Below are 508,295 nucleotides of genomic sequence, written 5' to 3' on the forward strand. Positions count from 1 at the left end.
GGATGTTCAACCATATCAGATGGCTCCAGGCAATGGCAGAGATCATAACCAATGAAACTGCAAAAGCCCTAATATACCAGCTAAGCAAGGCACCAAACTGTGCGATGCAATTTATCGAAACCACTGGGTTCTACACTATCTCTTAGCCTCAGAAGGAGGGGTTTGTGGTAAATTCAATTTGAGCGACTGTTGTCTCCAGATTGATGACATGGGAAAGGTACTAGAAGAGATCACAGATAGAATGAGAAAGATTGCTCATGTTCCAGTTCAGACTTGGAAAGGGTGGAATCCTGACGACTGCGTGGGGGATGCTTCTCTACAATAGGAGGATTTAGAACAATGTTTGGGGCTGTATTAATTATGGTGCTGGGGTGTCTTATATGCCCACGCCTGCTGCCACTGGTCATGCGGTCTGTATCGACCCTAATAGAGGCCATAGTGGAAGAAAAGATGGCCACACAATTATATCTATTACAAGGTTACCAAAGAGTAAATCCCATCCCTGAGGAAGAAAGAGATGATTGCATTTTGATGTCAAAGCATCAAAGGGGAAATGTTGGCCATTTTTCTGGGATTTACTGTGTGTCTGGAATTTACCTTGGTTTCTTCACTGAGTCTGCAAGCAGCTTTCTGCTAGCTCTTCCTGCTTTCTGCAAAATGGCCTCGGTGACTTTGTTTCCCTCGCCATTTCCCGCAACAGTTTGAACTCTGGTCCTTGTGCTTGCTAGGCAGGAGCTTGACCACTTGAGCCACTCCTTCAACCCTCTGCGATGTTTTTTATTGTTGTTGTTCATGTATCCTGCTATGGTTTGAATATAGCTTGTCCCTCTATAACTCATGTTGGAATTTAATACCTCTATGAAATGTTAAGAGAGTAAAAACTTTTTTATTTGCAATACTGGGATTTGACTCAGAGCCTCTGCCTTTTTAGGCAGAAGCTGTGCCATTCGGCCCAAGAGAGTAGAAACACAGCCCAAGACACTTAGAGGTGGAGCTTTTGGGAGGTGATTAGGATTGGATAAAGTCAACAGGATGGAGCCACTATGACTGAACACTGGTGGCTTTAGAAGAAGAGAGAGGTGCTGGGGATATAACTCAGTGGTAGAGTGCTTACCTAGCATGTGGAAGACCCTGGATCCAATCCCCAGGACTGAACGTACCCTTTGCTGTGTCCAGACTCTGTCAACAAGAAGATGGTCACCAGATGTAACCCCTCAACCTTGGACCTCCAGAACTCTGAGCCAAAATAAATTTCTTTAAAATTTTTAAAGCCTGAGCCAGTTGTGCCTGTAATCCCAACATTTGGGAGGCTGAGGGAGGAGGATTGAGAGTTCAAGGCCAGCCTGGCCTATTTATCAAGACCTTGACCCAAACAAAACAAGACAAAGTAGAAAACTTTTATGGTGTATGGTATCGGGCTATTAGCAACAAAAAATAAGTCAAGACATCCCCTAAAGACTTTTGCATGAACATTTATAACAAGTACAATGCTTAATAGCCCCCAAATTGAATACAACCCAAACGTCCAGCAGCAGAAAGATGGATAAACAAACTTAAATTGTGGTATAGCCACACAATATAGTATTACTCAGCAATCAAGAGGAGTAATCTATGGATATACACAACAACAAGGGGGAATAATGAATATAATGTGCTAAGGGAAACTGACCCAATGAGACGTATTATATGGCAACATTTATGGGAAACTCTAGAAAAGACAAATCTAATCTCTAGTGACATAGAGCAGACCAGTGGTTGCCTAGGACTGGCTGAGGGAAAAATGGACCAGGAAGGCTCACAAAGGAATTTTTTGGGGTGATGGGGCTGTTTTATACAGACATTGTGGTTGTGGTCACATGGTCAAATAAATGTGTCAAAAGTCATTGAAAGAATGTGCACTTAATAGGTACATTTTATTCTATAAAAATTATGCCTGAATAAAGTCTATGCGAAAGTAATTGGACTTAGGTGGTTAATAAAATAAAATAAAAATATGGTAGTTGATTTTGCAGTCCTTTTCATTGGCTCTATTTAATTATGAATTTATGTCTTAACATAGTCCAAATAGATACAGACAGAATCATATTTTGAAAGTAACCTCACTTTTTCAATCAGTCAAGGGGAGAGACCAGGGCCAATACAATACAGACCCCCAGTTCTATATGATAGCAAAATGCAACTCAACTAGATACATGACACTAAGAAATCCACTGGAATTGGAAAGGATTTGTTTTATAGTTTTATGCCAATTTTCATCCATTTGAAAAATTTTTAGAAATACTTTCAATTCACCTCTGCTCTATCTATATATTTAAGCTTAATAAAATGATAGAGCTATCTTTAGTGCTGCTGGTTTAATTTTTTCTTAATTCTTGGGCATTGTGATTCTTATTTTTGCATATTTTACTACATTTGGTGGGGGAAGATATGGTGATAAGGTGGGAAAAAAGAATGACATGGCCCCGAAGTGTAATTCCTACGCTATTGTGTAAACTATTATTTCCCATCTTACTCCTTAAATGAGTGATCCACTGGGAAGCAGCAGAACTTGGTAAGGAAGACAGAATTGAGAACTGATTGATTTCCATCTTTAGGGAACTGTCCCTAAGCCTTTAAAGTGCCTCTCTTCCCTTCCTCCATGGGGGTGGTTCTAAGGCTCTCCAGCTGGGAACCTGACCCAAGCTGGATGAATTGAAGTACTGGCCCCTGGGCCAGCACTGGGATCAGGCATGGACACACACTCAGCCAATCAGCTTTTCTTAGGTTCCTCCCACCTACAGTTTACTGGGGAGGAGCACGCCCTTCGCTGGTGGCCAGGGAAGAGGTGAGCCAGGAGCTGCTGGCAGCTGCGGTCATAGCTTTGTGATGAAGTCAATCAGACGGAGAGAAGCTAATGCCCAGCGAGAGGTAAGAAGGGAAAGGCAAAGGCCGGGTTTGAGATGCCAGCCACCCTGGCTTTCCTGCTCGGTCTCATGGGGTCACATCACATGAAAGAGAATCAATCCCCTTAGTTCAAGTTGGCTTTCTAGCCCTTGAAACATTTTTTTAAAAAGAGTGATTCATATAGATGTCTTATCCTCTGGCATAGATCACAATATAATTAAGATTTTCAGAGCAGCAGAGAGGGGCTTGGAACCTTCCCGGTGGAAAAGCCCCTTCTGAAGGACTGAGGGGTCCTTCAGGGGTCCTTCAGAAGGCCAGATTTATATGGACATGGAGTATAGTGTGTTCCCAAGACTTCTGCAGACCACTGTACTCAGGTATTTCCAGAGAGTTCCCTGCCCTTTCTCAGCCTCATTCTTCCTTCTTCTTGACCCAGATGTCTGCTTCATTGAGATCTGCTGCCTGAGCTCAGTCCCCTTATTCCCTTCTTGGATCTCATGTAATCCAACTTCATGGCAGTGAATCCGCTGGACTGCTGCCCAGTGCGCATGGAGCCAAGATCTGAAATATCGCTCTCAGATCTGCCTCCTTTCCTCTTCCCTCATCAGAGAAGAGAACTGGCCTTCTTGAACTCTTTTGAGGGATGACCTCAGTGTTGTTTCACATGGAAAGAAGCACAGATCCGCCCCTACTCATGCCTGCTTCTTAGCCATGATGTGTGAACAATGGTCTCTCACAGAAGACCTTGCCAAGGGTTGCTGAGTAGGAGCTGGTTCCTAAGTGCTTACTCCTAAGGAACTCATTAGATGGGTAGGAAAAATCTCTTCCTGATGTCCACCTCTGCCACCCTGAGAGGGGTGATGTCCCCCCACAGACTTGAACTTCAGTACCCTGTGGACCAGCTGAGAGTAGTTCAGAACAGTCAAACTTTACTAAGTATTTCTGGATAACAAAAAGGAAAATAAGCAGAGAAAGAAACCAGAATGTAGGCCACCCAGTATAGTTTACAGCTCTGGCTCATAGCCTCCACAAGTATGGTCTTATGTGCACACAATTTGGTGCCCTTGGAGTTCTTTCCATCTCATCACCCTGACCATCCCTCCCTGTCTTGGATTTCCTGTCTTCTTCTGGAGGAAGAGCTCCAACCCAGCAGTTGTGAGATGGGGTGGGTCACAGCAAAAGTGAACATCTTACAACTGGAGCAAGAGCTTCAACCACAAGGCTGGAGGAATGGCTCAAGTGAGAGAGCACCTGCCTAGCAAGCATGAGGCCCTGAGTTCAAACCCCAGTATCACCAAAGGAAAAAAAAAAAGAAAAAAAAGAAGTTCCAATCACAAATTTCCCCCAGTGTGCAAGAGCCATTGTTCTTCTGAAACATTTATGGGAAGTTCTTGACTTGTACTGGAGTATCAGTTTTGTGGCATTAACAAACTTCCCAATAACTCTGGTGGCCTTAAAACAATAACTATGGGGCTGAGTTTGTAGCTCAGTGGTAGAATGCGTGCTTAATATGATTGAGGCCCTGGGTTTGATCCCTGGGAGCAGCTATATCCAAAACCAAACCAAAACAAAACCCCCAAAACAATAACTTTTTCTCAAGATTGTATGGGCTGACTAGGCAGTCACTTTGGTCTAGGTCACTTCTACCGGGGTTGGAGGATCTAGCATGGCTTCATTCACAACCTATGGATTGACAAGCTCTTGGTCCAGGACCCCAGCTGGAATTACTCCATTCTACTCTATGTGGTCTAAAACTTTCTAGTAAAGCAGACCAGGCTTCTTCACATGGCCATCTCAGGTTTCCAAAGAGCATCCAGAAGCCCTCTACAAGTCTCTGCTTCTGTCACATTTGCTATTGTGCCACTGGCCAAAGCAAGTCACATAGCCAACTTCAGAGTCAGTGTGGGAGAGGTTAGACAAAGGCACAGATATCGACAGGGTCATCATTGTGGCAATTTTCTGTATAAAACCTGCCACAGCTGGGCAGGAGGGAGGGGTAAGGAGAACCGAGAAAAGGGAGGGCGATTATGGGCTTCATAGGGAGCTGCAGTCTCTATTGTCACCCTGGCATCTGTCCTGTTGAGGAGAGCGGGCTGTTGGCACAAGCCCAGCTTGGAACAGCCCAGCATTGGTGGAGTTGCCCATGGCTATATTTGGACTTGTAGAAACATTACTCTCAGAGGGTTCTGCTTTTTGTAAACTGACTCCTATCACTGAAGAAAAATCCCTTACTCCTCCCACCTCACTGAAGAATTCTGTCCTTGTTTAGTTAGACCTGGTCTCCCTCATTAGGGCTCTGAATACTTCTGAATTTGGTTGCCAGCATGGTACGTTCTTTCCTGTCACCCCCTCTGATGATAGAGCTGTCCTCCTGACCATCCACAGCTGGGTCCTGCCTGACCAATTAGAGAACTTATTCACTCTGGCTGTGGTGATTGGTTCGGGATGGCCCTGTGACTCACTCTGAGCCAATCAGAGTCCCTGGAAGTTGGACAACCTGTCCAGCTTTGAGATCACAGTGATGGTGGTAGAGTGTGAAGTTGGGACTATATACAGTGGGAGAAAATTGGTCAAAACACAAAAAAAGGCAAGGATAAGCTGAGCTAAGAGATGGAGATGATGACATTGTTTGAGCCCCTGGATCTAGCTTGCCTGAAGGGCATACTTCAAAGAGATTCTAACACTAGGCTACTTTGAATTGTGTTCTCATTGTAGCCAGAATCCTAACAAAAAGTCTCACCTTGCCCCTAGTCAACTACTCCTTTTTTTTTTTTTTTTGGCAGTAGTGGAGTTTCTCAGGGCCTTCCGATTGCTAAGCAGGTGCTCTCAACTTAAGCCATGCCCCCAGCTCTTTTTGCTTTAGTTATTTTTAGGATAGGGCCTCATAGTTTTCCTGGGGTTAGCCTGGACTTTGCTCTCCTGAGTGGATCACCACCTGAGTAGCTGGGATGGTTGAGATGGGGTCTCACTAACTTTTTGCCCAAGCTGGCCTTGAACTTTGATCCTCCCCATCCCCACCTCCTGAGTAGCTAGGATTAGGGGTGTGAGCCATGACACCTGGCTTGCCAATGATTTTATGCATTTAGATCACCACCCAGATTGCTTCTACTCTTCCTTCCTATGTCTGTCTCCCTACGTGGTCTTAGAACAGTTACTAAGCACTATTGAGTCACACCTGACATAAACTATGAACTTAACTAGTTACATCAGCGTTCAAAATTAAACATACTGTCCAGTGCTTGGGATACCAGGATGGCATGAGGAATCACAGGCCAGCATCCTGGGAATTGCTTCTTAACTTAATTTGGGCCTCATGCAGTAGGCAAAGGATGCCGAGCCAGACGTGGTATTAAACAGGCCTAAAGATATATATAACTCAAATAGAGCAAATCAAGGATCACCCTCTCATTAGTAGTAGGAGAGAAAACAAAGTGGAAAGTAAGAAGGAAAAGCCCAGACTGTGAACTCCTGAAGGAAAATATCATTTGCAAGTGAGAGACGTGGAATAAAACGGAGAATAATGAGATGCTCTGTGAAGTCAGTTTATAAAGGACCCAGAGCAAGAACTGTGCAGAGGAGAGGGACTACCGGCTGCTGGGCAGATGTAAAATGGCACCTGAGGTAGATGAGGAAACCTGAATGGAAGCTTGGATGGTAGAGTTCTTTTCGGGGCCTTTTCCTGAAGTATTGTGACCACAAGCATTGATGACAAAAATGAGGATTTAAATCCTAAAAAAGTCTTTTATAAGACATTAAGTGAAAGCTGGGTGCTAGTGGCTCACGCCTATAATCTAGCTATTCAGGAGGCAGAGATCAGGAGGGTCGAGGTTGGAAGCCAGCCTGAGCAAATAGTTTGTAAGACCCTATCTCAAAAAAATCCAATGCAAAACAGAGCTGGTAGAGTGGTACAAGTGGTACAGTGTCTGGCTAGCAAGTACAAGGTCCTGAGTTCAAACCTCAGCATCACCAAGAAAAAGGCTGTAAGTGAAGAAATTGATGAATTCTCTTCAAAGCATTTGGCATATCTCATCTGATGCTAAGTCTTTTATGTTTGCTTTGCAAACCACCAAAGTTAAAGGCAGTCAGGGCTGCCTCCCTCCCTTATCTATCTGACACCAATTGCAATATTAATAAAGAGAATGTAGACACTTCTAAAATAGCTTTAAAAATCCACATGGGCTCATCCATGTGTGCATATATTCAAGCTCATCAAATTATGTACATTACACTTAGGCAGTAATTTTAAAACAAAAAAACAATGAAACCACTCAGACATGGTAGCACAACCTTGTAACCCCAGCACACTAGGGGAGCTGAGGCAAGGAGGATTACGAGTTCAAGACCAGCCTAGGCTACATAGCACAGCCTTGTTTCAAAAAAACAAACAAAAGCAACAGCAACAAAATCCAACTCCCCAAATAAAGCAAAAAGATCACACACATACACACACACACCACACACAACTTAGCTTCCTTTTATCCCCTCGTATGCAACAAAAAAAAAAGTAGCATTTTCATTGAGCTGGTTTAAGAAACTCTATCCCAACAAGCTCTATGAACTCCTGCTTGTTTCGTGGCTAGAGTGTCCAAGTAGAAGGAGTGAAGAATGAGCGAATGACCACTGGCTACCTGCCAGTTATTCTGGAAATAAAAGTCCAAGCGTTAATTTGGAGATTATTCATTGAACCCCGCATCGTGGAAGGCACAAACCCAGGTCCTGGAGGCCCCACGTCTGCCGAAGGGAAGGGTCTATTCACAGCTTGGTGCAGACAAATGTCTCGATTTACCAGCCATGTCAAGCCTCCATTTTCCTGTGGCGGAATGAGGCATTGTTTTGTTTTTCAATGAGCTAGTTCCATTTTCTATGTGGACCTTGAGGGTTTTTTTTTTTTTTTTTTTTTTTAGTGCTGGGGATGGAACTCAGGCCTTGGCATGCCACACGTCCAGCCTCTCTTCTCTTTTCTAGTCAGAGGAAGTAAAATGAAACAGGTCTTCTGGTGTGGGATTTGGGGCTGGCCCTTCTCGCTTTCTCATTTACTAGCTGTGTGCTTTGGGCAGTCTCTTAGTCTTTCTGTGCCTCAGCTTCTCGAGCAAGATGACTATACTGGTCCCTGCTTTGTGGGAGTGTTGAGGATTATCTGAGTTTCTGAGGGCTTAGCAGGTGAGGCGTCATTCGTGGCCAGCACATCACTTAGCTGTGCTACATTCATTCCTTATGGTTCAGAGACTCAAAGAACATTGCTTTTCTTAAATGTAAAAATGTAAAGCTTGTCTAAGTCAGGTTTCATTTAAAGCAGGAATCCATACAGAAAGGCAGAAAGGGGATAGAAATGAAACTAAATTCTTCCTGTAGCCCCCCCTTTATTATTATTATTATTATTTTTGGCAGTGCTAGAGAATCAGAATTCCTCCAGAATGCTAGGCAAGTGTTGAACCAGCAATGGCTTTATTTTCGATTTGTAGCTCAATTCATTTATTAGTAAATGTGGCAGCAAAGGACTCTGCTTCTTCAAATATAAAATGAGTATAGCACCACCATTTTACATCCTAAAGATAAGTGAGCTAAAGGTAATGGGATTTTTGGAGGCCAAATGAACATAGTATGACTAATAACACAATATGAAATTGTTTTTCTGGTTATTTTAATCGTTTCTTCTGACTAGAGGAAGACCCAACTAGACTTTGACTTTTGAGAGTAAACCCAAGAAAATGAAGATTTGAAGATCATTTTCAAATTAGAATTTGGCCAGGTTATCATGCTTAGCAACAGTTTCAAAGCACGAGATATTTGGGATTTTTAATGAGCTTTTGAAATTTACTTGAAAGGTGGGATAAAAGCTACAAAAGAGGTGGTGTTAGGCAGTGTAAATTAATTTTAGGCAAGCTTGTTCAGGATATATCCTATTGGCAATAGCTTTCTTTTCTGTGGTCGCGAGCCAAAAAATAAGCTGCACTAACTCCTGTTCTGATCTTGTGAGGCAATACCCCAAAGCCAGCTGCCATCTTATCTCAACGTCAGAGAGAACCGCCTGGTCTTCTCAAGCGTGATTACAGTAATGGGATGTGTCAGTATGAAGCAAGAAAGAGGGCAACCACTGTCTATGCCACCTGCCAGATTTTATAAACTGAGTTCAGAATTAGATTATGATGATACTTCCTTTCAATCATTTGCTAAAGCACCATGGTCTAGAATTGGAGCCGTCCTGCCATATTCTTTAATGGCAGCCATGGCTGAGTTGTGTGGAAATGACACATTGCATTTTATAGCATATGATCTCCACTGATTAATGCAACTCCAATACCTCTCCGGCTATGGGGATCTTCTGCCAAGTCTAAACACTGTTGAGCTAAGAAAAGACTCTGGGGAAGAAGAAACGAAATTAACTGAATAAAATCCTAATTTGGAAAGGAGGTAAATGACAAACTGAAGAAAAATGCAAATGGCAGGGAGGCCAAAAGTTTCCTCTAATGTCTCCTGATAATGTTTTAGAGCTGAGATTGCATGTGGGCAGATCAGAGTGAAAGATGAGTAATAAAAATATCCTCAGTCCTATGGAATGTCATGTTATACATTATATTTTCCCCAATCTTGGGGAGACAAAATTACACTGTGTACTAATCAGCACAAAAAAACACAACACTGTTAAACACAAGCAGAAAGTTCACTCCAAATTGCCTTTCCTTCTTCATCCATCCCAAGTAAGTCCAGGGAGAGTCATTTGATTGGGTGGTAGGGGACCGTGCTCCATCCATAGCTCTGCTTTCCTGACTGCTGACAGCATTAGTCATGTACCCTCCTCATGCCCATAAATGGAGGACAAGCCTACCCTGCTGCCCTCAGACCAGTCTGACTTCCACGAGGTCTGTTCCAAGGAACCCTCAGGGCTACACAGACAGGGCTCCTGCATGTTTTCTTCCACTCTCTGAGTGCATTTTGCTAACAGACTATATAGGCCAACTCCTCACGCTGGCTGTGAATGCGGAGGACTTGGAGTGGGTCTCCTACTAAGACAGTGTGTTAGGGTAAGAAATTTTTGTGAAGGAAAGTTGAGGTCCATATACTCGGTGTGAGGAAGAAAGTTGGGGCTGGGTATGTAGCTCAATGGTAGAGCATAGATTTAGCAAGACCCTGGTTTAGATTCCCAACACACACACACACACACACACACACACACACACACACACACAGTGTATTTCTTTTGGTGAATAGTTTCCTCTTTATCTTAAATTAGAGCAATCATTCATTCACTCACTCACTCCTTCATTTATTCAGTTATTCACTTTTGAAATATCTACTTCCCTATGGGTCAGGCATTGGGCTTCCAGCTGGATGACCCTTGTAAGAAAAGAGTTCAATTTTTTTTTTTGAGGCAGAGTATTGCTATATAGCCTACATTGGCCTCAAACTTGCTGTGTAACCCAGGCTGGGCTTGAACTCACAATCCTCCTACCCTAAGTGAGGGTATCACAGGCATGAACCATTTGCTGGCTTTCAAATGATTTTCAACATTCAGCCACGGTTGAATGTTGCAAGGTTCACGAGAGGAGAATCAGCTTTAATTTTTCTGTTGTGATGGACTCTTACTTATGCCATAGGAAATCAGTAGGAGATGGTAGAAGGAGACATGAACCAAATTTGGCAATCCTGGGTTTAAGTTCACTTCTACCACAAAGTCACTGCACAATCATCTTGGCCAAGTTCCTTCATTAACCTCTCTGAGCCTCACATCCTTCTTTCTAAAAATGAATGTCAGACTTACAATTCCTTCCATCTCCAAGGTTCTTTTATTTTAATAGCAACACATTCCACAATGTTTCCTGTTACCAGAACTGGTCTGTGATTTCCTAGTTCAAGTTTCCTTTTTGTCTTCTTTGTTAAACCAAATATGAACAAGAAGCAGTAACATGTTGTCATAAACAACAAATTGCCCTTCCAGAGAATGACCTTTGGGGGTGAGGCCACCCATTGAAATATCTAAATTCAAAGGCACTGGTATGACCAACTTGTGAACTGGCGGGCTGCCATTCAAAAGGATGGAAACGGTTGTAGGTAGCCAAAATTCTTGGCTGGTACATTTTTAATAAACACAGAAAACAAGAATAGCATTTTCCTCCCAGATTGCTTAACTTGGTGCCTGGACCAGTGGAACATTTGCTGTTAGGATAAAGGTGATGGCTATACATGACTAATTTAGCTCAGGACGGATTAACTTCCACAAATGAGAAGTGGGTTATGGAGTCATCTGTAAGGAATTTTTATCCTTGTTTCTTGTCTCTGGCAGGAGATAGCTTAAGTCCGTACAGCAATATCTCCACCCCTTTTGGCCCTTTGTAAGATTTTTCCCTGAAACACAAGTGGATTTACTGTGTCGGTATGGACTAAGGCAAATTGCTGTGACTGCTTTGTGACTGAATATGTCTTACTAATACTGTCTCAAGATGGTTCAATGTGTCTTTATACTTTTTTCAAGAAAGAAGTTCCTCAATTTGACATGCAAACTTTTTAAACTACATTTATTTGAAGACAATGCCCCTTTTAGTAACTGTTTTTTTAGTCATATCTATTACACTAGTGCATCCAGCTGCTTGAGCCCTCTATTTCCCTGCCTCTCCTTGTAATATGGCAACAAGGACACTTGACTGGCAAGGCTGTTTTCTCTCCAGTCCTTGGAGATCCTTGAATAAAATGCTCTCTGTGATGGCAAGCTGTAATTAGATATGTGGGTGGAAATTAGCGTTCTTCAAGTACACCATGTTTAAGGCAGAGGCACCGTGCTCTCTACTACCTGAGGCCACCCTGGTCCTGTGCCATCGCTCCAGGTCACTGGTTCTGCAGGGCTGTTGGTCCGGGACTGCAGCTTTCAAAAACAAAATAACTCTGTGTTGAGCTCTTGCAACAGGAAGCTTTTCATAGCTAAAACTGGGTTATACCATTCTTTTGCAGACAGGACAGGCATTGACCAAGGATAACTAGAATGTGTTTGCTTTTCCTTGGGAAGTGCACATTTTTCCAGCCTTCACAACCAGCATTTGAATCGTACCCCATCTTAAAACAGAACCCCGAAACTTTTGAATGGATTCTGCAGTCATGGCAGGCCCTCCATTTTGGATTAGAGCCTCGGTTAACACAAACCCTGCAGCAGCAAGCAACCTTTTCCATCTCAGTCTTCTCCCCCCTTGGGATGCAGAGGGCTTTAATTTGGTTCAAAATTTCATTAATTACTGGATTTGCTTGGATCCTGGAGCCCCCACAACTATTCATTCTGGCTTTAGACGCCCCCCACCCCCCGCCCCATTTGACTTCGATGCTCGCCTCGCCAGCATTTCCCCTCCAGGTTTTGGAGGAGGCGATGTGCAGACGAGGTGAATGACAGGCAGCATCTGAGCTCCCCCAGCTCGCATCCCTCCCCGCCCCCGGCCGGGATTCCCTTTCTGCCGGTGACGACAGAGGGTTCCAGCGGCCGTCTCCCCTCGGCTCCCGCTGCCCGCGGTCCTGGGGCGGCTGCGCTGGCTCGCTCGCTCCAGGCCGAGCGCTTCCCACCGTCGGCGCTGCGCGGGCCCCCCCGGAGCGCTGGAGCGGGGCGCGGGTCCACCACCTTGACGCGCTCTGGACGCCCCCTGCCCCCCGGTGCGGTCGCGGGGGCCCCCGCCTCCCTCTCCTCGCGCCGCCGCGGGGCTCCGAGGTCCGCGGCCTAGGGGAAGCCGGACCCCGCCGACTGCGGGCGGGGCGGCCCGAGCCGCAGGGGGCGAGGAGGGGGCGGGGCGCCAGGCAACAAAGGGCCGCTGGAGCCACCGCCCCGCCCCCAGCCCCTCCCCCACAGCCCCGGCCCTCCCTCCCCCCGCAGCCCCCTCGCCCCTAGAGGGAGGAGGGCGGAGGGCGGAGGGAAGGGGAGGGGGAGGAGGGAGGGAAGGGGAGGGGGAGGAGGGAGGGGCGAGGAGGGAAGGGGAGGAGGGAGGGGCGAGGAGGGAAGGGGAGGGGAGGAGGGAGGATGAGAACGGGAGGGGCGGGGCGGAGGGGGGCGGGGGAGGAGGAAGGAGGGAGGGGCGAGGAGGGAAGGGGAGGGGAGGAGGGAGGATGAGAACGGGAGGGGCGGGGCGGAGGGGGGCGGGGGAGGAGGGAGGAGGGAGGGGCGAGGAGGGAAGGGGAGGGGAGGAGGGAGGATGAGAACGGGAGGGGCGGGGCGGAGGGGGGCGGGGGAGGAGGGAGGAGGGAGGGGCGAGGAGGGAAGGGGAGGGGAGGAGGGAGGATGAGAACGGGAGGGGCGGGGCGGAGGAGGGCGGGGGAGGAGGGAGGCGCCTGCGCGCTCCCCGCGCCCCGCCCCCGGCGCCCCGCGGCGCTCCCGAGTCTCCTCCCGCGGCTGCAGCAGCTGCGGGTCCCTCTCGGCCTCGGCGGCGCGGCGGGCGGGCGGGCGGACGCGGGCCTGGGGAGCGGGCGGGCGGGCGGCACCTGGAGGGCGGCCGAAGAGGACGAGGACACCCGCGCTGCGGCCCCGCGCCCTCCGCAGTCCCCGTGTCGCCGCGGCCGGCGCGTCGGTCCGCGCGGCGATGGTGTAGCTGCGGCCACCGGAGTGGAGCCCGACCTTCGCCTCGCCGCGCTGCGCCCCTGAGGAGACTCGCTCGGCTCGGCGTCCCGCGCCGGTCACCGCGGCGCCGCCGGCACCATGAGGTGAGGGGCGCGCGGGCGCCGGCCATTGTGCCGCGGAGCCCGACCCGCCGCGGGGCCACGCCAGCCAGCCGGCGCCCGGCCTGCCTTTGTCCCTGCGGTGTCCCCTCCCGACCTGCGGTCCCCGCCGTCTCGTGCGTCCTGCCTGCCACCCCCCACCCCGGGCTCCCCGGGCTCGAACCCGCGCGGGCGCCGTCCGCGGGCTCGTGGAGCGGGCGATGGGGAGGGCCGCGGGCGAGGAGGAGCGCGGGCTGCAGACCGGCAGGTATTTCCCGCGTCGCCGGGGTCCGCGCCGGGCCTCGAGCCCGGGTCCCGGGGAGGAAAAGTTTGGTGGGAGGCCCGGGGCCCGGGGCCCGGCCAGGTGCGCTCTGGGGGGCGGGGGGCGCGCGCGGCGGGGCGGGCGGGCGGGGGTCCCCGGTCCGGGCGCGCGGTGGCGGGAGCGCGGCGTGCGCATTGCCGCAGCCGCCCTGTCCTCGGGTCGATACGACGGAGGCAAAGGGGGTTCAGCTCCCCGGAAAGCGGGGAGTGGACACGAAGAAGCATATGGGGTGATGCGTGTCGTCTCCGCTGCTCCAATTGTGTAGGAGAGCCAACCACGATGCGGCGTGTCATTCCTCGGAGTCCCCCCAGCCTTCCCTAAGCCCGGTCTGTGTCCATAACCCTCTCTGTTCGGATTGGTGCAAGACTTGGTGAGAAATGGGACCTGGTAGACCGAAGCCGGTCCGTTCTGCCTTATCATCCCCGAAGGCCTTGCCTTTAGGTTAAACAATCGTGGATAAAGTCAGTTGCTGGCTTTCCCTCTCCGGGAAGAGATAGTCTTACAGTTCGTTTGGATTTGAGTCTCCTTTGTGTTAAAGATTAATGGCTAACCGTTGCCAAGACCTTTATAACGTAATAATACAACGAGATTTGAATGGTATAATCCACGGATTCCTCCCCTTTGGCAAGAAAATGTCATGTCATCTGAATTCTTCCTCAATTTAAGGAATTCCCATTCTAAACTTGTTTCATGTTTTTTCCTTATCAGAGTTAAAAGCAATCCCATTTTGCTTTTTAATGTATTTTTTGCTATACGGAAGCTTACTGTGCATTTGAATTATTTCTAATTTGATTCCCGGTTACAGACCTGTATTTATGATGGCCTTAAAATTTTGTTTAATGCAGTCCAAGTGTGACTCCTTTTCCTTGGTGATTTCACACGTTATTTTCAAATGTAACGGATCAGTTTAAGAGAAATAATTATGCATACAAGCCAGACACCATAATTAATCCTTGTAAAATACAGCTTCAGAAACTTCAGTTGTATGTTTGTACTTTTTTTTTTTAAATCAATCTACCGATGTCTTTGAAAATTCAAAAGCTAATGAAATATACATAATGTTTTGTCTTATAATGCTATACATTGTTGATTTCTGCTTTAGAGATTTAATGCTGTAGTGGTCTTGCAGATCAGAAGTTAACGGTTTTTCTTAAACTTGGCTAGATTTATCTTAACATTGAAAATGTTAAACAATGGAAATGCAGTATTTAAAAATACAGTCATTAAAGTCTAGTTCAGAGATTGGGAAGGGGGAAAATTAAAGTTTGGGGTCTCAGAAAAGTTTAATCACTGTCACGTACGATGTCAGTCTGTCTCAGATAAATTATGTCTTCAGTTTAAAAGTTCCTTTTCTAGTAAAATGTAACTTCTATTTTCTCTCTCTGTTCCTTAAGTGTGGAGGGGGCGAATCACACTGCTGTTTTTCTAGTAGTATAAATGCAAAACACAATACCTGTGTCTAAAAAGTTTGCTTAAGCAGTCCCTGGTAATTCTTTGTAGGCTACTTTTGAATAATTTAAGAGCAGAAAAAGGATCAGTTTTTCACTTTGAAAGGCACTGGATGACTTGGCAGGTGGTTTGTGCAACTTGGGTCTGCCTAGATTCTGTAAAAGTGGGATGGTGTGGTGTGAGGTAAAAGATTCTCCTGCTGATAGCAGTCTTTGGGATATTTTGGTGCTTAAGCAAGGGCTTTTCATTACTATTGACTAGTTCCACGGTGCTTTCAAGTACTGTAGGACATAAATGTTAGCCTTTAAATACAGTCATTTTTAGTTATGTGAAGGATAGTCCTCGTGTTCCTAAGGCCGTCCACAAGTTGGTCAGAACTCTGACAAAAGGAAGTGATGAATTGTTACAGCATAAGTATTTGTGGTAACATCTCTCAGAAGACTAATTTCAGGACCAGCGTGCTTGCTGAGATATGATGCAGTCTTACTCAAAGGGAACTGAATAACACTTAACATTCCTGAAGCAGTTATAAGGCACTCTGCATACGTAAAATGTGGCTCACGCCTACAATCCTAGCTACTTGGGAGGCTGACATCAGGAGGATTGAGGTTTAAGGCCAGCCTGGGAGTATAGGTCAAGAGACCCCATCTCCAAAACTAACCGGGAGCAAAATGGACTGAAGGTGTGGCTCAAGCAGTAGAGCGTCTGCTTTGCAAGAGCAAAGTCTTTGAGTTCAAACTCCAGTCCTACCCTGGGGGGGGGGGGAAGGCTATATGTAGTTTTGCTTGATAATATTTTTCTTAAAGATGAACATTAAAAAATGAAAAAGTCTGTTACTTACATAGGATAGTGAGAGAGTTGAGACAAAAAAAACTGGTACTTTTAGTATTCCATTGAAGTTTTTGGTCTTATCCCATTTTTCATTTATGTAATGTTTCAAGAGTATAAGATGCTTTTTGACTGAAAGGTGTATGTGTGGTGTGTACACAAGACAGTGTGTATGCCTTTTAAATGATTTCATCTTTTAACATTAGTTGGTGAATTACTCGAAATTTTTAATTTTTTACAGAAAGAAGACCTTGTCTTAGTCTAATGGTTAGAAATAGCTCAGACAATTTTGGATTGGCATTCTTGCATCTATGTTAAATAGTCTAAGGTTGCTCTGACTTTCTCTTGTGAAGAGGCATAGTGGGGTTGTGAGGGCTTGTCCAAGCCACTTACTAAGCACATAGTTTCACTGATACATTTTTGAAAAGTAAAGATAGAGCCAGTTCTTTACTAGGTGGTGAGGATCAAATGATAATAGAAGCTGCTTTGTGTGCTTGTGAGCATTATATAGTTACATCACTGCTCTCTTTTTGAGGCCTCCTATTTTAGGCTGGTTGGGTAAAGTTTTGGGCAGTTTGCTTGTCCTCTGGACCTTATTTAATCAAGGAGGTCAAAAAGGTTACGCTTCGCTTACCTTTTCCACTTGGTGGTGGTTACCTTGTTGATGGCATTTGTGGGCTTGATGGGAAGGAATAACACAATTTATTAATGATAATTTGGGAAGGAATAACATAATTTATTAATGATAATTTGGCACATGGGCCCAGAGACTGGCACTGGAGGTTAGTTCCTGTGGTGCCATCTGTGACCTACTCCAACCTTATTTTATATGTGAGGACTTCCTGTGTGTATATTTAGAGTCTTTGAAGTGCTTCTTATGATTTCACTTATGGTAGTGATAAATTTAATATACATTTTAGAGTGATACAATCAAGAATCAGAAGATCTGGGTTATTATATATACTGACTTGTTAATTGAGCAAATTGGTGAAAATGGAGGTAATCCTGTTATTTCACAGGATTGTAGTATCAAGTGAGCTACCCTTGAAAGGATGCTCTCTGTTCCCATTGACTTTCATTTATACTTGTAGTTTGCTGGATTTATGACTCTCCCACAAAGATTTGTATTATCAGCAGGATCCACATCTTCAGTTTTCTAAATGTCAGTATTGGTATTTATTGAGTAAATCTGTGAAAATTTGCTGAACTTTATATTGCATTCAAGGTTTTGAATACCTTGTTTGCCCAGTTGGAATAAGCAGAATAACTAGGCAGACAACATTTGACTGGTGGAGAAGAAATTGCATGCTGGATTGATGGTTTTGATAATTAGTTGTGTAACTTGTAAAACACAGTCTTTATCAGAGTGTTAGAAAGATTTGGAAAAAGGTGATGTCAATTTTTATACATTTGTTGGGGAGTGAAAGAATACTTAAAACGTTTCTGTGCCAGCTTGAAGTTACTGATCCCTGTTCTGTTTTCTTTTTCCCCCTTTGAAATTTCTGAATGGAAATGAGTGGATGCTGCCCCAAATAAGGGAGGCTTCCCTCCACCTTCTGAGAATTAGCTCCTGACTTTTTCCCTACTTTCCACCCCAGCCATTCCTGTGTGTCTTTGCACACTCTGTATATGTTTTTGCTGTTGCTTTTTTTTGACAGTACTTGGGTTTGAACTCAGGACTTCACACTTGCAAGGCAGGTGCTCTGTCACTTAAGCCACTCCACCAGCTCTGTTTTGTGATGGCTTTTATCAAGATAGGGTCTCTAGAACCATTTGCCCGGGCTAGCTTAGAACTGGGATCCTCCTTATCTCTGCTTCCTCAATAGGTAGGATTATAAGCCTGAGCCACTTGCACCAGGGCTGTTGCATTTTTATACTGTTTTATAATTACCTAATTCTGATTGACCTACTGTTGTAAGTTCCTTGAGAACAGGGCCTGTTTCTTCTCTCTTTCTCTCTCTCTCTCTGGTGGTGCTGGGATTTGAACCCAAGGCCTGTGGCATGCTAGGTGCTGCTCTACCATTGAGCCACATTGCCATCCTAAGGACCTACATTTTTATATTTGTGGTATCAGCAGAATGTTGGCAAATTGGCAAATACTGGTATCCATATAAAAGTTTGACTAGACTGTGGAGTTCTTTTATAGAATCTAATTTACTAACACTAACAATAACATTTTTGGAGTTCCCCTAATGTGCTAGAAGCTGAACTAGGTGCTATATGATGTTCAGTATTTGATAGATAAGTGCTAGTGAAATTATTGAATGAAACAAAGAACAGTATCATAACTACAGGAATGGGTGTTTTGTATTTTTCTCCTTGACAAAGCCCAGAAGTGGCCAGAGAGTCTCTCAGGTCTAACTCCAAAGCTTCTTTTGTAGGATACCTGACTTTATCATTATATCCTGGTTAATAAAAGACCATTATTCTGTTTTTTAGTCTCTTTGGTTAAAGAACTCAAATCTTTTTGAACTTTTGTCTCTCTCTTGGTTTAACTTATTTCTACTCTGTTCAATGCCTGTTTTGTTCTTTCTCTTCTTTCCCTTCTTTCCTTCCTTTTCTTGTGGTCTTTGTACTGGGGTTTGAGCTCAGGGCCTTTGCACTTGCTAGGCAGATGCTCCACCACCTTAACCATGCCCTCAACCCTTTTTTGCTTTAGTTATTTTTTAGATAGAGTCTGGCACTTTTTGTCCTGGGGGCTGGCTTCAGACATAGATCTTCCTTCCTGTGCCTTCAAGCTGAGATCACAAGAGCGCACACCATGTCCAATTTGTTGAGAGGGGATCTTGCTGACTTTTCGCCTAAGCTGGCCTCAAACCTCCTTCCTCCTTGTTTGAGCCTCCCAAGTAGCTGAGATTATAAATGTGCACCACGGCGCCCCCATCTTTTGTCAATGGTTGAAATTTCAGTAATTTGATAGTTGGTGATAGTAATGGAGGGGAAGATTTTAGTTTGCTTAGGCTACTGCCTGACAAAATACTGTAGACTGGGTGTCTTAAACCACAGGGATTTATTCTCTCACAGCTGGAGAGTGGAAGTCTTCTGTCACATTGCCCACATGTTGAGGTCTGGGTGTGTCCTCCTTGCAGAAGGCTACCTTCTCTTTGTCTTCACTTGGTAGAGTGGGAGTGGGAGGGCAGACTGGAGGACTCCTCTTCCTTTCTCTCCGCTTCCTGTGTGGCAGTAATGGGCCTCCAGCATGCTAGGCAGTCTTTCCATTACCTGAACCATACCCCCAGCCCTCTCCTTCTGGTAAAGCCACTATACTGTTGGACTAGGGCCCTGCCTGTATAACTTCACTTAACCACAATTACCTGCCAAAAGCAGTTTTTTCAACTACACTGACCTTATGGGGTAGAACATCAGCATATAAATTGGGAGGACACAGTTCTTCAGTCTATAGCAGAAGCTATCTGTGGTTTTGTTAGCGCATAAACTTTGATGGAAGAAGAGTCACAGGTAGGCTCTATTTATGTAACTGTGGACATCACTGACTAAAGATAAATTGGTTTCTTATATTTTTAGAAATTTCTTTTCATTTTTTACTAGTTTCTGTTTTATAGTGATTTAATAAATTTAGCCTTCATCTTTCTCAGAGTCCTTTTGGTGTGAAGCGGTGTTTGTGTACGTAAGTGGAGAGAAAATTGCATGGTGTAGGGTAAGAGCATAGGCTTCGAAGTTAACTCTAGTTCAAGTTCTAGTTTTGACATTTACTTACTGATTTTTAGTAGGTTGTGAGCATTTTTTCATATCTGAATTTCTTCTGTAGAATGAAGACAATTTCTGCCTTACAGAGTTGTTGGGGAAATTAAATAAAACCCTGGCATAACCCTTGACATGCAAAATGGGCTTGATAAGAATAAATCCCTTACTTCTATGAAGGTTTTAATGTCTCTTAAGTTTATGTTAAGAATGTGAAACACTATGTAAAACGGTGTGGTTGCTTTAGGAAATAATTTGGCAGTTCCTTAGAAATTTAAATACAGATTATGTGATTTAGCAATTTCACTTAGAGACACAAGAGAAATAAAAACATATGTCCCCCTAAACTCTTGTATGCAAATGTTCATTGCATCATAATTCATAATAGCCCCAAAGTGGAAGCAACGCAGATGCCCCTCAGGTGATGAATGGATAATCAATGCGTGGTGCGTCCATACAGTGGAATAATAGTTGGCCCTCAGAAAGAAAGTACTGATACCTGCCAGAGCACGAGTGAAAGTGTTGTTCTAAGAGAAGGTAGCTGACCCTAAAGGCTACATATGTGAGGTTCCATTTGTAAGATATCTGGAACAGACCGTGCTGTACAGATAGGATAGAGTTGCTAGAAGGGAGGGAGGAATGGGAAGTGACTTCTGTTATGTGGGTATGGGCTTTCTTTCTGGATCTAGACAGTGGGGATGGTTGAACAACCTCAAGTATGTATTAAAACCCACTACATTTCACTTAGAAACAGTGAATCTGTGGTATGTGAATTGTATATCAACCCCTCCTACCACCAGTCCTTGAATTACTGTTTGTTTAGCTTGTCACTAGAATAGATAATACCAGGAGAGAATCTAATTTGCTTTTTAGAGTTGTTATTGCTGACATTTTTATTATTTTGGATTAATATTGACATCTTCCAATTCTAAAGAATAGAGATTGAAGATACAACCACTGGGCCTTCCTCAGTAGCGAAACTGGAAGGTGGGAGTGCTGATAAGGAAACCTAGGCAAATTTTGGAGCCCTAGCTTCATGCTAAGTTAGCCATCTCTCTGGTAGCCTTGTAAATGATGACAAAAGCCACCAGTAAAATGTGGTGAAGGCCATCTCTCTGGTAGCCTTGTAAATGATGACAAAAGCCACCAGTAAAATGTGGTGAAGTAAACCTGTCAGAATCTTCAAGAAACTGGAGTCTGTTTAAGATAACTGAGTTTTGTGCTTTGGGAATGAGGTAGCCTTGGTGACATTTTTAAGTGAACTGAGTGCCTTTCCAGTGGTAAAAGCCCTACTGTAGGACATCTGGTCTTGGTTGTCTTGGTCATGTCTGGTGGTGGTGGTATGAATTCAAAACGATTATTTCACTGGGCTTGGGAAGTCCTCTGTACTTTTGTTATCTGTGTTATATTTGATGTTTGGTAGGGGAGAAACTTAATAAGGAACTCTGGAACATAAGTAAAAGAAAAAGAATGGCTCTTTAGGTCAAATCTCAAGGGAGGCCAGGTTGCTTGTTTTTCAGGCCAGTAAAGGGATCTTTCCGTACAGGATTTATGATTATTAAATGTGGTTATTTGAGTGTCCTCTTTGTTCTGCAGTACCGAGACATTCCTTTTCTTTTATTTATTTATAGTCTCCTTAAACTGTATTTGTTGTAGTTTTGAAACTGAACCGATTATTTTCCCCATTATAAAATAGTACAAATTTTAGGAAGTATGGAAAGTATGAAGATACTAAAAACTCAGAGCCAAGCTATGTAGAACTTGAGCACTTTGAAGTATAGCTTTCTAGACCTCCTGTAGTGTATGCAGTCATGAATATGCCTGTGTTACAAGTACAGTGAGACTGCACTATTTGAAAATGGAAATGTACTGTGTGTGTTACAGCTGGCACTTTTTGCAAATAATTCTTGTCACTCAATACAGAGCTATATGATTTTTAATGACGTAGTATTTCATCTCTTTGGGCGGATAGATTTTATTAATCACTTGGGGATGTACTTTTATATTTGTTTCACTACTTTTGTTATAAAAACTCTTATGTGAACATCTTTGTTTATATGTCTTGTGTTCATATATTTAGGGTAAAGTTGCAGAAATAAAATGAAGATAATCTTTCTACCCCTCCTCTCCTTTCCCCTCCCCTCCCCAGCTAACATTTTGCCTTGGCTGGCCTCAAACTGCCGTCCTCCTGATCTTTGCCTCCCAATGTCCACCTCCCAAGAACCTGGGATTATAGGGATGAGCTACTGTGCCCAGTCTCTTCCCTTGAACTTTCTTTTCTGTATTTGATTGGTTCCTCCTAGATTGAACTCCACTTACTTCTGTCCATCTCACTGGCACCATTCAGGTCCAGCATACTGTTAAAACTCACCTGAACCAGTGCCTCCTTGTGCATCCTTGACCCCTGTTCCACTGCAGTCAGTGGAAACCAGATACCGTCCCATCCCCCTGCCCCACCCAGTAGCCTTCTGTAGTATTTTATTCTTGGAATGAAACCTGAATTAGTGAAGGTCCTGTTTGATCTGACTCTGTTGCTAGTTCCCAGCACAGGCCTGTGAGTGTGCAGGAAGCATTGAGGGAATAATAAACGAAAAGAAGTTACCACGCTAAAGGGAATCATAGTTTTTATACGCGTTACCAAGTTAGCACAGTTCCACTTTTCCGGCCAGCTCAGGGCATTATCAACCTTCCTCATCTGTGCCAATCTGATAGAAAAAGGTGCTACCTCATTATTTTAGTGTGTGGCTCTTTGGTGACTAGTAGAGCTGGGCATCTCTTCGTGTGCTTACTGGACACTTCTTTTTTGAATGGGCAGGTGTGCTGCTTGAGACACTCCCCCAGAGGGCCTACACTTTTTTCCCACGAGCTTCCTACCTCCATCTACTGGGTAGTTGGGATTGTAGGTCTGTATCACCACACTGGCTCCAGGATGTTTAGTTTTTCTTACAGTGATTTGTAATACCTTGGTTATATACTTTTTTAGTGAGTGTATTTTGTATCGGTCATCTACGCTGTTTAGAAAGGCACCTATAAAGCCACTATCATGTGTAGGTCACCACACATACTCCTGGTCTTACCTGTTTCATTCACTTGTCTGGATTCATTGGAGTTGTCTGTCTGTCTCTTTCTGCCCCCACCCCCACCCCCAATCGCTCATGTAGCAGTAACAGCCTTTACCTCAGAAAGGCAAGCTCTTAGCAAATGTCTGCTTGTATCCCATTTTCTTATGTCTCCTTGGGCAAAGGCAGTCACATGGTCAGTGGAAGGAGACTACACAAAGATCCCAAGAGGTGTTATTCATTGGGGGCCTTCATGTACCCTTTACTGCTGTATCTTCTAAATCTGTCACTTGTCTGTTAATTTTGTTTGGGTACAGAAGTGTTAGGGTTTCATGTCAAATACATCAGTGCACGTTTATGTTTTCTGCTTTTCTCTAACCTACCATTATGTACATATCTTTCTACATTTTCCTCTATTACTTTTATGGTTTCTTACTTTCATAGTTTCATTTAGGTCTGAATTTAAGTCACCTGAAATTTATTTTGATGTAAAATAAAAGGTAGTATCTAGCTAAATATCAAGCATGTAGTCATTTGTAGCATTATTTGTTGAATAACTGATTTGAAATACTATATTCAATATATACTGATTTCCCACAAGTTCTTAGTTCTGTTTTTATACTCATTTTTTTATCTAATCCTGTGCTAACATTTCACCATTTTTGTCTTTTGGTGGATACGGAACCCAGGCTCTTGGGGATGTGAGGTAAGTGTTCTGCTGAGTTGTATCTCCAACCCTTTCAAGCGTAATTACTTTAACTTTATAGTGCATTTTAAACAATAGCAAGGGAAGTTGCTCTTTATTTTCTTATTTTTTAAAAATTTGATTTGTTCGTATGTTCTCCCTCATATGTGGACATTAGATCAAGGGCAAACACAACAAGGGGATTGGACTTTAGCACATGATAAAAGCGAGAGCACACAAGGGAGGGGTGAGGATAGGTAAGACACCTAAAAAACTAGCTAGTATTTGTTGCCCTTAATGCAGAGAAACTAAAGCAGATACCTTAAAGCAACTGAGGCCAATAGGAAAAGGGGAACAGGTACTAGAGAAAAGGTTAGATCAAAAAGAATTAACCTAGAAGGTAACACCCACGCACAGGAAATCAATGTGAGTCAATGCCCTGTATAGCTATCCTTATCTCAACCAGCAAAACCCCTTGTTCCTTCCTATTATTGCTTATACTCTCTCTTCAACAAAATTAGAGATAAGGGCAAAATAGTTTCTGCTGGGTATTGAGAGGGGGAGCGGGAGGGGGTGGAGTGGGTGGTAAGGGAGGGGGTGGGGGCAGGGGGGAGAAATAAACCAAGCCTTGTATGCACATATGAATAATAAAAGAAAAATGAAAAAAAAAATTTGATTTGTTGACAAAAACAGTGAAAATGAAAAAAAAATTAAAAACTGCATTCCTCCTACCCCAGTCTGTTGGGATTTTAGTTAAATTATGTAAATTAATGGATTAATAGGTGTAAGGGAGAGAGTCGACTTTTATAATACTGAGTTTCTATGCTTTTTTTCTGGTGATACTGGAGTTTGAACTCAGCCTCATGCTTTCCAGGCAAGTGCTCTACCACTTGAGCCACTCTTTTAGCCTCTTCCATTCTTTTGCTCATATGATCAGATATTTTAAATTTCATCTTTAGTAAAGTGTAGCAAAGCATTAGTTTCTAATTTATGTTAGACATGGTACCTTTAAAAACTTACATTTTTAGAAATCAAATTAGTCATTTTTTTTTTTTTTCCTGAGACAGGGTCTTAGACTAGGCTGGCTTCTAACTCTAGATTTCCTGAGGCTGGTACGTCTGGTTCTCTGCCTTAATTTTATATAAGATGTGTGTCCTTGTGTTTGAACCATAAAGCTTGTGTTTAAAATTTTTTCCCTTGCTAATTAGGTTAATTCCAGCGTTGGTATTTATATTCCTGTTTTCTTAGAGTTTAAGAAAATATAATAGCTAATCATTACTGAAAACTTTACACATACAACTCATTTAATACTCCTCCAACCTTGTATAGAGTAGGGTCGTGGTAATTCCACTTCTGGATGAGAAAGTGGAGGCACAGTGAGCCAGGGATTTGCTCAGGGCCTCTAGAGTCTTGCAGTGGAGCTGGGGCCCCATCTCAGGCAGTCGGTCCTGCAGTGCTCAGCTTCGTAGTAAGCTCTGGATCTCGTACTGAGCTACGTGTGTATGTTTGAGTGACTAATTTGTTTTCCCTTGTGATTTCATATGTAAGGGGTGTTTGTTTCCTGAAAATAGTTATGTATATAAGAACAAGGCTGTGTAAAATGAATTAACCTAGAACATTTCAGAGATAATAGTGCATAACAGGGATGGGGAGAAAAGGCTTTATTTGGGTTTAATCTTGAAAAAATGAAACAAAATTATGAAAACATTCATGTATTAGTTGCAACTATGTTAAATTCTTAGAATGGGAGAAGAATGAATCAAGTGTTGACTGCTTAAAAATTTTTTTGCATAATTTTTCTGACAAAATTGTAAGGTAGCATAGAACTATATTTTTTATGTTATGGTGAACTTTTCAAGTATGCTAAAGAAAATCATTTTTGCCAAAACATACAAGTCTTTGTTAGTTTTCCTAGGTGTCTTACTTTGATTTTTTTCAGCTTATTTTCTAGTAATCGCAATCTTTGTCAGTTATCTCCAGTTATTCACTGATTATATCGGTAAAAATGCTTTCAGCTGCAAGCAGTAGCCTGGGCACGCTTACTAAACATTAAAGTTTGTCTGATGTTATTGAAAGTCCAGAGGAAGTAGGTGGCTGCACTGTCAGCAGCCTGCTGCTGTCTCTGAAGACCTGGGTCCATTCCTATCTTTGGTGTGTGCTACACCTTGGTAGCAGCTGGCCATGGGATTTCCAGGCTTTGAGTTCAGAGCCAGTGATTCTTGCATGAAGTTAGACTGTCCTTCCTTACGTTCCTCTTTAACCCCTTAAGGTATAGTTTGCATGAAGCTAAGTGCATAGGCAGTAAGTCATCATGCTGCGAGTACATAGCTGTGTAGCTGCTGGCCAGTTGGGATGCAGAACATGCTTGTCACCCACGCCTGAGTTCCCTCATGCCCTGTTCCATCCCTGTTCTTATCAGTGTTTCATTTTTGTCATGAGAAATGAAACAGTTTTCATCATTTTCAGTGAGTTCATAAAGGACTTTGTCTTTGGACAGTTTGCACTTTTACTCTGTAAGTGATTTGCGTTGTGTGGTTTGCACTTGAGAGTTCAAGGATCATTTAAAAGGGCTCATTTTATAATGTTGGTTCTTTTGTGGATATTTTTGTTTAGGATTACTTTTACTTCTCTGGCAACTTCTGAAGTCTGACTGTCATGTGTCTATTTTATCCTCTGTTATGCTTCTACATATGTATTGTTCTGGATTCTGTGATTTATTGTTTTGGTCTGTTACCCCATCCAGTCTGCTGTCTGTGCAGTAGTCAGAGATCTCTGTGAAGTTGGGCTTTCATAGCTCAGCCTCACGGATGAACACTCCTGGTCTTCTGTGCTGCTCTTTTGTTAACACCAAGCTCCTCTTTATCATGGCCTAAGTCCTGTTTGAACTTCTTTGCCTGTGATTGCAGTAGTAAGGTGGCTCAAGAAGAGAAGTCCTTCACAATCACTACTAAGTAAGTGAAGATGTACTTTGACCTACATTCCCTTATTCTTAGCTTAGTGGGGAGGAGGCATGATCAGTTCTCAGGAGCTCTGAAGAGCAGTAATCGGTCCATGATGATAGGGACGCTTGCATATATTTTTGGTTGATTCCTTTCTATGTAATGTCATTCTCACATAATACTTAAGATTTCTTGTGGTGTTTATGCCTCTTATGTAGATTTCCAATGTTATTTTTCCCATTAAAAATATTATTTTTTTTGCAGTATTGAGGATTAAGGGCCTTGTACATGCTAAGCATGCCCTCTACCACTGAGCTACACTCCCAGACCCTAATACATTTTTTTTATGGCAGTATGGGATTTGAACTCAGGGCCTTGAGCTTGCTAGGCAGACACTCTGCCACTTGAGCCATGCCACTAGTCCCTTTTTGCTTTAGTTAATTTTTCAGATAGGGTTTCCCATTTTTCGGGTCAGCCTAAACTGCAGTCCTATCTACAGCCTCCTATGTACCTGCGACCACAGGTGTGCACCATTGCGCTTGGCTTTTTGTTGAGATGGAATCTTTTGAACTTTTTGTCCTGGCTGGCCTTGAACCGAAATTCTCCGATTTCTGCCTCCCAAGTAGATGAGATTACAGGCATGAGTCAGTATGCCTGGCCCAGCCCCTGCTATCTAATCGGCAAATCATAGAGGTATAGTAAAGAGTGTGCAATGATTAAATAAAGCCACCTAACATACTCATCCATTTGCTCAACATGTTTGTGGTGATACATTTGAGATTGAGCTTTATTTGAAGTGTGCAGTACATTGTCATTGCCTGTGTTCCTCTGCCGTGCAGTAGATCTCATGCTGGTGTTATTTTGGGTTGCTCTAGTATTACTAGTGTTTTGTTTTACTTTAAGACAATTCCTTCTGAGTGTCATCTTTTTACTTTATATTTATACCCTTCTGGATATGGAACTTTTTAAAGGTGTTTCATTTTTGGGAGTAGAGTCAAATTTAATAGAATCATTGCTGGCAGTACAGTTCAAGTGTAGAATACCTGCCTAGCAAGCGTGAGACCCTGAGTTCAAACCCCAATACTGCCCTCCCCCCAAAAAAATCCTTAATAGAATCAGCATTGACATCAAAGCCGTTCTGCTGTTTATTGGGTGAGACCTTGGCTGTCCTAAATCTTGATTTTGTTCTCTGAAAAATGGGATTATTTTGAGATTTACCATAATAAGTTTAGAGGATTTGTGGGTTTAGAATTGGTGCACATAATTGTGGGGATGGTGAGGATGCGATTTGTAAGGAAGATCAGTAGGATGGAAACTCAGATGAGAGTTGATACCGAATCTTGAGACTGAAAGTGTAGGGCAAGCCAGTAGGGTGGAAATTCAGATAGGCTTCCTGCGTTGCAATCTTGATTGAGAATTCCTCCCTCACGTTTTCTAGCTTCTGGTGCTTTCTGGCAATCCCTGGCATTCTTTGACTTGTGGATACGTCACTTCAACCTTCTGCCTCTGTGGTCACATCACTATCTTTTCCATGTACCTCTATATTGACATGACATTTCTCTTTTTTTGATTCAAGGTCTCACTAAAAGCCCAGCTGGCCTAGAACCCATGTTCCTCTTGCCGCAGTCCCTCAAGTGTTGGGATTTACATGTGTGTGCAACTGAGTCTGGTGACATGCTTTCTTTTAAAAGGATATCAGCCATACTGGATTAAAGGCCCAGAACCCTCCTATTCCTTCTGCAACGATTCTCAATTCTTAATAAGGTCACATTCTGAGGTAATGAGGGTTAGGACTTGAACATCAAGTCTTTGCCTGAGCTTCCCTTTGGGGTATGTGTCACAACTTTGATCTCATTCATCTCTCACTTGAGTCAGATGAGCTAACTATGTTAAATGACAGATACAGAAGGAAAGTTGCTGATGAACGTCAAAAATAAATACATGCGGTGAATCCACGGTGGGTCTGCCAGATCTATCAAGTGACTTTAGCAGAGTTGCAGGGCATGAGCTCACACAGAAGTCAGTTTTGTTACTGTACACCAGCAGTGGACCTTCCAAAAGAGATTAAGAAAAGCATTTCTGTTTGTAATAGCATCCAGGACTTAGTTGAACAAAGAAGGTGGAAGACTTGTACACTAAAAACAGAAAATCTTCTGGAAAAAAATAAAAGAAGTAAGTGAGAAGATGCCCTGATAGTGTAGGCCCTATCAAAATCCCAATGATATGTTGGTTTTTTTTTTGTTTTGTTTGCAAAATTAGAAAAAACTTGTCCTAAAATTGATACAGAATTTCAAGAGACTCTAAATTAGCCCAAAAAAAAGTTAAACAAAATTGGAGGACTCATAGTCCCAATTTCAAAACTTACTACGAAGCTACAGTAACCAAAATGGTATTACTGACATAAGGCTAGACCTACAAACCATTGAATAGAGTACAGTCCAGAAGTAAGCTTTCACATGAATAGGTAAGTTGATTTTCACAAGAGTGACAAGACCATCCATCCAGTGGGGAATGATGCTAGAGAAAATATTCCTGGTCAGGTTCTCATTGTTGGCACTGTGGACCTCTGGGGGGAAATCCATAATTTCACGTGTCAGGCATCCTGTAAACTCTGATGTTTAGTAGTGTCCCTGGACTCTGTCTACTAGATACCAGTTGCTGGCCCTCCAACCTTTTCTTTAACAGTGACAAAATGTCCCAGATGTTGCCAAATGTTTACAGGTACAAAGGCATCCAAGTTGAGGACTGGGATTCTGTAATATCAGGAGCTACTGGATGATTTACTAATTTTACAAGATATTTTACATATACATATGTATATATATATTAATATTACTGGAGTTTTGAAATCAGAGCTTGGAGTTTGCACTCTGCCACTTGCCCTTTTTGCTTTCTTTACATGGGATCTGGAGCTTTTCCTGGGCTGCCTCGAACCTCCATCTTCCTACTTCTGCCTACTTAGTAGCTGGGATTATAGGCATGTGCCATGGTGTCCAGTCCATATTTAAATGCTTTATGTTTAAATGAAAAGAGGTGCTAGGTAGGGTGGTGCATGTCTGTAATCCCACTACTCAGGAGGCTGAGGCAGTAGGATGGAGAGTTCCAGGTCAGCCTGTGCTATATAGTGAGACCCTGTCTCAAAAACAAAAAGAAACAAAAATTCTATCCTAAAAACCAATTAATACAAGCCTATTTATTTATAAGTTAGCAGTTACCAGAAGAAAAAAATCATGTTTTAAATTTTAATATAAGTGAAATGGAAAAAAATAAGGCACTTTCAAAGAAATCATGTATTCCATTGTTAGTTAAACTCACTGTTTTAAAAGAGTAATGTTTTGATCCCAAAAAACTTCCCTAAGTTTTTCTCATGGATCCGTAGACCCTGTAGCTAGAAATCACACCATGTGCCTGGCACAGGAAAGTTCTTGGCCATTGGTGGAGCATCTCTGCAGCTCACTTCAGCTAGAGTTTTCCCACACTGGGTTAACAGAGTACATATTTTAACTGTTAATGGGTAAAATACTGTGTGATGAGCATTTGGAGACAATGAGGCAGCTTCACGCGGATCATTTCATTTAATGGCTCAGAGATTGTTGCACAGTGAGGACACAGAGGCTGTTCTGCTTCAGCGCTTGGCTGAAGCCCTGCTGTTGTTCACGGCAGCTGAAGTTCACACCAAAGTCCTGCTAACTCCAAAGGCCTTGCTTTCAGTGCTTTATGTGGCCCCTTTCTTCTTTACCCGTCAGTGTGTCTAGTTCTCACATTCACCTTCCATCCTTAGGATCATACCCTGTGCTGTCTGAACTGCTGGGGTTTGTGTGGGAAGTAGGGTGGAGTGTGGCAGATTGGGCTGGATTGTATAAGGCTTTGAGTGACAGGTGATAAAGGAACAAAACTAATGTGTCATGTACTTCCTGAAAATTCTCTCTTCTAATTCCTTAAGCCACCAGCAGGGTAGCAATTCATAATTTTTTTTTTTTTTTTTTTTTTGTGATAGTGGGGTATGAACTCAGGGCCTTCGCTTCTAGACAGGTGCTTTACCACTTGAGCAACTCCATTAGCCCTTTCTGTGAATATCCTTGCCTAGGAGTATGTGGCCAGTAAGTGGTCGAACCTGGGTCCAAATCATCCCTGTTTTGTTGCTTTTCCAAACTTACACACAGTTGATCTTAAGTCTTTTCTTTAAAGTGATTGGAACTTTTCTGGTAAATGAGTGACTTCTAACTTGGAAGTCCTGGGGACATCTGTAGAATTATCTTAATACTAGAACCCTGTATGTGTACTAAGCTTTGTCATCCAGAGATGCCAGCCTTCATGTGTATTATATTTCAACTGTATGTAGGTGCTCTTTTATAACACAGATTAATTTGAAAACACTGAGATTAAATAATTCTCAGCATGTTATCACAAGGAGAACAACAGTTCATGAATTCCGGGGACTTCTCGTCTTTGAAAATTTGATTTTCTCTGTATTGAATCTATTTTTCCCCACACTTGCTAAGCAGGCGCTCTGTCATTTGAGCCCCACCCCCATCCCTGTATTGAATCTGTTTTTTATTTAATCTATTTCTTAGGTAGGGGTTGGCAGCCATTTAGCATTCTCAAAATAAAGAGGGGACACCAAAACAAGGAAAGTACTTAAAGCTGTGGCAGTAGCAACTGAAATTTTAATTTCTTGTTCTTAGGAAGTAAATTTTATTTAAAAAAAAGTTTTGTGACATGTTAGCAGTTTACTTACATAGTATATACAATCTGTAAAAATAGTTCAAACAAATGGTATGAGAAAAATTTTAACTTTTAGGAAATTGTAGTTCTTTCTTGTAAATTAGGATTTTTTTTAGGAAATAAGCTGAAAGGATCAACTTCTTTTAAATTCTGAAACAAAAGGTGTGGGTATGCTGTTACCTAGAATCTCATAAAACCCACTATCTTACAGATGATGCTTTCAAATGAAGTGTGGTTCAAAACAGCTTTTGCAGTTCTTTGCTTAGATGCAGAAACACTGAGAACATAAAGAAGCATTAGAAGTGAAGGCATAGCAATACTTACTTCATAGTTGAAAGTAGGTTGGAATCTGGACTTGTGATTTTACAGTTTTAAAACTATAAAATCGTTTATACCACTAGACTTTTGATCTATGCAAATTTGTTTTTGCATACTTCCTCAACCTTGATAGGGTTAATTGTGGCTTGGCAAATCAAGAAAAGGAGTTCTGTGCTGTTTTCAGACTGCAGAATCTTGTTGCTATGCAACAAACATTCTCAGTCCACATAGGGTGTAGTAAATTGGTATTCTCTGTCCCTTTTCACCACATGCTCATTTTGTAATCTGAGAGAAGTGGTTTGAGGCTATTTTGCAAGGTTTTATTTTGAAACAGGCATTTAAAGATTTTTGTTGCTATTTGTAATTGGTTATATTTTTCTGTACTTATGTGGAAGATAAACTAAAATGTGGTGTTCAAAGAGAATTTGTAGATCTTTTTCCAGGTTGTTTTAGGTTAGAACATTATTATTATTTTTTTTATAAGAAATGTAATATTGCCAACTTCCAAAGAGTAGATTTTTGCTTGAGAATTCAAGTTAAATAATCTGAACATCATAACTTCACCAGTACATCATGTTATTTTGAAATTTAAAAAGTATGAACCCAGAAGTTGATCAGTACCCTAAAACCCCTTTAATTTATAAAGAGTTTTTTAAAAACAGGAATCCTAAACTTATATGGAGTCCCCTGTAGAATGTAGTCATTTATTTTCTACCAGGAGAAATTGAAATATTTTAATAGCAAGTGATGATGGATAATAGCTTTTTCATGGTAAAATATACACAGTATAAAATTTATCATTTTAACGATTTTTTTTGTGTTAGCTACTGGCATTAAGTAGGTGCCATCACCACTGTCCATTCCAGAACTCTAAAGTGGCCCAGTTGTCCTGTAGTCCTTTCTGAGTTAGCTCAGTCTCCTTAGCAGCCCTGGTGGTAGCAAGTGAGAGGAGTGCAGAACCAGGCTTTAGTGGACACCAGCAACCAGGCTCTTGTGCTCTCAACTACTGTGCTGTGTTGCCCTATGATTTTCAATAGCATTAATTTTTTAAAATTACTTTCCATAGCTTTTCTGAGTACAGTTAATATATTTTTACAGTGTTTTAGACAGTTTATGAATTTAGTTTGGCTGTAAATCACTGTGATCGTTTAGATACTGTCTTTTCTAGATATTTTAGAAGTATGCAGTTTGTATTCTATGTTGCAGTTAATTATATAAAACAAATTTAACTTGTCCACTTTGTTTTTGGACCATTTTCTATGCTGTTCCTTCCAGTGGAGTGCAGTGTTTTTTCTGGTAGCTTAATATAAATACAAATATAAATAGGAAGGGGCATTCTTAGAGAACATTAATGTGTTGTTGTCTAAATTCTACAGCCACTTGTCATTGGATCATTAGATTTTACTAATTTCATGCTCTTGGTCATGGATGATCTGGAGTGAATTGTAGTATTGGTGATCTGGAATAAAGACCAGTAGCAGGAATGAAAGAGAGAAAAGCATTACAAGGAGTCTTTGGGTCTTTTTTTTTTTTTTTTTTTTGGTACTGGGATTTGAACTCAAGGCCTGGTACTTGCTAGGCAGGCACTCTGTCACTTGAGCACATGAGCCATACCCCGAGCCCTGCAAGGACTCATTTGAATTCAAAGTTAATGAGAAGGATGGGCGCTTGTAGACTCTTTACCTTCTGCTGAGCACTGTATCTCTGTTCCCTTTCGGTTTTGAGTTTATGAAAGTGAGTCTCTGTGTAGTCCCGCTGGCCTTAAACTGGTGATCCTCAGGTTCCATGTGCTGGGATTACAGATGTGCACCAGCAGGCCTGGCCACCATTTCTGTTCCTTAAGGAACTCACTTTCACTCTTTGATTCCCTCCTGCCTGGCCCCCCCCCCCCCCCCCCCCCCCCCAGTGTTCTAGTAGATCTTCTGTCTTGAGACCCAACACCTTAATCTTCTCTGGATTTACGTATATTCCCATCTTGTTCAACCAGTTTACGCCATAAACCTGCAGTTAGTTGCGTTTCATCTCTTCACGGGCGGAACATCTTTAAATAAAAACTTCCTCCTTTTATTTTTGTGTATTGATTTTTAGATTGATATTTTTGTGTTTATACTGGATGCATTTTGTTTATTTAGTGTGTATTGCTATGCCTTTGAGTTTTTCAGAATTTTATTTTTTGTACATTTCACTGTAATTTGCCTATATCCTTTTAAATGGCTATTTACATGGTTTAGACTGATTGGTCTAATGAGTAATACTTTCCTGAGCCCAAAGGTTTTTCCTCCCAATTGCAGACTAATCTCTTATGATAGATTCCAAAAATAGCATTAGAGCTCTGAAAAAGTAGTTTTAAAAGTTCTTAAATCATATTGCAAAAAATGCTTTCTACAGTTCTTTTACCAGTTTGCATGCCAGCTTGCAAATACACGGATGTCCACTGCTCCCCAGCTGGCAATAGGCTATGATTTTGTTTTGTTTTGCAGTACTGGAGTTTGAACTCAGGGCCTCAAAACTTGCTAAGCAAGTACCCCACTTGAGTCACACCCTCAGCCCTTGTTGCTTTAGTTATTTTTCAGATAGGGTCTATGAATTTTTTGGTTGGGGCCAGCCTTGAACTATTATCCTGTGATCTGTGCCTCCCAAGTGGCTGGGAGTATAAGCATGACCACCATGCGCATCCCAGGAATGTTTTGATGTTGATCTTCAAATTTAAGAATTAATTTATGGCTCTGCTGTTTTTATCCTAAATTTTATTCTTAATTGCACAGTTATCATTGTGGTTGTGATCAGATTTGAAAGAAGGAAAGCCTGACTTAGCAATTTCTGTTCCTTAAACTGTTTGAAGTTCGTTTTGCGGCAGTTACTGCTCAGTTAAGGCTCATCTTCAGAGCTTGTTTAGAGGTTCTAGCAGGAGAGCTCAGCCTCTTGTATATCCTAGACCAAAGAATGGTCCTCCTCCGTTGGGGATGGTCGTCCTCTTCGACTGAGTGCACAGCTTTGGGAGGAATGCATGTGGAATGGTGAGGGAGGAAGGGGACACCCACCTAGCCAGATCAACCGAATCAACCCTGGTGATCAGTGGGGTGACAGGTGTTGCAGCAAGATCATCCTCACAACCAAGGCTCATCTTTAGAATGCGTGAAGTGACTGACTTTTTTCTGCTTTTCAGCCTCCTTAACTATTTTGATATGTTGGATAGTCAGGGACAAAGCAGTGTGGTTTTCATATGACATTTCTCCTGAAAGTGAGGGTAGCTCTGACTCTCCTCCAGATGTCTGTGAGGCATCTGAAATCAGGTCCAGCAGCCCCCTTGACCAGAGGTGTTGCTCCACTGAAACCCAGGTCACCAATACATCTTTGTCTAAAAACCCTTGACTCTGGAGGCAAAGTGGCCTTTACCAAAAACTTGTTAAAGAGTAGAAAAAAACTTGTTAAAGATAGAAAACTGCTGCCTTGGAGAGAAGGAAGATCAGGAAAAGCCTTCCTCCTGAAGGTTGATAAAATGGAGATCTTACCTGGTTCCCACTGGCTGCTGAACAGCCATATCCTGGCCTGAGTGAGTCACTCTGACCTGTGACTTTAAGCAGTCTTGGTTCATATTACTTACTCAGTCCCTGGGTGCATAACCTCTGGGCTGCTGATTCCCAGATTTTTCTGGCCAGCCTTTTCTCCTTAATTCTCTTTGTATAGCTTGTAGTCACCTTAAATGGTATGTGTCTATATCAGAGTTTGTGCTTTTTTCATACAAACTTATCCTTACTGGCAAATAGGTATTTCAATAAGAATTTCTCAAGTTTCAAATACAAAAATAAATTTAAAATGGTATCCATTTAAGATTTGTACTATCTAAACTAACATCTTTCTCATTTTGTTAAGTTTAGATCCAGTTTTGTTTTGTTTGAGGTAGAGTCTCATCATATAGCCTGGGCTGGCCTGGAAGTCACTCTGGAGCCCAGGCTAGCCTCAAACTCACCATCATCCTACTTCCAAAGTACTGGGGTTATAGGCATGCACAACTATGCTTGACTTAGATCCTATAATTTTTCTTTTGACAGACCAGAAGAAAGTTTCCCTATTTTCTTCCCAATGTCTGAGTGCAAAAATTCTCATTAAAGGATTTTGCTTGCATGAGTTTTCATATACGATATACTTATGCCATTAAATGCCATTCCTTTTCCTCATTTTAGTATTTTGTGTCAGCCAATAAGAAAAAATTTAAACTCTCCATGGTGGTACAGCTTGACTGCTTGTAGTTTATTTGACAGTTACATATTTGCTCTTGTAAAAATGAGAGGAAAGGGGAAGAAATGAAGTAAAGTTGAGATAAAGATGGAAGTAGCTAGGTATTCCAAAAGTGGTAAGTCTTCAGTGTCTTAGTTCTTGCTGCTGTAACAAAATGCTGTAGACTAGGTGATTAACAGCAGAAATTTTATTTCTCACCATGCTAGAGGTGGGGAAGTCCAAGCTCAGAGAAGCAGCAGATTCAGGGTGTGGTGAGGGCTGCTCCCTATTCACGTGGTGGAAGCCTTAGTGTAGCAGGTTCCTCCAGCCCTGTAGAAGAGCATCTGCTCCTTTCCTGGGTGAGGGAGAGGTAGGGAGGTGATGTCTCACCATCCAGTCTCTTCAGAAAGGCCTAGCCTTCTAATACTATCACCTTGGTGATTAGGTTTCAACACAGGAGTTTTGAAGGACACATTCAGACCACAGCATTCAGCCTCATTGAGACTAAACCCTGTCTGGAAAGCTGGTAGTCTATGAGACAGGATTCTTCTGTTGACCCTAATAGATGCTTAGTTAACTTAGGAAGGAGCTTAGTGTAGCTCACAGTCATGGTGCTGGGCCAACCCTGGGATGTCATGGATGAGAACAGAGCTGACAGTTTAGTTGAGTAGGTTTGTCCTGTTTTCTTGTTTTTTCCTGGTGTTAATCGTTCTCTCTAGTCTTTCTTCACCTGGGTTCTCCATATTTCCGTTCTAGCTTTCGTGAAGTGACAGTGAAAGAATGTTTCCTGTAATCTTCAGGGAGAAGAGTCCTGAAAAAGCCGGCTTGGATCATTGTACCTTGGGGGGTGGGGGCTGGGGTACTGTGATGAGCACCAGTGAGGAGTGGAGAAGGAACAGCTTTTTCAAAGTGGGAGCTGGCAACTGAGGCCAATAGGAAAAGGGGACCAGGAACTAGAGAAAAGGTGAGATCAAAAAGAATTAACCTAGAAGGTGACACCCACACACAGAAATCAATGTGAGTCAATGCCCTGTATAGCTATCCTTATCTCAACCAGCAAAACCCCTTGTTCCTTCCTATTATTGCTTATATTCTCTCTACAACAAAATTAGAGATAAGGGCAAAATAGTTTCTGCTGGGTATTGAGGGGGGGAGCGGGAGGGGGCGGAGTGGGTGGTAAGGGAGGGGGTGGGGGCAGGGGGGAGAAATGAACCAAGCCTTGTATGCACATATGAATAATAAAAGAAAAAATAAATAAATAAAAAATAAAATCAAAGTGGGAGCTGGCATTGTGGCAACGTTGATACTCACTATGACATTCAAGTAAGGAAGACAATAGCAAAATTAAGATACACAAAGATATACAGGAAGTGTGTCTAACAGATGAAATTCAAAGTTACTACTGTAGTGACTTGTTAGATTGACGGGACCATAGTGGTTGTTAAGAAATGGTACCTGTAACACTGCTTTCCTTTGAAAGAAGGAAGACTGGAGTTCAGCTTTATCCTATGAAAAAATGTAAAAGAATATTTGAAAGAGAACATTACATTTCTTGCAGTCTCTGTTTAAGTTGTCACTTCTGTGTACCAAATATTGTTTTAGGTGTGCCAAGAAAATTATAATTTGAGGTAAGAATTAAGAAAATGAATTTTGTTTTATCTACACTTTAGTTTTTTTGTGTATTAAATGATTGTTCTTACCTTGGGTGGGACTGGGGTTTGAGCTTAGGGCTTAGCTCTTGTAAAGCAGATACTCTCCACTTCAGTCACACCTCCAGTTCACTATGCTCTGGTTATTTTGGAGATAGGTTCTCTCAAACTATTTGCCCTGACTGGCCTTGAATCACAGTCTTCCTGATTTCAGCCTCCCATGTAGCTAGGCCTTCAGAGGCATGGGCCATTAGAGCCTGGCTTCTACCATAGTTTTAAAAACCAACATTTATCCCCAACTAAGACAACTAAAGATACCTTTTGGCTCTTGGAATGAAGACTCATTTTTTAAATTGACCTGTTGCTCAGCTCTTACACACTTGTGCTTTCACATGCTTTTCAGAGGTGGGCTGTGTCTAGAAGTGGGAATATGGGAATTCCCAGCATTTCATACAACATGGCTGAGCACAGCACTTCACAGTCACCTGTCAGACTGGGGAGCCCAGGCGAGGGGGAGCCCATGTAAGATTGGGGCCCGGGAAGAATAACCCTGTAACATTATCTAAAATCGGGTATTTCTTGGGGGACCTTAATCTTGGTATCTTCATCCCCTGTGGTGTCCATATGTGGAAGATATAAGACCTCCTTTCATAGTCCAAGACAGGTCATCCACCTTCCATGAATTGGGAACCTTCTTAACATTTAAAGTTTGTATTTTCCAAGCGATTTTGTAGTGGAAGGTGTCATTGTATTTTGAATTTACCAGTGAAATTGTGGGTCTTTGATGGCTGATTAAAATAAGAAAGACTTGTAAGTTCCTTTCCTCAGTTCCCAGTCCTTGGGGTCAACACAGTTGAGCCAGGCTAAGTGAATAGGGTAGCCTGCAATCTGAATGTCCTTGGGGAAGTGTCTTTCACCAGTGTTAAAGCAAAGTTAGGAAAGTAGTTCAGAAAAGCAAACCAAAAGGACTAACTTACTTTGCTAGTTACAGACAAACTGCAAAAGAATATGACAACAGAAGGTAAAAGCTAAGCACAAGAAACACATAAACTTAAAAAAAAAACGAATATTTTTTCTAAGCTTGTTTTTTTCAGAGATCTTGTAAGTCCTTGGTAAGTGTCTTGAAAGTTTCTGGCTGCCTTTCCTTTGCAGTTTTAGCACAATCCAGAGTCTTTTCTGTAATAAAAATGTTTTTCTACTTCTAAAGCCTTAAACCTTAGCTTTTTCCCACTTCATGTAGAGCAGCTTCTGTAAGCTGGTATGTGGGGGAGGATTTCTCTTTAGCAGCACATCTTTTTTACCCTTCCTCTCGATCTCTAGTTTTTTCCTTTTGAAATTCATCCTTTGAGTTATTTTCTAGAGCAAATAACTTTCTGTGCTTCCCCCAGTCTGTATAAGGTCTCCTTGCATGCTTAAAGCTTGTGGTTAATTTCAATCTGCTACAGTGCTATGGTCTGAACATAAACAGACTTTCTATTGAAATCTAAGGTGATGGTATAGATACGGAACCTTTGGGAGGCATTAGGGCAGGAGGGCAGAATGGACTTAAAAAATAGGCCTGAGGAGCTTCTCAGCCCCCATTGCCTTTCTACCATATGAAGATGCATAGAAGGTGTCGTCTATGAAGAATGGGCCCTCACCGGACACCACATCTGCTGGCACCTTGGACTTCCGCAGCTTCCTGAACTGTGAGCAGCACATTAATGTTGTTTATAAATAACCCGGTATAAGATGTTTTGTTTTAACAGCAGTAATGGACTAAGGCACATAGTTTATCAAATATTTAATATAATTTCTACATTTTATCAGTTTTATTGAAGTATAATGACACAATAAATGTCACATGTTTTTAGGAAGTACAGTTTGATAAGTTAAACCTTTACCCATTTATCATGGTAGGACACAGATTGTTTTATGTTGGAGGTAGAAACAGATTTTCTCTGAATGAGAGGACAGGAGAAGGGAGGCAGGAGAGAGAATAAAGTGCAGTAGTGCTTTCACAGACAGTGCTCCAGTCTCTAAGGGCTGTGAGAAGGAGGACAGAGAGCATGTGCGTCTTAGTGAAGTGAGCCTGATGCTGTGGGCTGAGGTAGAAGGTAAAGGAGAGGGCCTAGTTAGGCCCTTCCTCTGTGTTCATGAAGCAAGTGGGAAGTTTGACTTTGGCATGTATAATTCAGGAAAAGCCAGTAGAGAGTTTGGGAACTAACACAGGACCCTCATGGTCTACGTGTAAAATAATCGTACTGGTTTTTTAAGAGGTGAGTTTAGAGAGGAAGTTCTCGTGGAGCTCCTGAATCAGGAGGGTGATGAGCATAATGGAATGGTAGAGGGTTACCAGGGTTCTAGAATTGGTAATAAGCTGATAACATTGTTCATCCTATGAAGAATATTTTAGGCCAGTTGAAATGGGGTAAGGATTTTCTTTCCAGAGATTGTTTTTGCTCGGGACACATTTTGTATTTTTGTCGTTTATTTACTTATGATACTGGGGTTTGAACTCAAGACTTTGCACTTTGCTAGGCAGGTTCTTTACCACTTGAGCCATTCCTGCAGTCCTTTTGCTTATTCCCTTTGGTGTGACTGGAGTTCGAACTCAGGGTTTATGCTTGCAGAGCAGGCACTCTACTGCTTTGGCCACACCTTTAGGCCGTTTGGATTTGGTCTGTTTTGGTATGGACTGACTACATCAGGATTGAATGTGAGCGACGTCCTTTAAAACTTTGTGCCACCGTGGCCAGGATGGCAGGCTTCTGTCTCTTCATTGGTGCCACATGCTCTTCAAGCTGACTGTTCCTCCTCCTTTGCTTGCTGGATAGTGAAATGCAGTCCAGCATAAGAACAGGATCCTTTGGAGATTTTTTTTAAGGCACAAAGGTAGTAAAAAACCTGAAGCCCAGGCTCCTTTTTCATTTTAGTGTTGTAAGTGGAACATAAGAACTTACACATTCATTTTTCAGAGAGATCACCCAAGGGCTCATCTGTATTTTAGAAGAAAACGAGAACAGTGGCTGACATTAGTAGATAATAAACACTTGTGCAGTGACTTCTCAGCAGGTGGTGAAGCAGGGTGATGGTAGGAGCAGGGGTGATCATCCTCCCCCTTTCTGTACTTTCTATACTCTTGGGAGGATACATGAGAAAGGAATCTCAGACCGGCACTCGATGATTGAAAGAAATTCCTGTGGCCAGGTTTGCACCTGGATCTGGATGGTCATTCTTTTGTTTGAGAGAGATGAGTGAGCCATTCATATACATAGCTTCTGGTGGAACATTATTTGTTTTTAGAGACACTGGCTCACTGGCTCACTTTTTCTTTTTTCCTGGTTATTGAAAAGTTGATTGTTTTTAGGGAGTTGTGTTTTCCTCCAAGGGGATGTTTGGATGAGAATAGAGATGCTTAGCAGGGCAGCAGCTGCTGCACAGTCTGTTTGGGAATTAGGTGCAAGTCGGTCTGTGGTTGAAGTGCACTCCAGTTACATTGACTTGATTTTGCCTTCTGATGTTTCTAACTGATATCACCTTTTTCTTTAAGGGAGTTTTCTTAAAAGAATATTTGGTAGCTACTATGAGCAAATTAGAATTGTTACTCTTGCTTTTTCTGAGTTTTTGCTCAGAATTTAATTAAGCTAATGGAAGAGCATTTGAATTAAAAATTAATTATATGTGGCTGGTGGAGTGGCTCAAGTGGTTGAGCACCTACCTAGCAAGCATGAGGCCCTGAGTTCAAACCCCAGTGCAATAAATAAATAAATAACATAGCATAACATAACATAACAAAAAAAACTTTAGGAAGCTCATTTAAAAAATCTAATTGTATGTCATCTAACTATTTTGGTAATGGTACAGACTGTTAATGCCTTGTCATTGTCTAGGTAGAGCATCACACAGGACTTGTCCATAAATGGGTATTGGAATGCAAGTTCTAATAATCCTGAAGAGCGTGAACTGTGGAATTTATATAGATGGCTGATTCCTATGCTTACAGTGAGTTGGGATTGCATGTGTACAGTTTAGGGAAGACACTAACTTAATTACCAAGCTATGACCATCGCCCTCTTGGCACTGTGGCTAAGATCTTGGTTATCTAAGTGAGTACCTATTTTAATGCTCAGGTATAAAAGTCAGCAGTGCGTGCGTTTATGTATCAGATAATGTGTCTGCAACATGATTCAGTGTCACAGTAACCTCAGTTTGTATTTAGGCTTGACCTATGAGCTGTTGGTACGAGGAGGCCTCTTGTGTGGTACCTGTAACGTACTCCTGGAGTCGGGAAGGGTGATGTAAAGGGCTTGGACTCCCATTTCTTTATTTGCTTGGCTGTTGTCTGTGGGTGAGTGGGCGTCTGAGGTGGAGGGACATCTTGGGATCTGCCTCTAGGTAGACAGTGTCAGGATTGAGTCAAGCTGAATTATAGGACAACCCGTGGTGTCTGCTGGAGAATCTGGTGTCATAGTGCTGTCTGTGAGAGCAGGAGACCTTGTTTTCTCCTGTCTCTAATAAGATATACTGAAGGGGACACTATGGCATTATCCTTTATTAGGAAGGATTTATTTGTTTATGAAAATAGTGTCCATAGGTTTTTCTGTTAATGACTAAAACCCAGACACTTGCTTTGTTCTTAGGTGATATCTAGCAATTGGCTTAGTAAATATTTGCCTGTTGACCTAGTTATGTATTTAAAAATAGGATTAAAAATGTATAAATGATGAGCTTATTGTAGACTATGGAAAAATAGAAGAAATCAAGGATTTTTTGCTTACCTCCCAAATACTCCTTATTCTGACAGGATCTATTTTATGGTGTGGCGATCTGTAGGCAAATGTGGTAAGGGTCCACTTGCCCAGGGGACCTTACTTCAAGAAGGGGAATAGGGAGAAAGATGTGCCAACAGGCAGTTATTCCCAGTGAGTACAAAGAAGATAAAAGAGTGGTGGGTCAGTGCTGGGCAGTGGGCAGGGCCTCACTTGGTTGGGGTGGTTAGGGAAGGCTTTTCTGAGGGAGCAGTGTTCCAGGTGACCTGAAAGATGAGGAGGCAGTCTTGTGAGCAGGAGAAAGCACTGAGGTGAAAATGAGCTTGCTTTGTTCAAAGGAAAGAAAATAGTGTCCATAGGATATCAATTATTTAGTATTTATAGCCCTCATATTTGGCAAAATGGATTATTTTTGGTTTGTGTTCTACCTACCAATATATGGAGAGTGTTTACTGTATCCTGGCCATTACACATTTTTTTTGAAAAAATGAAACGTATATGTATAAATAACATAAATTTGCCATGGCTTTCCTTTAACAAGCATTCAGTTGAGTGCATCCAGTACATCTGCATGTTGTACACCATTGCTGCTGTCTCATTCCATAGCTTTCTGTTGCTGAGAGTGGAAGTCACTGCCCATGAATGGTCACTTCCCAGCCCTCTTCCCCTCTGGCCTCAGCAGCCACTAATGTGCTTCCTGTCACTGTGGATTTGCCTGTTCTGGTATTTTATAAGTGGAATCATACGATATGTGTCCTATTGTGTCTGGCTCCTTTCACTTTGGAATCAGGTTTTCAAGGTTCATCCATGCCACAGCAAGTCTCTGTACTTCATTCCTTTTTATGGCCGATTCAAATTCCATTGTTGGGGCATTACATTTTGCCCTAACAATGTCTTGGTGGACATTTTGGTTGTGTCCACTATTTGATTATTACTATAATAGAGCTGCGTTCCACATTCATTGACTAGTCTTTGAGTACCCATTAAGGAGTGGGATTGCTGGACCACACAGAGGTTCTTCAACTATCTGAGAGTGACCGCTCCCTGTGCCTTTGACTGCACTGTTTTACATCTCCACCAAGTGCATGAGGGCTCCAGCTAGCCACATCCTCACCGGTGCTCCTTCTCTGTGTGTGTCTGGTTTTTTTGTTTATTTGTTTTAATGCCATCCTACTGAATATGAAGTAGGTTGTCCCTCTCTTTCTCTTTCCCTCTGTCCCTGGATTGGACCCAGGGTCTCCTACATGCTGAGCGAGAGCTCTGAGCCCGTCAAGTGGTTTTGATTTGTTCTTCCGTAGAGAAAGACCAAAGATGTTGAGTGACTTTCTCTGTGCTCAAGTGGCCATTTGAGATCTCAGTACACGCAAGACGAAGAAGGCAGTGGCAGTTCCCCTCCGACCTGTGACAGTGCAGCTTCATTTCACTCATGTTTAGATGGACACAAGTAAGGTAACTTTCACTGAATTTTTGTACTCACATGAATAGAATCACACAGTACATGTTCCCTATCAGACAGTAGGTTCGTGCCCTTCATCCATCTGGTTGTGTATTATTTCACTGTGTGAATTACCCATTCTAAGGTTGATGGACATTTGGATTGGTTGCAGTTTTTGAGGATTACAAAGTCATGAACATTCTAGTATTTGTTTTTTCTTGAGCATTTGTGTGTGGGCCACATACAGCTTTTGTAGTGGCTGTGTGTTAGCTACAAGTGGTTTTGCAGTAGGTTGTTTTAGGGTTATTTTTACAGTGTAACCATTGCTATAAATATTTCCTCTACTTGGTGCTTTTTTTCTTTTCATTTTATTTCTTTTTTTTTTGGACATAGAGAAGTTTCAAGTGGTTTCTTTTTCCTATTACTTTGGTTACTTTTATATTTTGAAAGTGGCTCCTGTGTGCAGAGTTCTGAAACTGGAATCAGTGTCTGAGCCAGGAGTGTTGGTACAGGTTGAGGATCCCTTATCTGACTTGCTTGGGACCTAGGAGTGTTTCAGGGTTTGGAACATTTGCATAGACTTTACTGGTTGAGCATCCCTAATCAGAATGAATCTTTTGTTTTGTTTTGAGACAGGGTCTCACCGTGTTGTCCAGGGCTGGTCTTGAACTTCTGGGTTTAAGCAGTCCTCCTGCTTTAGCCTCCTGAGTAGCTGGGTCTTCCGGTGCCTAATCCGAATATTTCTATTTCCTTTTTCTTTGATAATACTGGGCTTGAACTTGAGACTTTGTGCTTGCTAAGCAGGTTCTCCACCACTTCTGCCATAGTTCCAGCACAATGTGAATCTTAAAAGTTCTAAAATTTGAACCTTTTTGAAAAGTTTTGGAATTTGGAGTATTTCAGAATTTGGATTTTCCGATTAGGAATGCTCATCCTGGGTGAAGTTTAAAACTAATAAAATGTGAACATACTTGAAAAATAATATTTTCTGACTTGGGGTCCTGTCATTTCTTTAGCAGATTTTAATAGTGTGCTCATTGTTTTTATAGTAATTGCAAAAATCACAAGTTAAGTATAATTTCGCAGTTGGTCATAAATGACATACTGGGACGAGAATCAGTATTGTTCTAAGTCTTTTTTGTCTTTGAACTACAAAATAATGCATACATATTACAGAAAGTTTGAAAATTACATGAGAAGCAAACATACTGCCATTATTCCAGAGCAAACCACTTTTAGTGTACGTTCTTTCTTTATTGAATATAACGTTGTATACTATGTTGTTTTTCTTCTTAATGGTCCTGTGAATACTTTTCTGTCTGACTAAATATTATTCTAAAGCATGGCTTTTAAATATTAGAGCATAAATTTTGAATTTAATTTTTGTTAAAGTAGTACACATGTACAAATTTTATAAAGTAGGATAGTCGTACAAAGTTTACAATTAAGAAAAAAAAAAGTGAGTCTTAGCGGGATTCCTTTCTCTTCTAGAATCCTGCACTCTAGAGAAATCACTGTCAACTTCCACTTGTTTCTTCTGTGGGTTTTTTGGTAGTCCCAGATAATATACTTAAACTAGTATTTCTTAACTCATTCCACTTTTAGATTTCTCTTAACTTCCATGATAGAAGATAAGATTTAGCTTTTTAACGTTTCTCCTCCCTACACATGTGTACTTTCCTTTTCATCTGCTAGATATGGTTATATGATAAATTTTATTTTTTTCAAGGTCAACATATTCACATGTTGTATGCTACAATTACATTTTTGAGACAACTTTTGCATTCTACAATTAATGAATCTTCATTTGATTTTCATATACTAATCACTATTCAACTCTAGAGTGTGCTGTACTGAAGTTTAATTCCTCTTTCAGTGCAGACAAACACATAAACACATTAGGTAATCTTTCAGTTTTTTTTTTTTTTGTTTTTTCTTCAATACCTTCAATATTCTGCTCTAGTTGGATTGATTGCTTTGTTGACCACCTTCTTGTAGTGGAATTTAAACCGTCATTCTGGGAATTCTTTTTGTCTTCTTTCTGTGCTGCTTACACTTATAGCTCCCTAAGAAAATGAAGCATGTGAAGCAAATCCTGTAAATGTAGAACATTTAAAAGTATCTATTAGAGCCTCCTCTGGATAAGTAAGTTGGCTTGTGTCTAGAATGAGTCAAGGCTAAAGATTTTTTTCCCCCCAAGAGTTGTGACAACATTGCTCTAATGTCTTCTTGTTTCCAGAGTTATGAAAAATTAGATGTCATTCTGATTATTATTTTATTAATTTTTTTTGTGGTACTGGGAATTGAACCCATGCAGGTACTCCTGCATGCTAGGAAAATACTGAACCACTGAGCTACATCCCCAGCTCATTCTGGTTTTCAGCCCATTGTGAGAAACCTGTTCTTTTCTTTTTGTAATCCTTTAGGGTTTTCTCTTTATTCCTGGTGCTCTGAAACTTAATAGTGACATGTCTTTGTTTAAAAAAAAACCCATCATTGTATTAGGTGCTTGACTGACCCTGCTTAGAAATTTACCATTTCTTTGGTCTGGACTCTCTGGGAAGAACTATTGTTCCCGGGTTTTGGGGCTTCTAAGCCAGTTCTTTTATCATCTTTTCCATTTTGTCTTTTTTTTTTGTTCTTTACACTCTAATTCCTTTACAGGATTTAAGATCTTTTTCCTGTCTTATGCAAGGTAGAGAAGCTGGGTTGGGTGCAGAAAGCGTAGTAGTCAGGCAGGACGCTCCTGGGTCCCCAGTGCAGCCCCAGTGAGCCTGCAGTATTTTCCTTTTATGATCAGGACTGCAGGTGGCCAGGGGATCTGGGGTGGGGGAGACAGGGAACTGTAAGGAGGGTCGGGATGCCCTTGCCCCTTAACTGAGCCCTGCTCATGATGGTGTGACAAGTGTGCGATCTGAGTTACGGGAACCAGGCAATGGAGTGCTGATGACTGAGGCCGAGCAAAAACAAATAAATAAATAAAATAATAATAAAATGAAATAAAGTTTTTTACCTGTCTTTTTAAATTTCAAAATCTTTATTGCTAGGTGCAGTGATTCATGCCTGTAATCCCAGTTGCTTGGTAGTCCATACCATAAGTTTGTGAGATCCCAAAAAGCTGGTGTGGGCAGGGCATACCAGTCATCCCAGCTATGTGGGAGGTATAAATAGGAGGCTGGCCTGGACAAAAACTGGATATCCTGCCTGAAAAATGACCAGGGCAAAAATGGCTGGAGGCGTGACTCAAGTGGTAGAGCACAAGTACAGGGCCCTGTGTTCAAGCCCTATGGTGCAGCTGAAAATAAAAATAGAAACAAAACACAGTAATTCTGTTGGGTTAAATTTAGGTTTTTTAATTGGTCTAGTACCACATTTTGAGCATTTGTAAAAAAATCATCTTTTGGTACTTTAATGGATAATCTATCCAAAAGGAGTTTGTTTGTTTGCTCTAGTAAAGGGAGGGTGTGAAATTTAGTTTTCTGTTTTATTTTATGTTTTTGCAATACTGTGGCTTGAACTCAGGGCCTCACTTGGGCAAGTGCTCTGTGACTTGAGCTGTGCCCCCAGCCCTTTTGTTACTGCCTTTACTTTAGTATCTGGGATTACAGCTATGCACCACCATGCCTGCCAAATTTGCAAGTTTGCATTTTTCACTGTTCAATATTTTAAGGGAAGAGTGTTGTATTAATTTTGCTAGGACTGTGGTAACAAAATAACAGACTGGGTGTCTTAAGCAGTTTTTCCTCTCTCCCCTGCCCCCCACAATTGTGGAGGCTGTACATTGAAGATCGAAGTGTTGGCAGACCTTGTGAAGTCTCTGCCCTGTAAATGACAGCCTTCTTCTGTGTCTACAATCTAGCCTTCCCTCTTTGTATTATATCCTTATTTATCCTCCATAAGGATATCATCAATACTGAATTAAGGTCCACCTGTATGTCCTCATTTTATCAGTTAACTCTTTAATGGTCCTCATTACAGTCACATTCTGAGTTACTGGGGGTTGGGACTTCAGCATGTGAATTTGGGAGAGGGAGTAGGACACAATTTGGCCCAAATGGCATTTTTATTTGTTATCTCCTTCCTCAGGTGCCCCAGTGCTGGAATCACAAGCATGTGCCACGCACCAGGCTTTACACTGCTTTTTGATCTGTCTTGTTTGGAAGTTTGAAAGTTCAGTTGTTGTTTTCCCATTTATTAATTACATAGTATGGCACCTTTCATGGATATTGACGTTGAAACCAAAAAGACCAAAATAAATTCACACTCGGCTCCAATTGCTCAAACGTGAATCCTACTTTTTTGACTCAGTACTCTTCAACATCTAAGCCTCCATTTCTTCATCTGCAAAATAAGAGTAAGATTGGACTTACTCATGTGATTATGGCTGGAATTAAATGAGACAGCAGTGGTAAAGCTGCTGGCTAAGTCTGTTGAAGGTTGGTTGCTGACAGTGATGAGAATGGTTAATGCTGGGGAGTGAAGTCTCAATTCAGTGCCCTTTGTGTCCCTAACCTCACTGGAAGCTTCCTTAGCTTCTAATAGGAGGAATTTATTTTAAATAGTACTTATCATTTTTATTTCAAGACAAAGTATGTGCTCCCAGCTCTTTGTAATTACTTAAAAGGATTTCTTGAGTACATCTGTTTAGTTGCTTTTGATTTTCTAATTATGTGATAATAGTTTAAAAGTAGCTGAGGATATGATACACCACACTTAGGGACTCATTGTAATCAGCATTGGCTTTCAGCAGTGCCTGAGTTTTGCTTTGTGCTTGGTTTTATTAGTCCGTCTCCTTTACCTTCCCTCCCACTGTACCTTGATTTGGGGGAGAATTAAAGCCTTGATGTGACAAATACTATTGGATCAAAGACTAATGTTAACTCTTAGTGCTGCATAGTTCAGTATTAAAAGAATCAGTTACCATTTTTTTTGGCAGTTGAATTTCAAAGCTAGATTTTTGTATTCAGTATTTTGTATTTTAAATCAGATTATAAGCGTCTTCTAGTTGGTTAGCCATCATAGGTGGTAGGTTCTCTAATCTAGTACGTCAGCGTCTTCAAGGCCAACACAATACTTCTGTTTTACATCTGTTTTAAATTTTATTTTATAATATGCTTACTGTCTTTTTAAGTAGTAGGTTATACTATTTAAGCTGTTCTTTTCTTTCTTTTTTTTAACATAAGTGCAATATTTCCTATTTGTGTTTCAGAGATTAATGTGTAAACTGTTTAACCCTTATACACAGTCCAAACTTTAATGTCTAGTTAATGTTGACCACAGTATGCCTGCAGCCTTGTAATCTTTTCTCTTGGGGCTTACTGAAACAATCTGACTTCTGCTTATTTTCAATTCCTGGTTTTTACCTATTTAAAAATATGTGTTGCTTTTTTGTCGATATTTAACTGAATAAAAGATTTCTGTTATTGGGGCTTTTACATATTGTTTTACATATTGCTACTAATATATTGCACTGTTTTAGGTTCGCTTTTATACAGTTTTAAAGCATGACTTATTTCTAGTCAGTTGATATGTAGCTTACCTTTACGTGATAGTGTCTAGCATGTGTTTTCCCAATACTTACTTACCCCTTTTATGTGACATTCTCATTTTTTTCTTCCTCTAGTTCTGTTCATTCGCCCCCAACAAGTCATTGATATTTTCCAAAGTTACAAAAAAGAGCAATAACTTCACTGGCCAAAAATGACGAGAGTGTGGATTTTATGCCTACATTTCCCTCAAAGAGTATTTGATTTTTCTTTTTAAAGTGCCACGGAATTCTAGTTTTTATTATGCCTTTCTCTAAAAACACCTTTAAGTATCTGAGTTTATTTAATGGAATGACAGTGATTGTTATTTTATTTATATATGCAAATTTTTGCTTATTAGACATTTCCAGCAGACTAAAGTAACTCAGGAAAAGTTTTACATCATAAAGTCGAATGGGTAAGATGGAGCCCTGGAAACCTGCTATGCCAAAGGCTGTTGGTAATATTAGTATTTATTTTATTTTATTCTCTCCCTCTCTCTCTTTTTTTTTTTTTGTTTTTTTTTTTTGATGCTGGGGAATTGAAGCTAGGGCTTTGCACCTGCCAGGCAAGTGCTATACCACTGAACTATACTTCCAGCCTGATTTTATTCTTACTTTTATTTTATTTTTCTGAGAAAGGGTCTTCCTGTGTAACTCAGGATGGCCTAGAACTCATGGTCCTCCTGCCTCAGCCTCCTGAGTGCTGAGATTAAAGGCCAGGCCCCTACCCTTCTTTGCTTTAGTTATTTTTCAGGTTGGGTCTTGTGTTTTTGCTCTGACTAGCTTGGACCTCAGTCCTATATTTATACCTCCTGCATAGTTGGGATGGCAGGTACTTGCCACCACACCTGGCTTAGTTATTGAGATAAGGTCTCACTGACTTTTGCCCAGGCTGACCTCAAACCACAACTCCCAGTCTCCTGAGTTCTGGGATATAGTCATGTCCTCCCATGCTGGGCCTCAGTTTTAAAATTTTGTGTAATGATTGATACGCTGATCTTTAAAACTGTAAGTTTGGTAAATGCTGATGTTTTTCTTAATGTACTTTTTCACGGTCCTTCTGATTGCTAATCCCTAAGTGTTATCTTTGAAAATAAACATGACTCATAGCCTGCAGGTAGCCAGAGGTGCCTGTAATGAAGGCCTCTCTGTACACTTTGAGGCCAAGATTGAATAAACATAGTAGTCCCTTTCCTTTTTGAAACTGAGCTTCATACTTGTGTTGATGGAACAGAAGTGGTAGAAAGAGAAAAGCAAGATTACATTTACAGGTATATTTTTTTCCAACTTGGACTATTTTGAGTATTGTATAATTAAAATTTTTATAGGAACTGCAGATTATCATATCTCAACTTATTTCAGGGGATATTCTTTTTAATAGTTCATAAAACTTTAAATATGTATCTCAAACTATAATAAAGAGCTATATATGTAGTTTAAAAAAAACCTTAGATGTTTTAAGAAGTTCCATATCTAACTCTTAAGTATTTACTTCTGCTTAGGGAAGATGACTATTTAAAAGTGGACTCCTTGGAAAAGCAGTTGTCACTATTAATGCATAACATGCTACTATTATTGGTCTTGTATAAATACATGAATATTTTTGAGAACTTTAACTGCTGTCAACTTTGGGGGAAAAAGTATCCCAGTTTACTATGTTGAGTTGGCATTGTTCAAATTGAATTAACAATACTAGCCTAGAAACATTAAACTTAATTTTCTCCCATTTGTACAGGGTATTTTAAAAGGTGCAATCCTTGTATTTTGGATGGCCGAGAACCATTTTTAAACAAAGCAATTTTTTCCATCACTGATTTCACTCAGTTCTCATTTAGTTCAGTTTGACTGGTTGTTCCTATGGTCAAGACCTCACCAGTGGTACTATACTTCAGAGTAGTAATATTTCATTGTGGAAGTTGATTGTTTTTAAGGTTGATGTAGTTCTTGTTCATCCTTTATTGTCACATAAACATTTAGGCTAAGTTCATTGGATTCCTTAAAGAATCCAGCTGGCAATTTGAGATGGCATTAATGTATAGGTTAGTTTGTGTAGAGAAGAAGTGCTGCTCTATGTCAGTGGGTTGTAGATGCCTCTAATTAGATGGTGATGTCAGGGGCAACAGGGGCAGTTTTGTCTCTTTTCATTAGTTTCTCACAGTATTGGCCAGGGGTTCACACTGTGCTAGACAGTGTAACAAGATCCTTCTGTAACTTAAGAGGAAATATCCAATGTTTTCTACTATTTTATATTGTTACAGGTTTTTGGTGTGAACTTTCACTAAATTTAGTAAACTCCCTTCTATTCTGAGTGTGCTTAGATTAAAATCTTTTAATAGGTGCTGGTCTTGTCCATTTCTTTTTGCTTCGTTGATAATTATATGAGCCTTTTCTTCAAGTCAACTCTGTTCCTGTTCTCTGATTTTGTAAAAAAGAAAAAGAAAAAAAAAAGTGACACTTTTGTTTAAGATAGCTACCCAGAGAGTTTCCTTGTGAAATTTCCACTCTATTTTTCTCCTTTCTACCTTAGTCCCCTTCTTATGATTTTTAACAGGCTTAAAAATTCTGTGTTCTTATATAGAAAGTACATAAGCCATACTTACTTCCTTAACTTCCTTTTCCCTCCGTCTCTTGTATGTGACCTTCCCTTATTAGCATGATCTGTTTTTCACAATAGTGCTGTATTTGTATTAGGTCTGTATTCCACATATGAGAGAAACATACAGCTTTTGGCCTTCTGAGCCTGGCTAACCTTGACAGTTTTTGACAGTTTTAAGTAAAGACTGCTTGTTTTAACACCCTCCAATTCAGATTATATTTTGTTTTATTATTAACCTGGTTTCAAGGCTCTGTTATTACAAAACTCATACTCTCCATAGGTAATGATATAGCGTGGTGCAAATGTTTTAATTCTTGTACTTCATCACTGGCAAAACAGATAATTGTTCATTTACAGTTTATATTCCCACATATTGGAATGAGGTCTAGTGCTTGAGTATGTAGTCCGTGGTCTGGAACTCTGTGTAGCTCAGGCTGGCCTTGAATTCAAGGTTCCTCCTGCCTTACTCTCCCAGTTCTGGGATTATAAGCGTGTGTCACTATGCTTGGCTGTTAGTCTTTAAAGAGTATGGGTGAAAGAAGAGGAAGGGATTTAGAAGTCTGTTTGTCCTAGATCTCATCAGAATGATCTAACAGCCATTGCTACTTGTCTAACTTATTTACCATTTTTATCTCACTGGTCAGATGTTTTGTTTTAATTTTCATTTGAGTATCTGTGGAAAGGTTGAAGTTTTAGGAAGGTAGTGTGTGTGTAATAGTCTAACTGCAAGATATGGATTATGATGTTTTTATTGTGTAGTTTTTGAAATGAGTGCTGTCTATAAGATACTCAAATTATTCCTAGAACAAATAAGTAAAAATTCCTAGAAATTGTTAAAGTGAATTTAAAGCAGTGTGTATATTTGGGAAAGAATATTCATAATCTTTTTTGATTGTTGCATAATTTGAATGTTATTTGATGAGTATAAATAGTTAAAACTTTTTTGAAGAAAAATATGTTTTGACGCTTTCCTCTATCATAGGACACCCCCCACCATTTAATTTGAAGTTTACAATCTTTTATAGCTGTATGTGGTCCTAATTTCATAATAAAGATTAGAGAATTTCAGGGACCCTTTCATTTCAGATATCAAGGAAATAAAAGACCAGAGAGGGCTGAACACAACTCTTTGCTGATCTATGCTAGATATGACTGGCCTGGCTGGCAGCCTTGTCTCTAAGAGGAGAAAGATCTCTCTGCTTTTTGTTTTTTTTGGGGCGGGGGTTTGAACCAGGGCCTCACTTGCTGGGCAGGAGCTGTAGCACTTGAGCCACTCCTCCAGCCCAGGAGAAAGGTATCTGTGTGAGATATCCATGAACTTTTGTAGCCAAGTCGCCTATCAGGTCAGCCAAGGAGAAACAGAATAAACCAGCTTCAGGGGAGTATTTTCCAGCCACCAATATCATGGAAGGGTATGGAATTCTGTCAAGGTGTTGAGAAAAATTTATGTTCAAAATTTTTAGCCAAAACTCTTTAGCAGTAAAATGCAAAGAAGAATGCATAAGGCTGGGGCTGTAGCTCAGTGGTAGAGCACGCATAAGCCCTTGGTTTCATTGTGAGTAAGGGTATGGGGATGAGGCTTACAATTACAGGCACTGTATATCTTGAGGAAAAAAGGGAACTTCTAAAATTAAAATACAGCACATAAACACTTATTTTTCATGAATTAGACTACTTACCATTTTGAATGTCGCCTTCTGCTAACTGTTGTCTTTCTTTAACATGAATTGAATTGACTGTATTTTGCTCAGTCATAGTCCTAAATGTTAGATGAAATTCACTTAATGTTTTGAACTTGGTATTTTTAGAAATACTATAAAGATTACACAGCTGTTGCTTAGAGATGCATGTAAATTACTTTGAGCAGTTGGAGCATGATTTGGATCCTCTGCCAGCTGATAGCTGCTATAAATGAAAAGAAGCTAACAGTGAGAATAAAAATTCTTAAAGGGATGGAATTATACTTCAGAATGTTCTGGGTAGTGCCTGCCTTGTTTTAGGCGCCAGACTGTCAGGACAAAGCACATTTCACGATTAGGAGACCTGCTTTGAGTTGTCTGTGGGAAATTTGGGAGTATATTCCCCTCATTTTGTTAGAATGTAACCAGCTACTCACGTCAAGATGTAGTTCATTAAATCAATCTTAAATTCCATACTTCATTTGATCAAAATTTACGGTTAGTCAAAATACTTACTTTGAGTCTTTGTGCCATGGCCAATTTGGTGTAAAGTACGTTGCTCTCAAGCTTCAAATAAATATCTCTGATGTTATATGTTGAGTTTTCTGTACATCTGTCAATTCTATTTGGTAGATATGTAGTTTCTAAATTCCATTGATTGTGCTTTTAGTCAATTTGTAAAGTTCCTTGCCTATATCAAAAGTTGTCTATAAAGTAAGGGAAGTTTTCCTGTTGACTACAAATATAAAATTGCTTATTCTTGTCCTGGTTCAGTTTGGTTTGCTTTAACAGAACACCTGAAATTGTATATTTTGTAAAGAGCAGAGATTTATTTCTTCATGTTGTGGAGGCTGAGAAGTCCACAGTCCAGTGTCCCCTGTCTGTCTGGCAAGGGCCTTTTTGCTGTGTGATCCCTTGACAGAAGGGCCAGAGAGTAGGGGTCCAGGTGAGGGCTCAGTCTTTTATCAGGAGCCTACTCCTGTCATAATGGCATCAGGGAGAGCCTTTACGACTCAGTGTCCTCTCAAAGGTTCTTCCTCTTGCACAGTTCCATTTGGGTTAAGTGGACTTAGGGAAGCACATTAAAACTAGGAGTTCCCACGGAAGGTGATGAATAAAGTTTTAAAAGATCAAAATAGGGTTTGTCTATGGTATATACTGAGCCTTGTGATCCTTATTTGCTTATTTGACTTTCAGATAACACCTGAATATGCCATAAGTATTAACACTAGGAATTGTGCTGTGTAAGAAGTGGTTATAGTGAGAATCACACTATAATGGGAGTTTGCTTTCAGTTTGGTGGTACTGGAAGACCTTCCTTATCTCATGGTGGGGAGAAGACTACTTGGCTGGGAACTGGGTGATAGGATGGAATAGTAACAGCCAATTAGGAATAGCATAATAAAAGGGATGGAGAAGGGAGAGCAGCAAACAACAGGATTCAGTAGGGTTTTTTTTTTTTTTTTTAAACCTTTTTTTAAATTGTAGCCCAGGCTGGCCTTGAACTCATGATCCTTCTGCCTTGTTGATTACCTAGTAGGTTGTTTTAATGATGTGATTTCATTGAAATCCCAGAAACTGAGACCTTCTGCTCTGCTTGAAGGTGTTCCTACTGACATTAGAAATAAAAAATACTGCATAGGCTTGTTGCTTCACAACCATTTAATAATAGTTTGCACTTGAACTGTGAACCTAGAAGTATTCCAAAGAAGCAATGTAATTAGAAATTAATAGCCTTACCTCATCCTTCATTGCACGTACCCTCATTTCAGCTTTTTCCTAAAGTAGACTGAAAAGAGAATGTTTATAGTTGATAGCATGCAGGAAGAAAAGGTATGTTCTTGACACATATCAATTTGCTTTCTTCTTCAGCAGGTTCTAGCAAACTGTCTTCTCTGTAGGCAGCTGCTGATAAGTCCACTTTGTAGATGTTTCTAGAAAAGCCCCACATTAAGGCCTTCTTTAAAAAAAAAAAAGTACTAATGACTATTGTACCTTGTTTGAGTGGCAAGAAATTCCAAAATCTCTGGAATGTCATGCAGTTTGTATTTGACTGAAGATGATTGATAAAAGTGGGCCACTGTCTTTTCGATGAGTGCTAGTAATTGTCTTTTATTATACTGTGCTGTCACTATTTGAACACACTGCCCAAGTGTATGAATGAAATATTCTATGCCAGCGATTCCTAAGTCACTCTTAGCTGTCATCATGCTTCCTGTCAGTGAGAGCTGCACAACGTGGACTTTGCATCCTGTATCATACTCTTCCACCTTCTAGTACCTGCCTAAAGTTTCGCTATTCCCCTTAAAACTCAGGCTTCCTCTAGTCACACTTATAAATGCTTTTAGTGTTCTCCTACTGCAATGCTTATCCCCTTCAGTGGTGGACCATAAGACAAATGTGGCACATCTACATAGAATGTCAATTTTACTGAAAGATTTTTGGGGAGAGTATTGTGTTAAAACAAGTTGTGTAATGGAGCAAAGTGCAGAATACTTATTAGATTTAATATGAAATGAGAAGCTACCAAGAAATGTGTCTGCCATCAGCTCTTCCTTAGTTGTGTGGCAGAGTCTACTGTGGGACACCTCATATATGCAATCTTCAAGTCGTCTTTTCTGGAATATCTGTTGTGTGGTGGTTGTCATAGCTAGTCTAGTTCCCAGAACTAAAGTATGTTGAACCTCATTTGGTCTAGTGAATTTCTGCCAAGGGTGATCTTGTGTGTCATGTTTAAGGACCCAATTCCTGGTCTTACTGGAAGAACTGTACGTGGAAAAAGAAGTGAGAAGTATGTTTTCCCAGCTGTCATGGACAGACTGCTTTTCAGGGCAGAATTTCACAATTTATAAAGTAGTTTTGAGCAGGAGCTGGCAGCTGGTAAATGTAAAATGTGTTTGCCAAACTCTGTAAATGTCTGGCCTGGAACTGTGAGTGTCCAAGAAATACTCTTGGAAAATTAAGGGTTTCCTTGGGATAATGGGAAAACCAGGCTTCCCTGTAGTGCTTATGTTTAAGTATGGGAAGCATCAGTTTGTAATTAATTTTGTTTGAGTATCCAGTGTTCCTGAATATTATATACTCTTGTACCTTATTCATGTTAAGAAGAAAAACAACAAAAGGCAGTATTTTAGGATTTGAAAAGTCCATAATCCTTATACTATAATCGCATATAGTAGCAATTAAATAGAGGCAGAAAATTAGAATTGTATTCCAGTAGTATAGAGATAGGCTAACATTAACCATTTGTAGTTTACTTGTAACTTTTTAAGCCATTACAAACAACCTCTGTAGCTTGTAATAGCCACTACATAAAACGGGTACCCCAGGATGAGTAGAATTGAAGAAAGTCCCACTGGGATGCAGTTGGTAGGAAGAAGAGCATGGTTAACTGGACAAGGAGTTGGTTAGGTTCACGTCCTACATTCCAGACTGGCAGGGCAGGAAGTTCAAAAGTCAAAGGAGGCATGGCATGGACCTCGGGGTTTATTTGTGCTGTAGTTGATAGTGTGCTCACTGTGGTTCTAGAATGCCTTTATTTGCTATCTCTACTTAAAACAACACTGTTACTGCTAATAGTAATAATGCCTAACATTTCTGAGTGCCAAGCATGTGCCAAGTACTTGAAGTGCTTTATGTACATGGTTTTTATTCTCAGGTCAGTTCCATGAGGCATTACCATTGTGCTTCAGAAATCAGGAAACTGAACCTTACAGAGGCTAAATAAATCTCACACAACTAGGAAATGATAGAGCTGGAATTGAAGTTCACTTAGGTTTAACTCCAGATTCTCTTCCCCCGCCCCCACATTTAATATTTTTTAATGTTTTGGGTTGACAAACTGACAAACTGCTATGATCAATACTGTGCTGAATATTTTTACTATGGGCAGTCTATATAAAACCTATCAAAAACATTAATTAAAACCTTTGAAATTTAAAGCCAGGTGTCATGACTCACTTCTGTCACTCTAGCACTTGGGGAGATTGAAGCAGGAAAATCATGAGTTCAAGGCCAACCTGGGCTACATAGTGAAGCCTTATGCTAAAAACAAAGCAGAAAACTTTTAATGAGATGAAACAAATAGTAGTTTACTTTTTAAATAATTTTCCTTTTTTTAAACAAAATTAATATATTAATTGTAAAAAGAATTTGAAATATAGATCACATTCTCCTTCCCCCACAGAAAACTAGTTAGTCACTATTCCAACTTACACAGATTATCACTAAAAACAATTTGGTGTTTCTATTATTTTTACGTATTTATGTGTCGTGTGTGTACATGTTAGCATGTAACACACTTACGTAAGTAGGGTCATAATGTATGTACATTGTTTTGTAGCCTGATTTTTTTTTTTTTTTGCCCAGTGATCAGTGTTACTTTATTGTTATAAATTATTTATTGTACAATTTGTTACCTCAGTGTTTCTGTATTTTACATTTAATACGTTTTTTAATCCTTCACCGCTTTAAAGAGTGCTTATAACATTGTATATTAAGGTTATAGCTAAATATGTTTGTATTAATAATTGTTTCTTTTAGATAAATTCTAAAATAAGTAATTCCTGAGTCAGAAGACAGGCAAAATTGCAAACCTCTTTAAAACAGAACAAAACTACCACTCATTGAATGCTTACTAAGAGCCAAAGACTTCTTGTTTAATTGCCACAGCCACTTTGTCATTTCTGTTTTACCAGTATGGAAAGAAACCCTGGGAGGCAAATGATTTGCACAGACATATGACAGGCTCTGTCTGAGCCCTTGTCATAACTTTTTTAGCCCAAGGCTACTTATGCCAGCTCCTGGGGTTTTCTGGCTGATTAGTAGGGCTCATGGTAAACTGGGATTCCAGAGAATTAGTGTCCCTGGGAGTGTTTCTCAGTCAACAGTGATGGATAAGTGCACCAGTTTCCTTACCTTTCCACTGGACACCTGCTTGTTTCTGTATGGTTTTTGAATGCGTTCCAACATGACCACCCGTACTCCATTGCCTGGAGTGGCAGTTGGCTTGGAAGCACTTTTTGTTGGCATCCTTCTTTTGCTTGATTCTCCTGCTGCTAAAATCCGTCCCAGATAAGCCACTTGCACGCACATCCACAATTCAGCATTTGGCTTGTAGGGAAACCCAAACCAAGACATTAAGATTGTTATATTAACAGTGCAAAAGCTCCCCTGTCACAGCCCACAGTTCCACAGAAGCTCTGAAAATGCATATTTGAGCAAGAGCCCTGAAATACATTTAGGCTGCAGTCTGACTTATTTTCTGATTATTTGTTTATTTTGAAACTGTAGCACATAGATTCCAGTTAGCCACATGCTTTAGACTGAGACACACTTTTTTTTTCTTTTTTCATTTTTGAGGATTTTCTTTCTTTTACTATTGTTGTGCTGGGGGGGGTACCTGTGACATTTACAGAAGTTCTTGGAATATATCGTAGTTGAATTCACCCCCTCAGTACTTGCTTTCAGGATTGGTCTGTGAGTGCCCCTCAGTTGTATACAGTTTTTTCTCTGGTCATCCTTCCTCTCCAGTGTTGCCCCTTCCCCTTCCCTGGGACCTCTCTAACATGTCCCTGAAGAGTGTCTCTGGGCAGAAGTGGCCCATGTACCACAGCTCATTCACATGGAATGTCTACAGTCTACGCTCTTCACTGTAGTTCCGTCCCCTCCCATCCTCTCCAAACTTTAGTACTCTGTGACTTACTAATGTTTTGCCTGTCTTTTGTTTTTAAAAGCTTTTATGTCTTTTATAATTAAACTTAGTTTTAATTTTAGATCTAAATAATCGCTCAGTTTTCTGGTCCTAGTGTTCAGATTCTGTACTCTTCTCTGAGTTTATAACGATATCTGCTCTCTCTGCAGAATTGAGTATGTTGTCAAAATCTCACAAGGAAATTGAAGCCTTGGTGAAAGAACAAAACCACTGTATAGTCCATATGTCAGTGATTTAGGTACTGGTTTTGTATGTCTAGCAACAGTTACACGATCAGATCTGACCATCATTGTTACCTGGTCTCAACAACAAAAGTGATGTAAACTCTCTTTAACAGTTAGCCTGAAAAGGAAAGCAGTGAAACTACAGAATTTCACTAAAGGTTTTAACTAAAATATTCTTAGCTAGATTATCCTATGCAGAAATAGTAAGACATTGTATTTTCTAGGTACTATTAAGGTGCTCATCCTTATCTAAGAAGTGCCAGCCATGGGGCTTCTACAAGGAGAAGCTGAAGGTCATAAGACTATTTTGAGGCCTCTGTAGTAATCCCGGGAAGAAATGGTGCATTGATGCAGCAGAAGAGCTTTTAGAAGAGATGTAGGTAGTGGAGTTGGCTAGGATGCAGGGATGGCTGCACAGGCGCCGTCTAGGGGCACTCAGCTTTCTAGCTGGCCAAACGGTATGGTCTTTGGTATGTTTGGATCAAATATACCAAAGGAAAAATATGGAGAGTGGAGCAGAGAGGGCAGGAGAGGAAAATAGGTAGCAGTTGGTCTGTGTATGATGTCTGGGTGTAAGTGCACAGAAGGCTTTGGAGCTCAGGAGAGAGGGGTAGACTATTTGGCACTTTGTGACAGGTGTTGAAACCCTGCTCGTGGACTCTGTCTGAGCCTTGGTACTATGTGTTTGAGGTGTGAGGGGAGAGGATTAGTCACCCTACCAGCCACCTACCATTCAATTTAAAATTCTCATTTGAGTGAATATGAGAAGTAAAACATGCCAGTCATTTGTCTTTCCATTTTATCAGTGAAGATATAAAATTCTGTTATGAGGTCTGTGCGTAACTAGTTCCTTTACACAGAAAGCTGCACAGGAGCGACACATGGCTAGGTTACTTTTCTCCCAGCATTTTCTTATGAGAAATTTCAAACACACAGAACAGCTAAATGAGTTGTTCAGTGAACATTGATATACCCTTAATCTGCAGTGCCATAAGTGGCTCATTGTGCTTGCTTCATCACATACCTCTCCTCTCTCCCCATCTTTCTTTCTGTTTTATTTATTTATGTGCATTTCCAAAAGTAAGTTATAGTCATCAACACACAGTTTCCTAAGTATGTTGGTATGTATATCATGAAATAGGTCTCAGTAATGCTTACATTTATTTTTCCTCCTAGGACAAATATACACACTCTGCAGTGCACAGACCATTAGGTGATTGTTGGGAGATGCTCACGTGTAACTCAATCTCTCAGACTCATTTTGAGATAATGGAACATTCTGGGATGGTAGCAGAAGCCCTCTCCTTTGCCATTCTTTGGTTTAATTCCCTCCATAGTCTCTACTGTAGATTCCTTTTTCCTGTTCCAGAACTTAATAGGAATCATTGAAATCTGTCCTCTTGTACAAGACTTCCTTAACTGCATGTCTTTACTGTGTGGGTGCAATCCTCAGTTGTTTGCTTTTCTTGCTTAGTGATATGTCGTTATATAAATGCCATGATACCATTCTCCTCAGGTTGGGTATCTGGGCTGTTTCCGGTTTGGGGCAGTATTTAGTGCTGAAATTGACGGGTCATAGGGTGGGTATATGTTTAGTTATGTAAAAAACTGCCAACTGGTCTTCAAAGTTATTGAAGTGTTTTACACTCCCACCACCGGTGTAGGTGTATGGGAGTTACCATGTTTTAGCCATTCTGGTGGATGTGTGTTGGCATGTCATTTGGACTTTGAATTTGCATTTCCTTAATGATTAATGATGATCTTTAGCACTTTTTCATGAATTTCCTAAACATTTATATATGTTTTTAAACATCTGTTCAAATATTTGCCTGATGTTTTATTAGTTTATCTATATTTTAATTATTTACTTGTAGGAGTTTTAAAAAAACATCCTGAACAAATGTCACATTTTTATTTTGCAGATGCTTTTTCCTGATTGTGCCTTGCCCATGCATGCTCCCTTCCTTCTGTTGTCCTCGCATCCTCTTTCTCCCCCTTTTCCCGCCTTTCTTTGCTTCTGTAAGTATTTTAAGTCGGTCAGAGGTGGTTAGGATGGGTGTCCTTGCCTTGTACCTGACCTTCACCACAGAGTGTGATGTTGTAGATTCTTTTGTAGATGCTCTTTGCTCATTAAGAATATCCCTTCTGTTTCTTGTTTACTGAGCGTTTCCTCATGAAAGTCTTACATTTTATCCAGTACTTTTCTCCAGTCTTTGCATTGTGTAGTTTCTCTCCTTTCCTTAGTTAATATGGTGATTTTCAAGTGTTAAATCAACCTGTATTTCTGAGATAGACCCTACTTGGTCATGCTCTATTACTGTTGAAAAATATTGCAAACTTTGACATGTTTTGTGAAGAGTTTTTGTCTCTTTCATTGAAATTTTCTTTGTGATGTCTGGGTCACATTTTGAAATTTAGATCATGCTGACCTCATAAATTAAGCTAGAAATATTTCCTCTACTGTTTCCTGAGAATTTGTGTAACATTGGTGCTGTTTTTTCCTTACATGCTTGATGCAAACTTGTGCCTGGAATTTTCTTTAGCAGATAACAATAATTCAGCTTTTGTTTAACCTTGTGTCAGCTTATTCTTCATGGACTTTTTAAATTTCATCTAATTTGTCAGAAACACCTATCTTGTCAGAAAGGTGTTCATCACACTCCCTTAGTATTCTTGTGATGTTTGTAGGACTTGCAAGAGGACACTGTTACTTGGCAGTTTGTATCCTTGCCTTTTCTTGATTAGTTTAGCTAGGACTTTTAATTTTTCTGCTTTCCATTTCGTTGATTTCTGTTTGTTTTTACTTAATTCTATATCTTTTTCTTTGCTCCTTTCTAGCTTCTTAGAGGGAAGCGTGGGTAATTTATTTATGCCTTTCTTTTCTAAACAAGCATTCGCAACTATAAACTTCCCACTAAGCGCTGCTCTAGGAGTATACCATCAGTTTTATTGCCCATGTTTCCATAATTGTTTACTATGCTCTATTTCATCACTGCCTCAGTGTTTTCTTCTTTTAACCTCTGTTCTGTTTAGAAGTTCAGCTTTTAAAATTTTCCAAATATGCATGTATTATCGTCTTTTCATATTGAATTCCATTGTGGCCTAGAACATACACTGTATAGTTTTGTTTACTTAAAATGTATTGAGAATTCCTTTGCAGCCTAGCATGGCATCTGTCTTACTGATAATATTGTGGGTACATAAAATGGAGATTTGTTCTAGAGTTGTTGGCTATAGTGTTTCAAAAATACCAATTAAGTCAAAGTGGTATATTTTAACCCTAGTCTTCATTCTGTTAATTACTGTCTAATTTTGTCAGCTACTGATTGGGAGTGTTGAAATTTGAAACTCATAATGTGGAGCTATCTTTCACACGTAATCTAATTTAATTCTGTCAAATTTTGCTTCATGTATTTTTGTTGTGGGAAACAGCAAGGGAAACAAAGTCATCAAGACCACTTTGCAGGAAGCGGGGATTTTATTATGCTAGCAGACTCAGGGGAGGTAAGTTCTCAAAGCCCTGAGCCCCACTAAGCGTCAGAAGATGGGTTTTATACTCTCCCAGAGGGTTTTTGCAGTATATGGGTCAGTTGTAGGAAAACAAGTTAGTTACAGAGTTTATCCTCCCCTGCCCTTTAGAATGTGGGCACAGTTACAGGAAACCTTGCAGGGCTAGCTGGGGGCTGCAGTATTTCAGAGCTAGCAGAAGGCTGCTTGCAGACTCAGCGTGGGGAAACCAAGGTAAATTCCAGACACATAGTAAATCCCAGAAAAGTGGCCAAGATGGCTCCAACAGTTTTGAGATAGTAATTAAGTACATGAACTCTTCTGATTGTTGTGTTCTTCTGATGAATTGGCCCTTTTATACTTTTGAAAACTCTCTTGTAAAATCTACTTTATCTAAGATTAATATCAATTCCAATTTTGTTTACTTTGCACGTTATGTAACTTTCTATCATTTACTTTCAACCTATCCTGTATTCTTATATATTTAAAGTGTATCTCTTTATAGACAGACTGTAGTTAGGTGTTACAAAAAAATCTTTGCAATCTCTAATTTTTAATTAGAATGTTCATTGCTTGTTTGTTTTTGGTTTTGGAGACAGGGTCTGACTATGTAACCCAGATTGGCCTGGAATTTAATCCTCCTGCCTCCACTGCCCTCCTGAATGCTGATATTACAGTTGTACACTACCACATCCTGATTAATCCCAGTGTTTAGTCATTAACATTTAAGTAATGTTGATGTGGCTGGACTTCTGTTTACCATGTTAATATATGTTTTTAGATCATCCCCTCTATTTTTCCTATTCTGTTATTCCTTATCTTTTTGAGGGAATAAATTGGGGACCTTTAGAATTCTGTTTTGATTTTTTTTATTTATATGGAACACTTCACGAATTTGTGTGTCATCCTTGTGCAGGGGCCAAGCTAATTTTCTCTATATGGTTCCAATTTTAGTATTTGTGCTGCTGAAGCAAGCGTTTTCACTGGCTTTTAGTTGTATCTCTTTGCATTTCCCCGTTGTAGCAGTTGTTGTAGGACATTCATTTCCTTCAACATTTTACCATTTACCCAGAGTTAATGCTGCAAACACTTGGCATAAAACAGCAAACTTGCAGCTCTCAAGGTTTGCTCCTGTGATTCTGTTTTGCTGTAGTTGTCTTAAGTATTCTGTCTGCATACTTTAAACCCTGTACAATTTTTGCTTTAAATTCTCAGGATGTAATTACATTTACCTTATATTTACCACTTTTAGTGCTTGTCTTTTCTTAAGGAGCACTTGGGTGTCCTTTCAACTCAAACTGCTCCTTATCTGTCTTTTATCAGTCTTTACTATGTGACATCACTTTTTTTTTTTCAGTACCAAGGGTTGAATTCATGGCTGCACACTTTGCAGGCAGGTGCTAGTGCCACACTTCTAGCCCTTTTTTATCTAGTTATTTTGGAGATAGGGTATCACTTTTTACCCAGTCTGGTCTGTACTGCAGTCCTCCCATTTTAAGCTTTCCACTGTTGCAGGGATGAAAGGCATATACCACCATACCCAGCTTTTTTCCATTGAGATGGGTCTTGCATACTTTTTGGCCAGGACTGACCTGGAACTGCAGTCCTCCTGATCTCAGCTTCCTGTGTAGCTTGGCACACAGGTGTGTGCCACCACACCAAGCTATTGGTCGATATGGGTTCTTCAAGCTCCCTGCCCATGCTGTCCTCAGATGGTGATCCTCCTGATCTCAACCTCCTAAGTAGCTAGGATTACATGTGTGTGCTACCAGTGCCTGACTTGCCTTCAGTTTTATAGACTGTTTCCCTGAATGTAGAATTCTGGGTTTAGCATTTGTGTTTGAACACTCTAAAGACACCATTTTAGTGTCTTCTGATCTTCCTGCCCCTGAAGGGAAGTGCGTGGTCACTGTAACTGTGGCTCTCATCTATGCATGATGCTTCCTTTCCTCTCGCTGCTTCTAGTGTTCCTCCAACCTTATCTTTGGCTATGCTGCATGCCACTGGTTATTTCCAGATTTAGTATGCTTTGCTTTTTGGGGTGGGGGTGGGAGTGTCCCAGACTCTTGCATGTTTTTAGACTTGTTGATCTTGTCCCTTTGGTCCCTAACTTTCTGTTCACCCCCCCCCCCCCCCGACACACACACATCCTTTTCTCTCTCTGATCTTTTTGGTTTGGGGTAGAATGGGTTTGAACTCAGGGCTTCATGCTTGCAAAGCGGCATTCTAGTACTTGATCCACACCTCCAGTCTCTCTTGTCTTAAGTGGGACCATTTTTATTGATACACAGTTGACTAATTCTTCTGCTGTATTCATTCTGCTAAATCCAGGTGGAAATTTCTATTGTTAATAACAAAGAAAAGTATATATTTTCAGTAGCAGAAGTTTCGTCTCATATTTAGAAAAAACTCTGCAAATACTCTGGCCGTTTTGCAAACACAAGCTTTGTAAGTTGGACATCCAGCCCAGATTTCATGGTCTTCACCTCTTCTATTACTGGACTCCACGGACTGTCTTTTCTCTTGACTATCACATAATCTTCAGTTGTGTTCTGGGCCCTTAAAATGAGGTAGTGGAGTCTCTAAATTTCTGTATGGCTCTCTGAAGAGTGTTTATATTTTTTGTGGCTATAGCAGGCAAATAACTTTGTTGGACATAAACAACAAATTTACTCTCTTGGGCAGCAGATCAGATTTTAGTTCAGTGCTTTTAGTTGCTTGTTCACTATGCTGTATATGCGAATGCTAGGTCAGGGGCATGCAGAGGTTCAGGCAGAGTTCCTGTATAAAATTCTGCCCTGGTTCTTGCCCCATGCCAAGATAATCCTGGAACTATCAACTTGGGGCTGCAGCTAGAGGCAGTGGGATTTTCTGTGTTAGTATTCTGGAGAGCACAGACCAGAGCCAGTGGTCAGGCTAGTGGTCTTGCAAGAGTCAGGTTCCTCTGGTCGCTCTCCAGTCTCTTCACATAGCTCTGTACATTTCCCCAAGGTTTACAGTTTTATCTATGGGTAGTCATCGGGAAAGGGGCACATTGTGCTGTTATAGGGAGCAGCATCCTCCTTGCTTAGATCTGGGGACAAACAGAAGGCTGAGATACTGCAGTAACCCTGATGCAGGTTTTTTTTCTGGATCTCATATGCCACTGTGTTGCCTGTTGCTCATGCTGCTTATCGAATCACCTCCTGAGGCACTCATAACCTCACAAACTGAGGAAAAAGGTCACTCCCTCCACCCTGATTTTACTTCAAGTCTGTGCTAATATGGCCTCGCCTGGCATCTTGTAGCTGAAGTTAGCTACAAGCAGTGTTTTTAACTCAGCAGTGCTTGGGAGTACTTTGGGCTGCTTTGCCATGGAGCATGATGAAAATAACATGAGGCATAAACCTGCAAGACACAGAGTCTATTCTGTTGCTCCAAGAAAAATATCTTGCTTGTGGAGGACTGACTAGGACAGGAAGTGTGTGTGGCCAAGTGAGTGTTTGCCCACTTCTCCCTTCTGCGGTCAGTTCTAGATGTATATGCTTGTGGTGAGCTGGCACGCTGCTAATGAGGGCATGGGTGCACTGGGAATTGATCTTTGAAATTGCAGGCCAATTAAAAAAGAGAGAGATGGATGGCTAGGTAAAGAATACTAGCCCTACATGCCTATACGTATGCTAGTCCCACAAGGCATAATTCAGCCTGGGCTTCAGGAAAAAATTAGTAAGTAAAATGCAAGGAAGATTAGTGAACTTTTATTCTCTGGATAAAATATTTCATTACCTTTTCTCCATATTTAAAGCTATTATACATTTTATTGTGGTAAATTATTCACTACACAATGTTTGCCATGCCACACATCATGCCCCAAGTCCATTCCAGTGGCTGTGCAGCCATCACAAGCATCATCTCCAGACCAGAGACTATCCATTCAGTAATCCCCTCTTCCTTCCTCTCTCAGCCCCCATTTTATTATTTGCCTCTGTGAGGAACCTCATATAAGTGGAATAGTACCGTGTTTGTTTCTGACTTACTGCACGCAGCATAGCGTCCTCAAGTTCGTCCATGTTGTGACTCAGGTCAGCGTCTGTGGTTTGTAAACGCCTGTCTGTGCACTAGCATTATCCAGCCGCCAGTGGATGCTTGAGTCATTACACTTTTGGACTGCTGTGAACTCAAAAGTACAAATGTCTATTTGAGTCCTTGTGTCGGGAACCAGCTTAGCTGGCACCCACAGGTGGGCATGGGAAGGAATCAGCTTGTAGCTTCATTTTGATGAGAAAAAGAGCTGTGGTAGACAGGAGAGAGTTTTACTAATTCGAAAAGTGCAAATGAGAGGTACCTAAGTAGTTAATTGTCTTAAACTTTACAAAGTCATAAATTTTTGTGAAAGACTGAACTTTTCATGAAGAATCTTGTCTCCATGACTACTTTAAAGAGTCACTAACTCTGATACTGTTACTTAAGATACTGGGGCATTTATGATGTCTCTAAAAGACAGGTGTGCTGGAATTTGTGCTCCTGCACCCCAGGCTGAGCCCCTCCTGGAAGTGCCCAGCTGGAGGGGTATTGCAGGCAGGCTTCTGTCCCACATGGGCTTAGTCTTACTGGTTTGTTAGGTTTCTTTTTACCTTCGCTAGGATTTCCATTCTTTCCTCTCCACAGCCTCCTACAGACTTCATCCCAGTTTCTCCCTTTTTTTTTGGTTCTAAGAGTAGGAACTTTGTGCATTTTCATTTTGTTACTTTCCTGTCTGTCTTCAGATACATTGTTGACAGTGGTGAGTTCTCTTTTATTGGCTGAGTCACATTGAATTTTGTAGACTATACTTACTCAAGTAAGGGGTTGAAGATGAAATAGTAATGTTACAATTATTTAAAAGATAACCCCACTCTTCCTAAATGTGCACCATGCATGTGGGAAGTTCCTCCTTTAAGGTCATAGTGACAGTCTCTTCATAGTTTGAGAATTTTTCATCCTAAAGGATGGTCCGATATTTGCTTAAATGTTTTTTAAAGCATGGTGATTTGCTTCGGATATAATGAGGTTTTTTAGTGATTCTGAATCCATTGTACTAGATTCTTTTGTATTTTGCATATTATATATATATATATATATATATATATATACACACACATACATATTGTGGAATAGAGTTTCTAGTGAGAACAGCATTTCATCTTTGAAAAGTGGTTGATATTACTCAGAATGACTAGTGATGCACAGCTCTGTATTTTCTGGGGGAAGTTCTGCCCTTCCACACACTGGAATGGCTGCATCCCAGATGGTTTCCTTGCCTTGCACAAAATAAGTTTGTTCCTTGCCTTTACTTGTATCTGCTGTGTCTCAGTGACTTTCACAGTGTTTTTACATTTTCCTAAGTCAGTGAACTATGACAGCAGAACGTAATTGTTATTTGCAACCAGAAAGTTTTCCTCTGGGTTTTTTTTGTTTTGTTTTGTTTTAAAAAAATAGGATATCAAAGAAGAAAAGTTGTTTAATATTTCATAAAATAGTCTAGTATATGTCTTCATTTTATAATCTACCAGTGATAGTAGTTGGCTAATTGAAATACAAGTTTCAAGTTTATTTTATTATTGTTACTGACACAAAGAGAAGTTTAGTTTCTTACAGTTCTGGAGTTAGAAGTTCCTGATCAAAGTGATAAGTTTGGGTCCTCTGAGGCCTCCCTCCTGGCCTTGCAGGTGGCCATCCTCTTGATGCCTCTTCACACTGCTGATTCTCTGTGCTCTGTACCTGTGGTGTCTCTCATTCTTCAGACACGTTAGTTTTCTTTAATGTAAAAGGCTGGTGTGTATTGGTAAGCAGAAGGTGGAGTAAGTTTCTTTAGAAGGTAAGGATCCCATTTTTATGTTGCATCTTGAGTCTCTCAGAGTTCAGATAAAATCCTTATATGGAGTCTTTCTAGTTGTGAGCAGTCCCATAGCTCGTTTGAATAGGACCTCTGCCCACCAGTCAAGTTCTGGCTTTGGCCCAGAGTCCCCAGTGCTTTCCTCCTGTTTCAGAGAGCCAAGAACCCCAATTTCCAAAAGCCAGGTTCATGCTCTGCAGGAATAATTGCAGCTCTTGGCGGTCACTTCTCAGTCACCGCAAAGCCCAGAAGGCCACATGGTGGCAGCACATGCTAGCCGTGGTTTGAAAGCCAAAAAAATTGAAGGGCGAGGGGCCCTCAGTAAAGAGGAGCCTATTCTCTTTCTGCAGGGGTCTTGGGATAGTCAGTGTCCTCAAGGTCCCTTGTTTGCCCCAGAACTTAACTTTATTGCAATGTCAGTGAATAGTTTATACATGATTAGCCAAGCAGTCCTTAGTTTAATTACAAGGAATGAAACATTTCATTCCTTGGTATCTGTGAGGACAGAATTTGGCAAGATTTCTCTACTGTTGTATGTACCTGGTCAGGAAACTTGACTATATTCAGAGGTGAACTATCTGACAAAGCCACAAGATTGTAATGCAGTGCCATTTTTAAGACTTTGTTTTTGTAAACTAGCTGTCTCTAGCTTTGCGTTGGATCATAAAAATGCAGTTTTTGTTTGTAACTAATTTAGTGCCTGGTCGTCACAAAACTACAATTTAGTAATTTACTAGTTTAATCTTTTCATAGTTGCTTCACTGACTCAGCATCTCGAAGAGTGGCGGGTTTTCATTTTGAGGCTTGTCTTGATGCAGATAGGATGGTCCTGTAAAGATGCATTGCTCCATTGTTTGTATATCCACCAGTGATACTTTCTTTCTATTGTGGCTGCCAGAATGGGCAGGGCAGAGCTCAGGCTGGCTAAAACTCATGATTTTCCTGCCTCAGCCTCCTGAGGGCTGGGACTACAGGTGTGCTCCACCACCACGCCTGGCAGTTTTACATTACTAGACCAGAGAAAAATGGGGGAAGAAAAAAATAAACTTGAATAATGTAGAGAATTGTTTAGAAAGTGAAAGTTATTACATTTAATGATTTTTAAGATTTTTTTATTCCTATTTTTAGGTACATTTAATAATTTTAAGATTTTTTTTAATTCCTATTTTTAGGTTCCAAAAATATCCTCGTTTTATTAAGTCACAGTGGTCTTCCCCACCCTCCAGTTGCTCATCTGGCAAATAAAGCCAAAATATTGACAAGCAGTTCTGTACTAATTGACTCAATCTGTCTTTGACTCTTGTAGGTCGGTAAGATGCAAAACCTAGGTTTCATAGGTGTATTCTGTATATCACACCTGTAGCTAGTTAGCATATGAATGAACTTTTTTTGTCACATGGCCTATCTATTCTCCATCACCCACTGGATGTTCAACAATTCAATTCTGACAGTAACTTTCTGGAGCAAACACAGACACCATAGTTTAGGACCCAGCCCCACCCAGTGGCCCTCACACCAGACACCAGCTGCAAATGAGGTGCCAGATTACCCAAGTGTCTGTACACAGTCACCCCTCCATCCATGCCCACCCACATTTCCCATCCACATTTGATAATGTGCTGGAATGATCTCAGAACTCAGAGCTCTGCTGTGACGGGCTCATTGTAAAGGACGCAGGTCAGGAACAGCTAAGTATAAGTGCTGTGTAGATCATGGCCTGGGTTGTGGGACTTGGAGCTTTCTGCATACCACTTCCAGCACCATCAGGGTTTTGATGGGGGCGTTACCACAGATGGACTGAAAAAAGCACTGGCCAGGCTCCAGCTCTCCTCCGCTCCTCTCCTCCTCTAGTCCTGCCTTGGTACTTCTAGCCATCCATCCTGAGCTATCCAGGAACCCCAGCCAAGAGTCATTTCATTAGCATAGCAGAGACACACTCAGGAGAGTGCAAATGTTTTAAGAGCTTTGTGCCTGGAACCTGGGACTAAAACCAAGTGTTTTTTTATTGTATCACAGCGGGTCTGTCTCTGGTGAGGAGAGGTTCTCAAGTGCTGGGCAAGGAATGGTAATAGCACGTTTGTTAGTAAACCTGGGCAGTGCCATCCCTTCCTGCTGGCCTTCATGTGGCTCCTCTGTATGTCTTGTGTCTTTGTAGTATTAAAATTATTTGAGCTTAACCTGTCCCTTCACCTGGCTACATACTCACATGGCTGTTATCACGTCTCTAGTAATATACCCAAGCTCTTACCAATATCTAATTTTTTCTTTCTTTCTTTTGGCTTTTCCTAGTACTTCTGGGCTTTGTTTAAAGTTGAATTTGTAATTTTAACATCTCATTTTGAAGATTTCTTCATCAGAAAACTAATCAACTTTTTTTTTTTAATTTTTGATCTTTCTTGGCTTCCTGGATATCTTCCTTTGGGAGCGTCCTTGTTGCTGTAGTCCTAGCTTTCCCAGAGACCTGAAGTGACTGTACCTTTGGTTGTTGACTAAGAGGTTTGTATATACAGTGGTCCCTCAGTATGCATGGGTTGTGCGTATACTTTACGTCATCTCTAGATTACTTAGAGTCCTAATACAGTGTAAGTGCTGAGTAGTTATATACTGTACTGTTCAGGTGATAATGACAGCTCAGATCTGTACATGTTCAGCCATGCTCAGAAAGGATGCGGTTTCTTTTTCTGACTTTTTTTTTTTAGTGGAGTGCAGTATTACGGGTTGAACTCAGAGCCTTGCACTTGCCAGGCAGGTGCTCTACCACTAGTGAAAGCTATTAAATTAAGCATGTGTTTAATATTTGGGGTGTCTCCAGTAACCCACTGCACAACAGTAGAGAGGCTGGTGTAGTGGAGGACTTTAGAACAAATACCTAATTCTCTTGGCTTTAGATTTCCAAGGTTTTTAAAGACTTTTTTTTTTTTAAGGTATAGCATGATATAATTTACAAAATGGAGGATTGCTTTAGCTTGTATGATCTCATTGGGACTTTTTTTTTTTTGCTGGTACCAGCATTTGAACTCAGGGCCTACACCTGAGCCATTCCATCAGCCCTTTTTTGTGAAGGGTTTTTTCGAGATAGGGTCTTGTGAACTGTTTGCCTGGGCTGGCTTCGAACCATGATCCTCCTGATCTCTGCCTCCTGAGTAGCTAGGATTACAGGTGTGAGCCACTGGCGCTGGCTCATTGGGATTTCTTCAAAAGACAGTATTTCTTGGATTTTGGGAAAGAGAATATAAGCCCAAAAATACTTTTTAAAACTGGAAAACATTGTTCTGTATTGATTCACAGATCATTATTATTTTTACTTTTTAGTCTGTAGTATTAGGAATTGAACCCAGAGACTTGGACATGCTAGGCAAGTGCCTGCCACTTGAGCCCCACCTCCAGCCCTACAGATCTGCTTGGATTTTTCAGTTAGTAGTAAAGCTGTAAGAAGCACTTTGCTTTCACTTACTCCACAGAATCTTGGTATAGAGTTGTAGAAAAGCTGTCACTTAGCAAATATTTTTGTTGTGAGTGGACTGCTATATTGACAAGTGCCCTTTAATTGATCCTTTAAAAATCATTCAAGCTTTAGTCATTGACTTGTTTGTAATGCTAGAAGGATTTTACCAAAAAAAATTCAGGGGAGCATGAAAAAATTTAGCACCATTGGGATAGCTGTAGCAATACTGTTACAAGACAGTGTTTGTAAAATTGCCCTAATGGGAAATTATAAACAGTTACAGCCTCATGGTTATGAAATGGATTTAACTATTCAGGGTAGTACAGTAACTGCTTTAGGTCTTCATCTTGTCATTGAGTCTGGACAAGACTGACCACAACCCCCTTCTCCAGAGCTGTGTTCATTCAAAGGAAGAATGAGTGAGGGAGAGGGTAAGGATGACCTTGTGTGTCTGAGGCTGTTTGGGAGGAACCCAAACAGAAGCCTTTTAATTCACAGAAGCTGGTGGATTGAACAGTGCTTCCTCATGCATGGGATTGCAGGATTATCCAGGTTTGTCTGTGCAAGTTGAGTTATATTAATTGGTTAATGGCCAATCTATTTCTGACATTCAATTTTGGTATTTGATTTTCGTAAAAAATAAAACCTGGCATGGAGTAAGGAAAAATCGAATCCAGGAGTCTTCTAGAATATTTAAAAGATGAACCTATTGCTTAATATGAAATTGACCTCTGTATTTTTTGTCTTTATCTCTGTATCACTTGGTAACAAATCATTGAGGTCAATGAAGCTCTGACTTAAACAGTTCTGTCACAGAATTTGCCTTTTCCACTTGAATCTGTGGAGGTTAGAATGTAAACTCTAGTAGAGTCCTTAGAAATCATTTCCTTTTACTTTCACACTTTGAGATGAAAGACTGTGGAAGCAGAGGGTATTACCTTGACCAGAGGGAGCCAAGGCTGTAGTCACCTTGCCTCACTGGTTGTCAGTGGCAACTCCCATGTCTCAAGGGGAAAGATTGCTCCTATCTGGATTTGCTACAGACCTTGAAGTAAGCCTGGTGATAAAAATAATTTTGTCATTGGCTGCCGTTTGCTCACACCTGTAATCCTAGCTACTCAGGAGACACAGATCAGGAGGATTGCGGTTTGAAGCCAGTCTGGGCAAATAGTTCAGAAGACCGTATCTTGAAAAACAAAAAATACAGCTGGTTGAGTGGCTCAAGGTGAAGGCCCTGAGGTCAAGCCCCCCCCCTCCAAAAAAAAAAAGGTCACCAATATAGTAAGCACATATACAGTAAACAAATGGTGATTAATTTATACTTATCATTGTATCACTTTAATGAATGAATCAGATACATTTAGAAGGAAACATTTCTGTGCAGCTTGTCTATATGCTGTCTGTGGGTCCTGGCCTTCTCTTGTGGACTTTTATTACCTTTGTGTTTTTGCCTTCTGTTCAGACTCCACTTACAAGGGCAGGGAGTCTCTTATTCACTGTGGTTTCCAGCACTCAGTAAGAATACTGATTGTTGATCGACTGCCAGGCTGGCTTACCTTGGCTTATATGGCTACGTGGGATATCTGGCATATTTTAAATATCTCAAGTTTGAACTTTTTTTTTTTTTTTTTTTTACAGCGAACAGAGTATCTGTCAGGCAAGAGCTGCTGTGATGGTTTATGATGATGCCAATAAGAAGTGGGTGCCAGCTGGTGGCTCAACTGGGTTTAGCAGAGTTCATATATATCACCATACAGGCAACAACACATTCAGAGTGGTGGGCAGGAAGATTCAGGACCACCAGGTAAGGGACTGCTCAAGTTCTTATTTAAAGACTATCTGGTGTTACAGATGGACTTGGTATATTGAGTAAAATCAAATAGTGCTTCAAAAAGTCTGATCAAAGTAACCTACCTGAGAAAGTTAAATACAGACTTGCTTCCTCGCCCATTCATTCTGCCTCTTAGAAGCCTGAGTTTAGAGGAGACTTAGAACTAATTATAAAAGTGAAAGTATGTGTTTCTCTTCATGAGTCTTCATTAGTTTATCTGGCCTTCCAGATTTTTTAGATTGCCAGTTTAGATTTTTTTAGATTGCCAGTTTTTGCAATCTAAAATAAATTTAGGAAAAACAAAGATAAAATGCTACTTTAGGAGCAGATGTTTATGGGATTTATTTCCTGCCAGAGGTGTGGGTTGGTGGGACTAGAGAAAGGAGTTGAAAGTTATAAGTAGTCTTAGAAAATATTGTTAAGTTCATAGATGATAGAAAGTGGTAGGTCTTAAGGTTGCTGGGATAGTTAGAGTTTTGCAGTTCTTATTTAGGATGGCAGCTAAGCGTTTACCAATTCTCTGCACTGCATGTCCAAGAAAGTAACTTGATTTCTTGGTACCTGACAGATCAGAAGCAGCAGACAGAAAAAAGAGTAGATAGGGTCTTACTAGCATTAACCAGCAGCAAGAACTTTCATCGGTTGTAGGTTTACAAAATACTTTAGGAAAAGATGTTGGAAAGACCAATGTTGAAATCATCCTGCTACAAAATGCAGGGAAAATACAATTACTTTTTTTTTTTTTTTTTTTTTTTCAGTGCACATTTGAGTCCTTGCTAGAGGAAGGTGGGTCCCTGGGTTTTCACTAGGACGTGTAGGGCTGTGTGTGAATAGATGTTGCAGCAGCCAGGATAGAGATTATGAACTAGAGTAGCCAGGAACTTGGACATAGGCCAGTGAGGGTAGGGCTTTGAAAGTTATGTCTTTGCAAAAAACTCAGAATTGTAGCGGACTGCATCCCATAAAAAGAGGATTAAGAAATTTTCCTATCAGGACAGTGAGGCAAAGGAATTTGTTTCTGCCTGAGCTGGTTTAGGTGCTTCCTTGAAAAATGGAAACTCCAGCTTCACTCAGGTGACTCCAGCCAAGAAATTATTAACAAACACTGGTTGCAGGCCAGTGAAACTCAGGGGATACTAGATAAAAACAAAGACAGTGCTCCTCCGGAGAGAGTCAGTACAGAAAGCAATTCCTGGATATACCAAATCAACTGATTAGTACAGACTGTTTCAACATGGCTCTCTTTCTACCACTGCCTTTTCTCTGTCTCCCTCTCACTCTGTCCTTTCTTTTCCTTAGCCTCTCTCCTTTTCTTACTGTGTGGTGAGGCCTGTCTGTGGTCTCTCCAGTCCCCTGTTGGCTTCTCTATTCATCCTCTAGCAGGTGTACCAGTGGTGAGTTAGGCCAAAGACAAATCAAATATTCTCCATGATGCTTTACAGAGATCAAAATGAAAACTGGGTAATTAAAACTTCATGGAAATTGTTGAACATTCTTAATAAAGTATTCTAAGCTAATAGATGTAAAATAAAAATAAATACATTTTTTTGGTGAATTGGTCATTTGTTCATACTGATAATCCTAAATGTCAACAGAAAAGAAAATGAGTATTTAAAAATAATTGGACATTTATTTAACCTAGGGAATTTCCTCACATTTTTATTCTTTAGAGATTTGGGCTATCTTATGACTGAACCATACTTGTAAATATTTTTGTGATTGCAAGATCAAATTATTTTGATAATTAGAAAATATTTAGAAAATAAGAAAAAATACTTGCATCCGAGTAATAAGATACTATGTATAGAAGCCTGTGGGATGTATAAGCTGTCTTTAGTTGGGCAAGCACTAACTGCATACACTGGGGGTGGGAGGGACGCAGGGGAAGTAATGAGGTTATGCCAATGAGCAAAGAAGAAAATACCAAAAAAGGAAATTGATTAATAAAAACAAATCCAACAAATTAACATAAGCTGCATCATAGAGAAGACAAACTGGCAGCGTCAAACAGAAAAGGTGAAAATGAACAATACTAGAAATGAAAGTGGATATTATCATTGTAGAAAGGAGGTAAAAATTATAATGAATACTATAAAAAAACTTTGTGTCAATAAATCGGCCATTTTGTAGAAAAAGATAATTTTCTAAAACTGACAGAAAAGTATAAAAACACAGAAGACCTTCAATCATAAAATAAAAAAGATAGTTACTTATCCCCAAATTTAAAAAAGATTCAGGAGAGTCCACAAAGCATTTACAGATGAAATTTTAAAACCTCAAGAGATTATCTCGTTCATGAAAATAATTATAGAGGGCGGTACTTTATAAGGCTAGTATAATTTTGATATGTAAAATAGAGAAGAGCAGTTTAAAAGAGGAAAATGATAAACTGGTCTCAATTACGAATATACATACAGATATAGACATCATCATTGAGATACTCAGAGACCAAAGTCAGCAATGTGTATGAATAAAGAAAAGACCAGCTCCTGACCAGAGGGGACTTATCTTTCTCCCCCTCAATAATGTTTAACATTAGATAACGTGGTAATGTGATTTACCAGGAGAATGCCTACAAGAAATGAGATTCAGGAAGAGCACCTTATAAAATACAGTCACTACATAGCAGTTCCCAGCACGTTAAACATAAAATGGATTTTCTTAGTTGGTAAAGGTAGATAATACAAGCTGACAGAAAAGACCTTGCTGAATGTCAGTGTCCAGTGGTTTCATTGAACTTGTGAGTGACAAGGATTCAATGTGAATCACTCTCATTTACAGAGGATATTCTAGCTGACATGGTACAGAAATAAAGAAGTAGAAGCTTTAAGGTTTGAAAAGGAAGAAACAGCTGGACTTATTTACCACATTTAAAAAATCCCAAGAGTATCTTCAGATAAAACTAACAAGATTGTTCAGCAAGATGGCTAGATACAAGATCAGCACTTTAAAATATGGACATTTACATATAACTAGCAGTAAGCAATTAGAAAGTGTAACTTTGTAAAGGAACTTCTTAAATAATTGTTAATGTCTAGGAGTAAATCTAGTAAATAATCAGTCTCTTCTTCTAACATCATTGCTTCTCCTAGTGATCATTAGTCTATTCTGAGTAAAAACGTGTTGTAACTTAATAAGCATCTGAAATCTTTGTAATAATCACTGTTTTAAAAAGGAATCACCCAGCATTTGTGAATTGGCAGTGCTGGGGTTTGAGCTTGCTAGGCAAGTGCTCTACAAGTTGAGTCACACCTCAGTGCCCACTTCATGTTTATTGAGTGCTCATTATGTCTGGGTGCTGTGTTCAGGTGTTACGTAGCTCATAAAGTCTCTGGCTTGAAGGGAAGATGCAGTGAAGAGTGGATGTAAGCAAAGAAGTACTACTAAATATTTTAGTTCAGACAAATCTAAATCATAGCACAGAATGGGCAAAAAGGAATCATCCATTTGTTGAGAAAGGGTCATGGGTGATTTTGTGGACAAGATTGAGATTGAGACTGGGCACAGGTGGCTCATGCCTATAATCCTAGCTACTCAGGAGGCAGAGATCCAGGAGGATCATGGTTCCAAACCAGCAAATAGTTTGTGAGACTCTTATCTTGAAAAAAACCCATCACGAAAAAAAGGGCTAGTGGAATGACTCAAACAGTATGAACACTTGCCTAGCAAATGAGGTCCCAAGTTCAAACCCCAGTGCCACCAAAAATAAATAAATAAATAAAGATAGAGACTGAGGCAATCACAAAGGTGCAGGTGTTCACTGCATTGTTTACCCTGATGCGGTCTGGCTAAAGTGGATAAAGCTGTAGGCCGGAAGGCAGTACCACCCATGTAGGTTCAGGCTCCTTGTGTCTGGAGCCACAGTGCTTGGGCCTACAGCACATACTGCAGTGGATGTCCAGTAAGTGGTCATCATTAAATGAAAACATACCTTTTCCTTATTTTTAAAGACAACTGCAGCGTTTTAGTCTGAAAGGTTAGAGGAGTGAAAGAACTGAGTCAAATTTAAAATTATTTATGTTGGAAAAAGTGAGTCAAATCATTTATGTAATATAATTTTGATTCTAGTAGAACCAAATTGTACTAGAATACAATTTAGATTCTGTTTCTCTCAAACTTTTCTAATATTCTGTGACAGAAAATTAAAAACTTATGGATGACACCTATCTTGTTTCCCATTTTTAAGCTATTTACCAAATAGAGATATAAATTTGCCTCAAAATTGGATTTGTAATTTTCTATTAATGTTAAATTTTAGTAGCCTTGGATTTCTAGTAGCTAAGAATTTGTGGCCTCTCTGCAATATTTATAAGCCAAATGATAAGAGGTCGTCACATATTTATTATAAAATATATAACACGAAATCTTAGCCATTTTTTAATGTACAGTCTAGTGACATTAAGTACATTCACATTGTTATGTCACCATCACTACCACCACCTCCAAAATGTGCATGTGTTTAATCTCTTCAAACGGAAGCAGTAACTTCCTATTACCCCTTCCTCCCAGCCCCTGGGGAGTCCTGTTCTACTGTTTGTCTCTATGAACTAGACTTTTCTAGGTAGTTAATAGAAGTGGAATCATAAAATACTTGTCTGTTGTGTCTGGCTTACTTTACTTAATGTAATAGTTTTCAAAATGTTATCATACTTTTTTGGATATTGATGGTTGAGGCAATTTAGGTAGACTCTCCTTGGGAACTGAAACAATTGGAATATAAAAAAGTAAAGAGTATTTGGAGCACTTACGTGATAGTGAAGAATTACTGGTCCATGATCTGAGAGAAAAGAGCCAGAGAGGCTAAGCTGGTGTTGAGTTTCTGTTTACCAGGAGGCATACAGGTTTTAAAAGGGGGATTGAGGATCTGAGCAGAGCTTTGGGGAGAGTCACACGTGGGACACATGAGCATAACTTCACATATTTCACAATTGAACCTATGCTTGGTCATGAAGCAAGTACTAACACATTTCAAAAGATTGGAATTACACAGTTTTCTGCCCACTGCAGAATTAATCTGGAAATAAGATGTGTAGGGAATCCTAAAGGTTTAGAGGTTAAATACTTCTTTAAATAACCCATGGGTCAAAGAAGAAGTCACTATGAAATTAGAAAAATTTGTTGAGCTGAAGGTGCTGTGTATCAGTACCAATAGAATGCAGCTAAAACTGCAGGAAGATTCAGAGGCTAAATGTTTACATTAGAAAAGCAGTAGTATTGACTGTTAGCCAGCCAAAGCGTTCATCCCAAGAAATTAAGGACTAGTCAACTAAAGTTAAGTGAAACAAAGTGAGGACAGTAATAAAGGAAAGAGCAAACTGCAATGCAATGGAAGCAATTGTGCCAAGGAGAAGTTGGTTCTGTGAGAGAGAAAAAAGGGAGTATCAGGAAGGGCTACCTCTGTAGAGCTTCCAGACGAAAAGGAGCACAGGGATACATAGAACTCAGCTGTGTGTCAGATAAAATGTATAAACTCCTAGGAAAACATAACTGACCAAAAACTGCTAAGAAGAAACAGCAAACCTGAGTCTTACTACTTTTAAAGAAATTAAGAATATAATTAAAGGAATTTAAAAGGAAGAAAACTTTGATTTCAGTGGTTCTAGTGCTGCGTATGTACCAGACCTTTAATGAAATAACCCCAGTATTATATAATTTTTTCCCCAGAGAATACAAAAAGAGGTCAGTTCCCAGTTCATAACTCTGATATCAAAACTGATATGATCAGGCATGATGGAACATACCTATAATCCCAGCACCTGAGGCTGAGATGGGAGGATCACGAATTCAAGTCCAGCTGGGCTACATAGTGAGACTGGGTATCAAAAACAAAGACCTGGCATGAATATAATAGAAAGGAAGTTACAGATTAATTTAACTTATGAATGTAGTTGTAAAATCCTAAACATAGTAGTAGCAACAAAAACCCAGGGATGTATAAAAATTGGTAATGCATGAAGACCAAGGTGGTTTATGCTAGGAATGTATGGTTGGTTTAATATCAGAAAATCCATCATAGAAATTCACCACATAAAAAGGAAAAAAACAGATAATCATGAAACCTTATCTATCAGAGAAACAGAAAGCACCTTGCTAGTCTGGTAGAAAGAAGGAAAAAACACAAAAGATCCTATTTTAAGGTGAAATTAAGAAAGCTTTCTTTCTAGGCCCTGTATTATGACATCAGTTGTTCTCATATAGGTCAGTGCAGTCTTAATCAGAACCCCAACAATTATTTGGTGAAAATTGACCCTCAGAATATAAAATGGTAGTTTCACACAAGGGACCAAAAATGGACAAAGCGACCTTGAGGAACAGAGTAGGAGGGCAGACTAGAGGCTGCTGAGACATGGAGTGAAGCTGCAATAATAAGGCATCGTAGTGTCAGCAGACATTGGGCACATTGACCACCAGGACACATCAGAGCCAGGTGGACACTTGATCTGTAGCACGATGAATACATACATAGAGGTGGGCCTGTTAGATGGCTGTCCTCAGTCAAACACATAGGAAGCCTGAGTAGGCACGGGTCAATTTCAGGTGGATTAGAGGTGCAAATGTGAAAGTGGAGTAACAGAGCTTCTATAAGATACAATGAGGCAATGTTCTCATGACTTTGGAATTGAGAAACATTTTAAGCAGGACAAAAAGTTCCATTTTGGACCAGGAACTAGAGAAAAGGTTAGAGCAAAAAGAATTAACATAGAAGGTAACACACATGCACAGGAAATTAATGTGAGTCAACTCCCTGTATAGCTATCCTTATCTCAGCCAGCAAAAACCCTTGTTCCTTCCTATTATTGCTTATACTCTCTCTTCAACAAAATTAGAGATAAGGGCAAAATAGTTTCTGCCGGGTATCGAGGGGGTGGGAGGGAGAGGGAGGGGGCGGAGTGAGTGGTAAGGGAGGGGGTGGGGGCAGGGGGGAGAAATAACCCAAGCATTGTATGCACATATGAATAAAGTTCCCTTTTAACTGTAAAAAGGAAAAAGATGTTTTGTTTTGTTTTGTTCTGGTGCAGTACTGGGGGTTTGAACTCAGGGCCTGCACCTTGAGCCACTCCACAAATCCTTTTTCATGAAGGGTTTTTTTGAGGTAGGGTCTTAAGAACTATTTGCCCAGGCTACTTGCCCGGGCTGGCTGTGAACCTCAATCCGCCTGAGCAGCTAGGGTTAACTGGCACCTGGAAAAATGGGTAATTTGAACTAAATAAAAGTGAAGAGCTTCTGTTTGTCAAGACACCACTGAGTAAAAAGGCACATCATGGAATATATTTGCCACACAGATAACTACAGTGGGATCCTACCCAGAATATGTAAAAAACTCTTACAAATCAGTGAAGAAAAAGATGGACAGCTCAGGAGAAAAATGGGCCAGAGATGTATTTTTATAACCAGGCATTCACAAAAGAAGGTATCTTGGTAGCCAATAAAACATGAAAAAGTAACAAACTTCATTAACAGTCAGGGTGATTACTACCTGAAGACCCCCATTGCCAGCTGTGTGCTCCTTGGTGTGCATAATTGTGCAAGCTTTTGTGTGCTGCTGGGGAGTGTAAATGGAGAGAACCAGTTCAGAAAGCTCTGCTCATGGCCTGTGCTGAATCCACTTCTGGGGATATGCCCATCAAAAATGTGTGCTTATATGTACCAAATGACATTGAGATTACTTGTAGTAACCCCAAACTGCAAACAATCTGAATGCACATTAATGGGAGAATGGGTAAATAAACAGTTAATGCAAAGTAATACCATATAGAGACTGAAAAGAAGAAACCACATCTGTGTGCAGCAAGTGGATGACTCTCATAAACTAGTGCTGAGGGAAAGAGGGCAGCTACGTTACAATACAGAATGAGTGACTCTACTTAACGTGAAATTCACAGTCCTGTAAGGCTCGCTGATGGTGTGGAGGTATGTTTAGTCCCTTTTGAGGGGTGGGAGGAGTTAAAGAGGGGCCTTTTGGAATTAATGTTGTATTTTTGCACTTGTCACTCTTTAGCAAACAAGTTGAAATACATTTAGCGAGGGGTGTAAGGTTTATTTTGTGATTCACTGTTTTAAGGCATATCTTTGTAAACATCAGACATGTCACTTCACATGTTTTTTATAGGTTGCTTTTAACTTAGCCATCTGATCTAACCAATTTTGACAGTGTCCATTAGGAACAGGTGTGAGTGAAACTATGCAGTTAGAATTTATCAGCTTGCTTTGTTTGCCAGTTAATTAGCTGGATTTTATAAAGCATTGCTGTCTTTTAGGTGGTGATAAACTGTGCCATTCCTAAAGGGTTGAAGTACAATCAAGCTACACAGACCTTCCACCAATGGCGAGATGCTAGGCAGGTGTACGGTCTCAACTTCGGCAGCAAAGAGGATGCCAACGTCTTCGCAAGTGCCATGATGCATGCCTTAGAAGTGTTAAATTCACAGGAGGCAGGTACGCCGTCTGTGCTTTACTTGTATTCTTGAACTGAACTGCTGTGTATATGTTAAAACAGATCTTTTCTCCCAACTTTTAAATCACATACTTATTTGAAGTAATTGGTGAATTTTGTTGTCTAAGGCCAAAATGTGAACTTTTGATTGTTGATGGCAAACTTGGAATCTAGGTTAGTCTTACAAAGCTGAGTCTGTTTCTTTACCCTTTCACTTGAAATTATTTGGTTTGGTTCATCCTGCTCTAAAAACTCAGCTGTTCTTTCTGGGATGTGAGACACAGTGGATAGGAACCATGCCCATTTATCATTATCATCTCTGTTTCCCAGGCTGGCCTTGAACTCCTGGGCTCAAGTGATTGTCCTGCCTCATCTTCCCATGTAGGTGGAATACAAGCCCATACCAACGTATGTTGCTGTTTTTTTACTTTTTATGAGGCAACACATGTTTTCTGAACTACATTTTTAAAGCCACTACTGAGCCCAGAAACTTCCAAGTAGAACAGGCTTCCTTCTTAGTAAATAAAAACTGTAAAAGTTGTTTGAAGATTGGACTGGTGCCCTCAGGTGGTGCAAGCCATAAATTGCATCTCTTTTGACACTCCATGCTGCTTGGAAAGATGGGTGGAAATCATTCACTTAAAAAAATCTCAGGATTTAAAACTGTATGTATGTGTGCCAGGGATGAGCTCAGTTTTCTCTTGGTTAAAGAGGAGAAAAGGAAATACACCAATGTGTGGTTATTTCTTTGAAAAGAGATTTTATAATCAGAAAATGTTACATATAATAACAATAAAAATATGATTACTTGCCTGTGTTTCATATTTTGCATTGATTTTAATGACGTATGTTATGAACAAAGTTATCTATGTACTTTAATGGGATTATAATTAGATGAAAGTTTGATATTTTGTTGAAGGTCTAGTATTCAAAACCTTTTATAAATGTTAAATAATACTTGTATCTTGTCTTATTCTGAAAAGGATTAAAAGATCTCACCTTGTGTGTCTATTTTAATATGCAGTTTAGAGCAAGAAGACATTGGGGTCTTGCTTCTGTAAGCTCATGTTACTGCACCCGTCCATGTCTTATATTAGATCTTTTGAGGAAAGAGACCATGGAGCTTAGCTGACTTGCCTCTAAGACACTGTTCTTTTCTTGGCCTTCTGTTATAGGTTTAGAATTATTTCCACTTACTGTAGTTTTACAGAGGGAAGGATCTACACTCATGGTTCTTAACATTTTATTAAATAGGTCATTTGCACAGTTTGGGAGAGTATGTGTGTATCACATTTGTCTTCCGTGTTTGGAACAGACACCATTGTTTTTATTTCTGAGTCTTAAATATCCAGTGATACTAGGAGCCACATGTCATTTAACACAGTTCAAATTATTCTTCATTCTGGTACTTTTTTTAGCCAACTAGGAAAGACTGTTTTATCAGTGAATAGTCTCATAGTTTGCTTTCCAAACATAAAAGCTAGTAATGTTTTCTTTTTTTGATCCTGATGCTTGAAACAGTCTTAATGTGGAGAGGCTCAATTCTATTGTCTTGTTGATAAGCATTAAGTACAAATGTTCCACATTATACAAAGTTTTGCAAGTAGAAAATTCGCCCATCCTTTCACTTGCTGTAGAAGCATTTTGGTATGTGGGGGGCAAGGAGAACAGGATTCTTCTTAGGTGACTTTGATACTTTCTTTTCTTCTCTGTCACAATCTCAATAATGTGGGAGAAAGCTGGTCCATGTTAGCTGCCTCTGCATCATGGATCAAGTCACTGGCAAAGAAACTTCCAATTCCATAGTTTTTTCATCAAAGAAGACAATTAAAAGGGTTAATTTTGTATAGTCTTTTAAAAATATTTTTAAATCGTGCTTGGTGGGGGTACATTGTGCCATTTACAGAAGTTCTTGCAATATATTATACTTGAATTCACACCTCCATCATTCTCTTCTCCCCCTCACCCCATTCCTGGAATAGCTAACAGGTCTCATTTTTCCATTTACTTGTTTGTATACACAGTATTTGCCCCATATTCACCCTCCTACACCCTTTCCCCACCTCCTGCCATAGTCTTGATTTATTTAGTTGATGACTGTTTACAATTTCTGATTTTTGACCATGTTAATTGGCTGGAAATAGAAGTTTTGGAGGTGTTAAGAGTCAGGAGTTTCCTTGGAAGGGGTGTAATCTCTTGTGCAGTCTGACAGCAGGAAGGTGTGTCTCCTTCCCAGTGTTTTGTAGGCTCCTTCCCCTCCACCTAAGCAGAAATCCAGAACGTCACTTCTCAATAGGATCATATCTTCTCTAGCCAAAGCCATCTACCGTCTTTGTGACAAAACCAAGCCGAGAAAGCTTAACCTGCATCTCTTCCGTGAACAACATAGTCTAATGCGATGGACCAGAAGCAAAAGAACAAACTTTATCATAAAGGAAAAGCAACTGTAGACATCACTCTTACCTGTTTCTTACTGAGTTAACCCTTTAAAATTTTTTATTTGTGTATATTGTACAAAATAGTGGGTTCCACTGTGACATTTTCACACATGCATTTAAAGAACTTTAGTCATGTCCACATCTGTTACACTCTTGTCTCCCCTTTGCCTTACCACTTTTTAAAACCATTTCTGCATTCAGTGTTTCTATTTATTGGACATTGACGTATTACCATTATTGATAAATTTGTAAACTTCTTAAAGTTCCAGGCACATTTGCTCAGTGTATAAGTAGGCAACAAAAAAATATAGGGTCAGAGGCCACAGCCACCAAGTCACCTGCATGGCTCTCCAGAGCAGGGTCTGAATATCACTAACCTTCTTTGTTGCCTAAACCAATATTCAACACAATTGAAGTCCTATTGTCCTCCCCAAACCCTCTAAATGTTCAAATTTGGGCAGGGACAGGTGGTTTGAGGTAGTGTCTCACTATGTAGCCCAGAACAGTCTTAAACTTACAGTCCTTCTACCTCAGCCTCACAAGCTCACAAATGCTGAGGTTCCAAGTATGGACACTATACATGGATTCAAAGTTTTTTAATTAAAAAAAACAAAAGCAAAAAAACAGGTTTCTTTGGGGCTAGTCATTCTGACCTTTACACGATGCTCTGTGTGTGTGTGTGTGTGTGTGTGTGTGTGTGTGTGTGTATGTATCTAAAATGTTTTGTTTTTATGAAAAAGGTGGGTGGCAGGAATGTTTTCCTTTATTTTGTTTTTAACATGGTGTGCAATTATCTAATATACTGGAAAGTACAGGAGGTGCTAAATACAGTGAGTTATATTTGGAGTATTAAAAAAATGAGAACTCACATGTTCTAACATTTTTTTAAAGAGTTGCATTAGTACTCTTCCTTTTATACCAAATGCTAGTGTAGCTTTTCCCTTCTCCAGTACAAAATGACTCGGTTTTAAGCAAGTATATTATTCAGACTGGTACTATCAAGTACATGGTTCTAGGTTTCTGTAGGTAATAGGGATGGATTATAAAACTATAATGTCAGTCCTTGTGATGATTGGTGGTGATTGGTGGTTAGAAGTTTAAATCATTGAAGACAAAAAATAACTCTTTAAATCTATTTTTACAAGGAAAATGATGTGCATGACCACTTACATCATTCCACTGCTTTTGTCCTACCCTACTGGGATCAAGCGGACCTTTCCAAAAAGAAACCTCAGAATACATCACCGTTAACCAAAACGTGGCTTTTGCTAGATCTTACTTTTTTCTGTTGGGAATGAGAACATAGTGAGATGTTATCCTTATGGTTGAAATTTTAACCAGATTTTAAAAATACTGAGATTCCAATTGTTTTTTCTGTGTGTGGTGAGGGAGTGCTGAGCTTTGAACTCAGGACTATGATGGCTAGGTAAGCACTTTGCACATGAGCCATGCCTCCAGCCCTTCATTTTTCTCCTTAGTATTAATTTGGCCTGACATACTTTCCACTGTGAGCGTTTGCATGGGTTATTTTTTCAGTGTTATTTAATCTCTTTATGATATGTTCAGAGTTAAATGGATCTTTTAAACCTAAGTTTCTAGAAGTACTTTGTTTATAGCAGCAGTTTTTTTTTTTCCAGTCTTCTAGATTGCTGATATTAATGGGAACAATATTAAGCTTCTATCTCAGGGTTTCATAGCTGGACTGGAGCTAGCTAGAAACAAGACCAGCAAACTTAGAATGCCATTTGTGAATTAATTATGAAGAAAGATGTTTGGGATATAAAAGAAAATTCTTGGGTTGGGAGAACTTTGAAGATGAGAATGTTTGAGCTATGTTTGAAGAAGGATTAGGTGAGCTGGGAAGGATGGTAGCGTGGAACAATTGGGAAACAGACAGTATTGTGGTTGAACATGAACTTACATGGGGACTGGAGAGGTTGGGTGGGCTGGCATGGTGGCTGAGGATGAAGTTGTCAAAGGTCCTCCAATGTTTGATAAGGTCAGGTTTGTGCCCTAGGACTCTTGTGATGGATTGGTGAACATGCAGTTACGAGCCCGAAAGCCAGTTGTGAGGAAGATAAGCCTGTGCTGTCACAATGGGAGAAGAGAAGAGCAGAGTGAAGAGAAGTGGCCAGACTTCACTTAGCGCCTCCCACCCCACCAAGGCGCTGCTCTGGCATGAGGCTTACGACCTCACTTGATCACCAAAGCAGTGCTGGGGCGGGAGTGATGGTCTGCTTACTGCTCACTGCTGTGTGTCTGCTCTTAACCTGGGATATACTTGACTAGTAATCTCTATGACAACCCTGCGAAGGGTTACTGTTTTTAGAGGTGAATTGGGCTGACAGGTCACAATTACCCAGAGGCCCACAGCTAGACAGTACCAGTGGCATTTGTAGCTCAGCCTCTTCCCTGTGTCCACAGGGGTATAGATCAGGAAGGCTTTTTAGAAAATGCCATTTTGCAAGATGGCCAGGTGTGGCAAGCTGGGCCTCTGTTGAAGACAGTATGCACCAGAGACAGAAAGAGGGTGGGAGGTGACTGGAGAGGAAGTGGTGTGTAGTACATAACATGTTGGGTTGTGGATACCTGTATTGGGGTACCATGTTAATATAGCCTTCATAAAGCCATATCATAAAGCGTGGACCTAGATTCCTTGGGAATCCTGCATGATGTTTTTGTTTTCATTGTTAGCTTTCTTGAACCAATTAATTTTATTGGCGAAGCAACATTTTTGAAACAGATGAGTCCTTCCTGCTAATCAGGGTTGCAGGAATGACAGGTCTGGATTTGATGGGTAAGACACTGGATTCTTCCACAGTCCTCAAGTTTGCACGTCTCAGTGTTCACAATAATCCATTTCCAGGTTGGGAAGTGGACAAGGGGAAGTATGGCTTTCCAAGGCTGGACATGCCTAGAAGGGGATTGGTTCTTAACAACATTTTTCTGCCTTACAATTCAAGATCTTTAATGCATTTTTGAAAAGGTACTTGAAGGAAGTCAGTTTAGGGCAAGAAAGAAAAGAGAAAAAACTACTTTTTGTGTTTCCAGTAAAATTTTAAGATCTTCATCATGACTTAGTGAAAATAACTTGAATTTGGAGTCAAAAGTTTCCAGTTCTGGGCTGTCAGAGTGCCTCAAGTGTTAGAGTGCCTGTATAGCAAGTTCAAACACCAGTGCCACCAAAAAAGAAAAGTTTCCAGCTCTTTCTTCCCTCTGGTGGTGAGTTAACTTGTAGATCTGCTTCCTTATTTACAAAATCTAGATCATAAGAGTGGCTGTGTCAGGATATCAGTAGGGGAATTAGGTGAGGCAAGGGCATTAGTATTCTTCAACTATAAAATGTTGGTTTTTGATTGTTGACATTTAAAAAGTAGAAAATTCTACTGAATGTAGTAACTTCTTTAGAGAAATAAAACGTAAACACAGACCTTCAAATTTTCTCCGACCTCTTTTTCTTTACTTCCTGGTCATGACATATGTTTTGGATTTTTTTCATAGAAAATTCACTCATTTATCATCTTTGGGCATCTATTTGTAACGGGAAATTAGACCCAAGACTTGGCCTCGGGGGTCTTGTACTCTTAAAGGGAGATAAGACACAGCTGTGACGTGAGAGGTCATATCCAGGAGATACAAGCTTGTGTGTTTAAGAAGTGAACTTCTCGCCTGAGCAATCTCAGATGATGAGAAAAGCTTTGTGAGCTAGATCTTGAAAGGCAGATGTGGACATGGGGACGAGGAGGAAGGCATATAAGTACTAGGGAGTCACATAGCTGCAAAAGTAGGAGGAGTGAGGTGTGTTTATAGATAAGACAGTTTAGCATGATGGAAATAAACTCAGAAAGGAAGGTCTGATCAAGAAGGACATTTGAGTGCTGTGGGTGATGGAGACTTTGTGTGAGCTTTTGAACAAGAGGGGTATATTAGCAAAACTGTACATCGGAGTGCTGGTTTAAAAAGGCAGCTTCTGGGGGCTGAGACAAGCGTTCAGCTCCTGAGTGGAGGCAGAAGAGAACTGAAGCAGTGATGGGAGCTGGTGAGTTCAGACAGGAAGCCAGTGCTGTCCTGTTGTGCTTCACTCCATAGGTGACCTTTTTCATCAGAAAAGAATTTGAATATCTATTCTCACATGTTAATAATAGAGATCTCTGGGACAGCATCATATTTGCTTGGATTGTGATATCATTCCTGAAATTATTTCGACTATATGAAGAAAATCAGCAGTTTTGGAGAAATAGGGGGAAAATGAAAATGTAAGCCTGAATCCAGGCTTTATAAAGAAAGGTACATGGCTTTAAATAGCTCGTAGCATGGCAAATAAATTCCATTAGCTGCTTAAGTAGATATGGGCCGGTATGTTAACCCACAGTTTAGTAGCTCATTAGTAGAGTTAGCGTGCATAATACAAAGGAGTGCTGTAATTGTGCTCAGAGAGAGCAGTGATCAGTGTGGTACCCACAAAACTACTGAAGTAGGTCTGAAAGTGTCTTAATAAACAGTGCTCATCATGTACCTGCTGACCCCCAAACTAAGCTTCTTTATTTGGGGCTGACAGTTAGTTACCAGTTCTTTGTAGAGTCACTTACCTAAAACCACCCAGAAGTTCTAATTAACTGTTGTTGACATTTTAGGAATTTTTAGAACTTGTGATTGTAGCACATACTGATAAGGATAATTTAAATAGTCATCACAGAACCTGAATTAAACATGACTGATTATATCTCCTTGATTACTTGTGACAGAACAAAGTAGTGGTAAATAGTTTCTTTGGACAAGTCTCTATAAAAGTCAAGTTCAAGGGGCTAGTTAAAAGAATAAAAGGATTTTTAACTTTTGAGAAGGTTGGGAGCTACTGAATCAGGCTTTCAGTTAATATTCCTTACCTGTTAAACCCCAAAGCCTCAGTTTCCAGCTTATTGTGGTTTAGCTTTTCTCAGCCAGGATTCCTGGGAGAGTTGAGCTCTAAGGAAAGTGATGATGAATGAGTGCTTCGTTCTCCCAAGAACACCCAGGTGTTCATTTTGCTTGCCTTCCCTTTTTGCTTCTATTTTCTGTTCCTCCCATTCACCCACAAGAACTACCTTGAAGTTTGGGACCAGAAAATGATTCTAGGTTAATGTGAGTCTTATCTTCTGATATTTGCATCTTCTAACTTGAAATCATTCCATGTCTAATTCGTAGTCACTGGAAGGAAAATGGAGTGAATGTTTATCAGTAGCCACCTGCCATCTGCAGGCCTTGGCATTAGAGAGAGGTATTCGTGCCTAGGTTATTCTGTTCTTGGTTATTCTCTCATTCTGATTTTCTTTGAGGTAAGGCAGATGGAGAATCAGGATCCTATCTTGAATTTAAAACCCTCACTTAGGAATTCAGTTAAGTGTATCCTGAGGATTCTTGAGGAAGGTACCTCTCTAAGCTCTTTCAAGATCAGATCGACACACACACACACAGGTTCACACAGGCTTGTTTTGGAAATAGGTTTTTTCCATAATATGCTATTTATTTTAGATACAACAGCTTTTAAATTATTTTTAAGCATACTATAAATTAAAACTGAAATTTAGTTATTTAATACAGCAAATCATGATATTTATAAACCACATAAACCAAAGTTTTTCAAAATCTTTGGTGATTTTTAAGACTGTAAGTGGGTCCCAAGACTGAGCCCTTTGAAAACCAGTGCTAACCTTTTGATGGAGATAGAACTTCTGTAGTCCTGCCTTTTCTAGTCAGCCTAGCAAAGAAGCCTTGAAGGTTGTGTATTAGATAAGAATGGGCCATTTCTTATATTCTTCCCTTTTCTGTAGATGGACATGCCTAGCTTTGCTGGCAACAGAGAAACCTTTGTTCCTGACTTTTTTCAGTTCTTCTATTTCATCTTCTTTCCTCTCTGCAAAGAGAGAGCTGGGGTTTAAAAGTGGGACTTTGCAAGTCACAGAAGTAGGCAGAGATTATTTCTAATTCCTTTCATCATCTGTCGTTTAAAGGGAAAATGTAGGTCTGATGGCCTTTTCATGCCTAATATATAAAATTACCCCACTGTGAGGTTTGTGTCTGCCATCTATCCAGCTCAGTAACCAGTTGTCAACTTTTTCTAGCCCAGCTCTTAAAAATTAAGGCTGTGTGCTTTCCAATTACTCAATCCATTTGTGACTTTTTGTGATTTTCCACAGTTACGTTACTTATAGTATATAAATTATATATTCATGTGAATCATATTTACAATTCACCATACCATTGTAAGGGTCCCCAGCAGTTTGAGAAAGCTGCTTTAGCTTTATCATAACTCAGGTCTGCTCTCCAGTGAGCACAGCTTTAGGCTTAGGTTGTGGGTCTTAAAAGATCTTGTCCTGTTTCACAGTGGAATGGTTAAAAGAGGCAGATACTATTTTTGCAATAAGTCTTGAAAAAGTTATTTCAGCCTAATGCTTGTTGTGTGCAGACACTATTCTGCATGCCTCACATACCTGTTTCTCTGCTTGTCTCGAGTGGGCATCTCACCATGTATGCAGGTCTGGTTGATTATTGCAGACTTACTTTACAATAAATTTTAAATTTAGTGATAGTGCAGTGGCCTGCAGATGCACGCATGATTGTTTGGTTGCTTTCCTGCGTGAGCATAAGAATTTACATACAGTTGCTTTACTTGTATTTGTGAATATGTATCTGTTCCCAGAAACTAGAGAAGCATTTTGTGGGTGTTAAACAGTAAAATCTGGTATCTCTCTGGGATGTTTTGTCTTTATAAGAGGATTAAGAGAGGTTTTAATTGAATAGCATCTGCCATGTACATTGGTAAGAATGGATTGCTGGAACCACTTGTTTTCTGGTGGATATAGTTGCAACACACACAGAAGAACCCGCACCTTTGCAGGATTTTGACAGCTTGATTTGGACATGCTTTCATGGTCTGTGAGGTCCCCCAGCTGTCCTCAGCCCATATGAAGAACTTGTCTCTAACAGTGGGCATTCCTGTTTTTAAAGTCTAGGCAAGGTAGAAACAATCCAACCAGTCTTTTTTCTTTTTATTATTCATTTGTTCATATGTGCATACATTGTTTGGGCCATTTCTCCCCACTGCTCTCCACCCCCTTCCTCTCCCCCACCACCACCCTCACTTCCAGGCAGAACCTGTTCTGCCCTCTCCTCCAATTTTGTTGAAGAGTAGACATAAGCAATAATAAGAACGACTTAGCGTTTTTTCTTTTTGAGGTAAGGATACCTATACAGAGAGATTCCTACCATTGCTTCCATGCACAAGTATATTACAACCCAAATTGATTCATCTCTACCTGGCCTCTTCACTACTTCCTGGTCACCTTCCCATATTGACCTCTGCCATTTTAAGGTTACTGTATTAGCTCCTCTGCAGTGGGGACATCAAACACTTTCATGTTTTGGGTTTCCTACCTATCCCCGTACCTCCCATATGTGCTCTCCCCTTAGTGTGTGACCCAAGTACAACAACATTGCTGCATTTGCCCTAGATCTAAAGTCCACATATGAGGGAGAACATACGATTTTTGGTCTTCTGAGCCTGGCTAACCTCGCTCAGGATGTTCTCCAGTTCCATCCATTTATTCGCGAAGGATAAGATTTCATTCTTCTTCATGGCTGAGTAAAACTCCATTGTGTATAAATACCATATTTTCTTAATCCATTCATCAGTAGTGGGGCATCTTGGCTGTTTCCATAATTTGGCTGTTGTGAATAGCGCTGCAATAAACATGGTGTGCAGGTGCCTCTGGAGTAACTTGAGTCGCATTCCTTTGGGTATGTCCCCAGGAGTGGGATTGCTGGATCATATGGCAGATCTATATTTAGATTTTTAAGAAGCCTCCTTATTGTTTTCCAGAGTGGTTTCACTAGCTTGCATTCCCACCAGCAGTGTATGAGGGTTCCTTTTTCCCCACGTCCTCACCAACACCTGTTGTTGGTGGTGTTTTTGATGCTAGCTATTCTAACGGGGATGAGGTGGAATCTTAGTGTAGTTTTGATTTCCATTTCCTTTATGGCCAGAGATGGTGAGCATTTTTTCATGTTTTTTGGCCATTCGAATTTCTTCTTTTGAAAAAGTTCTGTTTAGTTCAGCTGCCCATTTCTTTATTGGTTCATTGATTTTGGGGGAGTTTAGTTTTTTGAGTTCCCTGTGTAGTCATGGTTATCAGTCCTTTGTCTGATGTATAGCTGGCACCCATTCTTTGGGTGGTTGCTTCAGTTTAGAGACCATTTCTTTTATTGTGCAGAAGCTTTTTAATTTTATGTAGTCCCATTTGTCCATCCTTTCTCTTAGTTGCTGAGCTGCTGGGGTTCTATTGAGGAAGTCCTTACCTATACCTGTTGCTTCCAGAGTATTCCCTACTCTTTCCTATACTAACTTCAGAATTTCAGGTCTAATATTAATTAAGGTCCTTGATCCATTTTGAATTGATACTAGTACAGGGTGATAAACATAGATCTAGTTTCAGTTTTTTGCAGGTGGATAACCACTTTTCCCGGCAACATTTGTTGAAGAGGCTAACTTTTCTCCATCCTATGTTTTTGGTGCCTTTATCAAAAATAAAGTGGGCATAGCTGTGTGGATTCATATCCGGGTCCTCTATTCTGTTCCTCTGGTCTTCATGTCTGTTTTTGTGCCAGTATCGTGCTGTTTTTATTGCTGTTGCTTTGTAATAAAGTTTGAAGTTGGGTATTGTGATACCTCCAGCATTGATCTTTTTGCTGAGTATTGGCTTGGCTATTTTCAGTCTTTTGTGCTTCCAAATGAACTTTAGTGTAGATTTTTCAATCTCTTTGATGAATGTCATTGGGATTTTGATGGGAATTGCATTAAACATGTAGATTGCTTTTGATAGTGTAGCCATTTTTACTATGTTGATTCTACCAATCCATGAGTACAGGAGACCTTTCCAACTTTTGTAGTCTTCCTTGATCTCTTTTTTCAGGAGTTTGTAGTTCTCCTTGTAACGGTCATTCACATCCTTTGTTAAGTTTATTCCTAGGTATTTGATTTTTTTTGAGGCTATTGTAAATGGAATTGTTTCCATATATTCTTTCACAATTTGTTGTTGGTGTGTAGAAAAACTAATGATTTTTTTAAGTTGATTTTGTATCCTGCTACCTTGCTGTAGCTGTTTATGGTGTCTAGGAGTTCTTGGGTAGAGTTTTTTGGGTCTTTAAGATATAGGATCATGTCTTCTGCAAATAGGGATATTTTGACAGTTTCTTTACCTATTTGTATTCCTTTTATTTCTTCTTCTTGCCTAATTGCTCTGGCTAGGAATTCCAGGACCATGTTGAATAGGAGTGGAGATAGTGGGCACCCTTGTCTCGTTCCTGATTTTAGGGGAAAAGGTTTCAGTTTTTCTCCATTAAGTATAATGTTGGCTATAGGTTTGTCATATATAGCCTTTACAATGCTGAGGTACGTTCCTTCTATTCCTAGTTTTTTAAAGCTTTTATCATGAAGTGATGTTGGATCTTGTTGAAGGCTTTTTCTGCATCTGTTGAGATGATCAAGTGGTTTCTGTCTTTGCTTCTATTAATGTGTGGTATTACATTTATAGATTTGCATATGTTGAACCACCCCTGCATCCCTGGGATGAAGCCGACTTGGTCGTGGTGAATGATCTTTCTGACATGTTGTTGGATTCGGTTTGCCATTATTTTATTGAGGATTTTTTGCATCGATGTTTCATTAAGGAGATTGGCCTGTAGTTCTCCTTTTTGGAGGTGTCTTTATCTGGTTTTGGGATGAGTGTAATACTGGCTTCATAAAATGAATTAGACAGTGTTCTTTCCCTTTCTGTTTCATGGAAAAGTTTAAGAAGAGTTGGTATTAGTTCCTCTTTAAACGTCTGATAGAATTCAGCAGAGAATCCATCAGGTCCTGGACTTTTCTTTTTTTGGGAGATTCTTTACTGCTGCTTCAATTTCATTTTGTGTTATAGATCTATTCAGGTGACTAATATCCTCTTCGTTCAATTTTGGATGGTCATAAGTATCTAGAAATTTGTCCATTTCTTCAAAATTTTTAGATTTATTAGAATATAGATTCTCTGATGATTTCGTTGATTTCTGTGGTGTTTGTTGTTATCTCCACTTTTGCATTTCTGGTGTTACTGATTTGGGTTTTTTCTCTCCTCATTTTAGTCAGGTTTGCCAGGGGTCTGTCGATCTTGTTTATTTTTTCAAAGAACCAGCTTTTTATTTTGTTGATTCTTTGTATGGTTTTTTTGTTTCTATTTCATTAATTTTGGCCCTTATTTTTATTATCTCTCTCCTTCTGCTTGTTTTGGGGTTTGCTTGTTCTTGTTTTTCTAGGAGTTTGAGATGTAACATTAGGTCATTGATTTGAGATCTTTCTGTTCTTTTAATATATGCACTCATGGCTATAAACTTCCTCTTAGGACTGCCTTTGCTATGACCCATAGGTTCTGGTAGGTCATGTTTTCATTTCATTAACTTCCAGGAACCTTTTAATTTCTTCTTTTATTTCATTATTGACCCATTGATCATTAAGCAATATGTTGCTCAGCTTCCAATTCCAACCAGTCTTTTAAAGATGGTATTAAACAGTGATATCTTTGAAATCAGTATATTCAGAGAATATGGTGACATTATTTTATTAAATCCATAAAATACTCATAATCTAAAAGAGGAAAGGCCACAGTGAACTGAATTGTTTGTGTTCCTACTATGGTACTATGTTACTTGACATGAGAGGAACAGAAATGTTAACTTCATGGGGAAGAATCCAAGACCTGGTCAGAGCAGTAATTGCCAAGTGGAATAAGCACATGTGCCTGCTAACTGTGCCGAGGGGCCAGAAGCAACCTTTAATGAGGTAGACCTCCTATTTTCATGTGTGTGTAGTTCCTAAGGTGGATGACTCACATGAGAAAAGTTCATGGTCCTTTGCTACGACAATGCCATTCACTCATATAGAAAGAAACAAATTTTTACCAAGTCATTTTATACTGTCCTGACCATTTCTATGGTAATATTACAGTAAACGCTGAATTATTTTTTCCTATTCAAAATTAGAGTCTTCATGGATTTAAATTTTTCCTCGTACTTAAGATTCATATCCCCCATCTTGAAAAGACTGATGAGTGATGTGAGTGCCTAGGGTGGGTCTCCCAGTCTCTTTTGCAGATCGTACTGAAACTAGCTGTGTATTGCCAGGAAGAAGACGGGGCTCAGTGCGCCCACCAGGCTTCCTCATGCCCCTCTCGGCCCTTCGTGCCCTGGCCCTTCCTGACCCACATTTCATGAACACATTCTCCTGCACCCACCTTTGCACCTCCTCTTCCCTTTTTCAGTACTGTGGGGCTTGTGAGATGCATCTTCCATCCCCATACTTTTTTCAAAACACTTTAAACTATTAATTTCTGTCACTAACTTTTGGCAGAGCTGAAGTTAGCGACAGTACTAATAATGGTGGCATTTATTTGCACATAAAAAATCAAATTTCTTGAAAAGTCTCTTGCATCAAGCTGTAGGACACAGATTTTTTTTCCAAGTGTGGCCTGTAGACTAAGATGTAATAATGTATAATATTATATAAACAGCTTTCAAAGTATATTTAGTGAAGCAATACGGCATTATTTACATAAATAAGATTGAGTGTCTATAATTTTGTTGCAGGAAGCTAGGATTATGTCACTGCTCTAAAGGGATATTTTTGTTTTGGGAAATCTGCTTGAATTGTATCTCTTCCCTCTTAAGTAGGTACTTTGGCCTCAGTTGAATGATACAGTTTTATTTTCAAGTTTCATATCCCTGGCAAGAAAAAGGTTTTGGGGACTCTGCTGTTTCCACATTGTCAATAGCCCAGCAGTGATCTTGAGTTGGTGTCATTGAGAACATTCCAGCAGCATTTCCTGCACGCCTGTCTTCTTGTGAGTGGCCATTGGTTGCGTGGTTCCCATAGCCACTTCGCTGAGTGTTGGCTTGCTTGAAGCAAGTTCATGTTAAGTGGTTGCAGGAGGTGGGCAGATGGTCCCCCCTTTGACCTCACTCTACCTGGTTTCCTTCATTCTGGAAGCAGCTGTGAAACAGGCTTCTTCTTTCTTTTAACCATATTGTTTTCCTGGCAGCTCATAGGATCTCAACTTTGTAGTCCATTAAAAACTTCAAATTTAGATTTTCTGGGTTAGTTCTCCTGACATTATTACTCAGGCTTTATAGGAACCCTTTCTTTTTTATCTTCATACATACAGATTATTTTTAAAAGATTTTATTTCCCAGAATCTTTTAAGTTTTTAAATGATGGACATTTTATTTATTTTATTTGTTCATTGAGTTACTGGAATTTGAATTCAGGACCTCATGCTTGCTTAGATAGGCTGTCTACCACTTGAGCCATGCCCCCAGCCCTATTTTTCAGATTTTTGTTTTAACATTTTTGTTCTTGTACATTTCTCCTGCTCCTTACTATCAAGTTGTGTACAGATTAATTCATTCTTATGTTTATTCTCTTTCTCTCCATCAACCCACCTGAACATTGAGAATACAACCAGCACATAGTGAACCTTCAGAAAGTTCTTACTTAAAAGTTGAATCAGTTCCATAAAAAAAGACAGTTTAAACAAGTTTGTCCATCACCTTCTATGTTCCAAACTATGGTAGTTGCTAGTAATGGAAACTGGCACAGATCAGACCTTTGACTAGTGAGGCAGGCAGCTGGCTCTAAATAGATGGTTAGTTTTTTTTATACCACATAAATCTTTTGCCTTTTGCTAAATAGGCAGTGTAAAGTAATAATTCTGCAATTACATGAGAAATGGGAAAGACCTTTGGCTCTACAGTTGGTGTGGGCTTTATATTGTGTTTCCTTCTAGGCTCTTGCTGATATTGAAGGTGCCCCTCTCATATTTTATTTTGCTTTTAAACTCAGAAAAAGGCACTAATGCTGCTGTTTTCATTTTTAAAGGGTAGGTAATTAAAGGCTAACATTTAATGTAGAGAAATCTTAAAGTAAAACAATGTAAGGCTCAGATTGAAATAAAGTACTAAAAATATTTAAAATATTGTATAAGAGGCCATGGAACACTACACTCCATGCAGTGCCAGTGGAGGCAGGAGAGGAAAAGGGGAGACTGCGTTGACAGGACTTGGAAATTGGTTAGGTGGTGGAGGGGGAGAAAGAGGTGCAGGGGGTCCTGTATTCCTAGTTTGTGTAACTGAATAGGCACTGCAGGTAGAGTTAACAAGCTAAGTAGCATTCTACTGAATGTGGTGTTTTCTGAGTTATACTTGATAATGCCTTCAGTGACAAAGGGCAGGCAGACACGGAAAGTGATTTGAGAGCAGGCCCTGATCTGTGCTCAGGAAGAGAAGCCAGAGAAGTGAATGTGCGAGTACAGTTAACACCTGCCTTTAGGACTGATCAGATACGACAGGGCTGATGTAAACGATAGCCCCTCAACTGCTTGCTGCCTCCTGACGTTTCTTTAGCTAGAAGCAGCATCATTCATTCCGCAGGTGAAAACGAATGGCTTCGGAACAGTGGGCCGAGATGCGAACACTATTGCCCATGCAGCCTAACAACCATCTGCAGTTTTTCTATCCTCAGCCATCCTTTCATGTTTACTTAAAAGGGGACAAAATTCGCTGAGGCCACAAGTTGGACGAGGATTAGCAGAAACAAAGGAGGGGAAAAGCCCAATACAGGGGCAGTTTCGTCTAAGATGGAGTAAAAAAAATTATAAGTTCTAGCCGGGTCCTGGTGGCTCACGCCTATAATCCTAGCTACTCAGGAGGCAGTGATCAGACGATCGCAGTTCAAACCAACCCGGGCAAATAATTTATGAGACCTTATCCTGAAAAAACCATTACAAAAAAGGGGCTGGTGGAGTGTCTCAAGGTGAAGGCCCTGAGTTCAAGCCCCAGTACCGAAAAAACAAAAAAAGTGTGTGACTGTTACTACGTGATGCTTCTTTTCCTGACATAGAAGAAAATTCTCTTTTATTAAAAATCATACACGTTTCAAAACACAATTTGAAAATCGTGGTCTGAGTAAAACTTACTGTTTGTAATTCTCATGTCTCCAAGCATAGTGCACTGCAATCTGATACTTGTTTTTTGGGGGGAGTACTGGGTGAACTTCCATGTCTCAGCTCTTGTTACTTGTTCTGTTAAGTGCAGCTGACCCTACTTCTGCAGTGCTTTCTATTCCAGAAACCTTAGAGCAAACACAGTCACCTTTGCACTTGCTCCCTCTCTGTGCCCTGTACAAGTGTGAACTGCTACTTCGAATGAGTCACCCCACAGACCAGCTTTCCAAAGAGTGCACCCCAAATCCAACCCAGCATTTAAGCAAACATCTCACTTAATCCTCAGATGGCAGTGTCCCCATTACAATTGCCTTGGGACTCACTGCTGATAGAACAGACCCTGAGATGCAAAGGTCTCCTATAGTAACTAAATATAGTGACCTAGACATGAAATCCACTACAAATACTTCGTCCAAGGCTTCTGCTTTTCACTGCTCAAAATAAACACCTCATGTAAAGGATGTTAAAGACAAGGCAAAACCTGAAAGGTGACTGTTTCACAAACTGCATTAGAGATAAATGAACATCCATGACGAAACTTTTAAGGTCATCATAGTTGATGGAGACAGTCATTGTTCTTCTCTAAAAGTACAATATCAGATGTTAAGTTTTATATTAATATGTGACTCACTCTTATTTCTGTCAGCCTCTCCAGTATGGCTAACTTAAAAAAGAAATATCCTTTCATATGTAAGTACTAGTCTTAAAACTATGCTGAAACTGTTTTACTGAATCCACCCACCCTGGCAGTGGATCTGCTGCATATTCTGCCTTCACCATGACTGGAGAAGGAATTAGGGTTTCAGAGCTGAGCAGAAAGCGCTGCTGGTGGCATGCCTGTGCTAGAAATGCAAGTTGCAGCCTGTGAGAAAGTACATCAGCATTTTACTTGATAATCTGAAGTAACAGTCAGTGGGAAGAAGACGCTTAAGATACCAAGTGCACGAATGTTGCTCAACAGTTTGAATTGTGAGGAAGATTGGTGTTCTTGGTTGGAAAGTCTTATCTGACACAGTGATCGTGTGATGTCTGTGGTCATTCTGGCAGTTGTCAGCTGACTTCTGCTGAAATGATTGGGAATGGGGTGTGGCTCTTTCTTCTGTCAGAAACTAGGCACCTTGTCAGGGTTTCCTTGTAAGTTTTTTTTTTTTTTTTTTTAATTGTCGTTACGTGGTTTTCCCTTAAATATGGATGTAAAGACTTAAGGGTGAAATCTGAAAATTAGACATGTTGATCAATGAAGGTTTTGTAGAAATAGCCATTTATAAACATTGGTAAGAGATTTTTTTTAAAGCAGTTCTAACTTAAAATGTAATTCTTGAAAATTTTCTAAATTGTTTATCTCCTTTGAAATGATCTCATTAGCTTGGTACACATTACATTTGTATATGCCCATGGTCTTACTCCAACTTTGTTATGATTGTGAATGTTGTGCATGCAATTTTAATATAGCAGTGAGGGTGGTTGGAAGTACTTAGCAGAGGTGACATTTATCACTCTTACTTACCTTGCTTGTTTGCAAATGTCTGCTGTATTGTTAAGACCTAAACTTCACTGGATTATGTTATTCTAAAAGTGATGAAAAATTCTCTTTATAGTTGTGACTTAATACTATGTTAAGATATGCATTCTTTAACTATAAGTTGGTTTCTTTCTGACTCTACTGAAACTTTTTTTTTATTTACCAGGACTTGTATTATTTAAAGAATATAGTTTTAGGGAAATCTAAAATACTGTCGTTGTCTTTGTGTGATCTTCTGTAAGTTGGTATGTTTTTAACCCACTATTTCTTGGTTTCGTACTGATGGAAAAAGAACTTTTTTCCCATGCTGGAAAGAATTTCTTTAGAATTTGATAGAAAATTATGATGTAAAGTTTTGGGGGTTAGCAATGTAATACTAAAATATATTTTACTTTTGATTTTCCATCCCAATTTTGAGTAACACCTTGATGTTGAATAATGCGTTTCCCTTTTCATAAATTTTCATCTTTATGAATTTTTCCTCCTAAAAAGAATTTACTTCATGGACACTTAAGCTAAATTTTGATGTAAAGAGCGTAAATTAAATGCTGTTTGATGTGATATTTTTTCAAGTATATATGCATATTGAGAAAAAAGCAGTAAAATGTGCTTGATTTTCAAAGTACAAAGCAAGCAAAGGTATTTTATTTATAACTATATACCGCAACTCTTTAATTGCAGTGGGCTGTCTATAATGACCTTGGTTTTTTTCAAGTGGTAGAAATGAGTTAATCTAATGTGGATTTATTCTTAAGTATTTCCCCTAAGTTTTTTTCAGATGCAGTTTTCCTAAATGGGAGGCTAGACCTCATGAAGTTAATTCTAATGACCACAGATCTTAACTCCATGTACCTTATCTTCCTTAACGTTTTAAACACAGCCTAAATACAGACTGCACTCTGATTGTATGACCCAGGAAAATAAGGGAGTTATAAATGCATCATTTAATCTGTGGCTTATTCCAGGGGTTTCCACAAATAAGATAACATACAAATTATTTTTAAGAGTTTATGTTAAAGAGGATACGTTTTTATTAAGTTACAGAACTTCCAAAGTGAGAATGTAGATAGGACGCATGTGTAAACACATTCTGATCATGTCAAAGCACCTTTTAGTTAATGTGAAGTTCTTCAGTGGCCCCGAGTCCTTTGAAGCTTCTAACACCAAGGTGTCTGTTGCAGCCCAGAGCAAGGTTACTGCTACCCAGGACAGCACTAATTTGCGATGTATTTTCTGTGGTAAGCAACATTGTTTACATTTCTTTTTCAAGCTGTGGTGCATAACAACTTGCGCATTTCCATGACTTTTGTTTCCTTAGGCCATAGTCTGGTTTGTGGCATTTGGGATGTGTAGCAAGCGCCTGTTTTTTTATGTTGTGATACTTGTAGTTCATGTAGGTGATTTGGGTCAGCTTTTGAGTTGCTTTGTTAGTGAGAAATTCATTAGAATTAGGGTCTTAAAACTTTTTGCTTATCTTTTCCAACACAAATGAGAGCGATCTTTGTTCCTTTTTAAAACTATTTTATTTGGGAGCAGGCTTTAACTTAGAATTTAAAAGAAAATTTATATGCATTTTAATGTAAGTTTGCCTTATGCAAAAGGAGTTTTTGCTTAACTTGAATTAAATTTAGGTGTGCATGTTGTAAGAGGCAGCTGTAAACTTACTGCTTGCGTTGATTTCTGACCCAGTCTCCTTCTTTTGGTATGTTATATATCTGTAGCTTAGGAGCGGATTTAGGCTTATAGAATATGTTCTTTTTTTTTTTTTGTCATGCTCACTCATATACATACACATATTATTTACATGAACAAAGTAGGTGTGTCACTTAGCCATACCAGGTTAGAGCTAATCAGATATATTCCTATCCATGCACAAGGAGATTATCCATTTGACTAGATAGGTATATAGACTTCATATTTTGAAAAACCAACTTCCAAAAAGTGGCTTAATTATTTGAGCTCTTTTTTTAATTCATGTACCCTTTTGACTTATGTATACCTTGACTAGCTAATTTATGAGAAAGCTGTGAAGTGATAACTGTAAAAATTTTGTGTTAACTATATCTATGTATATGCATCATATGACTCAAGAATTTTTAATGTGTTTCCTCAGTGTTATTGGTACTGTTTCTTTAAAGAGAATCATTTTTAAGTTCATGTACTTACTGGTTGAGTTTAAAAAGATAAAATTCTGGTGTATTTCTTAATCACCTAAAGTTATAGTTTAGATTTGCTCCAGTTACAGCAGTGGGCCTGTTGTGTGGACTTTTGATAACTCTCCTCTCCCTCCCAGATTCCATAGTTAAATATCACAGGTTAAGCATTTAATCAGTAGCTGTATTTCTGAGCTTCCTGCCTCCTCCTGGAGGTTCTTCTAGACATCTTTGAGGTGGCCGTGACAGAGCATCCATATTTGTGTTGTCAGGGCTTTTTTGAACACCTGCTCATGTTGTCATTTTCTGCTGAAAAATTTGATGTCCACATACAGCATAATTACCCAGTTGCAGAGAATAAGATTGGCCTCATTAATACAGGTGAATTTTTTAAGTTTATAAAATAATGGGTTAAAAAAGCAGATTTCCCCATTACTACCTTTTCTTTGTGTACAAACAATGTAATTACCACTTTGCTAAGCTTCAATTTGATGATGTTTTGTGTAGTAACACCTACTTGTCTCTTGGTCCTCTGTTTTTAAATAGTCTGTGGCTAAGTGTGAAACTAGACTTGTGAAAATTAAAATGGGACAGTAGGTGCTTTAACCAAAACTAAATATTGAAGGCAAGACTAAAGTGCCATTCCTTTTAGAGGGAGGTTCTAATCACATTTCCATCATTTACAGAATGCTGTGTTAGTAACACTGCCACACTTTCCTTCTTAGAAACAGTAGTTCACACACTTCGCTGTACATCTTCTAGCCAGGACAAATTAGGCTCACCATTGTCTTTGGCTCTGGGGCCCTAGTGGAGAGAGTGAGCCCTCAGACAGCTGCTGTTCTTTCCAATACATGGTAGAACAAACCAGCACCACTCATTTCTTTACCTTCAAAGAGAGCTGGTAACCACCACATTTTGCTCTTAAAATACTGTCATTTGCCCACGCGGTGGTTATGAAAGTACTTACTTTGTATTTTAGAATACAGGCACCCAATTAAGAATATGACCTGTGTGAAGAAGTACATTCCAGAAAATATGGTTGCAGCTGACAGCCACGCCCCATCTCAGCTGCTGCTTCCTATGGTCATGTGCAGTGCCTTCGCTGGCACTTACCAGTTTTATAGCCCGGGAGAATGCTTGCCCCAGAAAAGTGTTATTGTGCACCTGTAGTCCATCATTGAACTTGGGCTTTTATTTAATACTTACAGTATGTTTATTATCATTTTTAAGCTTTTTCTCCCTTTTTTTGGTGAGACTGGGGTTTAAACTCAGAGCTGCATACTTGGAAAGCAGGTGCTCTGCCACTTGAGCTGTATCTCCATAATTTTTTTTTTTTTTTTTTTTTTGGTACTGGGGTTTGAACTCAGGGCCTTCACCTTGAGTCACTCCACCAGTCCTATTTTTGTGAAGGGTTTTTTCGAGATAGAGTCTCGAACTATTTTGCCAGGGCTGGCTTTGAATTGTGATCCTCCTGATCTCTGCCTCCTGAGTAGCTGGGATTACAGGTATGAGCCACCAGCACTGGCTCATAATCATTTTTAAATGCACGTGAATCTCCATGTGCTGGTTTTCTCAATTTGACAATACTGATGAAGAAGGAACAACCAATCAGATTAAACACAAATGTGGAAAATGCTGAAGGGAGGGATTCCTTCCCTCCTCCCCATTTAAAGAATGTCTGGAAAGACAGTTGGTCCATTATCACAAAGACCATGTAGCAAACACTTTTAAGAGTTGTTCTTGGATCAAAATTCTCTGTTTCAAAAAAAATCTTCCTTGAAGTTTTTCTTTCCTTCTCATGGACCAAGAATAAACTGTAGAAAATTATTTTTAAAATTAAGATATGAACCACAAAATATTACCCAGTTTTTTAAAAACTCTTTAAATAGGTTTAGAGTAAGCTTCTAAAAAGGTTTAAAAGAGTTCAGTACAGGTTCAGTAAATTGCTGTTTCCTTAATTTAGTTTATTAAGTAACATCAGACTTGTCAGTTTTTTTTAAAAACGTATTTAGTAAAGTAAGTGTGATTGGGTTGAAATTTTGACACCTTTTTCTTGAATTTGTATATTTGAGTTAAAACAAATTTCAACTGAATTTATCCACTAAAACTGTTGTTGAGATCGAATGCCTACTCTAGACATGAGCAAGACAATTGTATTTGTCAGATAAGTAATCTACTGACTTTCAGCTGTCCTAGAATTTGTACAATCTGAAGTGTTCACTTAATTATACAAACGTTTTTAAAGTAGTTAAACCATAATGAGTCTGTAAGTTGGCAGCACCAAATACCTGCATTTACTAGTTTAATAAAGTACATGCCCCCCCCAAAATACATTTTTTGTTCTTTCTCAAACTCATCCTTCCCCCTCATATGGCCACATCCTTCTGCCAGAAGAGATATCTTTTCCTGTAAAATATTAAACATTAGTATATGGCCTATTATAGCAGTCTTTTTTACATCATTATGTTAATTTGCTAAGGATAGCATTCTAGTGTATTTATTAGACAATAGTTATATGTCCATTTATGCAAATATTTGTGTATACTTAATTTTGATTTTAAAAGTTTTTGGCTTTTTGTTTGTTACTGATTACATGGGGTTAATACATCTTTATATTTCATTTATTTGGTTATCAAAATAGATCTTTTAGAAACTAATGAAATATATCACTGTGATTGTCTTCTAATTTGACATTAGAGGACGAATTAAATGATTAGTCTAAAAATACTTGTAAAGAGGTGAGGAAAAAGTGAGTAGTAGATAAGTTCAGATAAAATTAGTTCTGATTCTCCATACCTAGGACGTATCAGTGGTGTATTACATTCTGATGAAGCTTTTTCTGGTTTGAGATTTACTCCACTCACATAAAATACTCCTGTGCTCTTAGCTCATAGATCACAGTAATTTCCTTTATATGAAGAAGCATTTACTGACTTTTTTATACTAGTGGTCTGTAGTAATCTTTCAGACTTTTAGCTAGGGGCATTATTGGCACACTAGAACTCAGGAAAACATATATATTCCTCATATAGTCCTCTCCAAGAGTGGAAGATAGTTATTTGTTTACTCTCATTTACTGAATTAGATTTTAAGATTGTTCTAGTTTAACCTTCGGAATCATATATTATATTAGGGCCAGCATTTCTATCATTTAATCGCTATACCCTATGACATTAAGATTTCCCTTAATCTAGTGCATTGTGTCTGAGATGCTAACAGTGGTCTGCACTGCACATATTATGTGTGAATGGATGGTCATTAGTTTCTCAGGACAGCACCAAGTTGGTGTGAATGCACGTTTTCTTTCCTGCTTATCCCAAATGAAAAGTTGTTAAGATTACTGCTGTTACATGTAATGAATTTGATAAAAATTCAGATAAGTAGGTTAATTTATTAAATGGGAATTTAGAAATGCTTATTTCACCAGTGTTGGAAATGCCAGGCCATTAAACAAAATGGCAGCTTAATTTGGGCAAATTTGATAAATGCTTTAGCTTACTTCAGTCTAGTAATGAGGTTCTCATGCTCTCTCTCCTATTTTTCATTTCCAGTGTTCTATTTAGGTGAGTTTTTGAATTCTGGTTTTTCATTTAAGTTCCCCTCTCCACCTCATGAATAATTACCCCAAAGAGAATGTCTCATTGTCTTAGAAAATGCCAAGCTCAGGTGCCTGTTCAGATGCTCATTGAACACTTGTTCTACTCAAGCTCTTCATATGCAAATGTTTGTTTTTCCTTTATTGTTGATGTTTCCATTGTTTGAAGTAAGCCTTTTGGAGATGATGACAGATTATGTTGCAGTCTTTCATTTGCTGTGTGTTACGTAAAGCTTATATTTTATTTTGCTAGACAAAAGAAGATGCATTTGTAAATATGTGATGGTTTTCTGTTATTCTCATGATTTTATTTCCTCTATCCAGCTAGATAGAAAGATAATGTTCACCTTTAATGTTTCCCTCCCTTGTAGGGCCAACATTGCCTAGACAGAATTCACAACTACCTGCTCAAGTTCAGAATGGCCCATCCCAAGAAGAGCTGGAAATGCAGAGAAGGTAAATTCGCAAGCTGTGTGCACCTTTTCTTTCTGTCACAGAGGACCAAGCTATGAATGTCCTAATGTTGAAAATAGAGTTTATCTTTTCAGCTCTTTGAAAGTCACAACTTTTACTCTTACATTAGAAAATTTTGAAATCATCATTAATAAGGGGTTTGTGATGCTTGACACAAGTTGTTATAAAATTTCATGCCTGCTTTTTTGTAAAAATCATACTCATGGTACATCTGAAACAGATCAGATACACTAAACAGCTCAGGAGGTATCTTTGTCCTTCAGTAAGTCTAACTGTGGTAATAGTTGCAGAGCAGCCTGTGACTAGTATGGTTTTCACATGAGCACTTTAATTATAAAATCAAAACAATCCTGACTGAGTCTCTAAAACATTGATCTTGAGGTGGTATGATAGGTTTGAATCAGGGACAATTACCTTATTTATGACTAAAGACTGGTTGAACAAAGTCAGAAACCTTATCTTCATTGTTTCAATGCAGTCTAGAAACACTTGAAATTTTTCTTAATTACAAAGGTGCTTTGTAACAATTATTTTATAAAATTCAGGTACATTTGGTAACTAAAATGGAGCTACTCAAACCAGGTGTCCCATTTTTAAACAAAATGTAAACTTTTTAGAGATGCTGATACTGCTTTTTTTTTCTTTTTACTAGTAGGGTCACCCTGTTTGTTCTGGGGGGCTGGTAACCAGATGGACTGTTGTATAGATGGAGTTTTCAACAAGAAGCGTTTGCTTCACAGCAAGCCCCCATTTGTTATTGTGACCTTAGATTTATATTTTACTTTGAAGACATTTTTCATACTCTATGTCATGTTGGCTGCTTTGGAGTAGAACCACTTAGCTTTTGAGGAAATTCTCTGGATCTCCCAAAATGAATTCATTTTTGTACAAAGCATGTGTGTATGTGTATATATATTCATATTATACAGCCATATCACTCCAGAAATGGCCTCCATCCAACTCTTTTTTCTGTAACCAATATAAATAAAACTGTTTCTATAGGAATAAATTTAAAGGATATAATAATTGCATTTCCATTTAGGGAGCTTTTAAAATACCAGAATAATTCTAAGAGTGAAAAAATTATGGTATTACTGCATGTACACACATACACTAAAGTAGAAAAGTAACTAATAGAAATGACCATGCTATTATTGAGAGTAATACATTTGTAAATAACTAGGAAGAAGTAGGAGAGACCCTAAAACCTCTGGTTATACAAAGAGGGCCGGCAGGCAGCTCCTGAGAGTTGCCAGAGATGAGGGCAGTGCAAAATAGAAGCAATCTAAGGTTACTGCTGCCCTTTTAGTCACGCAGGTGTCTACCACACAGAGGGTGGGAACCTCAGTTAAAAATGAGTATGCAGTAAGTTTCTAGTAATTGTGAAAACCCCGAGCCTCATGTAGATTAATTCTCTATCAAGTGCTCACCTGGATTTGCCTTTTCCAAGTAGATACTCGTAAAGAGTTTGAAAATAGTTTAAATTGGGGATGTTGTTTATACTGCTCATTTGTTTAGTTGAAGACTTTATGAAACTTAGTCATTTTGAAGACTAAAATTCAAATATCTGAAAAAATTGGTGTGATTTTTGAAAATTATTTTCTGTCCAGTCATGCATACACTCTTGTTTTTTCAGATAAAGCCTCCACAAGACATCTCTCTCTGTCTTTCATCCCCATTCCTTCTCTTTACTCCATCCATTTCCTACTACTGTTTTACCATTGTTGTTGCTGGCCTTGAACTCAAGATCCTCCTGTCCGAACCTGCTAAATGCTGGAATTGCAGATGTGTGGCACCACATCCCATTTCCTTTCTAGTCAAATCTGCTCTTTGTCTCTACAAATCGGCCAGTCATGCTGCTTGCCTTGATGACTGACTTCTGGTTGACTTTCCCCATGGTTCACATTGGCCTCTTGGGTCTTCCTTTTGGTGTTCTAGAGTGTCTTATTGTTGACTGTGCTTATGTTCTCTCTTTTTCTGTGCTACTCTTTTTCCTTGCATGAATCTTCACATATGTAAAGCTATAGGACTTTTTATTCTCTATACGGTATGCCCTTGGCAGAACTGATGAATTAGTTGGTGTTTTCGTCCACCTTTTATTCCTATTAACAAAGTACCTGAAGCAAGCTAACTTAATGAAGAAAACACATTTATGTAGCTCAGCATTTTGGAGTTCCAGGGCATGACAATGATGTTGGGCTTCAGCATTGGTGAAACCCTCTTGGCTGTTATACCATGGTGGGAACACATATGTGAGGACTAGATCATATGACCAGACCAGGAAGCCAAAGAAAGACTGGAGGCCCACGGTCCCTTCTGGTGGGCACACCTCCAGTTGACCTTGAACCTCCCCCTAGGCCTTACCTCTTAAAGGTCCATCCAGTTTCCTGACACACTAGCTTGAAGACCGTGCCTCCAACACATGAACCTTTATTGGGAACACAATTAAACCATATCCAAACCATAACAGTTGGTGAATGTGGTCTTCTTTACCACTTAAGAATCCACAGCTCCAGCTGTGGTCATCTCTTGAGATCCAGATTTATATTTCTATATAGAGTAGTCACTGACCTGTTTAAGCCTTTGGTGAAAGCCATGGACTACCACCTTCTCATCCAGCCCCTAGTCCTTGTGGTAATGGATATTAGTGTGCAAACATTTCTGTGCTGTTTCAATGTCATATGTTCCCTGAATCCTAACAGTGGATCCTCAGTGAGAATTCCTACTGTGGAGTACATCTATTTGCATACACTACAGACACTTCAGTTTTAAGCTCTTAAAATTTCATCTGTAATGCACACTCCTTCTTCTCTGTAACATTTCTTTGAAAATTTCATCGTGGAGCCACTGAACCCATCACTCACTGTATTTGTTCAAGTACACTTTGCTCCTTTCTCTCAAAGTCCTGTGAGCTCGCTCTTCTGGTGCTCTTATGACTGCAGAAGCCAGCCGCATGTGCTGCTATAATCATCTACGTGGTTTTTTGTCTTTAACCTCAGTCTCTTTCAGTTTTTCCACATCTTAATTAGTCAAGGTATAGGTAGTAGCTGTGGACTCTCCACTGTGAAAATCGAATTCTCGCTGCTTTCCTTGCCAATTGTCAGCAGTTATCTTCAGTTTTCTAGGCAAGCCACCTTCAGTGGTCTGCCTGTGTCCTCTATGAGAGGAGCACCATTGTTCTGCATGTGTCCCTGCTTCGCCATCTGACTTGTGTGGCCGTACCATTACTTTTCCTATTTCAGGATTTGTGTACTTGTTGTCTTAGTGTAACTGTCAGTAAACTTTACCTCTCTGTGTGTATTTATCTTTTTCCTCTTCCTAGAATCCCTTAAGTGTTTATATGAATCATGGTACTCTTTTTCTTCACATAAGTGTGGCCTGACATGTTTATGCTTATCCCAGCTCAGTGTTTGGTAGATTCATCTATAACTCTTAAAATTTTAAAAAATTTGTTGCTTTGACAACAAATTTTGTCCTTTCTCTGCTCTTTCCTGGTCTTTTCCTTCTGGTTACTTGTTGACCTTCTGGGTTATTTCCTCTTGACACTGATCTTTTCTCATTGTCTATGTCTTTTTCTCTTACATTCTTGGCAGTTTTCTTAACCTTAAATTTTAGACTAGCAGTATTCAGTAGAGCTATTTATGTAATTAATTTTTTTCTAGCACCATACTAATAAAAGTAAAAAAGATACAGGTGAAATCCACTGTGTAAAAAATATTACCATTTCAACATGAGTAGTATAAAATCACTCAGACATTTTATGTTCTGTTTTTCATAGGAAGTCATCAAAATTCAGTGTACATTTTGTATTTATAGTCCATTTCTTCTCAGACCACAGTTCACGTGCTCAGAACCAACAGTGGCTCATGGTACCTTCTGTTGACAATTTAGCCTTGATTTCCAAGGTCTTGGTTTTGTACTTGTTCCCCATCATAATGCCTGTACTAAACTTACAGCTGTGTCTTCAGTATCTCTTGTTTCTCTTCCTTTGCTCAAATTATATCTCCCTCAAGCACCATATTGTGTCTTACTGCTTTTACTCGTGTATCTGGCACCATCTGTTTCTGTAAGCATTTCAGCTGAATGATTGCACAACTTGGCTGGGTTCCTGTCCAGTTGTGGAGGTTGGGTCTCTGATGGGCAGCAGTCTTCCATTACTAGTAGGGCAGTGAAAGTGGGCAGACCCACAGGCTATCCTTGGGGTGTCAGTCAGGAGCAGGAGAGGGCCTAGCTGCCACTTGTTCCACCAGAGGCCCTAGCTCATTGAGACAGCTGTTGCATTTCTTCAGAGGGTCTCCTGTCACTGTGCCATTCTACCCACTGGGGGGACGAACTGTGCTGCTGCTCATCACGCAGTGAATGCATTTATTACTTAGCTTGATTACTGTTGCACTGCCTCCTCCCTCTCTCTCTGACCTCACAATACTCTTCCCCAAGTTCCTCTGTCCATGTCTGCACCAGTCATTTTGACTGTGTGTTCTGGACTACAAATGGCTCTGCTGCTCAGTCCGGGATGGTCCAGGCATAGTTTGTTCTAAGTACTTAGGCTATATTGGGGTGGGGCGGTAGGAGCAGAAAGCCTTAATCCAAACAGCTCAGAGACATGACATAGTATAGTACAATGATGTGCATTACGGAAATTCAGGGTGAAGAACTGGATGTAATTTTGGAAAGGTTGGTCAGGGTAGACCTTGCTGAGATGAAAGGAAGGAAAGAATTAGCCAAGCAGAGGTCTGTGTAAGCATGTACCAGGTGGTGGGAGGGGCAGTCAGTGCAGCACAGCGTTGTGCCCTGTACACAAAGGAAAGAAGGCTATAGAGGCTGCAGTGGAGAACAAGAAGGAGTGGCAGGCGAGGAGGCTGCAGGCCTGGGGCTCAGATCCTGCAATACCATGAAAGCTATAAAGAGCTTAGCTCTCCTTCTGAGAGATACAGAGTGATTGGACAGTTTTGAGCACAGGAACGATCTGACTTGACATTTCAACAGAGTCAGGTGACAGATGAAGGCAGGTGAAGAGTTGTAGCTGCTGCTCAAGAGGAAAGCCAGTTACGAAGCTGCTTCTGTGAACTAGGCTGGAAATAATGGTAGTGTGAGAAGTGGGACTTTCAGGTCCTGGGGGTTGTATGAAGGAGTAAGAGAAAGAAAGTGGTTAGGTCTTTAGGCTAAGCTAGTGGGAAAGGTGGAGTTGCCTTTAGCTGAGGTGGGTTTTGTTGGATGATGTCAGAGGTGAATGTTGAGGATGCTAAACTGTTCACTGGTTATCCAGATAGAGATGTTGTGTTGGAGTACTAGTCTACAGGAGACTAGAAGAGAAGTCTAGACGTAGACTCCTTCCTACTGCTAGTAACACCTGTAGTTTTCTACTTTGGGTATATTTTATACACATTTGTAGGATTCTTCAATTTCAGAATTTTGGAGTGGAGATACAGACTACAGACTACCAATGATGAATAAGAATCTAGACACTCCTGTCTAGTCCTCCCTGCTCAGCGTTCCTCACGGCCCCTTTCCTCACAGCCAGGGCAGTTTGCTTGGAAGAAGCTGCCCTGTCTTCTTTATCTCTTTTGACGGTCTCTGTGTATACCATACTCATTTCCCTGTGGACCGTTCTCCACCCACACTCATATCTTCCTTTCTGAATTCCTTGAATTGAACTTAATCACATGATGTTTATATTTTTTGCTTAAGAAAATAAACAAAAAACAAGAGGTAACTAACTTAGTAGACCAGAAAAAGTTTAAAACCAAGCCATGCCAGGTAAGAGAAGGAGGGAGCTGCTGTGGTGCCTATAGATAGCAAGCCATTTGGTAGTGCTAAATGCAGGAGGGTCTGTGAGAGGTGCTGGGGTACCAGCTTCTCCCTGTCTTTCCCCTCCAGCACCATCCCATGATGGTGACACTCATCTCACAGAGATCAAAACAAAGGTGTTCTCGCCCAGCGCTGCTCAGGCCACCTGTGCTTCAGAGAATTTCCAGTGTGGGGCCTGATGCCACATATGCTTGCAGTCCCAAAACTCAGGAGGCTGAAGCAAAAGGATCTGAATTCAGGGTCGGTCTGGGTGGCATAGCAAGACACTGTCGCAATAAAACCGAAAAAAAAAACACATATATGTAGAGATTTTCTAGGACCACATTTTAAAGAATGTAATAGAGAGAAGTAAAATTAATTCTGATATATATTTAACCATATGTCAGATATTGTTATTATAATAGCTTATTGATACAATAATTTCAGAGACATTTTGTGTTCTCTTTTTGTACTAGGTGTGGATTTTTGTATTTTGAGCAGATCTCAGTTCAAATTGGTTGTGTCGGGAGTACGTGGTCAGGACATGTGGTAGCAGCCATGCATTGGAAAGCAAGGCCAGGGGTGATAGGCGAGTGCTCACAGGCACATTGACAGAGTTAAGAATGTCTTCTACATTTCTGCAGTGTTTTAAAAAAGAGGCATGTAGGAGTGCCTGCCTAGCAAGCTTGAGGCCCTAAGTTCAAACCCCAGTCCCACAGAAAAAATAAAATAAAAAAAAAAGAAGAGGCTATGGATGTGGCTTGGTGGTAGCATGCTCGACTAGCATGAATAAGGCCTTGGGGTTCGATCCCTGCCACAACAATAAAAGTTAAAGAGGAAAAACAGAAAGGGCGTGTCCACAGGTATGGATCCAGCCCTTCACAGGGAAAGTGTGCCAATCCCTGGCCCAGGCTGAGGTAGATCAGGCATGATAGTGGGGGTGTGGACAGGAGCCCAGCCAAAAAGAGGGTTAGTCTCTCTCCCTCACTCAGCTCCTCCATGCTGGCAGCCAGGCCTGTAGAGTTCAGATTCCTCTTCAGGAAGTTGCCGTGGCCAGAAGAAAAGATGGAGATGTTGACATTCAAGGTTAGGCTTCAGAGGAGCCATTACTGCTATTCTGAGTGTGAATGTACAGCCAAGGACCCCCAAACCCAGAGGACAGCTTCCATATAAAGATAGGCCAAACAAACAGAATTGACACTGGATGAAGTACACAATTCAGGGAACAGAGCAAAGCGTAGAAATGTACTGTGAAAACTTCAGAGATCTAAGAGGGTATATTTTACTTTGCAACAAAAATTGATAGTTATTTTTAAAGAACATTTAGAGAAGAAACCGGACATAGTGGCACACTCCTGTAATTCCAGCTAGTTGAATAGCAAAACCCTGTCTCAAAGAAAGGACAAAGTTGGGGGCATGCCTCAAGTGGTAGAGTACTTGCCTAGCATGCAGAAGGCCCTGGGCTTAGTCCCTGGTACTGCTCCCAATCCCCCCAAAAAGAATTATTTAGAGAATAAGAAAGTATACTTAGAAGGTATTAATTTATAGGAAAAAAAAGGTTTGAGAAATGAGGTTACAGAAATTGCTCTGATAATAGTCCTAAAATACAGAGGCATTGAGAAAGAAAAGAAAGTGAGAGAGTCAGTTTAGGAGGGCCAACATCCAGAGAATGAGCTCTAGGGGAGGACGTGAAGAAGTTGGATCTGCAAATAGATAACTTAAAAATTTGCTAGAATACAATGATTTGATGACTTAGATCAGAAATCTGTAGACCTTTTCTGTGAAGACCCAGATAGTAAATATTTTAGGCTTTGTGGGCTGTCAGGTGTCCAGGACATTTTTTTTTTCATATGTCCTTACTTTATTTATTTTTTTTTCCTTTTTCTTTTATTATTCATGTGTGCATACAAGGCTTGGTTCATTTTTCCCCCTGCCCCCACCCCCTCCCTTACCACCCACTCCGCCCCCTCCCTCTCCCCCCCACCTCAATACCCAGCAGAAACTATTTTGCCCTTATTTCTAATTTTGTTGTAGAGAGAGTATAAGCAATAATAGGAAGGAACAAGGGGTTTTGCTGGTTGAGATAAGGATAGCTATACAGGGCATTGACTCACATTGATTTCCTGTGCATGGGTGTTACCTTCTAGGTTAATTCTTTTTGATCTAACCTTTTCTCTAGTACCTGTTCCCCTTTTCCTATTGGCCTCAGTTGCTTTTAAGGTATCTGCTTTAGTTTCTCTGCATTAAGGGCAACAAATGCTATCTAGTTTTTTAGGTGTCTTACCTGTCCTCACCCCTCCCTTGTGTGCTCTCGCTTTTATCATGTGCTCAAAGTCCAATCCCCTTGTTGTGTTTGCCCTCAATCTAATGTCCACATATGAGGGAGAACATACGATTTTTGGTCTTTTGGGCCAGGCTAACCTCACTCAGAATGATGTTCTCCAATTCCATCCATTTACCAGCGAACGATAACATTTCGTTCTTCTTCATGGCTGCATAAAATTCCATTGTGTATAGATACCACATTTTCTTGTCCATGACATTTGATCAGCTCTTTCTTGGTAGCTTGCCATAGACCATGTGTAAATGAGTGGTGTGGCCAGGTTAGGCATGTGGGCTGGAGTGAAAAGGCTTGCCACCCAGCATGGTAATTCAGGCCTGTAATCCCAGCACAAGGAGTAAGGAGTGGGGGGGATTGGGCAGAAGATTGGGAGCTTGAGTCCACCCTCGGCTACAGAATAAGACCATATCACAGAAACAAACAAAACCCACAAGTGCCCAGCCCAGTAAGTGGAAAGAACAAGGATGGACCCACCCCCAAGGCAAACCACTGTGGACTTGGGGAGGAAAGAAAAATCCTGAGAAAAACTCTTTCCATTTTAAACCTTCTCTGCCGAACTTCCTAGAAAGTTATTTATTGAAGGGTGCGTTCTGTTAAAAGGAGAGTAAACCAAGAGTGGTGAAACTTTGTTGGGATCCTAGAAACAAGGGGTCCAATTTAGGAAAGAGAGAAGGCAGTTGTCAGGATGGCCAAAGCAGGGCAAGCAACAGGGTCATGAAGTCAAGATTGGCATCCCTTCACATTTATCTAACACCAGTCATTCCAGAGAAGGCTGGATTAAATGTCTGAGATTTTGTAATTTATATTTATGTGCTAAATGATGTGTAACCTCACTGTGGGCCAGTGCTTTGCACATCTGCTTACATTTGGGGTTATCTGTTTGGAAGAGGAATATTTCAGTGGTGGAAAGCATCGCCCCCCACTAGAGCCCGGAGGTCCAAGGGTCCTAACAGGTGTATCTTAGGGAACGGAAAACAAAACGGGCCAACAGAAATCCTGACTACTCCATGGCATATTTGACAATGTTGAGAGGGTTTACAGTTTGGATGGAGAGTTGGCGGTACAATAGAAACAGATATGTAGGGGAAAAAAATCAAATAAAACACTAATTTTTAGAGTAAGAAAGTTAAGTTTTCATGAGATGAGCAATGAATGATACAATACATGAGTATTGCTGTAATCAAGGTGGTGTTAGGATTTTATTAGAAGAATGGAGAAGAAACGTGGAGTCAGAATTGTAGGAAGTCAGATAACATAAATCTGGAAAATCAGGAAGTAATAGTTCTAAAAAAATTGGTGTATTCAGAAACATGAGATAATTATCACAGTACTGAAAGTAAGTGCTTTTGGGGAGAGAAATCAGAAGTGATGAGGATTGGTAAGATGACCATTTCATTAAATGCTTTGCTATTGAATTTTTTTACTGTAGGTAATTTTTATTTTTCATCAGTGTGAAGTTAAGTGGATAAAACAAATGTTTACTTAAGATGTTAAGCTTTTGTTCTAATCCTTTAACTGTAAAAACATGATAATACAGTTCTCTATTCATATGTGTATCACTTGTTAAATTTGGTTCTGACTCATTAATATCTGGCTTCCTTGGCTGTGATGGAAAAATATATTCTAAGAAACATGAGTCAGTCCTGTGCTAGTCTCCGTGTAGAACGTAATTCAGTTAGGATCCATAAATAGTTTGTTCATCACTGCTCAAGAGGGATAATAACCTCGCCCAGACCAAGGAGTCGGAGCCATGAAGGTGTACCGGCCTCCTGTAGTCCTTCAGAGGCAGGATGGACCGAGAGTGGATCGGCTGCTGCTGTGAGTGTTGGCTCTTCGCTAGGAGCTTTGTAACATTGAAACGCAACTGTCATAAGTTCCATCCATTTTTGTTTGTTACTAATAGAGAAGTGGAATGTGCACATTGTGCAATGAGAACATACCTATGTAACTTACATGCTGAAAAATGCCAGTAATGTGTGTTACTAAATGTTTCCAGCTCAGAACATTTTTCTTAGTCGACTACCCTATATCACTGTGTTGAAACTGAAACCTAACACCATTCATTCTAGATAAAGCTGGATTGAATATGTTTTGAGATTTTGTTATTTATAGTTGACATGCTTCAAAAAGTAAGTCTTTGGCAATAGCTGCTTGAGAGAGAAATATTTTAGTGATGGAAGGGCACTGTGGCTGATAATATTTTTAAATACTTCAATGGCTGAAATGTTGGCCATTTGCACTGCAAAAGATTTATATTCAAATTGTTATACAATTCATATCCTAATTTAAAAAAAATCAGGATTTTTTTCCGTAGCTCAGAATTTGGGCATTTGCATTATAATGCTCCTACAATAGTTTTGTTAATGACTGACAAGAACTAGCTGTGTGGACACCTGGAGCAGCTACATGCATCTCCACCGTGCAAATTGGCAGGAGCCGTTCTCTGAAGAGCAAAGTCTGTAAAGAGTCACATATGTCTCACTTTCTAGGTTATAATAGAAAGTGCCAGCAAAGATTTGTAAGTCAGTTGTTGGAATTGTGTGTAGATGGAAGTGTTTTCAGTAACTAGGAAGTCAGGAGACCTGTGGTGGTGCTTCTTAGGAATGCTTAAGATACTGGCTATAATAATAATCAGGTTTTAAGATCCAGTATGACTTCATTGTGCTATTTGGTAAATCTCCAGCTGCCAGAAGTTTTGAGGGATAACAGTGTCACAGTGGGGATGATTAACAAACTCTAACGGGATTTTGTGTTTTTCGGATTTTTTACACTTCTTGTTTCCATATTAGAAAGCTCTTTCTTTTGTATCAAAGTAATACAAGAAGTACATGGTTTCAAAAGCTTATAACAAAAACTAGTGTTTGCTAATCTTGTAGCTGTTTCTTGTCTTTTAAGTTTAGATATCTTACTTCCTAATGGCAAGATGCCTTCCAGACTCCTTCACTACACACATGCTTTTCCCAGTGTAGTTGTGGGAGAATGGTTGGCTAAATCAGTGTCCAAGATCACATCCTTTAACGTCACCTAAGAGCCCTGGTGTTCTCATTGCTTCTCACTTCTTATTCTCATTCTTAGGGTTTTTTTCTTCCCTCCTTCCTTCCTCCCTCTCTCTCTCTCTCTCTCTCTCTCTCTTTCTTAACTGAGTTAATGGCTGTTTCTCTAACCAACATGATGTTTTTAACATACAAAATAAGAAAGCTATAGTCACAGGTAGAAAGCCTAGTGTGGGTGTGGAAAAATTACTAAGTAATGGCGTTTAGACTTAAGACTTACATGTCGTGATATTTTATAGGGCTTTTAGTCTATGAAAGCATGTCTACTGATACAAGAAAAAAAGTGCAATGTTTCCAAATGCAGGGATAGATGACAGTAGTAGGCACTTCCTGTTCCTTCAAGATTGTTGTTTTGAAGAAAGAAAACTGTCCAACATCTTTACCTAATTTTTAGCCTGCTCACTGAAAAGAAGCCCATCTAAACATAATCCCAAAAAAGTCAAGCAGAAAAGAGGTACCATCCACATGAGCTTTAGTAATTATTACTTGAAAATTATTACTTGAAAAATTACTCTCTCTGGGCTAATTAACTGGTTGCATTGTGATAAAGAGGCAAAGGTAACTAAAAGAACAAGTACCCTATTCCTCCCAGCAGTATCAAAAAACCAGTAAGATCTTTCCAAAATCCTCACCCTTTCTTGATTCCTAAATTGGCTATAAAACAGAAGAAAAGGCTACTTGACAAGTGAGTTAATCCTATTTCTTTCACCAAAACACATAGCCTTTCTCTGGACATACAACCGTGCTTCACAAGGACAGCAAGAAACCAGGTTCCTTTTCAAGAGCTTCTGGAGTATTGTCTCACTTAATCTTCCTTATAGTGCTACAAAATACATGGGTGAGATGAGAATAACTTTGGCTTTTTAAAGAGAGGGCTAATTGGTACAACTTTTCCTAAAGGCAGTTGGAGCCATGTATTAAAAATCTTAGGAAATGCATGTAAGTGTGGATTTTTAGAAGCAGTTGGAAAAAGGCTCAAGGGTGCAGATAGTGAAGGTGAGAGTTCATTGCAGTATTGGTGATTGCACGAGGACAGCTTAGTTCATGTGTACCTTCCTACAGGAGGAAAGGCCTAGAAGGACATATGTGCCAAAATGTTAGAGTTGTCTCTAGCTAAGAGATTTCAGTGGTTTAAAGTTGATTTTCTTTCCTTCCTACTTAACTGTTTGTTTTGATTTGTTTTTGTCGTTTTGCAGTGCTGGGGTTTGAAGGCAGGCCAGGCCCTTGCACTTGAAGCAAGCACCCTACCACTTGAGCCACATCCCCAGCTCTTTTGTGTTTTGTTTTGTTTTTGAAACAGCATCTTGCAGCCACCTTTCCCTCAGTTTGAGCTGCCTCAAACTCATGATCTTCCTGCCACTGCTTCCTGACTAGCTGGTGTTGACTGGGATTATAGGCATGCACCACCATGCCTGGCTTTGTTTGTGTTTGTTTTTAATTCAGCAAATGGTTATTTAGCTGTTGCTGTGACCAACCATTGTATTTTCTGAAATGATCATTTATTTCTTGTACAGTTCAAATTGAAAAAAAAAAAAATTGGTGGTACTGATGTTTGAACTCAGTGCTGGATAGGCACTCTGTTACTTGAGCCACACTCCCAGACCAGCCTGGACCATGTTCATCCTGTCTGTTCCTCCCTAGAAGCTGGGATAACAGGCCCAGTTGGTGGTTGAGGTGGGGTCTCACTAACTTATTGCCTGGGCTGGCCTTGCACTGTAATCTTTCTGATATCCACCAAAGAAAGACTGGAGCGTGTTGTGCTGAGGTATTCAGCTGGGATGGTGCTGATGAGAGGTCAGCCCCTGTGTATGAAGCAGGAGTCTTCCGAGGCGGTTCCCTGGTGTCAGATGCCAGTCACCGCTGCACCCTGACTTCTTTTACTCCAAGTAGGAGTGAAGTGAGCATTGGTTCATCTCCAGTGAGGGGAGCCACAGACATGTGTCTTTAATTTCAGGCAATTGCAGGAACAGCAGCGACAGAAGGAGCTGGAGAGAGAGCGACTAGAAAGAGAGAGGCTGGAGAGAGACAGGATGGAGAGAGACAGGATGGAGAGAGAGCGCCTGGAGCAAGAGCAACTGGAGCGGGAGCGGCAGGAGCGGGAGCGCTTGGAGCGGCAGGAGCGGGAGCGCCTGGAGCAGCTGGAGCGGGAGCAGGTGGAGTGGGAGAGAGAGCGCAGAGCGTGCAGCTCCGGTAAGAGTTTGCAGCTTTGCATCCTGTGCGAGCTGGGAGGAGGCTCTGTGGTCAGGTGTTAGGATGTCTTTCACATGTGAGATGCTTGGGGTGAAGCTGTGTACAGTTGGAGGCTATGGAAAATACATAGCAGTGATCTCTGTATCACCTTCTTTTTATTTCTTTATTGCTTTTACTGCTTAGAAACTAAAAGAAAGCTCCAGGGAATTTTTATTCTGGTGTTCTGATTCTGCTAACCTCCTCACAAATTGGCTATAAAATGGAGTGTTTTTGTGGAGACTCTAGTTGGATGAACTTGGGAGAAATGTCCCTCATGAAATTGCCTGAATCATCTCACATGCAGTCTTTAGTACTGTGTAGTAAGAAATTAGCTTGATTATAGTCTGCGGTTTCTGAAGAAGAAATTAAAATAGTAGGTGAAAATACACTCTAAAACTGAGTGTATATTTAACCATTTAAATATATTTTCTAGTATTGTGAAAAGTTAGTGAAAATTACTAAGCCTGCTGGAATTTGTTAAAAGACAATAAAGGTTTAAGATTAGGCTAAAAGGTTGAGGTTAATGTTCATCAAGGAATTCTTTATGCCTTATGCCCTAGGTCAAAAGCCTCAGTGTGGGATTGATTAAATTTTTATTAGTTGGTTAATTGATTGGCTTATTGAGTTAATTCATTTGTTTTTAACTACCTAATTATCTTCTGGAGTTATAGCTAAGAAGACAGACTTTTCCACAAATGAGCATTGAATTCGGAGGTTCCTTGCCCTTTGTAGTAAACGTGTTGCCAGTTTTGCTATTTATTATTTTTTAAAAACAACTAAATTCATTCTTCTATTTATGGCCCTTTTCATGTAATTTTAATGTGCCTTTAAGTGGACTAAGTAATTAAAAAATTAAGGCTACTGCTATCTTTTTCTTACAAAGAATAGATTAATCAATTTATTAATTTACTTATTAGATTAAAACTTATTTCATCCTCTCTGGATCTCAAAATGTAATTACAAGTTAGAGTTTGCTCGAGTGACAGTTACTTGCACATGTGCCTGGTTCTCTGGTACTAACTGTAGTCTGCGTTTGTACATTTTGTCTGATTGCTGGTTTTGTGGCTTCACTAGCTCCCTTTTTCTCTCTCCTTTTTATCCTGTCTTGCTGCTGCTCCCACCTCTGTCCAGCTCCATCTTCAGACAGCTCCCTGTATAGCGCTCCACTTGCTGAGTACTCCAGTTGCCAGCCTCCTTCAGCACCTCCTCCATCATACGCTCCCGTGTCAGAGGCCACTCCTGATTACGCTGTGGCACCTGCTTTGCCACCTCCTTCCACACCCCCTACACCACCCCTACGACACTCGGCGACACGTTTCGCAACGTCTCTAGGCTCAGCCTTCCACCCTGTTCTTCCCCATTATGCTACAGCTCCTCGACCTCTAAGCAAAAGCTCTCGACCTTCTTCTCCTGTGAACACACCCTCTTCTCAGCCTCCATCTCCTCCAATAATGATTAGCAGCCCCCCCAGCAAAGCTATGGGCCCGAGGCCTGTCCTCCCCATCTGTGTCTCTTCTCCTGTGCCCCAAATGCCTCTGTCACCGACAGCACCCAATGGGCTGCTGGACTCTGTAACATGCCCAGTGTCTCCACCGCCTACCTCAGGGCCCACAGCGCCGCCGCCTTCCCTCGCATCACTCTCACACTGTGGACCGCAAGCTTCTCCTCCTCCAGGCACCCCTCTTGCCTCAACCCCCTCCTCCAAGCCCAGTGTTCTCCCTTCTCCCTCTGCAGCTGCCCCTGCCTCTGTGGAGACTCCTCTAAACTCTGAGCTGGGAGACTCCTCTGCTTCCGAGCCAGGCTTGCAGGCAGCCTCTCAGCCGGCCGAGACTCCAGCCCCACAGGGTAAGGCTTTGTTATGGCTGCTGACTGCAGTCACAGCTCACTGCCTAGGAGAATGGGAGGATGGCTGCAGTGGTTGAGCATCTGTGTGCCATGTGGGGTTTTTTCCTTAAAAAAAAAAGCAAAAAGAAGTTAATTTTTTATCCTGTTGCCTCACTTGCACTTGGAAGAGTAATTCTGGGAATTTTCATATGGAACTTTAGGTTTTAGATTCTACTATTTAAGGGTTTCCATACTAAATTTCACTAGTAACACTTTACTCAAGCTCATGTGATCTACCATGAAATAAATATGTGATCTGAGTTGTTTCACCTTCTGGGAGACTTGAGGATCTACCAGGTGTACAGCTGTCATCATTAGAGTTTCCCTGGAGCATGTCTGTCCTTGGGCCCTTTCCACATTGGCCTCTCCTGTGTTGGGCTTTCAGAATGGGTACCAGCTTATACCTGAGGAGTGTCTTGACTTTGCAGGAGGGGTAGAGGGTAGCAGGCTTGGGGCATGGCCCAAATTACAAGTTATGGCAGAAGGGAAACGACTGAGAGTACCAATCTCCAGTTACTCTCCAGCCCTCAACACACACCTTGGGCAACAGAGAAGGGCGGCTGTGGTCACTACATAGGGCTATTTGTGAGTAGAGAAGAACCTGGTTCTGGGGGTGAGGAAGAAGATGTGTAGGAACCTGTTCTTAATGCGGAATACAGGGAAGATTAGAGGATGCTGAAAGTAAATGTGTGTTCTAGCAGTTACATCCTGGCTTTAGACACTCCTTTAGAAGCCTTAGTTCCTAGATGAAGTAATAAGGCTTGTTATCCCTATGAATATTGTTGTTGGCTTACCAAATTTGTTCAAAAGTGGGGTGACAAGCGGGCGCCAGTGGCTCACTCCTGTAATCCCAGCTGCTCAGGAGGCAGAGATCAGGAGGATCGAGGTTTGAGGCCAACCTGGGCAAATAGTTCACAAGACCCTATCTCGCAAAACCCTTCACAAAAATAGGGCTGGTGGAGTGGCTCAAGGTGAAGGCCCTGAGTTCAAGCCCCAGCACCACAAAAAAAGAAAAAAAGTGGGGGTACATTCTGATATGTTTAATTTAGTCTGACAGGGACGGTAGGCAAGAGGCACAGTCAGCCTGCTGAGTCTGACTACCTGCCTAGTCCACCAGAGGCACAACTCTGTGCTCTTCCTTGGGCCATTTATGTGTCCTGTTGTATAGCTACCTGAACTGATGCTGAAAAGTCAGCCACGAGTGCCTGGTCTGCAGGCAGCACTCACTGTGTCCCAAAGCCGCTTCACGAAGTGAGGCATTGGGGTACTAAGCAAATCCGTGTTTACACCCTCTGTGCTTGTACTTCTCCTATATCCCATCTCGAAGGCCAACGCAACTCTGTACTTCAGATTTCATGGTACTTGATCGATTATTTTCTGAGACTTACTTTGAGGTTTTACTTTGTTAGTAAATTCCCTCACTTCAGTGATTCTTAACCCTGCTAACCTTGAATTTAAATGTAAAATATTTTTAAGATACTGAAGTCTGGGACCCACATTCTTAATTCAGGTACTTTGACTGTCTTAGAACAATAAATATCTGTCTTTATTGCAGTAGAATATACCGTCTTAGCACCTAAGGTTTACTTAGATTATTTGGGGTCTTTTATTTCAAATAGAACTGCCATCATACATTGGAGGGGTGTCTGTGTGTTTTAAAGGATGCTTACCTCTCTCCCAAATTTTACAAGTATTTGTTTTTACTCTTAAATCGTCATGGGAAAAAAAAATCTAATAGATATCTGTTGTATGTCTCTTACTGAACATTCAAATAGTCATCGATACACTTTGGATTTCTAATTTAGTGTCTTAAAAACCTAATCTAGATTTTAGACATTATGATAAACCACTCCAGTGCAGTGTTTGTGGACATAATTTTAGCATGGCATTGTGTGCCTGCCCTCGTAAACTTACAGCATTTAGCTCTTTTGTTGATGGCTGTGTAACATTTCTTTCTCTCAGGCCTTGTCTTGGGACCACCTGCACCTCCACCCCCTCCGCCACTCCCACCAAGCCCCGCCCAGACTGCAGCACTCCCTCCTCCCCCAGGACCCCCTCCTCCACCTCCACTGCCATCTTCTGGGCCTCCCCCACCACCTCCCCCACCCCCTCTTCCTAACCAAGTGCCCCCTCCTCCTCCACCGCCTCCCGCCCCTCCCCTCCCCACATCTGGATTTTTCTCCGGATCCATGTCAGAAGACAATCGCCCTTTAACTGGACTTGCAGCTGCAATTGCTGGAGCAAAGCTTAGGAAAGTGTTACGGGTAAATACATATCCAATTATGTGTGTCTCACTCTTTCAGAGTATCTAAACATTGAATTCATTACAATTTTGTGAACCCTATGTTACTCACCTTATTGATTAAAAATATCAAAATAATTTAAATTTACAGAAAAGTTACAAGACTAGTGTAAAGAATTTCTGTGAATCCTTGAGCTGAAGGAATAGCTCAAGTGGTGAGTGCCTGCCTAACAAGCTTCATGCCCTGAGTTCAAACCCCAGTGTTGCCAAAAAGAAAAAAGGATTTCTATGAACCCATCTATCTAGATTCATGAGTTAAAATTTTACCAATATTTGCCTTTATTTTCATTGTGTATGTTTCCTTCTATACACAGTGTTTGAGAGTAAGGTAGAAACATGCTCTTATTTTCCTAAATATCTCAGTGTCTATTCTGTAAGAGCAAGGGCATTCACCCATATGGCCACAGTATAATTACCGAAATCAGGAAATTTAAGATTAGTGGAGTATGATAATCTGCAAGTGTATTCAAGTTTATTTTGAAATGTCTGATATGCAATCAATGTTTTGCTGGCAATTTTTTCCTAGTTCAAGGTCACCTGATAACTTTTAGTTTTAATGGCTCTTAATTTACTCTAATATGTGACTTCTTTAATCTGTCATGATTTTGATTTTGACATGGGAGTTGCACAGTGTTGTTCTGTCCCATTACTGGGACTTTGACAAAACTCCCACTGATAGATAAAGCCAATGTTATTCTCTGTTGGCTCTTAGGTTAAAAAAATAACATTTGAATATTTCTTTGAAATTAATTCTAGCATGTCCTGTGTGGGGATTGTTTTGTTTGGGGATTTTTGGTGATACTGGGGTTTGAACTCAGGTCCTCATGCTTGGTAGGCAGATGCTAAACCACTTGAGCCATGCCCTAGAACCGTGTCCTTCTGTTTTGAATGTAATATATCAATAAGCATAGTTTTCTGACACGTGGAGTTATTACGTGTGTGTTCTCATTAAGGTGGAGGACGTCTCTTTCCCAAGCGGAGGGAGCACCGTCAGTGTGAACTCAGCCTCATCCAAAACAGATATAGTTCGTGGAAATGGACCCCTTCCTCTAGGGGGTAGTGGTTTAATGGAAGAAATGAGTGCCCTGCTGGCCAGGAGGTGAGAAGTTTCCTTGTAGTGGACACATCCAGAATTAAGAGAAACTTGTTGACTTTATTCTGAATATATAACTGAACTGGGTGCAATTCTTTCCTCTTAGAGGAGGTTTTATGCTAAGAGTTAGATGACCTTTTTTACCCAATTTGCTTCCTTTCTAGGAGAAGAATTGCTGAAAAGGGATCAACAGTAGAAGCAGAACAGAAAGAAGACAAAAGTGTGAGTGAATAAAGAGAAAAGAGCCTCCTGCACTGTAAAATGGGAAAGTCAGGCACAGCTTACTCAAAAAACCGTGTGCCATATGGGCTGGTGGAGCAGCTCAAGTGGTAGAGCACCTGCGTAGCAAGCAGGAGGTCCTGAGTTTGGCCCCAGTACCAAAAAAGAAAGAAAGAAAATTAAAAGAGAATCATGTCAAAAATTGTTTAATTTAAACTTACATTTATTTACTTTTTATACTAATATTTTTTAATGGCTTATTTTATTTAAGGGTTACTCATGAGATTTTAGGAGCATTCTTAACAAAACAGGCTGAATGTGTGGAGTTAGTTCTGTTCTTGCACCTACCTTTAAATGAGTGTGTGACTTCTTACTAGTTTTTTCATCTCTGAGGAGTTGGCATTAATGTAAGATGAAGGATTTATATGAAGTCCACAGGGTTCATGCTTCACCTGTGGGAGCCCTGTGGATATGGTTGTGCCCTGTGGCAGTCTGACCTTCCTCCTTGGTGGCCTGGCAGAGCCCTCTGCTCGCTCTTGTGGTGTTCAACATATAGTGAAACCATCCTCCCTGCTCCACTTGGCCACCTTTCCTGCCATTCCTCACATCTGCCTCCTGTCTGGCTTCTGAGCACTGTCTAGTGCGGCTCACGTCAGAGAAGGAGCTATGGGGAAATGTGAGAAGGAAGGAGTCTGAGCTGTAATGGAAGGGAGAAAATGCAGGTGAAGAAAAAAGTGAGGAATGGCAGCAAGACAGTGAGGGGCATGGAGAGCAGTGACTGCCTGTGGCAGCGGGTATCCAGCGGGTGCATTTTTACACCTGTGTTTCTGTACATTAGGAAGAATCGGAGCCTGTAACTTCTAAGGCCTCTTCAACAAGTACACCTGGTAAGTCCAAGAGAAATATTTTAACATTTACAAACTTTGTGTAAATGTTAAAACTCCCCAGTTAAAAATTCCTCCTTTTGCATGTTTGGACCAAGTGATAGCTTGGTCACTAAAATGCCAGAGTTCTTTGTTCACATTGAGTGTCTTGTGGTCACAGAGGCCTCTGTTGCTTTCTTCCTGATAACATGAGGTCTGTTAAAATTCAGCAATTTTGCTCATGGCTGTCTTGGGAAAAAATTATTTTTACACATGCGTATTGCCAATGATTTGAGGTTATTTCACTGAAACAAGGAAAGTACAGTGTTGGACAAAGGGACATACTTTTAATCTTAACAGTAAAAATTAAATGAGCATATTAGCACTGCAGTGTGTTTCAGAACATAGGCAAACTGAGAAGGTTGTCATTTTAATTGCTCATTTAGGCGATGCTGATAATTAAGGAACTGAAAGCTTCTAATTTATAAACTGGAATAATCTCTTAAAAACTTTTGAGAGCCTGGGTGCCAGTGGCTCATGTCTGTCATCCTGCCTACTTAGGAGGCAGAGATCAGGAGAATCACAGTTCAAAGCCAGCCTGGGCAAATAGTTCACAAGACCCTATCTAGGAAAATTCCATCACGAAATAGGGCTGGAGGAGTGGCTTAAGCAGTAGAGCACCTGCCTTGCTAGCATGAGGCCCTGAGTTCAAACCGAAGTACTAAACAAAAAAAAAAAAAAGCTTTTGGGAAACATTGCTTAAAATGCTAAAATTTCTGACATTGAGAACTCTTGGATATAGAATATTAGCAAGGTACATTTTCCTGGAGGTATTAAGTATTACATTCAAGAAGGGTTTTTGAGGTCATTAATGTCTACATGTCTGTCATCATGTTTGCTCAGAGACTGAAGTTAGACTTCTCTTTTCTTTTGTATTTGGGGGAGGTGAAATGACATGATAAATGTGATAACATGTTTGTAACCTACATAAGTTTTATCTTTATGAGTCAAAACATTTTTTTTTATTTTTGGTGGCACTGGGGTTTGAACTAAGGGTCTCATGATTGCCAGACAAGCACTCTACCACTTGAGCCACACCTCCAGCTAAAAATTTATTAAATATACTGTTACTGGTATCATAGATGCTTTAGAATCAAATCCTATTTTAGGCCACAGTCTTTAGAAGAATCATAAATTCTCTCCCAGAGAGCAGTATCATGTTCATGCGGATTGACTGTGATTTCAAAGTGTTTTTTAATTCCCTGGCATCATCTATGCGCCCTGTGTTGAGAATTCCTTGTCTGATATATCTCTGCTGATTTCACATATGAAAAACTGAAGCATGAGTTTGGCGTGTGTTCTTGTGTATCCCACATGTAAAGTAGACAATTCATTCAGAATGGCTTTAGGCTTCTTTTCAGTTGTTCCATTCAGTTTTTAAAATTGACATTGTGTGTCATACACTTGACAAGCCAAAAAGATGTGAAAGATAAAGGCCCTGAGCCCAGGACTTCATAGTCCACTACCAAGATGAGGCACACACAGGGGAAAGTTAATCTTTTCCAGCCACATGCTGAGTGCTAGTGTCAGAGAGGGAAGAGGTCACGTGGAATCACCTGGGCCATCTTTGTGAAGAAGAAGAACACATATGGGGAATAGAGTATGTAGTTTTGCAAATGTGTGGAGTTGAAGTTGAATAGGAAGAGACCAGGAAATAGTAAAAAACTATTTTTTGAGGAGTATTGGAAAAATGGGTTGTCAAGTAAGAAGCAAACTTTGAAAGCCTTTATAAAAGTTCAGGAGCTTAGTCTTTACCCTGCAGGTATTGAATTGACATACTGTAGTCAGCTGAAACTGTTGTAGGCACATTGAAATGGTACTTATGGTCATTGTGATGTAGAACTTGGGGGACTGTGTTCAGAGACCTAATTGGGAAGGTCTGCTAGAGCCAGTGGAGACCCCCTGAAGACAGTTCTCAGCCTCTGCCCTTTCTCCTGATGTACACTGGCACCCGTCATTCCCTCTGTTCATTCTCACAGAGTTGGGGGATAGGAGAGGTCTTCCTCAGAAACAGAGGAGCCCTTTTAAGATGAAAAGAGGGTTCTGGGTTGGCTAATTGAGATAGGACCTCAGCCACCTGTTAAACAGATGGTAGCATTCACTGCATCTTACCTGCTTTGGAATTAGTTCCTCATCCCTCCACCTGTCTCTTTTGGTGGCAGTGCCTGATGACTTCTTCCTGTCTAGTACTCTCATCAGGTCTTCCCTCTTTTAACCTGCTTGGGGTGGTGTATTGGATGTGTTTATGATTCTGCCCATCCTGGATGCCTTCTGATTACTTGCATTCTGGATCTTGCCACTATTGTGGGGGTCATTGAGAATGTGTTAGCTGTTAGTATACAAAAGAGGGAATGAGAAAGAGTAATAAAAAAGGAAGGAATTAAGTGATGAGGAGTAAAGCAAGATGACTGTAAGGCTCCTCCCCTAGTTGCTGCATGCAGCAGAAATTAGAACCAGAAGCAGGGATTCCAGGGTGATTTTAGTTTTGAATGTGTGGGTCTTGAAGTGGGCTATAAAGCTTCATACCTGAGAATGTGCAGAAGCCAACTGGGGGCCGCATGCAAACCCAGAGCAAAGTTTCTTAGTTGAAATCATACAGTGAGGTCACAACTCATATATAGACTTGACTTTCATGTGGCTCAAATGTTTTTCCTCCACAACAAGATTCTGTTCATGATTGCATCCCGTCTTGGAATGAAGCAGTCAGATTAGAAAAAGAGCTCAAGAGACTGGAGCCAGCCAGCAAGCCACTACAGAATCTTGTAAAAAGAGTATAGGGTGAGCCAGGCCCCATGGCTCACACCTTTGTTATCCTGGCTACTCAGGAGGTGGAGATCAGGAATATCCTGGTTGGGGGTCAGCCTGGGCAAAATGTTAATGAGACCCTCATCTCAACCAATAAGAAGCTGGTACATGCCTGTCATCCCAGCTACTTGAGAATTATGAAAATAGGAGGATTGATGTTCAGCCACCATGAACATAAACTCAAGATGCTATTCTGGGGGGAAAAAAACTGAAGCAAAAAGGTCTGGGGGTGCTTCCAAATGGTAGAGCACCTGCCTAACAAGCAAAAGACCTTGAGTTCAAACCCTACTACTGCCAAAAAGAAAGAAAAACAGCTTAGGGTGAACTTACATTTCACTGGAGTTGGCTGCTAAATCCCAAGAACTTATTGTTTAAGAATCAAGGACACACAATGAAATTGCAGATTCTGAAATTCATTGTGAGGTGTTTGAATTCAGATGCTGTGTGGAAGCACACAAACACATTCGAGATTACATGGCAGTGGTAAACACTGGCACTGAAAGTAGTTCAGGATAGTAATGCTAGCCTGTTCTAATTCAACCTTTCTAATTCAGATTATCTTCCCTTTATTCTTCTCAGGATTATTAGAGAAACTTCTTACATTTGCTTTATAGAACTATAATATTTAGAGTTGCAGTGTAAGGTGTTTTTTTAAGAAAAGTTGCTGTTTTCCTATTTTAAGGTCTAAAATTGTGTGAATTAGAATCCTTATTCAAATTAATGGTTAAGATTTAAATTTCTTATTTATCTGTTGTACTTCTGCATAGATAGGTGTGATGGTATTTTAATATGTTGTTTTACATGATTCTGGAAATATACAGGGTACTTAATAATACTTGTTCCTATTTTTGAAGAACCAACCAGAAAACCCTGGGACAGAACAAATACAGTGAATGGTAGCAAGTCACCTGTCATCTCCAGGTACGAGTCTCTCTAAGCTTTATATTACATGTGCATCTATCTAAAAAGAAATCAACACATTTTATCCTAGGAAAATTGTAGTCATGAGTTACAACTTACACAGAAGTACGTACAGCACCCCGTAACCTATCACTAGACAACCCCCAAGCCCATTACACTTGTACTAGTGATTGTCCAATAAGTTCTACCCTACATTTATTAGTTAGGTTGTCTGAAATTTTAAGGTAGCTGTACTTATTTTGAAAAGTTCAAATTAAAAGAAAGACTGGCACGACATTACCAGTTGCGTTAGCATTTTACAATCCCATGTTACTTCGTAGTTTGAAAGCAGTCTGTGAGTGCTGCACCATTCTGAATACTTGAGCACATTCCAGAGTCCCCAGGACATCTCCTTACTAACCAAAACACCTTATGCTTCTCACAAAGTGTAACATTGAACGTCCTTCATAGGTTTGTTTATTTGTTCTTTTAACCACAACTTTCGGAAGGAAAATTTTAAACTGAAATTCAACTGGAGATTAAAGACAATAAGAGGAGCAAAATAAAACTTAAAACTTTGAATTTGTACTGTAGAAATGTGCTGTATCTCCGTTGAAACTCCTAATATAATCAGGTTAGAAAGATGGTGCCCAGAAACAAGAACAGTGAGTGAACATTTGTGCAAGTTGCGTGTGAACGCTGTTAAGCAAACTCAAGTGTTCAGAAGTAAGTCAGGCATATTTTATTATCATGACTGAATTTATACCACAGGTCTTGAACATACATGAAACTTTTTCTTGACTTATGAAACAATTTTTAAAAAGGCTCTTTTTCACAGGAAAAAAAAATTTAAGGTATGTACTTACAGACTAAAAAGACTTTTTTACCTTTTTTTCTGAGCCTGTTGGTCTTATTTTTGCCTCATGAAAAGCAAGCTTGATTCTAATTATAGAAATTTAATTTTAAAAATAGCACAAGGGTAGACATCATATTATCAAGGCCTGTTCTGTGCTAGACCACTAAATTTGGATTGGTTTTTGTGTGGTTCTTTGTGCTGGCAGGAAAGATTTGACAATGACACAGTTGTTCTAAGTTCCACAGAGACAGAGACAGGGGCCTCTTGAACGTCCAGGAGCTTTTTGTTTCTCCGTGAATGAGTGAGTGACATACACGAGCTGGGAGAGGAACGCAGCTGGTTTCAGGAGAGCACGTCTGTATTCCTCACATGGAGTGACTGTGCGACTCGGCTCTTCCTTTAGTGGCACATTCTTACTCTGCATCAAGTGCATAGCAGAGAGCAGAACTGTGATGTTCCCTGTGTCCTTTGGAGATGTTAGTTGTGACAGGAAGAATTCTTTCTCCATTCTGCCACCTCCCTACATTCCTACTTCATTGGTAGGAACTCCATAGTGAGCTTGCTGACACTAAGTCTGACTCGATGGCAGAAGTCATATCTGGAAAGGGACTTTGGAGAGGTTCTCCAAATGGAGTATGCTCCTTGACTTGTTCCTTCTCATTTAAGTGAAGGAAAGATATTCTTTGAAAGATTTTTTTTTCAGACTGCTAAGGTAGAAGTTTAATAGTAAGTGCTTAAAAGGTCACCATTTTGAAAAAACTTTTATAGTGAAGAGGTGAATCTTGACAGTTGTGCCAGTTCTGACATCCGAGCATTTCCTGACCACGCATATACCTTTTGATTTGATCCAACTACCGATACATACGTTGTAAAGTTTCACTCAGAGCAATTGTAAACCGTAAAATATGCTTACAAGACTAAGGACTGTGTTGCTGTGCTTCGAAACTGTCTACTCTGTTCCTTCCTAAAGCAAGTATGTTGACCATTTCTTACTTAAGTATGCTGTAGCCTTGCACTCTAGTGAAACTACCCATTTCTCTTTGGGCTATCCATATCAAAATAAATTAGTGGTCAGATTAGTTGACACCCTGAAATATATGTGAAATGCCACACTAAGTTGTGTTTATTAAGTGAAGATGTTAGAGAGGAGAGTAGAGCAAGAATGGGAGGATAAGAACACTTTGAGGCCTGGCTGGAATGTGACACTGGAAAGTTGGTGAATTCTTTCTGTGAGTTTATTAAGAGTTTGCTGATCTTACTCACCAGTGGAGTGAACTCCTTCTGTGCTGGAGTAGCGTGAATCTTGTATACTTGAATGCAGTGATTTCTGTGTCTGCTTTCTGTTACTATTCACTGTAATAGAAGTGTGTTTGGCTATGTTTTGATACTTGATGAGCAGCAGGTAGGTTTACTGTGCCTGCAATAAGGAGCCCACTGTGTAAGGACTTCTTAAAGATTTTCTGTAACTATCAAATACCAAGTATCCTCACACAACTCCAGGTAGTCTCAAATCTCTTCTTTTTTGTTGGGTAAGATAAGTATTTTAAGGGTCGTTCTTGTTTTGTTCACAATATCTAAAAAGCCTATGAATAGTAACATTACGAGAATTGTCTCTGAAGTTGTTTATACACCTTTAAATGGTTTCTCCCTTCATAGACGGGATTCTCCAAGGAAAAATCAGATTGTTTTTGACAACAGGTCCTGTGATTCATTGCACAGGTATCCTCCTGCTGTGGCTTTGTAATTTGAGACTTTTACATACTTGTCCAGGACAGGGCTGAGCTTTTTCTACCTGGATTGGTAATCACCACAAGGAGACACATTTAGGATCAAGGCTTTCAATTTTAGCTTTATTTTTGAACACAAATAAAAACAAAACCCTGCCATCACTTGGTAGTGGGATTAGGATAAATGTAAATGGTAAACATCAGAAAGACTAGAATGGAAACTCATATATTGCCTAGGTTGTTTATAGCTTTAGCATTTTCTTTTAAAAGCTGTTCTCTTCATGATGATGAGACCGAGCTTTTGGGAAAGTGCTAGCTGTTGCTGGAGCACAGGACACATTATAGCCATGGTTGTGGATGTGCCCTGGGGACAGTCATTGTTCCCCAGATGTTTTGTCCTAGATTGCACATCTTTAACCTCCTGAGCAGATGTGTTTCTGCAATGAGCCCTGTTCCACCATGTCTTGAAGTAAGAAACCTCAAGATACGAATCACCGCTGGTGGAATGGCTGAAGCAGTGGAGCGCATGCCTAGCAAGCGTGAGGCTTTGAGTTCAAACCCCAGTACCACCAAAAACAAACAAATAAATAAAAAGATACGAATCACCAAGGGCTAGAGTGGGACTCGGTGGTAAAGCTTGTGCTGAATGAAGGCTCTGGGCTTATCTCTACCAAAAAAGTGTTGTGGGTATGTTTCTTTTAATTAAAAAATTGACGGGACTGGCGGCATGGCCCAAGCAGTAGACTGCCTGCCTCACAATTGCGAAGCCCTGAGTTCAAACCCCAGTACCACCAAAATAATTTTTTGACAATTAAAAAAATCCTCAAATACTTCTCAACTATTCGTAGAATTAATTTGGCAGAAGAACTTAAATATTGTAGTATAGTTATTCTAGAGGCAGCACTCCCTTTATAAAGTAACAAAAACCACTGATAAACCCTCATTTTGTTTTCAATTATGTTGAAAACCCATAGGTTTTTAAATAACTGAAATAAAACTGGGCATGGTGGTTTACCATGGGCTACGTGGGCGACCTGGCAATACCCTATCAGACAGACAGACAGACTGATAGATAGCAAATATATTAATTATTCATGATACTTGATATGTCCATGTTATTCTGAACATCTGTGTTGTAAAATGTATGTTAAGCATTTTGGCCATAAGTAGGCGTTCTGTAGTCAGACTCTGGTCACATTCTTACTTGCTCTAGTGTTTTCATCCATTCATGACCAGAACAGCTGACAAGTTTGTCAGCCAGATAAATCTCCATAAAATGTTTATATTGCAGCAGTGAAATAGGTTTTTTTTCTGCTTTTTTGAGGTAGATTAGCTGTTCTGAACAAAAGATTAAGAAAATTCAAGAACATAGAAAAATAGTATCAAACAATGAGTCTTCTCAGTTTTCTTACCACTTTCACAGTGTCTCTAGAATAACGTTAAAACTTTTTTTTTTTGGTAAAGAAAAGTGGTGATTGCTTCTTTCCTTCAGTATGAAAAGTTCCCCCCTCGAGTTAATTCTTATGATGGTGGTGGTGGTGGTGGTGGTGGTGGTGGTGGTGGTGGTGGTGGAGGATTGCATGCTAGCATGTATTAAATTTTTTAAGAATTGCATGTTTCCACAATTATTTACTATATGACACGATATCTTAATTGTTAAATAAGAATGGGTCTATTAACAATTCAGAAGCAGAATATAACTGTTTGTATGAATTTCAGATGTATTTTATAGGAGAATATACCTAGCTAGTTGTACCAATGAAAGTGAACAATAAAAGAAAAGCAGAGTAAAGACTAATTTAATTCTGGTGAGCAGGAACAGATAGTGTGAGTACATGAAGTTCAGTGTGCCAGCTGTCAAGAATGTTTACTAGACCTGACTGTACCAGGACTTTTGCATCCTGAGGGTCTTGGTGAATCCTGACTGACTACAGAATTAAGTGGCCTCCCCAGCAAAGGCAGTGTGTCCCACAGAGGACAGGAAGTATTCACATGTGCTCTCCTCTCCAGTGCCTAGCTCAGTTCTGACTACTAAGGTTTCCCCAAAGTTCCTATTTTCCTTTGTTCATAAAAGCAGATACCTAGTAAAGGAAAACTGACTTGGTTCATGATGACTTTGTAAGCAGTAATATGTTTCAGTACTAAAGCAAATTAACTCAGTATTTTATCTTCATGAACAACACATATGGGTTTCAATTATTGTATCTTTTATGAATAATTAAATTAGAACTTTAAAAAAGCTACATTATTGACTCTTGGTTTAGATTTCTAATATTGGTACTCTGCAAAATTGAAAATGAGTGATTTGACTCTTGTTTTCAAACTATATTGACTTATAGCCCATAAAAAGTGGTCACCTCCTATACTAAACCAGAAAATAAAGGTTATTCCAGTCAAAACTTCAGGATTGGGGGCTGGAGACATGGCTGAGGAGATAGAGCACCTGCCTACCAAGTGGGAGACTGACTACAGTACCACCAAAAAAAAAAAGAAAGAAAACTCCAGGATTCCACTGAAGATTTTCTCTTATTACCAGAACTGGCATGGAGCCATGGCTGGAACCTTTGTTTTAAAATATGGCTAACCTAACTCTAAGACTTACTTCTCCTGTAAAATGTTTAATAGAAACTAAACTGTTGAACGTGCAATAATCATTGGCAGCTGCTGGCTTTTGACAGTCTGGCATTTACTTTTTTAAAGAAAATAGTTTAGAGAAGACCTGAAACATACCAGTGTTCTTGTTATTTTAATGCTTGAGGTGAAATAAAGTATATACAAAGAAATCATGTTTACTAAAAGGCTTTCTCCTGTAAACCAACGCATAGAATTTGTAAACTGATTTGTGTTACAGTAAGATGTTCAAGCTTTTGTTTTTCCTTCCATTGGCTGCCGGATACTTAGGAGAAAGTGAGATTGTTGTTGGGTCCCGTTTGGCATGCCCATCATCTCGTCCCAGAGAGTGCGGTCTTCTGCTCTACAAGAAGTCTCACCATCTTACCATCTTTTTCTAGTTTATTTATAAGTAACTGAAAATAATGAGTAGAGTGAAAAACAGTTTCTCTTCTAATACTACAATTTCAAGTTAACTTTTTAAAAAATGTATAGAAATCTGGTGTTGGGTCGATTAATTTATAATTACTTATGAAATTTAATTTGTACAGACCCAAATCCACACCCTCATCTCAACCCAGTACCAACGGAGTCCAGACAGAAGGCCTTGACTACGACAGACTGAAACAGGTGGGCGCTCCGTGCAGCACCTAAACCCCTCTCATTTCCTGGGTTTTTTTTTTTCTTTTCCCTTTGGTACTGGGGCTTAAACTCAGGGCCTACATCTTGCCACTCTGCCAGCACGTTTTTGTGAATGGTTTTTTCTAGATAGGATCTCTTGAACAATTTGCCTGGGCTGGCTTCAGACCTTGATCCTCCTGATCTCTGCCTCCCAAGTCACCATCATTGCAGATGTGAGCCACCGGTGCCCAGCTTTGTTTCTCTTTTTTAAAATGCCTCGCACACACATCTGGCATGCTTCCTGGAGCTGTGTGTTAAGATGTTTTATATAGACTAAATAGTAGCATTTGTGCCATGTTACTCTTTTCATATCATCATTTCTGGTTCAGAAAGCTCACAGAAGGTCCAGCATGGTACAGGATAAGTTTAAATGTGAGCAGCTGTGAGAAGGAAACAATGGCAAAAACAGACCTAGAGCCCTACTCTCAGGAAATTCTAAAGGGATGTAGACTCTCAGATGCTCTGCTTTCTCAGAAATGGCAAAAGCTTTGGCCTCCAGCACAGTTGCGCTTCAAGGAATTCATACGAGACAACTAGTGCAAACCACCATAGAAGCATGCCAGCATGTGGTGGGCTTAGAGGCTCTGCAGCCATCAGGGAACACTTCTGTGTTAGGGAGACAGGTAGCAAAGCAGGTTGTGCAGTTGTCTTAATTTTGTAAGAGAAAAGATACTGTTCATATTTTGGATACATATGTATTGTATTTAATACATACATTCTCAAGAAAAAGTAATGGGCAATAAAATGTCTTACTTCTTCTGGGCCCCATAGCTCCTATAACACCAGCTACTCAGGAGGTAGAGATCAGGAGAATCACAGCTGAGGCCAGCCCAGACTAAAAGTTATTGGGACCCCATTTCAATCAACAAGCCCAGTGTAGTGGCATGTTTCTGTGATCCCTCTACACAGGAGGCATGAGTAGGAGGGCTGCAATTCAAGGCTGGCTCTGGACAAAAATAAATAACTAAAGCAAAGAGAAAATGATGGGAGTGTGGCTCAAGTGGTAGAGCACTTGCCTTGCAAGCATGAGGCCTTGAGTTCAAATCCCAGTACTGCCAGAAAACCCAAAAACTTAGAAAAGGTGAAATAATTTTTACTATAAGGCTAATATTTATACAGCAAAGCTATACGAAAAGTTACTGGGTTTTGTAATTTAAAAAGGAAGCGTGTATGGTCACAGATAACCAAGTTTTGAGCCTCAATTCCCTCAGCAGTAAGACAAAGGAATTAAACAGACTGACAGTCTTCACCTCTTTGTAGTCATGAAAAGATTTTTCTTTAATGAACCTTAAAAGAGCCATTCGATTTTTCCTGAGATGAACATTTGAAAGTCACATAATTTAAGACATCCTTCCAAAGCTAGCTGTTCTTTTCACTCATTAGCATGTGTCACTGTCACAGCCCTTTGAGCTTGGAATGCATAACTCACGAAGGAGATCCAGTGTGTCACTGTCAAATGGAAGCAGAATGTGAGCTACGTAGATTTTTACTGTTTTTCTAGTGGCCGCATTGAACAAATAAACAGGTGACATTAATATTTTATTTAACCTAATGTATTAAAAATAAAATGATTTTGATACACAGTCTACAATTCTAAAGAATTACTTCACATTATTTTTTTCTGCCTGACAGCACGCTCGCCTCATTTCAAGAGCTCAGCAGCCATGAGCGGTGCTGCTCACTGTATTAGTGTGGATCCAATAGGGCCATCTCCTTGTCCCCTCCCAGAGGAATGGTGGATGTCTTCAATTACAGTTTAAGTGAGAGGACTGGGGAGAGTCCTAAGAAATCCCCCACTTCAAACCAGGTGACACATTTGCTGACAGCTGGCTGTCTAGTGACATCTCCCTCCTTGAAACTCCTCTGCGTTCTCGAACAGCTGCCAGAGGACTGAGCTACAAAAGTGGAGCCATATCTTTCTAGAAACTGTCCAAATCCCATCTCTCACAGGAGATACTTGGTTTTAGACAGCATTCTATTTCACATCTTGCTGGCTAGAATTAGACAAAAATTTAGACGAAATTTACCCAAGCCAGTCTTGTAAGAAATAGAATTGAAGCTGGGTGTGGTGGATCACCTCTGTAATCCTAGCTACTCAGGAGGCAGAGGTCAGGAGGATTGCGTTTTGAAGCCAGCCTAGGCAAGTTATTTTCGAGGCCCTATCAAAGAAGAAGAAAAAAAACCTTCACGAAAAAGGGCTGTGGAGTGCCTCAAGTTGTAGGCCCTGAGTTCAAACCTCAGCACGCAAAAGAGAGAGAGAGAGAAATAGAATTTGACTCTGGGAACAAAACTGAGCATCGTATTTCATAATGTCTGAAGATTTTGTTTTCTGATGCTTTTCTCTGTTATTTTAGGACATCTTAGATGAGATGAGGAAAGAGTTAACGAAGCTAAAAGAAGAACTCATTGATGGTAAGTATGGGCACAGTGCTGCCCTCAAGCCGCACCAAGCAACCACTCCCCTTCAAGCCTTCTCCTGGGGTCCTGCCCTCGCTTTGCTGAGGACTAAAGGAGGAGCTTTCCCCTCAGAATGAAAACTAGTTGTAAAAATAGGAATACACAGTCCCCAAGTACTGAGTGTTGTCTGTTAGTCCATGGAAAACCAGACAGGCAGATTTTTCTCTAAGATCCTGTACTCAGTCACCCCACTGGGCCCTCCCTTATTTTTGAACTCACAGAATCAGCATTCTTATTTTATATGCAGAGGGAGAAAATAAATAAATACGTACATGTTTAAGAATTACCATCTTTGTTACATTAAAACAAAGATCTGTACAATGAGAGATTTATAACTGACTTTGAAAGCAACTTTTGTTTCTTAAGAACTCGTCACTCCTATATCACTTTATAACTTTGGATACTTTTTCTTCCCTATCATAGCAATCAGGCAGGAACTGAGCAAGTCAAATACTGCATAGAGAAGCAAACTAAAGAGAGATAGGACTTTAATCTGGAGAAAAACAAAAATTCCTACAAACAACTGTCAGCAACAACCCCCTACAATTTTGTGAGCTGTAAGAAGAAAATGGAGACAGACAGGAGGGAAAACAGACGTCCTCTGAAAGCCTGCAGACATTATGACTGGCAATCAGCTGCTTCCCTCAGTTTGCTGATTTTTTCTGACCTTTACCACAGGATGGAAGAGAAGTTGTGTATAAGTCTCCTGTAACATTTATGCAGAAAATACCAAACCCATCAGGCAAGATCACCGTGCATTGAGATATTTTCGTGTTAAAATAAAACCACACATTTTCCCACAACCCATTACTAAAATAAAGAGGAGAAAGGCTGTGCAGTTTTTCTTTCAGAAGGTGCTGTGGAAGAACTTAGCAGTTCTGCTATTGTATTGTAAATGCTTCTCTCAGGTTTGTCTTCCTATCGTATTTGATATTCCATGAATAACGGAGATAAGACCATAAGATACGGAACAGGTGGAGTTAGTTGTGTGTGCTCTCAAAGGGTAATGTTCGTAGAGTGTCCAAAAATGACTGGTCTGCTTGAGGAATTTTAGAATGATAGGAAGTATCTCGAGTTAGCCTTCATGCAGTTTTGTAGTTTAAACTTAAATTCATCCAGAATTTAAAGATTTAGATGCCTTCCTAAATTATACAATGCTTTACCAAATCTATGACTCCTCTGTAACAAACCAGTGGTCAAAAGAAAAAAAGCGTGTTGTAGATTTACTGTAGGTTTTCAGTCTTTTTAGATTTATGCATGTGGGTGTTTTTATAATGTAATTACAGTCACCACACAGCTAGCTTTTTAATTGCCGACAGTGATGCATGTCATACTAACATGTCGTGCCTTTCAAGGCCTAGTCCCAGGGAAAACGTTTTTTAGAGAATTGGGCAGTGGGAGGAAGGGAAGGAATAACTTTTTTATTTAAAGTTAGCTTCTGCACTATCTTTTTTTTCTCAATTATCTGCATGAATAATAAGAAACATTTTGTGAGTTTAATTGGTAAATATGTTAACACGACCAAGTACTTAATGTTTTACGCCATGTCTTCAGCTGTTTATATTTAACCAGTAATTTCCATGGTCTGAAGCATGACTCTCAGCTTCACATGAATCACATCTTACTGTGGAACTCAAAAGTTAGGCCACTGAACTTGGCAGTTGTTATTACCTGGGTCCCTACAGGTGCTCAGGTGTGTGTCCCTGAGTGCGGAGCTGCCTTGAACTTAGGGTGAGAACAATGGTGGCAGCAGTCAGTCACAGACATCACCAGACAGGGAAGCCCGGGGGGAGCTCTGCAGTCCTTTATAAACAAGTGAACCTAGGTGGTGGGAAGGAGTGGCAAGGCTGCCACCCTGGGGCTGTATGCACGTGCTGTGTTGTGTGTGATCCCCTCCCTTTGCTTTGTAACTGGTGAGATTAAAGGGGGAGAAATCCTGTGTGTTGTAATGGTAACTTTTGGGAAATAGGAAATGAGAAATTCTCAAGCTGTCCATCTTGATTTATGCTTGGGTTGTTATGTGCCATAATTGCTTTGAGATCTTTGGTTATTAGAACTTCTAGAATTTTGAAGAGAGAATCCACTCCATCTGCTTTGTTGATTTCTCACATCTCAGTCCTAAGATACAGCTTGTTGGCAGTAGTTTCCTAAATACTGCAGGTGCCGCCATCACCACTATGGAGAAGTTGAGCGAAGGAATCTCTCTTCCTTTGTAAAATAGTTTCTGTTTCTGTAGAAACTTCATCTTCAGATTAAACTGTGATGGATGAGCTATCATAATTCAAGTATGCAGTTCTTTTTTCTATCAGTAGTCCTTGTCATACAGTAGTAGTAAAGACATTGAAAAGATGCAGCAAGCCTATGCGTCCCTTTCCTCCCCATGGACGGAGGCGTTTCCATCCTGACCGTACTTTCGGTTATGCAGATACGTGGGTAATGTAAATGTTGATGCTCCCTGTGAATCTGGCAGAAACCACTTTTGATTTTACTGGGTAAGTTAAATGTAGTCTATAGTAGCTACAGTACTGGGTACAAATGGTTCAAAGTAAGATAAAAGTGGGGCTGCAGGGGTGGCTCAACTGGTAAAGTGCCTGCCTAGCAAGTGCGAGGCCCTGAGTTCAAACCCAAGTACTGCCCCCACCAAGAAAAGAAAGGTCAAAGTAAGACAAAAAACTAAAAAAAAACAAAAAAAACCTAAATCTTAAAAAACTGGTTTATGCACTAAACATTTTGTGCCTTGGTCTAACATTAACATGATGTCTGTAAAAATGACAAAAAAAGAATCAGTGTTGAGTCATGCTATAGTTTCCATCATTTTGCATTATCCAGACTGCAACATGTGTTCCTTCCAGGAAGCCTGATGGAATTACCCTGCACATTTTCTGTCATGCGTGACAGTCATTGTTAGAGATTTCAGTAATTAAAACCAGAAACAAACTTAACATTACTTTCTTTTATCAAGACCATGTCCCTTGGAATCCCATGATTACATTGGCTTTTGTGCTCTTGTGTGTTGATGTCTTCAGCTGAGTACAGTTTAGTTATCCTTTTAACTGCAGGAAGGCACTGCTCTCCTCAACACTGTGATCTGACCTGTGACAACTCTGTATCATACACTCTGTAAATGGCTAGCAAGTCAATTGCAAACAAACTGAATGTACAAATCTTAGCGCTGGTGCTGAAATCTCTTCAGAATGGTCATCATGGCCTAAATGTTTGTTTAAAAATTTGCAAGCCTCAAGTGTCAATCAAAACTGAAGGTGAAACGCTGATGAATGTGGAACTCTTCCTGCTTCCGGTGTGCTGCCTTCTGGGTTTTTCAGTTCTTTGCTGTTTTTATCATTAACTGTTTCATTTAAATTTCTTACGCGCTAACTTCATTTGTGCGATTGAAATAAAATTGCAATATATACATGTTGCTGGTTTGTGACACTAGATGATCTTCTGAAATAACTTAGTACTTCTAAAATAAGTAACACTGGGTGTAAACAAAGCACCTGTGACACCCCCAGGCTCCACTGCTCACAGGTTACACATGACGCCACTGTACTTTAAAGATTCTGTAAAGCCACACGTGCTAAACGCTGCATCCAAAGGGAATGTGTGGTAACAGATCCACTCTCTATTTTGAAATACCTGTTGGGCTTTCCGTGTGTGTTGTACTTTTTCTCAGCACAGCTTGACACTGTGTCCCTGCTTTTATGGTAAAGATTATTGATCTTACTCCATTTTTGTTCTACAACGTGGTCATGTATACTTCAGATCATTTACTCTGTTGCATTTTTTTCTTTATATAGTTTGCAAAGTAAAGGACACTGTGTGATAATTTATTTTAAACATAGTAAAACCCTGTGTCAGTCATGTTTATATGTGGATGGCTGATTTCTTAGAAATGGCTCCTGTATGTAAGCGCGCAGTACTTTTATGTATTACAAAGTATCAATTTTGAGTTCCATTTAAAAGTTTCTAATTTCTAATCAGTCATTAGAAATACAACAATCTTGTATGTTTTTCTTTTAGCAGACCCCAACTTCCCCTTTCCCCCTCCATTGTCTTCCTCACCTCTATGAGCCGTATGTTCCTGTCACGCATCTGTAGTCTTTTAACACCAGCCAACTTTTCTCTCTGCCCTGACTTAGGTTTGCTCATGAATTAGAATGTTTGCAGACAGAAGTCACTTCTTATTCAAAATTCATTAAGCTGCAGGTGCCAACCTTTAAAACTGTGTCTCCAAGTCTTATTCCCCTGGAGAATTGGCCTTCCTAGAGCACAGCTTACAAGGACAGCTGCAGAGCTCTGGAGTTCCTTCCTGTGGCCATTTAACTCCATTAGCCTGTCACTCCTGAAGTTCTGCGGTTGTAAGCATAAAAAGGATGTAGTACAAAGCTCCTAATTCCCTCACCCGGCCATAAAACCCACCCACTCCCAAGCTCCAGACCTGCTCCACACAGCACCATTTTTAGTGGATGAACTAATGTATCTGCCCAAAGCTCCAAATAAGAAAAGGCCCTAGGAGTATACAAGTTACTGTTCAATACAGCCTCTCGCTGAAAGCCATTTGAGGTTTATAAGTTACTTTTTGAAAAGGATATGTTTGCAAGGAATCTGAGTGAACAGAGTTGTAGGCACCTTTGACCATGTGAAAACATGGGGAATATTCACTTGAACATGAATGTATTTCACTGACAAGCTAAGCCTCACCCTCAGGGAACGCTGGGTGAGGCAGGCTTCCCAACATCCAAATTGACTGTGGTTTGTTCCCTTTTATGTTAACTCTAAATTTTAAAAAAATAAAAGAAAAAAGCTTTAGATATCAACAGATATCTACAAGATGTCTGGGTTTTTTTTTTTTTTTTCAGTGCTGGGGTTTGAACTCAGGGCCTACACCTTGAGCCACTCCAGCCCTTTTTTTGTGATGGTTTTTTTCAGGATAGGGTCTCATGAATTATTTTTCCAGGCTGGCTTCAGACCATGATCCTCCTGATCTCTGCCTCCTGAATAGCTAGAATTACAGGTGTGAGCCACTGACATCTGTTAGATAAAACAGGTTAGATAAAAGAGGGGTTTTTTTTGTTTTGCTTTGTTTTTAACCTCATAATATTGGGAAACTGAAATGTTCACAAATGTATGAATTTGAAAGCTGATTAGAAAAGTAAAGTTAGAGTAAATTTAGGATGGTTAAAGATAATCACCATCAGTAGAGTAGTAGTGGTCAGGTCACACAGGAAAATTGAGCCTTTTGGTAAGGAATCTATTTGAAAGCTCTTTAAGGATGAACTGTGTACATTATCCTTCTAAACAGCATTTCTTTATGAAGTAGGAGCCATTGTGGAAGGGGAAATGACTTGGTCCTGATGAGTTGGGACACTAAGAACTTGCCACATTTATTGACGCTTTCTTTTGAAGTTGGAAGGGACTGATGTGAAGATCAAGGAGGAAAAATTACTTGCTTTGAGTATTACAGATGTTTACTGCTGCACATGGGACCGCAGTGAGGACCACGAAAGGCATGTGCACCGAAGTAAAAACAGACACCTCAGCTAAGTGTTGGTGGCAGGCCTCCATTGTCCTGTGGAGCACATCTGAGTGCTCAGATTAACCCTGCAGAGCCTCTGGGGACTTAGGTGTAGGACCCCAGGAGCTCTGTGTGGACCAAGCAGATCTGGGGCCAGAGAAGGTGGCTGAAAGAATACACATAACTCCTGGTACTTAGAAACTCAAATACACCAGCGAGCTTGTCACTAAATTCAGCCTTTTCTCAACCAAAATTAAGTTCTGAGGGAAGACATCTTTCCATTTTAATGAAAACCATTAGAAAAGCTTCTATTGCTCATTAGAGAGCTGTTTGACTGCATTTACTCCATAACAAAACATTTGTATACAACTGAGAGTCTCATAATTTACGATGTTGCAAATCTGATATTACTGTTTTCCCTTGGTTCCCAGAAAGATTTCTTAGCTGTAGATGGCAGAATTCAAAAAATACATCTTAAAGACATCTCTAGACCAGCAGTGAATGGTGTTGTGTGCCTATTGGTGTGGCAGGTGGTGTTGTCAGTGGTGGTTCAGAAAGGTCATGCAATTGGTACTTACAGGAAATAGTACTCAGAAGAAAAGACATTTATATTGACACTGTATTGAGGGATCTTTAATTCCCCATAAGGCCCCAAAGTTTCCATTCCAGGAGATAAAGAACAGGTTCTTGGCTTACATTTAAAATATACTCTAGAGGTAGTGCTGCAGCTCAGTGATGGAGTGCTTACCTAGGATGTGCAAGGTCCTGGGTTTGATCCCAACGCCAATTGAGAAAAACTTGCAACCATGAAATAAATGTGCCTCAGAATCCTTTTTAAAATGTCCCTAAAAGCAACTATTGCTCAATGTTCTTCAGTTGCACCCGGGGAAGCTTGGGTCTCCCCATCCCCGTTTTTAACTTTCAAGGCATTTCTTTAAGTTTTCAACTTATTTTAGGTGAGAAATAGCAACTTAAGATTTTAATTGCCACTGCCTTCTGGGCCTGGGTGCAGACTTGGTTTGTTCTGCAGAGCATGGTGTTGGTATTCTGACGTATGGGTTTCCCCAGACCCTTTCACCCTCAAGCCTGAGGTATGTCTTTCCTGAGTGGTGGGCTAATAGCGTAATCTCCAGGGCCAGTGCCTAGACAGCAAGAGAAGTCAGGAGTGGATTTGTGCAGAGTGAGCTTGCCCTCCGAGGGCCAAGGCCAGGCCCCAAGTGTACCAGTTATATTTCCGGGGAGAACAACAGTTAACCTCAGAATGGTAATTGGGAAATCTCAAGTTCTCAGAGAAAGCCCTAGTACAGTCCAGCTGTCACTTCTCACTAAGGCTTCCTTCTGTACCATAGATGCCCAGTGCACCACCAAGGTTAGCTTCTCTTGCCAATGTTGAATTTGGGGGGTATTTGGTCTTGTATCTGAAAGCAAATATGGCTGAAAGACTGACTCCACTCTTGTTTGGTGGCACTGGGACTTGGACTCAGGGCCTCACAGTTGGTAGGCAGGGGCTGTACCACTTGAGCCCCACCCTTAGCCCTTTCTTCCTCAGTAATTTTTCAGTTACGCCCTGTGTTTATGCCTGGCTGGCCAGCCTCAAACCTCAATCCTCCTACCTATGTCTCTCACATAGCTGGAATGACAGGAACACACCTGGCCCTGGGTGCACTTCTTAGCTGCTTTCTTAGACTTCACTGAGCTTTTCTCTGTGTTCCTTCTGCATCGCTGCTCAGTCTTTCTATGTAGAACCCCAGGTAGGGCATTGGACTGGGACCCCATGGGCTTCACCAGTTGTCAGACTCTTTCTCTGTAAGGCCCTTCCACCTCTCAAATTTACTTGAGTTTCTTTCTTCCTTCAATGTATCCTCTGCAGCTATGGGTGGTTTAATCTTTTTTGGGCCAAGAGGAGAGGCCAAAGGACCTGAGTTTTGCTGTCAGGTCTGCTGCCTTTAATTGTTTAAAAATATTAGAACCTATTCAGTGGAAAACATCCATCCTAGGTACATAAGGAGTCATCGGAGGTGGCCGTCTTGAGGTCAGAAGTGTCACATAGACCCACAATGGAGTGTGTTCCTCTTTGCATCACTCATGCACTGTCACAGGGTGAATGGGGTGACAGTGTGGAGAAGAGTGCTGCCATTCAGAAAGACCAGTCTCAGTTATGTGACAGGTCCAGTGAGACCCATGCTCCACTGGGGTGTCAGTAGCTGAAAGTTTTTTGGACTCTTCCTGTGGCCCTAGCCAGCTGCTGTGCTGCTGTTGATGGTGTCACCGTCACCCTTGAAAGGGGAAAAGGTGACACTGCTTCCCTCACGATCCCTCGTAACCATCTGAATTGCTTCCCTTCCTATTTCCTTGTCTTTAACCAAAGAGAATTTGTTACCGTGATTTCTTTTTTCTTTTTAGGGTGGTACTGGGGTTTGAACTCAGAGCCTTGGTCTGCCACTTGAGCCATGCCCCAGCTCTTTTTGCTTTAGTTATTTTTCAGATAGGGTCTCACGTTTATGGCTGAGCTGGCCTGGACTGCGATCCTCCTTTAAACACTTCCTATGTAACTGGAATCACAGGAAGGTACCACCATGCCCAGCTTTACTAGTTGAGATGGGGTCTCGCTAACTTCTTGCCTAGCCTGACCTCACACTGTAATCCTCCAGATCTCTTGCCTCCCAAGTAGCTGTGATTACAGGCATGAAATATCACAGCCTGCCTGTTACGGCAATTTCTTTACAGACCAGGCAACCTTTGCCACCATATAGGCGTTCTGAGTCCTTGCTTGTTCTTAAGATTATTGGGGCACAGTCACTGGAAACCGAGGTTCACGTCCACAATTACAAAAGATGAGCTTTGCTTTGCCACCCTTCTTCACTCTGAAGTTCTTGTGTGTGTATTATTGGGATTCATTTCTTGTTAGCAATAAGAGATGCTTCTCATGCTGTGTGTTTTCTTTTGGGAGTGGAGAATTGTGTTTCTTGAGCTAGGAGGAAAATTCTATCGTGAAACATCTGTACTTGATGTAAAATACTTCTGTAGTAATACAGTACTTAGTGTCCTTAGATCTTTTCTCTTGAGGAAGCCTCTTTGAAGTCTATAGGAACTCACTGAAAGTCTCTAATCTGTCCTGGTGGGAGGTGATGGGGAGAAGGTCAGCCACATCTGTGCTGTGCACAGGGCAGAATATGGAAGCCAACAGGGTGCATTTGAGCTGGAAGCCAACCATGCCTGGCCCCTGGCAGAGGCTTTGCCAGGCCCAAACAGCAGCCAGTTCCCGTTGCTTCCTGCTGTGAGGGAGTGAAAGCTTTGCTCCTGTCATCTTTTGAGGGTGAGGGACCCTTTGTGGGTAAGAGGGTTACATGCATGTTTCTATGAAGAGATTTGGAACGGTAAATACATTTTTCTTTTCAGATCTACCAAGTTGATAGACCGAAAACATGCACTAGAATCACAAGACAGATAACGGGGAGTTTCCTGTGGTCCAGGTGGATAGTCAGAGCCCATGGCTTGGAATCTCGTGTCATCTTGCTTTGCCACATATGTTAGAACTAGAAATGTGCACGTGTGGCCTAAAAAGGTCAGCAGAGCTGTTCTCTCTGCTAAAAACAGTAAACATTTGGAGCCATGAACTGGGCTCGTGATCAGGGTGGGAGTGGGTCTCTGCAGGCGGCAGGCCCCCAAATCACCTTTTCAAAGATAAGGTAGACTCGGGGGTACCGAGAGCCGTGTTCTGATGACCAGTCACTGAAATGTGAGTTCAGCACCTCGCGTATTCTTACGTTGAACTGTAAACTAAAGCCTGCGCTGCACTCAGGAGAAAGGAGACTGGTTGCAACTTGTTTTAAGCTAATGTGTCAGAAATTCTGCTTGATGGACTGAGCATTTGCAAGTGCAGTTATCATTAGGGACATGTCCTAGCTTGGCACCTGCTTTCAAGAAGGGGTTGTGGAAGAGGGTGAGCCATGAAGCCACACTACTTGGCAGAGTAGGGTCAGAGGGCACCTGGCTGGGGTTTGCACCAGAGCTTCGAATATGAAGGAGTAAGAAGGAATTACTGTGAGCCACTGAAGGAGGATGTGCCAGAAAGTCGCAGCTCCTGCTACACAAAACAGCGCCTTCCAGTGATGCCATGTGAGCTGCACGTGACTTCGTGTGACCCTAAAGTGTGATGTGCACATGCATGTCCTGTCTGGAACGTGTTGGGATGCAGCAGAAAGGCGCCGAGCCCTGTCGCTTTACATCAGCAAGCCTGGCATTGAATCCCATCTGTCTCGCCTTTTCAACTTCAGTCCTACTTGGTAGCTTTGCTGGTTTTAACTGCTTCATTATCCTGCTTGGTATCCTTTCTTCTTCTGAAATAAAAGGACAAGACAATTCAGAGGCCATTTCTGTTTATTTTACCGATGTCCCATGTCCTGGGCTGTTTTCTGACTTCACAGTGCCGGGCTTTCAGAGCTGGAGGCGCCTGCCCACCACCAAGGAAGGCAAAGCAGCTGCTTCCCTGTGCTGGGGTCCCGCCTTCCCTCCAAGCCTCCACTGATGGATAGCGCTGCTCCTGTGTGCTCCAGTATCAAGGGTTCTCAGACTAGCGCAGGACTGAGGCATCAGGAAGGTGCTTGTAAGATCCTGCTCCTCACAGGGTCCTTCGGGGCCAGCTGCCTGTCTGCTAAGGGACACGGTGAGTCTGGGTTGGAAGGAGCTTGCTGGCTGGTGGGAAGGATGTGACCGTGTTAAAGGCCATGCTTCGGTGTCTGTGTCATGTCTGTTTTCATTCGTTGAAGTCAGGGAGGCAGGAGGAAGGCTCAGGCCCCTTTCTAAGATGGAGGTAGGGTAGCTTGGGTCATTTCCTTTTTATTTCTATAAAAAGCCTCATTTCTAAATGGGACAGATGTGCTAGTCACCTGCCCTTCACTATGACAAAATACCTGAGGTGGTCACCTGTCCCTGTTGCTTTGGGCCTGTGGAGGACAGAGGAGACCTGTTTGCCCCATGGCGGCTGGGAAGCAAAGAGGGCATAAGGTGGGGCTGAGGTCCTCCCATCCCCTTTGAGGACATGTACTCGGTGACCTCACTTCAGGAGGCCCCACCACCTCCCATAGTAGACACGGTAGCCTGAATGATTGCTTCGGCCCCTTCTCTTCTCAAGTGAGACGCCCCTGAGGATCACAGCGAAGGGACTTGGAGAACCTGCGTGGCCACTGCAGGCTGGAGCTGGCCCAGAGCCTCCTGTAGTCGACTGCTTTTCATTGCAGGCTGAATCCCATTATGTGTGGCAGAGGATATACTCTTACAGACTGTGATTGAAGATGTGTCTGGTGAACATGTGGATGCCTTTCTTCTGGGCGTGTAACCAGGAGCAGACTTAGACCTCTAAGATGCCCGGGTTCAGTTTCCCTGCTCCTAGACACTACAGTGATGAGGAGCCACTTAGCCGCGGGTCAGCAGGGTGGTCTGCAGGTCCCCCTTCCATGCCTTTCCATCCCAGCTCCCGTGAATGGCTGGCCGTCAATACATCATCGTCAAACAAAGGAACCAAGCCCTGCTCACACCACTAACCAGTGTCAACCTGCTTTCCTGAAATGTGGACATGAGAATTTCCTTTCCTTCTTACCATACAACTCATGTCTACATTTATTGTAAGGAATTTCCTTAGAATGTAAGATTTTTTTTCCTCCACTAAGATAAATTTGTACTCAATGAGGATTTTTTAATTGATTGCATTTTAAATTGCCACTTTGAAGCATGCGGGAATATGGAGCAGTTCTCTCTTCCTGGCTGGTAGATTCTAGAGAGTCCCACTCTTGGGGCGAGGGAGGTGAGGCACGTCTCAGTGGCCATGGATGTAGCCGCCTTTTACATTTTTTCCTGAAAGATACTCTGCTCTAGAATTTCTTGATTTGACGAGGTGATTCTGCCCTCTAGTAACCCAAGAATTTAGAGTGCAAAGCAGAAGGTAAGATGGATCTGTGATTGTGAGAAGTAATTTTTGGCAGTGTGGGGAATTTTTTAGCTGGGAGCTGGTCTGAGTCCCAAAATTCCTTTGCTCCCTCCACTTTCAGGAGGAGGAGACTCTTCCCGTCCAGATCACCCCAGCCTTGCTCCTCAGTGCCCCACATGCTGACCAGCAAGAGCCCAGGGGTTGGGGTTTGGGCAGCAATGACTCATGTCTCCCATACTTGCAAACTGGTGACCTGAACAAAGGATAAAAATAGCTACTCAAAGTGCTTCCAAGGTAGCAAAGGAGCAGGTGTCCAAAGGCCCAAGGATCCCCATGATTTCACCGGTAAACATGGTGACCAGCTCTAGCCCTGCTGATGGGGCACACAGACGCAGCCCTGCACCCCACCCAGCCCTAGCTCACTGCCCCCACCGAGGAAGGCTGGGGGAGGACCCTGTGCCCCTAGACTGCAGCCATGAGTGAGGCCCAGCTAATCAGGAAATGATGAGAGAGCTTGCAAAGACCATTTTACCCAAGCTGAGAGCTCAGTCTAAAGCCCTCTTCCCGCAAGTGTGGCACAAATGCACAAGGGCCTGGGCTCCTGGAGACCGGGAGGATGGCAGTCAAGGGCTATTTTCAGAAGGGCAGGCTCCTGGTCCTTGCTACCCTTCCTTGCCTAGGATTGTAAGCGGGGGGACAGGGTGAAGCATTCATTACTTGCTTGCTTTTAACACACAGCCTCTGCCCCTAGGTCCAGGGCTGGGGGTAGGGAGAGAAGGGAAGTGAGGGACTATTTTGGGTCTGATCGGTGTTTCACAAAACATAAATTACCATGCAAGGTGAAACAGGACACAGCAAGGTACAGACACAGAAGAGAAATGTGTGATGCCCAGCAGAATGGGGAGGTCAAGTCATCTGGAACCCAGCTGGGCTGGTGTCCCGGACATCAAAGGCTGGGAGGTAACAGCCCTGTAAACTGGCAGGCAGGAGCTGGGAGCTCCCAGGACAGGTGGGTCCAAGAGGTAAGAAAAAAATTGGGGCCATTTTGGTCTTTCCTCTGAAATCCCAGCACAGGCATCAGACTCTGGGGCTTCTAGAGGCTTCAGGGGTCCTAGTGAGAAAGGCTGATTCTGGGTTACAAAGAAAAAGATTTTAAGGTTCCAGTAGAGATGCTATAAAAACAAACAACACCGCCCTGGTCTGCTGGGAAGGGCAGCGGCATGGGTCCCACAATTCAGATACTAAGTAGGGAAGAGACCCCGGCCATTAAAAATCTACCTGAAGCCGGGCACCGATGGCTCTCACCTGTAATCCTAGCTACTCAGGAGACAGAGATCAGGAGGATCATGGTTTGAGGCCAGGCCGGGCAAATAGTTCTCGAGCCCCTAACTGGAAAAAACCCATCACAAAAAAGGGCTGGTGGAGTTGAGGCAAGTTAATGTCAGGGAAAGTTTGGGACTACTCCCCCTCCTGGCTCAAGGAGCTCCTCTATCATCGTTCATGTGCGGGTCACCCCTTCTAAACCAGGCCTGAGGCAACAGGGCTATCATCGTTACAGACAGATGAGATCTCCAGGAGGAGCCCTGACTGTGCTGGACAATAATTCGGACACCTTGTGTCCAAATGAGCCCCAAGGGAAAGAAACAAGAGAGATTTCCCCTTGTAGGTCGGGTCTGCCATCCTTTGTCTGCTCAAAGCAGACACTGAAGATGGACCGCTCCCTTCAGCAACCCCAAAAAAGAATTTTTTGGAGTATTGTCTCTCAGGGAGAACTTGAAGCAGGCTAGAAGTAGAAAAGGTTTGGGACTCATGTAGGTTGTCCAGGGATGGCCCAGACCACCCCCCACCTCTCCACTCATTGCTTATTGGATGGGACTCTCCTAGGTCTGCCCTGCCCATGGGTTAGTGTAAGTTTTAAAAACACCCAAGAAAGAAAAGCACGCTCTCTGCCAGCAGACCCCCACCATGCTCCCTTTGTATTTCCCTTCCCCTAACTTAACAAACCTGTTTACATCCACGCTTTCTGCTTGGATTCTTCCATGCTCAAACCCAAGAATCAAGGTCTTCTGGAAACTGTTTGCCATGAACAGAGTGGCTCAAGGTGTAAACCCTGGGTTCAAACCCCAGTACCACAAAAAATAGAAAAAGAAAGAAAAGGAGGAGGAAGGGAGGAAGGGAGGGAAGGAAGGAAGGAAGGAAGGAAGGAAGGGAGGGAGGGAGGGAGGGAGGGAGGGAGGGAGGGAGGGAGGGAGGAGGGAAGGGAGGAAGGAAGGGAGGAAGGAAATTCTACCTGAATTGTTTTAAAGTAGAACAAGCCCACTTCACTTCCTGGGCAGTGAGGAACCCGGTGCGTTGGTGCCGCCTGGATCCCCATGTGATGGAGACCATCAGGCTAGATCACTTGTCACACTTGTTTAAGGGACAATTGGCCCACTGGCTTGGTGCTGGTAGCGGGTGTCCTGAGTCCCCGGGCTGTGTGGCAGTGACAGAGCCCGGGCTTTAAAGCCAAGGTCGGATGGATGGCGATCGTGGGTCTCCCAGCCACGGTGACCCCGCGCTGGGCAGGTGGCACACCCCCCCCACCCCCCCATTGCACCCAGGAGCAGAAGGCACGGGCGGTGCGGGATCCCCGGTCCCGGAGCTGTGGGTGGCTTGAGTGACCCGGGGACAGGCCGGGGACAGGGCAGAGCAGGGCCTCCATCCCAGCCAGCCCGGGCCCGGCGGCCACGTGAGCGAGCGGCAGCGCGGCGTTGCTTAGCGACGTTGCTTAGCGACGCAGCTCCGGACGCCCCTGGAGGCTGTCACGCTGGCTCTGGAGCCCACTGTCCTGTTCCTCAGCCCCCAGGGTGCCCCGGGGTCCTCCGGGCCCAGGCCGCGCTGGCCTCGTCATGACAACGACAGCTCCCGACTGGCTGGGACCCCACGCACCGCCTGCTCCCCTCGCCGTCCAGCGGGGCCCTGCTCTGGGGCGCTGGCATGAGGACAGTCCTGCTGTCTGGCTGGTTGTCCCTGGCTCAAGGCATCCGGCGCCCCGGTGAGGGCCTGGTAGCTGTCACTTAGGGAGTTTAGTTTCCCCAGACCCCGACATCTCAGCACAGTTACAGGGAAAACAAACTTTGAAAAGGGTGCTTACAACCAAGGATTATCGGCAACAGTGTTTCACTGTGGCAACAGCGCCTAACTCTCCGGTCCCAGGGGCAGCGGGCCCCTTCCACCTGCTTCGCAGAGACGGTCGGCCATGTCCATCCGCCTGTTCAGGCCTTCAACTGATAGGACGAGGCCCATTCTAGGGAGGCCATCTGCCTTCGTCTACCCTTCAATGTCAGTGTCACTCAGAATGACCCTCCTGACACCAGGGCGCCACTTACACAAACGTCTGCACACACCCTGTGGCCAGACACCGTGACACAAGTCACCGTCACAGGCTGTAATGGTCTCCCCGGCTGCCAAATACCCAGGGGACACGTTTTGTACTAAGGCCAGGTCAAAATGTGACCTTCAGCTTCCTGACTTGGGAGGGAGTCCGGAGACCATTTTGTCCCTTCTGCCCTCTGAGCAGGAAGAGGTTTTGTCTCCACTTCCTGCTTAGGGAAAAAGTAGGGTTGGTTTATCTGCACCGGCTGCTCCTGGCCCAGCCGAGCTTGGATACCGTCCCCTCCGCGGACACTGTCCCTGCAGAGGACACTAGTCCTGAAGCGCGGGCATCCAGGGCGGGGCCGGCCGGGGAAGAGGACTCAGCCTCTGCACTGCCCTGTCCCCCGCTGCGCCCGCGTCCCCGCGCGGTGGCTCCGGTCCCTCCCGTCCCCGCGCCGTGGCTCCCGCGCCGCCCCGCGATCTCCCGGCCGCGGGGCTCGGGCGACCCCTAGCGGTAGTTGTTGGCAGCGCGTCCCCGGGGGGGTGCGCAGCGCCCCCTGCCGGCGACTGCCGCTCTTTCTCGGGGCTGGCTGGGACTGGCAGGTGCTGCAATGACCGGTGGTCCAGGTGAGACCTATGGCACGGTCTGAGATCCTGAGAAGGGCGACGAATCCCGGCGCTGCGGAGTCTGCGTTAGGTCCACGAAACTGGCCGGGGCTGCGGGAATCTATGACTCTCGGGCACCCCCCTTTTGGAAGAGCTCCCCCAAACTGCTCTATGCTCAGATGCGGGCTCCTAATGCAGTGCGGAGGGCGGCTGTGGGAAGGGGTCAAGGGCTCAAGCGCCCATTAGGGCGGCCGGCCCTGCAGGGTGGCAGCAGGGGCTCAGAGGTCAGAGGCCAGGGAGGGGACGCTGCACAGGGCAGGCTCGGATGCCCCTGGCAGGTGAAAACTGAGGCACAAGAGGTAGAAGGGTACCCCAGCTGGGTTCTCCAAAGGGTCGACACTGAGTCAGTTGGGGGGGCCTCAGGAGTGGGGAGAAGGCATCAAGGAACTGTGATGCGGCTCTGACACCATCACTGGCAGCCCAGTTGGCTTCCTGAATCATGCTGTGGTCTGTGGTCAGAGGAGCCCATAGGGTGGGGATGGCCAGGTACCCTCACCTCCCTCCACTCCTACTGGAGAGGTGAGGAGGCGATGACTTGGAAGGCGGATCCAAAGCCCAGCCTGACTCTGGGAGCCTCCAGCCAGAGGCTCCCTTGCTAACTGCCCTCCTTGCAGGTCTGCAGGTAGCTTCCTGCTGAGAGACCCCTCTCCACCTGCCCCTCATCTGCCCCTTACCACCTGGTGTGACTCAAGCCAGAGGTGGAGCCATGCCTAAAGCCATATCTCATGCCCCACAGCCCAGGGTGTCCCCTCTAGGTCACACCTCTGCGTGGGTCTGACCCCGGGGACAGGAGTGCTCAGCATGGCCCACTAGAATGGTCTTCCTGTCACCCAATGAGGACCAAAGGGCTCTGGACCCCAAAAAAGATTGGGGTTGCTTTCTTAGGGGAGACTCAGGGCCAGAGGTGTCTTGATTAGGGATGTCTGTCTGGTGGTAAAAGCACAGTTCTCAGGCAGCCCTGTACAAACCAGTGCGACCACTAGGCACTGCTAGTGAAAGTGGCCAGACAGGAAGGCCGCCTGCCTCTCTCAGGGCATCTTGAGCTTCCTGCTCACTTCTGCCCTGTTCTTGCCCAGAGGCCAGGCACAGTGGGCTGGTACACCTCCCCAAACCAGGAAGGATTCTGCCCTGCTGGAGATGAGGGCTCTCCCATTTCACAGACAAAATGAGAACCAGAGCACAAGAGTGATGGTTGTCCAAAGTCACCCAGCAGTGACTATCTGCTCCAATACCCACCATCCCTGACACCAGTCTGGGTATTGAAAGATCAAATTGCCTGGCAAGTGAACTGCTTGAGCTGGGCTCTGGTTCTCATTTTGTCTGTGAAATGGGAGAGCCCTCATCTCCAGCGGGTTTGGTTTTAGGAAGTCTGTATCACTTACTCTGCGCCTACTGTGTGCTGGGCCCGGACACATGGAGAGAAGAGAGACAATGTTTGTGGGTGTTGCATGTCTTGCTTCACTAAGGTTTGTCCTGAGAGCAGACAGACTGGCAGCCAGACAGTCCCTCCAGTTCACATGGCTTTATTTACGTGCCTCCCCGGGTGGTCTGCATTTCTTGCCTTCAGTCACAGGACCTGGCAACCTTTTTTTTTTAATTGTTTTATTATTCATATGTGCATACAAGGCTTGGGTCATTTCTCCCCCCTGCCCCCACCCCCTCCCTTACCACCCACTCCCCCCCTCCCTCTCCCCCCCACCCCCTCAATACCCAGCAGAAACCATTTTGCCCTTATCTCTAATTTTGTTGAAGAGAGTATAAGCAATAATAGGAAGGAACAAGGGTTTTTGCTGGTTGAGATAAGGATAGCTATACAGGGCATTGACTCACATTGATTTCCTGTGCGTGTGTGTTACCTTCTAGGTTAATTCTTTCTGATCTCACCTTTTCTCTAGTTCCTGGTCCCCTCTTCCTATTGGCCTCAGTTGCTTTGAGGTATCTGCTTTAGTTTCTCTGCATTAAGGGCAACAAATGCTAGCTAGTTTTTTAAAGATGTCTTACCTATCCTCACCCCTCCCTTGTGTGCTCTCGCTTTTCTCATGTGCTCAAAGTCCAATCCCCTTGTTGTGTTTGCCCTTGATCTAATAGGACCTGGCAACCTTATTCTCAACTCCCAGTGAGCACTTTACAGCCAGGGCCCAAGTTTCTGTTAGGAGAGCGAGATTATCCCTTGGGCACTGTAGCCCTCGGGGCTGGAATCCCAACCTGGTTGGCACTAAGTGGCCCTCCTGAACCAAGTCTGCTACCCAGATGAGAGTTAAGGGACCCAGGAAGGGCAGGGTGGCCTGAGGCTTTATCACAAACTTTTCCTTACCCAGGAATGGGCACCTGGCCTTGCCTAGATAAAGAGGGGAAGGGAGATGCCAGGAGAGAGGGCAGAGGCAGCCCTGGGCACCAAGACCAGTACCTCATATTTGACTCCTAGGACTGCTATGACAAAGTTCCTCTGACCGGGGCTTTACACAGCAAAAATTTAGCATCTCACAGTTCTGGAGACTGGAGTCCAAAGTCAAGGTGTCAGCAGGCTGGTTCCTTCCAAGGTCCCCCTTGGATTGTGGCTGGCACCTTCTGCCTGTGTCTCCATGTGGTCATCCCTCTGTAAGTTTGTGTGTGAATGGGTTAGGGTCCACACTAGTGAGCTAATTTCCTTCCTTACCTCTGTAAAGCCCCTATCTCCTAATGAAGCCGCATTCTTGGTCCCACTGCATAAGAGCTGGGGGGTGGGGGCGTAGGGACTCAGACGCCGCACTCAAATATTTGGAGAAGGAAGCGAGGCCAGGGGGAAGAGCTCTGCAGGGATGCAGACTGCACAGAAGACAATCTGGGACGCCTGGGTGTCTTTGCGTCCCTCTGGGAGCACAGCAGAGGTAAGGGTGCACAGGCAGCTGTGCAGTCTGGTCAGCCCATCGACTGTCAGGGCTGGGGTGCAGAAAGTCCAACTGGTTTAGGATCACGAGCTACAGCAAGTCAAATTTCGGGAAGCAGCTGGGAAGGTGGCCTGCACCCACAGTTCCAGCTGTTGGGGAGCTGATGGTCATCACTTGAGCTCAGCCTGTGCAGCATAGCAAGATCCCGTCTCTTCAAATAAATTAGTCAAAATATAAAATTCGCTGGGTGCCGGTGGTTCACACTGTAACCCTAGCTTCTCAGGAGGCAGAGATCAGGAGGATTGTGGTTCGAAGCCAGCCCAGGCAAATAGTTTTTGAGACCCTATCTCAAAAAAATCTATCACCCAAAAAAGGGCTGGTGGAGGGGGCTCAAGGTGTAGGGCCTGAGTTCAAACCCCAGGACCGCAAAATAATAAATAAATTTTTAAAATTCCATCTGTGCTGGGAGCATAGGTCAGTGGGAGAAAAGGCGTGTAGCGTGTGTGAGGTCCTGGATTCAGCACCAAACAAACAAAAAACCAGGACGTCTTATTATGTTTAAATTTCTAATCAACAGTAAGTTTTTAGTATAAATATTCCCCAATTGTACGGGACTCCAGGAAATCCCTTGTCCATCTGCTGGAGAAGGTGGTCAGGAGGGATCTCTGTGAAGGGGACAGAGGCCTGAGGGAGCCAGGAGGAGGCAGGGCAGGTGTGGGAAAGGTGCCCACAGAGCAAACAGCAGGAGCTCCAGGCATGGTCGAGGGGCCACAGAAGGCTGATGTGGCTGGGTCTCAGAGCTTCATGTGAGCTTGTTAAAACGGGCCCTCCTCTTGGTTAGTGGATGGGGGCAGGCACAGACTCAGGGTCCTAAGCAGCTGTCCTCAGGTTTTCTGCACACAGTCCAGGAGTTACATTCACCATCCCAAGCTTAGACCACCTGGTGCAATTCTTTCTGCTACTGATGGGGACCTGAGTTCCAGGGGTCTCCAGGGACTTGAGCCAAAGGCTTTGGTCAGACTCCATAGTCAGGGCTTGTCTTCAGTTCTAGGGTTTTCTGGAGGAGTCTGGGAGCAGATGCCAGTTATTTTGCAGTTAGGGACTTCCTGCTTGGCTCCTTTCAGGCCCTACACACCCTACAAATCTTGAACTCTGGCTCGAGGTCTCCACCTTTTGGCTCCCTGCCCCCTTAACTATGGGAGTTAACTCTGGCAGGTCCAACTCAGGTTTGTTTCTTCTAATCTGAAAGAATATGCGTGTGAGAAACAGCAGGCAGAGCTGCCTTTGTCACAGAGCTGCCCTTCCCTTCTCCAGGTGGGACAATAAATCATAGGTCTCTGACTCCTCCCAGAGAGCCTGGCTCTTCAGGCCCCATATTCTCTGGCCCCGCAGGCCTCTTGCTGTAGCTCCTACACCCCCTGAACCTCCTCCCAGACAGGAGCAGTGATGGGGCATCACAGGCCTGGGGTGGGCCAAGCTGGTTCAGGCTGGAGCACATGACCCAGTTTTGACTCTTGGGGCAGAAGAGGGCAGCTGCTCCATATCCTGGCATCCTCTATCTTCTGAAGGACACCTACTGGTCAGGTGCACCTCAACCTCACCAGAGAGGAGCAGGACAGGAAGTTATGTCACTTGCTTAAGCCAGAGAGGGGACAGATGCCACCAGTCTGCATGGGATCTGTCCCTGGGCAGCAATCCTTCTTCTTGGACCTGTCTGCTTCTGGTGTCTCCATAGTGTCAGAACCTGGGAAACTTGAGCACAGGATGGAACCAGAAAGGCCCTGTACACCAGGGTAAGTGCTTATGTGGAGTCTGTGGAACCTTGGGGCAATGGCCAATCTGTCTTGGCTACACACATGGGCCAGCCCTGCAATGTGAGCCAGTGAGAGGAACTCCCGCTGTGCAGCTGCAGGCTCCCAGCTGTCTGCTTCCTCCGCGTGTGGTGAAGGGGAAATGAGGAAACAAACAAGGTAGGAACCAACACACCCAGGGGACATGGCAGACGTAGATCCTGCCTGCCTGTTCCCTGGTCAAGGTCAGAAGAGTGCTACAGCTCCCTACAGGCACTGTCTGCTTCCTCATCCTGGCTTTCTGTAAGAAATAGCGGAGAGAAGTTCAGCTCCTAGGAAACAGGCACACTCACAAATGGGCACCACTTCCCTAAGTAATGGTAACCCTGACTCCGACCTGCACCTCTCTGAGCAGAACCATCCACTCTTCTTTTCTGGGGATTTGGCCTCACCTGTGGGCTCATGTAGGTGTTAGGGTGAACAAAAGGGAAGCCATGTTGGGATCAGACCTCCACCCTTGCAGGCAGCTTACTGAAAACACCCCACCATTTACTGAAAGCACCATACCTAGCCTCAAGGGAGTGACAAACTCTCACCTTGGGGAGGGGGGCGGTTCAGAGCTGGCTGAGCATCCATCTTCTCTAGCTTCCCCCAGCAATTGTTAGCCCCTGAAATTTTTCCTGCCCAGTTAAACTCCCCTCCACATCTCTCCCCTGTATCTGCTTCAAGTCTGTAAGTGGTAGTGGAGTTCTGGCGTTGGCTAGAAACTCCCCTAGCAGGGCTTCTTCTCAAATAAACCTTGTGCTGGCGTTTGAGCTGTCTTCCTGCCTATCTGTTCTCACCTCTTTCAGTCTAACAGTGGGAATCTGAGGCTTCTGGGGGGACAGAAGCACAGGAAGGGGGCCTGTACTTGCCCCTGGCTGGTGACTACACCTACTGTGCTCTCTAAGCAGTACCCTGACCACCGTGGGCTCCAAGGTGTCCCTTCCAGGGTCTTCCTGGGTAGTCCCAGGTTGCTCCTGACATCATGGAGCTCTTTGGGACTGCCCAGGGTCTGTGCCACATCCCTGTGAGCAGGTGGTCACCCCAGCAGGAAGCAGGCTTTCCCACTGAGGACCCCAACCCTCACCCCTCCCTTGTGGGCACAGGGCAACCTTCGTGGTCACTCTGCAGGCTCCCTGGGAGGTCATTCTTTGTGTCCTAGAAGCCTGTCACACACAAAGAATCCAGTCACATTCCTGTTCCCATCCTTCCTTCTTGCTCTGAGAGCCTGGTCAAGTTGCACAAAGCTCTGTCTGTCCTTCCAGGGTCGGGGAAGGGAACATTCTCTCATCTCCTGTGTCCAGACAGTTAAGGTCACAGCCATCTGGTCTACTTGCAATCAAAGCTGTCTCAAAGGATGCACCATGGTTTGGAAAATGATAGTCTACACTAAGTCTTGGGGATCCATAGCCCCTGACCACAGCCCACTGTGGCCCCGGAAGGACCTGCAGGCTCCCCAGGCTTCCCTGCCTCTTTGCTCACCCAGAAAGAGATGAGGCTTTGTACTTTGTACTTCCTTCCCCGTGCCTGGGATAACCTGGCCTTGCCACTTCTTTTTCTTCTAGATCTCATGTCCTGTCCCACACAGGCTCCATGCCCGTACCCACAGGACACTCAGTTTGCTCTCGGGAGTGTCACCCATCATGCCCGGGACACACTCCTGCTCCGTGAGGTCTTACAGAAGCAGCACAGCTGGCTTGCACAGGGCTTGGGTTTATGTTCGACTGGTGCTCACATCCTAGGCCGTGCAGGCTGTGGTCCAGGCCTCCTCCGTAGGACTCTGCTAGTCAGGCCCAGCACTGGGTTCTTAGAGTCTGCAGCATAAGTAGCCTTGAGGCTCCACTGTCCTCCTGTCTGGCCTCCTCCCCTGGCTAGACCCCATAGACATCCTTCAGTATGCACAGTGCATACAGCAGCAGCCTTGGGGTGACAGACAGGCCTCCCAGGTCCTGCCATGAAGAGCGAGAGAATGGGAATTCCTCTGTGTTCAGGTGTGAGAAATAATGACTTCATTATTTCTGAGCATCTTTCAGCAGGGAAGAAATCCCAGCAGCAGAGTTTTAGTATTTATTTTCAATGAATTGGAAGTGGATATTTTAATGGGTGGTGGCATGTGAGATCCCTGTGTCTCCCCTCCTCCCAGCCCTTCCCTCCACCTGACCTTAAGGAGGCAGTGAGTTCTTGGTGGGCCCGAGCTTCCTTCTGGGCAACTTCCCAACTTCCCCGACTCAGCGCTCAGTGAAGGAAAAGCCCTCGGGACTCACCACCTTAGTTCAGGTTGGTATCAGTTCTCACCTGGCTCTGAAAATATGCCCCACGGTCTAACGTTTGTCCAGCCCACAGCACCCCACCACACACAGCCGGAGTCAGTGACTGAATTTACCAACAGTTTGCTACGGTTTGGATCTGGAGTGTCCCCAAAGGTCTATTAAAGGCTTGGTCCCCAGTATGGTGCTGTTGGAGGTGGTGGGGCCTTTAAGAGGAGAGGCCTATTGGGAGGTCCTCAGGTCACTGGGCGGGGGGATGTCCTGGGAGGGGAATCATGGGACCCTGGCCCCTCTATGAGTTCCTTAGCTTCCCAGCCACGAAGCCTGGTTTTGCTCCAACATGTGCTTCCACCATGATGTCCTGCCACAGGCCCAAAGCAACAGGACCAACTGAACACAGACTGAAACCTCTAAATCTGAGCCACAGTTGGTTGTCTTGGGTGTTTGTTATAGTGACCAGAAGTGACTGACACACACACAGTTGATGGAGCACCATTAGTCAATTCGATACTTAGTTACTGTTCTAGGCTCTGAGAACACAGAGGAAGAAAGACCCAGCTGTCCGCAGGTCGACCAGTGAACCCCTCCACTCCTGAGTAGTCAGAGAGTAACAACAAAACAAGCTTGCCCTGCAGGAACAGCTGTAAGCAAGAGAAAACATGGCAGGAGAGAACTGGAAAATGACAGTTAGCGAGTGAGAGCCAGGGACAGGAGAGGGAGAGAAAGCATTGTGTTTTTGAGACAGGATCTCTCTAGGTAGCCCAACGTAGCCTTGAATTTGCAATCCTCCTGCCTCAGCTTGTCCAGAGCTGGGATTACAGGCATGAACATTACATGCCTGGCTTGCGAGAAAATTTTAATGTAAACATTTTAAAAAATAGAAGTGGTTGTTCTTGGAAGGGGACATGGCTCAGGTCAGCTTTGGACACCCTTGACTGCAGACTGTCCCAAAACCAGCTGGGAGGGACTTCTGTGATTACAAAGTCCTGCTCAGTGGATGCCCTCTGTGGTCATTCAAGTGTCAGCTGAAATACCATCTCCTAGAAGACTGCCCCTCCATAGTGACCCACAGTAGCCCTCGAAGTACACTGCAGGACATGGCCGGTGCTTGGTGCCACGCCCCTTGATGGTCTCTGATAGTGTCCATTTGTTACTGGCCTTCATGAGTGGAAACCACAGAGCAAGGACAGAGCAGTGTTCCAGCTGCTGTTTGCTGATGAATCTGCATTGCAGCGAGTCCCACTGTGTCTCAGAAGCACCAGGGTTGAGAGCCTATTGCCTACAAAGCCCAACCTGTGAAGCACCTGACATTTCCTGGATAGTGACCTGCCAGCCAGTGGGCCAGAGTGGAGGGGGCTGGGCCTAGAGGGACAAGCAGGAGAGCTTCAGGTGGAGAGAGGAAGCCGGGCATCCTGAATGAGGAAATGTAGCCAGAGACTCAGAGGGCGCGGAACGCCTTTGGACACTGCAAATGTGTGGAACTGGCACAGGGTGAGGGCTGGGGAGTGGTAGGAGGTTTAGGAGCAGAGAAGACTGGGAGGAGGCTGAGCAGGGAGAAGGGAACCGTACCTGAATGCTCTCCTAGGCCCTGCTGATCCGCCTGCCTGTGCCTTATTCTGCAGACCCGGGGCTGGCTCAGATCCAACCTGACACCTGGTTTTGAATAAATTTTTATTGGAACACAGCCCTGCCTAGGCACGTGCATGTAGTCTATGGCTGTTTTCATGGTACAGTGGCCTGAAAGCATTTACAGCTGGCCCTTCAGAGAAAGTTTGCTGTCCCAGGTGGAGAAGGTGTTCACCATTGAGCCTGCCAAGAGGTGAGCCAGAGGGTCAGTCCTGGCTGGCTGAGGGGGCAGTGTGGAGGTGTGGAGGCTGTGTATGTGTGTGCCTTTTGTTTTGTTTGTGGTACTGGGGCTTGAACTCAGGACCTACACCTTGAGCCACTCCACCAGCCCTTTATTTTTTTGTGATGGGCTTTTTTGAGATGGGGTCTTGTGAACTATTTGCCCAGGCTGGCTTCAAACCATGATCCTCCTGACCTCTGCCTCCTGAGTAGCTAGGATTATAGGTGTGAGCCACTGGTGCCTGGCTTCTGTGTTCTTTTCTGCAGCATTAATGTTTGCTTTGAGGATTTGCTGCACATCAGAAGTTGTGCTAAGGGCTGGAAGTGTGACTCAAGTAGTAAACCCCCTGCCTTGCAAGTGTGAAGCCTTGAGTTCAAACCCCAGTACCACAAAAAAAACAAAAAAAGGAAGTTGTGCTAAGTCTGTGCTGTGCCCTGTCTGTGCCTGCAGCAGGCTGTGCTGATGTAGGTGTGGGATGACCCCAGTAGAAGAGGGAGAAGCTGTGGTACCGGAGATCTTGACTGCCCAGGACATGTGGCTGGCTGCCTTCTGAAGAGCTGGGGTGCTCAGCCTAGGAAGTGATGCTCTGACCACTGTGAGGGTCATCATTGGAACATAGCCCCTGAAGTAAATGTCTAGCAATGTCCCACCCATGGTCTGAGAATGAGATGCTCCAAACAGGTTCTCTAAGTAACAGAAGTTGTGAGGGTTAGTTGTTTTTTGAGGGGAACTGGAGGTAGAAAACAGGGCTGCCTGTTTGTACCACTGAGAGACACCTCCAGCCCTTCCATTTCTTACTAAACAGAAACAAAACAGCATTATACGGCTTTCAGTGCACACTTCAGCGTACTGGGCAATTCATGTTGCTGTGCTGCTGTCCCACCGCCCACTCCAGACCATTGTCCTCTTCCCAGATGGAAACTCCATGTCCATTAAAAGCACGTCTGCCTCTCCTGGTCCCCCCAGCCTCTGGAAACCACAATTCTACTTTCTGTCTCTGAATTTGACTCCTTTAGGTACTTTATGTAAGTACAGTCATGTGGATTTTTTTTTTTGGGGTGGGACTGGGGTTTGAACTCAGGACTTCACAACTGCAAAGCAGGGGCTCTACCTCTTGAGCCCCACCTCCAGTCCATTTTGTTCTGGTTATTTTGGAAATGGGGTTTCATGAGCTACTTGTCCAGGCTGGCCTTGAATGGCGATCCTCCCAAGTCGCTAGGATTACAGGCGTGAGCCACCGTCACCTGGCTCAGAATTTGTTTTTGTGTGTCCGGTTTACTTCACCTAACATAACGTCCTCATGGTTCATCCATGTTGCAGCAGGTGTCAGAATTTCCTTCCTTTGAAAAGACTGATTAATATTTCATATATAAAACGCAGTGTTTGTCCATGCATGTACCAGTGGACACTTGAGTGTCTTCCACCTTTTCACTTTTGTGAACACTGTGTCAAAAGCCTAGCTCTAAGTACTGACTAAGAAAATCGGGGCCTGGTGGTCCTTGGGATTTGGCCAAGCTCCCCGCAGCCATGGAGGTTGAACCAGGCCAGTTAGGGTTCAAAGGGCGTGACCTGCCACTGTGGCCCTGGATCTGGGTGCCCCTTCAGCATCCTAAACCATCTCTTCACGAGTCTGCCTCCCCCACCGGTCCATGAGGTCCTGAGGACAAAGGCTGGCTTGTGCCTCTCACTCCACAGTTGTCCTATCCCTCTTCTGGCCCCTAAAAGCTCTGGGTCTTCTGTGGCAGAGTCCCCCCCAAGGAGAGGACACTGGTCAGGGGCCGCAGCTGCTCTTGGACACGAAGGTGACCGAACGGAGCATCCCTAATCCCAGTGGGCGTCACTGCAGGAGGTGATCTCAGGATGTAGGAGGCCAGTTTGGCCCACGTCCTCTGGCACTTTTTTCTCCCTTCTCTTCTCTCAGATCATCTCCAGCAGGTAGAGACAAGGCAGCTCTGGAGATTTCTGGCAGGCACAGTTCCTAGGAACTTGAATTTTTTTTTTTTTTGGGTACTGGAGTTTGAACTCAGGGCCTACACCTCCAGCCATTCCACCAGCCCTTTTTTGTGATGGGTTTTTCGAGATAGGGTCTCACGAACTATTTTCCTGGCTTTAAACCACAATCCTCCTGATCTATGCCTCTTGAGTAGCTAGGATTACAGGCATGAGCCACCAGCACCCAGCATAAACATTAAAAATTTTTAAATAAAGGTTCCAGGAGATACTGACCTGTCCTAAGGAAGGCTAAATCACCAGGCCCTCCCAGCAGGGGAAGGAATGGGAACTGAAGCTCATGGGTCCTTTGCCACAGGGACATCTTTCTTCTGCATGCTTGCTGTGCAAAGGGTGCTTGCTACATCACAGCCAAATCCTTGTGAGGAGAGGACGGCCAGTCACCCAGGCTGTGATGTAATTTGCAGAGGGGTCAGAACTCTAATTCATCCTGTGTGGGGAGGCAACAGGGTATCAAATAAGCTGGGGGTTTGAGTTTGGTGCAGCCCCAAACCGCAGAAGGGAGCAAGCATAGTTATGCCCAGGGAGTTGCACGCTTGGATTGGCACAGCCTCAGCTGCAGAAGTGGGCAAGATGCAGTACAGCTGTTCTTCCTAAGATGTTTACATTCAGAGAGAAGCTGTCACAGGTTCCTCCTGTTCTCGAGGATTTTACATTGTCACGCCCCCTCCCCGAGAATGGCCTCGTGTTGCTACTGTATATAATAAACGCACTGGAGGTGGAGGGGCTGCTGTGTCTCCCTCAGAGCATGCAGCCTACCTGGCCCCAGCTTTATGCATGTTTTGTCCTCTGTTGTCTTTTCTGCACCTCCCGTCACCCTCAGTTAGGTTTCTAGGACAAGCTCGTGCCACACGCGAGAATCCTGCTATGCCCCACATCTGGGCTGGGATGAATCAGGGAACAAGAGAGAAAAACCCCAGCCTGCTATTCTTCCAGCCCTAAGAGGAAGGTTGACAAGAATCGAAGGACCGATACGTGTGCATGTGTGTATGCGTGCATGTGCGTGTACACGCAGGTGTGTATGACATGTGCTCCCACACATGTATGTGTGAATGCGGGCATTTGTGTTCGGTGGAAAGGAAGTGGGGCTGTGGTGTGGTGTAGTTTTCAATAGAAAGGACTCACCAAGAAGGTGAAGAGGGGCAGGACCTGAGGAGTGTCTCTAAAGTCTTTCAATAGAGAAGGCAGAACATGCAAAGGCCCTGAGGTAGCAGCCAACTGCAAGCATGCAATCGTGGCTGGAGGTGAGAGAGAGGGGGCAGGGAGTGGGCGTCAGGCCAGTTTAGGGCTGGAGGGATATGCAGACTCTGCGGGGCCTGTGCAGCACTGTGAAAGACAGGAAGCCGCCAGGAGGCTCCAAGCATACAAACAAGACCTCTCTTAGAATTTAAGAAGAGAAAATCACTTGCTGGCTGTGTGGGCTGTGTGGAGAGGACCCTGCAGGGCACAGGCAGAAGCAGGGGACCAGTGAGGAGGCCATGATGATAATTCGGACTAGGGATTGAAATGAGCAGCTGAGTGTGCCTGTTGGAACTGGCACGGCATCAGGGAAGCACGTTTTAGGCTGGCATCTTACCCTGAGTTCCCAAGAGGAGGTCAGGACGTAGAGACCTGCTCTCCCTTCTCCTGACCTCTTGCTTCCTCCCTCAGGCACAACTGGCCCTTTGACCGCACGGGTTTGAGGTGGTACCTTAGTTTGACTGTCCCCTGACTCACCTTGGTGTGGTTCCTCTGGCTCGATGGGTGTCCGGTTGCTCTAGCAGGCAGGCCTGGTGAGTAGGGTCTGGCAGGAGGTCACCCCACCAACTTCGAAATTGTCATCTCACCCCACACTTCCCGAGTTGGGGACAGCCAGCTTTGCTCTGGTAGCTTCTGCCCTGGATGATGTGGCTGAACCTCTGGTTTTTCCCATCCCACTGGAAGCCACACATCACTGCCCCTGGGGAGGATCCCAACCCACTCCCAGATCACCACCCCAGGGACAGTTGAGTGCTGGGCTTGGCGAGGGGAGCAGATGTCCCGGTTACAACAGTAATGAAAATGACACTTGACAAAGGGGGCACCTTCTGCTCTGGGCAGATTGCAGCATCCAAGAAAGACGTGGTGGAGCTGCAGATGGAATTTGCTCCTTGTGCCAGATCCAGCCCTGTACCCCAGGACATTTCTGTTAGGCACTGGCACAGCAGCTTCCTTTTTCTGCATAAGATGCTTTGGCTTGGGTTTTCGATACCTTGCAATGTATAGGAAAATTGTTATCACACGAGTAAGGAAAGCCACTTGACTTCCCATCACTGTAGCCAAGGCCTGGGGCGGGAAGTGGGCTGGGGAAACTGGAGTCCCAGCGCTGGCAGAGAGCCCCTCTGCAATTCTGCAGAATCCCGAGAGAGTGTCACAAGCTTGTCCTGACTGGCAGGGGTCTGGGGGTGGCACAGAGCGGCCTCTGTGGAGGGCCTATAGCTCTCTTGGGTCTCCCACTGCCCAGCATAGCCTGCCCTGTGCTGCTGCCCTCTGGGCTCTCTGTGCCCTCAGCCTGGGACAATCTCCCTATCCTTTCTACTGTGTCCCGAGATCCTGCCTAGAGTCTCCAAGTCCCATCTTGAAGGCCACTTCCCCAGCCACCTGGCTTGCTTGTCCCTGGCTGGGTGTGCTCTTCAATGCCCAGAACTTGTCAACGCTGGGGCCTTGGGGAGAGGACAAGCTGTGTAAGCTTGAGCCTTCCTTGATTCTCCACGTGTCATTGTCCTCATCTGCAGAATGGAGGGACGCACAGGATCTCCAGAGCACAGACACCGGGATTGAAGCAGAGCTGCCCTGATGCTCACAGACCCGGTGCTGGGGCTGAGGATAGGATGGAGGAGGCAGGCAGGGCTGGAAGAGTGCACTTGGGCACCTCTGCCTCCCCAACCCCTGCGCCGGAGCTCAGCCTTCGGGGCATGCGTTCTGATCAACCCTTGAGTTCGGCAGTGAACGCCCAGCCGGGGGAAGGGGAGCAGGCAGCCTGCAGCTGAATTGAGCCAGTGGAGGGTCCTTCTTCCTGGAAAACAAACCATGTTGGATATAGCTGAGACTGGGACAGAGGGATGAGCTGAAAGGACAAGGCAGGCACAGGCCCTCCCTCAGCCTCCCACAGGGGCAGTCCCCTTGCTTACTCATCCAGCTTTGAGGCGGCCTTTGTAGAATTCCCTCCCTGAGGAGGTCCATGCAGGTAGGCTGGACTCAGAATTGGCTCCCAGGGTGCAGAGAAGGTGCATTCTCATGGCAGACAGGCTTAGGCCCCACAAGGGACATCCTGATGGAGGGACCTGCCAGCCAGGAACTCCACTGAAGGAAGGAGCTGCCACCAGAGGCCCAAAGGCCAGGCCCTGTGAGGGCTGCCCCCTCCCTTCAGTCCAGCCATTCCTTTTCTCTCTGAGTGGACTCACAGGCTGAGACCCCTTGGACTGAGTGAGGGCAGCGGATGGGAAAGGAGGACAGGTGCAAGACTCTGAGACACAAAAGCTTCAGGTCCAGCTGCAAACATCTGAGTGTCGTGTATGAAAATGAAAAAATGAGACCTGCTCAAACTACTCCAGGAATGGGGGGGTGTAAAGAAGACTGATGGAGGGGTACATTCAACTATGATGTATAAGAGCTTTGATAAATATCATAGTGTACCCCTAGTACAACAGCAATAATAAAACAAAAATCATCTGAGTGTGACCAGCTGAGAGGGCCACTGGCTCCATATGGTGTCAAGTAACAGCAGTCTAGTGTCCTGCCCAAGCCAGAGACCCCAGAGCCACAAAAAATCTCCAGGTTGGATTTACATTGGGGTGACAAACTCCTGAGAGGCTCACAGGACGCTGTGCCAGCACCACCTCACGCAGGGCCAGTGGAGCCCCCTCTGCCCTGTACTCAGCTCAAGACACAAGCAGTCATTGTATGTCAGCTGTAGAGCAAATGCTGTTCTGGGTAAAGTTGTGGAAAGTCCAGAGGCAAATGACACAGAAGCATCGGAGAAGCCAAGTGCCTCCATCCAATAGCGAGCTTCTGAAGACCTCTTTGTGTCTGAGCAAGAAGACACTGAATGAAATCCACCATGTCCCCAGAGCCAACTCTAATTCTGCTGGCGACTGGGGCAGACAATCTGATGACAGAGTGGTGAATGAAGCTAGTTGTTACAGACAGTCCTCAGATGGGAAGGAACAGAGGAACAGGCTGACTGGTTCAAACTGCTCCTCTTCCCTGTGTTGTGCTTAATCCTGGACCAGCCCATAATTTGGGAAAGGAGATGGTTCAAGGCTCCAGGATGACAGTGAGTGCTGGGGGACTGGGGCAGCAGTGGGGAGGAGTGGAAAGAGTGTCAGGCTGAGTAGCACAGGAGAGGAAGAGGAAAGGGGCTTCTCATACACCAAAACACCAAGTTCCCCAGTTCCATAATGGGCCTTTCCTTCAGGGACTTCTCACAGGAGGGTGGGCTCCCTGACCTGCCAGGTCTGATGAGGCTCCTCTGTGGGCCTCTGGTCTGTTAGAGCTGTGTCACACTGAGCCCCACCTCAGTCCATCTGACTGTCCTACTGGACACTGTTAGGGCGAACAAAAAGAAGCCAGCAAGGTTTCTTTAAGCACACCCTTGCAGACAGCTTACTGATACCTCACCTGGAAATGACAAGCCTCAAGGAAATGACAAGCCACCACCTCACCAGGGGGTCTGCAGCTGAGCAACTGATCTACCTAATTACTACTTATCTCCTCTAGCTTCCCCAAGTGATGGTTGACTCCACTCCAGAATTTACCCACCTAGTGGGGTTTCCTCCAGACTGCTCCCCTACATCTACTCCAAGTCTGTAAGCAGCTGTGGGCTCCAGCTCTCTTGCTGGGGTCCCCCTCTGCAGGGCTTCTTCCTGAACAACAAACCCTGTGCTGGCATTTGAGCCCGGTCTCCCTCTCTCTCTCTCTCTCTCTTTCTCTGCCATGCCTCTTTCATTCCTAACAGACATGATGGGCCCTGGTGAGATGCCCAGCATGACACACACTTTTGAGTGAGCTTCGGTGGATGCTGGGCCCTTGAGGCAGCATCGTGAAGGGGTCTGCTGGGTGCTCTGTGTCCACCCTGTCCACTGACATCCATGTTCTTTACAGGTATCTTTGAAAAGCAGCTTTTTTTCTTTTTTTTCTTCAGCACCAGGGCTTGAGCTCAGGGCCTACACTTTGAGACACTCCACCAGCCCTTTTTTGTGAAGAGGTTTTTTGAGATAGCATCTTGTGAATTACTTGCCCGGGTTGGCTTTGAACTGCGGTCCTCCTGATCTCTGCCTCCTGAGTAGCTAGGATTACAGGCGTGAGCCACAGGCGCCCAGCTGAAAAGCAGCCTTTTAATTACAGGAGAAGCCCTGCCCCTGGGAAGAGCCTTCCCAAACACTCTGGGAGACTTGACAGAAACGTAGCCTGAAAGGTGTGTGGCTGCGAGCAGATCAGAGCAGGTGTCCTATCAAAGCAGGAGCTCGGGGAAGTGTTGTTGGCAAGTGCAGTCCCTGATCAGAAGATTTCCAAATTCTTTGTGTCCTTCGTGGAAGGTAGGACACGTGGATATAGTGAGAGAGGTAATGGCACTTATTAAAGATTAAGAAGAGGCCATGGTGGGGCAGGTGGAAGCAGAGAGAGCGTCTTTCTCTTTTCCAGGTGCTTTTTAAAACTCACACCAACCCATGGGAAGGGAAGAACCTAGTGGTTCCCAATCACCAATAATGGATGAGGGGGGAGGGGCACAGGTGGTCTCTGGGCCAGGTTGGGGTGGTTTGAGCTGTCCTTGCCAGGTTGTGAATGACCTACACGAATTTACAATTGAAAAGCAAGCTGAGAGAAAGAGAGAGAGAGAGAGAGATGTTTAACTGAAACACAGTATTAAGGCATATAGGTTTTAAGAGTTGAGCTTTCCGTAAGTCTAGCTTGTATCTGAATGCAGCATTCAGGGCAGGAAGGGGCTGTGTGGGGAAGAGCAAGGGCCTCAGGCAGAAACCCATCTACTAGGACTTGCTCGCCAGCTCTTGCACCCAGTTTCCCTAGGGAGTCCCATTGGCCACAGCCCAAAGTTTAGGAATAAGGGTCTCTATGGACATATTTGCCGCCCCCAGATCAAACCACTCCCGCCACTGCATGCAGAACAGCACTGTCTCCAGGGTTGTTGGTGTGTGTGTGTGTTGTACACACAGGTGTGTGTGGACTGTTGTCAGCAATGACTTCCCCGTGTGTCTCAGGCCAACCACATTGAGTAAGTCTCTTTGTTCTCAGGAGCTAAGCAGAGCCAGGCAGGTCAAAGCCAGGAGGGGGTGGGAGGGTTTGCAGGAAACACCTGGCACTACTGGCAGACATGAGATGTGACCCTGGCTAACCCAATAGCTCTAGCCTTTGATGGTCAGCCTGTCCCAACACCCTGGGAATGCCCCCTCCAAGGACCCTACTAGGGTGCCCAGTTATCTTCCCCGTCCCAGGGGAGTAGGAATCTTTCTTTTAATATCCAGGAATGCTATTTAAAATCTAAATGTCTCTGAAGCTCCCTGGAGCTGCAGTCTGAAAAGGTGTTTTAGGATGCAACCTGTGCCAGCCCTTGGCCCTGCTGGCATGGGGTCTTTGATCCACACCAGAGGAACCTTGGGGAGGTGCCCTGCCACCAGGGAATTAAGTTAGTGGTGACTAATCCTTCAGGTCCGTGAGATTTACCACTCCTCCACTTGCTTCCAGTCTTCTTTACCTGCCCAGCAGGCCATACATGTGACAGGTGTGCTGTAGGCAGGGGCTTTTGGCTGCAGTTTTCTGTCCTCTCGATGGTCCCTATGTGACATTCTCCCTGTGTGGGACCTCTGGAGCATCATAGGGATGAGTTTTCTCCTGGCTCCATTGGGTTGCCCCATTGCATTAGCTTTAAGTATCTCTAACTTCAATCAGCAAAGTTCTGCTGAAAACCTGTAGCCCTCTCAAGCAGGTTTTCAGGTAAAAACATTTCTCTGGCTAGCCTGTAAGCACTACCGTCTAGCTTTGTGGTTCAGATGGCAGCTCCACTTCCAGGAGACCACTGGATGGATTTCCAAGACCCAGCAGGTTCACAGACTTAGACAAGCAAGAGTGAAATGTCCTGACATCCAGAGATGGGACAGAGCAGCATGGGTACCTCTCCCGTGTGTCGCCTCCTCATCCACCCACCCGGGTTGCTTCTCACTCAAGTTAAACCACAGGGAGGCGCTGTTCATTTTTAAAACAACCTAGTTTTTGCTCACCTTGCATTTTTGCAAACAGTCTTCTGACAGTCCCATTTTGATGACACAGTTACATTTTGGGAATGTGAGAAATACAATCACCTGTCCACACTCAAAGAATGGACTCACAGACATGTGAAGTACAGTGAAAAGTGCAACTTTTACAACAACCTTGCAAGGTCGGGTGCCTGATGAACAGAGACAAAGGAAGCTGTTACAATAAGCATTATATTGTCTTGTGCACTAGTCCATCCCCCAGTACCTCATTGACTGAGTACTATGGGGTTTACATTCTTTTTTCCCGGAGGTAGCCTAATTCCTATTAGGAATATTCCTAATAAAATATGCCTCTTGGGATTGATCAAATCACATGGAAGGTTTCCTTGTGATTACCAATGTGATTTACCCCTCCCAGTTTAAGGTCCCTTATCAGTTGCCCCTCCCCCAACATCCGCAAGCTGATACCAAACAAGCAGCTAGGGTCAAACGCTTTGCCTTGAAAATGGACCAGAACCACTGACTTTATTTTGAATGGAATATTGCCAAAGTTTTATGAGTTTACCAGCTGCCAGAATCTAGGTCCTTCCCAGAGAGGACAACGGTGGCCCCTCCACTCCATCCTCTACTGTTACACATCAGCCTCTGTAAGATCAGCTTCCTGATGTCAGTATTGCAACATAAACCAAACCGCAGGGGTTATGACTTCTCGGTTTCTTCTTTTGTCAACCACCAGGCTGTGTAGCAAGCCCTGCCCACTTCCTGCTCACGTGCAGGGCTGGGCCGGCCATTTACCTCAGGATGTGAAGTCAAAGGCAAAGCCCAAACAATAGCGAGAATCCCACCCAAACTCCTAGTCCTGCTAACCTATTCAGAATTGCCATCTCCAGAAGAGCACTGTTCCTTACATAACAAAACCCAGTCAATTTCACAAGCGTCAGGTCTTTGAAATTAAATATGGATCCATTTGTGGATGTAGCTCAGTGCCTACATGCACAAGGCCCTGGGTTTAATGCACAGTATTGAAAAAGAAAAAAAAATACAAAAAAAGGATGCAATCTACATATATGCATGGGAGCTGCTTTCTTGTCATTAGGAAGAATGCAGAAAGTGTCCTACAGGACAGATGGGCCAAAGGGCATTCTGAACACAGCCTGTGACTGGCACCAAAGGGGACATGAAGGTCACAAGTGGCAAGCCTACGGTTATGCACTGACACCCATATGAAGCCACCACCACCTGAGGCGAGGGGCACACTTCCACCACAGAGAGGTGCCTTGGGACCAGGAGGTGCTCCAGCTGTTCTCGCTGGCCTCTCTTAGTCCCCCAACATTGTGCACCAGGGGCCTTTGCACACCCTTGGTCTCTCCTCCCAGTTCGGCCACACTCCCTGGGTCAATAAGGACAAGTCGTCCAATCATTCTTTCAGTGTCCCCATTGCAAGATGGGGACAAACGACCCCACTTCAACAATTGCATGTAAAATGCTGTACCTAATGAAGTTTAGTAAGTGTTAGATGAGTGTAACCCAAGGAAACCCTTTTAGTTAATTTTGAAAACCACTAGGTTTTTTTTTTTTTTGGTTTTTTTTTTTGGTGGCACTGGGGTTTTAACTCAGGGTGTCACACGTGCTAGGCAGGTGTTCTTACTGCTTGAACCACTCCACTAGCCCTTTTTTGTGATGGTTCCCCTTCCCCCTCCAAAGGGTATCTGGAGAACTGTTTGCCTAGGGATGACTTCAAACCGTGATCTGCCAGATCTCTGCCTCCTGAGTAGCTAGGATTTGTAAGTGTGAGCCACCAGCCTGAAAACCACTAGTTTTTAAAGCTGGGGAGTACACTGTCAGTTCCTCACCAGATTTGCTGTAGATGATACCTCTGATAGGGGTCATGATGATAAGGGTTGCCTAGGTTATGCTTTAGGAAGCCCCTTTTGCTGAACTCTTAAGACACTTGGGTCTGCTGATGTCCCATGGAGGACAAAACAGGGTGGAAAGACTTAGCATCTCCACCTTCATATTGCACCTCTCTCTTTTGTTACCTTAACTTTTGGGTCAGGTGGTGCATCACCTGCCTAGAAAGCACAAGGCCTTGAGTTCAAATCCCAATACTGGCAAAAAAAAAAAAAAAGGTATAGCTAAGATAGTCTGATCCAGGCCACCAGGCCACTGGTTCTATCTAGAAGTCTCCAGTCATGGACTCTTCCCTCCCATGGTTCCTGCTTCTCTGCCTCCCTATAAAGTGCTTTTGTACACCTTAGTCCTCTAAGATGGTCCTTGTTGGCAGTGGGCTGCCATCTTCTCTGGTTTGCTGGTTTTCCAAAGAAATCTATTTCCTTGCTCCAATACTTGTCCTGGAGTCATTGGCCTTTTTAAGACAAAGAACTGGGTTTGGTGACAATAGCTCCTGTTTGTTTGACAACACAGCCTACAGTGGCCAGTGTCAAGAATAGGCCTAACTTCCTGTGCTCTCATTTTTCTCTCCCCTCCACTGTGTCCTTTTGAACAGTCATGCCAAGACAGACACTCACCTCACTCCTCAGCACTTCTGCAGGGCAGGCCAAAATGCCTTCTGTGCTCCCTGGCTCTGTCACCTGCCAATGGGGGCCCAGTGCACCTAATGTGCAATGCCACCCAGTAGTGATTGGGCAGACCCTGGTCATGACAGTCTTGTGACTCTGAGGAGCAAGTCTTTCACCACAGCAGTCACACCAGGTGACCTCCCTCCGTTCTTCACCTTTTTCCCCCCTCTTTTGTTCTGTCATGTGCTCACTTTGTTTGATTCATTCAGCAAATCTTTATTGACCTAGCTGGTGACAAGGATGCAGAGACCACAAGCGCGAGGATCTGCATTTGGTTTGGAGTGGGAGGCCAGTGCTGACACCTTGCGGCTTTGTCCCTCTGTGGGCCTCACTTGCCAGTACCCCTGCACTGAGACTGGATCTGTCCTTGCCTCTACCTTGGAGCCTCAGGATCAAGGTAGGGCCTCTTGGACCTGCCCTGCAGGGATAGTTCCTGTACTAGTCAAACTTTTTTTTCTTCTTCCTGTTTAGAAACTTGAAACAGGAAAAAAAAAAAAAAGTCAAACACTGCTCTTTATTCTCTCTGAGCTCCTGTAGGTGCACAAGAAGCGGAGAGGCCCTGGCTCATATGCCTTCAGTTTCATGTGTTTGCTGTGCCAGCTCTGGAGGGCCAGACCTCTGCGATCACAGTTGTGCTGGAAACAGACAGTTGTGCTGGGTATTCAGACCTCCACTTGGCAGTATAAATCCTATCTGGGAGTGTCCACCGACTTCCAGCTGTGTTTAAAAATCCTCTGCTCGTGGTTGCTTTGCTTCATCGTCTCTGTTTCTGAATTGTAAACTGCTCTTCCCTGAAAGAAATAGAAGCAGAAATACCCCTGCTGCAGCTGGCTGAGGCCTGCCTCAGAGCCAGCGACGGGAACCGGGAATTTGGCATTTTTAATGCTTGGCACATGGGCAATGGAGCAAATGGTGAATGACTCAAGTCTTAGTGACAGAGAATGAAAGTTGCCATGAGACACTCCTGAGCCCAAGGCCAGGTAAGCAAGTTCATTTCAACATGAGCATGGGTGGCAATGTCACCCTCCAGAGCCATAAGTCCAATGGCTGCACCTGCCATGTGCCCATCTTCTGTCCCTCTAGATCTGAGGCATCAGAAAAATGATTTCCTAGCTGGGCATGGTGGTGTACCTCAGGAATCCTAGCAGTTTGGAGGCCGAGGCAGGAGGACCATGAGTTCCAGGCCTGCCTCAGCTACATAGGAAGACCATCTGAAAACAAAAACAACAATAAGAAAAGAAAGAAAAAGAGAGAAAGAAAGATGTTTTCTTGCTTTGCAGAAGACAACCCACGGAAGAGAAAACATTTTGGAGCTCAGTTTTCCTCCACCTTGAGCTATGGAGAGATGAAAGTAACTTTTGGCAACAGTTTGCATGCACAATAATTTACTGTTGCTATTTTATGTTTACTGTAGTTTCAAGCCATAATATCCTTAGGAAATTGGAAGAGTTCCTCACTTGCTTTCTGGTATTTTTCTTGGCCTTATCCCCAACCTAAGGGGAGCTATATTGTATATAAATGCATTTTCTGTTGTAGTGAAAAAAATGCATGACACAAATACCATTTGCTTTATAGCATTTTTTTTCAGTGCTGTGAGAATAGAATCCTGAACTTGTGTATGCTGTACTACATTCCCAGCCTGTTTCTTTGATTTTCCTTCCTTCCTTCTTTCCTTCCTTCCTTCCTCCCCTTTCCTTCCTTTCTCTCTTTCTTTTTAAAGACAGGGTCTTGCTATTTAGTTGAACTCCTGGTCCTCATGCTTCAGACTCCAGAATGCTGGGATTGTAGATTGCACCATTATACTTTACAGCAATAGAGCTTAATCTAATGAGCGAGTCCTAAATCAGTTTTCCGGGAGGTTCTGTGTTGTTGTGAGGCAGGAGAGAGAGGGACAATGGGACATGGGAACGAAGAGCCAGGGGCTAGGATTAATGAATGTATTAGCGACTCACTTGATTAGGAGCATGCATGCTTTCTCTGTGACCTCACACTCCCTCACACAGCTCTAACACATAGTGGAAAAACACCTTTTGATGATTACTTCGTGAAGTAAGCAAGCACATCTTGAGCAAAAGCGTTTATCTCGAGAGAGACATTTGGTAAAATGACTCCTTTGATCACAGAAATGCTTGCAAAAAAACCCCATCAGACATCATTGCCACAACAACCCAGACCAAAAAGAAAAAAGAAAAAAAGAAAACTGACCTAGATTTAATGTCTCCAGACCAAACGTCAAAACACTGTAACAAGGCAAATGATTGAAATGTACCAGGTGCTCTCAACACAGGGAAGCATTAATCCTAAGGAGTGTTCTGCAGACCCCTCCGCCCTGCTTTTTCAACATAAATATCTCTGATGTTATAAGGCTGGGCATTCTTCCTAACGCCCACACTCTGCCTTTCAGAGTGTGTTTTCTTTCTCTTTCATTTTGCTAAATGCATCTCTGTAAGTCTCTCCTCTTACCTCACATCCTGCAGTAAATGTTAGTGAGCAGTGTATTAAAGTAACTGATAGGAGTTTATGTTGCCCTTTTGAATGTAATAAAGAAGAACTGTTATTGATAGGAATCCCTAATTTGACTTCATGGATTGAAAGTATGAGAAAGGAGCTACATCCTATTAAATTCATGATCAGTGCTGTAGGATTTTCTCACAAACTCACGAATTGCTCAGGAAGCATGTGTACAGGAGAAGTGGGTTTCAGGACAGGCTATTCCTCTTTTAAAATGAACGCCAGAGGGATCCAAGTAGCCTGCCTGGGCCAGTGGCAGGAGCCCCTTCCGGACATACTCAGCAACAATGTGGGAATCACACGTCTCTTCTGGTTAGGATGGGCAACCCAGCTTTGGTTTATGGAGCAAGCGACCCAGCCTTGGGTTCTCTCTAGAGCCAGGAAAATGAACACAGAGAACATCAGAGAACATAAAAAAGAAAAAAAAAAGTAAACATTTTTAGAAAGGAGAGGCGTTCTATGCTTGTAGAACGACATTTTTGACCTGTGTTGCCATAAGGCTACTTTGTAGGGTCATACTGGGGAAAGGCTTATAACTTTGTACTCTTGGTACTTTGCAAATGGGATCTTTTTTTGGATGGTCCAAGAAAAATCTCCCCTTATTATAGTACATAGGAAAATATTGTTTCACTCAGATTTTAGAGACTAAGCATGTGAAAGCATACCCATATAGTCAAATAGGCTTTAAGAAGATGTGAAGACAGCCGGGCGAGTTATAATGCAGGAAGGTGGTGCAAATTCTCAGTTCAGATAGTAAGACTTGCTTGGCTACAGGGTGGGGTTGGGGGGAAGGAAGAAATGACAACATCCCAGCCTCCTGTATTGAAAGCAAACAAGCTTTAAATGGTGCCGGTGGCTCCCAGCTACTCAGGAGGCAGAGATTGGGAGATCAGTTTGAAGCCAGCCCGGGAAACAGTTTGCAAAACCCTATCTTGAAAAACCCATCACAAAAAAGGACTGGTGGAGTAGTTCAAGGTGTAGGCCCTGAATTCAAACCCCAGCAATGCAAAAAAAAAAAAAAAAAAAAAAAGCAAGTTAAGACTGTCTTGGAAAATGTGCATTTTTCCTGCTGAAATACTCACACCAATTCATATTCAGAGTTGTTGAAGAGCTGTCAAGACAACTCTGTATAACTTAATAAATTTATGTTGCAAATGAATCTCATCTGTGTAAAAAATAGTGTTTGTATATATTTCTAGATATTTATGTAAGTGTGTTGTGTTAGAGCTGCATCACTTCCACATATACCTGAGCTAAGTCAACTCATAAACAGGAATGATCTATTTTGGTTCACAGTTTTGGAGGCTTCCGTCCATGGCCAGTTGGCACTGTGCCCGTTGGGCCTGTGAGGAGGCAGCACATCATGGAAGGAGGCAAAGCTGCTCACCCCATGGCTCATGGTAGGGAGTAAAAAAACCGGAGAGGACTACACAGTCCCCTTCAAGGTCATGTCCCCATTAACCTAAGACCTCCCACAAGGCTCCACCTCTTCAAGGTTCCCCACCATCAACAGCACCACATGCTGGGGACCCACCTTCTGGTGGACCTTTGTGGGTACATCCAAATCATAGCGTGTGCTATGAATAAAATAATTAAATAGGTTTTACATTGTAACATTGATTAGGATGGTCTTGTTCAAGTACAATAAAGAAATATAAAGGACAGTGAGGCAAATCTGCTTTTAAATATTCATCTCAAATATTTTATCATTGTGCTTCAAACAGATTTAATTGCATTGTGTACCATACCAAGAATGGCACAAAGATTACAGTGATCCTCCCCTTGTTTCTTAAAAGTAGACATTCTAAGACAGTTCTTGGAAAGACAGACATACAGGCTACATGCAGGATCTCCTAACGGGTATCAGAATTAAAAGAGACCCACCCATGATCAGAATCCTGGACGAAAGAATCAAAGGTGAGAGACTGGGTAGGCTCACACATGGTGTGCTCTGGGAGAGCAGGGATGAGTGAGCTTTGCCCACAAAGTGTACATAAAATGTCCAGAGCTAAGCTGTCTGCAGCTGACATGATAGTGGGTCCTGTAACTGGCATTATCTGTGGTGGTAAGAAGTCAACAACGAGGGGCTTTCAGAGCCAGGGCCTTGGCACCCTGAGATTCCTCAAATCCTGGGTTGGAGTTTTTGCCTCAGAAACTCATACCAGAGGTGAGGATGGCACTATTCACTGAGTGGCAGTAACAATGCAAGTTCACACACAGCAGGGCCTCAGCAGAAGGTAGTCCCTGGCCTCTCCTCTTCTCCACCACCTTGATGCCAGCTGTAGCCCCTCCTCACTTATCCTAAAGGGTAGGGTACAGTTTTAATGACAGGGTTGGAGAGCTGGAAGGAGGGACATCTAAGGGCTCAATACCTACACTTACGGGCTGAGCCTTGTCTTCATCTCAGAACTGAAGAAGTAACAAGATAATTGTCATTTACTTTGTGTGCTGGGGATGGAACCCGGGTGCAGGCAAGCTAGACAGGTGCTCTACCACTGAGCTGCACCCTAACCTTGCAACATGGCAATGCTGTGTTACATGGACTGTGGCCTACTTCCTGCACAGACTTGGGGTGAAAGGCCGGGTGGAAGACTGTGCTCAGGGATCCACAGTTTAGGAGGCTGTCAGAACAAACCATGCACCTGTGCTCAGGTCTAACTCCACACAATACACATAGAAGCTTTGACAGGAAACATTTAACTTCACGTTCTGGATTAAGAGAGACATGGTGTACAGCAGAGAGCAGAGTCCTTACCTCTGCTCCATTGGCAGGGTCAAGAGCGACTTCTGAGGTGGACAGTTCTCATCTGCTTCTGCTTCAGGCAACCACTGATGTCAGGGAAGCTCTCCTGCTTGCCTGGGTCCAGCCTGTGGAGCCTCAGCAACTAGACACAGAACAATTTCAGAATTACAGAAGGTCAAATGCACAAGCACAAACAGGCTTGATTTCCGTTCCTTCCTGCCAGACTGGAAAGAGGAGCAGAATTCAGTACCAGAATTACTGGGTTGTAATGTGGTGAAGGCAGGAAGACGTCTCTTTTGATCATAGTTCTTGGCACATAATAGATGACTCCTTGAATTAATCAAATTGTCAATCAGTGGAGAGCAAAGAGGCAATTCTAAGGTTGTTCAGACTCAGTTCAAAGGAAACTGGAGAGGCCAGGCTGGCTGGAGAGGAGTAAGGAGAAAAAACTGTTAGGATGTATGTTAATAGCATTCAATTCTATCAGGTGAGTGCTCTTAAACAGCTCGGCTGTTGAATGACATCAATTGACCAAAGAAGTGGCATTGAGCCAGGAATGCAGTATTCCAAACTCTGGTTCTGACACTCTCAGCCCTCCTGTAGCAAGCTCTGGAAGTCCTGATTTCCTCACCTGAAAACTGGAAGTAAGAAATTCAGCAACACCTTGAGAGGGTTAAATACCCTCACAGCAAGAGCCGGGTGCTGGTGGCTGTAATCCTAACTACCCTCTTCTGAGGCAGAGATCAGTAGGATCATGGTTTGAAGCCAGCCCAGACAAATAGTTCCATGAAACCCTACCTAAAAAACCCTTCACAAAAATAAGGCTGGTGGAGTGGCTCAAGGTGAAGGCCCTGAGTTCAAGCCCCAGTACCACAAAAAAAAAAGAGAGAGAGAAGACATAGCAAGAGAGCTAGGCAGTGTCTCAGTATTACAGTGCTACTGCATATGGTGCTTGCCTGGCCTGGGCACGGCCCTGAATTTGATCCCCAACACTGCAAGAAAAAAGAAAGAAAAGAAACTTAAAAGAAAGAAGGTACAGCAGGCAATAGCTCGGTATAACTCTGTTTGATTTCAAGGTCATTAAGTCACCATTTGTAGTCAATTGTAAAAAGATGGAAGGGTATTTTCAGTTGCATGTGTATCAATAAATTCTTAATGCATTTTGTTGCTCTTTATCAAAGCATCCAAGTCCTTTGGCTCTCCTATGAGCGGACATTGAAAATAAGCCTGTATCTTTGGTATCTTCATTTTTTTCTAACTCTGCTATCCAAGCCACACAAGTTAACTTCTTTTTTTCTCAGTCCTGGGGTTTGAACTCAGGGCCTCATACTGGCTAGGCAGGTGCTCCATCACTGAACCACATACCCAGACCCTGCTGAATTAATTGTAAACCTTAAAAGTCCTTTATTATTATGATTATTATTCAAATTCATGATTTTTAACATTCACTGATTTTTAACATTCACTGAGAGTCCTGAAATATTTCTCTTCAGGAAAATGGTCAAAGTGTAGCACACACAGGAGAGACATTCCAAACCTTGCTCTCCTGGATCTTTGATATGTTTAGCTCTCTGTGGTCCTTTCTATGCCTCTTACCTTTCCCATCCCTCCACCTGCCAACTCTGCAGTTTCTGAACCTCTGCAGACAATTCTTTCCTTTCACATAACTTGGAAGGCCTCCCCTTCTTCCCAGAGTGCTACCTCCCAGTGAAAGTCCACAGGGCACTTTCCACATACACGTGTCACTCCATCCCCTTGTTTCTTGTTAAATACAAGAATGGATTAGCTAGTTCTGAAATTCAGAGTTCATGGTAGGAAAGTGCTCTTTGGAGTCTAGAAGTCCTTGCTCTGAAGCCCGGCTTTGTCACATATTCCTTGGAGGACCACTCTGATTCTCAACATGGCTTAACCCTCTTTAACCTTTATTTTTAATTCTTTATTATTATTTTATTATCTATTTATTTTTGGTGGGACTGGGGTTTGAACTTTGCACTTGCAAAGCAGGCTCTCTACTGCTTGAGCCACACCTCTAGTCCATTTTTGCTCTGTTTATTTTGGAGGTGGGGAGTGGGAGGTCTCATGAACTATTTGCCTTGGCTGGCCTTGATCCTCCATCCTGCCGATCTCAGTCTCCCAAGTACCTAGGATTACAGGCGGGAGCCACAGGCAGCGCTTGGCTTTTTTTTTTTTAAATAGAAAGTAAATGAATGTCCTTTGAAGTTTTAAGAATTCATTCATTTTATAGCCAGTAAAGAGTTTTCCAAAAGTGAAGAAAGTGTACTTTGTCAGAGCACATAGGGATGAGGCCAGGTGCAGGCAGATGCCCTGCAGGCCCAAGTGTCAGCACCCATTTCCACCCTGAGGGCTCCACTTCCATGCCTGTGTCTTCAGCTTGGGCTGAGGCTCAGTGCTGCCAGCCCTTTGGGAAGATGCTCTAGCACTTCACAAACCTGCAGGAGTAGCTTTCTAATACTTCTATAAGTTAGTCACACAGTTTAAATCCTCCAACAGGAAACTATGAAGGAAAAGAGATATTAACAGTACCACTAAGCACAGCACAGGTAGCTCACGCCTGTAATTCTAGCTACTCAGGAGGCAGAGATCAGGAGGATCCCGGTTCGAAACCAGCCTGGATAAATAGTTCTTGAGACCCTATCTGGAAAAAACCCATCACAAAATAGGGTTGGTGGAGTGGCTCAAGGTGTAGGGCCTGAGTTCAAACATCAGCACCACAAAAAACCAAAAACTAAAAAACAAAACCAAAAACAAACAAAAAGATCCAGTACCATCACCTCGCTCTTTGCTAGGGATTCTCAAACCTGAGCCTGCTTGTATCAAAATCCCTTGGAAGGTTTGGTAAGAAGACTTAGGTGGCTGCAACCCAGGGCTGCAGCTTGTCTGGGAAAGGAGAATCTGCATTTCAAATGGGCTCTGGTGATGCTGACCTGCTGAGCCCGGACCACAGGGCTCTGGTGATGCTGACCTGCTGAGCCCGGACCACACTGGGAGGAGCATTGTGTCTTGCAAATCAGGTGAGGCAGTGTGGCAGAACCAGGCTGCCCTAGGGTAAGTCTGGGGAAATATTTAACCTCTCTGTAGGTCTTTGGTTTCCTCCACTGTGAAATGCACCCATCTCAGCCAGCTGCCAAGAGCTGAAATAAGCTACAACACAGGAAGCACGTTAAGCGGCAGCTGGCAGAGGTAGGAAGTGCTTAAAACAAGGGTTAGTTATTATTATCAGTACTACACCAGGTTCTGCTTCGTTTCTCCACCACCAAGACATTAAGGTGCACAACCCCTTCCAAGCTCCTCCACTGAAGCCCAGGCAGCGGCTTCTACTCATGGCCTCCCCCTCTAATTTATTAACAAATAAAACTTCAATATTTAAAAGTCAAATATTAAATGGGGGATAAGTAGGCTACAATATATGTTTCAGATGAAGAGTTAAACATGGCTGTTGAGTAGGGCTCGTATCTCACTTGAAGAGTTGAGTTTAGGGTTTGCCAAAAATCACAAAGGTTTTTCGGTTTTTTTTTTTTTTTGGCAGGACTGGGGTTTGAACTCAGGGCTTAACACTTGCAAAGCAGAGGTTTTTCGGTTTTTGGGGCGCGATGTGCCAAGGGCAAACTCGATGACAATGATGACAAGTGACGTCAGAACCTACTCTGAGGACGTGACCTAAGAAGTCACTCAGAGGAGGCTCGCTTTCTCTTTTCCGCAGTCTGAACCTGGTGTTTTGTAGACACAGCTGAGAAAACCGGGCTGTAAACGAAAAGGCCTGGTCAGCACTGTTTTAACGCACAGTGCTTCCATATAGAGATGCACTTCAACGTATTTAGGGAGAAATAAATACTTTGATTCAAACCACGCTGCAAAACAGGGAACCTCAAAGGACCATTTTGAGCTCTCGACCTCAAAGAGGGAAATCGACCAACCAACACTGACAGCTTGCAGGGGAAAGGGTGCGATCCACAGCAGATTCGGGGACAACGGGGCACCGAGCCGGCGAGCCGGGCTCTGCGCGGCCGGCACGACAGAGCGGGCCCCGCCCGGGCGTGAGCGCGGCTCTAGTGGTCGCCGTGCGGGATCGCTGTTTTCTTCGCAGCTTTTCTCTCGGTCTCGGTTCCGGGCCGGGCCACCCCGCCCCAAGGCCTCATCGGCGCCTCGCCGGGATGGCGAGGGCGGGAGCGCGCGGGCCGGCGGCTGCGCGGGCGCCTGGGCGGCGGAGATAAGGCGGAGAGCACAGCCAGCCTCGGCGCGGCAGGGCGCGGCGGGGGGGGGCGGGGCCGACGCGCCTCGGCCTGGACCAATCGCCAGCGCCGGTGACGATTCAAAGGCCTGCGGACCAATGGGAGCCCAGGGCGGTCTCGCCGGGGGCGGGACTGCAGGGCTCCAGATCGCGGCCCTCAGCGTCGCGCGGGGAACGGCGGCGGCTGCTGCTCGGCTGCTCTCCCGGAGCCGCTCGTGTTCCCGCCGGACCCGGCAGGTGAGGCCCCCCCCGTCCCGCCCCGCGCCTCCCGCCGCGCTCCCCGCTCCTCGCCGGCCACCGCGTGGCGGCCGAGACCCTGGGCGGGGACTCCGGGCCTGCGCGGCGGCCTGGCCTCGCGTTCCGCTGGTCGGTGGGGCGGCAGAAGCTCGGGCCCCGCCGTGCGGGGGCGGAGTGTGGTTCCGGGCCTTTGTCCCGCCCGCTGCGCGGCCCGGCGCTGACAGGGGGCGGGGGCGGGGGCGGGGGCGGGGGCGGTGACAGCGGCCTCGAGGGCCCCTGGCGAGCGTGGCGGGTGCCGGGGTCCCGCCGCCCGGGCGGGGGACAGGACAGTGGGGTCAGCCGGGCCGGGCGCGGCGCGGGGGCGCGTGGGGCTCCGCGGGCCCCGTCGGGGCGGCGTTTCCGTCGCGTTCGTCCCGGCGAGCCTGACGCCTTCGGGAAGCTGCCGGGCCCCGTGAGCCCCGCTAGTTCGGAAAGGTGAAGGGCGGACGCCGGCGCGCATGGTGACACCGTGGGGCCGGGGTGGCCGGGGCCCCGTGCTTCTGCCGTTCGGGGGGACTGAGCACCGTGGCAGGGGCTGTCCGCACTCACCGAGGGCATCGCTTCGTGGCGGGCCCAGCTCTGGTGGCCGTCCTGGCCGGTTGGCCCCGCAGGACGGATCGCGCCGTGGCCGATCGCGCACCCCTCGCGTGCGCACAGCATCAGTTGCTGCCTTCATCTTTCGGGACCTGTGTGTAGAAGATTGCGGCCTCCTTAGGACAGGAACTGTCACCCCCAAGTCTCAGTTCTTTAACTCTCTCCTCCTCCTCCTCCTCTTCAGTCCTGGGGATCAAACCCAGAGCCCAGCACTGGCCAGGCACTACTGCTGACTCCACCCTCCGCCAGCCCTTAAGAAAAGTAAAAGAGAAGAAAAATCTTAGAAACTCAACAGATTTCTACAAGATATTTTAATTTTTTTAAACTCAGTATTTTAATCGGTGATAGGAAAACCTTTTGGCATTGCCCTGTGTTCAGTACCGCACATCCGTGTTTATGCAGTGTCTAATAGGTGCAGTGGAAAAATGCCAATGAATGGATTTTTCAGAAGGTACAGAAAGAATCTGTTCAAGAACCTTTTAAAGAGACAGTGGCCCCAGAGGCGTGGAGCACTCATTTTTTCAAAAGTCTGTGAAATGTTTTTTGAAACATGAATGGCATGCTCAATGCAGAAAGACATAGTTGTCGTCTTCACACCCTGGCTGACCAGCGTAGGAGAACCTGGTACTGACAGGTGGTTGATTTGGGCACTCTGGCAGGAGGGGCGCATTTCCTTCCTCTTTCTCTGCTCTGAGCTGGATGTTGAAATTGGCAAGCTTGCTGTTGTCACCTTCCTTTTTTGTACCCCTCCTTGTGCAGAGGTGTTCACTGCCGGCCACCCCCTCCTCCTTTCCCAAGTGCCCCTCAGGTGACTACTTATCCAGGCCCAACTACATTTCTGAAGCTTCTGGGCTCTTCCCCTCTCCCACCCCAAACCTGTTCATTACCCTAGTGATGCTATCTCAAGAGCTAGGAAGATGCAGTCTCTTTAATGTGCCTCTAATCACCAGATAAGTATTTGTATTTTCTTTCATCTACCAACTCAGGGCCCATATCTAAAGAAGTGAAGCTTGTTAAGTGTTTTTCTCAGATGATTAACAGTAAAGAAATGTACCTAGGACTTTTTCTCAGGAGGAGGAGGCAAGGCAACTTTTTCCTTAAATCCACAGTCTTCAAAAGTTCTTAAATGTTACTGTTAGTGTTGTTTATTCAGCTCTTGACAGGAACCTGTGAGAAATGTGTATTTATATGCTTGGGTGATATGTAGAGACTTGCTTAGTTGATGTTCTCTCCCTAAGGTGAACATCTTGCTGTCTGCTTCTTGCTATTTTGCTTGGCATTAGGGACACTGGTTTTATCTTGTGGAAATGTGTATCTGTTAGTCAGTGAAGGGAGAAACCTTACAGCTTAGCTGCTGGAAGCACATAGCAATCCCTTCATATTTCAAAAAGGGTAGCAAACCTGTCTCCTGTGAACCTCATGTAAGTCACAGTTCTTTGTGGTACTGGATATCCATCCCAGGGTCTTGAGCATGCTAGGCAAGTACCTTACCACATGAGCTAAGCCCCTAGCCCTTTTGCTTATATTTTGTTTTTGAGAGCTGGGCTCGAACTTATCTTCTACCTCCCCTTCCCAGATAGCTGGGTTTATAAAGTAAGTGGCACCACACCCTGTCCTGACAGTTCTTGAACATTGTGGCTCCTTGAAGTGTACACGGAGTTTCCTGGATATTATAATTGGGGTGAGTGTTTGCTGTAGGCTTGAGAGAGGAGAACTTGTGCGTGCTGATCCAGGTATGTGGTGGTAGAAGTTAGTTGGTATTCTTTTGGGCTTTTGTTCTAAGAATTGAAACTTTATGAAATAAGCTGCAAATTTGCTATTCATTATAGATTTGAAATTCTTCTTCCTGTTGGTGAGTTACAGTGCACATCCGTGACCTTTTCCAGTCTGTTTTATACTTTGTTGTCTCCAGTAAGGTAGTTTGTTAAAAATATAATGAAATGCATTTTTAAAGCCTTTGAAAGTCAATATGCAAATTTACAAATATAAAAAAGTCTTTTGTGAGATTGTGTCCTGGTTTTTGATCACTCTAGGTGGATAGCATTTTGCATAGTATAAGCTGTTTGCTGCCTAGTATGTGTTGTCATACTTAATCTTTTGGGTCACTTTCTGTAGCACAGTGGCTGGCATCCTCTATAAAATGATGCAGTTGAGATACAGTGAAGCTGAGAGAACAACTTCTGTGTTGTCTGTCTGCCATTTCATGTATCTGTTTTTTTGCCCTTGGTCAAAACCATTAGCTTTAAGCTTCAGTTTTGCCACCTGTAAAATAAGGAGTTTTATGTCCCTCTGGAGGTCTTTCCAGGCCCTAAAATCTGGGAAGTTGTATTTTAGTGACTAACCTATGGGAAGAGACAAAATATAAGTGTAAATATTGACTCAATGTTTTTGTTTAAAATTTAGACTAATTTTAGAAAATGCCAAGTAGGAAATTTGCCGATGGTGAAGTGGTAAGAGGTCGATGGCCTGGCAGCTCACTTTATTATGAAGTAGAAATTCTGAGCTATGACAGCAGATCCCAGCTTTACACTGTAAAATACAAAGATGGAACTGAACTCGAATTGAAGGAGAATGATATCAAGGTAAGAGCATCTTTACCTAAGCGCAGTTACAGTAAGAGGGAGTGACTACAGGTGTGGTTTCTAAGCTCAGCTCTCGGTGTTGGGAAGCACATGCTGGTTTTGGCTCGGGAAATGTGTGAATGAGGAGGCACTAGAAGGACATCGGGTCCTGGGGAAGATAGGTCTTCATATTGGAACCCTGGGGTGAGGGGTCTGCTGTGGGACTTCCCAGCAGGCTAGTGAAGGGACTCCGGGTTTCAGGGGTGACACCTGAGGTGAGTGCTGAGGACAAATGAGAAAACTCAGGTGATGGAGGAGTGGCTTCTCAGGGCAGCATGCCAAAGGCTTGGGAGTGATGGGGAAAAGTGCCAGAAGGGTGGGGTACCTGGAGGCCATACTGGAGGAGTGTTTAATACTCCATGTCCAGGAGTTTGGCCTTCATCGCCAACATTGGTTTAATTAGAGAGTAACTTAATTAGATCTGAATCTAGCCCATGGCTTCTCAACCTATCTGGGTTGTAAGATACCTGATTCATGGTTCACAACTACTTATAAAAATTTCTGTATAGCTATTCTCATTTGCTACCTGTTGCACATTAGTTTGGACCCCTGGGCTGTGGGTCACATTTGCAAACTCTAGTAAATATTTTAGGTTTTATAGGCCATACCGATTCTGCAGCATGGGAGCACCTCCAGGCAATATGGAAATAGACATGCTGTGTTCTAATGCAACTTTATTTATGCATACTGAGATTTGAATTTCAGTGAACTTTCATGCCAGGAAATGTTGTTAGTTTTGGTTTTGTGTGCAGTCATTTAAGGTGTAAAAACAATTCTTAGCTCCAGGGCTACCCACAAAAGAAGTGAATGAGTTGTATTTGGCCAGAGGGCGTGCTTTGCCTTCCCTGGTTCTAGATCCCCACAAACTGGAAGGAGTGACTTGGAGGGTCAGGATGGGATAAAACAGTGCCAAGTAACTAAACATAGACCTTTCAAGACCTGTTTGTGTGTTTTCAGAGGGAAACTGGGGGGGTTACTTTTTTTATTGGTTATATGCTAGTTTCTGGACTATATATAATACTGTTTTATAGCATCATTATGCTTGATCACATTCACTATTCAAGGATGACAGTTTCAGAGGGATGACTTTCAAAGCGTGTGGTTGAAATATCAGGGTGTGTAGAGCCTGTAGACACCACACACAATTGTCACCTCAGTTTAATCAGTCAGTTGTAACCCTTGTATATGCTGTTGGAAGTGTGTAGCAACTGGGTAGAAACATTCATTCCATGGAGACACCTTCAAAGAACAGTTAGGGATGCGAAGGCTGCATTTGTCTCAGAAGAGCTGGAATCACTTATTGAGCATTTTTCATGGGCCTCACGTGATAATTCTCAGATCTTATGATTTCCATGGCAGATTTAGAGCTAAAGGTAGCAGAGTATGGTCTTTGTTGTCTTCTCCTAGCTTGAGCCTGTCTCTGGGTATTATGATTTGTGGTCAGCTCTTTGCCACCTTCTCCTTTTGCAGCCTTTAACATCCTTTAAGCAAAGGAAGAGTGGTTCAACTTCCAGCTCTCCCTCCCGAAGACGAGGGAGCCGGGGCAGCAGAGGCAGCAGGTCAAGGTCACGCTCCCGATCCCCTGGCAGGCCACTTAAAAGTTCCAGAAGATCTGCCTCTGCCTCCCACCAGGCTGACATTAAGGAAACAAGAAGAGAAATTCTGGAAGTGAAATTGACTCCACTTGTATTGGTATTGACTTTATACTTATACAGTATTTTGTCTGTCTAAAGCACTATCTTCCCCTTATGTAAATGTTTATTCAAATTATTTGCAGTCAATATTAAAATGTCATTGAGACATCAGATGTAAGGTGATAGCTTTGAAAGACTGCATAAAAATCAAATGTTTGGATAGAAAGTATAGTTTTTGGAAACATTCTTGTTCTCTCAGAATCATTAAATCAAAAATGATCTCTTAAATGGAAAGGTTTTCAAAGTGCGTGGTTGGAAAACAGTGGAGCCTGCAGATGCCACACAGTGTACAATAGAATGAGTATTTTAGATGGTAGACCAAACAGAAAACATTTTAAGCAAAAAGAAGTAGAATTATCTTGTATTCCATTCACTTAATATTGTCTCTTTTCTGGATAAAATATACACAGGCTTTTAATAACCTTAAATAAATTGGACTACATACATGCTATTTTGTAGCTAGACTTTTTAAATTTTCAAATATTAGGAATAATTTTTCATGGCATATTTTCCTGCACTTTTTGTTGTATCATATAGTATATATCAAATTATATAGATACAGTTGTTAAATGCAACTCCTTTGTTGATACATATCTAGTGTTTTTCCTTCTACATATTCAGTATTATAAGGAAGTATTTTTTAACAACATGTGATTATCTCCTTAGGATAAGTTCTCATATGTGGAATTGCTAGGTCTGATGTATGGCACAAACTAGAGACTTTTTACACATTGCCAGGTTGCTTCAAGAAAGTTTATTATGTCAGTTACCACTTGTGGATGAATGCCCATTTTTCATAATTGTTTTAATGCGATTGTCAGATTTTCAGCTCACTGTTCCGATGACTCGAGTAAGTGAGTTTGACTGCCGCTCTGAGTGGCTGTCTTTACCAGCCCGGTGACTCAGGGTAAGGGTACATGCTGCATGCTGCTTTCTGGTGTACATTCATGACTTCCATTTTCAGTACTCAGGGGCTTGCATGTTTTCACTGTGATCTCCTAGTCCTAGTGACACAAAGCACAGCCTGGCTTTGCCCTTACCAGTAGAGTCTGGCCTACTGTGTTACATGTGCAAGGTCACATTTATGCTGTGTGCAGCTTTGAGCATCATGTCATGATTGCTTCTTTTGACTCCTGATTGTGACCTTTTGTAGTAATTTGCCTCATGGTGTTGAGTACCCTGTCACCATAAGTCAGTCAGTTAAGTGGACTGGTTTATAGTCAGCATGGTTTGAGTTGGCTTAGTAGCAGTATTACTGGATTCCATTTGTGGCTACTGTAGAGTGTATGTTGGATATTTGAGAAACTGAGCAGTTAAGTGTAGCTTCTAGGTGTGTCCGTTTGCTGCTAGGTGGCTTACTGGCACTTTAATAAACTCAAGTATATGTTGAATATTGTTACTGCTTAGTAAGACCTTGAGCTGAACCAGAACGTGATGTTGTATTAATGCCGTCCTTTGCCAGTGGCCTCCCAAATAATGCACTTGAACTTTTGTTTTTTTCCTATTGGTTTATTAGCATTTTGTTAATGATTTATAACGAAGCACAGTGATAGATTTCAGCTCTGCATTGCCTGAAAAATCTTTTGCATGTTAAATTCCTTTCCCTCTTCTGTCTGATGAGAAATTGTAAGAGGCTGAGTTGAGAAACAGCACATGTAGGCAGCATGAAATTCAGAAGATTGGCAGTTTGTAGGTTCCTAGTAATACTGTTTAAATTTCCATTGCTGGATGTTTTGGAGGGAGTGAATGTCTTTTCCTCATTTTTTTGAACTTTTTTACCAATTTTTACTTTTATCTGCCTCAGCAAATACTGTATCTGACAGTGAACTTATTCTAACATTAAATATAATTACATTTGAAAAATGACAGATTTTATGTAGAAATCTATATACCAAAAGAGCCAAGACTGGGAAATACTAGTCAATTTTAACCCTTTTCATTTTTAACAAAAGGAGTCTTGAATTCTTTAGAATTGAGGCCGTGAAAGTCTTTGGCTTGTGTTATTGCTTCATTTTCCAGTAGTAATTTTTTTTATCATTGCGTTCCTTTTTAATAAATTGCATTTCTTTTGATTAAAATATTTTATATCCAATTTAGAAGCCATATGGAAATAGCGTCAACATATATAATGGTGAACCTGAACACATCGAGAGGAACGACTTACCTCGTAAAAACATACAGGTACAAAAGTGTTCTCTTTCCTGTTGAAAGAATGGCATTTTTATTAAGTGACTTTTCCTCCAGAAGCACATTGGAAATCGTAATATTTTATAATCTGTTCTACTTCTGTTCTTAAGAACTATGTGTAATTTAACAAACTTATTCTTGTTAGAATACAGTTGTATGGAGATGCTGAATTAGTTATGTAGTAGCATTTGTGGTAATTGTTGACTATAGATGTTTAATTCTTTTTATTTTTTAATTAGGAGAAATTCATTCTGTCACAAGAAGGTAGTTACCTATCCACACAATACAGCCTTCGTCCAAGAAGACAGGAGGTCAAAGTAAAAGAAGTAGATTCAAGGGAAGAGAAACTTGTTCCAAAAGGACCTGCATCATTGAGAACCTTCAAAGTGTCCCCCCCGCAGAAGAAGGAATTGGAGTTTGGAGGAGTCCCTGGTAGGTGTGGAACCTGGTTTGAAGGGCAGGCAGGTAGGCATAGTTGCTCCAAGGTGTCCTGAAGAGGCCTATCTGAAGAAGTCTGTAGCATGTGAGGGAATGAGTAGGTGGGAGGCTGAGGGAAGACCTGTCCAGAGAAGGAAGAGCAGTGCAGAGGCCTGAGCTGGGAGCCTTGTGGGGCAGGCATGGAGTAGGAAGGATGCCAGCGTTGCTATATTTAAAACTTTCAGAGGTTTGTTAGGTTTTGAGCAGAGAAATACAAAGAAGTGATAAAGGAAGTTTGACCTGAGAGTTGTATACATGAAGGGGTGGGTGATCAATTAGGGACAGGGAGATCTGATAATTAGATGGAGATGGCAGGACCTGATTTGGGCCGTAGTAGTAGGAACAAGCTGTATGCATAAAACAGGGTCATGGTGTCTGCTGTACCTGTTGCTAGACTGGTTAATTGTGAGGGTCAAAGATCTGCAGTGTGTACAGCCTTCAGGTTATTAAGTCGATGGAACTGATGAAAGTTTATTAGCAAGTAAGAAAATTCTTCTTGACCAAATGGTTCATAATCCTATATGGTTTACTTTGTGTGTTGTGAGCTATGAATAACCCTTGGTTAGTTGGTCTTTTACAGATGGTGTACAGCATCACTAAAAGTCTGTACATGTTACATGAATGTAATAGTATTTTAATTTTTAGAAACTTAACCATTGTAAAGTTTTTTGTTAAGATCAGATCAGTCTTAGATGTTCTGATCTTCAGTTTGCTGGCATTTGAACACTTTGTCTTCTAGTGGTTTCTCAGGTGGGATTTAGGTGTTGGGGGCTAGGTTTGTGTTTTTTTATCCTGCTCATGGGTGGCTGCCCTGGGAGGTTTTGATGGTACATTACAAATTGTTTTCAGCTAGCAGAGACCTGAGTTTTGACCTTAGTCGGGGGGGAAAAAGCCGAATCATTTTTAAACTAAACAAACTGAATTGAGATTTGAGCCTTGAATGTTTACTAATTGTTTGCAGGTGTGTTCCTCATTGTGCTGGGCCTGCCTGTTTTCCTCTTCTTGTTGCTGTTGATGTGTAAACAGAAGGATCCCAGTCTGCTGAATTTCCCTCCTCACTTGCCAGCTTTGAACGACCTGTGGGAAACCAGAGTATGTGGAGTCTACCTCCTCTGGTTTTTTGTTCAAGCACTGTTCTCCCTGCTGCCGATTGGGAAGGTGAGCTTTTGCTGTTGGGCCCTGTTATGACGCTTCCTGGCCCCTTAAGTGAACGATTTTAATGGCTTTTCGGTCACAGGGTGGTGTTGCTTATAACTAACGGGAACTTAGTTGCTCCTGTCCTATAACACTTGCTTATTAAGTGGGGCTTCAAAACTTTGATTTAGATTTCTTGTGTAATTTTCTAACCCAAATAGAAAAGAATAAGTTAGTTTGCAAAATAGCCTAACTTTTGGTGTAGCGTTTTAAATTAATTGATAGACTCCTGAGCTCAGTGGATTCAGCCTGGGTCTTTTCCCTGTTTTTTTATTTATTTTTAATATGATGACTTTTTCATTTTTATCCCTCTCAGAATTTTTTTTGTCAAGAACATTCTGTGTACTTTTCAACTCATGTAATGTTTTTAAAATTGTTCCCATTGCTAAGGTAGTTTTCTTTCGGTAGAGCATTTTTCTTAGATATGTTTAAAGAAACATGAGACACCCTAAGCCATAAATAATTTACTTAGGGATCTTATTCTCAGGGCTTTGCAAGTTTACCAGCTGTAAACCAAAGGATCAGCTCTGTTGGGAGTGATTAGTGCAGTGGGAGGAGGGTGGAGCTGCAGACCTAATGTGTTCTGTCAAGCATTTCTGTGATAATGGATCTTGAGTCATTCTTACGGTAAGGTTCTGTTGTCAAATTCAGATTAATTGAGCCTAAACTAGATAATTATTTGGAAAAATAGTTTTGGTGGTTGAAATACAAACTAACTAAAAAAATGTAAATATGTATGTTACACTGTATCTGTATATTCACAGACGAAAGCATGTGACCAAACAGTATTTATTAGCCATCTCTAATAGATAAGGATTATCTGAAATTGACAAAAGGCTTCTGCTAATCCTGTGTAATCAGGTTTTTTGTTTCTATTCTTTGTCATAGCTAATGAAAGAATGAAAAGGTACTGACAGATGGTACCATCTTGTATTGGGCACTTGAAATGAGTTGCTATGTTTCTGAATAGTTACTTGCAAGCAGACTTTTTGCTCACCCAGTTCACATTGTTACCTGAGTGCCTCTCGTGGGAGCCACCATGTGGCATGCTGTGGTGATGCAAGGAGAGGAACTGATGGTTCCTGTCCATGAGGCCTACCCAGGGCCTCTTACCAGAGATGTGACGATCACATGAAGTGCTTAAGTAACTGGATGAGCATTTATGTGTAAATAGTGGGGCAAATAAGTATGTGAGTACATGACATCAAATGGCACACGGACCATTGTAGATTGGATAAGTAGGGTAGAGCCTGTGTTCAAAAACACCTCACAGATGGGAGCCCGTGGGGCTGAACTGTTTTGCAAGCAGCGGGACCTACCAGATATTAAGGGATTTTAGGGACATTCAGTCATATGGTACATGGGATGGTAGAGAGGGTGGTAATTGCAGTAGTCTCCATAAGTTACTAATGAAATTTATAATTAAGATAAATTCCTGAAGGTGGAATTGCTTCATCAAAGGACATACCATTAACATTTTTGTAACATTACTATATTTTCCTACTACAAGATATCCTTTTTCTTGGGTATGATGAAATTTAAGAGATACTGGAAGATATATATTGATACGTATGTATATATAATATATAGGAATGATAGTAATGTGCCTTAAGAAATCTTAAATAATGGCCTTATTAAGATACAGTTAACATACTTTGCAGTTCACCCATTTAAAGTGTACAATCCAATGGGTTGTTTTTTAATTTTTAAATTTTTTTCTTTTAAGGTTGTAGAAGGAACACCTCTTGTTGATGGAAGAAGACTCAAGTATAGATTAAATGGTGATTCTTTTTAAAGACTCAAATTAATGACTTGATAACTTTCACACTCCTTATACTGTCAAAGCTGATTACACTAGAGTTAGTAAATTATCTCAGTAGTTTGAAGACATGTACATAAACCACTTATAAAAAGTGCCATTCAAAGTATCATAGCCCCTCAGTCACTCCTACTATCTCGTTTTCTTTTCTTTTTCTATTTTTTTGAGGCAGGGTCTCCCTCTGTAGCCCAGGTTGGCCTGAAATTTAGCATCCTCCTGCCTTAGCCTCCTGAGTGTTGGGATTAGGGGTGTATCTACCACGCCCAGCTAGTTCTGTTTTTTAAATAGGATATGTCACTATTAGAAATATTGTACCTGTCTAGGATTTCACTGTCTGAGGCATTTTCATGGTCTGCCAGGGAGCCAATCCAATCCAATCCCATCCTTGCTTGCTTGGCTCCAGCTGACTGGCCTCTGGTCTGTCTCTTGAATTTGCATCATACTCTCTTCTCAGCCCTTTTCCTGCAGTGCTTTTCCCCAAAATGTCTGTCAGCTGCTTCTTCAGCTTTGTCATGTCTGTGCTTGGAGAAGGCCTCGGGTTCTTTCCTCTCCCCTGCCCTGTTTTATTCTCTTGACAGTTGTGCCTTTCTGTTTACTCATTCAAGTCATATCCACGCTAGCATGAAATTTCCTGGGCTGGGACATGACTGTGCTCACTGGTGACCTTGGGGCTAGGAAGATGGCAGGGGCAGGAGGGGGTGCTCTGGTGCATTAGTGCTGAGTGGGGAAGGAGTGTCTCACTCACAGTTCAAGAAATGGCATCCATTTTCCCTCTTGATCTGGGTGCCTCTCATGGTGTGTGCGTGCTTAGGGCATCACTCCAACTTTCCTATTTGAAGACTTTGATAAAGGACCATTAACTTGATTTTAAGAAATCTATCAAGTGATTTTCCATTTTACTTGATTGAATGGAGCCTTTTCATTGTCTTGAGAATTACATTACAGATGCCCCTCAACTTGTGATGTGGTCATATCCTCATGAACCCATTTCAGGTTGAAGATGCACCTGACCTCTGCACGTCCTGGCTTAGCAGCACCATGCACTGTAGAGTGTTGATGGGACCCTGTGATCATGTGGCTGGCCGAGGGCTGTGGCTTGCTGCACTGTCCAGCAACATTGCTGACCTGGGAGAGATTTAAATCTATAAGTATGGCTTCTTCTGGAGGTGTACTGCTTTTATACCATGGTAGAGTGGAGAGCTCCTCACTTGAGCCATCTGTGTATATTTTAATGCTTGGCCTTTTTATCCTTACTTTTCTGACTTTGGATCCTTTTTGTTCACTGCCTTCTCCAGCATCTCTTCTATCTGAAATCATTCTACTGGGTTCTAAAAGAAGTGAAGATATTTCAGGGGCCACCTGCCTTTTAGTGCCAAGCATGAGGACTGTCCCACCTAGCTCAGTGCCAGACTCCTGGTGGGTGCTCGGTCCTTGTTTGCTTTGCTAACCTTGCGGATGGAACACACTTCAGAATCTTTGCCCCTCTAGTTGTGCGCCATGGCAGTTAGGGGCTCTGGGCAGAGGTGGGTTGTGTACTCTTTGCCCTGTCGGGTTACTTGATAGCGGTGTGTTGGGAGTTTCTCTGTCGGGCACCAGTTAACTTCTAAGTGATGTTTTTTTGCCTCCCGCTGAGGGGTGTGGTATGTTGAGAGACTGAGCAGAGCCCTTGGATGTGAACCTGTTGGAGCCAGTGGAGCAAAAGCTGGTCTAGTTGCTTAATTCTTTACAAAATTTCCTCATCTAGTTATTCTGGTTCTAGTATTACGAGATTTCTTTTCATGAGATTTTACCACTAAGGAGATTCCTAAGAAACTTTGAATGACTATTTTTAGTCTACATAGGTTAGAGAACAAAAAACTGCTTTATCTCTACCTTTTTAAAAATATTTATACATTTTATGATAATTAAATGAATTTTTAAAAGCTAAAAGTTATTCTTTGAAATAAACTTGAAATTGTCGAACATGGATTTAGATAGTAAATAAATTTGCATTGGCGCTTTTACTTTACAAAAGCTTGATTTTAGAATTCCTTTATAAATAGTGGCTACCATTTTCCTGTGTTTGATTGTATCCAAATATAATTTGATTTGGAACACAGCTCTTTCCAGGCATCTGGCTCCCGAAAGCGAAATGATTTCTCTAGCCAGAAGATGAAACTGTTGGTTCTAGAGTCTTTCTCTTGGCCAGTGCAGCAAGCATGGCTTGTGGATCTCCATGGGGAGCTTTGTAATCTGGCTGTGCCCGAATGTGCCTTCTTCTTCATGGTGGCGGCCCAGCCTTGGGCATTCCTGTTGTCCTCTCTCCTCTGAGGGTGGGGTCTTGGGATCTATATTGTAGATTCTTGTGAAGCCATTATATCGACAAGCTAATTCAAGTACAGATATTTATAATGTTACACCTTTTAAGGTTACCATTAGTTAGTGGCATTAGGCTTTAAAATGTGCACTTGGCCTAGCTTTATTAATAATTGGCAGAGTCAGTGCTGAGAGGAAAGGGGGAAGGACCAGACTGTCTAAAAGGGCAGCTGTGGCGCCCTCTGGAGGTCCATGTGGCAGATTCCAATTCTAAGGAGATTGAAGGTTTAATAAATTATAAAATAAGTAATAAAATACTTGACAGTGTATTAGAATCCCAAACAGTTTGGACTAAGTGCATTTTGGGGTACTTTTTGGCTTTTTAACAGTGAATTTCTCTATGCCTTGCCTTTTAGCTTTCCCTTAGTTAATAGCAGACAATAAGCCAGGCATTGGTGGCTTATGCTTATAATCCCAGCTATTTGGAAGGTGAAGATAAGAGGATCTCATTTGAGTCAGCCAGGATAAAAGAAAGTTAGTGTGACCCTGTCTCAAAGAACAAGCCAGGTGTAGGGACCCACATCTGTAATTCCAGCACTTGGGAGGCCCACGAAGAGGAGGATCGAGAGTGTGAGGCCAGCCTGAGCTACATAGTGAGACCTTGTCTCAAAAAATCAAAACCAGAATACACTGCATTGTTTTATAGTGGCATAAACCTCGTGAGCCCTTGGTTAATGCTAATTATTTGCTCTTTCTTAAAGGATTCTACGCGTTTATCCTGACATCTGTCATCATTGCAGCAGCTGTCTTCTGGGGTGCAGAACTTTCTTGGGTATACAACCATTTCCTGCAGTTTGCAGTCTCAGCCACAGTTTTTTCAGTGGTCTTGAGTATTTATCTCTACGCTCGCTCGATGAAGGCACCTGGAGATGAGCTGTCACCTGCCAGCTGTGGTGAGCAGTGCTGTCAAGGGTCATTTGAGTGTGTCCTCAAGCCTTTGCAGCTACTCCTAGACAAGTAGATTGCTTTTTTCCCTAGCTTCATTTTATGGGAAATGAAGAGAAGAAAAACCAAAACAGATAAAGAAATATTTAAAGAAACATTTTTACGTTTCTCTCATACTATCCTCGTTGTTTCTGTCCCTTTTATAGTCACTTGATGGCAGCAGGTATTTTCATACCTGCCTTTAAACTTTTAGTCGTCACAGTTGATGACAAAAATTTTGTTAAAACATGAACACTTAAAAAAGGGTTAAAAATTGATTGATTCCAACATAAAGTATTTAAGCTTTTTTTTTTTTAATGTTGCTATTTAAAAAAAATTGTGAGTTCCCATTTTAAAAACCTCCAATTTTCTTAGGATTGGAATCTGCCATATGGACCTCTAGAGGGTGCCACAGCTGCCCTTTTAGACAGTCCTGGTCCTTGCCCCTCTCCTCTCAGCACTGACCCTGCTCAGGCTCCCAGGCATGGACTGGTTTCCTGATGACAGGCATCGTTGTGGGTTTAAGGCCTCATGACTGGGTGTGGAACATCGTTTGGGTAAAAACTTTTCCCTTCTCAGGAAATGCTGTCTATGATTTCTTCATTGGCCGTGAATTAAATCCTCGAATTGGTACTTTTGATCTCAAATACTTTTGTGAATTGCGCCCCGGATTGATTGGATGGGTATGTCTTTTTTTTTTTTTTTTTTTTTAATTTCAGTAGTAAAAATTTACCTTATAAAAATTTAGAACGAGAAATAGGCAGTTTTAAAGTAAGAAGTGGGTAGTATATTTGTATAATTAGCTTTCCATAATTCTGTCTTGTTAAAATATTTTCTTACTACAAATATTTTTTAGAGGTTTAAGATTCCTTGTTATAGGTTATTAAACATTGCAGAGTTTTTATTTTTATGATACCAGTTTATATTTAGGTAGAAAAGTGGTAGTGCAGATGACTTACTATAAGAAAAGTGGGTTTTCTTCCCCTCTTCAATAAAACCTTTTTGACCTAGTTCTGAGTTTCAAGAGTTCCCTTGTATCCTTTGCCCCTCTTCTGTAGCCATTGTGTGCTGGTTGGGCAGCCAGCGGCATTGCTGCAGCATTACTGAGTAGACCCTTTGAATTTCGTTAATGTTTCCCCGAGTTGTCCCGCTTCTGTTGCACAGTGGGCTCTGCTGTTCTTCCTAGACTCTAGTCTCTAGCAGTTTCCTAGTCTTTCCTTGTCTCTCATGGTCTTGACACTGTTTTGAAAATACTTATGAGTTATTTTCCAGAAAGTCCCTCAGTTTGGGTTAGTCCAGCATTTTCTCATGGTTGGAGTGTGATCACGCACATGACAGGAGCAGCACGGAAGTGACATTGTGTGCTCAGTGCCTCGTAGCCGGGTTCATGGGGTTGAGGTGTTGTGTTCCCAGTGCTGGGGATGGGTTGATGAGGCATCTATGGGACTCCTCCCTGGGAAGCTCACTGTCCTTTCTCCTTTACTTCAGGTGGTTATTAACGTAGTGATGCTTTTGGCTGAAATGAGAGTACAGAATCGTGCTGCTCCATCCTTGGCCATGATTTTGGTTAACAGTTTCCAGCTCCTATATGTGGTGGATGCTCTCTGGAATGAGGTAATTAATTTTGAATTTTTTTTTTTTTTTGAGATAGGGTCTTGTTTTGCAACCTGGGCTGGCCTTGGGACTTGTGATCTTCCTGCCTCAGCTTGTTGGTATTACACGTGTGCACCTTTACATTCACCATGAGTGAGGGATTTTGAGAGCTGAGGCCTTGGAATCAGATGGCTCTGAGAGCAGATGAGTGACCTGGCTTCTGAGAGCTGCTGGTGTTTGCATGTGGGGAGGACAGCCTGCCTCTGGGTTGTCGAGAGATGATAATGGGGCTAGGACCAGCACACAGGAGGCCAGCGGCTAGCCATGGAGCACCAGCAGATGTGAGGTGTCTTAAGCATTCGGTAATGTGCCCATGCATATCAGTAACTCTGCTCAAAAATAATATTCTAAGTGTCTTGAGTTTGGTGAACCTGGGCTTTTGTTTTTATGAGTAATGACCAGTTCATATAAGTAAAATATTTCTTTTATTATGTTGTATGACGATGAATTAATTGTCATCAGATTCAGATGTGTTTTGAATTGCAGAGAGCAGCTTTATCTTAAGTAATGGGGGAGGGGTTTTATTGCTGATGTTAAGAATACAGAGTAGCTCTCATGTAGACAATTCAGAATCAAGACAGACTGAGGAAACCAGCTTGAATAAAGAAAGGTTTCCAGATTATGGCTGTTCTCATAGTTGGTGAGTCACTAATGTTTCTTGCTACTTGAACACTGCAAATGCTCTTCTGTGTCTCACAAAACATTCCTTCCTCAGGCCTATGTTATAGCTACTTTATCATATTTATTGTCTTTATAATCATCTCTAAGTTCTAAGTCCAGTTTTCTTTCAATTTTTTGTTTGTTTGTTTGTTACTGTTTGTAGACAGGGTCCTGCTATGTAGCCCAAGCTGGGTTCAAACTTGTGATCTTCCTGCCTCTACCTCCCGAGTGCTGGGATCACAGGGTTGCAACACCACACCTATTGCTTCTTTCAGTTTTAAAAACAATTGGTTGGTAGCCCTACATCCTAATTTCCAGAACACCTTTTAATGACAATCTTTAATTTTGGACTTCCATACAAGACCCTAAAGAATGCCCAACCAGCACAGCCGAGAACATCTTGTGTTGACTTTGGGAGGGTTAGGACTTCAAGTAGCTGATTAATGCTGCCCAGATTATGGGTTCTTGTTACTCTTCCCTGCTTGGCGCAGGCCAGCTTAGAGCCTTGGCTACTCTGAACTTGTTAATAGCCTCTGATAGTGAAGCCCTTTAGAATTAATTACAAGTCCTTGTAATTAATGCTTTTGAAATTAAAAAATGACTTCTTTAGTAACTACGCTTGGCGTTGCCAGTATGGGGGTGTCTGCTGTTGTAGGAAGTTGGCCACTTTACTGTTTTTCCTCCTTGCCAGGCACTGTGTCAGATGCTGGGTGGTGAAGGGGAGAGCACATGGTCCCCATCTCCTGGAGACTTAAGAGTGCAACAGGGACAAGCACAGTGAACAGCATCTGGGGTTGAGGATAGATGGAGTGAGGCCAAGGGGGCCCCTCAAAGGCAGGGGGCTGGGAGGCGCTTAGGGGTCTGTAGTTGCAGGACTACAGAGAGAGAGAGGGCAAGCCAGGAAATAGGGAACTCTGGAGCTCCCTGCCTTTGGCAACATTTTGGCTGGCCTGCTACCTGGTAACTGGTACACATTTGACTGTAAATAATACCTTATTTGAACACTTTAAGCAAAGGTGCTTTTTATTTCCTTCCCTATCTGTATCCATACAGGAAGCATTGCTGACCACCATGGATATCATCCATGATGGATTTGGGTTCATGCTGGCTTTTGGAGATTTAGTGTGGGTTCCATTCATCTACAGCTTACAGGCCTTTTATCTGGTCACTCATCCCCATGAACTGTCTTGGCCAGTGGCTTCTCTGACCGTTGCTCTGAAACGTAAGTGTTGATCTCCACCTGGGTGTTGAACGCTGTGTACCCTGTACGCTGTGTATGGATGCCTGCGATTGCAACAGGCTGTTTTCATTGGTTGAAATTAGCTTAGGGTTGAAGTAACCTGTGACAAATGAGTAATAAGATTCTGCGTCTTGCACAGGGAATAGACGCTCCATGTACTGGCCCTTTACTAGCCCTCTTGACAGTGTCTCGTTTTCAGGTTTAACCCACTTAACTTAAATAAGTAAAGTTGAATTATTTTAGGAACAATTTATCCTTTCTAATGAGTGTCTGCTTTTTTTCCAGTAGTTACCTTAAAAATAGGAAGGTTGGACTTGCTTTCATAGAGAAATAAGATAGGGTATTGTGGCTAGAGTGTGCTCATGCCATGGTGAGGAGCCAGTGTGGTAGAAGTGAAGGTAGAGACGTGGGGGAGTACGTGCTGGGGAATGTTGGTGCATGCTTTTTCAGAGTATGGTGTTTGGTCTGATGGTCACTGGGTGCGCACGGGACTGGGAGACATGAGTCAGGTAGAGGGAACAGGTCAGGACGGGAGGAGAGGTGCTGGGTCTACCAGGCCCACTTGGGGATTTCAGTTCAAGATGGTTTTTCTTTATTATTTTGTCACTAAACTGATGAGTAAACACCTCCACCAGAGGTAGGGAGGACAATTAGTGTGGAACTTCAAATATAGCTGATTTTAGGACACTGATTAGTGTCCATGGTGGTAGAGTTCCAAGCCATTGGTTGAAATTAACATTGAGCTTCGCCCTTGACTTGAATATCCTTGTCAGCCATGCCCACTGTGTGTTATCAAAATATTTTACAGTTAAGCTGAAAGTTAGCTGTGGGGCTTGGGGGGTGTGTGTGAAGTGTGCTGGTATCTCACTCATGCTCACGCTGTGCCAGGAGGCTCCTAACGCAGAGTGCAGTGGGCTCAGAGCAGGTTCTCTTGTGAGGGCTATCTGGGGCTGTCTAGACTGTATTCTGCTCCTGGCTGCGTCTCTGTTTGCTAGTTTTGACATTCTGGGATTGAGGGTTTTTGAATTGTTTTGGGGCATTTCTTCAGAGCCAACAAATAATTTCTAAGAGAAATAATTAGGTTATATCTAAATTATTAACAGAAAAATATTTTACAATTAACAGTTTGTGGATATGTAATCTTCCGATGTTCAAATTCTCAGAAAAATGCATTCCGGAAAAATCCTGCTGATCCGAAGCTTGCACGTAAGTACGGGTTTCTATCTGCATATCACTTGGGGATTTTATGGGTTTTTTTAGAGGTCATTAAAGGGTATGCTTGTTTTCCTGTAGATTTAAAAACCATCCACACTTCCACGGGAAAGAATCTGCTGGTTTCTGGATGGTGGGGGTTTGTTCGCCACCCTAACTACCTGGGTGATCTCGTCATGGCCCTGGCCTGGTCCCTCCCATGTGGTAAGGTTTCTGAGCTGGGCTGGGCAGTGCGGGCAGAGCAGGGCAAGTAAGCACCTCTGCCCGCCTGTGGCAGGCTGGCCGCAGGGTTGTGCCGGATCTCGGCTCCTGTCTTGTGCAGTTTTCTTTATCCAGATTCTGAGAGGAATTGGGAATTGAGAGCCTGAAGTTTTACTTTGAACTTTTGAAAGTAAAGTTTTGAGTTGTAAACGGTACCCAGTGACCTTTTTCTAAGTAGACTGTGGGGCTTTTTATTTGTGACTCAGTGAAGATGGATACTGAAAATGCTGGCTCTTAGAGAATTTGAGAGAAAGCAGGAAAAGCACAGTTTAGTGAAAATGAAGGCATCTGGTGGTATTTGCTGTTGTTGCCATAGGTTTCAGTCACATCCTGCCGTACTTCTATGTGATCTACTTCACCGTGTTGCTTGTACACCGGGAAGCCCGTGATGAACAGCACTGCAGGAGGAAGTACGGCCTGGCCTGGGAGACGTACTGCCAGCGCGTGCCCTACCGGATCTTCCCCTACCTGTACTGATGCCCTGCCACATGCTCCAGAACAGGAAGACCCAAGTGAACCTCCTTTTGTTGCACTGACAGGACCTGTAAGCTTGCGTTTTCTTTGTTAGACCACACATCCAGGTAGTAGGTCTTTTAATATAGCCATGTGTGTTTTTATTAAATTATAACACCTAACGAAAGGAAAAATACAAATAAAGATGCTAGAATTTGCATTTTAATACAAAATTTTCAATCCCTAAAAAATCTGAAAACAAAGGAGGCTTTTGATAAATGCACTGGAAAGAATGCTGTTGGCCGAGGCGCGGCTCAGTGGGTGGGCACGTCCGGCAGGCGTGAGGCCCTGGGTTCCATCTCCAGCAGCCGCTGCCTCCTAAAAAAAGAATGCTTTTGATGTACAGCTTTTTATTTCAAGTTTTTTTTTTTTTTTTTCCCCTCTTTTTTCAGTTGATTTTTCTTAAGTGAAAACACACTTAGATTTGTTTCATTGCATTGACAGAATGGAGTTTTAGGCTGGAGGTGTGGCTCAAGTGGTAGAGGGCTAAAGCCCTGAGTTCAAACCCCAGTATCACCAAAAAGAAAACAGAAGAGACAATAGAGTTTTCAGGGTGTGGTGACGGGCACCGTGGTCCAACACTCTGGAGACTGAGGCTGGAGGACTGAGAGTTTGAGGCCAACCTGGGTTACAAAGTGAGAGGCTGTCTCACAAAAACAAACAAAAAAGTGAGAAAAAGTAGAATTTTTGTTCATTTCTCTTTAAGTCATTAGTAGTTATGTGATTTGGAAGCAAAGCCCGGTCCTACATTAAATGTCTCCGTGAGGAGTGATGGCAGATGCCCAGCACGCCCCATGGAGGAGCCCCTGGTGGCATTCGCTTTACCCCAGCTTCTGACGCTGCCTTCGAGGTGTAAATACATAGCGTACTTCTATGTAATATACATGGTTTTAGATTGTTCTGTACAGTATTTTGAATGTGAGGTAATTGTCAGGACTAAGTAGCTTTTTAACAAAAACATTTTCAGTGTTTTAAATTAAGTTTTGTAAAGTAATACATGTGAATTAAAAATTTTGAAGCAATTAGAATTCATTACTATTGTATAGCAATGCTGTTAAAACATAGGAAAGGTATTTTTCTTTATCCAAAGTTTGTGAATTTGGCTTTGCTACCTCAATTTGCCTTTATAAACTGTTGCAAGTGGAAAAAATAGAATATATATTTTTGGAGTAACATCACTATTTAAACATTTTCACACAGTGTTTGAAAACTTGCCATTTCAGGCTACTATTTTTATACATATTTTTTGCCTTTTTCAACTCAACAGTGTTTTTGCTACTGCGCAGTTTATACTGTGTTTTGTATATTCGTATGTCTACAAAACTTAACTCCCTGTAAAGGAGCTGTATCCACAAACAACATCAGGGTGGTTTACAATTGTTTCTTTCTCTTGGTTTCATAGATGTGCATAAGGCAGCTTTAGTGGTTGAATTCTAGAGAAGTTGATGTAGTCCTGTAACAGAACAGTGGTCAGTTCACTGGACTTTTGTACTCAAAGCTAAATTGTTCTCGGTGTCTTAAACACGGGGGACATGACTCATGCCGTGTGTGTGTTTGGGTTTTAATTATACATGTTACATATGAGCCATTCAGACAGGCAGTGTTCATTCTGGCCTGTAGTCTGAAGTATGAGCATAGTTTGTATTAACGTGAGCAGCGCTCTTTGCACCTCCTCTTGCTGAAGCTGTTTCATTAGCACGCTTGTCTGTGAGCAGGCTTTCTTCTTGTGCGTTTCCTGTGGCATTGGAAAGTGGTTCACCACGCGTTGTGTGTCTCGGGGAGGACCACACACTGGGAGTGGAAAAGGCTCATTACCAGTTTCTGCTGTTGACTAGTTTGTTTTTAATTTCATTTTTGACAGGTTTATTTGACAAGCTTTGTAATGAACTTTTAAGTTGGAAATAAATATGTTGCTTTGATCTGTTTGGAGCTTCATTTCTTTGCCTGAAATGATTGGCACCAAGCCAAGAGCCCTTAGCTTACCACTCTTAGCCCTGTGTTTTCTGGGTTTTCCGGAATCACAGGAATCTAGAAGGCAAACTGGGACCCTGGCCAGCTGCTGTAGGAGCTTGATGGGGACAAGGTGGGGTGGCTGGGGTGGGAGTGTCAGCCGTCAGAAACTGGTCCTATATTTAGTATTTGCTGTTTGAGGGAATTGAGAAATACAGAAATCTCTCGTAGGTTCAGAACTTACTTTTTTGGTGGAACTGGGTTTGAACTCAGGGCTTAGCACCTGGAAAACAGGAGCTCTGCTGCTTGAGCCACACCTCCATAGTCCATGTTTTGCTCTAGTTCTTTTGGAGATGGGGGGGTCTCATGAACTATTTGCCCAGGCTGGCCTCGAACTGAGATCCTCTCAATCTCAGCCTCCCAAGTAGCTAGGATTATAGGCATGAACCACTAGCGCCCAGCAGTACTTTGAACTAATGTGTATCTGTCACATGTGTGAGAGGCATTTATGTGTACAGACAGAGCCTGGTGGTCCCTGGCTCCCCAGGCGATGGTGGCACTATGAGCATTCCCACCCTGGGCTCAGGTACATGGTGGAAGGGTGGGTATGTCATGGTGTGCACTGATCCCCAGCATGGGGTTCATCTCGGGTCTTTAATTTTGTGCAGAGAAGACCTTTTGTGTTGGTGGTTGCCACAATGTATGGACTGTTTTAGCAAATCATGGATATGTTCTAAAGCTATTTTAGCACGTGAATTGCCCCTGTCTTTTATCTTTTGGTAAAATCTTGCACTCCTCTGTCATCTTCTTCTGTTTTCCATGACATTGTTATTTTGTTCATCAAGAGTCTAATTGTGGTACATATCCCCTCTTTCCACCCGCTTACCATGGAGAGTGCACTGTGATCTTCACTTGTGTACAGTGGGATTTGTTTTCTGCCTGTGCACCATTGCCAGGGTCAAGTCCCAGCAGTGTTCCCTCAGCACTGAGCCTGGCAAGTCACTTCATCCTGGAGCACTTGTTTCCTCCAGCATGAATCTGCCTGATGTGCCCACGTGGCACAGGGGGTAAGGGAATCAGGAATGATAGCTATTGTTAGAGAGTACACTTAGTAAGTTGGATATTAACCCAATTTATGGAATTTTCAGGATTTGGGTTTTCAGTGGGTAGAGCCAGCTGGGATGGTCAGAGCAAACCTGCATCTCTAGGGGAAGAAGACCCTGCGAGTTGTCTCAGAAGGCTGTGGCCAGTCTAGCAGCGCTGTTCTGTGTCTACTCACTCAGCAGCCAGAGGAGGCCTTCCAGAGAATGACCTGCACGTCTTGTATGTAATGGCACACGTGCTGTGCGAGGGAGCCAGGCAGAGGCTGAGAGTTGGGCCTCCCTCGCTTAGGCAGATGAAAGGCAGAGGCCACACCTGTCCAGTCTGCCTGGACACACACACAGTGTTATGAAGGAGTTGCCTGCATGTGATTGTCGACACGTGACGCTGCTAACAGTCGAAACTTTAAATGGTTTGTATGAAATTTATTTTTCATTCTTTCTTCTCACACAGCAGTGCGACCTGCATGGTGATCCAGTGAGTGGGAGGCTTCTTTGTTGGTAAATACACTGATGTTAAAAAGTTTGTTGACAAACCAGTAGTTGTCACAATTCTTGACCTCTTAGGTGTTTGGTAAACTGGACATTCAAAAGTGTAGAGTTCTAAATCTGTCTTGGTAGAAGCATTGGATGTTTCAGTAGAAATCTTTTAAGAAAAGAAAGAATCCAGTAGTCAACTTGCATAGCTCAAGTGAACCAGAAGCTTATATTTCCCATAAGCTAACTTGGGGGTTTGTTATGAATTAAATGAATTAAACACATTTAAGGTTAGATAGGTAATGTAACTATAACTACACATGGAAATTATGCCTGGAGGATTTTAGAGTAATTATCATGGTGGCTTTCCAGTTCACAGTCCTGACAAATAATACAGGATTAGGTAGCATGGGATCTGTTTTAGGTGTTAGCAGTGGTGTGCCTTACTGAAGGGAGCTCAAGTTTAGGACTTGGTGACACAGCTGGGAAGTTACCTGTGTAGGCAGAAAGTATATGTCAGGAAAGTCACAGCACATCTCAAGAGGCAGTGAGTCTTCCAGTAGTTTTTGTTCATGATTCCACTGTGCCCCCTCGATGAATAAACCAAACGTGTGTACTCCTTTGTGAGTGTTGGCCAAGCCCTGAGAAGGGAGGGAGGGGGTCTGTGGGTCCCCAGCCATGGTGTGCCCTTCAGTAGAAGCCATGACCCTCTCTAGAGCTCCCTGCCTGGATGCTGTGTTCCTGGTGTGGCACCCCAAGTTCCAAGGTGAATGCTTAATTCTTTGCCCACTCTGATCTACCTGTATAATGATGACCTTAGTGGACAAGTATTTTTAAACAGTAAAACCCAGATTTCCACAATCATCACCCTGTAATGGGCTTTTTAGGAGACAGCAGGGACAGTTATAAAGGAGTTAGTGCCCTGCTCAGTCACTCACTGATCTCCACATGGGAGATGTTAATTCAGACTCTGGAAAATTAATAACCTGGGTGGGTGGCGGGGAGGATTCTACCTCTGTCTTTTTTTTTTTTTTTTTTTCCCCAGTACTGGGCTTGAACTCGGGGCCTACACCTCGAGCCACTCCACCAGCTCTTTTTGGTGAAGGGTTCTTTTCAAGGTAGGGTCTCATGAACTATTTGCCTGGGCTGGCTTCGAACCACAATCCTCCTGATCTCTGGCTCCTGAGTAGCTAGGATTATAGGTGTGAGCCACTGGTGCCTGGCTCTACCTCTATATTTGAATGATACAAATTAAATAAGCTGTTAGCTCTGAATTGCAGGGTTAAGTGGGTTCTTGATGAGGTGTGGTGTTGTGGTGTGGCACCAGCACAGTATCTTCAGTGAGATCATGCTGTCCATACCAGGCAGGTTCTAATCTGGAGGGCAGATCAGGTCTTGTTCCCAACAGCCAGCACAGTTTTGCACTTATTTTCAAGTGAAGGCTTTAAACCTCTTCCATTTCAGTATTCTTACCACATGGCCACTTAGTTTTTCCAAAATTTCCTGTGTACAAAAGGACCCTCCATGTTGTGGGCAGTGTGGACCAACTGGGTGCTGCTGCTGCTGCTCCTCCTCTGCTCTTCTTCTGGTATGGAGTCTGGTTCTTTGTGTTTCCCTCTAGACATTTCTCTTTTGAGCCTTTTTTTGTTGAGAAGGCTCCAGCCTGCTGCTGTTACAGATGTTTCCAGACCTACTGAGTTAGTCTGATGAAGGCTGAGAGGCGCAAGACTAGAGTCCAAGCAGCTGGAGTGCCAGCCTCCTCTCTATCCTCATCCCCAAGCACATCATAAACACAGTGGAAAGGTGCCTGCCTAGCAAGTGTGAGGCTCTGAGTTCAAGCCCCAGTGCCACCAAAAAATGAAAGAGGAGTCAATAATAAACACAGTGGAAAACGAAGTGTCCTCAGTGGGCCAGGGATGATGACATCCCCCAAGACAGACGGCAAAGTTAGAGGAAACCACAATCTGTAACATGCACAGCAAAAACTATCACCACCTTCCATCCCTCCACACCACACTCCTAATCCTAGAGGCTAATCTCAAAGTACTGATGCAAAAAATCTTGAATAAAGCATTACAATTAAGATGATTCAGCCACAGGAACTCTTTCTTTGAATATAACTGATCATATTGAAAAGGTGAAAAGGTGTGTGATTATTTCCACAGATACTAAAAAGATCTCTCATCACATTGGTCGTCACAAAAAATGTTGGTTCAGGAACGACACCTTAACAAAATAAACTCCAGATGGAGTTGTGTATGCCATCCCACTATGATAATAGGGTAAAGGACAAAAACTACCTGATTTTTTTCAGTAGATGCAGGAGAAGTATTTAATAACTCCAGTACCCATTCATGATTAAAAAAAGAAAAAAGGAAGCCTAGGGCTAGGTGGTAACTTTCTTAACCCACAGAAAACCAGAAATTTGTAATACTTAATAATAGAACACTGGATGCTGTTACCTGAATTTTAGGAAAAAGACAAAGATGTCCATTATCTCTCTTATTGAACACTGTACTGGAAAGAAATCAGAGAACTAGTAAATGTTTAAGTTAAATTTAAGTTAGAGAAATATCTAATTGATGATATGTGTATTTTTGATTAAAACTCTTGATGCTGTTATGATGTCCACTCTTCACAAAGTGAGTCATCCTTGAAGAGCAGAGCTGGAGGACTGTGCCACTAGGCTCACCATAAACCTGCAGTCATTAAGAAAGAGTAGTGCTGTGATGATGGACTGCTCAGTCAGGGAAGAAGAAAAGACTCCAGAAGCAGGTCCAGCATCAATGTTGATGATCGATGTTGATGGGGGTAAGGATGGTCATTTCAGTAAAGAAATGTGCCAAGTCCATCACCATCCCTGTGGGACAGAAAGAACTACCACACACACGCCAGCTCACTCGATGTGGACCACTAACCTGAAGGTGAGAAGGAAAGCAACGTAACGTCAGGTGACACAGGAGAGTGTCTTCAGGACCTTCAGTCGGCAAAGATTTAAGCGGTGCCTAAAAAGGCACTAACACTAAAGGAAAAGGTATGCTGGACTTACTACAACAAGAAGACACCGTTAAGAAAGATAAAAGGAGCCACACTCCGGGAGAAGGTAGCTTCAATGTATTCACCCGCAAAGGATGTGTGTCCAGTATCCATAAAGAACATAATGCGTCAACCAGGATAAAGACAGCCCAGATAAAAAGGCAAAGGTCTCAAACGGGAGCTTCACAGGATCCTTACCAAAGTTCCGAGTCTTTCTTTTTAGTAAATTACCAGTGCTGAGGTTGGGGAACCCCCAAGCTGCAGACTTAGAGTCTTGGGCAGACTTAGTCATCATCTTCTTAGCCTTAAATTCAAGTTAGCTAACACCAGGTTGGGGGCTAACTGCAGGGGCAAGTTGTCCAACATTAAAAAGCATATTCACAATAGCAATAACTGTAAGAAAGAAAATAAAATAGTAGCAGTTTTCAATGTGAAAAAACGATGTAAATGACCCAAATAAATGGGAACACCACATTTCTAGATGGAAACACCCAATAGTAAAAAAATAAAATAGGGGGCACAGATCCAGACCTGTTCCACCCCATCTCCCTGCTTGAGTTTTGTTTTTTTTTCCTGTCCAAGCCTGAGTTGCTTCCCACTCACAAAGAACCACCTTGCACGAAAAACTTTGACAGGGAGTAAGGAGCCTTGCCAACCTCCATTCCTTCTGATACCAGAGGGGCAAGCATGCAAGCCACTCAGGTGAGCTAGTTGCTAGCCACTTTCAGCCCAGCCCAGCTCGTGGGAAATAATCCACCCGATCTCTGAAAAATCTTGTGACTGAATCTGACTCAACCATTCCCAGCTCTCCAGAAAACCTTTGGCTAAGTGGATGGATTGAAGGCTCCCAGACTGACCCTAAAGCCATTCAGCCCAGTGTCTCTGTCCAAAGAAGTGGGGAGACAGCAGACTAGCCATCTGGTACTCAGTAGCTGGGTCTGTGCTGAAACGAGGCAGCCTAGGTGAGCTGGCCAGCTAGCTAGAGCCCTTAACCTGCTGCCCAACTCGGCACTGTATGCACATAAACAAGTGACGGGAGCGATTTGCTCTTCACTCCTTGATTGAAACTTAAACTGGAGGTGCCTATGTGGATAAGGGGAAAAAGGAAAAATGTTTGTTGTGAACCAGCAAAAGCAAGCCATTGAATTCCCTGAACAGGGAAAAGAGCAACTCTGAAAGCAGCAGAGCGCCTTCTGATCTAGCTGTGCTTGGAGAACCCACCAGCAACTCAATGGCTACCTCAGACACTTGGAGTGCCCCACCTCACGCCACAGCTGTCCTAATCCAGAGCACCCCCACCCCAGGTCAGTATAACCTGGACCCTGAGTGGACATGTAAATACAACAGCTGAATGACAGACAAAAACCTGAGGACCAGAGATTGGAGGGGAGCATCCAAAGATGACATCCACTATTCTCAGCAAGGAAGAAAAACTTAATTTTTTGTTAATTTGTCTATTCCTCTTATATTGCCAATTTTTCTGCTTTTTTCATTTCTTTCCTACCTCTTCCTTAAAAGTTTTCTTGTGTTGGCAGATTGGCTCAAGTGGTAAGAGCACCTGCCTAACAAGCATGAGATCCCGAGTTCAAACCCCAGTACCACAAAAAACTAATCATTATCTAAAAGTTTTGTTCTTTTTTCTCCCACTCAACTAGTGATTTATTTTACCTCCTTTCTATCCTCCTGCAGTTCCTGACAATAGCACCATTCTCTACAACACCTGAACCACATTTCTGCTACTTTTTCTAAGGCTTTGTTTACCTGCAGCCCTCACACTTCACACCCCTCCCCATTTTTCTTCTCTCCTATCCCCATTCATGCTACCTAAGTATTAATTTCTATGCAAGCAAGTTTATTTTTCCAACCCCCCGTCTGTTTGTGATAATACTGCCAAAGGGTTTTATACTTCATGTAAAAATCTGGTCTGATATTGAATTGGTGAATTTATTACTAAGTTATACCCTTAGGCCAGTGATCAGAAACAACACAACCACCTAGCTAATTTCAGGGCTTGAAGACAAAGTAGATATAATAGACAAAACATGAATACATAAAAAAATGAGTAAGAATGGAATAATCAAGAACTCTGCAGCTCCACAGAAGATTCTATTTGTTTGGCGATAGGTGCTACTAGGAGAGGGAGCGTGAACAGGGAGGCCAAAGAAAGGTGAATATGGTTGATAATACTTTAAATATTTTTATGAAGAAAGAACAATGAGACCTGTCAAAATCATTTTAAATAAAGTGGAGCACCGGTGATAAGGGAGAATGGTGGTGGGGATGAATCTAACCAAGGTACATCATAAGCCTATCTGGAAATATAATCCCCTCCCTGTACAACCAATATATGCTAATAAAATGTTTTTAAAAAACAACAAACGACATGATGCTTCATGCCTGTCATCCCAGTTACTTGGGAGGTGTAAATAGGATTGTGGTCCAAGGCGAGCTCAGGCCAGTGTGAGACCCTATCTTAAAAATACACTAAAGCAAAAAGGGTTGGGGACATGGTTTAAGTGACACGTCCAAGTGAGTTCAGATTCCAGTACCTCCAAAAAAAATCGAATTTACTGTAATATGCTCAAAGTCCTAAGTGGTTTAAAAAACGAAATGTAAGCATGGTAATAAGCATTGGTCCTGGAGCAGAAAAATAGATCGCTGGGACACAGGGCAGGTCGGCCCTGGGTGCCTGGCTGCACTCTGGGAAGAGCTGCATGGTGTTCGGACAGGTGGAAGTGCTGGACAGAGGTCCGTAGAAGGAATGACAGACTGCCCTTCTGGTACCTGGAAGGCCCTCCTGACTATGTTGAGCTTCTTGTGGATGACTACAGAGAACTCCTCGTCTCCCTCCTCGCTGTGGTCAGAGATCACGTGATGGGTGAAAGTCAGCATGTCTGTGGAGATCCCCTGGGCCCTCCCGTAGTCTTGAAGCACAGCAATAAGAAAGCCTTTGGGGAAACATGGCAGCAGGTTCCTTGTGGGTCTGGGGGTTCTTGCGGTGGGGTTCACACTGCTGCCTCATTGGAGACAGAAAAGAGGGAAGTGTGGGAAGGGCACCAGGAAGGTGATGGGGAGCAGCCACTGGGCCTTGGTGCTGTTGGTTGGGCCTCTGTAGGTCCAGCCCTGACCTCCATATTCATTTTGGGGTGAGGGGCTACAAATTCTGGGACCCTAACTGCTTCTGAGCCCCTTCTTGGCTGATCATTGTACACCTCACCCTCTTGGGACCAAAGATGGGTCCCAGTGAGTACAGATCCAGTGTGCTAAGCCTTTCTCAGGTGATGGTGTGGACCTGAGGGGCAGGGAAGCCCTTCTTTGGGGTTGCTAAGCTGCCTGCAGCCCTCTGGCTCCTGTCACTCCATTGCAGCGGTCCCCTTGCCACAGGAGGATGGCAGCTCCCTACTGCATCTTACCCAGCCCATGTTTTTCCAGCTTCACCCTACACCATTTTCCCTCCTGGGTCTTTTGCTGAAGCCATAATGCACACTTGGTTTCACTAATGTGCGTTGTGTTCTCACCTCAGGGCCCTTGGTTCCTAAGGTCAACAATGAAGATGCCATTCCCAGTTTAGGGCAATGACATTGTAAGCCAGGTGAAGTCCAAATCTTAGCTTAGTTACTATTTATTTACTTACCCAAAGATGTATAAAGGTGTATACTACTTATTAATTATATAACTTTGGGAAAACTTCTTATCTTGTCTGTGCCAACGTTTTCCTATCTAAAAAACAGGGTTGATTTAGTAATAAACTCCAAAGATTACCATGAGAATTGAGTGGCTTACTGAATTCAAGGCCTCAGGACAGGACCATGCTATGCAAGTGCTGTTCTTTCCCTCTGTCCTCCACTGCATAATACTTGACTGCTAACCAGCTTCAAGGCTCAGAACCATTTCCCCAGTGGCCTTCCCTGACCCTTAGTTAAGGTCCCTCTCTCATGCTCCCAAAGTATTGATCTCTTTCTGTATTCTTTGGGAAGGTCATTCATTCATTCCTTAAATATGTACAAAGAGCTTTGTTGGTGCTGGGGGCCGTATTAGGTGCTAGGGGCATGACAGAGATGAAAACATGCACCAGTCGCTGCCTCTGGAGCTTAGAGTCCACTGAGTTCCGTCCACCCCTCCACATGCCCTGCACATCCCTGACAAACGGTCTGGGGACTGGCAAATACTAAGTCACCAGGTCTTGTTTGCAGGACTCAGTGAATGAGTGTCAGGACAGTCATCTCTTGGTTAGCTGCCCACCTCCACCCCACACAGGGGTCTTTGGCATCATAGAACCTGTGGCCTAGAGACAAGAAAGTGGCCTGCCAAGGTGCACGAGGTCTGACAATGGTGAGTCCATTTCAGGTTGGGAGGGCTGGAGCAAGGGAGGGAAGTGAACGAACGGTGGGAAGGCAGAAGAGGCCCTGGTCCCTCAGGGGCACAGGCTCTGTGGCTTGGGCCTCTGACTTGAAAGCTGAGGCAGCCGGCAGGGGCAAACTTACAGGCTGGGTGTGGGCGAACCTGTTAGGAGCACTCACCTTGTGGGAAGAAGAAGGCTGGGAGCCAGTATCTTGCAGGAAATCCTTCAAAGAGACCCTCACTCTGCTCAGTGGGCCATTTGGACTTTCGGCTCGCAGTCTGCTTCCAGTGCGCGACTAATCTTATGTACCTAGAGGGGTACACAGGTTGGGTGGGTAAGGCCAGGTAACTGCATGCCTTCAGGTGATGGGCTGCTTCCTCCGCCCTCCAGGCCCTCCTCTCACCCCTGAGCACCAGCTACAGGAGGAAGCTGGTGGGGAAAGAGGAGACCAGGGATTTCACTGGGAGGCCATGATTCAGGTAACACGGCATGTTGTCACACTGGGAAGCCTGGCTGGGCCTTGTGGAATTTGTCACTTGTGTTTTGAGTTAGACTTCTCCAAAAGCCCCCAGCCATTTAGAGTTAAGTGGTACAAAGCTGGGTGCAGACCGGAACCGGGTTTTCTGAGCTTGAATCTCAGTACCTTTCTGTCTTCTGAAGCAGAATGGTGACCATGACTCTGTGTGTGCTTCACACCCAGGACTGTGTGAGAACCAAGTGAGTAGGTGAGCTGTGGCTCGGGAAGATTCCTGACCCTGGGGGCACCTGTTCATTGGTAGAGCTTTCAGGTCTTTCCCACTGCTTTCCCTGTGACCAAAACACATCTTAAGATGGCACATAACCAGTTCTTCCCCATGCAATTTCACATTTCAGCCTGCTAGTTTCCAGGGCCCAATGTTGACTATCGGAAAGTGAGATGTACTGGGTTCTAGGCCTTGTCTCTGGCTTTTAGGGTGGAGTAAGCATAGACGGGACTGGCTTCCCACGTCTCTCTTCTCTCATTGGAAATGGAAGATAAGCATCCCCTATAGAGACCAGGCATAGGAAATCAGTTCAGAAACTGTTAAGCTCTGAGCAGAAAACAGGACGGAAGGATGGGCTGCGTCTTCATACCGATGGTGGATTGCGGTGTAAGCCACTTTAGCCCAGGTGTTGAAGAAACTCAGTCGCTGGGTGAGGTCCGTCACCCAGGAGCTCAGGGGCCGGCACGACCTGTAAGCGTGTTTCTGTGGGAAGGTAGACTGTCAGTTTTGGAAGGTTTGTCTGTGAGTCTATTAGCACATTTCTGCAAACTTTGGTGATTGACTCAATGTCCAGGGAGAAAGGAGATGGCAGATGTTATTTTCCCATTGAAAGTGCACAGTGAGAAGTCTAAGCCACCGCCAAGGAAAACAGCATTATCTTAACCCAGCGAGGGCAGCCCTGGGAGTTCATCCCCGCCTTCTCTCTCCTCCACTCCTCTCTGGGGACAGTGTCCTCATGTACCCTTGGGTCCTGGCCTCCCTGTGCAAAGCTCAAATCCCACCCACCAGCCAGCCCTTCACTCTGCTGGGGGTTCCCCTGGCTAGGAGCCCCAGGCCCCGTCCTCCATCCCTTAGTCTGTCAGTCAACACGCTTTCTGTCTGAAATACAGCAACGTGGGGTGGGAGGAGGTCCCTGTGCTTCCCTGGTAAGGGCATGGATGCTGGGCCTCTTCCCAATTCATGCTCATCACAGGTCACCATGGCTATATTGCAACCTGCCTGCCCACTGTCCTTGCTTCCTCCAGGCTGAGGGTATCAAATCCTGCGGCACATTGAACTCTTCCCTGCCCTCTGCCCTCCACCTGGAGGTCCCTGCAGTTCCTCATGCTCCCCCCATCCAGGCTTGTGCTGTTGACCCTCACACTGGACGCATGGCTTCCTGCCTGTGGACCCTGCTGGATACTTTCACCTGGTTACCTCAGGTCTGAACCGCCCCACTTGCAGCTACTTGCCGTGTGTCCTCCCCATCTCCGCCCAGCTGCCGAACCCCTGCCCTCACCCTGGCTGCCTCCATTTCCACATCTGCTCAGCAGGGGCTGCAGGGCAGGAGTCTTTCCCGAGGTTCCTCCCCACACCGCCCCTGTGAAGCCCATAGACTGTGCACTTCCATTTCTGTCTTGGTTTGTACTCAGTGTTAAATAATTGTAATTGTTGATTCCTCTGACCTGTCTCCATGTTTTCTACATAGGTTATTTTTTAAAAAGTAGCTTTAATGAGATGTAATTCATAAACCATAAAATTAGTCATTAATAAATATAAATTCAATTTTTTTATGATTGCACTGGGGTTTGAACTTAGGATCTTGTGTTTGCTAGACAGGCCCGCTACTACTTGAGCCACACTGCCAGTGTATATAAAAATATGAATATGATAAAAAGTCAGTTTGCACAAGAAGCTGCAAAATATAAAATGTAAAATTAAAGCCTTCTCCACGCAGGCCCTCTGTCTCCTCACACGAGGCAGCAGCCACTGCTGCTGGGGCTTTTGCTTCCTGAATTGAAATCTCGTGCTTTTATGAGGAAACACCTACAGAGACACACGTGCTTTTGTGACCCTCAAGGTGTTCTTCTAAAACTTTGAAACAACTCAGCAAGACCTCTCAGTCCATCCATGGCAACACAGTGTGGACGGACTCCTATCTGCCATCACATTCCCGTTGTGGTGTCCAAATAGTTCAGACTTGTGCTGTTATCAACAGTTCTGTGATAGATATCACTAGGGTAAATTTAAGTGGAATTACCAGATTGCTCTCTAAGATGTCATATTAATATATACTTGTACCAAAAGTATGTCAGCATTTTTGATGGTTACATAATATTCCACCAAGTACTGTACTGTTAACTTGACCAGCCTGGAACCTGGATGTTTCTTTCAAGCAACCAATTAATGGGAAGTACTAACTGCTCACCTGCCACAATGTGGGCACTTTCATCCTGAGAAAACAGTCATAGATCTCCTCCAGCTCCTGAGTGAGAATGTTCTCCCCTTTTATAGCCAGTTGAAGGTCTTTTAACGACTTGTGTATGACAGATAATAACTTATCAAACCGTTCTATCTCTTGGTTCAAAAGGGTTATCAAGACACACTGGATAAGGGGATCTTGGTCTGGATAAAGAAAGAGACAAAGCTTTGACATCACCTAGAATGAAAAGAGGCTTTGTACAGTGGCACAGGCTTTGAAAGCTCGAGGAATGTAACATCTCCACCAGACGCTTTCTGCACGCTTTGGGGTGCCTCATGGAGCCAACACCGTCACCCACACAAGCTGAGATGCCTCTGAGGTCACAAGGTGATGTCTCCTGCTCCATCAGTGACTTAAAGGTCATCACCTGGTGCACGACTGTATTTTGACGGAGTACCGCTTAACATTTGGTTCCAGCATGAATTTTTAAAAGGGTTAGAACATGGATGTTAAAATTTGACTTGGAAAATTCCTCTACTTCAGGAATGTAGCCCCTCAGATCTGGGTTGGAGCCCCCTCTGGGTGGCCCTAGGCTGGCATGGCCCCTCAGTCTAGAGGCCATCTGTGACCATGTGCACTGCGGGGTGGGGACAGCACCACCCTGTACTCTCCAGATGAGTGGCTGCTGTCTCATCCTTGATGCTCTTGTTTCTTCACGTTTGGGCCAGTGCCTGCCCACCTGGAGGCTGCTCCTCCTCAGCCAGCCTGCATCTCCCCCCTGGGAGGGCGTGCTCACCTTCTTTGTTTTGGAGGAGCACCTGCCAGATGGAGCTTGACACGAGTCCTTTCAGCGTGCTTGGGTGCCCAGACCCAGAAGACTCCTCCTTCTCCACTGTCAGTGGCAGCCGACTCAGTATGTCAGACACCATCTCCAGCACCAGTTCATCATTACTGTGCTCGGGACTGTGGAGGACAGGAGAACATGGGGTGCAAGCTGCCCTGTCTACAGCACCTTCTGTTTAGGCTTCCCAGACACCCCACCCTGCAGAAGACTGCATGTGCACCGTGTGGTCAATCACTTTACAGATGAGAGAACTGCCCCATGACTAGACATTCACAAGGAAATGTGGATTTTTAATGCTTTCTTGTAAAATATTCATTATCTGAACGTGTCTGCACAGAGATATGCCAAGACTGAGTGAAAGGAGTTGCTGGTTGGCTTGCTTCTATGTCATTTGGACAATTTAGCTTCTCTATCATTTAGACTGATTTTTTGTAACAATTTCCAACTCTTACCTGATCATGAGGGTGACAGGGGCCTCTCGTGGCTGCAGGGCAATGAGAGTGTCAATGAACTTCTGGGCCTGGGTCTCCCTGCAGCTCCTCGTGGCCTCAGGGTGGATTCCTAAGACCTCTGCAGAGTCGTCATCAGGCAGGGACTGGATGATGTGTATGTAGTCATTGAACCTTGCGGAGCTGGGCACTGTCTGGCATATTTGAAATTTAACCACTGTCTTAGCTTTTTTTTTTTTGGTGGGACTGGGGTTTGAACTCAGGGCTTCGAATTAGCAAGGCAGGTGCTCTACCACTTGAGCCATACCTCCAGTACATTTTGCTCTGATTATTTTGGAGATGGGGGTCTTGTGAACTATTTGCCAGGGGTGGCTTCAAACCTTAATCCTCACAAGTAGCTAGGATTACAAGTGTGGCCGCTGGTGCTTGGCTACACTCTCTTAGTTTTTGCCTGAGTGAAATACCTACTTTCAGTAATGCAGGAAGACAATATTTTCCATGACCTTCTACACAAAGACACTTCTTAAAGCAAAAGCAACATCTGGGGGGGCTGTCATGTGCTCAGGTGGGGGAATCCATGCCAAGCAAGCTTTGTCATTGAATGCCTGAATTCAAACCAGTACCACCAAAAACCAAAAAACAAAACAACAAAAACCCCAAAACCCCACATCTGGCCATGGTATTGTAGAATGCGTATGACACACATGTATCACTTTCTGACCACCCACTGCCTCGATGTCCTATACCCATAGATTAAAGGATGCAATAAAACTGAACAAATTGTCTCATTTAGTGAAACCTACAGGAGGGGTGTAAAAACACTGTTGTGTACCAGCCAGGGGTTCTACTGGGAGGGATGGAGCCTTTATGAGGCAAGGCCTAGCAGGAGGAAGTTGGGTCACTGCGTGGTGGCCTTGAAGGGGGATCGGGATGCTGGTCTCCTCTCTCTCTGCTTCCCGGCTGCCATGAGGTGAGCGCCTCCTCCACGGTGCCTCCCGTCACGATGTACTGTGCTGCCCTGGCCACAAACCCACGGGCTGAAACCTCTGAAACTGGAGCCAAAACCTTGCCTCCTTATGCACTCTTTACCTCAGGCTTTTGCCATGCTGACGGAAAGCTGCCTAATCCAAATGCTAAGCATAAATGACCACTGATAATAATCAGGAAAGAGTGGTGGCAGCTTTTCTGACATCCTCAAGGAAAACACTGAAGGATTAATGAGGGCCACAAGGAAACCTCAGCTAACAGAGTCACTGATAAAAGCTATTCTCTCTGCAGAAGGAGCTAAGACTGTGGCAGGGTGAGGCACAATGTGACAATGTTGGGATTCTCACAACATTTCCAGCATTTTAAAACAGCTAGACAAGTGAATGCTTGATTTCAGCCTAGTCAAGTAATCGAGTAATTTAAGAAGATAAATTTTTCTCTTACCTCTTCACCAGAGAAACTGAAGTCGCCCTTCAGCACCTTGGGGCTACAAAACTTGTAGAGAAGAGTCTTCAAGCATCGACTGTCCCAGATGTCTGTCAGCCGCCCCCCGTAGATCACGTCCCCGATCAGGTATTGCAGCGCCGGCCAGGGGATGTCCGGCTGTTTGCTCAAGGCGTTTCCCAGCACCTTTATGGACACCTAGAAAGATTCATTACTTCCTGACACTTCAACAACTCTCACGCAGCTACTTACATCCCTTTAAACACACACAGGATTACGTGTTTCCCCACTGGTTAGCTTTGTGTGTCCAACACTGAAACAATTTCTTCTTTTGCAGACAAAATGAGCATGTGGTGCCGAATTCAAAGGCACAAAAGGGTGAAGCAGGAGGTCAGTCTCCTTGGACCTGCTGTAGGTGTGTCCCCGGCCCCAGGGACACCAGCGTCTTGGGTGCCCTACGAGGCCACGCAAACCACATGCCTTCCCCGACCTGCACGCCCTCTCTTTTCTACCCTCCTCTGTCCCTTAGAGCTCTTCTTTTTTAAAAAAATGAGAAATCACTGCAAAATTGCTAATATCTTTCCTATCTGGAGAAGATCACAGTTAGGAGGATGAGCCATTCATGCAGTCCTAGAATAAACCCAACTTGGTCATAATGTACTATTATTTTGCTTCATTGCTGGAATCTAGTATTTGTATAGAACATCCATATCACAATCCCTATGAAATGAGCGGGCGGCTCTTACTTGTTAACTTTGTCAAGAATTTGTATCAAAGTCGCGCTGGTTTCATAAAATGAACTTGGGAGACTGTAATCTTTTTTGAAGGTCTGGAACACTTTACACGGTGTCCATTGCAGCTCAGAGTGAACTAGGCATGAAACCATCACACACGCATGCCATTTGAATGCCTTTCATGGCAACTGGCTTACCCAAAATTTCCATTTATTTTTAAATCAGTTTTGATAATTCTTATTTTCTAGAAAATCACTGACTTCATTTAGATTTAAAATTTTTAATCTATCTTATCAAAACTCAATTTTGGATTTCCTTTTTCTTCTATTGTTTTCTCATATTTTATTAATAGTGGCTTTTGTGATTATTCTTTTTTTTTTTTTTTTTTGGTAGTGCTGGGGATGGAGCCCAGGGCTTTGTGCATGCTAGGCAAGTGCCCTGCCACTGAGCTTCCAGTCCCTATAAGTATTCTTAGAAACCTTTTTTTTTTTTGCCAGCTGTGGGGTTTGAACTCAGGGCCTCACGCTTGCAAGGCAGCCTATAATTATTCTTTTTGTTTTTGTGTTTTTCTAATTTCTTAAGGTAAATATTCACTTCCTACGTTCCTTCTTTAGTAATGAGCACAGATTTTGTACTGTCATGTCACTTTTTCAATGAAGTAGACTCATTTTCATTGTTTTAAAATACTTTATGATTTCCCTTTTACTATCTTCTTTAATAAAAAGTTATTTAGCGTCATGTTTCTTAACTTCCAAGTTGTTGAAATTTTGGGGGTCAAATTTTTACTATTTATTAGACTGTGATCAGAGAATGTAGCCCATGAAATCATTAAAGATTTTTCCCTTATGGCCAGGCTCTGATTTCTTGGATATCTGAAAAATATACAGTCTCCATTGGAGGGATGTTAGGCTCTGCATACATGAGTTGATCAAGTCTGTTGATGATATTCTTTGTCTTACATGTCCTTCCTAGAACTGTCTGATCTGATGTTTTAAAAATCTCCCACAATAATTATATACGCATACATATATATATATATGTGTGTGTGTGTGTGTCTGTATATATGCACACATACTACAATATCCTCTTGTCTAGTGAACATAGAGGCCATTAATTAGTGTGGTGTAATTGCTCCCTAAGGTATTAAAAATTATGCCTGACAGTAAGCACTCTATGAAATTTTTGGCAGTTCTGGGGAATGGAGCCTGCAGACTGCTCACGGCAGGCAGGTGCTCTGCCCTGAGCTACCTCCCAGCACCTTCCAGCACCCCTGCCCAGTGTCTACAGTCCGGTTCCATTTTGACTGATACTTTCCATATTGATTCCTGCTTTTTTGTTTGTTTTTGTTTCCTTGGAAGTGGCAAGGTTTGCTCATTAAGGGTTTCTCTTATAAACTGCATACACTGGACCTTGTCTTTTCCTTTAATGGGGGAATGTAGGCCATTTGCACTTAATACAATGACTGATAACATTCCTTTCATATTATTTCATGTTACTATTTATTTTACTCTATTGTTGCTCTCCCTCCCTCTTATTTTTGAGTTGGTTGATCAAGTTTTGTTTCTTATTTTCTTTTCTTTGTTAACTTAAGACAACTTGGGCTGAGGGTGTGGCTTTATGGGCATGGACTTAGCAGTGCAAAACCCTGGGTTCAATCCCCAACACTGGGGGGAATAAGAAGAAAATACATACTGCTTCTATTAAAGATTACTTTACTCTCTTGACGTCATTTCTTTGTTCAATTGAAAAGAAGATATCAATTATTTCCTGGCCAAAGTGTCTTAACAAATGATGTGAGAACAACCCCAGTATATTGCTTGCCTTTGGCCTGGACAGCAAAGCCCTTGAGCTCAGAGTTCTTGACGAGTCTCCAAAGTGCAGCTAGCTTGCTTTCTTTCTTCCTTTTCTTCTTTCATTTTTTTGGTGGGACTGGGGTTTGAACTCAGGGCTTCACACTTGCAAAGCAGGCTCTGTACTGCTTCAGCCAAATCTTTAGTACATTTTGCTCTGGCTAATTTGGAGACGGGGTCTCTGGAACTATTTGTCTAGGCTGGCCTCAAACTGTAATCCTCCCTACCTCAGCCTTCCAAGTAGCTAGGATTACAGGCATGAGCCATCAGTGTCTGACAGCAGCTCTCTCTCTCTCTTTTTAAATGATACCCTTGGTTAGTCACAGAAGCACCCTCCACTTTGGACAGCTGAGCTGGCAGTAAGTGTGCAGTCTCGTGAAAATGGAAATGCCTGGTGATCACACAGAGAAGACAATCACCCAGTGTGGTCTGAGAGTCAGAATCGAGATGTTTCTAGGGAAGTTTAGAATGGCTGCTCTGATGGGTAAACATATGGACTGGAAGCACAATTCCAGAAAATTAATTTAGAAACATGTCAGCACGTGTTACCACCTGTCTACTTTAACAATAAAGAAAGCATCCTGCATGAACGGAAGGGCCTACATAGAGAATAATAGTAATAAAAAGCCTATTAAGCTACCCCCCCAACACACAGTGGGTCAACATATCTCTGTTGCTTTGAATGAGTAAGAAATTCAAGCTAGATAAGGTAGTTCACGCCTGTATTCCCAGCACTCAGGAGGCTGAGGCAGGAGGACTCCAGTTTGAGGACAGCCTGGGCTACATAGTGAGATTCTGTCTGAAAAAAACAGTACCTCCCCAAAAAATCAATCAAAAGAAAAGGGAAATTTGAAAACACTTTCGTAGTGGTTCATTTGTGTCGTGCACTGTTTTAAAGCACTTCACTTGTAGCAACAGTTGGCATCTTAGCAGGTCTCGTGGACCTGATGCTGATCTTCCTGCATTATTTCACCAAGGAAGAGAAGACCCAGGGCCTAATCAGCTGTCCCGAGAGACCAGACGCTGGGCGTGGGGCTGCCAGCCCAGAAACACTGGCTTCAGAGCCTGCGTTTCAAACGTCAGTCCTCACTGCCTGAGTCCAGTGTGTTTTCTTCCCACCTCGCAGAGACACACGTGACTCATGTGGCGTGTTCTCAGGAGCCCCCACTCACCTCCAAGTCTGAAGAGATGAAGTTGTAAGGGATATTCCAGCCTAGCGTTCCATAGTTGTTTCTTTCATTGATCACAGCATTGAAAAAAGAAAGGCTAAATAGAAGTTTTTTCCACCATGGTCCACAGTCAGACCTTTCAAATATCTCTTCTGTCACCAATCCACTCCCACCATATCCAAACGTCTGAAGTAAATTGCTCTTCAGTCCTTGGGGAGATTCCATGGCAATCTTTAAAGCAGACGTGAGGAACGGGCAAGTGAGTACAGATGGAACCTGACTAAAACACACCCCACCCCCAAGATTCGCTGGCAAATCAATCATCTTGTGTTATTCGATTGCCATCTGAAAACTTGTGTAAGAGGATTGTCCTAGAATTTCTACATTGTTCTAATTCCTGTTTTAAAGAGAGAAGTGCAGCTTTGTGACTGAACGTGCTCCTGTGTGTCTGAGCTTGTCACCCACCCCTGCACTTCTAGCAGGAGGTGCTTCTCCCCTCCCTTTCAATTTCTCCTTACTTTATCCTGTTAAACTTAAATAAACCCTAAAACCTCAAAAGAAAACATTCCTGTCTGCATTAGCACGGGGTTTGGAGTCCTGCATTTTGGGCAGTCGCTGAGTTTCCAGGTTCGGGAGTCTGTGCACCGACTGTCATTGCTCACGTTAATGAGAGTGATTGAGGTGCTGGGATTTAGGTTGTTTTGATCACATTGAGCATTCATTTGATTGACTTCTTCACTAGGAAAACTGAAATAAAGAGAGGCTGGGGGTGAGGCCAGGAGGGAACCAGGTGCTTGTGACGCTGTGTGTGCTGGTCTGAAATGTTCTCTTACCTGCTCAGTTTACATACACACACACACTTGCATGCACTCTACGAATGGAGCTGCTTTCAATATTCACTGGCAAATCAAACATGGTATTCTTGCTACACGTGTGGCTCTTAGCATGGTGCACACTCCAGTTTGCAGATGTGTGTGTGGCTCACCTGCTTCCATGCTGCCATGAGCAGTAGGAGCCAGGTGCATAGCACAGGAGAGCAACTCGAGGTCCTAACTAGGAGCTGACACAGTATGGCTGGCGCAGCAGCCCACACCCCTCCAGAGATGGAGAAAGGTCTCTCGTTTTTTTTGTTTTTTTTTTCTTTTCATTTCTTTTTAATTTCAATTTCTTTATTTTTGAGACAAGGCTCTCACCATGCAGCCTCGGCTGGCCCTGAACTCTGCTCTTCCGCCTCAGGCTGTACCACCAGCCCAGCATCAATTCTAGGTTTTTACAACCCCTGGAGTGAGGCGAATGCTTTAATTTTATTACAAAACCCTTTAAGTGGCTCCAGGAGATGGAGGACAAACTTTCTGCGGGTATTGCCCTGGAATGAGCGCGAACGGCCCCAGAACAGCCACAGCTGAGTCATTCTCTGTCTTCCAAGGCCCATGTGCCTTTCAAACATCCTTTAAAGCAGGCTGCCAGCAATTCTCATTCAGAAAGTTCTGACCACAGAAGTGAGAAAATATTCACAGAGCACTGTTTTGCACCCTGTATGACTGAATATTCTTTAAAGAAACTCCTCATTTCTCTAAAAGTAGACATCTGTCTACCCCCTAAGAAATATATCTGAAGGGGAAAGTGTGAGAGAAGAAAGGGAGAGACAGAGGAGGGAGGCTAACACTACATAAATGCAGCATGCTTTATTTGGCATTTCCTAGAAGCCGATCATTTGACCAATTCTCTCTCTCTAATGCTCATATCTGTACATAACACAGAACCTTCATTCCTGGCTTAATCTCCCTGATAGCACCTTGTCAGCACTGTGTGAGCAGTCATTTCATCCCCTCAGCAGCACTAACTACATCACAACTCTTTAATCATTGTCAGCTGGATGGTCTATCAAAGACTCCCACAGTTTCAGCTGGTGTTTCTTACATAGCTACAGGCTAAACTACTTTCTTTCATGTTTTTAACTGCTTGTGTCTTTTGCTCATTTTCATGGGATGTTAGTGTTCCTCATTATTTGCAGGTGCTCTCATTTACATGTTAGGAAAGTTGCATATGACACAGTTCCAGGAAGTTTCATACATGTACGAATTATAATCAATCACATTAAAAGTGACTGTGCTGATGGAGTAGACCTAATTAAAATAAAATAAAGACGTCTTGAAAGTCTCTGCGCCCTCTGCCTATACTCCTCAACCTCTGCTCTTGGTCCAAAGAAAAAGGCTGCTTTTGCCATTAAGCTGCAGGCCGGGGGAGAAGAGGGACCTCTTAGACTGAGCCCTGGATCTCTGCAGTTGGTTCTGCCTGTGCAGGGTGCAAATCAACACAGGAGCAAGGCAGCACTGGGGAGCGCTGTGGCAGGGGAGGGCTCTAGCTTCAGGCATGAATCTGATGGCTGGACTGGGCCTCACACACCTGATCTCTTCGTCCTGCCCAACTGAAGAGCTCATGTGTCTGGGCATCAGCTCCTCTGCTGTTGGGGCTCCATGTCTAGGGCAACTAGACTCTTGTTAACAGCCTCAATGAAATGTCAGAGATAATCCTTAATTAGGATTTTTCAGTAAATAGTTTTATTCTGCTGTCTGGCAAATTTTACAGAGAATTGATGAACTGTAAAACGGTTAAAGGAACCAGAAATAAGAAAATGTTATATTTAGCTGGGTGTGGTGGCCCCAGTGTTTGGGAGGCTGAGGTGGGGGGATCACCTGAGCCCAGGAGTTTGACAACAACCGTGCAGCATAGTGAGATCCTGTCAAAACAAACAAACAAACAAACAACACAAAGGAAAATATAAGCAAGTGTCTATTTTGTTCACAACAACTTGAAGCCTAGCATTCCTATTTGAGAGTTGGTTGAAAAGTACAGGGCTGGACACAGAGCAGTGAGTTCACTCTACAGAATCTGCACTCTTCTGACCCGAATAACAACTGCAGCCGACCTATATGCAGCCCGCCCCTCTGTTGGTCCTCACCTTTATACCCGTCTGAAGAATCGAAATTGGGAAAGAACTGTCTGATTTCGAGCTTAGCCACAGCCTAAACTCAGGGTGTAATGTCACATCTGGACTACTGAGTCTGCAAAATAAAAATTTGTAAATAGTTTGGTGTGAAAAGTTTAAACCACCTGTTCTTAGAGTCACAGCATTTCAATGTTTTAAGTGACCTTGGGAATAATTTTAACGCCAGTTTCTGTGACAGTGTCATCTTGGCAAGAATCTCCACAAGATTCATCAATTTCCATTTTCCCTCCCACAAGTTTACAGCAGTAGATAGTCACTACAAAAAACTGGGAAGCAATTATAAATTAAGAACAAAACGAAGGGCTGGTAAAGCACCTGCTTTACAAAAAAAAAAAAAAAAAAAAAAAAACCCAAACACCAAAAAGCAAACAAAAAAATGAGAGTTCTATTGGTCAAATGGTCAAATCCAGGGCAATTAAATATCAGAATAAAAGATGACAGTAAAAGGCTGAATCTACTGAATAAAACGGGAATTGATGAGTCCACGTGAGTATAAACAGATAAACGAATAAATAAAAAGAAGAGAAAAAAACACTTTTCATTCTAGTAGAACATCTTAAGTAAAATTTGATGTGTGTGTGGTGCTGGGGTTTGAATCCAGGATCTCTTCTTTGGGGGGCTGTATTGGGATTTGAACTCAGAGCCTCAGCACTTGCTAGGTATTCTATCACATGTCTCCTGCCCCAGAACCCAGGGTCTCACACATGCTAAGTGTGCACTCCACCCCCATTAAATAAATCTAGGAGGAACTGTAGAGTAAGAAAGGCATCATTTACAAATAATATTCAGCAAAATTATCCAGGAACGTTGAAACCACAGACGACACAGCAATGTATGTGCAAAGTCTGAAAGTTCACAAATTGCAGATATCCCTTGAATCACATGAGCAAACTAAGATGACGAGGAGTGAGGCCGATTGGCACTGTGTGTTCTACAAAGGACACACCTGCACTTCTGCCTACTTCTGCAGTGCTGTTCCCGATCTAACATGAGGAACCGGCAGAAAAGCTCAAATCAAGGGACTCTTTGCAACATAACTGGTTTGTGCTTTCCATCAATTTATGAAAGACAAAGACTGAATGATCCAGATTAACGGAGGTGTGAGAGGCATGTGCTCAACGCAGTGCTGAGCTGGAAAGGTGTTATGGAGACAACAGGCTAAATACGCCTAGAAAATCAGCACAACGCAGAAAATCAGCACAGTGAGTGTTGGGGACAGGTGGCATTGCATCAAGTGATTTGGAAGGAGTCAGACACACCTGCAGTAAGTGAGTGATGGGCAGAAGTGTGAGCACCTGGGGAATGCACAGGAAGGGCGGTGTTTGCACTCTTGTCAGAACTTTGTGTGAAATTACTTTTTACTTTATTTTTGAATTATCACACATCAAGAATGTGAGGATTTCATTTTGAAAATTCCATATATGCATAAGGTGAACTTTGAAAAAATTCACCTGCTCCATTATGTCTGAAAGATTTAAAAAAAATCTACAAAAGTGAAAGAAAAAACTCCCCACTGAACACAAAATGAAACTGAAAAATGGAAGTCACATAATCTCCCTATAAGTAGGCTTTCGCTTTTTTCTTCTAATTCTCCTCATTTTACAAATTAAAATACTATACTGTACATATGGTTCCTAGCTCGATGCTTTTTCCTTCTGGCAATATACCATGAACACATTTCTTCAGCTTCTAAACTGAGGAAATTGTTCTCTCTCTCACTGTAGGTTCCTGAGTGTAGCCTTAAATATCTAAAGGCTTGGCTTAACAAGAAATGAATTTCTTTTAGTCACACTCTGATTATACTTTTTCCACGTATCATGGATTGAACTATTGAGACTTTGAAGTTCTGTTTATTTATTTGTGTAGTATGTCTCCTTCTCCCTTTCTTTCTTTTTAACATGTTGCTCTCTGCTTTTGCACTGCCTCCCTATCCTGAAGTTCTGTGATACTGCTGCGGTTTTTCCTGAACCATGGTCTGTCCCCAGTGCCTGGAACAACAGGTTTTAAGCTGCTAGAAGAGGAACAGGTGCTGATGCGGGATGCAGGTGTGGGATGGAGGTGCTGGATGGATGTCTGCTGTTTGGAATCATTAGGAACCATGGTACACATCGTTACATCAGTATCTGGCATGGATAAGAATGCATGTACACCTGTCTACTCGGAGTTTGAGGAGAGAGAGTAAATGATATGACAGAGAACAGGAATTAAAGAGGCCTTAACCCCCCCCCCAAAAAACCGTGGGTTCTCCATGTAGTTTTCAAGTTTTGGGGGAAGAGAGCCACGCATGTCACATAGCTTAGTTTCCTCGGAGTGGCCCAACATGTTATTTTGTTTTTGTGCACAATATACATTGCTATTTCCTGTATTGCTTCATAGTTTTGATAATTAATCTGATTCTTACAAATAAACATAAAAGTCTTACGATTCCACTACAGCACAAAGCCGCGGCATGAAGGATGCAGCCAGGTGGCAGTTCTGCAGGAAGACCCACTGCTGCCCTTTGGCCAGCGCTGTGGCCATGAGCTCTTCAGCTTTGGCCGCCTGGCCTCGGCCCAAGGAAATCATGGTCACGTGCTTTGTCGTTCCTTTTAACTCTTGTGCAAATCTCAGGAGAATGCTGGTGAGGTCCACCCCTGTTTGGTAGTGTGGAGAGGTACGTAAAACTGTGAGCTCATTTAATTCCCGCTTTAAAAACACCACTCAGTGTAACCAGGACTACAAAAGGAGAAACCTTTTGGTGTAGCTGCTTGCATGCTGGCCAGTTCGCTCCGCTTGTTGATCATACTGACTGCTTTTCCGATCTTTGTCTACATGCTGGAGAGCCCAAGGTTAATTCCCTTTACTCTGCAACTAAACCAGGCCTTCTTCTACTCTTACCTCTCTCTAATCACTAGAGCAGTAAACCGTCAGCCAAGACACAAAGCTTCAGAGAAGTGGCACTGGACATTTGGAGAACTAAGGCCAGTGGCAAAGGTGAACATGTATCTGCTCACCCAGTCAAGCTGAGTGCCTGAACTTCCCTTTAAGAAAGCAGACATTTTCTCTCAGAAGTGGGATGGCAGTGCTTTAAGAGGTTGACTCTCCCTGTCCTCCTTTTCATCTGATGAATAATAAACCTTATTGCCCTTTCCTCAAAACCCTGCTCTCGTTATTTATAAATTGTCAGTTGGCATTGAGGTCAAGGGACCAGTTTTCCAGGGACAAAACTGGCAACTCAGATGGGACCCACAGGGGCTCCCCACTCTTTTGAGTGTTGAGGCCCCCTGGGGTGAACTGTGGCTGGATCTCAGCAGAGGTGCTGGTGAGTGAGGCTGGGGGAAGACCAGGGGACAATTCCCAGCAGCTTCTGGGGTAAGATTAACTCCAGGGAACTCCCACTGTGTTCTCCAAGAACCAGAACAGGACCTCTGGGTGTCTGATTGGCATCTGGGGAAGAGGAAAGAGGATGTATAGGAAGTCACAAGGGTTTGGTCAATACTTGGCTGGAGGACTGACTTTCCAGTAACATCAGAACTTTCTGAGCAGTGGTGGGGAAGGTGTAGCCATAGTGGGAAGACCACATAGAGCCTAGCCTTCAAATTTTGTCTCTGTTACTTCCTCACTGTGTGGCCTAGTTTCTAACACATGGGGACTGTGGCAGTATCAGCCAGCTGTCTGCTCTGCGTTTGTCTGTCCTGTCTTCCTCTGTAGCTGTACCCCAACTGGCTTAAGACTACCCTTTCATTCAATTCTGCAGCTAGGTGTAGGCATCTAAGCCTGGTGGACAGTTTGTGGCAGTAGAAATCTGTTAGAAAAGCTCTGTGTAAAATCTTGACTAGCTTCTTAAAGGGAAGAGGCGTAGCCTGCTTTCTTTAAAAAATTTTCATTAGCATAAATTGTACAAAAGGTTTCACCGTGATGGTTTACTTGCAGATGATGTACTTTGATCAAATTCACTCTGACCCTGCTTTCTTTCTTCTGTTCTATTGTTCAGGACATGAGGTGGTGGCAAGAGGCCCAGCCACCATCGTAGGCTGAGCCTCCAAGCAGTGACCAGCACTTGCTCTGTCTGTGCGTCAGGCACAGAGCCGGTCTTTACCTGGAAACACTCCAGGTGAGCAAGCCTCCAAGAGAGGAACTCTGGACAGGCATTCACCTGATGGAATCAAAGTTCCAAAATGATGAATTCTAGATGCATTTGATATGGAGACTATGAAGAGCAGAAGATAAAGAAAGAAAATGTTTTGTTTAGGAGGAAATATTTTCCTTAAGAGCTAAGAGCAATGACAAGAAAAAGAAGAAAAAAGCATTTGGAGTTTCAAGGAATACATGCTCAGTTTCTGACAGTTTATTTTGTAACATATATTTTTACAAATCATTATGAACTAAACCAGCTAATAGCTGATAGTTGGCAACCCCAACTATCAGAAGAATTCCATGGGAAGATATATTCTTACACTGATAGGTTCTTCCATATTTGTGAAAGTTTTATTTTTCTTTGTTCTTTCACGTTTTTAGGTTCATTAGTTAAATAGTTTAATGTTTTAATCTGTTTTCCAAAATGTTTAAACAGGATTAGGGAGGTATTCTGAACACAGCACAGCCTGACACAGAGCTCCCCCCACAACCTTGCTTACCATCGGAGTGGATCAGGATTAGCGGAGTCTCTGCTGTGGATTCTCTGTACGACTCTTTCAGATTAACTGCGGTTTGGTGGATATATTCCTTTCCCATTTTTTCAGTTACAAAATTTCCCACCGAACTCTTTAAACGTTCTGGTCTAAGAATTTTTATCTGAAAAAGAAAATATAGAAGATAGGGCAAATTTAAAAATTGACCAGGAGAAATTCCCCATGATGAAATGAAAATAGAAAGCAGTCTGAGGCCAGCCCTAGTCAAAAATGTGAGACCCTATTCGAAAAATAACTGAAAAAAAAAAAAAAAAAAAGGGCTGGGGCATGGCTCAAGTGGTAGAGTAAATCACAAGGCCCTGAGTTCAAACCCCAATATTGCCAAAAAAAAAAGCCAGTCCCAGGTACTTTGTTACTTTGTTACAGCAGCCCACTGTGACTAAGAGGGACCTCTTCTAAGGAAGGTCTTCACAGGTTCAGATCCATTGTTTTATGATAAACTGCACTTGAAAACAAAAATTGCAGGACAAAAGTCTAAAGCCAGATGTGCTTTTGCTACCTCTAAGTGAATTTTCAATTGTTGCAAATATAAAATTTGGGAAGGTGACGTGGTTTCCCAGAATGGCATGATGTGAGGTCAGGTCAAGGGAGGGAGGGACGAGGGTTTTTTCCTGCTCACCTGGAGGGTAAGTGCGAAAATAAAAAGACTTTTTAAGGTGATAGAAATGATTCTGGGATGGTTTATCTGTGAAGAGCACAGATGTTAGGGGCAAACTGAGAGTTGATCCTGCTTGGTTTCCTACTCTGTAAAACAGGAGACTGCTCCAGGATTAAGTGAAATTAAGGTACGTAAAGCACTTCACGCATACCCAAACTTTGACATCGTCAGCCTCATAAATGATACCTTGGTACAGCATGTTTCTGAGATGTCCCCAAAAGCCTAGGTGTTGAAGGCATGGTCCTCAGGGTGGTGCCATTGGGAAGTGATGGATCCTTTAGGAGGTCGTGGATCCCAGTGTGAGGAAGTGAGGTCATTGGGGGTGTGCCTTTGGGAGATATTGGGGCCCCAGCCCCTTTCTGTCTCTCTTCCTGGCCACCATGAGGGCAGCAGCTTCCTCTGCCATGGGCTCCCACCATGATGTGCTGCCTCATGTCATGATATGCTGGCCCAAAGGAATGGGGCCACCTGACCACGGACCGAAACGTTTGAACCTGTGACCCAAAATGAACCTTTTGCTCTTTTAAGATGATTACCTCAGGTGTTTAGTTACAGTAACAGAAAGCTGATTAATACACACAGATTTGCCTCCTTAATCTACCCCACAGCAATTATGATATAAAAGAGCCAGGAAAATGTCACCTTACAATAATGAGTGCCCTGGTGCTGAATGTGGTTAAGTGTGAAATGCCTAGTGTGTAAATCCTGGAATTGGATACACTTACCTGTCTTGAGCAGGCTGGGCAGGACTAGGGTCTGGTCCTGTGTAACTTACAGCACGGGGGCACAGGGGGCACAGAGAACGTGGGGAGCATGGGGGAGCATGGGGGCACAGGGGAGCACAGAGGAGTATATTTTGTTTACAAAAGGTTTAATTCTGAAGGGTTGAAATCACTAATTGAGTCTTTATATTTTCTCACAGCACATCTTACCAAAATGAGTCTTTGAAATGGAGTGAGGTTCTCCCAGGGAAAATTTATAGGATTATGCATTTCTTCACCTTCATCCCAAGGTTCTGCTAGATACCATTTAGAGAAAGAATCAAGTTAATGACCACCTGCTTCGTATCACTGAACCATGCCTCAAACAAATCTGTTATGCAATTGTGCAGACTGACTAAGGCAGTTTATTCCCACAGGATCTGGGTCATGACTGAGTCCTGAGAGGCGGGCATTAAGGTAGGTGAAGCTCCCAGTTGGTACGGCAGATGTGCGTGGACAGTCAGAGCCGGCGGTGGGCAGCTGCAGGGAAACACAGATGCAGGCGGAGCTGGCTGTGACCTGCTCCTGCCAACAAGGCCCTCAGTGAGTCAGTGAGTACAAGATAATATCTAAGGGTAGGGATTTCCATTCACAATGCCCACAACACGCAGGAAACGAGAAACCACTGAAAGTCAAACAGGATCATCAACGTACTTTTTCACACCGGCCCCTCCTGTGCCAGGACAGTCCTGCGGGATCACAGCCTCCTGAGAGGCGCTCAGCTCCTGCCTCCTCTCCAGCCATATCTGACCGCTGTCACTCCACCGGCCATGCTCTTCTATGGCACTGTCCCAGTGTCCAGCTTTATGTACAACTTGGCTTATTAACAAAGCATTTTTGGAGCCAGGCATGGTGGTTCACACCTATAATCCCAGCTACTTGGGAGGCAGATAGGAGGACTGCAGTTTGAGGCCTATCAGGGCAAAGTTAGGGAGACCCTGTCTCAAAAGCAAACTAAAGGCAAAAGGGCTGCGGGCATGGCTCAACTGGTGGGGCGCTCGCTTAGCAAGTCAAGGCTTGAGTTCAATCCCCAGTACAGAAACACACAAACAGACAAACAAATGTCTTTTCCTTCAAAGAAACAGAAGTACATACTCAACCCAGGTAAAATCCACTTCGAAGCAGCAGCTCGTTATTAACTCATGGCTTTCTGGAATGTTAAATGTTAACCTTGCCCTTTCCCTCATCTATAGTCAATCGAGATTGGGCTGTCCACCTGGTATGCTTGCTCACCAGACCTCTGTTGGTTGCACACCTTCTGCAGAAGTAAAACCATTTGGCTTGCTGACTGACTCCTGAGTCTTATTCATTAATCCAGAGACTTTTTCCAACACAAACAAAACACTATTTTTTTAAATGCATCTGATATTGGTGTGTTGATTTAAAACAAAAATAGTCCGTGGTACGTAAAACTCCAGTTACTAATGGATAAACTTGAGGTTATTAGCAAAATAGTCTTTTAAATAAAAATGGTTGACTCTTATTTTATATTAAAATGCATTATAGATCACACATTAATAACAAACACAACAAAATAAAGTAATGATGGCCCAGAGAGAACACTGTAGGTGAGAAGCTGTGAGGACACAGTGACTGTTACAGGAACACCCAAACATTTGCTCTGTACAGACACTACAAACAAACCCAACACACAGCGACATAAACCGTCATCTACAGCATTAGTAGGACCCTTACAGGGGGTCGAAGGATAAACAATGCAGTGGGAACGTGGTAGATCCATGTGATGGACACATATCTGAACGGACACCTCAAGTGCTACGGGTATTCTACATCTCTGATGGCATGGAGGGCACGGGAGCACAGGGGGACTTGGGGAGCACGGGAGAGCACGGTGGGCGAGAACACCAGTCATCAGACTTTAAAGGAGACCACCTGGCAGCAGGTATTAACATGAAAAGGAGTCCCTGTGTGAATTTCCCTTGTGGAATTCTACTTCCTATGGAAAGAAAAGCACAGGATTATCGTGAGGATTATATTGATAGGTGTGTGCTTAGAACACAGCCATGCTCTTCCTTCAGTTGTTACACGCACGCAAATGCCCAAGCTGGACAGAGCCGGCTTCCTTACTTTCCTCTGGCCGGGTCACACTCTCCTCCGGGGAAGCATTTTCTGCAGAGAAAGGCATGCTGACCAGGGAGTACACACTCATGCTGTCCCTGAAGGCATCCCACTGCCGGGCATTGGACAGCAGGGACTTGCAGAGGAGGGAGAAGGGCTCCAGGTGTGTGGCGACATATTGGCACTGCTTCCACTTCTGGGCTGACAGCCACTGCAGGTGTTCTTTCCTACGTGCTTCAAACACAGCTAAGGAGAGGAAAGATTCGTTACGAAGGGGGTGAGCAACACATACTTCTAGTTGTGGAAAGGAACAGTTTTTATAAAAATTAAGGAGGTCAGTTATTTTCACTGTATCACAGTAGCCATTCGAAGTAGACACCCGCCCCTGTTGTGAGCACAGCTCCCTCCCTCCCTCCCCATGCCCTAGTCCTGGTGACCCCACCCTGCTTCCCGGCTCCTCAGATGCCCATATGAGCACCTTTGTCCTTCTGACAGACTTACCTCATCCATGCCATAGCATGTGACAGAAGTTCCTGCTTTTTGAAGACAGTACATCTATGAACATTCTGTTTGTCTTTCCGTCCCTTGTGGATGGGTGGAGGAGAGGGGCAGCTTCCATCATCTCTCCCAGTCTCCCAATTTCAAGTTTTTGGATGCATTGCCAGGGTGGGATTGCTGGGCCACAGGGCAGTGCTACTGGAATTTTCTGAGCAAATTCCATTCTGTATTCTATCGCACCATCTTTCACCCCACTGGGCGCGTACAAGAGTCACGGTTTCTCCACTTCTCTGTCAGCACTTGTTACCTTCTTTGTTTTTTCATAGTAGCCACCATAATGGACCCAAGGAATACCACTATGGTTTTGGTTTGCATTTCTCTGATGACTGGTGAGGTTGTGCAGTTCCTGCACTTGTTAGTCATATGCATATCATCTTTGGAGGTGATACTCGTCTTTGGAGAAATGTCTACTCAAGTCCTTTGGCCATTTTTAAGTTGTGTTTTGTTGTTGAGCTGGAGGAGCTCTTTATTCTTTATACCAACTCCTTATCAGATGGGAGATTTGCAAATGTTCTCTAATTTTGCAGGTTGTCTTTCACTTTTCATAAAAGTGTTCAAGTTTGATATAGTCCATTAGTCTATTTTTGTTTTTGTGTCATAGCCAAGGAACAATTGGCGAGTCCAAAGTCACAAACCTTTTCCTTAATTTCTGCTACGACTTTTCACAGTTTTAGGTCTTTAATCCATTTAGGGTTAACTTTTGTATTTGGTATAAATAATGGTCTGACTGCATTCTTCTACAGTTTTCTCAAACATTCTTTGAGAAGACTGTCCTCTCCCCAGTCAGCGGAGCTGGAGCCATTTGGACATAAATGCGAGGGTGAATTTCTGGACTCTATTCTATGCCATTGATCTATTTGTCTATGTTAACACCACACCATTTTGATTAGTGTAGCTTTATCATGTTTTTAAGTCAGGAAGTATGAGATATCCACTTTGATCTTCTTTTTCAAGAGTGTTTTGGCTATTCAGGGTTTCCTGTAATTAAATACCAATTTTAGGAAAACATTTTCTACTTCTGCCAAAAAAACCCTGCAATGACAATGAGTCATCGCTTTGAGTAGTGTGAATACCCTAGTAAAACCACATCTTCCAGTCCAGGAATATACAATGTCATTCCATGTATTTGTGTCTTCTTTAATTTCATTCAGAAATGCTTTGCAGCTTTTTTTTTTTTTTCCAGTACTGGGGTTTGAACTTAGCATTTGCTAAGCAGGTGCCTACCACCTGAGGTTACTCCCCCAGTCCTTTTTTTCTTTTAATTACTTTTTGGATATGGTCTCCACTTTTTGCCTGGGTTGGGATTAGAGATGTGTACCACAATGCCTGGCTTGTTAGTTGGGATGGGGGTCCCACTAACTCCTTCTCTGGGCTGGACTTGAACCACCATCCTCCTGATCTCAGCTTTCCACATAGCTGGGATTACAGATACGCACCACCACACCTGGCCTATTTTGTAGTTTTTATTGTGCTAGTATTTTTCACCTCCTTGGATAGGTTTATTCCTAAGTATTTTCTTCTTTTTTTGATGGTATTGTAAATGGAATTGTCTTCTTAATTTCCTTTTTCAAATTGTTTATTGTTATTGTACAGAAACAGAATTGATTTTTGTGTGTGTTTTTTTGTATCTTTCAGCTTTGCTGTATGCATGTTTGAGCTCTGTTGCAGCCGGCTGAGCGTTTTCATCATGAAAAGGTGTGGAGTTCTGCGTCAGTTGAGATGGTCATGTGGCTTTTGTCATTCATCGTGTGATCGGTACATCACATCTACTGATTTAGTGTTAAACTACCCTTACTTTCCATGAGTTAAATCCCACGTGGTTAGAGTGTACTAATGTGCTCTCGATTTGCTTTGCTAGTAATTGTTTTTGCATCAAATTCATCAAGAATTTTGGTCTGGTTTTCCTCCCTTCCTTCCTTTCTCTCCTTCTTAGGTTTTGCTGTGTTGCCCAGGCTGGTCTTGAACTCCTGGACTTCTCTTCTCAAGGGATTCTCCACCCAGCTCTCAGGTGCTGGGACTATATGCAGGCACCAGTACACCCACCCTTGCACTTTTCGTTTGCTGTAGTGCATTGCCTGGTTTTGGTATCAGATTAATACTGGTACCAAACTCATAGAGTGAGTTAGGGATTATTTTTTTCTCTTCAGTTTTGTTGGGAAAAGTTTTCAGGGGAATTTACATTAATTATTTAAAAATGTTTGGTAGAATTCTCCAGTGAAGCTATCTGGTCTTAGAGTTTTTTTTTTTTTTTTTCTTAAAAAAATAAGAGTTTTGTTTACTGACTCAATCTCTTGTTATTGATCTGTCCGGATGTCCTGTTTCTTCATGATGCAGTTTTGCAGATGATGTGTTTTTAGGTTATCCGATTTGCTACCACAAAGCCATGTCATGCCTGCCTTTATTTCTGTGGCACGTATTTTAACGTCCCCTCTCTCATTCCTGACTGCAGCCATTTGAATATCATCTCTTTTTTTTTATTTAACTGAGCTACTGGTTTGCAAATTTTGTTGGTCTTTTCAAAATATCAACTCTTAGTTGTATTGATTTCTTTCTGAAATTTATCTGTCTATTTTAAAATTGCTTTAATTTTTATTAGTTCTCCTCCTACTAACTTTTTATGTAGCTTGTTCATTTTAGTTTCTTGATATTATATTGCTGACTTGAGATCTTTCTTCTTTTTGAAGATTTCCCTCTGAGCACCGCATCCCATAAATTTTGACATGCTGTATGGTTGTTGTCATTTGTCTCTAAGTATTCACAAATTTCCTTTGTGATGTCTTCTTGGCCCCACTGGCTATTTATGAGTGCTGTGGTTTAATTTCTACATTTGTGTGCTTTTCAGTTTTCCTTCTGCTATTGATCACTACTTCATTCCACTGTGTTTGGAAAAGACACTTGGTATGATTTCTTAAGACTTGTTTTGTGGCCACACACAGTCTATTGTGGAAAACGTCAAGTATCCTGAGAGGCACATTTCCTGCTGTTATTGGGGTACTGTCCCGAGTCATCTGTTTGGCCCCATTGTCTCCGATGTTGTGCACGTCCTCTACTTTCTTATTAATCTGTGCATGCTTGAAAGCAGGGCATTAACGTCCACCACCACTATCTGTCACCATTTGCTCTGTATATCTGGGAGCTCAGAGTTTGGTGCATAAATGTTATTACAGTTAGATCTTTTTGGCAAACCCTTTATCATATAATGTTTATCTCTTGTTAGAGGTTTTTTATTTCGAGTCAGCCACACCTGCTCTCCTCAGTTATCTCTCACGTGGAATTTCTTTTTTCCATCCCTTCACTCTGTCAGCTTACGTGTTTCCTTAGTTCTGAAAGTGAGTTTCTTATGTGGTTGGAGCCTGTGTTTTCCCATTCAGCTAATCTGTTTCATTTTTTAAAATTGGAGATTTAAACCCATTTACATTTAAAGTGATTACTCACAGGGAAGGACTCAATATTGTCATTTTGCTACTTGTTTCTGTATCTTTGTAATTTTCACCCCTCCCTTCATCATTTATTGCCTTTTAAAATCTTTTATTGATGTTGTTGAAGTGATGCTATTTTGATTCCCTTTGTATATATGCTATAGACATTTTATTCGCAGTTGACTTTGCATAAAACATCTTAATTTTACAGCATTCTCTTTTAAACTGGTAATAATTTAACTTTTGTCATATATAAGAACTCTCCTCCCACAGGGCTTAACTCCGAATCATTTGTGGAGGTCACAAATTACATCTTTATATATTGTGTACCCCTGAGCATAATTATACAATTAAAAAAACTGCTTTTGCTATTTAAATTACATGCACAAAGTTACAATAGTACACACTACTGCATTTTTGTTCACTTTATGCTGTGGCCTACTGTTCTTTTATTTCAGCTTGAAGGTTTCCTTTAGCACTTTTTGTAGGGCAAGTCTAGTTATAGTAGACTCTCTCAACTATTATTTATTATCTCAACTTCTCCTTCGTTTTTGAAAGGGTTTTGTCACATACAGCATTCTTGGTTGGCAGTTCTTTCTTCCTTTCAGCACTTTGCAATTCTGTCCTGTTCCCTGTGGCCTAAGCCACACAGGCACTCCTTGTAGTCACAAATCAATTCTCCCGTGCTGCTTTCATGGTTTTTCTGCTTAAAGCTGAAGTTAATAGTAGTCATTGGGTCTCATATTGGTGTTTGAATTTTTCCTTAGGTTTTAATTAAATACTGGAATCCTTTCTAAAATTGTTTATTTTTAAGTTATTGCTATAGCTTTCTTTCTTTTATACACAAAAGAATAAATAATAAGAATCAGTAAGATAATTTTTTGATCAAACATTCGTGCTTTGACATGAGGAAAAACAGGTGAAAACCTGAACAGAAGAGAGCTATCTACAACGCTTGTGTGTGCCACAGGAATACTTTTCATGTCTGCATTCTGGCTTCTTATTTGGCCAGCAGTCCCTAAACACTTGACAAAGTCTAATCCAGTGTCAATGTCACATTGCCTTTAATTTCTTATTTAATAACATAAAATGTATAGCATAGCACAGCACAGCCGTGTGAACATATTTCATACCACTTTAACGTATACTTAAAATGATTAAGATGGTAGAGTCTATGCATATTTGCCCACATGTAATACTTATCAAAGTGTACAACCCAGAAGAGGCTGAAAAGATTCCATAGCTGGGGGTTTTGCCTAAGCTTTTTGTATAGTTGTGCTTGTGTGGCTTGAGTTCTCACGAGAAGGTGAATGCAACTGCATTTAGCAGGGGAATGTCTCACTCCTGAAGGCCACCATTAGATATTCTGCCCCAGGTTAGATCACCATAACCACACTAAGTGCTACTGACTGACTGATTCACTGAAAAATTAGTGAGCTATGTGTGGTGCACAGGCCTGCAGTCTCAGCACTCAGGAGCCTGGGCCACTCACTGCCCGTCTGTGGCCCTGTGTCGACAATGCAGGGAAAGTGAAGAACGACGCGTGTGCGTTCACTTCAGTTGCAGGAGCGGTGGCTTGGAGTGTCTTAGAGGCCTTTTCACAGTTCACAGACAAACATTCTGAGTTTAGTAACCTTAGCAATTACTTTTACTTACCATCGAGCCCAGGCCTGGGTAGTACAGTTTTAATGTTTATCAATATTCCAGAGTACAGGAAGATGTTCCACTCTTTGTCTGGTAGGAACCCGATGTTGTCTGTGCTCACATTGCTGTCCGCATTGTGTTGCATGATTGTGGTGCAAAGCAAAAAGGAGAAACAAAGTTTATGCTGATTAAATAAAGCTGCAGCGACGACCTGCAAGGAGCACATAACTGTCACTGAACAGCTAGCGCGGGTAAGTATACAGAGTTCTCATCGAGGACTCAAAAACACTTACCTTAAAAACATTTCTGGTCAGCACCTCTATGGAGTTTTTAACATGATTGTCTACTAGATTCTCTCCACTTTCCAAGTTAGACTGACTTGAGACATTTGGAATCTCATCCACTTTTTCCAGAGGCATTGTGTCACTTTCCAAACCGCCCTCTTGTTCTTTTCTTTTGGAAAAAACTGATGAAACGAACACCTTACGAAACCAGTCCAGGGAGAACTGGTACATGTAGTTGACTTGTGTGAGACTGGCCACGAGGAAGTAGAGCAGGGTGCCCCGCGTAGCGATGGGGAGGTAGCTTTTACGCGTTGCCTGGAGTTCACTTTCTGCCTTTACTGTTGCTTTGATGCGTTTTGAGATCTCATTTGAAGTGATTTTAGATTTGCTTAAGGTATCAACAATTTCCTCATCATCTAATATGTATCCTAAAGACAAACAGAAAGTGAGCTGAAATAAAAACTGAGCAGCATTAAGTAGCAGTTTCCCCATTCTTTATGTATTTTCTACGTACGGCTTTTACTTTTCGTGGTTCACAGCATGGAGCTCCATGTCCGAGTCCCTCGTCTCTTCTTAATATGAACCCACAGAGTCTGTTGGTTCTATTTTTATTACAGACACACAGTAAGTCTGTAATAAACAGACTTCAGGAGTCTGAAGCATCTTAAGGAGTGCATTTACATCATGACCCATTATGTACCTAACATTAAAATGGAATTTCTAGAAAACAGCAAGCACTCCACTATTTCATGTGATATACTCTGATACTTTGTTTTTTTATTCCACTTTATTAAGCAAATAAAGATGATCACGACTGATGAGGGTGATTACTCAGATGTTGATAGGCTGCAATTCATCTTTTGTAAAGCTCTGCTTGGGACACACAGGTAACGATTCTACTCCCTCAGGTGTTTCAAGGCAGCTCTGGATTTCCATCATATGCTCTTCTATTTTATGGACTCAGCTTTCTCATTTTCTTCAGCTCCTTTGTTTTTAATGACACGGTTTTTGGAACTCTCACACCATCCTTGATGGTGGCCTTCAGAGCGATGTATGGGATCGTCATATAACACAATCTGGATTCTAGGTGAAGCTTTTGAAGGAGTGTCTGGACCTCGGCTGTGGGCCACCCCTCACACTCTGTTCTTTTTTTTTTTTTTTTTTTCATTTTTCTTTTATTATTCATATGTGCATACAAGGCTTGGTTCATTTCTCCCCCCTGCCCCCACCCCCTCCCTTACCACCCACTCCGCCCCCTCCCTCTCCCCCCCCCAATACCCAGCAGAAACTATTTTGCCCTTATCTCTAATTTTGTTGTAGAGAGAGTATAAGCACTAATAGGAAGGAACAAGGGGTTTTGCTGGTTGAGATAAGGATAGCTATACAGGGCATTGACTCACATTGATTTCCTGTGCGTGGGTCACACCCTGTTCTTACCACACCATTCCTCAGAGTCATATCAAAGAAAATATTTACATAGAGGTGATAAGGATTGCCAGTTTACTAAAACTAAGAATTAAGGAGTCTTTTCTTTTGTGGTGCTGGGGCTCTTGCATATGCTGAGCACACATGTGTACTACCAAGAGCTGTAACAGTAAAAAGGAGTGTTTAGATTTTTTTTAAGAAAAAACTTTTTAATTAAAAGCACTATTAGTAAAAGGTTGCAATCTTTTATAAAAGTAGCTCAGATTCTAATACAAGAAACAAAACAAGTGGTAGGGACTTCTTACTTGGCAAGATATCATCACTAAATAGCTTTTAAAATTAATTATGAATTAACTTATTAACTATTGTTTTGATTGTTGATAGTGTGACATTTATACATCACAGCAGGGCAGTTAGCATTTCTGTCTCTTTACACATTTATTTACTTATTTTTGTACCTTGTTTTATCACCAGCACTTATAAAACTGGACCTAGGCCTGGTGACACAGGCACGGTCTTAATATAGTGAGCGTTTGGCCTACCTTGATTATCGTAAAACCAGAACAGTGAGAATATTCACAGTTTTTTTTGAGTTTTTCTAGGCACAGGTAACTGTGTGTATTTATGGGGGAGTTTGATGCTCACCACACGTACATGAACCGTGACTCCACCGCCTGGTCAGCACTTTGCCGGGGCCTCACCTCGGCTCCTGCAGGTATCCGTGGCGTGACTTGGTGGACAACACTCTGACTTCAGAGCTGCCAAGCACCAGACTTTAGTCAGAGCCCCCGACTTTAATCCCCTGGGCTCATTCACACTGGAAACAGCCAGCATTGCCCCTGGGAACGGCACTCAAGCCCTATCAAACTGTTCTCTTCTTTTCAATAATTCAAGTCTCACTTACTACTATTGATACATTTTTACCTTTTTAAATAACCTGGTTTTTGGTTTGTTTTGCTAAAGTATTTGGTAAGGCTGTGGGCCTTTAGGTTAGACAAATGGTGCTTCTTCAGCAGTGCATATTAGAACTCTGAGGACAGCTTTAGAAGTAAATACAACTGGGTGTGGTGGTGCACGCCTATAATCCCAGCACTCAGGAGGCTAAGGCAGGAAGATGGAGAGTTCAAGGCCAGCCTAGTGGCTCACAGAGAAACCTTGTCTCAAAACAAAAGAAGAAGAAAGAAGTCTACATAAACCAAAGCCCCACCTGTGGAAGCTCAGATTCCCTGAGGCCGTGGTGGCGTGATATCATGGGAATTTGGATTAAAATAAAAGGGAAAAGAGCAATAAAATGTATGGATGACTCCCATATGTGACCTCCATCAAGAACTGAAGTGGCCCAGACAGACAGCCACTGCTGACAGACTCTTTTTCAAACTAAGGTATGTCCTTGTGACTTGCCCCTTTATTGCCACAAGGCGATGGCTTCTTAGATATCCTAATAGTCAGAGTGTAGATATCCTTCTGTGCACATTTTAATGGGATACAGGAGGCCCTGGAGCCTTTCCCTCAAAAGGTACTTTAGTCTGAATGCTTGGGTCAACCTCATCTTTTGGCTTCTGGCTGAGGCATGGAGCTTGCCAGCCTCCCTGAAGACGGATCCCAGGTCTATGACTTAATGAGCTAAAGCAAAGGGAGGTTGAGGAGTATCGGTTCACAATGGCTAGGTGGGTTTAGACATGGGTGGGTCACTTGTCACCTGCACGAGTCAGTCATGTGGAGGAAGTGGCACTCTGGCATTTGGACACCAGATTTGGAACACTTCTGGCAACCTTCCTTCCAACTGACCTTGCGCCCATCTGCATGGTCCCGGCAGCACTGAATAGCTTGACTCACCTTGTGCTTTCTGCAGTAGGGTCAGCGTCTTCTCCTCCAGCTCTTCAAGAGTTACAGCATCACGAGAAATGCTCTCCAGTAGCTGGCAGCGCTCATCTTCCAAATGAGGAACTTCGTGAGTCACTACTGTCGACAAGAGTTGATCTTGCAAACCGTGGAATGTAATGGTGAAATTGATCATAGTAACAAAGTTACAAACTGATGGAAGAAAATGGGGATTGTCTCTTTCTGTAGACAAGTATAACCTAAGCAAGGGAACGGAACCAGTTATTTAAAGAACAGAGGGAAAAAATGAAACAAGTTTTAAATAATGCAAAATGTATTTTCCCTAGAAGTAAACAAGATTTTTAGTGTTACTCAGCCTTGGACACAAAGTAGGTTCTCAATTAATAGTATGTGAATCATTTGTAATTTCAGACTTTAAAACTATAGCTGGTGCCAGTGGCTCACCCCTGTAATCCTAGCTACTTGGGAGGCTGAGATCAGGAGGATCGTGGTTCGAGGTCAGCTCAGGCAAATAGTACTCGAGAGCCCATTTCCAAAATAACCACAGCAAAAATGGACTGGAGGTGTGGCTCAAGTGCTAGAGCACATTCTTTGCAAGCATGAAGCCCTGAGTTCAAATCCTAGATCCACAAGAAGACTTTAAAACTACAGCCATAAATTACATCCATACTACATGTGGTTTAAGAACAAGGACAGAGGAAAAATGCTCAATAGTAGGAGTTTTGAGGCCCCTAGGTTGTCATAGGGACTGTGGTTTTCCCCCTGCATGGTGGTGATGTGGGGATGTGGGTGGGAGGGGAAGGCCTGACAGATGCTGTGGTACTGCTGAGGGCATCTTGTTTCCTTTTTACAGTAGCTAGAGGCAGGGCAGAAGTGAAGCTCTGACACGGCCAGAAAGGGATGGAGTCGGGCTCTGTCTGTCCTTTGAAACAGAGCCCTGCCCTACTCAGGCACACACATTTCCAATATGGGGGAAGGAGGAATGCAATTCAAAAACGTAGGTTCACCCTCCTGTACTCAGTCCTAGTGCAGCCAGGCGGGGAATGAGTGGGGTAGCCTGGGCTTTTCCAAGTGTTTTCTGCACAGCCCGGCTTTCTGGAGGGTGTCCCCAGGACAGGATTCGTCAGACCTTGTGAATGCCCTCCTGTTCTGAGTGACACCATCAAGTCGAGGATGCTGTGGTGAGGAGCACTGTTGGGAAAATGTTTTAGCAGAGGGGGAAGGAGACTGTAAAGAGTAGGAATGTGGTGTGCAAGGGCACCCTGCCTGCAGGTCTGTGTGGGTGGCTCGGAGGAAGGGAGCAGCGCTGCCATCTCAGTCTCCCAAGTCCCTTGCTGACCTACTGCCCCCGTCCTCCTGGCTTTGCCTACAGGGAGAGTGCATGTGTACAACAGCCCAGGTGGCTCATTTCCTTGGAGTCATATCTTTGTGGCAATCGAATGTGACTGCAACATCGGGTTTTGTGTCCGGGGCCAGCTCCTGCTGGGGACCCCAACATGGTGTCTATTTCCCTAGGCAAAGTCTTCTCTGCTTTGGATATTAAACACAGATTCTGTGTTTTGGAGCAGCAGAAGCCTGCCCTACCCAAATCCCAAGTCACACCAGTGGTCAAATCAGCCCCTCTGGACATGTAGCCAGGTTTCCTTCCTGTGCCCTGATGGGTTCTGGGCCTTTAAAAATACGGGACAGACAAAATCCGCTCCCTTTGTGCACGCTGATGAGGGCTGCTGCCCACACAGCAACAAAACAATCTTCCTTAGGGAGAGGCTCCAAAATACAAGGCCTTTGGAGATGATTTGTCTTAGAAAATATAGACATTTGACTCAATTTTAACTGCGAGAGACATTACCTGAATTTGACATTGTATTCAATCTCAGAATCATCAACTCTAATAAAGTATTGCCCTCTTCTCTGATAAATGTCCTTCTTCAAGATTGCTTTCAAGCCTGGAGAGAGGGTTTCAGGAAGATTCTGAAAAAAAAAAAGGACATAAATGAGAAGCATCACCTTAAGTAAATCAATTTCCACATCAAAAGCTCATTACATGCCTGGACCCCAGTGGAAGACAGTGCTCTTAGTGAAGTGAAAGCTCCTGGCACACGTGTGTGCGTGTATGGCTGTGTGTGCATTAACATAAATAAACAAGTTATTATACATGTGTGTAACTTTTTGTCTGTAAAGCTATCTGTCACCTGCAGTGGTTGTACTTTACCCTCAGTGCACAGGAGGTATCAGCACATGGGGACAGGGAGTTAGGCCTGTACCTGCAGGAGGATACTCATGCCTGTTTTCACAGCACTCTCGATCTTTTTGGGGTAGTTGCTGTCCTCGATGGACAGCTCATGCAGCCTGGGGCCTTCCATCTGGCGGATCCACTTGTAGGCCTGTTTGTGCGGGTCGATCAGCAGGGGCCACTGCTGGCCGTGCTTCATCAGGATGGCATTCTCTGTTGAGTGCTGGCCAAGCGGCAGCCCCTGGCTGTGCCACTGGCGAATCTGGAAAGAAACGTAAGTATTCTTACTGTTTCATGAACTTCCGCCATTTAGTATCCTACAGGTGATCTGACATGATTGTTGCCTTTAGAAAATCATCTTTTTTAAAAAATGTTTTTACCAGGAGGGGTTTGTTGTGACATTTCCATATACGTGTACAATATACTGTGGTTTGGTTCATCCCCTCCATTGTTCTCCTTTTCCCCCCCTCCACCATCTTAAAATTACATTGATGATTTCAGTGTTCCATATTCGTACATGTGTAGAAAATACATGGACCATGTTCTCCCTCCTTTACCCTCTCCTTCCCACTGGTGCCCTCCTCTTTGCATGACCTGTTTTACATTCCTGTCCTTCATTGCATTTCTGTTCATTGTTCAATGGGGTTTTACCCTGTGTTTTATCTGTAAATGTATTGTACTTTAATCAGTTTACCCCCTTTATTACTTTTCCCTACCCTTCCCCCACCCTGTAATGTTCAATAGTCTCAGTGCATTTCGTTGTGTCTTGTTCCTACCCAGATGCAGCGTGTCTCTATCACTCTTTTCTTTCCTTCCTCCCCAGTCTCCGCTAATAGTCTTGCTTAAAAAAAAATCTTTAAGAGGACTAAGGAACAATTTCAAAGCAACTTGGATTATACCCTATTGGCCAGGTGCGGTTGCTCAGGCCTGTTGTAATCTCAATTACTTTAGGAATGCCGAGATCAGGAGGATCAAGGTTCAAGGTTTGAGGCCAACCCAGGCAAAAAGTTAGTGAAACCTCATCTCATCCAAAAAACTGGGCATGGTGGTTCACGCCTGTCACCTAGCTACAAAGGAGGCACTGATAGGAGGATTGTAGATTGAGGCTGGCCCTAGCTGTCAGCATGCATTCCTATTTGAAAAATAAAGCAAAAGAGGACTCGGGGGTATGGCTGAAGTGGCAAAGCGACTTCCTGGTAAGTGCAAAGCCCTGAGTTTGAGTCTCAGTACGACAAAAAATCCAAACTTGGATATGAAACTTTTGTTATGGTAAGTAATTATTCATAGTTATACTTTTCTGTTCAGCAGCAGGACAGTGCAGTGCCCATCACAGCAAAGATGGTGGACAAAAAAGAAAGAAGAGAGGACCTGTTTTCAGGGCTCTTAGCACTGCTGCAGACAAGGAAACACGTACCACACAGAATCACACAGTTATGGTCAGAGCTGTGCTGTCTCACACTAGCACCTGCTCAGCACATGTGTGTGTCAGCTGGTTAAATGCCTATACACCCTGGGTCCTCAGCTGGGAAATGAGGCTGAGAGGCAGGCTCTGGCTGTGGCTGCATTGTCAACTGAGGAGGCGAGGGAGACTCCAGCTCTGGGAAGCTTTCTCCCCAGGTGGCCCCCTTTCCCTGTTACTCCTATTGGTGAAGGTGTCAGTGTGGTGGGAGAAAAAAGCCAAAGAAGCACGGGAGTGTGGTGGTGTGAGTGAGAGAAGGAGCAGGGTACCAGGGAGCTTCCGGTGGCAGGAGCAGGGACCCAAGGGAGAAGCCAGAACACTTTTCAGCTCTGGAATGGAGAGGAAAAGGCTTTTGTTTATGCTATGAAGAATTGCATGCTGTTGAGTTCTACCAAAAAGGAAACAGGGGCAATGTTGAGGAACCCTAAAAGGTGCAGGCATCCCTGTTGGTAGGCAGGCACTCTACCACTCGAGGCGCACCCCCAGCCACATTTAACTGGAATAATCTATTTACAGCTAATGTAATTAGTTTGGGTTTAAATTAGTTATTAGAATTACACAAAAAAATAGAAGCCAAAAAGAAAGAAAAAAAGAAAGAAAAGAAAAAGAAGAGGGCTGGTGCAGTGGCTCAAATGGTAAGAGTGCCTACCTAGCAAACATGAGGCCCTGAGTTCAAGCCCCAGTCCTGCCTCCCCCCCCAAAAAAAATATGAAGCCAATATATGCTTCTGAGATTTCAGAGGTTGGATGGTCCACTGAAGTAAAGTTATCAGTGAGAAAACAAATGTAAAATTACTAAGGGTTTTTAAAAAGTTGGCTTACTTCTTTTTTCTCTTCTGAACATCAGCACAGGATTTACATAAATAGATGAGAGATTATCTCTGATAGGCTCATACATGTAGGTCTGTATTTTTGACTATGGTTGCAAATGCCCCCTCAGTTCAGTTAGTGCCTCTGTACTAATGTTACTCAGGCAAGGAGTTTGGGGAGAGAAGTTGACTGTATTCACAAGTAGGGTTACAAAGGGAAAAATAATACTGTGTGAAGTTTTCTCAGAGGATGAGACAACTAATTGAGGCATTAGAGGTATAAGTCAAAAAAGAACGAATTAAAGCCCAAAGCAAACTTCAATATTTTCATTTATCAAAATAATTTAGAGAGGCCAGGTGCCTGTGGTTTACAACTGTAACCCTAGCTTCTTGAGGGGTGGAGATTGGGAAGGTTGTGGTTTGAGACCAGCCTGAACAAGTAGTTTGGGAGACCCCATCTCAACCACAGCTAGGCACAGTGATGCATGTCACCCCAAGCTATGCTGAGATCGTGAGGATCATGGTTCCAGGCCAGTGAGACCCCAACTCAATGCTGAAGAGCTGGGTTGGTGGCCTGCGCCTGTCATCCCAGGACGGTGGGAAGCTTAAAATAGAGAATCACTATCCAGGCTGGCGTGGGTAAAAAGCATGACCTTACCTCCAGACAAACCAGAGCAAAAGGGTTGGATGAATGGCTCAAGCGGTGGCCTGCCTGCCTAACCCTGAGTTCAAACCCCCGTCCCACCAAAAGAAAAAAATCCAAGACAAATACCATCTTACCAACCCAATCGACAGTAACTGTCACTTTACTGGGCATCAGGAATATGTAACTACCTCATTTTTCTCTGCCATCACTTCTATCAAGGAAAATCTGGAAGATAAGGAGATTTTGTTTTCCATGCACAGACTCTCCCACTTGGTCACCATCAGCTGGCGGAATTCTGGCGTCAGCACCCCACTGTAGACGATGCAGGCCGCTGAGAGAAGGATATCCCCCAAGACCCCTTCCAGCTTGCTGTCGATTTGGTTGATTGTTTCTTGCCATCTTGTCTAAATGGCAAAATAAAGATGAGTTATTTGATCTTATGAGACATTTGTAAAACTAGTGGCCTCCAAGTTGGATCTATTGTTGCTGTCACTATCAGTGTCCTGAGCTGTGGTTGGTGTACAGTTAATAATGGAACTTTAGGAACAAAATGCTTCCTCACAGGATTACTTAGGATCACCAATTCAAATCGTTTGTGTAATGAAGCAAGGTAGTTTAAAAACATCCATTCAAGCCAGGTGGAATCACAAGCCTGTGATTCTAGCACTCAGGAGGCTGGGGCATGAGGACTGAGAGTTTGTGGCCAGCCTGGGAGACCCTGTCTCCAAAAACAAAGACAAAACCTACCCCCCTCCCCGACCCCATTCATTATATTATTAATTAATGGTGTCACCACTACTTGCTGAATCTTTACTCATCTGTCTGGCACTTTACTTTGAAAATCTTCCTCGACATGTTCACTCTCCTATTAGCAGACACCCTGACTTCATGCTGAAGTGTGGGGAAGATGGGCACAGCTGGGGTCTGGACTCCTGTCCTTTGGCTGCTCAGCTCCTCTTCAATCCCACATGTGCTTGCTTGGTCACTGAGAGAGCATGGCAGGCAAGAACCCTCTCTCTTTCTCTCTAATTCTCTCTCTCTCTCTCTCTAATACTCTCTCTCTCCCTGTGTGTTGCGCTGATGCCCCACTGCCTTTCTGTACCCGTGTGCCTTCAGGGACAAAAGTCCACTGTTGAAGTTGGTATGATTCATATAATACAGCTTCTCCCTGACCTGGAAGAATCTTCCATGATATGTACTTATTTAGATAATTAAATAATCTTGAGAATGTTGTGACATGCTTTGAGATGGATGATGGATAATTAAACCAAGATTTCTATCCAGTTTACTTGGAGTCAGATATAGAGAAAGCACAGGAATTAGAGGAGGAATTAAAAACAAAACTTTCATTTTCCATCTGGATGGCGGCTCCTCTCTTTTGGCCTCACCCATGCTTCATGCATTCAGCCTGACTTGTTCCAGGGCTGGGGAAGGAAAACTCACGATGTGTTCATCAAAGTTTCCTTTGAGCCTCATCAGACAAAAATGTGCTGATGTCTTAGGGGCAAGGGAAAAGAGCCTCAGCTCTTCTGTGTTAAGGCAGTCAGGGTTCCTTGATTTCATCTGAGTAAGGCTCTCTCTAGATACCAGGGAGAAATTGGATAGTGACATAGTTTTAGGAAGCATTTGAGATAACATCTTGGGGTGAAGTTAACACAGGAGGTGTCAAAGAGCACATGCCTTCTCTGTTCCCAGGACACTCAGCAGGACGGACGCGCACTGCAGGCGCCTGGTAGCCACTTTTCTCCGGTTTGCTAACTGTTGCTTCTCAGCTATGGTATCTTTGTAGGCGGTCTGCAAAAACAGCAGATGCTCTTCAACCTGAAAGACAATGACAAGAGAATCTTACTCTCGTTGTGCTTCAAGGGTTTATCTGTCACGTCTTAGGAAAGTGTGCAAGTAATTTGCTGTCACATCCTGGAGAACCTTCCTGCATCCAGGAAGGAAGGTTCCTCACCATATGAAGTACTGAAGTGTGTGATTTATCCCAAATACCATCTTCCTTCCTCAAAAGCCATCCTGACATTTCAAGACTCCCCATTATCTGATTTTTTTTCCACAAAGAAGTTTTTTTTTTTTTTTTTGTGGTACTGGGGTTTGAACTCAGGGCCTTGTGCTTGCTAAGAAGGCACTCTGCTACTTGAGCCACGCACCCAGACCCACAAAGACAATTTTATGTCACATCTAGGTTCTTCTCTAAGAACATGGATGAATTTTTTTCACACCAAATGCACTGAGCACTCAGGCCAGAGAAATGAGCTTTTGAAGTTAGGATGAGAGGTGGAGCAGCTGCTCAAATACTGCACGGTGTTTGTAGAAAACACGCCTTCATGAAGAGCTAATGAAGTAATTTTCTTAACTTACTATTCGTCTCAATAGCACCCTTGCTCAAAGGAATTCGGCAAATTCTTATGACTAAGGATGAAGCCTGAAGTTCTGGCCCTTTCACATACAACGTTCCATCCCAATTTCACCTCCTTTGTTATTCCTTCTCAATTATATAACAAGCTCCACATCTTTCAGGCATTCCTGGAGTCTCCTTGTCACTGGGGTTGGGCAAACGCTAGGCATTGCTCAAACCCTGCTCAGTGCCCAGCCTTGTCAAATCTACAGTCATGTACTGCTTATAACAGTTGTAGTGGCAATTACCAATTGTCTGATACTATCTCGGAGTGGTGGTCTTAGAGTCTTACTAACCCTTACACTGCTATTTATATTTTTGAAAGATCTTATGTCTTCTCAAAATCTTTGAAAACAGGTCCAGTTTGGATCTGAAATGCCCCCCAAAGACCCATGTATTGAAGGCTTGCTCCCTAGTCTGTGACACTGTTGGGAGGTGGTAGAACCTTTAGGAGATGGGGTCTCGTGGAAGGAAGTAAGATCATTGGGTGCCCTTGGAACCCTGACCCCTTTCTTGCTCTCTCTTTGCTTTCTGGCCACCATGAGTTGAACAAGCTTCCTCTGCTATGTGCTCCCTCCGTGATGCACTGTACTCACCAAAGCAACAAGGCCAAGTGACCATAGACTGAAACCATGGAGACCCTGAGCCAAAATTAACTTTTTTGCTTATTAATTTGATTATATCAGGTATGTTGTTACAGTAACAGCTGACGAACACACTGGGGTTAGCATGGAGACTTATACATACCCCCCCCCAACTTTGGCATGCCTTCTGCAATGATTCAGACTCACTCTGACTTGCTCATGCTCATGAGCCAGTTGTCTGTGCATTCAGATAGTGTGTGTGTGCGTGCACGTGTGTGCGTGCATATGTACGTGTGTATGTGTGCGCACGCGTGTGCATGTGTGCGTACGCGTGTGCATGTGTGCGTGTTAGTGTGCGTGTGTACGTGTGTGTGTGCATGTGTGTGCGTATACGTGTTGCTCAGCCCCTTGTTTGGAGTGCAGAGGAAACTCCTCCCATGGTACAACTTCATACGGCATTAAAGCTAGCACCTATCCGGCACAGACACCTGAGCTGTCTATATTTGCTAGGCTCTGTGACTTGTGCCATGACTCCAGCCCCTTTTGCTTTTAGTTAGGGCTTCATGCTTTTTTGCCCAGGCCAGCATTGGACCAGGATCTTCCTACCTACACTTCCCAAGAGGCTGGGATTACAGATGTGCACCAATAAATCTGATCTGTTCTTTAAGATCTTGCTAACGTTTTTTGTCTGTGCTGGCCTTGATCCATGATCCTCCAATCTTCACCTCCCAAGCTGGGATTACAGATGTGAGCCACTGCACCCAGCTCCAGGAACTATTTCTTTTTCCCAAGTTCCCTAAATTTTTCAGAAATATATTTTACATTGGGGCCAAGATGGACAAAATGCCTGTTTTTAAAATGGAAGAAAATACACAGAAGAGTGAGGAGAGTATTCCCACAAATGTCACATACCAATGGAGTGCCTGCTGCTCAGATGGCAGGAGTGACCTTTGCACTTGGGGAATGAGTGGGCTCTTTGCTCAGGGCTTGGCCCACTATGCAACTGGCAGAATCAGGTGCCTGCTGCATTTCGGTGGGGTCAGACTGTCCGGGCACTGACATTTGCTACCACTGACAAGTCCACACCTCATTCGTTAAGTGGGGGGTCACCATAACACTCATCTCAGAGTTGGTGTTAGGACTGAATTGACTAATAATAGGTAAAAATGCATGGCATAGTGCATGGCCATGCCAGGTGTTCATGAAGTCTGCAGTCACTGTGGTAGCTGTTGCTCTTCTGTTGTAAAAGACAGTGGCGGGGCTTTGTCTGCACCAGACGCTGCACACGTGGCCACATCTGTGAGCAGTTCTCCTTTCTGAGCCTGAGATGCCTGTTTCTATTTGGTGATAACTTTTTCTGTCAAGCCATTCATTTTCTGTTTGAACATATTATAAATTATGAGACTATATCTGATATATACATACTTGTAAATATTTTCCCCACCTTGATCTTTGTCTTTATTTTGTGCTTGGAGGTTTTTGTTAAATTTATTTATTACATTCATAGCATTATTTTGAAAATTTCCAAAAAGAATCTGCTGGCATTTTAATTGTAATTACACCAAGTTCATGAACTAATTTAGGGAAACTGACAACTTTAGAATATTGTTTTGACAACTTTAGAATATTTATTGTATTGAAGAACATCTTTTATTAAGTACAACTTTATAGTTTGTTTTGCACTAATACTGTATATTTAAAAAAATTTATTCCTAGATAGTTTATATTCTTGGTTTCTATAATAAATGAAATATTTTCTTCCAGTATGTTTCTTAATTGGTGTCTGTTTGTGAATAGGAAAACTACTGGGTATTGAATATTAATTTTTTTTTTTTTTTTGCAGTACTGGGCTTGAACTCAGGGTCTTCATCTTGAGCCACTCCACCAGCTCTATTTTTGTGAAGGGTTTTTCCGAGATAGGGTCTTGTAGAACTATTTGCTTGTGCTGGCTTCAAACCGTGATCCTTGTGATATCTGCCTCCTGAGAAGCTAGGATTATAGGTGTGAGCCAATGGTGCCCAGCTTGAATATTAATTTTGAAAGTGTACATTTTAGCAAAATCTTACTGCTTACAAAAATGCTTAAAATCTCTTGAGTTTTCCAGGTATGTAACAATTGCAATAGCCTGAATGTTTGTGCTTTCCCCAAATCCCTATGTTGAAATTGTAACCCCGAATGCAATGATAGCATTAGGAGGTCAGGAGGGCAGAGCTTCTTGATTGGCATTGGTGCCCTCGGACCAGAGGTGCAAGACAGCCTCTCATCCTTTCTGCCACATGAAAACCTGTGAGCAGGAAGCAGGCCCTCATCAGATATGGAATCTCCTGCACTTCGACCTTGGCCTTCCTAGTCTCCAGAAGGATGAGAAATAAATACCTGCTACTAATAGGCCACCTGCTTTATGGTGTTTTTATTACAGTGGCCCAAACAGACAAGATCAAAGTATTTCCTCTTCAAATTTTTGTAAGAGTTTGAGAGAGCCTGGTGTTAGTCCTTTAAATGTTTAGTAAAAGTGTTTGGTAAAGCCATCTGACCCATGATGTCTTTGCTGGGGAGCTTCTGATTACTGATCCAATCTCTTGTTTATGACTGTCAAGATTTTCTTCTGGATTCACTTTAGATAATGTGGGTGTTTCAAGGAATCTGTCCATTTTTCCTGGTTTATCTGATTTTTTTGATGTATAATTGTTCACAGTACTCTTTCAATAATACTCTCTTACAAGGTTAGTGATATCCCCACTCTCACTTCTGGTTTTAGTTATTTGTATCCTTCTTCTCCCTCTCTCTCCTTTCCTCTCCCTCTCTGTCTCTCTTTGTCTAAAATAGAGGTTTGTTATTTTTGATATTGAGAAAAACTCAACTTTTGGTTTCACTGATTTTCTTTATTGTTTTTCTGTTCTACTTTATCTCTGTTCTAGTCTTTATTTCTTTTCTTATAGTTGCTTTTTTTCCAGTTCCTTAAGGTTTCAGGTTATTGACTTGAGCTCTTTCCTTTTTTAATATAGGTATCTGCCACTGTAAGTTTCTCTGTGACCACTTCCTTTGCTGTGTCCTGTAAGTTTTAGTGCGTTATGTTTCCATTTTCATTCGTTTCTATGTATTTTCTAATTTCTCTTCTGATTTTTAACACGACATACTGATTAAGATGCATTATTTAACTTCTATATACTTGTGAGTTTTCCATTTTCCTCTGTTGCTGATTTCAGTCTCCAGCCTACGTGGTCAGGCAGATACTGTATGCGATAGCCACCTTTTAAAGACTACTGAGACTCATTTTGTAGCCTCACATGTGGTCTGTTCTGGAGACTTCTTAGGAGCACCTAGAAGAGAAAGTGCTCTGCTGCTATGGGTGGAGCATTCTGCGTATGTCTCTTACACCTACTGATTCCTTGTGTTAAGTAAGAATGCTAGTTACTGCTGCAGGCCGGGGACATCTCCACCCCGCACAGCTACCTAGGCCCCAAGCCTTAAGTGGCTCACAGCTAGTGTCCATTCTGACATGTTTATAAATCTCCCACAGCGTCCTGGATACAAGAATTTTAAGTGCCATAGTTAAACACAGGGCTCCGAGCCGGAGAGACCTGCATTACAGTGTGGACGCCATCACTTTAGTGGCTTGAGATCATGAACAGATTTGCTAAATCTTTCAAGTTCACTTTTCTCATTTGTAAAAATCTACTTGTAAGTATTGTTTTGAGGATTAAATGAGAAAAATGCACATAAAGCACTAGCACAGTGCTTGGCATAGGAACACGGTAAACATTCAATGTTACCAGCATCTTTCAGGATAAAACTACATAGGTCATAAGCTATGATAAAATGTCATCATAAAGATTCAGCCCAGTATGTTTATGCCAGTGTGGTTTCTGTGTCTGAGTTCGAGAAACGCCGTGGGCCAGCAGGCAACACGTGCTTGAGGCGGGTGGGGGGTGACTGTAGCCAAGTAGGAACCGTTTGGGCCCGGTTGCCAGACTTTCTGACTTGTCAAGAGAAGATGGAGATTTGGATTTCAAAACAAAACACAAGAGTTTGAAATGCTGGTAATTACATCAAAACGTGTGTGTGTGTGTGTGTGTGTGTGTGTGTGTGTGTGTGCATGCGTGCAGGGGACTGTCCAGGTCACAAGATGTCAGTGGGCCTGGTTTGCCTGCCTTGTATCATTTATACACTCTCAGAATCATGTGAGACAAGTAGACAGCACTGACTGTCTTGGTTCTAGTTCTAGTGCTCATAATGGAAACTAACACTTAAGAAACTGCCATACTTTTACAAAGTGACAAAGTGATTGATATAAACAGGTAAAAGGCAGAATTTTAAGAATATAGGTTGATTTGGTTAAGTCTTTCATACATTGAAGTTATAAAGATTTCTTGGGAGAAATTTGATGAAATGGAAAATTAAAATATTGAGACAATAATTAACATTATTTTATTATGTAGCAAATACTAAGAACTTTGTACATGATACCGATACTATTTATCTCTTCATTTTAACTTTGACTAGTAAACTCTACTTAGATGGCTTTTGGGGGGCAGTGCTGGGATGGAACCCAGGACCTCTGTGTATTTTAGGTAAGTGATCCACAGCTCAGCGACGCCCTTACCCCTGAGGCAATGACTCTTTCTTGATATTTTTGTATAGTACATAAAAGTATTGAGAATTTAACAAGTTAAAAAAAATTCTTACCATCTGTACGCCTCTTTGTTTTTCAGCCAATCTTTGCTTTGCAATTTTAAGGACATTTTGAGCTTCGGCTACTTGGACTTGTTTAGGGCCCACCAACTTAAAGAGAAAGACAGGGCATTCAAGTGTTAAAAAGTCAGATTTCTGTTAGAATGTCTCTTATGTTTGAGAGTCATTTATGAGGGTCAAGCATTAAAGTAAACTCTCCTGGTATTTTGTATGTGTACAGGAATATAAGGTAGCTTATTATGGTTAAAATATTAGAAGAAATGAAAAAACATAGCATAGTTGTCACAGAAGGTTGTAATAGGAAGAGCTGACATCTGTGTGAGCTAGCACAATTATTTGATTCAAGTGTCTTTCACTATGTCTTTCCACAGAAGCTCCCTTCAACATTATCAAATAAAAATTTCTTCTAGGACTTTGATGTATCCCTTCCAACTCATAGAGATTTAGGGGGGCCTACCTTCTGCACATCGTGATAGTTGTTCAAAGCTATAACCCACTGGCACATTGAGCAACAAGCAACAGAGACCAGAGCAACTTTGTTTGGGTTGAAATCAGGCAAGTTTAAAATTCTTTTCAGCTTCAGAAAAACCTAGAGAGAATTAGTGTTCTATGAGAAAAATATTGATCTGAAGTTTTCTTTAACACACATTAGAATGAAGTTTTATTTCAAGACTCAATTACTTTTTTTTGGTGGTACTAGGGTTTTAACTCAGGGCCTCATGCTTGCTAGACAGGCACTCCACCAGCCCTTCAATTAATTTTTAATAGCCAAATTAAAGATACTTGCATCTGGGGTGCAAGATGACCCCAGACCAGGATGCGGAAAAGCCTCTGCTACTATGATCATTGAGGCAGCTTTGCTATAGTGTCCACAGAGGAACTCTAGCTTGGGAAAGCCTGGCTGTAGCTTAAGGCGGTCCCAAGCGCCGTGGAGCATCTCATGGCCCCCAGCACCCCGAGTGGCATATTAGCAGGCACAGTCCATATTCAGTCATCTGCCTACTTAGCATGGTGGTGTGGCCTGGAACACACGGGGGTTCCCTGAGGACAATCACATGTCCAGAGATCTACCTCAGCTGAATGTACTACCGAATTTGAGTTAGATATACAGAATTTCCCATCTATTTTTGGGAGCCACAATTAGATTGAAGTCTTTCTCAGACAGAGACTCCATTTCCCCTTTCCATCCAGGCCTCTCCTCTCTTGCCTGAAAGAACAGAACCAATTAAGAATAACTTAGATGGTCTACTCTCACCTTACTGGTGTGCTCTTACTATCATTTAAAATACTGCTTTTAATTGACTCTTTAGTTTAGTTATTAGTTACTTTTAGCTTGAAAGATCTGTTCAAACAAAACAGGGAATAATATTTGCTAAGTGTTCTTCAGAGACAGTCATTGTTGCATTAATTCATGAATAATATGGATATCAACTCCAGCATTCTGCTACAGAGTTGGCCTTGTTCATATACAACCCTGGCTTTGCACAGATCATCATGGTCTAATGAGTTGTTCAATGTCTTCCCTGTTATAAGGCATGTGTTGGCCTTATAAACCACTCTCACAAGGACGCATTGTAATCACATACTTATTAAGTGAGTTAATGAGTACTCACCCCTTCATTCTAGGACAGTGCCATTCATATGTCTACAAACCCACGACCCTGCCTCTGAGCTCAGTTCTCAACTCAGCTCCTATATAATATCCCAGTTTGGATATTCTCCTAGCCCTGCTCATCCAATTCCATATTTTTAGGTGTTTGTCACAGCAGTAACCACTTCCTAGTACCAAAGTGTGTACAGTGTCCTGTGAGTGGCTGTAACAAATTACTACAAACTGGGAGACGTCAAACAACAGCAGTTTATTCTCTCAGAATTTGGGAAACAGAATCCTAAAATGGAGGTGTAGCTAGGGCTGTGTTCCCCCTTTCCTTGTGGGGGCTCTAGTGGCTCCAGGCATCACTTGACTGTGTCTAGATCTGAGGCATTTGGCCTTTTTTTAGTGGGCTGGTTCAGGCCTTTGTAACAGGACTCACCTGTGTGTCCTGCTTCACTTGACTGAGGTCTGAAAATTGGCAATTTGTCCAGAATTTTAGACTTGTTCCTTATTCCTTGAGGCTCTATAGCAAATCTATATTCTTCTGAATTAAGTCTGCTCCAGCAGAGCCCTGCATTACTTTCCAGGGTACTTTATCTTCTTTAATGTTTTTTCTGTGCCTTGATCTTTCCCCCATCTGCTCCCACATGAGTCAATATTTATAAAGAACTCAGAACAATGTCTGACCCATGCTGTTACATGTACATTTATTACACAAATAAAAGTAAATTTCAGACATCTTTATGCATTCATCGTGTGTTCACAGTGTGCTGCAAGTCACCCAAGAGTTTCTCAACTGCTGTCCTCTCACTGTGTTAGTCCCCATAATTTTAAAAGACTCAGACATGCTGCTTTTTCTGGACACATACCTCCAAGAAACCTGCTAAGTTTGAATATGCAGCTTGCTCTCTGATCTTTTAGCTATTCCCATTATCTTCCCCTTCGAATCTATTTCTTCCTGTTATTTTTAATTCCAATTCTAGTGTGGTGTTTGACTCCATGGATCATAATATGTACGTATCTCTGCACACCAACTGGGGATCAATGCTCACCTTATCGGGGATGCTGTCCTTGTCAAGGTTGATCAACTTCTTTAGGAAACCAGTCTCTGAAAGCAGCAGCTTTGCAGTGGCCCAGTTAGGCTTCTTTTGCAGCAGGATACACACTGCATTCATGACGGTCAGTATGAGGAAGGGTGGCCGTGTGTACACTCTGGGACAGACATGAAAATCTAGTCAGTGTCATGGTGGAAGGTACCTGCATTGTGAACCACTCTAGAACACAACACACACAGACAACACTTTCATGAGGAGATCTATTTGTCAAACATGGACAGCTTTTTAAAATTTGTGTCTTTAACATGTGGTCATGGCTGCTTTAGGAAACAAAATGCACAAAATCTAAATATGTAGAATATCTGAGTGGCAGGCTAACTCATTATTTTAGAGTAGGAGCCCTACTTCATTCTAGCTGACTCACTGTCGACTACCTGCGTGTGTGTGTGTGCGCGTGTGTGCGCGTGTGTGCGTGTCCAATCTTCAGATGGTTCCTCCTCAGATAATCTTTCCTGAGAAGGTCCAGTCCTCAGAGTATTTCCTCCTCAGGTGACCCCTCCTCAGATGGTCCCTTCACAGAAAAACCCTCCTCACATGGTCCTCTCCCAGATGTCTTCAGTGGTCAGATGGCCCCTCCTCATATGGTTCCTCCCTAGAAGGCTACCTCCTCACACTATCCCTCCTTAGAGGGTCCCTTCCTCAGACAGTCCCTCACCAGAAGCCCCTCCTTCACGTGGTCCCTCCCAGAAGTTCATCTCCTAACAAGGTCCTTCCTCATCAGACAGCCCATCATGAGATAGTCCCTCCTCACGCAGTCCTGCCCCAGAAGGCCACCTCCTCATGCTGTCCCCCTCAGATGGTCCCTGTGGAGAGGCCCTGCTGAGGTGAGCAGGGTGTGACCTCTGACCTCTGACCCCGGAGGAGGCTGGGGTCAAGGGTGCTCCACTGACTCGTGTGAGGGAGGCAGGGGGACACAGCCCCAAGGTCCTCCTTGCCTTTCAACTTTGGGTGGACTAATGTCCACTCATTATTGTTAACACATCCATATAAGAAATACATAAAACATGAATGCATTGATGAGCAACCCTGCTGCTCTCTGTCCTTATTCTAGGTATTAGTGATGTGTCATGAATATGACAGTAGGTTTGCTCCCGTCTCCACTTGTACAGAAATAGCTCTTTCTAAGAACAATGAAAGACAGCACACTCCAAGGTACAATCTGGTTCTCAGTTGAGCCAGAGCTACAAGGTCAGTGTGTACACAGTCCTCAGAGGACCGGCAAGCCTCAGCGCTGCCCTGTGTGGTACTCCAGCTGTTGGTCTGGTGTTGGTGGAGGGCAGCTCAGGCCCACTGTGCTCCATCAGGTATAAGGCAAGTTTTACGTGTAGGTTCCAGAGGCCTGGTCAGTTCATGACAAGTGGCACATCATAGTTTATCAACCGTATCTGAAGAAAAGTTCAACTGACAACATCACAAAACGTAAACCACACGTAATGAAACATGCAGAGTAACCAAGTGGGTAAAATGGGGTACAGAGGTGGTGACTCTCCGCGTGCATTGTGGGAGCATTACTTACCTTAATTCGGACACATCGGCCTTATCCAGGGCGTTTAGAGCTACGATGGCCTTTTCTAGAGCTGGCAGCACATTTCTCAGCTCACTGGCAGCTTTCTGTAACAGAAGCATAAGCCCGCCCCGCCCACACAGGGATCAGCTCAGCTGCCCATTTAAGACCTTTATATGTTGGTGTTTTCACCATGCACGCACACCCGTGCGACTGTGTGTGTGCACACGTGATACCTGCCCCTGCCGCAAAGCGAGCTCGCCGGTAGCTTCTGCTTCTCTTTCAGGCTAGTGTAGAACTTGTGCCCTTGAGGAGGGGCCCAGTTACAGGGGCTTACCATGACCCCATGAAGCTCATGTACCCACAATGTTTGCGGGGTTACATGTTTTCATAAAACTTGTAAAAGTATGCTTTTTTTAGCACAGTCAGTCAGCACCAATCTCTCTCTACATGCAATCTCTCTTTTGTCAGGTTTCCTACCAGGGCAGGAGGTGCTGGAGTGTCTGTGGAGCTGAGGTAGGATTTACAGTCCTACTGTCCACCTCACTTCACCGCATAACGAAGCAGTTCTGGTTGCTCTGGTCCACAGTTCCGACTCTGCTGGCCATGTGCTGGGAAGGCAGAGTCACATCACCTGGCTGTGTGCACTTGTACCCAGTGCCACTGGGGGCCCATGGCAGTGAGGGAAGCAAGTTTGCAAGTGTGTGATCCAGAAGGCGGCCTGCGGAACCTCTCCGTACAACTGTACACAGAGAATTGATTTTCATCTAAATCTACCACACATGGGGGTCGTGTAAAGTAGAATTCGTAAGAAAGTCTAGGTTTTTAAGTAACAATTACTGCATTTGGAAAAATGTCTTGGAATGTTTCAATGAAGTGAAAAATTACAAGTTCCTTATATAGAACTGCAAAAAGCATCTTTTACTGCAAAATTTCAAATTTTATTTACAGATACATGATTAAGACAAAAATCTGTGGAGAATGAAGTAAAAGTGATTGGCTGATAAATCACTAGTGATTATCCTGATATTGAGAAACAAATCATGAGAATTTCGTATCATACCAAAGTCTATAATTTATTAAGAGGAAAAGGTAAATATGGAATAGAAGTAATGAAGAGTCTCTGGTTTGTTTAATGATCCAATCAACGAAGAATAAATCACACGATCAATACCAGTAAATCATGTGGGTGTAATGCACACCTGTAATCCCAGCACATGGGAGGCTGAGACAGGAGGACCATAAGTTTGAGGCCAGCTTGAGCTACATAGGGAGTTTCAGGTCAGCCTAAGCTATATAGACCCTGTCTCAGGTTGGTGGAATGGCGAATGGCTCAAGTGGAAGAGTGACTGACTAGTAAGTGTGAGGCCCTGAGTTCAAACCCCAGTATCTAAAAAAACGACAAAAAAGGAGAGACCTTGTCTCAAAAAACCAAGGGCTGGGGTGGACTGGATCTCAGTGGTAGAGCACTTGCCTAGCAAATGCAATACCCTGAGTTTGGTCTCCAACAACATGAAAAAAAAATCACATGATCGTGTTGGGAACATTTTTCATTTTTTGCTAAGTTTGCAATTAACAAAAACAACATAAATATCAGAATACATGTCTGTAATGAGGATATTGATAGAAATCGGCTAATGAATATAGTCAACTTGAATGGTATTTAAAATTAATCACTATGCAAGAAACCTTGAAATGCCATTGCTGCTCATCTAAGTTGGATAATTTAAAGAATGTGCAATGACGTTGTCAGTAATGAGTTATGAAGTTGAAAGAAAAATGGGAAGGTAGCTTGAAAAGATTTCTGCGAGGAAACTGGGCTGGAAGTAAATGTGGAAGGTCAGGAGAATAATTACAAGGCAGACATGGTGTGGACTTTTCTTCAGTCATGTCCCAAAGTAAAAACACCGAGCTGAGCTCATCAGACCCAACAACAGCAGACAGAAATTACCAGACTCGTGATCGGAAATAGGTTTTCACATTCACGAGGGCTCACGATAAGCCTTGCCCTAGGTACTTACTTGTGCTTTGGGATATTAGCCAGTAATTACAGATCATACATATAACTTGTGATTACACGCATATGGGGGACGTATACACATATGTGCACATGGGTGGGTATTTGTACACACACATGTACATGCATGTTCCAGAGGGGAACGGCCAGCGTAAGAAGTAAACACAAGTGACACACACCAGTTGGCCCTCAGAGTTAGCTGGCTCCTTGTGCACGCTTCTCTTGGAGACCAAGTACATCGCTGACATGGTCTGGGCCCCCTACGACTGTAGATGTCTTAGGCGGGGGGCCTGGCATCTTTGTACTTCCTACTTCTAAGAGTGCCTTGTGCCCCATGGGATCAACAAACATGCGTTGGGATAGACAGTATCCACAGTTGGGCACTATACATTATGCACAGTCTGCCCTACATTTGGAGGCTCGGACATCATTCTGCAAATCTCAAATGTTCTTATTCACACGATTTCACCTTTACCTGAGCATAGTCTTCCACGATTCTTACTTCTTCTGCCATAATTTCTTCATCCTGCTTAACAAGCATCTGAACTCTCTCGACTACTTGTGAATCTTTCTGCAGCTTTTCCATCAGGAGTTCTGTTTCCTAATGAAGCAAACAATTCTTCTTAGCATGAATTTTGAGCCAAATAGCTTGCAGACGCTTCTGTTCACTACTATAAAATTTATCCAAACCAGCCTAAAATATGTTTGCTTAATAGACTAATTAGGATGTCTACAAGGCACCTGAAGAAAGATGCAACATGTATCTCAGTGTAGGGCATGTGCCTAGCATGGCATACTGACCCCCGGCTTTCATCCCCAGCACCACACACACACACACACACACGAAAGACAAGTTATGATTTTTAGAATACTTGGCAGACTGCAGGTTCCTGCAGCATACTGCAGATGGATTTAACTAGCTAGCGAGACTTTCTGTGTAAGCTTAAGCTTCTACAGTGAATTATATACCTAGAGTCTCATTTGGCTATTAGATGTAATTATACTACAGTTTTTCTGTCATCTCATTTTACAGAGAAGAAAATCTGGACTGAAGAGGTTAAGTGATTTCTTCAAGGTTGCACAGCTACATGGATGGTAGCAAAGCTAGAATCAGAAACCACCTCTGTCAGGTAACAGAGCCTGACTTTCCAACTTGGTTCTACAGCAGATTATAAAGCCTTCAAAAGAGATTTCAAACTGAACGTACCCTTGTTTTTTGCTCTATTTGAGGACCAAGAATCAAGAGCTCCTCCTGCATTTCTGTGACTAGTGTGGTTGCTTCCAGGATCTTGGACAGACCCATGTAGAAACGGTTCCTGCAGGAAAGGAAAGCACAAGCTGACTCACCAGTATCCCAAATGTGCAGGACCCAAAGTTTCAGACTTTGGGTTTTTTTCAAATTTTTGAATATTGTATAGACTCTTCTGAGTTGAGCATTCCTAATATGAAAACCTGAAATCCATAATGCTCCAAAATGTGAAGCCTCTTGAGTGTCACGTTGATGCTCAAACAAGGTTTGGATTTTGGATTAGGGATACTAATCATGCATTTAAGAATGTATAAGATAAAACAAAACATTAGCAGATATAATTGGATAGAAATTAAAAGAATTATACATCATGGTCAAATGAAGTTTATTCCACGGATTGGTGGAATAAGACTGGTTCAGTATTTGAAAGTTAATCAATTTAATTCACTATATTAGAAGGCCAAAGAAGAAAAATCACATGATCAAATTACTTGAAAATGCAGAAAAAGCATTTGATATGATTCCTGGTAAGAATTTTTATAAAACTAGAGTCAAGGGAAAATGTCTTTGAGGTGTTTAAAGAACAGGTCATCCTGCTCTATGGACTCTGATGAAAAATGGTAAAGGTCAGTGAACACTGGAGCTCAGCTCCCCATGGCGCACACATGTAAGACAGGCACACTGGGCTTTAAACTCCTCTCTCAAGTCTCATCTGCACAACTGTGCTGGCTGCACTTGGTAGATGTGGGCAGTTTTAGATATTGATGATAAGGGATCATGCACATGAAGTGATAGCCCTCAAAGAGATCCTGGTAGGAGATGTCCTAGGGCAGTTCCAGGAACAGAAAGAACTGTTGAGCTACCTGGACATGTATGATAAAAATGAGGAAGACTGGAAAAGGTTGAAGAGGGTGTGGAAGGGTCTGGTGACACCGACCGCATGGGTGTGACCGGACAGCAGCAACCCAGGGTGTAAGGAGGAACATCTCAGATCCCAGGAGTGAAGAAAGGCCTGCCAATCTTGACTCATCTGTAGGGCATCTGGCCAATTGACCCAGGCTGTTGCCATCACCTTCAATTTAACTGGTGAGAAGAGCTGCCAGTTGTAGGAGTGCACAGTCTTCACTTGAAGAGGAGAATGAGACCGACTACGAACTCTGATGTGACTCTTCAGCCTAAATGTATTCACAGATTATCTCAACTCCTCTAAATTCACTGATGTAGAGTCTGTCATGCCCACCTGACCTTGCTAACAAAAACTTAATAAAATTAGATGTTGACTCCATATTTGCCAAATGCTCCTACTAAGGCTACTACTACTTCCTATACAAACACCAGGCCTTTCCTTGTCTGTCATAGGCAAAGTAGTCTGAGCTTCTCAGCTGAGTGGTGAGGCTGTGTCACACTGCTTGCCCTTGCTGCTGGCCAGGTGGGGCAGAATGTGTCCAGGGCCAGCACTTCTCCATGTGTTGTATGTATGACATTTTTAATGGCCTCGGGTACTATCCTCCCAGTGGGAGTCATGTTCACGGCCGCTCTCATTCAACACTTCCTAAAACAAACAGAATGGATTCAGTCCAAGCCCTTATTCGAACAAGCTGGATGCACAATAGGTCTGGGATGGACTTATGGAGGATGGTTCTGCGACAGTTCCTGGGAAACCTTTCATGTCTCCATGTGGGTCATCAAGGCAAGGCTCAGCTGCACCTTACCTAAGTCTGGGCCCTAAGAGGTCCCCGGATCATCCCAGGATGAGCACATGGCATGTTTGTGACAGATGCAGCAAAACCCTGTCTTACTAGGAGGTGGTCACGAGGCAGCTTCTTCACGTTCTGATTAGTATGAGGGGTGGAATGCTTGCCTAGCATGCTTGAGGCCTTGGGCTTGATCCTCAGCACCATAAAACAGTCATGTAGGAATGCCTTGGGTACAGCAGCCAGCTGCACAAGGCTCAGCTGTGGTGTGGCACACGCTCCTCAGCAACAGGGGGTCTCCACTATCTGTGCAGCAGTCTCTTAATCCCTGTTCTTTTGGTGTCATCTCATTGGACAGGAGCGTGAGGAGGGCACCTCTAGCCAATATCTGTGTATGTAGACATTGTGCTTGCTTTTACTGCCTATGTAATAGTGTCTAAATCTAACAAGGGCTCGTTATTTACTGACCAAATCTGCCAGCCCTGACTTGATGGAGGCAGCCTCTGAATACACACAGGAGAAATAGCCATCAAATCTCTTTAATCTTCTGCAGTGTTCTCCCCCACCCCCATGTGCCACCATGGAAAAGGTAGATTTGGGCTTATCATTTTGCATTTGTGTGTTTTTTTAGACTACTAGCTGGGCATGGTGGAGCACACCTATAATCCCAGCACTTGGGAGGTTGAGTGTTTGAGGCCAGCCTCGGCTATATAGATAGACCCTGTCTTAAAATAAAAACAGAAACAAAAATCAAACAAGAACCTCAATAAAAGGACCAATATAAAATGTGTGTTTCTATTTTGGTCTCAAAGTCTTACCTCTTCATTTTCATCTCCTCCTCTCGTGACCTCAAAATGTGTACAAATGTTTCCATGAATTGTAAGTAGTTGCTGGGAGTAACATAGCAATGCCTTCTAGTTTCTTGAAAGTATTTCATACTCAAGTCTTTCATACTTTCGTGGATTTGAACACGTTGGGGCAAAATTTTCTTTTAAGCTCTAAAAAATAATTTTTTAAGAATTAAAAGACAGAAGTCTGAATATATGCTAAAAAAGAGAAGATGGACCACTGTGAAGAGCTTGAAATAGTTTATTGGTTCTGAGATACAGGTCCTGGATGAAGGGGACCATGGCCAAGGCAGGTTCAGTGACTGGGAGGTCCAGAGGGTAAAGGTGCACAGGATTTACCTGGTGTCTGCTGCATCCACCAGGGACTCGGGGCACCAGCATCAATGGCCAAGGCTATGGTGCTTTCTTTATCTCTCTGTTCCTTTTTAAAAGTGCTTATCAATAACAAGACACTTGAGAAAGTTTCCTTGAGTCAAATAAGGCTACAAAAACCCAAGGGCCCTGAGCAGAAAGAGTGCCTGTGGCTTGGACTGGGAGAGGATTCAGGTTTAAACATAATCAGTCCTGGTTACTTGTCTGCAGTCCACTAAGCTCAGCTGGTCACTTTTAACCTAGATGTACCTTCTTTCTGGTTCTACCCTGTATCTGCCCTAGTTGACCCTGCTTTTCTTGGACACCTGCTCTAAGGCCCACCTGCAGCCTTGGGCCTTGAGGCATCTTGTTAGCAAATTCCCCTTCTCTGTCAGCTGTGTCCTAGGGGACCTGCACTCTACCCACCCCGAGTCCGTTCCCTGAGTCATTTATGAGTCAGTCAACATAATCTGAGTTCATAAATTCTGAGCTCAGATTATGTTGTAGCTCATGTCTTCATTTCTTTCCAGCCTTGCTGTTGTAGTCAGGCCAGAGTAGTTTACCAGGCAGGATCCTCGCCAGAGAATTTGCTGTGTGGAATTTATTCCCTCACAGAAGCCTGTGGTTCCCATGGGGCAGAACAGCAAGGAGACCAGCCAGTGCAGAATCTGGGTACCTTTGAAGTAGGTTGGATTAGAGGGCAAAAGATGGGGAACTGGCAGGAGTCAAGACAAACAACTGGCCCATCTCATAACCTGTCTTTGCCTATTTGGGGTCCATTACTATCCACACACTACCGTTAGATGCTACTACTAAAGCCAGACCTCCACTGGAGCAGACATTTACCTCTCTGTTCTCTAGATTCACCTTCTCTCCTAAGTAGGAGTTGGCCACAACAAACAGAGCTTCTTCCGGCCACCGATGGTAGAAGTCAATTGTGCAGGAGCTAATCATGGAAGGATATGCTCTGCAGGTTTGGCGGAAGTCAGATCCTACCGGACTCATGATCATAAAAATGTGGAAACTTTTATATATTCTCTGAAAATTAATGAAAATATAAGATTTAAAAAATGTAATCCACCTTTTTGAAAAAATTTTGTACTGCAAGTTCTATTTAAAGTCTGTTTCAACCCCTTCCTCAATGGGTAGTTTAGAGACTGACCAATCGCGCACTGAGTATCTGCCATCAACAGAGCCCTTGAGCCCTTGCAAGGGAAGCTGAGAGCTCCCAGGGCCCTTGAGAGGAAAGCAGTCACATCTGCTGCAGGTGACCCCACTCTGTTGGCTTGAGCTAGATGGACTTGGTGAGGGGGGCACAGGACCCAGAACCAGCTCTTATGAAGGGGTTTGGCACTGGATTTTTGTCCAGTGAGGATCTTATATCAGATGGTGATGGGTCTGAGGTGATGTGCCTTTCCAGACTCACAGAAACTCAGAGTGAGAAAATGGTCAGATGGATTCCAGCTGAAAGACACAGAAATAAGCGACCCACAGAATGGGTACAGCACCAGAGGAGGTATCGATAAACTTCCAAAGCTGCGGGTTATGGCTAAGCAATATTAGGTATTGTATAGTTTTTACAGGTCCTAGGATAACTGCTAGTCAGGCTGTGTCCCTTTTCCTCCCAAGGCCTGGCTATGCTGCCCTGTTCCTGGGTTCTTGGCAAGATTGGCCATGGGGTCCAGATTCTCCCTTCTTGTCTCCATGTCACTTTATATCCACATTACTGAAAGAGCCTCAGCAGGGAAGCATTCCCTTTAACTCAGACTCCAACTTGTACAAGTGATAACATCTTCAAGTAACAAGCAATCTATTTTGCCCAATAAGCATGATAAAACTGAGAAAAGACTGAAGGTTAAGAAAACAAATTTTCTTAATGCAAAATTCACACAGCACAGAAATATGGCAAAGTGCTTTAGCAGCCCGCTCCTGCCTGTATACACCCATGTTAACAGTCTGCACTTTGCCTTTGTCATTGTTACAGAAGGTGCAGCAGCTGGTTGTTGGAGGTATAATAACATATGAATAATTAACTTAAACATTAAAACTGATTTCTAACTGGGATTCTTGGTTTTATTATTTTTGGAGCATATGCTTCACCACACCCCAAATCAGAATTTCTTGGTTCTCATGCATCACTCACAATCGTTCAATAAAGCAATTGCAGCAAGGCACCAGAGAGGTAAAACTTATCAAGACCAACGCTATCCTTCTTTACCATGGCATTCTAAAATGTAGCTCAATCCTAGAGTCAACTCTTCCCATTTGTTCTTTATTGATTGAGGATTCCATTTCTGGAATTATTTTTAAATCTTTTTCTGACAGGAATAGTTGCTGGCCAGGTTCAACTTTTAAGTGACCCTAAGACAGACAAGAAACTGGCACCAAAAAAAAAGCTAACCTGTGTCCCTGCTTCCATGAACACTTTGGTTTTGGGAGTCATGGCTACCTAGTCACTGAGCCTGATGGCTGTCATGCCTGAAAGATGCAGAACACCCAGTTCAACCATCCAATCCACATCTCTCATCTAACTTGATTTTTCACAGGCTCTACTGTGAGTTCTCTTTGGCCAGTTTCTTTCTGTATTCATCTCCTTCTGATCAAGTCAAGGCTGTTTAAAGTTTGACGAATTATAATTTCTTTTCTTTCCTGACTTGTTACCAACATAACTAGAATGAAAACCTCATTAACCAGAAAGGAATCTCAGTGTAATAAATAATTTTGGGATTTTTTTTTTCATTTTATTGTCTATAGCTGTTATGATGACTATTATTATTTTTTTAAAATTATTGATAGCCAGTCAGGCTCAGAGTTTTGTTAATCTTTGGCCTACCTAGGGTATGGTGTGTCCATGTGTTGGGATGGTAGTCATTATTTTAGCTTTAAGAACTCATCTAAAGAACTAAAGAAATTATATCCAACTTGAAAATCATATATTATGAAATGAAAATTATAAATGTGGTCTGTTTTTAATTTAACATGACAATTTGATAAAGCTGACCCACAAAAAAATACCTTTTGGAAGAATGAAAGTAAAGATTGTCTATTATCCATATAGCCAGACTGTTCAGCAACAGATCTAATCCTCATTGCAACAGAATCTAGTTCCTCATTTTCAAACAATTCAATTATTTTTCCTGCATTGATAATGAAGCTCAAATCTTCCAAAAATGATTCCTTAGGGGAAACATACATTTAATTGGGAATGAGTAATATAATCACATATAATAACAACACTATATCATAATATATAACATTATACACATAATAATAATACATAATGATATTTAAGGGAACTGAGAATATTTTAAAAAGTATCTTCTTTATTCAAACCCAGCAAAAATACTTTTTCCAAGTTAAGATGAACTTCACTCATCCACTCATTTATTCAGCCATTAGAGAAACATATATTTAGTCTTGACATTATGCCAAAATCCTGAGTTAGGGAGCAGGTACAGTGAGGCACTGGGCAGGGACCCTGTGTCATACAGTTCACAGAAGCCTTCAACACAAGTGTATATGTGTCTGAAGAGGAGGGAACTAGAGATAACATGGTGTGTGTGTCGGGAGGGTATTTTAATGTAACAAACTTCATCTCTCTGGCTCTCTCTTTGAGACAGGGTCTCACGGTATAGCCCAGACAGGCCTGGGACTATGGGTCCTCCTGAGTGCTGGGATCACAGGCATGGCTCCCATGCCTGGCTTTAACCAAATTCATCCCCAAATCTATTGGGAAAGGTAAAGAGGAGGGCAAGCAGGGAAAGAAGGTCTCCTAGAAGTGTTGTCATAAAGGCATGATCATTTTGCTCTTGAGAGTAAATCCAAGCTAGGTAGGAAGGAGGGAAGGAAGGAAGGAAGAAAGGAAAGAAAGAAGGAAGAAAGGAAGGAAGGAAGGAAGGAAAGAAGGAAGGAAGGAAGGAAGGAGGAAGGAAGGGAAAAGAAGAGAAGAAAGCCTGACTCTTTTCAGGGCCCTCTGCAGACATCCATAGGCTTGTGGTGTTTTGGGTCAGGTAGGACCACAGAGGTCCACAGTGGGACCCTGGCTAACTGATTTCCTGCCTTAGCCAAGCCATGATGGAGGACTGACAAAGCATCCTAAGCACAGGGACAGTAGTGGCAAGGCAGAGGAGACCTGGAAGAAGACCCTCGGTAGCCAAGTCCTAGTGGTATGGGAGTGCAGGAGTCATGTCTAGCTCAGCTTGGCCCAAAATCATTTTCTGAAAATGTTCTGTTAAATTACAGCAATGCAACTGGCATGGGAAATGTCTCATCTGAACCTAGAAAGGAAGTGTGTGGCAGAGACTGCAACTGGGTCAGTAGGGTGGGGAAGGGAGGGAGACTGCATAGATAAGAGACTGCAGGAAAAGCGGATGTTGTGGAATACAGCAGACACAACATAGCACTTGAATTTACTCTCAAAATATGGCCTGAAAGAAAAAAAAAATAACTCTGGTAGAGAGAGGTGGAGCATTAGGAAAAAAAATCAGAATGAGAGTTTGAAGCAATACTTGTAACTATATATGTCAAATCACAAATAATAAACAATGTTGCCTTGAATTTTGTAGCAAAGAAGTAAATATGCTCTGAAGTGCCACTCCATATGTTTTGGCTATGGAAGGGCATAATTTGTATAAGATAACAGAGGCTAAAAAAGAGCCCAGTGGATGATTAGTGTTTTTTGCTTGTATGTATAAAAAGTATTTCCTGCAAGAGAAACCCTAACCCTGACAATGGAGGAAGAGAGGGGTGGACCCTTATGGCCATCTTGCAGTGCGCTGTAGGTAACACACAACCATGAGAACATGCAGTGGGTATAGATGACAGCGTTTTGAAAATACATATTATAAAACGAGCTTGGATGTAAAATCAGTGACTCCAGCTACATAGACAAATTACTTCTAATTTGTCTATTAAAATAAAAATGATAAAAGAAAATATTTACTAAAAACTACAGCATGATTACACATACATGAAATCTTTGGACTATGATGGGATGAGAGCAGAGAATCATGAAAAGAAGTTTGGCAGTAATAGGATCTGAGAAATAGTTCTTCTCAGATATTAGACTCATTAAACTTAGCAAATGATACAGCTGGAAGCACTCACTTGTTCTCGGTATAAGCTGGTGAGCATCAGGACAGAAGGGCTCCCTTCTAATCCTGCTTGAATGAGCACGTTTTTAAACATCTCCTTGAACTCTGTGTAGGCATAGTTGTAAGACTCAGGCACCAGGTGTAGTTCGTGATCTGCCAAGTAACAGGCCAAGGTCGCACAAGTTTCTTTTCCACATCCATCCATTCCAAGCTTTGAAAGAAGAAAAATCCAATGTATGATTCCTATATAACTTAGTGCACTGAGTAGTATGTTATTGTACGGACGGATCATGGTTTGTTTGTCAGTCGCCATTTGTTGATGGACATCTGCACTATCTGGAATAATGCTGCTAAGAGCATTTGCATACAAATCTTTGGGTGGATATTTGTTTTACTAGTATAGATATACAGGAATGGCAGGACAGTATAGTGACAGGATCGAGGTACCTGGGGTGTGGCTCAGGAGCCAAGTATTTGCCCACATGCCCAGGGCCCCATGCCAGATAGAGGAAAAGGAGCTGGAGTCTCTTGCAGTTCCTACTGCACAGGCTGAGGGTATATGTGGGCTGGGATGGGGCAGCCAAAGGTCAGCCGCCCGCTTCTGGGCTGCTTTCACTTTAGAAGCTTTATGTATGAAGACTGTAACCTGTGTGCTACACAGGTTTCCCATTTGCTCCACAATTCCCCAGTTTGTGTCCCCAAGGGTCCCCAAAGGCAGCAAGCATCCAAGGCTAGGGGTATCCCCTGATTGTGTTGGAGAGTAGGGGAAGCAGGCAAGCCCCAAAGGGCTCAGACACTCTGGCAGCCAGATTCAGTGCTTTCAGAAGTGCCCAGCAGATCAGCACCACGTGGGAGGGAGGAGGCTGGGGGAAATCACGTGGTCTGCAGGTCCTGAGCTCAGAGCGCTCAGTCCCTCTGGAAATAAAAGAATCCCAGAGGCCAAGCACTTCGCCAGCATGGGCTTGGTGCTCTGTTTCTGCAAAGACCCTCAGGGGATGGGACTTGTTCCTGTCCAGATAGGGTGGGTCCAGCCACAACTGCCCGAGCTCCCTGCTGTTTAATCTTCTCAGCAGGTTCACATCAGTCCCTCTCCCTCTCCACGGCCACCAGCCAGACACTGTGGCAGGTGTCCTAAGACTCCCTGAACTGTGGTTTTCTGTTTTCAAGTCCCCAGAATGGCTTGGCCTTAAAGCATAAGCCTTCTCTCCAGGTGGTATCACCTGGATAGCTTTCTGGGTAAGAGGCATGGTGAACGTATTTCCTCTCTGAAGCTAGCCCGCTACAGCAGTCCCTGAACTTCCTGCAGGAGGTGTGGGCTGACCCTGCATCTACAAGCGCCAGCGTGCTGCTGGTCGTCCTACTTGGTGGTGGTGTTTGGCTCCTCTGCCTTCCGAGGAACTAGAGTGAGAGCTGCACATTGCTTCCCACTTTTCTCATGGCTTTTCTGTTTCTCCAGGCTTTTCAGCTGTCCTGTCACCTTATTTGGATTCCTGCTGCTCTTCCTCTGTCTCTTTTTTGTTAACGTGACTCTTCGCCTTTATAGTCAAATGGAGGACACTTCTAATCCAACATCTTGTCCCATCACCCTCGCTGATTTTACAGTTTTAATGATTTGAGTCTCTTTTTCTTTTCTTGGTCAGGTTAGCTACGGGGGCTTTGTTGGTCATTTCAAAGAACCAATTTTTGGCTTTATCAATATTCTCTGTTATTTGCCTATTGTATATTTTCTGCTCCCACCCATCTTTATTATTTTCTTCCTTTTGCTTGCATTGGGTTTGGTTTTCTTTCCTTTGTATAGTTTCCTGAGGTAGAAGTTTAGGTTATTGATTTGAAGTTTTTCTTCTTTTTAAATATGGGTATTAAGAGCTATAGACTTACTTCTAAGAACTGCTTTAGCATTTTGTGCCTTTGTTTTGATCTTTCTCAAAGCATTTTCTAATTTCCCTGTGACTTCTTTCACTGTTGGTTAATTAGGAGCGTGTTGTAAAAGTTCCATATACTGGCGATTATCCCCTAAATAAGTTTTCATCAGTGATTTCTAATCTAATTCTGTTGTGGCCCGGGAGCATACGTGGTATGGTTTCAGTCCGTTTCACTGAGGCTGTTTATGGTCTGCATTATGGCCTGTCCTTTGGGATGTTCCATTTTTTGCTCCAGAAGGTCATATTTTGCTGTTGTTAGGTGGGGTTTGTATAATGTCAGTTAAGTAAGTTGTCTATTGAAGTCTTTCACTCTTTCTGATTTAATGTCTAGTTTCTTTGACAAATTTATTGCTGATGATAGTCCTGAAGTCTCTATTAGCATTATGAACTGATTTTTTTCTCTTTTAATATTGTCAGTTTTGGCTCCATGTATTTCAGTGTATTTCATCTCTAGGTGTGTAATGTTTTTTTGGAACTTAGGGCATCATGCTTGCTAGGCAGGCACTCCACCACTTGAGCCATCCTGCCAGCCGTCAGCCATTCTGTTTTTGTGTTGGGTATTTTCCAAGATGGGGTCTTGAAAACTATTTGCTCAGGCTGACTTTGAACCTCAATCTTCTTGATTTCTGCCTCCCAAGTAGCCAGGATTACAGGTGTGAGCCATTGGTACCTGGCTAGGTGTGTATGTTTGTAAGTGTAATATCATGCGGACCCTTGTTATTGTTATATCTGCTCTTTTTGGTCTCAGACATTTTTTAAAAATGCCTACTTTGATATTAATATGTCCACTTCAGCTCTCTAGTGGTAATTGTTTGCATGAGTTATCTTTTTCTATTCTTTCATTTTCAACCATTTTGTATCTTTGAATCTAAAATGTGACTCTTGTTGACAGTCTATTAGTTGTATTTTGTTCTTTTTAAGATCTAGTCTTAAAATCTCTGCCTTTATGGTAGCACTGGGGTTTGAACTCAGGGTCTCATGCTTGCAAAGCAGGCACTCTGCCATATGAGCCACACCTCCAGCCTAAAACCACTGCCTTTTTGGACTGTAAAATAGGTATAGTGTGTGTGTAGGGGTACTTGTGGGAGACAGGAGCGTGAACAAAGGAGAGTAAGGTGAGGGAATGTGCTCAGTTGATGGACTTCTTAAACTTACACAAAATAGCACAATAACACCTCTTGCAATTGCTTTAAGTGGGGTGGGAAAGGGCCAATGGGGAGAGATAATGGGGGTAATCGAACCAATATACAATGTCAGCCTATTTGGAATTGTCACAATGAATTCCCCTTCCCCTGTACAACAAATATATCCCAATTAAAAAATGAAAATCCTCGGCCTCTCTGAGTACCTAATGCATTTACACTATGTCATGATTGGTATGGTTTGACTTTGTTACCACATTGCTATCTCCTGTGTGTGCCTGGCTAGAGCTGTGCACGCTGTGATGGCATCTATGATGCAAAGTTGGAGCTTTGCATGTTTCTTGATTCTATTTCCTAATTCTTTTATTCCTTTTAATTAATCTTGTTGCACATGTCTATTTAAATAAAAGAGATTTATTTTATTTTATTATCTTAGCACTGGCAATGGAACACAAGGCCCTATACCTCCTGGGCAAGTGCTCTACCACTTGAGTTTTACCCCCAGTCCTTTTTCTTTTTCTTTTGTTTTTGAGATAGGGTCTTGTTAACTGGATGAGTATTTAAATGAAGCTCTAGTACAAGGAAAAGTCCTTTTTGGAAAAAAAAAGACATAAATAAATAGTTATACATAAGGTATAAAATAAAATAGTATGCACAAATACTAAATAGTTATAAATAAAATGCCTTACATAATTGGCTAACTATGTTGGATTTTTTTTTAGCTTTTCAGAACCTCTTCTGAATTCAAACTCTTTGGGAATTTTCCAAGAGTTTCGCTCCCACTGGCTAACTTTGTGTAGTGCTCACATCTCTAAGTCACTGTTGACGTCAGTGTACTATTGCTGAAGTCAGGTGCCACCTGCACAGGCATGACATTATTGCCAGGGGATACCACATGTGCCACCACACCCATCACTTTTATTCACAGCAAATTCTTTCCAGAAACAAGTAACTTCTGCAAATTGGTGAGGACAGGCCCTCTCCTAAGACTCAATTACTGTGAGTAATTTTTTTCATAAAAGTAATATAAATAAAACTTCTATAAGTAGATTTTATTGGAGTTTCTTAATTTTTATTTTGCAAAGTTAAAAACATTTGAAAAATTTAAATTCCTACCAGTAACATGTGGCTCCCTGGTTGTCGAAGGACTCTTGTAGCTCTGGTAATGTGTTCTATGGCTTCCTTGAAAAGCACCATGGAATGAGAAATCTAGCAGAAGACATGTGACAAGTGATTACAGGTATGGAAAAGTTGAGTGTGTGCTGGGGTTTTACACAGGAGATAACAGGAGTGAGATCCAGATCCCCTCAGATGGTTTGTGTCAACATTGAGGAAAAGCAAATGTTCACTGTGAACATCCTGGGATAACATTCTGGTGAGAGAACTGGGCAGCCATCAGCTAAGAGAAGAGTCACTTTGAGGCTGCTTTTCTGTTGCTGTCTTGGGAGGGGAAATGGTGGCATCTGTGATTTTGCTGACACCTCTGTTTAAATACATCTCTGCCCACAACAACATGGCAAAGATGTAAAGAGCCACAACCACCACTTTGCTATCCTGTGCTACTTGGACCCTGTTGCTACATTCACTTGCATTTCCTAACTGCATTAACTATTCATTCAGCTCCCCCCAGCCTCTGTTGTGTGCCTTATCTTCAAAACTATATGCTTTTGGGACAAAAGAAGATGAAACATAAAACTGTATGACTAATGGTCTGATTTGAAACCTGAGGCACACATATCCTTCCACCTTTCTCTCTCTCTCTCTCTCTCTCATACACACACACATACATCTTAAAACATCTGATATATATGTAGATGCAAACACATAATAAATATATACATATATAGCACTCTTCAGATCTTTATATTGCATATGTCCTTACCTCCAAAGATGTTGAATCCAACTTCATCTGGAAATCGTTAAGAATGTTGGTAAGTTTATCATAGTCTTTGATATTCTGATAGATCTTTTTTCTGTGAGGCTTATTTATATCCAAGAAGTCTACAAATACAGTTGGGTTACTCATCAACTTTTGAGAATTCCACTGAATCTGTTGAAAGATAAGAACTCAAGTTATCATTCACTAGATTTCCTTCACACACTACATACTGGCCTTGTTACCAAGGCCAGTATCTCCATGTTGGAGAAGGACTATGGGTTCTTAATCTTTTTTGTGCCATGGACTGTGGGGAGTGGATTATGAGAAGCCTATGAGAACTTGAAGAGAGTGAGAGGCAAGATGCAGCACAACTGCTTTTCCTAAGTTGTTTACGTTTGGAGAATAGGAATGCAGGTTTCTCTTGTTACAGTGTCACACCCCTCCTTGAGAACTGTTGCTGCACCTCCTTGTTTACCACTGGATATAAAAGACTTGCTGAAGGAGGACATGAGGTTTTTGATGGGGGATTTTGATTGGCTGCCACTGCCACTGGTTGTTGTGTCTCCACCAGAGCAGCTTTCTGCACTGAGAACTTTATACATAGGCTTTAGAAAAGCTAAGCTAAAGAAAAGCTAAAGGGGACAGTGCAAGTCTAAGGATTGAGACTTTGAGAGTTATGCTAATGCAGTTTTTAGACGTGGCTGCTGTTGTTTGTCTGCAAGTCTGAGCATCGAGACTTTGAGAGAACATGGGACAGTGCAAGTCTTAGGGCAAAGACTTTAAGAGAGATTATGCTAAAGAAAAGCTTGGAGAAAACATGGGACAGAGTGAGTGTAAGGAAAGAGACTTTAAAGAACAGAAAAAAAGACTTTAGAAGTAAGGTTTTAAAGAATAGAGAAAAGAAGCAGAGTAAAGAGAAGTAAAAAAGCAATGAGGCTGTTGTGTGTCTCCATCTGAGTGCCCAGCATACCTGGCCCCAACTCCTGCATGTCTGTCTTCTATCCTTTGTCCTTTCTGCATCTCTTATCACCCCCAGTTAGGTTCAGTAGTAACAGGAGTGAGAGAAAGCTCACTCCAATGGACTCCTTTTGGCAGTGAAGCCTGTGAAATCTTTCTCAGAATAACATTTTAAAATGCTTATAATACAAGGGTTACAAAGGAAACCAAACATACTGAAATGCAGCTCTAAGAGCCTGCCAAGTGTCTGCAGACCTCAGGGTAAAAGTGCCTGCAGCTGGAGTAATCTGCAGCTCTTCATTGACAGTCTGGGTACAAGACTCTTCCCTTAGTGGACTGCTAATGACCACTGCAATTCTGTGAGTTTCCATACTTGCTCTCCTGGTCCACTTGGCAAACTCTTGTCTATCTTTCATACCAAGGTCTTGAACTACTTCCTCTTTGAAAGTCTGAGAATTTCCCTCTCCTGGAAAATGAGGTAGAACAAATGGCTCTGTCCTCCTTTGTTCCACCCCAGTGGTGTGTGCACAGGTCTGTCACAGCACCTGCTGGACTGCAGGTGTCTGCAGGCAGGGTCTGTGTAGTTCTCAGAACTTATCTTGCTTGATATCTGGCACTGGACATTTCTGATGGGCATTCAGAGGGCACCTGTTTAGTGGTACTGGGGATTGAACTCAGGGCCTTGAGCTTGCCAGGTGGGCACTCTATCATTTGAGCCATGCCCCCAACCTTTTTTACTTTAGTTATTTTTTAGACAGGACCTTACACTTTTTTCCTGGGGCCAGCCTGGATCCTGTTCCTCCACCATCCCTGTAGCTGGGATTACAGATACAGCACCATGCCTGACTTGTTCTTTGAAATAGGGTCTTGCTAACTTTTTGCCCAGGTTGGCCTCAAACTGTGATTCTCCCATATCCACCTCTCAAGGAGCTGGGATGATAGATCTGAGTCACCATGTCTGGTCTGAGCTGTCTCAAGTGATGGCCAGAAGTAAGTCAAGGAAAGGAACCTGCAGGCTTAAGGGCAGAGACAATGGAGACCATGCTGCATTCTGGTTGACCATGCTGCATTCTGGTTGGAATATGGGAGTGATGTGTTCAGATTTCTGGTATGGGTGTGGGCATGGGTGTTAATGGCAGCCATTGTGGTGGGGGCTCTAGGACAGGGCATCTTGATGGTGGAGACTGGGAAGGAAGCATGTGTAAGCATGTTGGGTTTGAAATGCCCAGAGTAATGTGACATGGATTTAGAGGTCAAACCAAGGTATGTCTCTAAAGTTTGGGCAATTTTCACCAAACCTGCTCATATTTGAAATGTAGATATAAGATACAGTTTTTTTTTCCAGTATTATGCTAGCTTACATTTATTGAGCTTTCACTAAGTGTCAGAAACTGTTCTAAACATTTTATTTAAATTAGTGCTATTAATTCTCACTATAATCCAATGAGGTAGATATAATCACAGACCTACTTTAGAGAACACAGCTCACAAAGGGAGGGGCTGAGCTTTGAACTTGGGCAGAGCCTGTGTTTGAAATCTCTATATTCAACTTTCTCTCAGGCCCTTAGGGAAGAAAGGTGGCAGTGGCAGAAGAGTGGGTTGGAAATTCTTGTGCCTGTGTGGAGGGAATCAGGGAGAAGATGATTCTGAGGCGTGACCCAACAGCAGCCCCAGGAAGGCAAAGCAGGAAGAGCTGCATTTGGGGTAGAGCCCTGGAAGATCCTAGACAAGTGAGGGGAGGTGGTGGAGTACATGGAGATGGGAGAGGGGTTATCCTTGTGTCCTAAATGACAATATTATCTTAGTAGATGTTAAAAAAGACTGGAGGATAGAAGTGATACGAGTTAGCATGAATAACTGTATCAGGATGAGTCTGGAATGAAGAACAGAAAATTGAATTAAAAGAATGTAACGATGGGAGTATCCTTAAAGAATTTAAAGGAATTCATGATCTATATAAAAACATTTACGTATACATACATATTTACCCATCCATCCACAGACACAGATTTACATATATTTTATATTCTGAATTTATATGCAAGTGTGTATAACTATCTTTATCTCCATGCACAAAGTTTATATTCTAGAATTCTCTTTTACTATTGTCATGCACAGTTGTGCCCTTGAATTGATTATATTTCTAGGAGTGCTATGAATAGTGTGAGAGAAAGTGGTGTTAGCAAAGGACAGAGGCAAAGAACAGCAGAGCAGAGTCCCTCTGGAAGGACACGCCTCTCCAGGCGTTCAGAGGAGAGGCGGCAAAGCCAGCCAAGCTCACAGCCTGCTCAGTCACAGCCCTTTGTGGGAATCAGTGTATTCAAATACTTGCCTCTGTGACTTGCCCTAAAAGACAGGCAGCGAGGAAACTAAGTTCAAAGGGGTGAGAATGAATAGGCAGTTCTGCTAGTTTTGGAGCAGAATGAGCAGTTTGGAGGCTCCTGACAGGCCTGTCACCACCATCACCTTCACACCACGCTTTCAAACATTTTCAAGTGAGAAGTGGAACTGTTAATAAGATAAAGTTGGTTTCATAATATTAGAGAAATGTTTGAGGACTTCCATGAAACAACATTTGATTCCATTTGAAATAGTTGCTTCAAATATAAGTTTACCTGGAAACAGTTCTCCAGTTGCTTTGAAAGCAGCTGATAGAAAAGGCTTTTCTCAGCGGGTTCAATTAAGCGGTCATGAAACACGCGGGTAGCTTCATGAACAAAGAGCAGAGCAGCCATCTCTTTGTTGTAAATAACTGTCCTGTCAGCTTGCAGCAATCCTAAGAGAAGCTAGGAAATAAGTTTTTGAAACATTAGAGGGTACTGTGTGAAATAAAGGTGTAAGTTTTGCAGGTTTATGTTCCATAAAAATAGAAGCAATTATCCAAGGTAAGAATTACAAATGGTTATAGGAGATAATCTGTAGCTTTGATGAGACACAGGTTAAAGTCAAGGAAAGTTAGTGTGGAATGACTCTCAGGGGAAGAGAAATGCAGGGGCTCCTCAGAGACATGCAAGGGCAGCATGCTAGGGTGAGAAGCCATGGTCCCTTTATGGTACCAGCATGGAGGCAGGGTGGTGGGGGTGGCAGTGAGGGGCTTCTCAGTGTTGATGTGCTTAGCATTGTAAACTTGGGTCAATGAACTTTAGAACCTGTCTCCAACCCTTATGTGCTAGGTAGGGCTGATGTCCCACAGCAAGGGGAGAAAGATGCAAAATTCAAGAATTGTTTTTCTTAACACTGGAATTTTCAAAACTACTTAGCCAAGATTGATTAGTCAGCATTGTTGGCAAAATCTGTGAAAATTCAAGTGTGCTTATGAAATGCATAATGCATTAATTTCCTGATAGTCAGGATGAATCTCCCAAACAAAGAAAAAACACAGCCTGCACCAAAACCTTGACATGTCTTCTTCCGTGGAGGGTTTTAGTCAACATTTTAATAGCCCTAGTGGTTTTATTATTGAATTCTCTGCTTGGAACCATTTGAACAGTTCTTTTCAACTTACTCATGGGATAAAAGCTGCTAATAAATAGCAAAAATAACCAACATAAATCTTACTTTCTCCTATTCTAACAATTCAATGTTGACAGAACCAATGGAAGGACGGGGGAGGGAGACAGAGAAAGGGAGAGACACTCAATGCAGTAAAATTACATCTCAACTTAAATTAAAAAAAAAACAAAACTGTAGAACTAACTTTAAAACAAACCTTGAACATGTCTCGAAGATTGAACATATAGTGGCATTTTGTTGGAGTGGGTAACATAGTCTTACATACTTCATGGTATACAGCGAAGGAACAAGATGCTATCTGAGCCTTACATTTCTGAACTTCGGATGTGAAGTTATTGTTGGAGAAAAAGATTCCCAAATGAGCCTTTAAAAAGAAGTTTTGTAATTTAGTTTCAAAAAGGATTTTTTTGTTTTTGTTTTCTTGGTGGTACTAAGGTTTGATCTCAAGGCCTTCTGCATGCTAAGCAGGTACTCTGCTACTTGACTCACGCTTCCAGCCCTTCAAAGTTTTAAGTATAGATTATTTCTGGTTAATACCTACTAAGAAGCAGACTTGTGTACTATAATGGAGGATTAATCTCATCAGAACTGCTAATAATTAAAATCCACTTAAAACAAGATGGTGGACTAAGTACAAAGACACTCTGTGTTCAAACAGGAACATTCCAGTTGGCCCTGGCTTGGTGCATGGTCTAGAGGCATGGGACAATTATCCTCCAGGGACACACTGTGCCCCACCTGCATATGCATCAAGTGTGCTGCCAACTCCCCAGTCTTCCTGCTCCTCAGCACAAGTGGAAAGTGATAGAGCACTACCTCAGTCTGGATTGGCATCCCTGTATACTTTCTTCTGAAAATTCTAGATATCTTACTGGAAAGTGGCTCAACTTGAAACCTAGTGTGATCTTGCATAAGATTTATTTTTCAAACTTACCTATTTTCATCTTTAAAATATAAAATTTAAAGATAAATTTAAACATCCATTTATCAAAAAGCCCTTGATAATTCTGACGCAGGTGATCCTAGTCCACACCTGAAAAGAAATCTGCTTTTTTAAGAAAGTATGCAACTGCGTGCCAATCCAACAGTGTTTTTTAGAGACAAATCATAACAACATGTCAGAAAATATAGGGGGAGTAAAATCTATCCCCCAAAGAAAATTTCCTTTTAATATTAGTGGTTTTAAGTTCTCATATTTTTCCTTGTACTATTGGAATTAAATTTTTTTTCAGCAGAAAATGAACTATATGGGGTTGGGAGTATGGCTCAGTGGTAGAAGGCTTGCCCCTAATAGTTAGATTCCCCAGAACTGAGAGAGAGGGGAGAGAGAAAGAGAGAGAGAAAGAGAAAGAGACAGAGAGAGAGAGAGAGAGAGAGAGAGAGAGAGAGAGAGAGACAAAGAGATATGAGTTGGATGTATTTACCTGGAAAATGGTACATAAGGCACTTTGTGGAGGATGAGGCAGTACCAGTGTGGAAAAATGCTTGAGAAGACGTGGGCTAATGTCATTCCCACCTACTGCAGGAACACAGGAAGCAACTACAGCAAAATCTTGAATATTCTATGGGAAGAGTGAAATGGAAGAGTGACTAAATGCATCTGTAGGAAGTGAAATATTTTTGGGCAGATAGATTTGGATTACTACTTAGTGCAAAATGAAAATTACAATGCTAACAGAAATCCATGTTCTACAAGTAACCCATCCTAAAAGGGAATTTCAAGATAAGTTACTTATAGAAGGCTTTCTTAATATCCTCAGGAAATGAGCCATTAAAAAAAGCAATCATTTGAAACTATGGACTTATTAGAACAAAAAACGTAGGGGAAACACTTCATGATACTGGCCTGGGCAAAGGGTATTTGGTATAAGATTTCAAAAGAACAGGCAACAAAAAAAAAAAACCAGACAAATGGGACTGCATTGTATAAAAGTTTCTGCACAGCAAAGTAATCAACAGAGTGAGGAGAAAGCTCATGAATGGGAGAAACTACATCTCTGACAAGGGGTTATTATCAGAATATATAAGAAACTCAAACATTTCAATAGCGCCCCCCAAAAATCCAGTGAAAAAGGGGCAAGAAATTTTAACAAGAGAAAACATACAAATGGCATCACATATGTGAAAAAAGTGCTCCCTGCATCACTGATAATCAGGGAAATTAACCATAATGAGACATCATTTCACCCACTTAGAAAGGCTATTTCCAAAAGACAAAAAGTAACAATGCTGATGAGGCCCTGAGGAAAAGGGAACTCTTGTATACTGTTGGTGGAAATGTAAATTAGTATAGACATTAACAGTGTGGAGGTTCCTCAAAACACTCAAAATAAAGTTATCACATGTTCAAACAATCCCACTATTGAGTATGTATATTCAAAAAAATGAAATCAGCATGTCCATAAAGATATCCGCACTCCTATGTTTATCATAGCACTGTGATAACAAAGACGTGAAATCAAGTTAAATGCCCTGTCAGTACATCACTGGATGAAGAACATGCAGTGTACACACACGTGCACACACATATACACAGACGAATACTCTTCAGCCTTACAGAAGAAGGAAGTTCTATCATTGTTACATGGATGAAAGCTGAAGACTTTATGCTCAGTGACATATGCCAGGTACAGAAAGACAAAAATACTGCATGATCTCACTCACTTGTGGAATCTAAAAAAGGTGCTTTCATAAAAGCTGAGAGGGCAGCAGGGAGGGGTGAATGGGAGAGGTTAGACAACAGATAACAAAGTTACAGACAGCAGGAACAAGTTCTAAGTTTCTATTGCACAGTTAGTAATAATAGGCTGTACATTTCAAAATAGCTAGAAGAGAAGATATTGAATGTTTAACTAAAGAAATGATAAATGAGGCAACAAGTGCTAATTACCCAAATTTGACCATTACACGTTATATACATGTATCAAAACACCACACTGAACCCAACAAATATGTACAATTATCACAAGTGAATTAAAATAAAAAGCAATTATTGGAAAATGTGCAATATGTTATTGAGGCTAGCAATGAGGACTTTGGTGATGAGTGAGAAGTCATCATACCCAGGATTGGCCTGGGTAAGGAGACACTTGACTATTAATCTAACAATGGCTACTTGACTATCACATCGTCACAGCACTGTGCAGCTGGGTGGTCACACAAACAACCCAATCTACCCTCAGTGGGGTGCTTTGAGCAGCCTCGCTCCTGCCTGTGCCCAGGTCCAGGGCCACAGAGAGGAAGGTTGCCCTGGCTGTTTCCTGGTCAGTTCAGGAATTTGTTGGGGCTTTGCACTTTAGAACCCCTTTCCTGCCTTCTCTTTTTTCTGGTCTCCTGAACATTCTTTGAGGGCTGCATGTGGTTCTGACAGGCTGATATCTGAGCCCATGTCTCTTACAAACCACTGTGCCTCACTCAGAATTCTGGGCTTAAGTCTGTCCAGGACATCAAACTGTTTGTAATACAGCCATTTAATTGTACAGATGAGCAATCTGAAGCCCACGGAGTTGAGTGATAGAGTCAGTTTTGGAACACAAGACTTGTGATTTCTAGAGAAGGAACAAAATAGCGAGAAAGGTACATTTGAATATATATTTAAAAAATGTTAAACCATTCTGACTTGGTTCAATGCAACAAAAATTATCACACAGGAATGCCTCCTTGGAACTTTTTGACTTTGCAATATATCTGAAGTTCCTTGATCTATGTTCTTAAAAACATGCATGCTGAGTAGTGATATAGAGATTAAGGATGCATTTGGTAGGCCCCATTTTCAATAAATGCTGCTGCACCGAGAAGTTTGATTAACCATGGATACTGTTAATAATAGTAAACATTATTTGACTCAGAAATGAAGCCTTGAGGACATACTTAGATCTTTACCAAGTTTTGAACCTCTTAAAAAGGAGAGTTTCTATAAACCCTTGAGCCTGTTCTAAATCGCAAAGACATAATTGGCATGGTCAATTTAGGGTCTCAACTTTGTTTAGCAAGTCTATATGGCTGGACTTGAAGAATTTGAAAATTGACTACTCAACCCACTCAACATTATTATAAATATTTGATCTATTATTAAGTAACAATATTTAATACAAACAAAATCTTAGTATATACTGTACCTTCCATGTATTTCTTTCAGTATCATAAACCCCCCCCATGTCTAATAATTGTCTGATCAATTCCAGGGGTGGCTGGGCTCCATATATATCTGATATCGGCATATTCATATCATCAATAAATATTATAATCTTTAGGAAGACAAAATGTTTTAAAATACATTAATTCTTTAAATTATGAATCAGAAGTGTTAATTATGCTATGGTTTAATAACAAAATAATATCAAATAACACGTCTGTTTTCCTATTAAGAAACAGCAGACCAAATGTATTTTGAAGTTACTTAGTATTAAGTATTCAAAATAGCAGAAACTCTATTCACTCTTTGTAGACCTAGAGTAATTATGTCTGATAATGGTTACAAATGTATTTGATGCTGATAAGTAATCTAATTGTGACTTTTACAAAGGAATGTGCCAATTTATTAAGCACTTACCTCTTGAGTGCCTACTGTTGGCAGTTGTTTATTTCAGAAGCATCCTGGCTGGAAATAAGACCTGGAACTAGGTTTTAAAATTCTGCTGCAAATGGTGGCATGAACTATGAGCAGAAAATTCAGACACATCTCCAATTTTTAAACCTGTGCTACTTTGCACCTTTGAAAATATTATGCACTGAGGCACAGTGATGATGTGTAACAGACACTCAGATTGTGTTCATGCTTGTAAAATAAGTAACTAGTTAGAAAATACAATTATTATATTTACCTAATTACCCAATTTGTAACTGTCAATATCAGTTTTTATAAGACACTCAGTTTCCCCTCTTGTGTATTACAAGAGAAAAAGAATTTCTCTTGTTTTGTAATTTCTAATGTTGTGATTAGGTTTACCAATTATTGACCTTTTCAAAATTCTTAAAAGTTACCCATGTGGGCAAAGACCCAGTAAGTTCATCTACATATTCAGTTAAAATCAAGGACAGTCTGAGATGAGTAGTACTAGGAGGTAAGCACAGGGCTCTTCTGGGCCCATGCAATTTTCTTCCTCATGAACCTTGCAAGCCTGCTTTTATTTTTGCTGTTTATCTTACAAATTTATTCTTTTTATTGGGCCATACATATCCAAATAGAAAGATAAAAGGCAAGCAGATACAGGACATCACTTCGAGTGACAGAGAGTGAGGCACAGCCCGTCACAACTTCTGTAAAGGTTCCAGGGCAGAGTGTCTGCTTTGTCTCCAGATTTATCTAGAATGTGCTCTGGGCCAGGCTTCACCAAAAGCTCCCCTTGCACAGCTGCTATTCACAGCTGCTGCCTGGCTCTGTTCATGGGGGAGGGGGAGTTTCCATTGGAAGAAGTGTTGGGGGAGGGGAAAGTCGTGAGACAGGAGGACCTGCAAGAAATCACCCTTGGAAGTCTGCACCCCTTGCAAGCCTCTTGACCCTGATCTTATTTCACAGGACTGAACTGGAGTCAGAGATTGTAGATTTTAATTGCATCAGAGAATTCAGTTCAATAAGTGGACAGTTGATCCTATGCCAGGCAGACTGAGACTAAGGGTAGGGAACACCCAGTGGCATTCTGAGAAGTGGTTGTCCCTGGCTCCTCTCTTGACGCCTTTCCCTAGGTGTGGATTCTGCAAGTTTCTTTTACTCCTAGAGTCCCGGCCGTGGTCTCAGGAAGAACACACACTAGAGTGTACAGCAACAAAGCAACAGCACGCTCACTTTCAGATTCTTACCTCACACAGATTTCAGCTTCCAGCCTGAGTAATTCTCAGCTAGCATACCCCCCATGCTGGAGACTGAATTACAAAACTGCCTCAAAAACTGTCATCTCCATTGTAAATGTTTAGGGGTGTGAGTTATACGTATCTTTTCCTTTTTATTAGCATTAATTAAAACAATCAACTTATCACTTACGTAGTGTCAGCAGACAGCTTAGCAGGCATGGGGGTGGGGGTATGGCTACCTTGTTGTTTTTGGGTGCTCCAAGAGTATCTTTACTTCTTCTTATTAACTTCTTAAGAATCATTTCCTTTGTTTTAGCGGCTGTAATGTTGGTGTTAAAATTTATTGTAGAGACTACAATTCCTTTATTGTTATTATTTTTAAATGAACTTTTAACAGTTCCAGCTTCGAGCTTCTTAGTATTATCTATGATGCCAAGATGAAAAGGAAACAAATTTGTAACATTTAAAAAATATTTTTGCTTTATTTTAGGGTGTTAAGAAATTTAAAAACTACATAATTCTGTTATCTGTTGTCATTTTCAAGAAATTCCTCTGGGAGAAGGAAGACACCTCTGGAATACTCCTCCACAGAGCCTCTGTGAGCCATAAGGTGCACACGGGGAGGGCTCAGAGAGCCTTTTCCTCATGTGTGCACACAGACACAAACAACTCAAGGTCTGAAAGCTGCAGGCAGTGGCTTTACCAAGTATATCAAAATAGGGCACATTCTCCAAGTGAGGATCACTAGCGGGTTATGTGGGATGGTGCTACCACAACTCAAACATACATGTTTTCTGGCAGGATCTTATGGCCTGACTCCCCTCTTTTCTTTTGCTCACCACCTTGGGATGCCCAGGCATTCCTCCTTGAGAGGTGGGGCTGCTGCTCTCCAAACTACTGAGTCAGAACTTTCAATGATGGGATCCTGAAGTTCCAGGCATGTTTCTAGGGGATGGCCAGATTTGAGAGCCACAGAAGCATAACTCTCTCCTCCACTATATTTAAAGGTAGGAGGAATGACAGTAGGTCAGGTCAATCCAGACTGCGGCTGCAGCTCCACTGTGAGTACATGTCTGACCCTCTGCCATGGCAGTCTGCCTAGCGAGTAGGTGAGGGCACTTTGAGAGGTACTGGGTACTTCTCAGGACTTTTCACTGTAAATTGCCAAGTACGACCCTCACTCTGAGAGTTCTAAAAGTGAGAAATGACCTGAGTGGCTGTGATGGGAAAGCTGGAAGTGGTCCCACAATACCTACCCATAGTTCCGGCTGCTGTCTTGTGGGACTCAGAAATCAAGATGCTGATATTCTGCTTGAGACTATTGGAATCAAAAGATGTAAGGATCCAAAATTAGTTCATTTACCATTTCAGATGTATTAACAAGAAATAATGAAAGTAGCAGCATAAGGTTGGTTTTGCTTCTATCTCCCAAAAGAAAACAAATTTTATTTTTTTCTGTTCACATTCTTCTTATAACATTAGCATCACTATTAGAACTTATACTCAAATTTAATAAACATGGCTTAATTTTAAAAACAAATGGAAAATTCTTAGTATGCCAGGCTACTGGGCATTTTCTAAGGATGGGCAGCCATCACTTCCTCGTCCCTGTTTAAAGTGCATTTTTCCTTATGGGTCAATCACTAACAGACTCATGTGCCTTGATTTTATACTTTTTTCAGGTTAAAAAAATTTTGGCGGGGGGTGTTTGATTAAAAATAGTTGTCTTTTGCTGTTGTTAAAACCCATTTCGATTTAAATATTAAGATTTCATGCTTATTTTATCAGAATTACATTATTTGTGATAATTAAAGAATGATTTCCAATGTATTAAATGTTTCAAAAATTATTTCTTAAATTTTTAAAAAGGCCTTATTTAAGTACAGTAGGATTCAGTTATGAAATCTTTAGCATAAGATGAAGATGATGTTGACGTGGAAAAAAAGAAGTAGAGGAATCCATGAATTTCCTTCACTTGCCATGATCAGGTGCAAGGGTGGCCAACAAACAAACGTCAATGAGTGTGAGGTATCATATTGACACAACAAAGGACAAAACTATAGAACCATCCCAACAGATGCAGAAAAGGCACTCCACAGCATCTAATGCCATTTCATTATACAAACTCTCAAAAAATTAGGGAAGGAATGTACCTCAACATAATAAAAGTCATTTCCAAAAGCCCCCAGTCAGCATCATACTCAGGGGTGCAAAGTTGAAAGCATTTCCTCTGCAGCCAGGAGCAAGACCAGGATGCCATTGGTCAGGGCAATCAAAGAAGAAGAGAAAGAAAGACATCTGCGTAGGATGGAAGGAGTGGAATTATCTGTTTGCCAATGGCATGGATTTATATGTAGAAAACCCTAAGGACTCCATGAAAACATAAAAATTGCTGGAACTGACAAATGAATTCAGTGAAGTTGGAAAAAATAAAACCAAAGTACAAATCCAGTCAAGTATCTATACATGAACAAGAAACTATCTGAGTAAACAAAAGTAATCTCAGTTACAATGCCACTAAAAATAACTGAGCTAGGTGTGGTAGCACACATATAATCCCAGTTTCAGACCATCCTGGGCTATATAGCAAGACTCTGTCTCAAAAAACGGCCTGGAGTCAAGGCTCACATGGTAAAGTGCCTAACTAGCAAGTGCAAAGCCCTGAGTCCAAATCCCAATACTGCCAAACACACACACACACACACACACACACACACACACACACACACACTGATGGGCACTGGTGGCTCATGCCTGTAATCCTAGCTTCTTGAGGTTGGGAGTATTGAGGTTTGAGGCCAGCATGGGCAAAAAAGCTTGTGAGACCCTATGTTAGTGAAAAAAAGCTGGGCATATGGCACATGCCTGTCAATTCAGTGACCTGGGCAAAAAGCTAGACTCTATCTCCAAAATAAGCAGTGGTCTTAAAGATGTGACTCAAGTGGTAGAGCACCTGCTTAGCATGTGCTCAAACTCCAGTTCTGTCAAAAAGAACCAAACCAAACTAAACCAAACAAAACACCAAAAACTAAGGGTGCATACAAAGAGCAAGGCCCTGTGTTCAAGCTTCAATACTGATGTAGTAGTAAATTTAACCAGGAGGTAAAAAATCTGTTTATTGAAAACCATAAAGCATTGATGAAAGAAACTGAAGAAAACCCAAATAAATTGAAACATATTCTGTGTTCATAAAGCGGAAGAATTAACACTATTACAACATCCGTATTATCCAAAGTGTTCCACAAATTCAGTGCAATCCCTATCAAAACTCCAACGCTATTTTAATATGTGGAACCACAAAAGACTCCAAATAGCCTAGAAAGCTACAGCTAAGAGTAGAAGGTGCTCGCCAGGAGCTGACAGGGAGGTAGGGAGGATGGAGGACAGTTGGCCTAGGGAACAAGGTTTCAGCTAGACAGGAGGAATAAGATTTCAAAATTTACTGCATAGCATGGTGGCCAGAGTTATTAATGATGTATATTTTTTAAAAAGTAGATTTTAAGTGTTCTCACTACAAAAAAATGTTAAGTACGGAGATGATAGATATGTCAGTTAGCTGACAGTCATTCCATAATGCACACCTATATCAAAGCATATTACACTGCACAAATACATACAGCTATAATTTGTCAAGTAAACATGAGCAATTAAAGTAAGAGAGATTAGAAAAGCCATTTTCTTCTTATCTCCTTGTTTGAAAATTTCTGCATTTTATGTAACAATTTACTTTTTTTAAAAAGCCATGCCCACATATATTAATGAAAGCATTTTTATCAGACAAATAAAATTTAGAGTTTAATATATACAACCTTGACTTCTTAATTTCATTATGTAATAGGACTTCTCCTAAAATAGACCCGTATTTTACAGCAAATGCTTCCGGGCCCTCTAACTTCTCAAGCATTTGCTTAATGGTAGCAGTTTTCCCAACACCAGACTCTCCTAAGGGAGGAAAATACATTAGATTAGATTCAGATGCCAGGAAATGACATAGGCTAACATTAAAATGAACTAATAACATTTTCCTTCATTGTAAAAATGCGTAAAATGTTTTTGCTTTCCCCTTTTTTAAAAGTGAGAGAGGCTAAATGAAGCATTAATGTGAACCCGTCTCAAATTATTTGAATTATTTATGTCTCTTAAAAAAATGAGCACACCGTTATTTTTATCTAATGTTTACTGAAGCCCATTAAAAATGTTTTTAATTACAGCACACGAGAAATGCTATAAGAAATGAAATTCCTTGAATTTTCTTTTCTTGTCAGGGTCTTACTATGTAGCTCAGTAGTTTCTTTCTCTTGCCTCTGTCTCCTAAGCACTGGAGTTGTAAGTGTGCACCATCACACAGGACTCCTTAAAATTTTTGCCAATACAATCTGAAGGAGAAACTTGGTGGTAAACTTCTTATTGAAGCAGAACAGGGACTCATGATTTTATAATCCACTAAATAATAAAGTAGAAACAAGAACTTTCATAGGCTACATCAGAGGCAAGGTATGAGTTATCTGAGAGCTACACTGTTGGATTTCTTGAATATGGAATAGGAAAAGCCACAGTATTTGCCTCTGGTGAGGCAACGTGACACACGTTAGGTAATCAGGAAAGGTAACCAGTGGGCTGAAATAAATGTGGAGAAAGAGTAGGAGCTGTATTAAATTATCCCTTTGGGAATGGTAAAAGCTTGAAAAAAATTTTACATTGGGTTTAGGAATTTTGTGTGTAGATTTAATTAAACCAATCGGCACTACCACAAGTTGCCATTTAAAGACCTGAGCCCATAGACTGTGGAGATCAACCATTTAGTTATTGCCTTATTTAGTTTCATTGCCTTCAGGAGAAATTCTACTTCTAGAATTTCTCCTGAAGGCAATGAAAAGATGAAAAAGATTTATAAGTCCAAGCTGGGTGTGGTGGTGCACATTTGTCATCCCAACTCTCAGGAAACAAAGGCAAGATAGGATGTTCCAGAGTTCCAGGCCAGCCAACAAGACCCAAAGATTTATAATGTCCTGTTTTGCAAATGCAGGGAACTGGGCATTCATATACTGTTGGTGAGAACATAAATCAATAGTCACCAATTTTTTCCCACTTACCTATGGCTTCATCCTTCCTAGCTCTGAAATTCCCTTTCCATCACATATTTTTAGTACCTGTAAGAAGCACGGGGCAGGAGTTCTTTAGGAGAAGGCTCATGAGAAAAGCAAGGCATGTGGTATCTCTGGTGGCGGTGTGACTAACACAGCCTTCACACTCGGCCATCATGTGTTCACCAGGTCCCTGAAGGTTGGTCAGTAGTGATGTCCCTAAGTTCAAAAGCCTTTTAAGTTTCAAATGACCTAGAAGGAAATATTAACCTACTCTTCTAGTACTCAGTACTTTCTGATTCCATTTAATGAGTGTTTCTTAAGTTTGTTACCAGAGTTCCAGTGATGAACTTACATGGTGTTTCTAACTTTTTGTTATTATAGATGCATTTCAGTTTGTGTAATATAGACAGCATTTCACACATATGTGGAATAATTTCTTATAAATGGAATTTTGGGTGAACATTATCTGTGTCATCATATATAATTTATAATTTTGATGGACATTGACAAATTGCCCTCCAACATATGAAAGTCTATGTCTTTATATGTTTGCCACAGGTATCAAAGTTTTTGATCCTTGTCAAGGTTATAGGTACAAAAATTATACTCTAGTTTGCATTTCTCATATTGAGTCAGCACTTTTTATAGTTAGGGGTCATTTGTTTTTCTGTTAACCACTTATTCATACTCTTTATATTTATATTTATAGTTTAAGGTGAATCTTGAGTTTTACAGATTTTTTAGTATAACATCAGCAAATAACGAAAACTACCTCCAGGTCCTTGGTGGATGCCTTAGGTATCACCACCACCTCGGCAAATCCAGGACAAAGAAGGGGGAAAAGGAGAAGGACAAATGTAAGTTCCTTTCCTTTCATTGTACAACCAAGATTTTGCATGATTCACTTTTGTTCACCCTCTATTGCTTAGAATCTGGTCATATGGCCACACCTAGCTACAAGAGGGCTCAGCTGGATGATGCAGTGCCTAGATGAGTTGTTGTGTGTTGGTAGAGAGCCAGCAAACAGTAGAAGCAGTGACGAGTTGCAGCCTATGCCATACACCATATTAACAAGGGAAATGGACAATTTGATAAAGTGTTGTGCAATTGAGTCTTACATAATTATTATTTAACTCTCTCATCACTTCCTTTTATATTTTCCAACCTTGATACTGAAGAAGGAACCATTTATCACATGTTTCCCTGTGTCTTCACAAAATAAATAGGACATGTACATTGGGCAATTGCTTGGTTAATATGTCTGAAATGAATAAATGACTTACTGAATGCTGGTTGAGCCTCAAACCATATCTCCTGATAACAAACAATTAGGATTATTCTTTTAAAATAAAAGTACTATGATAAAAATTTTAATTATAAAAGGTGATTTCTGAAGCATCTAGGGTGCTCAGTCTGTCATATTGTGGTTTACCGCGGAAAAATGATATTGTGACATTTAAATCCCATTACAGATTTGGGTTGGAAATCCCTGTACATGCAATTAGGGTAAACTGCAATCAGAGGAAGCAATTTTTGAAATTCTTCAGAGGAAGAAGTTTTGGATTAGATTTGAGGAAAATAACTGGTTTCCCATAGAGGTATTATGCTAGGATGTTGAATTATTCACAAATGATATTTTGAATAACAGCAAAATGCTAAGCATAAAATGGCCTAATATTATCCCTAACATGAGGTACAATTTAGAAGTTTTAAAAAGTATGGCCATGTACTACTGTCTGCTATGACAAAATATTGTACAATATAACCTTGGTATTTCCAAGAACTTTTTTGGAGCTTTATGATTTTGACAACTGTTGTTGTTTTCTGTCAAAAACTCTTGAAACCAAAGTTTGAACTTCTTTGATAGGAGAAACCTTACTTTAAAGCAATTCAGTTCAGTTCAGTTTTCATTTATTACATTTTTTATGCACATGCTCCTCAATTTATGATGGGGGTTACATCTCAATAAGCCCACAGTAAACTGAGAAAGTTGCAAGTTGGAGGTATACTTAATATACCTAACCTCTTGAACATCCTAGCTTCCACACGGTACCCTGTAGAATGGGTTCTTCACCCTGCGGCCTTCATGGGGCTGCCTGGGAGCTGGGGCTCACTGCCCTGTGAGAGAGGATCTGACTGCTTACTGCTACCCTGGGAAAAAGACCCCGACTCGAAATTCAAAGTATGGCTTCTATTGAGTTGCTTTCATGTCATTGGACAGTCTGGATTTGCAAGAGCTCTAAAACAAACTTCATCATTAAGTTCTTGCCCTACCCTACCAAGCACTCAAAGAGCAACAGGTTTCTGCATCTTCTGTGATATGTAGAAGCAGAAGACTGAGAATAACACAGCTTAGCCTATATGTATATTTATGTCATCAATAATCAAATTATGACTATTCTTTTCTAATTGTTGGCTTCCTTTGTAGCCAAGTAAGACCTCACATACATGTTTTTCCTATTTTCAAAGTAGTTCTTTCAAAAATCACAGCTAATTAAAATAATAAATACTATCTTTAGTAAGACTTTCAGTGCACTGTAGTTTTACAATGTGCCTCTAACTCAACCAAATAAATACACTCAAAATTTCTCAGAAAGTAATAAACAAAGGCTATTTTTAAAGGCACATTTGGTAAACATAAATCAAAACTGGTCCTTTTACAAATTGAATATACTAATCCTTAAAATTAAGACTTCACTTTCATTTTAGAGACATTACAAGTATGATTCTTATAATATTCTTACCTCTTTGAATTAGTGAATGGACATTAGGAACTAAATCTGACCAAGGTATGAATTCACATTGCTGAATATCAACAAAATACCCAAAGACTGATCGCTCACCAATTGGTAGTTTGATACCTATAGCTGTAAATGGCAAACAAAAAACACCTAAGTAAGAAAGGGGCTCAATTAAGGAATGTTTTACTAATAATATGAACTTTACCTGAAGTATACCAAGGGAATATTCAACTATATAAAATAGGCCTATCTTTCCCCCCAATAATAAATAGTATAAATACAAACTTTTACTAATTTTTCATCCTTTTTATATTCAGAAGACAAGGTGAATTACTATTGGATATCCTGGAAACCTTACCCCAAAGCTCTTCCTATTGAATGTGTTGGATGCTAGTGACTATCAGTAGCGTACTGGGTGTGGTCAAGCCAATACACTGCAGAATCTTGAGACTTACTTGTGAATCATTTGCTTTTCTATTCTAAAAGTAATACATTTTGTTAGCAGAAAGTTCTGGAAAATACAGAATAATAAAAAGCAAGAAAATTTAGCCATGGCTCCACCATATGAAGATAATGTTGTTAATATTTAAATGGATAAATATACATGTATAACAACGCTAATATATGCATTATAAAATTTGGCCTATTTGATCTTTCAATTTCTGATAGAGCTATATTAAAAATCTCTTACTATGATTTTAGAATTGTTAGTTTTCTCCTGGAATTCCATTAGATTTTTTTATTAAAAGACTATGTTGCTATATCAAAAGAATCATACACCATGATCAAGTCAGTTTCATCTCAGGGATGCAGGGATGGTCCAACATATGCAAATCATTAAACATAATACAGCATAGTAACAGAAGCAAAGACAAAAACCACATAATCATCTCAATAGATGCAGAAAAAGCCTTTGGCAAAACTCAACATCCTTTCATGATGAAACTAGGAATAGAAAGAATGTACCTCAACCTAATAAAGAATTTTTGACAAGGCTATAGCCAACATCATACAAAATGGGGAAAATATGAAACCATTTCCTCTAAAGTTAGGAAAAAGACAAGATGTCCATTCTTCCCATTCTTACTCAATGTAGTCTAGGAATTCCTAGCCAGAGCAGTAAGATAGGAAGAAGAAATAAAATTAACTCAAATAGGAAAGGAAGTATCCCTACTTAAGATGACATGATCTTATACCTAAAAGACCTGGAAAATTCCACAAAAAAAAAAAAAAACCCTCCTAGATACCATAAATACCTTCAGCAAAGTAGTAGGATACAAAATCAATTTTCAAAACTCACTAGCCTTTCTATATACCAACAATAAACAGAGTGAGAAAGAATATAGGAAAACAATTCCATTTACAATAGCCTCAACAAAATAAAATACCTAGTTAGTGAAAGACCTCTACAATGAAAACTAAAAACCATTGAAGAAAGAAATCAAAGACTACAGAAGATGGAAGCATCTCCCATGCTCATGGATTGGCAGAATCAATATTGTGAAAATGGCTATATTACCAAAAGCAATCTACATGTTCCATGTACTCTCCATCTAAATTTCAATCACAGAGATGAATCATATTCATCACAGAGATTAAAAAAATCAATCCTAAAGTTCACATGGAAGCACAAAATACCACGTATAGTCATGGCATACTGAGTGAAAGGATCAACACTGGAGATACCACAATACCTGACTTCAAACTCTGCTACAGAGCCATAACAATAAAGACAGCATGGTACTGGAACAAAAACAGACATGAAGACCAGTGGAACAGAATAGAAGATTCAGATATGAATCCATGCAGCTACGCCCACCTGATTTTTGACAAAGGTGCCTAAAACATACGATGGAGAAAACACAGCCTCTTTAACAAATATTGCTGGGAAAATTGGGTATCTGCATGTAGAAGACTAAAACTAGATCCATGTCTTTCACCCTATACAAGGATCAAAGTTTTAAGACCTAAAACTTTGAAGTCAGTACAGGAAAGAGCAGGGAGTACTCTGGACCTAATAGGCATAGGCAATGACTTCCTCAGTACAGCTCAAATGGCTCAGCAACTAAGAGAAAGGATTGACATATGGGACTACAAGAAATTAAAGAGCTTCTACACAACAAAAGAAATGGTCACAAGATTAAAGAGGTCGCCTACAGAATGGAAGCAAATCCTTGCCAACTATACATCTGACAAGGGATTAATAACCAGAATATACAAGGTGCTCAAAAAACTAAGCTCCCCAAAAATCAATGACCCAATGAAGAAATGGACAAATGAACTGAACAGAGGTTTTCAAAGGAAGAAGTCCAAATGACCAAAAACACATGAAGAAATGCTCAACATCCCTGGCCAAAAGGAAATGCAAATCAAAACCATGTTAAGACTGCATCTCACTCCTGTTAGAATGGTTATCATCAAGAACACAAACAACAAGAAATGTTGGTGAGGATGTAGGGAAAAAGGAACCCTTATACACTGCTGGTGGGAATGTAAATTAGTAAAACCACTATGGAAAACAGCATGGAGGCTCCTCAAAAAACTAAAAATAAAACTGCCATATGATCCAGCAATACCACTCCTAGGGTTATACCTGAAGGACTATAAGTCAGGTTACAATAAAGACACCTGCACAACCATGTTTATTGCAGTATTATTCACAATAGCTAAGATATGGAAACAGCCAAGATGCCCCACTAGTAATAAATGGATTAAGGAAATATGGTATGTATATACAATAGAATTTTATTCAGTCATAAAGGAGAATGAAATTTTGTCATTTGCAAGTAAGTGAACTGAACTGGAGAACAACATCTTAAGTGAAGTTAGTCAGGTTCAGAAAGCCAAAGGCCACATGTTTTCTCTCATATGTGGAATATAGGCCCAATACAAATACAAGCACTATTATGAAAAACAGGTCACTTTAAGTGGGCGGTCACTAACAGGAGAGGAAGGGTAAAAGAAGGAGGTTACGAAGGTGAATATTGTTGATATACTTTCTATACAAGAATGAATATAGAATTTTTTAAACCTTTTGAAATTGCGACAAGAGGACTAAGATAGAAAGGAGAAAAATAGAGGGGATGAACCAATTAGGATTATAATACATACACACATGGAAATGTCACAATGCAACACACTGTATAGCTGTCTTATATAAAAATGTCTTTTTTTCCAAAATGGAGAACAGGAAGGCAACAGTTCCTGTCTTGGGGGCTGGCACCAGTGGGAGGAGGGAGGATATAAGGAAAGGGTGAAGGAGGGTGAACATGGTACTTATGAAGTAAATGGAAAAATGAAACTTGTTGAAACTATTCCAGGAATGGGGTGGGGGGTTAAGGACAATGATGGAGGGTGAGTTCAACTGTGATATATTATTGCAAGCACTTTTGTAAATGCTACAACATATGCCCAGTATAACAATAATATGGTAATAATAAAAAAGAGACTATGTTGCTAATTCATACAAGCTCAGAATTGTTTGCCTTTTGTGGGTTATTTTAATTCTTTTGAATTAGCATATATTAAACTGTACAAAGGGTTTCATTATGACACTTCCACATGCACACATTGTACTTTGATCATATTCATCTCCTCTATTACTCTTTTTTTTTTTTTTTTTTGTGTTGGTGGTTCTGGGGTTTGAGCTCAGGGCCTCAGGCTTGGTAGGCAGGTGCTCTTACTGGTTGAGCCACTCCAACAGCCCTTTTGTTTTGGGTATTTTCAAGATAAGGTCTCACAAACTATTTGCCCATAGTTGGCTTTGAAGTGTGATCCTCCTGATCTCTTCCTCCTGAGTAGCTAGGATTACAGGCGTGAGCTACCAGCACCCGGTTGCAGTACTAGGTTTAAACTCTGGGCTTATGCAATTGCTAGGCAGACCCTCTACCACTCGAGCCACACCCCCAGTCCTATTACTCGTTCTTGTCCCCCCCTTTGCCCTGCCCCCTATCCGTTTCCCTTCTGCCTCCTCTGAGTTCCCTTTTTACTGTCATGACCTTGGTTACTTTCCCCCTCAGTTTCTACAAAGGAGAGAAAACACATGGTACTTGTTTTTGTGGGGCTGGCTTATTTCACTTAACAGGATGATGTCCAGTACCATCCATTTTCAAGCAAATGACGTAATTTCATTCTTCCTGATGGTTGAGTAAAACTCCATTTTATATATGGATGTATGTTTTATATTATACACATATGAAAAATTTTTCTGTATGCATTGATGAGCACATAGACTGATTCCATGATTTGGCTGTTATGAATAGTGCCACAATAAATATGTGTATACAGATATCTTTATAATAAGTTGACTTTGGTTCTTTCGGGTGTATCCCCAGAAATAGTATGGTTCGATAACATGGAAGTTGGATTTTTAATTTGTAAGGAAGTTCCACACTGATTTCCATTGTGTCTGGACTAATTTATATTCCCACCAGCAGTGAATAAATTCCTTTTTCCCTGCGTCCTTGTCAGCATTTGTTGTTACTTGTTTTTTCTTTTCTGACAGTACTGAGGTTTGAACTCAAGGTTTCACACTTGCTAGTCCTTTTTGCTTTAACTTTATTTTTCAGGTAGGGTCTTAAAATTTTGCCCAGATCAGCCTCAGACCATGATAATCCTGCCACTAGTGTTTTTTTTTTGGGGGGGGGGTAAGTTCTCACTAATTTTTTTGTAGGTTGGTCTTGAACTGTGATCATCCTGTTGTTACCTCCCAAGTAGCTGGGATTATAGGTGAGAGCTGCCATGTCCATCCAGCCCCTTGTTTGTTTTTTTGATTATAACCATTCTGACTGGTGTGAGGTGGAATGCCAATGTAGTTGTGACTTGTATATCCTGACAGCTAAGGATGTTGAGCATTTCCTCATGTATTTTTTGGTAATTTGTACCTCTTCATTTGAAAACTATCTGTTCCTTTCCATTGCCCATTTATAGATTGGGATATTTGCTTTTTGCAGTTTTATTTTTTGAGTTCTTTATATATTACAGCTATTAGTCCCTTGGATGAATATCGGGGAAATACTTTCTGCCATGCCAATTATTTCTTATGCTGTGCAGAAGCCTTTTAATTTGATACAATCCCATTTGTCAGCTCTTGCTCTTATTTCCTGAGCTACTGGCACATTCTATATCTTGAAGTGTTTTCCCCTAGTTTTTCTCTATTACTTTCAACAGGGCTTTGATTCATTTTAAGGTAATTTTTAGTATAGGGTGAAAGATAAGAATCCAGTTTCAGTCTTCAACATGTGAATATCCAGTTTTCCCAGTACCACTTATTGAAGAGGCACCGTTGTCAAGAAATCAGATGGCTGAAGTTGTGTGGGTTTATTTCTGGATCTTCAATTCTATGCCATGGTGGGTGTGTCTGTTTTTGTGTCAGTACCATATTTTCGTTACTGTGGTTCCATAGTGTAATTTGAAGTCCAATACTGTGATACTTTCACAGGTTTGCTCTTTTGACTCAGGATTGCTTTGGTTGTTCAGGGTCTTTTGTGTTTCCATATGAATTTTAGGATTTATTTCTATTTCTGTGAAGAATGTCTTTGGAATTTTGATAGAGATTGCTTTTGGTACTATAGTCATTTCCACAGTATTAATTCTGCTGATACATGAGCATGGGAGTTCTTTCCATCTTCTAGTGTCTTGCACAATTTCTTTCTACAGTGCTTTATAGTTTTCATTGTAGAGGTCTTTAACATACTCAGTTAAGTTTACACCTATGTATTTTACTTATTTATTTATTGAGAGAGTATTGTGAATGGAGCTGCTTTCCTGACTTCTTTTTCAGAGGGTTTACTGTTGGTGTATAGAAAAACTACTACTTTTGTATGTTGATGTTACATCCGGCTATTTTATTGAAAGTGTTGATCAGTTCTAAGAGTTTTCTAGTAGAGTCTTTTTAAAATTGCTCATTCATTTATTCATATGTGCATACATTGTTTGGACCATCTCTCCCCCCAGCCCCCAGCCCCCTGCCTCTGCCCTGCACACCCCTCACTTCCAGGCAGAACCTGTTCTGACTTCTTCTCCAATTTTGTTGAAAAGAAGACATAAGTGATAATAAGACATAGTGTTTTTGCTAGTTTGAGATAAAGATAGCTACACAGAGAGATTCCAAGCATTGCTTCCATGCAAATGTGTATTAAAACTCAAATTGGTTCATCTCTACCAGATATCTTCACTACTTCCTGGTCACCTTTCCATGGTGGCATCTGTCAATTTAAGATTACTTTATTAGCTCCTCTACAGTGGGCACATCAAACACTTTCAAGTTTTGGGTTTCTTACCTTTCCCTAGTCCTCCTGCATACATTCTCTGCTTAGTGTGTGACCCATGTCCAATAATATTACTACATTTGTTTTAGGTCTAAAGTCTGCATATGAGGAAGAACATATGATTTTTGGCCTTCTGAACCTGGCTAACTTTGCTTTAAGATGATGTTCTCCAGTTCCATCCATTTACTTGCGAATGACAAAATTTCATTCTTCTTTGTGGCTGAGTAAAATTCCATTGTGTATAAACACCACATTTTCTTAATCCACTCGTCGGTAGTGGGTCATCTTGGCTGTTTCCATAACTTGGTTGTTGTGAATAGCGCTGCAATAAACATGGGTGTGCAGGTGCCTTTGGAATAACCTGAGTGGCATTCCTTTGGGTATATTCCTAGGAGTGGTATTGCTGGATCATATGGCAGTTCTATGTTTATTTTTTTAAGAAGCCTCCATATTGTTTTCCAAAGTGTTGTAGGTTACATTCCCACCAGCAGTGCATGAGGGTTCCTCCCCCCCACTCCCCGCATCTTTGCCAACATTTGGTGGTGGTGGTGTTTTTGATGATAGCTATTCTAACAGGAGTGAGGTGGAATCTTAGTGTGGTTTTGATTTGCATTTCCTTTATGGCCAGGGATGGTGAACATTTTTTCATGTGTTTTTTGGTCATTTGGATTTCTTCCTTTGAAAATGTTGTTTAGTTCAGTTGCCCACTTCTTTATTGGTTCATTGATTTTGGGGGAGTTTAGTTTTTTGAACTCCCTGTATATTCTGGTTATTAGTCCTTTGTCTGATGTATAGCCAGTGGATAATTTCTCCCACTCTGTGGGTGGTCTCTTCAGTTTAGAGACCATTTCTTTTGTTGTGCAGAAGCTTTTTAATTTCACATAGTCCCATTTGTCCATCCTTTCTCTTAGTTGCTGGGCTGCTGGAGTTCTACTGAGGAAGTCCTTGCCGATACCTATTGCTTCCAGAGTATTCCCTACTCATTCCTGTACTATCTGGAAGGTTTCAGGTCTGATATTAAGGTCCTTAATCCACTTTGAGTTGATACTAGTACAGGGTGATAGGCATGGATCTAGTTTCAGTTTTCTGCAGGCAGATAACCACTTTTCCCAGCAACATTTGCTGAAGAGGCTGTCTATTCTCCATTGTATATTTTTGGCACCTTTGTCAAAAATAAGGTGGCATAGCTGTGTGGATTCATATCTGGGTCCTCTATTCTGTTTCTAGTGGAGTCTTTATGATCTTTTTAGATCATTATAGGATCATATCATCTGCAAACCAAGATAGTTTGGCTTCTTTCTTTCCTATTTGTATCTCTTTTATTTCTATCTCTTGCCTTAACGCTCTGGCTAAGAATTCAAGCACTATATTGTCTAAGAGTGGAAAGAGTATACAACCTTGTAGAAGAGTGGAAAGCATTTTGGAGAAAAATGCTTTCAGTTTTTCAATATAATGTTTGCTATAAGTCTATCATAAAAGGCCTTTATTATGTTGAGATATGAACCTTCTATTCCTAGTTTTTTCAGTACTTTTGTCAAGGGCTTTTTATGCATATATTGAGATGATTAGAAGTTTTTGTCCTTACTTCTGTTTATATACTATATTGCATTTATCAATTTGCATATGTCAAGCTATCCTTGCATTCCCGGAATGAAATTTATTTGATTGTTATGTATAATCTTTGTAATTTTTCGCATTCAGTTTGTAAGTATTTTATTGAGAATTTTTGCATCTGTCTTCATCAAAGAAACTGGCCTATAGTTTTCTTTGTTGTGTCCTTATGGAGTTTTGGTATTAAGGCAATATTGGCTTCATAGACTGAGTTTGGAATTATTATTTCCCTTTGCATTTTGAGGATAGTTTGAGGAGCATTGGTGTTAGTTCTTTAAAGGTATGGTCAAATTTAGCAATGGATCCATTCAGTCCTGGGCTTTTCTTTGTTTTTAAAAATTAAAAAATTTAATTCCCATTTCAATCTCTTTGTTTGTTATTGATCTGTTTAAGTTGTTTGTATCTTCTTATCTTCTTGGTTGAATTTTTGGTAGGTCCCAAGTGTCTAGAAACTTATCCATTTCTTCTAGATTTTCAACTACTTGAAGCCTTGAGTTTTGAAGATATCGTCTAATGGCCTTCTAGATTTCAGTGTTATCTGTTGAGTCACCTTTTTCTTGACCAATTTTATATGTGTGTCTTCTCCTTCTCTTTCTTTTGGTTAGTTTGGTTAAGGGTTTGTCAATTTTGTTTATCTTTCAAAGAACCATTGATCATTTGTATTGCCCTTTTAGTTTCCATTTCATTAGTTTCAGTTCAGATCTTTATTATTTCTTTCCTTCTACTAATTTTTGGATTTATTTATTCTTTTTTTTTAAGACCTCAAGGTGCATCATTAGGTTATTTATTTGAGCTCTCTCTGAATTTTTAACTTAAAATTTTTTTGTAGTACCAGAGATTGGATTTAGTGCCTTGCTCTTGCTAGGCAAGTGCTCTTCTACTGAGCCATGGTTCCAGTCCTGAGATCTCTTGGATTTTTCAATGTAGGCATCTATATTTATAAGCTTCCCTCTTAATACCACTTTTGTTGTATCGCACAGGTTCTGGAATATTGTGTTTTCACTTTCATCCTTCTAGGAATTTTAAAATTTATCCCCTTCTTTTTTTTGCCACTGTGTCCTGCTATTGAGATGAGGGTCTCACAAACTTTTTTCCTGGGCTGGCCTTGAACTGGTGTTCTCATCCTCCCAGGTAACTAGACAGGCATAAGCCACTGGTGCTTGGCTTCTTGTTGATTTGTTGAGGTGGTAGATGATCTATTTATTGGTGAGAGTGGAGTACTGAAGTTACCCACTATTATTGTGTTGGGGTCTATCTGTGCCTTTATGTCCAGTGTGCTTGTTTTATGAAACTGAGTGTATTAATGTTCATTGCATGTATATTTAAAACTGCTATATCCTCTTGAGTGATTGTTCCCTTTATCAATATGAAGTGACATTCTTTGTCTCTTCTAATTTTGAGTTGAAGTCTGCCTCATCAGAAATGACTATTGATATTCCTGCTTCTTTTGAGTTCTATTAGCTTAAAATATCTTTTCCCACCCTTTCACTTTAAGGAAGTGTTTGTCTGTGCCCATGACTTGAGTTTCTTGCAGGCAGCAAACAGTTGGCTGTTATGATTGTCATTATTAAGTCTAATCTGCCAGATTGTGTCTTTTCAATTGGAGAGTTGAGACCATTAACATTTAAGGCTTTTGTAATGTTAGATTTTTCCTAATCTTCATTTGTTTATCAACTCTTCTAATGAGATTTATTCTTTCCTGTATTCTCATGGACAGGGGCTGGTGAAGTGGCTCAAGTAGTAGAGTACCTGTATTCTCATGGTTGTGTTTATCTTCCTCTTCTGTGAGTAAGATTCTTTTAAGTATCTTTTGCAATGCTGTATTAGTAGTCACAAATTCCTTTAGTTTTTGTTTATCATAAAAGGTTTTCTAACTTTTTTTCTTGGCAGTACTGAGGTTTGAACTCAGGGGCTTGCTTTTAATGGGAAAGTATACTACCATTTGAGCTATATTCTCAGCCCCTTTTTGCTTTATCTTATTTTCTGATGGGTCTTGTGCTTTTGCCTGGGATGGCCTCGGACAATGATCCTCCTACCTCCTTCTTCAGAGTAGCTGGTGTGTACCACCACACTTGGCTTATTTTTTGATATAGGGTTTTGCTAATTTTTATTTGCATGTGCTGGCATCTAACTGCAATCCTTCAAGCTCCACCTCCTGAGTAGCTGGTATTACAGGTGTGTACTACCATGCCTGGCCCTGTTGTGGAAGTTTTTATTCCTCTTTCAATTATGAAGGATACCTTTGTTGGGTGTCATAATCTAGGTAGTCAATTACTTTTTTTTCAGAGTTTTGAGGTACATCATCCCATGGTCTCCTGGCTTTTAGTGTTTCTGTAGTGAAATCTGCTGTTATTCTATTGTTTGTTTTTATATGTGACTCAGCAGTTCTCTCTTGTATCTTTCAATATTCTTTCCTTGTTCTACATATTTAATGTTTTAGCATAATATGATGTGGAAAGGTTCTTTTATGGCTTTGTCTGTTTTGTTCTAAAAGCCTCCTGCATCTGGATGACCATTTCTTTCCCTAGGTTTGGGAATTTCTTTTGCTATCAATGTATTGAAATATTTTCTATGTCTTTGGCTTGTACCACTTCTTTTTCTTCTATGATCATCTGTAGGTTTGGTCTTATCATGGTGTCCTGGAGGTCTTGTATGTTCTACTTGAACATATTCTTTCTTTATTATTGTCTATTGTAATTTGTCTACTTTGGCTTAAATTCCTGATATTCTATCACCTATAAGATCCAGTCTTATTAGCAAAGCTTTCCACTGAGTTTTTTAATTTGATTAATTGAGCTTTTCTTTTCCAAATTTTTCACTTGATTTTTTTCAGAATTTATTGAATTCCTCTTTAATTTCCTGTATTGTCTTCCTTATTTTATCCAGCTGTTTATTTGTACTTTCTTTGACTAAATTCAGGTGCTTCATGATAAAGCGAGAGCACACAAGGGAGGTATGAAGATAGGAAGGACACCTAAAAAACTAGATAGTAATTGTTGTCTTCAACACAGAGAAACTAAAGCAGATACTTTAAAGCAACTGAGGCCAATAGGAGAAGGCGTTAGATCTAGAAGAATTAACCTGGAAGGTAATACACATGCACAGGAAATCAATGTAAGTCAACTCCCTGTATAGCTGTACTTATCTCAACTAGCAAAAACCCTTGTTCCTTCCTATTATTGCCTATACTCTCTCTTCAAGAAAATTAGAGATAAGGGCAAAATAGTTTCTGCCTGGTAGTGAGGGGGTGGGGGGTAAGGGAGGGGATGGGGGAAGGGGGGAGAAATGACCCAAACATTGTATGCAAATATGAATAAAAAATAATTAAAAAAAAATTCAGGTGCTGATTCAGGTTCTCTTTCACTTCACTGATTGTTCTTATAATCTTTTAAAAAATTCTTTGCCCAGAATTGCATCCACTTCACTATCAATTAAAGGCCATTACTGTGGAGGTACTGACTTTCAGAGGGGTTTTGTTGCATTTTGTTCATATTATTTGTTTCTGCACTGAGATTTACTCATGTGGGGCCAAGTCATTGGTTGGAAGTTTTAATCACATGTATTCATTCAGTTGTAAGACTGTGCAGTGACAGTGGTTTACCACCACTGTACTGGAGTGTGACTCAGTAGCCAAATATTCACCCAATGTACTCAAATCAGGGGGTATGGCCCCCAGCATGTCTCTGAGAGAAGAAAACAAGCTTTAAAGTACCACAATTTATAAACATACTCATTAGGGACATATAGTAGTAACTAATTGAGAACAATTACCATCACAACTCCAATAACTTTAGAGGAATAATGGATAAGACAATACTACTTGAACTAAGAAGATACTAGTTAATAAGGATAGGAAGTACAAAGAAAATAGAAAAAATAATACTGGTGAATAATATAAGATAATATGAAAAACAAAAATAGAAGAGGCTGAAGTAAATAGAAAGGGTGAATGAAAAAGAAGGTAATGGAAAGAGAAAATCTAATTAAAGGTTGAATAAGTGGGACTGAGAGTAACTCAAGTGGTAGAGCATCTGCCTAGCAAGTAAGAGGCCTTGAGTTCAACTCCCAATGCCACCACCAAAAGAGAAAAGATAGAGAAAGAGGAAGAGAAAATAATAATAACCAGCAAACAAACTACTATCCTATAACAATTATAAAAAAATACAGGAGTCCCCATTTACTGAGGTTGTGTGATCCCAAAGCAGTCCTACCCATAGAGATAGCAGCTGCACCACTAGAAAAGCCACCATTTGAGAATACCTGCCTGACTGGGCTGGGAAGTACCGTGGTGCATCTCTGCAAGTAGAGTTAGGAATCCTTGCCAGAAAGAGTTATGAAACTGAGAAGCACCACCTGCTTGGACTGGGTTTCCAAAGGAATGCTAACATAGTTGGTTGTGCCCACCTAACAGTTTTGTGCCCCCCTGCAGTTGTTGATATAGCACCTGTAGTCAATACTTGCACCACACTCCTACCTAGAGAGAAATTACAACAGGTCCCTGCTCAGAGGTACACAGTGCAAAACAGATTAAAAAGATGTGGTCAGATCTCTGAGGGACAAAGATTTGCAGGAGAATGCTAGACACTTGGACAGGAACTGGTCTGTATCCACACTTCTCTCAGCAAGAAATATAGACCCTTTTGTTTTGTTTATTTGTTTGTATGTTTGTTTTCCCTATTTCCCAAACCATTCTGTATTTTTCTGTAATAATTATACAGTGCTCTCTCATATTATTATTTCTTATACCTTCTCTCTTCTCTCCCTGTTTTCCTACTCCCATCCCTTAGATTACTTATTAATACCTATACTTTTAACCATTGTTAGGCTCTCAGTTTACATCTTAAAAAACTCAAGTTCCATTCTTCTATATTCTTATTGGAGCAGTAATTGAGGTTTCCAATTGTTCTTAATTCACTTAAATATCTGGTTTATTGCTGAACTGTTAATCTTGTTACAGCAATTGACTCTTATTTGAGAAACAAAGGAGAAACTCACCCAACAGTTGTACAAATTACAATGTAGAAACAAGCAATTTGAAAAAAAACAAGTCAATATCATGTCTCTAAAACCTCACAATAACTCAATCACTGAATCCAAGATAATGAACTGGCTGAAATATCACATAAAGAATTCAAAAGCCTACTTTAAAAAATGATCAATGACCTCAACGGGGATTCAAATAAACAGATAAATGAAATTAGGAAATCAGTTCAAGACCTAGACAAGAAAGGCAAACATGGATGAGAAATTCAGTGAGGAAATGGAAATTGTAGAAAAACCAAACAGAACTATTAGAAATGAAAAGCACAATGAATTAAATAATAAACCACAGTGGATCATATCATCACTAGACAAGACCAAGCTGAAGAAAGAGTATCAAGGATAGAGGAAAAGATAGAGGAAATATTGTACTTAGACAACAACAAAGAAACAAAATTAATAACTGTGACCACAATCTTCAAGAACTCATGATCAAGAGACCAAATGTAATAATTCATGGGAGAAGATGAAGAAGCTAAAATACAAACTAAAGGTTTAAGAAATCCATTCAATGAAATTATAGCAGAAAATTTCTCAAATCTTGTGAAAGACATGGATACCTATGTACAGGAGGCATTTCAAACTCCAAGCAGACTTGACTGGAAAAGGTTATCTCCACATCATGATTAAAATGCCAAGAAAAGAGAACCAAGAAAAAGTATTGAAAGCTTCAAGAGAAAAATGCTAGTTTACATAAGAATCATCTCAGATTTCTTGGTACAGATCCCAAAAGCCAGGAAAGCAAGGCACAAATATTTTAAGTCCTGAAAGAAAATATCCAACATCTAAGGATAATATATTCAGCAAAATTTTCCTTCAATTTTGATGAAGAAAAAAACTTTCCAGGATGAACAAGCTAAAAGCAGTTTAAGTCCACCAAGCCTGTACTGCAGAATATACTTAAGGGACTACTACACAAGGCAAGGAAAAATGTCACAAATATAAGAGCCCAGGAAAGAACAAAATTTAAAAGGATAAACATAGTTTAAAAGGGTAAACATATAATAACTAGGAATTTATCAAACTGTTCAACTTAGCCAAGTGGCAAAACCAGAAGATGAATAATGGTGAAAGGAAAGAACAAACAACACTATAATTAACTTGGGAACAACCCCAATAGAACCATGGGGATAATAAATACCTCTCAATCATAACCCTAAGTGTAAATGGGCTTAACTCTCCAAATCAAAAGACACAGACTGTCTGATTGGACACAATTTTTTTGTGTACGACAAACGTACCTTACAACCAAAGACACACAGGGTAAAAGTGAAAGGACATAAAAAGATACCAAGCAGGCAGAAGTAAAAAGCAAGCAGGAGTAGCTATACTCATATAGGGCAAAGAAGATTTTAAGTAACAATTAGAAGAGACAAAAAATGTCACTACATATTAATAAAGGGAACAATCCACCAAGAAGATATAATGGCTCTGAATATATATGCACTAAATGCTGGTGCCCCCAAGTTCATAAAACATTACCTAACATAAAAGGACATATAGGTCCACATATAGAAGGTGCTCTCAGCCTTCTACTCTCACCAACTCTCACCAACAGATGTAACATCCAGACCCCCCTCAAAATTTAAAACCCCACATTTTAGAACTGAGCAGCACCACTGATGTAGTGGATAAACAGACATGGCAGCAGAGCATGTTATTCTCAGCCTCTCATGAAACTGTCTTCAAAACAGATCACAACCTTGGCCATAAAGCAGGTCTTAACAAATATAAAACTTCTGTATCCTAGCAGGTCATAAAGTTAGAAATCAACAGCAAGGAAAGCTACAAAAGACTATTCAGACACACGGAAGCTGAACAATTCACTTTCAAATGGTAAGTCTGCTATTGAAGAAATCAAGGAATAAATTCAAGAAGTCCTAGATTCAAGTGAAAATGAAATGAATCTACAAGAACCTGTGGGACACAGCAAAAGCAGTGCTAAAAGGAAAGTTTATAAGTCTTAGGTATTTACACCATAAAATCAGAAAGCTCTAAATTTATCTTTAGGAATAGAGGCATGGGATTGAACCATTAACTTCAATAACAAATGAGCATGCAATGCTTTGAGATTAAAAGTTAATTTCTATAGGAAAAACTTTCTACTGAAGACTTTTTGCCATCCAGATGTCTTAAACTTTTTTTTTGGTGGCTGTGCTCTATCACTAAGCTGCACTTCCTGCTTCTACCTTGATGTTTTAAATGGAACTTTCTACAAATAACCTCGAAGGGATTCTTTAAGAGTTACATCACACAGGACTGGGAAGTACCTCAGTGGTAGAGCACTTGCCTCGCAACCCCAGCACCTGGATGTGGGTAGAGCTGGATTTGTGCTTTTGCTATCATGTTTTTAGCTCTAGTCTTACTTAACGAGGTTATTCTACATACATCACTATGTTGTCTGTTTTTGGTACCTACATCAACAACCTCTATTGTTCAAAGCTCCTTTAATCAGTAACAGCTGATGGGGAAGGCTTACTGTTTTAAGCATTAGCATGCATTCCATTTGTTATAAATGACTCAAAAAGTACAAATTCTAAGCAAATCCCAGGCTTTATGAAATAAGTCACAAGTTTCTTATAAGAAGAAATGTAAGACAGTATGTCCTGCCTCACGTAAGTTTCTGCTGCATGGTGTTGTGGGTTGTGCTGCCCCAGCTTCACAGTGGATGGACTGGGGTTTTGAGCTCGTGGTTCCAGATTCTACTCTCACCCTCTGCCTTGTGTTCATGTGGGAAGCTACTGTTACTCATGAGTGACCGTGCTGGTGTACTTAGTGTGACTAAGTAAGTTGGTGTAACTCTCTTTTACCTTCCATCTTCATACTTTAAAAGATGGACTTCATCAATGTAAGCCCAATCACAGTTTCTAAATCATATTATACAAGAAGCATAATAATGATTTTCCCCAGAACATACTTATTTTTGACTCACCTTCAAATATTTCATGAACAAGGTTGTCAAAATTATAGGTAACTTCTGCAAAAGAATCTGTTTCAAAAGTTGAAAAAAATAGTGTGTCATCTTCATGCTCATCTTCACGTTTTAAAGTTCCTCCAAATGCCCAGGTAAATGCAAACACAAACAGTTTTTGAAGCATTACTGTCAATTTATCAGGATTTTTCTCCAGATACCATGTGTTTTCATACTTGAGGTGGCTGTGTACAGAAAGGTAAGGTTAAAAGTTTTAGATAGCAGCTGAGAAATTTATCTTGATATCATGCCAAAGTTTCATTACTAAAGATAACAATACAGTTAAATACTGGCATAAATAATTTTTCCTTTGAAAAGTCATGTGAATTACTCACTGTTTTTAAAGTAACATATGTATGAGATTCATAGTCAACATTTATTTATTTTGTGTTCTAATAATATACATAGATACAGCCTGATACTTAATATATTTTTATTTGGCAGAGGTACATATTTTATTTAACAGATATGGATAGATTTTTTTCAGTCTGTACTCCTCTTTATAAAGTCCTACAGGTTGGTCTTTTCTAGTCTAGGTCAGTCCAGCCTGGTGAAACCCTGAATTTCTATGTTAGTAGGATTGGTGCTGATGGGGCTGATGTCAAGACATTTTGCACAGTTCAGGAGTTACCATTATCATAAAATATTTATGAATTATGAAAAATCTAGAAAGGCATCACCGAACTGAAACTTTCTAGTCACATTAACATGGGATGCATTCACACAGTTCCAGCTGGCACTTCCTCAGCAGTTAATGAATGGAGACTATGTTTCAGTTACTCTGAACTGAGCAGGACGGGAAAATGAATACCATACCATGGTAAGAGCAAAGGAGGAGACAGGCTCCCCATGAGGAGGCACGTAGTGACAACAGATGAGGCTATGGAGGGAGGGCTGCTGAAGAATGTGTGAGATCTAGCAAGACAAAGGAGGAAGAGCATTTTGAGCCAAGATGTGAAGCTAGTCTGAAGAACTGGGGAAAGAAAAGCCAGCGTCATTGATGCAACAGGAGGAGGAGACCAGGAGATGGGGTGGTGGTGCTGCTTTTTAAGTTGCACCAAAATGTTTGCCTCTACTTAGAATGTACTGGGAAGTCACTAAGTGTATAAAAAGAGAAACATTCTAATTTATCTTAAAAAAATGAAACTCAGTGGGCATGGTGGTGCCCAACTGTAATCCCAGCTACTCAGTAGGTTGAGACGGGAGGATAGTTTGAAGCCTGCCAGGACAACATAATGAGGTACTATCTCAAAAAAGAAACAAACTTTTGCATATAAGTAAGGAGACAGGTATTGTCATTAATACAGTAGGATTTGTAATAACAAAAGTTGGAAACATGCAAAATGTTTATCAATGTTTAAACTGTGATTTATGTCATAAAGTAATGGACTGTTAGATAGTTGTGAAGGTGAACGAAGAACAGCTACAATAGAGTAATAACAGGGACAAACTGTCCACCAAAAAATGTAAGTCACAGAAGAGCATACAGAGTGACTTTGTTTGCTTAACATTAAAAAACACACAAAGCTAAACATGGCATTATTGTTTGTCTTTTACATATTTTATAAATATTCTTTCTTCATTACTCACTACTTAAAATTAAAAATAATCTCTTATTACATTGAAAATGGGCTGGAAGGTCTGGGGAAATTAACTAGGAGCTATTGTTAACAGTAGAGGCAAGAAGTGATGGGGGTATGAATTAGGATGCAATAATCAAGGTGTGAAGACAGCCAACAGACAGGAAAGCATATTTAGGATGTGGCATCAATGTCCCAGGGACTCATGCTAAGATGCAGGAAGAAGTGGACAGTGACTCTCATACCACAGACTGCACAAGAAATGCAGAGCTGTAACTTCCTGTGTACCAGATTCTATTCCAGATACCTAGCAGGTTGCATTATTCCAGTTTTATAGATGAGATAAAGCTTAAAAAAATTCAATAGCTCAGTCAACATTTCGCAGCTAATAAAATGGCAAATTCGGGTCAATTTTACTTCCTTTCTCAAATATGTACAGAGGCTGGATGACTATTCATATAATGTTCATTATTTTTAAGCAGTATAAAATTTGGTGATCTTGTATCAGCTATACCAAATAAACTCAAGAGTTTTTTGGTATTATGAAATCAGCAAACATGGTTTATTGGCAAGTAATCCTGTGCACACATGAGTGTTTACATCTAGTAGTACCAAGACTGTTTGATGAATGAACATAACTGACCTCTTTTCTGAATCCTTGTATCTGACTTTTAAAGATTTTGTCTCCTTGGTTGAAGTTCCATCCTTATCATCACCTTAGAAAGGAGAGTATTTTTGCACAATTAACAACAGCTCTACAATTTAGCTGGTTAACTGACAAGGCCTAACTTATAGACAGTTCATTTAGTGAGTTGTCATACATAAGTCTCTACTCAGGAGATCATTAACCCAACTCTTTCATTCATCTTTTATGTCTAAAACATCCATTCCACAGTAGAGTGAACATAGTATAAGGGATTCTGAGTTTTAGCTTATTTTTTTCTAACATTTTTTTCTTAGTATTAAAATAAAACATACTTCTTATAGAACATTTAGAAAATACAGAAAACTATACAGAAGAAAATAATCATTCATAATTCCACCACTCTCAGATAATAACCATTAAAGTGTTGGTACATTTCTTATACAATGACTTATAAGTTACATATATATTTAAAGTTAAAACTTAAAAATTTAAAAAGACTTGTATTCTTATCCTGCTTTTTAATTTTAAGCCTGTCTTTTTATCATTAAAAATCCTTTGAAGCATTTTTTCCACCACAATTTATTAAGTTATTCTCCCATTGTTAGAATTCAGATTTTTATTATTGTAAGTAATTCTGTGATGGATAGGCAAGGCTTCTTGTGCATAAATTTTTGCATGCCTTTCTGATTATTTCTTTATAATAAGTATTTACTAGAATAAGCAATACTAAGGCAGAACATATCAATATTTTCAGCATATATTGCCAAATAGCTTGCCAAAAAAGACTGAATCCATTTGTATCTCTATTACTGTCTGTCACAGTTTGTGCTTCAGAACATTCTGGCCACAGGGGTGTTTTGTTATTTCTAAAAAACTTCTTTGCTTACTTGATAAATTTTATTCTGTTATCAAAGAAAAGTTCTTTTCATTATTTGTAAGACTGAGTATTTTCTTAAAATCTTATTTACTGAAAATTTGAGTACTTGTTCAAAAGTTATCCACAGAACTTTTACATCTGCTTCAACCCAGTATTAGTCAGAAGAGACAAAGAAGGTCACTTCATACTGGCAAAGGAACAATCCATCAAGAGATAGCAATTGTAAACACATATACAACAAACAAGGACATACCAAATTTTGTAAAACAAAACACTACTGACATAAAGTACGGCAGACCACAACATGATAATAATGGGTGAATTCAATATTCTCTCCACTACCATCAATTGTCATCCAGACCAAAAAATCAACAAAGAATCTTTAGAATTAAACAATACTGTAGATCAAATGGATGTAATGGACTTCTACAGAATACTCTACCCAACAGCCACAGAATACACATCCTTCTCTGTATCCCATGAAACTTTCTCTAAAATAGATATTTGGGACATAAAGAATACCTTAACAAAAACAAGAAAGCTGAAATAATGTCCTGTGTTTTATTGGATCAACAGAAAAAGAAACTACAGAAAATATTCAAAGATGGAGACTGAACAATACATTTTGAATGATCAGTGACCACTGAAGAAATAAGGGGGGAATTAAAAAACATCCTAGAATCAAATAAAAATGAAGACACAACTTATCACAACCTTGGGGACATGGCAAAGCAATGCTAAGAAGGAATTTTATATGTAATAGTGCCTACATTAAAAAAATCAAGAGATCACAAATAACCTAATGATACACCTCAAGTTCTTAGAAAAATGAGAACAAAGCAAACCCAAATTTAGAAAAGCATAGAGAAACAATAAAATTCAGGGTAGAATTTAATGAAGTGGAGACTAAAAAGCATACACAAAGAATCAGTGAACCAAAAAGTTGGGTTTTTGAAGGACTGGGTGTGGTGGTTCATGGCTGTAGGAGGCACAGATGGTAAAATTGTGGTTTGAGGCCAGCCTGGACAAAAATAAGTGGTGGCGAGACCTTATCTCAAAAAGCAAGCTAGGGATGGTAGCAAGTGCTAAGTGGAAGGTGGAGTTAGAAGTATTATATTCTGATGCTGACCCTGAGAAAAAAGTGTGAAACCCTATCTGAAAAATAAACTAAAGAAAAATGGCTGAGCGTGTGGCTTAAGGGGTACAGTTCTTGCCTACAAAGCACAAACCTTTGAGTTCAAACCCCAGTACCACCAAAAAAAATATTTTCTTTGAAAAGATAAACAAGATTGACAAACCATTAGCCAAACTAACCAAAGAAAGAAGGTGAAGACCCAAATTAATAGTATTAGATAATAAAAGGGATATCACAACAATAATATCAGTGAAATTCAGAAGATCATTAGGGAACACTTAGAAAACCTGTAGAAAGATGAATAAATTTCTAGATGAATATGACCTACCTAAATTGAACCAAGAGAAAAGAAACCACTTAAACAGATCTATCATGAGCAATGATATTGAAACAGTAATTAAATCTCCCAACAAAGAAAAGCAGAGGGCCCAAAGAATTCGTGCCAAGTTCTATCAAACCTTTAAGGATGAACTAACACCATTGTTCTTCAAACTATTCTCTAAAATATAAAGAGAAGAAGTGCTATCAAATGCAATCTATGATTCCATTATTACTCTGATACCAAAACAGATAAGGAAACAACAAAAAAGTAAATTATAGACCAATTTCCTTGATGAAAGTAGATGCAAAAATTCTCAAGGAATACTTGCAAACTGAATTCAACAACACATTAAAAAGATCACGTACCATGATCAAGTTGGTTTCATTCCAGGGATGCAAGATGGTTCAACATATGCAAATCAATAAACATAACACAGCAAATAAACAGAATAAAGGACAAAAAGATCACACGATCATCTCGGTAGATGCAGAAAAAGCCTATGGCAAAATTTAACATCCTTTCATGATAAAAGTCCTGAAGAAACTAGGAATTGAAGGAACATAATACAGGCTGTATGCAATAAACCTATAGCCAATATTATCCTAAACAGGGAAAAACTGAAACCATTTCCTCTAAAGTCAGGAATGAGACAAAGGTGTCCACTGTCTACTCTTTCTTGCAAAGGTAAGAGGCCAATCCCAAAAGTTCAGAGTTGAGTACTAACAGGATATTGGGGTACTAGCTGGAGGCAATCTTTCAGAAGGCATGTCTGTGTTTTGTTTTGTCTGGAGCCTTCAGACCTTTCAAAGTTAGAGGGAAGGTGAGTTACGGGTAGACCTCAAAGTTCTGTGCTTCCCAAGTGGAATTCCTCAGGAGCCCTCACCATCAACCCACTGCAGTTCACATTATTCAGATCATTATCTCCCCTCTTCCTTGTCAACTCCTAGTTGAAGTATCTCCAGATTCATGCTTAGAAAACATTCTGTCTTGGGGTAAAATTCTTACAAAGAAAATAAAGAAGATATAACATTGTAAACATATATACATGAATGTTGGAGCACCACATTTTATAAAATGTCTGGACATAACAGCTCAGATAGGACCCAATAAAATAGTAGTGGGTGGCTTAAATACTCCACTCTCACAAATACATAACCCAGGCCCCCCTTCTCCCCCCCCAAACAAAACCCAACTAACAGAATATCAGAGTTAAGTTACACTATAGGTCAAATGAATTTAATAGACCCCTACTAAATGTTTCATCTAGTAGCTTCAGAATACACATTTTTTATCAGCTCATGGAATTTTTTTCCAAAATAGATCATATTTTTGACCATAAAGCAAGCTTTAACAAGAATAATTTCTTGCACATTATTAGATTATAAGAGAATGAAAGTAGAAATAAGCAGCAAGAGAAACTACAGAAATACACAGAAACTGAATGTTACTACATTTTTAAATGAATAGGGGTCACTGAAGAAATGAGGGAGGAAATTAAAAAGATTCTAACAATCAAATGAAATGAAAACACAACACACTAGAACCTATGGGATACAGTGAAATCAGTATTAAGAGGGAAGTTTATAGCTATGAACTTGAGAGAAATCTTAAGTAAATAATCTGATGATGCAACTCAAAGTCTTAAAAAGATAAGAACAAACCAAACTCAAAATCAGTGGACAGAAGGAAAGAGAGAGGGAAGGGGGGAGGGTCAGGGACAAGATATATAAAGGAGACACACTGCCAATGACCTGCTTCCTCCAACTTGGCCCACTTTCTAATAGCCCATTCAGCTATAAACCTAATAACCCATTGATGAAGTGAGAGTCCTCACGATCCAGTCACCTCCCAACAGTACCACCAGATAGGAGTCAAACTTCCCATACAGACCCTTTTTGGGGAATTCATATCTAAACCATAGCACAAACCTTTAGCCAAACTAACCAAAAGGGAGAGAAGACCCAAATAAACAAAATTAGAGACAAAAAGGGGATATTACAATAGATACTACTGAAAATGAGATAATTAGGGAATATTTTGAAAAAATATTGTAATAAACTAGAAATCTAGAAGAAATAAATGTCTAGACACGTATGACCTACCAAGATTGAACCAAGAGTTTAAAACAGTTTTAAAGCAGTAATAAAATTCTCACAACAAAGACAGCCCAGGACCAAAGGGATTGGCTGATGAATTTTTACCAGACTTTTAGCTAATACCAATACTCCTCAAACTATTTCACAAAATAGGAAGTGAAGGATCCCTTCCAAAATAATTCCATGAAATCAATATTATTCTGCTACCAAACCCTGATAATCACACACACACACACACACACACACACACACACACAGACACCTCCCCCCCGAAACTATAGACAACTACCTTTGATGGACATATAAAAAAATCCACAATAATATACTTGCAAACTGAATTCAACAACACATTAAAAAGATCATCCTGCTCTCCAGCTGAAGGAGCTGAAGAATCTCTGTCTGCTTTGCTTTGGAAAGGGCCTGTTAAAATCTCTAGCTAGATGACTTATCTACTTAGCTATGTAGTTCTGCCAGGTATTTCTTCATGTTCTTTTTTGCTGTCTCTCTCTCACACACAATTAATATACTCTTCATCTGTCTTTTATAAGCTATAATCTCTCTTTTTACTGCTTAACATGACTTTTACCCTTGAATAAAACTTTGATTGATACTTAAGTTGACAATGTAGCTTTCTATGGTTCATATTTGCATTCTGTATTTTCTCTACTTCCTTATTTCAGCTGTTCTAAATCCATTTTTAACATGACAATTTTATCAACATATTGTTAATATATTATAAAACTCACTCTTTATCTTTTTAATCATATGTGCATACAATGTTTGGGTCATTTCTCCCTCCTTCCCCCGCCAGCCCCTTCTTCTCCTCCCTACCCCCTCGCTACCCGGCAGAAACTATTTTGCCCTTATCTCTAATTTTGTTGAAGAGAGAGTATAAGCAATAATAGGAAGGAACAAGGGTTTTTGCTAGTTGAGATAAGGATAGCTATACAGGGAGTTGACATGCATTAAGTTCCTGCACATGTCTGTTATCTTCAAAGTGAATTCTTCTTGATCAAACCTTTTCTCTAGTTCCTGGTCCCCTTCTCCTATTGGCCTCAGGTGCTTTAAAGTATCTGCTTTAGTTTCTCTGCGTTGAGGGCAACAAATGCTAGCTAGTTTTTTAGGTGTCTTACCTATCCTCATCCCTCCCTTGTGTGCTCTCGCTTTTATCATGTGAACAAAGTCCAATCTCCTTTTTGTGTTTGCCCTTGATCTAATGTCCGCATATGAGGGAGAACATACGATTTTTGGTCTTTTGGGCCAGGCTAACCTCACTCAGAATGATGTTCTCCAATTCCATCCATTTACCAGTGAATGATAACATTTCGTTCTTCTTCATGGCTGCATAAAATTCCATTGTGTATAGATACCACATGTTCTTAATCCATTCGTCAGTGGTGGGGCATCTTGGCTGTTTCCGTAACTTGGCTATTGTGAATAGTGCCGCAATAAACATGGGTGTGCAGGTGCCTCTGGAGTAACAGTCTTTTGGGTATATCCCCAAGAGTGGTATTGCTGGATCAAATGGTAGATCAATGTTCAGCTTTTTAAGTAGCCTCCAAATTTTTTTCCAGAGTGGTCGTATTAGTCTACATTCCCACCAACAGTGTAAGAGGGTTCCTTTTTCCCCACATCCTCGCCAGCACCTGTTGTTGGTGGTGTTGCTGATGATGGCTATTCTAACAGGGGTGAGGTGGTTTTAATTTGCATTTCCTTTATTACTAGAGATGGTGAGCATTTTTTCATGTTCTTTTTGGCCATTTGAATTTCTTCTTTTGAGAAAGTTCTGTTTAATTCACTTGCCCATTTCTTTATTGGTTCATTAGTTTTGGGAGAATTTAGATTTTTAAGTTCCCTATATATTCTAGTTATCAGTCCTTTGTCTGATGTGTAGCTGGCAAATATTTTCTCCCACTCCGTGGGTGTTCTCTTCAGTTTAGAGACCATTTCTTTTGATGAACAGAAGCTTTTTAGTTTTATGAAGTCTCATTTATCTATGCTATCTCTTAGTTGCTGTGCTGCTGGGGTTCCATTGAGAAAGTTCTTACCTATACCTACTAACTCCAGAGTATTTCCTACTCTTACCTGTATCAACTTTAGAGTTTGTGGTCTGATATTAAGATCCTTGATCCATTTTGAGTTAATCTTGGTATAGGGTGATATACATGGATCTAGTTTCAGTTTTTTGCAGACTGCTAACCAGTTTTCCCAGCAGTTTTGTTGAAGAGGCTGCTTTTTCTCCATCATATATTTTTAGCTCCTTTGTCAAAGACAAGTTGGTTATAGTTGTGTGGCTTCATATCTGGGTCCTCTATTCTGTTCCACTGGTCTTCATGTCTGTTTTTGTGCCAGTACCATGCTGTTTTTATTCTTGTTGCTTTGTAATATAGTTTGAAGTCAGGTATTGTGATACCTCCAGTGTTGTTCTTTTGACTGAGTATTGCCTTGGCTATTTGTGGCCTCTTGTGTTTCCATATAAATTTAACGGTAGATTTTTCAACCTCTTTCATGAATGTCATTGGGATTTTGATGGGAATTGCATTAAACATGTAGATTGCTTTTGGGAGTATCGACATTTTTACTATGTTGATTCTACCAATCCATGAGCATGGGAGATCTCTCCACTTTCTATAGTCTTCCTCAATCTCTTTCTTCAGGAGTTTATAGTTTCCTTGTAGAGGTCTTTCACATCCTTTGTTAGATTTACACCTAGGTATTTGATTTTTTTTTGAGGCTATTGTAAATTGAATTGTTTTCATATATTCTTTCTCAGTTTGCTCATTGTTAGTGTATAGAAATGCTAATGATTTTTCTATGTTGATTTTATATCCTGCTACCTTGGTATAGCTATTGATGGTGTCTAGGAGCTTTTGAGTAGAGTTTTTTTGGTCTTTAAGGTATAGGATCATATCATCTGCAAATAGGGATATTTTGACAGTTTCTTTACCTATTTGTATTCTTTTTATTCCTTCTTCTTGCCTAATTGCTCTGGCTAGGAATTCCAGTACTATGGTGAATAGGAGTGGAGATAGTGGGTATCCTTGTCTATTTCCTGATTTTAGAGGGAATGTAAAACTCACTTTTTAAAGTGTTCAACTCACTGTCTTTAGTATACTCACAAGAGTTGTGCAAGCATCATCACTATTTAATTTCAAAACATTTTCATCACCTTAAGAAAAAAACCTCAAATCCATGAGTAGCAACTTCCCATTTCCTCCTTCCCTCAGCCCCTGGCAAGCACTACTCTACTTCCTGTCTCTAGAGGTTTACGTGCTTTGGCCATTTAGTATAAATGGAAACATGTAATATGTGTGTCTGTGTATGTGTGTGTGTGTGCATGTGTGTGTGTGTTGCTAGGGATTGAACTTCATTCATGCTAGGCAAGGGCTCACCACTGAGTGGCAACCCAGCTCTTGTTTTTTTGAGACAGGGTCTTGCTGTACAGCCCAAGCTGATCTGGATCTCATGCTCCTCCCATCTCTGCAGGATATAGGTATGAATCACTGCACCATTGCATCCTGCTAATATGTGAGTTAGCTTTTGTGATTAGCTTCTTTCACACAGCATACAGCATAATGTTTAAAAGGTTGCACAGATATACTGCACTGTATTTGTTTACCCATTTATCAAACAACAGATATTTGGGCTGTTCTCACTTTTGGTTGTTGTAAATGCTATTATAAACATTTGTGTACAACATTTTGCTTGGCCATATGTTTTCATTTTTTTCTTGGGTATTTTTTTTTGGGGGGACTAGAATTTCTGACTCATAGGTAGCTATATTTAATATTACAATATTACTATTAAACCATTTGCCAAAGTAGCTATTCAAATTTGTACCCTTTTGTTTTGAGGATGATACTTATAGAGATTAAATTACTAAATTTTTGCTTTAGAATTGTATCAGAGAATGTTTTATTATAATTACAGTAACGTTGGATGAATCATCTGGTTTTTAGTTGTTCAAAATTCTTTTTTGTTCTCCTTTTCTATTTTCTATTATAAAGACCAAATATTTTCTTCTTGAGTCAGTATTGGTATTGAGAAACCTTGTTTTAATGTGTCCTTGTTAGTCTATTGGCTTTCTCTCACTGGAATTTCTTAGAGTCTTCTTTCAATGTTACAAATATTATTAATTTTTTTTCACCACTGAAGATTAAGTCCAGGGTGTTGTGCATGGTAGGCAGGTACTCTACCATTGATTTAAAGCCCTTTCCCTTTTAAATATTCTGAAATCATAATACATTGTTTCCTCTCATAATCCCTGTACAAAGTAATAAACAAAAACAACCTATATCCAGGAAAGGGACAGGGACACAGAGAACCTGAAGTCTGTGGAGGTACTAAGGTAACTAGAGTAACAATGAAAGCCAAAGCCAAGTCAATATTAACTCAATCCTTTCCCCACCACCTCAACAAACTGACAGAAGGAAAAGAACATTCTACAGCATTACAGAAAACAGTACAGTGGCTCCTAAAAAATTAAAAATAGAACTACTGCATGATCCTGTAATCTCACTTTTGGGATATATTTGAAGGAAATGTAATCAGTGTTGAAGAGTCACCTGCACTCCCAATGTTAACTGCAGTATTCCTCATAACAGCATGGCATAGAATCAACCTAGTGTCTTCAGTGGATGAACAGACAAAGAAAATGAGGTACATATACAATAGCACATTATTCAGTCAAAAAAAAGAAAATCCTCTTGTTAATGACACCATAGATTCTCCCAGAGGACATTACTTTAAACAAATAAACCAAACACCGAAAGACAAATTCCACATGATTTCACTCATATAGAATCTAAAAAGCAGAGAGTAGAGTGACAGGGTTGTTGAGTGGGGGGAATGTTAAAAAGATGTTGGTCAAAGGATCCAAAATTTCAGTTCAGGAATTAAGTTCAAAAGACAGCATGGTGACTAAAGCTAATAAAGACGGTCCCAATTTAATAATGGCTCACTTATGATTCTTCAACTTTAAGTGGTGCCAATATATACACAACTACCATTGCTTATAACTTTCAGTATAGCATTCAATAAGTTACAGAAGATGTTCAACACTATTATAAAATAGTCCTTATGCTAAATAATTTTGCCAAACTATAGGCTAATGGAAGTGTTCTAAGCATGTTTAAGATAAGTTAGATAAGCTATGATGTTTAGTAGGTTAGGTGTATCAAATTCAGCTTCTACTTAAAATATTTTCAATTTTTGATAGGTTTCTTTGGGTTTAACCCATAATAAATTGATCACTGTATTCTTGAAAGATGCTAATTTCAGCAAAGGTATGAAAACTATTAATAAGTCAAATGAAAATTCTAGAAATAACCACAACATAAGAGGTTAGACTTCTTTGGATGGCTTACAATAAGACTGCATATGACTTGGGAGGAAAGTCACTAGAAATTATCCAGACCGAAATGTGAAGAGGAAAAAGAAAACTCCAGCCTGATCCAAACAAAAACCAGAGCATTTAGCAGCAGTGAGACAGTGGATCAATACAATTGTTTGGATTTTATTTTCTATCCTATTACTACTCTTAGGGCCTACTCAATCTTAGGTCTTACATTTTCTCTAGTTCTATGAAATCTCTTGTCAGTTACTTCTTTAACATTTCTTCCTTTGTTTACTTATTTAACTTTTTCTTTCTAGAGTTTCTGTTCTCTAAATGTTAATCTTTCAACTTTTATTTATCTTTCAAATAAATACACACGTGTTTATGTATTAAGTGAATATATTTAATATGTATTTTAAAAACATTTCACCTCTTTAGTCCTTCCTGATGCCATCCGACAGAGTTCCTCAGGTTCTTGTTCTCTGATGTCATTCAGCTGGCCAATAGAGCATCCAATCCGTTTAATGTGTTCCTTATCTCAGCTTTTCCTGTTTTACTTCTGACCTCTACTAGTATGTTTAACTTCTTGCCTTGTTTCCAGTATTCCCCTTTTCCTTTTGCACTTCTGATGAATGTAGAAGTGTGTATGTCTTCACAGCAGAGGACTTGTGTGTTAATTTGTATACATTCTGGCATTCTTGTTCAGAAAAACAGAATGTTTCTCTATCTCTCCCCCCACTAGAGACCCTCTAAGGTTCGTCACACTCATTTGTGTGTGAATACTTTAGTATTAGTCTACTCTTACTGATAAGCTTCTTCTGTAAAGAGCTGTTACTTTGTTCTATGTGTCATTGGCCCAAGCAGACTGAAAATTCCTGGTCTTCCTGTCCTTATTTTCTTTTATGAAGATGATAAACTGCCACTGACTAGCTAACATATAGTATCATTACATGAATTAGGGGGAAAAACTCACTTTGTCCAAATCCTCCTTTTGTACTCATGAATTCAAAGAAAGCATCAAGAATTCTGCAGAGGGTTGTGACGATTGTTATATCCTGCATAGGATATGGCAGAAATTTCTGATGCTTCTTTATAAATTGTAGTCCATCTGGGACACTTTTTTTAATCATGGATTCAAGACAATCCACTCCTGATTGACTCATAATGTTAGAAGTTTTCAAAAGCCAACACTTAATATAAGGCTCCCATCCAAGATCAACAGGGTCCTAATAAGAAAAAGCACAAGAAAATCTTATGTAAAAACTAAAAACAGAACTCTTCTGCTTTCTTACTATTTTTTTACTTCACTGCTGCCTCCTGAGAAATTCAGCTTAGCATTATCATTCTTTAAAGAGCAAATGATCAAAATTGCTTGAGGAATTACCATTCTCTGAATGATTTGTCATTTTTGACCATGGTCTCAGGAGAAAGCAGGCAATTTGGAGATTCTGGACAGGGAGGTGTGCTGAAGCTATGTGTGGTGGTCAGGGGAGTGGTCACAGAAGTAGCCCCACGTTGTAGCTTTATCCATCACATCAGTCAAAGCAGAGGTCTAACCATAGTTAAAGATTAATTTAATGTGTAGAAAATCCTTTGCTGTTATTGTTTTTCCTACCTCCTTGTCACTGTCTTGGTAATGCATTTCCCAAGTTATAAGAATCACAGAATAAGATAACATTTCAGGGAAGGACTCTTTCCTCTATTGGAAAACAATTCACATTGCAGCCTAATCTGCCTACTTGAAGGTATTACTCACTCACACATGTGGAAACGCTGACACTTCATTTATTGAGAGAAGAATAACTTAGCCATTATATTGCCATTCTCTACTGGATCATGAAGTTTGGGGGGCATAAAGCTTCAGGACTACTGGACTCACTTTGCTGACATGAGTCAAAAATAAAATTCACATTAAAGGGCTGCAGATAATGACTCATTACTATCCCAGATACCACATGCTCTTTGTAAGGAAATTTGCTTTTGAAAACTTACCATGTACACCATTGCACACCGGCTGACAGTAGCTGGACTGGCCTGAGAGAGACTGTCCACTTCAAAGATCATGCGTATACTGCTAGTAAGTGCTATTCTCTCACTGTTGGCCAGACACAGTGTTCTTGTGTCATCCAGCACAGAGTTCAGATTCTCTACCCACAAGATGTCCACTGGGCCATCCAAGACAATCCATTGCCAGTCAAAACCTGGGCAGGACAAGATTTTAATGTGACTGAGAGTGAGCTCTGGCTTCTTTCTTTACAATCTTGAAAATTTTCTACTGTATGTAGATGAAAGCTGGTGTTCTGGGGAAAATGGAGTGAATGTACAGTGTCCTGTATCACAGTGCCACTCTGTGCTCTAGATGCTCTGCCTCTGATAGAAGAGGAGACACCTACAGGCAGGCTCCAGTGTTTACTAACTAAATACTCCACCATGCCTTGAGCAGTGTTTAGACATTCTTAGATCACTGAATTGGATAATTAACTCTTAAAATTTGGATGGGAGAAAGATTCATGATTTTACATTTTTCTTAATAATATTATTTGTGAGTGTGCCCCTTCCACAGAGGAATGATTTTCAGATATGTTGCTTTTGGGGAATAACAAAGGGAAATAGATGCCCTTTGAAGAAAGAATCAAAGTTTAGAGTACATCACGCTTGGTCTCCATTTAACCCTCTTTACCTACTTAATCTGTTTCTTAGATAAGGAAGCTTATAAACAACAGAGGTTTATTCTTACTGCTCTGGAGCTAGAAGTCAAAGACTAAGGTATTCTCCTGGACCTTCCTCACAAGGACGTTAATTCTATTCACAAGGTCAGAGCCCTCATGACCCATTCTCCCCAAAGAACCCTGCACCTAATAGTATCACCTTGAGGGTTATGAATTTAACACATGCATTTGGGGCTGGGGAGAACACAAATATTCAGACTATAGCACACAAGCTATGCCCACTACTGTGCTCAGTGACTGTGGAAATTGTAGAAAGTCTATGATCAGGAGAGGGGGGTGTGAATAGGTCACTATGTAGACAGAAGGTAGGTATCACCTAAAAGATGTTAAAGTGTCCTACAAGAACCAGGAAGACCTAGGATTCATACAACCATCACTGGGAAGATGGGCTCTGGATAGATGAAAAACTTGCTGTACAGTTGTCCTAAACCCCTTAAAGAAAACTTACTATGTCCAATCATTGTACTTTCCCCAAAATGACAGGCAAAACTTCAGGAAAGTAGAAACAGCAGCAGAAGTTCCTTCAAAAGTCTGTATCATAAATGTGTTACTGGAGAACGAGTCGATATGAAGCTCAACCTGAACGAGGGAAGCAATGGCTGGGGCTCCTCCAGTAGACTGTCAGTCCCCTTAGAGCAGGGACCAGTTCATACAGACATTCTGTCCCCTGGGACATAGCCAAGTGTATGGCATATATCAGGCATGCAGTTCATTTGAGATCAGTCTGCTGAGGTTGCATGATTTAGCTGGGATGTAAAGTCTGTTTGGAGTCCCTGTTCAGAGGTGGTACTAGGCTGCCACTGTGGCATCTCATGTCTTTCCTACATTTAATATCTACTTCTTCTTATGGGGACCAGTGGTCACCTATAAAACGAAGGGCTGTTTAAGCCCCAGTGGCGATATACCATAATGATTAACACACACACACACACACACACACACACACACACACACATATATAATATTGTATGTGATACTAATATACAAATTAGAAAAACACAGAAGGAAAAAGTAAACTGTGAAAGAACAAAATATCACTAATTAAAAATATGGCTCAAGGTTTTTTCCTATGTAAGTTCATCATCTTTACAAAATTTAGTAACACTTACTGTGACTTTCTAGAATTTTGTCATCTTTCACTGTATCCTTCACAAAACTATCATCGATATCTGTTGGGTCAGAGGATTCAAGTTGGAAAACCTAAAATATTTAATCAATAGTGTTTAAAGTTTTACTTGATATAGGGTCCAGCCACAATGATGATATATCAATATGCTTTCTTGAAAGGCCAAAGCTCTCCCGCTGAAAAGACCAACACATAATTAGTACAATGTATCTTGCAAATGCAGCATATTTCCTTTCAGAAAATTGAAAAAAGAGAAATACTACTTTAGTTTAAATAAGCCAGGCACAGAAAGAAAAATACTGTATGTCTCATTTATCTGAAATTTAAGCATTTGACTCATGGACATGGAGAGCAGAACAGCAGCCAGCAGAGGCAGGGAAGTGCAGGGGAAGGGGGTACAGACAGGAATAAGCAAAAGTGCTTTGTGGGTCAGCAGACTGATCATAGTTCATGGTGACTTATTATATACTGTATAAAGAATCAGAAGAGGCGTGTTTGGAGCTTCCTAGAACAAAGAAATGACAAATGTTTAAGGAGATGTAAGTGCTAATGGCTGTGAGGTGATCATCACACACTGTACACATGTACTGAATGACCACACTGTGTCCCAAAGTACACACAATAGTAAAATTAAAAAAAAAAACCCAGAAGGCAGAATAATGAATGTAGAAATAGACCCCTATTCCAGTACTATTTTATATTAATGGGAATGAGATTAATTATTTGGTTGTGTCAGAACAATTTTCCATCTGGGAGAAAGTTCCATTAACAATACCTAAATGAGCTTCATTAAGATCAAGGGTCTAAAAAGATTTATTGTGGGAGGATCCAAGATGGTGGTTAGGGCAGGGAATCAGAAAGCCTAAGCTCCATGACTCCAGGAACTACCTTGAGACTTCGGAGCTACACTTGGGTAATTCTGATTGCTCCTGACCAAAATAATAACTGCCATCACATTAGGTGCACATAAAATTCAAAGACTGGCCCTGAAATCAGCCTTTAATTGCACCTAACAGCTGCGAAAATGCTGGTGTGGCATAGTCAGCAAGGCGTGTCCAGCCCTGAGAAAAAAGCCCCCTGGCCATTTCTCTTTCTTTCTTTTTAAAATTTTTAAAAATTTTTCTCCCAACAAGCAGAAGACAGCGCATTGATCAGAATCAAACTCTGTGACATCTTGGATCCCTAACCTGTGGAAAGCCTCCCTAGATTGTGCCATTTCTCCCTGCCAGCTGGTTTCAAAGCTGCTTGCATGAATTTGTAGAATGAACAGGTGAGCATCACGCACCACGCTCGACTCCCCTACCTACCCCAGATTTCTATATCTGGCCTAATAACTATCATCCCTGCAACTCCCACTGTTTACTGATATTACCCCCGAGGGGTTTTCTATATAATATGTAAACAACTGGTCTGGCATTGAATCTATGAATTTGTTATTGCTAAATCACACCTCCAGTCCAGGGACAAAAAGAGCACATCAACCTAGCTAGCAACCAAGTCAGTCAACAACACAAAAATTAAATCAAGGGAAAGAAAACAGGCAATTGAAACCACCAACTAGCCTATCAAGAACATAGTTGCACAGCACCAAGTGGAGTGATGGGAAAAAGAAGGGATGGAAACTACTCTCCTCAAAAAAAAAAATTCAATAAAGGATTCAGCATGAAATGAAGAAAATGGATAACTAGTTCCTGATGTCAACAAAACAATGATAAATGTCACTAAGGAACCCAGTGATGCCCACAAAAACAAAACAAAAACCCTCAAAGAGGAAATCTTGGAAAAATCACTGAGAAAGTCATGGAGAAGATACTAGACATGGTTAACCTGAATGTACAAGATGCACTCAAGAAATTTCAAGACACCAAAAATATAGAACATCAGAAGACACAGAAACAAATAAATGAACTCAGAGAGAACTTCAGCAAACACCAAAGTGAAACAAAGGACACTATAAAAAAAGAGATATATGAATTAAAGATGACAACACAAAATATAAAGGAGGAGTTGAACAAAGATATGGAAAACCTTAGAAAAAAAATAAAACAGAAATAAAAAGGTACTTTTTATTTCTAGGTACTTTAGTTACCTAGAAATTTTTGTTTAGTTAAACAAAAAACACAGCAAAGGCTACTCCAACAAACTAGAACAAGTGGAAGACAAAATCTCAGGGCTCAAAGATAAAATAAAAATTAAAGAAAAAACAGAAGAAATCTTAGTCAAACACTCAAGAGCTGTGAAAGGAATATGCAAGAACTCAGTGATTCCATCCAAAGATCAAACTTGAGAATCATGGGCATTGAAGAAGGAAAAGAGGTACAAGCCAAAGGGATACATAATATATTCAATAAAATAATAACAGAAAATTTCCCAAATTCAAGAAAATGTTGACCATTCAGGTATAGGAAGCCTCCAGGACACCAAACAGACATGACCAAAAAAGAACCTCTCCATGGCATTTTATCATTAAAACAACTAGCACAGAGAACAGAGAAAGAATATTGAAGGCTGTAAGAAAGAAAAACAAATAACATATAAAGGTAAATGCATCAAAATAACAGCAGATTTCTCAACAGAAACCTTAAAAGTAAGAAGGGCATGGAGTGAGGTATTTCAGGCACTGAATGAAAATGATTTCAGCCCTAGGATACTCTAACCAGCAAAACTATCATTCAAAATTGATGAAGCAATAAAAATCTCCCATGATAAACAGAAACTGAAACAATACATTACCACTAAGCCACCAATAGCCAAGTTATGGAAACAGCCAAGATGCCCCACATACCGACAAATGGATTAAAAAAAATGTATTTATACACAATAGAGTTTTACTCAGTCACAAAGAAAAATGAAATTTTGTCATTCACAAGTAAATGGATGGAACAGGAGAACATCATCTTAAGTGAAGTTAGCCAGGCTCAGAAGGCCAAAAATCGCATGTTTTCCCTCATATGTGGATTACAGACCCAAAACACATGCAGTAACATTACTGGACATGGGGAGAATGTACATGGAGGAATAGGGAAAGAGAAGGAAAACTAAACCTTGAATGTGGCTAATGTGCTCACTGTAGAAGAGCTAATAAAGTAATCTTAAACTTGCAGAGGCCATGATGGGAAGGGGACCAGGAAGTAGTGAAGTGGTCTGGCAGAGATGAACCAATGTGGTTTGCAATACACACGTGCATGGAAGCAATGCTAGGAATCTCTCTGTATAGCTACCTTTATCTCAAACTAGCAAAAATGCTATGTCTTTCTTATGATCTCTTACATTTTCTCTTCAACAAAATTTAAGAACAAGAGGGCGGAACAGTTTTTCCCAGAAGCATGGGGTACAGGGAGTGGGAAAGTAGCCCAAACCATGTATACACATGAGTAAACGTAAAAATGATAAAATTTAAAAGATTTATTGTATGTTATTAAGTAACCATCAATATACAGGTTAAGCACCCCTTACCAAAATGCTTGGGACCTGTGTGTTTTGGGTTTTGGAATATTTGCATAAGCAAAAGAGGCCAGGACCCTAGTCTAAACAAGAACTCGTGTATGTTTCATACACACCTTATACACATAGCCCGGAGGTAACCTTGGAAAGTGGCTTTCATAACTTTGTACATGATGTAGCTTCATGGTATAGAGTGCATCAGCTCTGAAAAAGTCTCAGGTTTGAAGTTTTGAATTTTGGGTTTTTCAGATTAAGGATGCTTAATTGTCCCAGAATAATCTTACACAAAGAAACCCTATCAAGGTGTGACTGAAAAGTTGGAATGTACAAGAAAAATGATAAACTTATTTTCATGGACTGCAGAAAATATATATGGCACACATGGCAGACAAATGACTACTTTTTCAAACCAATATGAAAACGATAGCAAACATCTAATAAAATCATTTCCTTAAGGAGCAGTTTCTCCTCCCTTCTTCTTTTCTTCATTTCATTCTGCCCTGAGGCACTTTTTGGGAGGTGGGGTGGGGCTGTAGTGGGATTTGAACTCGGGGCCTCAAAGTCTGTTAGGCAGGTGCTCTACCATTTAGGCCATGCCTCCCAGCCCTAACTTTATTGAAGTAAAGTTTTTTTTTTTGTGTGTGTGTTTTTGCTTGGGGTTGGACTCTGACCACAATTCTCCTATCTATGCTTCTTGTGTAGATGGAATAGCAAGTGCTAATTTATTATCATGCCTGGTTTCTTGGTTGAGATTGGGTCTCACTAACTTTTTGTCTGAGCTGGCCTCCCACGTAACCCTTCTGATCCCTGCCTCTTAAGTAGCTGGGATTATAGGCACATACAACCACACCCAGCCAGGGGTGGATTTTAATTAGAAATCTCAGTGTGTTCAGTCATCCCTTGGCATTTACAAGGGGACTTGTTCTAGCACCTCCAAATGGATTCTGAAATCTAAGGGTGCTGAAGCCCCTTGTATAAAATCTATGCATATAATCTATGCACTTTAAATCACCTCGAGATTACTTAAAAGACCTAATGCAACTTAAAAGCTATGTAAATTGTTGTATCACTTAGGGAATAATGACAAGAAGGAAGTCTGTACAGACACAACTGTGTTTTTCAAATACTCTTATGCATGATTGGGTGAATCTATACATTTGGAACCCAATACAGAGGGTTGACTGCATTCCCAAAGTTATCCTGGGTTATGAATGGATTTCTACTGCACAATCTCATACATCTAGAATATCATTTCCTTTGGTTTCAAATATCATCTTTTTATCAATACACTTTAATGAAATTTAAAGCAACCCTACTAATTACTAATACTAAGAACACAACTTTAATTTGGTTTCCACTTACATTTATTCTTTGATGAAGTTTGTGTCAAATTTTTCTTCACCTTTCTACTGAAACATTTTGATCTGCAAGCCCCTCAGTGGTGCTGGAGTCACCAGGGCACTCTCCCTGTAGACTTAGTCCACTTTGTATTCCTTTTAAAGCAAGTATCTTTAACCTTATCCAAGATTCACTGACCATTTAAAAAGTCAGTGGCATACTTTCTGGTTTTAATAACTTACAAATTTCTCTTTTTGAAATGTTCAAAACACTTTTATACTAATAGGTATCTTATGATGCTTTAGGATCGGTCTTTGAATATACAATGGTTCATCAGTCAAATGAAACACTCACACGATATTAAACTTACATTCGATAAGTCTGAGATTCTTGACTTTAGTCCGAGATCAGTGTCTCTCTTTGAGTAACTTGCAGGGTTCGAATATACATAATTTCGAACTGCTGCTGATAATAACCCATCAGTCCATTCCATAGTATTAGGATCCAGTTGTCCATAGAGTTCACTGAGAGTGATACACTTTGGATTTAAAACATAAATATCTACTTTTCCTTTTTTTCCTGGAATCTGGGGAAAATCAGTGTTATGTATAAGACATTAACTATAGTACACTTTTTGTACTATTATCACCAAAGAGTTTAGAAGACGTTTTCACTTCAATTAAAAATTCTCTATAAAGATAGCATTTAAAAGGAACAGTAAAAATTGGTTTATTAAAATTAGCCACGATAAGCAAAATCATTATTAAAAAAAATTCTATATACTACAAATGGTTCCTGGAAGGAATATGATAGCTCACTGTGCTTTATATTTGAATGTGGATGTGGTGAGTCTGGAGCCTGGGTTGGGTGTAGAGATTGGACCTTATTTGCAACATTCTAACGTATATGGGCCATGACTGAAGAACTGGTCTCTGCTTCATCTACCTCAGATCTGAGATAGGAAAAGAGGCAGGCACATTTGCAGAGAAATACAGATCTGCAAAAGCAGGGAGCAAGAAGTTATGGGTGAGACACACAGTAGATCATGTAAGGCCTCAGAAAGAAGTTGGGATGGGAATCTTCGGAAAATTAAGACTCAAAAACAGCTGTAAATACATATAAAGCCATGAAACAGAACTGAGAGTCCAGAAATAAACCCAAACACCTGTGGTCAACTGGTTTTCAATAAGGATGCCAACATCATTCATTTAGGAAAAGAACAGACTCTAATAAATCGTACAGGGAGAACTGGATATCCATTTGCACAAGAGTGGGATCCTACTTTGCTTTATATATAAAAATTAACTCAAAGTGGGTCAATACATTAACTGTAAGAAGAAAAACTATAAACCATAAGAAAGAAACATAGGAATAAGTCTTTATGCCCTTGGATGTGGTTGTCAATTCTTAGATTTGACACCAAAAGCAGAAGCAACAAAGGAAAAAATAAATAAATTGGATTAATTGGATTTTATAAAAATTAATGACTTTGTGCATTCCCATAAAGGAAAAAGATTACTCACAAATAGGAAAAAAATTGTAAGTCTCATATTTAATGAAGTTTCATGACCTGAATATATAAAGAACTCAACTAAATAACAAAAAGACAATCTAATTTAAAAATGGACAAAAGATAGACATAGACATGCCTCCAAAGAAGATATACAAATAGCCAATAAGCATGACACCACTGGTCATTAAGAAAATGCAAACCAAAACCACAATGAGATACTGTTTCACATTCAGAAAAGATGATATCTGTAGGTAAGAAGGTGGAAACATCGAAAGCCTCACACATTGCTAACAGCTGTTTAAAATGCAAATGACTACAACCACTATGGAAAGCAGCATGGAGATTCCTCAAAAAGCTAAAAATAGAACTGCCATATGATCCAGTGATACCACTCCTGGCCATATACTCAAAGGAATGTAAGTCAGGATATAATAGAGACACCTGTATACAAATGTTCACTGCAGCAATACTCACAATAGCCAAGCTTTGGAAACAACCCAGGTGCCCTACAACTGATGAATGGACCAAGAAAATGTGGCATATATACACAATGGGGTATTACTCAGCCATAAGGAATAATGACATGTGGTTTGAAGGTAAACGGATGGAATTGGAGGACATCCTGTTAAGTGAAGTAAGCCAGGCTCAGAAAGACAAAGGCTGCATGTTTTCTCTCATATGTGGAAGATACATCCAAAGATAAACATATACTCAAAACCAAACATGAACATATACAAACTCAGATGTAGAACATGTTTTAACAGTGGAACTACTCTATGGAACTCAGGGAAAGAAGAAAAGGAAAAGAAAATGATAGAGCATAAATAATATCAAATAACAAGATGTGAAGGTAGAGGATGTAAGGATGTGTATTGAAAGCTGTTGAAAAATAGGGGGTGGGAAGTAAAGGGGTAGGGGAGGATAATGGAAGGGGCTGAATGGACCAAAGTATACCCACAGTGGGCATGCATGCATTGAGGTATTCCTTTGAACATCAACTTGAGTGTTAATAATGAAAGACAGGACTGTAAAATAGGTACAGTGTGTGTGTGTGGGGGCAGGTACTGGTTGGGGGCTAAAGGAAGATTAAGGTGGTGGTATATGGTTGATGAACTTCATATACCTATATGAAACAGAACTAAGAAACCTCTTGCAATTGCTTTAAGTAGGGTGGGGAGGAGGTTAAGAGGGAGAGATGATGGGGGTGATGTAATTAATGTACAATATGGGTCTAATCAGAGTTGTGACTATGAATCCCCTCCTGTGTAATGAATATATCCTAATAGAAAATTTATAAAAAAATAAAATGGTGCAGCTGCAGTGAAGAACAGATCCTCAAAAGATTAAATATACAGTTACCTCATGAACCAGCAGGTCTCCTTCCAGGTATGTGTCCAAGAGAAATGAAAAATGTGTCCACTCAAAAACTCACATGCAAATGTTTGTAACAGTGATACTTCTTCTATCTAAGAGATAGAAGCAACCCAAATATACACATAGGACGAGCAGATGAGCATACAGTGATGGCTGGATAAACAAACAGAATGACGCTCGTTTACACTCTTATAATACACAACCGTTCAGCCATGATGTGGAATGAAGTACTGATACATGCTACAACTTAGATGAACCTCAACGACATATGTTAAGAAGTAGAAGAAGCCAGACAAAAGAGTTCACATGTTATATGGATTACTTTTATATAAACTGTACAATTAGTGGTTGCCTATGAATGGGGAGAGAAAAGAATGAGGAGTGATTTCTTAATGGAAAGGGGAGCTCTCAGAATGATAAGAAAGTTTTGGAACTGGAGAGGTGGGATTGAACTATACCCTTTAAAATGGTTAATTATAAGCCAAGCATAGAGGTTCACACTTATAATCTTAGCTACCCAGGAGGTGGAAGCAGGAAGATCATAAATTCTAGGCCACCCTGGGCAAAGATAACTAGACCCTATCTCGAAACAAAACAAAACACCAAACAAACAAAAGGACTGGGCTGTGGCTCAAGTGGTGAGGCCCTGAGTTTAGCCTCCAGTAGCTCAAAAAAAAAAAAAAAGTTATCTAAAAAAAAGGTTATCTAGATTATCTATATGTTCTGTGAATTTCACCTGGCAGAAGTTCTGGTAAAGCTATGCTCTGCCATACAGAAGTTCTATTCCTGTATATAAAATCTTAAGGCTATACATACACCTAAGGACAGGCAGTAAAAGCACTAGAGTATTCCTGTGATGGAAAAGGAACAGAAGTGAAGAGCAGGAAATAAACTAAAGTAAAAAGGCCTGGAACTGACCAACAAGAAGAAAGTCATGACCTAAGGAGTATGGTCAAAACAACCTCATTCTGAGGGTCTGCCACTGTCCTGAATAGGGTGGTTTTTGTGTGTGTTTGTGTGTGTGTGTGTGTACATGTATATATACACATATATATATATGTGTGTGTATATATATATGTACACATAAATAGATACAGAGATAAGTATATATACATATATCTCTAGATCTATATAATGAGAACATCAATAAATGAATTAAGGTATACTGTATATATAGAATAGAGTCCTTGGAATTGTATTTGTGAGTTTCTAATGATGTGGGGTTAATTCTGGGCATATAATACTAGGTGAAAATGGCAAAATGTAAAACAAAATTGAGAATATTTATAAAGAAATATAGCCATGATTTGAAAATATATAATAGAAAAAAATTATTAAATGGAAGATAGAAAAATGTTTTCAGTGATTCTTTCTAGTTGATTATTATTTATTTTCCAAAATTTTCACAATTATGCATACTACTTTCATACTTAAAAACATTTCTAAGGCTGTTGGAGGGGCTCAAGCCATAGAGTGCCTGCCTAGCAAGTGTGAGGACCTGAGTTCAAACCCTAGTACCCACCCCAAAAAAAAACCCCAAAAAAACTTTTCTAACAAAATGAATTACTACCCACTGCACTGATATGAGGATTAAAGGCTGCAATTCAAGTAAAAGTGGTTTTGAGCACAGTACTGCACCCATGTTTACTGCTCCATAAATATTAGCTGTGATTATTACTGTTCCTATGATCATTCACCTGTTATTAATTACGGCAACTTTTAAGAACTCATTGAGCTCTGTTTAGGTAGAGGAGATGACAAAGGATTAGAAACTAAACTAATCCTCTGATTAGTGTCTGATTTTAAACAGGATATTTCATACTGACAGAAAAAAATCTATACAATTGAGAGCCTGACTTTCTAGGACTTTTGGAATATATTACCAACAATAAATCTTTAAATAAAATAACTGAATTACTCACTATTTGGTGGAGACTAACTTTATATTTCATAAAAATATATCATGATGAAGTAGGGACTATTCTAGGAAGTCATGGACAATTTAATACTAACCAGTTAAACAATAAAAAGTAGCTGGGTTTTGGTGGCCCACACCTGCAATCCTAGCTAGGCAGAGAGCAGGAGGATTACGGGTTCAAGGCCAGCCAGAGCAAATAATTAGGGAGACCCACCTTGAAAATAAACAACACAGAAAACCACTGGTGGAGAGGCTCAAGTGATAGAGTACCTGCCTAACAAGTGTAAGGCCCTGAGTTAAAACCTCAAGTAGATGCTAAAATCATTTAATGAATTCTAACCATCAAAACCCCAAAGTTTTGGTGAACAGAAATTTCCAAGTATGATGAAGAATATTTATCAGCGTTAAAGAGCTAATATTGTATTGAGTGCAAAAATATTAAATGCATTCCACATAAAATAAGGAACAAATATTATAGGTAATATTGTTTGAGGGTTAATCAATTCAGTAAGATAGGAAAAGAATATGTCATAAATATTGAAAAAAGGGATGAAATTATTTTCATTTGAAGATGACTGAATTGATACTTAAAAAAGCAATTGGAACTTACAAAGCTATTCAGTAAGGTAGCTAAACACAAAGTAAACATAGAATTCAATAGCTTTGTTTTACATGAGCAATGGCCAGTTTGAGGTTTAATTTTTTAAAAATCCCACTTACTACAATGATTCCTAACTATAAAATTCCTACTAATAAATTTAGTAAGTAATGAAAATGCTTATGTAAAACATAAAATGCTAACTGAAGAATAAAATGTGATACAAACAAATTGAGAAATATTTTGTGCAGCAGAACATTTACCTTTGAAGCAGATTGCCTGTCTTTAAGTGACAAGAGGTCTACAGCTGGTAACAATATTAAGGCTTTTTCTAAAATTCTTCTGGCTGTTGTCTTTCCTCCACCTGTTGGGCCCACTAACATCACACCAACACGAGCCTAAAATAAATTTGCAGATTTATTCATTCATAAACTATCTTAAAAGTTTACTTACAAATACATCTCTGTACCCACTGATATTCCTTCAAATTATAATACTATACTTTGGAATCTGGCTTCTGCTTTTACTGAGGAGGCTATGTTAAAGTCACAAGAAATCTCCTAATTTTAAAATTCAAAAAACAGTTTATCTTACTTTCCGCTTCTTCCTACTCGTGGCTTTCTCTCCTATTGGTTGCTATAACATAATTTATCAGGATTTTCCTCCTTAATTTTTTCTTTCTTGAGTTCTGATTCTCTTTCTCATTTTAGACTTTCCTAAATCATTCTACATCTGCTCTACCTCTACATTGTTCTTTCCAAACTCCTCAATTTGGTCTTTAACTATGACCTAGATCCTAATGACTCCCTGATTTATCCTCTTGTCCCAGTCTTTGGTCTTGAGTGGCAGAATGAAATCTCAAATGATCTGCTAAACATTCCCATCTAGACCTTCTTTTCACATTGTTGCTTCTTTCATTTCTCTAATCTAGTTAATAAAACCTCTGTGTACTAATTGTTCAAAGTAGACTTTTTCATTCTCTCCTCTCTTACAAATCTTTTTCTTAATTCCATCTTCTCTCCATCCCAACCACAAGTACTTTACATTGCTGTTATGAACTGAATGTTTGGGTCCTCCCCAAATTCATATAGTGAAGCTACAGCTCCCAACACGATGATATTTGAGGTGGAATCCTCGTATGGGACTCCACTAATTCCTTACGTGAATAGAAGGAAACCAGAGCACTCATGTGGGCAAAGCTCTAGAACCTCAACCTTCCCACCCATGTTCTTCCTCCCCTGCTTCACATGAGGACACAGCAAAGCGGCTACCTACACACCAAGGAGAGGGCTGTCACCAGATACAGAATCTGTCAATACTTTGATTTTGGATTTCCCAGTCCCCACAACTCTAAGAATTTAATGTGGGATCTTGGTGTATCCCACACCTATAATCCCAGCACTCAAGAAGCTAAGACAGGAGGATCTTGAGTTACAGGCCAGCCTGGGTTATACATAATGAGACTGTGAGAGAAAGAAAAGAAGGAAAAATATAAATAAACAAATAAATAAATATCTGTGTCTAAGTCACTCAGTTGTGGTATTGTTATAGCAGCCTAAGATCAGGAAGATACTTGGGACCTCATCATCTCTTCTGGAATGCTGTAATAATATTAAAAGAATTATTTTTTAAAAAATGATGCTAATATCTTATAAATACATTAAAATTCATATATGGATAAAACTAAACTATCTTTGAATCAATCTCTGAATCCTTATGGAAGTCCTGTGATCCTTCTTGTGTGGAGACAGGGTCTCACTATGTCACCCAGGCAGCTCTCCTGCATGCTGGGATTATAGGCTCAGCCTCACTGTACCAAGCATTAAGTCTGATGATTCTTGATTGGCAACTTGAGAGTGGTACAAAAGGCTTTCTTATCAAATGGAAACTGAATATTCAGCAACTCAGCCAGACTAGCTCCGGTGGGTCATCAAAGAGTGGCAACAATCCCTCCCTTCGCCTCCTGAAAGAAAGCTGTTGGCTGAGTGGAACTCCTTTTTTTGCAGTACTGGGGTTTGAACTCAGGCCTTATACTTACTAGGCAGGTGCTCTACCACTTGAGCCACTCTGCCAGCCCCTTTAACAGAACTCTTGATTCCCAAAGATTCCTTATCTGTGTGTGCCCAAGGGCTCAGCTAAACTGAAACTTGATCTCTCACAGTGCAGCCTCACACTCATTAACCTCTACTCAGTGGGCAGAACTCTGATCCCAGGGCTTCTCTGATGGCCTAGCTACCTGGCCTGCCTCTTGGAGAACTTCAGATGGGGGTTGTAAAGTGTAGAAATAAATGATGGCAGCTGAGCAAACAAACCGACTCACTCATGGGCAGATTATCTAGAATGAGGCTGCTAATTGAGCCCACCCTGCCTAGATTGCCACACCTGCTATATGAATACAATATCTTACTGAGTACTGCGACATGCTTGCCATCAAGACATTGTCATCACAGCAAAATAAAGTACTCTGTGCTTCTGATGCATAAGCCACTACTGCATGCCAGACTTTACTCGTGCCAAAAGTTGATGTAGTTATCTCACAGTAAGGGAAGCCAAACTAGGCCGGGCATGAATCCAAGAGTCCTGAAGTGCTGCTGGTGTTGCTGCACTAAAGTTGAAGTTATTTCAACGTATGAGATCACTGCTCCAGTCCAGCCAGCAGAGGCTAGCCATGTTCCTGTCTCTTTAAGCTAATTTGTATCATGTCTGTGGATTTCTGGATCATTTATCATCTGACAATGCTGTACCTTTTATCACAAAGTTCACTTAAAAATGGGCAGATGATCAGGTATGTGATTGGACCATTCACACTCCCCGAAATCCACAGGCATCAAGTAAACAGCCTCCTCAAATCCTGACTCCAAGACATTTCTGATTCTATCTCCTTCACTCTTTCTTTGCTCCCACACCTTACTCAGGCAAAGAATTGCTAACAAGACATTCTACACTTACCTGAAGTTGATTATGAAACTGTATGATCTTCTCTTTCTGAGGTGGCCAATGCTGAAAGCCTAATTGTTCTGTTGCGATATGTATTACTTTCTAAAAGGAAATAAATACATTAAAGTGCATTGCACATTGAACCCTTAATTTTTGGGGGGAGAGGGGAGCTGAGGATCAAAACCAGAACCTTGCACAAACTAGCCAAGCACTCTATCACTGAACTACACCCCAGCCCAAACCTCTGAGTTTTAATCCCTCTTAACTAAGTACTAATTATTGCACTTTAAGACAGTAGTTCTTAGTTGTTTTTTTTTTTTTTTGGTGGTGCTGGGACTTGAACTCAGGGATTTGCATTTGCTAGACAGGAGGAGTTCTTAGGTTTTTTTTTTAGTGCGCCAGCCTCTGTCTCTGAGAATAATGAAAAATGTTATTACTCTCTCAAGAAAAATATAATACACACAAAAATACAATACTCACAGACATCTGGCAGCAAATTCCTAAACTCTCTTTCAGATTAAGAACCCTTGCTCTGTGATATACTGATGAACTAGCCATTGAATGTACAACTGTCTCATTACCCTGCACTGAAAGAAAATCTGAGAAGGTTCCATATTTTGTAATTCTAATCAACATTAAGGTAGGTTTTAAATTTTGTGATGATTATTTTAATGCTTCAATATTAAGAACATTCTAAGACAGCAAATAAAATTGGCAAGACTGAAAACATGATGGTGTTATACATTAAAATATTCCAAGGAGGGCTGTAGCTTGGAAAGATTCTTAATTTTCTAGCAAAGGAATTATTAGGGCAACTGTGTTTCCTTCTGATGGAGGGCTCATTTCAAGGTGAATATAACTGGTAGCTGGGTCTACAAAGAATGGAGTTTATCCTTTTTTTTTTTTATTAGTCTATCACACTCTATTTTTCACTTCTTGCATCCCTTACAATGAGACAGAGCAAAGCAGGTGAAAGAGACTCTTAGCAGGCCTATGGAGAGGAAGGCAGCTCCAGTGGCCAGACTAACTCAGGTAGGAAGTCGCTGAGAGGATTTTTTTAAAAGTAGAGTTGATGAGACTACCCGAGGAAGGCCTGGACTTTGAGCAGTTCTAGATGCTCTCTAGTTAATAACGTCAGCCTAGATACTTGTCTGGATATAAGCGAGAAGTCATACAGGGTGGAGCAGGAATCACAGATGCACAGAGGACAAGCACAGTCAGGGTAATCAAGGAGGAGGTACTAAAAGGAGTCATCCTCCCAGCTAAGTATTTCAACACATTTCTTACTCTTGAAGGTTTTTAAATAAAATCATAACTGTAAAGAATTCAAGGCTGTAATGATGTCCCTTGGAGTCAACTGAGTGGCAAATACACGTAGTTCTTACTCTATGATGTGTTTCCAGTAATTCTCAGTTCATCTCTTGAGTGTTCTGAGTTAAGCTCTTGAGACAGGTATGTGAATAAGTTGGATAGATCATCAATGTTCATGTGGAAATGCTACTAGAATGGTAATGCATTTTTTTAAGCTGTAACTTGAAAAATGGTAAAGATAACATGAGAGGGACCCAGAGCTTATAACTAGAGAAAGGAAACTGGGGACTTTGAAGGCTCTGCCTTCAAAAGTCAAAAGTTGATATTTCCCTTCTTTTTTCATTTCATTGTTGCTGGGATGGGGTTTGAACTCAGAGCTTTGGGCTTGCAAAGCTGGTGCTCTACTGCTTGAGTCATACCTCCAGTACATTTTGCTTTGGTTATTTTGGAGCCTCCCACGTAGCTAGGATTATAGGCATGAGCCACCAACACCTGGCTCTCCAAGTGGTTTTATTCCCCACATATTCTATATGAATAGAGCATTTCAGGAAGAACTGAAGTATTTTTAATCCAATTGGCATTCCACATCTAAATAATTTGTCATGATTTTCAAAAGTCTTACCTCCAGTGCAAGTTGATTTACTTTTGGAACTGTTACTCCAGGAAAAATATCTCCAATAATCTTTTCAAAAAGTGGGACATCTTCAGGAAGAAATTTTGATAGAGTAGCTTCTCTGACTGCCTCAATAATGACCAGAGCTTCACTTGCTTCACAAAGATTGTCACTGGTGTTGCTTTAGTGGTTGAAGAAAACCAGTATAAAGATAAGTCAGCAAATCTGATGACTACTAGTGTTCTTTTCAATGCCCTCTCCCCTGCCCTCACTGCCCACCAGCCATGTAGTATGTCAGGATTACTCAGGTCCCTGGCTCCAGGGACAGGCTCTGACTGGTCTATAACAATAAGAGGAACGCCAAATCCTAGTCACTGATTCAGGGATGGGCATAGTATAACTAAGGATTTTTAGTTGAAAATAATAGAAATGAATTTAGGCTAATACAAAATGAAAAAAATCCTGATTTCTTAAAAACCTCTAGGAGCACCTATTGCAGGTTATGTAGGTGGGAACAATGGCCAAAGTCACGCTGCAGAACCAGGCTGGTGAAGACGTGCATGACGTGACTGCCACCATCAGGTGATGCTCAGCAGTGCCTGTTGTCCCAAAGGTCATCGGACTTGCCTCTGCTACTGCTGTCCAATGACTGTAGACACTGCTGTCACATCACCAGAATGGGCTCTCTGTAGGTTCTCTTTCTGTTTTCAATTGCTCCAGGTAGCTGTGTCTGACGTGCCAAAGTTGTATGTCAGAGCCATTGCTACAAAGTAGCTTGGGAAAGGAACATAAACTCAGCTCTAGTCAATCAAATGCATGGCAGTCCTTGGACATGATGACTCAAGGGTAGACAGGGGCATTCTTTCAGAGTGAAGTTTAAGACTTCAGTTCAATGGTACGGATTATTAGAAGTCATATATTTTTGACCATTTATAAATCTTTTGTGGCTTTTGGCTTTTGAGTCTTAGTTTGTAAAGCCTCTGTGCTCTAAGGATATAAAGGACATTTTATTTCTTCAGATATTTTTGTGTTTTAATTTTTTTACATTTAAATTCTTTGATCCTTTTAGTGTTTATCTTGAAATGGTTTGTACCATGGTTCTGCCTTGATCTTATTCAGATGGCTGGTTAGTCTTCCTAGCACTACTCTTAAAGAGTTCTTCATGTCCCTGGGTTGGACTAAATGCCCAAAGCATGGGGTCCTATTCTTGACTTCCTGCTCTGTTCCAATGGCTTGCCTTTCTACTTCATGGACAGTGCCAAGATGTTTCAACTATCAAAGCTTACAACATGTCTTAATACACAGAGGGAGCATTCCCTTTCATTGCTCTTGTTTTCCGATATGTTTCTAGCTAGTTTTGTTTATTTTTCTATGTGAATTTTAGGATCAGTTTCCAAAAAAATCTTCTGGTATTTTAAATATTTCTATTCATAAATTAACATTGAATGTTTACGATGTTTAGTTCTCTCTCTCTCTCTGTTTTTGTGGTACTGGGGTTTGAACTCAGGGCCTCATGCTTGTTAGGCAGATGCTCTACTACTTGAACTAACATCCAGCCCAAATAGTTGTTCTTAACCACTGTACTTTTCAGTACTGGGGGTTGAACCAGGGTCTTACACTTGCTGGACAGGTGCTTTACATTGAGCCACTCTACAAACCCTTTTGCACTGGTTATTTTTGCAATATGGTCTTGCTTTATGGCCAGCCCATCCTGGACTGTGATCCTTCTATTTGTGCTTCCCTGTATACCTAGGATGTTAGGTGCTCACCACTGTGCCCAGGTGTTGGTTGAGATGGGGGTCTCGTGAACTTTTTGCCCAAGCTGGCCTTCAGCTGCAGTCCTCCCAATCTCTGCCTCCTGAGTAGTTAGGATTACAAGATTGAGACATCACACCCAGCCTAATTTTTTTTTTTTTTGTGGTACTGGGGTTTGAATTCAGGGCCCACACTTGCTAGGCAGGTGTTCTACCACTTTAACCATGTATCCAGTCAACCTATGTTATGTTCTCAAAGATGATATATAGTTGGGTATGGTGGCATATGCCTGTAATCTGAGCACTCAAGAGTCTGAGGCAGGAGGCTGGCCTAGCATACATAGTGAGATTCTGGCTCAAAAAATGAAACCAAAACCAAAAAAAAAAAAAAAGAGATATGTTACAAATGTGGTTTATTATGTTGGTTATCCACATTTCAGCCCTGTGATAAAGCTCTCCTCACGTGGGCTTCACACACTTCTGATACAGGTACATTTGCTCCTTGATATCCATGGGGAGGGGATGTTGGTTCTAGGACCTCCATGGACACCTATCTGTGGATGCTCCAGTCCCTTATGTAAAATACCTAGTGTTTGCACAGAACTTACACACATCCTTTCCAAACTTCAAGTGATCTCTCCATTGCTTAAAATAGCTAATACAATGCACATGCTATGCAAATCGCTGTTCTCCTGTACTGTTTAAGGGATAGTGACAAGGAAAAGAGTCTGCATATGCTCTGGACATATGCAATTTTTCCTCTCAGATATTTTCAGCCTGCAGTTGGTTGAATGTGGAACCTGTCAATATCAAGTACTGACTATATTTTCATGTAGGTTGTATATTTCTTATTAGATTAGTATTCTTTTCAGTGGGGTATTTTATTCTTCTGTGTCTTTCATTCTATGAGGAAAAGGTACTCAGTGACCATGTGCATCTTTTTCTTCCTCTTTTTTGATTTTTTTTTTTTAAACCGTACTGAGGATTGAACCCAGGACCTCATGCATGCTAGGCAAGTACTTCACCACTGGATCTACATCCCCAGCCCTTTTGTTTGTATTTTGTCTTTGAGGCAGGGTTTCATTAACTTTGCAGGGCTGGCCTCAAGCTCACAATCCTCCTGACTCCCCAGTAGCTAGGATTATTCATATGTGCCACCATGTCTGTATTTGTTGATATTTTTAAATAACTTCTACCACATTTTACTGTGACACTCTGGTGACCCTATGTTTTAATGTTTGCCTTCATTACTTAAAATTCTACAAATTATTTTCCCAGTGGTATATAACTCTCTTGTACCTAACATGAAATTTGAAATTGAACTGACCATTTAAATTCTTGCCTCTTCTTTTCGGCCATTAATAAAACTGCCTTCAAAGACCTCAAGCCAAAATCATAATGAGCCTATGAGACATAAAATATTAAAACATTTTGAGTTTTTAAAGGTTCTCAAGGAAAAATGGACCAATCTGAAGATAATTGCATAAAATATAAATTACTGATAATCTATGCTATGACGGTCAGCTGTATGAATACAAGAAACCCCAATCCATCTCTGCTTCCCAGGCCCTTGACTCTGTACCAGACTGCGGAATGCCTCTTTCTTCTTAACCACCCCTTTTTTTTTCTATACTGCCTGGGCTGGTTTCAGACTTCAGGCTCAAATGACCCTCTTGCATCAGCCCTTTGAGTAGCTGGGACCACAGGGATACACCCTGAGCACACCCTGAGCCAATAAAAGTCTTTTTTGAAAAGAAGAGTAACAAGTGTTAAAAAGGACCTGCATCTGAATTAAATTGCAAACTGGGAAAAGGAATTAGAAGAATGTTAAAAAGAGGATCACTTTGGAGGAAATGTGATTTGCTGTCCAAACCATTTTGGGTTGTAAACAAATTCATATTCTGTAACAATAATCTTCAAAGTATGGTACTCAAACCAGCAGCATCAGTAAAGCCTGAGGATGTCCTGAACTGCAAGTTCCCCAGTGCCACCTCAGACACAGAGAACTAGAAACGTGAGGTGAGGCCTATGCTGGTACTAACAAGTCCTGCAAATTATTCTGATGTACAGTAAACTTTGAGAATGCTATTCTAGATGCTAAGTTCGTTCCTTGAATGGAGAAGGAATCTACAGTTAAAGAAACAGGTGTGCCATCACTCTCTCCAGATCTCAGAGAAAGGCCTGGAATCATGACTGACTGTGCATTTTGCCTTACAGACAAGATGGTATATGGACTTGATGTGTTGATAGGAATGTGATATGGTCCGAGGTCATTCCTGGAACAGTACCAGAAAAGTCTTATTTTTATATAATCACCTTTAACTTTTTTTTTTTTATTTTGGTAGTACTGGGGTTTGAACTCAAGGCTCTACCCCTTGAGCCAGGTCCCCATAACTTTTTGCTTTAGTTTACTTTTCAGATAGGGCCTTCCTTTTGCCCATTGCTAGCCTGGGATCATGGCCTCTCTCCACCTTCCATCTAGCTAGGATTACAGATGTGTACCACCATACCCAGTTGCTTTTTGAGACAGGGGTCTCATTAAACTTCTGCCTAGGCTGGCCTTAAATCTCCATCCTCCCATCTGTGCCTCTCGTGCAGCTGGAATTACAGTCATGTAACACCACATTTGGCTGCCACCTTTATATATTTTGAGAAAAGCGGTTCCTTACCTGTTGTGAGAGCTGTTTGTTAGCTAATTCATAAAGGTTAACTAGCTTTCCAGAGAGTGATTTTGCAGAATCGAAGCCAAATGCAAACAGTATTATTTCAGCAATCATTTGATAGTTGGGCATTATCATTACCACTGGGCGAAACAGAGACTTTAAGTTATCTGGGAGCTCTACTCGACCTCCATACCTTAAAAAGAAAAACAGTAACAATGACAATAGTGACAACATCAGCAACAAACAAACCAACCCACTACTTCCCAGTTTTTCAAATGAGGAACCTCATAGCATATCTTTTCCCCCAGAGTAGTTTTTACAAGGTGGTTTTTCCTGTACCTTTCATCTCAAGAGTGTCCTGGTTTATTGTATTTCTTCCCATGGTTCACCTCACATCAGCTCCCTGATGGCCTGGACTAATTTGGAGTTTGATCAGACATTTAATAACACTACCTGGCCACCACATTCTTACACTCTTGACACTTTTGTGGGTGTTCCTGCCTGTGTCTGACTTGTGACAAATGTTGACCTTTCTCTTTCTTTCTGGATGTTCATGAAGGGGAAATGCACCTTGGTCAGAAGCTTGCTGTGAGCTAATTCATGTGGACAAGTGCAGAGCTGCTAGGAAGTGTCTCTTCATAAGTGGTACAGGGGTTAGAAGGGCTCTGGGATGAATGCACTGTGTCAGACAACTCCACTGTGAACAGGATTTAAGAAAAGGGTTTTGGTCTGTGTTTACTTCCAGCAGACTCACTGATGCTTACCCAGGGTTCATAGTGATAAACACTGCACAAGACATGTTGATACGCATTTCTTTTCCATCCAGTATAAACCTACAAGACATTACAATATTCATCACTTTAACAGTTTTCTGTAGGCCAAAATATGTTCAAATTACAGTGAATTTGGGAATGTTCTTAAGGCTGTTACATTTAAATCCAAACAGAGCATACTAGAAAAAGCAGTAAGAGAGAGAGGAGAAAGGAGAGGTTCATTTTGAGCCAGTGATGTGACCCTGCTGGGATTCAGATGTACTGGGTCTTGTCTGAGTACGCTGGAGGAAGGGAGACTCCTTGATACTTCCAGAAGGTTCCATCTGGATGGTTGATCAACATAGGGAGGAACTAGGAATGACCCTTGGGGAGAAATGGAGAACAGAATGGAGTATGCCCAGCACCTGTTCCTGCTTCAGATGGACACAGCCTGTCTCCTTCCCAAATCTCCTTTCCTAGGTAGGAAGCCTTGGGACCACTGTGACATAAACCCTTGGCTGGCCATAGTGGAGTGTATTCAGCACCACTGGACAAGATGATGGAAGAAACTTGAGGTGATTTCTTGGATTTCTTTGGCTGATACCAAAGATAGTAGTCAAAACGTGAGGAAAAGAAAGGTGGCAGAACCTGGGAAGCCCCAGGCACAAGAGGAGAAACTGCAGAGGCTGACAAGAGTGGTGCGACTCAACAGTGTGAGCAGGACTGTTGCTCAAAGCAAAGCTGCAGCTAGCATCCATGAGCATGAGTTAGAAATGTTAGGTTAGAACAGAAAACTTAAACCCACAAACTCATGTTTGTCCATAAAGTAGATCATGTGAACTCCTTAATTTATCTGAGGAGAAGAAAATGTAGCTTATGTCACTAGACATTAGTAATCTGCACCTTCTTTCAGAATGATGAGACAAGAGGGGTTTCAGGTATGTGGTCAGTGTGACTTTTCTTTTTTTAAAGGCAGTAGAATTAAGGAAAAAAAATCCACAATTTTTGTTTGGTTTCTTCAAGTGGAATTACTCTAAGATGAAAATGGAATAGAGACTTTAAGATGGAAAAAAAAAAGTAACTAGAATATATATGCATCCATGCTCTGGTAGTTCCAGAGACTGTCCCAAGGTTGGGCCCTCTAAGTTGATGTGCAAGTCAGAGTTACACAGTAGATGCTGGGTATCTGTGAGTACAAGGTCCCCAGGAGACACCGATGAGGAAAGTCCATGGATGCTCAGGACTTACAGAGTTCAGTGCTGCACTGAAGATGCTTGATTTGTTTTCCCCATAACACCACCCAGCTTCCACTAAAGACATGCTGCCTTTCAACATATCTAAAATTTTCACTTTATCACTTAAATCAAGCACATTAGGCTCCCTTTTTTGGCTTGGGAGGATTATCATAACTTTTACACTGTTTTGGGGGCACTATTTGCTTTGGGGAGCCATATTTTCACAAAATTAAGGGCAGGGAAACAGCAGATCACACAACAATTTAAACACAATGACAATAGCACAGGACTGACTGAGAACTTCTCTATATCAACTGAGCTGTGGAATTTGTGTAGGAATTTCAAATTTTTGTATTTGAAATTTTTTTATTAAAAAATTATTATTATTATTATTTGACTGCATTTGGTCAAAACCATGTATAATAAATTCAGGATAAGGTAGGCTTACTGTATGTATTTCACATTATTTGCCAAACAAAGGAAACATTTAAGGTTGGTGCCATTCTTTTATGTATGTGCTTTAAAACAGAAAGCCAGAAGACCCAAACAGTTATTGCAGAAAAGTACTTAGTAGCAATTACACACGGTGACAGACCCTGCCCAGAAGGTGTGAGTACCTGACAGAGTAGCTATCTTTGGCAACCTTGATCTGCAGGATTTGCGAGGCGGTGACAGAGAGGACTTCCACGTCTATGAGGTTGAACTCGTCAAAACAGCACCAGGCGCCTGATTGAACTAACCCGAAGAAGAACTTTCCCACTATCTTTGAAAAGCAACAAAAGACTGATGACAGAAGTTACTATAAAAATGAAACTTTTTACTGGGATCTTAAGTTGAAATGAATTCTTCCTATCTTACCATACGAAGCCAGTGCCTTCTGCATTTCCTCCCTGCAGGCATTTTTATGGTTCATAGCCACCTCCTGTGAGAGCCTGACCCCAGGTAGCCAGCCACTCAGGCAACAGGGACAGAGCAGGGGACATAGCAAGTTCAGGCAGCTGGGACACAGTAGGGGACACAGTGGGGACAGAGGTGATACAGAGGGCTCAGGCAGGCAGGTTAGGGAACTGCACCCTGGGTACCACAAGAAATCTGAGCAGGTTAAAAGGCCGCTTGAAAATCTACTCATTTATAAATGTTAGCAAGAAAAAGAAAACAGCAGAACAAAACCACCATCAACAAAACATCAAATCCTGGGCTGAAGACAAGTGGAGACCTTGAGGTTTAGGCAGTTGTGCAGCAAGATGGAAGAGGAAAGGAAAGAGGAAAAAGCGGGAAGATCCTTGGCTTGGCTGGACAGAGAATCTGCCTCCTCCCACCCTAGAAATCACATCTGTCTTTATTTCAAATGTGAATCTTTTCTTTATCATGGGATTTTTTTTTTTTTGGCTTTCATTAACATACAAAACAAGTTGCCAGGCTGGAGAGGAAGCTCAGTGATAGAGCATCTTATCTATGATCCAGAACCTGGTTTAACCCCCAACACCAGAAAAAACAAACAAAACCCCAAATTATACTGTTTTGAAACGTGAGTTAAATTTGTAACAGACAGGTTCAGAGGTTCACAAAATTTCAATAACAAACTTTCAGGCTGTATTAGACTTCTTAGAAAATTTATAACCAAAACAAAACAAGATTGACATAAACTTGTAATTATCATCTATGAAAAGTCTCACTTTTTACTGTTAATCATAATAATCTCTTTGACTTTAACAATCACTTTTTCAGTAAATAAATGTATAGGGTGATGGCTTAAATTTGTATTAGTAAAGCAGTACTCTTGTTTTAGGTATTCATGCTCTATATTAGAATTTGTCTTAAAAGAATCCCTATTGTCAAAAAGACTGAAAACCATTGTTCAGAGTTCAGCTGAACTAAAACAAAGTTATACAATGCTTAAAGTTTCTATTACAATATTCTAAGTTTCTAGTCTACCCTATTAGCTAAAAGAATGAATAGCATTTGTAGTTTTATCAACACTTAATATCTCTAAGTTATTTTTCTTATTTTTTCATTCTTCAGTGAATTACTTTATATGTACAATATTTTTTGTTGAGTGCATATGTTTCATCTTTACCTTATAATCCAAATCTTCAAAACAGTTGAAGACTACACAATGTTTACCTAAGGCCTGGAAAACAAAAATATTTTACTATAGTTCTTGAACTATGATACAAAATAATGTTACAACTGCTAGAGTAGTGAAATGCCTTTATTAAACTTTCAGGAAAAAAATTTACAGTATAGAAAGATGAATTATATACCAAATTAGATTCACTGAACTCATTATAGTATAAATATACATATGGTTTTATAGGATAGCTGATCAGTTCATGCAGCATTAAGGTCATGTTTTCACACAAATCTACATACTTGTAATCCCAGCTATCCTGTAATCCCAGCTGCATGAAGCATGGGCTATGAAGAGGCAGTTAGGGGGACCCTATCTCAAAAACAAATAAACACACACACACAAGTTCTGAGGGTGTGGCTTAAGTGGCAGAGCCCTTGCCGTCTATGTGTGAGGCTCTGGTTTCAATTTCCAGTACTGCAAAATTAATTAATTAATGAATTAATGAACTGTGTAAACTAATGAATGTCCTTGGTAATCACAATGAACATCTTCACAGCAGGAATGGTGTTAAAGCTTGTATGACAGAAAAACAAAACAGCTTTGCTGCAGACTCAGAGTCACTCACCTTTGCCAGGTCTTTAATAGTCTCAGTTTTCCCTGAACCTGCAGGGCCAGCTGTGCAACCGCCCAGGTTCAGGCTCAGGGCTCCGGTGAGGGTCAGCCAGCAGCGGTCAGTGAGGGGTGTGATTACCAGCCTCGGGGAGCAGCCCAAGTACTCGTAGCCATAAACGAAGCTGGCATCTCCTTGAGACACGTAACACAACTTGCGTTTTTCATTCCACTTATACTGCAAGTGCCTGAAAGTGATTTGAATGCTCATACATTATTTTTTCACATGTAGAAACATAATCAAGTTTAAAGATGGAGTAGTAATTAAAAGACAAACAGAAACCAGAACAGTAAAATAAACTTTGCTGATGACTGCATTAGACGTGGCTATGAGAAATCCTAAGACTGCAATTATAAGCACTCTTCACTCAGAGACCAGTGGCCTTGCTGACTCCTGCCTTGGGTGTGATGTCAGGGGTGCCTTCTACCTTAATGCACACTAGCGTCCAACACCAGTGCAACCCCTACAAGGGCACCTGAGTGAAATGATACCCAAGGATCAAAAAAAAACTGAACTTTGGAGAAACTGATTTCTGGCGTGAGGATAACTTTTCTCCTCCAAGGCTCTGACTGGACTCTGATCTGCTGCTAGCTTTATGGGAATGCATTCATCAGCAGTGACTCACTTCTCAAAATAGACACTATCAAACACTCTGATAAATATCAAACACTGATATTTTTTAAGCATCAAAACAATGTCATGAGAAAAGTGGTCTCTATGCGGTTCAGTAGTTTAGCACTGTTCCGACTGAATCCACAGTTACTGAAAGTCTGACACAGCGCTGGGCCTCCTCTACACTTCTTTCCTTCCACTTGCAATTTATGTTATAGTAGTGTAAATTGTGTAGCTGCATGCATATACTCATAAGCCCTCTTAAATGCTTTCTGCAACAACAGGGCAGATTATAAAGAAATCTAAAAAAGTGAGTAAATTTTCAAAATAAAAATTAAAAAATAAAAGTAATTTAAAAATGTGTAAACTGCCACCAAGTGAAATCTTAGATAATAGAAAATAAAACCATCAGCAAAAACAGAGAAGACCTTTGAAAAACTTCACGTTTAATACAAGAGTCTTACTCTCACTCTCTGCCTCGCCAACATGCCTTCATGCCTTACTGACTGACTGCAGGTGGGAGAAGGACGGGGAGCTGGCTGCAAAGGTTCCCATTTGCATCCTCAACCTGATCTGTTCTACAACTGACACTAGGGAAAAGAGGCAGGAGGGAGGCCTCCCTGGCTTAGTGGCCCACAAAAGCCAACAGATCAGGAAGACCAAGCAGGAAGAAATGAAAATGAGGGGAGGGACAGTAGGAAAGGAGGAGGAACGTGCAGGAATGTGACACTACAAGGTGGCAGCAAACCCCTGAAAATGACAGCTGGAGAAGTTACTGTCTGTAGCCATGCTTTATAGCTACCCACCTTGTCCACTCAAAATCCTCGGCATGGAAGATATCTTTAAGTAGCAAATCTACCACAATATCTCTGCAGTAGACATAAAGGGTGAGCAATGCCTCTAGAACACTTTTTGCTCTCAAGTTACTAGTGTTTATCACAACGAGCTCTGCAATTTCTTTTAGATGATTCATCACATCAATGTGGACTTTCTCCAACTCTTCTTTTGAATGAGAACTCTCAAAACTTTTGATACAATCATTGTAAAACATGATCTGGCTCTGAAAAAAAGAAAGGGATACATATTGAAACATACATTTTGTTTTAAATTGAAATATGTTTTCATGAAGTATATGTGATACGCTATGTATGAGTGCATCTGCATGTGTAAAAGAGAAACTTGAACATTTGTATGTATTTCAAAGTTAAGGACTGAATTTTGATTGATGCTGATGGGGGCCTTATTCACTTATACTTTCTAAAGCTCACATTCTTAACCTATCATCACTAAGTAATTGCCTAGGGACAGTAACAATGGTAGAAAACCCCAAGTTGAGATTCCTACAGCTTTCTACATTAAACTCAGAAGTAACATGCTCAGATCACATTATGTATAATTGTAGATTTCAAAGAAAATTATATAACTTCTGTTATTTGATCCATCTTTCATATTCATTCTTCCCATAAATACCAGAGTTATTTTAGAAAGGCAGCTGGATTAAGGTCAGTTTGACTCTGGAAGTTAAAGGAGGGTGAGACACAGGAGAGCTTAGGGGTTTCTGGCTGCACGACAGGTGGACTGTGTACTCTCTACAGGAAGAGTGTGTTGTGGGTGAGGGGGAATACTGGATTCTTTTGGAGATGTGCTAATATGCCTAAAAAGCATATTAGATACAAAGTTATACAGTGGGGACAATTAGCATAGAGGCAATACATATTGTGGTGAGATTTTTCTCAGACCAAGGTAAGAGAAACCAGGTGCATCAATCAGCATTCTTGGTTGTGTGCAACAGAAACTGTTTTTCACAGAATGTTTAAGCCTCACACTCAGCAGATCCATCGAGCTAGAGATGGCCTGGGAAGCTGGGGGAGCAAAACCACAGGTCAGGTCAGGTCACAGCAGAGTCACATGCTCCTGTACTGCTGCCCGTCAGACAATTCTTCAAGAACATCCAGTTTTCATTTTCTTATTTACTTATAGAAGAATATTAGTTAATAAGTCTTGGATAAGTCCATATTGAAATTCTCTCACATACAGACATCTCATTGTCCCCTCTCCCCCAAAAATGTCTTTTATACTTCTTCAGAGACAACTCCTACCTATGTAACACAAGCCACAGGGCAAGAGCAAGGGGAGTGGCTGATTGCATCCTGGGATGGGAGATTAGCACATGCTGGAAAGACTTGAGCAAAAGTGTGTTCAGCGAATGAAGCTAACGCTTACCATAAAGCACTTCTGCAAATACTGCAAGCTTCCTATTGTTAAGCATGTTTGGAGCACCAAGAATTTGGGGAAGATCTTTTCTTAATAGACCAGAGTTGATCACCTGAATTGATTAAACTAGAGAAATGCGCAGATCAGTTCATAATTTTGTCACCTTTGTATAGAACTGCTTAAACAAGTCCTTCAGCTAAAGACTTGAGATTTGTTCAGTCAAGTGGATAGCAAAAGGGACAAAAAGATTTGATTGGAAAAATTTTTGTCTACAGTCCCAGATTATTTTCACAAAGACTTGAAAATTGTGTTGAGTCAAGACAAAGTAAAAAGATGTCAAGTTACTTTAAAATGGAACTACAGTATGTTTTAAAAGTACTTGATAGTGGTAACTCATGGCAACATGGTTTTTATCTTCACCGGTAGTTTTCAGGAAAACTACTGTCTTGGACTGGGGGCATGGCTCAAATGGTAGAATGCTTGCCTAGCAAGCTGGAGGCCCTGAGTTAAACCACCAGTACAAAAAAAAAAAAAAAAAAAAAAAAAAAGGTCAGTGGGACCCTATGTGGGAGGCATAAATAAGAGGATTACCTTTGGAGGCTGACCTAGCAAAAAACATAAGATCCTATTTAGAAAATAACTAAAGCAAAAAGGGCTGGAGGCACAGCTCAGGTGCTAGAGTGCTTTTCTAGCAAGCCCTAGGCCCTGAGTTCAAGCTCCAGTATTGCCAAAGGAACAACAACAAACACCTATTGTCTCAGTCTGTCTCAGTGGTTCGTAATTGACTGTAAAGAGTTATCAGACCTCTCCAGAGCCTTCGAGAATTAATGATTACTCCCTCTTTTTAATGACCACCCTATTTTTTCTAGAGAAAGGTCAAAGATCAAAGAAACAAAGAGTCTGCTCTTCTCCCTAGCTTCCATGGCCACTCTCAGAATCCATCTCCTCCTCCCCCTCTTCCTCCTCCTCCTTTATTACTCTTTTTTCAGTCCTTTCTATGGATTTGCCTTCTTTTGGCTGTTTTTTAAAATGCTGATGTTCGTGGGTCTTTCCTTGTCCCTCTTCCCTTATTTTATACATTCTGCTGGGGGAAACTGTGCCTCTGGGGCTAGCTTTTTTTTTTTTTAACAGCCTCTCAAAAAAAGCTGCCAATTTTGGCTTCCTAATTTTCCTTCTCTCTTTTGACCTGCAGAAAAGCAGTATTAGCACTAGCAATATGCATATACTAGGCAGAATAATGGCTTCCTACAAAGACATCATGTCTTAGTCCCAGGAGCCTGTGAATGTTACCTTACATGCAAAGGGATTTTGCAGATATGATTACATTAAGAGTCTTCAGATGGAGGGATTGCTCTGGATTATCTGAGGGGGGTCCAAGATAATCACATGTATCCTTAAAACCGGAGAATTTTAGATGTGATTACAGAAGAAGGCCAGAGAGATGTAATATGGCTGGCTTTAAACGTGCCAGAAGCAGCCACAAGCAAGGAATGCTGGTGGCCTCTAGAAAGCACACAGCCTTGCTGACACTGATTTCAGCTCAGGGAGGCCTGCATTGGCCTTTTAACCTATAGAGTTCTGAGAGCAAATTCCTGTTGTTTTAAGCCACCAGATTTGTAACTTTTTAATGACAGCAATGGGAAACACAAAAATGATTTATGATTTATTTTCATTTAATATGATATTTTGGAAAATTTTAAACTACAGAAAAGTTGAAACTATACAGTGACTAATCCATAGACCCACTACCTATATTTTATAATTAACTTTTGGTTATACTTACTTGATTGCTTATCTATCTACACACATCCACCTTATTTTTAATGCACTTCAAAGTAAGCAACAAGTATTAGAACCCTTCATAATGATTCATTTTCCAAGTTTTTGCTTTCTTAGCAATGCAGCAACACTAGCCACTCTCCTACACACGTCAGAGCAGCGAACTTACCACAGTGAGGACTACCTGTCCTGGATGAGACAACACCCACAGGGAAAAGATCTGGTGGTTCCAGTCTTCGACACCTTGACTGACAAATCTACAAACAGAAATGCATTTACATCATCCCTTTCTAACCATGGACCATGGCCCCTCAATGACAGGCATGACAAGCCTCAGCAGAGTCCCTCAAATGTCTGCTGCTCTCATGGACAAGGAGTCATGTGCCCATGCAGAGTGCACACTCTGACTTTACCTGTACTTTCTACTGAGGTCGGCTACCTTCAGGGACAGTAAAAATATATGCTAAATTAGAAGAAGATATATTAGCTTCAAATTGCAAATGTCATCAAGGGCAAAATCCGTATTTAAAATAATTTCTGCAAAGTGAAATACCGGGCTGAAATTGCCAGTTAATTTTAACAGTAAAGCCCCACATTTAGTTTTAAATTAATTGTGATGGAGAAGACAGGATTTTTGAAAAATAAACAGACCATTTAAGACCGCAGTTGATATATGCAAACATTACATGTTTTGATGTTGTCATGGTATTTTTTAATAGAGACGTTTTAAGTTTCTTTATAGTCAAACTGATCTTCTGACTTATGGTTTCCTTATTACTGACATTTATAAATCTTCAGCACTGAATTTCATTAACTTTTTAAAAGTTAATGAATAGCTTTACTGTTTTACATGCTAATCTTAAATTCATTTACATATTACTTGAATATTTGAAATAAAGTATTGACACTTTAAAATTTTTTGTGACTGCCAATTCTATCTATTATTATTTTCTTATTTATCATTTCTATAAATGAGAAGTATGTATATAACAACTTTTGTTTTGAAATGGGATTTCAGTATATGTAACCAAGGTTAGACTTGAACTCATGATCCTCTTGCCTCAGCCTTCCAGGTGCTGGGATTATGGGTGTGACCTCTCTATCTGGGAGTTCCATATCCATGCATTCAAACAACTGCAGATTGAAAAGCTGTGTCTCTACCTAACATGTGCATACTTTGCTTCTGTCATTCCCCAGACAATACAGTACAGCAACTATTCACATGGCATTTACATTGTTGGGTTTACTAAGTAATCTAGAGATGACTGTATTTCAAAAGCATTGTCAATGGGAAATGCATCTTTTATCAATTAGAATGACTGTTTCAGTTAATGCCTTTGGCATTAAATTTTATTTTCAAATATGGTTTTCATTTATAGCTTCATGAAATAGCTTTAATACTTTCATTTGTAATTTTCATCACAATGTTGTATCTCTCAAACAAACACATTTCTTTTGACAAAATCTTTTAATTCATTTGTAATTATGATGTTTATTTTAGGCTTTATTTATTTCTCTATTTTTCTGTGTCTCTCTGTCTCTTTTTTTCTTTTCTTTTCTTTTTTTTTTTTTTTTTTTTTGTGATGTTAGGGATGGACCTAGGGCCTTGCATATGCTAGGCAAGCACTCACCACTGATCTATATTCCCAGCCCTTGGTTTCCATTTTGATGTATTTTTTTGTGTGTTTACACACAGAAGCACACCCAAACATGCTATATTTTCTATATTTTATTTCATCCAGGGTTTTGGAAATATTTATTCTGCTCATAGATTCTCTGGGGAAAATTGATCAAAATTTTTGAATTACCAATAATCCTATCTTCATCCTGAACCATATCCTTTGAATGATAGAAAATATACAGAAAAATAAATATAAGTGTGTCTTGGAGAACAACAAGGTATGCTCCAGGACATCAATAACCTGGACAACTTCTAGCAGATGGAGAGCAAATTGGGATTGAATTATGGAAAGAAGAGTGGAGAAACCAGGAAATCCACTGCCAGCTGTTAGCAAATGTGGGAGGGAGCCTTGAGATATCTGTGATAATTAATCAAGAGAGAGCACGGGGCACATGTTGGTAATTCCACTACTCAGGAGGCTGAGGCAGGAGGAGGGCAAGTTAGAAAGGAAGGGAGGGACGGAACTAGAAAGGAAAAGAAATGAGACACAGGAAGTTGACCTTGGCATTCTCCAGTTATAGGCAGAATATTTAAAGCAGTGCTGGAATGAAAGGCCTAGTGTCACCTGAGAGGTGGAAAGGGACTGTCACACACTAGACGACAAGCCACTCACAGGCCAGTCCTGCAGCCCTGCACATCAGCTGCAGCCACTGCAGTGGGCTGCTATATTTAGAGCCAACATTTGGTTATAGGAGAAGAGGGGCTCACCAGTACAATCAAGAATAGACCACCAAGAATAACCAAATAGTTCAGAAAAAGAGCACAAACACCTACCAAGTGAAAATTTGAAATGAAGAAGCAGTGACAACAAAGAAGTTAACTTTGAAGCAATTTCTTCATCAATTCTCTGAGACATCTCCTGTGCTTTAATCTTACAATTGGTCACAACCAACAACCACCCAGCCAGGTGATTGCTGCACCTGGGAGGATGAAAATCCTGTTGATGTTTTCTGGTGCGACAGACTACTGCCAAAGTGCGCTAACATTTGAAGAAATAAAATGACACCTCCAAAGATATTAATGCAAGTATGCATTTAAAAGTCAAGAAAACATTGCTGGGATAGAAACTATATCTAAAGATCCAATAATGTGTTACTAGAACCCTCGCTAGATTTGCGGAATTGCAGAATGGTCATGTGGGGAACATGAAAATGGCGATTTTTCCCAAACCCAGCATAAAGGGGCAAAAACTCCTGCTTTGCTATGTTCACCAATCTTAAACTATTATATCCTGACCTTTACATGCTAAAAGGCCTGCCTTTAGCCCTGGCTTCACATTTCAATGAATTCCCCGATTTTACCCTTCCTCCTCTGGGGTGCTTGGGAAGGTTTTCTTTATGTAGTGCTCTGCTTTGTTCAATAAACCCAGTTTTGTCTTATCAACAAATGGTTTTAGTGACATTTTGGTGAGCTAAAATTCAACCAAATGAATTTGAATTTGGAGTTAATTCCATGCTCAGCAAAGCTGACATTCAAGTATGAGGGAAAAAAAAAATGTGCCACCCACAAATACTTTCTGAAAAAATTTCCTTGAGGACACAGCAAAATGAAAATAAAATGTGCGGCCTATAATGAACAAAAAACAAGATGAAAATTAATAAGCCCAGATAATTATTAATCCATACAAGAGAACAAATAGCAACCTGGAATAAAATGCCAAATGATTTCAATATGGGAGCAATGATGAGAGGGAATTATGAAGTGAAGAATGTATTGGGTGTGTTAAAATGTTAATGTTCTGTAGAAGATGTTTATGACTTTCACACAACTATGCCAAAAAAAAAAGATCTAACAATCTAACAGTAAGATATGAAAAAAAAATAAACACCCCAAAGCCATCAGAAAACATGATGTTGATGTTAAGAATGAGTCAAAATGTGACAGTAATCAAAATGTCAAAATGAGTGTTGAAAAGACAGCAGGTTGTTCACTACATGAGCAGGAAATGAAAGTTGGAAAGTTACTTGAAGAGTGTAGTGAAGGGCTGTGAGCAGAGGTGAGGGCAAGGGTAAGGGGACCCAATGGTGAGGTACTGGGTCTGGCAACACCAGGAAGTTACTACCAGCCCTGGGCCCAAAGGAGTGAGGAGAGTGAGCAATTTCACTGGAACCTGGTGAAGGCGGGAGACTTAGGGAAGGGTATACCTGCAGGAAGCCATTGCTTTCAGTAAAGGAAGACAGTTACTGACAAAACCCTAGTGAGGCAAAGAGCGAGCCTTGTTTTTGCCTTAGCCATCTGAAAACCAGAGGGTAAAGGAACCTATGCCATGGGCATGAATGTCCCAAATACATATGAGACAAAAAAGCTGAGAATGGATCTTCCAGGTATACAGAATAAAACCATTGATAAAATACTTTTTTTCTATGCATAGAAAAAAATTTTAAATTAAAAGTAGAATTCATTTTATACTTGATGCAAAAAATGTTAACATGGCACAGAAATGTTAAAGCAACACTGATCCGAATATCTGTGATCATGGGAACAGTATTATGCAAGCACTGAATGCTTAAAAGAGCATTGAAGTTAAAAATTAACTGGTACAAAAACTGATAATACGGACTAAACATACACTCTACTAAGGAGGTCTATATAAAACAATACAGCATGAAAATACATGGTGAATGTTAAAATAAAGAAGAGAAATTGGCAAACTTTAAAAAATGTAGGAAATGTTTAATAAGGTTTTCTAGAAATATTTAATAAACTTTTCTAGAAAGTAGTGTGGGCTAAAAATGATCAAGAAAACACAAGGAAAGTTTAACATCACAAAATTTATAAATGTAGTTCACAATATTCATAAGTTAAAGGCTAAACTGTATTTGATTTTTTTAATAGATTTTATTTATAGAAACTGCAAACTGGTAGATGTGAGCTACAAAGCAGAATGGCAGGTCCCAATTACCCCTCTTCCCATGCACCAACTGAACAGCTACCCATGGTCAATTCCTTCTGAGAGAATGCCAGAAAGGAGGGAAAAACTGCTGCATGTTGACAGTGGAGAAAAGAACCACATCAAAGTGGGTAGGAAAAGAGGTGACACTTGCACACAAGCTCCCCCTTGAGCACTGTACATAACCAGGAAGGAATCTCAGCTCCCTGTTTCTTCCTGAGGACAAGTTTGCGTACAGAGTTACCCAAATCTATGCCAGAGTTTGGTTTTTAAACAACCTTGCTTGTACAAGCAAGGATTTATCATTGGAGAACAAAAATACAAATCTAGATCCAGGAAGTCCAATGAATACCAGATAGGACTAATCCAAATGAGCCCATACCAAACCAAGAGACAGTATAATCAAATTGTCAAAAACTAAAGTCACAGAATTTTGAAGACAGCAAGGGAGAAGTGACTTGTGACATACAAGGGAATCACCATGGAACAATCAATGGATTTGTTAGGAGGCTAGAGGGAGTAAGATGATATATTTTAACAGCTAAAAACAAACAAACAAAAAAAAAACCAACAAGAATGCTATACCCAGAAATCCTGTATTTAACAAATGAAGGGGACACAAAAATTTTCTTAGACCATCAAAAGCTAAGGGAATTTATCACCATGATGCCTACCTTACAAGAAATGCTAAAAGGAGTTCTTCAAGATGAAGAAAAGTAGGGTGTGGTAGGGCACACCTGCAGTCCCAGTGCTTGGGAGGCTGAGGCAGAAGGGCTGCAAATTGGAGGCCAAACTGGCTACATAGTGATCCCCTGTCTCAAAAAACAAAAAGATGAAGGAAAAGGACAAAGAATATGTGAAATGAATAATAATATGAAAACACATCAAAGTATAAAACTCACAGGTAAAGTGAGTACATGGTCAAATTCAAAATATACTCTAATACTGTAATAGTGCTGTGGAAATAAATGTTGTATCTACTATGAAGGTTAAAAGAGAAATATTAAAAACAACTATAGCTGCAATAATTTGTTAGATATACAAATTCTTAAAAGAAATTGTGACATCAGAAATATAAAATCTGGGGGAAAATAGGGTAAAAGTGTAGAATTACTGTATGTGATGAAATTTAAGTTATTAGCATAAAAACTGCCTGCTAGAGGTAAAAGATATTTTATATATCTTATAGTTACTAAAATTCCAAAACTGTAGTAGAAGCATAAAAGGTAAGAAGGAAAGATTAAAAGCATATTGCCACAGAAGAATCAAAACCCAAAGGACAAGAGCAACAGAGGAAGAGAGGAAGAAAGGGAATCAGAAAACAATCTCTAAAAATCTTACCTATTAATAATTATTATTACTTTGAATATAAATAGATTAAATTCTCCAATCAAGAGACAGAGTGGCTGAATGAAATTTAAAAAAAGATCCAACTATTTGCTACCTATAAGAGATTCACTTCACCTTTAAGCACACACATACAGTGAAAGTGGAAAATTACAAATGAGACAAAGAAGGTCATGATACCATGATAAAAGGGTTAACTAGCCAGGAGGATATAATTATATGATTACAATTACTCAACACTGGAGAGATAGACTGAAATTCAGTAATAGTAAGGGACTTCAATATTCCACTTTTAACAATGTTCAGATTATCCAGACGGAAAGTCAGAAAATAAGCATTGGATGTGAACTTTAGACTAAACAGACAATACTTAACACTTCAGCAGAATGCACATTCTTCTCAAGCACACATGAAACTTTCTCTGGGATCTATCATATATGTAGGGGTGCTTTTTGTCACTATGATTATATTATAAAGGACAGCTTTATAAAGAAGAGGTTTTTTTAAAACTCAGTTTTGGAGACTAAAAGTTCAAGCAGTGTAGTGGGCTGGCTCTGGTGATGGTCCATGGCAGATCGCAGAAGTATATGTGAGAGGAAAAAAATCACATGTTCTGACAGGAAGCCAGAGAGCAATCAGGGGTCAGGCTCACCTTTAGAACAACTTGCTATCACAGAGGCTCAGGGAGCCCACAGAGATATCTTAACCCCATCTGGAGAAGTTTCCTAGTAACCTAAGGACTTCCCACTAGGCCCACCTCTTAAAGGCTCTATCGCCTCCGCATCACCAAACTAGGGACCAAACTAGCTTCCAACATGAATTCTTGGGGGACACACTAAACCATATCCAACCCATAGCAATACAGTAGGCCCACAAAATAAGCCTGGGCAAATTTAAGAAAATTGAAATGATATGAAGTATACCTTTCAACCACAGTGGTACAAAGCTAGAAATCAACAACAGGAGAAATCCTGAAAAATTCAAAATTAGGTAGAAATTAAACAGTTTCCTTCTGAGCAACCAATAAGCTAATAAAAAAATCTTAAAAAAGGGGACATTTTAAAATGGCTCCCGAGAAAAAGATGGAAACACAACATAACACACTCACAGGATGCTGCAGCCAAAGCAGTGCTAAGAGCAAAGTTCATCAGCAGTACATGTTCACATCAAAAGAGCAAAGAAAGGTAGGTCTGGGGGAGGCATAAGGAAAGGGTGAAGGAGGGTGAATATGGTGGAAGCAGTATGTTTTCACATATGAAAATGGAATGATGAGACCTGTTGAAACTGTTCTAAGAAGGCGGGGAGGGGGATAATGGGTAAAGAGGCAGAGGTGAATCTAAGATACACTGTAAGCACTTTTGTAAATGTCACAATGTACCCCAAGCACAACAATAATATGATAATAAATCAATAAAGAAGAGAAAGACCTCAAATGAACAACATAACACTTCAAAGAACTAGAAAAAGAGCAAACTAAGCCACAAGTCAATAGAATAGAGCATATACAATATGAATATGAAGCCATACAATAAAGTCAAATACAATAGAGCATAAGTAAATGAAATAGAGACTAGAAAGATAATAGAAAAAAATCAGAGAAATTAAGTATTATTTCTTTGAAAAGATAAATAAAATCAACAAATCTTTAGCCAGATTAAGAAAAAAAGAGAGACAACTCAAATAAATAAAATTGGAAAAAAGGGGAGATGCTTTTATACCACAGAAATACAAAGGGTTGTAAGATACTACTATGAACAATAATTTGTAAAAACTGGATAGCCTACCCTCAGCTTCCTGTCTAGCTGGGATTATATGTAAGTTATGTAAGTGCCACCATACCCTGCTGAATAAATTCTTCTTCTTTTTTTTTTGGTAGTATTGGGGTTTGAATTCAGGGCTTTGAGCTCAATAGGCAGGCACTCTAACTCTTGAGCCATTTCTTCACCCCTTTATGCTTTGGCTGTTTTGGAGATGAGGAGAGTCTCATGTTTTGCCCAGCCTGGCCTGGATTGTGATCCTCCCATTTTATGCTGCCTGTCATTCCTGGGATAACAGGCATACACCACTATGTCCATCTTTTTCCCATTGAAATGGGCTCTCACAAACATTTTTTCACCTGGTCTGGCCTGGAACCTTGATCCTCCCGATCCCACATAGCTGGGACCACAGGCACATACCACTGCACCCATCTATTGGTTGAGATGGGGTCTTGAGGACTTTTTTGCTTGGGCTGACCTTGAGCTGTAATCTTCCTGATCTCAGCCTATCAAGTAGCTAGGATTATAGATGTGAGCCATCAGCACTCAGCTTGGATAAATTCTTACACAATATAAGCTATCAAGACTGAGTCAGGAAGAGATAGAAAATCTGAGCAGTTCAGAAATGAGTAAGGAGATTAATTAAAAATTATTAAAATTTCCTATTAAAGGACCAGATGGCTTCACTACTGAATTATAGTAAACATTTAAAGGAAAACTAGTAACAGTCTTTCTCAAACTCTTTCAAAAATACTGATGAAGGAGTACTTCCAAACTCATTTTACAAGTCCACCATTACCTTGACACCAAAGCCAGACAAGTATTCTGTAAGAAAATTATATGCCAGTGTGTCTATATGAACATAGATTACAAAAATCCTCAACAAAACAATTCGACAGCATATTAAAAGAACCATTCTCTATGACCAAGTAGACTCCTGGATGCAAGGATGGCTCAACATATACAAAAATAAACAAATGTGATAGATTACATTAATAGAATGAAGGACAAAAACCATGTTATCATTTCAATATCTGCAGGAAAAGCAACTGACAAAATTCAACATCTTTTTCTGATTTAAAACTCTCAAAAACTTAGGTATATAATAAAGGCTAATAATAACTAATATCATATTCTTCAGTGAAAAGTTGAAAGCTTTTCCTTGAAGATGAGGAACAAGAATGTCTACTTTCACCACTTTTATTCAACACAGTACCATTAATTCCTGCCAAAGCAAGTAGACAGTAAAATAAATAAAAGGTATCAAAATAGGAAAGAAGTGAAACTGTTTGCTGAGAACATGAATTTATTTATAGAAAACCCTTAGAGACTCCACCAAAAACTTTTAGAACTAATTAGCAAATTCAGCAAAGTTGCAAAATACAAAATGAACTCTCAGAATCAGTAGTGATTCCTTATACTAACAGTAAACTCTCTGAAGAAATCAATCCCATTCACAATAGCAAGAAAGAAAAATACTCAGGAGTAATTTAATCAAGGAGGTGAAAGATTTGTAAACTAAAAACTATTTAAAAATCCAGGTGCAGTGGCTTATACCTGTAATTCCAGCTACTCAAGAGGCTGAGATCAGGAGGATTGAAGTTTGAGGTCAGCCTGGGCATAAAGTTAGTGAGATCCCATTTCAACAAACAAGCTCGTGTCTGTCATCCTCACTACATGGGAGGCATAGGCAGGAGGACTGCAGTCTGAGGCTAGCCTGAGCAAAAAGTGAGATGCTATCTGAAAAAAAAACACCCAATGCCAAAAGGGCTGGAGGTATGGCTCAAGAGGTAGAGTGGCAAGTACAAACCTTAGTACCAACCAACCAACCAACAAATAAACAAACCAACAACTATAAAATATGGATGAAAGAAGTTGTACATGACACCAATAAATGGAAAGGCATCCCAATGTTCAGGGATTAGAAGAATTAAAATTGTCAAAATGTTCATACTATCCCAAGCGATCTACAAAGGGCAGTTTGGATTTTTAAGTGTCCCCCAAAGACACATGTGGTAGAAGCTTGATTACCCAAGGTGGCGCTAGAGGGATATGGTGGAACCTGTAGGAGGTGGGGCCTGATGGAAGGTCTTTAGGTCATTGGAGTGTGCCTTTGCAGGGGTTGTGGGACTCTTGCTACCCTTCACTCTTTTTCACTTTCTGGCCATGGAATGCGTGGTTTTGCTGTGCCGTTTGCTCCCACCATGATGTGCTGCCTTGCCACAGGTCTACAAACACTGGAATCTCCAGAACTGTGAGTCAAAATAAACCTTTTCTCTTTATAAACTGATTATCTTGGGTGTTTATTACAGTAGCAGAAAGCTAACTAACATACTACCCAAAACTATCTAAAAAGCCAATGCATCCTTGTCAAAATTCCTGTGCCATTTTTCACAGAAATACAAACATCAATTCAAAAATTCCTGTAGAACTACAAAAGACTCAGAATAGCCAATGTAATGTTGAGCAAAAAGCTAGAGGAATCATACTACCTGACTTCAGAATCTATTACAAAAAAGCTATAGTAATCAAAATGACATGGTACTGGCACAAAGGTAGACACATAAACTAATGGAACAGGTCAAATAACACAGAAATAAATCTGCAGATCTGTGGTCAATTGATTTTCAGTGAATCTGCCAAGAATAAGCAACAGAGAAGCAAGAGTTTCTTCACAAAATGGTACTGGGAAAACTGAACACCCACATGCAGAAGAGTGGAACTGGAGCCTTCTCTCACCTCATACACAAAAGCAACTCCAAATGCAATGAAGGATTAAAAATTGAAATTATACAAACACTGTAAGAAAACACAGGGGGATGTGTCATGAATTGGTCTGGGTGAAGATTTCTTGGACACAACTCTGAAAACACATGTACCAAAAGCAAAAGTAAAGAAATGGGGTTGGTCAAACTAAAGAGCTTCTATACAGCAGAGGTAACAGTAGAGGGAAGAGACAATCCATAGGTTGGGAGGGAATTGGGAAATGTATCCGAAAAAAGGGTAACACTGAAAATATATAAAATACTCAACTGAACAGGAAGAAAACAAATAAGCTCATTAGAAAACTGGCAAATAATGTGACTAGACATTACTAAAAAAGAGACACACAAATGGAAACAGGTATGTGCAAAAGTGCTCAAATCACTAAACTTAGGGAAGTGTAAATTAAAACTCCCATGAGACACCACTTCATGCCTGTTAAAATGCTCTAGTTAATGATGAAAGACAGCAAGTGGTGGCATGAATGAACACTGTGGTGGGAACATAAACTGGTACAGTTTATAAAATGGAATAACCATATGATCAGCAAGCCCACTAGTGAATATGCACCAGAGCAGTGGAATCTGGGTGTTGAAGAGACTTCTGCATAGATGTTCACTGTAGCATAACTAACAATAGCCAAGACATGGAAACAACCCAAGTGCCCATCAGAAGATGGATGGACACAGAAAATGTGGTACACACAGTGAAATGCTAGTCAGCTTCCAAAGAGAAGGAAAATCTATCATGTGTGGCAAAAGGGTAGAAATGGGGAACCTTATACTAAGTGAAACAAGCCAAGCACAGAAAGACAATACCACATGACCTCATGCCTTTACATGGGATATAAAGAAGTTGAACTCATAGAAGTGGAGAGTAGAATGGTGGTCACCAGAGGCTGGGGTGGGGTGGAGATGTGTGATAGGGATGGGAAGAGAGAGATGCTGGTCAAAATGGGGGAAATAAGTGATCAATTTTAGTAAGTATGGTAGATTTAAAATTGTTTGAGGAGCAGATTCAAAATGTTCTCTTCACAAAAATTGAGCATATGGAATGATACATTACATTGTATCCCATAAATGTACATAATTATTTGTCATTTAAAACAAAATATTTTAAAACGTTGCAAGTTATAAACAGGGTACGGCATGTTTATTTTGATAGAAGGCATATTCCAGAAACCTAAGCATCACGATCAAACACTAGAAGCTTTCCCAATAAAATTAGGAACAAAAATCAATGGTCACGCTCACCTGTACTTTTCAACATTTTATAAAAGTTGTTATTCAGAACATCATGATGAGAAAATGACACTTTAAAAAGAATTGTAAAGAAAGGCAGAGGACTATTATTATTGGCAAATTATACAATGTTTTTTTAACCAGAAAAATCCCAGGGTAATAGTTGAAAACAAGGCTTGTCTTTCTTATGTAAATGTCTACACCCATTTTGTTCAGGGTTTCTTGCCTACAACAGTCCCTCCTTAAATGTACAATCTTATCACTAAGGGATAAATGTTGGGGTGAGGGACAGCCAACATAATTACTGATGTAAGTTAGTAACAATGGGCTCTGCTCTAGAAACCTTGCACTGGCTTTCAGAATAGTATTAGTAAATATGGATATGAAAACTTCAAGATCAATAGCCTTTCTATAACCAATTTTAAATAATTAGAAATATAATAAAACTGTAGTCAAATTAGTTTGAAAAGGTTATACTGAGATACTTTCTTCACTGTAAGCAGATAGCAATGATAGATTAAAACATAAAAAGGAGAACATCAGAAGGACTAAACCAGGCTGGGCACATAGCTCAGTAGTAGAGTGCTTGTTTAGTATGTGCAAGGTCCTGGGTTCTATCCCCAAAACACACACACATACTCACACACAGACTAGTAAACCATTTGGGAAGTAAAAGTGGCAATGTGGATGAAACTGGAGGTCACTGAGCACAATGCCTTCTGAAAGCAGGCTGAAGCAGACACATGTTCAGATCCAGTCAGTTCTCAGGTGCCTATGAACTCAACATAACAGAGCCCATCTGAGTGCCAGCCATGAGGACACCCCCACACTGTATGCACACAGTTAGGTACCCTCTGCTCTATCAAAGCCCATGCCAGAAACTTTTCTGAACATTTCAACCTACATTAGTGGCTAACCAAATTTAATACAGATCTGTATGTCATATCATTTTAGCAGTTAAAATTGTACTTACTTTTTAAGCATATCAATCATGTTTTTTTCTATGTTTACCAGCCACTGCTCTACAGCACTTCTTATACGAACTTTCCTATAATTTGTTTCAAAAAATTATGAAGAGTATTATAATCTTATTTTAATTTGTATTTTTATATTTCAGTCTTTGATAAGTCTATTACTTATGGGACAAAGGACTATAATTCTCTAATACTTTCTGTTTTTTCTAGTTTTTTAACTTGAAAACATATTATCTATCTTTAGAAAATTCTGACATCAAAACCATAAATATACACAATAATTAGATATGCAAAATATGAATTATAAAATGAATTATATTACAAAATTTTTGGATTGTTCATGATCTTTTTTAAACAGGAAAGTTGGGTTGGGTCTTTGGTGGCTAAGAAAGTTTGGACAGGCATTTCTCAAATTAACTTATATCAGGAAGCACATGCCAGAGGTCAGAGAGCCCAGCTGGGGCTGGCAAGTCAGCCCAGGGGAACAGAGGGGCCTTGCTTGTTCTATTTGTCTGAGAGCCCAGGATAGTGAAACAAGGAGTTGGTAGAAGAAGCATTAACAACCTCAAAATATCAAATCTCCTTCCTATTTATGCTCATTTCATACAACCAAAAAGGAGGTTTTAAGGAAACTTAATGCAGTTTAATGACAGTCTACGGTTTGAAGATTACTTTCCTAACTTGCCATTACAGCAAGGTGAGAGAAGAGTGTGCTGTGGTGAAAAGAGGAAAGTGAAGGCCTTTGAAGAAATAGTTTGTGTAGCAAACTTTTACAATACTGGGAATTTCCAAGCAGAGACTTTGAAATGAGTCAGCTTTACAGGTCTCAGTCAGTAGCATATTTCTCGTACTTTGGCAGTATAAGACCTTCTCCTTCAGCAGATATGAGCATTTTGACAGAGGGAGGGCCAACTTCTTCTTTGCATATCAATACTTGTTTTATATTTTCAAAACATTTCCCAAGATGAGGCTGTGAGTCAGAAAACAATGTCAGTAACATCGCAAAATCCTGACCTGGTCAGGAAAGAGTACTGCTATCAGAATGTGCTGTTACCTGCACAGACTCAGGATTCCTGCTGTCACTTAGGACATCGAGAAGTTCAACATTGCTGAGAAAGTAAAATCTTGGGAAAATCATCCTTTTAGTTTCAAGGTAATCCTGTCCAGAACCAAAACAAATGGAATTCAGAACATAGATCTGATCGTGACAGGAGTCACATCCTTGGCTGGGCCTCCATGAATGAAGTTGTAATACTCCAGGAGTATCAGTCAGAATAACAGCCCATGCTCATTGAAAGCTATATTAAATTGCTCAACAGTTTTTCTTTTTTGGGAGGTACGGTATTAGGGGCTTGAACTCAGGGCTTCCTGCTTGCTTGGCAGGTGCTCTACCACTTCAGCCACACGTCCAGCCCTTTTTGTTCTGGTTATATAGGAGCAAGGGTTTTACTATTTACTCAGGCCAGCCTGAACTGCAATCCTCCTATTTTTTGGCTTCCTGCCATCGTTGAGATGATAGGCACACACCACCATGCCCAGCTTGTTTTAATTGAGGTGGAGTCTCACAAAGTTTTTTTTTTTTTTTTGCCCAGGTTGGCCTGGAACCTCCATCCGCTAGATCTCAATCTCCAAAGTAGCTATTTGACACATAACCACTTGCTGCCCAGCTTGTATTATTACTCTCTCTCCCATATCAACATACAGACTTCCCCCTTATCTGCAGCTGAGTACACCCCAAGGTCACCGTGGATAATACTGAACATTGTGATACGGTGACAGTTGCTCTGACAACCAAGGTGGTAACAAGTGACAGGTGGGCAGGTGGCAGGACAGTGAGGTGCACTGGACAAAGGTATGATTCATGTCCTGAGTGGGAATTATTTCTGGAATTTTCTGTTTAGTATCTTAAAATTGCAGATGACCATAAGTAACTGAAACAAGTGAAGCTGTGCATAGGGGAAACTGTGGTACCCACTGCCAGCTGAAGATGGTCTCTTCAGAGCTTTGTGTCCATACCACACCTCCCCCTCCAGCCTCTCCTCGAGTTGGATTGTCTCCCAATTTGTTGGCCAGGTCAGAAATCTAGGCATAATCTGTGACATTTTTCTCTAATCCTCTACTCATTCATCCAGTGTTCCTGGCATTCATCTTCATTGCAGCATTATGTTAATTGCCAGATATTTCCAGTCTTTAACTGGACCGTTCATATCTACTCTCACTATCTGCTGTGGCTTGGATATGGTTTTGAGTGCATTCCACAAGGCTCCTGTGCTGACATTTAATCCCCACAGGGAAGTACTGAGAGGGCAGAAACTGCAACTGATGATGGCATTTAGAGATGGGGCCTTTGGGAGGTGAATACAATAAATCAGGTCATTAGGGTAGAGGTGCTGTGATGGAAAGAAGATCAGAAGATGCCCACAGACAGACGTGCACCCTTTGTCTCCTACCATTGGGGGTCCTATGGTGCCTTGAGACAGTGAGCAAGATGTCACAGCTGGATGTGGGATGTAGTGGCACACACCTGTAACCTGAGCACTCAGGAGGCTGAGGCAAGAGGAATGCAAGTTTAAGGCCAGCCTGGGCCTGCTCAAAAAAAAAAAAAAAAAAGACCATTATCAGGTATCAGATGTGGCCCCTCAATCTGGGACTAGCCCAAACAAATCTCTTTACTTTCTAAATACCCAACCTCAGGGATTTCATTATAGTATCAAAAAAACATGCACTGCCCTTCTACACTTTTGTTGAAATTTGATTCCCAGTGTTTGGGTCACAAAGGCTCCACTTTCATGTAGGGATTTGCACTGCTCCTTTGGGGTTGGTCTAATTCTTGTAGGAGTGAGGTGTTCCTTCTCTCCCAGGACTGGCTTAGTTGCCACTACAGCAGGCTGCTAAAAAGCTGCCCTTGTGTCCTGTTTCTTTTCTAGGTGTGCACTTGCCCTCCACTTCTCTGCCATGAGACGAACCGACACCAGGCTCTCTACAGGTGATGGTGCCAAGCTCTTGGAATTCCCAGCCTCCAAAACTACCATTTCAAATTACCTAGTCTCAGGTGTTCTTTTATAGTAGCTAAGAACAATTAAGGCAGTGTCCAATACATAACTTGATGTTTCTTTCCAGAGAGATATTTGTGAATTAAATTATTTCAGTCTGCCACTTCAAATCCTTGAGTGGTTACTCAACATCAAAATGCCTTGCAATCTTAAGGCCCATCACTGCATCTCCTCTGTCTCCCTGGAGAGTCACATCTCTCTCCTCATCTCTCACTACCACTTTCCCATTTACTTGGTCCTCAGTAATGCAAAGATGCTCTGGGAGTAATGAAGAGGTCCATCTCAATGAGTGCCTCCCAACCGGGCTATGATTAACTGTGCTGTTTGGGTGTAGCTCCCTCAGCCTCCCCAAAGCATGACTGGGCCAACAGCCTCCTGGTGACAGCCACTGCGACCTGTGTCCAAGGGAGCGCTATGCATGCCTGGAATGCATCCTGGCTAGTGAAGTGAAGTATGTACACCATAAATCTCAAATGTTAGAGTCCAGTTTTTAAGAATATGGAGTCTAGCTGCAAATTTAATGTTCTGGAAATGTTAAAAATGTATGGAATCAGTATTTTATAAATTCATCAAACTATTCTATTCCACTTTTGCTGAAACTACAACTCAATAACAGTGGTGCTAAGAAAATAATTAATCTTCCTTAAGTACTTTTTGTGTCAGGCCTGGGCTTTGACTATATCATCTCAGTTAGCACAAGGCTTTCGAGAGGAGCCCAGTCCTTACTCTCAACTTAAAGAGAAGGGAGCTTTGGTTCTTTGCCCAAAGATCATTTAGATAGTTCATTCCTGTTTTTCTTTTTTTAATAAGCAGTACTGGGGTTTGAAGTCAGGGCCTTGTGTTTGCTAGGCAGCCACTCTATGACTTGAGCCATACCTCAGGCCTTTTTGCATTAGGTATTTTTCAAATAGGGTCTCAAATTTATGCCCAGACTGGCCTCAACCACCATCTCCTATTTACCCTTCCTGTAAACAGGCACCACCACACACAGCTTATTGGTTCAGATGGGGGTCTCTCAAACTTTTTGCCCAGACTGGCCATGAACCACCATTCTCCCAATCTCCACCTCCCGAGTAGCTGGAATTACAAGCATGAACCACCATCCCTAGGCCCGTACCTGTATTTCTTTTGATGGCATTTTCATTAGCTCCCCATATAGAGAGTTGGAAGAGTTGCTGGCAGTGCGAGGATGAAAGGGAGGTGTGCCCTGGAGTTATTTTCTGCAGTGCATCACTGCACTGTGGTGCAGGGGAGTGAGTCTGCACTTTGTGGTGCAGGAGTCTTACCTCAAGCCTTTTCTTCACATGCTCAAGGTGTGTATTACAGTGTTGCAGGAGCTCAAGGACTCCTGCAGAGGTGGTTATTCTTAAAGCATCCAGTTTGTTTAGAATTTTTGACATTACTTCCTTCCATATGGAGATAACCCGAGAGAAAAGTTTTGTTTCTTCTGGGAGCTGCCTTTAGAAATAAAATTAGCTGTGACCATTTTTGAAAGTGCTATAGTTAACGTCTACCATCTAAATGCACTTGCCACAGAATATGGTGGAATGTATAAAACAATTTTAATATTTTTTTTCCTTGATAAGTCATTAATTACAGACATTTTCAATTGTCTACTATATATAAGCAATGTATGTGGTAAGAAACACTGGGATAAATTAGACATGTAACTATCTGTAAACAAAATTATGCTTAGTGTGTGGCAGAATATGGCTATATACATGTTCTGCACAATGCAAGTACAAGTGGTTTATGTCTTGGGGTTGTATGGTTTGAATCGTGAATGTTCCCCAAAGGACCATGTGTCCCCAGCCTGTAGCACTATGAGAGGTGGTGGAACCTTCAGAAGGTGGGGCCTAATAGGAGGAAGGTAGGTCATTGGGAAAGTACCCTTAAAGTGCTCCCCCTCTCTCACTCTGCTTCCTGGCCACCAAGAGGTGAATGGCCTAGGCTGTGTGCTTCTTCCATGATGTACTGTGGTACCGCAGGCCCAAAGCAGCAGTCCAAGCGACCACAGACTGCAACCTCTGAAACTGCAAGCAAAGTAAATCTTTCTTCCTCACAGGTATTTTGTCACAAGTGGTAGAAAACCGGCTGATACAAAAGTGACAATGGGATCTAGGGAGAGCTTATTTGGAGAAGCCGCAGGATTTGGGTTTTAAAGGAACATGAAGTGAGGAAGAGAAGGCAGAGAGGACCTGCAGTCTGGGAGGAGAAAATACAGGTGGACATAAAATCATCAATAGATGATGATTTTTGATGATTACATAACCTCAGTTAGTAAGGAAATGCAAGGCAAGTGTCAGCCTCAGTACAGAAATTTTTTTTCTGCAGAATATTGTCATTATTTTACCCCATTGGGAAAGGAAAGCAAAGCCTGCTTGTGGCATGATAATCTATTGATATATTAGTTTGAGTCTTGCTTTTGCTGCTGTGGAGTTGAATATGGGAAGTATTTTCAAAAGTTGCTTGGTATTTCTCTTTCTCTGCTCACTTGGCTTTCCCATCCCATCCCAGCTCCAACCTGATTCAAGCTCCTTGTGGGTTGGGAGCTGAGGTAGGAGGACATGGGAAAGTCCCTTTCTTTTCATTCAGCTGGTGTTACTTCACATCCTGCTCACTTGTGAATGCCTCTGGCATGGCAGACATCTACAGAGTAACCGAGCTCCTTCCAGGAATCTTGGTAATGTACCTTTTTCCTGAGTGTTTTCAGCTGACCTCCTATGCCCAGTCTTCAAACTCTGGTTTTAAGTGCTGTGCTTCAGGGATTCTCTCAACAGCTGTTTCGGGTAGAGATCTTTCGAGGTAGCCTAGTGTGGGAACTTGTATTGTTTTTCCATGGTCTAAGTCAGATTCTTCACTTCCTCACCACTGTTGACATTTTGTGCTAGATGATTCTTTGTGCGTGTGGGGGTGAGGGTGGCTTTCCTGGGCATTGTTGGATGTTTACCAGTATCTTTGGCTCTACCCACTAGAGCCCGAGTAGCATTCCCTCAGTTGTGACAACTACAAATCATTCCAGGTTTTTCAAAATATCCATGACAGTAAAATCACTCATGTTGTGAGCCATGCATATTTGCACTTCTTCCTTGTACTACCATGCATAGCTGCTGCAGAATTCTCCACAGAAGAGGCAAGCATTTGTTGCCCCACCCTCCAGACTCTGGGGCAAAAAATGTCAAACTCTCCCTAGAACCCTCCCAACATTATCTTGTTCCCCACTGCAGCTCCAGTCACAGAGACAGCTTCCCTCTGTCAAGCGGTCCTCCCTCTGGGAGGCTCTAGTGCTGCCTTGCTCACTGAATTCCCACATTCCTGAGCTCCCTGTATACAGTTCTTCCAGCTCATCACCACCTTCTTTTTCATATTTTCCCCACTAGTATTGGCCCCATCATCCTTCTCCAGTAGTTAAAGGTCCATTATTGGCCTGTTTCTTTTTTCTTCCTTTTTAAAAAATATTTTTATTAGTTTATATTAGCTGTACATGGGGGTCATTGTGATATTTACATATGTGCTTACAATATACCTAGGTTAGAGTCACCCCCTCCATCATTCACCCTCATCTTCCTCCCCCTCTTCTTAAAACAACTTCAACAGGTTTCATTGTTCTATTTTCATACAACTACTTAAAGTACAACTACCACATTCACCCTCCTTTACATTCTCCATTTACCCTCTCCCCTCCCACTAACATCTACCTCTGAACAGGACCTGTTTTACATTTCTCTCTTATTTTTTTTAAAGTGTATATTCATTGTTCAAAGAAGTTTTGCTGTGGTATTTACATTCATGTATACACAATGTTTGTACCATATGCACCCTCTGAGACCCTCTCCCCACCTTCTCCCCCCTCCCACTGGTACAAACCCCACAGATAGGACCTCTTCTGCTCTCCTGTTTGTTTAAGATATCTAAACATTGGTTTCTTTGTGGCATTTCCATGTATATATGTATTATAACCTGAATTGGTTCATCTGTTCTGTTTTTCTCCTTTCTTCCTTAGTTCCCTTGTCCCAGGCATGCATAGCACTCCCTTGGACACAGGTCTCAGTGGCTGTCACCAGGAGGCTGTTGGCCCAGTCATGCTGTGAGGAGGCGGAGGGAGCTATGCCCGAACAGCATGGCTACTCATCGCCGGGTTGGGAGGCACTCATTGAGATGGACCTCTTCATTACTCCCAGAGCATCTCTGCACTATTACTGAGGACCAAGTAAATGGGAAAGTGGTAGTGAGAGATGAGGAGAGAGATGACTCTCCAGGGAGACAGGGGAGAGGCAATGAAGGGCCTTGAGATTGCAAGGCATTTTGATGTTGGTGATTTCAACAGGTTTAAAAATTCTATATTCATTCTTGTATAGGAAGGATAACAACCACATTCACCTTCTTAACAGTCTTCTTTTACCCTCCCCCTACCATATGTGACCTCCCTTAGTGTGACCTGTTTTTCATAATATTGCTTGTATTTGTATTGTGCCTATATTCCACATATGAGAGAAAACATGCAGCCTTTGGCTTTCTGAACCTGGCTAACTTCACTTAAGATGATATTCTCAAGTTCCATCCATTTACCAGAAAATGACAATAATTTCATTCTTCTTTGTGGCTGAATAAAATTCCATTGTATACAAATACCACATTTTCTTAATCCACTTATCAATAGCGAGGCACCTTGGTTGTTTTCCATAGCTTAGCTATTGTGAATAACGCTGCAATAAACATGGGTGTGCAGGTGCCTTTGTTGTAACCTGACTTCCATTCCTTAGGGTATGTGCCTAGGAGTGGTATTGCTAGATCATATGGCAGTTCTATTTTTGGTTTTTTGAGGAGCCTCCATTCTGTTTTCCATAGTGGTTTTACTAATTTACATTCCCACCAGCAGTGTATAAGGGTTCCTTTTTCCCTACATCCTCACCAACATTTGTTGTTGTTTGTGTTCTTGATGATAACCATTCTAACAGGAGTGCAGTAGAATCTTAACATGGTTTTGATTTGCATTTCCTTTATGGCCAGGGATGCTGAGCATTTCTTCATGTTTTTTTTTTTGCCATTTGGACTTCTTCCTTTGAAAAGCTCTGTTCAGTTCATTTGCCTATTTTTTCATTGGGTCATTGATTTTTGGGGAGTTTAGTTTTTTGAGCTCCCTGTATATTCTGATTATTAATCCCTTGTCACATATATAGCTGGCAAAGATATTCTTCCATTCTCTGGGCTTCCTCTTCAATCTGGTGACCATTTCTTTTGTTGTGCAGAAGCTTTTTAATTTCATGTAGTCCCATGTGTCAGTTCATTCTCTTAGTTGCTGAGCCATTTGAGTTCTATTTAGAAAGTCATTGCCTATGCCTATTAGTTCCAGTGTATTCCTTGCTCTTTCCTGTACTAGCTTCAAAATTTCAGGTCTTATATTAAGGTCCTTAATCCACTTTTGAGTTGATACTTGTACAGGGAGAAAGTCATGGATCTAGTTTCAGTCTTCTGCATGCAGATATCCAGTTTTCCCAGCAACATTTGTTGAAGAGGCTGTCTTTTCTCCATCATATGTTTTGGGCTCCTTTGTCAAAAATGAGCCTGGTGGGCATGGCTGTGTGGATTCATGTCTGGGTCTTCTATTCCATTCCACTGGTCTACATGTCTGTTTTTGTACATTTGATGTACCAAAATTGAACCAAGAGGTTATAAATCACCCAAACAGATCATAACAAGCAATGTGACTGAAGAGGTAATGAAGTCTGGTGAAGTTCATCAAATGAACTTCATTTGATGGCACCTTCAAGGTCTTTTAAGTATGGAATCATATCATCTGCAAATAGGACAATTTCACTTCCTCCCTCTTTGAATCCCTTTTCTTTCTTTCTCTTACCTTATTGCTCTGGGTAGGAATTCTAGTACTATATTAAATAAGAATGGGGAGAATGGACACCCTTGTGTGTAAGAAGTACCAAGAGGTACTTCTCTTCTATTCCTGGTTTCATCAGAGCTTTTATCATGAAAGGATGTTGAATTTTGACAAAGGCTTTATCTGCATCAATTGAGATAATCATTTTTGTCCTTGATTCTGTTTATATGCTGTATTACATCAATTGATTTATATATGTTGAACCATCCTTGCATTCCTGGAATGAAATCAATTTGATCATAGTGTACGATATTTATTATGTGCTGTTGAATTTGGTCTGCAAGTATTTTATTGAGAATTTTTGTATCTATGTTCATTAATGAGACAGGGCTGTAAATCTCTTTTGTTGGTTTTGGAATAAGTGCAACACTAGCTTCATAGAATGAGTTAGTTTAAGGAGTATTGGTGTGTGCTCTTCTTTAAAGGTCTGGTAGAGTTTGGCAGTGAAGTCATCAGGTCCTGGACTTTTCTTTCTTGGGAGACTTCATTACCTCTTCAATCACACTGCTTGTTATGATCTGTTTAGGTGATTTATAGCCTCTTGGTTCAATTTTGGTAGATCAAATGCATCTAGAAATTTCTTAATTTCTTCTAGATTTCCCAGTTTATTTTAATATAAGTTTTCAAAGTATTCCCTCATGATCCTCTGGCATTGGTATTAGTTGTGTTATCCTCCTTTTCATATCTACTTTTATTAATTTTGGTCTTTCCCTTCCCTCTTCTAGTCAGATTGGTTAAGGGTTTATCAATCTTATTAATCTTTTCAAAGAACCAACTTTTTAAAAATTTATTCTTATTTTTTTTGGTCTCTATTGCATTAATTTCTGACCTAATTTTTATTATTTCTTTCAATCTGCTAGTTTGGTTTGGTTTGTTTATGTTTTTCTTATCTGTAGAATCTATCATATAGCTTCCTTCAGCATCTCTTAAAAGCCTCAGCAAATTTTATACAAGAACAACTTGGTGACATTTTGAACCCCCCTTACCTAGGAATCTGATCTCTCCACTAATGAGAATAATCTTTTGTAAAACATAGCATTAAAGTTTGAATATAAGACTAAAAGTTATGGCAGCCGTAAGGATATACTCCTTAGTATATGGATTCACCTTGGAAGACTTTCAGAATAACTTTTAGGTTAACACATTAGAAGAATCCCAAGCATACATATGACAAGAACAGTATAGCAAAAACAAGTCTTGTTTCCTACCTAACAATACTTACAGCTGAACAGTTCTCTTTTATAAACTTCCAGGGCACTGTGTCTCTTCCCAAAACAAAGTTCAAAGTGCTTTGCCTGACCTTCATCACTCTCACAGGCCTTCCTAGCATCCTCCTGACTCCCTGCCTTACTTAAGAATGGCTCTTAGACCAACTTATATGATTTACTCTCAATAGTTTAAATTCTGCCTACAAACTCTTCTGTCTCAAATTAAGCACTCTTAGTGCCAATCACTTAAACAGTTAATAGTTGATTAATTTGAATGCTATGAAGGAAAGGAAAAGGTAGAATTTTTGATAACTGCTAAAGTCCTAAATTCATCTACTTAGTTCAAAGCAAGAAATTCTCATTAATGCATGAATGCTACTAAAAACACATTACACATTGAAGTCACACTAGTATCTCAGAACTAAACACACACATACATTGTGGCTTAAGGGTTGTAATTTTTTATATCTTCCTATTAACATCTTTATATAAAAATAAACTTTTTTGAAAGAAAAAGTAATAATGATCCAGCAGATCTGTCTGTAGGTGGATAGTTTACTGTTCACTGAAGACATGATTTCTTAAGGATCCAAGAAACTTAGTTCCCCACTCTGCATTTTTATCTGTATACAGTATATTTAAAATTTTTTTTTTAACCTTTGTATTTCTGAAGAATGAAAGATTGGTTCAAGATAAAGCCAATTTCTTTGGCAATTCATCCATTCCTGAAGGGTATGGGAGAAGAGATTTAAGTTTCGATCCCATTCACTCAGAAGGTCCTATAAAACCAAAAATGTACACATGCATGAGTCTAAATATATGAATTAGCCTATAAGAATCATATAAGAGTAACTGAAGTCAAAGATGATTACCAATCATGGAACATACAGAAAATTATTAATAGATTGACACATAAATGAAAATAAATTTAATTTTGCTTAGTTTTGGGGTTTTAAGATGTTCTGTTCATCTAATTTTCTCTTATATTTATGTGATAAACAATTATTTTTTGTAAAGACTTGTGTAGCACACACATGTATATAGAAATAAACACGAATATTCCACTCAGTCACTTCTTCCTTCCTATTGCAGAAGAAATACAACCAGGAGTTTAGAGTGCATATTATTTCAGTCCCTTCTGTAACCCACATATGCACATGTAATATGTTTAATAGTTTACATAAATGCAACCATGTTATACATTGTTCTGTAACATGTTTTTCAAAAAGCTAACAATGACTTCTAGAGAGGTTTCATGTCACTAAAGATTTTCTTCATTCTTTTAATGATTTCAGAAAATGCCATGGTATGGATCTTTTCTGAGCTAGCATATTTATTAAAATAATAGGAAAATGGACTCCTGGGGGGACCACATGTGATTCATTTATAGTTGTCCTCTGGTATTCACCTCCATAGTTCTTTCTTTCTTACATATTTTGATAGCTTTATTAAGGTATGATTGATACACAGTAAATGCTGCATATTCAAAATGTTCACTTTCCTAAGTTTGACATATTCTTATGACTGTGAAATGACTGCTAGGACCATTTCCCTGAAAGGGATCCTTATGCCCTGTTGTAAGACCTTCCTTCCATTTCTTCTAATGCTCTCAAATGGTTGTTGGCCTGGCTTCTGGCAGCTTCCTCATAGTCACATGCCATCAACTGTATCTGCTAAATACATGAATATATTGCAAGCTCTAACTTCATTGGCTCTCCATACTTTCAATAGCATCTCCTATCAGGGAATCTGCCAGGCTCTGCTTAGTTTCTTCTCTTTTTCCCCAGTCAAGGTTTAGAAACTCAAAGTAGTGGGTTGGTGTAATCACAGGGCTGGCTTTATCTTGTGTGTTTCTTATACCCCAGAGATTCTTGTCCTTCATTCCCTGGTTTCCCCTGTCCTGAAAACCATTGCTCCATATATTTAGTCTGGTTTGATTTGGGTGTTGGGGGCTGGGTGATAAAGCTGGCCCCTATAATCAACATGTTTAGAAGTAGAAGTCTTTGTGTGTATGTGTGATGTTCTTCTCAGCTTCTTGACTATGCCCATTTATCATTTATTAAATTCATTTTTTAGTTTTAATAAAGGAATTTAATGCTTTTATTCATTTTCATAGGACTCTAGCTAACTGTGACAGGTTTGATATGTAATTCTCTCCTTGTTGCTTATTTCTAAATGAAAAATGGATTACATTTCCTGTACATTCAGATAGTTCTTTTTAAATTTTCATTTTTTTGGTTTTTGTTTCATTTTTTGCTGCTCATTTTTTATTTTACTACAAGTAGTTAGAATATATTTTATTTGGTTTATCATCTTTTTTTGTAATTTATTGGCTTTTTTCTTTAAGGCCTACTTATGACATTTTTCTTAAATGTTTGAGTATTTGCAAAGAATGTTAATTCCACTTGTTGAGTACATGCCTTTTTGTGATTATTTATCTATCTGTGTAGGGGTATGTACATATGTGTATGATCTATTATATTAATTTTGCTACTGAATATCTGTATTTTATTAACTATTACTAGGTTTCCTAAAGTTTGAAGATAATTTGTAGGTATGTTACTGGAGGTGGGGCTACCAAGTCAGGGATTATTAGGATACACTGAACACATTGACTTTTTTTTTTTTTTTTTAGGATAAAAGTCAATGTTTGTAGGATCATATAATTAGATGATCTAAATTTATCTTGTCTGTTCAAATTAAACTTTCTGCTGTTCCCTCATGAACAATTAATGTTTCTAAAAAAATTATTCTTAGCATTCAAACTATGAAATATTCAATCTCATTTCTACATGAGTATATGAAAAATTTATATAATTCAAAAGTAAATGAAAATTTTAGAAGGCAAAACATTAAAGTGGCAAACTGTAGAAAATTAAAACATTTTCTCAGCTCTTGGGAGGCCGAGGCAGGTGGATCATGAGTTTGAGGCAAGCCTGGGCTACTCAGCAAGACCCTGACTCAAAAAGCAAACCAACCAACCAACCAACCAACCAACCAAACAAACAAACAAAAGACATTTTATCTTTGCCATAGTATTTACCTTAATTGGCCCAAGATAGGGAGATCCTTTAATTGTTGTAAGTACAACTTGAGATTCTTCTAACTGAGCTAATATATCATCTATAGATGAGATTACCAAGATAGAGTAAGTCTCTGTGTGATGAAGAACTAAGTGTAAAGGAGTTGTGTTCCAAAGATCAATAATCTTAAACAGCATTTTTTCAAGAGCAGCTTCATTAGTTGCTGAGATTGATATTTCATTTATTTCACTCTCATATTGAAACATCTAAAATGAAAAAATTATTCTTTAATATCCAGTGGAGAAAATAATTCCCAAAACATTTAAAATGGAAGATCTACATGCATAGCTTGAAAGATTCATCAGAAGAATTGAAAAGCTGAGTCTGGTTGAGTTTCCATCCTCACCCGGGACTTCAGGTTTTAATTATCCTCACCGTTTCACATTCTTCATGCTCACTGAAGATTTCTAATCTTCCTGTTATTCTAGTCAGTGTAAAGATTATATTCCTTCTGTACATGTGCAGGTGGTAATATTCCCATCAGCTTTCTTTCCTCTGCACTAATACCAACTGCTTAATTACATTGTGACATGTTTTTACTTGCCATAATAAATTTTGGAGTATATCTATTTAAGAAGATGTAACTCTCATCAACATAGATGTCTATGGCACCCCTTTCTTTGCCATACCTCCTTGAGGATCTGTTTCTTGAATACATTAGTGGAATACATACAGGCCTTCTTCCCATGTGCACTGACTATCACTTCTCCCAGAAGTGCCTGACATAAACAAACTCTCCAGGTTCACTCACCGTAAGACAAGGGACTTATCTATTCATCCCCTCTGTCATTATAACTAACTCTCAGAAGAAGTAGTTGCCCCAGCTCCTGGCTACAGCACTTCAGAACTAAAAACCTTCTCTGGCTCAAATGTTACACTAAAGCAATTTGTACCCTCAAAAATCTGCAGAAGGCTTTATTTTTGAACTAACTATTCATGCTAGAAAGGCAAAGATAGCTCACTGGGGCTCTTGGAGGTATCATAGGCCATCATGCCATGTAGACCTCCAACTGCTCTCCTCTCTGCCTGTCTGTCTTAACTTTTATTGCTTGCTGTGACTCCTAGTTTGCCAAGTTATTGCCCTCAACTAGCCCAGGGATAGTTCCCATAACTTAAGGGTCTGACAATGAAAGTATGGAAATTGTGCAATGTTTTCAGCATGCAAGTTTGAATAACTCAACTGTTGGCACCAACCCTTTTTTCTAAAATTGCTTAGGTATTTTACTGGATCTGTCTTGGGCACATAGAACATTTAGGACACTCTGTCAATAATTCAGGAAAAGATAACAGATTTAAATAGGATGTGGATTCAAAGACCAGGAGAAGACTAAAGATTATTTCATGACTTTTAGTGTAAGCAATTGATAGAATGCAGCTGCCACTGACTGAGATAGAGGATATAGAAGAAGAGTAGAATTTGAAACAGGGAGATCAAAGATAAACTTTTTTGATATGCCAATTTTGAAATATCTAAGATATAAGAGAGGAGATAATGAATAGGAAATTAGATATATCAGTCTGGAGTTTAGGAGGAAGAGTGAGATTAGGATTGAAAACATAAAATAATCTAATTTTAAAATCAATTAAAGTTGTCCTAAAAATTCTTTTTGAATTCTTTAAAAATATTTCTTACATTCCTCATTACAACAGAATTATAGGTGAAAAATGCTATTTTGGATTACATTAGATATTAGTAAACCATTAAGTGGTTTATGCCTTTAATCCTAGCTACTGAGGAGGCAGAGATCAGGAGGATCATGGTTCAAAGCCAGCCTGGGAAAAGTTCGTGAGTCCTCATCTTGAAAAACCCTTCACAAAAATAGGGCTGGTGAAGTAGCTCAAGGTGAAGGCCCTGAGTTCAAGCCCCAGTGCCACAAAATAAATAAATAAAATTTATTAAGTTAGGCAGGAAAACAGAAACATTTTTAAACATGGAAAAGTTGGAAATATGTAACACAGCGTGTGTGATAAATCAAAGTTACTGCTAGTTAGGCACTGTAAATATAATATCAAGTTATTGGCAGGGCTACCTTAACATGCTCCTAGTATATTTTCATTTAATTTAAAATGAGATGAGTAGATTTGACTTTTCCATTCCTACAAAATATAATCTAAGAAGTAGCACTGTTTGAATAATGAAATTTGTCACATATGATGACCACCGTTACTGTCCTCCACTCTCCTACACAATGGCGGTATGACTAGCCTACCCACCGTCTCCGATTAAGCACAGCCTCCTATCAACTATTATCTACTAAAATGCTCTGATTTTCCCTTACACTCTATAAATGTTTCCCTTTCTAATTCCTATTCTTTGTACATTTACTTGCCTACTTAAAATTTCCCCCTCCAAGAGCTCAATCTGTTTTCTTCAAATTACTTTCATTTACCTTGAGGGCTAGCAGATCCTCCACTGGACAGTTTTTATCAAGGGACTTTCCCACGACCTCCTGTATAGCCTCCCAGTGCCTGGGCTTCAGACATGGGTTTCCCATTGCCATGATAATTGGCAGCTTTTGTTTAAAATCCATCACTGACTGCTTAAGGTGTGCTACCATGTCATTTTTAGGCAAACCTACAAACAATGAATATGCAGGCTTACAATATGTTCAACACATTTTTTAACCAAAGCAATTGAAAAAAATAAGAATGTTTCCTTAAAATTTGCTAATTAATACAATACTAGTCTATCAATTACTAGTCTGCATTTCAATGAGCTTCACTGACATCACTCTTCCATAAGAATCAAGTAAATTAACAAAATGCAATTGTCAGGATTGGTGACTAAAATCCAAGACTACTAGACCAAGTCATCTTGGAATATGTGGTATCCAGATGGAAGCTACCCAAGGGTTTCCTGGACTTTCACTGATAGATCCACAGACAGATGGTGCACATAGGCGTGTTCATAACACTTTCAACATTTAAAGTTTGCTGGGAAAGGAAGAACATCAAGGTGAAAAAGAATCCACTATCACTATTGTTTCACAAAGAAAATATTTCAACACCAAAATGTAGAAAATATAGGTGACAACGTTGCCATACATTGTTGTTCTGTACCCTGGCACTGGTAGACCATCCAGGAACACGACTCAAAATCTGTACAGATGAAGGTTCAACCCTTATAACCTTTCTATTCAACTTATGAATTAAAAAGGGGGGTGATAGAGAAATAGCCAAAAGTTGGAGATCCAGTAGAACTAAAACTACATTCATGCGTTTGAAAAACCAATTTGTACATATGGGGATTCTTCTATAAAACTTCATTTAATATAGCAAGAGATGGTTAAATAGAAGGCCAAGAAAATAACTTCAGTTTTTGCCAGTATCAATTCTGGCATTCAGCAAAGTTTTATCTGGGAAACTATGGGTAACACAAGTGTTGCCTACTGTGTTACTTACTGTTCTCTGAAACATGTATGGGAAATACTAAAAGTGAAGGTTCACAGTGAGTTGTCATGTTAAAGCATTGAGACTATGGTTTACCAGGCTTTTCTTTTTACTAAACATTTTGTGATAGTTATATTTCTTATACATTTATTATGCTTTTTTATTTGTTTTGGTGGTGGTGAGGATTGAACCCAAAACATGCGTGCTACCACTGAGTCACATCCCCAGCTTGTATGATTTTAAAATGAACCAAATAAAGTGTTTTTTATGGATTTTCAGGAGAGGAAATTTTAGCATGAGGTATGGCTAAGCATTAAGGGAGGAGTCCCTTGGGTAAATGAAATGCAAGTCTCCTGGAAACGGTAAGATCAAATACAGCGCAATCACAAGAACAATATCTCTGCAATGGCAAGACTTCAAATCTGAAAAAACCTCTCAAAATGACTTTTCTGTTTTCCTCACTGTCCAAAAGATACTATGTGCATAGCAGAGTATGTGGGGAAAGATTCTGCAGGTGGTCCAAACCCTTAGAATCAAAACTTATTCTCAAGTATCTAGAGTTGTACCTACAGAACCAATTTCTAAAGGGTACAAAAATTAATTAAGTTGTTCCCTTAATCTCTTTCAGCAAACAACTCCTACCAAATCTCCTGTACTTCCTGTCTCTCCAGCCTCTGAGAATGGGTGAAAAAACCAAGGACAGTGATCCTGCTGCTCAGAGCCCATTTTGAGTGTAATCCTGGATGGGTGGGAAAATTCGAGAAACATACTTTTACCTTTTTCTAGCACATGGATTATATGCAGCCACTTTGAAACACTTCTCTGCACTAAATCTACATCAATAGTTTGAAGAGAACATTTCCTCCATTCCCAAAAGAGTGTTCCCCACTCCTCTTGTGCTTCCCACAGTATTTTCCTCAAGGTTAAGTCACATTCAATGTCAGCAATCTCTGAGAGCACAATCTGAGCAATCTCCTCCAAATTAAAAGAGTGTATTTGATGCTGGGAGTCCTCGAAATGATCCTGGTAATTTGAATATATGTCAGCTTTGTGAGCCAGACTTGCAACTTCCTCTGACAGAGTCCGGACCATTTCCATTGCTGTTGCTGCTTTCGTACTTGCACACAAGAGAACAGGAGTTCTTATCTAAAAAAATAGCAGTAAGACATTCTAAGAGACCAAACTGGTCAGAATTTAACCATGTTTTACTGGCAATTACATTAGTACATAAACTGGTAAGTGAGTGAAGACAGAAATATGATCATCATTTGGCCCTAAAGCCTGGAAAGATTTCAGGGGTTTTAGCCCTTTTTTATGCTTCAACCTGTTGAAGTCTATGGTAAAATTACCATCTTCGCTGCTGTTTGTTGATTAGCTTCATTCACAGAAGAAAATGCTAAACTCCAACTAGAGGTAACTGAAAATAAGAGATGTAATTTTATTTCCCATTCAAGTTCACAAATTACCAAAATTCTGTGGATCCCAGGTTTAGAATACTTGGATTCAATTATTTAGGCAAAGTTCTACAGCAAGCAAATATCGATATGCATAGTATTACATGAGACTATGATCAAGTTTTTAGTGAGAAAAAAAACAACAAAAAGAAACTCAACACTTACTTTGGCTTTTAAATTGCTAACGTCCACTCGTAATCGGGTAATACATGATTCCAAGTTATTCCTGAACTTAGCGATAGCTGCATCTCTGGTGGTTGTACTTAACTTCAGAGATGTTTTTAGCTGACTGAACTTGATAGAGAGAATTTTATATAGGGCATTCTGCTCTTCTGAAATATCAACTTCATAATACTTTACAACAGAATATAGCTGAGAAACTGTTGAGTACTCTTTTTCCAATCTAGATATTTTTGAAGAAATTGTATCCAAAAAAGCAAATTGTTCCACAAATTCTTCTATTTCAGTGGGGTCACATTCTAGTTGTTCCAACGATGATTCTACAACCTGAAACCATCGATATACCAATTATAATTATGCAATGATCCTTCACTATTTTAGAAGACTAATTCTTGCTTTTAATTTCCCTTGATTCTAGAAATATACCTACAAAAAACCCCCAAAGATATCACCTGGACATAATTTTAAGTATTGTTTAAGTGCTAGAGAATTAACATAATCAAATCCTTCTATTATTAACAGAAGACACTTGAATAAATACCACATTCAAAATTTAACTAAGGCATAAAAGAAGTACGCTATGAATAACTGTTCAAGACCTAACTAATAAGAACAAACAGCAAGAGTGCAGTTGAAATGTGAATGGAGCATGGCTGTTGCCATTCATGATGTAGGTTCTTTATTACGTGGTCTCATTCAGAAGGTGTGTTTGCTGATCAGGTGTTATTTTCTCTAGTTTGCACACAAGGAAACTCAGTCTCAAAGGGACTGGTTACCTTAAGATCAGGAATATGGTAAGTAACAGAACTATGATTCAAATCCTAATCAAAATCACTGACAGCCAATTTCAAATGTTCTAACCACAAAAATGTACATTGTATCCCATAAATGTATTCAACTATTATTTTCCCATTTATGGTAAAATTAGTTTAGAATACCAAAAAATATTATTAGGGAGTTTTGAAATCATTAACTCATTTAATTCTTGTAACCACTCCAGGTTAGGTACTAATTCCAACATCCCATTTTTTGGAAGAGGGGAGAATTAGAAAATGACACCATTCTAAGATCTCATTTTACTGGAATGAAGAAGTGCTGGGGAGAAAAGTATTTATCTTAGTGGGTAAAATATTTTGTTTTCACCTAATAGTAGAGAAATACATTTCATCATGAGAATCACAAATAGTTGTATACTTAAAGAAATTAAAATCTAGAAGAACCTAAATGAAAAGAATGGAAAGGAGATGGCACCAAGCAGCAGCTGATGGCAGAACAGGACAAGAAGTAACAGCAAAATGGGAGACACAGCAAGAGGGAAGCTGGGCACCTCCCACTGGAGGCACCAACTATGAACCGAGTTAGAAAATTCAGAAGTATACTGCTCACTGGAAACACACTTGATGAGAAGGTGAAAAGCAATGGGCAAGATTAACTCAGCAAATACACATCCACCAAAACCCAGGAGGACTCTTATATCTACTGGGCAAGTTAAAGCACTGAAAGATGCCTATTATGTTTTGTGATAACAAATGCTATTTATTAATTTAGTTATTTTTGACACAGGGTCTCACTATGTAGCCCAGGCTGGCCTCAAACTCACGATCCACCTGCTTCAGGCTTCAAAGTGTTGGGGTTACAGGTGTGTGCCACCACGCCTGGCTTGGAACACTTTTTAAAGATGATTTAACAATTATAAACCAAACTATACAGAAGCTAGGGATAGACAGAAAGCATCATTAGAAATGTGAAGAGATACTGATTAAAAGCATAATCAGAGTAAGTTTAAGAACAGCTCTTTCAGAATTTTTGTATGTGTCTGGTGAGCCAAATATGCTAACACTAGTAATTTGAAAGAGTATTATAATAAAAGAACTTTATTCTTCTCCCACTTTCCTCCATATTTTAAAAGAAGAACTGCTTTTTGGATGAAATAGACATCCACATCCAAGAATTTCCTGGTTATTCACAGATAATAAAAAAAAAAGTCCTCTGGTTACTTTTGGTTTACAAAAATTCACAACTAAAAACTTTAGTTCCACTTAATGATCAAGAGTCCAAACTTTACTTCAAATTAAAGTCTGCAGTTCAGAAGATAGGTGTGTGACTAGCTGCTTTTTATAGTCTCTGACTTCTTATTCTATACTTTATTCTATACCTTAGCTTCTGAGGCAGTTTCTGACCCACCCCCACCCTCAACTCCAGCTGGAGCAGGAACCAGGGGCAGGAAAGGACTTCATTGTCTGGTGCTGTCTGAATCAGTGCACATGCTCAGAGCTGCCTGGTGTGACCATTAATAGACTCCTCAGTGATGCCCACTGAGAACCGGGCAACTGGAATTTTCTGGAACTGTGCACCTTATTTATGGTTTTATAGGTTAGGTTATGGGTCAAAGAAAAATGGAAACTGTGAGAATCAAAAGTTTATTTCTCTTTAATTTAAATCTGGAAGCTGGTAGCCCAAGGCTGGTATGGCAGCTGTGCCCTATGAAGTCTTCAGAGATTAAGCTATGTGGGAACCAGGCTCCAAGGCTTTCTGCTCTGTTCTCTGTCATAGAACAGTACATCCATATTGAGAGCAGAGTGAAGGACAGAAAACAACACAAAGTCCACACCAGCTGGCTTTTCAGGATAGGAAGCCCAGGTCTTCCTCTTGAAGCAAACTTGGGAACAAGGAGCCGGTGCTCCACTGCTGCTGCCCTTCATGAGGGGCTGGATGCAGGAGCTAGTAGCTTTTCATGGCAGCTGGTGTTGGATAGGCCCACAGTCTCTAATTCTGAGCTTCAGTTTTGAGGTTTATTTCAAGCAAATATTAACCATATATTGCAGAGTCCTCTCATTAGTGACAAATCTTTTTTTCATCTCTCTTTATCTTAACCTGCTGTTATTTCTCAGTTATTACATTATCACTTAAAGAACAGTGGCAATGTTTATTATGCCCTAAAACTCGACACGTAGGTGTAAGAAGCCTTGCAGCAGACAGTTACCGGGGGCTGACTTGAAACCCCACACTCCTTGCCTTGCTGCCTTTCTCTGCTAGAAGGCAGGAGCTGAAAGTATGCTACTCAGACTGCCTTCCAGCCATAGGTACACCTGAGACAGTTTTGCTGATGACAAGTGAAGTTTACCACATAGCCTTCTCTGCCTCTCCTTGTTTTTGCTGGGAGAGAGCACAGCACCTCCTGGGTGACGGTCGGTTGTCACAGAGAACAGAGCAGAAAGTCTTGGAGCCTGGTTCCCTCATGGCTTCGCCATCATTACCCCAGCCCTGGCTATCACACCCAGACTTCCTTTTGCCTAACAAATATTTAGTACTGGTTCCTGGGTTTTCTGTATAAGTACTGCATGCTAACCGACTGCACCACTGGAGTTCCCTGGGTTTTCTGATACTTGCTGGGAAATGCAGTTCTAGACACAACAGAGAGTAATTTTTTAAATAATTTATAGGACTATTGTTGGCCTAAATAGAATGTACATTTCATTATATGTAGCACAAAGCATAGTTCAGCTAATGGGCATTTCAATCTTCTCTTAAATTCTTTTTTTTTTATTTGAAAGTAAGTTTATTTTTTAAAAAAGCACTATGCGGGTTAGCACTGTGCAGGCCAAGCAAACAAACCAAGCCCACATCTGCAGGGCCTTCACTTCTAGTCTATCTTCTACTGGACTGAAAAATGCTGGACTGACTGTCAAGTTGGGAGAGGAGCGCACAGGATCTGGACCCACTGTAGTGGGATTTCTTTTTTTTTTTTTTAATTTTTATTGTTTATTATTCACATGTGCATACAATGCTTGGGTCATTTCTCCCCCCTGCCCCCATCCCCTCCCTTATCACCCACTCCGCCCCCTCCCCTCTCCCCCACCCCCTCGACACCTGGCAGAAACTATTTTGCCCTTATCTCTAATTTTGTTGAAGAGAGACTATAAGCAATAATAGGAAGGAACAAGGGTTTTTCCTGGCTGAGGTAAGGATAGCTATACAGGGAGTTGACTCACATTGATTTCCTGTGCGTGGGTGTTACCTTCTAGGTTAATTCTTTTTGATCTAACCTTTTCTCAAGTCCCTGGTCCCCTTCTCCTATTGGCCTCAGTTACTTTTAAGGTATCTGCTTTAGTTTCTCTGCATTGAGGGCAACAAATGCTAGCTAATTTTTTAGGTGTCTTACCTATCCTCATATCTCCCTTGTGTGCTCCCACTTTATCATGTGCTCAAAGTCCAATCCCATTGTTGTGTTTCCACTTGATCTAATGTCCGCATATGAGGGAGAACATATGATTTTTGGTCTTTTGGGCCAGGCTAACCTCACTCAGATTGATGTTCTCCAATTCCATCCATTTACCAGCGAATGATAACATTTCGTTCTTCTTCATGGCTGCATAAAATTCCATTGTGTATAGATACCACATTTTCTTGATCCATTCGTCAGTAGTGGGGCATCTTGGCTGTTTCTGTAACTTGGCTATTGTGAATAGTGCCGCAATAAACATGGGCGTGCAGGTGCCTCTGGAATAACAGTCTTTTGGGTATATCCCCAAGAGTGGGATTGCTGGATCAAATGGTAGATCAATGTTTAGATTTTTAAGTAGCCTCCAAATTTTTTTCCAGAGTGGTTGTACTAGTCTACATTCCCACCAACAGTGTAAGAGGGTTCCTTTTTCCCCGCATCCTCGCCAACACCTGTTGTTGGTGGTGTTGCTGATGATGGCTATTCTAACAGGGGTGAGGTGGAATCTTAGTGTGGTTTTAATTTGCATTTCCTTTATTGCTAGAGATGGTGAGCATTTTTTCATTTGCTTTTTGGCCATTTGAATTTCTTCTTTTGAGAAAGTTCTGTTTAGTTCACTTGCCCATTTCTTTATTGGTTCATTAGTTTTGGGAGAATTTAGTTTTTTAAGTTCCCTACATATTCTGGTTATCAGTCCTTTGTCTGATGTGTAGCTGGAAAATATTTTCTCCTACTCTGTGGGTGTTTTCTTCAGTTTAGAGACCATTTCTTTTGATGAGCAGAAGCTTTTTAGTTTTATGAAGTCCCATTTATCAATGCTATCTCCTAGTTACTGTGCTGCTGGGATTCCATTAGAAAGTTCTTACCTATATCTGCTAACTCCAGAGTATTTCCTACTCTTTCCTGCATCAACTTTAGAGTTTGGGGTCTGATATTAAGATCCTGATGCATTTTGAGTTAATCTTGGTATAGGGTGATATACATGGATCTAGTTTCAGTTTTTTGCAGACTGCTAACCAGTTTTCCCAGCAGTTTTTGTTGAAGAGGCTCTGTCTTTTCTCCAGCGTATATTTTTAGCGCCTTTGTCAAAGACATGTTTTTTGTCTTTACTTTTGTTGTTGAGTTCTACTTTTACTGCATTGTGATCAGATAGTATGCATGGTATAATTTCTGTTTTCTTATATTTACAAGGCTTGCTTTGTGCCCTAGGATATGATCTATTTTGGAGAAGGTTCCATGGGCTGCTGAGAAGAATGTGTATTGTGTAGAAGTTGGATGAAATGTTCTGTAGACATCAAGTAGGTCCATTTGATCTATTGTATATTTTAGATCTTGAATTTCTTTATTGATTTTTTGTTTGGATGACCTATCTATTGATGATAATGGGGAGCTAAAGTCCTCCAAAACCACTGTGTTGGAGTTAATATATGCTTTTAGGTCTTTCAGGGTATGTTTGATGAAATTGGGTGCGTTGACATTGGGTGCATATAGGTTAATAATTATTTCCTTGTGGTCTACTTCCCCTTTTATTAGCATGGAATGTCCTTCTTTATCTAATTTGATCAATGTAGGTTTGAAGTCTACTTTGTCAGAGATAAGTATTGCTACTCCTGCCTGTTTTCAGGGGCCATTGGCTTGGTAAATCTTCTTCCAGCCTTTCATCCTAAGCCTATGCTTATTTCTGTCGGTAAGATGGGTCTCCTGTAAGCAACAAATTGTTGGATCTTCCTTTTTAATCCATTTCATCAAATGGTGACTTTTGATGGGTGAATTAAGTCCGTTAACATTAAGTGTTAGTACTGATAGGTATGTGGTGATTCCTGTCATTTAGTTGTCTTAGTTGTTTGAAGGTTTGATTGTGTGTACCTAAGTTGAGGTTACTCTCTACTTTCTTGCTTTTTCTTTCCTGTAGTTTGGTGCTGCCTGCCCTTTCATGGTTATGTTGGGTTTCACTTTCCGTGTGCAGAATCCCTTGAAGAATCTTTTGTAGTGGTGGCTTTGTGGTCACATATTGTTTTAGTTTCTGCTTATCATGGAAGACTTTTATTGCTCCATCTATTTTGAATGATCGTTTTGCTGGGTAGAGTATCCTGGGGTTGAAGTTATTTTCATTCAGTTCCCGGAAGATCTCGCCCCATGCTCTTCTTGCTTTTAATGTTTGTTGAGAAGTCTGCTGTGATTTTGATGGGTTTACCTTTGTATGTTATTTGTTTTTTCTCTCTTACAGCCTTCAATATTCTTTTCCTAGTTTCTGAACTTGTTGTTTTAATGATGATATGTCGTGGGGTAGTTCTATTTTGATCTGGTCTGTTTGGTGTCCTGGAGGCCTCTTGCACCTGCATGAGAATATCTTTCTCTAGATTTGGGAAATTTTCTGTTATTATTTTGTTGAATATATTACGCATTCCCTTTGCTTGCACCTCTTCTCCTTCTTCGATGCCCATGATTCTCAAGTTTGGTCTTTTGATGGAGTCGGTGAGTTCTTGCATTTTCTTTTTACAGGTCTTGAGTTGTTTAATTAATAGTTCTTTGGTTTTTCCTTTAATTACCAGTTCTGAGATTCTGTCTTCTGTTTGTTCTATTCTGCTGGATTGGCCTTCCACTTTGTTTTGCATTTCTGTTCCATTGTTTTTCCTGAGGTTTTCCATATCCTGGGTTGTTTCCTCTTTAATGTTGTCTATTTTTGTCCTGAGTTCATTTATCTCTTTATTAATCGTGTTCTCTGTTTCACTTTGGTGTTTATAAAGTGCTTCTATGGTTTCTTTTATTTATTCTTTGGCTTTTTCAAATTCTCTATTTTTGTTGTCTTGGTATTTCTTGAGTGTCTCCTGTACATTTTGGTTGATCATATCCAGTATCATCTCTATAAAATTCTCATTGAGTACCTGCAGTATGTCTTCTTTTAAATTATTCTTGTGAGCTTCATTGGGTTCTTTGGCATAGTTTATCTTCATTTTGTTGGAGTCTGGATCTGAGTATCTGTTTTCTTCATTTCCCTCTGGTTCCTGTACTAATTTTTTGCTGTGGGGAAACCAATTTCCCTGTTTTTTCTGTCTTCCCGTCATTGCCCTAGCTGTTGTTATTGTCCCTGTACTGTGTGCAATTAAGTATTTTCTGGCTGTAATAACAGCACTAGTGATATTTAGAATGGAAGGGTGAGAAGGGATGGAAAACAAAGAAGTTAAAGGAAAAGGGAAAAACAAATAATCAAGTAGAAAAAAAACAAAACAAAGAAACAAAAAGTTTCAAAAATATAAACAGGGAGACAGTGTACTAATCAACTGTAAGCTGAAAAGGCATTAGAGAGACAGAGAGAGGATTGAAAATAAAAAATAAAAAGAATAAAGATAAGAATAAAAATAAAGTAAATGAAAGAAAAAAAACAAACCTCCAAGTTCAAATGCAATGAAGTTTCAGTCTTAATAATTTTGGTGTTTGTCCCTCAGCCTCCATTCCTGGAGATGGTGCCTCAGATGTTGTTCTGTAGTTGTCACATCAAAGGGGTAACATAAAATAGAACAAAACTGCACACACACAAAAAACCCCCACAAAGTGTCCCAAGTTCAAATGCAATACAGTTTCAGTAAGTTTTTCAGCATGCAGGTGTACTTCAATTGTTTTCTCATCAAAGGTAGGGAGAGAGAAAAAAGAGTCTGGAGACAGGTTTGTGAGGGGCTATCTGCGGCTGTGGCTTGCCTGCCTACTGCTGTCAGCCTGCTGCTGCTGCCGGTGTTATTTATGCAGATCTCAGGAGTGAGCTTAACACTCACCTGGCCGTGCAGGCGTTGGTTACTCAGATTTCTCCTGTGCAGGAGCCTCTGCTACAAGCTTTCCCCTTTCCAAGCACACTGGGGAGGTGACACTGCACCCGCTTTCTCTGGCCTGCGTGTTTATTTACAGTTCATGTGGGAAGAGGGTCTTCCCCCTCTCCTGTGGAGTTTTCCTCCCTCCGCCACTCTCACAAGCTTTCCCGCTCCTGGTTGCTGGGTGCGTGCCCCTGCTCCCGCCCTCTCCAGCCAGGCCTGGCTTGTTTATTTACAGTTCTGGGAGGGATTCCTCTACCCCCTCTTCGGCCCTCAGGGCATCCCACCCTCTTTGCAACGTCTTTATTGTTCTTATTGCTTATTATTCAGTTTCTCTTTTTTCCCCGGGTGGGGGTTGGTCTGTCCAGGGGGCTATGCTGATCTGGCCCAGAGTTGTCTGTGGAAGTACTGTGTACCACTTAGCTCACCTTGTGGTCCGCATCTTCCCAAGCCTTCTGTGCACGGGCATCTGGCAGTGGCCTGGGGGCCCTCCTGGTTTCTCCGTTCAATGTGAAGTGGAGATGCTCTGCGCAGGTTGGAGGTGTGGAGGGGTCAAAGTTTTGCCTCTTCTCAGTGGCCTTGCCTGCAAGGTGTGTCTCCAGCATCTCTCCAAGATTTCACTTTAGGAGGCTCACTTTCTGCTTCCTCCCTCTAGCCGCCATCTTGGAAATCCTTTAAATTCTTTACAGTATTAAAAGTTGCTCATTATTCTTTCCCTCTCAAAACACTCTCTTGCTTTCCTCCTAATCGCTTTGGGTGCCTTGCCAGTGCGCTTATGGAAAGGCCACTTGTTTTCTGAATATTTATTCCAAAACAATAAATACATATTTATATATTTCTTAAACATATATTTCCAAGCAGACACTGTTTTGATACCCAGACATGCATGCCTGGTATCTCTAGTTGAATGTTATCACACAATTTAGCCAGTTCTGTGCTTCCTCTCCCAATGGCTTACATTACTGCCCAGCCTGTTGCCTAACTAAAAGCCTGAAAGCATCATTAGCTCCTGTCTTTTTCTTTTCTTTGCATTCAACTAGTCACAAAACCCTGCTGATTCCCTCTCCTGTAATCACATCCATCTGCCTCAGACTCCACATTGACTCTCTGCGGGGTCAGACAGCACCACTTTGCCTAAACCAGAGAGGTGGCTTTCTTCAACCTCAACCCATTCCAGTCTTCTCTTCACACTGCAGCACAGGGTCCTTACAAAAGTCCATATTGCATGCTGTCATTTTTCTGCTTAAAACCTTGCAATGATTCCTATAGTCTTAAGAATAATGCTCAAAGTCCCTGACATAGCTAGCGGTTGGTCTCCTAGCCTGATTTATTGGCTTCATCTTCGGCCAGACCCTTTTCACAGACTTACCAACCGGGATTTACCATGTGTTCAAATGTGCCTTCTTCTCACTGAAGCTGGAGTGAGAGGATCTGCTTAGTGGCCACTCCAACCTTCATTCCCTTTACTACCTTTATACAAAATAAGCCTTGAATTTGTTTGAGGTCATGCACTCACATCATTCTAGTGGCTAGGTGAGGCCACACATTAGGTTTTGGCGAATTTGATATGAGAGAAGCATGGGAGATTCTGGAAACAGTCAAGGGAAGGTAAAGAGCCCTAAGCAGCTGGTGCCCCCAAGGGCTGCATGGAGTCTCACAGTGGCCTTAGTAGTGCTCTGTTGCCTGAGAGAGAAACTGGCTTCCAACTTGTGTAAGCTGTGGCAGTTTCTATTTTGCTTTACTTCTGTTTTCTGTCATGTGCAACTGAATCTAGTTCATGTTATCCTGCAGCATTCTGCCTTATTCTCCCAGTATCAACATACCACTTGCATTTCTCCTTTAGATTTGATATTTTTTCCTAGAAAATTTTCCACAACCCCACCTACTTTCTGCTAGATTAGACTTTATGAATACAAGAATGAATCTATCCCTTTCACCATTATACTCCAGGGGCCTACAATGTTCAACATACAACTGAGGTTTAATAAACATTTGTGGCAGATTACATTACATACATGAACAGATAGCAGCTGTTGTCATAAACTCATATTCTTAAGCAGGGTGGTTGTGTACACAATGGCTAGTATATTAGGATCCATATTTCTCCTTGAAAATTAAATGAAGATTATTTTAGGTGACTCCAGATTTTCATATTTTCTCAATTCTAGGATCTCCATAGAGGCTCCCAAACCACTGTAGTCCTAAAGTAGAGTTGCCCTCATACAAAATTTTAAAAAATCACCCAAAACACCCCAACTTAATAGACAGTGAAACCCAATATGCATTTAAATTCAAAGATTTCTCAGGTATTCCATGGAACTTATATTCCAGTGGAGGAGATGATCAACAAATCTATAAAATAGAAAGCTGATGCTTGGGAGGCAGAGACTAGGAGGATCATGGTTTGAGGTCAGCTTAAGCAAAAAGTTAGTGAAGATCCATCTCAACCAACAAAGTAGGAGTGGTGGTGCATGTCTGTAACCCCAGCTACACAGGAGACATTGATAGGAGAATTGCAGTCTGCGACCAACCCTGTCAAAAACATAAAACCTGATCTAAGAAAATAACAAAAGCAAAAGAGGGCTTGGGAGGTGTGACTCATGTGGTAGAGCAACTGCCTACAAAGCCCAAGTTTGAGTATGGAGCCCCAAGTTCAAACCCCAGTCCAGTCAAAAATAAGTAAGTAAATACTTACTTCCAGTAGATTTGCAATTCTTTTCTCAATCACAGATCGTAAGAGGGTGTGACTTATGTGTATGATGCTCTCAACATATGGTAAACACTCTGATTGATAGTCCAAACTCAAAACTTTGAAGATATGAATGCGCTTTTCAATAGCCATGGTTACGATATGTCTATAGTAGTTTATGAATTTATGCAGCACGGATTTAAACTCTACCAAAGTCAGCTCTTCCCTAGCAGATATTCTCATCTTCATATCTCTGGCCTGCTCTACCATGGTACAGAACTTTAGAAACTTGCAGCTATAGGCACTAACTAGGCCCATGGCATTGCCAATAATAGTTAGGAGACTCACAATCTGCAAACAGAAATGTTAAAAAGTTAGCCAGGATTTTCATTGTAGGAGTGAAAAAAGTATGGTCTAGTAAGCTAATAGTCTCTATTAAAATTAAATAATAATCTTATATGGAGTTTATTTTGCTCAGAACTGCTATTAAATATCAAAATATGTTGGAATCATCTGACTTTTTAAAAAGTAGGTAACTTTCTAATATTTGGCTGTCATGTAAAGACCTGCAAGGATATTTAACTTTGTAATTAATATGCTGTTTTGAACTATGTGCTGGAGAGACTAATCATTAACTCCCTTGCCTGTCACCTTGTTTAGAGTACATGCTCCATTCACAGTCCTAGAAAAGGCCAGTCCTATACATTATGTGATCTCAGCCAATTCCCAAGACATAGCTAGTCTAGATAGGGTAGAATCCTGACCTTAGCTAGCTAATTATATTCTCTTGTGAATATGAACAAAAATACTTAGTTAGATAGGATGGAAGAGTTGGGGGAGGTGGCCAGTAAGCATCTTGGCAAGCCAGTATCGTGAGGGAGCTTTAAAAGAGAAAGCTCATTTCACAGTGGCAAAAGGCAAGGTGGGGAGTCAGTGCAGAGAAGCTGGGGGTGGTCCTCTAATAGCCATGGATAATGATGCTTCTTAATTCTTCAATAAACCTTTTCATGTAAGAACTTCAGTAGGCTTCTGTTCCCTAAAACAAACAATTCCTAAGACAAGCTGTTTTAAAACTTACTTTATTTTGGTAGGCAGAATCCATTTCAAAAAGGATCTGACAATCTGGCCATCTGATTGGCTTCTTATATTTTGTTACATTTTCTATATTAGATAAATCCATAGTTGAAACCATATCAATGAACATAAATAGGTGAGGATCTTGGTGAAGAGGGACAATTGAGGCTAAAATATATAATTCAAAAGTTAGTATTTTCAGAAGTCCCATTGAAAGCAACACTTTAAAGTTATCCATGGCATCTAGAAACTACTAAAAACTGAGGCTGTTTTACTCTGAGGGTTAGACAGTATTCTATACTGAATAGATGGAATTTAAAGATAGGTGTAAAGCCTTGGAAGAAACATCCATAGTTAATTGGGTGGTTGTGGGAAGACACACGATTAGATAGAACCTGAGAATAATCCTTCAGTTAAGGAATAATTTGAAATACATCTGCTATGAGGACATTAAGAGTGACAAAGATTAGAAAAACCAGCCTCTTCATGAAGGAGGATATAGTTTAGTGGGACAGCTAGATGTTCATGGGCCATAATACCACCACCAGCAAAAAAGAACCTTGGCACATATATCACAACTTACACAAAATCAACTCAAGATGAGTCCAATACCCAAATCATAAGACACGAATCTATAAATCTTCTAGAAAATCAGTGTAACACCTGTTACATAAAGAGTTCTTAGAATTAAAACCAAAAGCATAATCCACACATGAAAAATACTTGATGAGCTATACTTTGTAAAAAATTAAGTATTTTAGCTCTGAGAAAAAGAGAAGATAAGGCACAGAGTGAGAGGAAACACCAATCACACATCTGATCGTAGACTTGATCCAGAGTACCTCTCACAATTAGTAGACCATAATCTAAATTTTTAAAAATGGGCAAGAAACCTAAGGAGACATTTGACAAAAGTAGATATACAGATAGCAAATTATAATAAGAAAAGATGGGTAGTATTACTAATTACTAGTAAAATGGAAATTACCGAAATAAGATGTCACTATTAACCTTTTAGAATGGCTAGGATTTTTAAAAATGCTGACAATGCTGGCAAGGAGGCAGAGAAACCGAATTCTCATACATTGCTGGTGGGAATGTAAAATAATACTATCACTCTGTAAAACAATTTAACAATTCTCATAAAATTAAACATATAGCTACCATGTCACCCAGCCTTCCCATCCTTAGATATTTACCCAAGAAAAAGGAAAATATACGTTCATCTAAAATTCTGCATATGGATGTTTATGGAAATTTTATTCATAACCATCCCAAACTGGAAATAACCCAGATCAGAATGAATAAACCATCTGTGGTTCATTCAGACAACAGAACACAACTCAGAATACAAAAGAGTTTTAACTCATGCAACAACATAGATTCACTTCAAAGGCATTTTTCAGATCTCAAAGGCTCCACATCCATTTATGTAACATTCTGCAAAAGATGGAACAATGGAACAGCAAACAGATTAGTGGTAGACAGAGGTAAAGGCTTGGGAGGCTCTGATGACACAAGGGCTACACAATGGGATGTGAGGCTGACAGAACTGCCCCAAACTGAGCATGGTACTTTGTGAAAACCCATAAAACTATACCCATAAAGAGTAAATTTTACTGTATATAATTTTTTACAAAATCAGCCAGTGTGCTGGGAGAACCCAAGAGAGAATATAGACTGTCATAAACTAACGGTATGACAAATGAACCACATAGCCTCATAGAAGAAGGTGGGAAAGGAAGGAGTTTGTGTAAGTAACTTTGGAAAAACAATGTCTGGACTATAAACTGTAAGATTAGATGATGACAAGAAGCAAGAGAAAAAGGAGGAGGGAGAGAAGATGGAGGACAAGAACGGGGTGGGAGATGCCCATGGAATTGGAGGGGAGGAGGAGGAGGTGGGGATGACAGAGGAGGAGGAGGAAAATAGGAAAAGGAGGAGGAAGAGGAGGGGAGAATAGGAAAAGGAGGAGGAGGAGGAGAATAGGAAAAGGAGGAGGAGGAGGAGGGGAGGAAAAGGAGGAGGAGGAGGTGGGGATGACAGAGGAGGAGGAGAATAGGAAAAGGAGGAGGAGGAGGTGGGGATGACAGAGGAGGAGGAGGGGAGGAAAAGGAGGAGGAAGAGGAGGGGAGAATAGGAAAAGGAGGAGGAGGAGGAGAATAGGAAAAGGAGGAGGAGGAGGAGGGGAGAATAGGAAAAGGAGGAGGAGAAGGAGAATAGGAAAAGGAGGAGGAGGAGGAGGGGAGAATAGGAAAAGGAGGAGGAGGAGGTGGGGATGACAGAGGAGGAGGAGGGGAGGAAAAGGAGGAGGAGGAGGGGAGAATAGGAAAAGGAGGAGGAGGAGGAGAATAGGAAAAGGAGGAGGAGGAGGAGGGGAGAATAGGAAAAGGAGGAGGAGGAGGAGAATAGGAAAAGGAGGAGGAGGAGGAGGGGAGAATAGGAAAAGGAGGAGGAGGAGGAGAATAGGAAAAGGAGGAGGAGGAGGAGGGGAGAATAGGAAAAGGAGGAGGAGGAGGAGAATAGGAAAAGGAGGAGGAGGAGGAGGGGAGAATAGGAAAAGGAGGAGGAGAAGGAGAATAGGAAAAGGAGGAGGAGGAGGAGGGGAGAATAGGAAAAGGAGGAGGAGGAGGTGGGGATGACAGAGGAGGAGGAGGGGAGGAAAAGGAGGAGGAGGAGGGGAGAATAGGAAAAAGAGGAGGAGGAGGAGGGGAGGAAAAGGAGGAGGAGGAGGAGGGGAGAATAGGAAAAGGAGGAGGAGGAGGGGAGAATAGGAAAAGGAGGAGGAGGAGGAGGAGGGGAGGAAAAGGAGGAGGAGGAGGAGAATAGGAAAAGGAGGAGGAGGAGGAGGAGGAGGAGAATAGGAAAAGGAGGAGGAGGAGGAGGAGGGGAGAATAGGAAAAGGAGGAGGAGGAGGAGAATAGGAAAAGGAGGAGGAGGAGGAGGAGAATAGGAAAAGGAGGAGGAGGAGGAGGAGGGGAGAATAGGAAAAGGAGGAGGAGGAGGAGGGGAGAATAGGAAAAGGAGGAGGAGGAGGAGGGGAGGAAAAGGAGGAGGAGGAGGTGGGGATGACAGAGGAGGAGGGGAGAATAGGAAAAGGAGGAGGAGGAGGAGGAGGAGAATAGGAAAAGGGGGAGGAGGAGGAGGAGAATAGGAAAAGGAGGAGGAGGAGGAGAATAGGAAAAGGAGGAGGAGGAGGAGGAGAATAGGAAAAGGAGGAGGAGGAGGAGAATAGGAAAAGGAGGAGGAGGAGGAGGAGAATAGGAAAAGGAGGAGGAGGAGGAGGAGAATAGGAAAAGGAGGAGGAGGAGGAGAATAGGAAAAGGAGGAGGAGGAGGAGGAGGGGAGAAGGTAGAAGAGGATGAGAGGAGGAAGAGTGGGTACAGGTGATGGAAGAGAAGGAGGGAGAGGAGGTGGAGACTACAGAGAATGGAGAGAGTTACGCATAAAGAAAGGGAGAAGGTTAGAACGAACCCTGAGGTGTTGAATTGGGTTGGACGTGTTAGTATAAACTCAACAGTTTCAGAGCTGGTGGAGCAGCTCAAGTGGTAGAAAAAAAAAATCTCACAGTTTGAATAAACAAAAGAAGAGCTATATAAAGGAACAAATAGGGCTGGGATGGTTGGGGTGGCAGAGCGCTCACCAGGCAGGCCTGAAGCCTTGGGTCCTATCCCCAGCACCAAAAAAAAAAAAAAGATAGATAGATATTTGTATAATCCCATGAACTCTCACCCTGAAACTAGTTAGTTTCAAGACTATAGTTAACTTCATAGTCGAGAAACCTGGCAGACACCACCTTAACCAGATGTATCAACATCATGGACCATAAGATGCAATGCAGGGAAAAGGACACACAAGCACTGTGGGACTCCTCCCCAAAATGTAAAACCTCAGATTCATCATGAGTCAAGGCTGGCAATTCAAAATTGATGGACAGTCAGCAGAGTAACCAGCACAGTTCAACAACCTCAAGGTCATGAGAGAGCAAGGGAAGGCTGAGGAGGAGTGGCGGATTGGGAAGGACTCTGGAGACATGGTAACTAAAGGCAGTGTGAGAACCTGGACTGGATCCTTGACAAGAAAGTGGACATTAGTGAAGCAGCCAAGAAAATCCAGATAAAACCTACCATTTCATTAGCAGTACTGCACTGTTAATTTCTTAGTTTTGATGACTACACTTTACGGTTAGACAAAGCACGTGAGGAATATATAGGAACTCTGTTCTATGCTCACAACTTTTACATAAGCCTCAATTTATCTCACAATAAAAAATCAAATGGTAAAAGCATTTCATAACAAAGAAAAAAGGAAATGGAAACGATCAGACCCAAGAAATCCAAAAATAAAAAACAAAAAATGTCTAAAGAAAAGGGAACATATAGAAAAGTCTGATAAAGGATTTAGTTCTTCATACTGAAAAGCCTCCTGAATTTTAAGAAAGATTAGTATAAAATGATACATATCTAGCTGTATTGTAGTAAAGTTGCTAACTTCATGATAAATATGTGGGCAGAAATAACAGGGTTACACAAAAGAGAGGCAAATCACAGTAGCATCAGACTTCTCATTTATAAAACTGACAGCTACATGGCAGTGAAACAAATCTATAGACTTCTGAGGAAAAGAATTCAAGAAACCACAGTTGTCTGTAATGTCTGTAAGTGTATAATATTGCAAGATATTATCATCTCTGGATTTTGCTCAGCTACCTAGTTTATTAATAATGGATTGTGCAAAAATTATCAAAATGTAGTATTTCTCCATTTGCATGTTTCGTTTCAATAAAATGCAAAGTTTAAAATAAGTATGAGATTTCAAGAGAGATGCTGGTTACATTTCAGCCAGTTTTTGAGAAGGAAGAAATTTAATAGGTAGTGGTAGTTACAAAGCATCGTGAAAAAAAGACTGTCCTCTGCACTCAGTGTGATTGGAGAACAATGCAACATTTGAGAAGCTGCCAAGGCTCCTGCAATTTAAAAATCTTTGCACAATTTATTGTGAGAAAGGAATAGATTTTAAGGCCAAACTAGTCACTGCCATGTAACCTCAGATAGTACACACATAGCTAGAGAAGACTTATTTAAAATCTATTTCAGGTGTAAACAATGTCTTTCTAATGTTATGACATAAAAATATTCCTTATTTAAATGTCATAAAAATTCAAGCCTTGAGCTGTTTTCCTAATTCCTGTGTGTTATACACTCTGTGGATATACGCATAATTCACATAACCTCAAATAATTCCAAATTCACATTGCTTGAGCTGAAACACTATGAATTTATGATGGTGTAATACTCTGTATCTGCCACATCACTGGATAATGTAAATATAGGTGCTTAAATTTAAAAAAATACTGCCAAAGAAGACACTAAACTTTTAAAATACTTACTTATACCATTTTCAATATTAGCTACCAAATTTTGAATTTTTTTTGAAAACTCCAATCTGTTGGGATCTATGAAGAGATTTGTAGGGAATTCTGAAAATCTAAAGAAAAAACAATGAAAGTATATTTCAGAAGTATACAAATGGCTAACAAAATACAATTACTTGTAATGTAAAAAGTCTACTACTTACTTATCATTCATGTGTGTATTCTTATATTCACTTGTGTCTTCTGTGTCTGTGAGAATCCATTGAAAGAAAGAATGAAAACAGACTGAGATTTACAACTGCTCAATAACCCTTGCTATATGCCAGTGGTTTACCAATAATGATGCATAGACTTGAGAGGTCATGTGAAAGTCAGGGCTCAAGCAGCCAGCACAGCCTTAGTGTCTCAGAGAGGGGTCTGAGTGGAGGGCAAAAATATGCTTTTTTTTCTTTCTTCTTTCTTTTCTTTTTTAACCCCCCTGCGGCTCTGAGGATTAAACCCAGAGCCTCACACATGCTAGGCAAGTGCTCTACACAGAGCGACCCATCCCCTGCCTGACAGTCTGCATTTTTGACAAATGTCCCAGGTGGCATTCATCCTGATAAAGAGGGTCCTCAGTGCTCTCTCTCAATGAGAAATTCTACATGTATTGAGATAAAAATGAATGATGGTGCTACTTCTGTGTGCTGCAATAGTCGATAAATTCATTACTCGCTTTTAACACTGTTTACCTTAAAATCTGTAAAAGTTGTAATCTACAGATTGATAATAGCAAACCATTAAAAATTTATATCATGCTAGGGCATGCATGATTAAAGTGGTAGAGCACTTGTCTAGACAGCATGAAACCTTGAATTCAAACCCCAGTACTGCAAAAAAAAAAATTATTTTCTAGCTGTTAAGATGTTTCTCTTCATTCTTAATACTCGCACTGTCTTACCTGAAAGAATGCCTTCAAAGTTGACAGCAGATGTTTTTGGTTTCTTTCCTTCAAGAAGAAGTTCTTCATTTGAGTAATATTTGACAGAGATGTTTTCATTTTCTGACATCACGTCCTCTTCATATCTCGCCCATTCTTTAGGCCCTTGGTCAGACTCATGGAGGCCCTCTTCAAAATGTTCTGAAGATTCACTCTCATCAGGAACTCTTAAGTGGAGACTGACTTCAAATATTGGTGCATACATTTTTCTCAAATCCTTCTCCATTTTACTATTATCCAAAACCTAATTAACAGACATGTTAGCATACCAGTGACACTGAAACCAACAGCACATTCAATTTAGGATACTCAATTTTAAATAGTAAAATAAGTGAATTATATGTAAAATAAATATTAACAAGAAATTTGAGATAGGTGTCCTGATAGCTCTTTACAGTGGGAGCAGGGGTGTATGCGTGTGTCTATCTATGTGTGTGTGCATGTTTTTGATGGGCAAGGAATTACATTAATCATAAATCATATTTTAATCCCAAAACTTATTATTCATGTTACAAATCTATATTTATATTTTTCAAACAGCATCTTACCTCATTAATATCAGTGTCCATTTTTACTCCTGACATTTGAGCAGAAAGAGCAGGTAAGTTTGAATCAATGAGTTCTTCATAATTATTTGTCATCTCTATACTGGAAAAAAAGTTGTCCTTCAATGTTCTGCATTGAAAAATGGGAAAGAAAATAATATATAAAAATAGCTCCTATAACTAAACAACAAAAATGGTTAAAATGTGAAAACAGGGATTTGACTAAACTTTTTCCAATGAAGAAATAAAAATGGATGACAAGTACAAGAGAAGATCCCTTGGGAAATACAAATCAAAACCACAGTGAAATATCTCACATGCATTAAGATGGCTATTATGAAACAGAAAACAGAAACCTTGGAAAATAATACATCATTGGTGAGGATATCAGAACCCTGATGTGTTGGTGGATTATAATGAAGCAGCCACTGTGGAAAATGGTAGGAAGGTTCCTCAGAAAGTTAGATGTGGAATTATCACTTGATCCAGCAACTGCATTTCTAGGGGTACACCCCAAGGAACTGAAAACAGGAACCCAACCAGGTATGCACAAACCAAAAAGTGACAGCGACCCAACTGTCTGCCAACAGATGAATGGATAAACATAATGTGCTACACGCAGACAGTAGATTATTGAGTCTTAAAAAGGAATAAAATTTTGGTACATGCTTCAACATGGGTGAATCCTGAAGATATTATGCTAAGTGAAATAAGCCAGATACGAAGGGCAAATCTTTTGTGATTCATTTACATAAGGCATCTAGAATGAATAAATTCAGAGACACAAAGCATAATGCAGGTTACCATGGCTGCAGGGGGAGAGTTATGTGGAGGTACTATTAATGGGTATCAAGTTTCAGTTTAGGAAAAACTGTTGGAAATTGCTGGTGGTGATGGCTGCACAATCCAGTGAAGGTACTTAATACCACGAATTGTACACTTAAAAATTGTTAAAATGATAACTGTTATATTAGTATATTTTATTATAATAAAATCATTGATGAAAGCCTCTATATTGTACAATTAATATGTGATAATATCTTAGTTCATTAGGATAAGGAACAGCAGAAAGTAAAACTATTCTGTAAGTCCTAATTTGGGGAGGAAATAGAAAAATAAGGAATTTTATGGAAAAATCAGATATATTAATAGGTAATTGAAATTTTGGGGGTGCTGGGACTTGAACCATGGGTCTGTGTATGCTAAGCATGTGCTCTACCACTAAAACATATCCCCTGACACCAGGAGATGTAATTTTAATCGTGATTGTTAGGAGGATGGGGCAATCATAAACAAACTGAAAAAACTCCAAAAAATATAGAGGCTGGGAGTATACTGGGAATGAAGACACAAATGGGTATACTCCAAACATATCTATTTCATCTAAAGAGTCAGGCAGATCAGCAAAAGTAGGAAAATGGGGAAAGAGAAAGAGAAAAATAATAACAAAGTAAAATAAATAATAAGTATAAATGAAATGGAAGGTATTAAAGCTTATCAGTTACTACTAAATGTGAACAGATGTGATTTCATTTTGAAGATACAGAAACTATAACGTTGGTTTAAAATCAAAATCAAATGATAATGTTACTTATGAAATAGACATCTAAGATGAGATGGGAAAGTAAAGTTGAAATAAAGATTTTAGTAGTTTCTGGCAGCAAGAGCACAGATCTTTAATCTTTAAAAGAGTTGTTGCTTTAATTTTTCTAAATAACCTCATAAAATTATGAGAGGATCCAACTCTAAAACAGAGGCAGATAAGGCCAAAATCTTGGGTTATGCTCATAATTTCTGGTGAGTGTGGAGGAACATAAGGAATTAGGAAAGAGAAAAATTCACAAAATGCTAAGAGGGCTTCTGCCTTGAAAGACCTTGGACATCTCCAACAAATACTCCTTTGCTGGAGAGCAGACTCAACTGAGAAATGTCAGGGGAGGGGAACACTGGGGAGCCAGGAAGAGGGAGTCAGATCCTGGGGACAGATCTCAGAAAGTCCTCAGTATTTAAAGCCCATAGAGGTCCAGACAACACAGAAACAGGCAGGAAGTCTTCCTGAATTCGGTTTAGCTGTAGAAGACAAAAGTGGTTCTGTAAAGGTGTATTACTGAACATTTCACAGTGAAACAGAGCAGGGGTGCCCTGAACAGTGGGTTCCTTTCTGCAGGAATCTTCTCTTATCCTATCTCATTTTAATATGGGAATCTAAAATGACTATAATTGAATTCTGCACAAAGATATGATCAGAAAAAATAAGTAAGAAACTGCAAAATCTTTCAGAAGAGTTTCAGATTTCATTATCTAGAACTCTATACCCAGTGAACATATCCTTTAATAAATGACATAAAGATATTTTTAGACAATTGAAAACTGAGGGAACTTTTTCCCAGTAGGCCTATGCTAAAAGAAATACTAAAAGGAATTTTTTAGGAAGAAGGGAAATATTTCTACACAGAAGCAAAAACAAGCAAAGGAAAAGAACACAAGAAATGGTAATTACATGGTAAACCTAAGTAGACACTGACCATTTAAAGCAATTCTGTTAACATCTTCTGAACTTTAGATATAAGACGTGAACAACTAAAATGCATTTCAAAATTCATGAGACATAACACTGTGACAGGCAAGAGGAGAAGAACTGGAGTAGAAATGTCTATAGTTTAGCAGCATCGAGGACCTGACAAGGTAATGATAATGAATGAACTTCTAAGGACACCTGCTTCTACATTAATTAAATATTTTCTGTATTTTTCTTCATGACTTCATTGTTGTTATGGTCTTTTACTCTGTTTTAGTGGGTACCCTAAAGCAGCCAGGGGCCAGCAAACCTTTTCTATTAGGAGCCAGACAGGATATACTTTAACTTTTTGAGGGCTATAGGATGGGCCACAGAGCTTGGAGGCCAAATGCAGCCCCAGACAATTGTAAACAGGTGAGTATGGCTTTATTCCAGTAAAACTTCTTTACAGAAACAGGCTCCCACAGGATTTGGTCTATGGGCTGTATTTTCCTTATAATTGTTCTGAGTAGAAAATCCTAAATTGCCTACCAAGGGAAAAATATAAAGACTACTGTGAGTTTAGTAAACAAGGTCAATACACAAAAATTGTGTTTTTCTATATTCACAATTAGAAACTGATCTAAAAATAAAGTATCATTTGTAATAGCATCAAAAATATGAAACATGCTACAAATCCAATAAAAAGTACAGTATTTGTACACTGATTCTACAAAACACTGATGAGAGAAATTGGGAAAGCTTTAAACAAAGAGAATAGTATACCATACTCAGGTGCAAAGTCTTTCAAAGGAGCTGAAAGTTTGGCCAAGGAGGATGAGGTCATTAAAGAAATTAGCACAATCAAGAAGAAGCCAAATATCATATGTTCTCCCTCATATGTGGACTTTAGATCAAGGGCAAACACAACAAAGGGATTGGACTTTGATCACATGATGAGGTGAGAGCACACATGGGAGGTATGAGGATAGGCAAGAAACCCAAAAAAAACAAGATAGCATTTGATGTCCTCAATGCAAAGGAACGAATGCAGAAACTTTAAAGTGACAGAGGCCAATAGGAGAAGGGGACCAGGAACTAGAGAAAAGGTTAGTTGGAGAAGAATTAATTTAGAATGTAACACATATGTACAGGAAATCAATGTGAGTAAACTCCCCGTATAGCTATCCTTATCTCAACCAGCAAAAACCCTTGTTCCTTCCTATTATTGCTTATACTCTCTCTTCAACAAAATTAGATAAGGGCAAAATAGTTTCTGCCTGGTAGCAAGGGGGTGGGGGGAGAGGGAGGGGGTGGGGGAAAGGCAGGGGGCAGGGGGAAGGGGGAGAAATGACCTAAATGTTGCAGCACATATGAATAAAAGAAATTATAATAATAAAAAGCCAAGTATTCTGTCCTGGACGATCAGAAAGATATCTTGAGGGAATCTCAGAAATTAGCCAGATCCCACCCATCACAAGATCAAGGGTATAAAATTATAAACTCATTTGAAAGGCTTTCCCTTGAGAAGACAGAGCTGCTGGAGTGCTCTGCTCGCATATGGTTCCCTAGGGAAGTGTTTTCCTCAGTTCACCCATCCAAGAACTCAGAGGTCACTGAAGTCATGATCCAAGGGGTGTCTAGCTATTGCTTGACCTGGCAGCTGATGCTGGCATCATTCAGATAATGCTGGTTTTGCAGGCATGACGAATGAAAAAGTTGTGGGGTCATGGAGGTTTCCACTAAGATTTCAAAGGAAGGCCTGGGAGACCAGGGTCCTATTCCTTGCAAGAAGCCCCTGACAGGGTAATGTATGAACTATTAGGGGTGAAGTTCAAGCTGTGGTGGAGACACCAAGATTTTGTAGATGCTAGGAACACAGAATGAATGCCAAGGAAAGTCTCAGGAAATAAGTGGAGCCAATGTAACAGAAAGACTTTTGGACTGCAAACAACAAGGCCATGGGGCAGCCCATTGGAACTCACATTATGACACCACATGCCCTGGATGCTGGATTTGGAGCTACAGGGTTTAATGTTTGCCTTTCTAGGTTTAAGTCTTGCTTTGGTCAGATCCTTCCTTGCTATTCTCCCTTTTTGGGTGTCAAGTTGACAAGGCTGGACTTATCAATTTGACTGGATTAATAAACACCTGAGATATTAGTAAAGCACACCTGTGTGTGTGTCTGTGAGGGCACAGAGACAACCAGATCATAGGGTTCTGATGAAATAAGTATATATCCTTTGATGAATTCACAATATGATGTCACTATTGGGAGGTAATGAAAAGTAGGAGGTAGGGTCTAGTGGGAGGAAGTAGGTTACTGGGAACATGTCCTTGGGGGATGTATCTTGTCCTAGCTCCTTTCTGTATTCCCCTTTTATCTGCTTCCTGGCCACCATGATGTGAGCTGCTCTGGGATGTTACACCTTCCCAACTATGATGGACTGAACTATCTGAAAATGTGAACCAAAATAATTATTTTCTCCCTTTAGTTGCGTATGTTAGGCATTTTGTCACAGTGATGAGAAAGCTAACTAATACAGTTATGATCCTGTTATTGCTCATTTTTTCAGAGCTTTAATCAAGAATGTTGTTGAATTTTTTTTCCCAAAGGATTTTTCTGAATCTATTAGGATGATCATGTGATTTTTTTCCTTGATTCTATTTATGTATTTCTACTGTTTATTGATTTGAATATATTGAATTAATTATCCTTGCATTCCTAGAATAAAACCAACTTGATCACTTTTAAAAACAAAATTCCCCAAACTAGAAAAATTTAAATGTCTATAAATTAGTGAAGATTATGTCATGGTATATACATGAAATGGAGTACTACTTAGCAATAAAAGTGAATGAATAGATTGTTTATGTATGCAACATGGATGAATCCCATATAATTTCATTTAAGTGACATTTTGACAAAACCAAGACTATCAGGACAGAAACAAGGCCAATGACTACAATGGGCTGTGTGGAAGTAAGGGGAACTGCCTATACAAGGACACAATTAAAGGGTATGATTAAAATTACAGAAGCTAGGCGCTGGTGGCTTACACCTGTAATCCTAGTTACTTGGGAAGCTGAGATCAGGAGGATCAGGGTTCGGGGCCAGCCCAGACAAATAGTTCACAAGACATCATCTCCAAAATAACCAGAGAAAAATGGCCTGGAAGTGTGGCTCAAGCAGTAAAGCACCTACTTTGTAAGCATAAAGCACTGAGTTAAAGCCCTAATTCCACTACAAAAAAATTATATAAAGTATGTTTTCCAACCACCATTGATTAGAATTAGAAATAACAGAAGAAAGTTTTGGAAAGTCACAAATCCGTGCAAAACCTCAGCAAATATAAGAAAATAGAAATAATACCGTGCATACTATCTGACCACAATGCAGTAAAAGTAGAACTCAACAACAAAAGTAAAGACAAAAAACATGCAAACAGCTGGAAACTAAATAACTCATTACTTAATGAAGAGTGGATCATCAATGCAATAAAAGAGGAAATTAAAAAGTTCCTGGAAGTCAATGAAAATGAAAACACAACCTACCGGAACCTATGGGACACAGCTAAGGCAGTCTTGAGAGGAAAGTTTATAGCCATGAGTGCATATATTAAAAAGATTGAAAGATCCCAAATCAATGACCTAATGATACATCTCAAACTCCTAGAAAAAACAAGAACAAGCAAATCCCAAAACAAATAGAAGGAGAGAAATAATAAAAATAAGAGCTAAAATCAATGAAACAGAAACCAAAAAAACCATACAAAGAATTAATGAAACAAAAAGTTGGCTCTTTGAAAAAATAAACAAGATCGATAGACCCCTGGCAAACCTGACTAAAATGAGGAGAGAAAAAACCCAAATTAGTAGAATTAGGAATGCAAAAGGGGAGATAACAACAAACACCATGGAAGTCCAGGAAATCATCAGAGACTACTTTGAGAACCTATATTCAAATAAATTTGAAAATCTAAAAGAAATGGACAGATTTCTAGATACATGTGATCATCCAAAACTGAACCAAGAGGAAATTAATCACCTGAATAGATCTATAACACAAAATGAAATTGAAGCAGCAATCAAGAGTCTCCCCAAAAAGAAAAGTCCAGGACCTGATGGATTCTCTGCTGAATTCTATCAGACCTTTAAAGAAGAACTGATACCAACACTCCTTAAACTGTTCCATGAAATAGAAAGGGAAGGAAAACTGCCAAACACATTTTATGAAGCCAGTATTACACTTATCCCAAAACCAGGCAAAGACACCTCCAAAAAGGAGAACTATAGGCCAATCTCCTTAATGAACATTGATGCAAAAATCCTCAATAAAATAATGGCAAACCGAATTCAGCAACACATCAAAAAGATTATTCACCACGACCAAGTAGGCTTCATCCCAGGGATGCAGGGGTGGTTCAACATACGAAAATCAATAAACGTAATAAACCACTTTAACAGAAGCAAAGACAAAAACCACTTGATCATCTCAATAGATGCAGAAAAAGCCTTTGATAAGATCCAACACCATTTCATGATAAAAGCTCTAAGAAAACTAGGAATAGAAGGAAAGTTCCTCAACATTATAAAAGCTATATATGACAAACCTACAGCCAGCATTATACTTAACGGAGAAAAACTGAAACCATTCCCTCTAAAATCAGGAACCAGACAAGGATGCCCACTATCTCCACTCCTATTCAACATAGTACTGGACTTCCTAGCCAGAGCAATTAGGCAAGAAGAAGGAATAAAAGGAATACAAATAGGGAAAGAAACTGTCAAAATATCCCTATTTGCAGATGACATGATCCTATACCTTAAAGACCCAAAAAACTCTACTCAGAAGCTTCTAGACATCATCAATAGCTATAGCAAGGTAGCAGGATATAAAATCAACATAGAAAAATCATTAACATTTCTATACACTAATAATGAACAAACTGAAAAAGAATATATGAAAACAATTCCATTTACAATAGCCTCAAAAAAAATCAAATACCTAGGTGTAAACCTAACAAAAGATGTGAAAGACCTCTACAAGGAAAACTATACACTTCTGAAGAAAGAGATTGAGGAAGACTATAGAAAGTGGAGAGATCTCCCATGCTCATGGATTGGTAGAATCAACATAGTAAAAATGTCGATACTCCCCAAAGTAATCTACATGTTTAATGCAATTCCCATCAAAATTCCAATGACATTCATTAAAGAGATTGAAAAATCTACTGTTAAATTTATATGGAAACACAAGAGGCCACGAATAGCCAAGGCAATACTCAGTCAAAAGAACAATGCAGGAGGTATCACAATACCTGACTTCAAACTATATTACAAAGCAGTAACAATAAAAACAGCATGGTACTGGCACAAAAACAGACATGAAGACCAGTGGAACAGAATAGAGGATCCAGATATGAAGCCACACAACTATAAGCAACTTATCTTTGACAAAGGAGCTAAAAATATACGATGGAGAAATAGCAGCCTCTTTAACAAAAACTGCTGGGAAAACTGGTTAGCAGTCTGCATAAAACTGAAACTAGATCCATGTATATCACCCTATACCAATATTAACTCAAAATGGATCAAGGATCTTAATATCAGACCCCAAACTCTTAAGTTGATACAGGAAAGAGTTGGAAATACTCTGGAGTTAGTAGGTATAGGTAAGAACTTTCTCAATGAAACCCCAGCAGCACAGCAACTAAGAGATAGCATAGATAAATGGGACCTCATAAAACTAAAAAGCTTTTGTTCATAAAACGAAATAGTCTCTAAACTGAAGAGAACACCCACAGAGTGGGAGAAAATATTTGCCAACTATACATCAGACAAAGGACTGATAACCAGAATATACAGGGAACTTAAAAAACTAAATTCTCCCAAAACTAATGAACCAATAAAGAAATGGGCATGTGAACTAAATAGAACTTTCTCAAAAGAAGAAATTCAAATGGCCAGAAAACACATGAAAAAATGCTCACCATCTCTAGCAATAAAGGAAATGCAAATTAAAACCACGCTAAGATTCCACCTCACCCCTGTTAGAATAGCCATCATCAGCAACACCACCAACAACAGGTGTTGGCGAGGATGCGGGGAAAAAGGAACCCTCTTACACTGTTGGTGGGAACGTAGACTAAGTACAACCACTCTGGAAAAAAATCTGGAGGCTACTCAAAAAGCTAAACATTGATCTACCATTTGAAACAGCAATACCACTCTTGGGGATATACCCAAAAGACTGTTACTCCAGAGGCACCTGCACACCCATGTTTATTGCGGCACTATTCACAATAGCCAAGTTATGGAAATAGCCAAGATGTCCCACCACTGACGAATGGATTAAGAAAATGTGGTATCTATACACAATGGAATTTTATGCAGCCATGAAGAAGAACGAAATGTTATCATTTGCTGGTAAATGGATGGAATTGGAGAACATCATTCTGAGTGAGGTTAGCCTGGCTCAAAAAACCAAAAATCGTATGTTCTCCCTCATATGTGGACATTAGATCAAGGGCAAACACAACAAGGGGATTGGACTATGAGTACATGATAAAAGCGAGAGCACACAAGGGAGGGGTGAGGATAGGTAAGACACCTAAAAAACTAGCTAGCATTTGTTGCCCTTAACGCAGAGAAACTAAAGCAGATACCTTAAAGCAACTGAGGCCAATAGGAAAAGGGGAACAGGTACTAGAGAAAAGGTGAGATCAAAAAGAATTAACCTAGAAGGTAACACCCACGCACAGGAAATCACTGTGAGTCAATGCCCTGTATAGCTATCCTTATCTCAACCAGCAAAACCCCTTGTTCCTTCCTATTATTGCTTATACTCTCTCTACAACAAAATTAGAAATAAGGGCAAAATAGTTTCTGCTGGGTATTGGGGGGGGGAGAGGGAGGGGGGTGAGTGGGTGGTAAGGGAGGGGGTGGGGGCAGTGGGGAGAAATGAACCAATCCTTGTATGCACATATGAATAATAAAAGAAAAATGAAAAAAAAAACATTAAAAAAAAATCCGTGCAAATTAAAGAACACACTGCCAAGTAACCAGTGGTTCAAAGAGGAATTTACAAGAAAATTAGAATAAAATGAGATGAGTTAAATGGAAACACAACATACTGAAACTTAACTACAGATAGTGAAAGCAGTGCCAAGACGAAATTTATAACAAGTAAAAAAAGAAAAAAAAAAACCCTAAGCAATCTAAACTTGTCTGTAAAAAAAAGAAAAAGAAAAAAACTAAACCCAAAGCAAGCAGAAAGAAAAATTAATAGACTAGAATGGAAATATGTAAGCTAGAGAAAAAGAAAATTGATCAAACAAAGTTGGTTGTTTCAAAAGGCAAACTTCTAACTGGACTTAACTAAGTAGGCTAAGCTTCAAATTACTAAGTGTGGAATCAAGCTATTACTACTGACCTTATAGAAATCAAAATGATTATTTGTAAATAACTGCATGCCAGCCATTAGATAACTTAGATGAAATGGACAACATTCTAGAAAGACACAAATTACCAAAATGTCTCAATAAAAAATACAAAATCTGAATAGGTCTGTAACAAGAAAACTGAATTGACAATTGTAGTACCTTTCATAAACAAATACACAGGCCCAGACTTAGTTCACTTGTGCTACTATATAACAGAATACTTGAGAATTGATAATTTATACAAAACAGAGACTTATCTCTTACAGTTCTAGAAGCTGAGAAGTCCAAGGTCAATGGACTGCATCCTGTGAAGGCTTTGGTGCTGCACCATCCTATAGTGAAGGCAGAAGGAAGGGAGGGAGAAAGGAAGAGGCAAAATGAGGGAGAGGGAGGGAGAAGAGGGAGGAAGGGAGGGGAGAAGAAAGAAAGGGGAGGGGAGGGAAGGGACATAAAGATAGAATCATAGATAATGGAACAAAATTGGGAGTCCAGAAATAAACCCATGCACTTGTGATCAGCTGACTGGCAACTAGTATCAACACAATTCAATGAAAAAACAAATAGCACTTTTCAACTAATAATGCTGGAGCAAATAATTGTTAATTCATAGCAAATAACTTTGTATCCCATCACGCTATATATTAAAACAAACTAAAAATGTTTCAAAGACTTAAATGCAAGAACTAAAGTTTTGAGACCATAGAAGAAGAAAACAGATACATCTTTATGACCTTGGGTTAAGCAATATATCCAAAGCACAATCAAAGAAAAAGTAAACTGAACTTCACAAAAATTAAAAACTTGTGCTCCAAAGAATCCTTTTAATAAAGTGAAAAGATGACCTGAAGAACCCAAAATAATAAACTCAATAAAAAAAAGCACAGTTTTAAAATGGACAACTTAAATAGACATTTCCCTTAAGAAGAAATGGCCAATGCACAAGAAAAGACACTCAGCACCATTAGCCATCATGTGAACACAAGTAATATTGTTAGAGGTCAATGGATACAGGCTACATGATAGCTACCATTTACCAGGCATTTACTCTGTGTTCATTTTAAACATTGTAAGTAGATGTTACTGTTTTCCCATGCTATAGATGAGAAAACTAAAGTCGAAAGAATGTAACTTCTTTTAGGTTAATAGCTAAGTCACACAACTAGTCAGCTAGTTGGATTCGCAAAAAGTGAATCACTTGAACCACTACCTAGGCATTCCTTCACTCTATAATAAATACAGACAAGATGTGTTTAAAAATGAACTACAAAATTGTACTCTAGGATTACAACAATGGAAAAATGTATAGGAAAAGTCTAGAAGCTATCACACAAAAAATAATGAAACGTATTTAAGTGGTGGAATTAAAGGTGATTTGTTTTCTAAATTTTCTATAATAAGATGAATTAGCTATAATAACATATATTACAAACAATTATCTTTAGAATACAAAGACTTTTCCACCTAAACACAAAACATACACACACACACACACACACACACACACACACACCAAATTCTAGGGGGCACAAAGTTAAAATGTGTTATCACTAAACAGTTGTGTTCTTCCACAGGTTAAAGACTGGCACTGGATCAAACCAGTTATGAGGCCTTAGATAAGTGATGTAAGGTCTGTGGGTTTTTTGTAATGATCTTTAATAGTCTTCAAAATTTTATGAATTTATATATTTTCAGCTTTCTAGATATGTTAATGAAACTTTGATTTTCCTAAAATGATATAGCTAAATTTGGATAGTTTATACATAAAGAATTATGGCATTTCAATTAATATTCCTGTTTCACAAGCTAATAGTAGATAGATACAGGCTTTGTTTTTAACAGCAGAATTTAAATAAAAGGTCAAAATATTTTCCCAACACTTTTTTATCTGGGGGAAATATTCAATAGATGGTTCTTGGAATTGAATCAAATTCCAAGCGAATCTTGTAGATCCTTCCAGAATCATTCTCCCATACCTTTAAGAACTACTTCTGAACTTGAAAGATAAGGTATACCTATACATAAAATTGCCGGATTTAGCAAATGCAAATAGAGGGCACCCAGTGAAATGTGAATTTCAGATAGATAATGATTTTATAGTATAGGTAATATTTGAGTCATATTTACATATAAAAATTGTTTATCTGAAATTCAAACTTCAGTGGGCATCTTGTATTTTATATGGCAACCAGATCTATGAAGAGTTTAAGGAAAAACTGGAAATTCTCTTAAGTTTCAAGGACAATATTAAAGTATTAGTAACTAATAAATTCAAATAATTGCAAAAGTGAGTGTAAATATTCTGCTATAGCAGGGATTTTCAAATTCTAGCTTTAATTATCAGAGAGTTCATCCACAAGCAGAAACATATTATAAGATTATAACTCCTTTTTATTTACCTGATGAGATTTTCATTCCTTTTTTCCCCTGAGCATGGCATTCTGGCAGAACCACAGAATAATTCCAAGAGTAGAGTGACTGCTCTGTTCATAAGCTGACGGATAAGTTCTTGAAATATGTAGTCAACCAGCATCAGAAACCTCAGGTTTCTTTCCAGTAAATGCCGGAACTTAGGCAGTTTGAAATGTTTTTGGTCAACATCAGAAACTTTTGATTCAAAATATTCTTTAATCTCCTTCTTTTCTGCAACCTAGAATTTAATAAACAATTGAGAAATATGATGACTTCCTAAGTTAGTACAGCATGATTTGTAGTTTATAGTATTTTTATTAGCTTGAATAATATGTTAGAACAAAACTTTGTCAACAACTTTCATTAAATTTTTACTTCATGCTTTATACTGTATTTAAGCATCAGACAAAAAAAGGGTACAATTTACATGATTTGAAGCTTGTGGCGTTTGGTGTCTCACTAAAAGCAAATTCAAGTTTTGGAAGTCAAACAAGGAAGTACATGCTAGTGAGTGGCTATGTGCTTGCTCTGACACAGTGGGACCTTTCATACAGTGTATAGTACCAGCACATGCAATGAGACTGTCTTAAACACACTGTGTACTCTGTTACAGAATCCTCTTTATAAAAGCCTTAGTAAAGTGTTATTTCACCTAGTTAGGTTTCTCCTCAGCAATGCATTTTCTTTATTGTATGAATGCTATGAACTTTGTAACTAATCAGATTTCCCTTTATGTACCAGCTCAAGTTAGGTTTTAAGTATCTTGAAGTTGTATATTTAAATATATTCATATAGGCATCCATCTATCTATATATCTACAAACACATCTGCAGGTATTTCTTTTCATTTTACATTTGCTTTTTAAGTTCTTATTCTTAGTAATGAGTAAGCTGTTACTTAGCCACCTTTTTCCTCTCTACTGCCCATTTCCTACATTTTTTCAAGGGACACAATTTGGAATAATTCCTTCAGTTGGTATATAGCAACAGCCAGGATATAGTTGAAGAATTACCTTTAAGATTGTGCTTTTTATCTCTAAAATTGCTTTATCCCTGATGGTTTCCAGTTGTTTCAGTGCCTGAGTGGCTTGTTGTGACTGTTCTTCACAAAATTCGTCCAGAGAGTATGTTCGAGAATGATCCAGCTAATTAAATGATAGTGCATGTGAGTGTTGGGAACTCAAAATTCATTTATAGAAAAGAGGTATTTGATCATCTTTTCATGTCATATAGGAGAGCATATTTTATAGTTTCTTTTAAAAATACTCTATGCTTTGTATACCATATGCATTATGTGTCCTTTAAATTTAAATGCCCATGCTTAAATGTAACTCAAAATGATGAGACAAAAACACATCATTATTTTAAATCAGAACTAATATTAAGCCAAATCCAAAAAAGTCAAAAGTCAAAGTATTTTTTTCAGGGGACCCACCAACTCCAGAAATTAACTTTTGACATTCTAGTTATTTGTAAAACTTTAAAACATGAACATGAAATGCAGGATGAAGAGACTAAAGTTAAACAATAGAAATAAGGTAAATTTTATTCAGCACTTATTCAGAACCCAGCAGAGAGAAATTTCCATCAACCATGCTATTAATTGTTCACTGGGAATACAGGATATTTCATCTGTTCATGTACAGTATTTTCTTATTTTCCTACAGTGTGTTATTACCCTTGCCATAACACATTCTCATAAGTAAATTCACAGACCTCCTTATCTCTAGATATACTCTTAACAATTATTCAATGATAGCCCCAAAAAACAAAGACTGAAAAGTCCTGCTCTAACCTTAGCATTTCAGATTTACTCTTTCATTTCTCCTCCTGGCCCCACGGCTGATCATCAAGTGATTTTTCTAGTAAAGTATGTCTCAAAAATCTTTCTTCCTTTTTGTTCTCCTGCCAACATCCTAAGTTGAGTCCCTTATTGCTCATACCTGCATTATTTTAGTAGTATGCTAATTCTTTAATCCTGGTATCTCTCCACTTAAGTTTTCCCTAAAACAGCATGCTCAGAAACTTCCAGTAGTTATTCTTTAAAAGTAGTTCTCAAAATTTACCTGGCAAAAGAATCACCTGAGAAACTTATTAAAAGTAAAGATTACTAGCCTACTCACTGTCCTCTGCTCCAACAGGGGCAGGATACAATATCTACATGTTTATAAATCACACCAATTACTTTCTAATAAAACGAGCTTCACTCTTGCACATGAAACATAAGCTAAAGTCTCAACTCTGCTTCATTCTGGGAACTTGGGAAAGTGATGATCTCTCTGAAACTCAGTTTTGTCATTTGAAAATGAAATTTGGACAAAATGATCCACACATGTTCTTTGCCTTCTAATTCTAGAAATTTCACCCATTTAAAGATATGTGTTTGTTACATGACTAACAGTTTTACTTTTTAGTATCTTCCTCATACACTGGGCCCATGAAGTACTGTCTCCTGGAATCCTGTTCAACTGAACTTAAACACTTTAAGACTTACAGTACTATGTGTTTAGCTTCTTCAAAAAAGCTATCCAATAAATTTAATTGAACAATTCCATTAAGAAGCTCATCCATTCTACAGTATCAAAATAGGAACATTCATAAATTTAAGCAAAATCTCTGAGTTGTAACTTATGGTAAGTTCTAACATGCTATATTAAGGGAAGGGTAGCTATTACATTAATTAGTGACCACTAATTAACTCTAGACATAATAATTCATAAGTAATATTGCACTTTTAGAGAGACATTTGAAAACTCATGTCCCATAGACCTAAGTCCAACATAAAGAAGTTCTTTCTAAAGGGTGTTGGTAACTATTGAAGTTGACTACCAAGGAAATCATGTTCTTTGCCAATACTTAGGAACATGAGTCATCCACAGGGATGGTGTACTTATGGACTTAGAAGTCCATTTTCCTTTCACTCAGAGCTCCACTTGTTCCTCCAGGTATCGACATACCAATATTAGCTCACAGCAGTATACTTTTACTCACCTTTAAAAGACATACAGCAGATGGATTACCCTCATCTTCAACATTAGTTTTGAGATTAAGTGCATCTTCACAAAGTCCCCATATGTAAAGCAAACAGGCTTGAAATAACTCATCAGCCAAAAAAAGATGGTTGTACAAAAATGACCTGAAAGTTAAAATTTCCCACAGACTTATCTTTCATTCCAAACATAAACTGACTTAGAAGTAACAAGCATAATTTAGTTCCCATTCCTATAGTTCAGATGTATTGCACTGACCACATTTTAGGTGGTATGACTAACAACCATCAGGGATTGCATGGCAGTGTTTCAGGCAGGTTTTGGATATTGGGTGTGTTCAGTAAGAACAAAACAGGAGGGGAAAACAAGTGGTATTATTTTGTTATGCCACTGAGTCCCAATAATTTTGAAATATCAAGCAATGTTGTCTAAAAGGAATTATAAATCTTCTACTTATTAAATTTATTAAATATAAATTTCTTCAATTTATTTTTTTCCAACCACAGGAAGAAAGTTAACAGGATTAGGGACTATTTGGAAAATACTTCTTAAATTTTCCAAACATCTATGTCCTAAATTAGAGAAGATGGGCCCTTTTCTTTTTTTCTATCCCTTTTTGTGATCGTAATCACAAAGGCAACACAAGTCACTGCTAACAAAACTGGAATGAAAGAAAATCAAGCAGAATGGAAGAATGTGCCTTAAATCTTAGATCAAGTAAACCAAAACCTTCCTGTGTATGGAGAAGAGTGGGTCCTCTGCCTTTGTGATTGGGAGGGATTAATTTTTAAGGCTTATCAAGGTCATAATATACCAAAAAGATAGTGATTGAAATTAGCTCTTCCATGTATTTCCATTTTATAGATGAAAACTTTATATGCCATGAAGCTAGTGAAATTTAAGCTTCAGGGGCCCTTCATTTGCACTGGCCCATCCAAAGCCTTGCATTCTTTATCTCAAAGAATGAAGCTGAGAGTGATGGTCCCTCACACCTGTTATCCCATCAGTTGGGAGGCTGAGGCAGGAGGATCACCAGTTTAAGGCCAGCCTGAGGTACAAAGCAAGGCCCTATCTCAGAAAAACAAAAATCAACAAAACAAAACAGGTCCTCTTCACATTTTACAAGCTTCATTCAACAAGGCACTACTCCATAATGGTGTATTTGTTGGCATTCCTTCAAATATCTGGCACAGGAAGGAAGACAGATCATGCTTAAGACAAGTGGCACATGTGGGAAGTGAAATATCACAAAAGCAAACACAATCCTAGTATTTATTAACAAGATGGTGACAATCAAAATTCAGGTAGTAATAAACGCACATTGTTTAAAGTTTTATTGTTTTCTTTAAAAATATATTCAGTTTTGGTTTGCATATTTTAACACAGATATGAAGAGAATGGTGAGGGTGCATGTAAAAATAACTTACAGGTGGACTGGGGGTGTGGCTCAATGGTAGAGAGTTTGCCAAGTATTTGTTAGGCCCTGAGTTTGATGCCCAGCACACAAAATAACAACAGCATTTATTATTATTATTTTATGGAAAGTATTAAAAATGCAATGTTGTAAAGCAAATTCTGATGAGGAAAATAATGCATCAATTTATGACTGTGTTCAAGTACAGGTATTATTATGAGGAACTCACCAGCCAATTTCCATTTATTGAAAAAGAAAGCTACATTCTCTATAGCTTTACTCACATAAGAGAACTGCTTGGTATTAGAGAGCATATCACAGAAGGCTGTTAAAACTTCCTTCCTTCTTTCCTCCCTCCTTCTCTCCCTTCCTTTCCCTTCTTCTTCTTCTCACCTCTCTCCTCCCCTCTCTTCCTCCTCCTCCTCCTCTTCCTCTTCCTCCTCCTTCTTTTTTCTCTCTCTCTTTTTTTTGGTGGTACTGGGAAGTGTACTCAGAGCCTCATGCTTAGGAGGCAAGAATCTGCCACTTGAGCCATGCTCCAGTCTTTTTGCTTTTTAGTGTGTTCTTCAGATAGGGTCTTGTGCTTTTTCCTGGCCTATCTTGGACTTTGATCCTCTCCTTCCACCTCACGAGTAGCTAGTATTACAAGCATATACCACCACACCCAGCTTGGATATACTTTTCACTCTTCTTCAAGCTAATTGCAATGAAATCTCTGAACACTATGTATAAAGCAAATATGACACTGAAAGTGAGGAAATGCATTTTCTAAATTATGTTTGATGATGCAAGCAAAATTTACAATGCAGGTTATTATGGTTCTAAATGTATGCTGAAGAGTTATTTAGATGATTCTAAAATGTGGAGCATAAAGGGACATAAAAATAAGATTTCTACAAATATTCCAAACTGATAAGATGGTGCCCACAATACACTGTGACAAATAACGTGTATATGATGTTACACTGGCAGTGATCACTTAAAACTGCACAGAAAATATCCCAAATACTGTAGATAAGTCTAGTGGAATCCTTCAAAGTGTCCCAATTATGCACAGGGAAGCAAAAATCAGAGAAAACAGACAGAACACCCCACAAAAAAAGTCAACAACCCTACTTAAACCTTAAGCCTTAACATATAATTAGACTAAGTTTATTTTTCCTTTTTTAAAAACTTATTACTGTAGTTAATTGCATGTTTTTAGCTTATTACTGCATTTTAATTATTAGTGTAGTGTATAATTTCATTATATTTCCATATATACATACAATGTACTTTGATCAAATTCACTCCCTCTATTATACCTTAGCTCCCCTCCCCCATTCCCTATTTTGCAGTTTTTAGTAGGTTTCATTATGCTACTTGCATGCACATGTATGATACGTTTTGATCACATTCACCTCATCACTTTCTCCTTTCCTTCTCCCCCTTCCACTGGTTCCCACCCAATGGTCACCCTTTTACATTCATGTCATATTACTATTATGTTATATAGGTCTAGATCTGAAAAAATGTGATATTTGTTTTTCTCAGCTTTTCTTATCTTGCTCAACATGATGATCTCTAGTTCCAGTGAAATTTGTGCAAATGATATAATTTTATTCTTCTCTGTGACTGAATAGCACTCCACTGTGCTTATAGACCACATTTTACTTATCCATTCACCATTTGTTGGACACCTAGGCTAATTCCACAGCTTGGCTGTTGTGAACATTCCTATAATAAGTGTGTGTGCAAGGGTCTGTACTGTATATTGACTTATATTCCTTCTGATATATGCTCAAGAGTGGTTCAGCAGGGTCATATCATAGCTCTATTTTTAGTTTTTTGGGGAACTTCTATACTGATTTTCATAATGACTGCATTGGTTTACATTCCCACCAATAGTGTATATATAAAGATTTATTATTCCCTGTATCCTCACCAGCAATTAATTATCGTTTGTTTTCTTGATGCTTGCCATTCTGACTGGGATGAGATGGAACCTTAAAGTAGTTTTGATTTGCATTTTCCTTATGGCTAAGGATTCACTGACTATTTATACTTCTAAGAGCTGTGTGTTCAATTCATATTCCTAATTATTAATTGGATGGTTATATTGGTGTTTAATTTTTGAGCTCTTTATAATATTCTAGATATTTATCCTTTGTCCAATGAGTAGTTAGCAAATATTTTCTCCCATTCTATAGGCTATCTCTTCATTCCAGTAATTGTTTCCTTTACTGCATAGAAGCTTTTTAATGTGATACAGTCCCATTTGTCAATTCTTGTTTCCTAGAGTCCTATTCAGAATGTCATTGTCTTTGCCTATATATTAAAATGTTTTCCTTAGTACTTTACTTAAAGGTGTGGTAGAATTTGGTAGTGAATTTATGGTCCTGGGCTTTTCTTTGTTAGAAGATTTATTACTGCTTCAATCTCATTGTTCATAGATCTTCTTAAGTGGTTATATTCTCTTGGTTCAATTTAAGTAGGTTATACACACACCTAAAAATTTATCTATTTCTTCCAGATTTTCCAGTTTATTAGAATACAGATTTTCAAAGCATTTCTTGATAATACTCTGACTCTCACTGAAATTTATTGTGATATCTCCTTTCTCATATATAATTTATTAATCTGGATCTTTCTTTTGGATAGTTTGCCAAAGGTTCGTCAATCTTGCTTACCTTTTTAGTCCCCATTTCATTAATTTCTTTCCTGATTTTTATTATTTCTTTCCATCTAATAATTCTGGATTTGGCTTGTCCTTGTTTTTCTAAGAGCTTTAGGTATATTACTAGGTTATTTATTTGAGATCTGACTTTTTAAACGCAGGTGCTCATAGTTATAAAACTTCCTTCTTAGCACTGCTTTGCTGTGTCCCAAAGGTTGTAAAGTTGTGTCTTCATTTTCATTTGATTCTAGAAAGTTTTATTTCTCCCTATTTCTTCAATGACCCTCCGATGTTCAATGAGTATATTTTTCAGTCTCCATGTGTTTGAATACTTTCTGTAGTTTATTTTTCTGTTGATTTCTAGTTTTATTCAATTGCAGTGGGATAAAATAAGGAAGTTATTGCAATTTTCTTATATTTGTTATAACTTCCTTTATGTCCTAAATATGATCTGTTTTGGAGAAAGTTCTATGAGCTTCTGAGAAGAATGTGTATTCAGCAGTTGTTAGGTAGAATATTCTGTAGATATTTGTTAAATCCATTTGATCTTTAGTGTCATTCTTTGTCTGGATGACTTATATATTGATGAGAGTGGGAGATTAAAGTCTCTCACTAATATTGTGTTGGGAACTATCTATAATTTTATGTCCAGTAGTGTTTGTTTTATGAAATTGAGTGTCAAATGTTTGATGCATATATATTTACCATTGTTATAGGCTCTTGATGAATTGTTCCCTTAGTCAATACAAAGTCATTTTTGTCTCTTCTGATAATATTGGGGTGAAGTTTGCTTTATCTAATATGAGTATAGCCTACTACTGCTTGATTTTGGTCTCTATTTGCTTAGAATATCTTTTTTCATCCTTTCTCTTTAAGTGTGTGCTTTTCTTTTCCAGTGAGTGTGTTTTGGGCAGGCAACAAATGGTTGGGTCTTGTTTTTAATGCAATCTGCCAAGAAGTGCCTTTTAGTTGAAGCATTGAGAACATTCACTTTCAGAGTTATAATTGAAAGGTATGTAGCAATACCTTAATTTTAATGGTTTTGTAATGTTTGATTCTTTCCTCATCTTCATTTGTGTATTTACTCATCTAGTGAGATTTACTCTTTCCCCTATTTTCATGGTTGTGTTTATCGCCCTTTTCTTTGTGTAGGATTCCTTTAAGTATCTTTTGCATGGCTTAGTAGTCATGCATTGCTTAGTTTTTTGTTATCATGGAAAGTTTTTATTTCTTCTTCAATTATGAAGAATAGCTTTATTGAATGCAGAAATATAGCTTGGCAGTTATTTTCTTTCAGGGCTCAAAATACACCATTCCAAGTCCTTCTTGCTTTTAGAGTTTCTTTAGAAAAGTTGGCTTGAATGGGTTGGCCTTTATATGTTACTTTGTGCTTCTCTCTTGCAGATTTTAATATTCTTTCCTTGCTCTGTATATGTAATGTTTCAACTACAAGATGGTGTATGGATGTTCTTTTCTGGCCTGTACCTGAAAGACCATCTCTTTCTCAATGGGAAAGTTACCATTTTATAGAATACATTTTTTTCTTTTTGTGCTGGGGATACATTGTGGCATTTACAAAAGTTCTTACAATTTATCAAATGTATCATACTTGAATTCACTCCCTCCCTAATTTTCCTTTATCTCCCCCTCCCTCCCTTTATTGAATATGTTTTTTATGCCTTTAATTTGCACCTCTTCTTCTACACCCATGATTCATAGGTTTGATCTTTTAATGGTGTCCCAGAGGTCTTCTATTCTGTTCATACTTTTTAATTTCTTTTTTCTTTATCTTTGTCTGAATTTCTAATTAACTTGTCTTCAAGCTCCTGACATTCTTTCTTCAACTTGATCCAGTCTACTGGATAGACTTTCACCTGAGTTTTCTTATTTGACTTACTGAGATTTTCATTTCCAGATTTTTAATTTTAAAAAACTTATAGAATTTCTATATCTCTATTATGTTTCTCATTGTATTCTTTATTTTATTCAGTTCTTTGTGTTCTCTTGGAATTCATTTAAGCATTTATGTCCCCTTTAATTTTGTTGATTCTTATGATCATTCTTTTGAATTCTTTGAAATTTCAGGCACTTCACTATTGTTAGTGTTTGTCACTTTGTACTCATTGACTTTTTTTTTCATTTATTCATATGTGCATACAATGTTTGGGTCATTTCTCCCCCCTACCCTCATTGGTTTTTGAAGGAATTCCATTGCATTGCATTTTTGCATATTTCTTGTGTTTCTGCATTGAGATTTATACACTTGAAGCCAAGTCATTGGCTGGAGGTTTTTCATTGTCCTATAGTCTTCCCATTTACGTGTTCTCAATGTTTAGGTAAGACTGTAGGGTGGCAGGGCTGAAGTGTAGCTTCTCACCACTGGACTATGGGTATGCTCAAGCATTCTCCCATGAATTCAGGGCACTAAGCCTAATCCATAGCACCACTCAGTTATAGGAATACTAACTCATAGTTCCTAGTGTACAGGTTGGTGCTATATGTTGATTTAGGGTGCAGTCAGTCAGGAGTCAGTTGTCTACTTCTGCTCTGCTTTTATCTTTTGAGCGTCCCTTCTTCGTATATAGGCAGCCACAACTGGTTGCAAGGAGCTTTGTAGTCTGTGGGCCAGGCAAGTTCATAACTTCTCAGTTCCCCCAGTTTGCTGCTCCCACAGGGGTCTGTAAATAAATTGGATAGTGGGCACTGAGTTCTGCCCTGGTGGTAAACTGAGGGACTGTGGCATTCTGCCTGTTGTCAATGCTTTTGGGCCCTACCCAGAAGTTCACCACTCTGTGGGCAGGAGGAAGCTGGACAAAAATCACATGATCCCTGATTCCTGGGCTCAGAGCTCTCAGCTCCACCTGGAAGCAAACACTTACAGCCAGCTGGCAGCTCCCAGAAGCTGGTCTTAGTGTTTTCCAGCCCTGCCCAGTAGTTCCCTACCCTGTGGAAAGGACAGGGCCAAGGGAAAAAATGTGACCCCCAAATCCTGGGTTCAGAGTTCCCAAATCCACTTGGCAGCAAAAATCCCTGTAGCTAGTAGGCAGTTCCAGGAGTCTTGGTTCTTTGTTTCTGTAGCAATCCTCAGGCAGTGGGGTTTGCTCTCACCATGTTGGGGGAGGGGGCGCTGTCCCCTTTGGTGCCCATGCTCCTTTACTGTTTAAACTTCTTTGAAGGTCTGTGTCAGTTCCTCTCCATGCTCTCATGCCTGTCTCCACTGAAGCACTGTTTGTTGGGTATCCCAATTACATGAGCTGTGATTTTTCCCCTTGTTTTCAAGTCTCCAGAGGAGTTCAGTTTCAAACCTGCTTGGTAGCAAACACTGCCACTGGCAGGAAGCTCTGGAGATTGGGTGCTCCTCCTGCCTCAGGCTCTGTTTCTGCAGTAACCCTCAGGCAACGGTGCTTGCTATCTCCAGGGAGGGTAGGGCTGTAAACCACCAAGCATTTTACTGAACAAGCTCCCCACTGCTTAAATTTCCTAGCAGGTCTATTTCAGATCTTCTCATTCTCCTTACCACCTCTCATGGCTGTCTCCCACCCAGATACATTGGCAAGGTTTTTCCAGGCTTCCTGGGATGACTGCTCTTCATTTTCAAGTTCTCAAAGTAGCTTAACTATTAGGCTCCCTCTCCAGACGGTGCCTGGCTATAGTTCTCTGAAATATGGGAAGTGAAAGTATATCTTTCTTGTCCAGTGCTAGCCTATCATGTCAGAGTAGTCACTGTCCCACCAAATCCCTGCAATGGGTTTAAGGCTTATGGGAAGTGTGGCTTTGTCCCACTGTGAGGTCTGCCAGTCCATTACCAAGGCCACCCAGCTTACCTTGTGGTGGTGGCTTTGGCTTCCCTTACTCTCCAGGAAGCCAAGTATGGAGCTGCAAACTGTTGCCTTTCTGTTTCTGCATGCTTTTTGACTGCACAATATATATCTTGTGGTTCCTGATTCTCTTCCTTTCTTCAGAGAATATAATCTATACTTTGTAATCCTGCCTCTTCTCATTTACAGAATCAACTGGACAAAGCTGCTACCCTGCCACCTTGCCATACCTCCCTCTGGATTAAGTTTAAGTGGTTTTAATACACCAAGTAAAAGACAGAGACTGATAGAGTAGACTTATAGCAGTCTACTAGAAACTCCTTTTAGATATAACAGTATAGGCAGATTGAAGGTAAAAGGATGCAAAAAGGTCTATCATTAAACATTGATAAAAAGAAAACATAGTGGCTATACTGATACCAAATAAAGTAAACTTTAGAATAAAGAAAATTACCAGCAACAGAGAGGGACATTACATAATGATGAAAAGATCAATCCATCAAGAAGATAGAATAATTCTAATTGTGTCTGCACCAGCCAATGGGGCTGCAAAACATGTGAAACACTGAATTGAAAGGAAAAAGACATAAATCCACAATTATAAATGGGGACTTCATCATTCTGTTAACAACTGGTACAACAACAAGAAAATAAATCAGCAAAGATGCAGAAAAATGAACAACCCCATTAACCAACAGGACCTAACTAGCATTTGCAGAATACTTGGCACAACAGTAGAATACCTTTTTCAAATTCTCAGACCATATCCTGAACAACAACAACAAAAAACAATGAGACCAAAGACAGACAGAGCAACAAACCTTTAGCAAGACAGTTAAGAAAAAAAGAGGGAAAAACCTCAAATATAATCAGAATGAGAGGGGAGTCATTATACCTGATAACACAGAAATAAAAAGAATCAAAAGATTCTCTTATCAATTATATATCCCAAATGGAATAATCTAAAAAAAAGAGTAAATCCATAGACACATACAACCTTCTAATACTGACTCATGAAGACATGGAAAATCCAAATAGACCAATAACCAGTAAGGAGTTTGAATGAGTATTAGCATCAGAAAAAAGATCAGCACCTGATGGCTTCATTATTGAATTCTATCAGACATTTGAAGAACTAAAACTAATCTGTCTTGAACCTTCTAAAACACTGAAGATGAGGGAATACTTTGAACACTTCTTTCAAGACCACATGAATGCCACAAAAGGTCATTATAAGAAAAGAAAATTATAGGTCAATGTTCTTGGTAAATATATATGTGAAAAATCCTCAACAAAATACTTGCAAAGTGAAAACTCATTCACTATGATCAAGTGGGATTTACCCATGATGCAAAGTAGTTCAACATACCAAAATCAATAAACACATCACATGAACAGAGTAAAAGATAAAAAACCATATAGACATCTCATTAGATAAAAAATCATTTGACAAAATTCATTATCCTTTCATGATAAAAAGTGATGAAAGGAGAAGGTGCAAAGGGGATTGAAATTAATTGAAGTACTTCATACAGACATATGAAAGTTCTAACTATGAGACCCATGAAATTGTTTTAAAAGAGGGGTTGGGGATAAGAAAGAGCAATAGAGAGGTAAATAGGATAAAGTTTATTCTATGCATTATGGAAATATCATGATAAAATCCCTTTGTACAATTAATGTATGCTAATAAAAAGAGAAGAAAATCTGTCAATAAATTAGGTATAGAAAGAATAAACCTTAACACCATAAAGGCCATATATCACGAGCCCACAGCTAGAGAGTGAGCTGCTTCTGTGAGGAAGCTGAACTGACACCAAGTAAAAGAAGTCTGTTGTTTGGATGATGTCCTGGACTTGGCTATCCTGGAGGTTGATGTCACCAACATTCAGAGATCCAGGAAGAAGCCACTTGTTGAATTTAAGAAAACCCAGGTAAAGGAGAATTGGTGAAAAATCTTTCAGCTGGAGAATAATATTATAGTTGGATTTTTTCAAAAGAGCATTCTGGGAGGATTCCAAGATGGCGACTGGAGGGAGGAAGCAGAAAGCGTGCTTCCTAAAGTAAAATCTTGGAGAGATGCTGGAGAGACACCTTACGGGAAAAACCACTGAGAAGAGGCAAAACCCTGACTCTTCCACACCCCCAGCCCACGCATAGCATCTCCACTCCACATTAAACAGAGAAACCAGGAGGGCTCCCTCACCACCAGATGCCAGCTCCTACGAGCCCAAGAGATGCAGACCACCAGGTGAGCTAAGCAGCACGGTACTCCCACAAACAACCCTGGGCCAGATCAGCACAGCCCCCTGGACAGACCGACCCCCACACAGGAAAAAAGAGAAAAAACCAAACTGAATAAACAACAACAACAAAAGACACATAGCAAAGAGGACAAAGTGCTCTGAGCGCCGAAGGCGGGGGGAGGGGCAATCCCTCAAGGAACTGTAAATAAACAAGCGGGCTGGAGAAGGCAGGAGTGGCGGCCCCCACCCACATCCAGGAGCAGGAAAGCTCCACAGGAGAGGGGGAGGCCCACTTCCCACGTGAGCTGTGAATAAACACGCAGGCCTGAGAAGACAGGTGCAGTGCCACCTCCCCCAGTGCCTGGAAAGGGGAAAGCTTGTAGCAGTGGCAGTGGCGCCCAGAAGAACTCTAAGTAAACAAAGCCTGCGGGGCCAGGCGAGTGCTAAGCTCACCCCTGAGATCTGCAATCACTAACGCCTCCAGCAACAGCAGGCTGACAGCAGCGGGCAGGTGAGCCGCAGCCTCAGATAGACATTCACAGACCTGTCTCCAGACCACTTTTTTCTTTTTTTCTTTTCTCTTCCTTTGATGAGACAAAGTCTGAACTACAACCTCATGCTGAAAGACTTACTGAAACTGTATTGCATTTGATATTTGATATTTTGTTGTGTCTTGCTTTTTTTGTTTTTTTGGTTTTTTCCCCTTTGATGAGACAATGACAGAACTACTTCTGAGACACCATCTCCAGGAATGGAGGCTGAGGGACTAACACAAAAATTATTAAGACTGAAACTTTATTGCATTTGAACTTGGGGATTTTTTTTTATCCTCTCCCTGTCTCTTTAATGCCTGTTTAGCTTACTGTTGATTAGTATACATCTCTCCCTGTTTATTTCTTTGAAACTTTTTTGTTTGTTTCTTTGTTTTGATTTTTTCTACTTGTTTATTTGTTTTTCCCTTTTCCTTTAACTTCTTTGCTTTCTATCCCCTCTCACCCTTCCATTCTAAATATCACTAGTGCTATTATTACAAGCTAGAAAATAATTGCACACAGTACAGGGACAATAACAACACCAAGGGCAATGATGGGAAGACAGAAAAAACCAGGGAAACCAGTTTCCCCACAGCAAAATATTAGTACAGGAACCAGAGGGGAATGAAGAAAATAGATACTCAGATCCAGACTCCAACAAAATGAAGATAAACTATGCCAAAGAACCCAATGAAGCCCACAGAACACTCCAAAAGAAATACTAGAGGTACTCAATGAGAATTTTATAGAGACGATACTGGATAGGGTCAACCAAAATGTACAGGAGACACTCAAGAAATTCCAAGACAAGAAAAATAGAGAATTTGAAAAAGCCAAAGAAGAAATAAAGGAAACTATAAAAGCACTGTATAAACACCAAAGTGAAACAGAGAACACGATTAATAAAGAGATAAATGAACTCAGGACAAAAATAGACAACATTAAAGAGGAAACAACCCAGGATATGGAAAACCTCAGGAAAAATAATGAAACACAAATGCAAAACAAAACGGAAGGCCAATCCAGCAGAATAGAACAAACAGAAGACAGAATCTCAGAACTGGTAATTAAAGGAAAAACCAAAGAACTATTAATTAAACAACTCAAGACCTGTGAAAAGAAAATGCAAGAACTAACCAACTCCATCAAAAGACCAAACTTGAGAATCATGGGCATCGAAGAAGGAGAAGAGGTGCAAGCAAAGGGAATGCGTAATATATTCAACAAAATAATAACAGAAAATTTCCCAAATCTAGAGAAAGATATTCTCATACAGGTGCAAGAGGCCTCCAGGACACCAAACAGACCAGATCAAAATAGAACTACCCCACGACATATCATCATTAAAACAACAAGTTCAGAAACTAGGAAAAGAATATTGAAGGCTGTAAGAGAGAAAAAACAAATAACATACAAAGGTAAACCCATCAAAATCACAGCAGACTTCTCAACAAACATTAAAAGCAAGAAGAGCATGGGGTGAGATCTTCCAGGAACTGAATGAAAATAACTTCAACTCTAGGATACTCTACCCAGCAAAACGATCATTCAAAATAGATGGAGCAATAAAAGTCTTCCATGGTAAGCAGAAACTAAAACAATATGTGACCACAAAGCCACCACTACAAAAGATTCTTCAAGGGATTCTGCACACGGAAAGTGAAACCCAACATAACCATGAAAGGGCAGGCAGCACCAAACTACAGGAAAAGAAAAAGCAAGAAAGTAGAGAGTAACCTCAATTTAGGTACACATAATCAAACCTTCAAACAACTATGACAACTAAATGACAGGAATCAACACATACCTATCAGTACTAACATTTAATGTTAACGGACTTAATTCACCCATCAAAAGGCACCATTTAACGAAATGGATTAAAAGGGAAAATCCAACAATTTGTTGCTTACAGGAGACCCATCTCACCGACAGAAATAAGCATAGGCTTAGGATGAATGGCTGGAAGAAGATTTACCAAGCCAATGGCCCCTGAAAACAGGCAGGAGTAGCAATACTTATCTCTGACAAAGTAGACTTCAAACCTACATTGATCAAATGAGATAAAGAAGGACATTCCATACTAATAAAAGGGGAAATAGACCAAAAGGAAATAATAATTATCAACCCATATGCACCCAATGTCAATGCACCCAATTTCATCAAACATACCCTGAAAGACCTTAAAGCATATATTAATGCCAACACAGTGGATTTGGAGGACTTTAGCACCCCATTATCATCAATAGATAGGTCATCCAAACAAAAAATCAATAAAGAAATTCAAGATCTAAAATATACAATAGATCAAATGGACCTAGTTGATGTCTACAGAACATTTCATCCAAGTTCTACACAATATACATTCTTCTCAGCAGCCCATGGAGCCTTCTCCAAAATAGATCATATCCTAGGACACAAAGCAAGCCTCAGTAAATATAAGAAAATAGAAATTATACCTTGCATACTATCTGATCATAATGCAATAAAACTAGAACTAAACAACAAAAATAAAGACAAAAAACATGCAAACAGCTAGAAACTGAATACTTATTACTTAATGAACAATGGGTCATTGAAAAAATAAACAAGATCGATAGACCCCTGACAAACCTGACTAAAATGAGGAGAGAAAAAACCCAAATTAGTAGACTCAGGAATGGAAAAGGGGAGATAACAACAAATACCAAGGAAGTCCAGCAAATCATCAGAGACTACTTCGAGAACCTACATTCAAATAAATCTTAAAAAATCTTAAAGAAATGGACAGATTTCTAGATACATATGATCATCCAAAGCTGCCAAGAGGAAATTAATCACCTGAATAGATCTATAACACAAAATGAAATTGAAGCAGCAATCAAGAATCTCCCCAAAAAGAAAAGTCCAGGACCTGATGGATTCTCTGCTGAATTCTATCAGACCTTCAAAGAAGAACTGATACCAACCCTCCTTAAACTGTTCCATGAATTTAAAGGGAAGGAAAACTGCCTAACACATTTTATGAAGCCAGTATTATCCCCAAACCAGGCAAAGACACCTCCAAAAAGGAGAACTGTAGGCCAATCTCCTTAATGAACACTGATGCAAAAATCCTCAACAAAATAATGGCAAACCGAATTCAACAACACATCAAAAAGATTATTCACCACGACCAAGTAGGCTTCATCCCAGGGATGCAGGGGTGGTTCAACATATGAAAATCAATAAACGTAATAAACCACATTAACAGAAGCAAAGACAAAAACCACTTGATCATCTCAATAGATGCAGAAAAAGCCTTTGATAAGATCCAACACCATTTCATGATAAAAGCTCTAAGAAAACTAGGAATAGAAGGAAAGTACCTCAACATTATAAAAGCTATATATGACAAACCTACAGCCAGCATTATACTTAATGGAGAAAAACTGAAACCATTCCCTCTAAAATCAGGAACGAGACAAGGATGCCCACTATCTCCACTCCTATTCAACATAGTACTGGAATTCCTAGCCAGAGCAATTAGGCAAGAAGAAGGAATAAAAGGAATACAAATAGGGAAAGAAACTGTCAAAATATCCTTATTTGCAGACGACATGATCCTATACCTTAAAGACCCAAAAAACTCTACTCAGAAGCTCCTAGACACCATCAATAGTTACAGCAAGGTAGCAGGATATAAAATCAACATAGAAAAATCATTAACATTTCTATACACTAATAATGAACAAACTGAAAAAGAATATATGAAAACAATTCCATTGACAATAGCCTCAAAAAAATCAAATACCTAGGTGTAAACTTAACAAAAGATGTGAATGACCTCTTCAATGAAAACTATAAATTTCTGAATAAAGAGATTGAGGAAGACTATAGAAAGTGGAGAGATCTCCCATGCTAATGGACTGGTAGAATCAACATAGTAAAAATGTCTATACTCCCAAAAGTAATCAACGTTTTTAATGCAAATCCCATCAAAATTCCAATGACATTCATTAAAGAGATTGAAAATTCTACCGTGAAATTTATATGGAAACACACGAGGCCACAAATAGCCAAGGCAATACTCAGTCAAAAGAAAATGCTGGAGGTATCACAATACCTGACTTCAAACTATATTACAAAGCAGTAACAATAAAAACAGCATGGTACTGGCACAAAAACAGACATGAAGACCAGTGGAACAGAATAGAGGACCCAGATATGAAGCCACACAACTATAACCAACTTGTCTTTGACAAAGGAGCTAAAAATATACAATGGAGAAATAGCAGCCTCTTCAGCAAAAACTGCTGGGAAAACTGGTTAGCAGTCTGCTGGATCCATGTATACCACCCTCTACCAAGATTAACTCAAAATGGATCAAGGATCTCAATATCAGACCACAAACTCTAAAGTTGATACAGGAAAGAGTTGGAAATACTCTGGAGTTACCAGGTATAGGTAAGAACTTCCTAATGGAACCCCAGCAGCACAGCAACTAGGAGATAGCATTGATAAATGGGACTTCATACAACTAAAAAGCTTCTGCTCATCAAAAGAAATGGTCTCTAAACTGAACAGAACACCCACAGAGTGGGAGAAAATATTTTCCAGCTACACATCAGACAAAGGACTGATAACCAGAATATATAGAGAACTTAAAAAACTAAATTCTCCCAAAACTAATGAACCAGTAAAGAAATGGGCAAGTGAACTAAACAGAACTTTCTCAAAAGAAGAAATTCAAATGGCCAAAAAAACACATGAAAAAATGCTCACCATCTTTAGCAATAAAGGAAATGCAAATTAAAACCACGCTAAGATTCCACCTCACCCCTGTTAGAATAGCCATCATTAGCAACACCACCAACAGCAGGTTTTGGCGAGGATGCGGGGAAAAAGGAACCCTCTTACACTGTTGGTGGGAATGTAGACTAGTACAACCACTCTGGAAAAAAATTTGGAGGCTACTCAAAAAGCTAAACATTGATCTACCATTTGATCCAGCAATCCCACTCTTGGGGATATACCCAAAAGACTGTTACTCCAGAGGCACCTGCACATCCATGTTTATTGCGGCACTATTCACAATAGCCAAGTTATGGAAACAGCCAAGATGCCCCACCACTGATGAATGGATTAAGAAAATGTGGTATCTACACACAATGAAATTTTACGCAGCCATGAAGAAGAACGAAATGTTATCATTTGCTGGTAAATGGATGGAATTGGAGAACATCATTCTGAGTGAGGTTAGCCTGGCCCAAAAGACCAAAAATCGTATGTTCTCCCTCATATGTGGACATTAGATCAAGGGCAAACACAACAAGGGGATTGGACTATGAGCACATGATAAAAGCGAGAGCACACAAGGGAGGGGTGAGGATAGGTAAGACACCTAAAAAACTAGCTAGCATTTGTTGCCCTTAACGCAGAGAAACTAAAGCAGATACCTTAAAAGCAACTGTGGCCAATAGGAAAAGGGGGTTAGGAACTAGAGAAAAGGTGAGATCAAAAAGAATTAACCTAGAAGGTAACACACACGCACAGGAAATTAATGTGAGTCAACTCCCTGTATAGCTATCCTTATCTCAACCAGCAAAAACCCTTGTTCCTTTCTATTATTGCTTATACTCTCTCTAAAACAAAATTAGAAATAAGGGCAAAATAGTTTCTGCTGGGTATTGAGGGGGGGGAGAGGGAGGGGGCGGAGTGGGTGGTAAGGGAGGGGGTGGGGGCAGGGGGGAGAAATGACCCAAGCCTTGTATGCACATATGAATAAAAAAAATAGGTAAAGAAACTGTCAAAATATCCTTATTTGCAGATGATATGATCCTATATCTTAAAGACCCAAAAAACTCCACCCAAAAACTAAAACATCATAAACAGCTACAGTAAGATGGCAGGATACAAAATAAACCTACAAAAATCATTAGCTTTTCTATACACCAACAACAAACAAACTGAGAAGAAATACATGGAAACAATTCCATTCACAATAGCCTCAAAAAAAAATCAAATACCTAGGAGTAAATTTAACAAAGGATGTGAATGACCTCTACAAGGAGAATTACAAACTCCTGAAGAAAGAGATCGAGGAAGATTACAGAAAATGGAAAGATCTCCCGTGCTCATGGATCGGTAGAATCATCATAGTAAAATTGGCTATAATACCGAAAGCAATCTACATGTTTAATGCAATTCCCATCAAAATCGCAATGATTTTCATCACAGAGACAGAAAAATCTACTCTAAAGTTCATTTGGAAACACAAGACACCGCGAATAGCCAAGGCAATACTCAGCAAAAAGAGCAATGCTGGAGGTATCACAATACCTGACTTCAAACTCTATTACAAAGCAATAGCAATAAAAACAGCATAGTACTGGCATAAAAACAGACATGAAGACCAGTGGAACAGAATAGAGGACCCAGATATGAATCCACACAACTATACCCACCTCATTTTTGACAAAGGTGCCAAAAATATACGATGGAGAAAAGACAGCCTCCTCAGCAAATGTTGCTGGGAAAAGTGGTTACCTGTCTGCAAGAAACTGAAACGAGATCCATGTCTATCACCCTGTACTAGTATCAACTCAAAATGGATCAAGGACCTAAATATCAGACCTGAAACTCTGAAGCTACTAAAGGAAGGAGCAGGAAACACTCTGGAACAAATAGGTATAGGCAAAGACTTCCTCAATACAACCCCAGCAGCCCAGCAACTAAGAGAAAGGATGGACAAATGGGACTTCATAAAATTAAAAAGCTTCTGCACAACAAAAGAAATGGTCTCTAAACTGAAGAGACCACCCAGAGTGGGAGAAAATATTTGCCAGCTATACATCAGACAAAGGACTGATAACCAGAATATACAGGGAACTGAAGAAACTAAACTCTCCTAAAATCAATGAACCAATTAAAAAATGGGCAATAGAACTTTCTCAAAAGAAGAAATTCAAATGGCCAAAAAACACATGAAAAAATGCTTACCATCTCTAGCCATAAAGGAAATGCAAACTCAAAACCACACTAAGATTCCACCTCACCCCTGTTAGAATAGCCATCATCAAAAACACCATAAACAACATGTGTTGGCGAGGATGTGGGGAAAAAGGAACCCTAATTCACTGCTGGTGAGAATGCAAGCTGGTACAACCACTCTGGAAAAAAATCTGGAGACTCTTTAAAAATCTAAACATAGACCTGCCATATGATCCAGCAATCCCATTCCTGGGGATATACCCAAAGAAATACAACACAGATTACTCCAGAGGTACCTGCACACCCATGTTTATTGCGGCACTATTCACAATAGCCAAGTTACGGAAACAGCCAAGATGCCCCACCACTGACGAATGGATTAAGAACATGTGGTATCTATACACAATGGAATTTTATGCAGCCATGAAGAACAAAATGTTATCATTTGCTGGTAAGTGGATGGAATTGGAGAACATCATTCTGAGTGAGGTTAGCCTGGCCCAAAAGACAAAAAATCGTGTGTTCTCCCTCATATGCGGACATTAGATCAAGGGCAAACACAACAAGGGGATTGAACTTTGAGCACATGATAAAAGCGAGAGCACACTAGGAAGATATGAGGATAGGTAAGACACCTAAATAATTAGCTAGCATTTGTTGTCCTTAACACAGAGAAACTAAAGCAGATTACCTTAACAGCAACTGAGACCAATAGGAGAAGGGGACCAGGAACTAGAGAAAAGTTTAGATCAAAAAGAATTAACCTAGATGGTAACACACACGCACAGGAAATTAATGTGAGTCAATGCCCTGTATAGCTATCCTAGCTCAGCCAGCAAAAACACTTGGTCCTTCCTATTATTGCTTATACTCTTTCTTCAACAAAATTAGAGATAAGGGCAAAATAGTTTCTGCTGGGTATCAGGGTGGTTGGGAGAGGGAGGGGGCGGAGTGGGTGGTAAGGGAGGGTGTGGGGGCAAGGGGGAGAAATGACCCAAGCATTGTATGCACATATGAATAATAAAAAAATGAAAAATAAAAAAATAAAAACAAAATGAAATATCCTAAAAACTAAAAAAAATGTTAACCAAGGAAATTCACCATATTAAATAATTATGTACTGTGATCAAGTAGAATTTATTCCAGAGATGACAGTCTGGTTTAGTGTTCAAAAATGAATCAATGAAATTCATGATATTAATAGGATAAAATGAAAAATCACATGATCAATTAATTGATGCAGAAAAGGCAACTGACAAAATGAAAGACACTTGCGTGATAAAACCGTCATAAAAATAGGAATAGAGTAATAAATAGGAATAGAGACTATTTAAAAAAAACTTAAAAAACTAACTTTACCCTTAGGAGTGAAAGACTGAATTCTTTCAATTTCCCCTAAGATAGGGAACGAGTCAAGATAATCCTGAGAGTTCTAGGCTACATAAGGTAAGAGTAGGAAATAAAGGTATTCTGATCAGAAAGGAAGAAAAAAATGTTCCTAGTTGCAAATGACATATTTTCCTGTGTAGACAATCCCAAGGAACATACAAAAACAAATCCCATCTTTGGACTATTAAGTGTGTTCACCAAGGTCACAACAATAAGCATACAGCATAAAACATCAACATAAAAAATTAATTATATTTCTACATATTAGTGGTGAACATGTGGACAAAGAAATTAAAAATAAAATATCACTTATAATTTCTCAAAATAAAATATATAGAAATAAATCTAATAAAACATTATGGTGACTAATTTTATGTATCAACTTGATTTGCTCAATAGGTAACCAGACAATTGTTTAAACATTATTCTGGATGTATCTGTGAGATATTTTAGCATTTTGTTGTTGTTGCCATTTTCCTTTGTTTTTGGCACAGGGCCTTGTATATAGCCTATGCTGGCCTCAGACTTGTGATCTTCCTGCCTCTGCTTCCTAAGTGCTATGGTTAGCAATGCTAACATCTGAAAAAGTAGACAGAGCAATGCAGTTTGCTCCCCTTAATGTGACAGGGTCTCATCAAATCCACTGAAGGCTTGAGTAAAACAAAAAGGTGAGTAAGAGAATTAGAATTCTCTTTGTCCTTTACTTCAAGCTGTAGTATCAATTTTCTCTTGCTCTTGAACTTGGACTGGAACTTATATGATTGGCTTGCCTGGTTTTCAGGATTTGGTCTCAGACTGGAACTATACCATCAGATCTCCTGGGTCTCCAGCTTGCCAACTATAGGTACTGGAATATCTTGGCCTCCATAATGCATGAGCCAACTCCTCATAACAAATCTCTTTTTATATACACACATAGTAGGTAAATGTGCATGAACACACACCCACACACACACAAAACCCTGTTGGTTCTGTTTCTCTGGAGAACACAGACTAAAATGACAGTTCAGACTTGCACACTGAAAACTACACAATGGTGATGAGGAAAGACATCAAACAGACCCAGAGATGATATATCCTACTCATGGTTGGGAGGACATGACACAGTGAACATGTCCAATCTCCCCAAATTGCCATAAAGGCTTAATGCAGCTCCTACAAAAACTCAAGAAGGATTACTTATAGATACAGGATAGCTTATTCTAAAATGTACATGGAAAGACAAAGGAACTAGAATGACTAAAACAATTTTGAAGAATAAAAGAATAAAGTAGAGGGAATCAGTTTACCTGAGTCCAAAACTTTAATACAGCTACAATAATCAATAAGGGTGTTTTGACAGAGGAATGGGCAGAAAGATCAAAAGAATAGAATAGTGAAGCCAAGAATAGACCACAAACATACCCAACTTTCTGGGGGAATGAGGTCTTGATATGTAGCTCAAGTTAGCCTAGAACTCGTGACTTCCCTACCTCAGCTTCCTGAGAGCAGGGTTTAAAGACATGAAATACCATGCCTAGCCATACCCAAATTATTTTTGACAAATGTGCAAAAACAGTTCATTGGAAGAAAGACAGCCTGTCAACAAATGGTGCTGGAGCAGCAAATCATCCATAGATAAGAGAGAGAACCTTGCCCAAATTTCATGCCCTGAACAAGAACGAACCCTAATTAAATCACGCAAAGCATAAAAACTAAAAATCTTTAGATAAAACAGCAGAAAACTTTTGGGATCCAAGACTAGGCAGAGTTCTTAGATTTGTGATGCTAAAAAGCATGCTTCCATAAAAGGAAAAAATTGATAAATTATATTTCACCAAATTTTAAAAACTTTGCTTTGTGAAAGGTCCTGTTAGGAGAATAAAAGCACAAGGCACACAAGATTTGATGATGGCCAGCAACAATCCCCTTTTTTTTCAATCCCTCACCCCCATTCCTTGCTCCAGTCCCACTGCAGCAAAAGGTGTCACTTTAACAAGGGGAGGAGTTGAGTTCAGCTAAGTCCACATCAAAGCCCTCTCAGGTCAGTGGTGCTCTGAAGCCAATTACTGTACATTTCCAAAGAACAAGGTAACTATAGGACTAATGCCTGGCATGGAATATATGCCAGATAAATATTCTTATATTAAAATCAAAACACAAATGACCAGGAGAAAATGTAAACCACGTATCTGACAAAGAATATTTGGAATATAAAAAGAACTTTCAAAAACTCAACAGCAAAAAAGCAAACAATCCGATTAGAATATGGACAAAAGACATGAAGAGACATTTCATAAGGAGGAAAAAAGATGGCAAATAACCACCTCAAAACCACATCAAGGAGCTGGGATGTAGCTCAGTGGTACAGCGCTTGCCTAGCATTCACGAGGCCCTGGGTTCGATCCTAGCACCAAAAAAGAAAAGACAAAAACAAAACAAAACAAACCATATCAAAAGACATCAACAGTAGGGAATAAAAGTTAAAACCACAATATTAGGGAAATGAAAACTGAAATCATGAGAAGATATCAGCACACATCCATTATGATGTCTAAAATAAAAAACAGTGACAACACCAAATGGTGTCAAGGAAATGGAGAAAATAGGTCACTCATACCTTGCTTGTGAAAGAAAAATAGTACAACATTCTAGAAAAGCTTGGTATTATTACTTTTTGGCAGTACTGAGGTTTGAAGGCGGGGCCTCACACTTGTCAGGCAGGTGCTCTACCACTTGAGTCACACCCCAGTTCTTTTATGCTTTAGTTATTTTTTTTGGTTAGGAACTTATGGTTTTGCCTAGGGCCAGTCTTGGACCATGACCATCCTATCTATGGCCTTCCACATACCTGGGATTATAGCATGTACTATCATGCCTAACTTATTGCTTGAGATGGGGCCTTGCTAACTTTTCACTTAGGCTAGCCTTGAACTATGATCCTCCCTATCTCTGCCTATCTCCCAAGTAGCTGAGATTACAGCTTGCACCACCACAGTGGCTAAATTTGGTAGTTTATTTAAGAACTAAACATAGCTGGGCGTGGAGGTACACACCTAAAATCCCAACACTTGGAAGGCTGATGCAGGAGGATCTTAAGTTCAAGGCCAGCCTGGGCTACTTAGTGAGATCCTGTTTCAAACAAACAAACAATATCAAAACTAAAACATGCAATTACCATATGACCCAGCAATTGCACTCTTGGGCATTTACCCCAGAGAAATAAAAACTTAGTTTTCAAAAAAGTATCTATACGCAAATGCTCACAGTGGCTTTCAATGATAGCCAAAAGCTAGAAACTACCCAGGTGTACTTCAGCAGGTAAATAGTTAAACAAACGTACACCATATCATAAACATTGTGAACAACAGAAAGGAACCCTCCACAGATAAAGCAGCCTGGGTGAATCTCTAGATTCCGCTACATGAAGAGTCAATCCCAAAGGTGATGTACTGGATGATTCCACCTCTGTGTCATTCTTCTGTTAAAATACGATGGACAAACAAAGGCTATACATATTTAATGTTTGCACCTTGATATGTTTGGAGGGAAGTATACATCTGTGAACCATCATCACAATCCATGTCAAAACCTCTGAGTGCTTCCTCCCTTCTTTCTTTCTTTCTTCTTCTTATCATCTGTCATAAAAACTCTTGAAATGACATAATTATAGAAATTGTTGCCTCAGGTTAACAAGAGGTAGGAATGGGAGGAAAGTGAGGACAGCCACCAAGGCCAAGCTGAAGGATCCTGTGGTGATGGGAACATTCTGTAGCTTGGTAATATTAATGCCAATGTCCTAGTTTGCAAAGTGTACTATAGTTTTGTAAACTGTTTCCCTTTTGGGGAAAACAGGGTCATGCATTTCAATCCATGATTATCCCCAAATGAAAACTCTAATAAAAGCAACAAAACACTTGGCTGTTTGAGATGATACAAAATATCTCCTATCCTGAATGACTCAATTATTCTTCTTAGAAGCAAAAGGTAAGACAAAGTGACCAGGGGAACTCACCATGGTTCTTCATAGTATTATGACTACAGAATGGTATCCTGTGAAACATAGGAAGTTTTTAACTGTCTTTAAAAGAATAAAGGCGGGTTAAATCATGGAGTGGGGGTATAGCTCAGTGTTAAAGCATCTGCTTACCATGCAGTAGGCCCTACATTCTATCCCTAGCATTGCCCCTCAAAAAAACTGTTAAATATGATCATGAAGACATCCGAATGTGACTTTCCAATCACTGGGTGAAAATTAAATTATATCTGCTTTTAAAGTATAGCTTTGCTTTTCAAATTTTTGTAAGCATATTGAATATTAAGACTTACCTGCTCTTCTCTGTCTTAATTCTTCTAACATTCAATTTCCAGGTAACAAAGGCTTTATTAATTCTGAAAAGAAAAACATTTAAGAAATTCTATACTTGTAAATTGTTCATTTATATAGAATTTAGTAAGAGCTTAGCAATATTAGAAAATTCCCTAGAACATGCTTCATTCATCCTAAGCAGCCTAAAATAAACACTGAACCACATAAAGGTCCTCTCAAACTATCAAAAGAATAAAGACAAGTCATCATTCTCACAAATATGGGATTCATTTACCTATAATATCCCAGGAAGTATTAAAAACTGTAAATTTATTATTTTCCCTTATACATACATTATTTAGCTCACTATTTTGAAAACTAACTCTTATTTGAAAAAAAGTTCAATTTTCAGTGTAGTGGGGTAAGTAAAAATTCAGGTAACTTATGTTATTTTGATATTTATAATAGTTATGAAAACAAAGATACATATGTCACTTTTCAAAGCTCAAAGAACCTGTTCAAGAAGGAAATGAACCATTTCCCTGAGGATTACTTGTACATCATAATCTGCATCCATGAGGAAGACAGGCCAACTCTCTGCAGTTCTCCCTCAGCTTTTCCATTTTACATCAGGAGGGCCAGCTCAGTGCTACATCACAATTACTCATTTGGTGGCCTCTTCCCCTTGAGGAAAATGACCACTGACCTGTGACCCCTTGATGGCAAAGAACCAGAGAGTGAGGGACAATGATGGAATACGAGTGCCCAAGAAGCCAGCCAAACAACCAATCTTAGTGATGATGTTGGCCAATGTGAAATAAAGAAATCTGAAAGAGGCATGGTATGATCTATCTAGTGGTGACAGCGGGGTATTTGAGTTCTCCCACTATCACTGTGTTGGGGTCCATCTGTGCTTTGAAGTCCAGTAGGGTTTTGCACATTGGACACATCAAAGTTTGGCACATATATGTTAAGAATTATTGACATAATTATTTCCTCTTGATGGATTGTTCTTTTTATTAATATGAAGTGACCTTCATTATCTCTTCTGACTGATTTTAGTCTTAAGTCTATTTTATCAGATATAATTACAGCTATACCTGCTTGTTCTGGGGGTCCATTTGCTTGGAAAATCTTCTCCCACCCTTTCATTCTAAACCAATGTTTATTTTTCTCAGTGAGATATGGTTTTTTTGGTATATGTATACATGTATACACACATTTGTACACTTTCTCTCACTTCCTAGTCCCCAGCAGATAGCAACAGACCACAAGAAAAGGCAGCTATTAGAGAAGAAACAAGACAACTATAAAATTAGGTACTATACAAACACTGAAAGAACAGTAGCTATAGACTACACTGTGATAGCTGAGTCCCGAGAGCCCTGTTGCAACAGGTGGAACACACTGTGCTTATCTAGTTCCTTAGCGCTCGGTAATTTTTCAGTGATGGGCTTGACTCAACAAGATGCCCTCAGGTTCCTTACTCTGTTTTATTTTCCTTAGTTTGCATGTTTCCATGTTTGTTATCTCTCACCCACTATAATAGGCTCTTAGAGTAAGCTACTTGGTTTGTTCAATATAGTAACCCCAGCATCTAGAATAATTCCTGATTCTTAATGGACACTCAGTAAATGTTTATTTAATAAAAATGCATGGAAAATGGTAAAGTAAGGTCTGTATGGTCTATTTGACTTTGCTCGACAATAATAATTTTCATAAAATTTATCAAAAAGGACTAAAATTAAGAGTTTTAATACTTAAATGAGTAATCTTCCTTATGTAAAACACGTTTATGGAGTGCCCCCTCACTCCTGTAATTCCCTATAAATGGCGCCATTATAGTGGAACCCAGATGTCATCCAGGTAGTTGACCTTTGCAATAGAATCAAACTATAAAGGATTAGTTTTGTTTTTATTCATCTCACCGGAAATTAGAAAACATCTTTAACTGCTGTAGGAAATAGTAGCGTTTTCTGTCTGACAGCCATTCCAAAGCAGGTATAAGCTCTATTTCTTCTGTATTATCACTTATTTTAGTAACCTACAGGTATAAAGCACAGAAACGTGACTATTTCTTTGATAAGGAGGTGCCATTTTCAAGAAATTAAAGACAGCTTTATTTAGTTCCTAACTACTTGCCTTTCAAATTAAGCTTTTTTCTACATTGGAGCCCTTACCTATCTCATCTGCACCCAAACTTAACTTCCCTAACACAGCTCCCAGACTTGCCATTTTCTCCTACTGGACTTCTATGCTCTAGCAGAGTGAGGATAAGAGAAATTTCCTCCCTACCCAGAGATGCTTCACAACTGATTATTAAAATTTTGACTCTCATAATTTTCATGTTTTCTATAAAAGTAGTATTTGTGAATTCAGCTGGAGATGTGGTTTAGAGGTAGAGTGCCTATATGTGAGGCCATAGGTTTGGTCCCCAAAGTGTATGTACATATTTGGGAGTCCAATTTTTACTACACAGAGTAGTAGTTCAGTTTACAATCCCACTGTCCTGATATACAGATATACACTTTGACATACAAGAATTGTATGCCCTTTATAAAGGAATTCTTCCTCTTCCAAGTCCGTCTCCTTCACCCAATGTTAATATTGTCTTAAATTTCTTCCATAAATCAAAGTATGCCTATATCAGCATGTATATATCTACACATATTTTCATTTATACAGAACTTCCTTCCATTTTCACTTGATATTGCATGTTTGAGGTATTTTCACATCTGCACATACAGCTCTATTTCATTACAGGTGTGATCCTGCCCAAGGTTACTTAGAGTTTATTTTAGTTGGAAGGCTGGGAAAGCAGAGGAAGATACACAGATATTAAACAACGGATCAAAACAAGTAACTGAATAATTACAACTTGAGGTAAGTATTAATGTGCTATGGTAAGAGTATACTAGAGGGATTTTTTAATGTGATAATGAAGTTTCTGACAAATGTGTCAATAAGGAATATTCTTTCTTTGTATTATCATTCCAAATACCAGAAAATACCTGTTCTAGTTCTCCCTTTAAAAATGATACCCAATATTAATAAAATATTTGAGAGGTGAGAAAGTTCTTAAAATTGAATTCTTAAACCTAAGTCTGTACAAAGAAGGAAAAAATCACTATAAAATAACTTTCTCTCAAGGAGATTCTTAGATAAAATATATGGCACTAAATTCTAAATTGCATATTTTCTGATTTTCATGATTTTCCTGCCACAGCCTCACAAGTGCTGGGATTACAGGCATGCACTGCTATCCCACTTTAAAATGATAAATCTGGAAGCTGAAGACATCCATTATATATTACCTTTGAGATAAATGAAGCAGTAATAATCCAAAATTCCTTGCATTTCCTAGCTATATGGGCAGAGACTACCTGAAGATCATACGGATTGTAAAGGTCTTTAATGTTATCCCGAGGAAGGCAATATACAAATTCACCACCATCTTTTAAAGTTTCCTGAGGTGAAAAAAAAACACCTTAATTTGAATAATTAACTAATAAGGTGACTGAGCAGTTAATTGAAACAATTTTAATACAGATTAAAAATAATAGCATTGTAGAAAACTAACATCAATTTTATTATCATGTCTAATAAAAGTTCAACAAGGTCAATCTTGTGATAGATTTAATATATTTAATTTTTATCCTTAAACAATGTAGTAGCAAAATATTCAGAAAAAAATTACTCCTGTACTTACTGACGCACGGTTACTAACCTACAAAGTGTGATGGCATAGCTTTTAGATGCTGTCTTCCAATGAATTTGCCTGGCAACACCAGAAATCTTCCAGACACATGAAGCTTACCTAATAACTATAGCTAAGATTTGTCAAGTAATAAATATTTAAGAGTACCAAGTGCTTCACACATATTAACAATGATGAGTTTAATATCTATAATCTCTTAAATTTGAAGGATTAAAGTTTGAGGAGCTGGTGGAGTGGCTCAAGTGGTAAAAGCGCCTGCCTAGCAAGGGTAAGGCCCCAAGTTCATATCCCAGTACTACCAAAAAAAAAAAAAGATTAAAGTTTGATACTTAAATCTCATTAAAGATGCAGAAATAAATATTATATTAAATCAGGTAATTTGAAAAAAAGTCACAGATTCAAGAAATGGCAAGGCATGGTTTTAAATCCAAGTCTGATTCTAAACTCACATTCAAAGCTTCTGCAGTAAATGATAGCATCTCTCCCTCATTTACTTGGTATTATTTAGAAATTGGACATTCTACATGAAGAAAACTTTTAAGTGTAATTTCTAAAGCTATTTTCTTTAAGGTTTGAAACTTGTTTTGTTGATGCAAATAATTCTAAAATCATAAGGAAATTTAATTTTGTCTTTTCTGGATAAATTTTATTATTCAAAAAGTATTTAGCAATAATTGATGCCTTCAGAAGCTACTGAGTTAAGTAACTAAAGTTTCTAATTTCTATAGTTTTAAATTTTGGATTCATTTTATACAGTTTTTAAATCTTTTCTTCCATGAAGATTATTTGTTTCTTTCCAATTGTTTTAGCTTCTACTTTTTTATTTTGGCTTCTGATATAATCTGGACTAAGAAATCTGCAAAAACAAGTTTAAATCCTGTGAATAAGAGGAAATTAATAACTGAGTGATGACTAGTAGAGTGCACAGGCTTTATTATAGTTATTTGGCCACTTAAGGCATTTTTGTTCTGAATTATAATTCCAAATGTGAGGTTATTAGAAACTTAACATATATATTATTTTAGATGGATCACATACGCAATTAAAAATCAACTATAGAAGTGTATGCTTTAATTAAATGATTTTTCAATTAAACAAGTGTTGCTTCCATATTCTCACTCAGTTTTTCCTTTGCAAAGTACAAAGAACCCACATCCAGCTATGGTTTTGTTCTATGCTTCTTTTTAAATACTGTGTCTGCATTCTACCTGGTATCATGACACATGCTTTATTTCATTTAAACTCCACACAACTTTCTAGAACAATTGCTATCATCTCCATTTCCAGGTCAAAGGAGCAAAAGCTAGGAATGTGTAAGAAGCTTGCCCAAGTTAACACCATTGAGTATGCAGAGAATCCAAACTATGTGAATTTGATTCCATTATGTATGTACTTTACATTATGCTGCCTCTGAACAATGATCAAAAGCACATTTATCCAGAGGGAGGTCAACAGACTGTGGTCTGAGTTAGGCATCTGTTTTTGCAAATGAAGTTTTGCTGGACTCACACCATTTGTCTACCAGTGATCCTGCACTACCAATAACAGAGTAAGAGGTTGCAATAACAACACAGGGCCTACAAAGTCTAAAATACTCACTGCCTGGCCCTTGGTAGGAAATATTTGCAGACCTCTGGTTTGGAGCAGTGGTTCTTAACTGTGTATTAGAACCACCCAAGAGCTCAGTAAAATACAAATTGCCAGTCTCCACCCTCCAGAGTTTCTGATTCAGTGTGTCTAGGGTGCAGATGAGAATATGCAGTTCTGATAGGCTTCTTAGATAAGTTTCTTTAGAAGTCACAAAAAGCTGATATGCAAAGAGAATATTCTAGTTTAAGGTAGATGGTATCCTTTCCAATGGACCTAATCAGCTAGAGGAAGGGATGAAGGGGAATAGACACAAATATTTTGATGTATTACAGACTTAAAGTTTATATGCTTTATCCATTTTCATTATTTAAATTGGTGAAATAAAATGATGTGAAATATTTTTCAAAAGCATTAACCATGAAACTATTTATTGTAATTTGGTATTGATGTCACACCTGATTTTGATGCAATAGCTACCATGAATTAAATAAAAATTAAGATAGTTTCATGTGTTCATTTTTGTAGTCCAAAATTGAACAAAATAGAGTAATACCTTTAGAACCTTCCAAGCTGCAACTTCAGGACTATTATATTTCAAATTGTGCTGCCATAATACAGTTTGCCAACCAAGCTTCTCTCTTAGCTCAATAATATGTCTTGTCACATCATCATCTTTTGGTTCTGTTTTAAAAGTCCAATATAAGTACAAATATAGATATCATATCACTTAGAGATAATGTACGGTATTCCAAATATTTCCACATAGAGGGAAAATTAAATGGTAACTTATACCATTAGACATTACATAATGACTACATAATTATATATAGCTTGAAATTTACCTTTAACAGAAACTCAAAAAAAGGAACAATATCTATTTAAAAACATGTCACAATTACAAATAGGAAGCAAGAGAAAAAGACTAGGACAGGAGCCAGTTAAAAGGCTGGAGACAGTCTTCCTGAGGACACTCCTTGCAGACTATATCTCTCTTGATCTCTTGGCTGGCAGCTAACAACTCTTCTTTTTGAAATAGTCTTGTTTCTTGGCTTTTATTGACCATGCTGTGCTCATTATCCCTTAAATTTTTTTTAATTTTTAAAAATTAATTTTAAAATTGTACCTATTTATAGAGGTACAATATGATTTAGTATATGCATGAGATGTGTTATGATCAAACCACAGACATTAGCATGAAGTTTATATCTCCGTAACATTTTATCATTCTTTTGTGTTACAAAGCTTTAAAATCCTCTGTTCTGGTTCTTTATAAAGTATGTAATAAATTGTTGTAAACTGTAGTCACCCTACTGTGCTGTTAACACTAGAACTTTTTCCTCTTCATACCTCTGTCTGAACTCCTCCCTGCTCTTTCTAATCTCTAGTGACCACTCTACTCTATGAAATCAACATATTTGATCCCACATATGAATATCAAGTATTTGTCTTTCTGTGCCTGACTTATTCCACTTAACATGATTTCTTCCAGTTCCATTCACATTGCCACACATGGCAGGATTTCATTACTTTTATAGCTGAACAATACTCCATTGTGTATATATCACATTTCAGATGTCCATTCACTTGCCAATGGACTTCGTAGTTGATCTCACATCTTGGCTATTGTGAATAGTGTAACAGTCATTGGTCTTTTTGACACATGGATTTCATTTCCTTTAAATATATTCTCAGCAGTAGGAATTGGTGGATCTCATGGTACTTGTTTTTAATTTTCTGAGGAATCTTCAATATGGTTCCCCATAACAGCTGTACTATTTACATTGCATCAACAGTATACAAGGTTTCTTCTTTCTCTGCATCCTTGCCAGCGTTTATAATTTTTTTGCCTTTTTTGTTTACATAAATGAAATATTTATTACATTCATATTCTCCCTCAAGCTTTTGTTTCAGGAGTTACTTTCTTTTTTCTTATTAGCATGTTAATAGTTGTACAGGGTGTACATTGTGACATTTACATAAGTGCTTACAATATATCTTAATTAGATTTATCCCCTCCATTTTTCTCCTTTATCACTTTTCCCTCTTCTTAGAACAATTTCAACACATTTTATTGTTCTGTTTTCATACATGAATATAAAATGCTTCCAACTTATTCATCCTCCTTCACCCTTTCTTATGCTCTCCCTCCTCCCACTGGTACCCATCCCTGGACAGGACGTATTTTACCTTCCTGTCCTCCTTTTCTTGTCTTTTTGAGTAGCCAGTCTAACTACTGTGAAGTGCTACCTCATTGTGGTTTTTGATTTGCATTTCCCTGATAATAGTGATGCTGAGCAATTTTCATTTGTATATCTTCTTTTGAGAAATGTCTGTTCAGATCGTTTGACCATTTTCTAATTTGATTTTCTAATTTGTTTTCTTCCCCTCTTAACTTTTTTGAGTTCCTTATATATTCTGGACATTAATCCTTTGTTAGTTAAATAGTTTGAAAATAATTTCTCCCATTCTGCAGGTTGTCCTTCACTCTACTGATTGTTCCCTTTGTTGTACATAAGTTTTTATTCAAATTCCTTTTCTGATAGAACAACTCATAAGAGGAAGAGCATACAAAATGCCATGCTGGCAATACCAGCAATCCTAAAATGTTATTTTATATTTCTGGCTCCCCACAAATCACAACCAACATAGGACTAAAACAACTTCTTCACTAAGGATTAAATGAAACCAGCTACTTTATGAAATGCTGTAGTCACCAGCAAGAATCCTAACTGCTTCTTCCTTAACTCCAGCCAAGGAAAGAGAGAGACTAAAATAGGCCTGCTGGCAAGACAGAGTCTTGTGTAATACACTGTCATCACAGAAGGGAGTGACAGCCATCATTCTCATTTTGTTGGTTAGAAGCAGTCACAGGTCCTACCCATATGCAAGGGAGGGCTGAATACCACCACATGGCTGCAGATTTTGTGCTATCTGAGGCATTTATAATTTTGAGTAGATTTCTTAAAAAAAAATAGAAGAAACCTATGAGAGTGAAAGGCTCTGAAGTTTATGGTTTAATAGCTTGGTGATAATAAGGCCATCTCTGGAACATGATATTTCCTATAAAACTTACAATATTGGAATAAATAACAATTTCAGAACCAGGCACTGGTGGTTCATGCCTGTAATCCTAGTTACTTAGGAAGCAGCCTGGGGAAAAAATGTTCATGAGACCCCATCTCAATAGAAGAAGGCTGGGCATGGTAGAGAACCTGTCATCCCAGCAGAAAGCATAAAATAGGAGGATCATTGTCCAGACCAGCCAAGGGCAAAAAGTGAGAGCCTATCTCTAAAATAACCAGAGCAAAAAGGGCTGGAAATACTCAAGTGGGAAAGCACCTGGCTAACAAGTGCAAAGCCCTGAGGTCAAAAAAGAATTTCAGATATAAACTGCCAACTACAAAATGTCAGTGGGAAAAAAAACCTATGTAGATGAACTACTGACATTTGTTAGACAAAATACCATCAACCTGGGAGTGGTGATACTTACCTGCAATCCCAGCACTCAAGAGGCTAAAGAAGAAGAATTGCAAATTTGAGGCCCAAGAGTTCAAGGCTAGTATGAGCTACACAGAGAGACCCTGTCTCAGAAAACTAAGTCTGGGGATATAACTCAATGGTGAGTGCTTGCCTAGAATGGTGTTCCATCTCCAGCACCACACAAAAAAAGGATACTATCAAGTTTTACTACAAGAATAAAACAAAACTATATAATTTATCTTACATAGAGTTCTAAAACCATAATTAGGAGCATAACCATTGAATAGTCTCAGTCAATTTTTATCATAGCAGATTTCTCAATGGAAACCTTAAAAGCAAGAAGGGAATGGTGTGAGGTATTTCAGGCACTGAATGAAAATAACTTCAACCCTAGGATACTCTACACAGCAAAACTATCATTCAAAATAGATGGAGCAATAAAAATCTTCCATGATAAGCAGAAACTAAAACAATATATGACCACAAAGCCACCACTACCAAAAGATTCTTCAAGGAATTCTTCACACAGAATATGAAAGGATGGGTAGTATCAAACCATTGATCCAGCTGCATACAATCAAACCCTTAAACAACAAAAACAACTAAATGGCAGGAATCACCACATACCTATCAATATTAACATTGAATGTCAATGGACTCAACTTCCCCATCAAAAGACACCCTCGGGCAAACTGGATTAAAAAGGAAGATCCAGCAATGAGGGAGACCCATCTCACTGATAGAAACAAACACTGGCTTAGGGTGAAAGGCTGGAAGAAGATTTACCAAGCCAATAGCCCCCCAAAACAGGCAGGAGTAGCAATACTTATATCAGACAAAGTAGACTTCAAACTTACATTGATAAAATGAGATAAAGGACACTTCATACTAATAAAAGGGGAAATACACCAAAAGGAAATAACGATTATCAACCTGTATGCACCCAATGTCAGTGTAACCAATTTCATCAAACATACTCTAAAGGACTTAAAAGAACATATATACTCCAACACAGTGGTAGTGGGAGACTATAATACCCCCTATCACCAATACATAGGTCATCCAAACAAAAAAATCAATAAAGAAATTCTAGAACTAAATCACACCATAGAGCAAATGGATCTAACTGATGTCTAGAGAATATTTCACCCAACATCTTCTCAGCAGCCCATGGAACTTTCTCCAAAACTGATCACATCTTAGGACACAAAGCAAGGCCTCAGTAATTATAAGAAAATAGAAATAAACTCCTGCATTCTATCTAATCACAGTGCATTAAAACTAGAACTCAACAACAAAAACAACAGCAGAAAATATGCAAACAATTGGAAGCTGAATAACACATTGCTCAATGATCAGTGGGTCATAGATGAAATAAAAGAGGAAATTAAAAGGTCCCTGGAAGTTAATGAAAATGAAAACATGACCTACAAGAACCTATGGGACACAGCAAAGGCAGTCCTAAGCGGAAAGTTTATACTCATGCATGCATATATAAAAAGGACAGAAAGATCTCAAATAAATAACCTAATGCTACATCTTAAATTCCTAGAAAAACAAGAACAAAGCAAAACCCAAACCAAGCAGAAGGAGAGAAATAATAAAAACAAGGGATGAAATTAATGAATGAGAGACTAAAAAAATCCATAGAAAGAATCAACAAAACAAAAAGCTGGTTCTTTGAAAACTAAACAAGATTGACAAACTCCTGGCAAATCTGACTAAAATGAGGAGGGAAAAGACCTAAATCAGTAAAATCAAACGCAAAAGGGGAGATAACAAAAAAAACCAAGGAAATCTAGGGAATCACCAGAGACTACTTTGAGAACCTACACTTAATAAATTTGAAAATCTTGAAATGGACAAATTTCTAGATTCTTATGACCATCCAAAACTGAACCAAGAGGATATTAACCACCTAAACAGAACTGTAACTTGAAATGAAATTGAAGCAGCAATAGAGTCTCCTAAAAAAGAAAAGTCCAGGACCCGATGGATTCACTGCTGAATTCTATCAGATGTTTAAAGAAGAACTAATACCAACTCTCCTTAAACTGTTTCATGAAATAGAAAGGGAAGGAACACTGCCTAACTCATTCTATGAAGCCAATATTACTCTCATCCCAAAACCAGACAGACATCTCCAAAAAGGAGAATTATAGCCCAATTTCCTTAATGAATATCGATGCAAAAATCCTTAATAAAATAATGGCAAACAGAATCCAATAACATCAGAAAGATCATACACCATGACCAAGTCGGCTTCATCCCAGGGATGCAGGGATGGTTCAACATACTCACATCTATAAATGTAATACAGCACATCAATAGAAGCAAAGACAAAAACCACTTGATCATCTCAATAGACGCAGAAAAAGCCTTCAACAAGATCCAACCCCACTTCATGATAAAAGCTCTAAGAAAACTTAGGAATAGAAGGAACATACCTCAACATTGTAAAAGCTATTTATGACAAACCTATAGCCAACATCATACTTAATGGTGAAAAACTGAAATGATTCCCCCTAAAATCAGGAACAAGACAAGGGTGCCCACTATCCCGACTCCTATTCAACATAGTACTGGAATTCCTAGCCAGAGCAATTAGGCAAGAAGAAGAAATAAAAGGAATACAAATAGGTAAAGAGGCTGGATTCCAAGATGGCGGTTAGAGGGAGGAAGCAGAAAGAGAGCCTCCTATAGTGAAATCTTGGAGAGATGCTGGAGACACACTTTGCAGGCAAAATCACTGAGAAGAGGCAAAACTTTGACCCCTCCACACCTCCAGCCGGCGCAGAGAATCTCCACTTCATGTTAAATGGAGAAACAAGGAGGGCCCCCGCGCCGCCAGTGGCCCGCGCCCAGATGGCATGGGAAGACACAGACAAGGTGAGCTTCGCAGTACCACGGTATTCCCACAGACAAGCCTGGGCCACAGCAGCATAGCCCCTGGACAGACCAACCCCCACCCGGGGAAAAAAGAGAAACTGAATAATAAGCAATAAGAACAATAAAGACAAGCAGGAAAGAGGGTGGGGTGCACTGAGCACCGAAGATTGGGGGAAGGAAATCCTTCCAGGGACTGTAAATAAACAAGCTGGGCGGGCCAGAGAGGCTCTGGTGGGAGCGGGGGCACGCGCCCAGCAACCAGGAGCGGGAAAGCTTGTGAGAGTGGCAGAGGGAGGAAAACTCCACAGGTGAGGAGGGAAGACCCACTTCCCACGTGAGCTGTAAACAAACATGGCGGCTGGCAGGAGCAGCAGCACCATCCAGTAATCAGGAGCAGGAAAGCCTGTAAAAGTGGCAGTGGGAGGAAAACTGCACAGGAGAGAGGGGAAGACCCACTTCCCACATGAACTGTAAATAAAAACGCAGGCCTGAGAACGCGGGTGCAGTGTCACCTTTCCCAGTGTGCTTGGAAAGGGGAAAGCTTGTAGCAAGAGGCTCACAGGAAAACTCTGAGTAAACAATGCCTGCACGGCCAGGCGAGTGCTAAGCTCACCCCAGAGATCTGCATAAATAATGCCTCCAGCAACAGCAGGCTGACAGCAGCGGGCAGGCAAGCCACAGCCATAGATACCATTCTCAGAACTGTCTCCAGATTCTTTTTTTTGTTTTTTTTTTCTTTTTCTCCCTACCTTTGATGAGAGAACAACTGAATTACACCTGCATGCTGAAAAACTTACTGAAACTGTATTGCATTTGAACTTGGGACACTTGGTGGGGTTTTTTATGGTTTTTTTTTTTGTGTGTGTGTGTGCATGTAGTTTTGTTCTACTTTATGAGTCCCCTTTGATGAGACAACTACAGAACAACATCTGAGGCACCATCTCCAGGATTGGAGACTGAGACGGACACCCAAATTATTAAGAATGAAACTTCATTGCATTTCAACTTGGAGGTTTTTTTGGTTTTTTTTTTTTTTTAATTTTCTATTTTTCATTTTATTTTATTTTTATATGTAGATATTTCTTTCATTTACCTATTTTTTATTTTCATTCTTATCTTATTTTTTATTTTTTATTTTCAATCCTCTCTCTGTCACTCTAATGCCTGTTCAGCTTACTGTCAATTAGTACACTAACATTCCCAGTTTATACCTTTGAAACTTCCTTGTCTGATTCCTTGTTCTGTTTTCTCCTTCTTGTCTATTTATTTGCTTTTCCCTTTCCTTTAACTTCTTGCTTTCCATCTCCACTCATTCTTCCATTCTAAATATTACCATTGTTATTATTACAAGCTAGAAAATACTTAATTGCACACAGTACAGGGACAGTAACAACACCAAGGGCAATGATGGGAAGACAGAAAAAACAGGGAAACCAGTTTCCCCACAGCAAAAAATGAGTACAGGAACCAGAGAGGAATGAAGAAAACAGATACTCAGATCCAGACTCCAACAAAATGAAGATAAATTATGCCAAAGGACCCAATGAAGCCCACAAGAATAATTTAAAAGAAGAAATACTACAGGTACTCAATGAGAATTTTATAGAGATGATATTGGATAGGGTCAACCAAAATGTACAGGAGACACTCAAGAAATTCCAAGACAACAAAAATAGAGAATTTGAAAAAGCCAAAGAAGAAATAAAGGAAACCACAGAAGCACTGTATAAACACCAAAGTGAAACAGAGAACACGATTAATAAAGAAATAAATGAACTCAGGACAAAAATAGACAACATTAAAGAGGAAACCACTCAGGATATGGAAAACCTCAGAAAAAAGAACGAAACAAAACTGCAAAACAAAACAGAAGGCCAATCCAGCAGAATAGATAAACAGAAGACAGAATGTCAGAACTCGAAGATGAAATGGTAACTAAAGGAAAAACCAAAGAACTATTAATTAAACAACTCAAGACCTGTGAAAAGAAAATGCAAGAACTCACTGACTCCATCAAAAGACCAAACTTGAGAATCATGGGCATCGAAGAAGGAGAAGAGGGGCAAGCAAAGGGAATGCGTAATATATTCAACAAAATAATAACGGAAAATTTCCCAAATCTAGAGAAAGATATTCCCATACAGATGCAAGAGGCCTCCAGGACATCAAACAGACCAGATCAGAATAGAACTACTCCACGACATATCATCATTAAAACAAGTTCAGAAACTAGGGAAAGAATACTGAAGGTAGTAAGAGAGAAAAAACAAGTAACATACAAAGGTAAACCCATCAAAATCACAGCAGACTTCTCAACAGAAACATTAAAAACAAGAAGAGCATGGGGTGACATCTTCTGGGCACTGAATGAAAATAACTTCAACCCCAGGATACTCTACCCAGCAAAACTATCATTCAAAATAGATGGAGCAATAAAAGTCTTCCATGATAAGTAGAAACTAAAACAATATGTGACCACAAAGCCACCACTACAAAAGATTCTTCAAGGGATTCTGCACATGGAAAATGAAAACCAACATAACCACGAAAGGGCAGACAGCACCAAACTACAGGAAAAGAAAAAGCAAGAAAGTAGAGAGTAACCTCAACTTAGGTACACACAATCAAACCTTCAAACAACTAAGACAACTAAATGACAGGAATCAACACATACCTATTAGTACTAACACTTAATGTTAACGGACTTAATTCACCCATCAAAAGGCACCGTTTGACGAAATGGATGAAAAGGGAAGATCCAACAATTTGTTGCTTACAGGAGACCCACCTTACTGACAGAAATAAGCATAGGCTTAGGATGAAAGGCTGGAAGAAGATTTACCAAGCCAATGGCCCCTGAAAACAGGCAGGAGTAGCAATACTTATCTCTGACAAAGTAGACTTCAAACCTACATTGATCAAACGAGATAAAGAAGGACATTCCATACTAATAAAAGGGGAAATAGACCAAAAGGAAATAATAATCATCAACCTGTATGCACCCAATGTCAACACACCCAATTTCATCAAACATACCCTAAAAGACCTAAAAGCATATATTAACTTCAAGACAGTGGTTGTGGGAGACTTTAACACCCCATTATCATCAATAGACAGGTCATCCAAACAAAAAATCAATAAAGAAATCCAAGATCTAAAATATACAATAGATCAAATGGACCTACTTGATGGCTACAGAACATTTCATCCAACCTCTACACAATATACATTCTTCTCAGCAGCCCATGGAACCTTCTCCAAAATAGATCATATCCTAGGACACAAAGCAAGCCTCAGCAAATATAAGAAAATAGAAATAATATAAGAAAATAGAAATAATACCGTGCATACTATCTGACCACAATGCAGTAAAAGTAGAACTCAACAACAAAAGTAAAGACAAAAAACATGCAAACAGCTGGAAACTAAATAACTCATTACTTAATGAAGAATGGATCATCGATGAAATAAAAGAAGAAATTAAAAAGTTCCTGGAAGTCAATGAAAATGAAAACACAACCTACCGGAACCTATGGGAAACAGCAAAGGCAGTCCTGCGAGGAAAGTTTATAGCCATGAGTGCATATATTAAAAAGATTGAAAGATCCCAAATCAATGACCTAATGATACATCTCAAACTCCTAGAAAAACAAGAACAAGCAAATCCCAAAACAAATAGAAGGAGAGAAATAATAAAAATAAGAGCTGAAATCAATGAAATAGAAACCAAAAAAACCGTACAAAGAATTAATGAAACAAAAAGTTGGTTCTTTGAAAAAATAAACAAGATCGATAGACCCCTGGCAAACCTGACTAAAATGAGGAGAGAAAAAACCCAAATTAGTAGAATCAGGAATGCAAAAGGGAAGATAACAACAAACACCATGGAAGTCCAGCAAATCATCAGAGACTACTTCGAGAACTTATATTCAAATAAAATTGAAAATCTTAAAGAAATGGACAGATTTCTAGATACATATGATCATTCAAAACTGAACCAAGAGGAAATTAATCACCTGAATAGATCTATAACACAAAATGAAATTGAAGCAGCAATCAAGAGTCTCCCCAGAAAGGAAAGTCCAGGACCTGATGGATTCTCTGCTGAATTCTATCAGACCTTTAAAGAAGAACTGATACCAACCCTCCTTAAACTGTTCCACGAAATAGAAAGGGAAGGAAAACTGCCAAACACATTTTATGAAGCCAGTATTACACTTATCCCAAAACCAGGCAAAGACACCTCCAAAAAGGAGAACTATAGGCCAATCTCCTTAATGAACATTGATGCAAAAATCCTCAATAAAATAATGGCAAACCGAATTCAACAACACATCAAAAAGATTATTCACCATGACCAAGTAGGCTTCATCCCAGGGATGCAGGGGTGGTTCAACATATGAAAATCAATAAACGTAATAAACCACATTAACAGAAGCAAAGACAAAAACCACTTGATCATCTCAATAGATGCAGAAAAAGCCTTTGATAAGATCCAACACCATTTCATGATAAAAGCTCTAAGAAAACTAGGAATAGAAGGAAAGTACCTCAATATTATAAAAGCTATATATGACAAACCTACAGCCAGCATTATACTTAACGGAGAAAAACTGAAACCATTCCCTCTAAAATCAGGAACCAGACAAGGATGCCCGCTATCTCCACTCCTGTTCAACATAGTACTGGAATTCCTAGCCAGAGCAATTAGGCAAGAAGAAGGAATAAAAGGAATACAAATAGGTAAAGAAACTGTCAAAATATCCCTATTTGCAGATGACATGATCCTATACCTTAAAGACCCAAAAAACTCTACTCAGAAGCTTCTGGACATCATCAATAGCTATAGCAAGGTAGCAGAATATAAAATCAACATAGAAAAATCATTAGCATTTCTATGCACTAACAATGAGCAAACGGAAAAAGAATGTATGAAAACAATTCCATTTACAATAGCCTCAAAAAAAATCAAATACTTAGGTGTAAACCTAACAAAAGATGTGAATGACCTCTATAAGGAAAACTATAAACTTCTGAAGAAAGAGATTGAGGAAGACTATAGAACGTGGAGAGATCTCCCATGCTCATGGATTGGTAGAATCAACATAGTAAAAATGTCGATACTCCCAAAAGTAATCTACATGTTTAATGCAATTTCCATCAAAATTCCAATGACATTCATTAAAGAGATTGAAAAATCTACTGTGAAATTTATATGGAATCACAAAGGTCATGAATAGCCAAGTCAATACTCAGTCAAAAGAACAATGCTGGAGGTATCACGATACCTGACTTCAAACTATATTACAAAGCAGTAACAATAAAAACAGCATGGTACTGGCACAAAAACAGACATGAAGACCAGTGGAACAGAATAGAGGACCCAGATATGAAGCCACACAACTATAAGCAACTTATCTTTGACAAAGGAGCTAAAAATATACGATGGAGAAATAGCAGCCTCTTCAACAAAAATTGCTCTGAAAACTGGTTAGCAGTCTGCAAAAACTGAAACTAGACTTATGTATATCACCCTATACCAAGATTAACTCAAAATGGATCAAGGATCTCAATATCAGACTACAAACTCTAAAGTTGATACAGGAAAGAGTAGGAAATACTCTGGAATTAATAGGTATAGGAAGAACTTTCTCAATGGAACCCCAGCAGCACAGCAACTAAGAGATAGCATAGATAAATGGGACTTCATAAAACTAAAAAGCTTCTGTTCATCAAAAGAAATGGTCTCTAAACTGAACAGAACACCCACAGAGTGGGAGAAAATATTTGCCAGCTATACATCAGACAAAGGACTGATAACCAGAATATACAGGGAACTGAAGAAACTAAACTCTCCTAAAATCAATGAACCAATTAAAAAATGGGCAATAGAACTTTCTCAAAAGAAGAAATTCAAATGGTCAAAAAACACATGAAAAAATGCTTACCATCTCTAGCCATAAAGGAAATGCAAACTCAAAACCACACTAAGATTCCACCTCACCCGTTAGAATAGCCATCATCAAAAACACCATAAACAACATGTGTTGGCGAGGATGTGGGGAAAAAGGAACCCTAATTCACTGCTGGTGGGAATGCAAGCTGGTACAACCACTCTGGAAAAAAATCTGGAGACTCTTTAAAAATCTAAACATAGATCTGCCAAATGATCCAGCAATCCCATTCCTGGGGATATACCCAAAGAAATACAACACAGATTACTCCAGAGGTACCTGCACACCCATGTTTATTGCGGTGCTATTCACAATAACCAAGTTATGGAAACAATCAAGATGCCCCACTACTGATTAGTGGATCAAGAAAATGTGGTACTTGTATACAATGGAATTTTACTCAGCAATGAAGAAGAATGAAATCTTATCATTTGCAGGACGGAACTAGAGAACATCATTCTGAACGAGGTCAGCTAAGCTCAGAAGACCAAAAATCGTATGTTCTCTCTCATATGCAGACTTTAGATCTAGGGCAAATGCAGCAATGTGGTTGGACTCGGATCACATGATAAGGGGAGAGCACATTTGGGTGATATAGAAATAGGTAGAAAACCCAAAACATGAAAGCATTTGATGCCCTCATTCCAGAGGAGCTAATACAGAAACCTTAAAGCAACAGAGGTTATCATGAGAAGGGGATCAGTAACCAGAGTAAAGATCAGTTAGAGATGAATCAATATGGGTCATAACACGTGTACACGAAAGCAATGCTAGGAATATTTCTGTACAGCTAGCCTCAACTCAACCAGCAAAAATGCTTTGTCTTCCTTATCAGGCTTGTCTCTTTTCTTCAACAAAACTAGTGATAAAAGCAGAACAGGACCTGCCTGGAACTGAGGGGAGAGAGGGTAGGGTAGGGGGGCAGGGGGGAGAAATGACCCAAGCAATGTATGCACATGTGAATAAAAGAATAAAAAATATTCTGGGAATGGGGGGAGGGGGGCTTAAGGAGAATGGTGGAGGGGGCGAACTCAAGTACCATATATTTGATATATTGTAAGAACTTTGGTAAATGCCACAATGTACTGCCACCCAGCACAACAATAAAAATAAAATAAAATTAAAACTCAAAAAAAAAAGAATGCTAAAAATCATATGGGGATTATAGACCTAAAACAAATGCAGTAGTATTATTGAACATGGGTCACACACTAAGGGGAGAACGTGTACAGGAGGAATAGGGGAAGGGAAGGAAACATAAAACTTGAAAATGTTTGATGCGCCCACTGTAGAGGAGCTAATATAGTAATCTTAAACTGACAGAGGCCACTATGGGAAGGTGACCCAGAAGTAGTGAAGAGGTCTGGTAGAAATGAACCAGTTTGGGTTACAATACACACGTGCATGGAAGCAATGCTAGGAATCTCTCTGTACAGCTATCTTTATCTCAATTTAGCAGAAATGCTATGTCTTTCTTATTATCTCTTATGTTTCTCTTCAACAAAATTGGAGAAGAGAGCAGAACAGGTTTTGCCTGGAAGGGAGGGGTTTGGGAAGGACAGGGCAGGGGAGGATGGTGGGCATGGGGGAGAGATGGTCCAAACAATGTGTGTACATATGAATAAATGAATATACAATAAAAATATAGTATTTTGATTTTCAAAAAGAATTAAAAAATTAATAATTCTTTAAGCAAACACACATAAAATCCAGCAATTCACTGGTCTCTCTATAATCAGTGTCCATCTTAAGCACACAAATCATAGAAAACTTTGAAAATATTTGTGTTTTTTAAACAAGCTGGTTCATGTTGGTATTGCATACCTGTTCTGTCACATGACATAAGCTTGACTTTTTTGGCCTTTAGACAATCATGAGTTTGCTCCTCCTCTTCCTTTGATTTCCCTTTTTCCTCATGGGAAGCTGGTTCTGGAGCAACTACATGTTGTTGAGTTGTGCTTTCTTGAAGGTAATCCAAAAGTAAAACCATTACTAACTGACAACTACAAATAATAGCTTAGTTATTCTACATACCAAACAATATAATCAATCATTATAAGAGGTACTACAACTATGTAGTAATGAGGAGCACAGACTCTGAGTCAAACAGCTTGGGCTCCAAGCTCAAAGACAATACTACCACTTAGTTCTGTGCTTTACCTTGTAAGTTAGCTGTCTGTGAACTGATGAAGGTGAAATGGGGAAAGTGAGTGTGAGAGGGCATCCTTAGGGAGTTACTGGGATTTGGTGAAGGCAAGGGGGTGACAGAACCTGTTGGAACTGAGTTAACAACAGTGGCAAGTTTTTACAGCTCTCTCACCTGATTCACCTTTATATCTCATAATTGTTACAGCCTTGTTATAAGAATTAAACTGGTTAACACATTTAAAGTACATAGTAAGTGCTTATTAAGATAAATGCTGATTGTTGATTTTATTACTACACTAAATCTTTAAGGTGTGAATCCTCATATGAAAAACAGAAAAAAATTATAGAGTTTAATTTGATAACTGAGGACAGCAAATACTTAGATACAAGTGCAAGAGAGTAGCCAAAGGTCTACTTCCCATACTTCTTCTATGGCTTACGTAACTGATGGATTTTTCTATACATAGAAGAGTAGAGAAATGATTAACAATAGAACTTTTTAGAAGCAGATCTATTTTAGTTTGCATTCATTTAACAAATATTTACATGGCAAGGCACTGAGCTTCACTGAGCTTCAGTAATGGATAAGACACCAAAATTACAAACAAAACAAAATGATTAAAAATGGCATAACCAGTAAATTCCATTTCAGTCAATAGTTCCTCTTCAGAGGAGAGAGATTTCTCCATTTTTATGATAAGAGGAGAGGAGACACACACTTGTCCTGTTCCAAGGAATCCAATGTTTAAAGATGATGAGGTTTTTAATTGTGGGTGGGGTGAGGGGCTAGGGAAGAGGAAAAAGACAGATTGTTTAGGAGATCAACAATGAGAAAACATGGGCTCTTGTGGAAGTTCATGCAAGATTGCAGGGAAAACTTTCTGCCATGGTTACCTCTGCTCACAGGCTTCCCATGTCCTTGCCCCCCCCCCCCCCCGTACCTTTTTGTTATACCAGATGCTTAGATCCTTCACTTCCAGTTCTGTTAATCTGGAACTTGGCTCCTGGGAGGGTAACTTTCTTCACTTCAACCTGCCATTATTTGGATAACTCCAGTGTTCCTGAATTAAGATCTACCTAGCACCACGCTCCTTTCCCCCACTTTCGAGATGTCTTCCCATCTTTAGTCTACCAAAGCTATCCACATGCAAGCAATTATAGGCTTCATCTTCAGACTACCTTAAGTAGGATATAACTCAACAACACATAATTGCTCCATGCAGGTTGCTTTTCCATAGTAGTGCTCTCATTCTTTCCGCTGGCTGTCATCCTCCAGCATGGCCACTCTTCTCCTATCAATATATCCACTTCTTTATAGTCCACCGTTTCTCTATTTATTCACCTTTCTCTTTGTTCAGTTCAGATTACTTTGTTTTGTTTTTTTTCCACACACTCTTGCCAATATCCTAAACTTACTTTTTTCTGTATGACAAAAAGCCTATTTGGCAAACAGCAGCCCTAGATGAACTCAACTGTGCAATCTATGCTTTTGTCAGCACAGCCCAGCACTGCTAGACAAAGGCCTTTATGTATGTGGACTTGTAAATCTCCCAATTTCATTTTAATTAACCACAAATGAACTCTGAACATAAACCAGAAATCCTTCTGTTTGCCTGATTAACTTATTCATTTCCCCTTTTGATGGCTATTTCAGATCTCCACGCTCCTCAAATTTCCCAGCCTTTTTCTTCCAGTCTCAACCCTTCAACTGATCTCAGGGCTACATCCCAGGAAACAAAAGGTGTCAAATGGGAATTCCTTCAACTTGACAGTACCAAAGAAACCCATCTTTTTACCCATCTTTCTCTCCTGCTCCTGACTTAGTAAAAGAGGTTCCTGTTTTCCCTCTCACCTAAGACCCATCCTTTCCATCTTTTGTTTAGATCCCATCTCTTCATGCCTACATTATTAACTATTCTGTTTTCTTTTGTGTATCTGAGCAGCTCCCACATTAAATATAATCCACTATTTGATCAAAGCTTGTTCTAGTTATCTCTCTCTCACACATAGATGAACTTCTTGAAAGAGTTGTATATGGCCACTCTTTTGCCTCTTTATCTACTTTCTGTTTCTTAATTCACCCCAATATTGAAATTCCACCAAAGTGGCACTCAAGTGACCACACTTTTAGGGGCAGTAAATTCAATGGACATTTTTCAGTCTTGAATTTACTTGATATATCAGTGTTATTAGGTACTTTAAACTACTCCTTTATTTTTGATACAATATTTCCCTTTGACTTCTCTGACACCACACTCATTCTCTGCCTTGTCATCCTGCTCAGCCTGTTTTGACCAATCCTCTGGCCAGGCAGCTGTCCTCATTTTCCAGATGCATAATTATGCATTCCCTGGCCCTGTTTAGTCAAACCTTGTATACTCTCTCCATAGGCAACTTCACTATAGCCTCAGCTTCAACTTCCACCTACATGATTACTCCCAAATATATTATCTCAGCCCTGAGCTACCCAAACATATGTTCAACTCCTTCGTCCACTGGGACAGACCAGAGGTATTCCCAACTCAACATGTCCAAAATTAAACTCCTGGTCCCTCCCTCAGGCCTTTTTTCAGGGCTTTCTGTCTTAGGGCATGGTTCCACTATTCATTATGTTAAACAAGCCAGAAACCAGGATCCTCTTTGAAGGCTCCTTCTCTCTCTCTAATCCATCATCGTTAACCGATTAGCGCTACCTTCAGAATGTACATGGTCTCCTCACTGGTTTACTTGTTATCAGTTCTCACTCCCTTCCAATGAATTCCTCACTCTATAACCAGAGTAATCTTTTCATTTTTTTTTTCATTTTTCTTTTATTATTCATATATGCATACAAGGCTTGGTTCATTTCTCCCCCCTGCCCCCACCCCCTCCCTTGCCACCCACTCCACCCCCTCCCGCTCCCCCCCCTCAATACCCAGCAGAAACTATTTTGCCCTTATCTCTAATTTTGTTGTAGAGAGAGTATAATCAATAATAGGAAGGAACAAGGGGTTTTGCTGGTTGAGATAAGGATAGCTATACAGGGCATTGACTCACATTGATTTCCTGTGCGTGGGTGTTACCTTCTAGGTTAATTCTTTTTGATCTAACCTTTTCAGAGTAATCTTTTCAAAACACAAGTCTGATCATATTAAAACTCCATACTTAAAACCTTTATATGGTTCCTATCTTCAAAGTATATGGACAAAATTCCTTGGCCACCAAGTCCTTGCTTTGCCCAGTCCTTGTATTCCTATCCAGTTTTACATTTCTGTCATCTTTCCTAAGGAAAATAACAAAAGGATCAGATTAAAATAGTCTGGCCCAATGCAGGCCCCTTCAATAAATTGAACATACCTACCACGTTTAGGCAGAGGCTGAAGGCAACAGCAAAGATGACCTAAATATTGTTTGGGTATGTACTTAATAGGCAATAGAGGAGGAAATAAATTATCTAAAGTAGTCAAAATATGGTCTCATTCTGGGAGAACATTAATTTTGACAGACTAAAAGAAATGATGCAGAAAGCAGAGTGAAAACAGTGAAAACTCATGGAAGAACCTGGGAAAGAGTAGACAGAAAATGAGAAAGACAGCCAAGTCAACAGTCTTCTTCAAGAGTTAAGGGAAGCAGGTGCTTGTGGCTTACACCCATAATCCTAGCTACTCAAGGAGGCAGTGATCAGGAAGATTGAGGTTTGAAGGCAGCCCAGACAAATAGTTCCCTAGACCCTAGTACAAAAATACCCAACACATAAAAGGGCTGGAAAAGTGGGTCAAAGTGGTGGAGTGCCTGATTAGCAAGCATGAGGCCCTGAGTTCAAACCCCAGAACAGCCAAAAAGTCAAGGGAGATGCAAAAGTGGTCTGAAGACTAAAATGTTGCAGAAAAGGTGCAATAAAAGGGATTGTTCTATTTATAAATTAATCATTTTGATGAGGTCATGACCATGGAAGTGTCTTCTCAGTGGAATGAAGGAGACGGAATCCAGATGGAGGAGAAGTGAGTAAAAAGTGAGGTGGGCTGGGCGCAGGTAGCTCACATCTGTAATCCTAGCTACTTGGGAGACTAAAATCAGGAGGACTGCAGTTGGAGGCCAACTGGGCAAATAGTTTAAAAGAACCCATCTTCAAAATAACCAGTGCAGATAGTAACAGCAAGATCTGACATTGTAGGGGAATTCCAAGATGGCGGCTAGAGGTAGGAAGCAGAAAGCGACCCTCCTATAGTGAAATCTTGGAGAGATGCTGGAGACACACTTTGTAGGCATAATCACCGAGAAAAGGCATAACTTTGACCCCTCCACATCTCCACCCAGTGCAGAGAATCTCCACTTCACGTTAAATGGAGAAACGAGGAGGGCCCCCGGGGCCGCCAGTGGCCAGCGCCCATACGGCTTGGGAAGACACGGACCAGGTGAGCTTCGCGGTACTGTGGTAGCCCCACAGACAAGCCTGGGCCAGAGCAGCATAGCCCCCTGGACAGACTGACCTCCACCCAGAAAAAAAAAAAAAGAGAAACTGAGTAATAAGCAGTAAGAACAGTTAAGACACGCTGGAAAGAGGGTGGGGCGCCCTGAGCGCTGAAGATTGGGGGAAGGGAATCCTTCCCGGGACTGTAAATAAACAAGCCGGGCGGGCCGGAGAGGCTCTGGCGGGAGCGGGGCGCGTGCCCAGCAACCAGGAGCGGGGAAGCTTGTGAGAGTGGAGGAGGAAAGACCCACTTCCCACGTGAACTGTAAACAAACATGGCGGCCGGCAGGAGCAGCAGCACCGCCCAGTAAGCAGGAGCAGGAAAGCTGCTGAAAGTGGCAGTGGGAGGAAAACTTCAGAGGAGAGGGGCTCCCACATGAACTGTAAATAAACACGCAGGCCTGACAACACGGGGCAGTGTCACCTTTCCCAGTGCTTGGGAAGGGGAAAGCCTGTAGCAGAGGCTCCCACACAGGAGAACTCTGAGCAAACAAAGCCTGTGGGACCAGGTGAGTGCTAGCTCACCCCAGAGATCTGCATAAATAACGCCGCCAGCTACAGGCTGAGAGCAGCAGGCAGGCAAGCCACAGTTGCAGATACCACTCTCAGAACTGTCTCCAGATGCTTTTTTTTCTTTTTCTCCTTACCTTTGATGAGAGAACAACTGAATTACACCTGCAAGCAGAAAAACTTACTGAAACTGTATTGCATTTGAACTGGGGACACTTGGTGGGGCTTTTTTTTTTTTCTTCTTTTGTGTGTGTGTGTGTGTGTGTGTGTGTGTGTGTGTGTGTGTGTGTGTGCAGTTTTGTTCTACTTTATGCATCCCCTTTGATGAGACAATTACAGAACAACATCGGAGGCACCAACTCCAGGACTGGAGATTGAGACGGACATCCAAATTATTAAGACTGAAACTGCATTGCATATAAACTTGGAAGTTTTTTGGTTTTTTGTTTTTTTTTTTTAATTTTCTACTTTCCATTTTATTTTAATTCATTTTTATATATAGATATTACTTTCATTTACTTATTTTTTATTTTTTTTAATCTTTGATTTTCAATCCTCTCTCTCTCTATTGTCTGTTCAGCTTACTGTCGATTAGTACACTAACACTCCCTGTTTATACCTTTGAAACTCTCTTGTCTGATACCTTGTTCTGCTTTCTCCCTCTTGTCTGTATATTTGTTTTCCCCTTTTCTTTAACTTCTTGCTTTCCATCTCAGCTCACTCTTCCATTCTCAATATTACCATTGTTATTATTACAAGCTAGAAAATACTTAATTACACACAGTACAGGGACAGTAACAACACCAAGGACAATGACGGGAAGACAGAAAAAACAGGGAAACCAGTTTCCCCACAGCAAAAAATTAGTACAGGAACCAGAGGGGAATGAAGAGAACAGAAACTCAGATCCAGACTCCAACAAAATGAAGATAAACTATGCCAAAGGACCCAATGAAGCCCACAAGAATAATTTAAAAGAAGACATATTACAAGTACTCAATGAGAATTTTATAGAAATGATACTGGATAGGGTCAACCAAAATGTACAGGAGACACTCAAGAAATTCCAAGACAATAAAAATAGAGAATTTGAAAAAGCAAAAGAAGAAATAAAGGAAACCATAGACGCACTGTATAAACACCAAAGTGAAAGAGAGAACACAATGAATAAATGGATAAATGAACTCAGGACAAAAATAGACAACAATAAAGAAGAAAACTGCCAGGATATGGAAAACCTCAGAAAAAAGAACAAAACAGAACTGCAAAACAAAACGGAAGGCCAATCCAGCAGAATAGAACAAACAGAAGACAGAATCTCAGAACTTGAAGATGAAATGGTAATTAAAGGAAAAACCAAAGAACTATTAATTAAACAACTCAAGACCTGTGAAAAGAAAATGCAAGAACTCACTGACTCCATCAAAAGACCAAACTTGAGAATCATGGGCATCGAAGAAGGAGAAGAGGGGCAAGCAAAGGGAATGCATAATATATTCAACAAAATAATAATGGAAAATTTCCCAAATCTAGAGAAAGATATTCCCATACAAATGCAAGAGGCCTCCAGGACAACAAACAGACCAGATCAAAATAGAACTACTCCACGACATATTATCATTAAAACAACAAGTTCAGAAACTAAGGAAAGAATATTGAAGGCTGTAAGAGAGAAAAAACAAGTAACATACAAAGGTAAACCCATCAAAATCACAGCAGACTTCTCAACAGAAACATTAAAAGCAAGAAGAGCGTGGGGTGAGATCTTCTGGGCACTGAATGAAAATAACTTCAACCCCAGGATACTCTACCCAGAAAAGCTATCATTCAAAAGAGATGGAGCAATAAAAGTCTTCCATGATAAGCAGAAACTAAAACAATATGTGACCACAAAGCCACCATTACAAAAGATTCTGCAAGGGATCCTGCACACAGAAAGTGACACCCAACTTGGTGCAGGCAGCACCAAACCACAGGATAAGAAAAAGCAAGACAGTAGAGAGTAACATCAAGTTAGGTACACACAATCAAACCTTCAAACAACTAAGACAACTAAATGGCAGGAATCACCACATACCTATCAGTACTAACGCTTAATGTTAATGGACTTAATACACCCATCAAAAGACACCGTTTGACAAAATGGATTAAAAAAGAAGATCCAACAATTTGTTGCTTACAGGAGATTCATCTCACCGACAGAAATAAGCATATGCTTAGGATGAAAGGCTGGAAGAAGATTTACCAAGCCAATGGCCCCCGAAAACAAGCAGGAGTAGCAATACTTATCTCTGACAAAGTAGACTTCAAACCTACATTGATCAAACGAGATAAAGAAGGACATTCCATACTAATAAAAGGGGAAATAGACCAAAAGGAAATAATAATCATCAATCTGTACGCACCCAATGTCAACGCACCCAATTTCATCAAACATACCCTGAAAGACCTAAAAGCATATATAAACCCCAACACAGTGGTTGTGGGAGACTTTAACACTCCATTATCATCAATAGATAGGTCATCCAAACAAAAACTCAATAAAGAAATCCAAGATCTAAAATATGCAATAGATCAAGTGGACCTAGTAGATGTCTACAGAACATTTCATCCAACCTCTACACAATATACATTCTTCTCAGCAGCCCATGGAACCTTCTCCAAAATAGATCATATCCTAGGGAACAAAGCAAGCCTCAGCAAATATAAGAAAATAGAAATAATACCGTGCATACTATCTGACCACAATGCAGTAAAAGTAGAACTCAACAACAAAAGTAAAGACAAAAAACATGCAAACAGCTGGAAACTAAATAACTCATTACTTAATGAAGAATGGATCATCGATGCAATAAAAGAGGAAATTTAAAAGTTCCTGGAAGTCAATGAAAATGAAAACACAATCTACTGGAACCTATGGGACACAGCTAAGGCAGTCTTGAGAGGAAAGTTTATAGCCATGAGTGCATATATTAAAAAGATTGAAAGATCCCAAATCAATGACCTAATGATACATCTCAAACTCCTAGAAAAAACAAGAACAAGCAAATCCCAAAACAAATAGAAGGAGAGAAATAATAAAAATAAGAGCTGAAATCAATGAAATAGAAACCAAAAAAACCATACAAAGAATTAATGAAACAAAAAGTTGGTTCTTTGAAAAAATAAACAAGATCGATAGACCCCTGGCAAACCTGACTAAAATGAGGAGAGAAAAAACCCAAATTAGTAGAATTAGGAATGCAAAAGGGGAGATAACAACAAACACCATGGAAGTCCAGGAAATCATCAGAGACTACTTTGAGAACCTATATTCAAATAAATTTGAAAATCTAAAAGAAATGGACAGATTTCTAGATACATAGGATCATCTAAAACTGAACCAAGAGGAAATTAATCACCTGAATAGACCTATAACACAAAATGAAATTGAAGCAGCAATCAAGAGTCTCCCCAAAAAGAAAAGTCCAGGACCTGATGGATTCTCTGCTGAATTCTATCAGACCTTTAAAGAAGAACTGATACCAACCCTCCTTAAACTGTTCCATGAAATAGAAAGGGAAGGAAAACTGCCAAACACATTTTATGAAGCCAGTATTACACTTATCCCAAAACCAGGCAAAGACACCTCCAAAAAGGAGAACTATAGGCCAATCGCCTTAATGAACATTGATGCAAAAATCCTCAATAAAATAATGGCAAACCGAATTCAGCAACACATCAAAAAGATTATTCACCACGACCAAGTAGGCTTCATCCCAGAGATGCAGGGGTGGTTCAACATATGAAAATCAATAAACGTAATGAACCACATTAACAGAAGCAAAGACAAAAACCACTTGGTCATCTCAATAGATGCAGAAAAAGCCTTTGATAAGATCCAACATCATTTCATGATAAAAGCTCTAAGAAAACTAGGAATAGAAGGAAAGTTCCTCAACATTATAAAAGCTATATATGACAAACCTACAGCCAGCATTATACTTAATGGAGAAAAATTAAAACCATTCCCTCTAAAATCAGGAACCAGACAAGGATGCCCACTATCTCCACTCCTATTCAACATAGTACTGGAATTCCTAGCCAGAGCAATTAGGCAAGAAGAAGGAATAAAAGGAATACAAATAGGTAAAGAAACTGTCAAAATATCCCTGTTTGCAGACGACATGATCCTATACCTTAAAGACCCAAAAAACTCTACTCAGAAGCTTCTAGACATCATCAATAGCTATAGCAAGGTAGCAGGATATAAAATCAACATAGAAAAATCATTAGCATTTCTATACACTAACAATGAGCAAACGGAAAAAGAATGTATGAAAACAATTCCATTTACAATAGCCTCAAAAAAAATCAAATACCTAGGTGTAAACCTAACAAAAGATGTGAAAGACCTCTACAAGGAAAACTATACACTTCTGAAGAAAGAGATTGAGGAAGACTATACAAAGTGGAGAGATCTCCCATGCTCATGGATTGGTAGAATCAACATAGTAAAAATGTCGATACTCCCCAAAGTAATCTACATGTTTAATGCAATTCCCATCAAAATTCCAATGACATTCATTAAAGAGATTGAAAAATCTACTGTTAAATTTATATGGAAACACAAGAGGCCACGAATAGCCAAGGCAATACTCAGTCAAAAGAACAATGCAGGAGGTATCACAATACCTGACTTCAAACTATATTACAAAGCAACAACAATAAAAACAGCATGGTACTGGCACAAAAACAGACATGAAGACCAGTGGAACAGAATAGAGGATCCAGATATGAAGCCACACAACTATGAGCAACTTATCTTTGACAAAGGAACTAAAAATATACGATGGAGAAATAGCAGCCTCTTCAACAAAAACTGCTGGGAAAACTGGTTAGCAGTCTGCAAAAAACTGAAACTAGAGCCATGTATATCACCCTATACCAAGATTAACTCAAAATGGATCAAGGATCTTAATATCAGACCCCAAACTCTTAAGTTGATACAAGAAAGATTAGGAAATACTCTGGAGTTAGTAGGTATAGGTAAGAACTTTCTCAATGAAACCCCAGCAGCACAGCAACTAAGAGATAGCATAGATAAATGGGACCTCATAAAACTAAAAAGCTTCTGTTCATCAAAAGAAATGGTCTCTAAACTGAAGAGAACACCCACAGAGTGGGAGAAAATATTTGCCAATTATACATCAGACAAAGGACTGATAACCAGAATATACAGGGAACTTAAAAAACTAAATTCTCCCAAAACTAATGAACCAATAAAGAAATGGGCATGTGAACTAAATAGAACTTTCTCAAAAGTAGAAATTCAAATGGCCAGAAAACACATGAAAAAATGCTCACCATCTCTAGCAATAAAGGAAATGCAAATTAAAACCACGCTAAGATTCCACCTCACCCCTGTTAGAATAGCCATCATCAGCAACACCACCAACAACAGGTGTTGGCGAGGATGCGGGGAAAAAGGAACCCTCTTACACTGTTGGTGGGAATGTAGACTAGTACAACCACTCTGGAAAAAAATCTGGAGGCTACTCAAAAAGCTAAACATTGATCTACCATTTGAAACAGCAATACCACTCTTGGGGATATACCCAAAAGACTGTTACTCCAGAGGCACCTGCACACCCATGTTTATTGCGGCACTATTCACAATAGCCAAGTTACGGAAACAGCCAAGATGCCCCACTACTGACGAATGGATCAAGAAAATGTGGTATCTATACACAATGGAATTTTATGCAGCCATGAAGAAGAACGAAATGTTATCATTCGCTGGTAAATGGATGGAATTGGAGAACATCATTCTGAGTGAGGTTAGCCTGGCTCAAAAAACCAAAAATCGTATGTTCTCCCTCATATGTGGACATTAGATCAAGGGCAAACACAACAAGGGGATTGGACTATGAGCACATGATAAAAGCGAGAGCACACAAGGGAGGGGTGAGGATAGGTAAGACACCTAAAAAACTAGCTAGCATTTGTTGCCCTTAACGCAGAGAAACTAAAGCAGATACCTTAAAGCAACTGAGGCCAATAGGAAAAGGGGAACAGGTACTAGAGAAAAGGTTAGATCAAAAAGAATTAACCTAGAAGGTAACACCCACGCACAGGAAATCACTGTGAGTCAATGCCCTGTATAGCTATCCTTATCTCAACCAGCAAAACCCCTTGTTCCTTCCTATTATTGCTTATACTCTCTCTACAACAAAATTAGAGATAAGGGCAAAATAGTTTCTGCTGGGTATTGAGTGGGGGGAGCGGAAGGGGGCGGAGTGGGTGGTAAGGGAGGGGGCGGGGGCAGGGGGGAGAAATGAACCAAGCCTTGTATGCACATATCAATAATAAAAGAAAAATGAAAAAAAAAATAACCAGTGCAAAATGGGCTATACGTGTGCTCAAGCAGTAGAACAGACGCTTTGCAGCCCTGAGTTCAAGCCCCAGACACACACACACACACACACACACACACACACACACACACACACACACACACACACTGATCTATAGTGGTAACTGTTGGAAGGGAACACAGTCCTCAAGATGTTTCTGGATGGTTTTGTTTTGTTTAAGATGGTTACACAGGCAGCATGTTTGTGTGCTTAGAGAAAAGACTCAGCAGAAGGGAAAACATGAGAGAGAACAGCTTATGGCCTCCACGTTCCTGAGGAAATTCAGGAAGGAGCTCTAGCATGAAGAAGAGGCACAGTTAGCCATGAGACATGTGCTTCAAACGGGACTGGAAGCTTATAAAAACTGAGGATGTGGAAGAGCTGGACAAAAAAAAATGAAGTTCTGGTTTAAAAACTCAAAATACAGGAAATGGCAGATTTTGAGCAAGAGCAAAAGACTTGAACAATGAGGTATGTGGTAAAGAGATCGGGGCTCTGGCAAGGAGGGCAACAGAGGAGGTCACAACACAAAGAAAGCACTGGGGACTTGAGAAAATGGTGACCCACTCTTTAAAATATAGGTATGAAGTGTGAACTAGTATGGAGATGTCAGACATCCTTGTTTGTATTACTATTGGTATTCTTATCAGTATGTAGACTGTTCTTTCTAACAAGCAAACTTTGTATTTGGAGACATTGCTAACTGATACCGTGAATGAAATTAGTTAAGTATCAAACTTCACCTTTTTAAGTAGGCCCTAGCATTTCAATCTGTTTTATTTGCCTTCTTAATTTAATACTATGAAAACCCTTATTTCCATAAAAGAAAACATAAATCAAGGACTGGAGGAGTGGCTCAAGTGGTAGAGTGTCTGCCTAGCAAGTGTGAGGCCGAGTTCAAACCCCAGTACTGCCAAAAAAACCCCAACAACATAAATCAACATGCCTGGATAGTAATCTTGATAAATTTCTTCTGTTTTCTCTGACTTCAAGGGTACAGAGAATGTTTTATGCTTCAATGTTTCCTTTGGTGCTACTTCAGCTGGTTGATTCTCTGATGGCGAGACATCTTTGTATTTCGGCTCTTTGTATTTTAAAGGTCTAAGATGACAAAGAAAACAATTCTAAGATAATAAATGAATAATCATATCAATAGATATTGAGCGGTTAGCATGCGATCTAAATTATTTGTCATTGAAACAGATTAAATATTTAACTGGGCTGTGGTGGCTCATGCCTGTAATCCTAGCTGAGGAGGCAGAGATCAGGAAGATCCTGGAGCAAAGCCAGTCCCAGGCAAATAGTTCATGAGACCCTATCTTTAAAAAAAACCCATTGTAAAAAGCAGCTGGAAGACTGGCTCAAGTAGTAAGAGCACCTGCCTAGCAAGTGTGAAGCCCTGAGTTCATACCCTGGTGCTGGCAAAAAAAAAAAAAAAAAAAAAAAAAAGATTAAATATTTATTCCGTACTTTACAACATTTATCCTTTCAAGCAATGTTTTGATAGTCACTTTGAAAAGCAAATATGAAACATTTACATGTAAAGTCTAGTTACTGCTGAATAGGTCTAACGGATTTTAGCATAAAAAAAGAAATGTCAGACATGATCACTGAAAATTTAAAACTTGATTTCACTTTTGAAGATGGAGGAAAAACCCCAATTAAGGTAGTGACAGAAAAGTCACTGAAATTCCATACTTGTACACTGCCCTCCTTCATGAAATGAATAAACAAAAGCCCAACCTTTATCAGTCGTACTACCAAAATATTTTTGCCACACATTCCAACTGCCTACCTTGTAAATGTTGGAAAAAACTGTAAAGACAGAGTTCAGATCACTGGAACAACTGACTCATGCAGTGGACCATAATTTTACAAGGCAGAGGAAATATAGGGTTCTATAAAGCCTGAAATGTCCCTCCCGGGGGAAACGGACCTACTGACATATTAAACAAAGATACTAAGCACATTAATAAGAAGACAAACTTCTATTGAAGAGCAAATAAGCACAGCTTTTTGAACTTTTGTGAATAGCTTATCAGGTATTCTTAAATCCTTTCCCTTTGAGCACTTTGTGAGTTCCTATTTAGTTATAAGTATCTTAAAATGTTTCCTCTTCATTGAAATGTCTGTCCTGTTATTTACATACTTTGGATAGCAATCCTTTGTCATTTTATGTTTGGCTTGGACTTTTTCATTTTTTAATGTCTTAATACACAGAAGTTCTTTAATACAGTTTATCTATCTTTGTCTTTATGGTTTATGTTGCTTATGTCTTTAAGAAATCTTTGTTTACTTCATGGTGATGACAAAATTCTCCCACATGTCCCTAACACTTTTATTAAAGTTCGGCTTTTCACAAGTCTTTTCACACTTATGCTCCTAAACCTTTGTGTAAGATTCCACAGACAGACCCAATTCCCGCCCCAAAATATGAACATACAATTGTCAGAGCAGCATTTCTGAGCAGCCATCCTCTTCCTCACTAACTTGCAGCACCAAGTCTGTCCTTACTCAAAATGTATACAACTGTCCATTCTTGTATTCTGTATTTTTATTTGTCTACCCATTTCTCCATCATGCCACCTGAGTGTAGTTTTGTAGTAAGTTTTGAGAGTTACAGGTCAAGACTACCATATTTCCTCTTTCTTAATGAGTGCTTCACAAAATCTTGCTCTTTGTTTTTCTATGATTTTTGTTCTCCAACTTTATAATTTTCCCCTAAAACACTTTCAGAAGCAGTTTTTCTAAGCGCCTTGTTCTTTATTATTATAAGTGGTAGTTGTAATTTAATATTTTCGGTCTATTGTTGGACTATAAACTGCAACTCAGCTACGTTTACTGATATTAATCTAGCAGCTTTGCTAAACTCACTTATTAATCATAAAACGTTATTTCGTCCAGCTGAGTGCTGTGGTACATTCTATAATCCCAGTACTCAGGAAGCTGAGCCAGGAGGATCACAAGTTCAAGGCCAGTCTGGGTTACTTAGTAAGAAATTCTTTTGTCCTTTCTTTGTAGACAGTCATATCATCTGTGAACCAATATGGATTGTTTTTTCTCATTTTCCAAATGCTATAGCTTTTATTTTGTCTTTTTCCTTTTTCTTCTCGTTTTGTCTCATTGCCCGAGGCATATGATAACATGCTGAGAAGTGATAATAGCAACCATCCTTGTCATATTTCTGAATTTAAAAGGAATTCTTTTAACACTCCACCATTAAATATGGTACTTGCTTAGGTTTTTGGCAGATGCCCTTAAGTTGTTTCCTAAGAGCTTTTTTAAAAATCATTACAAGATATTAAATTTTATCATAGGCTTTTCTTCCTTTATTATTAGTGGCAATTAATATTGATAGATTTTCCAATGTAGAACTAACCTTGCATGTCTGGGGCAAAGCTGCTCAACTTGGACCTGATGCATCATCTTTTTACACAGTGTTGTAGTTAGTAGGTTAATATTTTGTTTAGGATTCTTTTTCTTTTAAGGCCATAAACAAAATGGATGTCAGAGGTTGTACAAATTGCCCTCATTAGATAAGGACTATTGTCTTTTGTCTGTTTTGTGGGAGTCATGTAAGAATGGAATGATCTACTTCTTGAATGTCAGTTACAACGCATCTTTAAAATTGTGTTCTCTGTGTGTGTGTGTGTGTGTGTGTGTGTGTGTGTGTATGTGTGCGTGTGTGAAGGTTGGGCAGTGGAGTGATTCATAGCTTCTACTTCAATAACTTAAGTGGTCAGAGACAGTTCATCTTGTCCATTTCTTTCCATTTTAACAATATTTTTTCTTAAAATTGTTACTTTTGTGTAAATTTTAACTTTATTGCCATGAAATAATTGAAAATTTAATGTTTCTATTGTGTTTTCCTCCCTTTCCACTCTATTACTGCTTACAGGACCACTGAATGGCATAGCACAGTGGCGCAAGATGGACACCACGCTCTACCTATTTAAGGGGACAGACTATGAATGGTCCTTCCCTGAAGTTGTGCAATAGCAGGACCTCAGTTTTTTTTTTTTAATTCTTGTACTGGGAGTACACTGTGACATTTACAAAAGTTCTTACAATATATCTTAGTTGAATTGACCCCCATTGTTTCTTTGTGATTTTTTTCTTTGATCTTGTCAACAGTTTGTTGGTTTTATTTCTCCTGTTGCTTTGGCTGATATGTATTTTATCTTTGTTTTGTTAATTTCTGGTATCTTCATCTCTTCATTTTTCTTTTGAGGTACTGGGGTTTGAACTTAGGGCCTTACACTTGCAAGGCAGGTGTTGAGCCATGCCCCATCCATCACATTTTGCTTTAACATTTCAGGTAGGGTCTTTTGCTTTTTGCGAGGGTTGGTCTGATCTGCAGTCCTACTTACACCTCCCACATAGCTAGTAATACAGGTATACAGGCATCATACCCAGCCTTCCCTAACTTTTTTAAGTGAATTGTTAGCTCATTAATTTTTCATCTTTTCTTCTTTAATATAGGGGTTAAAGACCATAAATTTCTAACACTGTATTAACTATATCACATAATTTTTAATGATGTGTGACACTGCTAATATAGTAGTTTTAGCAATTATTTTTTTGTATTCAGTTCTAACATTTTTAAAATTTCCTTTATGGATTACTCAGCAGTGTTTTAAAAAGATTATATTTCATTTCTAAATGTTACTGGGTTTTCTAATTAACCACTTGTTACTGAGCTCTAAAGAATTAAACAGTATGTGAACTATATTGATGTTTTGAAATTTTTTTGAAACAAATTTTTATGACTTTACATGCTCAAGTTTTATAATTGTTGCATGTAACCTCACAGAGGATCTGTATTCTGCAGTTGGGATGTGGTGTTCTGCCTGTTTCTCTCTCTTATCTGCTTTCAAACAAGTGTATTGATTTGGTTGTTCATATCTTCTATTATTACTAGCCTTTGTGCTTGATCTTTCAATTAGTGATAATAATTAAAACTTCCAACTATAAGACAGATTTGTCCATTTCTCTTTCAGCTTGTCTCCTTTGCCTCAGATAGGCCTATGTGAGTTTAGAGCAGTTAATCCACTGCACTGAGTATTCTTATCACAATATGGTGGCCTCATTTATTTCCACTACGCCTTCACTGTGCAGTCTCGATACTATATTTTCTTTTGATACCATAATAATGTATTTGTCTTATGTTTTCCATGTTTTAATTTTCATCTATTGGCATATACTTATGCTTCTCAAGATGTTTCCAGAATATGCATGTTAATTTTACCCAGTTTGACATTTTAAAAAGCTAGTCTATGTTTGTACTGTGATTAGAAACATGCTTTCAATTCACTCCTACCATTGTATTTTGCTCCCTATGTATCCTTTTCTTATCCTTTCTCTATTTTCTGTCTCTACCTTTTCATTTTTCTTTCTAGAAAATTTCCTCAACCCCTTCATTCTTTCTCTCTACTATTGTGCATTTAATCCCCAGAGCTACTTTTTGGCAGTACTGGGAGCTGAACTCAGGGCCTCACACTTGCTAGGCATGTCCTCTACTACTTGAGCCACACACTCTAGCCCCACCAAAAGATACTTTTTATTCTCCAAATGGCTCATAGTTTTTATTTTCCAAATGTCAACTGTCTCCCTCATCACGATGGTCAACTTTTCTTCTTTCTATATTATTTCCTCCAAGCTTCGAGTTGTTTGGGTTTTTAATCATGCCATAAACTTCTCTCAATGGTTCTCATGATCACGGGTTGTCTGCTTACATTTAAGAATCATTGCTAAAGTGGCATACAGACAGCTCTTCTCACTGTGGTGGAACTATCAACAGGTGAACTTCACTGTGGGATGATTTGAGCCTTAGTAGAGCTGCCCCCAATTGTCACTATCTAAAGATATTGCTTTTAGGCTGGCCGTTTTTTCCCAGAGAATAATGCTCTTACTATTCAGCTATGAGGTTTCCCAGAGTCTAGCAGAGGAAGACACCTAATGGTCTCCTGATACGAATATAGCATTCAACCCCCAGCTGTGCTTGGTGCTCCCACATCCTGACCTCATTTTAATTTGCCTAGATTGTCAGCTTCTAGCTGCCCAATGGATTGGAGGAAGAAGCAGTCTCTTGGCTGTGGGATGTGCGAAAGAAATTATGGTTTCCAACTGCTTTTTGCAGACTTTCAGCTTTCTGATTTCAATCCTACATGCACACTTCCAGAGGTTCCTGGGACTATGTGGACTAGGGAGGGTTAAGAGATGAGTTGGCCTGCTTCTGGTCCTATTTTCCCCACTGTCATCTTAGGGTTTCACTTTCTGCTCTGCTAAGTCAAAAATCACTTCTCCATTTGTCTTCAAGTTTCCAGAATTTTGATGCCTTTCTTATTCCCTGTGAGCTTTTTCTTTTTTAATCCTTGCCATCATTTCAGCGAGAGTTCAGGAAAGGGATAGTTTCAACTCACCATATGTAAACACAAGTGAACTTGTAATGTTTCCACATATTTTTTTCTTTCCTTCTAGAACTTGTATTTTATGAGTGCTGATACTTTAATTTGATTGTCCTCAGCTCATAACTCCTCTCACATTCTCTCCAGGTACTTTTCTTTCTTCTTTATTACCTTACAGTTTACTCACTTATTCTTCACCTTAGTCTATTCTATTATCCAACCCATCATCTTAGAGTGGCTTTTTTTAAACTATAATATTTTTCACACTCAGTACTTCCGGTTGGGTTTTATAACTCAGTTTCTGTTTTAAAATGGTGCTTTCTCTTATTTCTTGAGGGTATTTATTGTGCTTCATTTAAATTCTCACTTCCTTCCAATCCTTTATTTCTGCTTCATTTGGTATAAGCTGAAATATAAGAGAGTAGTGAGTAAATCCCAGAAGTAGCTCAGTCACAAGGCAGAATCCTAGGAAAGTCCATGAACTTGGCTTCAAGACCTCTCTAGAAGGAACAGTGGGGTGTGCAGGGCCAAGCTGAGGGACGCTGGAGTCTGTTCAAGAGGCAGTAAGAGTCCAAAGTCCCTCTTTGTCTCTCCTCCCATCCCAGAAAGCTATCCTTTCATTTCCCTGTGAGCCCATCTTCAAATGGGGTTATCAGCAATGTGGCCACTGAGGTGTAAGGGCTGTTGTCTAAGAGTTCCATGTTGTAAAGAAATGGAAATGGGGAATACAAGTCTCAGGACTAAGTCTTCTGGCTGCCCATCTGAGGTGCAAATCTGACCATGACCCTGCCCCATGAGCTGCTGCCCCTCCTTCCAACTACCCACCAACACACACACACACAGAGAGAGAGAGAGAGAGAGAGAGAGAGTCAGTCTTATGGGGAAGGTGACTGCTCACACCTGCAGTTACAGTCCCACCTTGGGCCCACACTGAGTGCTGAGGTGTCAATCTCTCTGTGTCCTCTGATTGATAAGGCAGGTCATGCTGTTTTTGTGGACTTCCATAGATACAGAGCAGATGCCAATCCACCCAGGGGATGTGGAAACAAACAAGAGAGCACATGGAAATTCCCAACCTTTTATCCATGGGCTCTGTCTGCCATAGTCTGTACCTAGAACTAATCACACCTTTCACTTTCTCAGAATTTCTGTTATTGGTTAATATCTCATAGTCCTCAACTTCCCTCTCACTTTTTTGACATATCCACCATTGGTCTGCCTCTCTTGTCAGGAACCATTCCCCAGGAAACAAAGGTTTTCTAAAGTCCAGAACCTTCAACCAATCACCACACTACATTTTAAGTTTTTCACTTAATGGCTTATTAATAGCCATATGCCACTGAAGTCTTACTTAAAAAAAACAAATCTCTTTTTATTATTATTTGTGGAACTGGGGTTTGAGCTCAGAACCTTGAGTTTGCTGGGCAAGTGCTGTACCACTAGAACCATGCCCCCTACCCCTTCATTTTATTATATTTTATTTTTACCTTGGTTTCGTGTTGGCTTCCTCCTTGTCCATCTCTTGATTTCCAGTTGTCAAGTCAATGGGTATAAATGTTTAACTTTCTTCTGAAGCTATGAAATAACTAGCTATAAAAATATATTTAAATTATTTTCTTTAACATAAAAGACAGTTTGACTACTGGTATTTGAATCTGTATATATAGTTCCTAACTTCTCAGGAGGCTTAGCATAATACCCAATTACTACAAGCATTTTTTTGTATATAGTATTATTTCCAGACTATTCACTAAGCAATCTCTATATTAACTAACTTCCTCTCGAAGGCAATTTTTTCTTCTTGCATTGATGAGTTTATATACATACAATTTTAGTTCACATCAAATTCCATACTAAATATTATGATATGTTTTAGGATCACTTCCTCAGGAAAAGCCAAAAAGAGATAAGGGAAGTCAACGGAACTAGTCACTCAAGCTGCTGAATTACATCATTCACCAATCACCTGAAGGCCACATCCATACACTACCAGACTCCTCAGACAGAACAGAACAAAAAGAAGTGGATTTTGAAATATGAAAAAGGAATTCCTGGGGCTGAGAGCATACGTAGCTCAATGGTTGAACAGGTGTTTAGCTTACACAAGGCACTGAGTTTAATTTAGCAAGCGCACGCACACACATACACAAAAGAAGAAAGAGGAAAAGAAAGAAAATGGGAATCTCTTTCTCATCTTTCTCATCACTGAGGAAAATTTAACATGATACAGAAAATAATGACGACACAGTGTAACTAAAGAAGTTAAGCCAAAAATTTAAGCCTAGAATCAATGTAAGACAGAAAAAGCTTTAGCTACCAAGTGAATAAATGAATATGCTTTGGACAAATCAAGTAAAGGAGAATGAAAAAAACAGGGCAAGAATAATCCTTCTGGAATAGAAATGCTGAAGACCCTACATCAGGTGAGGTGACAAGAACAGTGTCAATGTGGGACAGTCTCTGATGAGACCTGAAGAGTCCCAAAAATAAGAGGATCATTCTCTGCAGCCACAAACTGAAGGGTGCAACATTGGGGATCACATTTTCACATTAGATGAAGAAACAGAGCCTAAGAGAGGCTCTGGATTAAAAAAATATTTCTCTAGACTCAAACACATTCTAAATTTGCAGTAGAGCAGAATTGTAGCCTTTTCTGAAATAAACCAAAGAATAACAAAAGAGTAAATATTTTTGGCTTTGTGGGCCAAAACACAAAACTAAGGTTTTCACTTTGGTACTCATATAAGAGAAAATGGACTGGAGGTATGGCTTTAGAGGTACAGTGCTTGCTTTACAAGTGTAAAGCTCTGAGTTCAAACCCCAGTGCCACACAAAAAAAGAGAGAAAATCTATTTCCACATATATTTTTTTGAACTTCAATAAATGAAGTTCAATAAAACAAAATATAGATTTTGTGATACAAACCTGCTAATGACACAAAAGGAACTGTTTTAGAGGAATTAACAATTCACTTAACCAGAGTTCAAAGTTAGTGATTATACTTATAAAATGGGCTGCAAATGCTCTTGGTTTGTAGACCATATGAACATAGGTGCAGGCCAGATTTGGCCTGTGGACCATATTTGCCAATCCCTTCAGAAAGGTACATGCTTGGTAATTACCAAGGGAAACCTTGGTAATAAACGAAAGAATAGTAAGAGCACTAGCTAATTTAAATACAGAACTCAGTCAACTATGGAACTTATGATGACAGAATAGATCCCTCCCTACTTCTACACTTTTATTTAGATAGCCAGTATAAACACTTACAAAATCAAGATGAGGAGAAAGGGAGCTAGATGGAATGTAGGAAGAGTGCTCTGATTTCCTCATCTTTTATAGACAGAGGCTAATAGACACTGTTGAAAGCTGCTAAATAAAATAACAGAAATTAAGTCCATTATTAAAGAGTTGGGAATGTAGCACAGTGGTAGAGCGCTTCCTTAGCATGTACAAGGCCCTGGGTTCCATCCTCAGCACTGCCAACCACCCCCCCCACACACATACACACACACATGCACACACACAGTTAACAAGTATAAAGGCACCTATAAACATAACCATAATTACACTATAAACAATGAAAGTTTGGGAGTAGAAAGCATTAGATAAAGTATAAATGTATGAATTATATTCTATTTTCCTCATTTTATAATGGGGAGTCAATATATACTAAAATGTATACATCACAAAATAAAGGTTGAAAAATGTTACAAATCTTGAACTGAAATAATGCATGAAGCAAACAAACTTTACACAAAGGATCTGAAACACTGAACAAAGCTGAAAACAAAGGATAATTGTTATTGACTTGCATAGGTTGCCTATGCAATATTCACTCTCCCATCCCTTATATCTACTTTATTCAAGTAGATCTCAACAAAGTATCAAGAAAACATAGAGATGGAAAAAATGGAAGACAAGTTAAATCGTTTAGAGGCTAAGTCTTATATAAAACAAGTCAGGAGTTTGGAAGAAAAGAGAAAGTGAGGAATACAAGGATTGAGAATTTCTTAAACACTAGTTATATCCTATTTAAAAGATAAATCTCTAAAACAAAAGCATACAAAAAGGATGCAAGTAAAGGAACGGGGAAGATATGCAGGCAAAATAAAAATATCATAGCTATCTTCACAATAGAAAAATGGATATTAAAACAGTCACTAGACATAATGAATAAAGGAAAATAAAACAATTCTGAACTTGCACCTAACAGCAGAGCTTCAAAATATATAATCAAGCCAATCTCTCCTTTAAAAAGAAAAAACAAAAAACCCAGAAACCACCCCCCTAAAAAGAGAACCAACAACTCCATTTTAAAATTTGACTTGATACGCACAACTCGAGAAGTGGAGAATCCATGTATTTTTAAGCACAAACGATAGTTTGAAAATTACCCACCTACCTAACCATAAGGCAAGTCTTAACAAATTTCAAATGTCTTACTCTAATATCTTCCAAATTCTCTGACCACAGCGCAATTTGATTTTCAAGAAATAAGGGCATTCATGGCGGGGGGCGGGGGGGAGGGGAAGTGGTTGGTTTCTAAGCGTCCTTCCTCCAAACATGAGAACCTGCAGCCGCTCAAGACCCTCGAGCCCCTCGCCTAAAACGCCCCAGTATTTCACAGCACTCCCGCCCCCGGGGTCCTCCCGCAGTCAAACCACCTCTAGATCACGTGACTCCAACCTCTACATCACGTGACTCCAAGAGCTGCTGTGTTTGACAAGCAAACAGTCCGCGCGTGCGCAGCTCAGACACAGCGTTTTAACTTCAGCCTGCAGCGCCCGCAGACACCTGGAGCGCCCAGGTACCCACGCATTCCCGTGATCCAACACGGTCACATGCGTGATCGTGGATCCACGCAGCCCGCCCGTGGACGCGGAGACCGCGCACTCAACCAACCCGGGGATGGCAATGTCACAGAAACGCCAGCCGCTGTGGTGGCCCGCCTGTGACCCCGGAAAAAGGAGGATCGCGGATTCGAGGCCAGCCTGGGCTCCATGGCGAGACCCCCCCCGTCCCACCCCCCAAAGAAAAGGAAACACCAGAATGTTCCAGAAACCCACAGGGCGCGCCACGCGAGTCCCGAGAACCAGGCGCCCAGCCCGCTGCCCTCCCTGTCCGCAGTGGGCCTGCGGGACACGAGATTTGGGGGGGCGGGGACCCCGGGACGCGCAGAGCACCGCAGGGGGCGCGGGTCACAGGCGACCTGCGCGTCGCATTCCGGGCAGGGCCGTGCGACAGGTGCAGCCCACTCGCTATGGCCGAGGGCCACCTGTGGGAGCTCAGCGGCCTAGGAACGGAGGGCGGGCGACGCGACGGGGCGACCCTGCTGAGGAGAGCCCGGCCCGCCCGGCACTAGAGGCGGAGGGCGCCCCCTTACCGCCGTGCTGTGGCGGCGGCTGACTTCCCTTCCTCTCAGGCCGCAGCCGCCTCTCTCTAACCGTCCGAGCCCACCCCGCACGCGGCCTCCTAGCTCGCCTCCCGCCAGGCCGTGGGATGGGCGGGGCCTCGAAGACCGGGGGGCGGGGCCGGGGGCGCTGTGCCTTGGGGGGAGGGCCCAGGGCGTGGCTGTGGGCGGGGCCCAGGGCGTGGGGCCCAGGGCGTGGCTGTGGGCGGGGCCCAGGGCGTGGGGCCCAGGGCGTGGCTGTGGGCGGGGGCTCAGGGCGTGACTGCGGAGGCGGGGCTCCGGGCGGGGCTGTGGGGGCGGGGCCCAGGGCGTGGGGCCCTGGGCGTGGCTGTGGGCGGGGCCCAGGGCGTGACTGCTGGGTGGGCGGGGGGAGAGGAAGGAACAGGGCCTCAGGGTTTGGGCCTCAGGGCTGCGCAGTGGGCGGGGCCCCGGGGCGGGGCTGAGGGGGCGGGGCCTCAGGGTTTGGGCTGTTTGGGCAGAGTTTCAAGGATGGGGCTGCGAGTCTGGGGTGTGGGCAGGGCCTCCTGAGGCCTTGTGGGGGAAGCTGGTGAGCTGGAGGAGGGGTAGGAGCCAGTCTGCAGGTGACACCGCAGCCATGAAGGGCATTGTGACCATGCCAGGAGCCACTGGATTTGGCCCACAGTGTGCGTTAAAGGCAGGTGCGATGTACTGTGCAGGTCTAAGACCTGGCCTGACAAACCCCGCCTTCCTGCGAGGGGCCCAAGGCAGGAGGTGCAGAGCAGTGGACTCGGGATCTTTGAAAGAATTGATTTACATTTTAAGATTTCACAATCTGTGGACATTTATTATCTTTTAATAACCTCAGTTAATAATAAAAGTTTATGTATATGCAATAAAATGGGTCTAAGAGGTACAGGAATTCCAAGATAATTACATGTGTTGTGAAGACACTCTGTTTCCTTTTAGGTGTCATAAAAATTTGATAAATGAATGCCCTACATTTCACTCACTCGCTAGCTATTTATTGAGCACTAACTGTGTGCCAGGAATGGGCTAGGCACACAGAACATACGGGTCCCTTTCTTCATATTTGTGGTGCGGGTCACCCACCACAAATACAGAGATTTGTTGGGGTCTATTATATCGTTGAAAATGAGTCAGCTTTTCATTGTTAATATTAATGAGTACATGATCGATTAGCGTATCAGAGTAACATTTAGTATGAATTTAAAGCTGTTTGGTAAGAGCACCTAGGTGTGGAGGTGAGAAAAATCACCTTAAAAGGGAAAAACAGTTTGGATAACATTACCTTATATGGTAATAATCATCTCTATTTAAATAAAATGAGCAGAACAGCTGAGTCTTATCTTAATAAAATATGGGTGGACAAATTGCCTAAAACAAGATGAGCAGAAAAGACACTATGAGGAGCTGTCCTGAGGCTGCCTCTCCTCCAGTCTTTCTGTCTCAGCAGGTAATTGTTTAGGCCAGAGTCATGAGGAGTCCACCTTAACACGTTACTCTTCCTTACCCCCCTCCCCCATTCAATCAATTACCAACTCGGAGGGTTCTGCCACTTTGCCCCATCTTTACTCTTTCTGCTGTAGGCAAAACAATGGTCTCCAAGCTAAGTTACAGAATTTTTGGGGGGAGCAGAATTTCAGGAGTGGGAGGGCTCTGATATTTTAAAAGAATTCAACCATGGACCCAGATCTTCTATATACTCTTGACTAATAGCATGAAGATTGCTGTTTCTAAGCCTCCTTGCAAAATCTCCCCTCTACCCACTTTACAAGAAGACCTGCTCACCCACCTGGAATCCATGGTGGGGTGGGGCTATGCCCAGCTGGGAAGACCTCCTGGTGTAAGGAACTGCTGAATAAAGACCACACCATATGAGGAAAAGAAAGATTTATTAGGGGCCAGACCGCAGAGCTGTCCCTTGGGTTCAGGGAGCAGCAGCCTGGCTGGAATGGGTAGTGGGCTTTATAGGAGGGGCCAAGCCATGGGGGAGGGAGAGAATCTCTGGTCTCCGATTATCTGTGATCACCAGATGGAACAGGTCGACATGCCCAACTAGTTGAGAAACTGAAAGTTCCTGAGATTTTGTAAGCAGGGGAACAAGCAGGGAAGTTTGGCAAGCCATCATAAATCAGGGGGTCTGGTTATGGTGTTAGCCTTGGGACCTTCCGCCCACCCCAAGAATGCCAGGGACCTAACACCCGGGACACCAAACAAAGAGCCAATGCCAAAGTATCATGGAGGAGGAGAAGCTTTTTTAATAATTAAAGTATCTGTAAAAACATTGTAGGCATCCCTTCTTTGTCTTTATTTGTTTAAATAAAGAACCAGGCTAGAAAGGGTGGAGTTTGGATGTTCTGGAATAAATGTACAATAAGGCAACAGAACAGATGAGGACTTTCTATTCATGAGCTCAGCTTGTCCACACCCAGCCAGCCACGTGTCAAAGACACTCTCTTAATGGAGTGTCTAATGAATAAAGCTCAAAGAGGAACAATGAGAAATGCCAATCACTAAATAGGGCTTTTCCCATGAATTAAAATGTAAACAATACTTTCCAGCTCTTCATAATGTTACCAGAAAGCTGGTCCCCTGGCCTCAATGCCAGTTCACAAATAACAAGACCAGAGTTTTTGAGGAAAAAGAAATAATCTTTATTATTCATCAGATGAAGAGGAGGACAGGGAGAGTCAACCCCTCAAAGCTCTGTTATCCCACTTCTCAGAGAAAATGACCACTTTTTAAAGGGATGTTGAGGGCTCCGTGTGAGTGTGTGACTGCTGGCCTTGGTTCTCCAAGTGTCCAGAGCTGTGTGTCTTGGCTGACAGGTTTAATTCTCTGGTGGTCAGAGAGAGAGAAGGAGTAGAAGATGGCTTCGTTTAAATGAAGAGTAAAGGGAGTTAACCTTGGGCTCTCCGGCATGTAGAAAAAGAGGGGAAAAAATTTCAGTTCGATTAACAAGCAGAGTAAACTGGCCAGCATGCAAGCAGGCTGCACCAAAGGTTTTTCCCTTTCCCCACTGTCAATTTATTCCTTCCACTTGTCTGGAAGAAGCGTTGAAATCATCTAAGCTTTCTGCCTTTCGTTACGTTATGGGTTAAGTAAAGAGTCAGTAATTTTCAGCAAAAGCAGCTTTTAAGCTCCTGGTACAATAATACCCATTCCTACCGATTTCATTAGGTAGAAATAAAAGTACCTTCGAACAGTGAAGATATAGTGCTTAATGATACCAATTCATTGAAATGTAACCAGAATGTTGTCGAGGCCACCAGATTCTTCAAAACACTCTAGCTTTTCTCTGCTTTCTGGCATCCATGATGTGAAATGCTCTGCTCTACCATGTTCTCACCACCATGATGGACTGTACCCCTGAGCCAAAATGAATCCTTCCCCCTTCAAGTGTTTCTGTTGGGTATTTGGTTGCAGTACACAGAAAATTGGTACCAAAGATGCAGGGTTGTAACTGTGACTGGACCTGACCACATGGGTCACAGGCCTTTGAAACTGGTTTCTGGGAAGAATTTGGAAGAGTTTGGAGACAGACTAGAAGAGTTTTAAATACTATAAGCAAAGAGCGGAGTGGGCATTTCTGGAGGGAACTCAGAAGACCAGAAGGCCAACAGAAACAGACAGTAAAGGCAGGCTCATGAGGTTTTAGATGACAGCTAGGACTCTATTGGGAATTGGACTAGAAGTCATTCATGTTACATTGTGATGAAGAGTTTTTCTGCATTTTGTCTGTATCTTGAGAGGATGTGAGGCTGAATTTAAAACACTGGACTAATTAATTTGGTGGAGGACCAAATTCAGGACAAGCAAAACATCAGACTGTGGATGGATGCCTGCTTTTAGCCAGGTTTACAATGAGAACTGGAAGAAGAAAGCTGAGCAAAAGGATTTGAAAAACATGCAGTCTGGCCAGAAAAAGAGCAAGTGAAGTTGTGGCTAAGGAAGATGAGGTTGTTAAAGAGATCAGTGTTAGGAAAAACACCACTCGCAAAAAAAGCTCATGAGAAAAGTCTCACGTCCAAGAGCAAGGTTTAATGACAGGCTCGAGCTGTCAGGCTGGCCAGGGAAAAATGGCGCAGCACTGACCGTGGGCTAGGCGTGGCTTTTATAGAAGAGGGAGCTTGAGGAAGTTAGCGTGTGCACGGGAGTCTCCATTAGGGGAGGAGCTGTCTTAGAGCATGGGAATTTCTGTTAAGGGTGCAGCTGCTGTTGGGGTTGAGGTTGCCCGGAGGAGGCTCCATTTCTCAAGAAGTGAGGCCTGAGGATAAAATGGCCACCAGTTCACAAAATGGTGACATTGTTACTCTATTATTCCCCCATTTTTTCTTTAATAGTGATGAGGTTAGGGGCTGAGGATTGGGAATTGGGACAAAGTGTCAGCCTCTTAGCTGCTTCCTGCTGGCAGGGGGCATTGTATGGGGCAGGGTCCTCAGACTCCTGTGGCGTCCTGGTAGGGCCCCCACAGCAGTCCTCTGGACGGTTTTGGAGAGGTTGATGTCCCTGGAAGTACAACTGGTTAAACTTTTGATTAGCAAGAGCAGACGTGCGGTCTAAGAGAAATCTTTGTACTGTTTTTATGACACAAGGGAGGAAGCTTAAGAATGGGAGAGCAAGAAACATAGGCATTAGGACAGGCATTGGCCAGGAGAACCACTGTGAAATGTTCCCTAGAGGATTCCAAGAGCCCTCCAACTCTCTTCTCCATTTTTCTAACTGTTACTTGAGAGGTGCTGCCACTGGGGGATACTGTTGAGCTTGACAGCAGCAGGTGTCATGAGAATGACCAGATGAGGGCTGTTCCATCAAAGTCCCAATGGAGAGGGTCAAAGATCCTTTAAGAGAACAAGATCCCTTGGTTTAACAGAAATTGTTATAGGGTGGGGCGGGATCTGGTCTGCATGCTCTCTGAGAAGTTCCCTGAGAAGGTTAAGATAAGGTAGATAGTCAGCCAGAGGAGCAGGGTCTGTTGGAGACAAGTTTCTTAAGAGAAATGGGCAGCCATACATTATTTAGAGCATTTGTTATGTAAGACCCAAATAGAAATATTAGAAGGAGCATAAAAAATTGTCTGCTAAGGGCTGCATATCTAGGGATCCAGATTCTGCAAAATCCTGCAACTCCCAAGAAAGCTCTAAGCTGCTTTGTGGTATGGGGGAGTGGGAAATGGAGGATTTTGTTGATTCCCTCATGACTCAGGGAGTGAGTCTGTCCCTTTAAGACCACACCTAGGTAGGTGACCTGTGGGAGGCAGGGGCTGACTGTCAGGATTTAGGTTAAATGTAACATTCTTGGATAAAAGAGAGCTTTAGCTCATTATTTTATATAAATTTACATTTTTAACTTTGTAAATGTTTCTTCCATATTTAGATAAAGTACAGACACAACACTGTTACAAGGTGGTCATTTGAGACTCCTGAACAAATATGTAAATGAACTCTGATTTAGTAATACTTAAAGCTTGACAAGATCAGCAGAAAACACAAATAATTTCTTTGATAAAATCTTTCCCTATAACAGGTTTTTGTAGATGTTACTCAGAGAAGAACAATATTAAGATAACCTTGTGATTTTATAGACATAGAGAATTTGATTTTAGCTTGACATGACCCTAAAAATCTTTTAGGCAACTCTTAGATTATTGTCAACTTTAACTTTATCACACACTGAAACTTTTTAGTATACATTTTTAAAACTTATTCAGACCTTCATATAACATTTTAAACCCTTTGATGGCTTGTCCTTATCCCTCCTATTTGAAACAATCTTTAGGACAAACCCTTCTTTACAAAATCCTTTCTCATCCCCCAAAAACATTTCTTTTTCTTTTAATTTCTCAAGAAATACACTCAATACCCAGCTATATCCTTTCCAGTTGTTTACTTTTTAATTTGTATTTTTAAAATTAACTTTTATAAAAATTTTAAATTTATTATTGGGTCTAGAGCAACTAATTAGTAGCCTTTGGTTTTTTTAAGGAATTTATGATAGGCATAAAGCTTCAGGCTTGAGGGGATGTTTTTGGTGTGGAAACTGTGAAGAAATTTTGAGTTTTATTTGAATAGGCCTTGCTGGTTGCACCCAGTGGGTGGTAATGGAGGGGGTGGGGGCAGGGGGGAGAAATGAACCAAGCCTTGTATGCACATATGAATAAAAAAAAAAATAAAATAAAAAAACAAATATTGGTGAAAATCATGTTGACTTGTGTGGGAATTTCTTCCCTGCAGTGATTATGGTGAATAGGTGATCAGCATCATACAGGCACTACACAGTCAGGGCTCCTCCCCTCCTGTAGGACCCTCTCCAGGAGAGAGTCCAAAGGGACGACCCATGCGCCCTCTTTTAATGCACCCACTCCAGTATTAGAAACCCCAGAATTATCGCCTTTAGGGCCTGCTCAGACCAATCAGCAGAGTGGGACGTATGCACACATGTGACCTCTTTTGTTTAACAATCTTGTGTCTTGATTTGCAGTTAGTGCTCATTATTTGTGGATTCCATACTTGGGAATTCACCTCCTCACTAAAACGTGTGGGTAACCTCCAGATCAGTATGGATGGCGCTTTTGTGGTGACTCACTGGCGAAGTGTTGAGAAGTTTCAGCTGCCCAACATGCACGTTCCCAGCGAAGGTCTGGTAAGTTGAAGCTCCACCTCCTTGTATCAGCTCTCATGCTGTAAATGATCCTTCTGTGATACATTTAGTGCTATTTTCTTCACAGTTCCATGCTTCGGGGGGCAAGTCCACTGTCTAAAATGGCCCTGAGGTATAGTGATAACCTGCTCCATAGTGTTCTTAAGTGCAAGGGTGCTGTGACGTCTTTATGTGAGGTAAGCCTTGTCAAGCAGGAGTTACAGCACTGTTGGCAGTGAGTTCGAGGTTAGTGAACCTAATTGTACCAGGAAGGTGACTTTAACATAAAACAAGGCTATGTATTGATCAGTTGAGGAAGATGTGACCAGAAGCTAACCCTGTGTCCTGGGAGTAATGGCTTCCTTAATGTGGTGTTTGCAGTGACTTTAGAGAACATAACTACCATGAATGATGGGAACCAGCTAGTACATTACAGAGTTAAACACGTGCTATTGGGTTTCCTTTGTTCCCTTGACCCAGCCCTACAAATATTAAATCAAGTTTTCCAGTTGTTCACTTTATAAAAATTGAAGGATGACCTAGTAAAATTACCAGCTGATTATAAAAAAAAAAAAAGTTTTTCTGAGCTGGGAGCTAGTGGCTCACACCTGTAATCCTAGCTACTTGGGAGGCTAAGAGTGGAAGTATTGCAGTTTGAGGCCACCTGGGCAAATAATTCATGAGACCCCCCATCTCCAAAATAACCAGAGCAAAATGGAAGTGTGACTGAAGCAGCAGAGTGCCTGTTTCACAAGCACAAATCCGTGAGTTCAAACTCCAGTCTCACCAAAAACAACAACAAAAAACCTCAGGGCCTCATGCTCACTAGGTAGGCAGTCTACCACTTGATCCATGCCCCCCACCCCCAGTGCTTTAATTTTTCAGATACAGTCTTCTGTTTTTGCCTGGGGCTAGACTTGCATCCTAATACCTATGCCTCACAATAGCTGGGATCACAGGCACACACCACCACATCTGGCTTATTAGTTGAGATGAAGTCTCACTAACATTTTGCCCAGGTTGGCCTTGAACAGTCACCCTCTCTATCTCTGTTTCCCAAGTAGCTGGGGTCACATGCAAAAATAATTTTCATGATAAATTACAATTTGTATTTTTGCACATGACTTGGAGAGTCAAAGAATTTTAAATCTCCAAAACTCAGTTTTTACCTGTTGCATTTATTTATACAAACATGGTTCTCTCCTCTTTCATCTATGAAAATGAAAAACAGGACCAGAATTATAAATAGATATGAGGTACTTGAAAAAAGTACCCCCTTATCGCATAAAAGTTGATTTTCTAAACAGTATTACTTTGTTAAATAATATGTATAAAAGTCCATATTGAATTTGTGCCACTTTGACCATTTGTCTACTAATAAGTTATATTGAACTTAGAAACTTCTGGTAATTTATATACATGTTTTTGTGCAGAGAGATATAATAGGTGAATCAATAAAAAGATTTTAAGAATAATCATACAGTAAACTAAGACAATGTCTCCAGGAATATTGGATGGAACTGAAAGAGAAAAGGGAATGTTATAACCTTCCCATTATTAAAGAAGAGCTAGATCTTGGAATTTCAAAATGAATAATGGTCAGCATCAAATCAGGATCCCCACTGAACTCATTTAAAATACAGACTGTCCCTGAGTTACAGTGGTTTGATTTACCACTTTTTGACATCGCAATGGTGCAAAAGCAGTAAGCATTAAGTAGAAAGTATACTTCCAGCCAGCGTGCCTGGCTCTGAATTGTGTTTTATAAATGTTAACTCTCTTACACACTTCTGTGATAGATCTTTTTTTATACTGTTAGAAACAGCAGCAATCTTTGTTATTATTAATTATCACATATTAATTGTATAAAATAATGGGTCATATGACATACTTTGCCAAAACTCAAGGGGGTACATGTGGTTTAACAACAGTGATCATAAGAAAATGCTTAACGTTTTTAGTTGATTGTGAATTCATTGAGCTAACAGTGTGATTTAGCAGAGGGTTACACTAATCCACCCTTATCTTGAGGACATGGGAATACCTATCCATTGATGTTTCAGAGCAGATAATACCAGAACCTGTGTATATAAAAGGTTGGTCAAGCTCTCCAACCATGATTCACATAACCTGAAAAGCAGTGAAGTCCCTGCCAGTGGAAGAAATTACTTAGCGGCTTGGCAATCATTTGAAGAGAACATTGGATGGGACATTTGAATCAATGCCCTGTGAGGTCCTGTCTAGACTGACAATCATATGGAATGGGAGAGAGCTAATGAGCCATGGCCACAGCAAATACTCTCTACCTCCTCTCCCACAGAGCCAGCACATCCCTGGGACTCATGAGCAGCTTGCAGCTGACACTCAAGAATCCTGTATTGGTTACCTGTAGCTGCTGTAACAAAAGTCCACATTTGTGGTGGCTTAAAATAAGGAACAGACCAAAAGTCTAGAGCCAGTTTCACTGGGTTGAAACCAAGGCACCTGCAGGACTACACTCTCTGGAGAAGTTGATGAGCGAATCTGTCCCTTACCTCTTCTAGATTCTGGTGGCTGCTGATGTTCCTTGACTTATGGCTGCCTTACTCTAGCCTGTGCCTTTGGAGTCACATCTCCTGACTCTTCTTATGTGAACTCTCTCCCTGCCTCCCTTTAATGAGTACACATTATTGCACTTAGGTCTCACCAGTGCTATGTAGGGTTTGAACATGGTGTATGGATTCAGCTGTACCTGAGCACAACCACCTCTGGTCATAACCGCCTAAGTGGCTCAGGTTGGTCTTATTCACATGGTTTCCCAGCATGCAATAAATGAACAAAACCACTGGAGGAGTATGTAGATTTTTACAGCTGGACTCTGGTGCCATCAGCACGAGCAATGTGCCAATGACCCTTGGATATTAGCTTAAGACAGACCAGGTATGTCCCAGCTTGAATTTTCTGACAATTTTATAGGCACACTTCTTCCAACCCAGATTGTGGGGATCCACTTGGTCTTGCTCTATTCAGAACCATGCATGTCAGTAAGTCACCAATAAATTGCACTCTGTGCAACCCTGGATTTGTCTGCTTCTTTTCTTTGGTTTCATGGCACCTTGGGGCTGGTTCTTATATATTGGGTCAGGTTGTTCCAGAACATGTGGCTTGTCCCCAACCAAAACTCCTGTAGAGGCTTTGTCCCCAAGGTGACAGCACGGAGGCCTTTAAGATGGAGCAATGCATTTCTCACACAAGTGAGATCTCCTCTCTGGGGACTGGATTGGTTATAAAGTGTCAGTCTGTCTCACACGTGCTCTTCTACAAACACCGCTTCCCTTCCATTTTCCACCATGAGTTGACACGGCATGAAGGCCTCACCAGAAGCTAAGCAGAGGCCGGTTGGTGCCAGGCTCTTGGGCCTGCAGAACTATATGGTAAGTACACCTCTTTTCCTTAAAAACCAATGGGCCACAGGCATTTAGCTACAGTAATAGAAAACAGGCTGAACAGGATAATCTTCCATCTCGAGATCTTTAACAGAATCACACCTTTAAAGCCCCCTTTAACTCTCTAAAGTAAATAGTCACAGGTCCCGGGGACCACGACATGGGGGTGATTAGCTCACCACAAAACCTATACACTATTCTTAGGAAAAGTAAGGCAAACTTTCATGGGATGAAAATGTAAAATAACATGGTGGCAAATGCAAAGTATAGACTTTGTGTTTTTACTAACCTGAGTTTGAATTCTGGCAACCAACTGCGTGACCTCGCATGATTTAGTAAATATGCAAAGCTTTGGTCCCTTGCCGTGAAGATAATATTTCATCTCAGAGACAATGGCCCTATGGCCATCATCTATTAAATGGTAGCTATTATTATTTTTTTTTTCTAAGAAATGATAGGATGCCAAATTGTAGGTTCATGATTTAATAAAATTTCCTAAATATTCCTTTTCTCAACTTTCTAATAAAATACTTGAAATGACATAAGAAACAGCAAACACTGACTGCAACTCTGGAAGTCAGCGTTGACTGTGCCGTTCTACTAGTAGTGGGATGTATGGAAAGGGGCTAAAATGTACCACCTTGAATTCTACAATACCTCATCTTCTAAACAGAAGAACAAGCAATGCACAAAGGTAGGAGGAGGCCAGTATCCAGCCTAGCCCGAATGGAAAGTCAGATGGCTATGCATCTTCAGCATAACTGCACCAGAATAATTTCTGCTTCAGGCAGGTTGGTGGCCTCTCTCCCTGTCCCCACATACTGCAGCCTCCGAGGTCACGGAATCTGTAGCACCCAGCATAGAAAAGCATGTGCTTCCATGGCCATGAGAACAGGGCACATCAAGGAGTGGTGTCTTTTGGTTACTCCAGAGGCACCTGCACACCCATGTTTATTGCGGCACTATTCACAATAGCCAAGTTATGGAAACAGCCAAGATGCCCCAGCACTGACGAATGGATTAAGAAAATGTGGTATCTATACACAATGGAATTTTATGCAGCCATGAAGAAGAACGAAATGTTATCATTCGCTGGTAAATGGATGGAATTGGAGAACATCATTCTGAGTGAGGTCAGCCTGGCCCAAAAGACCAAAAATCGTATGTTCTCCCTCATATGGCAACATTAGATCAAGGGCAAACACAACAAGGGGATTGGACTTTGAGCACATGATAAAAGCGAGACCACACAAGGGAGGGGTGAGGATAGGTAAGACACCTAAAAAATTAGCTAGCATTTGTTGCCCTTAATGCAGAGAAACTAAAGCAGATACCTTAAAGCAACTGAGGCCAATAGAAGAAGGAGACCAGGAACTAGAGAAAAGGTGAGATCAAAAAGAATTAACCTAGAAGGTAACACCCACGCACAGGAAATCAATGTGAGTCAATGCCCTGTATAGCTATCCTTATCTCAACAAGCAAAAACCCTTGTTCCTTCCTATTATGGCTTATACTCTCTCTTCAACAAAATTAGAAATAAGGGCAAAATAGTTTCTGCTGGGTATTGAGGGGGTGGGGGTGAGAGGGAGGGGGCGGAGTGGGTGGTAAGGGAGGGGGTGGGGGCAGGGTGGAGAAATGACCCAAGCCTTGTATGCACATATGAATAATAAAAAAAAGGAGTGGTGTCTTTGTTGTACATTTGTACAGGGAGAGACTACAGACTGCATCAGCCCGATAGCCAGCGTGATCAACTTAAAGAGGAGGAAAGAACCCATTAGATAAATGCTTCTATGGGCAATAAGGGCCCTTCACATCTAGACATCTAGAATCCTAACGCTGACTCTAGATAGGTCAGAGCATCATCCAGCTCCCAAATTAATAGTGAGAAGAGATGAAGACATTCAATGTACCTGGCTCTTGGCCCACAGCAAGTTGGACAGATGTCTTTTTATTCAGAGATTATTAAAAAAAAATACAAGAGTTATAGCAATAAGCAACCTGCATAAATGTGATGTTTGCAGTGTGCTGGGTTCAGTTTTAAGTTCTGTGTTTGTTAATCAACCAGGCCTCTTAGTTCTGAGCACACATCATCCAGGGTCTGCGTGGCTCTGTAATAGTCTGGAACCCTCTGAGGCTGTCCCTGAAAGTGAGTGTAGTGTCAAGCTGTTTCCAGTAGCGGACACATGCAGGAAAACACTCCTGGAGCAGGAGGGTACCCTGCCTTTCCCACTTGAGGTGAGCTATCTCACACAACATAGGCTTTATTTTTTAAACTTTTTAAAATCCAAAGATCCAAAGGAAAAACACGGTCTAAACAAATACTTTTTGTAGGGTATAGAGGGAAATTTTAGGAGCCACCTGCTTGATCTTCCCAAGGAATCATGGCAATACAGCCTTTCTAAAAGAGGAAGGAGGAGCCATAGGAACAGAATAGGGGCTGAGGGTAGCACTCAGTGGTGGAGCTCTTGCGTAGCTGGGCTTGCTCTCCAGCACCGCATTGGCAAAGACACGGAGAGATGCAGGCAGGATTTTAAAAGAAGCTTATAAAATAAAAATTAAACGAAGAATATTGTAGAATTTGAATTCACACCAAAGTTACTAAGGAGCAGAACTGTTAGTGTGGAAAAATGATCATGTGGTGAGGCAGTCTCCAAGAATGCAGAGAGAGGAGGAAATGAAAAAGCTGAGGAAGAAAATGCTAGAAAGGCAGGGCAAAGAAGTGAAGGCAAAACACAGCTCAGCCCAGAGAAATTCAGGAAACCAGGGTTAAAATCAAAGGGGCCAGACGGACTTCTCGTGAGACTCCTCAAACTCCCACAGCACTTTCTTTCTTGTGGTCTTCGCCGTACTCGGTCTTGAATTTTGCTAAAAACCACATCCTTTCACTCTCTGTCTCTGAGACTTTGATAAGCCAACTTCTGGCTCCCAGTTTTACATCTGCCTAAAATAGTTTCTGTCCTTTAAGAGGTTTTTGGAAGACACAAACTAGAACAACTATGGAAAAATCTAGAACATGTCTCCTGAACTTTATATCTTTACGTGACTCTTTGACATTTAAAGACAAAAACCATGTCTACTTCCTTTGTGTCTCTTTAGTGCCTAGTGATTGTATGCAAATATTTATCAAGGATTTTTAATCTAAGATAAAATCCAGGCTAATAATCTAAATCTATCCAATATCACACAAGGAACAATGGGTTCCCTACGGGCTGGAAAAGTAGAGATGAATAGGATTGATTGTTGGTAAGCAAGCAAACACAAAGTCATTTATTATGGCTATTTGTTTAAATTTCAGTGTTTAAATATGGCAAGGAACATTGAGTGTTTGTAGTATAAACAGTAGACTTTGATGATTTTCCCCACTCCATGTTACCACTGAAACATTTCAGTTCAAGATACTAAACTGTAAGGCAAAGTAGTGGTTTGTAAGAGTTTGTGGTTATAAAGAAGAAATTGATTCAAAATGACAGAAGAAAATTATAGAAATTAACATAGCTGTCCAAAGCAGTATTTTCTAAGCATAGGAGGTAGCTACTATAGTAAGTAGGAGTATGCAATAATTTGGAACCATAGTTATGCCACAGATACGATCAGAAAACTTAAGTTCCCAAATGTAAACCAACTTACAAAAATCAGTGTCCACCTGGTGAAAAACCTGACGATTTCTCTAAGCCAGCTATGAAATAACAGTTTTGAGACACATTAAAAACCAGCACTAAGGCCAGAGGTATTTGGGCATACCGTAATCCCAGCCACTTGGGAGGCAGAGGCAGGAAGAGCCCAGCCATAGGCCAGTCCTGGCAAAAAGCACCAGACCCTGTCTGAAAAATAAACTAAGGCAAAAAGGACTGGGGACGTGACTCAAGTGATAGAGTGCTTGCCTAACAAGCACCAGGCTGTAAGTTCAAACCCTAGTACCACAAAAAAACCACACAGGGAAAAAAAAATTTTCCCAAATAAAGAAGTTCTTCAGATTCTTGTCTGGTAACACACTGCTTATGTTGGTAACAAAAGTCAGAGCAAGTACCCAAATGCAGAATGCTCCTCAAAGTGGACATCGGTCCCCACCTGTGTAGAGGTATCCTCCCTCTCAATTCACTAGACAGGTTCTTCTATACGAATTTTGGAGTTAGAAATATGGCGTTCCTTTGGCGACCCTGTTGCCTTTTCTATTGAGTTCACGAATTCATGACCTGCTCGTGATGAGTCCTACAGACTTGGCCATCAAGTCTGGAGAAAGTCTTGGTAAATTAAGTCCTAGGGGCAACCCTAAGGTTTGCATCTTATAGGGCACAATAGGACTGACTGTTTAATCAGGTTTGCAACTTCTGTATTGTTACCCTGGATCAAATGTTTTTAAGGATTTTTGCAGTGCTCAAGTCCACTAGCTTAGTTGTTCTTTCTCTGCTTCCAAATAATTGGCTTGCACAATTTAGTCCCATGGGGATCAGAACTTGTTCTCATGAGCACACAAGTGGGAAATGTATTCAAATTGAGAAGAAGCAGGAGAAGGCGAAGAGTTTCGAAAAGAACCCCTCTTACAGAACTGCAAATTCAGATGATGCCATGGTTTGGAGGTAAAGTGTCCCCCCAAAGGGCTCATGTGTTTGGAGCTTGGTCCCCAAGTGGGTTGTGCTATTTGGGAAGGTTCTGGAAACTTTAGCAGGTGGAATCAGTCTGGAAGAAGGAGGTCACTGGGTGTGATCCTTGGGGAGGTATCTTGTCCCTGGTCCCTCTCTCTGTCTCTCTCTCCTGTCTTCCAGGTGGTGAGCAGCTCTCCTCTCTCACATGCCCCCACTGCCAAGCACATGAGGTCAAGTGACCATGGACTGAACCCTCCAAATCTGAGTCAAAAATAAATCATTCTTCCCTTAGGTTGTTTTTCTTGGGTCTTTTGATCATAGCAATGAGAAGATAGCAATATGAAAAATTGGTACCAGGCAAATGGGGTTGCTGCTGTGACTAATGCAACCATGAGGTTCTTAAGACTTTGGAACTGAATTTGGAGAAGTGAGCTAGAGAAAGTCAGAGATTGATGGGTGATTCTGTGGGAGCTCAGAACAAAGTGCCAACAGGAATACGGACCGTGAAGGCTGGCTCATGAGTCTTCAGATGGGAACTCGGACTTTACTGGGAATTGGACTGAAGGCCAGTCATGTTACATTCTGGCAAAGAGCTTGTTATATTTTGTCCGTGTTCTGAGATTTTGTAGGAGAATGAGATGAAAGGTGGCAAACTAATCTGGTGGAAGAAATATTATCTGTTCTTAACCAGGTTTACAGTGAGAAATGGAAGCAAAAAGCTGAGCAGATTTGAAAAACATGCAGTGTGGCCAGAATAAGAGTGAGTGGAAAGTTGTGGTGAGATTGTTAGAGATTAGCACCATTAAAAGGAAGTCAAGCACTTTGCACGGGGGTAATAGGAAGGATGCCTTGAGGGGGGTCTCAGGAATTCACCAAACCCTACTGCTTACACAGGGCCACCTAGGAAGTTGTTTTCCCAGGGTTTGTTTCTGTAGGTCAGCCATTCAGGTACTCAGAGGCCACTGTGGCCATGGTCCACAGGGCCCTGGATGCTGCTCAAGCTGGTGGCAGACCTCTGCATCATCCAAGTGATGGCAGTTTTGCAGTCACACAGAATACAAGAGTTATGGCATCACAAAGGCTTCCACTGAGATCTCAAAGGAAGGCCTGGGAGGCCAGGCAATGGCAGGGTCAGGATCCCTGGAGGTAGCCCCTGACAAGGTGATACATGAAGGTGGGGGAGTGAAGCCAAAGCTGAATTGGAGACACTGGGATGTTGGAGATGCCAGGAGAGGAAAGTTGCAGGCAACAGGAGAGGCCACTGGACTGCTAGTGGCAAGGCCACAGGGGCAGGACTGCCCAAGCCCACTGGATCTCCTATCATGTCATCATATACCATTGATGTTAGACATGGATCTTCAGGATTTAGTGTTTGCTCTCCTGGGTTTTGGTCTTGTTTGGGTATAATCCTTACTTGATAGTCTCCTTTTATTCCCTTTGGAATGGGAATCTGTAATCTGTGACATTGTATGCTGGAGATATGTAATTGGCCTTTAGGTTTTACAGGGGCTCATGACTAAGAGTTTGCCTTGAAAAATTAATTTGCCTGACTCCAGGTAACTGTGTTTTCTGGACTTGAACTTGGACATACTGAGTCTTAGTGTTGCTGCTCTTGAGAACCTTTCAGGGGTCGTCCTTTCTTTCTCTAGGAACAGGCCATTTACACTGCATTGTCTTGCCCTCCTAACTACAGTTAGCTGAGTCAACACTTGACCCAAATTGGCCAGATTATCCTGCAGAATCTGGAATTGGAGTTCAGAGATAGTAATGTCACAGGGGGTCTAGTGATTAGGATTTCCTCCAGGAAATTCCATAATCAGGGTTTAGATAGGCCTGGAGAAAGTACATCTCCTGGCTCTTATTTCTTTTCTGTAAGTTGTGACACTGCTACAGGCAAGGAGGAGACAGATTAAGAATTTCTCTTTCACCAGTTTTGGTCAAAACTGTAAGCAAATTAATTTTTCCATTTCTCTGTATATTGTGGGTGAGCATTTGAACCCAGGGCTCTGGTAATGGTAATCTCTGTGTGGAGCTATAGGCCATAAGTAGACTGAATTGACAAGAAAGCAAGTCTTCAGAGAAGTGGAGATGAGGCAGAGACCACTGATGTCGCTCCAGTGTTTATTTTCGACTTCCATCCCAGAGTCCTGGGTGCTTCTTATTAGCCTGTATTGGCTTCTGTTACTGATTAAATTACAAAACAGACCATGGGACAGCAGATAGTTTCCCTTCATTCAGTCTAGCCTAATTCTTGAAGGACTATCAGCCAAGGAATGAGGATAGACTGACTGTAAGAGGCTGGAAAATGCAAGAAAATGAATTCTCCCTTAGAGCTTCCCCTTGCCAACCCTGAGTTTCAGACCATGAGAGCCACACTGGAATTCTGATCTCCAGAATTGTAAGATAAAGTGGAGAGTGGGGTTCCAGAGCTTAGGACTGGGGCTTGCCAACATGAGCCAAATTTCTGGCAGGGCTGCACGGTAGGAGCTGAGACCAGGGAGAGAGGGGCTGTCATGAGAACAGGAACTGCTGAGATGTTCAGGAGCTGCTGGAGACAGCCCTCCAAGACAGAACGATGGAGAGAAATGCGCTGCTGTTTCCTCTCCTCCCTTGCCATCTTGGGCAATTCTGAACTTACCCAGAAAGATAGGATTGGCAAATGAGCCTAGAAAATGTATTTTCTGACATACAGAGCAGGGAAAAGGCAGGGTGTGAGTGCACACAGCCCAGTGATGAGGACATCTGATCTCTGTTGCCGGGGACCAAGTGACACTTTTCATGGCTGTGGCAAAGGGAAATGTGTCCTTCTTGGTTAGCTCTATCTTTTCTTCTCCACTGACTACATCTCTAGACAGCCTGCACTGGCAGAGTCACTTCTGCACCCCAGGGTCTTGACAGAAACATAGGTAACATCCAGTTGGAAAGGTCTCAAAACACAGGCTTTAAACCTTGTTACAGTGGTTGTCTGGTCTGCCTTGCATCCCCCAGCCCACTCTGACATCACCTGCAGTGGCTGTGGTCAGTTTCTGTGCACATGAACAGCATCAAGGCTCAAGGACCTGCCCCTGGAGAAAGACCTGCCTCAGCTTCTCTGCTCGAGGCCTCCTGGGGCAGCAAGGATCATGATAGGGAACCAGTCAAGGTCTGGTGTTTAATCTTCCCTGGAGACTCTCAGCCAGCCTGGGACTGCTGCCCTCGCATCCAGCTTCTCTGATGGGGTCTCCAGAGGTGCAGCTCTACCACTCCTTAGCGACTGGTGGGACTGAGCCCAGCAGCCCACACAGGTGACCTACGGCCCATGCTCCCTTACTGGCTTCCTCCCTCACTGTCCCACTTCCTCACTTGCATCAAAGGGTCTGAGTTTTGGGGAATCCAAGCTGAGAAAAATATGAAAGCAAACAAAATCCTGGCTAAAACGTGGAGTGTCCTTCTCACTAAGGGAAGGGAGTCTTTGTTCTACGTTGCTCTCGGAGGCCTCTGCTCTTCCCTTGTACTGTAGTCATGGGGAGGGGATAGAGAGATATTGACAGCCAGCGTGACCTCAAGAGGAAGAAGCAGTTTGCTTATAGCATGAGTACAACTGAATAATAATAATTTTTTTTTAAAAGACAGCCTTCCATTTTTAGAAATCCTTGGTTCTGGGATCTTAGTTGTGTGAGAAATCATTATTTATCCACCCCTCTGGCAAAGTCCGCACATTGTTTCCCGATCCTGACTTGCATCAAAAGTACCTGGGAAGCTCTCTAAAATACAAAATTCAACCGGGCATGGTGGCTTATGCCTAAAATCCTTAGTCCTTGAAAGGATCAAGGTTTGAAGCCAGACTGGGCAAAAAGTTATTGAGACCCCCATCTCAACAAAAATGTTAGGTGTAGTGGTGGTATATGTCTGTCATCCCAGCTCTGAAGGATGTATAAGTAGGAGATTCTTTTGCCCAAGGCTGGCCTGGGCAAAAACCACAAGACCCTATCTGAAAAATAACCAAAGCCAAAAGGGCTGGTTGTGGCTTGAGTGGTAGAGCACCTGCCTAGCAAACTTGAGGTCCTGAGTTCAAGCCCCCAATAGAGCCAAAAATAAAATAAAGTCCAAATTTCATGCTGGGAGTGTAGCTTAATGGTAGAATACTTGCCTAGCATGTGTGAGGCCCTGGGTTTGATTGCTAGAACTACACACATGCACACATACGCGCGCACACACACACACACACACAAACACATATGCACACGTTTTTCTCTGTGGTAGGGGTGTGTGTGTGTGTGTGTGAGAGAGAACCTTCAGTTGATTCTGAGGCACAGCTCAGTTTGTGAACTTCACAAAAGTTTGCTATAATTCTTTCATCCCTGTTTCCATAATTGGGAGGGAGACTACAAAATCCAGAGTAGAGAGACAGGAAATGTGGGACTGAGATATTAGAGTTTTATAGTTACATAGTGAAGGTGGCTGCAGGACAGTTCATAGGGTTAATTAGGTCTCCTCCAGTGCAGCTTGACGTAAGTGGCATGGATAGAAGATACTCCGATGGTGGGTGTCCTTGATTGCCTTTTATGCAAATGTAACCTTTAGTTGAGGAGAGGGGAGACACAATCTAATTAGTCAATCAAATGAGATGGTCAGCACTCCAGGTAGAGTCGGTCTATAATCACAAGGCTGGGGCTTAACTAACTTGACATTGGGGCAGTATCATTCTGCAGTTCATTCTGCAGGTGCACCTGCAGCTCATTGTGCAAGGTTAAGATGGGGTTCTCTTGAGTCTATCTTCAACCCAACATTCAACAGCAGATGCCAAAACAACCAAAAAAATTCTGTGATGCTGTATATCTAGAAAGTAGGTGAAAAAAAATCTTCCCTCACTTGGTACCTATTGCATGAAATCATTGGAAATAAGATTTAAAACCTTTACCACACTTTGAAGAACATATTAAACCTCTTTAAAAAAACAAACAAACAAGCATGGTTCTAGATAATGCAAGCACGCGGTGCTGGCATACGTTTGACCCTGGGTGAGGTCGTTCCTTCCAGGTCATGACTTGACCAAGGGCATCAAATGGTGGGAACGAGCCTCTGTGTGTGTGTGTGTGTGTGTGTGTGCGTGTGTGCGTGTGCGTGTGTGTACCTCTGTGTGTGTGCATGCACGTGTGTGCGCATGTGTGTTACTAAAGATAGCGCCCAGGGCCTCTTACACGCTAGGCAAGCTCTGTACTGCTGAGCTCTACCCCAACATCTGTGTCCCCGCCCAAGTCCACTGAAGTTCCATCTCTCAACAATGTCTGGACAAAGTGCTGTGCGGAGGCAGTTTATTCTAGGATTCTCTCATCTTCCCCTTTGTGGGACTTCTCTAAGTCATGAAACTTCTTAAATTTCACATACTGCAGCTCCTGGGACAGGATTATTAAAGGAATGAGTGAACAAGTGAATCATCTGGGTTTTGATTTGATTTCTCTGGTGGCCAAGGAAGAGTCATCTTTTGACCAATAAAATCAAGAGGAAATGAGGTTTACTGTGTAATTAACCATCTCTTGGTTTGGGGGCTGTTTCTTCAGTGAAAGTTTCCAGACTTTCCAACTGACTTTGAAAGTAGGTCAGGGGATACAGATAGAGCTCAGTGGTAGAGCACTTGCCTAGCATCCCCTAGGTTCAATCCCCAGGACTGAAAAATTAATTGAAAATTAGGTTAACCCTCCTCAACACTTCTGTCTGTTTCACATACATACTTTCCCAGGTAGAAGCTTTTATATGAGGATTAAACTTTGAGGTGCTTAGGAAACTAAACATTTTATATGATTTGCAACAAGAAAATGTCACAAGAAATACTTGAGTTTTAATGGCCTTTGTAAGCCCTGTTCAACACATAAGAGAATCAGATCTTAGCTGTTAAGATACAATGAAAGATCGTTCTTGATCACTAAAAATGTCTTTTCTTTGGTTGTTTTTATTTTATTAAGTTAATAAAAACTAGTCATATTCATAACATAAAGTATTTTTAAAATTCAGGATCTATGACAAACAATAAATAAAAAAGTTCTCCTCTCAGGAATTCACAGTCTTAAGACAGAGCATGTAGGTAAATAATGGTAATACACAGGTAGGAAACACTAGAGGGCCCATTCACCAGGCTGTTGATGAACCTCGCAGAGGAAAGGGCATCACAGC

The 508,295-nt window shown here is 40.7% G+C and overlaps 3 protein-coding genes and 3 non-coding genes across 26 annotated transcripts; 3 read left to right on the forward strand and 3 right to left on the reverse strand.

Moving 5' to 3' along the window:
- The first annotated feature begins 2,806 nt into the window (after window positions 1–2,806).
- Enah (ENAH actin regulator) lies at window positions 2,807–141,962 on the forward strand. Of its 13 annotated transcripts, none has more exons than XM_074048862.1 (16): window positions 2,807–2,907; window positions 73,806–73,971; window positions 82,257–82,434; window positions 101,637–101,693; window positions 106,575–106,659; window positions 119,813–120,048; window positions 121,219–121,932; window positions 123,934–124,235; window positions 125,227–125,372; window positions 125,531–125,588; window positions 126,424–126,472; window positions 130,168–130,234; window positions 132,726–132,788; window positions 135,958–136,036; window positions 138,442–138,499; window positions 138,968–141,962. In XM_074048862.1, exons 1-16 carry the CDS (start codon window positions 2,894–2,896, stop codon window positions 139,003–139,005), a joined length of 2,310 nt encoding a protein of 769 aa, XP_073904963.1. In that variant the 5' UTR covers window positions 2,807–2,893; the 3' UTR covers window positions 139,006–141,962. The 13 variants fall into 13 exon arrangements, with proteins under 13 accessions (XP_073904963.1, XP_073904971.1, XP_073904968.1 ...); XM_074048870.1 differs by having other exon boundaries at window positions 121,822–121,932; XM_074048863.1 differs by lacking the exon at window positions 2,807–2,907 and adding an exon at window positions 13,330–13,548.
- LOC141414425 (small Cajal body-specific RNA 18) lies at window positions 46,507–46,581 on the forward strand. The gene has a single exon (XR_012439455.1).
- LOC141414293 (U6 spliceosomal RNA) lies at window positions 63,740–63,842 on the reverse strand. The gene has a single exon (XR_012439354.1). It is a non-coding gene; the product is annotated as a U6 spliceosomal RNA (small nuclear RNA).
- A 42,294-nt stretch (window positions 141,963–184,256) lies between the features above and the next one.
- Lbr (lamin B receptor) lies at window positions 184,257–205,737 on the forward strand. 9 transcript variants are annotated; one of them, XM_020177670.2, is made up of 14 exons: window positions 184,257–184,375; window positions 187,412–187,590; window positions 189,100–189,321; window positions 191,421–191,504; window positions 191,750–191,942; window positions 192,949–193,145; window positions 194,908–194,962; window positions 198,057–198,248; window positions 198,859–198,962; window positions 199,768–199,893; window positions 201,646–201,814; window positions 202,958–203,038; window positions 203,126–203,248; window positions 203,622–205,737. In XM_020177670.2, exons 2-14 carry the CDS (start codon window positions 187,426–187,428, stop codon window positions 203,780–203,782), a joined length of 1,872 nt encoding a protein of 623 aa, XP_020033259.2. In that variant the 5' UTR covers window positions 184,257–184,375; window positions 187,412–187,425; the 3' UTR covers window positions 203,783–205,737. The 9 variants fall into 9 exon arrangements, with proteins under 9 accessions (XP_020033259.2, XP_073904977.1, XP_020033265.2 ...); XM_020177674.2 differs by lacking the exon at window positions 184,257–184,375 and adding an exon at window positions 184,825–184,849; XM_020177671.2 differs by lacking the exon at window positions 184,257–184,375 and adding an exon at window positions 185,003–185,632.
- Window positions 205,738–207,254: 1,517 nt separating this feature from the next.
- Window positions 207,255–486,907, reverse strand: Dnah14 (dynein axonemal heavy chain 14). Its single transcript, XM_074044804.1, has 84 exons — window positions 483,591–486,907; window positions 476,643–476,797; window positions 450,424–450,551; window positions 447,877–448,029; window positions 446,491–446,606; window positions 444,583–444,645; window positions 421,272–421,416; window positions 419,294–419,425; window positions 418,269–418,519; window positions 405,934–406,060; window positions 405,347–405,629; window positions 404,610–404,655; window positions 404,422–404,519; window positions 399,037–399,200; window positions 397,965–398,309; window positions 387,230–387,571; window positions 386,387–386,756; window positions 384,611–384,795; window positions 382,181–382,426; window positions 379,795–379,916; window positions 373,323–373,494; window positions 370,038–370,142; window positions 369,835–369,953; window positions 368,983–369,057; window positions 356,500–356,587; window positions 353,144–353,397; window positions 351,681–351,912; window positions 351,059–351,112; window positions 349,599–349,744; window positions 347,759–347,827; window positions 347,001–347,187; window positions 345,659–345,735; window positions 342,587–342,758; window positions 340,666–340,755; window positions 337,980–338,114; window positions 332,684–332,899; window positions 327,515–327,605; window positions 325,669–325,877; window positions 324,650–324,902; window positions 313,909–313,981; window positions 311,632–311,870; window positions 295,798–295,920; window positions 293,117–293,269; window positions 291,776–291,908; window positions 289,223–289,284; window positions 288,206–288,390; window positions 286,295–286,423; window positions 283,601–283,738; window positions 282,373–282,540; window positions 281,279–281,449; window positions 277,710–277,877; window positions 276,944–277,036; window positions 272,777–272,974; window positions 270,686–270,847; window positions 268,511–268,708; window positions 267,290–267,459; window positions 264,736–264,844; window positions 264,004–264,129; window positions 261,524–261,618; window positions 259,945–260,104; window positions 257,756–257,887; window positions 257,293–257,388; window positions 251,302–251,442; window positions 249,810–250,025; window positions 246,740–246,970; window positions 246,325–246,446; window positions 244,470–244,714; window positions 241,218–241,636; window positions 240,937–241,135; window positions 235,301–235,549; window positions 233,396–233,478; window positions 231,752–231,908; window positions 229,558–229,768; window positions 227,088–227,190; window positions 224,129–224,356; window positions 220,362–220,570; window positions 218,945–219,133; window positions 218,445–218,611; window positions 217,655–217,851; window positions 215,837–215,949; window positions 214,902–215,032; window positions 213,049–213,329; window positions 207,830–207,986; window positions 207,255–207,507 (listed from the first exon to the last, which is right to left on the reverse strand). Exons 1-84 carry the CDS (start codon window positions 483,620–483,622, stop codon window positions 207,302–207,304), a joined length of 13,782 nt encoding a protein of 4,593 aa, XP_073900905.1. The 5' UTR covers window positions 483,623–486,907; the 3' UTR covers window positions 207,255–207,301.
- LOC141414399 (small nucleolar RNA SNORA72) lies at window positions 243,096–243,215 on the reverse strand. Its single transcript, XR_012439436.1, has one exon. It is a non-coding gene; the product is annotated as a small nucleolar RNA SNORA72 (small nucleolar RNA).
- Window positions 486,908–508,295: the final 21,388 nt, after the last annotated feature.

This window comes from Castor canadensis, chromosome 11 (assembly GCF_047511655.1).
Source record: "Castor canadensis chromosome 11, mCasCan1.hap1v2, whole genome shotgun sequence".
Classification (NCBI taxonomy): Eukaryota; Metazoa; Chordata; class Mammalia; order Rodentia; family Castoridae; genus Castor; species Castor canadensis.

What these genes read in the sequence shown, in the direction of transcription:
- Enah (XM_074048862.1), top strand. An exon ending in AAGTCACCTGTCATCTCCAG is followed by an intron (nt 130,235 to 132,725) that starts GTACGAGTCTCT and finishes CTCCCTTCATAG; the next exon opens with ACGGGATTCTCCAAGGAAAA. An exon ending in TCCTGTGATTCATTGCACAG is followed by an intron (nt 132,789 to 135,957) that starts GTATCCTCCTGC and finishes TAATTTGTACAG; the next exon opens with ACCCAAATCCACACCCTCAT.
- Lbr (XM_020177670.2), top strand. Translation starts at nt 187,426, where the DNA reads ATGCCAAGTAGGAAATTTGCCGATGGTGAAGTGGTAAGAGGTCGATGG. An exon ending in TGAAGGAGAATGATATCAAG is followed by an intron (nt 187,591 to 189,099) that starts GTAAGAGCATCT and finishes CTCCTTTTGCAG; the next exon opens with CCTTTAACATCCTTTAAGCA. An exon ending in GGAGTTTGGAGGAGTCCCTG is followed by an intron (nt 191,943 to 192,948) that starts GTAGGTGTGGAA and finishes AATTGTTTGCAG; the next exon opens with GTGTGTTCCTCATTGTGCTG.
- Dnah14 (XM_074044804.1), bottom strand. Translation starts at nt 483,622, where the DNA reads ATGGACAAGGAGGAAGCCAACACGAAACCAAG. An exon ending in GAATCTCAGACTTATCGAAT is followed by an intron (nt 327,606 to 332,683) that starts GTAAGTTTAATA and finishes TAAATATTTTAG; the next exon opens with GTTTTCCAACTTGAATCCTC. An exon ending in CCAGCTTATACCGAGAACAA is followed by an intron (nt 270,848 to 272,776) that starts GTGAGTGCTTCC and finishes GTTTCCCCTAAG; the next exon opens with GAATCATTTTTGGAAGATTT.